At 38.6% G+C, this 548,373-nt stretch overlaps 2 protein-coding genes and 1 pseudogene across 3 annotated transcripts; 1 reads left to right on the top strand and 2 right to left on the bottom strand.

Moving 5' to 3' along the window:
- Positions 1-63,846: 63,846 nt before the first annotated feature.
- GNA14 (G protein subunit alpha 14) lies at positions 63,847-243,637 on the top strand. Its single transcript, XM_028090369.1, has 7 exons — positions 63,847-63,970; positions 160,662-160,846; positions 235,140-235,294; positions 237,761-237,889; positions 239,573-239,702; positions 242,493-242,646; positions 243,447-243,637. Exons 1-7 carry the CDS (start codon positions 63,847-63,849, stop codon positions 243,635-243,637), a joined length of 1,068 nt encoding a protein of 355 aa, XP_027946170.1.
- A 12,569-nt stretch (positions 243,638-256,206) lies between these two features.
- VPS13A (vacuolar protein sorting 13 homolog A) lies at positions 256,207-523,079 on the bottom strand. Of its 2 annotated transcripts, XM_028090366.2 has the most exons (72): positions 522,873-523,079; positions 504,399-504,442; positions 502,112-502,154; positions 499,647-499,742; positions 499,288-499,389; positions 487,619-487,728; positions 486,908-486,967; positions 484,844-484,903; positions 484,575-484,655; positions 480,965-481,022; positions 476,330-476,457; positions 476,035-476,141; positions 474,053-474,224; positions 472,534-472,596; positions 471,883-472,012; positions 470,739-470,833; positions 470,239-470,381; positions 452,762-452,951; positions 452,561-452,675; positions 431,369-431,505; positions 429,532-429,664; positions 426,966-427,083; positions 413,348-413,486; positions 399,517-399,598; positions 397,913-398,064; positions 397,360-397,516; positions 392,930-393,009; positions 391,259-391,318; positions 390,903-391,056; positions 390,077-390,193; positions 389,891-389,994; positions 381,124-381,291; positions 379,453-379,757; positions 370,380-370,527; positions 367,011-367,161; positions 360,164-360,291; positions 359,659-359,828; positions 358,885-359,102; positions 357,959-358,191; positions 352,215-352,307; positions 350,416-350,772; positions 349,209-349,310; positions 347,758-347,916; positions 347,337-347,592; positions 345,857-346,017; positions 336,014-336,117; positions 331,880-332,162; positions 329,099-329,494; positions 328,764-328,868; positions 328,488-328,634; positions 324,245-324,373; positions 323,713-323,846; positions 317,207-317,336; positions 310,621-310,853; positions 307,523-307,676; positions 306,862-307,008; positions 306,579-306,660; positions 305,675-305,744; positions 304,760-304,865; positions 300,224-300,337; positions 299,221-299,363; positions 298,035-298,116; positions 296,888-297,001; positions 295,957-296,032; positions 295,705-295,868; positions 295,162-295,207; positions 294,932-295,055; positions 280,423-280,537; positions 263,798-263,883; positions 261,026-261,149; positions 258,630-258,704; positions 256,207-257,593 (listed from the first exon to the last, which is right to left on the bottom strand). In XM_028090366.2, exons 1-72 carry the CDS (start codon positions 522,970-522,972, stop codon positions 257,543-257,545), a joined length of 9,513 nt encoding a protein of 3,170 aa, XP_027946167.1. In that variant the 5' UTR covers positions 522,973-523,079; the 3' UTR covers positions 256,207-257,542. The 2 variants fall into 2 exon arrangements, with proteins under 2 accessions (XP_027946167.1, XP_027946168.1); XM_028090367.2 differs by lacking the exons at positions 256,207-257,593; positions 258,630-258,704; positions 261,026-261,149; positions 263,798-263,883 and adding an exon at positions 279,661-280,225.
- On the bottom strand, positions 445,792-446,008 carry LOC114198747 (NADH dehydrogenase [ubiquinone] 1 alpha subcomplex subunit 1 pseudogene; annotated as a pseudogene).
- Positions 523,080-548,373: the final 25,294 nt, after the last annotated feature.

The following is a 548,373-nucleotide window of genomic DNA, read 5'->3' as shown; positions in this document are numbered from 1 at the left end:
ACCACCTTTCTGTAAGCCTGGGAAAATGGCAGGACAAGCCCAGCCGGCTTATTGCACCCACAGCGTATGAATTCCCTCCCGTTGTGACCTGGAGCTAATTACTGAACAGCACAGTGCCCACGATGGCCGTGGAAATGGCAGCTTGGCCAGAAATATAAAGTATTTTAAACTCAAAAGGAATTTGGACATCAGATTCACCTAATGCTTTGTAGGTATGAGTGTGTGTGTGTGTGTATGTGCATGCAAGAAAGGTTCAGTCAATGCTGAACAAAAAGCTTGTCCAAATGTTCATGTTAGTTGGGTAACAAGATTAATCCTCCGTCTTTTAAAAGCTAATCTCTGAACATATGTGGATATACATGTAGAACCTAACCATGGTTTGACCTTGAAGTTGTGTACACATGCACGTACATGAATATACAGTCAGACTTGGTTATGAGAGGCACTTCAACGCACAGGAAAGCATTTTTCACATTGACATCAAAACAGAAAAGATCATAAAATCCACAGCTAACATTTTCTTTAAAAATTTTTTTTTCTTGCCCATCTTTCCAGGTGCTATCTTAAAAGAGCTCTGCTCCATCCAGGCAAGAACACCTAATTATGGCAAATTATAAATATTTCTTTAAAAGGGCAGATGAACCTAAGCTGGGGCTCCCATGTCTGAGCAATGAGGAGCTGTATTTTCAGCTGCGACAGGAAGGAGGGCCTCCAAAAAGTTGTGGCAGTTGGATGAAATCTTAATGACAAAAGCCAGGGCTACACGATTTAGGTGCACAATCCCTGATGTTACTTCCATTCCAGAGTTAAGTCTTCTTTGTACAGATTGCTTACTTCCCATGAAGCGTGAGGACTTCCCACAACCCCACGCCTGTGCCACACAAATGCCTGTACGGACCCACAGACTCCCATCCACGGGGTGGAAGACTGCCTTCGTGTCACTATTCTCCCACTGACGGAGGGTGGCCACCCTTCCACGACCCCTGCTCCACAGGGGGCTTACTGCAGACACTGCTCTTTCAGGTCGGGAGCTGCCTGCATCCTTCCAGCTTTCTCCGGCCACAGGCCAGAAACCAAAAGTCAATGCCTCAGGAGTGATGCTCAAGCAGCGAGGGACACATACTGCAGGTTGCAGGCCTCAGTCAACCTGTAGGCTTCTTCTACACACTTTTCCAAAGGGGCCCCAGCAGGCCCCACTTCCTATCGGTGGAACCTGCTCATTAACACACCCTTTAATGGCTTTTCTCCTTCCCTGGGGTTACTTCCAAATTCTCACCATGCTTTCTGGGGTCATCTCACAAACAACTTGCACCACAATCCTTTACAGGGGTCCGCTGTGAGGGAAATCCCAGGGAAGGCATTAAGACCATCAAGGGATGACCTTCACGTCCAGGGAAGCAGCCACAGGGACTTGTCCAAACCCATCACAACCCAGGCTTCAACACTTGGCCTTCAATGCAACTGCAGCTGACAACTGGGGGCCCAGGCTAGCACCTGGAACCCCAGTTGCTACACAGGCCCCACCAATGGGAGACTAGATATAGCAATAATATCGTTATGAAAAGAAATTCCACAAATGCCTGGAAGTTACCACTACAGCATCTTCAAAGATAATCCATTTCCATTGTTGAAGAAAAGTGAGGCAGACATTACAATCTTATTGTCCTTCTGTTTAGAGGAGGTCTTTACTCCTTTCCTCCACCTGCCCAGCTCTGGCCACTGGCTCCAAGATGAGCCCCCACACCAGCCCTAATGGATTCCAGAAGTGTGAGGCCAGCTGCCTCCTTAGAGACACAAATGCACTCTAGTCTTGCTCCCCCCACCAGTGGATGGTGCGAACATAATCACGGGCAGAGAGGAAAGAATATTCCATCAGAGAATTGGCACATATGGTGACATTTCATTGAAAAGTAGCACAAAAGTAAGGGAACATTATCTAGGCCATGTTCTGAAAGAGTTATCTTCCTTCTTTGAAAAAAGTAAGTTTCTTTAATTTGACAGTTGGTCAAAGTATATACTTAGAAAAAATTAAAGAAGATCTATTTCAATCTTGATGAAACAGGACTTTAGAATGAGAGGCTCTCTGCCAATGCAAAAACTTACGCCACAATTTTGTTAGTACTAATGTCTAAATATTTGTTCTGATAGGTTGGAATGTACTTACTATAGGTAGCTGTGTTACTACTTTGTGAAGGGCTGAGTTTTTGAGTCGGGGTTACATGCCTGTATCTTTTGTGATGATCCACAGCTAAATAAAACTGTATTCAAACTCAAATGCTGTTATCTTTTTAGAAGGCACGGTGAGGATTCCAAATTATTTCTTAGGACCAAATCTCTTTTATTTAAACACTTTTCCTGGGCATAATTCTGCAAAGAGTGACAAAGTATTAGAAAGAAATAAACAAGAAAATTCAGCGATGGCTTAAGACGTTTGAGAGAAAAATTATTCCAAGACATCTATTATAAGACTATATGCCAATGTGTCTGGAATTCGGGCTAAAATTTAAGTAAACTCAGAAGGAAAAACTTAGGGTTAAAGTAAATTGACTGTGTTATGGAATTAGGCACCAAAAGACGAATTTAGTGGTTCTAAGTATGACTGATTCAGGAAAATCTAACAAGATTGATTTCTCACATTTAGCAATCAGAAATATGTGTAATTTCTCATTTTTCTCCATTGTTTATACATTTTAAAAATATGTCCCCATCTCAGTTATTCAGATGACAGTTTCAGACCCCTCCCCTAGCTTCTTACTCTCCAATTTTATAATTACACATCAGCCTTTTCAAGATAAACTCAACCACCTCCAGGATTGCCTGGTCTGGGGGTACCCACAAAATCACTGGAGAATGAGAAGATTAATTCCCTTTTTGACATCCCTTTAGAGTTAAATTTATTACTTTAAATGGGATTTTTCCACAATAAACACTTGTGAATCTGCTGGTGTTAAATACTAGTGTTAGGAATTAATTTGATTGTGAGCACCGTAGATTCTATTACACATAATCCTCCAAATACCAGCTACCATCCATGGAATAGACTGAGGAGAAAGTGATCAATTCCTATGGTTTTAATTCTGGGCATTGTTGACCTGAAATCTGTTCGTACTCTTGCTTGATTTGGGGGAAGTCAGGGAGTTCAACAGTGTGGTGTGGACTGAGGGGCACAATTTTGACCATCAGAAGGTGACAACTCATTCATATTACCTCATATATTTGAGTTTGCTTTTGCTGTTTACTATGTATTTTAAGAAATTTTTTTTTTGAGATTATAGTCTGCTGAAGTGACTAAAGCAGATAGATTTCCACTCCCCACCCCCAACCCCCTTCACATATCAAGAAGTCTGGAGTAAGTGCTGCTTCCTTTTTGATGAATTAACTACAAAAGGGCTGATTTCTCTAAGATCTTAAGGCATTTCTTCATGGTCACAAGATGGCTGTTGCAGTTCCAACCATCATTCCCACACACAAGGGAAGACTGAAGAAAAAGAGGAGATTACCTGTGTCAAGAAAGCAAGAGCTTTTCCACTTACTCTTAGCAAATTTCTGCTCACATTGCATTGGTCAGATCTTTATCCTATGACAAACCCTATAAGGAGGCCAACTAAGGAGAATATCAGAAATGGGAGCTGAGTCACTCAGGGTCTTGCACCATGAGTGTATGTATTAATTTTTAAAACGTGGACTAAATATGCGTAAGTCTTCTGGCAGGGGGACATGAACCACATCAGATGGTAGAATTAGACCATTTAAGGGAATAAAGAAACTCATAAAGGCTTTGCAAAACTCTGATCCATGATCTGGAAGACAAATATGCCCACTTCCCTCCCGGTGGCTGCCATCTATTAACCTCCCCTGACATTACCCTGAGTGGCTCCAGCACCTATATGGAAAACCCATTTGGCAGCCTAGACTTTGGATCTTTCCATCTTCATCTTCAGTGATCAATTCCTCTATTCCACTCTAGCCACCCACTTCCATGATCATCGTTTGCACTTTAACTTCTCCGCCTCCAAAGCACTAACTCACACATCTGGGTGCAACTTCCCTTCCTAACACTTTATTCAATGATTTCTACTCAACTCCTGAAATCTAAAAGATTTTCTTCAGACTGTTCATCACTTTATTTCTCCCAATTCACCAGCTTTCTGTGCTCTTCACTTTCCTTCTAATCTAGCTTTGATTTCGTATTCCTGAACTAAATACACTTGCCAACACTCCACACTTACTCTATCCTAAACCAATATGTCTATTGATTGCATACATGAAGCCAACTGATTTGTCCATGTCAGCACTCAAAAGCACAAGGAAGCTGGAGAGAAGGACCAAACAGAGCAGATAAGTTCCACTATTAATTTCTTGTTATAGCAAACTAGGTAATTCAGATCAATTATCCTCAAAGGGTCATATAGAAAAGTTCGACAAAATATTAAAAAGAATTTCCTAAAGGCAGAGACAAGCTAACAAGATAGTGAATAATGACTGGACCAGGTTTCAGATGAAGACAAAAGCCCAGGAGAATGAGTCCAGTGTTTAGGTCCACTCTTCCTCTAGCAGCATTTATCAGTTCCAGAAAGGAAAGAAGCTGAGAAGCAGTGTGACATTTTTGTTAGCCTTTCACAGTTAGAAGGACAGGTATGAGAGTGTAGACCACACTACTGAGCAGTGTGGCCCAGCAGGTAAACCACCTCACCTTGGAACGGGAAGAGAAAGAACTACAGCCTCAGAGTAACGATGCGTTAGAAATGTATAGGCCTGAAGTTCAGCTTCAAAACGAATATGCATTAAAATGAGATAAAACAGGGGCGCCTGGGTGGCTCAGTCGTCAAGCATCTGCCTTCGGCTCAGGTCATGATCCCAGAGTCCTGGGATCGAGCCCCGCATCGGGCTCCCTGCTCCGCGGGAAGCCTGCTTCTCCCTCTCCCACTCCCCCTGCTTGTGTTCCCTCTCTCGCTGTCTCTGTCAAATAAATAAGTAAAATCTTAAAAATAAATGAGATAAGACAAAGAGATGGTGAATTTTGGAAGACCTTTGGTGACTATGAAAATGGACTAATGAACATTCAAGAAGAGAAAAAATATACAACCTAAATTAAGAGCTCAGGATGGGGAATATTTGCAGATTACAAATAGCTGAAGAGAAAAATAGTGAACCTGAAAATGGATCATGAGGACCGAGTAGGGTAAGAAAAAAAGAATGGACAATAGATAGGGTAAGAGATACACACATTTCACTGAGAAGGTATAGTATATTTAGTATATATTTAGAATCCCATAGAAACAGAGATAGAGAATGGTAAAGAAGCAATTTTTAAAGACAAAACATAGAGCACTTATCCAAACTGATGAAATCCATCAAGCTGTAAATTGAAGATGTTCCATGATCCCCAAGAAATATAAACAGAAAGAAGTATATGCCTAGACATATAGTAAAATGCCAAAAAAAAAACCAAACAAACAAACGAAAACCAGTGAAAGAAGCTATTGGCAAAAAGAAAAACAATTACCTTAAAAAAAAAAAATCAGTAATTAAATTTACAGCTGACTCTTTAAGAGAAACCATTAAATGCATAAGGCAGTGGAATGGTATCTTTGAAGTGCTGGGGGGAACAAACAAAAAAACTACCAACCTAGAATTCTATCCAGGATGAAAATATGTCAAAAGAATAAAGGTGAGTCTGGCTATGGAGTGAATGGGACCAGATTTACCCTCTCCGTGTAAATAACTGGGAAACTGTGAAGTTTTCTGATAGTAGCTGACAGTGTAGAATCGCGATCCCCGACAGAAAGAAAACAAGTGAGACAAGCCCTACTATTATCTTGGCTTTCCTCCTGGAAATCCTTTATAAACTATAGTGAAGGAAAGGGAATTCTTTTTTTTTTTTTTAAGATTTTGTTTATTTATTTATTGAGAGAGAGAGAATGGTAGAGAGAGAGCATGAAGAGGGAAGAGGGTCAGAGGGAGAAGCAGACTCCCCGCTGAGCAGGGAGCCCGATGTGGGACTCGATCCTGGGACTCCAGGATCATGACCTGAGCCGAAGGCAGTCACTTAAACAACTGAGCCACCCAGGCGCCTGGAAAGGGAATTCTAAGTAGAGCACAAAGGTCAGAGTTCAGCAAGACTGAGGTAGCTGGGATTCGTGGTCCATACTACGAGAGTGAAGGGAGTGGCACAAAGACAGAGCTCCAGAAATCTGCATCCCTGGGGACATGGGACCTTTGCTCAATACAAAAGCATGCGTGCGTAGAGTGAAAGTGCTTGATGCCAGGCAAGAAATAACTGGAGAACTTTAAGCTTAACCATCCCCAGAGTTCACAAAGAGTAGGGAACTACCTGAGCTCCAGCCATCCTGAGAGGAGCATTCTCATTCAACACACCTTAGAAATAGTGTGAAATTAAGCCTAAAATAAGGGCCACTCTAAAACCACCACAGCAAATGTTGAAAAATAAATATCGAAAGGACTAAGTTGATCTGCAAATAACCTAACAGACTGCTAGAGCAAAGTCCAACACTCCTGAAAGAAATACAATCAATCCAGCCCTCAAAATATATAATGCCCAATATCCAATTAAAAATTAGTTTACCAGTGGGGTGCCTGGCTGGCTCAGTCAATTAGAGCATCCAACTCTTGATCTCAGGGTTGTGAGTTCAAGCTCCACATTGGGCATGGAGTCTACTTTAAAGCTAAAAAGCCTTTTAAAAATTAGTATACAGGTGGACAAGAAGGAAACCAGGAAGAAAAAAAATCATAATCAGGAAGGCCAAAAAAAAAAAAAAAAAAGTCATTGGAAAGACACCTGGAAATGATAGATATGGAATTAGCCTCTAAGAACTTTCCACTCATTTTACCAAGCCAGCATTACCCTGATACCACAGCCAAACACTGACACCACAGGAAGAGAAAATTACAGGACAATATCCCTGATGAACATAAATGCTAAAATCCTCACCAAAATATAAAATAGCTATTATTTTATGCTCAAGGACTTAAAAACAATCACATTTTTCTCAAGTGCACACAGATAATTTTCCAGGATAGATCATATGTTAGGCCACAAAACAGGTCTTAAAATTAAGAATATTGAAACCATAGCAAGCATCTTTTACTGACCCAGTGGTATAAAACTAGAAATCAAAAGAAAAAAAAAGGGAAAAAAAATCACAAATATGTGAAGATTGAACATGCTGAACAACCAATTCATCAATGAATTTAAAAAGTATTTTTAAAAATACCCCAGGACAAATAAAAACAGAAAGACAACATACTAAAACTTAGGGGTTGCAGCAAAACATTTCTATGAGGAAGTTCATAGCAAAAAAATACCTACCTCCAAAAATAAAATCTCAAATACCTCAAGAAACTCAACAAAAAGGAATAGCTAAAGCTCGAAGTTAGTAGAACAGTAACAAAGATCAGAGCAGAAATAAATGAAATTAATTAAAAAGACAATAGAAAAGATCAATGAAATTAAGAGCTGGTTCTTTGAAAGACGAACAAAATTGACAACCTTTTAACTAGACTGACTAAGGATAAAAAATAAGGGAGTCAAAATCAGAAGTGAAAGAAGGCACACTACAACTGATAACCTAGAAACAAAAGATTTTAAGAGATGACTATGAAAAAATCTACTCCAACAAATTGGACAATATATGAGAAATGGCTCAATTCCTAGAGACATGCAACATTCTCATTTTCAGTTATGAAGGAATAAAAAATCTGAATATACTGATTACTGATAGAGATGGAAGGTTTTTTTTTTAAGATTTTATTTATTCATTTGAGACACACAGAGAGAGAGAGAGAGAGAGCGCATGAGCAGGGGGAGAGGCAGAGGGAGAGGGAGAACCAGACTCCCTGCTGAGCCAGGAGCCTGATGTGGGGCTTGATCCCAGGACCCTGGGATCGTGACCTGAGCCTAAGGCAGATGCTTAACCATTCGAGCCACCCAGGCGCCCCGAGATAGAAGGTTTTTGATTACTGATTCAAACAAACAAAAGCCCAAGACCAGACAACTTCACTGGTGAGTTCAACCAAACATTTAAAGAACTCCAATCCTTTTCAAACATTTCCCAAAAGTACAGAAGGAAGGAATGCTTTCCACTCATTTTACCAAGCCAGCATTACCCTGACACCAAAGCCAAACACTGACACCATAGGAAGAGAAAATTACAGGACAATATTCCTGATGAACATAAACGCTAAAATCCTCACCAAAATATAAGCAAATTTAATTCAACAAAACATTAAAGGAACATACACTATGATCAAGTCGGTGTATAGAGCGTTCAATATCTGCAAATAAACATGATAAACTACACTTAACAAAATGAGTAAAAATATAATCACTTCAATAAATGCAGAAACAGCTTTTGACCAAATTCAACATCCATTTATGATAAAAAACTCTGAACAAAGTGAGCATAGAAGGAATATACTGCACCATAATAAAGGTCATTTAGGACAGGCCCAGAGCTAACATCTGACTCAACAGTGAAAAGTTTAAAGCTTTTCCTTTAAGACCAGAAACAAGATAAGAATGCCCATTCTCACCACATTCTCACCACTCGCATTCAGTTAGGCAAGAAATAAAAGGTATCCAAAGCAGAAAGGAAGTAAAACTCTATTTGCAGATGACAGGATATTATATATAAAAAATACACCAACGGGCGCCTGGGTGGCTCAGTTGTTAAGCGACTGCCTTCCGCTCAGGTCATGATCCTAAAGTCCCAGGATCGAGTCCCGCATCGGGCTCCCTGCTCAGCAGGGAGTCTGCTTCTCTCTCCCTCCCTCCCCCCTCTCGTGCTTTATCTCATTCTCTCAAATAAATAAAATCTTAAAAAAAAAATATACACCAACAACTGTTAGAATAAATGAATTTAGTGAGGTTACAGGATATGAAAATATGTAGAAGTCTGTTGGATTTCTATACACTAATAATGAACTATCTGAAAAATGAAGAAAATAATCCCATTTACAATTGCATCAAATAATGAATAAATAAAACATAGGAATAAATTTAACCAAGTAGATAAAATATCTGTACACTGACAACTTTAAGCCATTAATGAGAGAAACTGAGAAAAATAAAGATATTTGTGATCATAATCAGAAGGAATTCATATTGGTAAAATGTTCCTACTACCCAAAGCAATCAACAGATTCAATGTAATCCTTATCAAAATCCCAATGGCATTTTCCCCAGAGAAATATTTTAACAATCCTAATATTTGTATGAAACCACAAAAGACCCTGAGTAGCCAAATCGATCTTGGGAAAGAAGAACAAAGCCGGAGGTACCATGCTCTCTGATTTCAAACTATATTACAAAGCTACAGTAATCAAAACTCTATGGTTTTGGCATAAAAACAGAGGCATAGATCAACAGAACAGAGAGCCCAGAAACAAACTTAGATATATATAGTGTATTAATTAACAAAGGAGCCAAGAATATACAATGAAGCAAGGACAGTGTCTTCAAAAAATGGTGTTTGGAAAACCAGACAGCCACAAGCAAACCAATGAAACTGAACCATTATCTTACACCATACACAAAAATTAACTAAAAGTGGATTAAGAAGACCTGAAACTATAAAACTCCTAGAAGAAAAAAAAAAAAAGATTATAAGCTCTGTGACAGTAGTTTTGGTAGTGGTTTTTCGAATTTGACACCAAAATCAAAGGCATCAAAAGCAAAAACAAACAAGTGGGACTACATCAAAATAAAAATCTGTGCTGTGAAGGAAACAACAAAATGAAAAGACAACCTACTGAATGGAAGATGATATTTACGAAGAGTGTCCAATGAGGTGTTAATGTCAAGAATTCATACAACTCAATAGAAAAAAAATATTTTGAGTTAAAAATGGACAGAGGATCGGGATGCCTGGGTGGTATGGTTGGCTGGGCAACTGACTCTTGGTTTCATCTCAGGCATGATCTTAGGGTCGTAGGGTCAAGTCCCGCCTTGGGCTATGCGCTCAGCAGGGCGTCTGCTTGAGATTCTCTCTCCCTCTCCCTCTGCCCCTCCTACTCATGCACTCTCTCTCTAAAATAAATAAACCTTTTTAAAAAATGGATAGAGGATCTGACTAGACATTTTCCCAAAGAAGACATACAGATGGCCAACAGGTACACAAAAAAGATGCTCAGTGTCATTTATCAGGGAAATACAAGTCAAAACCACAATGAATTATCTATCACCTTATACATGTTAGAATGGCCATTATCAAAAGGACAAGAAATTACAAGTGTTGGCAAGGATGTGGAGAGAAGGTAACCCTTGTGCATAGTTGCTGAGAATGTAAATTGGTGCACTTACTATGGAAAACGGTATGGACATTCCTCAAAAAATTAAAACTAGAACTACTATATGATCCAGCAGTTCCACTTCTGGGTATTTGGAAAACAATGAAAACATTAGTGTGAAAAAAATATATACGCACTACAGCAGTATTTTTAATAGCCAAGATTTGGAAACAACCTAAACTATCCATTGATGAATGGATCAAGAAATTGTGGTACACACACACACATTTACACATGCACACACTGCAATATTACTCACTTATTTAAAAAGAATAAAATCTTGCCTTTGCAACAACATGGATAAGCCTTGAGGGCATTATACCGAGAGAAAAGAGAAATACTGTATGATCTCATTTCTATGTGGAATTGAAAGAAAAAGTGGGGAAGAGGGAGGGGGAGAAATGGGGAGAGGGGGAAGAGAGTGACATAGAGAGAGGAAGAACACTAAATAAAAAAAACAGAACAAAACAAAAAAATGAAACAAACAAAAAAACTTTCCACAAACTCCTAGATTTAGAAAATGGATTGGTGATTGCTAAAAGGTGAGAGTGAGGGGTGGGCAATATGGGTACAGGGAGTGAAAAGGTACAAAGTTCCTGTTATAACATAAGTCATAGGAAGGTAACATACAGCCGTAGCCAATGATGAGTGATAGGTAATAATACTCTATTGCGTAACTGAAAGTTGCTAAGAGTGGCTCTTAAAAGTGCTCATCACAAGAGGAAAAATTCTGTAGCTGCCTATGTTGACGGATGTTAACCAGACTTGTGATCATTTCGTAAGACACACAAATATTGAATCATTATGTTGTACATCTGAAACTGATAATTTTGCATGTAAATTATACCTCAGTTAAAAAACTTGAAGTAATGAGGAAAACATGGAAGACATGAAAAGGAATCACATGAAATTATGACAAAGATACCTGAACTTAAAAATCCACTGATGATACTTAGATATTGATATAAATGTATGCCCAGAAGAGGGGTTTGCCAAGGAAAGAAGATGGGAAAAGAGAAATAAGAAGTAATGGCAAAACAACAACACAACAACAAAAACACCCCCCAAAACACCTCAAAACAAAAAAACCCACCACTTTGGATTTTTATGAACACTCTAAACCCACAGATTTGAAAATTCAACAAACCTAACAAGGATAAACACAAAGCTACACTAAGCACCATGATAATCAAGTTATTGGAAACCAGTAATAAGAGGGCGGGGAGAGCTTAAAAGTAGCCGAAGAAATAAGTCACACACTATATATATATATATATATATATCTATATCTCCAGAGGAACCAAGATAAAAATGAACAGGAACATCTTATCTGAAACTATTATGACAATGGAATGCTGTGTTTAAAGTGCTTGAAGGGGCGGGGGGAGTCAGCCTAGATATCCACATATAATAGAAGGATAAATCCTTTGAAAATTAAAGATACATACACTTTTGGAGAAAAAAAATGCCAAGAGAATGTGTTACAAATAAACTTACACTATAATAAACTTTAAAGCGATTTCTTCAGACGAGAGCAATCTACCAGATGAACACTCACTCTCTCAGACTGAAGAAAACTCAAAGTGGTGAATATGTGAGTAAACCTAACATTTTTTTCATTTTTTTGTTCTTTAAAAGATAATGAACTGTTGAAGGCAGAAGTAGTAATACATTATGGAGTTTATGACACATGTAGAAGTAAAAGATAGGACAGCAATGGCAAAAGGAGAGGAGAGGAAAATGGAAGTATATTTAAGGTTCTTACAAGTGAACCAGTTTATATTATCTGAAGGTAGACTGCGGTAAGTTAAAGATGGATATTGTAAACCATAGAACAACCACTACAAAACTAAACAAAGAGGAATAGTTAATAAGCCCCAAGAAATGACTAAATAAAAATCAAAAATATTCTATTAATCCAAAAGAATTCAGAAAAGGATAATAAAGAACAGATAGTTTTAATTAAAAACTAGCAAGATGGTAGATTTAAACCTAACCCTATCAATAATTACATTAAATGTAAGTGAGTGATACTCAAAGGCATAGATGAGAGTGAATAAAAAATGCCACACTAAATAAATGCTGTTTACAAGAAACACACTATAAGCGTAAATACACATATATGGTAGAAGGAAAAGGAAATTTTAGTTTTTAGTTCAGCATGTAAGGAAGTTGCCACTCCATCCTAAAAACAAGTAAAAATCTGGACAAACTGAAATATCAACTCATCTTAGATCTATCAGGGAAGCGAGGTCACAGGGCAAACTGCTACTCCTAAAACTGGAGAGGCAGAGAATCCTAAATTACTACAACAGAAACCTGTGAACAGAAGCCTCTGGGGGCCCAGGACCAAGGTAGAAAAACCTGAACTGTAATCAATGAATTACTTGATGTGCCATGTGGACAAATTTGTGAGTTTAAAAATTCTGGGGAGGGGGACCCCTCACTTCTTTGAGTTTTACTTCCCAGAGCTCTACCAAATTCTCCCAGAAACTAGATATTTCTGTGGATGAGAGAGGATTAGAGAAAAAAAACAAAAACAAAAAACTCTGTGGCTTCAGGCAGAGGCAGAAGAAGAACTAGGAACACATGGGACTATTTTGTTCCAATAAGGCTTGTTCTCAAGAGAAACTATTTTACTGACACCTATAGCATGGGGGCTTTGTGAGAGCCTAACTGACCGGGGGGAAAGGAAATATCCCAGCTCCAGTCCCTTCCAGCCACCCAGTCCCACCTAAGACCGTGAAAAAGCTGAAAATCACTTGTCAAGTTCACAGTTCAGGGGCAAAGACAGAAGCTCACCAAAAGACCAAGTCCTAATCATAGGATTATAGAGTGTTTCCCCTCCCTCATCACATTACTAAAGGCCCATTTACCAGAGCTCTTTTCACTCAGTACATCATATCTGGCTTTCAACAAAAAAAAATTACAAGACACACACGCATGCACATGCACACACAGTTTGAAGAGACAGAACAAGCATCAGAACTAGGCTCGTATATGGCAGGGACATTGTCATTTTCAGACTGGAAATGTAAATCAACCATGATCAACATGCTAAGGGAATTAATGGATAAGTAGACAGTATACAAGATGGGCTATGTAAGCAGAGAGATGGAAATTCTAAGTAAGAACCAGCAAGAAAAGCTAGAGATAAAAAAAAATACTGTAATAGAAATGAAGAATGCCTTTGATTTGTAGAATGGACATAGCAGAGGAAGGAAGTGCTGACTGATAATGCCTCAATAGAAACTTCCAAAACTAAACAGCAAAGAGAAAAAATACTGGGAAAAAGTATTTAACAGATTATCCAAGAACTATGGTATAACATACACATAATGGGAATATAAGAATACAAAACAGAAGTATTTGACAAAATAATGACCACGAACTTCCTCAAATTAATGTCAGCCATCAAACCACGATCCAAGCTCAGAACACGATCAAATGTCCAAAAGACTATACCTAGCACAATACACTTAAATTGCAAAATATCAAAGATAATGAAAAAATTCTTGAAAGCAGCCAGAGGGGATAAAAACACCTTAAGAGGAGTAAAGTTAAGAATTATATCCAATTTATTCTCAGAAACCATGCAGGGCGCCTGGGTGGCTCAAATGGTTGAGCGTCTGCCTTTGGCTCAGGTCATGATCCCAGGGTCCTGGGATCGACTGAGCCCCGCACTGGGCTCCCTGCTCCTTGGGAGCCTGCTTCTCCCTCTACTTCTCTCTCTCTCTCTCTCTCCCTCTGTCTCTCATGAATAAATAAATAAAATCTTAAAAAAAATGCAAACAAGAAGAGCATGCAGTGAAATATTTAAAGTGTTGAGAGGGGAAAAAAAACCAACCTACAATTCTGTATCCTATGAAATTATCCTCCAAAAGCCTAGGAAAAGTAAAGACTTTCTCAGACAAACATTTCAGGAATTTGTTGCCAGTAGATATGACCTTTAAGAGAGATTTTACAAAGTCCAAAAAGAAAGAAAATTACATAGCTCAAAAACTCAGAGCTACATAGAGAAAGAACATGAGGGGACTACATGAAGGTAAATAAAACCTTTTTGTTGTTGTTGTTAGTTTTAAGTGACCTAACAGGTAACAGTTCAAATAGCAAAACTAAATCAATTACATATGTATATATTTGCTTATGTATCCTTATAAACGACATTAATGACGGCACTGATAGGTATGGGAAGGAAGAACTAAGAATTTTTTTTAAGGGGCTAAATAAATGGAGAAATATTTCACCTTTATGGATAGAAATACTCAACTTTGTCAACAGTGAATTCTTCCCAACTTGATCTATAGATTCAATATAATCTTAAAACCACAGTAAGTTAGTGTGTGGCTACCTACAAAGGGATTCTGATGTTTCTATGGAGAGGAAAAAGACCCAGAAGAGCCAACACAATATTGAAAGGGAAGAACAAAGTTGGAGGTCCAACCCTACCTAACTTCAAGGCTTACTATAAAGCTACAAGGCAGTGTGGTTTTGGTGAAACAATAGTCAAATAGATCAATGGAACAGAGTACAGAGCCCAAAAATACACCTACACAAATATAGTCAGTAGATCTTTGATAAAGGAGCAGCAGTAATACAATGGAGGAAAGTTGGTCGTTTCAACAAATGGTGCTGGAACAACTAGACATCCATATGTTAAAAAAAAAAAAAAAGACTCTGAATACAGACCTTATACCCTTCACAGAAATTAACTTAAAATGGATCATAGATCCAAATGTAAACTGAGAAACTATTAAGCTTCTAGAAGATAACATTTTTTAAAGATTTATTTATTTATTTATTTGACAGAGAGAGATACTGCAAGAGAGGGAACACAAGCAGGGGGAGTGGGGGAGGGAGAAGCAGGCTTCCCCTGAGCAGGGAGCCCGATGCGGGGCTCGATCCCAGGACCCTGAGATCGTGACCTGAGCCGAAGGCAGATGCCCAACGACTGAGCCACCCAGGCGCCCCAAAATAAACAATTTTATAATGGCAAAGAAGTTCATTTATCCAGAAGACATTATCCTGGAATACATATGCACCTAAAAACAGCTTCAAAACACACAAAGCAAAAACTGACAGAATTGAAAAAATAGACAAAAGTGTTCTTGCTGAACAAGCCTCTCTCAGTAACTGGTAGAACAAATAAACAGAAAGTCAGTCAAGGATATAGAAGACTGAGTAACACCAGCAGCAACTTAACCTAGTTCACGATTAACCTCTCATTCTCTTCCAATCACCACCCTATCTTTTCCTTTTCACAACTAACTCCAATAATTGCTAATATCCTTTATTTTATTCCCTGGATTTTCTCACCCCTCAACCTCCTCTGTTATGGCTTCTCTATTCTGTCAGTGCTTTGAAACAATGTTCATTGAGCTCAGTAATAATCACCATTTCTCTAAACACAGGAGATATTCTGCAGACCTTATTTCACATTTCAAAATTATTAATACCAAGGACTGCGTTTCACTTCTTAAAAAAAAAAAGAATTTATTCCAACACTTCCATATAAAACTCTGCTTCTATTGTTTCCTTAGCCTTTGATTTCTTCTCAGGTTCACCAAATCATCAAATGCTGAAGAACTCTGGGGCACTCCTTTCAGTCCTCTCAGGAGAGAAATTTCAATTACCACCTACGTACCAGTGGTTCCTAAGTTAAGATCTCTCACCAGACTCCAGGCTCATATTTAACTGCCTTCATGACACACTAGTGGATGAAAGACAACTCAAAATCCACAAGTACAAAATCTACTCTTGTTCTTCTGCCTGGTCTTATTCCTCTCTACCCTAACCAAATTTAATCCACCAACATATCATCATGATTTTACCTGCCAAATATTTAAGCCACATCTGTCTATCACCACTACTTTGGTTCAAAATGCCAAGATTAATGATCTTAACTATGTCAATAACCTCTTAACTGGTCTGTGTTGACCTATTATCCATTCAGTGGCCCTCTAAAATCTGTTTTCTTCAAAGCAGCCAGAAAAACTTTCAAAACACACATAACGTAACCCCTTTCCCCACTCCCCAGCCCAACTTAAAACTTAGATGGTTTCTTAGTATAAAGAAAAAGCCCTTAACGTAGCCTACATGGCCAGACTCATGTGGAAGCAAGCTCACCTGGTATCTCCGTGTTCTTGCTGTACCAGCTTTCTTTATTTCCCTGACCCTCACCATGTTCTCCCGCTATAGACCTTTGCACATGCTAGTCCCTTCTCCCTGAGGTAGGTCTTACTTTGGACTTAATTTGCTGATACAAGCAACTCCTCACTTTGAGCTCAAATCTCAGATTTCCCATCCTCAGGATAGCCTTTCATGGGTTCTCAGCGCCATATACTTTTCCATCATAGCAAGAGTTAACATTTGGCTTCATGACTGTGTGATTAATATTTTCTCTCTCACTAGACATCAAGGAACTTGAACACTGGGGCTTTTTTTGCTCACCAATGCTTTCCCAGTATCTAGCACATTTCTGGGCATATGGCAGGCACTCAGTAAATGCTGGTTGACTAAATAAATGCACACATTTAGCTAAATGTGATGCCTTCATAAACAGATGTTCAGTTTCTCTTTTCTGATTCCCTTCTCTCTCAGCAGTGCTACCTTCCTTGCTGAGGTGGAACAGGAATTGTACAATATATTATGCCCACCCTGTCAAGCGTCACAAATCAAACTGTATAGTCCATTGGAAGGGATTCCTTCCAAAACACAAGTCAAACAAAAGGTCCAGATGATGTTAAAGGGGTATTTTGGGAACTCACACTACTGTTAGGAGTGCCTCGGGAAGGGGTCTTAGAGCCTCCATGACAACAGATGGAAACACAATTATAAATGACTCAACTTTGAGGACAAGAAACTCCAAGGGCAGTGGGGGTCTGTGGGAGGTTTTGTAATGGCCAAGATGGTGTCTCAAAGAAGTTTGCATCTTTATCGCCAGTACTGATGACTATGTTATATAATGTGCAATAGGAATTAAGGTTATAGACAAAATTAAGGCTGCCAATGAGATGGCCTTAAAATAGGGAGATTCTCTTGGATTATCCGTGTAGGCCCAATTCGATCACAAGGATCCTTAAAAATGGAAGTAGCAGAAAGTCAGTTATTGCAGTGATTTAAGAAGAACTGGATTGACACTTACAGGCTTTGAAAGTGGGAGGGGACCAGAAGCCAAAGAATACAGGCAACTCTAGAAACTGGAAAAGGCAAAAAACATAGATTTGCCTTAGAACCTCCAGAAAAGAATACAGCCCTGCTTACATTTTGGGCCAGTGGGACATGTGGCAGACTTCCGATCTCCAGAACTAAAAGATAATAAGTTTGCATAGTTGAAAGCCACAAAATTTATGCTAATTTGTTACAGCACCAATTGGAAACTAATACAGGATCAAAAAACCTTTTCCAATTAGCATGGTTGGCTACAGCATCAAAGTAACAACTGGTGAGACACCTCTCAGAAGAGAGATGGCACTAATCAGTCAGAAAGTTGTATCACATGGGGAGTACTTCTTAGAGCCTTCTAAATGAGTTTATAGCAAGAGAGTCAGTCAGGATTTGACTGTTTAAGAAAACATCCAGGTTCAGAGGCATCAACACACACTTCTCAGCTCTCCTTGCCCAACCCTGATATTCTTTCAGCCAGATGTTCTTTCAAGCTGAAGGTTCACAAGCAAAAGGACCTTGAGATACTTCCCAAGCACTCTAATGAGAATCCTCCTCCTTTCTCCTGCTCCAGCTAGACCAGGGTGCAACTGGGTGGCTGGCTCCGGAGTGGACTGCTCTGGATTTGAGGTCATGTGGCATAGTGTCAGTCAGGACTTTTGAGAGCAGGAATTGTGCCTTAGGCTGAATCTTCTGCAGAAGGAGTCGTAGTTGGTAAATAGGGCAAGACTTACCTAAAGTAAAAGCTGGAAGCCATGAACTCTCCAAGAGTTAGGTTTTTGGAAAATAAAATGATATGGAAAGCAAACTATGTGAAGCGCATTCTTTAAGCATTAGTGCTCTTGAGAAATGATGTAATACCAACCAGACTAAGTACACACAGACTTCTTGTTGGCTCACTGCCACACTGTGATGGAAGCTTTGCTGTTGACTAAACCTTTAAGCTGCTCTTAGAACTCCTTCTTTCCTCATATTAGTTAATAAAATTAAAAGTGAGTAACAATTAACACCTTTCTCTCTTGAGCACATTGCTTCTATTGTTTTGCCTCTTGAAATTAGTTATCTTGAACACAAAATATTAAAATATTCTTCTTAGACCATTCCCCCAGCTGACATAGGCAACAATTCAGCTCTTTGAGAGAGAAATCTTAGCCTCATCAACCAACTTTCTTCATATTTCTGTTAGCCTCCTACTGAGTAGGAAGTCAGACTTTTATTATTGTAAATTTTGTACTGAACATGTGTTCAACATATGCAGCTTAAATATCAACTTCCCAAACTGAGCATAATCCTGGGGGCATATGGAGACTGGGACAAAAGAGGAGTCAGGAATATAGAAATATACATGATGATGGCAAGGGGCCACTCCTCATTCTAACTTTTCTTTTTTCTAATGGAATTCAGCCACCACAGACAAAGGACCCCATGGCCCAGAGGATTTTTAGAGCTGTGAGCACAAAGACTAATGGAGAACTTGGCAACTGGATGAAGATTTAAGTTTCCTGTCCCAAACAAATCCTTTCCCGTATTTGTTTCACAAAGATTATATCTTCAAAGTTATAAGCTTCGCTGCTGTGAATGCCAAATTTAAGGTGATTAAATGAAGCTGTGGTTAAAATTTCTTTTTATAACTAATGCTCCTGCATTTAGAGAACTTCAGGGAGCACTGTTATCTCTTCAATCCACACATAGCAAAATAGATCTTTTGGGCTAAATCAAGCATTCTCTTGAGTGTTGGGCATGGATCTTGTGGCATGTATCACTTTCCTCTGCCATCTAAGCTGGTCCAAATCCTGTGATACACATTCTAATATACAGGTGAAAATCACATCTCTGGCAAACTCAGCTATGCAGAATGTAGTCTTAAATTTAAAAGATCTCTCTGAAGCCAAAAAAGAAATCACAAAGGAAATAAAGCTTGAATTCTTAGAGTTCTCAATCCCTTTGACTTTATATACAAAAACCGGAACAGGGCTTTGTTATGTTTACGCTGTGCTTAAGGGCTCTCGAAGATCAATTATAATTGATATATTGGAGCAAAACCAATCAGCCTCAGAATCAAGGTAATCCATAATCAGAAGAATCAGGAGTATTCAAAAAGAACTTATATTAAAGCAATATCATGAAGATCATCTAACAGAAAAGTTAAGAATATATTGACAAAACTTCTGTCAACAAATAAGAAATTTGATCAAAATTGATTTTATTGGGCTTTGGCTCCTGGAAAGGTGGAATCAACATTTTCACTATTCTTCTCTTCAACTACAACTAAAAATGCATTACATTATAAAATAAACCTTAGAATCTGAAAGGTAGAGAGAAAAAGGCAGATTGACTATACTTCAGGACTTGAAGAATGACACAATGGTGAATTTCCTGGCTTTCTTTTTGCTTCATATATCCCAAATTTGGAGGTGAAGAAACTGTTAACCCAGAAACACCAATAGGTGCAGAACAACAACAACAACAACAAAAAGGCTGCACCCCCTGACCCAACAGTCTACTCTTTCTAGCCAGGAAAAGGGCAACCTATCAAAACAGAAAACTCTCAGACAATAACAGCCTTTTGCAACCAAACATCACAAACTGTGGGCCTGCTCCCATCTGATCCAGCCAACGTCAAGTGAGGAACCTGGAGTCCAAACTTCATGAAACTGTGATGAAACACCCCAACACCCCTGTAAAGGTGGTGTCAAAGAGTCCCAGTAGGGCACCAGGACTCTCATCCCCACTGGCCGATAATAAGCTCCCTCCAACCCCAAGAGTCCTAGTGGAGAGCACATGGAGGGCCTGGACTTCCACCACCATTCAGCAGTAGGAAAATGATTCTCCCTGTCCCTGCTGAGGTGGCGTCGGAGGAAGCATACTGGAGAGTTCAGACTCTCATTTTTGCCCAACAGTAATGAGGCTACAACCATCCAGGTGTCCGTAACAACCACCTGGGGAGCCAAAGTTTCTACCTTTGCACAATAGTAAGGAGGAGCCTCCATCTTTTGGCGTCAATGTAGGACTAGTGGAGAACCTGAATTTCTACCTACACCTTACCATATGGGAGTGGTGTCTGACTCTTACTTAAACCTATTTTAGCTGAGCCTAAGTTTCATAATGTGATATAAAACATCCAGGTTTTGCTTAAAAATCATCATGCTAATGAGGGAGATCTCAAACGAATGAAAGAGGATAATCAACAGATACCAACATCAGGATGAAAAAGATACTAGAATTATATGACAAAAATGTTAAAGCAGCCATAATACAAATGCTCTTATTAGCAATTATAAACTTGCTTGAAAAAAATTAAAAAAAGATTTAAAAATAAAGAGCCACAGTAAAGAAATATAAAATATAAACAAGTAAAAATTTACAAGGAGGTGGAGCAAGATGGCAGAGGAGTAGGAGACCTGGATTTCGTCTGGTCCCAGGAATTCAGCTGAATAGAGATCAAGCCATTCTGAACACCTACGAACTCAACAGGAGATCGAAGAAAAGAATAGCAACAACTCTGAACAGAAAAGAGACCACTTTCTGGAAGAGTCATATTCTATCCCTTCATAGTAGTTACCCTTATTTTTGGCATATATATATATATATACACACACATATACACACATACACACACACATATATATATATATGTTGTTCTCTCTTTAAAATTGAGATACAGTTTCTTCTAACAGATCAAAATATACCCTAAATCTCTAGTGTATGGCTTTGTTCTACTCTCCTGCCTGATCACATTCTCTCCCTTTTCTTTACTTTTTTAAAATCCTCTTTCTTTTTTCAAACAACTTCTTATCAATTCCTTTTATAAAATTTTTTATAATTTCCTTTACAGTCATATTCCATCCCTTCATCGTATCAACCCTTATTTTTGTACATATGTAAGTTTTTCTTTCTTTAAAATTTGGGAGGCACTTTCTTCTAACGGACCAAAATACACCCAAAATCTAGTGTGTGGCACTGATCTATGCACCAGCCTGATCATATTTGATCATATTCTGGTTTTTTTTTTTTTTTCTGTTTTTGTTTTTATCTTTTTTTTTTTTTTCTTTTTTCTTTCTTTCCCTTTCTTTTCCCCCGGTTTCAGGTCTTTTCTGATATGTTTAGAGTATATTTTCTGGGGATGTTGTTACCCTGTTAGCATTTTGTTCTCTCATTCATCTATTCCCCTCTGGACAAAATGACAAGATGGAAAAAAATCACCTCAACAAAAAGAACAAGAGGTAGTACCGATTGCCAGGAACCTACTCAATACAGACATTAGTACAATGTCGGACCTAGAGTTCAGAATCATGGTTTTAAAGATACTAGCTGGGCTTGAAAAAAGCACGGAGGTTATTAGAGAAACCCTTTCTGGAGAAATAAAAGAACTAAAAATCTAACCAAGTTGAAATAAAAAAAAGCCTATTAATGAGGTGCAATAAAAAATGGGGGCACTAACTGCTAGGGTAAATGAGGCAGAAGAGAGAATCAGTGATATAGAAGACCAAATGATGGAAAATAAAGAAGCTGAGAAAAAGAGATAAACAACTACTGGATCACGAGGGCAGAATTCGAGAGATAAGCGATACCATAACATGAAACATTAGAATAATTGGGATCCCAGAAGAAGAAGAAAGAGAGAGAGGGGCAGAAGGTATACTGGAGCAAATTATAGCAGAGAACTTCCCTAATTTGGGGAAGGAAATAGGCATCAAAATCCAGGAGGCACAGAGAAGCCGTCTCAAAAATCAATAAAAATAGGTCAACACCCCAACATCTAATAGTGAAACTTACGAGTCTCACAGACAAAGAGAAAATCCTGAAGGCAGTTCAGGAGAAGAGATATGTTACCTATAACGGTAGAAACATTAGATGGGCAACAGACCTATCCAGAGAGACCTGGCAGGCCAGAAAGGACTGGCATGATATCTTTAGAGCACTACACGAGAAAAATATGCAGCCAAGAATCCAGCTAGGCTCTCATTGAAAATTGAAGGAGAGATAAAAAGCTTCAGGACAAACAAAAACTAAAGGAATTTGCAAACACGAAACCAGCACTACAAGAAATATTGAAAGGGGTCCTCTAAGCAAAGAGAGAGGCTAAAAGCAACATAGACCAGAAAGGAACACAGACAATATACAGTAACAGTCACTTACAGGCAATACAATGGCACTAAATTCATATCTTTCAATAGTTACCCTGAATGTAAATGGGCTAAATGCCCCAATCAAAAGACAAAGGCTATCAGACTGGGTAAAAAAAAAAAAAGACCCATCGATATGCTGTCTGCAAGAGACTCATTTTAGACCCAAAGACACCCCCAGATTGAAAGTGAGGGGGTGGAAAACCATTTACCATGCTCATGGACACCAAAAGAAAGCTAGGGTGGCAATCCTTATATCAGACAAATTAGATTTTAAACCAAAGACTGTAATAAGAGGGGAGGAAGGACACTATATCCTACTTAAAGGGTCTATCCAACAAGAAGATCTAACAATTGTAAATATCTATGCCCCGAACATGGGAGCAGCCAATTATATAAGGCAATTAATAACAAAAGCAAAGAAACACATTGACAACAATACAATAATAGTGGGGGACTCTAACACCCCCCTCACTGAAATGGACAGATCATCTAAGCAAAAGATCAACAAGGAAATAAAAACTTTAAATGACACACTGGAACAAATGGACTTCACACACATATTCAGAACATTCCATCCAAAGCAATGGAATACACATTCTTCTCTAGTACCCAGGGAACATTCTCCAGAATAGATCACATCCCAGGTCACAACCGGTACCAAAAGACTGGGATCATTCCCTGCATATTTTCAGACCACAATGCTTTGAAACTAGAACTCAATCACAAGAGGAAAGTCGGAAAGAACTCAAATACATGGGGGCTAAAGAGCATCCTACTAAAGAATGAATGGGTCAACCAGGAAATTAAAGAAGAATTTCAAAAAATTCATGGAAACCAATGAAAATGAAAACACAACTGTTCAAAATCTTTGAGATGCAGCAAAGGCAGTCCTAAGAAGAAAGTATATAGCAATACAAGCCTCTCTCAAGAAACAAGAAAGGTCTCAAATACACAACCTAACCCTACACCTAAAGGAGCTGGAGAAAGAACGGCAAATAAAGCCTAAACCCAGCAGGAGAAGAGAAATAATAAAGATCAGAGCAGAAATCAATGAACTAGAAACCAAAAGAACAGTAGAACAGATCAACCAAACTAGGAGCTGGTTCTTTGAAAGAATTCACAAGATTGATAAACCCCTGGCCAGACTTATCAAAAAGAGAAGAGAAATGACCCAAATCAACAAAATCATGAATGAAAGAGGAGAGATCACAACCAACACCAAAGAAATACAAACAATTATAAGAATATATTATGAGCAACTCTATGCCAGCAAATTAGATAACCTGGAAGAAATGGATGCATTCCTAGAGATGTATCAACTACCAAGACTGAACCAGGAAGAAATAGAAAACCTGAACAGACCTTTAACCACTAAGGAAATTGAAGCAGTCATCAAAAATCTCCCAACAAACAAAAGCCCAGGGCCAGATGGCTTCCCAGGGGAATTCTACCAAACATTTCAAGAATTAATACCTATTCTTCTGAAACTGTTCCAAAAAATAGAAATGGAAGGGAAACTTCCAAACTCGTTTTATGAGGCCACCATTACCCTGATCCCCAAACCAGGCAAAGACCCCATCAAAAAGGAGAATTATAGACCAATATCCTTGATGAACATGGATGCAAAAATTCTCACCAAAATACTAGCCAATCCCCATAGAGGATCCTATGATCCTCTCAATAGATGCAGAAAAAGCATTTGACAAAGTACAGCATCCTTTCTTGATCAAAACTCTTCAGAGTATAGGGATAGGGGGTGCATACCTCAATATCATAAAGGCCATCTATGAAAAACCTACAGCGAATATCATTCTCAATGGGGAATAACTGAGAGCTTTCCCCCTAAGGTCAGGAGTGCGGCAGAGATGTCCACTCTCACCACTGCTATTCATCATAGTATTAGAAGCCCTAGCCACAGCAATCAGACAACAACAACAACAAAAAAATAAAAGGCATCCGAATCGGCAAAGAAGAAGTCAAACTCTCACTCTTTGCAGATGATATGATACTTTATGTGGAAAACCCAGAAGACTCCACCCCAAAACTGCTAGAACTCATACAGGAATTCAGTCAAGTAGCAGGCTATAAAAATCAATGCACAGAAATCAGTGGCATTCCTATACACCAAGACAGAAGAACGAGAAATTAAGGTGTCGATCTCATTTACAATTGTACCCAAAACCATAAGATACCTAGGAATAAATCTAACCAAAGAGGCAAAGGATCTGTACTCAGAAAACTATAAAATACTCATGAAAGAAATTGAGGAAGACACAAAGAAATGGAAAAACATTCCATGCTCATGGATTGGGAGAACCAACATTGTGAAGATGTCAATGCTACCTAGAGCAATCTACACACTCAGTGCAATCCCCATCAAAATACCATCTACTTTTTTCAAAGAAATGGAACAAATAATCCTAAAATTTGTATGGAACCAGAATAGACCCCAAATAGCCAGAGGAATGTTGAAAAAGAAAAGCAAAGCTGGCGGCATCACAATTCCGGACTTCCAGCTCTATTACCAAGCTGTCATCATCAAGACAGTATGGTCCTGGCACAAAAACAGACACCTAGATCAATGGAACAGAAGAGAGAGCCCAGAAATGGACCCTCAGGTCTATGGTCAACTCATCTTTGACAAAGGAAAGAATGTCCAATGGAAAAAAGACAGTCTCTTCAACAAATGGTGTTGGGAAAACTGGACAGCCACATGCAGAAGAATGAAACTGGACCATTTCCTTACACCACACACAAAAATAGACCAAAATGGTTGAAAGACCTCAATGTGAGACAGGAGGTCCATCACAATCCTAAAGGAGATCACAGGCAGCAACCTCTTCGACCTCAGCTGCAGCAACTTCTTCCTAGAAACATCGCCAAAGGCAAGGGAAGCAAGGGCAAAAATGAACTATTGGGAGGTCATCAAGATAAAAAGCTTTTGCACAGCAAAACAAACAGTCAACAAAACCAAAAGACAACCGACAGAATGGGAGAAGATATTTGCAAATGACATATCAGATAAAGGGCTAGTACCCAAAATCTATAAAGAACTTATCAAACTCAACACCCAAAGAACAAATAATCCAATCAAGAAATGGGCAGAAGACATGAACAGACATTTCTGCAAAGAAGACATCCAAACGGCCAACAGACACATGAAAAAGTGCTCAACATCACACGGCATCAGGGAAATCCAAAGCAAAACCTCAATGACATACCACCTCACACCAGTCAGAATGGCTAAAATTAACAAGTCAGGAAATGACAGATGTTGGCGGGGATGCGGAGAAAGGGGAACCCTCCTACACTGTTGGTGGGAATGCAAGTTGGTGTAGCCACTCTGGAAGACAGTATGGAGGTTCCTCAAAAAGTTGAAAATAGAGCTACCATACGATCCAGCCATTGCACTACTGGGTATTTACCCCAAATATACAAATGTAGGGATCTGAAAGGGTACGTGCACCCTGATGTTTATAGCAGCAATGTCCACAATAGCCAAACTATGGAAAGAGCCAAGATGTCCATCAACAGATGAATGGATAAAGAAGAAGTGGTATATATATGTGTGTGTGTGTGTGTATACACACACACACACACACACACACACACACACACACACACAATGGAATATTATGCAGCCATCAAAAGGAATGGGATCTTGCCACTTGCAATGACGTGGACGGAACTGGAAGGTGTTAGGCTGAGCGAAATAAGTCAATCAGAGAAAGACATGTATCATATGACCTCACTGTTATGAGGAATTCTTAATCTCAGGAAACAAACTGAGGGTTGCTGGAGTGGTGGTGGGTGGAAGGGATGGGGTGGCTGGGTGACGGACATTGGGGAGGGTATGTGCTATGGTGAGCACTGTGAATTGTGCAAGACTGTTGAATCGCAGATCTGTACCTCTGATACAAATAATGCAATATATGTTAAGAAAAAAAAAAGATAGCAGGAGGGGAAGAATGAAGGGGGGAAATCGGAGGGGGAGACGAACCATGAGAGATGATGGACTCTGAGAAACAAACTGAGGGTTCTAGAGGGGAGGGGGGTGGGGGGATGGGTTAGCCTGGTGTTGGGTATTAAAGAGGGCACGTTCTGCATGGAGCACTGGGTGTTATGCACATACAATGAATCATAGAACACTACATCAAAAGCTAATGATGTAATGTATGGTGATTAACAATAAAATATTTAAAAAAACAAAAATTTACCGCTGAAAACCATAATTGTATCAAAAGACTCGTGGTGCATGACTGGCTCAGTTGGAAAAGCATGTAACTCTTGATCTCAGGGTTGTGAGCTTGAGCCCTACATTGGGTGTAGAGATTACTAAAAAGGCTTAAGACAAACAAACAAAAACCCTTAGTTAATAAAAACAAAAACTCAATGGATGGGCTTAACAGCAAAATCAAGGGGACAGTGGGGGTGGGTGGGCAAGCAATCAACTGAAGAATAGAACAATAACAAAACTGCGTAACAAAAAGTAAATAAACTGGAAATGATAAAAAAGAGCCCAAGGGATCTATGAGAATATAACAAAAGATCTAACAAAAGATCTAACAAAAGATCTGAAATTCCAGAAGAGAAAAAAAAGAGGGTGGGACTGAAAAATTCTCCAAGAAATATGCATTGGAAGTTTCTCAGTCTGGGACCTGGGTGCCTCAGTTGGTTAAGCATCCAACTCTTGGTTTTGGTTCAGGTCATGATCTTGGGCTCTGAGCTCAGCTGGAGTCTGCTTAAGACTACCTCTCCCTCTGCCTCTGCCCATCCATGCTGCACTCTCACACTCTTCTCTAAAATAAAATAAGTAAATCTTTAAAAAAAAAAAAGTAAGTTCCTCAATTTGGAAACCTACAGATTCAAAAAGTTCAGCATATGTAACAAATGTACAGATTCAAGAAGTTCAGCAAACCCCAAGCATGATATTCCCAAAGAAATGCTAGCCAAGACATATGATTAAACTTTTGAAAACTAAAGAGAAAATCTTAAAAGCAGCCCAAGAAAAATGGCACTTGACCTATAGGAAATAAACAATTAAGCTGACACTAGATTTCTCATCAGAAACCATGGAGACAAATAATTGGTGCAGTATTTTTCAATAGCTGTAGTAAATGCCAATTCAGAATCTTATATCCAGTGACAATATCCTCTAAAAATGAAGGTGAAATCAAGACACTGTCGCATGAGGGGTGCCTGGGTAGCTCAGTTGTTTGTGTCCGACTCTGGATCTCAGCTCAGAATTTGATTTCAGGGTCTTGAGTTCAAGCCCTGTGTTGGGCTCTAATGTGGAGCCCACTTAAAAAAAAAAAAAAAAGGCAACAAAAAAACCCCAAACATTGTTACATGAAGGAAAACTAAGACAACTGTCACGAGCAGATCTACCTTAAAAGAGTGTACAGAGGAAGTTCTCTAAACAGAAAGGAAGTTAAACATAAAGTTTAAAGGAAGACTTGCAGCATCAGGAAGGAAGGAACATAGTAGTCAGAAGTATGAATAAACTCAGTAGTTTTTCCTTTACACTTCAAGGTTTTTTTTTTTTTTTAGAAATTTATTATGTATTTATACATCTTTATTGATCAGGAGAAAGAGAAAGCAAGAATGGGGGGAGGGGCAGACAGAGAGGGAGAGAGAATCTTAAGCCTGATGAGCCTGACAATATTTTATATGTGTGTGTGTGTATATGCGTGCGTGTGCGTGCATGTGTGTATATATAATGTACCACCTATACCAGTCACTAAAAAAGCTATTCAGAGAGAAAGATCCAAAACCACTACAGATAAATCAAAATGGAATTCTAAAACATGTTCCAGTGACCCACAAGGATATAGAGGGAATAAAAAAAACCCAGAGAAATAAAAGAAAAAGGAACAAAAAAATACAATGGCACACTTAAACCCTAACATAATAATTACATTTAAATATAAGTGATCTAAATAAACCAATTAAAATATAGATATTAGCAGAGTGGATTAAAACCATGACCCAGTTGAGATAGGGAAACTAAAGGACCCCGTAAAAATCTGTTTTGCTTCTTTTCCTTCTTCTATTCTTGCTAGGACTGTGCCCCCACTTTACACATGCTTCAGAATGCAAATAGTTTATGTCTTCCTTGTAAGGGACAAGGAGTTGATGATTTCTTTCAAATAGATAATGTCTAAGAAAGAACTAGGTGAGAATGACCAGATGAAGCCATCTTAGGCATAGCCCAGACCACTGGAGCTCGGTATCTGGATGCAAGACCCCTTGGTTCTAAGGAATAACACCTCGGCCCATACCTTTGTTCTAAGTGGTTCCTGGATGCCTCAGAAGACATGTAACCTCAGTAAAAACTCTAGGCCCTGAGCAAAGATGAGACTCTCCTTTCCTTTCTGAGTCTCCCAGACATTCTGTCTGAAACTGCACACTATCTATACCGTCAACAAGCTCTGCTTTCACCTCTGGCTGCTTTGAATTTGATTTCTACCCCATGCACAGCCAGGGTCCCTCTAGGGTGGTTCTGTGGGACCCCCTCTGGGTCCTTGGACCTGGCCTGCTGGCATCACAGCTATATACTCCCTTGAAACATAATACAGCCAAGTTCAAAGTAACGTTGTAGAAAAGGATCTATCATGAGGACTTTAGTCAAAGGAAAGCAGGAGTAACTATGCTAATAGGAGACAAAGCAAACTTCAGAGCAAAGAAAATTACCAAAGACCTCACATAATGATAGAAGGGTCAATCCACCAACAATGCATAGCAGTCCTAAATTGTATGCACCAAAAAGAGATGCAGAATATGTGAAGCAAAAACTGGAAAGGACAAATGGCAAGTCTGCTATAGTTGGAGACATCAACACCTCTCTCAACAATTGAAAGAAAAACTAGGCAGAAAACTAGAAAGGATATAGAAGAACACCATCAAATAGAATCTGAACACTGATTGAACACTCCACCCAACAGCCCCAGAATATGCATTATTTTCATGTGCCTCCCATATATGTATGTGTGTACACACACACACACACACACACACACACACACACACACACACACACACAGTGGGCCATAAAATCAATCTGAACAAATTTGAGAGAATGAAATCATACAGTGTACATTCTCTGACCATAAATGAAACCAAACCATTAATAACAGAAAACAAACAAACAAAAATCACCCCATACTTGGAGATGAATCAGCATAATTCTAAATAACCCACAGGTCAAAAAGAAAATCTCATTATTTCAAAATCTATGAAACTGAGTGGAAATGAAACTGTAACCTATCAAACTGGATTCATTCAAGATAGAGAGAGAGCCTGAGCAGGGGGAGAAGCAGAGGGAGGGGGAAAAGCAGAATCTCCACAGAGCAGGGAGCCCGATGTGGGGCTCGATCCCAGGATCACGACCCGAGCCGAAAGCAGACGCCCAACCATCTGAGCCACCCAGGCGCCCGCGGATAACGAAATTCTTAATACTAAATGCATACATTAGAAAATAGGAAAAGTTTCAAGTCACTAATTTAAGCTTCGCCTCAAGAACCAAGGGGAAAACGGGGCAAAATAAAGCAAGCAGAAGGAAGGAAATAAGAGCAGAAGTAAATGAAACTAAAACCAAACCAAAACAAAAAAAACAATGGAAAAAAGAAATCACTAAAACAAAAAGCTGGTCCTTTGAAAAGACCAATAACATCAACAGCTTCTAGCAAGATCGAAAGAGAAAAAAGAGCAGATACAGATTACCAGTACCAGGAAATAAACAGGGCTACCGCTACAGATATCAAAATATAGTAAGGGAATACATGAACAGTGCTACGCATAAAATTGACATTTTAGATAAAATGGATCACTTCCTCGGAAAACACGTAATACCACAACCCACTCAAGATTAAATAGATAATTTTAATAGCTCTTTAACTATTAAAGAAATTGACATTTTATCTTAAGAACTCTGAAAAGAAATTCCCAGGCTCAGATTGTGTTTACTGGACAATTCTATATGTTCAAAGAAAAATTATCCCAATTCTACACAGTCTCTGAGAAATTAGAAGATGAGGGAACAATTCCCAATTCATTTTATGAAGGAATGTTACCTTGATACTAAAATCAATGACAGCACAAATTAGAGAACTACAGACCAAATCCCTCCTGAATGTAGGTTTCAACCTGATCAGGCCACCATAAAAAAATACGGTAGACTGGGTGGTTTAAACAACAGATGTATTTCTCATAGTTCCGAAGACTGAGAAGTCCAAAATTAAAGTGTCAACCAATTTGGTTTCTAGCGAAAGCTCTCTTCCTGGCTTGTAGATAGCTTTTTTTGTGTGTGTGCTGTGTCCTTACATGACCTTTTCTGTGCGTGTGCATGTGGAGAAAGAGAGGGAGGTAGAGAGAGGAAGAGTTCTTCCCGTTCTTTTAAAGCCACTAATGCCATCACAAAATCTCCATCCTCATGAGCTAATCTAACTCTACCTACTCCCCCCAAAGCCCCATCTACAAATACTACCTCAATGGGGGTTAAGGCTTCAACACAGGATTTTGAGGAGGGGTTAAACAAACATTTAATTCATAAAGACACAGATGCAAAATACCTTGACAAAATACAATTTAGCAATATGTAAAATAGCATAGAATTCAACAATATTTAAAAACAATCATGCACCATGAGCCAGTGGCATTTACTCTAGGGATACAAAACTAGGTTAATATTTGGAAATCAAATATATTCGCAGGTTAAGAAAGAAAAATGGCATAGTTCTATCCATCAATGCAGAAAAAGCATCTGACAGGACACAAGACTCATTCATGATAAAAGCTCTCAGAAAAATAGAAATAGAGGAGGACCTCCTCAAATTTGTAAAAAAGCATCTTCAAGGGGTGCCTGAGTGGATCAGTTGGTTGGGTGTCAGACTCTTGATTTAGATTGGGGCGGGATCTTGGAGTAGTGAGATCAAGCCCCATGACAGGCTCCTTGCTCAGCACAGAGTCTGCTTGAGATTCTCTCTCCCTCTGCCTGTTACCCCACCTACACACTAAGTAAATAAAAATCTCTTAAGAAAACACCCTACAAATAACATTATACTTTTTTTCTAAGATTGGAAAAAAAGGCAAGCGATGTCCATTCTTATTACTCTTCTTCACCACTACACTGGGAAGTCTAGCTGATGCGATGCAAAAGAAAATAAAGATCTACACGTCAAAAAGAAAACTATACCTATTAACAAATGATATGATAGCTTATTTGAAAATCTCAGGGGTGCCTGGGTGGCTCAGTTGGCTAAACATCTACCTTTGGTTCGGGTATGATCCCAGGGTCCTGGGATAGAGCCCCCCATTGGGCTCCCTGCTCAGCAGGGAGTCTGCTCCTCCCTCTCCCTCTGCTCTTGCTCCTGCATGTGCACGCATACACACACACACACACACACACACACACTCTCTCTCTCTCTCTCTCAAAAATAAGTAAAATCTTATAAAAGAAAATCTCAAAGAATCTACAAAAATCCAAATGTAATGATTTCATCAAAGTCATAGTATATAAGACAAACATACAAAAATCAAAAATCAATTGTGTTTCTATATACTAGTAACAGACACCCCAAATCAAAACTATAATATCATTTACAATTGCTAAAAGAAAACTTAGGTGTAAATCTAACAAAGTATTTTTAAGACTTGTATGATGAATACTAGAAAATGCTGAAAAAGAAATCAAAGAAAATCTAAGTGGGGAGACATACTGTGTTCATGGATCTGAAAACTCAACGTAGTGAAAATGTCATTCTCCCCAAGTAGACATAAAGATTTAATGCAATTCCTACCAACATTCCAAGATTTTTATATACATAAGATTATTCTATGTGGGATGATAGAATAGCAAAGAAAATGGAATATCTTAAACAGTTTTGAAAAAGAAAAATAAAGTGAGGAATCAGTCTAAAAGATTGCAAGGCATATTATAGAGCTCAAATAATCAAGATTATGTGGTATTGTCAAAGGGACACATAGATCAATAGAATAGAGAACCCAGAAATAGACCCACACAAATATGCCCAAGTGATTTTTTTACAAAGGTGTAAAAGCAATTCATTGGAGAAGAGATAACATTTTTAGCAAAAGGTGCTGGAGCAACTGGACATCCATAGGTAAAAAATGAACCTTCATCTGTAAATCCACTATCATGTGAAAAGTCACAGACTTAAAGTAAAATGTAAAACTATAAAGTCTTTAGAAAAAAGATTGGATGACGTCAGAGAGGTTACTGCCTATGTTCTCCTCTAGGATTTTGATGGATTCCTGTCTCACCTTGAGGTCTTTCATTCACTTTGAGTTTATCTTTGTGTATGGTGTTAGAGAATGGTCGAGTTTCATTCTTCTGCATGTGGCTGTCCAATTTTCCCAGCACCATTTATTGAAGAGACTGTCTTTTCTCCACTGCATGTTTTTTCTCCTTTGTCAAAGATTATTTGACCATAGAATTGAGGGTCTATATCTGGGTTCTCTTTTTTGTTCCATTGGTCTATATGTGTATAGACCATACATATAGCTATATGTACCATGCTGTCTTGGTAATCACAGCTTTGTAATATAGCTTGAAATTGGGCAACGTGATGCCCCCAGCTTTGTTTTTCTTTTTCAACATTTCCTTGGCAATTCGGCGTCTTTTCTGATTCCGTACAAATTTTAGGATTGTTTCTTCCAGCACTTTGAAAAATGTCATTGGAATTTTGATCAGGATGGCATTGAAGGTATAGATTGCTCTGGGTAACAGACATTTTAACAATGTTTATTCTTCTGATCCATGAGCATGGAATATTTTTCCATCTTTTTGTGTCTTCTTCAATTTCTTTCATGAGTGTTTTGTAGTTCCTAGAGTATAGATCCTTTACCTCTTTGGTTAGGTTTATTCGAGGTATCTTATGGTTTTTGGTGCTATTGTAAATGGAATCATTTCTCTAATTTCTCCTTTTACAGTTGCGTTGTTAGTGTATAAGAAAGCAACTGATTTCTGTGCATTGATTTTGTATCCTGCCACATTACTGAATTGCTGTATGAGTTCTAGTAATTTGGGGGTGGAGTCTTTCGGGCTTTCCACATAAAGTATCATGTCATCTGTGAAAAGAGAGTTTGACTTCTTTTCCAATTTGAATACCTTTCATTTCTTTTTGTTGTCTGATTGCTGTTGCCAGCAACTTCTTTCAAGATACATCTCCAAAAGCTAGTGCAACAAAACCAAAAATCAACTTTTGGGACTTCATCAAGATAAAATCTTCTGCACAGCAAAGGAAAGAGTCAACAAAACAAAGAGGCAACCCACAGAATGGGAGAAGATATTTGCAAATGACACTACAGATAAAGGGCTGGTATCCAAGATCTATAAAGAACTTCTCAAACTCAACACCCAAAAAACAAATAATCAAGTCAAAAAGGGGGCAGAAGATATGAACAGACACTTCTCTGAAGAAGACATACAAATGGCTAAAAGACACATGAAAAAATGTTCATCATCATTAGCCATCAGGGAAATTCAAATCAAAACCACAGTGAGATACCACCTTACACCAGTTAGATTGGCAAAAATGGACAGGGAAAGAAACAACAAATGTTGGAGAGGTTGTGGAGAAAGGGGAACCCTCTTACACTGTTGGTGGGAATGCAAGTTGGTACAGCCACTTTGGAAAACAGTGTGGAGGTGCCTCAACAATTTAAAAATAGAGCTACCCTATGACCCAGCAATTGCACTCCTGGGTATTTACCCCAAAGACACAGATGTAGTGAAAAAAGGGCCATATGCACCCCAATGTTCATAGCAGCAGTTTCCACAATAGCCAGACTGTGGAAAGAGCCGAGATGCCCCTCAACAGATGAATGGATAAAGATGTGGTCCATATATACAATGGAGTACTACTCAGCCATCAGAAAGGATGAATACCCAACTTTTACATCAACATGGATGGGACTGGAGGAGGTTATGCTAAGTGAAATAAGTCAAGCAGAGAAAGTCAATTATCATATGGTTTCACTTATTTGTGGAACATAAAGAATAGCACAGAGGACACTAGGAGAAGGAAGGGAAAAATGGGGGGGGGAATTGGAGGGAGAGATGAACCATGAGGGACTATGGACTCAAACAAACAGGGTTCTGGGGGGGGGGATAGGTTAGCCTGGTGATGGGTATTAAGGAGGCACGTACTGCATGGAGCACTGGGTGTTATACGAAAACAGTGGATTGTGGATCACCACATCAAGAACTAATGATGTATGGTGACTAACATAATAAAATTTAAAAAATGAATAAACATTTTTTATGGGGAAAAAAAAGGAGAAAATCTTTGGGTTCTAGACTTAAGTAAAGATTTCTTGGGACTGACACCAAAAGCAAGATTCCGAACAGGGAAAAACAAACAACCCACCCTGATAAATTGGACTAAATAAAACTTCAAAACTTTAATACTTTTTAAACTTTTCATATATAGAAATCCATTGTGTTTCTACACAATAATAAAGTAGCAGAAAGAGAAATTAACAATTCCATTTACAGTTTCACCAAAAAGAATACCTAGGAATAAACTTAACCAAGGAGGTGAAAGACCTATATTCTAAAAACTATAAAACATTGATAAAAGAAATTGGAGAGGACACAAATGGAAAGACATTCCGTGCTCATAGCTTTGAAAAATATTGTTAAAATAGCCATACTACCCAAAGCCATCTAAAGATTCAGTGCACTCAAAATACTAATAGCATTTTTTACAGAACTGGAATACCAAAAATTTATATGGAACCACAAAAGACCAAAGCAATCTTAAGAACAACAAAGCTGGTGGCTCAAAACCCTAGATTTCAACATATACTACCAAGCTGTAGTAATCAAAGCATTATCGTACAGCACAAAAATAGACATATAGATTAATGAAACAGAATAGAGGGCCCAGAAATAAACCCATGCTTATATAGTCAATTAATCTAGAACAAAGGAATCAAGAATATACAATGGGGAGAGCACAGTCTCTTCAACAAATGGTGCTGGGAAAACAAGAAGCTACATAGGAAAGAATTAAAATGGACCACTTTCTAAAACCGTATACAAAAATAAACTCAAAATGGATTAAAGACCTAAATGTGAGACCTGAAGCCATAAAATTGCTAGAAAAAAAAAAAACCATAGACAATAATTCCTTTGACATCAGCCATAGCAACATTTTTCTAGATAGGTCTCCTCTGGCAAGGGAAACAAAAGCAAAAATAACCTCCAATAGGGCTACACCAAAATGAAAAGCTTTTGCATGATAAACTATCAACAAAATGAAAAGGCAACCTACTAACCGGGAGAGGGTATTTGTAAATGTTATATCCAATAAGGGGCTAATATCCAAAATGTATAAAGAACTTACATAACTCAACATACAAAAAGCAGATAATCCAATTAAAAATGGACATTTTTCCAAAGAAGATATACAGATGGCCAACAGATACATGAAAAGGCGCTCAACATCACTGATCAAAAAAAAAATGCAAATCAAAACCACAATATCACGTTACACCCATCAAAATGGCTACAATTCGAGACAAGAAATAGGTATTGGTGAGGAATGTAAATTGGTGCCTCCACTGTGGAAAACAGTATGGAATTTCCTAAAAAAAATCTTAAAAATAGAAATACCATATTATCCAGTAAATTCACTACTGGATATTTACCGCCCCCCAAAAAAAACAAAAAACACTAATTCAAAAGTATATATTCACCTCGATGTTTAGCATTTACAATAGCTAATCAAGTGTCCATCTATAGACAAATGGATAAAGATGTGGTATATACACAATGGAGTATACTTCAGCCATAAAAAAGGGATGAGATCCTGCCATTTTCAATGGTGTGGATGGACCCAGAAGTCATTATGCTAAGTGAAATAAGCCAGAGAATGCCAAATACCATAGACTTTCACTTATATGTGGAATCTAAACAAAACAAACAAAAGCAGAAACAAACCCATATATACAGATGACAAACTAATGGTTCGTCCCTTAATAAAGGGAGGTACAGGTTTCCAGTTATGGAGTAAGTCACAGGGATGAAAGGTACAGTGGAGGGAATACAGTCAATGGTAATACTGTTGTATGGTGACCGATGGTAGCCACACTTGTGAGTGTAACAGAGTTGTTGAATCACCATGTTGTATACCAGGAAAAATGCAACCTTGTGTGTCAACTATACTTAAATAAAACAAACAAACACTGAATAATGTCAAAATTTTTTCAACTCTGGCTTTCATAAAGACCCTGTTATGAGGATGAAAAGACTGGGAGAAACTATTCACGGATCACGTATCTGATGAAACATTAGCATCTAGAATAGATAGAATTTAAAACTCGACAATAAAAGAGCAAACAATCCAATTAGAAAAACAGGTAAAAGTCTTGAAGAGATAGCTCACCAAGAAGCTAGATAAGGTGGAAAGTAAACACATGAAAAGATGTTCTATATAAGTAGCCATTAGGGAAATGCCAAGCAAAACCACGATGAGATGTCACTCTACATCTGTCAGAATGGCTATACTGGAACACAGGAATAACACAAGATGCTGGGGGAAATATGGAGGAACTGGATGACCTAGACATTGTTGATGAGAATGTTAAATGGTACAGCCTCTCTGGAAGACAGTTTGGTAGTTTCTTAGACACTTAACAGGTCACAACCAAACGACCCAGAAATCGCACTCCTGGACGTTTAGCCCAAAGAAGTGAAAACTTAGATTCACACAAAGACCAGTATGTGAATGTTTCTAGCAGCTTTAATAGCCCCAAACTGGGAACAACCTAGATGTCTTTTGTCATGAATGGTCAAATAAACTGTGGTACACCCATACCATGACATACCACTTCAGTCCAAGCCTGGACAGTTGGCTTTTCTTTTTGTAATCCAAGGCATGGCGGAGGCATCCATGTTAAGATCTGCTATCTTGAATCAACACACTACCAGTGGCTGAGCCAGGTAAAAAACCGGGGTACCTTCCCCCACAGAGGGTCCTTTGTTTTTGAGATCTTGGTTGATTTCCATAACGGATCATTTGGTCCACTTGATTTTTCTCTTCACATACTTCAAATTGCCACTCTTAATATTTTACATTCACCAATAAAGAGTGAACTGGTGAAACCCTAGTTCCCTACCCTGGACCACAAGAAACGCAAAGCTCCAGGCTCATGCATACTTTCTCTCCCTGCAACTTCGAGATGTCCACCCTGGTGGGCCTTGAATGTGCCAGGGCTTGTAAGTAATATACTCTTTTTCTCTTCAAAGTGTCTTAATGGTTATTGCTAAAAGGGGTATTGTAATTATAAGAGCAGCCATAAGGGTCAGTCCAGTCCTAAGGTTGGTTTGTAAAGTGGAAAGGTCTGTGGGAAGCTCACCGGGGCTCAGGTGAGTGCCCGCAGGTGTTTCTAGCCGTTAGAATACTGTTACTGTGGACAGGCTGAGACTGGCACCCAACAGCGACTCTGCAAAAAAAGGGACACACTTGTTGATACCCCCAATAAGCTGGATGAGCCATGGGGAATTATGCTAAGTGAAAAAAAGACAACCCCGAAAGGTTATAATACAGTACGAGTTTATTTATATAATGTTCTTGAAATGACTAATTTATACAAGTGAATGGTATTGTGGTTGCCAGGGATTACCAAGCAATGAGGGTGCAGGGTAGTGGGTGCGGTTATAGAAAAACAACCCAAGGGATCTTTGTGGTGTTGTGAATGTTTTGTATCTTCATCGTATCATTGTCAACATCCCAGCTGTCATATTATACTACAAATTTATAAAAAGTTATCGCTGAGGAAAGCTGAGTAAACGGTACAAGATAGCGCTTTGTTTTAAATCTTAAACTGCATGGGAACCTACAATTATTTCAAAACAAATATTTTCTTGAAAATAGTGATTTAATTTCTTAGAAACATTTGACATTTAAAGACTGGCTATCCAGTAGAAATACCAAGCAAGTCACAACTGTGAGCCCTTGTATTTTCCAGTTAGCAAAGTAAACTAAAATAAGTGAAGTTAATTTATAACTGTACTTTTTCTAAGCCAGTATATCCAAAATATCTCAACATGTAATCAAAATGCAAATAGGGAGATTTTACCTTCCGTCTCCATCATCTCAGGCAAAATAGCAAAACTGCCATGGACTGGGGGGCTTACACAACAAAAACTTACTTCTCACAGTTCTAGAGGCTTGGAAGACCGAGATCAAGGCACTGGTAGATTTGACTCCTGGTGTCTGGTGAGAGCTTGTTTACTAGTTTGGAGACAGCTAGCTTCTCACTCTTTACCCTGTGGGGAGGGAGCTCTAGTTTCTTTCCTTATAAAGACGCCAATCCTATCACGGGAGCTCCACGCTCATGACTTCACTTGAACCTAATTACCTCCCAAAGGCCTCACCTCCTATTACCATCTCCTTGGTACCACATGACCACATTGGAGCTGGGAGTAAAACCAACTCCACCCAAAGCCCCTGTGCAGAGAGGGAGGGAGCAGGCATTCCTCTCCGGGAGATCATGATAGATTGTTCTTCAAACACCGTGGGGACAGCTCCTCTCATGCTCCTCCTGCTGGCCGTGACTTTGCAGCTTCTCCCATCCAGGGGTGGAGTCTATTCCCCGCTCCCCTTGAGTCTGAGCTGCTTTTGAAGTTGCTGGGTTAATCCAGGTCCTCTGAGAAGAAAAAGACATGGCAAAACTAAACGTACAAGGACCTTTTTAGGGGAAGCAAAGCACCTTTGTGAAAGAAATTAGGGAGAGGGAGAGAATGCAAGTTGTTGCAAGTCTGATCCTGAGTGAAGGAGAAAGGGGGGAGAAGATTGGGCAGAAGTGGTTAAGGAAGCTTCAGCCAAGCCTTTGGGGAATGTTCGAGGCAAAGTTGGCCAAAAAGAGAGTCTCCTATCTCCCAGGAACGGGCCTGACTTAATATTCAGCCTGTGGCCTCTAAGCATACTCAGCAATGGATTTCAAAGCACATTAGCTGTGGCCCTCCGTCAGTTACATTGCTTGTAGTGGAGGTCTGTGAGATACATTCTCTCAGCCACCATACTTCCCTGACCATAAAAATGCAGCAGAAGTGGGGTGCCTGGCTGGCTCAGTTGGTAGAGGATGCAACTCTTGATCTCAGGGCTGTGAGTTCGAGCCCTATGTTGGGTGTTTACTTTAAAAATAAATAACCAAAATCTTTAAAAACATAATAAAGTGCACGTGAAGTGATGTGATTTCCAAGGCTGGTCCTTAAGAGACCTTGTCGTTTCACCTTTATTCTCTCAGAATGCTGACCTGGATGGCCACATGAGGGGCCCAAGTGCCCCAGCCAACACCGGCTGTAGATGTGAGGCTGTCTTATGTCTGCCAGTCCCTCTAATCCTCGGGCTGAATGTAATTGCGTGAGGGAACCCAACCAACCCCAAAGAATTTTGAGAAATAATAGTCCTTGCAGTTTGAAGCCAGTAAGTTTTGGGGTGGTTTCTTATATAGCAGTAGTTAATTGGAACAAAAATAAAGGTGGTCAATACTTGGGCGGCTCAAACTCAGCAAACACCCAACAGACATCGATACGCCTACTAAGAAAGAACATCAACAGTGTAAGGGGGTAATACCTTGTTTTTAATAGCAGGACTGAAGAACTTTAGAAAGGAAAGCAGAGTGTCTGCCTCAAGGATTTGGGGCTCAGCTAGTTCTGTCATTTGTTTAATGGGCTTGGCTAGATTTATCTAGAACAGCAGATCTCAAATTCGCAGATAATTGGGAGCTCCTTGAAAACACTAATTAAATTGGTTGAGGGTGCAGAAAAGCTCCCTGAGTGATTTTAAAGGGCAGCCAGGGTTGAAAGCCATTGACACGAAGGCTTCTTTTTTTTGACATTTTCTATCATCCCATCTTTTGAGTGATGGCTGATCTGTGGCATGGGATCCAGGAGACCTTGCTGGCATCTATCTGGCTTGCTCCCTATTCCTTCTACTGCCAGGCCTTCTTCCTCACTTTTCCCCATCTTACTGTGCACATTTAACACATTTTCCTCTCTTCATTATCTGAGGCCCTACAAGGACACAAGCATCCGTTGGTTTGAGTGTTGATCTGCTTCAGATGGTATGAAAGACCAAATTACCTCCATATGAGAATCTGGTGATCAGTTACCCAGTCAAATGAATCTGACGCCCCCTCCTTGGGCATGTTCGGTCTGTGTGATCTTGGTCAAGTCACTTTACTTCTCTTGGCTTCATTTTCCTCATCTCTAAAATAAAAGTGCTCTGCTTTTTTTTTTTTTCCAATTCCATTACTTACCTAGATTTCTCTCCTGATCTCTTTTATTTGACAATTACTTTGGTTTCTATGATAGGAAAGGAACTAACATTAAAATACTGACTTTGCGGGGTGCCTGGGTGGCTCAGTCGTTAAGCGTCTGCCTTAGGCTCAGGTCATGGTCCCAGGGTCCTGGGATCGAGCCCCACATCGGGCTCCCTGCTCCGCGGGAGGCCTGCTTCTCCCTCTCCCACTCCCCCTGCTTGTGTTCCCTCTCTTGCTGTATCTCTCTCTGTCAAATAAATAAATAAAATCTTTAAAAAAATAAAATACCGACTTTGCTTGGCTTTGTAGGAAGAGCAGAGAAGCAAAATTTACCTTCACTAAAATTCTATAGGAATATTAAATATACTCCTGCTTGAATTTATTGTCAACCTCAGTGAACAACCGGCAATTTAAAATGTTTACTCAGTGCCAGAAGATATATGGCATAGCAATTGTGTGGGAAGTCTGTTTGAAACACTCTGTTCTTAGGATCTCTGCACTGTCAGTTTGCAAATGACTTTCACTCCCTGAAGTAAAAGGGGTCTTGTGCTCTTCTACCTGTTTATATACATCAAAAACAGCCTTCATTTAACACATCAAAATGTAATCCCAGGGGATAAACAGCATGATGCCTGTTAAATCTCTTGCCCTGTTATCAAGAAGTCATGCTCACACAGAAACATACAAGGGAATAAGGGATAGCAAGTAGAAGCATGAATGGTCTCTATGGAAAAATTCATTTGGCATAATAGATGGTGATTGTCAATAGTTGAGGGAGGCGCTCCTATTCAACAGTGACAAATATATCAAACTATTCTTAGCCGCCAACTACACCCCCCCCCAACACACGCCACTCCTCACGTCTTTAAAGGCTTAGCAGCTAGTGCTGGAATAAGGATTCTTTATTCAGAAGCTACTGGATGGCTTGCACTTAAAAAGCTTCTCCCTTGGGCGCCTGGGTGGCTCAGTTGGTTAAGTGTCTGCCTTTGGCTCAGGTCATGATCTCAGGGGCCTGGGATCAAGTCCCACATCCAGCTCTTTGCTCGGGGGGGAGTCTGCTTTTCCCTCTCACTCTCCCTTTGTGCTCTCCCTCTCTCTCTCAAGTAAATAATTAAAACTTTAAGAAAAAAAAAACCCGGCTTCCCCCTTGGTGGATACCAGCTGAGTCTCTCTTGAGACCTGGTCACTAGTGTGAACTTTCTTTTTTAAACAAACTCCTGAGGGGCACCTGGGTAACTCAGTGGGTTAAGCCTCCAACTCTTGATTTCTGCTCAGATCGTGATCTCAGAGTCCTGAGATGGAGCCCCACGTCAGGCTCCACGCTCGGCAGGGAGTCTGCTTTAGATTTTCTCTCTCCCTCTGCGCCCCCCCATCCCCCCCACCATGTGCACTCTCTCTCTATCCCTCTCTCTCTCAATAAATAAATCTTAAAAAAATAAACAAGCTTCTGAGTTTCTGGGTTCCCCTAGCTCACCACTCTCTCGTTCTCCCTCTCTCAGTGAGAGGGCAAGCTGGTTTACTGGACAGCAAAGAGGCAGTGAAAGACATCCAAGGCATAGACAGGAAGAAAGGATCTTTAAATGTCTGAAAATCTATAGACAGGGGAGTGGAAATGCTGGTGCTGAAGTGTCGAGTGGTATTTCTAAACTCTGGCAAAGAATTACAGTTAGGGTTTCTGGTGCATTTAGCAGTGTTTGGTGGTTGAAGTTCAAGGAAGAATGGTTTGAAACATAGTCCAAATAACCATTCTCAAGTTTATAAAACGGGGAAAGGACCAGCTGAGATCCATCTATGAAGTACAATTGAAAATCTGCTGAAGTGGAGAGAAAGAGGAAGAGAGAGAGAGAGAGAGAGAACACTGCATTGCCAAATATGGGGAGATTTAAGACAGACTTTACATTCCACCAAGTAGAACCTCTTACATCCTGTAAATCCAAGTTGTATTTTGCACAAAGGGAAAAGAGAACCAGCACATTTAAATGTACACCGTAGGAAAAACTCTCTAGTGATTTCCAAAGCAGCTAATCTTGGAAACACAGGGAAATCTTGAGTGTTTTCAATCTAAGCAGAGGCTGGACAAAGTGTTGAGCTCAAAAAGACTTTGAGAACACAATGTTATCCAAACCTGCTGCCCAGAGCTGAGCGCAGACAGACCCACAAGGCCACAGGCAGGCTTTCTGATAACAACCCTAGACAACTGAGCTCGATGTTTTAAAAAAACTGGTGGATGCAGGGGAGGTTGTGTCATTTCATCCCTCTTAGTCTCTAATGAAATGATCCAGCCATCTTGCCACCCACAAAGAGAGACTTTGATACAGGAATTAAAGGAGACGTGATGAATAACTACTTCGTCAAGATGTGTTTCAGGTATTTCAGAAACAGGAAGTGTCTGCGTGTTTTTATAGACAGTCTTTACCCTATGTGCCATAACAACAACAACAACAAAACAAATAATCGAAGAATAAACCGAAGTGTAAAGCCCAGAGCTTTGCAATCAGCTTAATTTTGATTCCCAGCTATGCAGCCTCCTAGGTAGCTAGGTAACACTGAAAAATGACCTTGTCTCTCTTTTTAAAAAAAGATTTATTTATTTATTTGAGAGAGAAAGAGATCAGGGTGGGGAAGGGCAGAGGGAAAGAGAGTCTCAAACAGACCCTGCCCCAAGTGTGGAGCCTGATAGGGGGCTCGATCTCACGACCCTGAGATCATGACCTGAGCTGAAACCAAGAGTGGGATGCTTAACCAACTGAGCCACCCAGGCATCCTATGACATTGTTTCTTGAAGCCTTGATTTCTTTATCTCTACTGTAGGATAATAGTAATGCTTAGCTAATAGCATTGTTGGGATAATTAAATAGCAGAGTGACTGACACATTGTCGATATTAAATAAAAGTTATTTGTGTTTTCCATTAACTGTACAGAAGTTACAGTTATAAGACAGAACAGTAATGGTTCTTATGAGAATTTTTAGCAGCTTTATTGAGATATAATTTACAAGACATAAAATCTATTGTTTTAAATACACAATTCAGTGGGTTTTTAATATACTTCCATAGTTGTGCAATCAATACCATAATCTCATTTGAGAATATTTTATAACCTCCAAAAGAAACCTGTACCTATTAGTTGTCACTCCCATTCTCCCCCTCTCTCAGCCCCTGAGCTACTTAGTCTTTCTGGATTTGCCTATTCCGGGCCTTTCATACAAATAGAATCATACAGTATGTGTGGTCTTTTGTGACTGGTGTCATGGCTTGTTCCTGATTTATTTTTACATGAATTGTAGCAAATGGAAATCAAAAGGATTCTCTTGTTAGATGATCTCACTGGTTGAATTTAAAAGATCGACACAAGATTTGAGAAGAATGGAATGGTAAAATGCCATATTTTTTTGCAGCAACCATTAAGCAAATAAATCATGCAGTTTGATCACATTAATGCATAACAGCCTTTCCTTGTTCATTTATTTCCTCTGGATGCAGGCCTCAGCATTTGGCTGCATCATGAAGAAACTCCTTCCAGCATTGAGAATGTCCTTGACTTTGGCCCGGGCCTGATATATTTGTTCCTACAGCAGAGCCTATGGTTGCAGGGAGCAGCTGTCTCCATGAGGCTGTGCACTGTGACAAAAGGGTGCCCAGGAGGGATGCAGGAGATCTGGTTCCAGTGCTCACTCTGCCACCAACGTCAGGTGCAGGAAGAATCAAAGGAGACATTGAACCTGCAAGTACTTTGAACCGTGCTCCCTGCCACTCAAAGCTCCTGGGCCGAAGGGCTGGAACCGCCGGGTCTTAAGGTAATTTTATGCCAGGAACTGGCAGCCTGTCTTCCACCCAGTTGCACCATTTTACATTCCCACCAGCAATGCATGAGGGTTCTAATTTCTCCATAGCCTCACCAAAACTTATTTTCCTTTAAAAAAAAAAATTACACCTCTCCTTGTAGATGTGAAGTGATAGGGTGGTTTTGATTTCATTTCCCTGATGACGAGTGATGTTGAAAATCTTTTCAGGTGCTTATTGGCCATGTGTGTATCTTTAGAGAAATGTCTAATCAAGGCCTTTGCCCATTTCAAAACTAATTGGGCTGTCTTTTTGTTGTTGACTTGCGGGAGGTCTTTATTCTAGTTATTAAACCCTTATCAGATACAGGATGTACAAATATTTTCTCCCATTCTGTAGGTTTCCTTTTTACTTTCTTAATAGTTTCCTTCGATGCATTAAAGTTTTCAGTTTGGTGAAATCCAATTTATCTATTTTTTTCTTTCCTTTTCTCCCCCCAGTTTACTTATTTTTTCTTTTGTTGCACTTGCTTTTGGTGTTATATGTCAGAGGCCATCACCTAATCCAAGGTCATGAAGAGGTACTTCCAGGTTTTCTTCCAAAAGTTTCATGGTTTTAACTATTACATTTAAGTCTTTGATTCATTCTGACTTCACTTTTGCATATGGTGTGAGGTAAGGGTACTTGTTACATTTTTAAATGGTTGCATTTTTCATGGTTATATAAGAGTTTACATAATACACTCATTTTTGCCTTTTGACTCATAACACCCAGAATAGTTACTATTTGACCCTTTCCAGAAAAGTTTGCCAACCCCTGTGGTCAGGTGCAGTATGCAAAGAGTGTTTAATAAATATTTAACAGATAGACTTATTCAATAAATATTTCTCTCATCTACTGAGGATGAGGCACTTACCAGTATATGATGGAGTGGGCAAGGGGTTTCAAGGGTGAGTGAGAAGTCATTACATCTGAGCAAGAATAAATTATATCTAGCTGAGAAAAAGCCAAGTACAGTAGATTAAAAATTCTTCTGTCCAAAGTTGAGTCCTGAATGTGAGGAAAGCTGAGATGTAAGAAGTATCTCAAATTGTTTTTAGAACAAGATGCATAATAATTTGGAAATCTATGTGCCATAATGTGCACACACACACATACGTGCATGCACATTTCCTTTTGTTGGTGAAGTCTAAAGAAATTAAGAGAGCTAGTGAGCTACCAAAGGACACTGGAATTTCTGTCGTGTGAGAAGAAAAAAACATTTGCAAAATAGGGCGAGTCTTTGTTCACCTTTTTCATTAATAGGAGATAGTCTTCATGTGCAGTATAATGTGTGCATTACTGCCTTCTGCCGATCCAAGAATTTAAATGAAAATGCTCTTACAGCAGGAATCTGTCTCCCTTCTGACAATCCTCTGGAGAAGGTCCACCCATCCCTGTTCATAAGTGGGAAGGGAATACATTTCACATTTCACTCTCTCTTAATGGACAAAATCATAAACGTACAAAAAACCAAGAAAGCGTCTGCCTCCCTCCCTATGTAGGGCTCTATACCAGTGGTTCCCCCCAAATCTCTGTCACGAGATCCTTTGAATAGTGTGTATCAGGGACCGAGTTTGACTACAAATCACAGGAAACTCAATGAAACAGCGATTTAAACCAGAGGCTTCATTTGACCTGCATAGAAGAGGTGTGGAGGTGGGCAGTTCAGAGCTCTCTGGGGCTCTTCCCATGCCATCCCCCTCCGCGTGTGGTTTGATGCCTCATTGTCACAGACAGCATCTCCCCCTCCACCCATCGTATTCACGTATTGGGAAGGAAAAGGGAAAGGGCAAAATATGTGTGCAGGATGAATCTGTGCCCTTTTCTGAAATCTCCGCCCACCCCACCTTGTGACTTTCTTTTCCATCTTCTTGGCCAGAGCTGTGTTATGTGGCGATTTCTAACTTCCAAGAGAGATTGAAAATGCAGTTTTTAGCCAGGTAAAAAATGTCCCTGTTGGTCATGAAAGAGAGGAGATGGATATTATGTCCCAAGAGTGTCATGCACAAATAGCCCTGTGATTTGGAAAGCCCAGTATGACAGAAGCCCGTCCTCTAGTCAGTATTTTGAACACATACTTCCCAAACTTAAGGTGCACATGAATCACCTGGGAGTATTGTTAAAATACAGATTGTGATTCAACAAATCTGCAGAGGGGTCTGGTATTTTGAGTTTTTTAGAAAGTCTGCTGACCATACTTTGAATAGTAAGGTCTTCAATCAGTGGATCTTCCCATCAATTAGAAATCAACTCATTTCAGGGCGCCTGCCTGACTCAGTGTGTAGAACGTGTGACCCTTGATCTCAGGGTTGTGAGTTTGAGCCCCATGTTGGGTGTAGAGATTACTTAAAAATAAAATCTTTAGAAAAAAGAAATCAACGATTTTCTTGCTTTGGATTTATGGTAATGTATGAGTTTCAAATTTAAATCATATTTCCACTATATGCCTACTAATATGATAAAAAAAAGAACTACTCAAAGGAAGGGTGCCTGGGTGGCACAGTTGATTGGGTGTCTGACTCTTGGTTTCGGCCCAGGTTGTGATCTCATGGTCCTGAGATTGTTCCCCGCAATGGGCGCTGTGGGATTCTGCACTCAGTGAGGAATCTGCTTGAGACACTCTCTTCCTCTCCGTCTGCCCACCCCACCCGCTCTCTCTGTCTTTGTCTCCCTCAAATAAATAAATCTTTTTTTTAAAAAAAAGAACTATTCAAATGACCCCTGGTTTTCTTGCCAATATTTTAATTTAATCTTTACACCCAATATGGGGCTTGAACTCATGACCCCAAGATCAAGAGCCATGTGCTCTACCCATTGAGCCAGTCAGGCACCCCCTCTTGCCAATACTTTTAAACTGGAATCAAGTAATGAAGAGGCCATCAAATAAATTGAATCTCTGGGATATTCTACAAGTGGACTGAACCTGTCCAACACTCAAAAGCATGAAAAATAACAAAAGGCGAGGACTGTTCTAGATTAGAGACTAAGAAGATAAAAACCTCAATGATATACTGGATTTTTAAAAAATAAACAGCTATAAAAGGTATTTTTGGGACAACTGGGTAGATCTAAATGTGGAGTATACATTATATTACGGAACTGTTAAATTTCTCAGAGGTGATAATCATATTGGGATGTTGTAAGAGAATGTCCTTATTCTTAGGAAAATTTGTTGAATTATTTAAGACAGAAGTGCTCTGATGTCTGCAACTTTCAAATAGTTCAGCAAATAGATATTTTGAGGGACTAAGAGAGAAGTTGAAACCAATATGGGGGAAATGTTAACAGAGAATCCAGGTAAAGAGTTACTAGGCATTCACTGTACTGTTCTTGCAAGTTTTCTGGACATTTGAAAAATTTCCAAATAAAAAAGTAAGGAAAATGTTAGTTGTATTACAGTTATATAGCACATAGAGCTAGCATTGATTTTTTTCTTTTATTTAGAAGTTTTCTGAGAAAGGGCCATTTCCAAGGAAGGGGGTTGCACACTAGCATACTCATCAAGAAAATATACATAAGAGAGAAAATATTATCTATCTCAAAGAGCTCCCCTCCTCCATGATCTCAGAGCCTATGGTACACATTTCGGGTATGCTATAAATGCATCGATAGACCTGTCTCCCTGAAAGGACCAGAAATTCCATCAAGAAAGAAACAGAGTCTTATTCATTTCTAGTCCCCCAGCCATAGACCCCAATAAACATTTGTGGAAGGAGGAGAGAGGGCAAAAATTGACTGACAGCCTTTGCCAGGGGAGTTTGGAAAAGAGCCTGGAAGCAAAATTCAGGATAAAATAACCAAAAATAACCCTGGGCTTGGTTGCACACCACTGAGGAGCCTGGGCTTGGCCAGTTCGGCTACTTATACGCACGGTGGGGTCACTAAACCTGTCGGACAAGCAGGTCGTTTGGGAACAGTTCCTTGTAAGGCATTTAGCAACTTCAGGGTCCTAGGCAGTCCATGGCACACACAATGAGTGAAAATCCAAAGAAAATAAAAACAGTGGCAGAGGGAAACCATGTCACTCTTAAATAATCATCCAAACAGAAATAAAACACACTCGGATTGCAGAGAAGGCTTTTAGTTTGATTATATAATCACTTACCAGGATTCTTTTGCTCTCTGAATTCCACTGTGCTAGTGCTGGAATGACTAGCCTTATTAGCAATACCCTTATTTCTTTTATTTCTTCAGAGTCAAGTACATGGTCTTGATATATGTACAGTGCTTTCTGAGAAGTTGGCTTTTAATAATCAACTGACGACACGAGAGAAAGTTTATTGTAAGAATGGTTCAGAAAAAGTTTAACAGATAAATATGCTTCTACGTATTCAGAAAATTTTATAAATTCGCTGCATGTAAAAAGTTAACTAGGGAATGCATTTTTTACAAACCTATCTGACCACAGATCCTTAATTAGTAACTAAAGACACAGTCAGATAAGAAAGTTAGGCAAATAGTCAAACCAAATCACCTTCCCCACGCCAACTCTAAAAAGACCTATTTGCTCATTTATATTGACTGCTCTCTGGTCCGTGTTCAGCTTTTTCTTATGACATCGGTAGAAGAGTCTGATGGCCACTTACCAGTGGTCTTTCTTAGAGAAGGTAATAAGGTAGGTGTCAAAATATTAGGGCATTGTAAAATAATCATTATTGGAAACCAAGGTGTTTGGTTTTTCCCACCCGCTAACACCTGTCTCTTCATTTCTCATGGGTCAGGTACAATAGCCATGATTCTTTTGGTTGCAAGTGATGGAAACCCAATCTACACTAGCTTAAACAAACAAGGAAATGTAGTGGCTCAAGTAACTGGGAATCTGGATTGAGGGGTTCTAGTCATGGGAGGAGAACTCTCTTTTTCTTCATCTCGTGGCTCATATTCTATCTATATTGGTGTTATACTCATGTAAAGATGTTCCATATCTTTGCAAAGATGGCTGTCAGAAGCCCCAAGGTTATTTCATATTTTCCAACTAGTTATCTCAGAGGAATGGGAACACAGACTTTCAGATGGCTTAGAGAAGTTTCAGGAACGATTTGGTTTAGGATCCCATGAACCAGTCTCTAGTTAAAAGATAGAGTGTTCTCAGTGTCCGGGTTTGGGTCATGTGACTACCTCCACCCTAATCTCCGTGGGTAAGGAGACGGAGTGCTCTAATGCAACAGTCCTGGGTCCTGTACTCCTCCACAGACCCAGAAGCAGTATTAGTCCCTTGTAATCCACATGGATGGCACTGGATTTTCATAGAATGGTGGACAGGTGCTGAGCAAACATGTCTTCCACTCAGAATATCTCCCATTCTTTCTTGGACTGAAAAATCACTGTAAACAATGGTGAATCAGTGTTCAACGCAGATTCAAAGTTAAAATTAAACAGCCCAGCGTCATTCTCAGAAAGACAATGTGAATCTATTTTGAACACACACACAGCTCAGGCACGTGGACGCCAATAAAAAAGTGAAATGCATTCTAAATAAATAGTAATGATTCCTCCACCTGATTATACAAATACGTATGTATTTATTGGTTCATTGTAGGTAGCAGAGTGTAATGGTTAAGAGGATGGGCTCTGATATCACAGTGGAGTTCAAATTCCAGCTCTATCTTTTTCTGGTTCTGTGAACATGTTGGGTGAATTTTCCGAACCTTTCTTTCCTCAACTGTAGAATGGGGGGAATAGCAGCCACCACCCAGGATGACATGACTTAAACTGTATAAAATGGTTAGCACTGTCCCTGGCACCTGCTAAGCACTCAATAAATGTTTAGTTTTGTCCATTCAACAAATCGATTTATTATCTTCCATATGTTTGGCATCCCCATGGATTTATTCCCATGGCAATAGGTAGGCTATGAAAATATGATTCCTGCCCTATGGGAAACTTGAAGTATGTCAGCAGGAAAAAAACCCTAAGTACATCGTATCACCTTCTGGCGTGAGGTGTGACCATGCTTGCCTCAGGGTCGGAGGGTCAGGGGTGGGGGAGAGAAGGCACTATAGGTAACCCTTTCTGAAGCTGGTTTCATTTGCTCTAGGCCTGGGAGCACACTGAAGGTTCACAGGCCTGTGCCCTGGACCTGCATGGTGGTCCAGAGTGGGGTCTCCTGAGGGCGGCATTAGCATCACTTGGGAGACGGGTAGAAATGCAAAATCTTGGGCCCTACCTAGGGTGACCAACCATCCGGGTTTGCCAGGGATGCAGGGCTTCCAGTGCTAAAATGGAAAATCCCAGGCACACTGGGACATACTGGACACCGCTTGGACCCCAGAACGACTGATTCCGACGCTGGAAATTAGCCCAGGAAACTGTGCTTTACCTGGCTTTCCAGGTGATTCTTAAGAATAAAGCGTGAGCAAAGGCTCAGAGTGAGACAACTGTCCAGCCTGGCTCCACAGCTGCCGCCTGGGGGCCAGCTGCTGTGTGGCAATGACTCCAGAGCATCTGGGGCCCAGGAGAGCAGGCCTCTGCCTCTGCCTAAGCCAGCGGGACACAGGGCTGAGAAGGTTCTGCAGCCGCCTGCTGCCTCACTTCATCTGCCTCAGCCCCGCCTCAGCCACGGGGAAACTTCCTCTGAGGGGACTGTTGGGGGAGAGAAGAAAGAAGAGGGGGAGAGGAGGAAAATGGAAGACATTTTGGGGCCTCAGCCCCTGGGCCTGACTCACCCTATTGCTCATCCTCACACTTGCTACCCTGCCACATGATTCAGTTACCTCCATGTTACAAAAACGACATTATGCGCAGCTCCAGGCCTGCCTTCTCTTTTAGGACAGGTTTACCCCAACACAGAACAAAAGAACTTGCTTTTCCTTTCTCTTCATGCTTCTCAAGAAACTTAAACTGGCATAATCCAAGGTTGCTCAGCCTTGGCACTACTGACATTTTATTACTAGTAGCATTACTATTATTATGGAGGTAGAGTTGACATACAATATTATATCAGTTTTGGGTGTATGACATATCTATTTGACAATTCCTTACATTACTCAACGCTCACCACGAGGGTAGTCACTACTGGCATTTGGGGCATTTGGGGCTGGGTGACCCTGTTGTTTGAGACTTTGTTGTTTGCGACTTCTTCGGAGCTGACGTTTTCAGGCCAATAATCTCAGATATGCGCGATATATAACTTCGTTTTCTATGTCTAAACTTCATTTCTTTTTTGAGACTCCCTCCACGAACCAGTCAGTGCAAGGGAAGCTCAGTCAAATCAGATCTTTCTCAGTCAATTCATGGTCCCCCGTCTTTCATTTCCCCTAAGTGCCAAAGGAAGGAACAGGGTGGTGGTCAGAGCGTGGTCTGGTCTGAGCTTGTCATTTGTCCAAGCCCACTTCCGTCCTGGTGTCTTCCTCTCAACCAGTCCCGGGCCAAGGCGTCTCTTCTCTGTGGCATTCGCTGAGATGCCCAGGTTCCTTTCTCTGATTGGAAGTCTGTGTTCCATTCTGGTGTCCCCTACTAGGTTCCCACAGCCCTGCCTCAAGGCCATTCCTGCTCCATTGCCTCACGCTGTACCTCTCCTGAGAAGACACACCAACTTTCAGATAGTTTTCCACTGGTCTGCAGGAACACGGATTTTCTTCCCTTACTTGTTCCAGGTTGCCTTGTTTTCTATTCTATTCTATTCTATTCTATTCTATTCTATTCTATTCTATTCTATTCTATTATTTTTTCCATTCCTCTTACACCACAATAAATCTTTAGAATTGGAGCGCCTGGGTGGCTCAGTCTGTTAAGTATCTGTCTTCAGCTCAGGTCATGATCCCGGGATCCTGGGATCGAGCCCTGTGTTGGGTTCCCTGCTCAGTGGGGAGTCTGCTTCTCCCTCTACCCCTACCCCTCCGCTCATGCTCTTGTTCTCTCTCCCAAATACATAAATAAAATTTTTAATAAATAAAAAATAAATCTTTAGAATTGCCCAGTCCAATACTTGAACAACACTTGAAATGTGGCTGGTCCAAATGGAGATAGCTGTAAGCATAAAATACATACTGCAAACCCTAGTTTAATATGAATAGAAAATTCATTAGTAATTTTAGTATTGAACAAATGATAATATTTTGAACATGATGGGTTAAATAAAATATGTGACTAACTTTACCCTTGAAAGGTGGATACATGATCTTGACCTGGTCAAAGAGAGTGTTCTTTATCCTGAGGCATATTGAATTGGTTCAGGGAGGAACAACTAATTCAAGCTCAGTTAATCACACTCAACCTTGGAATTTTTGCTGGGATATCAGGAAGGGGAAGTTCTCTTTCTACCGGGGTTGCCAGTAAATGTGGATAAGCATGGGGTTTCTAGCAGTCATCTTGCCACCACGCTGGGAGAGGCCTACCTGAGAGGAGAATGCAGAGGAAAATCTAGCCGAAACCATGGAGGGAGATGGCTTCCTTAAGACACTTGAGCATCTGGATTCAGCAGAGCCTAAAATCAAGGCAATCCCCGAACTTCTGAGTCATAAGTGCCGGTCAGTTCCGTTTTTACCTTGTCAGCTCATACCAGCCCTCTGTTGCTCGCAATCACCAGGTCCTGGCAGACCCAGGCAGGGTCTTATCTCCACAACTCAAGGGTCGTCAGGGGTATTTTGTTTTCCTTGGTATTCTATAATGTAGTACAAGACAAACAAATATCAAATCACAAACCTTATATATATATAGGTCTATATTTACATATGAGGCGCTGCAATGTGCTGATTTTTCGAAGACTTAACTTCATTGTGGAAATGGGATTTGGACAGAGTTCAGGAGTACCAGTTTGGGATGATGTAGGCTTTCCTTCCCACCGCAGCTCCGCCCTCCAATATCATTAGCAAATAATTCTGAATATTTTTCCAGTAGATTATGAGCTCCCTAAGAGTAAGTCTTGCTTCTCCCAGTTGTCATTATTCCAGTGCTTCATACATAGCAGGTGCTCAAAATGTTGGTGTATGAGTATGAGCATCAAATGTCTTTGGATTGCTTGTGTTTGCTGGGTCCGTCACACCCTCACTAACACAACAGTTCCTGCAGATGCTACGTACTCAGAAGAAGGAGACAAACTCTCCACAAAGTGGAACCTGTTGTCATTTAGCTTTTCCTGGCCACCAAACCACTCTCTTTGTGATGTCCAACCTGCTTCAAGGAGCTTCCCGTGGCTAGTTTTGCTGTGCTCTCCTGGCCATGTATCAGCTCAGAAGTAACCTGATTTATCAGATTACTAACTGTTGCACTGTATAAATATTGCCAGAGGGCTCAGGTTACCTATTGCTGCTGAGGAAACTACCTCAAAACTTAATCACTTGAAACAACCACCTTTTTATTTTATATCAAGATCTGTGGGCCAGCAGTTAGGGCGTGCTTGGCTAGTGGCTCTTCTGCTCTAATGTGTTATGGACAGGAGTCACATAGTGATATCTAGCTGGGCTGGGCTGAGAGCCTAGACAGCTTGACTCCTATCCCTAGCACCTTGGCTGGAGGAAGGAGCTCACAGAGTCTCAGGGTCTCTCCAGGTGATCTCTCCAGATTTGTATGAGGCAGCTTAGGGAATGTGATTCAAGAGATGGGAAATAGAATTTGCTAGTCTCTTATGGCTTGGGCTTGCAAGATGATACAGTGTCATTTCTACTACGATCCATCATCAGTTCAAACAGCCACATACATAGCTTGCCTGGCTGTAAAAGAAGGGAATTTATGTCTCATCTCTTGAAGAAGGTGCTTCCCCAAATTCCTGGCCATGTTTAATCCACCCCCGTGACATTAAAAAGGGAGTGGGTAGACTTCCATTTATTTTCCATTTATCAAGGAGTGACTCAGGTACTTAAGAAGATAGAAGGCAATTGCATATTTTTTTCTTCAAGTCTACATTTCTAACTGATATTGGCCAAGTTTACAGAGTTTAAAATCATGAAGAAAAATACTACATGTATACAGTATTTAGGAGAGAAGAACTTGGAGCACCTTCTGATGTCTGTTCCATTTATGATAGCCTTTAAAAAACTGCATATTTGATTCAGATATTTAAAGTCAACACGTATTTTCAAGAGCACTCAATGCTGAATTCTCATGTGGACCAGAGAAGCCCTGCAGGGTTAGTCTACTTCTCTGTCTCTGCTGGGAAGCCTTGCAACATGATTCCTGTCTGTCGGAGCTCCCAGACAGTCCGAATCATTCCCAATGACTGTTCAAAATGCAAACTCTTCCTTTTCCCCATAGCATGAGAGTAATCATGAATGCATCTGTTGTGTTGAAAATGAAGTCTTCAATGATGATGATATTAATAAATAAATAATACTATGTACTCCTGATGAGTGCTTACTAGTTTCAGGCCAGGAGCCCAAGGCTTTGTATGTATTATCGCTTCTAATCTTCACAACAATCCGGTGAGGTAGGTGTTATTCATTCATTCAACAAATACTTATTAAGCACTACATGGCTTCCATAAGACTTCACTTTAGCACCGAGATTTCACAGAGCTTAAAACCAAGATCATCCTGAACTTCTCAGTCCTAAAAGCCAGTAAATTCTGTTTTAACTCGTCCACTTACATCGGGTCTCTGTGACGTGCCATTAGCCTTTAAAACACAAGCAGAATCCTATGTCCACCAGTCAAGTGTCCTCAGCAGTGTTTTGTTTTACTTGTTATTAGATAATGTAGTATAAAACAGGCAAAAAAAAAAAAAATCACAAATCCCAGAGCACCTGGGTGGTTCAGTCGGTTAAACGTCTAATTCTTGATTTTGGCTTAGGGCATGATCTCAGAGTTGTGAGATCGAGCTCTGTGTCAGGCTCTGCATCGGCTGTGGAGCCTGCTTAAGATTCTCTCTCTCTCCTTCTGCCCCTCCCCATCCTCCATATTAAAAAAAAAAATCACAAGTCTCCTATTTCTGACTTTTCCAAGACTTAACTTTAATCTTGAGAATGGAATCTGAACAGAGTTCAGTGGTACAATTTTAAGATGATGTGGCTTCCCCTGATCCAGGCCCTAGGATACGGTGATGAAGACAATCAAGATCCCTCTTCTCATGGAGCTTATCTTCATTTTCTGGTGGGAGAAGTTGATAAACACATAAAGAAGGAAGGAAACAGGAGAAATCAGGTAGTGACAAATGCTACCATGGAAGAGTACAAGAGTATGATGATATTAAGGGAGTGACCCAGCAGGCAGAGCAGATAGTGCAAAAGCCCTGAGGTATAGTTGTGACTGGAGTATATTTGAAAAGAGGGAGAATATTAGGATATAAAGTTAGAGAGGTAAGCAATGACCCTATTGTGTAGGTCCTCGTGGTCTAGAACAAGATTTCAGTTTAAACTCTGCTGGGAATCCATTGGAGGATTTTAATCTAGTGAATGATGGGATATGTTTTGGGATTCTAAAAGCTCATCCTGGCTGTCTTCTCCTTTGATAAGTGGACCTTAGAAGGTCAGGAATGGAAGCAAGAAGACCAATGGCAAAGCTCTTGTTTTAGTTCATGTGAGAAGTCCTGTTGGCTTGGACAGAAGTGGTGGCAGCAAAAATAGAAATGAACATACCTGGGGGGCCACCTGTAACATAATAGGGAGCCTCATTCACAAAGATTAAGTGTGTGTGACATCCCAGGAGCTGGTCAACTGGTGGCTGCATGCAGCTGTTCCAAAACAAATTCAAGATGTGGTTTAAAGGAGGAGTCTATAATTGCTGAGATTAAGGTGTGGGAGGTGGGGCAAAGAGGCAGTCAACTGGATATTTGGTAGTGCTGAGATGAAAAAGATAGCAGGGAGATAAGTTTTGGAAAACAAAATCAGGATTTTGTTTTGGACGTATTAATTTGAGATGCCTATTGGATACCCAAGCCAATATGTCAGGAAGGCAGATGAAGTTAGGGCTAAGGTTAAGCTTGGAAGTTATCATTGGTAAATGATATTAAACTTCCTGCAGAACAAATATTTGACTACAACTAAGAGGAGTTTGATAATGCTGAGGTGATATGTCCTATCAGATACCAAGATATTCCGCAGAGCACCTGTAATCATATCAAGATGGCATTGATAAAGGAATAAATAGATTACTGGAAGACTAGAGACTCAGAGAAATGAATTTCAGTCAGTATGAGAATGTCATATACAAAGATTGAAGTTCAGTTCACTGGGAAGAGGATGGAATGTCCAGTAAATGATGTTGGTACAACTGGCTATCCATATGAAAGAAAATAAAGTTAGTCTATCTTACACATTTTACAAAAAGTAACACCAGATGGATTAGATATTTAGATGTTAAAAACAAAATAGTAACACTGCTTTTAAAAAATTCTAAGATATGGCATGTACAATCTAGAAATAAGGAGGGGCACCTGGGTGGCTCAGTTGCATCTGCCTTCGGCTCAGGTCATGATCCCAGGGTCCTGGGGTCGAGTCCCGCATCGGGCTCCCTGCTCAGCGGGGAGTCCGCTTCTCCCTCTGCCTCTCCCCTCCCTGCTTGTACTCTCTCTCTCCTCTCTTTCAAATAAAAAAAAAAAAATCTTTAAAAAATTTTTTAAAAAAGAACTAAGGAGACCTTCTTACAAGACTGAAATTCCAGAAGCTTTGTAAGAAAAGAAAAATTTGGATATGTAAAAATAAAATATTTTCTGTGGCAAAGGATTCCATTTAAAATATAAAGGACAAACAATATATTTGAAAATTTGTAATTCAGATGACAAAAAGTTGATATGCAATATTGAAGATATATAATCTCCCAGATTATCAAGAAAAAGACAAATGACCCAATTTTAAAAAATGAGCAAAAGACATAAACAGAAAACTCACAGGGTAGCAAATGCAAATGGTAACAAACTCTGAAGAAAGGTACAGATTCATGAGTAGCCAGGGAAACACAAAGAAAGCAACACTTTATTATTATTTGAACCTCTTCAAGCTGCCAAAAATTAATGAGTGATAATATTTATTGCTGGTAGAGACACGGGTATTCTTATTTTTGGCAGAAATGTGTATTGTTTTAGTCTTTTTGGAAAGGAATCTGGCTACATCTATTAAAAATGAAAAACGTATATATCCTTCAATTCAGCAGTCTTTTCCCTGGGAATCTATCCCATGGAAATAAAAGCCCCAGGGCATGAGGATTTATATACAAAGATGCTATTACAGCATTCTTTTTTAGTAGCCAAAAACTGGAAATAAAAACCAATGCCCTTCAGAGGGGAAAAGCTGAATAAAATATGGTCCTTTCACAGGATGGAATACAATATATGAATGTGTGAACGAATGAATCCGGAGTAAGCAGTTTACTCAGATTCCCCACAAGGTATTGCTGGATGAGAAAAGCAAAATATCGAGTCCATATCTTCATGTTTAAACTAATGATGCCAAACTCCTCTGAATGTTTATATATGTTTATGAGTGTTTTTATCCTTATGTAAGATTATAAGAGTATAAAAAATAGAGAAGAAAGCATACTAGGTTGTTAACATTGGTTTATTCAGGAGGAGAGTGATATAAGGGAGGGAGGCATTTATGCTAAAAGGAAGAGAAAACAAGCAAAATATAAATCTTTGAACTTCTCATCTTAAAGATTTTTACTCCTTAAATTCTTGAGATACCTAACTGCCATTCCAAAAGTCAGGTTCAAAAACAAACAATAGTGAATCCTGCCCATTCATGGTGTTTGAAGGCAGGCTTCCTTGTTACTGATTCTAGCCTTTGGGTAGAAGTTATATAATAAACAGGGGCGCCTGGGTGGCTCAGATGGTTAAGCATCTGCCTTCGGCTCAGGTCATGATCCTGGGATCCTGGGATTGAGCCCCATATCGGGCTTCCTGCTCAGTGGGGAGTCTGCTTCTTCCTCTCCCTCTGCCCCTACGCCCCCCACTCATGCTTGCTTTCTCTCTCTCTCTAATGAATAAATTAAAATCTTTTTTTTTAAAGATTTTATTTATTTATTTGAGAGAGAGAGAATGAGAGACAGAGAGCACAAGAGGGAAGAGGGTCAGAGGGAGAAGCAGACTCCCCGCTGAGCAGGGAGCCTGATGCGGGACTCGATCCGGGGACTCCAGGATCATGACCCGAGCTGAAGGCAGTCGCTTAACCAACTGAGCCACCCAGGCGCCCAAATCTTTTTTTTTTTTTAAGAAGTGGTATAATAAACAGTTTTTGGTCTTCAGGCACAGAATATTTTGGAGCAACATGTGGACATGTTGACTGCCTTAGAAACAAAGATGTTGAGTACACCCAGCCACCTGCTATAATTATTATGCATTCATCCAAATAATCATCATGACTCCATTGACTCTTACCTATCACACTCATCTGAAAGAGGAGATGATTGGATGGGGGTAGGGGACAAGTGGAGAGAGGGGAGAAAGACTTAAAACATTACAGAAAACACAGTGGGCTCAGAAAATTGAATGAAAAATTAGGAACTCTGAAAAATGAATTTGAAAATTGGGAATCATTTGGACCCACCCATCTGGGTTATGGACAAGCAAATCCTACTGATAACTGGTCTGCTTAAGAGTTAATACTCATGGGCGCCTGGGTGGCTCAGTTGGTTAAGCAGCTGCCTTCGGCTCAGGTCATGATCCTGGAGTCCCTGGATCGAGTCCCGCGAGGGGCTCCCTGCTCAGCGGGGAGTCTGCTTTGCCCTCTGACCCTCCCCCCCCTCATGTGCTCTCTCTCTCTCATTCTCTCTCTCTCAAATAAATAAAATCTTTAAAAAAAAAGTTAATACTCATGTAGGGGCGTGTGGGTAGCTCAGTTGGTTAAGAATTTGGCTCAGGTCATGATCTCAGGGTCCTGAGAACGAGCCCTGCATTGGGCTCTACACTCAGTGTGGAGTCTGCTCGAGATTCTGTCCCTCTCCCTCTGCCCCCCCTCTGCTCTCTCTCTCAAATAAATATTTTAAAAATAGTTACTACTTGTGTATAAAACTGAAACAAAAGTTTTGTGCAACAGTAACACACAGCAGCACATACTTTGATATTTTCTATTTCTATTCTAGTCTTTGTCTTTAAAAAAATGTTGGTCATAACCCAGGGATGGGTCACAATTACAGTTTGAAAAACTCCCAAAGAGCAGCAAGCAGCATAGGTGCATTAGTATTAGTGCTATTTTAGCTTTGTGAACTTCAAGGTCATATTTTTACTCTAGGTTCCTTGTTAAAATTCTAAGACGCTACGTTTGTCAAAGAGAACAGCATCCTTCCAGCCTTCTATTCACACATTTCCTTGGAGTTCTGAATTAAACACAGAGCAGTCATTCCCTCTAAGCAGGCAAGTTGGGGCCACTTTACTAAAACACAAGTGTTTCCTAAATGACACATGGATTCTTGCAGACTTGCTTATTGGTTTTCCACTGTCTTTGAGTACAGGAGCCTCCTTTTCTCTTCTAGTTTCTTTTTCTTATATCAGGCAAATTCTTTCTAATTTCAACTTTATTCAATCGACTAAATCTTACAAATTTAGAAATACGAGGATGAACAAAAAAACCTCTCTACCTACAGAGTAACTAATTAGGAGAAAACTCGAACAGGTGTAACAGAGCGAAAAGTTGGAGAGAGGAACATAGAAGGTTTCTCAGGCAGGAGAGAAAGAAGGGTCCACCTGACAAGGGGTGGAGCTGGTTTCTCCCGGGAGATGCGTTCGGGAGAGAAAGTACCAAACAGAGGAAACTGCATGCGTTAAGACTAGGGAGGTGGGGAGAACACGTGGTTACATTTGCCTGGAGTTCTGGGAGAGTGATGGACGCTGAATGAGGCTCACCTGAAGCAGGTTAGCTGAGGGACCCATTCTGCACATCTGTAGGCTGCAGAGAGCCACCCCGGTGACTCCATGCTCTCACTGTCCTCTCTCTGGGAGGGAGCAAGGAGGGATGGGTTCAGATTTTAGGGTCTCAGTCTTAACTCCTTTCTGCTAGACTTCTAGCCTATCTGAAGTCTGGAATTGTACCTGGAATGGCCCAGGTCCAGAGTCTGGTGTGGACTCAATGGACGTTCAGAGGACTCCCAGACACGTAGTTCATTTATGTTCCCAGCACTTGCCAGGTAGCTAAAACTCAAGTCCACGCTATGCTCTGATCTTCAATAGGGATGGAATGCAATTGCTGTCCTTTGGGAATAACCCAGGAAAACAAATACCCTCTTTTACTAAGGCCTCTTTCCCAAACTACCCCTTTCCTGGAAAGATGCTGCCAATGATTTAATAACTTAAAATTATTCTCATCCAGCCCCCAGATCCTAAAGATCAAGAAAATAGAAATGTTAATAAAAAATAGGCATAAAAATAAAAATAATTGCCTTGTCATATCATTTTATAGTTCTTACTAGTTACTACTGCTCAATAACAAATTTCGGTTTATTATTATTTTTAATACTATCTTCTAAGTGTGAAAATCACCAAAGAAATAATTGAATGTCAGAGTTGGGAGATCCCTTTGAGCTTATTCTGGTACATCCCTCTCATTTTACAGTTGAGGAAAGGGGGGTGGCTAGATAACTTTATATGAGCTGCCCCCAAATAATTTTATACCAGAGAATTAATCAACCAAAAAGCCATGACCTGGAGCGACTTACCTTGTTGGTAGACGCCCCTTTAATCTCCTAAAGGTATGTATACGTATTCCCATAATCAGATTTGTATCATACTGTTTATATTTTTGTATCTTGCCTTTTTCACTCAATATATGATAAGGTTTCCCTCCAAATCTTTAGTTGGTATTCATATGTTACATATTCAAATATTTAATGACATATCTCATTGTATGTATGTATGTATATATATATATCATCATTTATTTGACCTATTTCCTTTTGTTGGGCATTTAGGTTGTTTGGGGTTACTGTTATTAGAAATAAACCTTTGTACATAAATCATGACTTCTCTCTGATTATTTCTCAAGGGGAGAATTACTAGTTTGGGCAAAGGGGGTGGACATATTTAACACTTCTGATACATACTGCCAAGCTGACCAGCCCAGGAACTTTTTTCAGATTTGCCAGAAACAACAGGTTTCACATCTTTTTTGGAATCCTAGCAACATTGGACCTAACAGGTCAGTCATTCCAGCTAACTTGGAGTTCAAATTTGCCCATTTACATCATTTAAATCATTTCATCATTTAAATCATTTAAAATACAAATGATTGTAATCATTTAAAAATATTAATAATGATGATGCTCTTGGCTTCTTAAAAGGTCTTATTCTCAAATTGTAAATTTATCTATAAGAGCCAAGGAAGAAAAGTGTGATTACATGGCCACGGATCAGATGAGAAATGTCCAGAAAGTTCCCTGTAGGGGTCACTATTACTGTTAATTTTTGCCTGCGAGTTAAGAAGAGAGCATTTAAGAATGTAAGCACATTCATTTTTAATGCCTGATTCGTTCCCATTCTCTAAACCGTAAAATAACTAATAAGACCCTGAAGCTAGAGACCATCACAATGCCAAGTTTCTTATATAATGACAAATACCACTCTTTCCACTCATGCTCCTCAGTTTGAACTGATGAAATATATGCCACTCCTATGAAAGGCACTTAACGCCTGCTCGTAAGAGAGGAGGCATTAGCTAATTGCCTAACGCCATGAAGTGTCTACGCGGCACACAGTAACTTGAAGAGAAGGCAAAAACATTCATTGCTGTGGACGACGGGGTCCTCTCCCTCCACCTTCCTCTTTCTGCTTTTCCCGTGGGCCCTCGGCGCTCTGATTCAAAACCCATCTCCACTCAAGACAAAAATCAGATGTTGTAATATGCATTCTATGGTAGCATTTGAGCATAAAGAGGTGCTTTTTAATTTTTTAAGTTTTTATTACGCAGCTCAAACAGGCCCCCGACGTTCCAGGGGCGGGGTCAAGGCAGCGGCCGTCAGGTGCTGGGCAAACGTGTCAGCCTTTTCTACAGAGCAGGAGTCTTTCCCCTCATAAAATGCAAAGTAGCCAGCCGTTTTCCATTTCCGCCATCCCCAGCCTTCCTCACCAGGTGCCGGAGGAAGGGGCCCGGAGGATATGCACTCTCCGCTCTGGCGTTCACCTGTTTAATGGAACCCCGTGGCATCTGCCCGCGGGGTCAGGTCCAGCCGCACCTTGCAGGCAGGCTGCCCAGCTGGCCAAGCTCTTAGGCCGAACCTGAGCTGGGCTGGGCTGAGGCGCCCGGGAAGAGGAAGGAGCCCGTCCATAAAACCCAGGGTGTGTGTTCGTGTGGCTGGTGTGCAAGCCTTCAACTTCGGTGGGGGTGGAGAGCTCCACGTTGCCCCTGGTGCTAGGCGTCCCGCGGCGGACGCTGGGCTCCGTTGCACTCTTCCTGCAGCTGGGAGTCCTTGAAGCTGAAGCTGGCGAAACTCACTCACCTGTCTGCACCCTATTTGGGCAGGAAGCAGGGCCCGGCGGCCAGAGCGCGCTGGTCACCGCCACCTCGGCAGGCGGCCCTTCGGGTGCAAGGACTTCACAGCCAGGGAGGCACGTGGGGGCGGGGGGGGGGCGCTGCTCCCAGGAGCTCCAGGCCCCCGGGATCCGCGCCCAGCTCCTTGCTGGTCCCTTTTGTTCCCAGGCACCCTCAGTTTGGCGCGCCCCGAAGGCCAACCGGGGCAGACGCCAGGGTTACAGGTCCGAGACGCTCCGCCTCCTTCTGCCACTTAGAGCCATTAGCGCCAGCTGGAACCCTTACGCTCTGTCTTAATCTGCGGTCACTTTCGGAACTTCCCAGGCAAGGACAAGCTAGGCCCTCTGCCTCCAACCAACGCCGTGCCTGCCGCCTGCCTGGGACACCACCAGGACCGGGAGGTCCCGCTCTTTCCCCGCCCCCCCGCCCGGGCACCGACGCCCCCAACTTTTTACGCGCGGTCTGAGCCCAGCGACTGGGTGTCTGGCTCCTCTGCTAAGGGGCGTGCGCATCTTCCGGGTGCCGGCAGCGCTCCCATCCTCTCGGCTGGCCCTCCTCCTCCCCAGGACCGACTGTGGGACTGATGAGCCGGAGGATCTGCAGGGCACTGGACTCTTCCTAGGGCTCTGAATTCACCCCCGCCTTCGAATCCATCTTCGAGGACGGGACTGAGCCTCAGGCGGCCAAGTTTCTTACTCCAAAAGTCAAGGCGGCCTTGTCTTTTTCTTTCCGAACGCGGGTGCCTGTGGCAGATCGGCGGAGGGCCCGGGACCGCGTCGCGCCGTCGGGTGCAGCGAGCACCATGGCCGGCTGCTGCTGCTTGTCGGCGGAGGAGAAGGAGTCGCAGCGCATCAGCGCCGAGATCGAGCGGCAGCTTCGGCGGGACAAGAAGGACGCGCGCCGCGAGTTCAAACTGCTGCTGCTGGGTGAGTACCTGCGCCTCCACGAACGCTGCCGGTCCGGAGTTTTCCGCGCCCCCCGCCGCTTTCCTCGCTCTGATCCTCTCCAGGCCTGGAGCCCGCGGGGTGTAGCGCGGCTCCTTCCTTTCGGGGAGGGGGGGCTCGGAGGCCGGCAGCTTGGGGGCCTTACGCACCTGTCCTCTGCACCCTCCAGTTGGGTGACTGCCGGAAGGCACGCCTTCCCTACCCAAAAACAGGCTGAGATGTAGCATTGGATCAATGTCTTTGTTTGCCCCCTCTCCCTAAAACCTCCCTCACCCCATCCTTCTGCCCCCAGCTTCTTCAGAGCCCCGCCTTGGATGTTGGGGTAGGTGGTGGGGAGCTGCCTGATGAACATCTCTGGGTGCAGCTCTAGTTCTGGCCGCCTTGCTCCTAGTTTTAAAGAAGTACGGTTACTCAACCGAGTGTGGACTGGGCTCGGTTGTGACCGCATCGCTGGGCCATAACGTAGAAAGGTAGTAGCCTCCTCATCTTGGAGAATTAAAAAGGGAGGTCCAGAAAATGGGTGAACTTGCTTTGAGAAAAGACAAAGCAGATACCTGGTCAGTACTAGGGCTGACGTCCATGCCCTAGCCCCTCACCCCACTGTGACCCCAATCCCCTCCCTTTGGTGACCCCCTTTGGCCAGGCCTTTGTGTTTGGAGCAGGCCCAAACCTCCCCTACTTCGCTCCGCTCAGCGTGTGCTCCTTCCTAGTGCTCGGACTTGGCTGCCCCAGCTGCGTTGACTAGCTACTCATGTGGCTTTTAATTGTGCAAAACCGAAAATGTTAAGTTTCCCCAACTTATGCCCTAGGGCAAGGATCCCACCTTTCCTGACTTTCTAGAAGCCTGTTCAATCCATTTGCTGTTTGAGGAATATTTACCTTTCCGTCCAGACCAGGATATTAGCTGTTAGATCGTCCCAGATAGTCGGAAGCGTTTCAACTCTTTGATCCCTTCCAGACAAGAATCCTCTTATACCAGTTTATTAATCTTGAATATAAGGAGTCACCCTCCCAGAAAGCTTCAAGGAAAGAAAAGTTGATCTAGTTAGGATAAAATGGAGAAAGCTTTTAGTCAGTATTGGCTTCAGGCCTGGGCAAAGGAGCCCTTTTGCGTTCATTTCCCCAGGGTTTAGAAGGTGTATGTGGGGGTTTCTGGCCTTCACCAGGCTGTGCTCCTCACCACTGGGCTAGGTGTCTGCAGGTGGGGTGGGCTGCCCACCCAGAATACACGCTGTCCCTCCCCCACCCCCACCCCCAGACTCCCATGGGATTCCCTGCCGGAAGGCCCCCAAGCCTGCTTCCACGGCCTCAGCGAGTGGGGAGGGGAGCAGACCTCCTCTCTGAGGAGTGGCCGAAGGGCAGCTGTGCTTGGCCGTTGGAAGAGCTTGGAAATGCGGGCTGAAGGTCTACAGGTGTGCCCCTGAGGCCTTCCTGGGGAGAGCCGGAGTCTGGGTGGGGACGGGAAGAGATTGTGTCCATCAGGCAGGGTTGTTGAAACAACCTGTGTCTGGCCCAGAACCTCCCCCCGCCCCCAGGGGTCTGAGAACTCCGAATCGTACCTGGCCTTCCAGGTTGTTAGAAAGCTACATTGGTCAAGGGAGGAGGATTATGTGACACTTGGCTGGCTTGATGACCTCCTTAAAGTAATTACGGTGGGCCTCCATTTGTCCTCTTGCCCCAGGCCCCACAAATGATAGGGGCGGGCCTGGCTTTGGTGGCATACTTTTGTCTTTTCGAGGGAAGTCTGTCCCTTCTTTCATGGTGAAGTATGATGATTTGTGCCTGTGTATGAAGTATGGTGTCTGGAATCCACCAGAAACTTGACAAATGCCGGTTGTACACTGAGCCCTCCCACGCTGGTGAACACACCTGTTGTTTTGGAGTAAGATGCTTGCATTTACACTCTAAGTAGGGGAGAAATATAAGTTGTTGGCTCTGGAGGTCAGGCTTAATACTGGTGACTAGAGTATCTCTTTGCCTCCCCCGGGCCTTTGCCCCAACCCTCTCCCTGCATCCTCCAGGCACCGCCTCGTCTCCCAAGATCCCCATTTTCATTGGGCCCAGCTGTGACTAGCACACTGGCACCGTGCTAGTTACTTAAAAACCACTAGAAACAGTTGCCAAGCCACATACATCTGTCAGGAACCCCAAGGAAAGACTTAAGAACTTTGGGTTTCTTTCTCTCAGCAGGGCACACTTCCATTTCTCCCCAAGATAAAGGGGGAGGCAGTGACTTCAAAGATAAAGGAATCAGGACGCAGTGTATCCTGTTTTGTCCCACGTCGTTCAGTTTGAGTGCGGAATTCACCTGAGTCTCTACAATGGGTGAATTAGATAATCCACTGCTCAGATGCCTCAGGTGAAAATCCCACTTTGTGAATGGGAATTGAGGATCCTGTGTGGAGTGTGGAATGACCCGAAAAGCCACCAACCCTTTCACAAGGAAGCATGCTTTGGCAACAAAATGATTTGAGGAGGTTTCTGAAGTGCATTCGGTAGAGCAGTATCCTGTTTACACTTAATAAAAGCATAGGTCAGTGTCCACGGGGAAAGAGAAAAGCTGCTATCTGGTTTGGGTTAGTAATTGCAAGAGGCCAATGTGATACTTTCAGCTAAAGGAGATGGGAATAGAGAAGATGATTGAATTCAGGAGAAAGACATTCCTTATCGGTTCCTCAGATAAAAGTAGGACCGAAAGTAGTTCTGCAAAGAACCCTGATGAGTACTCTTCAGTGCAGGAAGGAAGTGGACAAAAGCAATTAAATGGGGGGGGGGGGGCAGAAATGGGATCTTTTATTTTTAATATTAAATGAGGCTTAGTGAATGAAGTGTTAATAGATCAAGTGTTTCCAGAACCTGATGGCTTAATTTTGGATGCAGACCTCATGTCGGAACTGTCTGGAAGGAATGTACACTGGGGAATTGTATTTAACTTTGCTGGCATAGGGATTAAAAATGTAAGCTCTGAGGCCAGACTGCCTGGGTTCAAACCCTAGCTGTACATTTTTTTTTTTTTTTTTTTTGCCACGGACTAACTTCTCTTGGTGTGTTGGGTAGTGAGAAGTGTCCGCTATCTTCACTCCATTTTTGGGCATTTTTAGCCACCAATGAGGTGTTACTTTTTATTTTGATCAGTTGCAGGTTGCGTAGTTGTCTAAAATGTCCTGGTCGTGCTTTAACAGTAATGTTTTGCTTTCAGTTTCCCGTATTTTCTGAGCTGTAAGCTAATTTCAGTCTCCCTACTTACACCAAAATAGGTGAAAATCTGAGTCCCCTAAAATCTTATTGCATTGGTTATAACAAAAGCTCATCTGGAGACTAACTATGTTCTAGGCTGGAAGTCTATTAGAGAAAGTAGCCTAGCAGGGTACCTGGGTGGCTCAGTCGTTAAACGTCTGCCTTCGGCTCAGGTCATGATCCCAGGGTCCTGGGATCGAGCCCTGCATCGGGCTCCCTGCTCAACAGGGCGTCTGCTTCTCCCTCTCCCCCTGCTTGTATTCCCTCTCTGGTTGTTTCTCTGTCAAATAAATAAGATCTAAAAAAAAAAAAAAAAAGCATAGGGTGGTTTTCTTCATAGAAAGTGACAATTTTCTGGCTCTGAAGAGGAAAAGGAGTGAAATGGTTAAGTATGCCCATGTTCCTTTACTCTTCACTTGCTTCAGTCCGACATTCTCCCAAGTGCCAGGCACTGCTCAGTATCCGATCATTTGTAAGTGAAGTGCTAAATTGGAGGTGTTTGTTCATGAAAAGTAACTGTTATGAGGAGATGGTCATAAGTGCTTACTGGAGAATAAAAGGGGGTACAGGCAGTGCATGAAGGGGAATCCTCTGGAGGGCTCATCTGAGTAGGCCCTTAAGAAATGGGGAGGTTAGGGTGCTGAAGGCCGTCCACATGTGGGCTCGTGTAGGAGACACACAAACTTCTTCCCATCCGCTGAGAGAAACCTGAGGACAGTAGGTGGTGTTCTGAGGCTCTGGGATGATATGAAGGGGTCCTTGGAGGCAAGATTTGAGTTTTTATGTTTTAGCCCTTTATGTGAATATTGTGTTCACTACAAAATAGATGTTAATGTAAAAATGCTTCATTTTTTGGTACCATAATGTGCTTCAGAATGGGGGACTGATTTTTTTTTTTTTTTAAATCTGTGGCTTCTGTCCATTCTGGCTGGAGTAAACCAACCTTACTAGGTAGTGGGCTTTTTTTCCATGACATAGCAGTCCCTCAAGACAGCTCAAGAAGCTATTCCTTTTGTCTTTAATACAGAGCTTTTTCAAACCATGGACTTTTACCCTTTGTACATTTTCAAATAAAGTATATTGAGGCATAATTTATATCCCATATGGAACTCTGGATGCACGATGCTGCGTCCTCCGAAGATCCTCTCTGGAGGCACACCGTGTCCATCTGCCCCTCATTGGTGATGTTCAATTCAGCCACTTGTTCAAGATGCTGCACATTGTCTCTACTGTCTAACGGTTTTGTGAGGAGACAGTTTTTAAGGCCCGGCAAATATCCTGCTCCTCACCAAGATACCCCTCTAGATACAGTATCCATTAATGATTCCTGATCGAATGCATACCATGATGGCTACAGAATGATTTTCCTAAATCCCGCACTCTCCACCTTTACTATTTGGCGCTGGACATGTTATTTTAAGAGCCTTCCTTTTGCCCCTATTATTCGTACATATTCGTGAATCCCTCATTGGTTTTTATTCATCCCTGTACTTAATTGTTTGGATGCTCATGTTGTACTCAGTTTGTGCAATGAGACCCCTTTCCGGCTGCTGCTTGCAGCAGGGCAACATGGCCCTCCCGCCCTTTTTTTTTTTTTTTTGAACCTTTGTTACTCTCTGGCATAACAATGAGCCTGGAGCTCCAGCTGACTGCCCTTCCCAGTTGGGGAATAAGCCATTCTCCACAAGGCCGTGGTTACTTTTAGTGGCAAATGGCACCTTTTAAGATGTTTAGGGCACTTGAAACAAAGAGCAAATACCCAATTCAAATCACTCACCAGTATCAATGTACCTGAAGGAACCACATTCCTCGAGGCATGGAGATCGAGGATGAAAGTCTTGAGGTTGTAATGCTGTGAGCAGATGAGGGGAAAATCGGACAGTAGAGTTAGACAAAAACAATGCAAAAAAAAAAAAAACCTTCAAAGGTTTCCCCCCCTTAAAGATGCCTTGTGGTTTATAAAACCCCTTTTTCTTTTCTGGTGATACCTGAATTTAAAAAGTTTTCTTGTAAGAACCCCCGTGTGTGGAGTTGCAGGGAGGAGGGTAGCTAGATTAATAAGGCAGAGAGAGGGGTTTTTAGAGAGTCAGTGTAGCAAAGATACTAACTTACCAAAGACAAAGGTTAATATTCAGCCATAAAGGGGACTCACCAGGACGTCTCATGAAAGGGAAAGAATTGAATGATAAAGCCTGGGAAAGTGCTAGTACCAGGGCATTTCTGGGACCTTCTACAGGGCCCAGCCATCAGCATGGGTTGGCTCCATTCCCTTCCAAGCTTGAGAGCTCTCTGGGCCTTTCTTGCCCCGTTGTCATATCAGCCAGGGTTCTTGGTTGCAAACCATTTACACAGAGAAATAATTTATTGGAGGAGAAGCAGGAAGTTCACAGAACCATTGGGAATTGGAGAGCAGACTCAGCCAAAAGGGCATGATCCAAGGGAGTTTTGACACTGGTATCAGTCCACACTGCCAAGTGCACAGCCAGGGACTCCTCCACCCCCACAGCAGTTGACACTGCACTGGACACTTCCACAGCAGTGCTGTAAATCATCTGTGACCATCTCCTATATTATGTGTCACTTTGTGAAACCTCAGGCCATCTGTGCCAGGGAGCTGGGGGACAGGCAGCATGGCATGATGGTAGGGACTTGTTCTCTGGGTTTAAAATCTAGGCAAGTAGGTCCCATTGGGCTGCCAACACCCTGTCTGGGCTAAGGTCACTTGCCTACCATTTTGAGGTCACTGATAGAACTAACATGTTCTCAGAAGGGCACGTGGATAGGAGGGTCAACAGCGTGAAGGCTCTGCTGAAGGGTCCTGATATGTGGCCACAACTTAAAACCATGAAATAAGCAGCATATTAAGACTTGGGAAACTTGAGGTTTTTTTTTGGGGGGGGGGGGAGAAGGCTCTGAGTATTGGATATATAACCATGAATAAGACATTCTTCTCTCAACCCCAGTGTCCTCACCAGGAAAATGAAAGGTTTGGATCAGGTGACCCCTGATACCTTTCCAATGCTGTCCTCGAATATCTTCTACCAGTGGTTCTCAAAGTCTGCTCCCAGGAGCATCGGCATCTCCTGTAAACTTGCTAGAAATGCAAACTCTCAGTCTGTATCATGGCTCTCTGGATCAAGTTCAGGAGTGGGGCCAGCAATCTGTATGTGAATAAGCCCTCCAGATGGTCCTGATGCATGCTCAGGTGTGAGAACCTCTCTAATAGCATTTGTCTGGCGCCCAGAACTGGCCAGCCTCTGATTGTCTATACCTCTAGGCTCTAAGGCAGATACCCTTAACTTTTCAGCAAATCTCCAGGAGGCCCCTGAGACTGACCTGCCTAGGGCATGATTTCTGTTTGTTTTTAAGATTTTATTTATTTATTTGACAGAGAGAGACAGAGCAAGAGAGGGAACACAAGCAGGGGGAATGGGAGAGGGAGAAGCAGGCTTCTCGCTGAGCAGGGAGCGCGATGCGTCGCGGGGCCGATCCTGCGATCACGACCTGAGCGAGCTGAAGGCAGACACCTAACGACTGAGCCACCCAGGCACCCCTACGGCATTTCTTTCTTTCTTGAAGTGGAATAAGTCGCTCTCTCAACTTGATGAAGGCTGGTCAGAGTCTGAGCTAGGTAATTTGTATGGTTATGTAGCGATTGTCCCCATGTGCCAGGTGGGTGGGCAAAGAGCAAGCACACGTGTACGTTTACCTCAATTAAGAGTCCTTATAAAAACAAGTGTTTGCATTTGTATGCACCCTTATACTTTGATGTACTACTTAAAAAGTGATGTTCCTTTAAACTGCAGTGGCCTTAGATCTAATAACTAAAAGTAGTTACTTTTTATCATGGACTAAGTGGTACAGAGGAAGCATATTCTAGGAAGAGCTGCTATGTATCTGTTTTCTCTTTGAAAAATCACATGGAACATTGGTATTTCCAACCAAAGGGTACTGTTCCTGGTTGTTTTAAAAAATTTAACTGATGAGTTCTCATATTTTGTACTTACTAAAAATGAATAATAGGAGAAGAGAACATTTATCTTTTATTATTTTGCCTGAAAGGTGTCTTCTGGATTGTTGGTTCCTTGTCAATGACCCACAGATGGATTAACCATCCTACTGCTCTCTTGAATCTGCCACGAACAACAAACACCTTCATTCTGCGTGACTCATTCCCTGAATTTTTGTTTCTGGTGCCCAGCGACTATGTAATTGGGAAATACAAGCTAATTGTATTACTAAGCAGTATCAAATAAATGAAGGTGATAAATCATGTCCAGAATCCTTGTTTAATCTACATAGTGTTGTATTTCATAAATGCATGTCTGCAACTGACTGGAAAAACTTAAGCTCATCTCTTACAACAGAGTTTGAGAAACAGAAGTGCAAACTTGCATTTTATGAATGGAGGAAAAAAAGGTCCAGAAGTGTGAAGAGACACAGCAGATGTCACAGGGCTCAGTGACTAGTAACTAAATGGCAGTAAGCCAAGGCTTGGAGTCCAGTCTTCGTTGCCAACTCCTTTTTTTTTTTTTTTTTGGTCCCCATCGAGTCAGTCTGAGTCCTCTTGTTGGATTTCTTAGTTTCTAAGGTAACATTGATTATAAGACATACCGTTGATTTGAAAATAGCTTTTCAGGAAAGCAAACACCATAATAAACGAACACATCAGTGCAAAGGCATCTCGACTTTAAAAATGTTAATTTGTGCGCCAGTAAGTCTTGGAATCAAGGATTTAAAGGCTATTGATTTTTCTTTTCTTTATCAGATAGTACAAATCTAAAAGCAAAAGTACTCCAGTTACTCATATAGAATTGAATTCACGAAACCAGTGCTGAGATTAAAAGAGAAACCTGTGTATTGCCATCATCCCACCTGGTTCTGTTTCAAGTAGAACATGAAAAAGGTGGTTTTCTGGATTAGTGGGACTGTTAGATATAAAGAGTGTTAAGAATAAAAGAGCCATGAAATGTTGTGGGAGATCTAGTGACTGAGTGATGGTGGAGGCATCCAGGCAAAATATTCAGTCTGGGAAGAGTTTTACATGAGACCTTGAACTCCATGAGCATTTTGTTCACACTGACCAACTGTCTGTCCCCTCCCCTGCCCCAGTGCTGAGCGCAGACCTCAGCTTAAATATTGGTTTTATAAATAATGCTTGTCTCTTTCTCTTCATGAACTAGCAGATGGGTAGTAAGAAGAATTCCTTATAGTAGCTGGAGGTCTCTATTGTTTGAGGTACTTTAGGAACATTCATGAAAGGAAGACTGGCATGGGTTGGATCTTGAAAAGCAAAGTAGAAAATTCCAGAACTTTTTATTTTTTTTAACATGTCCAATATCTTAGCCACCTACTCATGTTGACTGTTAATGCTTAGAATGGCAGTGTCAAATTATGAAAATTGAGCCCAGGTCCTGGAATAAAATGACTAAGGAGGGCACGTGTTGTGATGAGCACTGGGTGTGACATGCAACTCATGAATCATTGAACACTACATCAAAAACTAATGATGTACTGTATGTTGGCTAACTGAACATAATAAAAAAAATTAAAAAAATAAAATTATATTGGTAAAATAGATTCCTTGTAGTTCCATAAGGGTTTTTCCTAGTAACTGTACATAAGATTTCGATCTGTAACTGGAACTATAGTTGAGAAATTGTTTTTCTTCTCTATTGCTTTATTCTGAAATAATTTGAAAAATTGTAACTCATCATAGTGTTAATATAACTTTTCTAAATATGTGTAGATCTGCCTATATAAAAATAAAGGATTTTATATAGGCCTCATGATTTTAGAGGCTGCTCTCACACTTAATTTTATGAATAAGAAATTTCGAAGCTCTGAAAAGAGAATCAGTCATTACAAGGACTTAAATCCTCTGAAGCTTAAGACCTAGTTTGCTGTGTTAGGAGGCATATCCTAGCCTGAGCAAATTTCACAGGAAAGTGACCTCTTTCTGCGCAGCTAACAGAATCATCTTATATTGCCCTAAGTGGGGATGTTGGAAGTGGCAAGGCATGATGGGCTCCACATATAAATATATTGCATTTGTTGATATAAATCTTTGTAATTGGTGTTATTTAAATCCACGGCTTAAGATTTTAAGATTTTGAGTTTAAGAAAAAAAATTCGAGAGAGTTAACAAGACAAGACTATCCACTTAAAAAACTTGCCAAGTAAGAATGTTAAAAATATTGTAGCATATTCATCTAAAAAGCGCCATTAGACAGAGTTAATTCTTTTCTTCACTTATCAAAAATGGAACTCCTTGAACAAAATTGAAAGGTCTTCCCTTCTTCTCTCCCTGATTCATCCAATTCTACCTATCTGTGTCTCAGTAAATGGTACCACTGACCACTCAGATGCTCAGGACAGAATCTTGGGTGTCTTCCTTGATTTTTGGCTATACCTAACACTAGAAATGGAAATTATAATAATAAAGCTAACATTTATACATCCAGTCCTCCTCCCAGGCACTTGAATGATCTCATTTATTCCTCACCATTAATATTAATATCACCATTAATATTATCCTTTCCATTTTACAGATGGGGAAACTCAGGCCCTAAAGCAAGGTTCACCAGGGGCAGAGCCAGGGTTTGGATCTGGGTAGTCTGACTCCAGAGCCCTGGTTCTTAATCACAGTCCTGCTCCGGTCTCCCAGAGCCAACACCTCACCAAAATCTTCTCCAAGAGGCCAAATCTCTACTGTGCCTATTTCTTGGAATTCTCTTTGCACCATCTCTTACTTGAATTCACCAACCTCTCCCTCACCCTGAGTCTAGTCTCCACACTGCAGCCAGAGTGACCTTGTGAAAACAGAAATTGGATTGTTGTTTCCCTGCTCAAAATCTATGTGTTCTCATTGGGTGTAAATCTAAAATCTGTGCATGGCGTGTGAGACACTGTATGTGTCCCCTGCTGCATTCTGTGCCATTATTCCCTGTGATCACTCACTCCTGCCTGTAGGGCTTTCTTTTAGGAACTTCAATGGGCCATCCTCCTTAAGGCCTCTGCACATGCTCATCTCTCCATCTGCAGCATGAGCTCTTAATAGTCTTCTAGCTAACTGCTACTTATGTTCAGAATGCCTCTTAAATATCCCTTCCTCCTGGAAACCTTCACTGACTCTGATCCAAATTAGTTCCCTCCAGAATATTCTTCCATAGCCCATTCTGTATTTCTTACTTGAGACTTTTCTTGTTTCCTGAGGTAGGCCGATATTGCTGTAAACTTCCCTCTTAGAACTGCTTTTGCTACATCCCAAAGATTTTGGATCGTTGTTTTCATTTTCATTAGTCTTGGTGTCTTTTTTGATTTCCTCTTTGATTTCTTGGTTGACCCATTCATTGCTTAGTAGCATGGTATGTAGCCTCCGTGTACTTGTGTTCTTTCCAGATTTTTTCTTGAAATTGACTTCTGGTTTCATACCTTTGTGGTCAGAAAAGATGCATGATAGGATTCAATTCTTCTTGAATTTGTTGAGACTTGTGGCCTAACATGATCTATCCTGGAGAATGTGCCATGTACACTTTAAAAGAATGTGTATTCTGTTATTTTTGGAGGGAGTGTTGTGTATAGATCTGTTATGTCCATCTGGTCTAATGTGTCTTTCAAAGCTACTGTTTCCTTGTTGATTTTTCTGTCTGGATGATCTATCCATTGACGTAAGTTGGGTATTAAAGTCTCCTACTATTAGTGTATTCCTGTTGATTGCTTCCTTTATGTCTGTTAATAGTTGCTTTATGTATTTAGGTGCTCCCATGTTGGGTGCATAGATACTTAAAGGGAACAACCCAACAAGAGGATATAACAATTTTATCATTATGTAGTCTCCTTCTCTGCTTCTTGCTACAGTCTTTGTTTTAAAGTCTATTTTGTCTGATACAAGTATTGCTACCCCAGCTTTCTTGTTTTCATTTGCGTGGTGAATGTTTTTCCATCTCTTCACTTTGAATCTGCATGTCTTTAGGTCTCAAGTGAGTTTCCTATAGGCAGCATATAAATGAATCTTGATTTTTTTTTTTAATCCATTCAGTCACCCTGTATGTTTTGATTAGAGCATTTAGTCTATTTACATTCAAATTCATTATTGATAGACATGTACTTATTGCTATTTTGTTACTTGTTTTGTGGTGGTTTTTGCAGTTCTATTCCTTTTTTCTTTTGCTCTCTTTGCGGTTTGATGGCTACCTTTAGTGTTAGGTTTGGATTCCTTTCTCTTCTTGTGTGTGTATCTATTACAGATTTTTGACTTGTGCTTACCATTAGGTTCATATAAAACATCTTCACATACAGCAGTCTATCTTAAGTTGATGGTCACTTAAATTTAAACCCATTCTAAAAGCACTGAAATCTTTACTCTGTCCCCCCAATCTTATATGTTTGTCCTATTTTACATCCTTATTTTGTGAATTCCCTTGACTGATTTTTGTAGATATGATTTTTTTTAGTGCTCTGTATTTTAAATGCCATACTGGTTTTATAAGTGATTAATCTACTACCTTTATTATGTGTTTGCGTATTTTTCATAATTTTCCTACTTCCATTTATGGCCTTTTCTCTCCACTTAAAGGGTTCCCTTTAAAATTTCTTGTAAGTTTGGTTTAGTGGTGATGATTTCTTTTAACTTTTGTTTGGCTGGGAAACTCTTTACCTCCCCTTCTATTCTGAATGATAGCCTTGCCAGGTGGAGTATTCGTGGTTGCATTTTCTTTCTTTCTTTCTTTCTTTTCTTTCTTTTCTTTCTTTTCTTTCTTTTCTTTCTTTTCTTTCTTTTCTTTCTTTTCTTTCTTTTCTTTCTTTTCTTTCTTTTCTTTCTTTTCTTTTCTTTCTTTTCTTTCTTTTCTTTCTTTTCTTTTCTTTCTTTTCTTTCTTTTCTTTCTTTTCTTTCTTTTCTTTCTTTTCTTTCTTTTCTTTCTTTTCTTTCTTTTCTTTCTTTTCTTTTCTTTTCTTTCTTTCTTTCTTTTCTTTCTTTTCTTTCTTTTCTTTCTTTTCTTTCTTTTCTTTCTTTTCTTTCTTTTCTTTCTTTTCTTTCTTTTCTTTCTTTTCTTTCTTTTCTTTCTTTTCTTTCTTTCTTTTCTTTCTTTTCTTTCTTTTCTTTCTTTCTTTCAGCAATTTTTAGGCCAGAAGGGAGTAGCATGGTACATTGAAAGTTTCTGCTGATAAATCAGCTGAGAGCCTTAAGGGGTTTCCCATGTATGTAACTGTTTTGCTGCTTTTCAGATTCCCTTTATCATTACTTTTTGCAATTTTAGTTATGTGTGTTGGTGTGCATCTCCTTGTGTTAAGTTTCTTAGGGGCTTTCTGTGCTTCCTGGGTCTGAATGTCTATTCTCTAAAACTATGGATGTTTTCAGCTATTATTTCTTCAAATAAGTTTTCTGCCATCTTCTCTCTCTCTCCTTCTGGAATCCTTATAATGCAAATATTACCATGCTTCCTGATGTTGCTGAGTTGCCTTAACTTACTCTTTTTTTTTTTTTTTTTTGGCTGTTCAGCTTGGTTGCTTTCCATTACTCTGTCTTCCAGATCGCTGATCCATTCTTCTGTATCCTGTAATGTGCTCTTGATTCTCTCTGGTGTGTTTTTAAACTTCAGTTACTGAGTTTGTCTCTGACTAGTACTTATATTGTTAAACTTTGTGTTGAAGACCTCACTGAGATCCTCTGCTCTTAGGTCCAGTGAGTATCTTTATAAACATGATTTTGAATTTTTTTTTTTGATCAGGCATATTGCTTATCTCTGTTTAATTTAGCTTTTTAGCTAGGATTCTTCTGTTCTTTCATTCAGGACATATTCCTCTGTCTCCTCATTTTGTGTCTCTGTGTTTCTATGTGTTAGGAAGGTCAGGAACATCTCCTGATCTTGAAAGTAGTGGCCTTATGATAAAGAGGGCCTGTGGTGCCCTGTAGCACAGTGTTCCTTGGTCACCAGAACCAGGGGCACCAGGGGTGTCAGCTGTGTGGGTTGTATGTGCCCTAGCATTGTGGCTGAGCGGTATTTGCCTTCAGTCCAGTCAGCAGCAATGACCTCCTTCACCTACTCTGTGTACACTGGGCAGTTTGGGTCCCTGTGCTGTTGAGGATCCTGTCTGAGGTGACTTGAGGCTCATAGTTGGGGGGGGGGTGTCAGCATTCAGGCTACCTGTCTCCACTCAGTCTGTCTGTTGTAGTTGTGTGCACACTGAATGGTAGGGCATTTTGTGTGTGCTCCCCCTCCTCCCCAGGCTTTCCTTGGTGGTAGTGTGGCCATGACACCAGATACTCTCTTGGGCCAGAGTAGCACCAGACAGGGCACTTCCTGTGCTGCCAACTAAAAGGCTGGGCTGCTGGAACTGTGGCTGTGCTGGTGTGTGTGTTATCTCCCCCTCTCTTGAGGGCAGTAGGCTCTCTGGAGTGGTGCTAGTCCCTTCTAGGGCTGCTGGCTGGGTGTGTGGGGGCAGGAGCTGCTTTGGAGGAATGTCTGCCAAGTGGGGCAGGTTGGATGGGCAAGTCTGCAGAGGAATGCAGGGCCAGGCACACAGTCCTGGCAAGATAGGTGGAGAGTGTTTGCACTGGTTCCTGCAGGTGTCTAGCTATGTAGGCTTGGGGAGGGAAGAGAAATGGTTCCCAACCTCACATAGGTTTTTAGAGAAGTCTTCTGAAGATCCCTGCCCCTCTAGGGCACGGTTCTGAGTTTAGTGAATATATACCCCAGGCTCTTTTCAAACTGCTCCTTCTATGCTGTTTCCCAGCAGGGTTATTTGTTAGGCTGGTTCTTTAAGGGCAGGAACCCAGTTTCTTATTGCCCTCTGGCTCTCCTGGAGCTAAACCTACTGACTTTTAAAAGTACCTGAAGCTAAGCCCCACTGATTTTTAAAAGCTCACACACTGATTTTTCAAAGCCAAATGTTACGGGGACTCGTCTTCCCAGTGTGGGTCCCCTGTGCCTGGAGTGGGCCTGATCCTCTGACTTCTCCCTACTTGTAGCATTCCCTCCCATTTGTAATTAGTCTTCCCAGAGGTTTGGTTCTCCGCGGGGTCTCTGCCCCTCCTACCCTTTTCAGTGTGGCTGCCTCTCTCCCATTAACTGAGGAAGGTCTGGTCTGCCAGTCTTCAGGCTGTTGTCACAGTTAGCTCCACCTGTGGACCTGTGATTTCGGTGTAGTCTGTGGGATGAGGTAAGCTCAGGATTCTCCTCCTCTGCCATCTTCGGGACCTCCTCTACGTTGCTTTTTTTAAAATAGTGCTCCTCCTGGTTTGAAACTCTTTCTGACAGTGTATTTACTGTCTTTCCTTCTAGTCTCTCCACTTGCTGAGTGTAGGGACTATTGGAACCAGTGACTCCTTAGCATTTTGTACAGTGCCTGGGTGTTCCAGAAACATTTGCTGAATAAACAAATATATTGCCACATAGTATCAACACATCACATAAAAGAAGCGATATTTTAATCTCAAGATGTGTCAAAGGTTTATTCTTTTTTTTTTTTTTTAAGATTATTTATTTGACAGAGAGAGAGACACACAGCGAGAGAGGGAACACAAGCAGGGGGAGTGGGAGAGGGAGAAGCAGGCTTCCCGCGGAGCAGGGAGCCCGATGTGGGGCTCGATCCCAGGACCCTGGGACCATGATCTGAGCTGAAGGCAGATGATTAACCACTGAGCCACCCACGCACCCCTCAAAGGCTTATTCTTAATAGAATATAGCATTTTAAATTGAATAAATATCTGACTATTTGTCCTTTTTAAACTTTTACTTTAAGACTAATGAACTTCATTACATACTGACATTGGATTGTGGGCTGATGTTCTGGAACCAATGATTGATTGCATGTGTCTTATTTGTTTTCTAAGCTTTCAGATTTAGGCACAGAAGTAAATACTTGCAATATTAAAACTATTTTTACTTTGTTAAAAAGAAAATCACCGGCCCAAACTGACGTCACTTAGGTTAAGGCCTTAAGTTAGTAAATCAAGACTTAATACCTAACTTAATTGCAGTTTCACTCCCCCTAGAAATGTAACCTTTATCCAGTCCATGTTGGTTAACACGGGAATTTCCTGGTCAGCACTAAGAAATTCACTAATAGACCCCTTCCATTCCTCGTAAGAGGGCAACCTTGCCTAAAACAACAGATTCTTGGCTAATAATTTCCTTTTTCCCCACTTCCTTTTTCCCCACTTCCTTTCTGCCTTTAAAAACCTTTTATGTAGCCCTTTGGAGCTCCCTTTTATTTACCAGCTGTGATGCTGTTCAATTCATGAATCAGTTAATACAGCCAATTAGATATTTAAAATTTACCGTGTTGAATTTTTAACAACTTGAAGAGTGCCATGTTTGTAGCAGAGACTGCTAGCACTCTCTGGAGTATCTGTTCTTCCTCCTTCTGTCATAATAGAAATTTTACCTGGGCACATGGACACCCCACTAAAGACTATTTTATTTATTTGTAAACCAAAGCATCACTTATTCCTTTATTCCGTTTTTTACTATTAAAAAAAAATCTTACCTAATTTTAACTCACTGGATTCTGTATGCCCTCCCACCTGCAGTGGCGACTATTTTCTTCTCTACGTAATTTGTGTTAAAGAGATTCTATACTTTTTAAGCTCTTCTGTCTTGAGACTATCATTTCTTTCACTGTCCCTGAACTTTAAAGAGGAACAATTCAGATCAGACTCAGGAGATGAGACAGATGAGGTCATTTCTTAATGCTTGTCTGTATTCTGCTTTTGGATATGCTGAGTTTGAACGCATCAGTCTAATACTGTTTACACAATTTTTTCCCTTTCTATGGAAACATTAGGCCATTTAAGAATGATTTTTTAAAAGCAAGATGAGGGGCACGTGGGTAGCACGCTGGATTAAGGGCCTGACTCTTATTTTCGGCTTAGGTCATGATCCTAGGATCATGAGATGGAGCCCTGAATTGGGCGCCGCCCTGGGCCTGGAGCCTGCTTAGGATTCTCCGTCTCCCTCCACTCCCCCACCCCATCCCTCCCCTGCTCATGCTCATGCTCGCTCGCTCTCAAAAATAAATACATAAAGAAGAAACAAGATGAAATGGAGTGAATTAAATACAAAGTCTTAATCACAAATCATGAACTACCAAAAACTCCACACCAGCTGCAAACCTTCGCAGCAAGTACTTGGGTTAAATGCTCCTGCTTCTAAAATGTCTAAAAGTTGATTGAGTCCCTCCTTTTAATATCTTCTCTTTGTCGCTGTGGAATTGTGGACTATCTATAGGTAGCTCATGCATGAGAAAACCGCTTGAACTTTTGCTGACCATTTTCAAATGACCATTCAGTTAAGGTAATGAGTGAATTTTTCTGCCTTGCCTAATCATTTGTGTCAGCATTAGGGGATGGACAGGTGGAGAAAATGAGGGGGAAGCTCTGGTTTACTTGATATAAGCTCTTCAGGATAAGACTGGACAGTAAAGGTAACCGCTATCAATGCAGGATGGCCCCAGTGGAACAAATTTATCCCATGTGTGTGGGTGTGTGGAGTTACACATGCACATATACCATCACCACCCCCAGCTGATTTGAAATCAATTAGCACTGACAAGGCAATTTGAATTTGCTGTTAGAATTAAACCACTTCTGTCTCCAATAGAGTTGTATCTTGGTACAAACCGGAAAATGGCCAGAAAAGTTATTACCCAGGAAAAGTATATTCATTTGTTTAAAGTGTTCATCTTGAGCATCTGAATTTCTGTCTGAAGTCCTCTTCCTCTTTAAGGAGAACCGTGTTGGCCAAAACAAAGGGTTTTGTGTCTATTGTGATTATGAAAACTCAGTATCTTATATCTCCTCGAGCTATAATTAGAAATATTTCTAATTTGTGTTTTTTCCAGAATTCTAAACATTCCTTATTAGACTTGCTGCATTGCCTGTTTAATGAATTGCTTTCCCCCTTAATACTTTTAAACTTTCAAGTACCCAAAAAAGCTGGATGTTGTCAAAGCCTTGTAGATGAGTTGCCAAAAATCTTTGGTATGAATCCCAGTTTGGCTTTTCATTTGTAGTGTGACCTTGGGCAAGTCACAAAATCATAGAGGCTCCTCATCCATAAAACGAGAAGGCTGGATTGAGCAGTCTATAAATTCTTCTAGGTCTGAGTTGCCATGATAACTGTTCAATCATAGAGAAAGTGTTAGTTACCTTGATCACTTAGGATAGACACTGTGTGTGTGTGTGTGTGTGTGTGTGTGTGTGTGTGTGTGTGTGTGTGTGTGTGTGTTGCGTGCCTCCAGTACAACAGAAAATATCTGGTTGCTGTTTGCCTTGGTGGTAAGTGGCAGAAAGTTCTTCGTATTCCTTTGTTCTCTGTATTTAAATTTTCATGTAACATGAGACTTCATATAAGCAATAATCTCAGGGTATTAGAACAGGTTTGTCAGGGATAGAAATGTATTGCACTGGTAATCTGACCAGAACTTCTGTTGTTAGAAATCTCCTTTGATGTAAAAATGATTCCTAAACTAACACTATTTGTCATTACCCAGAAGCCTTCCAGCCTTCAATTTATTTTAGAGTAGAAGAACATTTTAATAATAACAGCAGTAAACTTAAAAACCCCTTAGAATCATATCTGGCATATAGTCAGTGTTACATATCTATTAGTTGATTTCATCTTTGCAAGTTAGTGAGATATGCGATAAACTTTTTTCCATAATACTGATGTGGAAACTGAGGTAAAGAAAGATGAAATGAGCTGTCCAGAGTCACTCAGTGTGGGGCTGGGATTTGATTGACCCAGGCAGTTTGGTTCTAGGAATTCCTTACTCTTTTTTTTTTTTTTTTGAGTTTTGATTCCTTTTTTTTTTTTAAGATTTTATTTATTTATTTATCAGAGAAAGAGAGCACACAAGCAAGGGGAGTAGCAGGCAGAGGGAGAAGCAGACTTCCCACTGAGCAGGGAGCCCAATGTCAGTCTTGATCCCAGGACCCCGGGATCATGACCTGAACCAAAGGCAGCTGCTTAACCGAATGAGCCACCCAGGTGTCCCGGAATTCCTTACTCTTACCACTCTTTCCTACTGCCCCTGGGAAAGAACTTACCGTAGAGCATCCATGACTGGGTTGGGAATTGGAAATAAGTCTGAATGGAGGCAGTGGTCTGGTGTGTGTGTGGTCCTGTGTCTTCCATTGCAGTGCAGTGTGTCTTTGGGTTAGTCCTTTAATCTCACTGAACCAGTGCTATCCAATGGAAATAGAATGTTACCTGGAAGAGTGAGCCACACATGCAGTTTAAAACTTTGAAGTAGTCACATTAAAAAAATAATAAAAGAACTGGCAAAATTGATTTTAATAATGTATTCTATTTAACCCAATGTCAGTATAATTACTCAACATGTAATCAATACTATTTAGAAATGAAATCTATTTTCTCATATTAAATCTATGAAATTTGATGTATATTTTACATTCAAGCACATCTCAATTCAGATGACCCACATTTTAAGTGTTCATTGGCCCCATTTGGTTAGTAGCTACTGGATTGGATTACACAGCTCTGAACTCTTGAGAGCTACCATAAAATGAGACCATGGTGATGGGTGATCTCTAAAATGTCAGCTCTGAAATTCTAGAAATCTATCATGAGAAGTATCTCTATCCCTTAGATGATTTACCATGAGATTACATGTTTCTTCTCTGCTTAAGTAGCATGGAGAATGCACTTTAAGGTAAGAATTAAAGCATCAGAAAGGCAATGTAATGTCAAAATAATGTGTGCATATCAAAGAAGGAATTTCAACAAGTGAACATGCTCTAGTGAGTTAAAAAAAAGAAAAAAAAACCCTTCTACAAATCTCCAAGAGCTTACTGTGGGCCAGGTCCTGGACATGTGGGATTCAGAAGAGAATAATGCATAGCCTCTGCCTTCATGGTGCTTAGGCTGAAGTGCAACAATACATAGATGTGTGGATGATTTTAGGTTAGCTAAGTACTGTGAAGAAAAATAAAGGGGAGCAAGGGGTTGGAGAGTAGAGACTGAAGACTGCGGGGATTGGTGGATCTAGTTTTAATAGGAAGGCTTCTCTGAGGAGGTGACTATTGAAGGGGGGTAGGGTTGAGAGAAGGGACAAGCTATGTGAAGACCTAGGAAACAGTGTACCAGGCATGACACAGCGATTTAACCTGGAAGACCGCCTGAGGTGGAAGTGAGCTCTGTGGTTTTGAGAAAGAGCCAAAGGCATTGTGTTGAGTTGAGTGAGAGGAGGTGACAGAAGGCATGGTTGGGGAAGTAGGAGTTCAGATTTCATTACAAGTGCAGTGGAAGGCAAGGGAGAACAAAGGTTGCCAGAGGGAGGTGATTTGATTTGATTGTTTTTATGAAGAAAACCTGTGACTGTTGGACAAAGAATAGACTGTTTAATCAGAGTGGAAGCAGGAAGACCAATCAAGATGCTATGGTATAGTCTAGGTGTCCTGTCATGGTGACTTGGACTAGCATGGGAATTACGGAGTTTGATTGAGTTGGTTGGACTTTGTATATGTGTTGAAGGTAGACTTGATTGAATGTATTGGTAGATGGCCCAGGGGGATGCAAAGACAGAATCAAAGTGATTCCTGGGTTTTGGCTTGAGTGACTGGGTCAGTAAGGGTGCCATTTATGTAGATGGGTGAGAGTGAGGAAAAAACAGGTTTAGCAGCAACCAGGTTGTACGAGGGACAGGGAATCAACAGTTCTCTTTTCAGACCTGCAGACTGATAGGTTTATATAAATGTAGATAACAGGCTTGAAATTGGGGACGAGATTTATTGTCTTCATCTTAGGTATTCAGAGAGAGGACTTTGCTGTGACACAGAGCAGGAAGTAGTGGGGATTCCTTGGTGGCTCAGTCAGTTAAGCGTCTGACTTTTGATTTGGGCTCAGGTCACGATCTCAGGGTCATGAGAACAAGCCCCAAGTCAGTCTCTGCGCTGAGCATGGAGGCTGCTTAATATTCTCCCTCTGCTCCTCCTCCCTCCTCATGTGAGCTCACTTGTGTGAGTGCTCGCTCGCTCTCTCTCTCTCTCTCTCTCTCAAAACAAACAAAAAAACAAACTGGAAGTCAGGCTATGGTTTCATCTGGGCACTGACTTTGTTTCCTTTGGGATAAAGATGAGGCCTTTATGATTCTGAGCCTTGGATGGTGATATAAATGACAGGGCCGGGAATCGTGACTTAAATAAAGAAATGTTTTCCCTCTAGTGCTACAGGATCTTGGTTCTGTGCTTGAGAAAGAGCTGTAACCAGTGCTGGTAATCAGCTGGTGAGCATGACCGTGCATGTACTAGGTGTTAAACACTGATGTATTCTTTTTTTTTTTTTTAAGATTTTATTTATTTGACAGAGAGACACAGAGAGGGAACACAAGCAGGGGGGAGTGGGAGAGGGAGAAGCAGGCTTCCTGCGGAGCAGGGAGCCCGATGTGGGGCTTGATCCCAGGACCCCAGGATCATGACCTGAGCCAAAGACAGACACTCAATGACTGAGCCACCCAGGCGCCCCAACACTGATAAATTCTTATGCTAATTGGTAAATAGCCATTAGCCAGAGTGCCCTCTCCCCCTGAGGCTATCAACCTCTCCATCAGGGCCTCACCTCTAGAATACTCTAGATTTTACCTTACTAAGTAATGCCTCACACTGCAGTTAGCTTCCTTGGCTCCATTCCAGCCACTAGAGTGGAATCGCCTCTGTTCTGATTGGTCAGTGCTCCTGCCATATGCATTGCTAATCTTGTGAATATCACCCATGGTTCTACCCTTGGTAGGCCACGACCAAACCATTTGAATGTGGAAGAAACACCTTCTTGAGTCAGTCACTTGCAAAAAAAAAAAAATCCAGAATGGTGATATCTTTGATCTCTCATGTGAATTATGTTTCCACTTACTTTATTGCTCTGTGAGTATTGCACATGTTTTATAGTAGCCACTGGTGAGGTTGACAAGGTCTTACATGCTTAAATTACTTGTATCCTGGCATAAATACTACAGATTGAACACTCCCCATATTACTCCATGACTAAGAACTGTGAATTTTCAGACAGAACTTTTATTCTTTCATTTCACATTTATACCATAAAATGTAGCTCCAAGGTAGAGATAGGAAATACTGGAGTTATGATAAGGAAACAGAAGATCTTCCTTGCTCCCTTTGACTCTATGCTATATCTTGTACTTTGGGCTTTCTATGATTAAAAAAATGAAAATAACACCAAAAGAACTGATGAATTTGTACTACTTGGAAGGCTTGCATTCACAGTGAAGTTTTGAGTATGGTAAAAATTCTTCACTCATTATTTAAACAAATATACTTGTGTGTATATATAACCTAAATATAATATGCAATATTCTGTGTAATGCTATGTACTTCATTTTCAACCACCAACATTGAGTTGGGAGATTGTAAGTATAAACTGTATATGATGATATCTTTTTCTGTAGTCCTGTTTGAGGCCATTAGCTACACAGAGCTGAACTACAAGATGAACAGTGCCCTGTGGTTTGAGTCACCATTTAGAAAATGGCAGCAGAAAGCTGCCCAACTCTGAACATGTACATTGGATTTGATATGAGTGAAAAATAAGTTTTCCACTATGCTAAGTCACCAAGATCTTGGGTTTTATTTGTTACCGGAACAGAGCCTAGCCTACTCTAATTGTCTATTTCTAAACAAGGGCAGCGATAACAGCTCTGCTCCTCTCACTGACTACTCTGTTAGCTGCTGTTTCTTCCCTTATACTGTGGGAGGAACAGTTGCTAATCTTTAGCGAGTATGTTGCTCTCATCCCCAACATGTTTTCCAACTGGATCGAAATTCTTAATGATGCTATTTTGTTCAAAGAGAAGCCGGTGGGGGGGCAGAGGGAGCATTGGGAACAATTTAGTAGCAAATGATCAGCACATACCAAATTATAATGGAATTTTCCTGAAGCCAGTTGATGGTCTACAAGCCCATGAATGAGCGAGTGTTTGTCTTCCTTTCTTTTGCCTGTGTGTCTTTGTATTTGCATTTAAGATTTTGGTTATTTGCAGGTTTTTATGTTTTTATTTATTACACATTTTGCCTGGTTTTAGACTCTAATAGCATGAGATCTCTCAGGGAGGATTTTAGCCTTGCTAGATACAGATTGTGTTTGGAGCTGCCTACATTTTCAGGTTGGTAGAAATGATCTGGAATAGGATCCTGGGGGAAACATTTTCCATAGTTGTGTCACCTCGGCTACCTGCTAGCCATGGTCTCGGTGAGTATTTTGTTTTATGTTTCTGTGGGTGGGTGTCATCTTATATTTTTTCCTGTCAGACACAAAATGGTAGATTGTGTTAGGAGCTCAGTTTTTCTATATCCCGTCCGTTACTTATTGTCTATATGACCCTTGATGAGTAATGAGTAATTTAATTTTTTTAAAATATTTTATTCTTTGAGAGAAAGAGACAGAGCACAAGCAGGGGGAGTGGCAGAAGGAGAGGGAGAAGCAGGCTCTCCATTGAGCTTGGAGCCTGACTTGGGGCTTGATCCCAGGACCTGGAGATGATGACAGCCGAAGGCAGATGTTTAACCGACTGAGCCACCGAGGTGCCCCAGAGTAACTTACTTTCTTTTAGGACTCTATTATTTCCTTATTTGTAAAATCAAGTAAGATAATATTTAGATCTTTGGCATAGCTCCTCAGTTTAAATAACCATTCAGTAACTATTTTGTTTATATTATTTTCAATGACATTATTATCTGTTGTTTTTTCTTTAGTTTTTTTTTTTAATTGTTTGTTGATAATGGGTCTTAATACTTTGCGTTTTGGAGACACTTGAAATTTAGAAAATTCTAGATCATTAGAGCATTCTGAGTAGATTTGTGAACATAATGGTAGGTTGGTGTAGAAATCCAAACACTAAATGCTCTTTGGGTCACACAGAATAATCTTTCCTCATTTTTAACTTAAACATCAGGCCATATTAGGTGTTAGAAGAAAGATAAATTACTCAAATTCACCACCAGCAGAAAAAGAATTTTCACTTTCATTGCTTTGGCTTTGCCTCTCTCTCTCTGTCTGGAGATGACATGTAAGAAAAGGCTGGAAAGAGTGCAGTACAGAAGGAGGACAGTTAAAGCCAAGGGATATTCATTGTCTGCAATTTCTGCTTTCCACCTCCATGGCCAGTGTTGGGAGGCAATTTCCCATGGACCTCTCATGATTCTGCATGTCTTGTAAGCGAGCTACTAACTGCCCTTTTCCAGGACTTTAGTTTCAAGGATGTTGGTATAATAAACAGTCTTGAAAGATAAAGTGTCTTTCTCCAGATAAAAAGCAGATATTCCTACTGCCTGCTATACAGGATTCAAGTTTCCTAAGCTCAGAGTTCCTCTCTTGTAATGCAGCCACAGAGCTTTTAGGCATCCATCCAGACTTGTTCTCATGAGCTCCTTGGGACCTCGGCGACAGGAGAACTGATAAAAATTTGCTGATGCTCATGCTTCTTTCTACACTACAAGCAATAAAGTCCATTGTCTTGGACTCTGGAGTCTCATGTTTTCTGCCATCATCCATGAAAACTGGCAGTACCTTGTTAGCTTTCAAGTAGAGTCAAATCTTCAATCTTTCTTGTTCTTGCCAACCACAATCTTAGTTACTAGTTTTCTAGCTGCCTTAAAAGTACTTGACGATAAAAAAAAAAATTTAAAGAGGAAAAAAGTTATATATAATAAACAAAATAATTGTTTCTACATAAATACCTCGTTTGAGCATGAAAATTTAAAACAGTTGCACTTACATTGTTTTACTAATAATTTGCATAATGTAATAGCTAAAAAATAGTCAAGATAGCAAATGGTTTTGTAGTAAGTGATCAGTTGTAAGTATAATAATAAACAAAGTTTATGTTGCTATTAAAAAAGTACTTGAGAATAAGACTGGCTAAAAGAAATGTAACTGGATTAAAGCCATAATCTATGTGGTATAGTCGGAGTGTGTTTTTATCCACTTCTCCATTATCCTGATACTGCATTATTAAAACCCCAGTTTATAAGGGCAAAACCATTCTTGAAGGCAAGAGGGGGACAACCTTGATTGAAATGAGAATCCTTTTTAACACAAATGAGAAGGGAAAAATTGGTGGCACTCATCCGTAAAATCCTCTCTGCCCCATCACAAGCAAGAGTCCGATCTGCTATCTCACAAATACTTTTAATAGATGATTCTTGTTTTTCTCTGCTCTAGTCTATAATGTAACAAATATGTAACAGAAGTAGTTTATTTAGTTGCCTGCAGTTAATCAAACTCGTATATATGTTGGCATTAATGAATAAATGGTTTATTTAGCTTTAGTTTGTGGCATGTTATGGGCCAAATGATTGTGTCCCTCCTCAATTCATATGATGAAGCCTTAATCCTCAGTGGTATGTATTTGAAGATGACCCTTTGGGAGGAAGAAAGCTCTTAACAGGAAAGGAAATGGTCAGCCCCTTGATCTTGGGACTTCCCAGCCTCCAGACAGAGGAGACTTCCTTCTGGTTAAGCTACCCAGTCCATGGTGTTTTGTTATGGTAGCCCTAGGAAACTGATACAGAGCAGCATGAAATCACTGAAGAGATATTCAACAGTCAGAAAAGTTTGTGAGGGTCTTTGGAGTTGGTCTCCTTAAGAAACTACCTTCTGGTTTCATAACCATTCTTGATGAGGCACAGACGATGTTAAACTGCCCAAGATACATCTGAATGGATTGGACCCAGCATCACTTCCTCTGGTATTTTGACTAAGCCCTCCCAACTCCCATACATGCTTATTTGTATCATCTACCTCAAAGAGTGCTTTCCTGAAGCCATGTTCCCTGTTCATTGATTTATGGTGGCTTCTGTTTTCAGAATTTCACTGATTGCTTATTTGTGCCTTTTCACCATGTCATTTGATATCCCTGGTGTGTATGAGCCAGTGAATAATTTAAAATTCTTTTACTCTACTTCTGTGGTAATCGGTCTTTTATTACAATAGATTGTTGATGCTCCAAAGAATCTCAAATCATTCCATGCAAATCCATGATTTTCCAGGTAAGGAAAGGGAGGTGTCTTAGCTTGAGCTGCTGTAACAAAATACCTCAGACTGGGTGGCTTAGAACAGCAGACATTTATTTTTCACAGTTCTGGAGTGGGAACTCCAAGATCATGGTGCCAGCACGGTTGAGTTCTGGTGAGGGCCATCTTCCTGGCTTATATATAGACTTGTAGCCACTTTCTTGATGTATCCTGATGTGGTGGAGAAAGGAAACTCTCCTTTCTCTCCAACTTATTAGAAGGGCACTAACCCATCCTAGGTGCTCTCTATCCCCACAACCTCATATAAACCAAATTACCCCCCAAAGACCCCCATCTCCTAATATTATCATATTGAGGTTTAGGGATTTAACATAAGAATTTTGCATGAACCCAGACATTCATAGGAAAACAAAAATCTTGGGTTGAAGTTTTTGAGCCATCCAGCATTTTTACTTTCACAACATCTACCCAGAAAACAACTCCTGAGCTACAATTAATTAAGCCCTTTATAGCCCATTTCATGGCAGCATTCATGCAACAATTCTCTTTTGAGCCTTTGCTAAGGCACAGTGGATACACCAATATGCAGGAGACACAGCATCTGAAAACATTTCAGTTTTGATATTCATTATACTTGTTTTAATGATAATGGCCATCTCACCTCCTAAGGAGAAGAAAGCTATACATGTTAATGAAGGAATCTCAACCAAGAGGTTGAGATTCTGGTTTTGTATAATCACAGAACAATATTCATTAAACTAGTCCTAAAAATAACAGCCGCTTAATGGGTTTGTAGGGAGAAATGTTGCTTGACTTGAAAGAGATTTGTACATACTTACACTAAAAAGATCTAGTAAAAAGGAGTTTTTTGTTTAATCATAGAAACTGGAAAACTACCTTCTTAGAATTTTCTTTAGGGTAGGATAGTTTTTTCTTTTTAGAAAACAATAACTTTTAATGGATGGTAATTTTTAAAGATCAATTAGCTGCCTTTTCCTGGGTCAAGATCTTGGGAGAACAGTTTTCCTCCTTCTGGGAGAATAATAAAGCACTTAACATGTTTCTGTTTGATTTCATGGCTGCCTCCCTAAGAATCTAGTTCATCTTGCTAGAACAATCTAGTTCGTCAGGGCTTTCTCTCTGCTAACCCCTCTATTAAAGGGAAAGGGAGAGCTGTCTCAATATATTACACTTATCAAGAATTGCTCTTTGCCGATGGCTATTCTTTTATCTAGTTGTGTTTCTGGAATGGAAAAATACTGCTTGTAATAGGATCTGAGAACATGGGAGGAATTTAGAAATCATACAGTTCAGCTTCAGTATTTGAAGGTAAGGTAACTGTCACCCAAAAAACTTAGTAATTAGGAATCAGAACTGGAACCAAGATTCTTTGGCTTCCAGCTCATTGTGGTTTCTGACCCATGATACTGGCCTCTCTTCTCTTTGGATGGGTCTTTGTCATCCATGGTAAGTGACAGAAACAAGGGGCAGATCTCATGGCAATGTTGATGCAACAATTCTTCTTCGAGCCTTCTCTAGGACTCAAAGATGTATGTGACATGTCACCAGAAAACAGGGATGTTGGCCTCTGGAAAAAATGCCACAAACATTTATTGAGCATTTCTATGTGCCACACACCATGTAGGTCCCACAGCAGTCTGTGACAATCATGCTAAGTAAACATTCTTGCTTAAGACCTTGCTTGGTAGGGTGGAGGGAAGAAAGAAAATCCTGACGGTGACTCTAGTCTGTGAAGGTCTCTGCTAGTCCAGTGAGGAAATGATAGGGACGTATTCTGCCTCAAGAGTGCAGAGATCCAGTACCTGAAACACGAGTGAGTTTTAAGCTATGTGTTAGGTCACTCTTCCTCTTTGAGTTAGCCCAAGAGCAGTTGCTCTGGGGTTTCCAGCCCCTTCTTTCATGACATTTTTACCTTCTGCCCATTCTTTCCCTCACCAGAACCCTGGAACATACTCTTCTGTGCGCTATTGTTTGCCTATAGCTGCATGCATGGAAGACTCCATTGCTGTGCATTTGCAGCTTACAATTTAGGCCAATCATTCTTGTTTACTAGGGCTATTTATTTTTTAAGCTTAATCTTCAGAATTTGTGGAAGGAGAAACCTTTTTAATGGAGGGGGAGGAATCTTTAAAATTTTGGAGTGGCTGTGAAATCATCTATGTACCAACATCTTATTCCAAGCTCTTAGAGTTAAAAGTAAGGGGTCCCTTGTGGCCATCTTTTCATCCAAGGATTGGTAATCTCTCCAGTCAACATAGCCAAGATGCAGATGGACTCTTTCCTGTAGAAATTTTGACAGATTTATGGACAATTAGGAGTGCTGGTTCCCTTAGTCACCATAGCCTGGTTGGATTTTCATGTTTAAATATTTTAGTTAAAAAATTGTGGGGTACTTAGGTAGTTTTTATAGGGCCAAATACCAATTTTTTGAAGTTGGATTGCTGGGGAATGCTGAAATCAATGAGGGTAGAAAGAGTGATAATTGTTAGCACCTTATAGTTCACGTAGTGATTTCCTCTATTCAATTTGATCCTTAAAATGACCCGATAGGTAGTCAGTATTGTTTGCATGTTACTTTTGCAGAAACCCAGGCATCATTTAAATAATGGTGGAACCATGACTTGTCCTGGACTTTGGGGCTCTGGGTTAAGTGTTTTTGCTTCATGTCTTTGATTCCTTGGTAAGAGCTGAAAGGTAGGCCAGCAGGACTGGCAGGTGGTTTGTGATGAGAGAGAAGCCAGGTGGAGTTGATCTTGCCACGTTTGCAGACTATCCATGGTAATATGGACTTGAGAGAGTGATCGGCTGTTCCCGTTGCCCATGTGGCTAGATTCACTTCAGTGATGATATGTGTAAAGAATAACCTCAGCCTGGGGCACCTGGGTGGCTCAGTCGTTAAGAATCTGCCTTCGGCTCAGGTCATGATCTCAGGGTCCTGGGATTGAGCCCCGCATCGGGCTCCCTGCTCGGCGGGAAGTCTGCTTCTCCCTCTCCCACCCCCCCCCCCCGCTTGTGTTCCCTCTCTCGCTGTCTCTCTCTCTCTCTGTCAAATAAATAAAATCTTTAAAAAAAAAAAAAAGAATAACCTCAGCCTGGAATCATCCCACTCTCCTCTGCTGAATTTGGACCTCTGCCTAGGGCTTTACCAAAATGAGAGTGGCTCAGCTTGAACTTTTGAAGTTCTGTCATTTTAATTGGTTTTAGGAACATCTTTTTCTATCAGATACATCCTTCTAAATACAAATCACGGGACTGTCATCCTATCAGACCTTGTCATAGCTATAGTTTTGGGCATAGCAGAACTGAGCATCTCAAACTTTTTCATCTAAGTATCCTTAATAGCAGAAGGAGGAGCCCTGGGCTCCTGGGCATAAGGTCAAGCAACTGTACCTCAGCAGGAAGTATCTCTGAAGTCTTATGTTGACAAAAATTAATGGGGATTTCACATTATGCTCTGAAATATTTATTCCCACTTTCAAAATAATGTTGCAGATTAATTACAGTGAGTGATGGTGACATTTTGTCTGTGACTTTGTGTACCTAGCACACAGCCAGCTGCTCTTAGGCTTCTCTTCCCCAGTTGAAGAAGCACAGACCCAGGCTAGTACTCAAGTTCCTCCTGTTTCCTCCAGGACTGTAGGACTCTGCGGCCATTCCTGATAACCAAGTAGGTGTGGTTTCACGGCTGCACCAGTGGCTCTTAGATATTTACTAGTCACTAGACCAAAATGTTAGACACTACACCAACTCTTCATTTTCCACACACAAACCATTACAGTGTTATAGCTAGGAGGAAGAACAATGCTTTTGTAACAGTAGGGAGGCGATGTCTGGTTTTAATAGAAATGTAATTGTTCATGGGAGAAGAATCTAACCATGCCCATGTTACTTCAGTATGAGCCTGCTGACTGTGTGAAGAGCCTTGTGGGCCAAACTTTGACAACCACTGATTTGTCTGGAGCCTAGGGTGACCAGATGTTTGCCCTACTTTAAAGAAGGCCATAAAGGGCTGGCAGTGAGGAAATCTAATCCACTACCTGTAGGGCATTTATGAGTTGTGGGGCAGGTTCAATAATACTCAGCACTGGCTACATAATTTGTGGTCCAGTGTAAAATAAAAACCTAGGATCCTCTGTGCAAAAATTATAGACTTCAAGATGGCAACAACAGAGGATTAAACCAAGCATAGGGCCCTTCTTGGCATGAAGCTCTGTACAGTTATCAGCCTGATAAAATTTCTTAAGTTGGTTAAATTCTTTGTATAATTAGAGTGTGAAGGAAGAAACCACAAATATACAGTTGATGAGAGGAAAAAGGGAAGGAGAATGACAAGGGGAACAAAGTTTTCTTGTAGATGGAGGACACAAAGGCTGTGGTCCATATGGGAGATGCGGGAGAGGAAAGGAGAAGGTTGCAGTCTGGTGAGAATGAAAACAGATGGAATACGTATTCTAAACCAGGAGTCTCCCAGGGGTTGGCTGTAAGGGCTACTGGTTACATCCTAGTGGACAGAATAACACACAAAGCACAGTATTGGTTGGTTCATTGACTGCAAGATGTTCTTTTACACCATTCATGAAAACTCAGTGGCATTTAGTTGCATTTGCTATGAAGTCAGAGAATTGTGAATAAGTTGTTATTATTGGTTTTGTCCACCTTGGAAAAATATTTAGTCGGTAGTGTGGAGAGATGCAGGGAATGGGCATGGATGGGGATTTCAGTGTCTTTTCAAAAGAATAGAAACTTGAACATCAGTAAAGTATAAAGGCTGTGAGCATGATGCAAGCTTTATGGCAGGTGGTAATCAAATGCAGTGCTCATTTATTGTTCAGTCAATATCATTAATGGAATGAGAGGCCAAACTCAAACAAGGCTGGGCAGGGAAGGTGGGTGTGTGAAGACAATGAGCAGAGGTGACTATGGCAAGCAAGAGAGCATGGAGCCTGTTGAAAGATGCTTGGAATCAAATAATTCTAGAACACAGAGCAAATCCTTCCATAGGTGAGGTTTTGTTGCCTGGCCATCAGTTCGTAACTCCTGAGAAATGAGTTTTGGGGGAAAAAGCAGACCCATCAGTGGCCCTGGAAAGTATTGAAGTCAAGCCTTGTTCCCAACAGTGGAGAGGTTAAGAGACAATATCCTCTAATGAGCATAATGCTTCCAACCAAGAGGCAGCCATCAGGTGTGCCTAGACCTGTCCTCACCTGCTCAGCACCCATGTTGTCCTCTGTCCGTAAGGTGGGTTTTGCATTCTTTTGCCCATAGAGATCCATCCCATAGGCTACGTTCGTGATGTAGTAGGTTTTAATGACTATTCGGGAAGTTCTTCTTTCATTGCTCTGTGTAAACTCATTTGCTTTTCATCCTATTTCCTCTTCATGCAGAGCTACATCTTAATGTATTTTTCTATGGGAATAAACCTCTGTCATTACATGAATGTGTTGTTTTCCCTATTTGAAAAGATTGGAAACCTTAATTCCTAAAACAGTGTGTGTAGAGCCAGAGAGTTTTATTCAAATGATGTTTATTCTATCAGAATAAATAAAGGTTCTGTCTGTGAACACTGATGTGAGTGACTGATTAATCTTGAGTAAAAAAAAGATTCTTTGACTTGTCTTCATTTTGCTGAAGATCCCCAGATCTCTTCATCGCTCATACTCTTTTTCTATGCTCTGATTCCTCCCGACTACCCCGCATCTCCCAAGAGGAACTGCTTGAGAACGTTTTAGCACCTCTGGGTGTCAAGTGAAAAGCAGTAGGGCGTTTGTGCATTTGAGGTGCTGGAAGGAGAAATTGGAGACCACATTTCCCATTTGGATTGAGAACTTCACACATACCTGTGTACCCCAGGGAGTAGTGAAGGAGAAATAAATGGCTCTCAAACTGTCCTAAGAAAATCATGTTTAAAACAAAAAACAAAACCAGCTTTTCTGACAAAAGCTCTGACAAATGCTTGAGCTCTGTTGCCAGGATAGGGACCTGACTGTCATTAACTTACCTGGTTTGAATTGCAAGGATGGAAAGGGAGATGCTTCTGTTTTCTTCTCTTCCTTTACTCATTAGGTAGATACAGCATTTGGACATCACCAAATCTGGACCTCCAATATTTTCTTTAACTGGAGAGCTGTGAAAAGGCCCCCAAACAAGGACATGCATGTCTAGTTATAGCTGGATTTTAGTTAAAAACAAGGAGAGAAGTGTTATTTCACTTATAAAATGGAGATCATTTATGATGCAAAGATACACTCTACATTTAGAATTTTTTGTTCTAGTTTTTTTTAGATTTAATTTTCTTAATTTCTGTTGCTAGCCACCATGTCCTGGGAAAGAGATACCTGTAATCTTAAACTGGGATATTACTTGGTATGATGGCAGAGGGAAAGGATGTCTCACCAGGAGGAATGCCACGGATAAAGAGAGGTGCAGTGGCAGCTTTTGGCTCCTGATCCAACACACACTTGACCAGTACATCTGTCCTTGACCTTTCCTGGAAATATACAGCAGGCTTCCCAGGGGTTAGCAGATGCTGTGCCCTCAGGGCTAGGCATATCTAAATTACAAAATTGGTGGCATTTGTCCCCACTCACCTGTTTTCTGCAGAGTGACCAAAGTTTGTTTACCAGCAGAGCTGCAGTTAACCTATATAATGTGTCTGTGTGGGAAATAGGAAAAGGTTCCCTCTTGGAGCCAATCCATGGGGCCAGATTCAGCCCTCCCTTAGCATCCTTGATGAGAAGTGTGCACTGCCCACCATCCCTTACAGAGATGCTCGGTATTGCCCCAGGGTTTAGCCTTTCTCCTTCCCCCTACTCAACACCTTCTCTGTTGTGTGCCTTTTGCTTCTAGGGTCTTCAGTTTACTGCATGACCTTATGAGACAATGACTAACATCAAACCAAAATGTCAGTAACGGTGTTTTTTTTTTCAGGCATGCTGTTATATTGCCAGGGCTGTTTTCATTGTTCAAAATGCTGTTTCCTGACTTTACATCTGGTTAAAAGAAAATCCTACTCATTTTGCAATGCTTTACTCTGATGTCAATTACTCTGAAAATTCCAGAAGCTCTCAACTGATTTATCTCCTTCTCTGACTGCTTCTAGTGCTTGGTGTGTGAATCTATTTGCATATTTCTTCTATTGCTTTGTAAGTCTTTGCACATCAGTCTCCCCTAATGGGAGATAATCACCTTGAGTTCACAGAGTGTTACTCATTTTTATAAAACCCTCAGCTCATGGTTTACTATTTAGAGGTGAATATAAGTCCTCAACAAATAATCCGGTGTTGAATGAACTGGTCAGTCAGACTTAGTTTTACCAGGAAATCCTTTGGCTTCCTGGCTTTGAGGCAGATTTACTGCCCAAGTTCACTTACTAGTGTCATTGAGCAGGAAGCACTGTGTGCAGGGTAATGTAGACTCTAGCTGGGGATATAAAAGTACATAGTGATAAAGCAACATAAGAGGTCAGAGTCCCTGCAACCTTTGGCGACTAGAGAAGACTTGATGGGAGTGGATTTTGAGCTGTACCTTGAATGATGAGCAGAATTTCAATTTGTTCATTCAGCGTCAAAACACATATCTGATGTCCTCGAATATGAGGGTACAAAGATGGCTCAGTCAGGAGTATATTTGTATCTCTTTCAAACTTTTGAGGTGGTAGAGCCCCTCAAAGTAATAGAGTTCTGTGCTCAACCCTATGAAATACAGCCAAATTAACACAAATGACTAAATGGGCTAAGTAACATACCAGACAGGTTTTAGTGCAAACAAAAAAGAAAGTGATTCCATGTGTTCAAAAAAAATTTTTTTAAATAAAAAAATATGTTGGAGAAAGTTAAAAGGGAGATTTCTATCAAATCTTATTTTTCTGTATACTTGGAAAAGCTTCTAACAGCACTGAGGATGAACACCACGCAAAATGAGTATTTTAAAACTGGCTGAAGAAGATGGGTCAGAAAGCGAATCATGAACTGAGGCAGAGGCTGTTGGTCAAGTTCATCAGCATGATGGGGCACGATGCTGTTGGTTTTGTGAGCAAAACTCAGCTTCACCTTTAAAGTTATCCTGTGACCATTCAAGTCCACTTGCTTACAGCCATTTTTGCTAAATTGTTCAGCCTCCTCCCAAGGAGTTCAGGCTGTGAGGCCAACAGAGTTTCGTGTGGTACAGATACCACATCTTGAGAAGAGACCTAAATGTGGGCAAGAAGTTTGGTTTGTCAGTGCACTTCTGATCTGTCAAGGCAGGTTCTGAAGAATGTTGTTTATTTGGAGTGCAGCCAATAGCTATAAAATCAGCTTTGAACAAATTCAACCAGGCTTGAATTTCCAGGCTGGAAATAAGATAACAAAATGGCCGAACTTTTCTCCACTGTGAATATTTGGGAAGTCTGCTTAATCCCTTACTCCTGTTTCTTTCCCCTTACATGACCACCTGAGGTATATGCCAAGGAGCATTTAATCTATGATACCCCACAGCAGTATCTGAAGCACTGATTATGGGATGCTGGGGTGGGGGGACACGAAGAGGGGAGCAAGAACCTTGGTTAAAAGGGAAACTTTTTGACTTCTCAGTCAGGTTTCTTTTTCTAATCCTAGATAAAAACCGTCAACAAATATCAATTGTGCAATACTGTGTTACGTACAACCAGTCCTTTGGCAGAAACAAAGAAATGATTGTAAAACACTGTCGTCCTTTGGAGGTTTTTGCCATCAGTTTTATGAACATGATTTAATTTCAATCATTAAGAAAATGATATTTTCTAGGGGCGCCTGGGTGGCTCACTTGGTTAAGCGTCTGACGCTTGGTTTTGGCTCAGGTCGTGAGACTGAGCCCCATGTCGTTCTCCACGGTGGGCATGGAGCCTGCTTAAGATTCATTCTCACCCTCTCCCCCACCTCTCTCTCAAAAACTATCCTTTTCTTTCTTCTTTTTTTAATCCATCCCAACATTTATGTTTGTATTTGGCTCAGTAAATGAAAGTTGTTCAGGGACACCACCCATAGACACTGAGCTTAGGTGTAGCTGGCGTTAGGGGAGAAGCATGTCCTAGTGTCGAGAAACATCAAGTGGATTTGCATTTTTCTGTTGAGAAGCACATTTTCAGGCAGTGCACTTAGCAATGTGTCCATGGACTCAGAGGGAACGGCTTCCTCCTGCAGGTGTGCAGGGGCCCCAATGTGCCATTTCCACTCTCCCTCTCCTGGGAGATAAACCTAGCCCTGGGCTCGGGCAGTCTTCCAACAGACTCCTATCTTGTCTTTGTTTAAAAATATATATATATATATCAGCCTGGTCCATGAAGAGGTGCTTGTCTTTTGAAAACATCCCTAAAAGCCTTGAGTGTTTCTTTCCTATCTTCCTCTTGTTGAAATGGTTGCAATTTGAGTTTTGCCGTAGTGAAATTCATTTCCTGTGGTGGTGCTGTCCAGATTGACTTGATCACACACACATGCCTGTCAAGTGCTGGCATAGGTTAGTTGAGAGCAGCAGGAAGCGAGAAGGAAATGAGAAGCACAGTGTTCTCTAATCACACCATCAGCATTTTGCTTTGGGAACAAGGGTTTGAAGGGAGGTGTATGATGGGCTGGAGAAAAGCTAGGGCTTGGAGGCCAAATCCCCCTGCTGCCCTTTCCTCACTGTGTGCTTGCAGGCCCAGAGAAGTTAAACAGTTGCTGGTTCTATCTTCTGCAGGAGGGGGCACCAGGGACCTGTGTGTATTGCCCTCAGCGTCATGCCCACGGAAAGGCTTCAATGCATGGTGGTTACCATTAATAGGAAGAAACAGCGAAGGTATTTGTCACTAAGAATCCTCCTCTGTGCTCACAAAGCTGTGATGGCCCATTTGGGGGAGAGAAGGCACATTCCCAACCGTAATTCATTCATTTAGCTCCTCAAATCCCTGCTGAGTGAAGCCAGGGAATAAATCCAGACATTAATTGAACAAATATTCATCAAGCATCAGCTGTGTACTTGGGACTCTTGCCAAGCGGGTGGAGAATGCAAATATGAAAGCCGGGAAACCGTGGCAAACCGCCCGGCGGGTGGAGGGGGTGCGCCGAGGCCTGGCAAACAGTTGTACCCCAGGGTGTACCTGAGCCCCGTAAGGGGGAGGAGGTGTGTGGCAGGTGGGAACTTGGCAGAGGAGATTTCCTGCAAAAGGTGGCATTTGAGCTGGGCAGAGTGGGGGAAATTCTGAGGAATGGCCTTTTGGCAGAGAGGCAACAAGTGAAGGTAAGTTTCCATCCCCACAATGACACACACAATGCTGGTCCATCCCTTGGTTTCCAGGGGCCTTCGGTGTTCTTCCTAACAGTGTCTTTTTGCTTTAAATGAAAACAAAGTTGTTTGCGGTGGACAGGGACTTGCTTAGTGCACCCAGCTCTCCCACACACATTGGGAAGACATCGAAACTTGAGCAGACTTGGCAGGGTCAAGTCCAGTGTCTGTCTGTCTGTCTTTGAGAGAAAGAGATAGCACGAGCAGGGAATGGGCAGAGCAGACGGAAAAGGAAAGAGAATCCTAAGCAGACTCCACACCCAGCATGGAGTCTGATGCAGGGCTCGATCTCACGACCCTGAGATCATGCCCTGAGCTTGAAATCAAGAGCCATTTGCTTAAATGACTGAGCCACCCAGGCACCCCCAGTGCCTTTCTTTCTAAAAAAGGGCTGCTGCTTGTCAGTTCAGTTGTAACTCAGGAGAGGGTTTCTCATGACCGTTGACGAGTCCTTCAAATTTCTTTCACCTTTTATAGACCCCAAAGTTTTAAGTTTTCGGTGTGTGCGTGGGACCCTTTCCAAAATGGAGAGACTAGGGAAGGACGCTTCACCAGGACAGACAGGCTTTCTGGCTTTCTGGTTCTCTATGTTTCTTCAGGACTTAGCAGCCTACCTACAGACACCTGAAGCTTGGTGGGGGTAAGATCATTTTAGCCTATTTAGGGCCAGCTGGAGACCAGAACACTAGAATGATCCATGGAAACTACCTTTTCCTTCCACTGCTCTGAGCTGAGGCCAGCATGGATGTAGTTGTGAAAGTCTGATGGTAACTCTTTAACCAGAAAAGACGTAATCTCTGTCTGGGACTAGAAGAACTGAATATTTGAAAAAATATAAACCCCGATTCAAGGACTGGGCCTCACCCCGTCTCTAAACTCAGTTTCTGTACCCTGAGCCTTCTTGAGTCCTGCTTTTCCATGTTACTGCTGAATTATTTCCTTATCCCTGTAACTGTTTTAACTTCGTCTGTGCAGTGATGTGTTCTGCCCTCCCACACCCCCTTCTCAGAAGACTCCAGCACATGAGGCCTTGCTGCAAAGAGGCTTTATAGATACTGCTGCATTAGGCCAATAGAAATGGTTCTACGAAGTGCTTTATAAACAGTGTACAACAGTCCAGTACAAAGTGGTTTCAGCATTTTCAAACTTCCTCATTTGCTCACTAGGAGGGAAGAGTGAAAAAGCAAAACAAAACAAAACAAACAAAATCTTCAAAGCAAGTTTTACAAATTGTGTACATAGTTGACCCGGATGTGTTTTTCTCTTAGCCTGTCTCTGCTTTGCCAAGATGGGGTTGAAAATGAGAATCTGTAGAAAAGAGAGTGGTTGTGATTCTTTGCAGGATGTGTTGGGACAGCCTTGATCAGAGTAAAGCCCGACTTACGGCCATCAGCTCAGACCTCAGACGTAGGGGTGCTCAGCGCTCTGCCATGCCCCGCGTGTGTTTGGGCATCATTTCGGCCTTCAGAATGCAGGAGCCGTGAGGGAGGGCATTTCGTTCATGCAACGTCCAGCTTTGGCTTCCACCTCTAACTGGAAGGATTAACTGCCTCGATAGTTTTTGTGGGATTCTAAAGGAACAGTACCTATGACAACACACAGAACAAAGTAAAGTGCTAACCCAGATACAGGGAAGCAACACATCTGTTAAGAAATAGTTTACCGAACTGTTTCCTGCCAATGGGTCTAGGACAAAATTTGAAATTACACATCAGGCCTGTAAGTGTGACTCCTACCTTCTCTTTCTTCCCCAGCAGAACTTTCTCCCCGATCCTGCAATCTCCTCCACCCAGCTCCCTGTTTTTCCTAGGAGGAATTGATGGAGACATAGCCCATCCCAGGGGGAAAAAGTCTACATGCCTTGTGAGATGTGACTTTCCTATGACTAATTTTACCTGGTTTTTGTTCAGTTAAAATGATGAATCCGATACCTGCTTGCCTTTGGTGCTGAGCCAGGCACAGTCCATTGAATGGTTTCCATTTCAAGGGCTTGTACTTCAGGAAGGGGAATAAGGCAAAAATAGGAAGTATTAGCTACGCTATACTGTCGTGTTAGTTACTGTGGTGACACGTGCCTTAAATACAGCTATGGCATCTGAAAATGAGAATGATTTTGAATACAGAAACTCAAGAAAGAAGTTGTGAAGGACTTACGATGGTTAAGATGTGGATGAGGGATGGCAAGCTCAAATGCCTTGAGAGGGCCAAGCGGGTAACCTCGTGAGTCAATCAGGCTGGTGTAAGAGTATAGGGAGCTGTGGTGACTGGGACAAACTGGAAAAGTTTTGGCTCTCCTAAAGAGGTGGCCACCACTCATGCCAAGCCAACGGCTGCCACCTGCAAATAAAGGCCCAGAGTCACCAGATATTCTATTTCATGAGAATGTGGAAATCCAGTCTTAGAAGAGAAAGGGTCCCATTGTTGATAACTAGTACAAACAAGGTAAGATCCCACGAGAGTAAGTGTGCACGCAGGTGTGCACGAACATGTGGTTACATGTGCTTACAACCTCTGCATTAACTGTTAGAGGATGGGTTCGGGCACCCCAGGCAAAAGCTGGAACCTTGGGTACATGAAGGGCTTTGTGGGAAATCTATGTGGAAAGCAGGTCAGAGGACCTCAAATGCCAAATAGGAAGTTTGGCTCCCTATTTTGAGATAAGGTTCAATGAAGGTTTTTGAGCATGGCTGTGTATTTACCTGATGGCAGAATAATTTGATCTACTCCAAGAGATGCATTCAATCAGAGCTAGGACTATCCTACTTTATTACATTCCTCTATGCCACATGTTTTACACAAATTACAGCATCTTACCCTAACAAACTAGGTAGAAGTAGGTGTTAGTTAGTTTTTTTTTTAACACTTGAGAAATGGAAGCTTTTGGTGGTCCCCTAAAAATCTTACAGCTAGGGAGGGAGTGGGGGAGGCCCTAGGATTTGAGTCCAGGGACATTTGATTATAAAGCTAAGACAGCCTCTCTGATATACCCAGATTTAAAAAGGGAAATATATTTCTTTTTTTAAAAAAGATTTTGTTTATTTGAAAGAGAGCAAGCGTGCGAGTACACAAGCAGGGGGAGAGGCAGAGGGAGAGGGCGAAGCAGACCCCCGTTGAGCAGGGAGCCTAACACAACATGGGGCTCAATCCCAGGATCCTGAGATCATGACCTGAGCCGAAGGCAGACACTTAACCGACTGAGCCACCCAGGCGCCCTTATATTCTTCCTTTTAATCTAGTACTTGTCTTCCGATAAATTTCACCAGATCCTCAAAAATCCAAAAGCCAAGGTGGAGCATTCACTTCCACCAGGAGGGCTGATGCTATGTAGCAAGTTGAGGTAGGAGGTGGAGCCCCAGCAGTGAGAGGGGTTGATCGGTACACTTCTCCGTGGGGATGGTGGGAGACGGTCCTGAAAAGGTGATGCCCGCCTTCCTGGAGGGTGAGGCTCATCTCTTAGAGCCTGTTAACATTGCTGTGCATCGCCTGTCACTAGACAGATGATTAAGTTGACTGATTCTTTCAAGGTTGTGACCCACATCTCCCTATGCGGAGGGGAGGATGGGGACTCTCTCACCCCAAAGTCTGGCCTGTCATATTGTCTGTGCTCCTGATCTGTGTCAGTAGTGATTTCAGGTGTTGAAAAATGTTTTATGTGGGCATCCTGTCATGCTTATGTGTATGCTTGGTGTGTGGTTTTCTAAATGGAAAAGTCAGTAAGATAAGGTCTAAGATCCACCAGTGGTAGAAAATTTGTTCGACAATGAGCTGATTGTGGGGATGTTTGTATTGATAACTAATATTATCTTCCTAATGATTTCATGCATAATCTTTTTCTTTTTAAGTGTGTGTGACCCAGAGAGACCTTTGCTTTTCCCCATGAGTGAATGGGTCTTCAGAAACGTTCCATCACTTGCCCTGTGCTAGGCTAGGTCTGTCTCTCGTTCTGAGTGAGAAAGCGGCTCGCCTGTTGAGACAACTGTCAGCAGACTTGTAGAACAGCACGGCAGGACATGTGAAGTTAGGGCTGCTGTGGAAAAGGTGGGACATCTGGTCACCATGCCGTGACTTCTCCCCAGCAGAGACAAACACAGGAGGGGCAGTTCTGTGAAATTTGCTTCCCGCCTTTGTCCTCAGGTCACATTGGTTTTGTTGGGAATCTTTCCTGCCCTCCTTCAACAAGGTGGGCACACCAGTTTCCTGCAGTGCCAAGTCTGAGCCCAGACCCTTCATTTTACAGGGAGAAATCGCTTAGGAACGGACTACCAAGGGTGAGGAAAACGATGGCGAGTTTGGCTGAGTTTGAAATGGACTCTGTATTGGTTTCCAAATCTTTAGTGTTGGTCCCCTTATCCTTTCTGGGGAGAAGGCACATGATTTTACTCTTAATGTTTTCCTGACTAGAAAGGATGTAAGTTGCAGAGCATCATTTTAGGGAGTTAACTTCTTGGTACAGGAGGCAATAACTCTGATGGTCATACTTAATTAATTCCAACTATCGGTGTTGGTTTAGGTAACCCAGAGGTTACCTAGTGTTTACCAACTCAGGGCTATAACCAAGGGGAGAGGAAAAAGGCAATATCCAGCCACCCTCCGTGCTTTCTCCACCCTGGATGAACAAACACCCCCTCCCCTTTCAACAAACACATATCTATAAAGGCAGAGCTGACTCATGCTATGGCTTTTCAGAATGAAATTCAGTGATGCCTGAACCCCAAGAAGATACCCTGAACAAAGAGTGTTCTTTGCTCTTCCAGGAACCCTGGCTTCCTAATAAAAACCTAGCTCACTCCGTTTTGCGTGAATAAAATTTCTAGGTCAAAGTCAAATGAATGGGCAATACTAATAGTTTGTTTAAGGCAGAGGCAGTTAAATAGATGTGCTCTTAAAAGTCTCAGGGAAATAAAGTGGCCTGGCCTGTCAGAAAGGTGCACTCTCCCCACAATGGATGATCTGCTTCCGGGGCCAAGCAGGGATCTGAGCCTGTGAATACCAATGCCAGGTTTCGGTAAACGGGTCCTAAAAGTTCCTGGAAGATTCCTGGGGCACCTGAAGGTTCTCTGGTTCCAAACTTGATTTTTAAAAATGTGTTATAGTCTGTAGAAAATCAAAGAACAAGGAAGATGGCTTTGAGTGCTATCTAAAACAAGACAGCTCTCCTTTTTGGCTCTGCTGGGACTTTGCTTTCCTTACTGTGGTTATCGTGTGAACCACCCCCCACCCCACCCCTCAGTGTGTCCCCAGGCATTTTGGGGCAGTGGCTCAGAGGACTGAAATGTGTTCCCTCCTTTGAACAAGTGGCCATGACAATAACAGTTCAGAGCAATGCGGTAAGTGCTCAGTATATATGTGTGCAGCAGGGAAAGGAATTAATTCTTTCTGAGGACAGCAGAAGGACTTTCCGGCCAAGGTGACCTCTGCCTCAGGTTCAGACCTCAGAGTAGGAGGGTGTCACCCCATAAAGAAGGGTCGGTAGCAGCTTGCATGCTGTATGTGCTCAACTGTGCTGTGTTTTGGATTTTATATTGAACACATTGTCCCGTTTCTGGACTGTTCGCTTTGCAGTCTGATCCTTGCTTCTGTGGCCTCTGATTAAATGAGTTTGTGAAACTTGCTGTATTTTATTCTCTTCCTGTATTCATTTAGCCCTCAGCCGCTTATTAAGCATCTGCTCATCTGGCTTCCTTGTTTCCGGGGAAAGCACTGTGCCAAACATAAAATCCCTGTAGACTTTGCTTGATGGTCAAGACATCACCAGACCCTGCTGGCTGCTTTGGTGTTCCCCGTTCATTCAACAAGAAATGCTGAAAAAAACTCAAAAACATTTTATTGGTTGGGCTTCCGTGGTAACAAGCAACAGACACTAACTTAAGGAAAAAAAGAATTCATTGACGGGACAGGGGTGTGGTAGATGGAATAAGGACCTCCCCAAAATGTCCATGTCCGAGTCCCTGAAACCTGTGAATATTACCTTACATGGTAAAAGGGATTTTGTAGATGGATTATGGATCTTGAAATGGGCAGAGTAGCCTGGATTATCCAGGTGAGTCCAGTGTAATAAGCACGGTCTTTTTTTTGTTTGTTTGTTTAAGATTTTATTTATTTCTTTGTGACAGAGAACACAAGCCGGGGAGAGGGGCAGAGGGAGAGGAAGAGTGAAGCAGATTTCCCACTGAGCAGGGAGCCCAGTGCGGGGCTTGATCCCAGGACTCTGAGATCATGACCAGAGCTGAAGGCAGACGCTTAACTGCCTGAGCCACCCAGGCACCCCAATAACAGGGTCTTTATAAGAGGGAGACAAGGTCAGAAGCAGAGGTCAGAGGGATGCTATAGCCAGAGCAGACCACAAGTCAGAAAATGCAAGTTACCTGTTAGACAGTGGAAAAATCAAGTTTTTTATGGATTAATCTCTAGAGCCTCCAGGAAAAAATACAGACCTGTCAACCCCTTGATTTTTAGGACTTCGGGTCTCTAGAACTATGAGAGAATAAGTGTGCCTGTGAGTGCACACACATGTGTTTGAGGGGAAATTGACATAACCTAAGATGCACCATTTTAAAGTGATCAGTGACTTTTCGTACATTCACGAAGTCTTGCAGCCATCCCTCCATGTCCTTCCAAAACATTTTCATCGCCCCCAAAAGGAAGCTTGGTAGTTAGGCAGCAGTTGCTTTCCATCCCTCAATCCCTTTCCCCTAGTAACCACCAATTTGTGTTCCGTCTCAATGAATTTACCTGTTGTACATATTGTATTTAAATGCCATCATATACTATGTGACGTTTTGTGTCTAACTTCTTTCAGCTAGCATAATGTTTTTGAGGTTCATCCATATGGTAGCATATATCACTACTTCGCTCCTTTTTACGGCTGAGTAATACTCCATTGTGTGGCCACACCACAACTTCCTGACCCATTCATCCACTGACGGGCATTTGGGCTGTTTGGATCATCAGGCTATTGGGAATAGTGCTGCTATGAATATGCATGTGCAATGTACTTATTTGAACACTTGCTTTTAATTCTTCTAAGTGTACACTTAGGAGTGAAATTGCTGCATCTTGTGATGCCTCGGTTTAACTTCTTGATCAGTTGCTAAACTGTTTTCCTTAGCACCTGAACCATTTTATACTCCTGCCTGTAATACACAAGGGTTTCAATTTCTCCACATCCTTGTCAATACTTAATATTTTCCTTTAAAAAAAATATAATGGGGCGCCTGGCTAGCTCAGTCAGTAGAGCATGCAACTCTTGATCTCAGGGTCGTGAGTTCAAGCCCCACGTTGGGCATGGAGCCTACTTAAAAAAAATTATAGCTATCCTAATGGGGTTCTCAGTGTGGTTTTGCTTTGCTTTCCCCTAATGACTAATGACGTTAAGTGTCAATTTTTATGTGCATATCTTATTTGTAGAAAGGTATACTTAAGTCCTTTGCCTATTTTTAAATTGAGTTTTTTGGTCTTTTTGCTGAGTTGTAAGAGTTGTTTTTTGTTCAGGTACTTTGGATGCTAGACTCTCAGTGTTGTCTTAAGCCACTAAGTTTGTGGTAATTTGTTACAACAGCAATAAAAAAAAAAAAAAAAAACTAATACAGAAGGACTCAGTTGAAGGAAAAAATAAACAACTAAGTTGTGGAAAAGATGTTCTGGGATTTTGGTAGCAGGAATTAATGGCTGATCCATTTGAGACATTCCTTTTAAGATGTATTTATTCTAATTGCCTTCAGTTCCTGTGTCCCTGACTTAAAAGAGGAGAGTGGCCGTATAGTTTGAATAATGTTCCATTGCTAGGTCAGAAGAAAGCAGATTTCCTTGATTGCTAGTACCACTGAGACTGCATTAATTGAAATACAAGTGTTATTACCAGAAGGAAGGGCAAATGGAAGCTGGAAAGGCAAAAATAGAAGGAATCTACATAGGTATACAAAGAAGGTAAGACTACAGAATAGCAAAATAAGCCTAACATGAAGACTTCAAAAGCTTTGAGAGTCCAGAAGATAAATTTGGAATTATAAAATGGGGAAGATGTGGCACAAGACAAGCACCAGTAAAAGCAAACATAGGAGGTTTAGTGGATAGACATCACAGGCTTTATCAATAGAGGCATACCATCTGAGAAAAAGGAGGTGACAGTCCTGTTCCTTTCTGCACTGGTCACATACTACTTCGCATTCCATTTTGGGCTTTCTACTTTGGGAGTCATACAGGCTAAGTAGAGCATTTTCAGAGATGAGAGGCCAGGAGACTGGAATCATGCCACTGGCGTAATAGAGAAAATGGGATGATTCTGGGTGAGAGGAAGTAGACCATGATAAACGTATTCAAAGCAGGCAGGATTAAGACCAAAATCTCAGTAGTTAAGAAATAGACAAGTTTTGTTAATCTCACCACCCAGCTGGGCTAGTGAGAATTGAGTTCAGCTCCTTGGATCATAGGGCTCCACCTTTGTCCAGACATTTGCCTCCTCATGCAGTTAAGGAAGAGGGGAAAAAAGGGTCCTGCTTGCATGTGTGGACGTGTGTTCATAGACCATGCCTGGCCATTCTCACTCCATGGGCTAAAACTCAGTCACGTGACCACACCCACTGCAAAGAATGCTGGGAAATGTGGTCTTGCTGCTTAAAAAAAAAAATAGTGACGTGGACTTTAGTGAGCACCAGTCGATTTCCCAAGACCACACACAGTGGGCCCCCAACTCTGGGAAAGTGAGATTAATTATTGACCCCAGGAGGAAAAAGGGAGGAAGCAAATAGCAATCCCTGCCTTTGCTTTTCTGTTAGCATTAGCTTGGCCTCTTCATCTTCCTTTTCCCTTCCACTTATTTGTCTCTCCCTTCCCCTTCACAGGACTTATCTTTATGTTGACTCTGATTTCATGACTTCTGAGCCTTGCTCGTCCTTTCCTGCTCTGTCTTAATTATGATTATGTGGCTGCAGTTAAGTTTTACTATACGTACAGTGGATAGACCACACTGATGGCTCACGGTCCAGATGTGGCTTGAAGTCTTGGCAAGGTCAAAGTGTGTGCACGCGCGCGCGTGTGTGTGTACCATGTTTAACAATTGTGTTAATCCAGTAAAATTCCAGATGTAGGTTTTCCTCGAAATAGAAGATCAAGCAACTGAGTGTGCATGTCCGAATGGGCAAAGAATGGAAAGCAAGGGTTCTCCATGCTGCCACAGTCTCTGTGACTGCCTCTTGTCTTTGCAGTGCTGAGAACTAGTGTCAGTCTCTGCTTGGCACATTCGTGCGGTCATTTTTTATACTGTTCCCTCAAGATTTTGTGATCCCTCCCTGATGATTGCAGTCACATATGTTTGGGATTATTGGCTTTTCCTACTGCCACTTCAGCTGAAACACTGGTTGGAGTGGAGCATAGAGGAGATCACAGCACCAGAGACTAGGTGGGCGGAGGGAGGACACCGAGACCAAAGGACACGAAGATATTTATCCCATGTGGAATGGAGGACAGCAGGTGGTATAGAGCATGGTCTCTAAGCCTTGATTGTGCACCTCATGTTGATGTATGTACCCCACAAAATAGGAATTGTTACTTAAAAATTACATGAATACACTTCTACGTCCAGATGTAGTATACTCTCCAGGTCATAGTTAAAGATGACCATATATCCCTATTCCAAGTCATCTTCATTATAAATTTGGATTTGGGGGCCAAATTTTCAGTTGGCAGATGTAGATGCTTAATGTTATCTTCAATTAGCAGTTTCTTGGCGTTATTTAAGCCTCTCCCACATTTTGTGAGGGTTAGTTTTATTGAGACTAGATAATGTATTCCTTAAGCCCTGTGAACTAGACAGTTAAGCATATTGCAATAAGCTGAATGGGAATGAACAACTAGGTCCACCTCTGTCAACCCCTCTAAGCTGCAGAATTTTATTTCTGCCCCTTTCTCAGGATTCCTTTCACACAACCTGATGGGAACTCATCAGACAGGTGAAGGTACCAGTGTTTAAGACTTAAAAGTTTAACATAAAATTAACATGTTGAATCCCAATACTCTCCTCCTGTGCATCAAGGAAACATCTTGCTTATCCTCCGACCCCCTTTGGGTCAGCTGGTGGAGGGGAAGAGCCTTGCTACTCAAGCAGTGGTCCCTAAAGAAGCATAGGCATCGCTTGGGAATGTTCTAGAAATGTCAACTCTTAAACCACACCTCAGACCTACTGAGTCAGAATCTGCATTTTAACAAGAGTCGCAGGAGATGTATATGCACAGAAAAGATTTAGAAACACTAGTTAAGGGGCCAGCCGAGGATTTGGCGGGGTGGGGGTGGGACGGTGGAGGGCCAAAGCATGAAGAAGAGTTGTTGGGATCTCATCATAACCCTGGACACAGTAGTTAGGGTGTTAAGCAGTCTCAGAAATGCGTCAGCTGGAGTCAAATAGAACTACTCTGAAAAGATAATTTTAAAAAATCCCCAACCCTTCCGCCAATAAGAAGATAAAACAAAAACAATTCAAATCGCACATAAATGTTTACTGGAATTCCATGAACTTACAGAGAAAGCCTTCGTTTTGGAATCTGGAGTCCGAGGAGTCCGGTTTCCCTCAGTGGGGTGTTTTGGCTGCCAGAGCCTCTCCAAATTTCCCAACTGCCTGTGGTTTATCACTCTGTGTAGCTGAAGGGCCAATGACCTCATGCATAAATTTAATGCTTTCCTGTCTCCCTTGATTGTTTTTTCTCCTTCCCATCCTCTCAAACCAGAGCTCAGTCTTGAAGTCCTTGCCTCCATTTCCTAGGCAGATGCATAGAACAAAGGCTTTGTTATCTCTGAATTTGTTTGGGAATTAGACCAGTTGGAGATGGAGTGAAGCTTTTGCCTGTCCCGAGACAACTAGGCCTTGCACCAGCGAGTGCTGCTGGGAAATGATTGCACATCCTTCTGTATGCAGTTTGACCAAAACAGAAGAAAATGGCACTGCAGAAATAAGTGATGCATCATGGCTGGGTGGAGGGGTGAGAACCCAGCCCTGCCAGCCAGATTGGGATTTCTGTCAGTACAATCAAGGTTTTGGACACCTCCTAGAGACTGCTCAGGGCCCTGAGAATTTAAAGGTGAGCAAGACCAGTTCTCTGACCCTATGGAGCCCAGGTTGTATGGCAAATACAGGTATGTAGATAGATACTGTGGCAACCACAGATAAGGTGCACAAGAACCAGCATGTGTAGAAGGTGTCAAATGGTAAGAGTCGAGCGAATGATCACGTTTTGTGGTAGCTGGGAGGATGGGGCAAAGAGGGGTTTTTTTTGAAAGGTTGCATCACCTTTGTCCATTGGACTCTCAAGGTTAGATAGCAAATTGATGTGCAAATTGGCATTGAGTGTTGGCCAGCTGCAAGGCCAAAGGGGTGGATAGATCTCAGGAGCAGCAGATGGAGACTGGATTTTCTCCTGGTGGACAGTGTCTCTGAACCAGGTGTACTTCCCTGGGATGCAAATCAGAGGAGGGGATGGAAAGGTTGGTAATATTGTAGGCGGGCAGTGTTAAGGTGGAGATTGAGGGAAAACATGGCTCCGAGGACCTGCTGAAATACTGAGCTGTAATTGACTAACAGCACACATTCCAAGTATTCTATAGTTTCTCAGGGCCTTTTTATGTGTGGAGTAGGATCGGTGCAGGCTCAGAAGCTTTGGGTCTCTTGGGTGGGCAAACACAGAGTTGATAGTCAAGTGCCAGGGAAAGGGTATTGAAACGGTAGAACACATGGTCTGGGCTCTGCAGAGAAGAAAATGAAGCCACAGGGAAAAATAATTTGAGGAAAAGCGGGGGCCTTGAGGAACCCAAGGTACTTAGGAGCTCCAGGGAGCTGATCTGAAGTTATGGTCAGAGAGTCAGATGATGAAATTTACTATTTCACAAGTGGAACTTTCCAGCTGATATCAAGGTTGGGGTCTCAGATTTCCCCTGTACCTCTTCCTCTGTGAACTGAGCTTGGCCTGTCTCCCTGTATTTATTGAAGGTGGCAGGGGAGGGCCACCAACAGATAAAGCTGCGTAATGGGAGATTATAGCAAGAGTCCATAGGAACATGGGATCACAGCTGTTTCTTCTAGGAGTTCCGGAGCCCTGGGGCCTAAAGAGTCCATGAGTAGGCCAAACTGGGGGAAGAGAAGCTTCCTGTCACTTGAGATTCAACTACAGTGACCTGTTGTTTTCATCAGGCCTCTATTTCCTAAAAGAGAATCTGATTTGGTTGGTTCTGTCAATACCCAAACCAAAGTCACCTCTACCAAATCTCGTCTGAAAGTGGACCTCCCTGTTGTCTAGCCAATACAGCTGTGTGGGACTAGGATCTGGATCCAGGGCCACCATCTGTGGTAGAAAACACTTGAGAGCAGTTAGTTCGCATGGGCACAGGGCCTCATGTTATCTTCACAACCTCATGACGTAGGTACTATCATTATCTTTTTACGTGAGAAAAAACCAGCACAGAGGTTACATGACTAGCCCATGTGTACATGATTCCAAACATGTTTCTCAAGGTGGCAGCAGGCTTCATGGTTTCTTCCCTCAGTCTGTCACAGACCAGCAAAAAAACTAAGTTTTCATGTGGTCCCTGTAAATGTGGGTCTGTCTCCTCCCACACACCTTCATATCCCCACAATGCACGCAAGGCTTGTAAGAACTACAGGTGGACTTAACTGTCTATAGGGTGAGAATATAATTCGTCATTCAAACTGGGACAGTCTGAGAGTAAAAGTGGGCACTATTAATAGCCATACCAGCACAACAGGCACAAATTAGGACTGTCTGGGATAAACCAGGTTGTATGGTCACTTTACTTATATGGTACTTGGTTAGTGAGAATTGAAAGAAGCTCTAAGTGGACCCATAAAATTTCCAGCCTTTCTGGATATACTTGCATGAAGATATTTTTTTCACCTCCATTCAATTTCTTAAATTTCATGAAATTTTTTTTCATGAAATTTTTAAAAAGATATTATTTGAGAGAGAGAGCATGAGTGCAGGATGGGGGGAGAGACATGTAGACTCCCCGCTGAGCAGGGAGTCCGACACGACATGGGGCTCCATCCGAGGACCCTGAGATCATGATCTGAGCTAAAGTCAGATGCTGAACTGACTGAGCCACCTAGGTGCCCCAAATTTTGTGAGTTTTAAGGCAGCCCTGCTAATCTGCGTCTTCAGATGGTAGCAGCATGTCGGGACACCTGGGTGGCTCAGTCGGTTAAGCGGCTGCCTTCGGCCCGGGTCATGATCCCAGGGTCCTGGGATCGAGTCCCACATCGGGCTCCTTGCTCAGCAGGGAGCCTGCTTCTCCCTCTCTCTCCCTCTGCTTGTGCTCTCTCTGTCAAATAAAATAAAATCTTTAAAAAAAAAAAAGATGGTAGCAGCATGTGAACAAACCTTTTCACTTTATGGATTGCTATGTTTCATCATTGTTGCTATTCCAACAGTTGAGTCACATTTGAAGCGCAGTGTAGAACAAGTTCTAAACAAGTTTTTCAAGTCATATAAAACTGTCATTGACCCTAAACATAATAATACAGTTTTCTAGAATTATGTGAGAGATCAAAACCACAGAGTCACTGATGCAGGACAGTCCCAAAGGTCCTCAGATAAAAGCGAGACAAGACTTAATCTTGTGGCTGTGATCATTCATCATTTCACTCCATCACCCTTGGCCTCCTCTTTGTAGGTTCTGATGATGAGTGTCCTCACACTGCTGTGATAAGAACTCTTAATGGTGAGAGGGGAGTATTTATGATTTCTTTCCTTACTTCCATAAAAGACCCAACTCCTCAGAGAACAATAGTTGTGAGATCATTTGATGGGGAAAAAATGAGTTTACTCAGAGCTGTGTAAGTAGCAGAGCCAGTCACTGGGGTGCTGGGATCCATGAGAGCCTGAGGAAATAATGAGTTCACCATCAAAACAGCCCCCCAGAGCCCTGATACTGCTACCAGCAATTCCAAAATACTCTTTCAATTTTTTTCTTTCTGCTTCTAGATTCTATAGAGCCCTCTTTGGAAGTGGTCAATAAATAGGCAGGTTCCAGAGAGTTTAATTGATAGGAAAAAATCAGAAGTTTAAGGAGGCTATGCTAAAATGATTCTAATTGTGTTGATGGTAAATTAGCTCCCTCCTGAGAGCCCTTTTGGCAAAGAAAAGTCTTATCTGAGAGATGGCAGCCTTGGTGGGAGGGTGCCCCACCATTGGAAGATGGTTGGAGTTGGGTATTTTTTTTTTTTTTTAAGTACCTTGACTTGAATCCACTAAAAGGCTTGTGACTACAAGACCAACTCATTTAATATCTGAATAGATGAAGAATACGCTGTGGTCAAGGTCTGAGATGAAGGTACTCTGTTATACTAACCAAACTGGTAAAGCTGTGAACTTTGATAGATGGGGAAATGGGGTTTCTGAGATTCTTTTGAAGTGCAGAGTGTTGAAGAAAGTATGGGTCAGTTATTCCCTCTGACTGAAGGAAGCAGTAAATGCTAGTGTCAAAGCTCATATAGTCTGGTAATAAGTAAACTGAGTTCTTGAGTATTTTTCTCTTCTCCCCCCCCCCATTAACTCTTTAAACATACTGTGGATCTACATATTATCAAGTGTCTTGGTGTCTAGCATAAATCTCTTATTTCCCAATTGTTTGTAGAAGACTAGGAACATAATTGTTACAAAGGATATTTGTGCATTATTAGGTTTCTGTGCATACATATACTACTGCCTTATGGGAAATGCTAGATTCTTAGCAAGAAAGAGGCATAAGTTTGTGACCTATTTGCTGATAACGTGGGGTTCAGATGTCTGACATGTTTAGGTTAGCAGATCAGGCTCATATTTTCATGTCATTTACTCTGGAAGACATTTTCTCTGTTTCTGAGAAGAGTCATAAATTCAGGAACGTTTAAAACATTAATCCAGCGTTTTTATTACTTGTTATTGGATGGAGTCATGGAATACATTGCATGCCCTTAAAAGTTTGGGGAATGAGTGTAAATTTTTAGAACATGGAGAATAGAAATTATTGAACGGACAACTCAATTCTGATGATGTTCCCCGCCTTTCCTTCCACATTTCTTACAACATTAGTTGCTAGGGAATATCTAATTACTGGGCTTATAACCCCATGTTATCTCATTTTTAATAAAACTACCCAAATTCATGAACTGGAAATCTTCAGTGATAGTATGATTAAATAGTATAAGATGAAGATATTACTCTGTGAAAATGGGCTATTTCTTTAAAAATGTGACTTCTGTCTTCATAAGCAAAAATATAAACCATAAACGTGGAGGGAGTCTAATTGTAGATGGGAAGTAAAGTATTTCATTTTTTAAAAATTCTGATCATTTACACTGCACAAACAATATTCAGGACAGACACTATTATCAACTGAGGAAATATGTGGACTTTCCAAGAGCGTCAGTCATACTTATTTTAATCTTTGCCCTGTGTAATCTCTGGACAAACAGCAAAGAATCCTTTCAATATAATTCTCTTTTCCCCATCCGCCCCTCACTATATCCCTCAATCTGTCTCCCTTGACAAGCCAAAATACAGAACTGAAAATCCACAGAACAGTTCTTTGCTTAGCAGAAATTTTATATCTCTCCAATTAAAAATATACAACAGTGAAAGATTTTGTTTTATCATCTTAGTAAATGCTCATCATCCCTAAAGATAATAAAAATTCATTAACATTTCAGCACCGTGGATAGCACCACTCAGCGGTACATCCCCCTTCCCCAATTGTAGTCATGCTACCTCTAGTCTGACAAGGTGGTTAGAGATAGCGGGGTTGCCATAAAATGGCAGTTCTTATACTTGGCTTCACATTAAAATTACCTGAAGAACTTGAAATATCCTGAAGTCCAGCCTTCACCACCCTAAGCAATTAGAATATCTGGAGTAGGTCCCCAGTGTTAATTCGTAAGGCTTCCCAGCCTTAAAACCACCAAAGTGGTAATTTCTAAGGAATAACTGAAGTTTGCTTCTAAAATAGAGGTTCTCAAACTTAATTGCGTCTTAGAATTATCCAGGTAGCTTAAAAACAAAATCCTTGCCTACGCTCATCCCTGGACATTGTAGCTAAATTGGTCTGAGTTGGGGCACAGACATCAGTGGTTTTAAATATATCTTCAGGTGATTCTAGCATATAAGGGTTGGTTAAACACTACTCGAAAGCAAGACCTAAAATTAAAATTTTTTTCATGTGGGATGTTTAGGCAAATTTGATATCTCAATAGGAGTCCCACATTCTAGAAGGAAGCAATGTCTGGTTTTCATGACATTGGACTTGAAATTGAGAAACTCTGGCTCTAGCCAGACGTGCAGTCAGATGGGACTCTAGAAGCTACCTTCTGCTCCTCGCCTAGGCCAAAGCCCCCACGCTAAATGTTAGATAAGAGCATGATGTATGGAATTATAACTTGTCCACAAACATCTTTTGTCTCAGCTACCACTAGAGATTTCAAATTATATTCTGGAGAAGTTAAAAGTTACCTTAGCAGCTCGATTTACCTCCCCCTACCAGTAGGACAAATCTCTGGCTTATTCACTCTTGTTTAATAAGTTGAGAGTGTGTGGCAGACATCAGAGTTTACATGCTCTCAAATAGTCAGCATGCTCACCTGTGTTGTCAGTATTCTCTGCATTTACATTGGAGCCATGTGATTCTGAGCATGGAGTTATAAGAACTCCCATACCCACCCCTTTTCCTCTCTCTCTCTCTCTCTCTTTTTTTTTTTCTGTGCCAACATTGGATGGATCACATGTTGTACACATCACTTCAACATGGAGCAGGGTTGCCTGCCTGCATGAGATTGAGAGTAGATTGAAAAGCTCCTGAGATTATGTATCAGAGCTTGACCAGTGTGATGGATGCTGTTAATTATATATAATGAGATTCTTAAAGATTAATGAATATTCCTCAGACTTTGAGCTAATGAGAATTCCTGTGTTCCCATCTATCCAAATTAAGAGAAACAGTATATGCAATATATGTGTTCCAGATGGTATACATTTTTTCCCATTAGTCATTAGCTGTACTGCTGTGTACATTTAATGACCTTTCCAGATTCGTGGCGACCTGGGGAAAAAAATTCTTCAATTTACTTGGAAAAGTGACACTTAGGTGGCACAAGAATTTCAGTTGCTTTTGGCCACTAATGATCTTTGCATTGTGATGGTTCTTAACCTGTGGTCACGTATCCTAGTCCCTTGGAGGTTTTGATGAAAGATCTTCCTCATTGTGTTGCTCATTCTTTGCCTCCCCCCGTTTCTTGATCACTCCATCACAGAGCCTGCAGATGCCCCAATATTCACTTCCTTGAGCATAGGTCGATTATATCCCAATGGGAGCTGAAACCTAGATCTTCACTATTGATGTTCCCCTTGCCTGCAAACTCAGCATCCTTTATACTTAGTCAAGTTAGATATTCTCTGGAAATTTTCAGGGTTTAAGAAAAATAGTAAGCAGACTATAAAAGTAACCTATAATCTAATTTTAGCTGAAATAACATCACTAGGTATTTATTTAGCATTAACAGTGTGTTTACGGCTTATACCTGCAATTCCTAATCACTTAGTTCTACAGACCCGTGCTTGTCTACCTGCAACATTATTTCTACGAAGCCATCAATGGAACATCTCGCAAATTATTGCTATAGTTCACTAAACTATGACCCCAAAGCATTCAGAAGCATCCCCTTTTCACTTGTCTAATTGGATTTGGCCTGACCTTGTTTTAAACCATATAGAGTCCCCAGGAGACACATATACAGCAGGTTTTTGCAAGATTTTCAAGTCATGGGATATCATTTAGGCTAATCATTGCTTTAAAATATTTAAATTATTTGATAGACTCAATTACCTTGGCTAATGCAGATTAATTTTTTATCTGTAGCTAGTTAATTTCAGTTTCTAATTACAGATGGTGATTTTGATATAAATATTTTTAAAAGCTGTGGGTCACAGGTTACATGTCAATTGATTGCATATTGAAACAAAGCTGCCTCTTTCTTCTAAGATACCTTTTGAAATGTCCTTAGAATTAGGGTCTAGTTACATACTCTGTAGAACTAAGATATAGATCTATCTATATATTTTCATTTTATGAAAAAGGTGGAAAGAGAAAAACGTACGAAGGTGGGACTGATCTAACATAGGGGGAAGATGTGAGATTAGACTGGATTTATTTGCGATATTATTTCCCAGCCTAAATAGTTTCACAGACACATTTTATAATCATTTTTCCCTTCTGAGTTGAGTCTTTACCTGATACTTTTTATCTTGGGAAACATTCTTATTGCTATGATTGTCCCTTTTCCAATTCCTTATCACCTGCTGGCCAAAAGATCACCTACTGCCAGTGAAGACCAACTGTAGTTTTTCAAATGACCTGATTTTTCTGCTTTAACTTAGATCATTTTCATGGGCTTTCCAGTTCACACTACTCAGGGCTTCCCCTCAGTCCTCTGGTCTCTCCACCATTCTCTCTTGATTGCTCCTCCGTATTGCTAGAAGACCAACATTTTCACAGTGTAAATAATCTTGAGGTGAAAACAGATTCTCTGGTAATGCAACACTCTAGCATTCAAGTCAAACTCCTGATTTGCATCCATCTACGCCCTTTGTCCAGGCCCAGAAGGGAAAAACCAGTAACTATTTTTGGCTTGTCTATAAACACAAGTTTCAGCTCATAGAATTTGAATTCCCAGGATAAAAGTTTAGTTTCAGGCTCAATAAAAACAGTGCATTCTGCATTCTCTTGCTCTTGCATGTTCTCTCTCTATAGTCTCAACCTCCAGAACCTGGCATATTAGAGAAACACCAGAAAGACTGATGCAATTGAAGTGCAAAAGGGTTGAAGGACAACAATTGCTGTCTTACTTTTAGTATTTCTATGTTTTTCCCACTTATAAATTGACATATGCTTGCCATTCAGGCAAATGACTACACTGTTGAGTGGAAATATAAGTGGCAAATTAGTATTTCTTTCATTTGACTACTAACTGCTCATAATATGTAAGCAGGACAGGCTGGCCTTGGCCCTGTGCTGTATCTCTGGGGCCTGATCTCTGTATTTCAGTGTCTGACTAGTCTCCCAGCCTGTCCGTCTAGGTTTGCTTTCACTTGTCCCCATTCTGGATTCTTAGTGGGGCTTCACTTCAGCCTAGCCTTCCCTGACACTCAGCCGTGTTCACAGGGACTCCTTTCTCTCAATCCAGTAACAATAGCACCAGACCTTCTTACATGTCTTCAGCCGCCTGTGTCCCGACTCCACAATATCTCCATTGCCTAAATGAGTATCATTCTGCACCTCTGGTGGACATCAATACCCCTTACTTTTGAAGGTCCCATCTGAGCTTGTCATCATCTCCTAATCCTACTCCAACATTGGTTCTTCTTCTTGTCCTGATCTTTTTTTTAATTAACATATAATGTATTATTTGTTTGAGGGGTACAGGTCTGTGATTCATCAGTCTTAATGCAATTCACAGCGCTCACCATAGCACACACCCTCCCCAGTGTCCATCACCCAGCCACCCCATCCCTCCCACCCCACCTCCACTCCAGCAACCCTCAGTTTGTTTCCTGAGATTAAGTCTCTCTTTTGGTTTGTCTCCCTCTCCTTCCTTGTTTCCCCTCCCTTCCCCTATGCTCCTCTGTTTTGTTTCTCAAATTCCTCATATCAGTGAGATCATATGATACTTAATCTTTCTCTGACTTATTTCGCTTAGCCTAATACCCTCTAGTTCCATCCACGTCATGGCAAATGGCAAGATTTCAATTTTTTGATGACTGCATAATATTCCATTGTATATATATACCACATCTTTATCCATTCATCCGTTGATGGACATCTAGACTCTTTCCATAGTTTGGCTATTGTTGACATCGCTGCTATAAACATTGGGGTGCAGGTGCTCCTTCACATCACTACATTTTTATCTTTGGGGTAAATACCCAGTAGTGCTGGGTCATAGGGTAGCTCTATTTTCAACTTTTGGGGGAACCTCCATACTGTTTTCCAGAGTGTTTCTGCCTTGATCTTTAGAATCACTTCTCACCTTTTCTGAATGGCTTGTGTTGCTAATAAGAAATCCTTTGACGTGCTTCTCTCTTGAGGTGACCAACAGCTTGTCTCTCTAATCCAATTCTAAAATGCTCAGAGAAATCAGTGTTGGCTCCTCCTTCCTTCTGCTCCAGCCACAGCTCCCTGTGAAGCCTGAGTAACCTCCTAATGACCAAATCGAAAGCACTGTATCCTTTCTTTTTCTACTTCTGTTCAGCATTTGGCACCACTGGCCCTCCGTCTTGACACTGTCTTTACTTAACTCACCAGGCAGCCCCATCTCCCAATATTCTGGTGCTCTTCCTTTACAAGACTTTGCATTGGCTTCTTTATCTTTTTACAAGCTTCTCTTTTTGCCTTCATTGGGAGGAGTTTTTCTAGTGTCAGTTTTATGCACATGAGTCAGTTTCTCATCCTTTTATATACAGGGCAGTGAGCATATGCAGGGTATTATATTTGATCCAGCATTTTAAGAATTTGGAGGGGGGAGTGGTTCTTGATCTTTAATTTTAATATATTTTACTTAAGTCAGTACACAAAAACTATTTTAATATGTACTCAGTGTAAGTATTATTGAGATATTATACTTTATTTTTTAAATTTTATTTTACTATGTTAGTCACCATACATCACCAGTTGAGATATTATACTTTAAAAAAAAGATTTGATTTATTTGAGAGAGAGTGAGTGAGAGAGAGCACAAGCTGGGGGGGAGAGGCAGAGGGAGAGGGAGAAGCAGACTCCCTGCTAAGCAGGGGTCCCCATGTGAGGCTCGATCCCAGGACCCTGGGATCATGACCTGAGCCGAAGGCAGACACTTAACCAACTGAGCCCCCCAGGCACCCCAAGATATTATACTTTTTGTTTTTGTTTTTTTTTTTTTGGTACTAAGCCTTTGAAGTCCAGTATTTATTTACAGCACTTCCCAGTTTGAAGTAGCCACGTTTCAAGTGCTCAAGAGCCACATGTGGCTGGTGGCTACCACAAGGGATGGCACAGTCTTAGATCATTGATTTAAGATGTTCTACCCATATCTATCAAACAAGGTCCACCTTCAATCCCACTTATTCCAAGTTCCCTCTGTTAAAATTAATCTCTGCCTCCTCCAGGGTACTTTTTAAGACTGTGAATTCATAGAAAGGTACATATTACCCTTTGTTCATCTTAGAAAAATACCATGAAAATAGAGAGGAAAATTGAACTTCGGCAGAAAACCCACCCAAATTCAATGCTAATACTCCACCTTGAAGTGGTGGCAGCGGCACAATAGTTAGAGCCTATTTTTTTAAACCTCTGTTTCCTTATCTATAAATAACGGTAATAACTCTGAGAAAGTCAGCATTAAATAAGGTGTGCCTAGTACTTAGTTGGGGATCAGCAAATGACTTATTACTATAGATGTGTTATTTTAAGATGCCAATAATTTAAGGTCTACCATTAATTTAATAAGCTATTAAAGAATATAAGGTGTAGATCCACTATATTAAATATGCACATGGATTATAAATTACACACTTATTTTAGAAACACCAAAATTTGAGGGCTCATACATTGATATTGCTGTGGGAAGGTAAAATGATGCATACACTTTAGAAAAGGTAGATGCTCCACAAAAGGTTAAAAATGGAGCTACCATATGATCCAGCAAATCTACCCCTATGTATCTATCCAAGAGAATTGAAACATATGTCCACACAAAACTTTTACAAGAATGTTCATGATAGCCAAAAAGAAGAAACAACCTAAATTTCTATAAACTGATGAATGGATGAACAAAATGTGGTATATCCATACAACAGAATTTTTTAAAGAATTTATTTGAGATGGAGAGAGAGTGCGAGTGTGGAGACGGGTGGAGGGAGAGAACCTCAAGCAGACTCCCCACTGAGCATGGAGCTGGATGCAGGACTTGATGGCACAACCCATGAGATCATGACCTGAGCCAAAATCAAGAGTCAGAGGCTTAACTGACTGAGCCACCCAGATGCCCCAGAATATTATTTGTCAGTAAAAAGGAATGAAGTTCTGATGCATGTTATGGCATGGATGAACCTCAAAAAACCCCAACATGCTAAGTGAAAAAAATCCATTTGTAAATGACCACATATAACATGATCTCACACTGAAATGTTCATAATAGGCAAATCTCTACAGACAAAGTCTACTAGTGGATTGCCTGGGCTGGGGTGTTAGATATGGGGAATCCCTGCTAATAGGTACAAGGTTTTGGGGGGGATGATGAAAATGTTCTAAAATGAAATTATGGTGATTGTATAACTCATACTGTACTGAATATATTAAAACCCATTACATTATACATATTAAATGGGTGAACTTTATGGTGCGTAGCTTAGATCTAGATCTCAACAAGGCTATTAAAAATTTGGGAGGAAATTGGTTTCAAATTAAGGACATATAGATTTGTCTACCTTAGAAATGAACAAGTTCCCCCAAACAAGTGAACAACAACAAAACAAAAGCTCATCAGAATAAAGCTCTCAGTCCTAAAGTTTATGGACATTTTTCTCTGTGCAGTATACGTGAAGAAAAACATGGATTTCTCCCCAGAAGACAACTCTTCTTTTGGTTTAGGGAACCAGACATGGAGACCTTTAAATCCACTGGACCCAAGGGAGAAACCGAAGCCTGAAGGTAGCCTTGAGCCTTAATTTCTCGCTGGATTGACCCCCTACTCTTCTGCATACTGAAGCGGTCTCCTGTTGAGTTGTCCTTGCCTCACCATTCACTGAGCTCCTGGGGAGCACAGACTTTGTCATCCTGTTCACAAGTAATTTCACAGGACCTGACATACAGTAGGTGCTCAGGAAACCTGGTGGGTGGGGCAGTTCCGGCCCCTCCAGCACTGGAGAGGAGTGGCTGAAGCACCCAGTGCCTTCCCCCTTCCTACATCTGGCAATGTGTACTTCCCTTTGTGACTTGTGCCACCTTAAAGGCCCAAGTGCCTATAACCTCTATGCCATCGTGCCGACAGGACCACAGTCCTCTTGTTCGGTCTTGTTAGTTACAATCTCATTGCCACAACCAAGAAAAGGCCGTGTCTGAAATCTGTTTCAGAAGATGTTAATGGCAAGAGCAAGTTTAGGCCACCTTCTTCAGGGAAGAAAAAGGTTTTTCTACTTCATTTTATAAAAAGAGGCACAGAGATACATGAGGCTAGATATTCAGCTTAATGTTCATTTGTGCCCTTAGAGCCCTTTTATAGACTAAGAGTGAGCCTACGGGTCTTGTGTTTCTCATCAAGGCTAAATAGAAGTTCCTTTCTGGCTGGGCATTGGCAAACTTGTCTAATTTGGAGTTTGAACTGAAAATGTCAAGTAGCAGAGACCCCTGCTGATTTCGGAAGTGGTATGATACTCTCTTTCCAAAGTGAATCTCAGCGTTTTCTGAAGAGTAATTTTTGCCTAAATTGCATCTTTGCCGTATCCACCAGGCCTGCCCTAGGGGGTTTGCACGGGCAGTCATGTTTGCGTAAGAGCCTACTGGGAGAGACCAGTGGGCACAGAACCTGGGAGGGGGCCCCCCGACAGATTATGAGAGACTTGAGCTCCCCTACCCAGCCTTGTGAACCCCAGGAAGACCCAGCCAGCGCCTCCGCCTCAGGATGACTGTTGAGGGCGGCTCTGCCACCTCCCACCAGCCCATCCAGTGTGCACCGCCTTGCCAGGTCCTCATTCATGCTTCCGAATCAGGATTTTGGTCTAGTATGCTTTTTACCTGGGTAGCTATTTTTTCTCCATCTCATGTTCTTTAATCAAGTATTTAAGTTATACTAGATGTGCCAGGCGCTTATAGCTATAATGATGAGCAAGAAAAGCCATTCCCTTTCCTCCAGGGGTTCACAGTATAGCCTTTCTTCTTTCTTCTCATCTCCCTCTTTCTTCTCCCCTTCCCAGTGCCCCTCTTCTTTCTTTTATTATCTAGAATCTTTTAAGCCTCAAATATGAAAGTCAATAAATAGCACTTTAGAGCAAGACATGGTGAAGGTCCTCACAGCTCTTGGTGGCCATAGTTGGAATACTTTCACTCTGTAAACTACCCCACAAAACATATTTTAAAAACATTGTTGGGATGTGGGGTAATGGTGACTCCTCAGAACTAATAGCAATCGTTTCTAGGACTCCTTTTGCATGCTCTCCTGAGAGTGAATTCGTGATTCAACTTGACTCCAGGAAGAAAGTTAAAATTAGTTCTTTATTAGGAGTTCATAGCAGAAGAAGCTTATAAGAGTCACAATGCTAAAAAGGTTTATGGCTGCTGAGTACCTTACATTTGACTTGTCATGGAAAAAACTTGGAACATGAACCATGTTGGCTATAATTTGCATTTTTGTAAATACAGAAATTAAAAATTGGGGGAGGTAGGGGCGCCTGGATGGCTCAGTCGGTTAAGCGGCTGCCTTCGGCTCAGGTCATAATCCCAGGATCCTGGGATCGAGCCCCGCATCGGGCTCCCTGCTCGGCGGGGAGCCTGCTTCTGCCTCTCCCTCTGCCTGCCTCTCTGCCTACTTGTTCTCTCTCTCTATCTCTCTGCCAAATAAATAAATAAAATCTTTAAAAAAAAATTGGGGGAGGTAAATAATCTTGCTTCCTAAAAATGAGGTGAAATGCAAATACAGGAGCAATGCTTTTCCTATAAATTTTACCTCTGGATTTGCATAGCAGATTTAAATCCGTAATTCTACTTGCTGATGTGTCAGGATCATCTCTAGCTAATAAATACGTAGTGAGTTTGAGAACAAACACCTGGCCCTGGCACGTGACTTGTATTATCAGTTACTACACATGAAGGTCATCCCAAGGGTAGCATTTGCTGGGAAAACAGTGCTTTAGGGCCTGGGTTTAAGATAAATACAAGCAATTTTTTGAAAATTGACACAGTATTTAAGACCTGCAGCTCGCTCTCCCAAGATTCTAATTTTGGCCACAGTTGAAAAGCAAAGAGAGATACTAATTAGTTAGGTTAGTTACATATTAGCAATGTACAGACCCCAAATGAATTATGTTCTGAAATCAAAAAAGACAATTTTTTTTTTAAGATTTTATTTATTTACTCATGAGAGACAGAGAGGCAGAGGGAGAAGCAGGCTCCCAAGGAGCAGGGAGCCCGATGCGGGACTCGATCCCAGGACCCTGGGACCATGACCTGAGCTGAAGGCAGACGCTTAACCATCTGAGCCACCCAGGTGCCCAAAAAAGACAATTTTTTAAAATATTGAAAGTCCGGGCTTTAGAGTTGTATTGTCATTCCTGTTGATACGAAGAACTGAGAATATTCAGTGGACATTTTGAAGCCTTTTGAACTTTTCCAGGTTGGATTTATTTGTTTGTTTGTTTTAAAGATTTTTATTTATTTACTTGACAGAGAGAGACACAGAGAGAGAAGGAACACAAGCAGGGGGGAGTGGGAGAGGGAGAAGCAGACTTCCCGTTGAGCAGGGAGCCCACTGAGGGGCTTGATCCCAGGACATTGGGATCATGACCTGAGCCGAAGGCAGACGCTTAATGACTGAGCCACCCAGGCGCCCTGGATTTATTTGTTCTTTAATGATTGATTAGAATATCTTCACGTCCTGCTGTGGAGGGAAGCTGGCATATTCATTCTGGAGGACAGTTTGGTGTGTCTATAAACATTTCAAAAGCACAGGCTATCCCATGACTTGAGATTTGCCTTTGAGAAGCACTGTGATGGGTGGACAAGGATTCATCCATAATGGAGTTTCTCATACTCAGCACCTTGAATACTTTGGGCTGGACAGTTCTTGCTGTATGAGCTATTCTGTATGTTGTGAAATGTTTAGCAGCATCCCTGGCCTCTACTCATTAGATGCCAGTAGCTCCTCCAGTTGTGACAACCAAGAATGCATCCAGACATTGCCAAATGCCCGTGGGACAAGCCCCCCCACCCCTGGTTGAGAACCACTGATAAATGAGAATGTCCACTAGGGCACTTTGTAATGTTACATGAACTACAAATATCCTAAACACCCATCATTTGGAACAGAGCCATTCAATAGAACATAATGTGAGTGACAAACATAATTGCCTATTTTCTAATTTTTGTGTTAATAAAAGTGAAAAGAAATAGTTGAAATTGATCTTAAACTTCATTTGATCCAAAGTATCCAACAATTTTCACATGTAATCACCATAAAAATTAAGGTATCATATATATCTATATATATCTATATTCTTCCTAGTAGTTAGTATTCAAAATTACGTGTTTTACACCGACAGCACATCTCGTTCATATCAGCCTCATTGAAGCATTCAGTAGCCACACACAACTAGGGGCCACTTTAGTGGTTGGCATGGATTTTAGAAATAATTGATATGTTCATATTATGCAGCAGTTTAAAATAATGAGGCAGAGAAGTACTGCATGGAAAAGAGCTCAGAGGCATATTGTTAAGTGAAAACAGCAGCAGAACAATAGGTGTGTTATGACACATGTTAAAAATTATTTTGAAAAATGAAATACATATGTATTTTCACTTATAAGTGGAAATACATTTGTATGTAAACAAGTAGAAAAAGTTGTGGAAGAGTGCCCATCACTGAGAGGGGACTGGGGCAAGGTGGGGGGGGGACAGTCGAAGTGGCCAAGGTAGGATTTAACTGTAATATTTTAACTTTGTAAATGTGGGATGTATTCATGTATAACTTGTGTAATACATACTTTAAAAAAATGAGCTCACTAGGTCTGATCATCCCCCACAGCTTCTGGGTGCCAATGGTTTCTGCCTGGGCTATACCTTAGAATCACCCGGGGGAGCTTTATAAAAATACCCTGCCTGCATCCATTTTGAACGAATTAATTAAGAATCCCTGAAGGTCAGGCTTCTAAAGCTCTTCAGACGATTTTAAAGTGTAGACAGTATTGAAAACCACAAATATGGAAAAAGGGATAAACTTTGTGTCCTTAAGACATTATCTGTGAACATTCTTGAAAAAAGAATTTAAGGATCCAATGGAAAGTTCTTTAAGGCACATTATCTGGTCAGGGTTTTCTCTTACTGAATAAGGGCAGATCCATATTTTAAAGATAAAATAGTTCAAATGAGCAGAGTGATGGGTTTGATATCATTTTGTGAAAATTGCAATGTCTGACAAGACTTTTAATTTACAGCCATCCAATGTCATGTAAGTTTGGCCAAGAGAGACTGTAAAAATAATGCTGGCCTTTTGTTAAAACAACCCTAATAAACTTTAACAAATGAGCATATTGGACAGCAAGACCCCAGCTTGTACTCCATAGGAAATTGTCAATTAGGTAGTTACCCCAAAAAAGGGTTATAGACTTAAACTGTTCACTGACCAAAAAAAAAAAAAAAAAGTGTTCACTGACATTCATGAGCTCATTGTCCCCATTTGAAAACATGACATTAACTATTCTTAGTGTTTAGAAAGCACCAGTGAAAGCCTCTCAGGGCACAACACAGGGAAGGTGTCCTGCAGTTTGCTGTGATAGCAGCCCTGGTAAGCTGGCCGAACATCTGGTCTGACTGCTGACACTACCCAGTTAAAAGACCACAGAAGCCCTGGACTGGCCCCTTAACAGTACAGGCACCAAACCCTGGCTGGTGTGCCTACAACGGGTAAAGTGGGCATGGCAGCCAACTAGACTAAAGGCAAATGCTGTTCAGTCACAACAGTAGGAGGCACACAACCCATTTAGGAGACACCCCTGAAGTGCCTGGTTCTGGTGAACACGAGGCATTACACTACAAGGCACTACAGGACCTCTTCATGAGGCCATTACTGTTCAGGCAACACAGCTGACTTTCCTAATACACAGAAACAAACACAGAGTTAGACAAAATGAGAAGACAGAAGAATATGTCCTAAATGAAAGAACAGGACAAAATCGTGAAAAAGAGCTAAATGAGATGGAGACAAGCAATATGCCTGATACAGAATTCAAAGTCATGGTCATAAAGATACTCACTGGACTTGAGAAGCGTGGAGAACCTTCAAGAAGGAGAAAAAATAACGAATCAGAGATGAAAAACTCAATAACCAAAATTAAAGGTAGACTAGAGGAGGTGGAAGAATGGATTGGCAATCAGGAGGATAGGGTAATGGAAAGCAACCAAGTTGAAAAACAAACAAAAATAATAAATTAGGTTAAGGGAACTCAAATATCATCAAGTGTAATAATACACACATTATAGGTATTGCAGAGTTGGAGAGAGAAGGGGGCAGAAAACTTATTTGAAATACAGCTGAAAACTTCCCTAATCTGGTGAAGGAAGCAGACATCTAGATCTGGGAAGCAGAGAGGCCCCAGTAAAATTAACCCAAGGAGGTCCACGCCAGGACACATAATAATTAAAATGGCAAAAAGTGATAATAAAGAATTTTAAAGGCAACAAGAGAAACCCTATATGGCTATCAGCTGATTTTTCATCAGAAACTTTGCAGGCCAGAAGAAGTGGCATATTTTAAAGTATTGAAAGGAAGAAAACATGAAACCAAGAATACTCTATCCATCAAGGTTGCTCTTCAAAATAGAAGAAGAGCTAGTTTCCCAGACAAAAGGTAAAGGAGTTTATCACTGCAGAACCTGCCTTACGAGAAGGTCAGAGGAAATTCTCTGAGTGGAAAGAAAACGCCATAATTAGGAGTAGAAAATTAGGAAAGGAAAGAATTTGACAAGCAAATGAAAACCTATAATAAAAGTAGTAATCACATATAAGATCACTTATAAGATCAGCATGGAGGTTATAGCACAAAAGCAGTAAAATCATATTTACAGAAATCATTCAAAGGATTCACAAAAGTATGCAAAGGATGACAACATATATGTAAAATGAGGGGGGGGAGTAAAAATTGAGTGCTATTAGAAAGGGTTCAACTTAAATGACCAACTTAACATGGACTGCTATATGCAGATGTTATATATGAACCTAAAGATAACCGTAAGTCCAAAACCTATATAAAAAAAAAAATCCAAACATAATATTAAAGACAGCTATCAAACCACAAGTGAAGAGAGCAAGAGAAGAAAAAAGAAACAGAACTACAAAAACAATTGTAAAGCGAGTAACAAAATGGCAATAGGTGTATATGTATCAGTAATTACTTTGAATGTAAATAGAGTAAATGCTCCAATAAAAAAATAGGTGACTGAATGGATTTAAAAAAAAAGCAAGACTCATTTATATGCTGCCCGTAGGAGGCTCACTTTGGACCTAAAAATACAAGCAGACCGAATGTGAAGGGATAGAAAAATACTTGCCACGCAAATGGAAACAAAAAGAAAGCTGAGATAGCAATATTTTATCAGTCAAAATAGACTTTAAAACAAAGACTGTAGCAAGAAACAAAGAAGGACACTACATAATGATAAAAGGAAAGACCCAATGAGAGGATGTAACAATTGTGTCTGTGCATCCAACATTGGAGCACCTAAATACAAAATGCAACTATTAATGGACATAAAGGAAGAAACTGGCAACAATACAGTAATAGTAGGGGACTTGAACCCCCCATTTACATCAATGGATAGATCATCCGGACAGAAAATCAACAAGGAAACAGTGGCTTTGAATGATACATTAGACCAGATGGACCTAACAGATGTATGCAGACCATTCCATCCAAAAACAATATACACATTCTTTTCAAGTGCTCATGGAACATTCTCCAGGATAGGTCACATGTTAGGCCACAAACAAGTCTCAATGAATTAAAAAAAAAAAAAAAATCATGCAGCTTTTCTGACTACAATGATATGAACCTAGAGATCACAAGAAAAAATCTGGAAAGAACACAAATACATGGAGGCTACATAACATGCTACTAAATAATGAATGGGTCAACCAAGAAATCAAAGAATAAATAAAAAAAATATATGGAGGAAAATGAAAACATGACAATCCAGGATCTTTGGGATGTGGCAAAAGCTGTTCTAATAGGGAAAATTATAGCAATATAGGCCTTCCTCAAGAAGCAAGAACAATCTCGGGGTGCCTGGGTGGCTCAGTTGTTAAGAGTCTGCCTTCGGCTCAGGTCATGATCCCAGGGTCCTGTGATTGAGCCCTACGTCGGGCTCCCTGCTCAGCCGGAAGCCTGCTTCTCCCTCTCCCACTCCCCCTGCTTGTGTTCCCTCTCTCACTGTCTGTCTCTCTGTCAAATAAATAAATAAAATCTTTAAAAAAAAACAAAACAAAACTCAGCTTACATCTAAAGGACCTGGAAGAACAACCAAAACCCAAAGCCAGTAGAAGGAAAGAAATAATAAAGATTGGAACAGAACTAAATGAAATAGAGACTTACAAAACAAAACAAAACACACCAATAGAGCAAGTCAATGAAACCGAAAGCTGGTTCTTTGAAAAGATAAACAAAATTGATAAGCCTTTAGCCAGACTCCTCAAGAGAGGACTCAAAAAAAAATTTTTTTTTTCACTTACATTCATGAGCTCACTGTCCCCATTTGAAAACACAAGATAGACCATCCTTAGTATTTAGAAAGCACCACTTCAATTAGACTGATAGGAAAAAATCTCATTTAAAAAAGTTTTTCTTACTGCTGTGTTCTCCCTGAATGCATGACAGTTACAATGTCAGTGCCCTCTGGGGTGAAGCCAACATAATTTCATTTGATGAGATAAGCCCTCTGAGAAGCAGGCATATTTTACACTCAATCCAGGGTCAGTATTGATTTGGAATGCAGTTCTCTTACATTTCTCAATCATTGGCCTCCTCTGCACTTAGAAAGGAAGCAAATCAGTGTTTGGCAAGACTGACAGCCATTATCTGTTTTTTCCTCAGCTTTGAAAATACCCAGAAATTGCCCTGATTTACTGAATGCTCCATTCGTTTGTCCTGGAGTTTAAAGGCACACACTCTTGTTGCCATGGAAACAGACTCACATCCTAAGGAAACAGATTCAGTACCTTCCTCCTAAAGATAATATGTAGGGGTGAGCTCTGAAGAGAGAAAGGAATCTACATTAAGTTCCGTTGTTGAGATTATGGTGTTCTCTAGTTCCTTGAATCTCCATTTGGTTTTAGGGGGGTTTACATTCACTGCTCAGTGGTACATGGTGAGAGGTTTGATAGTATCCTTTGCCACTGAATTACTGAATTTGTGTGAATAACCTCAATACTGGATTGGTTTCATACAGATGCTGAAGTTGTTAGGTATTTAGTAACAGGTTTGCTCCCAGGAGCGCAGAAATCTCATACTGGGATCTAACTCTGGGCTGGGGCTAGAATAAACTAGTTAAGACCTACAGGAGGCCCTCTGATGAGATGATGATTAATTGAGGGAAAAGGCCACTTTTAACTGAGCCCATTTACAATAGGGCCCAACATTTCATGGTAAATACTGGGGGTGGGAGTGGCTTAATTAGAATTCCATTCCGAAAAACAAAAATTATGGGGCATCTGGGTGGCTTAATTGGTCAAGTGTTTGCGTTTGACTCAGGTCATGACCTCAGGGTCCTGGGATGGAGCCCTACATCGGGCTCCCTGCTCACAGGGTAGTCTGCCTCTCCCTTTCCATCTGCCTCTCCCCCAGCTCATGCTCTCTCTTTCTCTCAAATAAAATCTTAAAAAAAAAAAATTAGCATAAAGTTACTTGATCTTACATTGAAAAAATTTTATGTTTTAATATCCAGAATGGTTGAAAATATAAGTTGAATCAGGCATGAAACAAGTATTGTTTTTTTTGTTACAGATTTTTCCAGGAGAATTTAATAGCTAAAAGGTACTTTCCAGAACTTGGGACCTTTGCCACACACAACTAGACTCTTTTCAGTAATTCAAACCACTCCCTCTTCACCCCATTTGGTTTCAGCCCCCTCCCCCGCTTCATGTTATTTTCTACTTCTTAGAATAAATCCCCTAGTTGAGCTTGGTGACTCTCATCAGTGCCTCATATGTGATAATTCTTTTGTACTCTGTGTTTTTCAAACACCCTCCTTGCCCTTAATCCTCATTCTTTATTTACTCTAGGTGCTCCATCTTTGCATAGGACTAAGGAGACTCCACCCTTTCTCAGACTTTCCATCGCGCTTCTGTTCCACTCACTGTGGCACTTGATAGCACAGTACTTCCCAACTTCACGTAAATGACATATTGCTATGTCTCGTGTACTTATATGTTTTCCATGAGAGAAGAGACAGTATGTCTCCAGGACTCTAAGCATAAAGTCGTTCGTGTTACTGGAATTTAAGATCCTACTGCTGAATTTCAGTCAAGTAATTTGAGTTTTCTGAATATATCATATTAACCTATGATTTTGCTTTTTTCTTTTAACAGCAGCTCAGTTTTCTAATGAAATCCTGTAGACAGATATTCCAGAAACTTCTACAGACTCATAAGATTATTAGAAGGAACCAGTTTTACATATATCTGGGTAATTCATGTGGGTAAAAACTTGACTGTGGATTGGAAACTTTGTAGTTCATCAGGCTTTGAGACCCTTCAAAGAAAGTCGGTAATATATTGTTTGGGCTTCATCCCAAAAGAAAGGTGAAGCAATGCAAAAGAGGGGAGCTTTCCTAAGAAAGAAGGGCACTCTATAAGGCCCCATTTGATTGGTGGAAACTGGGCGGTAGGAAACTAAGATCTAGATTTGATGGTTTTTTAGTGCAGTAATAAATTAGCCAGCTTAAGGAAAATATAATCAGATTCTAGCTTCCTGGGTTTTGTGCTAAGCATGGGCCTAGGAGGTGGAAGATACTTGTTATTAAAGATACTCTTTTATTGTGGTGAAATATGCATAACAAAATTGACTGTCCTACTCATTTTTAAGCATCAAATCCAGTCATTAAGTACATTCAGAATATTGTACTTCCATCACTACTATCCATTTCCTGAACTTTTCATCATGCCAAAGAGAAACTGTTACCCATGAAACAGGGACTCTGTGTTCCCTTGCCTTCCAGGCCCTGGGAAGCTCTATTCCACTTTCTGTTTCTATGAATTTGCCTATCCTAGCTAGATACCTTGTGTAAGAGGAATCATGCTATTTGTGCTGGCTTATTTCACTGAACATACTGTTTTCAGGGGTCATCCATGTTGTAGCATATACCCAAATTTCCTTCCTTTTTAAGACTGAATAATATTCCATTGTATGGCTACACCACATTTTGTTTATCTGTTCATCTGTTGATGGATAAACAATTTTTAAACCACGAAATAGTGACACCACTTGCTTGGCATTTAATAGTGTTGTTGTTTTTTTTTCTGATTCACTCTTAATGTTCTCCCTTCTTTAAAAGACTCCTTATCCTCTGTTGGGCCTTTACAGAGGAATTTAACAAATTCGTTTGGTCTGGGAAGATGTTTTGACCCAACAGAGTGGGATGGATGGGAGGAGGTTAAGGGCCCCTCCTTATTGATCCCTCCTCAGTTTGAGGTGCCCTTAGAGGCCTAGAGAGGACCATGCACTATATTTTAATAGGTACAAGGTGACACATGAAGTTTATTTAAATCTCTGCCTTAAAACCCCTCTTAAAAATTCCAACTGAAGTTTGTGTTTGGAGTGAAAGCTCTGGAAGGGAAGACTAGATACTTGAGAATAACCATCCTGGCTAAGGGAGCTCTCTGGAGAGGGCTTCATGTGGCTAACCTTTTCATTTAGCTACGTGGCATCTAGAAAAGTTAAGCTCAGAAGTCAGAAGGAATGGGTTTATTCTTTTCCAGAAAATTAAGGAAATTTTTGTTTGGATTTTTTTTTTTTTTTTTAATTCTCCGCCTCCTACCCCAGCCCCTTACCTAGAGGAAAATGGAAACATAGTAATTTCTTGTTGAAGGGAGAGATGTGTCTCTCTGCAGATGCCTTTGTAGAGATGCTTGCACTACTCCAGGTAGAGAAGGACTGGACTGAGTTAAACCCACTCCTGGAGTAGCTCTCAGAGCCAGGGTAGCATGCTAAGGCCCTGAATTAAGTTGGTGAGGTTATTAAGCACCTGTTTCTATCTAAATAGTTTATCTCAGTTTGCATTCATATGTATATTCCTTAAATGTAATGTAGTTTATTGTTACTTTCTGAAAGTTAGAAGAAAAAAAAACCAAGGTGTAAAAAGTTCGTAGCTCTCGCCCAGGAATTCTCAACCGTAATGACATAGTAGAATCACCTTGGGAATTTCTCGGGGTGAGCCCTAGCATCATATAATTTAAAACTCCCCAACCGTGAGTATGATCTAATCTTTTCAGAATCATCATCTGGTGTATGTCATATAACAAGGCTATACGTACCACCACCTGATTGAAGCATTTTCTATTTGCAGGTTTAGCTTAACAGTTAAAATCTGAGATTGAAAATGTTCATTTATCAATCCATGGCTGATCCCCAAAGAAAGGAGATGGAAGGGCCATTTATGTTGCCCTATAACATTCAGTAATTTGCGGGACAGTTTGCACATAGGAGGTTGTTTCTTCATTGTCTTTTTTGGGGGGTAAAATCTGATGGGAAAAAATGGCCAAGGAAATTGTTTTTGTTGAATCAATCTTTATGCTTTTAGCAAGCTCAGAGCTTGCTAAAAGAATTTCTTCCCTCAACGCAACCATGCACATAGGCCTACGCACACATGGTCACCATCACTCCATGACGTACACTTTCTTTCTTAAATGCCTTTTTTTCAGCCCATACCCTTCTTTGGAACACACTCTTTTACCATTTCCACTCATCAGAGTGCTACCCATCTGTCAGGATGCAGATCCCCTGCCCTTTTTCATTCTGCCCTCTGGCCAAGAAGGGGTGCCCTGTCCTTTGTTCTAGCCCCCACCAGGCCTTGGTCTCACTCTCTTGGCGGTCTTTGCATTGAATTCCATGTTCCATTTCTAGTGACCTGTCATCTCATCCATTCACAGTAAGCTTCTTGAGAGCAGAGGCCATTACTTGCACCTTTTTCTAAGTGCTTCTCAGGTTTGGTGAGCACAGCTACCTCCACACAGGAGTCCTCCAAGGAGTTGTGCTGGGTGGTAGCAGATGGAGCTTAGGAACAAGCTCTATAAAACAGTCTCTGGAAAGATGGATTCCATTCCCAGTAATTGGGCTTTACATGGTTAATTGATGGGGATAAAGAAACAAGTGCATTTCTTATTTGTACACAATAAGAGTTTAGGCTCAGAGAAATTTGTAGAATCATAACTAAGAAACCAGAGAAAAAGATATGTACTCTGATTCATGTCGATGTGGTAAGAGCAATAGACTTGAATCAGGTTCAAAGGGAGGAGTAAGTACAGAGCCAGGTTAACACTAGATGGAGAAGATATTCGGCCCCATCTGGCCAGGTGTTCAGTGGAGGTTTTCCTATTTTCACTATGGTACTTCCTAGGGGAGATACAACAGCTTAGATGATTTGACGTTGCTTCTTTAGAATACAGCTGTAAACAAAAGCAATGAGTGTCTTTGTGGAAAATAATTACTGTCTGTATTCTGTTTTTTTCTAGGATGCTTCTGACTTTGTATAGAAGGGGCTCCAGCCTCTACCACCCTCCCCCCACCCTAGTCTTATGGGAGGAATGGTATACAAGACATCTAGTTTCAGGGTCTCCTACATGTACTCTAAGTGAACAAGCTCTCGTTCTTCTCCCTAGACACATTTCCTAGATATGATTTTGCTATCATTAGGTTTAGACATACTGTCTGGGAAACCCACAAGTCCTATACTCTGGAAGTCTTGATTAGTTATGTCACATGAAGCATCTGAGCACAGAGGTGACTCTGCGCACAATCTTTTTTTTTTTTTTCCTAGTCCTGAATGAACTTCTCTTTCAGGCTTGACTTCAGATTTAAAATTTTGCTTCTTATATTTTATCCAGAATTTCTGTTTGTAGTAGAAGAGTGCCCATGTGCATTAATGTAGTCTACATTTTGCTGGAAATATCTGTCTAGAATTTTCTAATCAGTCAAATAGCAGTCTTAGCTCTTCCTCTCCAGTATTGATACTGCGTATTTCTTTTCTTATTTCTTTGGCTAGGACCTCCAATACAACATAGAGTAGTAGCAGCAACGGCAGATACTTTTCACTCCTGACTGTAGTGGGAATGCTTTAAATGTAGTTCCATTAGGAATAATATCTGACATATTTCATAAAGTTAATAAAGTTGCTTTTTATTCCCAGTTTACTAAAGTCAGGCACAAGTACTGAATTTGATCAAATGGTGCTTAAATTGATTGAGAGGTTAATCCAATAATCGATCATTATATTTCCCGATGCTGAAGCAATCTTACATTCCTGAAAAAAATCCCTTATTCTCAGTTACGCCATATACTTTATATAGTGTTGTGTCTAGGATTAGATTTGTTTTAAAGGTTACTTTTCTGCCACTCAAGGCTTATATAGGAAGAAAATGAAAATAAGAGGATTTGTGTGTTACAATATTTCAAGAAGTAAGGAAGCTGGAGGTATTGCTATGTCTAGTAGTTCTGTAACAACCATTCCCTGCCAAGCCTTACTATTTCATTTGGAAAAACAGTGGCAAAAGTGAGAAAGGGGACAGATTTCAGCACTAAGACATTGTTTAAGCAGTGTTATGGTTAGAAGAAAAAGAATCACAGTGAACTCATGCCAGAAAGTAACAAAAATTACGGCTGAGTTTGAAAACAAACATCCCTAGTCTTAGATATGGAAAAAAGCCCATGTAACATTCCAGTATGGTGCATGCACCTTGATATTTAGTGTTTCAGACTCCAAGATTCTGCCTGTCCAGTGTCGTACTTAAATGAGAAAGGGTACTACTTGGGTTAAAAGCTGTGTTGAAAAGAACAAGGAAAATGGTCCCTGTTATTGAGGACTCACCCTCTCCTCTCTGGACTCTGTTGGTGTCTAGACCCATCTCCACAGTCTTGAATGAGACAGCTCCCCTGAGCTTTCCAATCTCATTTTCCTCTGCCCACCCCATGTCTTCCTAGACATAATGGTGATCAAACACAATTGAGTGCCTGCACACTGAGCCCTCGCATCTCCTCCACAGCTAGAAAGAATACCTTCCTCTCTAGATCACCAGTGACCTTTTGTTATCCTTCCCTCTTGCAGTGAGGTACCTTATAACTTACGGGGTAGTTGTAGGGACCCCATAGTTGTAGGGAATCTATTACTCAAAATTTGAAATGCTTTAAAAGAACGATTTTTAAAAACATACCTTCATTTCCTCATTTTTATTATACGACATTTTAAAAATGAAGAATTGAAACCGTTATATAGTGAACTCCTCTTCAGTCTGAACTCAATACTTGTACACATTTTGCCATATTTGTTTACCTATCTATTCTGCTTTGCTGAACCACTTGAAAGTTGCAGACTTTTATGGCATGGAACCTCTAATACTTCTTAAGAACATTCTTCTACCTCATATATCATTATCCCATCTGAGAATATTAATAACATGGAATCTATATGCAAATGTCCTCATTGTCGTAAGAATTTTAAAAAAAAAAATTTAGTTTCCTAAGAGAAGCCTCAGAAGACTGGGAAACTGAGGCAAATTTCAAAGGATGGAGAATGTGAAGGAAAGAGAGAAGTGGTACCAGGTAGAAAATAGGAAATGTAGAGCTAGAGTCCTAGGTTGTGAATCTAAATTGTTAGGAGACCTTCAGCTTTCCGAGCTCATGGGCAAAATGTGGGTGTTGGGGAAAATAATCCCTAAGGTCCCTTCTGATTCCCCCCTCAAAAATTGGGTTACAAACTGCAAATGTAAAAACATTTTACAGGGCGCCTGGGTGGCTCAGTTGGTTAAGCGACTGCCTTCAGCTCAGGTCATGATCCTGGAGTCCCGGGATCGAGTCCCGCATTGGGCTCCCTGCTCAGCGGGGGGTCTGCTGCTCCCTCTGACCCTCCCCCTCTCATGCTCTCTATCTCATTCTCTCTCTCAAATAAATAAATAAATAATCTTAAAAAAAAATTTCACAAATGATACCCTCACTTGGAAAGTGGTTTTTTTGTTTGTTTTCTTTCCTCTTTGTTCTTGGTTAGGGATTGTCTAGGTTAGTGATGGAAATTAAAGGTGACTTACCCTTCTAAGGTGCCATTTTCTCCCATGAAATAATCCTCTATTAACCACTGTACCCCTTGTACCACTGGAGGAGGAACGATTTTAGACTATGCTTACTTCTTTGGAATATTTATTCGGGCTTGCTCTTGTTTTTCCATCCTATTTTCATCAGTCATTGAAAAGACAGTTTCATCTCCTGCCAAAAAGATTCCCTAATGTGGGCTGTTCCTCTTCCCTGCTAACCAATATTTTGTTCTTAATGAAATATTGTTGGAGCAATTATGGAGAGAGAGCACTGAGCAAAATGTCCGTACTTGCCCTAGAACAAAAAGACAACTGGAAATAACAAGGTGGTCTTCTCTGACTTCTTGGTGATTTTGTTGATATGCACCATGTTCTGGTTATGTTTCCAGGACGCCAGAATTGCTTTTGGTTTTAATAAATCTGGGAGATGTGGCTGGCTTTGCTACCTCTCCATGGTCTACTTGCTTCTTTATCTATTTTCTCTCTCTCCTGTCTCCTTTCTTTCTCATTCACTTATCCATTTCTTTGTTTGGTACATACATCTATTGCATGCCCCCTTGCCAGGAGGCACAGAGCAGGGCTGCGGTGGAGGGACAGCCCTACCCATTAGTTTATTTTTACACTGGCCATTGCCCACGTCAAAAGAAAGGGTTTCAAGAGGGTCCTTGTCTTGAAGAGCTGCTTGATTACCATAATGAAAGAGAAAAAGGACGCATGGCATGTGTGTGGCATATTAGTTCCTCGCAAAGCAACTTCCAAGGAAGCTTCTGATTTTTCAAACCTGGAGTTTGTTAGAAGTGCAAGAGCTCAGAGCACACAGTTGTGACTGGTCTGGGTTGTGAGGAGGAGGAAAGCTTGGTTCCTTGTTAACGTACAAATGGAGATGGCTTTGTTGTGGTTTCATCCAACAAATACGCATTTGTTTTGGACACTGGGGCAACGTTCCATTCTTCACAGTTACAAACACTGCAGGAGTGCGTGCTGCCTTGGGCACACGAAGCTATGCCACGTTTTCTCTCCAACTCTTTGGTTTTGAAAATTTCAAATCTGTGGAAAACTTGAAAGAGCATACAATACTCAACTGCTTTCATTTTACCTAAATTATCCAGTTATTTAATTTTACCATAGAAGCTTTGTCCCCTTCTCCTCCCCCTCTCCCCCCCTCCCCTTCTCTCCCTCCTCTCCACTCCTCTTGCCCTGTGTGGGTGTCTGTGTGTGTGTGTGTGTGTGTGTGTGTGTGTGTGTGTGTGTTCAATCTGCTATAACAGAATACCACGGACTAAATGGCTTAAGAATAATAGAAATTTCTTTCTCTTAGTTCTGGAGGCTGGGAAGTATAGTATCTTTTTTTTCTTAAGATTTTATTTATTTGAGAGCGAGCGAGAGTGAGCGAGTACAAACGGGGTGGGGGGGATCTGGAGAGGGAGAGGGACGAGCAGGCTCCCTCAGGGAGCCCAACGCAGGGCTCAAGCCCAGGACTCTGGAATCATGACCTGAGCTGAAGGCAGACCCTTAACCGACTGAGCCACCCAGGCGCCCCTGGGAGGTACAATATCTAATGCTAGCGGATTCTGTGTCTGGTGAAAGCCCACGTCATGGTTCATAGATAGCTGTCTTTTTGCTGTGTCCTTACAAAGCAGAAGGGTAAATAGATCTCTCTGCAGTCTCTTTTACAAGGGCACTAATCCCATTCATAATCTAAGCATTTCCCAAAGGATCCATCTCCTGATACCATCACCTTGGGGATTAGGTTTCAACAAAGGAGTTTTTGGGGAGACACAGACGTTGTCTATAGCATTTTTATATATAGATAGACACACATATTTATACATACAGACACACACCTACATGCATATATGGGTGTGTTAAGGGTCTTTTTTAATTGAATCTTAAAAGTTTTAGACCTCCCTCCTAAATATTCCGTCATTGATCTTCTAATAACAAGGTCATTCTCTTATGTAACCACAATAAAATGATCACATCTAAGAAAATGAACTAATTCCATAGTATCCTAGAAGAGCAATCTAGGGGCGCCTGGGTGGCTCACCGGTTAAGCATCTGCCTTCAAATCAGGTCATGGTCCCGGAGTCCCGGGATCGAGCCCGGCATTAGGCTCCCTGCTCGGCAGGGAGTCTGCTTCTCCCTCTGACCCTCCCCCTGCTGGTGCTCTCTCTCTCGCTCGCTCACTCTCTCACTCACCCACTCTCTCAAATAAATAAAAATCTTTAAAAAACCAGTCTAGATTAGGGCACATTTTTATTTTTGGTAAATATTGCCAGAGTCTCTCCAAAGCGTCTATACTAATTTATTGTTCCCAACAGCAAGGCGTGCAAATTTCAACTTCTCTGTACATTCACCAACATTTAGTTATTATCTGGCTTTAATTTTTGCTAGTCGGATGGATAAAAAGTATCACTTCTACATTTGCATTTTAAAAAAGAAAAATCACCCACAAGAACGTGTAATTCAAGTACAAGATTTTATTTTTAATTGTCAAAGTAGAAATGAGATCCCAGTTTGGCTTCCAGCACAGGGTAATAAACTCCATGTCTCTGAACAATTTAGAGTACGATGCTCACATTTTTCTGCAGGTTTAGGAAGAAATAGAGTGCAGCTCAAGTCTTCATTTTATAAATGTAGACCTTTCAGCTAAAAGTCTTATCAGAGAATGTTTTGACACAAGTATCTTGGGGATCTAAAATTTGTATTAATAGTTAATACCATTTTAAAACTCATGTAAAATGGATAACTTTAGTATTAGAAGAGCCTACAGGATGTGAAACCCTCGCATTGAGAAGAGGGAGAAAAAAGACTTTATCCCTGCTTGTGACAGTAAACTGATACTAAAACCTTTTTTTAAATTTTTAGTAAAAACTCTTAGGTTTACATTTTGACAACTAATATATGTGATACTCTCATAAGCAAATGAGAATGGGATTTTGTTTACTTTTTAATGCATGAGTGATAAAAACACGGTATTCCTACTACCCAGTGATGGCCCCCATTAATATTTGTGACTATAATTCCACTTTAAAAGTGTATGTGTGGGGCGCCTGGGTGGCTCAGTTGGTTAAGCGACTGCCTTCGGCTCAGGTCATGATCCTGGAGTCCCGGGATCGAGTCCCACATCGGGCTCCCTGCTCGGCAGGGAGTCTGCTTCTCCCTCTGACCCTCTTCCCTCTCGTGCTCTCTATCTCTCATTCTCTCTCCCTCTCAAATAAATAAAATCTTAAAAAAAAAAAGTGTATGTGTGTATGTATATGTGTGTGTGCATGCATGTAAGCATAAAAATCATCCAGATTGTTTCTGCCTAAAGGTAACACACTTGGTGGTGTTAATTATGGGATAAGCACTGGTCTAAGCATGTACTATTATCCCTCATTCCCATTTTCCTAAGGCCAGGAGGTTCAAGGTTAGACAGCAGGTGAGTGGCAGACCTAGAATTTGAGCCCAGGGAGCTCTCTTAACCTTTAATATACTCCCTTCTGGCAAAGTAGGCTTTATGCATTACTTTCTCATTTAGTGTACTAGGAACATCATTCCATGTCAGTAAGTATGCATCTGCATTGATTTTTTTGATTGTATGATATCTTCATTGGGTAACATCACCATGACTGATTGATTTCATCTCCTACCACTGTGCACTTTTTAAAATTTATTTTTTGATATTATGTATAACGTTGTCATCACTGTCCTATTACCTATATCTTTGCTACATGGCCAGCAATTTCTTTAGGTTACGTTTTTTATAATTCGAATTTCTGGATGACATAGTGTCACATTTTGAGTGATGATGCAAGCTGTCCTATCCATCACATTGCTGTGCACAGGGGGTACAGGAATGAATTGAAATTGTGTGTTTTCTGACATTCTCACTAATAGACAAATAGCCCCTGTGGTAGATAAAATATAGTATCTCGTGGTTTTAATTTGTACTCTTTTACTATAGTGAAGCAAATATTTTTTCATATGCCTACTTGGATTTTCTTTTTGTGAATTGCCTTTTTGTACTTTCTCTGTTGATACTGTCTTTTAAAACTTGATTTGCAATAGCTCTTTAAACGAAAAATGTAAATTCTTTAGGTTGGAGTAGATTTTCCCTAGCTAGGCCTTTGTTTTTTCCATGTTTTTTTTTTTTTAAACGGCATGTTTTACATTTTGTTTATATTGAAATAATCTGAATTTCCCCAGTGCAACGTTGGACAGATATTCAGCTTAACTTTCTTGAAGTCTGTTAATCATTGAGATTGTTTTGCATATACATCTTTAATTCATCTGGGATTTATTTTGATGGGCCATACAGATGTGACTCTTTTTTTCCCAGATGGTTAAGATCTAGTCACAACACTATTTACTGAGATGTCATTTATAAGAATGGCGGGTGTGGTGGCTGGCACACAGTTCGTGGGTAAACGAACCTTTCCTCACTTTTTCCCTGTCTGTCTCTTGCATAGTCTTAGGCAGAGGTACAGTGTAAGGAGCCTTGCCTTATCCAAGAGTTGGCTTGGAGGAGGAGAGAAAAAGAACAAGACTAATAAATTGAGGTTTCGCCATTTCATTAATCATAAATATTTATAAATTTCCTCTGAATGATGTGTGAGGATTGTTGGCTTCCATAAAGCTGGTTGGGGATTTTGGTAAGCCTTTTGGGACATACTTTCCCAGCAGGTCATGTCACCACTAGGTAAATGGCAGTGGTCCTTTCTGGATTCTCGTAATAAAACAGTAGATGGCAACCTTTAGAAAACCCTGGATTGAGTTACCCTTGGTTTTACCTGTCCGCTGACATGACAGAATTCCCTTGTCAGGCAAGGTTTTCATTGCTTGATGCTAGATAGAAAGTAGGTGAGAATCAGATTGTTCTAGGCGTTTTAATTCTGGTGCTTAACAGGACTAATTAAATTTGGTTATAATAACAAAATGAGGCATATTAAAAAACCTAAGGTAAAATGGTGGTGATTTTTAAATTAGCTCCTGTTTCTCTGAGGTATCAAAGCTAAGCAGGGCTGCACTGGTAGATGATTCTGGAAGAGATTACCTCTGCTTGCTGGGTGAACTGGGCCTTTTGTAGCATTTGATTCCTTTATTATATCAGAATATATACTTGGTGAGGTGATGTTGGAATTTGTAAAGGGACAGAAAGTAATTATTATAAATAATATACCATAAGGAGAAAGATCATCAAATTTACCAGCTGGTGTAACATGTAACATCCCTCAGAGTACAGGACCAAGAAGAGCTTGTCAGTTTCCAACTCCAGATAGTGAAGTTCATCAACAAATTCTTTGTTTTGTGCCCCAGACCAAGGCTTTAAAAACCTAAATCTTCTCAGAGCATCTTTTCTGCCATTATTTTCATGTCTAAATCTTTTTCTGAGATTTGCTCATCTCTCAGTCTCTCAAGGCCTCCACATTTTCCTCACTGTTCACCATAATTCACTGTTCACCGTAATTCACTGTTCACCGTAATTCCCCCCAAAACAAACAAGGCAAACCAGCAAATAATCCCTCAGAATCTGAACATTATGGATTCTGTTTTATCTTAAACCTTTCTGGAAATAATTGGCTGCCTGTGTTGAAATTTTTTAAATTAAGGCTGCATTGCCGATAATATCATTCTAAAACCACTACATGTATTTTCTAACAGGTATGCCAAGAAGAATGAAAATGACTTTCCTTTAAGAAAAACAAAGGACACACTACTAACCCCCCTTTTAAAAGATTGCTTCCCAGAGATCTAGTAGGAAAACAGTCCTTTTCATGTATTTTCTCTCTACATTTCCTCCTGTGGGCTGGAACTGACCAGACTTTAGGAGCAGGCAAGTTTCCACGTAAAGGGGGCTCAGCTTCAGTCTGTAAGCAGCTTCAGCACCTGATGGCCTGGAGACTTAAAGTTATAGGAAAGGATGGGTGCGTCAGTATATTTGTATGTCTAGGCTCTTAGTCTTGTATCTGTCACAGATGTACTTCATGGGGGAAAAGGGCAGGATAGGGTCGACAGAGGATGAGGGTCTGTCAGGCGGTGGTTGACCTGATGTCACGATCACAACAAAGAAAATTGAAAACCCTGCTTATCTGCAGGACAATGTTTTGATTATAAAAAGTTAGTGGATGAATGAAAAAAATGTATCCTCCAGGAACCCAAGAAGATGCAGAATTTGAGAAAGGAGGAGGGAGAAGAAGAAAAAAAGCAGCTGGAGAATGTACATCAAACGGTGTGAGAGAGCATTAGCCAAGGATTCGTGGTTTGGATTGTTGTTGGTTTGTGGACATGTAAGTTCTGCACAGAGTTGAATGAAAATACTTCACTAATGTGCCAAAGAGGTTGAAATCTTTTCCCTGAAGTCTGTAGTGGAAAAACATGCATCCATATATGTTGGAGTGGGGGCAGGGACAACCGGAGACTGACCAAGTGCCTTAAAAATACTCACTGTCTTCATCAGGAAAATCAGAGCTGAATTTTCATTTCCATAGAGGATGTAAAGCAGGAATTAGGCTCACAGTATCATAACCAGTAAGGGAAAATCTCAAGTCTGAGCTTGAGAGCTACTGTAACTAATTTTCCAGTGCATGAGAGAGAATATGGAAATGACTGTTTTACTACGCACACATTTAATATGCACTGTAGCCTATACCTAATCTTGTTTCTCCTATGGACAACCTGACTTCGGTGAAATTCTGCCAAGGCCCTCTCATTTCCATCTCCCATTAGATTCTGTTTGGATTTCAAAGTATAGATAATGGTTGGATCATAGGAGAATATATAAAGTGTGATTTAATGGCTACTTCAAAGATACTTTAAATGCACTTTTCATTAGTACTGTCAAATAGATTTCACACTGCACTGCCTAACTTGAATGTATTTTATAATCATGCATTTGGAAACTAGATATGCTCTGTGCTTATGGTTATTTGGATATTGATTTGAATGTTGTGACCATGTGACATCATTCCCAATTTTCTTGGCTAATATGGCTGGTCCAGAAACACTGGCTAACTCAGAAGAATCTTAGCACATTTAGCCAATAGTATATACCATCCTCACATGCTTTTGAAGTTTTCTTCAGCTCTTAGAAGCCCTGGGTGAAAACAAGTACTCTCTTTAATCTGTCATTTTTTCAGCAAATAACTAAAAGTCCATTATTTCTCTAATGGGTAGATCTATACCAAAATAGACTGAGACTGGAGAGTATGTCCTGCGTAAAAGTGAGAGAGAAGAGAATTTTGCCACTAATACGTACCTCTTCGACCCTGAATGCCCACTGAACCACTTAACACTTACTGGACCCAGGCATGGGTATAAATGGAAGCTGGACGTCAAGCTAACATCCCCTTGCCACTCCTACCCCCACACACAGTGCAGAAGGTTCGCATGCAATCACCCCGGTACATCCAACTTTTGTCCACACCCTGTCAAAACATCTGTCCCTTGGCTACCCTTCAAGACTAGGGATGTACCTTCTAGTGGCATGTTTATGCTCCAGAGGATGGATTGAGGAAGGGCCCACACAGGCCATGGCAGTGGGGCCGAGGCCAGGGTCTTAAGTGCCTGGATCATGGCTATGAAGCTAGGGAGAGAACATGGACTATAAGTGAGCAGGACCCCTTGGTCCTTCGGCCTCACTGTTCCACTGGGGAGTGAGGGAGGGATGAGGTTCAGAATAAGGCCTTTGGAAGCTTCTCTGTCCAACTCGAAGGGCGGCACTGTGTCGAGCCCTGGAAGATGAGAATAATGGCAGGATGTTGTCTTGCTGGCCCTTTGGTTTTTAGCCAGCATGCATTTGAATGTCTGTTCTGTGCAGATTGTTAGGCTAGGTGCTGTGGGAGGATACAAAATACAAAGCTATTTTTAATCTAGTTGTGGGGGAGAAAAAGCTGAACTGAGAATAATTACAAAACAACTGAAAAACAAGGGAAAATAACCCCATAATTGTCGAGTGAGGGGATTTGGGGTGAAATGGATTAAGTGAAGGGCATAGCTGGGGTGGGGAGGGCTGGTTTCAGGACCATAGGTTATGAGAGGTCATGGAGTTCAGGGCTGGCAAACTGCTGCTTCCAGGGCTCCAGCAGGTACCATAAATGTGTGATGGGACCTGGTATAAGACAGTGGGGACTAGGGATAGAATGTGGGAGAGTTTGTGTTGAACTAGTAAGTGTATGCCTTATCAAAAGACTTTCAAGTTGAAAGTTAAAAAGTTGAACAATGGTTTGGCCAAATAACATGGGGATTGGACCCCTGAATCTAAACTTGTGGGGTTGTTGCTGATGAAATTCAAGTTATGTTGCAGAATCTTAATTGCTCACCCACATTTACTCCTAATAAAGTAACTTCAGTGGAGAAGGTTGTTTCACATAAAACACGAGTGTTGGGGCAAAAACTTTGAGGAGAAAATTCTTGAGCATCCCAGAAACAGTCCAAAGGGTAGTTACAACAAATGGAAACAATGAAAAGCCCTTTTCCCTTTCATGTTGGAAGTATAAAAGGTTTGCTATGTTTAGAAAACGTGGAGGAATCCCCTAATATCCTTTAAATTTCCATAAAATCCTACTAGTAATTATTACATCAAGTTTCTTGGGGTGTTGAGCCGGGAATGACCTTTCTCAACCGGGTAGTGGGTTGACTAGAGTGCCCCCAATTCATGATGAATTTGGAATCCGTGAATGTGAGTTTATTTGTAAATACTGTCTTGGCAGATGCAATCAAGTGAAGATGTAGTCATACTAGATTAAGGTGGGCCCTGAATCCATTATGACTGGTGACCTTATAATATAAGTGAAATTTGGACACACACACACAGTGGACTGATGGCCAAATGAAGACAATGGCATAGATTGGAGTTAAGCTGCCACAGACCAAGAAGCATCAGGATTGTCAACAACCACCAGAAGCCAGGAGAGAAGCAAGGAAGAGATTTTCCCTCAGAAGCCTTTGTGAGAGAATAAATTTCTATAGTTCTACGTCACCCAGTCTGTGGTACTTGGTTATAACAACCTAGAAAATGAAAACAGGCACTACTTTCCTAACTTCCCCATTTATTAGAAATATCACCAACATCCTGATCTGAAAGGTTATGATTTTTGTTTCTATATTTGTCTTGCAGATGCATTCAGTCTTCTAAACCCTGAATTTCCTCCCTCCATTTCCACAGTTAGCACCACATATCATAATAATTATTTGAATACTGTTTTCTAGAATTAAAGTGACTTTAATTCTTAGAACCAATCATGACAGAAATGGTATTATTCTGCCTCCTTAACTGATGAGGAAACCGAGGTTCAGAAAGTTTAAGTAATTGGTCTAAAGTCACACAGTTGATTAGTACATTAAAAATCTAGAATTCCAGGAGCACCTGGGTGGCTCAGTCATTAAGCATCTGCCTTCAGCTCAGGTCATGATCCCAGGGTCCTGGGATCGAGCCCCGCATTGGGATTCCTGCTCCGCGGGAAGCCTGCTTCTCCCTCTCCCACTCCCCCTGCTTGTGTTCTCTCTCTCTCGCTGTCTCTCTGTCAAATAAATAAAATCTTTAAAAAAAAAATCTAGAATTCCAGGGGCACCTGGGTGGCTCAGTTGGTTGAGCATCCAACTCTTGATCTTGGCTTGGGTCCTGATCTCAGGGTCATGAGTTCGAGCCCTGCGTTGGGCTCCTTGCTTTTAAGCCTACTTAAAAAAAAAAAAAAAAAAAAAAACATAAATAAAAATCTAGGATTTCAGAAAGATAGGCCCTTTATCTCCAAGAAAGAAACACTCAACCCAAAATGAGCTCCTGGTTATAGTTATTTTGCCATAGTGCCTTCTCCATCATTCCAAAGACAAGACTTCAGGAGCTTGTCTGTATCATTGGGGTGAAATGGAAATAATCCTCAAATGATTCTCTCTTGCTTCCCCTCACCTTAGAGGACTAAGCAGCAAAGGCAGCTTAGTGTTGCTAGAACAAGAAGAGAGACTCACAATTTCTTTCATATGTTTAAGTACAGCCTTGGAAGAGACATCATATTGGCTTTTGGTGGAAAGTTTTTTTTCCTCCATAAGTAGGTCACTGGAGACATGTAATTAATAGAGATAATCTCTATTTCATAGACAGATTTTGCTTGGTTGAAATGACCTCTTTTGCATACATTTTCTCACTGTGTAACAAAGCAGCTAGTTGGGTAACATTGTTGAGCTGGTTTTACAGCAAGGTCAAAAAGTGCATCCTCCCAATATAAGAAACATGTTTGTTTTACTGGAAAGCTGCGTTTTGCCATCACTGCTGCTATAGTGGAGGTTTATGAAGAGGAAAATCTGGTTGGTGATAGGTTTTCTTACCTTGGGCTACGTAGTGAATTAGAGTTGTAACATCAGAGGATGCTGTCAAGTGTCTCTCAGCCCCACTATGACAGAGTTATACTAAGGGTGATCATATACTTCATTGTCCAAGCCAGGACACATTTGAGAATGAAAAACGATGTTATTACTAATTACCTCAGGATGACAAGTATAAACGAGGGACTGGTCCTGGGTAACTGGAAGATATGGTCATTCTGGTCATTTTAATCCACCCTGGAAAGGGAAGTCTAGATAGTTTTTGAAAACCTATTTCCACAAGCAGAGCTTGACGAGTGGGGCTGGAGATTGTTATTAGTTATGAATCATTAGACTGTCCCTTGGAAATTAAATATGTACATATTTAACTTTTTTGGGTATCTGTAAGAGACATGTTGAAAAATTATTACCCTAATGTTTTAGTTTTAATCATTCATGAGCTAATAGTTTTGGGGAGACAGAGACTCAAAGGGATCTGGGCCCGGAGGAAAGGAAACCAAGGAGCTGGCCTTCCCCACTTGCATGGAGACATTTGCCCTAGAACTAGTGCTCAGCCTAGGCACTGACAAATGTGCTCAAAAATGATTGAAATGACTTTAAGCACATCCTGAATTGGACTGTGGTCTTCCTTGATTCACAGTTGTGCACCAGAGAGGAAAAAATTTTTTTCAGAGAATGAAGCCATAATAAAGATAGTTTGATGAGAACTTGGAAGTTGAGTGGGCACAAACTTGTTTGTTGATTTGGGGGTTGAGAGCAAAATTATAGCAGGAGAGGGTATTTCATTTATGTTGGGAAAGGCCCCTCTGAATTGAATGATAGGAAAGATTCCAAGGCTGTGTGTCAATCAGAATGCTAAGGAACATGACACTAGGTAACTCTTAAAATATTCCGACGCTTATTGAGTATCTGCTCTATGCAGGTGTTGTCCGCAGTCCTGTGGTCCAAAGGTAGAAGAGAGTTCCTGATCTAAGGGAAATTACAGACTACTGAATACATATAAACATATAAACATCATGATAAATGCAACAGCAGTGGTATGCAAACAGATAGTCATAACAGGAAGAAGAGATTGAGCATTTCTACCTGGGACTTCTGGGGATTCATGGAAAAGGTGATGCTGGAGCAGTGTGAGCAGGAGTTGGACATGTTAGCAGACCGTTGCAGGAGAGGAGGGAAGGCAAAAAAGACATGGCCTGAGTTTTAAGGGGTTGATGACCTTGCCAATATACTGCTGTGACTTAACCCTTTTGTTCTTAGACCTTTCAAAGGTAAATTCACATACTTTGATCACAGTGGTGGGCTGAACACTACCGTATACCTATTTGCATATCTACCTAGGTCTCAATAAAACTAATACCGTGTTCTGCCAGAATGGTGAGAAGCACTAAAAGAGAACAGTTTTTTAACTTTTTCATCCAACGCAGTGATAGTGCATTGTACTTTTAAAACCCTGCAGTTTGGGAATTCTTGTGGTTTTTGTTTTTTATTTACTCTGTTTTTATTGTAGTTCCAATTAACATAGAGTGTTATATTAGTTTCAGGTATACAATAGAGTAATTCAGCACTTCCCTATATCACCCGGTGCTCATCACAGCAGGTGCACTCCTGAATCCCCATCACCTATCTAACCCACCCCCACCCCTCGGGTAACCCTCAGTTTATTCGCCATAATTTAGAATCTATTTCTTGTTTTGACTATTTCTCTTGCATTTTTTCCCCCTTTGCTTGTTTGCTTTGTTTCTTAACTTGCACATCTGAGTGAAATCATACGGTGTGTCTTTCTCTGACTTCTTTCACTTAGCATTATAGTCTCCAGCTTCATCCGTGCTGTTGTAAATGGCAAGATTTCATTCATTGTTATAGCTGAGGAATATTCCATTGTGTGCATATGTACGTATGTAGCTGTACATATGTGTCTGTACCCACGCTACATCATCTTCATCCATTCATCGATCGATGGACACTTGGGCTGCTTCCGTATCTTGGCTATTACAAATAATGCTGCTACAGTTTTCATTCTTAACATGATCCTACACGTAGCAGCACTTTTGTTTAAGTAACAATTTATTTTCATTTAAATTTATTTTTGGGGTGGGAGGGGATGGAAAGAAGAGTGGATCAGGGAGTTCCTGCTATTTTAGCAAGATGCTTTAGTGTTTCAAAATGGTGACCTAGTCTCCTTGCCTACACTTATTGGGACTTAAGGATTTTAGATCCATTCTCTTTTAAGAGCTTCTTTAGTTTCCTTTAAGTAACTTTTCTCTTTGCTGTGCTCTTTCTCCCCTTTTTCCTGAGCAAAACCAAACTTTGAGACGATGGTAACTTGGACAAGCACAAGTTTTCACTTGAAATTCACTGTAGTGTTGGCCATTTGAGTGTAGCATTAGCCCATTTCTATGAATTATTCTTCATGGAAAGACAAATACTATATGATTTCACTCATAAGTAGAATTTAAGAAACCAAACATATGAACATGGAGTAGGGGAAGAGAGGACAACCGGAAAACAGATTGTTAACTATAGAGAACAAACTGTTACTTCTTAGTGGGGAGGTGCATTAAATGGGTGATGGGGATTCAGGAGTGCACTTCTCATGGGCACCGGGTATTGTATAGAAGTGTTGAATCGGGCATGTGGGTGGCTCGGACAATTAAGCCTCTGACTCTTGATCTCAGCTCAGGTCTTGATCTCAGTGTTGTGAGTCCAAACCCTGCATTGGGCTCCACGCTGGGCATGGAGCCTACTTCAAAAAAAAAAAAAAAAATGTGTTGGATCACTAAATTCTACACATGAAACTAATACTACACTGTATGTTAACTAACTGGAATTGAAATAAAAACTTGAAAAAGGAAAAAAAATTTACATATTCGATCAAAGGTTGAGAGGCCAAAGTCTTATCTGTGCCCTGGTGTTATGATTTTTTGGTGAATGTTTCTGTAAGAATGGGGGGAAAATGTTACTTTTCAAGAGGAATGGTGAACAGTAGAAGATTTTAAAACCATTTATGAAAATGCTTACAATTTGTCTTTTTGGACAGTAAACCAATGATGAGTCAGAATCAGAGCAGATAGGGATCTCATGACCCTCCTTTCCAAGTGAAATGAGTTGTAATGAAATTGCTAATATTTTACCTGTCAGCCATAGAGTTTATTTGAATAGTTTTCCATGTTTAGGGAAAAATAATTGATGTTCAGAGCATTTTCCAAAAGAGAATTTTGTCACTAACAAGCATTTGATTCTTAAGATTCTGTATATTGTGTTACTTTTCCAGAATCTTAACACAAATGAGCTATTGCCACAGAATGAACAAAATTGTGTAAGTCTTTATGGAAGGGTCAGTTATAATGTTTGGTAAATAACTAAGACCTCTGGATCATGTGACTATATACAAGAGATCAATGACATAGCAATCAGCGACAACTATTTCCTGACATAAAGCAGTTAATACTGAGGGAAACAAATTTCATCGCATTTTTAAGGAATACCACATTTAAAACAAATTATAGAAATTTGGTTGTGTAGGTAAATAACTCAATTTAGAGTAAAAATTAGCCTTGTTGTCCCATTGCATTGAACTTTTAAATACACTTACGACAATTGTGAGAAATACATGGTTTTTGATACTTCAAATCAGAAAAACAATTATTCAGAAATTTTTGTGATTACCGTTGTTAGTGTGACTTTTTGGCTTTGCCTGGAAATAAGAACTCAGAAGTCAAGTTTGAACTTAAATACCTTCTTCATCAAAATGAGGCCAAGGATGACAGGAATGGCAGGAATTGCATAGGAATTGTTCAGAACTCTGCTCTTCTTGGTGAGTCGATAAAGATGATTTGGCAGACTAATGTGAAACAGAAAGACTATAAAATATACAGCATCTTTGAATTCCCCCCATTGTTTTAGTCTCAGGTTTGGTTTTTTTTTTTTTTTTAATCTCAAACGGTTTACTGAACCTCCTCACTTAATTTCTTTCAGCTTCCCCTTTTTGTTTCAAATCCCTGTTGTTCACCTCTTCTTTTGAGAGAGCAGCCATGAACCCTGTCTTCGATTGTTTCCAGTTCTCTGTTCGTAGGACATTGCTGCTGCTTCTTTGGTGAAAACTAGCACCTCCTCTGTTTGCAAGCACAGAAGCTGGAGAAGGTGACATGGTTGTGATGGTGACGTGGGGGCTGGGCAGAAGCAGACAGGACTGACTTGAATAAGTGAATCTTCATGGCATTCTAAAAATGTTTTCCCTCTAGAAATTGAAAAACAGAGCTCCTATGGGCATATTTTATTTATGCATAAATTAAATTGGGACTGGGTATAAAAACCGATCAAGTAAGTCAAATATGATATAAAAACTTGAGCATTCCTGTCCCAGGTAGATTATGTTAGTGGACGTTGCCCTTGAAAGAGCCCTGGGAAAGTGCTTCCCAAAGCGTTTGTGGACTGGGTGTATTAAAATCCCTGGAGTTGTGGTCAAAAATGCATATTCCCAAGTTCCTGCACGAAGTCAGAGATCAGGGTGTCGGCATGGTCTGGTTCCGGTAAGCACTCAGTTCAAGGTTTCAGACTTCTCCTTATGGCCTCACATGGTGGAAGGAGTGAGGGAGCTCCCTGGGGCCTCTTTTATTAAGGCATGAATCCCATTCACGAGGGCTCTATCCTCATGACCTAATTACCTCCCAGAGGCCCTTTTAATACCATCACCATGGGCATTAGATTTTCAACAGATGAATTTTGGTGGAACACATTCATTCCAATGTCGCAGTGAGAAATCATTTGGAATTTTCCCCAACGTTAGCCAGATTCTGTCCTCCATCGGTATCTTGAGAGCAGCAAGCACCAGGACGCTAGCACTCACAGGTGCAGGAACTCCTGCTATGTGGGCTGGCGGCTGCCCAAGGTCAGCTGTGAGTTTGGGGCCAGAGTGTCCCAAGTCGAGACACTTTCCCTGGGCAGCCCTCCTTGCTGCTGAGAAATGCTCCTGCTTAAAGATTTTACGAAAAGAATTTTTTAACTCATTTAATCCCACTATCAGAAAACCCTGCTATGGAACCCAAGCCTCCCTGCTTTGTTGGCACTTGGTCTCGCGTGTCCTCATCAAAAAGGGCAACCTGCAGGGTGCCTGCTCCTGTGTGGGGGTGTTTTGTCTACTCAACAGACCCCATCCAGGTCCTGAATCTTCTCTTGGCCAGAAACCTACTTCCTATTGCTTTTCATAATCACGATCATCCTGGTTGTCTTAGTCAACAGATAACCATTCCCAAATATGGATTCCTTAGGTCCCTACTGCATGCTGTGTTTTAGGCTCCAGAGATAGCAGAGAAATAAGGCCCTCTAGAGCCAGCCTGCTGGTCACATCCGTAGGTCCACACCCTCGTCTGCCTGTAGGTCTCAGATCATTTATACCAACATCTAGAATTGTGTCCCCGTTTATGTTTTGACTTATATTTCGTTCTGTTTTTGTCTTCTGTAAAGCTGAGCTAAAAGACAATGGCTTCTCACAGATGGTTTCAGAAAACATCCCAGAATATTGGAGACGGCTCTGCCCATCTGAGCAGCTTTATCAGCTCCTTGCTTTGGCTCTTGGGGAGGCTGTCTTTACAAAAGATTGTAGGTGAACTTTAGAACAATTGGCTTACTGTTCAAATGTCCTTGGTCTTCACTTGCAAAGGATTTATTTTGCTTTGGCCTCTGTTCCCTCTTGGCTCCTAAAAAGCAACTGTTTTTTTCCCCATGAGCTTTTCTGTGTATTTAAAATTAAGCTGAAAGTTGAATCTCACATTGCTTTCTCAAATCTCAGAGTTTAGAATTTTAGTGCTAAGACATTTTGTTGGCCCCTTTTCAGTAACATGAGTTTTAACCCTCAGTTTTTTGGGTTTTTTTTGTTTTTTTTGTATTTGAATGAGGTTCATGGGTAGAATTCCAGAGGTCCCTAGAGAAAAAAGAGGGGGAGATTCCTTTAAGTAAAAGGGCAAATTTCACAGAGAGAGGAGAGTAATTTGTATTATTTACCAAAATGTGATACCTGGATCACTGATAGACAGGATGTTTTCAGTTGGAATATTGCTGAAATCTTACGTTGTTACAATACATGGCAAATGGTACTCGTTTTTCACTTACAACATTCATGTTTCCTTTCATGACAAGCTGAGTAAAAATTTTTTCTAAATAAAAAATCATATAGGTGGTATATGAATATGGTAAAAAAAAAATCACAAGATGGGTATTCAGATGATGGCGTTTTGAGAGACAGTGATTAAGTAAATGCCAGTGGCAGGAGTCCTGTAGGATAGCCTGCAGCCCTGCAAGGTCCAAGGTGCACATGCCTCACCCACAGAAAGCAAGAAGCCTGTAGGGGTGAGTTTTAATTTGAAATAGAACACAAATTATATGAAATAGAACACATATGGCGTATGCCAAGCATGCTAAAGTAGCAAGCTATGTGTGTTCAGTTTAACCACTTATTGAGTGGCTATTCTGGGAAAGGAAATAGCTCCTATTTAAGGGGCTGGGGAGAGGCAGAGAGCCCAGGCAGAGCTTAACAGGGAGAGACTCAGGGAAGTGTGTGAGCCTTACTTGAGACGCAGTTTGAGCCAGAGAGCGAGGGGGCAGAGAACTGGTCCTGGAGCCTCTGGGGGGAGGCCAGAGTGCCTTACCAAGACATTACCCGCTGATTTCATTACAGAGGCTTGTTGTAGTAGGATGACAGCGAGCAAGAACCTCAAACTTATTGAAAGTTTAAAAGTACTTATAACCATTGTTGGGTGTTTTTTTTTCCTCCAAATACTCAAACGTTGAAGTAAAAACTAAATGGGGAAAAGAGCCATTTCCTTTATTAATATTTGGAACAGAATCTGGAGGTGGGTTTAATTTTATTCCTTTGCCCGTCTGGTGTTTTAACAGCGTTGGGTCCAGGAGTGAAAGTCCTTCCAGTCTCTGGGCCCCTCTGGGTACCCCCACCTCTGCCCCTCCTCCACCCTCCCTTGTCACCTCCCACCTCAGATAGAATCCCTTGGTAACCTGACACCAAATTTCACCTTCCCACCAAAGGCATTCCCCCTCCCTGTGACCTAAAAAGCTGCTCCCAGGGTGAGGGCTCAGGTTGTCTTCACTATCTGCTGTAGCATGGTGATTTTGGAGGGGAACCCGAAAGTCCTCACAAAGAGACAAGAAACAAAGCAGAGTAGACCCATGCTACTGACATGATTAGGTGGGAGGTAAAAGCTAAGTCACCTAATCCTCCAGTCACTAGTCATTTTCATTCTAAAACTCCTATCCTTTAGAACTTTTACTTGCACAAAACAAACAGTTGTACTCAGTGTATGAGTGTTGAGTTTCTGCTGACAACAAATGAGGAAAGTCAGCTCAGATCCTTAGCTTGAGTTTCTTGTTTCCTCTGGTTGGTCCCAGTCACAGAGGTCATGGCAGAGAGCGCTCCACCTTTCCCCTCTGTTGCCCGCATCTGCTGCTGGAAACATCTCACTTAGAGCAGAGCTCTGAAGGATTCGAGATAAAGTCCCGAGTGTTGCAGTGTCAGTACCAGATGAAGACTGTGCTTAAAACGATAAGAGGGTGGGACTTGACCATTTATTTGGGGAAACGCTCAGTGTAAAACTAGCACAAGGTGTTATCATGGGAAAGACACATACCAACACAGACCTGAATTGAGATCCAAGACCCAGCACTTCCAAGCTGAGCGACTTTGGGCAAAGATTAAATAAACTATGTAATCTCTCTAGTTTTCAGTTTCCCTTCTGGACAAAGAAGGTTCTAACTGGGGTATCCGTGTTGCAGCTTATGTGGGAGGCAGTGGACCTCCCACCCTGAGACTCTGTTCTCTGGACCTCAGGCCCCAGTGGAGCATGTCTTTCAATCTCTCTTTTGCCTTTAACCTGGCCTTTTTTTCCTCCGTGTTTGGTTTCTTATTCTTCAAATAACGGCAATATAGAACTGAAGAATATTTAAAAATACTGGTGTTTATCAAATAAGCGTGTATCTTTTTTTATTAATATTTAAAATCATTTTTAACATTTTCTTTTGGAAATGCTCCCTGTCCAAAAGGAAAAGTCAATGACTTTTAAAAACCGTTACTATGTTTGAGGCTGGTGTTGGGGTTGGCTTTAATCTCTTGTAGGTGAATGGCCTTTATAACTAAAAAGGTTCTCTACCTTGGTAGAACTTTGGGCTGAGTCTTGAGTAATTTTTCTGGTCGCAGGGCCAAAATCACAGCTTGCCTCGAGATAGTCACATAATCTCTCCTTTCACATTAGCTTCACGGTGTATAAAATGCAGAAGGGTTAGTATTTGCTTGGGATAAGGTAGCCCTGGACCATGGGTCAACCCTGCTGGCATGGAACAGAAGAATGCATGGCAGCATCTTAGACAAAAGGAGATTCAGGGACCCCAGGATCCTGTAAGAGCAGAGATCTAATGTAATCTGGGACTTGGGACCAAGTTCAGGCAGTATAAGGTTCCCACAGGTCCTCACTTTATTATATGGGATTTGGAGAGCTGAGAGTCATCATGAAATGGTGGCTTCAGGGGCACCCGATGTCACTGCAATCCTTTAGACAGTTCATGTCTTATTTTTATGTGATTGACCATGATATAAGACCTATAAAAGAAAACTGTGGCTTCTCACATTTGTTCCATTCATACCCGCATTTTGCCATTCTTTGACAGCCAACTATGTAGCAGACAGTATTCATGGTACCCAAATGTGTGACTCTCAGGCTTTTACCCTTACTGGGCTAAGTAGTGAAAGATCTGCAAACAAGCAATGACAAGATGGGACTGGGGTGTCCCAGGTGCTTAGAGAGCTCCACGGGGGCTGGCCCGACTGTTGAGGGGATGGAGGGGGGAAAAAATGCCTTCAGGGAAGGTGATACCTTTGGTAAACCTGAAGGCTGAGGCATCGGCAGCCTGGCTTCTAGCCCCAGCTCTGCATTGGCACCAACCTCACCTTGTTGGCTGACTCACAGCCGGTGAGTGGCATCTCTGACATCGGAAGGCAGCACCCACCTTTTCTGCCTCCGGAGGTGAAGTGAGGTAGCAGTGAGGCTACTTGTGAGTACATGCACCTGTCTGAAAGTTCTTCCTTGAGCCTGGCAGCTTGTGTTTGCAGGACGGTGGCTCTGCTAGGGCTTGGGTTCAGTATGTGGCTGTGAACCTCACATTTGTCTTTGTTAGACCAGTATAGCTGAGTCCTACTGGTCATGACCCTGATTTTTTTCCCCCTGACAAGAGTCTGTCATTAGTCTGATTGAATAAAGTCCTGTCTTTCTCTTGCTAATGGTATGGTTTTGCAGAGACTACTTAACTAATCTGAGCCCCAGGTTTCTTTTTCTTTTCTTTTCTTTTTAGTTTCAGAGGTAGAATTTAGTGATTCATCAGTTGCATATAATACCCAGTGCTCAATACATCAAGTGCCCTCCTTAATGCCCATCACCCAGTTACCCCATCCCCACCAGCGACCTCCCCTCCGGCAACTCTCAGTTTGTTCCCTAGAGTTCAGCATCTCTTATGGTTTGCCTCCCTCTCAATTTTCATCTGATTTTATTTTTTCTTCCTCTCTCCTGTGTTCATCTGTTTTATTCCTTAAATTCCTGACATGACTGAAATCATGTGGTATTTGTCTTTCTCTGACTCAGTGGACCTCCCACCTGAGACTCTGTTTTATGCTATTTCGCTTAGCATAATACCCTCTAGTTCCATCCATGTCATTGCAGATGGCAAGATTGCATTCTTTTTGATGGCTGAGTAATATTCCAGTGTGTGTATGTGTGCGTGTGTGTGTACACACACCACATCTACTTTATCCATTCATCTGTTGTTGGACATCTGATGAGCCCCAGGTTTTTTATCTGTAGAACAAAGGTAACAGTACAAACCTCGTAGGGTGGTTGCAAGAAGATAGGAGGTAGTTTGTATAGAATAGCTGCCACACAGTGACTACTCGAATAGTTGCCAATATTCGGAAGGAGGAATAACCCAGAAAAGGTTACAGAGAATCAGGATAAGCCTCCTGCTTGTCCACTTTTTGTGGTGGTTCCTGCTGTGATTGAAGTCATGCTGCTCACATAGCTCATGGGGTGGTTGGGAGGGGAAAACCTACCCTGTTGCCCATACCTGTAGTATCCAGGTAGTTGAGGTTGGGTATACTCTTAATTGCTATCATGTATTCAAAAAATACTGCTATACTACTCAGGTCTTTTAAGAGGAAGGAAATCCTGTCACATGCATCATCTTGAATGAACCTTGAGGACATTATGCTAAGTGAAGTAAGCCAGCCACAAAAAGACAAATACTGTGTAATTCTGCTTTTATGAGGTATCTAGAGTAGTCACATTCATAGAGACAGAAAGTAGAATGGTGGTCCCCTGGAGCTGGAGCAGGGAGTCGGGGAGTTGTTTAACGCATGTGCAGGAGGAAGAGTTCTGGAGATTATGCAACAATGTGAATGTGAATGTACTTAACACTTAAGATCTGAACACTTAAAAAGGAAGATGCTAAATTGTATGTGTATTTTAGCACAATTTAAAGTAATTTAAATGCTTCTTAAGCATGTGCCAAGTGTCAGACATTATCCTGCCACAAGAGACAATGCGAGTAAAAACAAACATGGCCCCCATCTCTTGTTAGGGAGCTTAGGGGCTGGTAGGGGAGACACGTGTCAAATGGAGAATGACTTTAATCAGCAAAAGTGCAACCAGAACATGTGCTACAATTGGTACCATGAGAACTTCCAGTCGGGGAACCTGACCTCATTAAGGAGGCCAAGAGCCAAGGTGAGCAGGACAAAGGAAGAGCATTCCAGGAACATGCAGAGCATGAGCAAAGGCAGTGAGAAGGGAGGATCTGCAAGAAGGCCAGTGTGCCAGAAAGTCGAGGGTGGAACGAAGCATATGTGAGAGGAGGCTGGTGAAGCCCAAGGGGCCAGTCCGCACAGCTGTGATGGCTGTAGTGAGATTTGTCTTTCTTCCTGAGAAGACTGGGAAGTTAGCTGTTGAGGGTTTTGAGTGAGGCTGGGGAGAGAGACAGCAAGGCATGCTTGTGTTTTGAAAAGGTCAATCTAAAGGAACATTTTTTTCTTGCAAGGAAAAACCTCATCAAACGCTAACAGGTGTATCTCAACTATCCATGTGGAAAAATTGATCGAGTCTCTTAAGTGTTTCTCAGGCCCTTGTGATAGGCCCTACCCTGATGTTTGCAGGGCCCAGGTAAGAGTCCACGTAGAGACCCACATCCTGTAAGTTGAAATAGTTACAGATTATAATCAAGCTAACAACCTATTATCAATCTGTTCTAACCTCTTACCATGATGTACATGTCTTCATAACTAAAATGTCAAAAAAGATGTGTACAACTGTGGTTTTTATGTGACTCGGGGTCAGCAAAGTATCAAAGATGATTGAATTTATCTATAATTGCACTGTCTGGGTATTCTGTTGGGCCAATGAGATATGGGTAAGTAGTAAAGATTTTATAATTAATCATTTCCTATTCCACGGTTTTTTGCTGCCCTTATAGAAAAATCACTAATTATATTTTAATTAAGATTTTCATGTAATTTGTGTTCTTTTGACAAACACTGAGACAACATTTTTTTGCACTAGATTTGTTAAAATATAATTTGAATACTGTATAACTCACCCATTCAAAGTTAGAATTTATCTTGAATCATTTTAGTTCTGAGATAGTTTCTCATTAATTTCAGTCTGAAGAAACTTTACCCTGCTGGGGGCACATCAACCTGAATTGTTACAAAATTCTTAGAGCAATACGGAGATTTGAAAATGGACCACAACATAACTTGTGGTTGTGAGTTTGGAGGAGGGGGAGCAAGAATACAAACATGGTAATGGGATCTCATACAGTAAATCCTCTTTTTTTATTGAGATCTATTTGACATGTAACATTGTATTAGTTTTAGGTACAGTAAATTACCACAGGGAATGTTAGAAAATATTTTAATTGCATCATAGAAATCTCTTTCACTTACACTGTAACTGTCATTGTCCTTTCAAGCAATATCTCAGTCTGATAGTAACGTGAAGTCCTGGCATATTGCACTCCTTATGCCTGGACATCTCTACAGATTTCAGGGCAGTAGGAATGGTTTGATACTGTAAACGGTTCCTCAACTGCCACGTGCAGGGGCTGTGAGTTTGGAGGAGCTCCTGAACTACAAATTGGAATGCGAGGAGGAGCAGGAATACAGACAGTTGGCACAACTGGGGATGGTGATTGATTGTGCAAGGATCACTTGTATTTGTGTATCCAAAAGGCGGGAATTGACAGGTGAATCAGACTTTTATCCTACTGCTCAAATGCTCTCTGAGTTCTGAGGCAGCCCCCATCACCATCACTGCTGTATTAGCAGTGATGAAACCCTCAAATGCCCGGGGCTTTCGGACAGTTGGCAATCGTCAGAAGGAACTTAGGACAAGGGGTGTGGGGGAGCAGTTCCCTGGGCCCAAGACAGTGTTAGTTACAAAAGCTGATGGTTAGAATTATTCCAAGGGACAGAGACACTCGTGTACCCCTAATTGCGTGTGTGTGTCTGTGTGTGTGTGAGAGAGAGAGAGAGAGATCAGGCCTTCTAAAGCACAAGGTACAAGGTAGGGATCCCTCTGCCTGGGGTCTAGGACACTACTACTGGCAGGCCCTTTCCAAGTTCAAGTTCACCCAATCAACCTATTCTTCGTAATACAGAGCAACACCGCCAGCGTGCTCCTTTGAAAGACCACTGACTGTGTTTTCCCCTTGTGTTGTCTTACCAGGAACTGGTGAAAGTGGCAAAAGCACCTTTATCAAGCAAATGAGAATCATCCATGGGTCTGGTTACAGCGATGAAGATAGAAAGGGGTTCACGAAGCTGGTTTACCAAAACATATTCACCGCCATGCAAGCCATGATCAGAGCCATGGACACTCTGAGGATACAGTACGCGTGTGAGCAGAATAAGGTAAAGCGCCGCAGGGGCATTGGCCCTAATTGTGGATGCATGCTTTCCTTCTCTAGATAGCATATGGCTTTGGACAGAGGTTGACAGAGTGCTTTGGTCAGAAGCCAAAGAAGCTCTGGAGCTCCAACTCCAGAAGAGTGTGATGAACTTTCGCTCCCGAGGGTATTGTGGTGGTCCCCAGTGATTCAGAAATGCAGGCATTTAGATTGATTTTTTCGGGTGCTGAGACAAGGAAGACACATACATTTACTCGTACTGCTAAGATGCCCCGTTAATTTCTCCACTGGCGCAGTAGAGATCTTGGGCTTTTCCAGAATGCCCAGTCTTAGGAAATAGTGTCATGAACGCCCTGCAGACCACTCAGAGCTATCAGTGGATTTTCCTTCTTTATTTTTGGAGCTAAGTGATGGTTTAGGAGCGTGATGCTTGTGTCCCAACTAGCATTAGGTCCTCATAAAGTACTAGTATCAAGCTGGTATTTGTTTTGGTATCACCACTGGTTATTTAAAATACAATTATGTTTCAGGGGCACCTGGGTGGCTCAGTCGGTTAAGGGCCTGCCTTTGGCTCAAGTCATGATCCTGGGGTCCTGGGATCGAGTCCCGCATTGGGCTCCCTGCTCGGCGGGGAGTCTGCTTCTCCCTCTCCCTCTGCCCCACCCCCCCCCCACCTTGTGCTTTCTCTCTCTTGCTTGCTCTCACTCAAGTAAATAAATAAAATCTTTAAAAAAATACAATTATGTTTCAAAACATAGGAAAATAATGAAACAGGAATGGGGGAGGAGGAGGCAAATAGGATTGTATATGGTATACTGGAAGGCAAATCCACTGGAAAATTCTCTGAGTTCATTAAGAATCTAGATTAGAAATAGTTTATTTAAAATAATTGATACCAAGATACAACATGACATCATGATAAAGAGGAAAACTCTGTCTCAGATGAATGTCTTGTGGGTCTACCAAAAAGAATTTAGCTACTAAAGTGCCAGCATTGCGTGGGCTTTAGTGTGGCCCCCAAGGACAACTTTATCATGAACTTGTAGCAACTGTATTCATGTATATTTTATATATGGTCTGCAAAGAGTTTCAAAGCAGTCAGTCTAAGTTTTTTATTATTCAGTGACTGAATTACATAGGAACATAGGATGCACCCAGTTTTTGACTTACCTTTATGTTGTGTTTGCAACCTCATGTCTTTACCACCATTTTCTTACACTTTTGAAGAAATGGAGGAATGTATCTTGTTTCACCCTTCAAAAGTGTTGTGCTGAAAAATGTGTGTATGTGGGGTTTGCTTGGAGAATTAGCCTTTAGTATATCTGGTGCCAAGCAATGTAAGAGGTGCATACTGAGCCATTGGGAGATTCTAGAAGTGACTGTGATGGTTCTGTGATACATTGTTTGGATACATGTATTGTATCTGATTGAAAGTGTACAATTCTGGAGCACCTGGGTGGCTCACTTGGTTGAGCGGCCCACTCTTGGTTTCTGCTCAGGTCATGATCTCAGGGTCTTGAGATGGATCCCTGTGTTGGGCTCAGTGCTCAGCGGGGAATCTGCTTGAGATTCTCTCCTTTTCCTTTACTTCTGCCCCTCCCCCTGCTCATGCTCTCTCTCTCTCGCGCTCAGATAAATCTTTTTTTTAAAGATTTTTATTTATTTGTTTGTTTATTTTATTTATCAGGCAGAGAGAGAGCACAAGCAGGGAGAGTGGCGGGCAGGGCAGACAAAAGGAGAAGCAAGCTCCCCACTGAGCAGGGAACCCGATTCCGGACTCAATCCCAGGACCCTGGGATCATGACCTGAGCTGAAGGCAGACGCTTAACCGACTGAGCCACCCAGGTGTCCCAACTCTCAGATAAATCTTTAAAAAAGTGTATAATTCTTTTTTAATCACTTATGCAGTTGACCCTTGAACAACATGGGTTTGAACTGTGTAGGTCCACTTACATGCAGATTTTTTTCAATAAATACAGTACTGTAACTGTATTTTCCTTATGATTTTCTTAACATTTTCTTTAGCTTCTTTGTTGTAAGACTACAGTATATAATAGATGTTCAAAATACGGGTTAATCGACTGTTTATGTTATTGGTAAGGCTTCTGGTCAACAGCAGGCCATGTAGTTAAGTTTTTGGGGCGTCAAAAGTTGTATGCAGATTTTTGACTGTGCAGGGGTAGGTGCCCCACCTCTTGCATTGTTCAAGGGTCCACTGTCCAAAGTATTTTAAAAATTAGGCCATCTGTGGAAATTTCAGATTATTTCAGAAAAGAGGTATGTCAGGAACATTCTTACAGAGATTTTAGTTAATCTATTTTCCTGTGTTGTAAAATGCATTTTGTTTCCCATACATGGAGGGGTGTTGGGAGAAAGCCTGTTATTTAGGGGATGGGCTTGTAAACAGATCCACTGGGAAGAAAAAGCTTAAATGTAAGTCAGTTCTGCTTACCTTGGCAACATGTGTTTGTAAAACCCAATTAGATCGAATCATCAGGGACTCTGGGTTTCTGTTTCATTTTGTTTTCCACCAAGGTCTTCTAGAGGTACTCCGAGTTTATGTTTTAAACAAAAACTTCTTTATGGGGTTTGGCACTCCACGACTTCCTCCTTTTCTCTTGGTCTTGATTCTTCTTCAAAGGCCACTCCTCTTGACCACGAATCTGGATTAGTTTCCTAGGGTTGCTGTAATAAAGTACCTTAAGCAGGGTGGCTTAAAATGGAAACACATTCTTTCCTGGTTCTAGAGGCTGGAAGCCTGAAGTCAAGGTTGATTGGTTCCACCTGGAGGCTCTGAGGAAGCCTATGTTTCATGCTTCTCTCCTAGCTTCTGGTGGTGCTAGATATCCTTGGAAACCTTTGGCCTGTAAACATGTCACTCCAGTCCCTGCCTGTTGTCACATAGAGTTCTCTCCTGTGTGACTCTGTTCTCATGGCATTCCCCTCTTTGTGTCCAAATTTCCCTCTTCTCATAAGGAGACCAGTCACTGGATGAGAGCCCACCCTCATCCGAAGGATGATCTCATCAGAACTTGATTATACCTACAAAGACCCTATTTATAAATAAAGTTACTTTCTGAGGTATGGGGCTGGCATGAATTTTAGGGGGACATTATTCAACCCTGTACAGTCTGCCCTTTGCCCCCCTCCCATTCATGTTAATTCCACATGCAAAATATATTTGTCCCATTCCAGCATGAACTCTAAGTCTCAAATCTAACTGAAATCTCAACTCAGAAGTTTCCAAAACTCATCATTTAAATCATCTAAATCAGGTGAGATTCTGGATATGGTCTCTGCTGGGGTCAGATTCCTCTCCTGTCTCCTCCTCATTTGCTGTATCTCGCTCCCTTCTCAATGCCTTTTCTCTTTCTAGTCCAAGTACCTACATTTGTGCTTTGTAAACTTCCTCTTATTCCTCAAAAAAATGCCTGGGATGAACCACAGGCTTACAGAGAGGCACAAGATTGAGTAGAAAGAACACTGGATTGGCTCCCAAAAATCTGGGCTCTGTTCATGGCTCCCCTGTGGGTCTTGGACAAGAGTCAGCAATTTTTTTCTGTAAAGGGCCAGAGAATAAATATTTCTGGTTTTCAGGGCCATATAGTCTCTTTTCTGCTCTGCTGTCATAGTGCAAAATCACCCATAGGAGAGGTGCCAACGAGTGAGTGGGCTCACTTGGAAACTCTATTTGCAAAATGTAAATGCTATTCTTATGAGCCACACAAAAACAGGCCACGAGTGGATTTTATCTGTAAGCTGTGGCTGCGCACCCTAGTCCTCGGGGAAGCCACGTAACCTCCCTGGTCTTACATTGTCCCAAATGTTAAATGCAGACAACACATGCTCTATCTACTTCCTAAGCCAACACGAGCAAAAGGAAGTGCTCTGCAAATGAAATGGCACCCCAGAAATACAAGGTTATTACTGGGGCAAGTTCAAAAACCAAAAATGGACTTATTGTTTCTAATATTACTTGCTTAGGTCTTTGTTGTCCATTCCTTCTCTGTTGTTTGCTGAATAATTTTGTCTGTGAAAAATGAATTTTTCCTTTCCCGATTCCAAAGGTGAAACTGTAACAAAGTACCATGCTCAGATCATAAGATAATAAAATGATTAGTGTTCATGTATTAAATCATGAGTTTAGGAAGCATGGTACATGTGTTCTTTACCAAGTATTGCATCACTTGAAACATACGATTAGTTAGGAGGGAGAGGAATGGAACCTTAAGTAGCTTTTTGTCTTACAGTCCGGGCAATCCTTTTCCTTGCTTATTACTGACTATTTAATTCCATTATCTTGTTTTTTCAGAGGTGGGAACACTTTCTTTAAAGTATGCAGAAAAGAATTAAGTGATTAGGGAATATTTATTTATTTGAAGGCTCCACGCCCAATGTGGGCTTGAACTTAGGACCCTGAGATCAAGAATTGGACGCTTTACAGACTGAGCCACCCAGGTGCCCCTAGAGGGTCTTATTTTAAATGTTAGCCATTTTATTGCTCAGCTAGGTTGTTAAAAATCTCTGCCTATTACTTGATAGGCTGCTTGTGAAAAGAATTCTGTCAAATTCAGTTCAGCGTTTGGTTTTTAACCAACATGTTCTTTTTTTTTTTTCCCCAATTAAGATATATAGCCTGGAAGATTATTTTCTTATACCTTGCCTGTTTTTTTTTTTTTTTTTTTTTAGGAAATGATTCATATGTGTTTGCTCACTGTGTTGATAAGCCTTAATTTTCATGAATGTCTCTCAAGAGTGTCATATGAGCACATAATAGAATTTATGACTTTTTGAATAAATATTACAAAAGCAATTGCTCAGTGGCAGGGCTTCTAAATTGGAGTCAGTTTATAACTCATGTTTACTAGTAATGATTTCACTGAAGCCTGAGAGCTTCATATTTTTTGCTGTTTGTAGTGTGTCCAGCTTGGGAAATTCTCATTCTAGGCCTGTCCTATAGTAAAGGAAATACTTTTTGTCCTTCTAAAGGTTCTGCAGAATCTGGGTGAATGATGGAGACTGAGCATTTCCCAAGGGCAAAGGACAGCTCTGCCTGACTTCTCAAAAGCCTTTTCGTTCTGTAGTCAATGATCCCTGGAAAAAGGAGTAAGGTCTACAGGCTCTTAGGCGGCTGACTCCAGCTTCTTCCCTGCCTTCCTACTTATGAGAGCTCTTCCCTACACTGGGGTCACCTCCTATTTGCATGTAATTATGCACAACTAATTGCAAGGGCTCATCACAAAAATGACATTTTTAAAAAGAGTTAATCATTAAGCAATAAGAGGACGATTTTGCCTGCCATTCCACGCCAAGTACCTAATTTATGAATCAGTGTTTCTAAATGTGTGAGGTCTGAAATTCCCTTCAAAAAGCATCTTAGTCTTCCATTGGTTGCTTTTGCTGAATTCCAAGGCACAGTTGAGAGGATGGGCTTGGGCCATCCTGCCAACCACAGCTGAATTGTAGGGTTGGGGGTTGGGGGGTGTGGAAATGATTTACAGGACCTCTGCTGGTTCTGATGGAAGTTCTGCAGGTAACAGGTATGCCTTTGTCACCAGTTCAGTGTCTTGAGTTTTGGCTCCCACATCGCCATCTCCTGACTGCTAGGTTTATCAGGCCAAAGGACATTAGAAATAGTCCTTCTCAGTCTTGGCTGCACTTTGGAATCACCTGGGGAGATTTGCTGCTGCCATCCAGGTACCACCTGCAGAGAGTCAAAGCTAGGTATTCTTGGAATGTGGCCTGAGCTTTTATATATTTTTTTATTTAATTTTATTATGTTAGTCACCATACAATACATCATTTGTTTTTGATGAGCTTTTAGATCGACTTCTAGAAGCTTCTCCAGTGCTTCTGATTAGGCACCCACGGTTGAGAACCAACCTAACATTATTTGGCGGTGTTCAAGCTGGGTTCTTTCAACTTTTCCATAATGGGGAGGGGGACTTCCGGTAATGTTTTCCATGGAATGACCTGCTTCATCTCCACCAGAGGGTGAATTGAATGGCTGGCATTGGGGATGTTTGTTTTGTCCAGCTGAGTCGGCTGCCTTGATGAGTTTTGTGATGGTAGCATCTCCAGGTGACCTATATGATTTCAGGGCAGACTCTGTTTCCTTTGAGTTTTACAGGGGCCTAGCACAGCCAGCCTCAGGCCGAGAGCTTCCAGAGATTGACGGGGGTCAGGGAAGAAAAGGGGCTATATCTTACTCTCTGGAGGCCATGGCACTGGTGCTTTCTCATCCTCCTTTTCCTACTATTGTTTACACAGAAATGATCGTTTCTTTTTTGGTCAGTAAAGAATCAGGGATGCAGGTCAGGTTGATAATCTGCTCAAGGTATAGATGATGTTTGTAGTAAAAATACCTTACATGTTGTTAAGTGGAGGTTCTACACTAGGAAAGGAAGTAGTTAAATATTTTTACTCACCTTTAATAGATGCTTTTATTTATTGAGATGGTAATTCTCTAGGTATACAACCTAAACATCAGATATCCAACTTCACATTAATGAAGTCTAGTATTTCTGGGGCAGGATCAGGGACATTACTTTTTTTTAATGCCAAAAGGAGGTTTGATAATGCTTCATATCTGTGTGTATAGAACAACTCTACCTTCATCCTCAGAAAGGGAGGGCCTGAAGTTCCAGATCGGTCTATTAAAGACTCCTGTGAGGAAATCAGGCACAGTTAAGTGAAAATGGTCAACTTCTGCCACTTTTTTATAGACGAGTTTCTCAGAGCTTGAAGTATTTTAAGACCCTCTTATTTTCTAATTTTTAAAACATGTTTAAATATATTTTTCAGTCCCACTTCCTCATCTAGTTTGAAAAGTCAGCTTCTGCATGAGCTTCTGGGAACAGGGAGGCCAATGTTCAGACTTTGGCTGTAGCCCAGGGTTGCTGGTTCTCTGGCAAATGTTAAATTCAGTCTCTTTCTTTCTGTGTCCCATTGGATATTAAAAATCGCATGGTACATTTTTCTCCTTACTAAGAACTTGGAGTTCTAGCTAGTGTCATAACAACAACAAGAAATTCTCCACCAAAATCCTGGGCTGGAGTTTTTCCATTTGTGCCAATAGTTCTCTGATTAATCAGTGTTGACTTTACTGTGAAAATTGCTGTAATCAGAACTTGAAATGCAAGAGTTTGGAAAACAGGAAAGAATAAGATGGAGAAAGAACGGGGTTTCTCCTTTATCACCATCACAGGTAAAACTAAGCCCACTATCCCTTTAGCCTGGCTTGGAAGTTGAGGAAGGTTTGGGGCCAATGAGGAATAATGAGATTGATTTGGCCATTGAGATACTCATTTCTTCCCTTACCTCAAGGCTAAGTATGAACTTAGCACATCCAAAGAAATGCTTTAAAAAAAACCTGGTGAAAAGGGGAAATCTCACAAAGTTACAAACAATCCAGAAACCAATATGACCATCAGTCTCTTTGAACCTCTATTCATCCACCCAACATGTGTGAAATATTTGCCTTGAGTCTTTTGAATTGCATCCAACTTTGTTGTTACCCTAAAATATAAAGGTGGACATGTGATGTTCAAACACCATTATGATTCAAACTCTCATAAAAGCTAGAATGATCCTCAGGGTTAGATCCTCCTCGTTAGAAATAAAGTCCTTCACAACTGTTCCTCTTGGCAGAGCTGCATCCTCATTTTCTGATGGTAGAGAGGTGACAGGTGTGATGACCCTGAACTCTTCTCAGACCTGCCTTCTCTGAACAGCCAGTTACTTCACTGATGAAGGAATGCCATATACATGTGACAGAACATCCCTGGGTTTTTATTGGAATCCTGCCAATGGAGTCACGTGTTCTGTTTGTGTTTTTTTTATACTTTCTTTTCTTTCCTTTTTTTTTTTTTTTTTAGATTTTATTTATTTATTTGACAGAGAGACACAGCGAGAGAAGGAACACAAGCAGGGGGAGTGGGAGAGGGAGAAGCAGGCCTCCCACTGAGCAGGGAGCCCAATGCAGGGCTCGATCCCAGGACCCTGGGACCATGACCTGAGCCGAAGGCAGGTGCTTAATGACTGAGCCACCCAGGCGCCCCAGAAATAAATTGTTAAAAGGTTGTGTGTGTTTGCATGAGTGCATGCAAGTGCATAGGTATGTTTACAAACAAACATACCTTTAGAGTAAAACCCATGTTTGTTAGAAGCCAGAACAGTTGGCTTTTTTTTTTTTCCCATTGACACTTCCTTTTGGATATTTCCAGGGAGCTTTGAGACATTGCATGTCATGTACTTCATCTTGATTTCTAACACCTAAAACTTTGTTGGGTTTAGTTAAAAACGATCTAAAGTATTCTAAGGTAGCTTCACGTCATTACTGTTACTTTGTATTTTGCCTAAACCAAATCTTAAAATATTTTAGCACTTTCTATCTATAATTAGAGGTAAAGATATGGGTGTGGTTTTTTACTGTTATGTTAATCACCATACATTACATCATTAGTTTTTGATGTAGTGTTCCATGATTCATTGTTTGTGCATAACACCCAGTGCTCCACGCAGAACTTGCCCTAATACCCATCACCAGGCTAACCCATCCCCCCACCTCCCTCCCCTCTAGAACCCTCAGTTTGTTTTTCAGAGTCCGTCGTCTCTCATGGTTCGTCTCCCCCTCCGATTTACTCCCCTTCATTCTTCCCCTCCTGCTATCTTCTTCTTTTTTTCTTAACATATATTGCATTATTTGTTTCAGAGGTACAGATCTGTGATTCAACAGTCTTGCACACTTCACAGCGCTCACCATAGCACATACCCTCCCCAATGTCTATCACCCAGCCACCCCCCCATCCCCCCCCCCACTCCAGCAACCCTCAGTTTGTTTCCTGAGATTAAGAATTCCTCATATCAGTGAGGTCATATAACTGTCTTTCTCTGATTGACTTATTTCACTCAGCATAATACCCTCCAGTTAAGATATGGGTGTGTTTAACTTGGCCATTTTCAGGATCTGGTTAGGAAATTGCTTTTGTATGTGGGTGTATAATTTACTAAAGGTAGAAAAATGACTTTTTTTAAAATCTAGAAAAACCAACTTCTAATTTTTTGACCACTTAAATAATTGAAGGGTAGTTAGTTGCAAAAATGTTGAGGATGATTGGAATGATGCTGATTGTATTTTGGGTGCCTCTGAGTTCCCTCTCTTTTTTTTATACTGAGAGCAAGGGAGCCAGTTGGATAATGAATGGCATGTGTGGGAGACCACTGTGGTTGATCAGTGACCATCCCGTCTCTCCAGGGCCCTGAACTCCTGCCCCCCTCCCATTGTACCTCTGCTTTGTGTTGACATGGATTGTCTTCCTGTTGAGTTGTGTGGAGCCTTCACTTTAGGGTTTATCGTCCTCATGATCATCATGATTTTAATCAGTTGATGTGTAGAGCCCTGACAATGTTAATAATTACCCCAAAGAGGAAAGTCTTTCTTTCCAAGGTCACATTAGCTCCTGGTATACCGGAATGAGACAATAGCTGACATAAAATTGAATTCCTGCTCTGCCTGTCATTTACATCCTTAATAGCCTTGGGCAGATCACCAAAGCTCTCAGTGTTTTTATTTCTTTTCTCAGCTGAGGGCAATATTGGCTTCTGGAGATAATAGGAAATGCAAATATATGGGTAACCAATCTTCAAAAGCAAAAAAAGAAAACCATATTCTGCAATGTCTTGAACATGTTACTTTTTTCCTCAAAATTAAAAAAGAAGTTATTTATTAACTTCTTAGTCAATAAGACTCTGCATTGAAGTATGATTATTTTTATTGAGGTATAGTTAACATACAGTGTTAGTTTCAGGTTTACAATGTAATGTTTCAACGGTTCTATACATTGCTCAGTGCTCCTCACGGTAAGTGTACTCTTAACTCTGAATCCCCTTTATCTATTTCACCCCCCCCCCCTCCCCCGCCACCTTCCTCCCTCTGGCAACCACCAATTCTCTGTGTCTGAGTCTGGAGTCTGTTTTCCTGTCTTTTTTTCTTTGTTCCTTAAATTCCACATAAGAGAAAAATCATAAGATATCTGTCTTTTGCTGAATGACTTATTTCATTTAGCATTATGCCCTCTAGGTCCATCCATGTTGTTGCAAATGGCAAGATCTCATGCTTTTTAATATTCCATGACGTGTGTGTGTGTGTGTGTGTGTGTACATACAGGTACCACATCTTATTTATATATTTACCTATCAGTGGACACTTGAGTTGCTTCCATATCTTGGCTATTGTAAATAATGTTGCAATAAACATAGGGATGCTTGTATCTTTTCCAATTAGTGTTTTGTTTTCTTTGGGCAAATACCCAGTAGCGGAAGTACTGGATCATATGGTAATTCTATTTTTAATTTTTTGAGGAACCTCCATACTGTTTCCCACAGTGGTTGCACCAATCTGCTTTCCTCTCATCAATGCATATGGGTTCCTTTCTCTCCACATCCTCAGCAAAATTTATTTTTTTTAATTTTCGCCATTCTGACAAGTGAGGTTATATCATGGTTTTGATTTGCCTTTCCCTGATGATTAGTGATGTTGAGCATCTTTTCCTGTGTCTGTTGGCCATCTATATGTATTCTTTAGAAAAATGTCTATTCAGGTCCTCTGCCCATTTTTAATAGAATTATTTGGGGGGTTCTTTGGTGTTGATTTGTATAAGTTGTTTATATTTGGATATTAACCCCTTACCAGATACATCATTTGAGGATATCTTCTCCCAGTCAGTAGGTTGCTTTTTTGTTGATGTTCCCTTTGCTGTGCAAAAGCTTTTTATTTTGATAAAGTTCCAGTAGTTTTTTATATTCATGCATTCATTCATTTATTCCTGCAGTTCAATTTTGCATTTGTTTGCCTTGCCAGAGGAGAGAGATCTAGAAAAATGTGATGGTTGATGTCCAAGAGATTACTGCCTATATTTTTTTCTAGGATTTTTATGGTTTCAGATCTCACATTTAGGTCTTTAATCCATTTTGAGTTTATTTTTGTGTATTGTATTAGAAAGCGGCCGAATTTTTTTTTTTTTTTTTTTTCACATTAAGAGTTCAGTTTTCCCAGCACCATGTATTGAAAAGATGGTCTTTTCCCCATTGTACATCTTTGGATCCTTTATCATAAATAAATTAACCATATAAGCATGAGTTTATTTCTGGGGTCTCTATTCTCTTCACCTGATCTATGTGTCTCCTTTGGTGTTAGTACCATACTGTTTTGATTACGGTGGCTTTATAGTATATCTTGAAATCTAGGATTGTGACACCTCTGGCTTTGTTCTTTTTCAACATTGCTTTGGCTCTTTGGGGTCTTTTGTGGTTCCATACAAATTGTAGGATTATTTATTCCAGTTCTGTGGAAAATGTTGTTGGTATTTTGATAGGGATTACATTAAATCTGTAGATTGCTTTGGTTAGTATGGACATTTCAGCAGTACTTGTTCTTCCAATCCATGAGCATGGGATGTCTTTCCATTTGTTTATTTCATCTTCAATTTCTTTCATCAGTGTTTTATAATGTTCAGAGTACAGGTCTTTCACCTCCTTGGTTAAGTTTATTCTTAGGTATTTTTTCTTTCCAGTGCAATTGTAAATGGGATTGTTTTCTTAATTTCTCTTTCTGCTACTTCATTATTAGTGTTTAGAAGTGCAACCGATTTCTGTATATTAATTTTGTGTCCTGAAACTATCCTGAATTCATTTATCAGTGCTAGTAGCTTTTTGGTAGAGTCTATAGGGTTTTCTATATATAGTATCATGTCATCTGCAAATACTTCTTTCTTACCAATTCAGATGTATTTTATTTCTTGTCTGATTGCTATGGCTAGGACTTTCAGTACTATGTTGAATAAAAGTGGTAAGAGTTGACATTCTTGCCCTGTTCCTAATTTTAGGGGAAAAGCTCTCAGTTTTTTATCATTGAGTATGATACGAGCTGTAGCTGTGGGTTTTTCATATATGGCCTTTATTATGTTGAGGTATGGTCCCTCGAGCCCTAGTTTATTGAGAGTTTTATCAGGAATGGATGTTGTACTTTGTCAAATGCTTATTCTGTATCTATTGAGATGATCATATGGTTTTTATCCTTTTTCCTTAATGCGATGTATCATGTTGATAGATTTGTGAATACTGAATCATCCTTGCATCCCTGGAATAAATCCCTCTTGATTGTGGTGGTGATTTATTATTATTATTATTTAAATTTATTTATTTTATAGAGAGAGTGCACAAGAATTGGGGGAGGGGCAGAGGGAAAGAATCTCAAGCAGACTCCCCACTGAGAGCAGAGCCTGACACAGGGTCCAGTCTCAAGACCACAAGATCATGACCTGAGCCCAAATCAGGAGTCAAGACGCTCAACCAACTGACCCACCCAGGTGCCCCATGGAGATGATTTTTTTAAAATGTATCATTGGATTTGGTTTGCTAGTGTTCTGTTGAGGACTTTTAGATCTGTGTTCATCAGAGACATTGATCTGTAGTTTTCTTTTGTTGTAGTATCTTTATCTGTTATTGGTATCAGTGTAATGTTGGCCTCGTTGAATGAATTTGTAAGCTTTCCTTCCTCTTCTGTTTTTTGGAATTGTTTGAGAAGAATAGGTGTTAACTTTTCTTTAAATGTTTGATAGAATTTACTTGTGGTCCTGGTCCTGGACTTCTGGTTTTGGGGAGTTTTTTAATGTCTGATTCAATTTTATTGCTAGTAACCACTATGTTTAAATTTTCTGTTTTTTTCTGATTCAGTTTTGGAAGGTTAGCTGTTTTTAGAAATTTATCCATTTCTTCTAGACTGTCCAATTTGTTGGCATTTAACAAAACTTTCACAATATTCTCGTAGAATCCTTTGTATTTCTGTGGTGTTGGTTATTATTTCTCCTCCTTCATTTGTGTTTCTATTTGCATCCTCACTGAAGCACGATGTTTATATATCTACATAGGCTGTTTTATTTCGTATAATCCAGGAGTTTTTTTTTTTTTTCAGATACAATAAAAATACCGGAAGGATACATAGACCAGACTTAACGTGAGGAAATCCATGTTCCAGAATGTGTGTGATTTGCAGATAGGTTCTCACTGCCTTTCTGAGGATAATACCAATTTTTAGGTCTTTAATTTCCATTTTTGAAATAATGAAATGAATGAATGAATGACCCTCCTTCCTGTATGTGCTGGCATCCACATGTCCTGCTCTTCACCCAAATCACCATGAGAACAAGCATCTGTGGACAAGAACACCCCTCATAGAAATTGTTGGTCAGAAAAGTGGAGGGCGCCTGGGTGGCTCAGTTGGTTGAGCGACTGCCTTCAGCTCGGGTCATGATCCCAGCATCCCGAGATCGAGTCCCGCATTGGGCTCCCTGCTCAGCGGGGAGTCTGCTTCTCCCTCTGACCCTACCCCCTCTTGTGTTCTCTCTCCCAAATAAATAAAATAAAATCTTAAAAAAAAAAAGTGGAAGGATAAGGCAGAATTCATGTAATGTCTCTCAAGTTCGTTGATTCTTTAAAAAAAAACTTTTTTAATGACAAACTTAAAGGATTGGAGAATCTTTCCTAACAAATGATGCTATTTCTGGTGATTTCTTGACTTCCTCACTCAAAAAGAAAGGTTTGCTTTTTCCTTTTTTCCTTTTTCCTGCCTGCCTGCCTGCCTGCCAGAAATGACCCTTGTCACTGTTGTCCTCCCTTAATTTAGTTATGAAAAACTGGACGATAATTTGGTTTCCTTGCTTCTGAGTGGGTGGTATTTCTGCCAGTAGACACTAACGTGAATGGCTGGTAATGCCTAATAGCCATTTTCACCTAGGAAACTTAAAAGTAAAGACCCAGCCCATAGCAGTAGTAGGCACTTCATACATATTCGTTTGGCACAAGCTAAAAGAACTCTGTAAATGAAAGTCGGGCCAAAGAGAAGGTAAAATGGACAACTCATTTAGAATCTTAGGGTTTTAAGGTTTTAAAAGTCTGTTTCCCTTGAAGTAGGTCTCCTGAGTGAAGGTCTCCCAGTGGCCCTTAAGTCCTCAGTGGCTCCATCATGTTCCCCGGGCATGTGCCACATGCCTTGATGAGTGCTTATTTCTCTCCCCAAGCTGTGAGGCTGTTCCATGGCTGTCTGTCCCAGCTCACTCTGAGTGCCTCAAAGGCAGCGATGTATTCATGCCTGTTTCCTCCAGCTCTCAAAGATGGTGACAGAACAAAACAAAAACCTGATTTTTAAAATTCTAGGGAGAAGGCATCAGAAATTTCAAGTTGTTACATCATAGATTTAGCGTTAAAAAGAAACCAACCCAGTAATACAGACCAGAATTTTTTTTTTTTTTTTTTTTGAACAAGCATCATGGCTCTTGGTAGCAACAGCGTCTCTGCTACTCTGGTACTTGTTCATTCAGCCCCAACCACAGTGACCGCCTCTCTTTTGGCCTGGTATTGACAACAATCCTTCAAGTCCTGGACTTTACATACACTCTTCTCTCTGATCTTCACTTCTCTCCTTTCCTAGCCAAGTCTTTTTTTTGTCCTACTCCAGAATGGAAGCTCCATGAAAACCCAGGACCATGTCTGTTTATGTGCATCTTGGTAGCTCCAGTGTGTGACAGGGATGCTGGCCAGTTTGCCAGAACCCTTTCTGCTAACTGCTATAGCAGGGTTTTTTGTTGTTGTTGTTGTTTTATAAGCCCATGCAGGTGATCTTAGGGGCCCATTCTAGCCTGTGCTGAACTTGGCTCTGACACTTTACAGCCTCATCTGTCCTCCCTAATGGACTGTAATCTCTTACATATCCCATGCCTCTTTTTGCTCATTTTCTCCATCTGTTGGAACATCCTTTCACCAATTCCCTCTGCACTCATAAATAGGTAACTTTATTTATTCAACTTGAATAAGCCATCCAATACTGTAGTAAACTTTGACAACCTCCCTCTTCCATGCTCCCTTGGGTTAGGCATTCTTTCCAGTGTCCCTGTAATACCTTACATTTACCATATTACATTATGATTCTTTAATTATGCATCTCTTCTACTTCAGAGTAGGGGTTCTTTGAGATTGGAATCATGTACTATTGATCTCTGCATCCCTTTGGGCTCAATAATTGTGAAGTGACATTAAAACCTTCTGTGAAGACAATATCATAAATGTAACACGGTGTTAGAGCTTTGTCCATGGGGTGATATCCACGGTTTCCCAGAGGATGACTGAACTTTCCTTTCCTCTGATTCTTTTTTGCTTCCTTGCTTTCAGGCTTGTGATACTGGGCAAAAAGGAGCACATAGTCAACATAGCCATGTTTTTCTTCTTGTAAAGAGATATTTGGCCTTTGGAAATATTGCTTCTGAATGGCAGGATAATTAAGAAGCCTTGCGTAGTCTTCAGTAATCCAGTATAAGAAGTTCGGGATTGACCAGTGCAGCTCTTGAAATGCATTTGGTGAACTGCAGATGTACTCTGCCTGTCAAAGTTAGGTCACTGGCAATGACTCTTTTTAAGCTGAATCACCAGGCAGCTGTTTGGGAATCAAATAGGGCCAAAAAATGGTGCTGTGGGGAAGAGTGGCTTGTTTATGAGATAAAAGAGAGACTCAGTAAATCATATCCTCTTCACCAACCAAGTTCTGAGGTAATTGAGAAATACAACAAGTAAGGCGTATGGTAACCAAAATAATCATGTGTTGTTGCCAAAGCTGAGAGTAGAGAATGTGGCTCATTACAGAGTCATGTGAGCTTTCTAATACTGAGACAGAATGTGGTAGACTCCCCATAACGTAATCATTAGCTCTGGAAGACCCCAGATTTCACCCCCAAGGTCCCCAGGTCTCTAACAGCACAGAAGAAAGGGCAAAGGTCAGGAGTAAGACCCAACCCACATACCTCCACGTGGTGTGTCACCGTCCTGTCACACTTAACACAGGCCACCTCGTCTCCTGCTTAGTGAGTTCCTAAGGGTGGGGACTCTATATGCTGGTTGCTAAAATGAGTATGAATCTGTGCCAGGCTTTACTGAGACTATATCATTCTGTCCTAAACAGCTCTTCGGTGTGGGTACTGTCATTTGCCCCACTTTAGGGATATGGAAACTGAGGTTTATGTGAGTTAAATAGTCTCCCCAAGACTGTACAGGTGTTACATGTCAGAGCTGTAAACTGAATCCAGGTGGCCTGACTTCACAGGTAAAGCTGTTAACCACGGTGCTTCATGCCTTTCTACGGGTAATATTAAGACCACATCCAGTGAGCGGTCATTTGGCGGTTTGATTAGGAAAGCAGTAAATGATATGAATGGGGGATTCTCTGTCTCAGCATCTCTATTCTTGACCACTTTCATTATTTTTTTTTCTTCCTGGCTGGGATCCAGCTAGTTCACACAGGCAGTGTTACCTCTATCAATATTTACACAAATGGGGCCATGCAATTTAAAAAATGGAAATATCAGGATTAGAGCATCCACTGGATGAAGCTTGAGGATTGAAGAGTGTTCTGTTAAGTGGATTTGAAACAGCTGCATGGAGGATATTTAAAATTTTTTTTAATATTCTTAGTAACTTAGAGATGCAAACAAGCCAGAGATGACTTCAAATTTTATTTTGTAAATGGAAAGAATCAGAACATAACAATGAGTTTTGAACCAGTGCTGGAGAGTCCAGAAAGATCAAATAAACCTGGAGTATATTCTGATAGTGGTGTGAATGGGACTTATTTTAGCTTTGGGGTTCTGCCTGGATTATATCTCAAGTGCACTTATAAGTATTAACTAGCCCCATCTCAATCTGTTGAGGCTCTCAGACCTTCTCATGAGTTTGGTTTAATTCAGGTGGAAAGGCACATGCATTTTGTACCTGCAAGTTCTCTGAGGAATGGTCGCTGGTTGCCAGCGTCTTTCAGTGAGCTGGTGGATGGGACCCATATGAATGGCATGTCTTCCATTTTGTGTGCCATTTTAAGAACACTTTGATGTTCTTGGGATTTAAAAGTGTAAGGTCTGTTCTGGGGAGCAAAGCAAGAATTGGGGTACCTTCATGGCTAGTTAACTGGATAACCTGGGTATGTTCCTGGCCCTTTCTGAACTTCCTTGTTTGAAAAATGAGGGAACTAGACTAGATTACCTTTAATTTTTGAACTCTAGAGGAAGGGAGGACTAGTCTTAGAACTGGAAAATAATGACATTTTGGGATTTCATAAGATTATGATTAACCTGGGGACAAGGTTCTTTTAACCTTCATTCCCTCCTTAAAATATTCCCTCTTTCATTCTGCCTTAAAAAATAAATTTTTTGAGATGAGAAAATGTCTTGAGTCCTGTGACTTGGGGGCCTGAGATTCAGTGCTTCTGGCAGCTCTACTATGAAGACCGTCTGGCCCCTCCCTTACTATGGCTAGTTCTGAGAGTATCTCCCCTTCTTCTAAGAGCTGGGCTGCTTCATCACTTATCAGATGATCTTAGAATCCTAGAATCTCCAGACAGCATGTCTCCTTATTCCTCTCCCCCTTCTCTCTGTGGACACTTTACCACCTAACTCCCTGCACATCTGTTCTGAGAGCTGCCTCCTAATTATATCCTAGGATCCTGATACAGACAGGACCAAAGGGAACATTCCATCTCTGTCTCCCTGGATGTCCCAGGGGCATCTTAGGTCATGGATGGAGGTTTGCTCCTTGGTGAGATGCCCAGAGGCCACTGACTGGGAACCAAACCCAAATGTACAATAGGACCCATCTGAGGGCATTTTGCTTGGGCATAACGGCCATGGGATGTTTCCACCATGTTCCGGCTGATCTGTTTAAATGTGATTAAAGATTTTTGGTTAACGTTAAAAGACGGTGATCATTCCACCTAAAGTTCTGTGAAGAAAAGCCCTAAAATGTCACCTCCATAAAAATGTATTCAAAGGGAGATTCATCCTGAATTCTACTTAAGAAGTATGATTATGGGGCACCTGGGTGGCTCAATCGTTGGGCGTCTGCCTTTGGCTCGGGTCATGATCCCAGGGTCCTGGGATCGAGCCCCGCATCGGGCTCCAGCCCCGCATCGGGCTCCCTGCTCGGCGGGAGGCCTGCTTCTCCCTCTCCCACTCCCCCTGCTTGTGTTCTCTCTCTCGCTGTCTTTCTCTGTCAAATAAATAAAATCTTTAAAAAAAAAAAGGAAAAAAATAAAAATAAAAAAAAAAGGTATGATTATAGAGTCATAGAATTTCTGAGCTCGAAGGGACCAACAAGTGGCTTCTAGGTCAAACCAGATCTTTTCAAGGTTCAGAGAACCAAAGTCTAAAGAGATTCGGATAATGTGCCCAAGGCAAGGTAGAAGAACTGAAAAGAATCTCAGTAGGGTTCCGTTTCATGGCAATCTAGCTGAAGAGTGAGCTTCCAAGGCAGCTGGGAATTTGCCATAGAGAAAGTCTTCCTTTTCCCTATTTAAAAAATTATGCTAGACCTCAAAAAGTTAAATACAAAATAATCCTCTGATCCAGCAATTCTACTTCTGGGTATGTATCCAAAAGAATTAGAGGGAGGGACTCAAACATACTTGTACATCTGTGTTCGTAGCATTATTCATAATAGCCAAAAGGTGGGATTAACCCTCATGTTTGTCAACAGATGAATGTATAAACAAAATATGGTATATACATTTGAAAAATACAACACAGCCTTAGACAGGAATGATACATGCTACTACATGGATAAACCTTGAAGACCTTATGTTGGGTGAAATAAACCAGACATAAAAGGTCAGAGATTGTGTGATTTCCCTTATATGAGGTACCTAGAGTAGTCAAATTCATAGACACAGAAAATAGAATGATGGTTGCCAGAGGCTGGAGGGGGAAGGAGGGAGTAGGGAGTTATTGTTCAATAGGTATAGAGTTTCCATTTGCAAAATAAAGGAGTTTCAAAGACGGGAGGTGGTGATGGTTGTCCAATAATGTTAAAGTACTTAATATCACTAGGCTATATATTGAAAAATGGTTAAGATAGTAAATTGCATGTATATTTTACCACCAAAAAAACCCTTATTAGGTTTTTGTTTATTTTTATTTCAATAAAGTGTCGTAATTATTCTTTCTGGTGTCAGAAACAGGCCACTGGTAACCCCTTCGTGCTGCTCCTTTGTCCCTCATTATTCTTGGAGTGTTTTTTTTGTTGATTTGTTTTTTTTTTTTTTTTTTTTTTTGCTCCTTGGCACAAGAGGTTTCAGGTCTACTTTGACTTCGCCTGTCCCAGTCTTGGACACGGCCCTTTCTCCAAGGAGACCGGTTCCATTTACAGGGAATTGCAGTCAGAAACCAAGATCTGGATGCTGGGATTGCTCGTTGCTGTTTGGTTACCATACGCTTCTCACCCTTTCAGTGTACAGAGCAGGGACATATACTCATATATGCACATGTCCCCACACACACAATAATATGCACACATGCACTCATATACAAACGTACAAATATATACAGACATGTTAATCATTAATCTCCAATTTGAATGCAACACCACCTTTTTGCCCACTTCGCTGCAATCCATATTTCTCCCCCTTTGCCGGTAGTGACAGCTCTGTTCCCCCAAATACCAACACGTTTACTCATTTGCTTCATCCTTCAGTAAAAAACAGAATCTTTGATTTACTACACCAATATACCACAGATCATTTTAAAAACTAAAGGAACAAAATTCACATCTACTGATTCTTAGCAGTGGTGTGTACATTTTCTGAACTGTTTCCCTTTTTTTCTTAATGGGTGGGAAGTGTTGGAATTGAGATGATGGTGCTGGTAGTGATGACAGTGGAGAATAAAAAAGAGGAAGAGAGGTGGGGGTAGGTAGGAAAGAAGAAGAAAGATGGAGGGGTAGGTTGGAGGAAGAGAGAGGAGGAGAGAGGGCTTTTTCAACTTTTAACACCCACAGGACCAAGTACACTAAATAAGGTGTGTAGGAGGTAAGAATTGGGAAGAGAAGAGCCAAAAGAAGCATTTAGAAAAAATGGTTTTTGACTGTTGGAACAAATGCTTTGTTTGTTTACTTAAAAAAATATATAATACAGTGAAAATAGAGGGAAAGGCAGCTGTTTTTTATGAGTTACTGATAAGATTTTATCCTGTCTGGCGGGGGGGGGGTTCCGTTGCTGTACTCAGCTTTGATGGTGACATTTTCTCGGACGTGGCATTTGAGCCAGCATACATGCTCTACATGGTTGTTCTTAAAATGAGGAATTGATTTATTTTTAAAAGGTTCCCCTGCTTTTGGAAGAGAACCAAATATCTCTTTCAAGTTGGGGAAGTAACTTCCTTTGTAGACCTAACCTCTTTCTCACCCCAGTGAGCCACTTGGCCTTTTGTGTAGGAGTTGGGTAAGCATCTTGAAACAAGAGGTTCTGTTTCTTCATTAACTCTCAAACAAGCTGTTTTTTCCCTGCTATGAAGTCTTCCTGATTTCTAAGAGAGCTGGTGAGATAGAAGTAAAGACACTCGGGAGCAAGTGTCCCAAGACCTAGTTTTTAGTTACGGCCTGAGACTTAATACCTGGGTGACTCTAGGTGCCTCAAGATCTGAGCTTCAACTCTTCAACTGTGAGGTGGGGATAAAACCTGCTTTGTCTTTCCTTTCATTGAGATTTTTGTGCCATACACACTTCCAAAAAAAAAAAAAAACAAAATTCAGGTGAACTTAAAAGAAATGACACAAGTCTAACCAATCTATGTCAGGATAGATGATGAAGAGTCAGGGGTTGATGGGTGGAGGAAATAGTAATGACACCGGAAGCCCAAAGTACATGTAGCTACTGCATAAAATTCGCTGTTCAATATGGTACCCATTAGCTCTATGTGGCAAGTGAGTCCTACAACTGTGGTTAGTTGGAATCAGGATGTGCTGTAAGTATCAAAGACACACTAGGTTTCAAAACCCTGGTATAAGTAAAGGCAGTTATCACAACAATTTTTTACATTGCTTACATGTTGAAATGATGCTTTGGATATATCAAGTTTAAAAATATTTTATTAGAATTTTTCTTGTTTCTTTTTATATTTTTAATGGCTACTAGAAAATTTTAAATTTCATGAGAGACAGTAACATCACATATTTTCTAAACACCTCATTATATTTCTCTCAGTGCTGGTCTAACCTATTTTCATCCGAGATCCAAAAAAAAAAAAAAAAAGTTTGTTTTATCAGCCTGCCACGCATTCATATGGAGCTGTGGATGTAAAAGTTTTACATAAAAATAGAGCCAAAATGGTGGTGCATTGCTATAACTATAGTCCTTTCTCCCTCTGGGAAAATCTTTGTCACATATGGAAATTTCTGACTAGCAAACACTATGTGACACAAAATCTGCTAATTTATTCCTCATTGGTCATTCACTCATTCAAACATCCACTTATTCAACCCATGAGTTTTATCCAGGTACTCTGTTGCGTCCTCAGAGTACAAGGTTGAATTACGACTCAGTCCTGCCTTTAACAATTTCAGTCTTTGGGGGATGGAAGAGGAGAAGAGTGTCAGCCATGCAGACCAGTAATTTAGAATACAGCGCTATGATCCCTGGTCTGGAGCTCTGTGCAAAATGTAACTAGGAAGAGAAAAAGATGACCATGTCTTGGCTTGGCTTTGGGGTAATTCACATTTGATTATTCATACTGTTACTCTAAGAGGCTTTGCCAGGTTTATTTAAAGAGATTGGAAGATAGCAAATACAACATTAAAATAGTTTCTTATTCAGTCTACACTTTCAAAAGATCTTTATTGTAAATATTTTTTAATCATCAGGCTGGGTCTACTTAGGCTCTGAAATTTAGTGTGTTTACTAACTGTACCTTGACCAGCCTCACTCTCTGTAAGAGCAGACATGGGTTATTTACTGACCAATTTTTCAGGAGAGATTCTCTTGAGAGTTCCTTATTTGGATCCATACATCTAATTCTGCATTTTCTCAGGCAAGGGTGAGTACAAATGATCAAGGTCTTTAAATTTGAAAAGAATTTGCAGTAGGCCAGACAGCCAGAACTCCAAAGCCCAGCAGAGCCATGGGCTTCTCCAACAGAGGACACAGTCAGTTGGGTTGAATGTGGGTTTGTTTCTCAACTGAAAAAATAAAGGGGGGGTAGGTTGGGGGTGATCATACTTTGACAGGCTGTTTCTTTTGGTTAGGAATATACTGAAACCTTGGTCATGGTAATGAATTTTCTGAGGACCTTTTCCTTCTTTAAACATTTCTGGCTTTTGGCCTTCGGAAGAGAGCTCTGTGTGGTCTTAACAAGGTTGCCCTGTAGGCTGAAGGCTTATGGGAAGCAGCAAGCCTTGTGAAACAATCTGGTTTGTATAGTCTCGAGCAAGCAATCAAATATTTAAGGCTTTAAAAAAAGTGACAGTATTTATAAAGGTCCTTGAAAAGAATTTCTGATGGAAGGTGGTGAAAAAGATTTGTTTCCATTACTCATAACTTAAGTCGGCTGTTATGGGAGTTGTTTAAATTCTCACTTCTCAGATGGAAACCTAACAAAAGTGGGCGATGAAGCCTGTTGGAATGGATGGTTGGGGGCCAGAATAAGTAGAGAGGTGATAGGGTCTTACTGGAGGTGATTTTTATGTGCTTGTTTTTTTACACATCCCATCCATTGTCTGCATTGGAATTCTGGTGTTCTGGCCAATGGGTATGAGTATCTTTGTGTGCTTAATCAAGTTAGGTGTTTGTTATATTTCCACAGAACATTTTTAGAAATCAATGTAAGCACATAGCTTGTGTCCAGAGGAATGAGAAACTGGGGAGGACATTCACATTGTGTATTTCCTGAAGTCATTTTTAATTTAACGAGTTACTCTATTTCTGTGGGAAGTGCAGTTGAAGCTTTTGAAATCATTGACACTCGTACAAAACTGGTTAGTTCAGTAGGACAGGGTTTGTCAGGCACCTCCCTTCTAGGCTCCTTACCTTTTGCGTTTTTATCTCTTCCTAAAATTCTTTAAGGATCATCCTATTATGAGGACTGTTTTCCTCACAGCCCACTAGGCACAACACTAGCCCACAACTGTGAGGACTGGCATTTAGAACAGGTCCTGTCATGTTTGTGCATTAAAAAGAAATGAAGACTTGCATTAAAAGGAAATGAAGACTTCTGCTTCCAGAAAAATGGATTAGCTGTACTTTTTCTTCTTCCTCCTGCTGAATACAACTAAAAGCCCTGTACATTATATATAAAACAGACATAAGAAAACTTTGAAAGGTGGAGAGAAAAAGGAAGACCACCAGGGACCTCAGAACCCAAGGAAGAACAAAGTGGGGAGTTCTTGGGTTTCCGTATTACCTCATGTGTTCCAGACTTGGGGCTGAAGATGCCAGTAACTTGGCAACAAAACCAGATCAGGCAAAAACAAGAACAAAACCCCCTGCTCTCTCTAGCCAGAGGAGCAGGAAAAGGCATACTAGCAAGACAGAAAACTTCTAAGTAATAGCCCTCTACTCCAGCCAAACACCATTTAAAAAAATCTGTGGCTAATCCCACCCGTGCCAGCAAAGGCCCAGAGGAGAACTGAGACGTCCATGCTCACCAGGCTCTAACAAGCTGCCCCAGCGCTTCTGCTGGGGCAATTCAGAGAAGGGACTTAAATCCCCACAGGGAGGTAACAAGGCATGCTTCCTCTTCCCCTGGGTCGATGTCAGAGGAAGCCAAGTGGAGAGTTGGGACCCTTACTGCTACCCAGCAGTGTTTTAAGAGTACCCAAGATTTGTTTTAATCAGGCATGTTAAAACATGCAGACACGGAAATGACAGGAAGGGAGAAGTTTATATGACAGTTACCTGGAAATAGGAGGCATGGCACACCCACCGTGCAGAGCCAAATGGAGAAGCCCCAGAGGGGTCAGTAAGCAAAAGGAGCAGGAGAAAACATGGCCAAGAGCCTTGATTGTGGTTTCCATGTGAAGGAACAGGTGAGTCTAGGGAAGCAGACTTAGGATTGGCCAGTTTGAATAATTTTAACCTTTCTTTGGGCTGTGGGAGTTGTCCTAAGTTGTCTGATACCTTGTCCTGGAATATTGAGGGCAGAAGAATAGTGGCCAAGAGTGTAAAAGCCCAACAAAAGAGGTGGCTGGGGATGTGGGCTCTGGATGGGTTGGTTTGTATATGAGAGATACTCCTGCAGAGGAGTCTTTCACTATCTAGGAAATGGCTAGTTCTGGAAGAGGCCATCCCTCCAGGGTCAGCAAGGCATCATGTCAAAGCATCAGAAAATAAAAGGCATGGTTAATGCAAAGAGTCAAAAGACCAGCCCTGCATTGGTGGGGTAGATGGACATCCCATGGGGAGAAGGACGTCATATGGCCAGTTGAAACAATTCAGAGTTTCATATAATATCCAAAATTTCCAGGTTAATTGAAAATCACTCATTATGCCAAGTACCTGGAAGATCTCAAACTGAAGGAAAAAGATAATCAACATACGCCAATACCAAATGACTGAGATGTTAGTATGATAGGATAAGATTTTAAAGCAACTGTGATCAGAATACTGCAATGGGTAATTCCAAACATGCTAGAAACAAAGTCACAACAACAATGAAAATGAAAGATTTAAAGAAGAACTAGGAAGTTTCGGATTGACAAAATACAGTAACCAAAACGGAATACTCAGTGATAAGCTCCACTGCAGAATGGAGGAGACAGGGGGAGGAGAATAATAGAAATCATCCAGTCTAAACAACAATGAAAAATAGATTTTAACATCACTTTTAAAAGCACAAGCTACATACAGGGAAGAAATTTTTTCAAACCATGTATCCAATAAAAGCCTAGAATTAGAATGTATAAAAAATGCTCAGAACAACCACAACAACAAAAGCAATCCAATTAGAAAATGGGCAAAAGACACCAAGAGACATCTCCGTGAAGAAGATAGACCAATGGCAAACAAGCCCATGACTTAATGCTCACTGTCACAAGCCATTAGGGAAATGCAAATTAAAATATAGTGAGATATCTCTCTATGCCTATTGGAATGGTTAAAATAAAAAGCAGTGACAACACCAAATGTTGGGGAAAATGTGGAGAAACCGGATCACTCCTAAATTGCTTCTGGGAATGTAAAGTAGGACCCTGTGTCTTAAATCACTGACCCTACAACCCAACAACCCAACACTTACACTCTTGGAGAACATTTATCCCAGAGAAATGAAAGCTATGTTCACATAAAAGCCTGCACACAAGTATTCATAGCCGCTTTCTTTCTAATAGCCCCAAACCGGAAACAGCCCAGATATTTTTCTCACAGGTGAATGGTTAACTTTGGTGCATCCATACCATGGAATACTACTCAACAATAAATAGGAATGAACCGTGGATAGGCTGAGTGAATAAAGCCAGTCCCAAAAGGTTATACACTACAGGATTCATTTATGTAATATTCTTGAAAGGACAAGCTTTTAGAAATGGAGAACAGATGAACGGTTACCAGGAGTTATGGGTGGAATGGGGACAGAATGTGTTTTGGCTATAAAAGGGCAACATGAGGGACATTTGTGATGGTGGAAATGTTCTATATTCTGACTATATTAGTATCAGTATCCTGGTTGTTGGAGGAAAATGGGTAAAGGGTCCACAGGATCTCTCTGTATTATTATTATTATTTATAACTGCCCATGAATCTATAATTCTATCAAAATAAAAGCTTAGGGCGCCTGGGTGGCTCAGATGGTTAAGCGTCTGCCTTCGGCTCAGGTCATGATCCCAGGGTCCTGGGATCGAGTCCCGCATCAGGCTCCCTGCTCCTTGGGAGCCTGCTTCTCCCTCTGCCCCTCTCTCCCTCTCTCTCTCTCTCTCTCTGTCTGTCTTTCATGAATAAATAAATAAAGTCTTTAAAAAAAAAACAAAATAAAAGCTTAAATTTAAAAATGGTTATAGAAATTTTACCCCATAGGTACACTTCTAAAAATTTATCTCAAAGAGATAACCATAGATTTGCACAAAGATCCTGGATCCTAAATATTTAACAGGAGAAAGATTAAATTATGTCACATCCATGTGTTTAAATACCGTGTAATCAACAAGAACCATACTCCAGGGTATTCATTTTCTTTTATTCTTATATTTGCAACGTACATATATGTTATATAGTCCTTTTTGTATGTATGTCTCGCTTTCTAATAGACTAAAAACATTTAAAAATTTAAGTTTAATAACATGGTAAGATGTACATTCTGGATGGAAAAAACACTACACTAGGGCTCCTGGGTGGTTCACACAGTTGGATGTCCAACTCTTGGTTTCAGCTCAGGTCATGGTCTCAGGGTCGTGAGATGGAGCCCTGCACTGGGCTCCGCACTCAGCGGGGAGTCTTCTTGGGGAATCTCTCACTCTCCCCCTCCCTCTACGTGCTCTCTCTCTCTCTCTTTCTCTCGCTCCCTAAAATAAATAAATAAATCTTAAAAAAAAAAATCACTGTACTTGGTTCTTAGCAATATGGTCATGAGTTTATTTTTTAAAAAAGTAATACATTATGAAAAACGGAAGGAGGCTTCTGAAAATGTGAACAGTGGACATGTCTGGTGGGAAAGTGTTCATGTTTCTGAACCATTCTTCTGGTCTTTTCCAGAATTTTAAAACTGAACTTTTATAAGTATAAAAAACAGGATGAGCTTTTAAAATCAGGAAAAAATACAAATGTTGAAAGAGCAGGAGTCTGAAGGGGATGCTTAGAGGTGGCTAAAGGGCTCGGGGCGGCCACCACCTGGCTAAAGTGCTTGCCCTTTTCTTAATACCATCTTCTTTCCAATATGTTTATGGAATTCTTCACATTGTAGAATTTTGCCTATTATCTTCCCCAATCTAGAACATGCTTGACATTTGCTCTCTCACATCAGGCCAAAGTGCCAAAAAATTCCACTCAAGTAATTCCCCACAGCTGTTCGTGTTTCTTCTGACAGCTTGTGGAGTTTTGTGTATATTATCTGGTTTACTAGACACTTGTGTGTGCAGGAAGCTTGATCGAGTGGGGAGGAGAGAGGAGGTGAAGGAAGGCAAGGACACACACCCACTGCCTTTGGTCTTTCCTCGTGGGATCCTAGGAACGGCACCACACATGGCCAGGAGGACCAGAGGAGCCCATCAGCACCTCTGAGTTCCGTCATTATGCTGTGGGAAAAGCAAAGCTCACAGCATCCTCCAGTGTAAGACAATCTGGGGGTTGGGAGACCAAGGTTAAGGTTCATTATGGCATTCTTTCAGAACCATGAACTCTTAATCAAAACCTTTATCTTAAAGAGGTGTGTGTTCTGTGCTCATTACATGCCAGGTATCCTGTTGAGCACTTCCATACACATCAAATCACGTGAGCTCTCTGTGACCCTAGGAGGTGGGTCCTAGAAGCCAGTCATTCACTAACTATACAGTGTATTGACTTCTCCCTACGGGCCTGGCCCCATTCAAGGCATGTGTTAGGTTAGTGAATAAAATAGACCCCAATCCTTATCCTGGTCCAACTTGTGTTCATTTGGGTTAATTTCCAGATGAGAAACTGAGAAGCCAAGAGGTTAAGTAATTTGCCATGGCAAGTTAGTGGCAATGTCCATATTTGACCTTAGACAGCCCAGCTTCAGAGGCTAGGGAATTGGTCACTCTCACAAGAGCATTTCCAGGTATGGCAGTCCACGTATCAATGTTCACATGGGGCGGGAGGCAGGTGCTGGTTACCAATGTCATGTATGCTCATTAGTGTTGCCAAATGAGAATTATACCCGGTAGTTGTTTGTATGCTTTATAGATCGTAAATATGTGTATAGACAGGTCAGATCATAAATATCTCTTGGTGTGAGCAGTTTAAACTATCCTCTATTTATTGAGCACACGTTACGTGTCAGTCATATGGTTCCCATTCTCAAGAAGTTCACAGCTTGGAGAAGACAAGTGAGTCAATAATTATTACACCGTTGTGAAATGCTCCAATAGAGGCAAGTTGAAGATTCCAAGGAGGCATGCCAAAGGTAGACACACAGTCCTGGTGGGCTGGCAGGTCAGGGGTGTGGTGTCTTCATTTTCTAGGTAAATAAATGGGTTCTGCCCATGGTCATGTTGCTAAGAGCTGGAGGAGCTATGGTTTGAAACCAGGACTTCTGACTGTTGGGCTAGTGGTGTGTCTCCTGATGTGTGATTTCTGGAGTGTCCACTTCAAGCCCAGATTAGCTTCTGGACAAATGAGAAGTCAAAGGGTGGATCAGACCCAGTTAAGTCTTTCCTCCACCTCTTAGATTCTAAGCCATCTGGAAAGGTCTGGAGTTAGAGGCAAGGCCAGTAGGCTTTATCATTCGCGCCAGCTTCACTCAGAGTCCCAGGTGGAGAACTTCCGTAAGGTTCATGGAAAAGAATAAGTATTCTAATAGCAGTGTCTGCCCTGGAGATACAAATTCCAAATAAGAAAACTGAGTGGGTTACTTCTGGAGAGAAAGAGAAGAATATGAAATGGAGGGCTCTCTAGGAAGCTTCTATGTGATATTAAGACGAAAAGCCAATCCCATAAAATGTTAAAATTTGACAAAATAGGATAGCAGGTACAAAAAACATTTGTTATCTTATTCTTTTTACCTTTCTGTTTGCTCAGAATACCACATTAAAAACATAAAGCATAGCATGAATGGAGCGTAAAATGTGGATTAATCCCAACCCACAGTGAGCACTTTACTAATTTTCAGTAACCTTGACCTTTCCTTTATAGGTTCATTGTTATCTCTAAGGTCTAGTTCAAATGTCACTTCCTCCCTGAAAACGTCTGAGTGCCTTTTGTGGCTAAAAGAATGTGCCTGTGAATTTCTGCTATTCCAATTAGTACCTCTTTCTTGGCAGAACCAGGTCACACCTCTCCTACTACAGTCTTGCCTAACTCTGTGCTTTGGGTAGACCACAGCCCCTGGAATTGCTCAGAAAATAGTCCATCAGTTTGCTAAATGGAAGAACGAACCTTGATGCCAGAAGTGGAAGCCAGTTGTTCAGTAGTTTTAGCTCTGAGAGTTTCAGATTTTACTTCCTTGAGTGGGCCACTGCAGCTGAGTGATGTAAATATAAAGATAGAATCATGGAAGGAACGTGTACTCAGAACACTGTCCCAGGACCAGCAGCGAGGTCAAAGAAACAGATGTCAAAGGTGTTGAAACTCTGAGATGGGAGAACCCCTTCCTTCCATTCCTATTGCTGGACCACAGAGAGTGCTTAGGAACATATCAGGGAGTTAGAGTGTCCTTAAAGTTTTATGCAGCTGAGCTCTGAATAAGCGGGGTGTTCTAGGCAAAGATCTTCTTAAAAGAACTTAGTGACAGGTGGTTAGAGAACCACTATGTTATGTCCTACGACAACTTGACTCATGGACTTGTGGATTTAGATGGATCGGTAAAGGGGAAGGTAACCCAGCCAGCATCATTCTTTGATCATGTAGGCACAATTACATAAAAGTTTCCTAAAAGTCAGCTGTTTCAAAAACGGTACTAAAATGACTTGAAATGTCATTATTTGCCAAAGGAAGGAAAAACAGTGAATTCCTTCCCCGTTTACTCATCTTCAGAGGATACAATAAAGGGTTCCAAGAAGAATGTAGATACGTGGCCTCCCCCAGAGCACTTTCCTGTGTAGGAGGTGTCCTGGACATGGCTCCTGCTTGCATTGGGATCCAGTTCTTACAGAACAAGTCCAGGGTCTCCTTGGTATCATGCACATCCTCCACCCTATTCATGGAACATTATCCTTTCTGGGAAGAAAGCTGACTGATGATGAATAGGGTTTTTAATTGTTTAATAGAGCAAGTAGCCTTTCCTTTATGTTTGGCTAAGTAATTTCAGAGCAACTTATTTTTTTTTAACTAACATGTATTATTTGTTTCAGGGGTACAGGTCTGTGATTTCATCAGTCTTATATAATACCCAGTGCTCATTACAACACATACCCTCCCCAATGTCCATCACTCAGTTACCCCATCCTTCACCCCTCTCCCCTCAAGCAACCCTCAGTTTGTTTCCTAAGATTAAGAGGCTCTTATGGTTGGTCTCCCTCTCTGGTTTCATCTTGTTTCATTTTTTCCTCTCTTCCTCTATGATCCTTTGCCTTGTTTCTTAAATTCCACATATCAACGAGATCATATGATAATTGTCTTTCTCTGATTGACTTATTTCACTTAGCATAATACCCTCTAGTTCCATCCACATCATTGCAAATGGCAAGATTTCATTTTTTGGTGGCTGCATAATATTCCATTGTGTATATATATATATACCACATCTTCTTTCTCCATTCATCTGTCGGTGGACATCTGGGCTCTTTCCATGGTTTGGCTATTGTGGACATTGCTGCTATAAACATTGGGATGCAGGTGCTCCTTTGGATTACTACATTTGTATCTTTGGGGTAAATACGCCGTAGTACAATTGCTGGGTCACAGGGTAGCTCTATTTTCAACTTTCTGAGGCACCTCCATACTTCTTTCCAGAGTGGCTGCACCAGCTTGCGTTCCCACCAACAGTGTAGGAGGGTTCCCCTTTCTCCACATCCTCGCGAAATTCTGTCATTTCCTGACTTGTTAATTTTATCCTTTCTGACTGGTGTGAGGTGGTATCTCATTGTGGTTTTGATTTGGATTTCCCTGATGCAAAGTGATGTTGAGCACTTTTTTATGTGTCTGTTGGCTGTTCGGATGTCTTCTTTGCAGAAATGTCTGTTCATGTCTTCTGCCCATTTCTTGATTGGATTATTTGTTCTTTGGGTGTCGAGTCTGATAAGTTCTTTATAGATTTTTGGATACTAGCCCTTTATCTGGTATGTCATTTGCAAATATCTTCTCCCATTTTGTTTGTTGTCTTTTGGTTTTGTCGACTGTTTCCTTTGCTGAGAGCAACTTATTTTTGAAGAAATAGAGCATTAAAATAAAGGTGAAGCCCTTGTATATACTTTGCCCTTCTCATTTGCTTGCTTTTTTTTAAACCATAACCTAGCACATTTCTCAGCCTAAGGTGTGGAGCGTACTGGTTTCTTACTTATTACAAAATAGTCTCGATATGTAGCAAACTGTAGAGAATATAATAAATGTTTTTGTGTCCACTTTGTTAAAATCTGTTAGTCACATTTGCTACATGGTCAGGGAAAGTAATACTAGCTGTTGTAACAAACAGTCCCCAAATCTCAGTGCCTTGACATAGTAGAAGTGTATTTCTTGTTCATATAATAACCATGAACTAGTCAGGAAACTTTTTTCCAAGCAGTTACTCAGGGATCCAGGCTACATTCATATGGGGCTTATGCATGTTATGTCTTCAACATGTTATCTGCAAGTCACTGTGGCACAGAGGGCTAATTAACCAAGAAATTACCTTCCTACATCTTTATATTACTGTGGGTGAGAAGAATTTGTTCTTGGCTAATGAGCAACTATTTCCACATTTCAGGGTTTCTCGGGGGAAGGGGCTTTCTTTTTTGACTCTCCTAAAGCAGCCTACTCACTGTGTAGCAACCTGAGATCTCACATAGTTCTTCCTTCGGTCTAATCTAAGTCTCTACTGAGCCTGAGCCCCGTTTTCTTGTGTTCTCTCTTCCAGCGATGCAAAAGTTTCCAATAATTGTAAAAACAGCTTTACACATTTGAAAGCCCTTTCTTCTCTCTTTGGTTTACACTTTGAAAGTTGAATACTTTCAGTTCAGTATTTCCTTGTAGATAGAAATTTCCAACTCTTAAATCAGAATTTCCCAAACTGTGGTCCTCAAATGGGATTTAAATAAATGTTAAATCTAAAATGTCAAATGTTTTGAAGAAATACTGTGTTAGAAAAAGTAAAACTGGTTTCTTTTTTGAGGACATCTTTGCATCCCTGATACACTAACAGGAATTGCGAGTGTCTGGAAATAAACTCTGCAGTGTTTCCCAAATACTTTTTGATGCTGGAATTTTCCTCTAGAGAAGCAGGATTGGTAGAAGGTTTGGGAGAATACATTCTATAGGCTTTAAGTCTTTCTCGTTTTTCTCTGATTCTTCCAAATTATCTATTTCCCTTTTACATGGTGGTCCTGCTGTTATATGGGATGTCATCTAGGTTTTTTGGCTTTGTATTGATGAGCTGCAGAGCCCAGTTTGGTATGTGTAGCACACCGGTGTTTATGATGATGACTCTCTGAGATGGTGAGACCCGGAAGTACCTTCTGAAACTCCACAAAAAGACTAGGTCATTCTCAGAAGGCTTTAGTGTTGGGTGCTTGTAATTGTTTTGAAATCAGTAATTCATAAGTGGCTAACACTGCAGTTGCTTACTTGCCATAATTTTTAATTAACCAGAATATCTCAGTAGTTCAAACTCCCTCAACTGCCTGAGTATTTTTACTTATTTTTTAAATCAGAATAACACAGGTACATAATATTTTTTAAAATTTTATACTGCAAGACTTAAACTGAAAAGAGCAGTCCCTGGCCTCTTATCTGACTCAAATTACCCACAAATAATCACTTTCAAAGTTACAGCTATTTCTTTTGTTAATAATCTCTGTATTTTGAAGTTTTAATCTTACATTTTTATTCACTTTCTATTATGGAAACATTTTAGGTCTATTCCCAACTCTCTCTCTCTCTCTCTCTCTCTCTCTCTCTCACACACACACACACCCCTTTCTTAAATTGTTATAAAACAGTTTGGGGTAAAATCATTTGTCACTTTTACAGTTATATATTATTCACAGTTGAGCCACTTCTTTTTCTTACCATTTTCTTTTAGAACACGTTAAAATTTTTTTCAAGATTATTTTATGTGCTGATCATTAGTACCTTTTTGAACTTTCAGGCAAACTAACAAAATCCCTTTTAATGTGATAAAATAAACTGTATTATCCATACCATTTTCCTCCCTGGGATACATTTTACTTGAAGCTCTTTATCTTCCTGCTCAAAATGGATTTTTCTCTTGGTAAGTTGCACAACTCTGATCATGAGACTTCCCTTTACTTCTTACCGTCTTGCAGCCCCTGTGTTCCACGTGTTATTTCTTCTTTATGATGCACTCTTTGTTCACCTGGAGCACATCCTTCAATGGCATCCTAAGAAAAGGAGCATGAAAGTTTTTTTTTTTTTTTTCCTCCTCTTAAATGTGTTAAATGTTTTTATTCTGCTCTGGGTGTGGAGCCTGCTTAAGATTCTCTCTCTCTCCCTCTTTCTCCATCCCTGCCCCCCACCCCCACTTGCATGCTCTCTCGCTGGCTCGCTCTTTCTCTCATTCTCTCTAAAAAAAAAAAAAAAAAAAAATTTATATGTCTTAGTGGTGGGAATTTTCATGTAAGTCTCCTTTGAAAAAGTCTCTTTTTCTCTGTTCTCGCTTCCTAAACTCCTGTCAGCCAGATATTAGACTGTGGGGATGATTCTCTTTCTTTTTTTAAAGGTTTATTTATTGGAGATTGAGAGAGCATGCAGCAGGGAGAGGCAGACAGAGGTGGAAGAAGAATCTTAAGCAGACGCCATGCTAAACACATAGCCCAACACAGAGCTCGATCTCAGGACCCTGAGATCACAACCTGAGCCTAAACCAAGAGTCAGTCACTCAACTGACTGCACCACCCAGGCACCCCTGATACTCTAATTTTTCTTGTTTTACTTCTAATTTCTACATGTTTATCTTTTATTCTGTATTTGGAAATTTTTTCCCACCTATCTGTTGAATTTTTAAAACCTTTCTGTTTGTTCTCCAAGTGTTCCTATTCCATAGCACCCTGTTCTTGCTTCAAAGATTTTTCTTTTATTCCTAAAGATATTATTATAAGGTTTTACAAAGTTGTTCTTCTCTGTGTTTTCTCTGTTTTCTCCCAGGGTGTTTCCTTCTCTTTGTATCTTTCTCTTTTATGTTGGAGATTGTCTTTCACTGTCAACCCTTGACTGTTCCTTTGGAAGAGTGAGGCCTGGTAAAAGATCATAGGAGGTTCTATGTTATGGATGGGCGATGAGATGGTAGACTGCTTTGTTATGGAGTTTCAAATGCCTGTAATTGTAGGTCTTTTCTCCTGGGCAGGTCTGTTTTCCCAGAGGGGAATGTCCTGAACTCAAGCCTGGCTGCCATATTCCAAGCAAGAGAGTGAGGCTGGGGAGCTCACCATTTACTACGTAGTCTTTTACTTGTATGTCTGTTTTCAAAATGCACCTGCTCCTCAAACCATACTTGGCACCCCTGTGTCCCCTGGTTAAGTGAGCAAACTCTAGACTTCTGGCAATGAGGATGATGGTGGAGGATGGGGAACCCCGCTGTTACTCATACAGACATTCCATCTGCTAACCCACAGCTTTGGGGGCATCTACTTTTTAAATGGTGGGCCTCTCAGGAGCCTCTGAGGTGTTCTGAGTGATGAATCAACTAGCTTCTTTTGGCCGTCTCTCTCCATAGTAGATAAGAAGTGTTGGCTTTCTCTACTGTTAAGTGCTTAGCACTCGCTCATGTGCCATCTGCTTCCCATTTCCACAGTTTTTCTTATTGCCTCTCCACGATATCTCCAATGCACTTTGTCCCTTTGAGGTGACAGGATTTTTTTAAAAATTACTATTTTATCATTTTAGTACTATTTTAGGAGAGGGCATAACTGTAGAGTTAAATGTGTTCCGGACTGACTGAATTCATAATTTAGTATATTCCTAATTCTACCCAAATTCATATGTTGAAGCCCCTAACCCTTAGTGTGACTCTATTTGTAGATAGGACGTTTAAGGAGATTCTTAAGGCTAAATGAGGCCATAAAGGTGAAAGCCTAATCCAGTAGGACTGGTGGCCTTATAAGAAGGGGAAAGCACTGTAGGAGTGTGTGCACAGGAGATAGGCCATGTGAGGACGCCGCGATAAGGCAGCCATCTGCAAGCCAAGAGGAGAGGCTTCAGGGAAAAGCAAACTTGCCAACATCTTGATTTTGGACTTCAACCTTCAGAACTGTGAGAAAATAAAGTTTTGTTGTTGATGCCATCCTACCGGAGATATTTTGTTACAGCAGTGCAAGCAAACTAATGCACCCATTTAAGGGGAAGTCTAGCTCACATTCTTTCCACACTGTCTCTTTGACACAAATATTCTTCATCTGTGTGGCTGATCCCTGTCCAAATGTGAAATCCTCCATGCTTCTGTGTGTGAACTTTATTATTCTGTGTGTGAGTTGTTGTTCTGGTTTTGTTCATTCAAAAAACTGATGGACCAGCCATTGGGCTGTGCTCTTTGGTTACCCAGAGAGAATAAGATACTGTTTCCTGTTCTCAAAGAGCCTCCTCCTCATTTATAGAGATAGCAATGCCAGTCTTCAGAATCCTGATACCTCTGCTATTTTGAAGTACCAGAACAGATATTTTTCTTGGTAAAATTTTGTCATTTCAGTATTTTTAAAAATCTCAAACCTGAATAATTTCGCTGAGAAGTTGGATGCTACAGATTTCTTTCATTTCTGAAACATGGTGACCACTGCCCTCTCCTGCTTAGACCCTTCTGAGCTAAATTACTGTATGAATTCCCATTTCTCAAGTTACTTGTAGGATGGACCATCTCTTTTTCCCTGTTCTTAGACATGTGTATTTCTGCCAAGCCAATTCAGTTCTCAGAGATTCAAGCTAGAGTGCCCTGCTTGGGACTTTAAGGGGCTAATATGACATGCCTACCTGGAGTCTGAGCCAGAACCCCTGAGTCTCCTGCCCACTGCACTGAGCTGCTTCCAGAGCCCATGTGGATCCCTTTTCCAGATGCTTCTAGTGAACAGGGAAGCACACACAATCTGAGGCCCACAGTGGTTGTATCGGGGACCTGAGAGAATGTTATATCCCCTTTAATTGTGCACCCTAGATGCTCTGCTTGTCTCAGCCTAATCCTAGGAGGATGCTGAGGAAAGAATGAGGACCAGTGAGCGTTAGGGGAGCTAACAGGAGGTTAAGTGAGCAGGCTCAATTCTCCCCCCTTCCCTTGGAAGCAGACCACTCAGGTCCAAGGCCAGATTTTTTTTCCTCTCTTTTCCTGAAGGACCAGAGCCATTCTCCTAGCCTTTCTCCACCATTTTCCTGAACCCCACAGCTTCAAGATACGTTTTAGGTGATACAAATAAATACTAAGTCCTGATATTATCATTTGGCCTCAGTATTGCAAGAACTATAAATCCACCTAAGCCTTATCAAATTCTGGTCCTAGTGAGCACAGTTTTCTTAATGGGAGCAACAAGTTTCCAGTTACCTTTATAAAAACCAAACCTGACTATAGGTATAGGTGACGATCAGGTGAGCAAATTCCTTTGCATAGCCATGCTGGAGCAGAGTGTTTACATCAGTACTTCATCTTCCAGTTCAGACCCTGTTCTTTGTTTTTCCATTTTATGATGTGACTTGCCATCCCTCAGGAATGGTAGGCAACGGGTAAGTTGTCTCTCCTTTGTGTCTGGGCTTGTATCAACACACACGGCTGCCAGGTGGAGGATGGCAGCCTTTCTCAAACTTCAGGATCACCCGGGGCACATGTAATATCAGATTGCTGGATCATACCCTCAGAGAGATTGGAGATTGGGGTGGGGCAGGAGATTGGATTTTGTTTTTAAGATTTTATTTATTTGCCAGAGAGAAAGTGAGAGAACGAGAGAGAGAGAGAGAGAGAAAGAGTGTACAAGCAGGGAGGAGGCGCAGAGGGAGAAGACTTCCTCAGACTTCCTACCGAGCAGGGAGCCCGATGCGGGGCTCTATCCCAGGACCTTGAGATCATGACCTGAGCTGAAGGTAGACGCTTAACTGACTGAGCCACCCAGGTGCCCCAGGGATTGGATTTTTTTTTTTTTTTTTTTTACAAGAACTCAGGCAATGCAGATGTTGCTGGTATGAAGCATACCTTGAGCATGACAGGAGTAGGGTTGTCCTTCTGACCCATGGCTTGAATTTAGAGCTGAATATCAGAAGGGGAGGAATGTACAGAACAAAGATGTCATCCTCTTTAAGCAGTCTGGATTACCGCTTCAGCTGCTTTCACATGGTCCAGAATTCCAGAGCTCTCTAGCTTTGGGCTCTTCTTACTCCTCTTTCTAAGCTACTATTTAAAAATGTTACCTCTTTATGAAAGTATAATTCGCATACCGTGCAGTTCACCCCTCCAAAGTAAGCATATATCCAGTTAAATGTTTTTCAGGAAATTGTTGTCCCCCATGGAAGAAACTCGGTTCCTCCTCGCCACTTCCCAGTTCTGGGAAACCACCAACCCTCTTTCCTTCTCTATAGATTGGCCTATTGGGACATTTCACATAAAATGGAATCGTACAGTATGTGGCCTTCTGTGATAGGCTCTTTTCACTTAGCATGATGTTTTCAAGATTTATCCATGGGGCAGCACGGGTCAGTACTTCATTTCTTTTTATTGCCACATAATATTCTGTTGGATGGATATACTGCATTCATTTATCCATTTGTCAGTTGATGTGTATTTGGGTTGTTTCCACTTTTCGACTATGAATTACATGGCAGTGAACATTTATGAACAGGTTTTTCATGGACATCTATCTTCTCTTTTGTATATACCTAGGAGTGGAATTGCCGGGTCAGAGTAACTCTGTATTAAACTGGGTAAGGGACTGCCAAAATGTTTTTCAAGGTGCTGCATGATTTTCCAATCCCACCAGCAAGGTATGAAGGTTTCTATTTCTTGACATCCTCGCCAACACGTGTTATTTTCTGTTTTTTTTTTTAATGTACCAATCCCAGTGGGTGTAAATAGTATGTCTTTGGTTTTGATTTGTATTTCCCTGGTGGCTAATGATGTTGAGCATCTTCTCAAGTGCTTATCAATTATTTGTCTATTCATTTGTTCCTTTTTGATTTGCTCATATTTTTATTACTGAATTGTTAAGAGTTCTTTATACTGAATAGAAATCCCTTAACAAATATGTAATTTAAAAACGTTTCATCCCATTATGTGGCTTGTTTTTTCACTTTCTTTATAATGTCCTTCAGAGCACAAAGGTTTAATCTTTATGTAGTTCAATTTACCTATTTTCTTCTGTTGCTTTGCTTTTGCTGTCATATGTCAGAATCCATTGCCCAATCGAAGGTCACAGAGATGTACTCGTGTGCTTTCTTCTAAATGTTTTATAGTTTCAACAACTCTTACATTTATGTTGATGATCTATCTTGAGTTAATTTTTGTATATTGGGTGAGATAAGGATCCAGCTTCATTCTCCTACATGTGAATATCTAGTTGTCCCAACACAATTTGTTGAATAGATTCTTCTTTTCCCACTGAATTGTCTTGGCACCTTTGTTAAAAAAAAAAAAAAAAAAAGTTGACTATAAACATAAGGACTTATTTCTGGACTATCTACTGTATTAATCTGTATGTCTATCCTTATGCCAATACCACAGTATCTTGATTACCATAGCTTTTTAGTAATTTTTGAAAGGGAACTGTGGGTTCTCCAACTTTGTTCTTTTTAAAGATTATTTTGGTGATTCTGGGTCTCTTAGACTTGCCTACGAATTTTAGAAATAGTTTGTCAATTTCTATAAACAAAACAAAACAAAAACCACCAAAAGCCAGAGGGGACTCTGGTAGGGATTGTGTTGAATACGTAGATCAGTTTGGAGAATACTGTCTTCCTAAAAATATTAAGTCTTCAAATCCATAAATATGAGATGCTTTTCCTTTCATTGAGATCTTTAATTGCTTCCAACAAACTTTTGTAGTTTCTGGCATACAAATTTCACACTTTTATTGAATTTATTCTTAAGTATTTTCTCTTTGATGCTGTTGCAAATGGAATTGTTTATTTTTGAAATGTTGATGCTAATATATAAAAATACAATTGATTTTTTAATATTGATCTTGTATCCTGCATCCTTGCTGAACTTACTGATTCTCATAATTTTAAAGTATATTCCTTAGGATTTACCACAGACAAGATTATGTCATCTGCTTTTTTCCCTTTCAATCTGGTTGCTTTCTATTTTTTTTTTTTTTTTAATTGCCTCGTTGTCCTGACCAGAATCTCCAGTACAATGTTTTTTTTTTTTTTTGGAAGGTTAGGGCTCAGAAATGTAGTCTTCCATCACTATGATTGAGGCCATGCCATGGAGGATTCAGTGAACAGAGAGGAGCTTTGTGAAACCGAGAATAGCACGGTTCCCCTTAACATACCTTCCCATGATGACATTTCAAAACCTCTTACAACAGAAAAATGTTGCTGTGTTGTCATCCATTTCCCAAGTTCCCAATGGAAGTTCTAGTGCACAGATTTGCAAGGGTATTTTAATCTGAAAATAATCTGGGGGGAGGAGGCACTGGTCAACAGTGCTAAGGTTAAGCCACATGGAGTTGAGTTCACTTGGACAATGACTACCAGGTTTGGCACTTTGTCAAAAGCCAGAAGAAGACAAATTCAACTCCAGTGGCATTGGCTGGTAATAATAAGTTAATTAATGGGAAACAGACCTCCAAATAATTCTGATAGACTGCATCTTACTGATGCCGTTGGCACATAAAATGCATTTTATGTATTTGTTTATACTTGCTCATAATAATTTTCTGGGGGTGTACTTTGTCCTCCCATTATTCTTGAGAACAGAGACCTTTTTTATTACCTTTACAGACACCTGGTGTGGTGCAGTGCACCGAATTCATGGATGGTGTATCCGAACTCATGCAGGACTGTAGCCAATGACTTGAGTGCTTGATTTGCCACTCTTAGGACCAGTCTGGCTTTTCTCCTATGCTTTCATCTTCCCTTCTGAACATCTCCCCTAAAATGCATCCCTAGCATCTCAAAAATTGTAGCAGATTGAACCCCACTGCCCTAGCTGAGACTGCTCTTCCCGTAAGATTTCCAGTTTCTCCTGATGATGCCATTATACTTCTTGTTTGTCTCCCATTATTTAATGTCAACATCTTCTGATCCCTTGCCTCCTTTATCTAGTCTTTAATGGGTCATGCTTGGTTTCTATCGAATACACTCATACTTCCCTCTCCCTGTATTCGCGGGGCTCTCTCCCCAACATAAAGTAACCCAGATTGTTAGAGCAGCCTCTCTTCATCTCCTTCTTCAATCAGTAATAATTTGTTGACTAGCCCTCAAGCATTGTTATGATCTATCTCTTTCCTGTACATACAACCACAATGTCTCCCCACTTCTTGTAAAATTCTGTTCAAAATCCATAGCATGCAAAGTTTTCCTTGAACTGGCCCCAGCATTTCTTTTCCATCTAATCTCTCGCTGAGGCCAAACCTCAGCCGCCTCCATTTTTGTCCCTTTGCTTTCTTATTCCCAGATCTTTGCTTACTTGGTCTCTTCAGCTTTGAATGCCTTCCCCATCTCAGCATTTATCCTACTGTGCTCTTAGAACTTGGCTCCAGTGCTTCCTTCTCTTCAAAACCTTTCTTGATCTCTCCAGTTGGTAGCTATCTCATGTGCTTTCTAAGACCCTGTAGTTCTTGAGCTATAGCTTTCTTTAGCAGTTGCTACTTAGTATCTTAACAACCTTAGTTACATTTGTACATGTGTGAAACTTAGTCTCCTCTAAACTCTTTGCAAGGAAATGGGCATTGAGTCCATGACAGTATTCAGCAGCCAATTCGATGCTATTGGCTGTTGACTTTGCTATTCGATGGGATCAGACCCTGAGCATTTCTCACATGTGCTTTATAGTCACCTGTATTGACCTCCCGTTCTTGTCTTTGCAGTTTATTCTCATCGAAGATACTATCCAGAGTTATCTGATCAGGCGCTTCCCTTCTTCGTATGATTCCATGCAACTCCATGTCCTCAGAAATCATTCCAGGCTCCTTACCCCTACCAGTCTCTGTCTGCCTGTTCCCCCCGACACACACTCAGGCTTATTGGACATCCCAAACCTACCATGTCCATTCTGTACCCTTGAGACTACACACCTTCTCTACTTCTCAAAGTGTCTGGATGCCTTAGTTTCTCCTTGCTATCCTCCAAAATAGAGATGTTTTTTCTTTAAGCCTCTTCCTTTATCCTGCCATCACTATGAGCACAAGTAAACCCACTCCTCTGTGTAGTTTACTTAGCTTGCTGAACATACCAAGGCACAGTTTTGTTTGTTTGCTCAATTATGTTGGACATGTCTGTTTTCCTCCAAAGGCAGTGAACTCCCTGAAGAGAAGAGGCTTTCTTTTCATCTTTATAACATCAGCATCTAGCCATCTGGCAGATATTCAATAAATGTTTGAATGAATGAAAACAAAATCCAGGAATGCTTTTTAATTCTAAAGAGGAAACTGATGAGTGAACCACAACCAATCAAGCCAAGACTGTCTCTTTATAGCCTCCTGAGAAAGAAAAATTGTCCAGGTCTGCAGCAGAACTTTCTGCATGATGTAATTCTCAAACTCCTTCTGGGAAGTAATTTGCATTCCTGATTAAATGCTTGGGCAATTCTCTGATACTGCTAAGTGATTAAGAACTTCTGGGAAGTTAGGGTTGTCCACCCAACTGACTGACTAACCTAATAATCTTTTTTTTTTAAGATTTTATTTATTTATTTTACAGGGAGAGACACAGTGAGAGAGGGAACACAAGCAGGGGAGTGGGAGAGGGAGAAGCAGGCTCCCCACTGAGCAGGGAGCCCAATGTGGGGCTCGATCCCAGGACCCTGGGATCATGACCTGAGCTGAAGGCAGACGCTTAACGACTGAGCCACCCAGGCGCCCCTAACCTAATAATCTTTAACTAGACTTCTGTTGTTGTTGTCAGTCTTTCCTTGCAGAGCTTGAAATATAATTTTGACAAATACTTGTTAGCGATTTTTTTCTGGAAAGTTCTTTTTAACAGTTCATCTTAAGACTGTTTCTGGGCCCTCCCACTTTCACAGCTTATATATGAATGCAGCATCTTGTTCATTCCTCCTTGTCATTTCATCTTCCCCTCCCAACCTTCCCTGTCCCTAGGAAAGGACATGTGCTGAGTCCAGAAGAATGGATGGGTGGTCCCATACAAAGGAAGGGAGAGAACAGATGATATTTGTGGGGGTAGGAGCCTCAAACAGTTACATTCAACAAGAGAGGGAGGGGGAGGTAGAGCGTCTTCGAAGGAGCTGAGACCAACAGATTGGCAGGGCACGGGAATTGTGGACTTGCTAGGGAGTTGGATCTTACATGTATTACCAAGAGATGAAATTGACCTTAATCAGGATCTTCTGAAATTCATTAAAAAATTACTACATGTGATAGGAGTTTTAAAACAAATAACATTCTTATCAGTTAGGATAGGTTACGATAGGCTGGAGAAGTAAACAATACCCAAGTCTCAGTGGCTTAGAACATTGAAGATTTACTTCTTGTTCATGTACCATGGGCAAGCAGAGCAGTAAAGACTCTGCTCCACACTGATTGTCACTTAGGACCCAGGGTAACTGAGGCTTCCCCAGTTCATATGCTGTCCTCTCATCACCAGACTCCAGGCATTGTTGCAACAGTGAAGAGAAGATAGAGAGGGGTACAGCCACAATGAAGCAATTAATTCCAAGCCAATGATCCTTTCTGGAAGTAACAAACTTCTTACACTTCTTTGGCCAAAGGCGATCACAGGGTCATACTCAGCTTCCAAAAGGGTAGGAAAAGGTAATCTTTCCATATTCCTGGAAAAAGAGAAACACCTGAAATATTTCTGAATTCTAGACATGTCTATCCCACATAGCAAACACGGTACAAGGGCAGAATAGCCACATCAGATTTTGGAGGATTTTTTTGGTTCTTTTTTTTTTTTTTAAGTAGGCTCCATGCCCAGCATGGAGCCCAGTGCAGGGCTTGAACTCATGACCCTGAGATCAAGACCTGAGCTGAGATCAAGAGGCAGATGCTTAACCGACTGAGCCACCCAGGTGCCCCTGGGAGGGTGTTTTAAGTGGTGCTGGAAAGAACCTGATTTACCTCTGTACGTCTGAATATAAAGGAGGATTTCAGACCTTCAGAAGAGTGGTATGAGGAGTTTGGTAGACCCTCTCTCCAGTGAAACCATTTAACTGGTGAAAATTACAATCATTTAAAGTCTCTGGGAATTGTCCTAAGAGCCTACAGAAAAGGGGGAAACATTTATTCGAGAAAAATCTGTATTTCAGTAAGAACATCAAGAGTTGGTCGCATTTGCGCCATGACCTATTCTCATGCCCCCTTCCCCCAGCTCCATGTGATGGAAGCTCTATTCCACGAGGGTGTGGCTGTCGGTATGTCGGTGTATACTGTCGGAGTATACTGTCGGTTGCCTAGAGCCAGGCAAGTGTGGAGGAAAGGGGGAGTGACTGTGTGTTACTTTCCTAGGGCTGCTCCATCAAAGTACCACAAACTGGGCAGCTTCACCCAAAAGCTGCTTCTTACATTTTTGGAGGCTAGATGTCCAAAATCAAGGGCCATGCTCCCTCCAAAGCGTCCAGGAGAGGATCTTTCTATCTTCCAGCGTTTGGTGGTCCCAGGTGATCTTTCAATCACAGTGGCTACAGCATTCCAATTTCTTTCTTTTTTTAAAGATTTATTTGAGAGAGAGAGAGCATGTGCATATGTTCATATGAATGGGGGGAGGGGCAGAAGAAGAGGAGAAGAGAGAATCTCAAGCAAATTCCTTGCTGAGTGTAGAGCCTGATGTGGGGCTTGATGCAGGGCTTGATCTCACCACCCTGAGATCATGACCTGAGCCAAAATCAAGAGTCAGCCGCTTAACTCACTGAGCCACCCAGGTGCCCCTACATCACTCCCATTTCTGCCTCCACCTTCCCTGTGTGTACCTGGCTTCCCATGGCATTCTCTTCTCTGTGAGTCTTTGTCCAAATTTCTCCCTTCCTTTAAGGGTACTCATCATATGTATTAGGGTCCACCTGATGGCCTCATCTTAATTTGATTACATCTGCAGACATCTTATTTTCAAATAAGGCACATTCACGGGTGCCAGGGGCTAATACCCAACTTCATCATTTCTTTTTTATTGGGGAGTGGGGGAGGCACAATTTAACCCATAACAGGCTGCTAATGAATACAGAGTTTCTTTTGGGGGCAATAAAAATGTTCTAAAATTGCTTATAGTGATGGTGGCAAAACTTCTTGACTACTCTAAAAACCATTGAACGGTATGTTTTCAGTAGGTGTGCTCTATGGTATGTGCATTATGTCTAAATAAAATTGGTCTAAAAAAAAGTGAAAGAGAAATCAAGACATTCCCACATTAAAGAGGAAAAAACAAAGACTTCACAGGCCTTCCTTAAATACCAAAGATCTTCAGGCAGAAAGCTAGGGACACCAGACAGTAATTCAAATCCATATGAGAGATCAGAGTTCCAGTAAAGGTGCTGATGTAGGTAATGATAAGAAACAATATAATTACATATTTTTTTCTTTTTGTTGATATAAAAAGCAGTTGTATAAAAGGTAGGATTCCATATAGGACTTTACCCACATGAAGCCAGAAGGACCCCAGCATCAGTTCTGGATTTCAGCCATTCACTCTGGTTCTGTCTGCCTTCACAGATGTTCCCTGATCCTAAGATTCCTAGTCCTTTCTCAGGGCTCATTGAGGTATTGGTCTATTGAATCTGGCATTATTCTACCACCACCCACCCTGAAATGAAAACCAAATCATTTTTTTTTGAGACATTTCTAATTGCTTTTGATATTGCTTGAGAAGCTACACATGTTCTCTGCTGAAGGGAAAAAAAAAAAAACTTATCCAGAAGTTAATCATACTTTCTAAATGACAGAAATGTTTGGCTGGAGTTAGAAATGAAAGGTTAAGGATAAAGGTCCATTTTCTCAGATTTAATCCCCTTGGCCGTGGTCCCACCCTGTGTGGCACGGGGAGATTTTCTAAAGCAAAGGTCAGCATCTGTCTTAGAACTGACCAGTCCATGTATAATGCAACCTTTTTAAATGACATCAACTGATTCCAAAATGTTTGCATGAGCAGCCCTGGGTCTTAGGTGTCTTGGGTGGAGAGCTATTCATGGCTTTGCCTAAATTGTGGTAGCTGTTCTAGATGCATCCTTGCTGTGTCTGGTTAAGATGGAGTTCCATAGTATCTGTTCTCATCCAGAGAACGAATGAGTCTGTGCACTGGTGTGAGAGTTTTAGGACCCAGTACACAACTGTGTATTCTGGAATGGCGTGTTTTGTAGGAGCAGAGGGTCCAGAGCTTGGTCTTCCAAATCCCACTCTTACTTGGTGTTTCCAACCCCACGCTGTGCAGTACCTTCGAGTTGTCACCAGAGGGATGGGGTAGGGATGAAGCTGAAGTCACTCTTGAGTTATGTCAGGAGGGAACTCAAGTGGGCTCCTCCGCCATGAGAGGAACCATTTACTGCAGAGGCTGTGAGAGCTCAGTACAGAGGCCCAAGGACAGCACATCTGCTAGAGGAAGCTGGTGTTTGGGGATCTGTGGATCTTGGGGGAAAGTTTGAAGCTGCCCATTCTCCCCGAACCCTAAAAGGCTAAGAGAGGCTGCAGAAAGAATGCACTCTTTCCTAACCAAAGTTAGGAGAATGAGGGAAAGACCAGGGACCTCTAGACAGATTGCATCCAGTTATTTCAAGAGGGAGCTGACAGCAACAGCTGCTGGCCTTGGGCTTCCTGGGTGGCTCAATTGGTTAACTGTCTGACTTTTTATCTCAGCTCAGGTCTTGATTGTAGGGTCATGAGTTCAAGTGCATGGAGCCCATTAAAAAAAAAAAAAAGCACTGGACTTTGATTGCAGGACCACTCCTCCATTACTGGTATTCCAGGGACCAGACATGAGTACGGATGAGCTTGCAGAGGAAAAGAACTGCCCATCTGAGAGGCACAGACTCCTGGTCAACCTGGCTGAGCACACACCTAGGGAAAGAGTCGGCGGTTAGAAATCGTGGTGTTGGCAGCATTGGTTCCTTCTGGAGGCACTGAGGGAGATGCCTGTCTCCTAGCTGCTGATGGTGCTGGCAGTCCTTGGCATTTCTTGGCTTCCAGACACATCCCTCCCACCCCTGTGCCCATCTTCACATCATCATCTTCTCTGTGTCTGTGTGTCCCTGTCTGTTTCTTTTAAGGACCTCTCAGTGGATTGAGGGCCCACATAATCTAGTATAATCTCAGACTTTACCTCAACTACACCTGCAAAGATGCTATTTCCAAATAAGGTGACATTCTGAGATGGACATAAATTTGGTGGGGACATTTTTCAACACACTAGAACCTGAAAGAGCTTTCTGACAGAAGGTTTGTGTGATGGGGGACTGTAGCAGGGGAAGCAAAGCAGAGACGGACATAAGCTTGTTGAGGAGAGGTGCATGGAACCCTCCTGGCGTAGAGATGCAGGCAGGGGCAGCAGTCACCGTGTGGCCTCCAGGACCCCACACGGCTCAGTGGGCAGGTCCCCGCAGCCCGGGCTGCTGTGAGGTAGGAGGAGGGGCAGGGCATGAAACCCTGGCAGAGGGTGGCCATGAAATGCCCAGGGGATAAAAAGGTACTTTGTGGGCCCCGTGGGTAGTGAGAGAGCTTTGTACCTGCCAGTTAGGGGGGTTTGGGGTTGCATAAGGACACATTATTGTGTTTGGCCACTGAGAAGCTGATTTGACATTTGGGAGACAAAAAAAGAAATGAAAATTGTTGAGGGATCAGGCATTGCTAATATTTCATAAATAGCAGGGGGAATCATGAGCCCAGCCTCCCTGGTCGGATCAACATGGGAGAGCTCTGCAGGGAGCTTGCTGTGGGACCTTGGAGCTGAGGGTCCTAGAGGGGTGGGCTTTTCTTGGCAGGAGACGAGTGGGTGGGGCCCTGTGTGGGGGACAGAGCCACATGGGGACACATCATGGAAGCAGGAAAGGCTGTGGGTTTGCACACAGGCCACGTCAACAGCACATGGAAGCAGATGGGAGGAGGTGAGCTCAGACATCATTTTGATTGAATTTTGTGGGCAGGAGGGTGCCAGGGCATGGCAGGCTGTGATACATTGTCAGCCAGCCTATGGTGGGATATAACTCCATTCCTGCCTTTCTCTTTCCTAAAATTGTGGTAAAGCATACGTAACATACAATTTATCATTATAACCATTTGTAAGTGCATAGCTCTGTGGCATTAAGTACACTCACATTGTGTGTGTTTCTTCTCATCATGTGTGAGGAATGGGGGCTGTGGGGTGTGTGTGTGTGTGTGTGTGTGTGTTTGAAGTTAGTGACAGAAAAAGTCCCATGAGGAGGTGGGCCTGGAGGCTTGCGGGGAGGGGAGGGGAGGGGAAGAGCTGATCCTTCTGCAGTGTGTGATAAAGAGAGATTTGGTTCTGCAGAGAAGTGGACTTCTGGGGACACGGGAAAGAGCGGAGCCATCATTCAGAGAGACACGGGCAACGATGTCTGCTTTCACCCCTTGAGGGGGGAGCCTTGCTCATGCCGAGTTTGCTTTGAATGCCAGGGAAACGCCCCCAGTGTTGATAAACAGGCCCTGATACAGAAGTACCCGGGTTTCTTTAGTGTTACTGCTACAGCAAAATACAACAATAGGTTAAAAAGATACTCTTTTCTTTTCAAATGCATGGGGCACCTTAATACCAACAGAGTATTTGTTGGGCATCTGAACACCAAACCTAACTGGGTGTTTTCTGTTTCTATTCCGTAATTGTATTCAGTGGAACTTTGGTATCCGGACTAATTAAATCCAGAACTTAGGCTAACTGTACCAGCTTGTGCTGCTGTCCCTTTCCACCAGCCCACGACCCATCAGAAATGCTGCAGGCTCATGCACACTCATCAGCCCATCCCTAGCCGCTACTCTGGTGTGTCACAAGTGCTACCAAGACAAAGCACCCATGTCTCCCCCAAGCCCCTCAGGCCCCATGGAGTTGCCAGGAGAGCCCTTTTCTCCCTTCAGTCATCCACTTGGACCCGGTTTCACCTATTAGGGAAGTAGGTCATGGCTGACCCAGGACATATGCGCTGGTCTGGCGCCCCCTAGAGGTAGTCGCTTCTACACTGTCCCACCTAGAGAGAGCCCAGGGCACACCCTGAAGATTTGCAGGGTGCGGGTGCGAGAAGGGCCTCCCTCAGATCCAAGGATAAAGGATCCCTTGGGAAATCTGGGGTGCGCTACTCGTCTGATGCCACTCCCAACAGAAATGGCTGCGGATTCTTACGGAAAAACAACCAAAACCGCATCCAGGATCAAAACCACCGTTTTGCAAGCACATCATTAAAGCAAGCTGTGACCCACATATTTATTGTGGCACACTCCAGAGTTTTTCAAGCTATTGGAAAGGACGGAAAAAGTGAAACACCTAAAAAACAAAAACAAAAACAAAACCCAGAGCAAGGAATGTGGTTGGATGATTCTCTGGGAGTTGTGGCAGTTTTTAATTTTCAGAAATACAGGCTTCAGCGTGGAGGGAGACCTGGAGGACGGACGAGACGTGAAGCATCACTGGAGCATGATTTTGAGAGTTGAAAGGGTGACAAGGCAGAGTGAGGGTGTCTGTAGCCCAGATGGACGTGCCTTTGAAATGAAGGGCACGCCAACAGGAAATCCGAGCGCTTGGAACACGTTACATTCAGTGCAAAGAGTAGAGCGACCTCCTGCAGGACGTCGTGTGCGAGGGAGGCCGGCTGCGCTCCACCATGGTGCTTTCCCACACGCTGGCGGGGCCTGGTTTGTCAGCCTCACAGAGCTGACTACGAAGACACTGAGAAAAGTAATAGGGACAGCTTGCAGATGTGGGCAGTTGGACTCACGCCCTTTACCACTCATTTGCCTACAGCTAGTGGAAGCAACATAACCTCTCTTGCCAGTTCTTATACACTTAAGATATACCAGTAAAATTTGAATTTATAGAACGCTGTCCTCCAAGTGGTTAATATCCTACTGGCCATAAGGGTAGCAGCAAAGATGTGCCTTATGCTAAACTCTAACTCTGAATCTTTCTTCCTTAATCTCCATCTCAGAGAGTGAGAATGTTTCAGCCTTTGCCTGGATATTAATTCTGAGACACGCTCCAAGATAAAATGCAGACCATGTGATTTCTGGCTGAAACTTTTAGGTGCAGGGATATAAAAGCAGGCACTGGGGAAGAATCTTGCTACGGTCAGTGCATGCAATCAGAGAGGCTGTCACTAGGTGGCGCCATGAGTCATGGTGGCAAATGGCCCGCCTCTCCAATCAGGGATATTTATGGGCCTTGGTAAATACATAAACTAGTAAATTTTCCTTATTTTCCTATAAGCCTCACAGTGATATTGATAGAAACCACCAAGACAGTCATTAATTGACTTTAAGAAGGATTTATTGTATAAATGATATCCTTGAGAATAGAGGTTAAAGATATATGGGCTGGCCTCAGTGATGTGCTCTCAGAATGTGAATTTCTAACTCTGGTTTCCATATTCTATCTTAAGGACACATTTGTTCCTCAGTAGCGTGGTGTATACTGGAGAATCTTCTATTTGGAAACAGTTGCGTTGTGCTTGGGGCTTGGTGTCTGATGTTCTCATACCTGCTTGCAATTCACTGTGGAAAAGGTTTACTTATTTCTAAGTCATTGTTTTATCTCTGGAGGCCCCTTTCCTCCTTTGCTTTGAGAAGGGCCTGGCTGTTGAATTCTGCAGCCCAAAGAACTTCGTTTTAGGTTGTAGAAGAGCAGCTGGTGTGCAGAAAACAATTCTTGTCCTCACCTCCGTGATCTGTGTCTAGCCTGAGGGTTTCAGAGGCAACCACTATCCCCACTCTTTCCTCCCTTTAAAATGTAAAGGTTTTAAAATTGGTGGAGCAGGGTAATTAACGGGCTTCAGGTACTCCTGGGCTTGAATGGGGTTCAAGGGTTGTTGTAATGATCAAAAGAGATCATGCTTATACAAGATGGTCACATAATAGTGGCTCAGTTTATACTAGCTATTATTATCATTTTGCTTATGTTCATTTGTATATATGCCCTAAGAATATGTACCTTAAAAATAACAAGTCAGTGCCAGAAAAATTTTGAATTAAGATAAAAGAGTGAAGCTGCAGGGGGGTTGAAGAGGACATGGGTATTGTAAGACGCAGGTACCCATTAACTTCTGAGTTACTTAGACCTACCTACATATTTATTTTTGAGCTTCCCACTAGTTAAAGCAAAAAGAGACTCCATTTTAGTTAAATGATTCCAATGGATCATAAGGCAAAAACTACTACTTGCTCAAGGAAGCATAATTTTCTTTGGTTCTTAATTACAAGTATATATATATATTATATGAAACATCATATAGCAAATGCTAACTGATATAAGAAACAGTAACCCCAACAATAGCCCTATATGAACTATCATAAGCACTCCTTTATTACAATCCAAAAGAAAAGTAAAAGGCAGTTATGCTGCCCAGAACTATGATTAAGTCTATGTGGTAGGCAGAATTCCAAGATGGCCCCCTAGACTTCACGCCCTGCCCTGTACATGACCTGCATAATCCCCTCCCCTTCAGTGTGGGCAGGAGCATGATGATTGTCACTCCCATAATTAGATTATGTGATAAGGCAAAGGTGAAGGGATTTTGTAGATCTAACTGAAGTCCCTAATCATCTGACTTTAATCATCTCAGGTGGCCTGACCTAATCAGCCCATTAGGAGAAAATCTAGAGGTATGGTGGTTCTCTTGCTAGTCTCGAAGTAGTAGCTGCCATGTCAGGAGAGGGCCACGGGGCTAGAACCTGAGGGCAGCCGCAAGGTGCCAAGAGTGACTTTCACGTGACAGCCAATGAAAAAACAAGGACTTCAGTCCTATAGTCACAAGAAACTGAATTGTGCCAAAAATTTAAATGAGCTTGAAAGAAGATCTTGAGCTCCAGATGACAACACAGTCTGGCACAATCTTTGATTTCAGTCTTGTGGGACCCTGAGCAGAGAACTCCCTTGCACCGTGCTTGCCCTACAGAAACAGTGAGATATTAAAAGTAGGTTGTTTTAAGCCACTAAGTTCGGTGCGATTTGTTACACATCAATAGCAAACTCATCCAGATAATACGGCTGAAGTCCACAGCTTTTGGGTAGATTCAGAAATAAAGCCTAGAGCAAATAGGACATTTCCCAAACTAAATTTAATATAACATGAATAGAGGAAGATGTTAATAGATGGGAAATGAGAAAAAGAAACAATTTCTTGTAGACCCTGACTGTTCACATCAGAGAAAAGGTCTTTGTTCTTCTGGTGGGACGAAATAGGCTCTTTGGTTATAAGCAACAGAAATAGGGTAACAAACACAGAAGGGAGTTTATGGAAAGGCTGTTGTAGAGACCATGGAATCAAGAGAAAGGCTAAAGTAACAGCCTCAGAATGGACAGGAACCTGGGAATTTCCCGGGGTCACACTACCACGAAGAACCTTGATGGCTCCATTGCCATCAAAAAGAGAGAATTTCATCTGTTCCACTCCCTGTCCCTGCCATTATCACTCTGCTTGGGGTTCACAGCCTCAGTCCAGTATGGGTGACCTGGCAGTTAGCCATGGGAGAGCAGGATACCTGAATTGGATTAACGTAGGTCCCCAAAGGATGACTGTAAACAGTAGGAGGGGTAATGGATGGTGGACCACCCAAAAAGCAAAGGGCTGGGCGTTGCTCACAGACGTAGGATGGGCTTGTAAGTTTGGGGTAGAACCAGAGTGCTTCTCTCCTTCCTCTGAGTCTTTGAGGAAAGAAGAAATCACTCTTACAAGAAAAGGTGAAGGATTTGGAGCCCCCGAACTCCAAAGCCTGTGAGAGAGGGCTGAGGGAGAGGAGTTGTTGGAACTGCCCAGATGGGAGAAGGCCGTGGATGTGACCCTTCCTTGTGAAACCCAAGATTTTGAGATCAGAGGCTCTGTGTAAGGGGTGAGGAAGCTAAGCTTTGGAAGAGCTGCTGATCTTCACAAGCCGTGAGGCTGGCTGATGTTGAGCCAGTCAGACCCTGTGAGAAAGTGGGGCCCCAGCTGCCATTTAAGCTACACAAGTTTGGCAAGGAGTGCGTCCCAAATCCCCTCTAGGGAAACTCAACGAAATGGCCTCTTCATAGTTCTGTGCTCTGCCGGGCGTCCCTACTGGATGGTGTTCTGTTTGTTGTAGCTGCTACGGGCTTGAGACTCTGCTGATGTCCTCTGTGTTCGGTAAGTTATCACTAAATCCTGCGTTTACTGACAGAGTCAGTTTTAGGCTCCCCCCCCCCCCGCCCCCCAGCATACATATGTGTGTTCTCATTCCAAATGATGGAATGTTTAAGAATTTGGTGCGCATAATTATGTATTTTCGTGAGCTGTTGCATCCTGTTAATGCACATTCAGTATATTTTATCAGTGTTGACTGAAGGTGAAGATTTTCATGTAACATTCATTTATTCATTTGAATAGCTGATGTGCCACCACTTGGGGTACCTCAGTGAAGCCAAGAGACTAAGATCCGTGCCCCCAAAGGTGCATGCAACACAGGCCCAATGTGCCTGTTCGTACACAGCTTTGGAGACGACCAGCAGTTTAAGAAAAACTTGAGTGACTGTTTCAGACCTTGTCCTAAACTTATTTGGACAAGTAACTTTTTTTTTTTTTTCAGTGTCCTTAAAACATTTTGTAGAGTAGCATTCTCTATAATATATTACTCTGGGAAACGCTGACAAAAGCATAGCCGGACTCTGTGTACTTAGAAAAAAACACCCATAAATATCATGTGTTTCAACATTTGATAGGCGTCAGACAGCAGAAAGATGGCTGATAAATTCTCCACCAGCGTCTGGAGTACGGAGATTCTTTGTTGCTGCTTACAAGGAAATTTACATGTTTTACGTGTCCCATGAGAGGGTGAGTGGGTGAATACCAAGGCTTTATCTGAGACTGTTCATTGATTGACTAGACGTCAGTCCCACATCTGCTGACAAGGCCAGGTGATTTCTAAGAGATGCTGGACCAGGCAGTGTTGCAATCGGATGTGCATGTTCTTTGTCTCCTGCTGGGTTGTGACTTTCTTGGGTCAGCCTCCGTAGATTCCTATCTGCATCCCCCAGCACCCAGTGTGACACCTAGCACATTGTAAGCATGACACCTAGCACATTGTAAGCATGAAATATACTCTGTTGGACTCAAGAAACGTTAAGAGACCATGTCCAGTTCTTTACACAAACGTACATACAGTACCCACCACCTACACATACTCAGCCACTTGCTTGAATGTTAGGAATTTTTGAGAGGGAACCTAAAACTTGGTTAAATGTCTGTACAACTTTGAGACGCTTGAGGGGAGAGGCAATAGGTGTTCTTTACCCAGTTCCAGCAAAGAGTCTCACGTTATTGCCTGGAAGAGTGGCTGATGACTTGGAGGCGTTTGGCCCTTTCCAGAGCCCTCCATTTTGCTGAGGAACATGTGATAAGAAGGGAAATGGTTTGGGGTGATAACATCTTTAGGGGTAACTGCCTGTGACTCTGCCTTCAGTTATTTCGAGGATGTGAGACATGCAAGAGATGGGCTGACATGTTGGTCATGCTGAGGATTTTTAAGGCCAACCCAGAACAGCCATGACCTGGTGCCTGGGGCAGAAATGGCCTCTCGTCGGTCTATTGTGGTTCTGTGTCCTGGGTTCCATGTACTGTAATGGAGGCAATCCCTTACATGCTCTCTAGGTGTCATTTACTCATTCTCCCTTGGAAAATCTAGTGATTGCTTTTTCTAGAAAGACTGAGTTTTCCTTTATACTTTGAAAGGGTGTCCACAAGATGAAATGTTTATAAAGCCATAGAATCAAAGAATGCACTCTTCAGCACAGTAGAACACTGATGTTGAAAAGACCTTCCCCGGCCACCTGCCCGCCTCATCTTACCAATGAGGAAACTGAGGTTTCAGGGTAGGATGAATTGATCTAAAGCTCCTTATTGGTGAATGAACTGAAATTCTATCCTGAGTTCCCCTCATGCCTGACTGAGGCACGTCCAAGCCTTCTTAAGCTTAGGAACATAGGACAGCACTGCAACACTGTCCTGGGGGCCTTTTAAACAGCAAGATCGCTGACAAACAGCACAGAAGTGCCAAAAACACAGCACTAAATAGACCGCAAAAAGGACACTTGTTTATAGTAGGAGAGCTGAGCTGAGAAGCTGGTGCCTGTCTCAGCTGGGAGCGTGGGCATCGGGCGATTCCTGTTTCTCTCAGCTCTGTGCATGCCCATAAATGGCTGTGAAAGCACTGTGGGTTTTGATTTGGGGATTACAAATAAATTTTCACAAGTAGGTGAATTGGCAAATCCAGAATCCATGAATTGTGTGGACCGACTGTATGTCTTCCTTATTTCGAGATGGCAAGGAAGCGCCGGGCATGCGGGAAGCCATGGGGAGGTGAAGGGGGGCCCGGTTAGAATCACCACCATCTTTGAGGAGTTTAATGGACACGGGGCACTGTGCTGAGCACCTGATATTTTGCTCGGCTGACTCAAAGCCTGTGAACAGAAATGTGTAGACACAAAAAGATCCTCTTATCTTGCCTTGCTGTATCTCATTTTATAAATCAGGACTCAAGACCAGTGAGCATGAAGGACCCAGGATGGAGACGGAAAAGGGCAATTTCTACGGTCTAACAGCTGGGAACCTGAATTCCAAAGCCCCAGAATCCTGCTGTCCTTGGGACGAATGCCCCCAGGGCGCCAAGGGCCCACAGAATACAGAAGAATGTCCTTCTGCCTGGCCCCAGCTTCCAGGTGGTCCCGATGGGACGACATAATCCTGTTGAGTTTCATGTTCTCTGCTGTTTCTAATGTTCATGTCTGGGCAGGGAGGAGGGGGGTGTCTGATCACTATGAGGCACACACAAGGAATTTCTAGAATTATGCCCGGGCCTAAAATGGCTTTTAAAGAGAGAGATGTCCAGATAAGGCTCTGGCTCAGGATCACGGGAAGAACTTTCTTAATGTTTGTCCTTCAGCCTTGAATGGACCTGCCTGGCTGGTGCTGCTGAACTTGCGAAGCTGGCAATTTCCTTCCCTCTGCATTTGCTTGAAAACCTGCTTTATAGGAGTGGGGGCAGGGGGAGGATTCCACCCCCCCTCTGGAGTTGCCTTAAAGAAGTTCCTTCTCTCCCCGCTCCACTGGCTTCTCTTGAATATCAGGAGGACCACCCCCCCGGGGAGGGGGGGGCAGAATATGGGGACTGCCCACTTAGTCTGGGGCCAGCCTGCTGGTCTTAGACTTCAGGGTTTCTGGAAACTTATGGTTGTGGGTCCCAGGCTGGTCGACACAGCAGAGACCTTACAGAAACAAACTGCGGACTGTTACACCTCCAGAAACGAGCACGTAATAAAATGGCCTGCTTAAGGAAGTCATGAAGGAAAACAAAAAAGGGAAACATTCTCCAAATTTTGTGAGGAGTCGGAATCAGAAACAATTCCAGCTTTTTCCACTAGGTGATGTTTTAGTTAGACGCTTCCAAGTCTCAGGGCAGGTCCACAATCCAAAAGAAAATTCTGAAGACGTGGGGAGGTTTGCCTAGGTGGGTTTCTCTTGCTTTTTACACTCACTGAGTATGTTTCTTAGAGGATTCCTTTTCCATGTCCTATACGCCTGTTACCATTGTTCCTGCAAAGACGGGAAATGTCTTGTCGTAGTTGTAGACCCGGACCTAGCATAATACTTGGCGAAAGGGGTGCTTCATCATTACACGGCCACTGATTCCATGAATGAGGGACTTTAGGGGCCACTGGGTGGCTCAGTCGGTTAAGCATCTGCCTTCGGCTCAGGTCATGATCCCGGGGTCCTGGGATGGAGCCCCACATCGGGCTCCCTGCTCGGCAGGGAGTCTGCTTCTCCCTCTCCCTCTGCCGCTCCCCTGCTCGGGCGGGCTCTCTCTCCCTCTCTCTGGCAAATAAATGTAATCTTAAAAAAAAAGGGGGGGGAGTGAAGGTCGCAGTAGTGTTCTACTTGGACGCACTTAATTAGAAACTACCCATCTACACCTGGGCACAGCAAACAGCTTCTGCAAAGGGTCAGAGAGTAAGCATTTTAGGCTTTGTGCAGCAGACAGGCTCTCTCACAACAATTCCCCGCCACCGTCCTCCTTGTGAAATCAGCCACTGGGACAGGGCGTGGCTCTGTTCCAGCTGAACTTCATTTGTAAAACCAGGCAGAGCTGGATCTGGCCTCGGGCTGTAGTTTACCCTGATTTATGCAAAAGTATGCGTAGGTACCATATAAACCTCTGAGATCACTGTGGTGTCAGATTTTGAGCCCCTGTGAGCAGGAGAGATCTTGGAAGGCATTCATTGAGTTCTGTTTGGTTTTCTGCCCGAGCGCGGGAGGACTCCATTTCCCCGCCTCCTCTGCCGTCAGGTGGTGCCTTGCAGCTTGTTCTGGCCCTTGTTTGCCCAGAAGGAAAGTCCACCACGTTCAGACCTGGCCCGGAAAACATCCTGCCCATCGCCCATGCTCTCTCTTCCCTCACCTGCTGACCGCGTGCGGAGAATCCAGGGTGGGACTCGAGGGCACCGGGAGCTGGCAGCGCCACTTCCTGGAGAGAGCTGGGTCTCTGGATGATTGCACCAAGCAGAGCCCTCCCCACCCACATCCTGGGCACATAGTGGTCAGGGAAGGAGTATAAAATAATCCTATGTGTGCTGTTAAGGCACTGAACTTCTGTGGTCATTAGCCTAACCTCTCTATTAATATCATGTTTGTTTGGCTCAGATAATGGATCAAGAAACTGAAAAATGAGAGCTCCCCTTCTCTTCAGAGCGTACAGCGTCCTGGGCGGCCGGTCTGGTTTTTGGTAGGAGAGAAGGAGAATGAGGAGGTGCTGGTGCTCACACTCTTCGGGAAAGTGTGGGTATAGGAAGTGGTACCGCCCCCAGTTGGGTCTAAGAATCGGGGGGTATTGAAGACAGAGTCACTGGGAGGTAGGGTGGCGGATGGAGAAATGAGATGATCCACACGAATCGTCGCACCCAGGACTGGCCCGGTGCCTTCAGGACCAAACGCATTTCTTTGTGGTAGCCTGGGACCTCCCCATCCGAACACCGTTTCTCTTTTTCTGTAGATGAAGGAAGTAAAATTTGACGGCCTCCGTAATAAAGCAGTACAAAAACAGTGGCTTGGCAAAGTCAGTGTTGATCTCTCGGTCACAACCATCTCCACCTAACGTGAATTGGTGGTGGTGGGCTGCGCTCTACCTGGTCCTTCAAAGATCCAAGTCTCTTCTCCTTTTGGCTGAGAATCAGGGAAAGACAAGGTGGAGGAAGGGGGTTGTGGGTGTGGTGGTTTAAGGCCAGGCCTGCTAGTGGCCTGCTTCATTTGAGCCTGAGTTCTGTTGCTCAGAACTGTTATGGGGTCCCACCTGACCACTACGGGGGCTGGGAAGTCCAGCATGACCTGGGAGCCCAGCCAGCAGGAAAATAGCACAGGATTTGGTGGACCCATAACAGTGTCTGTCTTGATGGGGAAACACTTTGAGCTCCCCAAACTACCTTTACAAATAAACACTCAGAACTGACCTGTTCTTGGAGACCTTGCCAGTGCCTTTTGTAACTGTAAGCCTTACAGTCTGGAAGGACCACAGACAAGAATCCAGCACCCAAGACAATGGGATTCTTCACAGCCGATTGTGATGCTGAGGAAGCCAACAGGAGGAACAGAGCACTCATTACCTCTCCTGTGAGGGGGGTGGCAGGGGGTTGGTGGGGGTCGGGGCTCTCTTTTGGTCTCGGACCAGGCCCCCCACCACCCTAGCCCTGCCTCTCTACTGTCTCTCCTTATTCTACCACTCTGCCTTTCCCTGCAGGTCGTGGCCTCCCCACATCCAGGCCCCTGGCCACAGTCATTCTGGTTTTATCTGGGGCAGGCCTGGGTGGAAGGGTGGACCCTGCTAGGGCTCCCAGCTGCAGAAGGGACAGATCTTCCCCTTGGGACTTTGAACCGTCTCTTATAACACAATCTTGACGTGCTGAAAAAAACTAAATGAACTTCTCTCAACTAGGGGAGGGAGGGAAGGAACACGACGGCAATAGGAGCAAAGCAATCCCAACTTGCTGCGTTAAACTGGCCGCCCAGACAAGTGCTTTTCTGACAGCAGCTCCCATTGGCCCAATATACTTATTCTTTCTCAGAGGAGGGTTCAGGGGGGAGGCCACCAGATGCTGCTGGTAACTCTGGTAAATTCTCCCTGAATATGTTCCGTTGCCCTAGGACCGGTGTGTGTGTGTGTGTGTGTGTGTGTGTGTGTGTGTGTGTGTGTGTGTGTGTGTGTGTGTGTGTGTGTGTGTGGCGGGGGCGGGGGGTGGTGTCCAGATGCATTTAAAGCATCTCAGGGGAAGGAATGCCATGTACAAGCTGACACAGCAAGGAGCTGATCGGGTCCCTGCCCTCTCCCAGGGCTACCTTTGGCAAGCATTCAGGAATCCACATTCATGCAGGAAGGAGGGCATGCAGCCCCCTTCTGTTAACACACATCAGGCCACCTCTGGCGGGAAATGTTAGCTCATCCCCTCATCCTCGGTTGAATTTCTCCTTTGCTTTGTTAGCGTTTGTGTGGGGATCTGGTGCGGTTTCCACACAATGGGCATAGCTGTAATGCTGAACTCTTCAAGGGCAGGGTCATGGTTCTAGCTACAATCCCGGATGCCAGGCCTGGATCTAACATGGAGCAGGTGTGGGATCCTGTGCCCTGAAATGTGACCGAGTCTGGCTGCCAGTGCCCAGCTGAGTTTGGGATGTTTAGGTCACCCCAACTGAGGCCTCAGCTGCTACCACCATCTGGACCTGAGGTTATAGGGGATTTTGCCCCTAAAAAGAATTGAATGGACCAGAATAGAAGATTCTCTGCATCAATTTGGGTTTCCTCAGGAAGTCAGAGTCACTCGGAATATGGAATCATGTTGATTTACTGTAAGGATTGCACTGTATGTAACTGGTGGAGCTTCGAAGAATGTGCTAGAAGGCTGTTCCCTCTGCCTATCTGGTGGTTGGTTAGCAGGGCTGGCAGTGAGGGGAGAAAAGATGGATGTGAAGGAGGTAAAGGAAAGACAAACCAAACCCTTGAAGGCAAACCGGACCCCACAGGGATTCGCTGGAACCTGCACGTGTCTCTCCCCATCTCTGTGTTGACAACGCAGGTGACTTAGAAGTTGGCATCCTTGACCTTAGACCTACACATGTGTCTGCCCCAGGCTATGGAGAAGCTGCCCCAGGATTTGGAGAAGCTGAAGGAGGAGGTCCAAGCTGGGGCCAGGGTGCCGAGGGCCCAGCTCCTGCCCACACCAGGGGGGTTGAGCAGAAGATCAGCCCCAGTGTGAGCTGAAGCAGAGCTCTGCCCTGGAGAGCAGAATGGCTGTGTCCTCTGATTCCCAAAGCTCTTGCAGAGTTCTCTCATGGCCAACCCTAACCCAGAACCATGCAGAGAAGGGAGTTCTGGGAAACTGTGTTACAGCTGGGCCAAAGCGGAACAGTACAAGGCCGCAGATTGCACCTCTCGATGGCATCGTTAATACTCATTGTACCTACAGATGATTGTGCCAGAGTCATTTATCGCAGGAGCCTTTGGAAAGAGCCTTTTAGTGAAACCCACTCAAGTTTTGACTGACGGGAAAAGATAAGGTAACTTGGCCTTTCATGCTAACACTTTGTGGCCAGTGAATTCTGTTATTTGTTTTTGTTGGAAAAAAAAAAAAGATGAGAAAGAGGAAGACAAATACTGGAGTAGAACTAAAGACTTCTGAATTTTGAATCGAGTTAGGAAAGCTTAATTTCCATTCTGAGTGTGGTGGCAGATGGCTTTTCTACAGGGAGAACTCTAGGTGGCTTTAGACCAGGGGTGGATTATTCAAGTGCCTGCGTGGTGAGTGGGGTGTCCGGGTGGCGACAGTGGCCCATGGAAAGTAGGTCCCTGCTGGAGCCAAGAGTTGCTGAAGAAGCTGGAATTGGATCAGAAGAAGCTGGACAAACAAATTTTTATGTGAAGTCTTAATAAGTAAATGGTCATTTTGAAAATAGTCCAGGTGTGCTTGAAAGAAGCATATGTTCTACAGTTATTTTGAGTATAGGGCTCTCCATGGGTCGCTAAGGTCAAATTTGCTGATCATGATGTTTGAATTGACTGTATCTTTAGTGATTTTTTAAAAATTTTATCAGTTACCGAGAATGTTGTGTTAAAATTTCCTGTGAGATAACAAGTGTTGGCAAGGATGTGGAGGAAAAGGAAGCCTCATGCACTGTTGGTAGGAATGCAAACTGGGGCAGTCACTGTGGGAAACAGTGTGGAGTTTCCTCCAAAAAGTTAAAAGTAAACTTACTGTATGATCCAGTAAATGCACTACTGGGTATTTACCCAAAGAACATGAAAACACTAATGTTTATGGCGGCATTATTTACAATAGCCGAATTATGGACTCAACCCAAGTGTCTGACAGATGATAAAGAAGACATGGTTACATATATACCATGGAATATTATTCAGCCATAAAAAAGGACTGAATTCTTACCATTGGCAACAATGCGGATGGAGCTAGAGAGTATAATGCTAAGTGAAATAAGTCAGAGAAAAATACCACATGATTTCACTCATGTGGAACTTAAGAAACAAAACAAGCAAAGGAAAAAGGAGAAAGACATACCAAGAAACAGACTGTTAACTACAGAGAACAAACTGATGGTTACCAGAGGGGCAGTTGAGTGCAGGGATGAGTGAAATAGGTGATGGGATTAAGGAGGGCACTTGTCATGATGAGCCCTGAGTAATGTATAGAATTGTTGAATCATTATATTGTACACCTGAAACTAATAATATAACTACATATGTTGTACTGGAATCAAAATGAAAAAAAAAACTTAATAAAAAATTTCCTGTAAGATTAAGATCTGTTTGTTTTGCCATTTAGGTCTAAGAAATTTTGCTCTATATATTTTGAGCCTATGTTATTAACTACATAGAACTTTAAAACTGTTAGGTCTTTCTAAACCTTTTTCTCATTTAAAATATTTGTATCTTGGGGCGCCTGCGTGGCTCAGATGGTTAAGTATCTGCCTTCGGCTTGGGTCATGATCTCAGGGTCTTGGGATCGAGCCCCACATGTGGCTCCCTACTCAGCAGGGAGTCTGCTTCTTCCTCTGCCTTCCCTCCCTGCTCATGCTCTCTCTCTCAAATGAATAAATAAAATATTTAAAATAAAAAAATAAAATACTCCTATCTCTTAACTATAGGAAACAAACTGACTGTTGCTGGAGGTGAGGTGGGTGGGGGCATGGGGTAACTGGGTGATGGGCATTAAAGAGGACACTTGATATAACGAGCACTGGGTATTATATGCAACTGATGAATCACTAAACTCTACCTCTGAAACTGATTATACACTATGTGTTAATTAAATTGGTTTTAAAGTAAAAAATACTTTGTTCATCACTTTTAGCTGTCCTTAGTGGAAGAATCGATCCAAATTTCCTAGTTGTCCTTTGCCAGAAGCAGAAGTTTCTCATTTATTTTTCTATACAAAAATTCTATCTCTAGCATAGTTGACTGGCATTTTCTTTATAGTGTAATGTTTGAGATACCTTAAAAGCTGATAGTAAAGGAGCACTAAAATGTTACTTTATAATTTTTGTTTAATAGGATCTCTAGGTGCAATTCTGGATTTTGATGCAGATGCCAAAACAAGTGTGTGTGTGGGGGGGTGATTGCTCAAAAGTCAGCACTACTATGCTACAGGCAACTTTCCTTTTTAATCATATATTTTATTTTAATCTTGTTTTCACAAAATTTGTAAAGTTCATAGGTACTACATATGACAGTAGCCATTGAAATATTGTTAGATTTTTATTGTACAGAATATGTTAATATAAATTCTAACGAAAATGCTTGAATATCTGACAAAAGAACCCTGGCTCCCAGAAGAATCTGCCATCATATTTAGTAAGAAAGTCAGTCTTCCAGAGAAAGCTCGGGGCCCTGCAGTCCTGGGAGGTTAATGGTGGAAGGAGCTCTCCCAGTAAGGATCTGGCAGAGAACAGGGCTGCCTGCTGGGCTCTGAATTCCAGCCAGAGGGGCTTGCTGGTCTCCACGGGACTGTCACCTGGGCAGCCGTGGATCCATGCATGAACGTAGCAAGGCGCCACTTCACGAGCAGCTCCTTTCATGGTCACCCTGGGAATTTCTGAGTGAGACACACATGTAGGACATCTGGTTTCCATATTCCTCTTTCAGAGCAGTGAAAATGGTGGTTTTGTTTGAGAAAGAAAAAGAAGAAATGTCAAATCAGAGCTCAGTGTTTAAGGAACGGGTCATGTGTCTTCATCTGCTGAATAGCTCCCATAGTATTTCTACTCCTTTGAGATTTTTTTTTTTTTTCTTTTGGATGAAACAAATGTGTCAGGCAATTTCAGTTCAATATGCTGCTCTAACCTAGGACTCCTGCAAACTACGGACCCCTTTTATTCTCCTGCTTCCTGGACATCTCCACTTAGATTTGGCCACCTTACACTCAGCATGTCCCCTAACACAAATCATAACAGTTCCCTAAACCTGATTCTCTTCTGATTTTTCTTCCCCTCTTTCCATGAAATGAAGTCAATATTTTTCTTTTATTATTGAAGTATAGTTGACACACAATGTTCCATTGGTTTTAGTGATTTGACAAGTCTCTATGTTATATTCTCACCACAAGTGTGGCTACCATCTGACACTGTACAACACCATTACAATACCATTGACTCCATTCCTTGTGCTGTGCCTTTCATTGCCATGACTTATTCATTCCGTAGCTGGAAGCCTGTATCTGTCATTCCCCTTGACCCATTTGTTCATCCCCCCAGCCACACCCCTCTGGTAACCATCCGTTCTCTGTATTTACAAGTCTCTTTCTGCCTTTTGTTTGTTTAGTTTTTTAGATTCCACATATAAGTGACATCATAGGGTATTTGTCTTTGACCTACTTCCCTTAGCATGATACCCTCTAGGTCCATCCACACTGTTGCAAATGGCAAGATCTCACCCTTTTTATGGCTGAATAACACTCCATCGTATATGTATATCACATCTTATTCCACTCATCTGTCGATGGACACTTAGGCTGCTTCCATGTCTTGGCTATTGTAAATTATACTACAATTAACATAGAGGTACATTTATCTTTTTGAATTAGAGTTTTTATTTTCTTTGGGCAATTACCCACTAGTGGACTTACTAGGTCATATGGTATTCCTATTTTTAATTTTTTGAGGAACCTCCATACTGTTTTTACAGGGGCTGCACCATTCCCATTCCCATCAACAGCACACAAGGGTTCTCTTTTCTCTACATCCTCAACAATTGTTATTTCTTGTGTTTTTGATTCTAGCCATGCTGGCGGGTATAAAATGATACTTCATTGTGGTTTGATTTGCATTTTCCTGGTGACGTTAAGCATCTTGTGTCTCTTGGCCATTTGTACGTCCTCTTTGAAAAACTCTCTCTTCAGATCTTCTGCCCACTACTTGTTTTTTGGTACTGAGTTATATAAGTTCTTTATATATTTTGGATACTAACCTCCTACTGGACATATCGTTTGTAAATATCTTCTCCCATTCAGTGGGTTGCCCTTTTATCAGTGGGTTCCTTCCTTATGCAGAAGCTTTCTATTCTGGTGTAGTCCTAATAGTTTAATTTTACTTCTGTTTCCCTTGCCTGAGGAGATATGTCTAGAAAAATGTTGCTAAGGCCATTGTCAAAGAGATTAATGCCTACGATTTCTTCTATGATTTTTATGGTTTCAGGTCTCACATTTGGGTCTTTAATCCATTTTGAGTTTATTTTTGTGTATGGTGTAAGAAAGGGGTCCAGTTTCTCAGCATCATGTACTGAAGAGACTGTCTTTTCCCATTGCGTATTCTTGCCTTTTTGGTCATAGATTAATTGACCCTATTAGCATGGGTTTATTTCTGGGCTCTCTATTCTCTTTCATTGATCTATATGTCTATTTTTGGGTCAATAACATACATTCTGTTTTGATTGCCCCAGCTTTGTAGTATATCTCAAAATCTGGGACTGTGATACCAGCTTTGTTCTTCTTTCTCAAGATTGTTTTGGCTATTCTGGGTCTTTTGTAATTCAATACAAGCCTTAGGATTATTCTAGTTTTGTGAAAAAAAAATGCTGTTGGTATTTTCATAGGAATTGCATTAAATGTATAGATTGCTTTGTGTAGTATGGATATTTTAACAATATTCTTTCAGTCCATGATCATGGAATATCTTATTTGTGTCATCTTCAATTTCATTCATCACTGTTTTAGAGTTTTCGGAGTACAGGTCTTTCACCACCTTGGTTAAGTTTATTCCTAGGTATTTTATTCTTTTTGGCACAATTGCAAATAGAATTGCTTTCTCAATTTCTCTTTGTACTTTGTTATTAGCATATAGATACACAACCGATTTCTGTGTATTAAGTTTGCATCTTGCTACTTTACTGAATTTATTTATTCTAATAGTTTTTTGATGAAGTCTTTAGGGCTTTCTATATACAGGGTCATGTTCTCTGCAAATAGTGACAGTTTTACTGCTCCTTCCTTATTACTTCAATAAAGTGGCAAAAGTGGGCATCTTTGTCTTGTTTCTAATCTTAGAGAAACAGCTCTCAGTTTTTCACCATGGAGTATGATGTTAGCTGTGGGTTTTTCATATTATTTCATATCATAATATTTCATATTATGTTGAGGTATGTTCCCTCTAAATTTACTTGGTTGAGGATTTTTATCATGAACAGATGCTGACTTTTGTCAGATGCCTTTTCTGCCTCTAGTGAGGTGACCTTATGATTTTTTTTTATCCTTCATTTGGTTAGCGGGGTATATCAGCTGATTGATTTTTGAATACTGAACCATCCTTACATCCTCAAAATAAATCCCACTTGATTTTGGTGAATGATCCTTTTAGTGTATTGTTGAATGTGATTTGCTATTTTGCTGAGGATTTTTGAAACTGCATTCATCAGGGATATTGACGTGTAGATTTCCTTTTTTTATAGTGTCTTTGGTTTTGGTATTGAGGTAATGCTGGCCTTGTAGAATCAATTTGGAAACTTTCCTTCCTCTTCTATTTTTTGGAATACTTAGAGGAGAAGAGGTATTAACTTTTCTTTAAATGTTTGGTAGAGTTTACCTGTGAATCCATCTGGTCCTGAGCTTTTGTCTGTTACAAGTTTTTTGATTATTGATTCAATTTTGTTACTCATAATTGATCTGTTCAGATTTTCTATTTCTTCCTGATTCAGTTTTGGAAGATTGTGTTTTGAGGAATTTATCCATTTCTCCTGTCCAATTTGTTGGCATGTAATTTGTCATAGGATTCTCTTATAATCCTTTGTATGTCTATGGTGTTGGTTGTTACTTCTCTTTCATTTCTGATTTATTTGTGTTCTCTTTTTTTCCCTTGCAGCTGGCTAAACGTTTATCCATTTTGTTTATCTTTTCAAAGAACCAACTCTTGTGTTTTCTATTGTATTTTTTAGTCTCTATTTCTGCTTTGATCTTTATTATTTTCATCCTTCTACTAGACTTGGGTTTTATTTATTCTTTTCCTAGTTCCTTTAGGTGTAAGGTTAGATTGTTTGAGCTTTTTCTTGTTTCTTAAGGTAGGTCTGTATTGCTGTATATTACCCCCTTAGAACTGGTTCCGCTGTGTCCCAGCGATTTTGGACTGTTATGTTTTCATTTTCAACTGTCTCCATGTATTTTTTTTTATTTCCTCTTTGATTTCTTCATTGACCCATTAGCTATTTAGTAGCATGTTGTTTAGCCTCCACATGTTTTGTGGGCTTTTCTCCAGTTTTTTTTCTTGTGATTGATTTCTAATTTCATACTGTTGTGGTTGGAAAATATGCATGATATGAGTTTACTCATAAATTTAATGAGGCTTGTTTTGTGGTCTAACATGTGATCTCTCCTGGAGAATGTTTCATGTTCACTTGAAATGAATGTGTATTTTGTTGTTTTTGGATGGAATGTTTTGTGTGTATCTATTAAGTCCATCTGCTCTAATGTGTCATTGAAAGAAACTGTTTCCTTATTGATTTCTTGCCTGGATGATCTATCCTTTGATGTAAGTGGGGCATTAAAGTCCCCTATTATTATTGTATTACTGTCATATTCTTCCTTTATGCCTGTGAATATTTACTTTATGTATTTAGGCACGCCAATGTGGTGGGCATGCATGTTAGCAATTGTTTTATCCTCTTGTTGGATTGACCCATTTACCATTATGTAGTGTCTCTTGTTAAAGTGTTTGTTTTAAAATCTATTTTGTCTAGGGGTGCCTGGGTGGCTCAGCTGGTTGGGTGGCCAAATCTTGATTCCAGCTTAGGTCATGATCTCAAGGTCGTGGGATCAAGCCCTGCAGCAGGCTCTGTGCTCAGAGCACAGTCTGCTTGACATTCTCCCTCTCTCTGCTCTCCTCCCCTCACTTGAGCATGCTGTCTCTCTAAAATAAATAAATCTTAAAAAAAAATTAAATCTGTTTTGTCTGATACAGGTATTGCTGCCCCAGATGTTTTCTCCCACTTCTATTTGCAGGGAATATCTTTTCCCATCCTTTCATTTTCAGTCTATATGTGTCTTCAGGTCTGGAGTCTCTTGTAGGCAGAATATAGATGGGTCTCCTTTTTTTTTTTTTTTTTTACCCATTTCACCCTGCTGAACACGCATTGTGTTAACTTTTCTGATTTGTGGGTCTCTGTTCCTTTTTTCTGTTCTTGCTCTCTTACCGTGTGATTGATGACTTTTTACAGTGTTATGCTTGGATTTCTTTCTCTTTATTTTTTGTGTATCATAAGTTTTGGGTTTATGATTACCATGAGGTTCATATATAACCTCCTAAGTATGTAACGGTCTATATTAAGTTGGTCATTTAAGTTCACACACATTGTAAAAGACCCTTTTTACTTCCTCCTCCATATTTTATGTATATGTTGTCTTTTTTACATCTTTTTATTCATAATTTTCTTCTAATTATGGCCTTTTCTCTACCACTTAAAGAAGCCCCTTTAACATTTGTTGTAAGGCTGGCTTAGTGGTGATGAACTGCTTTAACTTTTGTCTGGGAAACTCTTTATCTCTTCTTTAATTCTAAATGATAATTTGTGGATACAGTATTCTTTTTTTAGGATTTTTTAAATTTAATAGAGAGAGACAGCGTGAGAGGGAACACAAGCAGGGGGAGTGGGAGAGGGAGAAGCAGGCTTCCTGTGGAGCAGGGAGCCCGATGCGGGGCTCGATCCCAGGACCCTGGGATCATGACCTGAGCTGAAGGCAGTTGCTTAACCAACTGAGCCACCCAGGCGCCCCTGGATACAGTATTCTTGACTGGAGGTTTTTCCTTTCAGCTCTTTGAATAAACTATGCCACTTTATCTGGCCTGCAAAATTTCTGCTGAAAAAATCTGCTAATAGTTTTATGGGGTTTCCCCTGTACATAACTTTTAGCTTCTCTCTCAATGCTTTTAAAATTCTCTCCTTATCTTTAACCTTTGACATTTAAACTATTACGTATCGTGGATTTCCTTGGTTCATCTGGTTGGGAACTCTCTGTGCTTCCTGAACCTGATGTCTGTTTCCTTCTCCAGGTTAAGGAAGTTATCTGTTATTTCTTCAAATATGTTTTCTGCCCCTCTGCTTTTCTCCTCCTCGGACCTGTATAATGCAAATCTTTTTTTGCTCAGTGTTTTCTGAGCAATCCCTTAACCTATCTTCATTTTAAAATTCTTTTTTGTGCTCTTCAGCTTAGGTGCTTTCCATGACCCTGTTTTCCTGATTGATAATCCATTCTTCTGCATCTGCTAATCTGTTGTTGATTCCCTCCAGTGTATTTTTTTTATTTCAGTTATTGTGTTCTTCAGCGTATTTTTTTTATTTCAGTTATTGTGTTCTTCAGCTTTGTTCTTTTTTATGTTTTCTATCTTTGTTGAAGCTCTTACTGAAATCTTCCACTCTTCTCTCTCGTCCAGTGAGCATCTTTACAATCATTAAATTCCTCATCAGGCATATTGTTTATCTCTGTTTTATTTAGTTCTTCTTCTGTGCTTTTGTCTTGTTCTTTCATTTGGATCATATTCCTCTGCTTCCCCATTTTGATTGATGTTCTGTGTTTGTTTCTATGAATTTGGCAAACAGCTACTTCTAAACTTGAAGGAACGGTCTTGTGTGTGGTCATACCTTATGTAGACTGTGTGTTCTGTGGCTTGGGCTGGCTGGCTAGAGCTGTGGCTGGTGTGGGCTTGGGGTCCTGGGGCACTCTCCCTGGTGGAATGGCCAGAGCTCAAGTGGGCACAGGCCAAGGCGATCCCAGGGCTCTCCACACAGGGGTGTGCCTGCAAGACAGCTGTAGCTGAAGTGGGTGGAAGCAAGGTTATCCTGGGGTGCTCAGAGGAGTGGGCGCCATGATGGGATGACTGAAGCTGAGGATGGCCCTTGCTGGGGTGTCTTGGGGCTCTGTGTAGGCGGCACCCTGAAGGGTGGCTGGAAGAAAGGCAGGGTGTGGGCCAGGAGTCTCAGGCTGCCCCAGAGCGGGGTGTGAGGGTGCACCTGGAATGGAGGCAGGCACGGGCCTGAGTGTCCCTGGGCACTTGGAACAGGGGCTGCACTGGGGGCAGTTGGAGACAAAGCGGACACGAGCCAGGAGCTCCCAGAGTGCTGTGGGCCAGGGGTGCCCTAGGAAGCCACTGGGGACCAAAATGGAGCAGGTGTGGAGTGTTCCAGTATGCTTTGTGCCCGTGTTCCCTTGATGCGATGCTGCAGCCATCATGGGTGCAGACCCAGGGGTGCTCCAATGTGCCCTGTGCTCGAGCTGCCTTGGGGCACAGCTCGGGCTGGTGTGGGCCAGAGGCCTGGGGCTCGCGGAGGTGCAGGGGGGCCATGGCAGCTGGACTCCACTCCTGTCTGGGGATCAAAGTGGACAGCAGGTATCACCTGTGGTGCTCACAGGCCCCTCCAGTCTGAAGAGCATTCCAGTAGCTCTCCTGCCATTTTGTGGAGGCTGGATCTTTTATAACTAGTTGCTCTTTTAAACTGTAGCTTTTTTCTGTGCCCCAGGGCAGATAAATCTACTCCAGATCCCTCAGTACTGTCTGTCCCCACTACTGTTCGCAGAGTGGCGGGGGGGGGGGGGGGGTTCTGTCATTACCGTGTCTCTGTCTCTCTTGCTGTTCTCTAAGTGGTTTCTTGAGCTTTTGTTGTGCAGAAGCCCTTCAGTCAGCCCTCAGTTTTTTGTTTTGTTCTAAGTAGCTTCCACACCCCGCACGGAGCCCATAGTGGAGCCCAATGTGGGCCTTGAACTCACGACCCCGAGATCAATACCTGAGCTGAGATCAAGAATTGCCTGCCTAACCGATGGAGCCCCTCAGGTGCCCCAGCCCTCACTTTTTCATCCAGAGTAATTGCTCTGTAACTGGTGTAGGTTTGGTGTGTCCCGCAGGAGGTGAATTCTGGGTCTTCTTGCCATCGCCATTTTAGACCCTCAGCTCAAGGAGCCAGTCTTAACACAAAGCTGCTCCCACGTTGCACAAGGGGACCTCTGCTCTCAGATGGTGTGCACTCTCCAGGTGGTCTGCACATGCTCATCACACTGCCCCTGCTCCCCCCATGCATGAAAGTATTTGGCCAAGCTACGGGAAAATATGCACAAAACCCCACAACATCACTCGGCATCAGGGAAATCCAAATCAAAACCTCAATGAGATACCAACTCACACCAGTCAGAATGGCTAAAATTAACAAGTCAGGAAACGACAGATGTTGGCGGGGATGTGGAGAAAGGGGAACCCTCCTACACTGTTGGTGGGAATGCAAGCTGGTGCAACCACTCTGGAAAACAGTATGGAGGTTCCTCAAACTATTGAAAATAGAGCTACCATACGATCCAGCAATTGCACTACTGGGTATTTACCCCAAAGATACAAATGTAGGGATCCGAAGGGGTACGTGCACCCCGATGTTTATAGCAGCAATGTCCACAATAGCCAGATTGTGGAAAGCGCCAAGATGTCCATCGACAGATGAGTGGATAAAGAAGAAGTGGTATATATACACAATGGAATATTATGCAGCCATCAAAAGGAATGAGATCTTGCCATTTGCAATGACATGGATGGAACTGGAGGATATTATGCTGAGTGAATAAGTCAGTAAGAGAGACATGTATCCTATGACCTCACTGATATGAGGAATTCTTAATCTCAGGAAACAAACTGAGGGTTGCTGGAGTGGTGGGGGGTGGGAGGGATGGGGTGGCTGGGTGATAGACATTGGGGAGGGTATGTGCTATGGTGAGCGCTGTGAATTGTGCAAGACTGTTGAATCGCAGATCTGTACCTCTGAAACAAATAATGCTATATGCGTTAAAAAAAAAAAAAAGATAGGAGGGGAAGAATGAAGCGGGGGGAGATCGGAGGGGGAGACGAACCATGAGAGACGATGGACTCTGAAAAACAAACTGAGGGTTCTAGAGGGGAGGGGGGTGGGGGGATGGGTTAGCCTGGTGATGGGTATTAAAGAGGGCACAGTCTGCGTGGAGCACTGGATGTTATGCACAAACAATGAATCATGGAACACTACATCAAAAACTAATGTATGGTGATTAACATAGTAAAAAATTTTTTAAAAACCCACTTTCTGTAACACACAGACATTCACAGTGTATAGAAGTCCTTCATATACCAATAAAATTTATTTAAAAACAGGTCACTCTCTTCCTCGTTCCTCCCCGCCCTTCATAGTATTTTTTCCTGGAACCGTCTCTGGGGCTGTGCCACGCTCCCTACCAGCCCGCCTCATTTCTCAGGCCGTTCTTGATCAGGGTGACCAAGCAACTTCTGACCACAGAACCTTTCCAAATAAATAGAGATCACAGAGAGGCAAGTAAATGCATTTTGTGACCCTAGATGGGGCAGATAAAGGGCAATAAGGGGACCACTGACGAACGTGACATGAGGTCTCAGGATGAGACTGCAATATTGTGTCAATGTTAGTTTCTTGATTTTGGTCATTATCCGGTGATTTTATAGTCCAGTGTCAGATTTTTGGGAAATCACACTGAAGTCTTCAGTGATAAAGAGGTACCATGTCTGTGACTTCCTTGCAAATATTTCAGGCAGAAGTTCTGTGTGCATGTCTCTCGCATGCATTTGGAGGGAGAGGGAATAGATGATATGGCATGGTCATAAATGGTCAACATTTGGGCAATCTTGAAAGGCAGAGAGGAACTCTTGTACCATTTCCCCCACATTTTTGCAAGTCTTAAATGATTTTAAAATCTTGGGGCGCCTGGGTGGCTCAGTTGGTTAAGTGTCTGCCTTCGGCTCAGGTCATGATCCTGGCATCCCGGGATCAAGTCTCACGTCGGGCTCCCTGCACAGTGGGAAGTCTGCTTCTCCCTCTGACCCTCCCCCCTCTCTCTCATTCTCGCTCTCTCAAATAAATAAATAAATCTTTAAAAAAATGATTTTAAAATCTTAAAAAGAATGATCTTGACAGGTGGGAGATCCAGCTGGGAAGAGAACTCTAAACTTGGAATACTTCTGGGCTCCTTGAATTCAATCGGTTCCAAACCCAGTTCCCAATTGTTGGGTTTCTAAGGAGACTGTGGTCCCCTCTTGCTTCAAGCCAGAGTCCGTTCCATTGTCCCCTCACCTGGCTGAACAGTCACTGGATGTTGCTCTCCTGGCTAAGCCCCCCTGGTTACCTGAAAGCGCAGGGTTGTCTTTCCCCAGCCTCCACCCCCTGGGTCCCCATGGAGAAGCCTGCATTCTTCTGGGATACCTCCCTGGGATCCACATTTTCTCTCTCCTGGAAGAGTCGAATACTGGGTTTACCCATTTCAACATGTAGCAGGATAGAGTAGGTTATGCTGCAGGAACAAACTGCCCTCAGAGTTCAGCTTAACACAATGAAAGATGATTTCTCACTCATCCTTGGTATGCAGGATGGTGTGTCGGGGTGTCTCTGCACATTGTACTCGCTCAGGAAGCCTGGCTGAGTGAGACTCCATCTTGTCTCATGACAAGCACTGCAGCAGATGAAAGGGAAGGTGGTAAATGACTCATTGGCTCATTAAAGTTTCTTCCTGAAAGAGACAAATGTTTCCACTGCTGTTTCACTCACCGTGAAGTACAACCCTACCTGGCGTCTGTGAAGAGGGGAGGTGGGAATGTTTGTAACATCCCAGTGACTCATGGGGCCGCCTCTCAGCAGGTGAGCTGAATGTAATCGTTGTGTTTAGGGGGCGCCAGCCTGGCTCAGTCAGTGGAGCTGCTGACTCTTGGTCTCAGGGTCATGAGTTCGAGCCCCACTCTGGGTGTAGAGAGTACTTTACAAAAGTAAGTTTTAAAAAAAGTCATAGGAGAGCAGCATGAGAGGCCAGCACCCCAGAAGCAAGGATTCTGCCTGCTACCAGGGGCAGGAAGACAGGTTGGCTAAAAGTCCCAGAGCATTTCCTCCTGGAGAGACTTTCCTGTCCTCGAGCTGCTCTGGGCTCTCACTGTGACCGGCTCAGGCTGCCGTCATCCTGCCCTCATGTTCTCTGGCTGTTATTTCTGCAGATGGTCTGTGTGTTAGAATGATAGATGCGCGTATGTGCGGCATGTTTGCGGGCTGCCCGCGCCACCGGGCGCTGCACTAGGTTCTGGGATCTCAGGAGCGAAGACAGGGAAGAAAACAGATCTTTCAATGCGGAGGGTAGAGCCAAGCCCAGGGTGGGGAGAGACCATCTGCTCATATTGGGGAGGAAGAGGGCGGCGGGATGCAGGGAGAGCAGCAGCAGGAAGACAGTCCCGCGGCTCCGCGTGCACTGTCTGGGTTTTCTGGGCTGTGCTCTCTCTGGCTTACAGTAGGGCAGGTGATGCAGAATGTGCTCGTGGGCGGGCTTCGAAGTCATGGCTGCAAGGCCAACCATGTGTCCTCTTTTTGCCAACAAATATTAGGCATCTGCCACAATAATGCCAATTTTGCTTACGTTTAGATGAAACTTTATAATTGATAAATCAGATACCTTGAAAATCACTGGCTCCTTTTACAAATGAGGATGTGGAGATAGGGAACTATTGGGGTTGGGGTCCTTCAAAGTCCCAAATGCACCAGAACTCAGGGTCCTTATTCCTGGTCCAGGGCACTTCCCACTAACCCACGCTGCCTAGACCTGTTTGAGATTCTGCAACTGGGATCCTCTCCCTGCCGAGGATCCCACAGTCCAGGGGGAAGAGTTAATAGCCACTCTTGATGGATAGGGGCTCACACGGCCTTCGGTTTTGCCCCGAGTCCAGTAAATCTCTAAGCTCTCCATTTTCTCCAGCTTCCTGTTGGATTGTTAATGAGGATGAATAATACAAGATATGAGCAACTTTTCAGGGAGTACCATATACACACAAGCAGATCACAGCCACCACACGGATGCTTTGCTGACTCACAGGGGCGAGTGAATAGCCAGCTCTGCGTGTGGCAGGATGGGGGAGCGAAGGAGAGGTTGGATTCCTGTCTGTCTCTCAGCAGGATTCCATTGTCTGTGCAACTTGCAGCCAAGGGACGGGATGTTGGATCTCCGTGGCCGACACATGGACATGTTGAGGATGTAAGCCAACCACATCATTTTCATTTGCTAAGGTTTGGCAAGATTTCTGGCCCCGTGCTAGCCTTACATTGATTAAATGAGATAAGGTGTGTATACCTCTTGGCATACAGGAAGTGGGCAGGGCAATAAATGGTAACTGACTGAATAGTAGTAATTATAGCAATAATCTTAAGTACTGTAATAATGGGGCCGTAGTATTACAGCAATAGTTATTGAATGATAGCAATGACAAATACAGCAATAATTGGGGCGGGGCTTGCAATGGGAGTGGCTCTCCAAATGGGAAGGAGTTTTATCTGTGATGTCTGATGATAAATAAGCCTACTAAGTTATATTAAAAAAACTGATCTAAGAAATAAAGTCTACTAAGTTATATTAAAAAAAAAAAAAAAAAGCAAAAGCAAGCCAGCCGGCACAGCTAGCTGGTGATTTAGTGTTTGTGTGCCCTCTGAAGCCCAGGCCCTCCCTTGCTGCTGCATCAAGGCAGACCTGCTTCCTCCACCACCCCCCGCCCTGGGATGCCAGGGCAATAAAAACGGTTCTTTTCAAGTTGCTCCGCCTACCATGCAGATGTTCAAAGGACAGTGATGATCCATGGCTCTTGGGTTTCTCTGTTCACCACTGGGTGCCGAATGCCAGTGGCACTGGCCCCCGGGGGCTGATGGGACTAAAAGCCGCAGGTCAGGTCACGGTCTCTCTGTGGCTCTCCCTGAGTGAAGCGGCCACATCGTCGGCACTGCTGGTGGCTGGCCTGTGAGTGGAGATCGTCCCTCATCCACAGCCTGGGGGAGGTCTTGTCCCCCAAGTCACCAACGGGCTGGCTTCCTTTCCTTCGCCCAGTGACAGGTTCTCTTTCCTTCGTGCAGGAAAACGCCCAGCTAATCAAGGAAGTGGAAGTGGACAAGGTCTGCGCCCTGTCCAGGGACCAGGTGGAGGCCATCAGGCAGCTCTGGCAGGACCCAGGAATCCAGGAGTGTTACGACAGGAGAAGGGAGTACCAGCTGTCGGACTCGGCCAAATAGTGAGTGTTGAGCCCAGGCACACGTTGTCCACACTTCAGAGAAGCTTCTCACTGGGGAGAAAGTAACTGCCTATAAACACTACCTCTTTCCTACTTGTCACTATCCCCCCCCCGTGACTCCTTGATGTGTCTCTTACCGCTTCCTAAAAACTGTGGACCCCCAGATCTCTGTCCTTGCCCATACCCACTTTTCCTCGTTGTGTTCTAAGCCTCTCTGCTTCAACGAGAAGCTCAATCAAATGTGGGGTTCCTTGGAGGGAGCTTATCTCATCTGGGGTGCTGAAATCTTCTGACTTGAATAAGGACTACCACTGCCTCTGGCTTCTCCTTTCCTCTTCTCCATATCCCTCTGCCTTCTGGTCTCCTCATCAGCAGACAGCAGGATTAATTGCCCTCAAATCTAGAATCGGAGTTTCGACCAGCCAGGCAATAGACCCGCTCCAGTGGCTGATCTCGTGCTGCCCTCTGGTGGGCAAGACAGGTTCTGCAATCCCAGCACAGGGAGGAAGCTCAGTCCACAAGCCCTTTGCTTATTGACTCCCTGGGAAGGCCTCCGCGCTTTAGTTTTGGTTCATAAAGCTCTAGTTTTAAATAATTAATTCCTAAGGTAAGATGAAATAGATGGTCCTGCATGCAAATTATCCCATGGTGATCACAGAATTTCATTGTCTTCAGAATTTCCGGAGGCAGTGTCTCCATCAGTTAGGTCACTGGACACACAGATTGGTCATGTTCTGCTTGAAGAGGCGGTTCTTCCTGCTTCTACAGCTCAGCTCTTCCCCCGTTGCTCCGAGTCCTCCTCCAGCCTCTCAGAGCCCCAGAATCCCGTCCCCTTCCCTTGGGGTGTTGCTGTTGCCCTCCAAATAGGTGTGGGTAGGTGGTTTACCCTGATTGTCTGGACAAGCCAGTGGGCAGGAGAGGAACCCTGAAATCTCACCTCCCATTTCAACGGCCTCCCTTTGGCGCTAGTGCCAGGCTGAGTGTTTCAGGCTGTTGCCCCAGGTTGGCACAACCAATCTGAGTGCAGGGACATTTAGATGCATCTAAACGTTTAGATGCAGTAGGGCAGCCAAGTAAGAAAAGGAAATAAAAAGAAGCCCAGAGAAGGTATGGGGGCAGCTCAGGAAAAAGCCAGAAGGAAGGAAGGCAGTGTCCCAGGGAGGAGGGCAGACAGCAGTGGACAGCTGGGGACCCAGCGACAACTCGAAGTCCGTGAGGCCATCTCTGCCCTTCCCTGAGACCCCCCTAGTGTCCTTTGCTTCTGTGAATGTTCTGGGGAGTGGCCGGGGCTCTTGTAGATCCATTTGGAAGAGCCCCCTGGAGCCGTTGGGAAGCTCGGTGGAGCCCTGCAAGCTGGGACTCGTGCACCAAGAGGCACATAGGGAATGGCTAGGGGGACCACGCTGCCCCCAAGACGGTGGCGCTCCGGCACGAGCAGCTGCCCCACTGCCAGAGCTGTTGAGCTGACTCGGACCAGGTGCACAGGTGTCATCTGCTGTGCCAGGACTGTTTACTTATTGGGACAGACATTCATTTCACCAGAACTCAATGTGTGCTGCTGTGGGCCAGCCTGTGCTCTGTCCTCCAGCGACAGACCCTCCGACGGAGGGCTGCACGAGGAATACGGTCTGCCTGCCTCCCTGAGCTCCGGCTCCTGCCACCTGCTGGGCACTGCAGTCCCTGGCAGGGTCCGCTGGGCAGGGAGGGGGCGGGGCCAAGCCACGCTGTGCGGGATGTCCCGAAGCACCCCCTCCATCGTTGGCCGGGGCCTGCGTTACAGGTCTTTTACTCAAAAAATGCCTAGTATAAAGGCCTTAAAGTAAAACAAAAAACCCCAAGAGAACAGAAAAAGTGGTTTGTTTCCAGCTTAAGAGTTTACTGTGGAGCCAGAAATAATCCAAGACAAGCCTTGGCTGATTTTAGATGTTTAATGTCCCAACAAACAGTAAACATTTTCTTGTTATTTTGAAAGAGCTCTGAGTTGGCCTGTTTTATACCTTTATATTCTCATAGAAACTCGAATTCATTGAGCAAAGCCTTCGAGAACAGCATCTGCGTTCTGTAATGTTCGTGGGTGGGGATGTGTGTGTGTGTGGTGAGGGGGAGCTTTGAGGGAGGAAGGTGGCTGAGAGGTCACAGACCGGATCCCAACATCCTTTCCTTCTGACCCGTTGGCTCCCTCACTGGCCAGGGAGAGAGAAAGCTTAGAGCCCGGAAAAAGAAATGGCATTATTCCCAGATTTCCCAGAGGGCTCATGGAAGCTTCTGATCCATATTCTCTCCCAAACACTCACCATTGTGGGGCAGGGGGGAAACCTGGTCCAGTGCCAGCTCTCAAGAAAGTCACTGATGGAATCCACGAACCTGAGAGGGGGCGCTGTGAGTTGGGGTGACTTCCCTGGAGTGGGATGGACGTTTCTCCGGTGTCTAAAACGAGTCTTGGTGCCTTGCTGTCTGGTGTCGCAGTTACCTGACTGACATTGACCGGATCGCCATGCCGTCATTCGTGCCAACACAGCAAGATGTGCTTCGCGTCCGAGTGCCCACCACCGGCATCATTGAGTATCCGTTTGACTTGGAAAACATCATCTTTCGGTAAGACTGTCTCCCTGACACGGTCCGTCGGAATCTGTGTGGCCTTGGAAGTCCTGGGAGGGATTCTTAAGTGTGTTATTCCTCAAAGCGTTCTATCTCCCAGAGCCATATGGGCCTCTCCATCACGGAGTGTTTAACATTTCGGGAGGTCTCAAGTCCTGGAATGGAGAGGAACTCACCTTCCTATTCCCCTTAGAACAGAACAGTCTCCTTACTGAAGTCTGGAACCCTTAGATGTAAAACACACACACACACGCACATTGAAAATACTGATGCCTTTTCCCTAAACTTGAATATTATTCTTCCCTATAGTCCCTTCTGTAGCATCTATCCATAAAAATAAAAAAACTAACAATCAGTACAAAAGTATATTAATTATGTAAGATAACATCAACTATATACAGTTGTGTAAAAAATGTATGAATTTCCACACACAAATATAAGAAGTACTTTTAGGATGACTTAAGTAGATCCTCACTGCATTTAATTATGGCCGAAAAAGGAGGATATGGTACTTATGCCCAGCACTGCAAGTTTTAAAGCACTTTTATATCCATTAGTTTCCTTGTTCCTCGTCAGAGTTACTGCATTATGCTTTTCTAGTCAAGATGACGCAGGTCCAGTCCTGCCACAACCAGGGCCTGTCTGTAGACCCGATTCCGCCTCCGGAGCGTTGTGGCACTGGGGAGCCCTCTGGTCGAGCCCCTTGAAAATCTGCATCCGGGTGCCCATGAATGTATGACCGTGACCTGTTCAGAATCAGTCCTGCTTGCTACGTCCGAACCCTGAATCGGTTCCACAGATGTGTTTGGCCCACTTGGTGTTTTTTAAGCCCCTTTTGAGCCAGTATTCAAGAATTGGTCCATTTTGCTTAGAACATTTGATACCTAGTTTCTCTTGAAAGGTTGAGGGGCTGGTCTGGCGTGCCTACACGTCTGTCCAGCAGGGCTTGGCTACAGCCGCCCTGCAGTCCACCCTCTGGACGGGGCCTCTAGTGTTCTCGAAGTTGCCTGCCGTTCTACTTTGGAGAGGCCCACTTGACTCATTTCCACAAACTGCCTGCCTCCTGCAGCGTTGGAGCTTCTGAGCCGTCTTTGGGCTAGGACTCTTTAAGTCTCTCCCCAAAGCCCCAGATAGAGCCTTTGGATTGCCACAGATGATGGAGGTCACTTGCAGGTCTTTATAGGCCAGAAGGGGTGGCGCCCACGTAATGTGGAAAGGAGTCGTGGCTAAGTCTGAGGAGCGGTGAGAAACAGGCGGGGGTGGGGGGGCTGGAGGCAGCCGGTGGGCCTGGGGGACTGCCCACCTCTCTGCCCCTCGCGTGTCTGGCGTCCGGCACTCGACAGTGGTTAGCGCGACACCTACGTGGATGCTTGTGCTTTCTGCCTGGACTAATGCAGCAGCTTCCAAACCAGTGTCCCCGAGCATGCTGCTCCCCTGGGGTCACCCCTGCACCCGTCTTTAGTAACTTTACTTACACTATGTGCCTCCTTTGCTAACACCCAGGGTTCCTCTCTGCCGAAAGCAGCGGTGCTCAAACATGGGCATCTTAAGACCCCTTTTCACCTCTAAAAAATTACTGAGGACCTTAGGAGTGCGGATTCCCACCATATGATGATGCCTGTCCTCCTCCAAAGAGCCATGTATCCCAACCTTTGAATGTTCTGTGTTTCTGTCGAACAGGATGGTAGATGTTGGTGGCCAGCGATCTGAAAGACGGAAATGGATTCATTGCTTTGAAAGTGTCACCTCCATTATTTTTTTGGTTGCTCTGAGTGAATATGACCAGGTCCTGGCTGAGTGTGACAACGAGGTATGCTGGGTGGGGAGGGGTAGCTGTGGAAAACAGAAACCCACGTCTGCAGTTTGCAAGAAGCTAGCCTGCCCTGGCGTTAGACAGTATTCTTTAGGTTCAACGGTCTTGCTATTCAAAGTGCAGTTTCTGGAATTAGCAGAACCTGCATCATCTGCGCGCTTGTTAGAAATGCATGCCTAGTCAATCGACCTACACGGAATAAATCAGAACTTGTATTTTAACAAGATTCCAGGTAATTCAAATACACATGAAAGTTTGACAATCACTGGCCTGGAACCTGGTTCTCAAAGTTGGATCTTTAAAGAGAGACCTGGCATGTGGGTCCAACTCCAGATTCTGATTTAGTTGGGGTGGGGGTGGGCTGAGCCTGGGATCTAATCTCAGGTGGGGCCACCCAAAAGCATAGGGTTCTCAGTCTTGGCTGCATATTGGAATCCCCTGGGGAGTTTCTAAAAAAGACCATCTTTTGGACCTCACAGTAGAAACTCATATTTCTTCGGTTTGAGCCGGGGGTATTTTCCCCAAGCCCCTCAGAGGTGCTCACGCACAGCCAAAGTTGAGCAATGCTCTTTCTCATAAATACCTGGGAACAGGCTTCCTAACCTCTCTCCAGGGTGCTCCCAAATTAGGTCCCTGAGTTGACAGGAGGAGTGGTGTCAGATGCTTAGAGATGTTCTGACCCACCCCGGTCAGGCATTCCCTGTCCTCCGCAGGGTTGCCCTAGGGCTAGCTGTGTGGAACTGCATTAACCACATCTGCCCAGAGAGTGAAGATAGCGGTCACTGTCGCTTCTCTTTGACGTGGGGCTGTGTTCTCTGGGACACCACTGTCCTCCCCTTGTCTTTTCCCCAGCCTTGCACGAGACATCCTGACCTCATAGAAAAGTGTCTCTTCCTTCTAGGTCACGGTAGTAAACCAGTAAAGAACTCTGCCCAGGATTAGACAGTGACTATGAGCAAATTATATCTTGTATTTCTTGAGAGCAGGCCTTTCTCTGAGGAGCAGAGTCACAGTAGCTAATTAGTGGAGGATTAACCCATTTACTAGTGTCATTGTGCAAAGAAGAACAGCAATCTTGGCTGCCACCCAGCTCTTCCACGAGGGACATTTTTTTTTTTTTTTAAAGCAAAGGCTTCAGGTTATCAATATGAAAAATGAGGTCCAAATTTCTCTCAGGATTACTTACTGATGTTTCTCAGGAAGCTCAAAAGATGACTCAGGGGCACAAAGGACCAGTGCCTCAACCCAGTATGCTTACAAATTAGACATTTTCTCCTCTCCTAAAAATCACATTTGGAGAGGAATTCCACTCCAGACTTGTCCTGGGTGTACATACATGTTGCGTCCACTCTCTGGACTTACAGGAATTGTTTTTTCATGTACAGCTGACTCTTGAACAACACAGGTTTGACCTTCATGGGTCCACTTACACGTGAGCTTTTTTTCTGATAAATACGGTACAGTACGGGTATTTTCCTTGTAACATTTTTTTTCTCCAGCTTTAGTGTAAGAATATGGTATATAACATCCATAACATACAAAATATGTGTTGTTATTGGTGAGACTCTGGTCAACAGGGTATTAGTAGTTAAATTTTTGGGGAGTCAAAAGTTATATGCACATTTTTGACTATGCCAGGCAATCAGCCCCCTAACTCCTGTGGTGTTCAAAGGTCAACTTCCTTGCAGATTATTGATAAGACCATAAATTTTTTTTAAAGCTTTAAAAACTGAGGGGTTACCTGTCTGGTAAATAAATTCCAGATCTTGATTGCCAAAAATGTACTGAATAGGAGAATGGGCCCAGGTATGCAGAGTCATAGGGAAACAGGTTTATGGCATGTCCCTCTGAGCAGGGTGCAAAGCTTTCATGTTTTTGTCTGACCATTCCCCTCTATAAAGGGAAGTTCTTGTTTCTTAACTCTTAGAAATACTTAAGAGCAGGGGCAGTGTGGCCAGCTCAGTCCATGGGGCATGTGACCCTTGATCTCAGAGTCATGAGTTCAAGCCCCACGCTGGGCTCTGTAGAGCTTACTTTAAAAATACCTTATTAAAAAGGTGCCATCTAGAACAATTATTGTCACCAGATAAGATTTGTATGTGCCCTATTTTCCCTAAATTAGAACATTTGATATATTCTTGCCAGTGACTAATGTTAAGAAATTTTTACTTTTTCTACATAATTTTGACCAGATCCTATTATTACATGGGCTTGGGAATTCATTTAAATTTACGAACACTAGTATGTTCATCCATAAAATGGGGACCCTGTTCCCCTAGCAGACCTCGCCCGTATTACCCACCTGTAACGTGTGGCGCAGGAAAGGCGCTCAGCAGCGTCAGTCCCCTGCTCTCCAATGCCCAGCCTTCCTCTGGACAGTGGCTGTGCTCGAGCAGCCTTCCTCCTGTGGTCTGGAAGCCCACCCCCAATTAAAGTGAGTGTCTCGGACCCAAGTTATGCACTTTCCCTACTTGGTAACCCCAACAATTAAACAGAAAAGTTTGTCAAATATAGGTATGAACCTTTTTCCAAGTTTCACAAAAGCCTTTCTTATGTGTTATGTGTTTATTTGGGGTGCTGTAGGAGAACAGCCAGAAAGGAAGGGAGGGAAATAGAAACAGGAGGCCTGGTGTCCTGGGGAGGGCCCCTCTGCTCACCAGCTTCAGCATGGAGAACTGTGTGGAGCCGGCAGCTGGGTGAGGGGACACATGGGTGGAACCAGCGATTTGGCCTGTCGCTTCCAAAGTATTTTCTTTATTAACCCTAAGTCCCTTGTTTCGCACTTAGAACCGCATGGAGGAGAGCAAAGCCTTATTTAAAACCATTATAACCTACCCCTGGTTTCTGAACTCGTCTGTGATTTTGTTCTTAAATAAGAAGGATCTTTTGGAGGAGAAAATCATGTACTCTCATCTAATTAGCTACTTTCCAGAATACACAGGTAAGTGTCCCTCTTGCTGACCTCCCTGGCCACGGGCCGGCATTACTGACATGGCCTCAGGGGCGTCCCTGATCTGCCTCGAACAGACTTTCTCAGGGAAGCTCCAGGTGCATGACTCTGTTGTTGCCTCAGCACCTCCACCCATGCCAGCCCCTATGGAAACAACTCCTCGTCCTGCTCACATGCCCTGCACCCTCACCTGCACTCGGGTGTGCCTCCTGTGTGCTCCCTTGGCCTTCCTCACTCTGGAGCACAAGCCTCTGCCTTGCCTAGCTGTGCCTCCCCCATATCCGGCAGAGTACCTGCTCCTTCTGTGAGTAGCTTAGTGTGACAGACCCCTTTCCAGGCACACGGTAGACACTGAAGTTTGTAGATATAGGACCGATCCCAGGCTGGAAAGTTTATGTCCTGATGCTAATTATTTCTGGTACAGGAGGTCTCAAATATCAGCAAGTTTGACACTGATATTTTAGAGTGCTGTTTTAGCACCCCCTTTCCTTTTATTAACTGCATCAGCCATGTGGTGAGAGCCCAAACCAGAACATTAAATTGGGTCACCGTTTTTCAACAAAGTGCTTTAAAGTACACTTTTTAGATAGCAGTGGACATTTTAAAATATCTCGTTTACGGGTTCATGATGAGCTATAATAAAAGTTCACACCCCAGGTAAGCTCTTCTCTAGGAGTAAGAACTCAAAGAAGGATTCCAAGTAAGAATAGGAGTATACTGAAACTGATTTTGGGGAGGACCCAGGGGTTAGTAGCTTTCTTCTTTATTCTTGTAACTGCACTCTTGACTAGGACCGAAGCAGGATGTCAAGGCCGCCAGAGACTTTATCCTGAAGCTCTATCAAGATCAGAATCCTGACAAAGAGAAAGTCATCTATTCTCACTTCACATGTGCTACAGACACGGAGAATATCCGCTTTGTGTTCGCTGCTGTGAAGGACACAATTCTCCAACTCAACCTGAGGGAATTCAACCTGGTTTAGAAGCTGCTGCCCACCCCTCACCCCTCCCAGAGGACAGGATTTGCAAGCTCCTCCCGTTTTATTTGTCAGTGCTTGTGACGTCACCCACCCGGCCATGCAGGCCCCAGGGACAGGTGGTGGACTTCGTGAGATATTTTGAGTTTAGCCAACTTTTTCAAAGTCTTTATTTCTAAATTGTTTTTGTATTTCTTTTCTTGACTTTTGGCTATGAGATTTTAAGTTTTTAATTTGATATTTTACAGAATTTTTAAAAGCCACTGTGATTTACTGTGTTGTTGTTTTAAGTTAAAGTGTGTTTAATAGTCCTTAACACATCCTGTAACAGGGGGTCTGTTAATTTATAGATCATGCCTTGAGACCTCTAGGATTAACTTGGGTGGTATTTTTGTTTTTTTAAAGTTAATGGGTTTGAAGCTTTTTATTAAATCTTGTAATTTAGAGATTTTAAACTTTCTCTTCATGCTGAAGTATGCATTTTACATGCCATCAAACTTTATTTCTTAAGCCAAATTAATGATATCAGTGTATCTTAGTTTTGCCACAATTTGATTACCACGCAGCCAAAGTTGACATAAATGGGCTCTAGACAGCATATTAAGTTGTATTGGTGGGAAAAAAGTGTGTTTTATATATATATATATGACCAAGTCTTGTAAACTTCTGAAATGGCTAAAAGTCTAAATTGTTTAACAAATGTAATGTAACCCCTGCCAAAGTTCTGATGGCCACCACCGATTGGCTGGCTGAAACATGTATGCTCCTCGGAGGAGGCGATGAATATACCATTCGGCCATCAGCAATGGATTATGTTGTGTTTCTTTGTGCTCATGGTTGATATAAACTAGGAAAGTCACAGCATTTTTCTAACTCAAACTTTGTAAATGTCCTTGGAGGGGAGGAAAAATAAATTTCCTCTTACCTTCTAGGTTCCTGGCTGAGACCCCCAAACAAAACAGATTAACGGCGGGGGGTGGGGGGGCGGAGAACCACCCTAGTTTAATAATATGTATGCCTCTGTATACAGGAGAGATACCCAGAGAACTGAGTAACTTCCCTATAGGCCAGGCCCTCCCCTTGAGTACCTTCTTCAGCTCAAGATGTTGGGGGAGGAGGACTCACCTATTGAGAGGTGAGTAAGGGTGTCTGTTAAGGGTCTGTCCCTCTCTGTACCGGAAAAAGGAGACCTCTACATCCTAACAAATAGATTTCACTTATACATGTAAATTTCCCTCATGAAAGGGTAGCTCTTGCTAGGTTTTCAGAGCTTTTGCTGGATCTCCTGTTCCTTAATTAGCTCAAAATAATCCTTACGCCAAAGAGGCATATTTTGGGGTGCTATGGTCTGTTCCCCTTGGGCTCTGCCTTTGAAACTTCAAATTACTTTCACAGCCCAAAAGCTGAGTGGATTGAGAGATTGTTCTATAGTTTCACTGAACCAGTCTCAGGTTGGTTAAAAAGCTGTGTCTCACTTCAGGAGGGGGCGGGGCAGGTGGTAGCCCAGTTAGACGTCTACAGTGCAAGCAGGGATTTCATAAGCATTTCTATGGGGGGCTAAAAGGAAAAGGGTAGTGGTTGGAACAAATTTTACACTAAATTTCAGTCCTGAGGGCAGCCAGTCAGAAGATTTCTACATGTTAAGGTCAAAGGACCTTTTGCAGTATGAATGTCTTTGTCATAAACTCTGGCCCACAAGGCCCACAAAACTGTAAACAAACATGGGCTACTGTGGTATTTCTGTGGAGTTGATATCCAGTTGTTCACAGTTTGCAGGGCCTGGTGCCACACTTTTGAGAAACCGAAATAACTTCTGTAAATGACAAAAGACTTACAAAATGGCCATCATCAAAGATCTGATGGGAGTTCACTATAATGCAGCTGACAAGGACATCTGGTTACTTCTGTGACCTACGTTTTAAGATAACTAGAATTCTAAGTGCTAACATTACACCAGGACATATCACATTTCTAGGAATTTCATGCAGTTTGTTTTTAGTGATTCCAAGTCAAAAAAAAGTAGAGGAAAATTGGAAACGTTTGAAGAGGTCTATAGGCAAGGTTATAGGAGCAAACGAAGAATTCAGGATTAAGTCCATTTACAGGTAAATAATGAAACCCCAGACAACACAACTAGAATCTGATATCCACAAGGGTGCATTTCCACTGAAGCATCATCTTTCTCTGTAAACATCCCCACTTCTACTAAAGATAATAAAAATTACACGTGGCCTGATTTTTTACGTAACAAGAATAGTGATTGGCCCTTTACGCTCTTTTAAATGTGCTTTATTGGAAGCGAGTGCTTCCCAAGTCTAGTTGAATAGCTCTTCTTGCAAGAAGACCAATCTTGAGATGTTCCAGGGGCCCTCTGGAACATCCCTAGTTAGTTCACGGTCGAAAAGACTTCATTTAGAATTTGAGTTTCAGCTTTTCAAAAATATCAATAGTTTTGAACACTTGACTAGAATTAAGAAACAATACTTGATTACCTATTTTAACCGAAGTGAAAAGATTTTAAAGGCAAATACAGGTTACACAGCTGTCAGTGAAACTTGGCTCTTAATACTGGGAAGACCTGTGGTTTTCTTAAGTGATCAAAGACCTGATGATAAAGATAACAGGGAATTAGTTCAGTAAAACACAAAGTCTTTTGCTTTCTAGCCAGCTTGCTTAAAAGTAGAGAAAAACCTTTCACAGTTTTTTCTCAGGAGCAGACCAAAGAAGAGTCTGAGAGAACTCTGTCCTTTCGTTACCAGCCAGGCCCCACAGGCCTGACCTTTACCGCACCCTCGCATGGACTCACCGACCTTTGTCCTCCTTTTCCCGGAGGCTTTTCTTTCCAGTTTGTCTCAACTCAGGCGGATGGAAACCGAAACCACGCCTCGGGCAACAGCTCAGCAACAGCCCTGATCCGACCTCCAGCAGGCCCGACCACCCAGACCAGTTTGAATTTAACCCCTGGCCCGCACCTGCACAGATGGACCTCTAGAGTGACCAACAACTACCTTTACCTCCTTGTAATACTAAACTCTCCACCTAACAAGGAGCACAAGCCTCCTTTACATAACATACAATGTAGCATAGGCACCTTTCCTAAAGGTGCATGCAGGATCTCATGCCAGCCTCCACATATGATGGCAAGAGATCGCTTTTAGAGGATTTTTTTTTTTTTTTTTTTTTTTGAGAGAGCAAGTGAGCACTTGCCCACGAGCTGGGGAAGGGGGAGAGGGGAGAGAGTATCTGAGGCAGGTTCCATGCCCAGCGCAGAGCCTGATGTGGGGCTCAATCTCACGACCCTGAGCCGATCAAGAGTCTGATACTTAACCGACTGAGCCACTCAGGTGCCCCGCCCCCAAGAGATCCCCTTTTTAAAATATTCATCCTGACCCTAAATAAAAGGAACTCATCCACCCTTGCTCAGGGAGTCACAGTTTTGGAGGTTATTCCCCATGAACTCCTTTCTTGCTGCAAATAATTTTTACTTTGTGCGACAACCCAACCTGGGGTAGTGTTTGTTGTGACTGACCAAGGAGCAAACTCAAGTTGGTTCAGTTACACCTTCAGCAGACGGAAGAAAACTAAGTTCTAGTTTGACATGAGTATACTATTGACAGTAAAGTTTATCTTTACACATTTATGAATTCATTCCATTTTAGCTAGCTTAATTACACAAGGTTTTCTCTCTCTTTCCAACTTTCTATATCTAATTATTTTTCCCTTACTCTCCTCTTTCCTTTTCTGAAACCACTCGTTCTACTCTAAGACACAACTTCTCTTTCCTGTAACAAAAATGCATCTTTTGGGGCGCCTGGGTGGCTCAGTTGGTTAAGTGACTGCCTTCGGCTCAGGTCATGATCCCAGGGTCCTGGGATCGAGCCCCGCATCGGGCTCCCTGCTCGGCGGGAAGCCTGCTTCTCCCTCTCCCACTCCCCCTGCTTGTGTTCCCTCTCTCTCTCTCTATCAATTAAATAAATAAAATCTTTAAAAAAAAAATGCATCTTTGTACCTCATACGTTTTCTTAAACCAAACCACATCTTACTTTCTTTGCATACAGAGAGGTTTTCCTTACTATTTCTAGTAGTTTGAATTACGTATGTTAACTAGTATTCCCAACCCTCTGAAACCTTAATTTCTAGAACTAAGCCCTTATCAACTGTAGTTTGGCAAATTTATGAATACATTTCCTAATTTCTAGAAGCATATGCTGCTTCATAGTACAATTTTTCAATGTGGTACAAGATGTTTACTAATAGACCCAAATATGTTTAGTTTCTCCATATTAAGCCAAAAGTAGATAAACCTACATTCAGTAATGTTCCAGTATTTTGTCATATTTGGAAATTTAGACATTCCAATGAATTCCCATCATTTAACTTAGGAAAATTTCATTTATAAACTTTAATCCCACTTAAATCTACTTAATTCACTTGTTCTTAATCGTATTGAGATTACTTCTAAAAATTTCATGAGACATTAAGGCCATCATCCTGTTATTTTTCTTGCTGACAAGTTTCGTGACAGAGATAACATGAACTCATTTGACTAATAAACCAGGTACAACAGAAGTTGTATGCATTACATCCAAAGCTGACAACCCTGAAGACATACCTATTTCAATGAAACCAAATTAAATTAGCTTGTATTTACTGAGTATTTTCCCAGATCACATGAACTTGGAAAACATTTGGGTTCGTTTCTATATTTGAGTCTACAAGTGCTTAATTCATATACGAAGTTATTTCTGAGCCAATTAAGTAGAGCTGGTTTACAAATTAATTTTGGCAATACCATCTGGAGGTAGAAAAATAGCATGTCTATAACATATATAGACACACACAAACAGATACAAACAGAGATCTTATACCTATCACTGTAACATATTTAACTGTGAATCAGGTACAACAACACACAACTCAGTAGTTTGTGAAAGAACAGCTGTATCCAAATTGTGTTTCTGGCAGATGGAATGAGTTCATTTACTTATGGCTAATTCAGATGGCTAAGGGTTTTTTACCAAGATTTGTATGGAAGATACTTTTTTTAATTGTGCCCAATTTCCAAATAGCTCCTTTTTCCCTTCTCATGAGAATCATCTCCCTAAAGTCTTCATTTCAAAGAGATGGCGGTAGAAAATGTGTATCAAAGGCACAAGGAAAGTATCCAAGTTGTCTCCAAGGGGTTTGGGGCATATTTGCCTATGATCAGAAGTCTATAGAGTAATTACTATTAAAATTTTTCCTTTTCTTAGATGCAGGACAGTTCTATTTCCAATATCCCAATCTTACACAAGTATCTGCAAGCATTTTGAGATGAAGAGGGGAGGTTTTGGGATTGGTTAAGATTGGATGGACTTTATATTGCTTCTAGAAATGCATTTCTAGTTTTGTAAAGATTTTTAAGACAAAAAATAGTATTTCTAATTCCTCAAAGAAGTAGGGGAGCCTGAATGGTATTATGGGGCTGACACACTCATCCAACTACATTATCTTCAATTTGCTTCTTTATATCATTATTGGGGAAGATTTCCATTCCAACTAAGATGAAAATCGAAAGATTCCTATGTTCAAGAACTTCAGGGTTTAATGCAGTATGCCTTTGTAAAGAGTATATAAAGCGTTCAACAAGAACCTTTGAATGCTCTCCTCTTTTGAGTGTATAATCCAACCTTGGACCAATTCACTTTAGGGGGAAAGACTCTACTATTGCTTTTATCAGTCACTGAACATCAGAACACCAGCCTTACCCAATCATTTCCTGATCCTTTGCAGGAAGGCCTGGGAGGAATTCTGGTCATCCATTTCCTCTGGGAGGGGAGTCTGTCCCAAGGGGCTGGCTGGCTTATCACTGCAGTATAAACATGGGTGGGAAGGACCCCTAAGCAGACACTCAAGGTCCCAGTGAATGGAGTTGTGAATGGCCACTGATCTACCTCTTCTCTAAATCCAGTTGAATCTTCTGAAAGTGGAGATAAAAAGTGCTTTGTAATTTCACCTTGTTAATAGAGTCCTTAAGGCTGGATGCTATATTCCTTCACTTCCTCTTTTCAATTTGCTCATTCCACAGATACCAGTAAGACAACCATTTAGATTGAGAACTAAATTTTTTTTTTCAAATACGTTAAGTCTTTCCAATTCAAAGGATCCATCATCTGGCTATTGATGAGTAGAATCTTTGTATTAATCTCCATAGGGACTCAAACCCATAAGCCTTTTTTATGGCTTACCCGTGGATAAAGAGGCGCCCCTTTTGGGCAGACAAGAGGTATCCAACCCTTTGTTGGAAAAGATGCAGCCCTTATAAGATGCAAAAAGTTCATTCTTAGGGTTAGCAGAAGAAAGCAAAGACCTTCCCTTGTCACAGGCAGTAAGAATGATGTAGTGAGAAGATGTCTCTTGTTTCCCATGAGAACATGAGACACTTCCAGTCCCAGACCTGCTAATCTGTGACCCCAGACACATGCTACTGGAATGGGACTTCCCTGGCACGGACACAGTGAAGGTTGAGACGACAGGCCCCGTATGGACTGGGAACCCCTGAGATAAACTCCCCTGAGAGCTGGCACAGTGGGATGGAGAGAACACTGCATTTCCTTTCATGTCTTGGATCCCGGGCCTATTTGGCTGGCTGCCACATATAAACCCATATGTGCATTTTCCATCTAGTGGAGACCAGGGAAAGTATTCTCATTGGTCAAAAAGCCAAGCTCTCAAGACACAAAAAATGAAAGGAAAACCTCTGGTCTACCCTCCTCTTTATGACAAACGACACAAAAGAGATAACAGAAAACAATGACCATCTCTGGAAGGAAAGGGATCAACAGAAAACAAGGTACTCGTAACAGAAATCTTTGTACCAGAGTCTCTATATACAACTGTTCATACAATTATTTTCTCCTGCTAACGTAAATTTGTAAAGGATGAAGAAGGTGAAATTTTCCCTTCCTCTCTCAACGAGGCACAGAGAGAGAGCTAGGAGAGCTGATGTTGATAAGACTTCTTACCCTTTGCCAGCTTCTGCCAGTTTTCCAGGATCCTGTCTGCAGGCTCCAGAGGGAGTATGCTGTTTCAGCAAGTCCCATCATGAGTCACCAAACTGTAGGGAAGGAAAAATAATTTTCCCTCTCCCCTTTCTAGGTTCTTGGGTGGGATCCCACCCCTGTAATAAAAGAGATTAACAGGAGAAAAACAGTTTAATAACATGTATATCTCCTGTAAACATGGGAGAAACCTAGGAAAATTGAGCAACCCTCTGTAATGGCCCAGCTATCACCTTTTTTCCCCCAACACGAGAAAGATGTTGGGGGTGGGGAAGGCCAGTTTATGGGAGGCGGGGGGGGGGGGGGAGTGGGGTGGAGCATGGTAACGTTGATATGCAGATTTTAGTTGGGCTCCTTCTCCACTGATAAGAGTTTCTTGTGATTGAGAGTCATCCTTTTAATAGAGAGGGAAACACCCTTACAAATGGAGATTTGCTTATATATTTCCCTTACAAAAGGTAACTTCTGCTTTTCCTGTGTCTGTTATTTCTTAAAAAGAATCCTTATGCCAAAGAGGCATGTTTTGGGGTGGCATATTCTACTCCCCTTCACCCTCCTTTTTGAGGTATTCTGTATTCATCATCATGTTGTGTTGGGAGTTCCCTTAATAGCTGGCCCAGTAAAGCAGAAGCAGAATCACCTGGGAAGTGTAGAATACTTCAAACTAGAGGCCCAATATGGTTTTGTTTCTGCTTTTTATCTGAAGGTATGAACACACATACAAATACACAAGCAAATCACTTAGGGATTTAAGGTGATAGGTCTTATCTCCAATCAGTCTACAAAACACACCCAGATAGTTACACATGTTATGGAACAATGGGTCAGCATTCCTGTAACTGTACTGAGCCTTTTTTATTAGCCAGTTAGAGGACAGTCAGGTTCTCATTCTGTTGGAACACTTCCAAGTGTGAAGCTGGTAAAGAGCAGAAGAGCATCAATGTTAGAAAAAACAGGAATTATTCTTATAGCCTGTGATTCTACCATAACAACATTAAGCTGTAAAAACCAGCCTTCCGTCAAGAAATGAATGCAAAGCAAGTTTTTGTGGAACCTGACAAAACGTTAAAAATTACCTGGAACGGTGAAGGTCTAGGAAGAAAAGAGGCAAGATAACTTTGCCCAAGAGAACACAGAGTAAGTAGCTCTCAGGGACATCTAGGAACAAACGAAAAGCAGAATCATGGGGAGGAGGGGAAACACACCATGCACTAAGGATCAGGAACTGCTTCTGATCACCAGTTAACTTATGCTAAGTGCTTAAGACCATCAGTAACCGAGGGAATTAATGTAGGATTTTGTTTAAGTTCTTGCTAGCGTTGAATTATTATCTTCAATTTACCTTTGGCTGACAAAGCACGTTAGTAAATGATGGCTTTCAATCAATTCTAGTAGCAGGAAATGTTATCTAATAAATCATAACAAAAGACAGTAATAACAAAGTATTTTCTTAAGTCATGCAAAGGCTGAACTCTCCATATCAGAGGTAAATTAATCATCTCTGCCAAAATTAATTATGCAAGTAAAAAAAATTCTCTCCTAGCCCTTCTTTCAAAATATACCCATTACTTACTGAGGAAATGAGCCATTTGAAGTTTCCTGAGGTTGAGAGGCACAGTCTTGGTGCTTTGCTTAAGAATTTACAAAGTATTAACCACAAGCTTTTAGTTAGCAAGGACCACGCTGGGCTGGAATGCTGTCATATAAAAAATCAGGACTTTGGGCAATCTGTTTGTTATCCACACTTCATTAGGCCCCCAAGAGGGCAGAATTTAGATAGGTGAGGGAGGACTTAATTGGTGATGTTTCTGGTTCTACGCAACAACTAAAAGCAGAGCAGACTGAAGAGAAAATTTTATGACCCATTTTATTTGAAAAAGTATACATAAACTGAGGAGTCATCTGACCAAGAAATCTAATTCTACCAAGAGCAAAAATTAACGACTGTTTAGAAAAAATGTCATTAATGAGCAGGGCTAATCAATTTTTAGGAAAAAGAAAAAAAAGACCAAATTCAATTTCAAGAGGAAGAACTTCACTTTATATAAAGTTTGTATTTATAAATTATCAACATAAAAAAAAACAAGGCAGAGACTGTAAGAGGCAACTGGGTCAGGAGCCCACATAAGGGGTATAAGGAACACAAAAGTGAAGGAAATACTGCAGCGATGCAGAAACAGATATTTTAAAAATTAATTAGCATCATCAATAACCATATTTTTACCAAAGAATAGTTAGCATCTCAAAGAAGCACAGACTATTTGGTCAACAGAAAAATCAGTAAGGAAGTATTTCTAAAGTGCACATTCCCTGAAATATCCATTTTCATTTGTCATACACATACTCACATACAGAGATGATCATTTTTTAAGAAGTCTGTAACAATCTACCCGAAATTGAAACAAACCCCAGGTCCGATTTCGAATAGTTTGTGTATAAAATTACTGATATCGAGGACATTTCAATGTAATCTACATTTGAGTGCTTTTCAGCCCCTAAATAGAGAACTTTTGGGTAGCCAATGGAACACTGACAGTATGATGGCCTAATAAGGGATGGGCGGCTGATTGATAACTGATTAATACTAACTTGATTGGTCAGCATTAGCAGTCAGGTGTAATTTCAAAAGTATATTTCAAAGCACTAGGTGAATGGCCTTCTTTTAAGGCATGTGAAAGAGCTACAGGCGATACTGGGTAATAGCACCAAAGAAAGTCAGATTGAATGAATTTTGTCCTGTCCTGAACCTTGAATAAGGACTGCAGGTTATTTCTCCCAGAAATCTACAGAAATGAGGAAATCCAATTATTTCACATTAGCTGCACCAACATTTGTATAGCACCCTCCAGAGAACGAGTACTTTGACCCCTACAAAAGTGTGACCTATATCTAAGCTCCCCATTTTTAAGGGCCTTTACCACCTTACAGTGAATCACACCAAAGGCGGACACAGCAAATTCATAAAAGGAGAGAACTTCTGTCTCCAATCCTAGTAAAATGCTTAGTGGGAGAGAGGTTGAAATATCTCTAGTTAAGAATCTCTAGTTAAGGGCGCTTGGGTGACTCAGCTGGTTAGGTGGCTGCCTTCGGCTCAGGTCATGATCCCGGAGTCCTGGGATTGAGTCCCGCATCGGGCTCCCGGCTCGGCGGGGAGACTGCTTCTCCCTCTGACCCTTTCCCCTCTCATGCTGTCTCTCTCTCTCTCTCTCTCTCTCTCAAATAAATAAATAAAATCTTAAAAAAAAAAAATCTCTAGTTAAAAGCCTGTGGACTTTTTTGGGTGCTGTTTGCAGATCTAACTTTTCTATGTTTTTTCTGGTACCTGAGGGCATCTGATACTCATCAGGAAAGGAAAACATCTTATAAAAAGCAAAACAACAGTCATCCTATCTTCTCACTCAAAAGAAAAAGACGATGCTCAAAATCTGAAGATATCCCTGAGCTGTGGATCTGCTGCTCCTTATCTAAGGTCAGGTTCCACACAATCCAGATTGTTCCAATAGTGTTTGGCCCATGCCTCCCACAGCAGCGGTTCTCAAGGTTTTGTTTGTTTGTTTAACTGCAATTCACAATAGGAAGTAACGTTTTATATTATGACCCAGTACACACAGTGTATAAACTATTTAAGAAACATCTCAGGAAACAATATTTAACCTTGTTACATGCAATGTTCTCTTATTTTCATTTCTATTCCACTTTTAAAATATGCTGGCCTTGAGGTGTGAAATTGGTTTTATGGCCCCACTAATGGGTTAAGACCTACAGTTTAAAAGACACTGTCCTTGAGGATTTTGATTATCTTGAGAAAAGGTAAAAAGCAATGGCTTTGGAACCCAAACAAATTCCTCCCAATTGTGTTGGCAGGAACAGGAAAACATCCAGTTCCAAACGGCTACTTCTATCTGCAGTGTATTTGGCACCCAGTTTCAACTCCTATGGGCAAACTACTCTAGTATCTACTGTCCCAACCTTTTTAATACAGGGGACTTGGCCTGGCCTGAAGGATCACTTAACACTGGCAAGTGATGACTGAAAATTCAGAAAATTCAGCACTGAGTCTTTTTTTTTTTTGTATCAGACAGGAATAAAATACTACGATATTTCTAAGAGATAAGCTAGATGCACATATATTCACTGAGAAAATTTACTGTTATTACCATCAAAAAAAAACAAGATAATTATGATGGAAATAATATAAGAAGAATTCTTATTTATTTGGAGGCGACAGGACAGTTTTGTCATGGGTTAGGATTGTGGAGGAGGGTGGATCAGGAAAGGACTGCCTACAGCAGCTAATGATTATTGAGGGACCAGAAAATAACTTGGCTGTATTAAACTGAACCTGGGGAAAACCCCAAGGTTTTGCTAACACTAGGGAAAAAGCAGCCAATACATACACAGTAAGAGGGAAGGCAATGGAGAAGTGCACATGCTCTTGGGTTCAGACAGTGTTTTGTAAATGTGAAGAAATCACAGGCTTCTCATTGTACCAGAAATCAAAGTTGCTATTTCTAAAAATCATAGTTTTCTGGAGGAGAGGTGGCAGGGAACAGATAACTCTGTGTTGGGCTCTACATAATCATCACGGGCCAGAATAGGTGCTGGGCTAGAAATAAGGGGCTGGGGCTATAGCTAACAACACAGGGAAGGGGCACAACCCTCGGGATCTCATTCCATTGCAGCTACCAACCGTGAGAAGCTTAAAGCTCTCAGAGAGCCATTAAATGTTAAACAGAATTCAGGAAAGATTATTTTCAAACACGGTAAGATTATGGACTCTGTAATGTTCAAGAAAAAAGAATACAGAATCAAACACATAATTATAAAATGTTATGCTAAAAAGACTCATTACATAGTGATCTACTGATGTTCCTTATTAGATGAAGACAATCTTCTAAGACAACTGATAAACGACTGCTCTTGTAATTGTGGGTCTTCCTACTATAGAAACAAAGGAAGTGACAGGAGTTGTTGATGGGCAGACCACTACTCAAAAATAAGAAAAGATATTTCTAGGTCCTCATTGGTAAGTGAACAGGAAGAACAGGCAGGCTGGCTTTGCATATGCACCAGTTACTACCCCTGTTCCCTGCTGCTCTCCGGAGGATACTTGAAAAATCTTTGCTTACTCTTTTAGGCTTTTCCCCTTTACCATGGAACACCCAAGAAGTTATGGGTATTTTTTCAGAAAATGAAATCATAAAGAGGTACTTGGTTAATGGCACTGGATGGAACTCCAGTAAAGCAACATTTCAAATGGGGACAATCTGATGAAAGTTTTCTGGCGACTACTCTTAGTTTTAATTCTAATGTGTGTAAAATTGGAGGAGCTGAGCAACAGAGTAAATGTCTATGTTGCTCTGAACAAAAGTCATGGGAGCACGCACTACCATGGGATATGAAATTTGTCATCTTTTCATTCATGTTCAGCAAAGAAAAAAACATTCTGGGGGAAACTACTGATAATAAACAATGTGTTTTTATAATCAAAGGAAAATCAGTAGTAGGATTCAGTCAGGAAGAAATACAATTACATTCTGGCATGCTGTTTATTTTAGCTTTTACAACAAAGCAAGGGTTTGAGGACCCTGAGAAGAATTTCACAATCACTGACTATACAGAGTCTCCAATCCCAGAAACAGTTTATAATAATTTCATGGCACATACGACATGCATCAAATACTCTGTATTATTCAATAACTAAATAAGACACTGCATTATTCTTTTCATGGTTCACAATCATATATTCATCCCCCTTCACTTGAAAAAGTCCATTAATATTAAAGTACAAGGATCTTGGACAAAAACCAAGAAAAAAAACCCCATGACCTTACTTTCAATAATGCGCAGACCATGATTTTTGTCCTGATGAGCTTTTACAAGTGATTCTCATTTGAATAACTGTAGAGAAAACACAGCAGCAATTCCCAATCTTCTGCCAACAGACACTTCAGGGTACAGACATTTACTTACAAGAAGGGCTGTCTGTTCTGAAGCTTAACTTGTATCTACGATGGTGGGAATTTCGTTTATTTCATATTATCAGTGAATGGACAGTTGGTATTGTTAAGGCTTCAGGGATTTTCCATTAAAGGTAGCAATCTGTTAAAAACGTGACTTGGGTAAACCAAGTAGATCCCATGAAGTTGGCTTGAGGAAGTTATTTCTAAGGCTTCAAAGTTCTGAAAGGGGCTTTTCCTTTTTGGGTATAACACTCATTTCTTCCAGCCTTTCTTAAGATAAGATGTGGCTTGAAGGGGTATTATTCAATCTGTCTTATATTATATTAGAAAAGGTTTTTCATAGTCATGCTATGGAAGTATAATTCAAACCTATCCTTTATTAAAAAAATAAGGAAAATAATACCAAAATATTTATCTGTAAAAAGAACTTCACGTTTCTAAAGAAACCACCACTAAGGTTCTCTTGATACCACTGAGGTTATGTTTGACTTGATCATTTACCTGTCACTGATTCAGGGAGTCTGAAGTAAGCATGATAGAAGTTTAAAATACAAATGAGAAACATTAAACTTAGCTCCATGCGGGGTGCGCAATATGGGTAATTTCTCCATACTGCAGAGGACCACTTGGAGCAAATATTTAAGATTCATAAAAGACATGTTTCTTTTATAAAGTAATTAGAATTTTAACCAGATGCATGATTCAAGTTAGAAAACCAAATGGATCCCCAATGAGTTGAAATATTTTAATCACATGATTGTTTTACCTGATTGCAACCAATTTTTTGTTTTTTTTTTTCTTTAGTACTTGAAATTACTTTTGTACTATACTTCCCAAACTGGTTTTGGAAGGTACAAGGTTGAAACTCTAATGATTTATTGCTGTGTCTCTTCAGGCAGTATTCTCCATCAGAATCTTGGGGAAGGTTCTCTTGCTTCTTCTAGTTTTGTGAGGATCCACTGTTGTGGAGAAATAAACCAACATTTGCTTATTTCAAGAACTTGCAGTGAAACCCAAAATGTAATGAATGTAAATTCAGAAGTTGGCTTTCTAGTTTGGTTAGGTGTATACTCATGGCCAATAATTAAATTCACCCTGCATAAGACATCATTCACCTCAGTTAAATAGCCCAGAATTTCACAGACAATGGTACCAGGTTTGATTTAACAATAAGGATGATGTTTTTCTAAGGTCTTTGGACTTGAATGTTCATCTTCAGAATAAGTAAAATAAACCATCTTGAGAGAAAAGGGTAATTTGGCAGCTGGCTGAGTAACTATGGCATAGTTGAAAACTATCTATGCAAACTTTCTTCCGACAGATGTCAATTCTGTTATCACAAACCTTCATGATTCCATATATAGGATTCTACTGATGGAAGTAGGAATAATTACATGTAATTCTACAGTGGCTAGCAGCATAGGAACCTTCTTGAATATTTTAGGTGTTCTCATGATATAGACCTTTTCTATTTTGAAAGGCTTTGAAATTGCAAAAATAAAATGCAAATATAATGCAAAACTCCCTACCAATAATGTCTATTATCACAGGGGCTATGTGACGGATGAAAGCCCTGGAGGCAATATTAGAGTTATCCCACTACTACGAGAAGCTCCAGCAGAGGTATATGCGCTTCTATTAATGTAAGAAGATCTTAGTGGGACTGTCTCTAACATAAACAGAAAATGAGAACTGAGCCCAGTAGCCTTCTCTGGATGTTTCTGGCAGAGCAGGAAGATTAAAAACAAGCCTTCTGGGATAAAATAACACGGTGACAGAGATGAAATGAAAAACGTATTACAGAGAAACTGAGAAAGGTGGTAATGAAAAATAGTTTTGAGGAAACATTATCTAGTTGCATATACTAAAACTGTAAAAACACAAAAACAAAATTAAAAACAAAACTTATCTGCCTTAGAAAACAGTCCAACTTACTACATGGCTTTGAAATGAGAAGCTGCTGTTTAAGTAATAAAAGAGATTCGTTATATTTACCCTAGCATCCTCTGGGGTCTTGAAGTTAATTATTTTTCCAAACTCTTTGGCATGAAACACAGACTTCACCCGTTCCTATAAACAGAGTAACTTCATTAAAATGATAATCCAGTTGTAGACACAGGATTTAAAAAATGCCACAGTTTTATAAATCTGTGCTTAAAGCGTCCACCTTACACAAATTATATACCTTTAAAAAAGCCAAAAATGAAGAACCAAGAAGAATCAAACACAAATGGAAAAAAAAAAAAGACTAAATTCTAACATATCCATTATCATTAAGCTTAAGTTAAAAAGCTTTGAGATTTCACTTGCCAAAGCCCATACAGGGTTTATGCAAAGGATGAGGAGGTAAATCAGAGCAGTGTTTTCCCCTCCAAATAGTTTTGCAGGTAGTTCTTGTTATCTGGCCATGAAATTAAGATGAGTTCAGTTAAAAAATAAACACACGTATGTTGGATAGGGGTGTGTGTATGTATGTAACTTCTGACATTTTAAATCAGTCATGTAATAAGAATGTAGCTTAAGCTTAATGCCCTCTACTTTTTTTTTTATTTTCCCCCACTTTTTACACTCCTCTGGTATTCTGTTCAGTATTTGTGGGGAGAGCTAAAGGTGGATAGTAAGCATGAGAGGGACAAACAGAAATAACAGGACTAATGAGGAGTAGGGTGATGTTTACCTCTATTAACTACGGGCAGAGCTGTAGAGGAAGCAATGTGAGGATCTCTAGGTAATTCAAACCACCATGTAAATACAGACTCTAGAAGATATCTGATTCTTTTACTTTAAAAAAAAGGGGTATTTGCTGATAAAAGGGTTCAAGAAAAGGTAGAAGGGAAAGAAACCAAGAAGATAAGAAGAAGTTTATCTTTGGAGGGAAAGAAAGGTATGAAAAAAGCCAGGAAAGCAGTATAGGCTAGAGCAGAAGGTAATAGCCGCTATCCATTATTTTGCATAAGGCCACAGGGCCTTTCATTTTCTGAGTGCATCAGAGAAATTCTCAATGTGTAAGATGGTCTAAGATCCTCAAGAACAAATAGCCAGTCTACTCAGGAGCTGCCTCTGTGTTTGCAATGAGTGTTAAGACTAGAGACATGATCTTTAATGGTTAAACGCAAGACCTTGGGGCAGTTCTGTTCTACAGGCTAGCCCACAAAACATCTGTTTCTGCCTGCCTGTGTCTATAGTGCCTCTTGTTCCAGCAACAACTTTTTCAGTCTCCTTTGGGTAACTATTTTTCACCCTCTCTCACTCCAAATACTTCAGATAGAGCTGACCCACCCTTCTTGGAAGCACCATGGTGATCCCATGACCCTCACCTAGCCATCTGGCTCATACCAGCTCTCTGACCAAAGTGACTGGCTCAGGAATGGGCATGTGACCAAAGGTGGCCCAGTGAAACCCAGTGAGAAGCTTTCATGTTGAGCTAGTAGGATATAAACCTGGAACTTCTGCTGGCTGGCTTGACAATGAAGCCAACACTGAAGAAAGTAGAACCTAGAAGTGGGGGTGGCGAAGAAGGAGAGAATGAAGGAGGAGAGGAAGGGAGATGAGTAACTGCTAACGACACCATTGGAGCATATCTAAACTAGCGGATATAGACTTAGGACTTTCAGTTACAGGAGTCAATTAAAGCCCTCAAAATCAAAATAAAAAAAAAATAACAAAGAACAAGATTTAACTTGAGTTGTAGCATTTACAATATTTCCTACTAATACAGCCAGTGCCAAAGTGCCCCTACACAAAGGTATCGGGTCAAATATCTTGAGGCCAAATACCTTATATTTCTTTATATCGCTTATAATACCTCGTGCAATCTTTAAAACTTACAGTCGATCTGAGAATCTGTTGATTTGCCAAATGACTAGCAATTCATATCTACATCCAAGCACCAGGCACCATGCTAGTAATCAATGCAGAGTGAGAACTGGTCTCTGCTTTCAATATTATAAGGGAATTGGGAAGTTAATATCTATAAAAAGAAAAAGAATATCTAAAAAAGAAAAAGAAGTTCCAGTAACTGTCTTAGAGAGGTAACTTTTCAAGTGTCCTTTTTTCAGATTTTCAGGGAAAAGCATTTTGTATGGAACTGCTAGGGATTCTGAGGTATACAAATGATTTTCTCATTTTTGTGTCTTGGACAGCAGTGAGAAATTGGGGGTTCTAGAAAGTGAAGACCCAGAAACATTGTTGTCAATGCAATAGCACATAAAGTCGCATATTTTTTCTTGGCCTAGCTTGCTTTTCTTTAAGCCTGAATAAGACAGGAGGTGTAAAGGAAAACCACAGTAAGACAAAGCAATGTCTATGAAAGAGATGGGAAAATTATAAAGAGCACCATTTCAATGCATTATTTTCAGTTCCAAGTTTTCAAAAAAATCTATTCAACATACCTTTGCTTCAATGCGTAATCTCCTCCCGTGAACAATGAATGGCTCTTTGGTAAACTCATCAAAACTGTACTGCCACTCACATGTAAGCTGTCCAAATGTTCCTTTTGTTACAAACAATACACCACTGGGGGAAAAAAAAAAGAATCCACTGTAGAAATAAAAGCACTTATGTCCAATAATATAATAATAGCAAGATATACATTCACTGCAAGTGCACATAAAACGTTAACCAAGAGAGACTATATTCTGAGTCATAAAAAACCTTAAGGAATATAGAAGAATTGAAATCATACAAAGTATATCCTCTGATCATAATGAAATTAAATGAGAAACTAGGAACAGAAAAAGTATTTCTAAATGCTTGGAAATTAGCATACTATTATATAATCCACGGGTCAAACAATCTCAGAAGAAATTAGAAAATATCTTGAAGTGAATGAGAAGAAAATCTAACACAACATAGCAAAATCTGTGGGATGTAACTAAAGCAATGCTTAGTGGGAAATTTATAGCACAACGTACTTATGTTAGAAAAAATGAATGTACTTCTAGAGTCAAATATGTAAGGCACTTTATACACAATAGGAAAAAATTGACAGAACCTATTATTAGCTAATATCTTGGAGAACTTTCATGTAATTAATGCTTTAGAATGTTTTTATTACCAAGGCTCCATGCAATAGGCTTACCAACCTACCTTAAAAAAGGCTATTTAAAATTAATTCTTGCTTTCCCATCTTGAGAGGAAAAAAAAAAAATCAAATGAAAAATGCATTCTATTATACTTCTACTTAATCCTTCCTTCAAAGGCCTTTACTTTCCCAGTTGTTTCTGGTTGAAGCATCAATTCTAGGTGCAACCAGATTTTTTTTTTTTTTTAAGCAATACATTGTACTTTTAAGTCAAGGGATTGCGTTAAAGAGCTGGCTCCTGGCTGGAACAAGCTAATCAGGACTTATATCTCTCACTTCAATCTTTTTTTTTTTTTAAAGATTTACTTATTTGACAAGAGATAGCAAGAGCAGGAACACAAACGGGGGCAGTGGGAGAGGGAGAAGGCTTCCCGCCGAGCAAGGAGCACGATGCAGGGCTTGATCCCAGGACCCCGGGATCATGACCTGAGCCGAAGGCAGACACTTAACGACTGAGCCACCCAGGTGCCCCTCTCAATTCAATCTTCTCTGATCCCCTCTTTCACCAATCCTGGATTACAGGGACTGTTCGAACAAACCTACTGGTCCTCCCGCACATCTTCAACCACATAAAAAATCTAAGGCTAATTTTGTAGCAGGCATCTGGTACACTCCCCCTTCCCCCATTCAAAGACCATTCAATCCTCAAATCTCAAACTAGGAAAGAAAGGAAATGCTAAGTATGAATACCACCTTTCAGTCAACTACAAGTCACTTCCCTTACTTTATCAAGGTTTATAGGACTTCCTTTAAAGAGGTCTACTGTGTTGAGGTCAGTTTTTTAAATGTTGCAAACTAAATTGTAAACTATTAAATTTTGCAACTGACTCTTGTTTAACTCTGATGAGTCACACTTCACGTAGTCAATGGGAGAGAGGATTAATAAAAACACGACTGAAAATCACTATGAACAGAAAGGGCTGCTGAAGCACTGCCCTAATTATAAAAGCTTATTAACAACTTAAATGTATAGTACATACTTCTAAATGAACGCTAAACAGTCCTTTATAATTTAAGAAAGATATCCATATGCTGATATTGACATAGATCTAAAGCAAAAAGTTAAAGCCAAGTACAGAATGGAAAATGTAACAGATTTCCATTTACGTTAAGATATACATGCATGATGCTTGTATACTCAGAATATTTCAAGAAGGAAACAAGTAAAAGTGGTTGCCTCTGGGGCAGGGAAAAGAGGGACTGGTATCTGGGATGGAATGAAGACTACCTTTACATGTGTATCTTCTAATACCGTGTGAATTTTCTATTCTGTGTTACTTTGTAAATAAGAAAATTAGATAGTGTTGTAAATTTTAGACTCAGAAATGATTAGGACAAAAAACATTAGAAATGACTGCTAAGTTCAACAGTGAGCTTGAACTAACAAGATGTTACTATAACTTCACCTTTTCGATAGTGAACCACACAGGCTTATTTACCACTCCTTTCTATTCAGCCACAACCTCTGTCCTTCAGGCACATTTTCACTCTGTGCCATCCAACCAGAAATCCCCATTTTAATACTGCGCCAGCTCATTCTTTTCCTCAGTTTAACAAGGACTCCTGCAAAAACTAGCTCCTCTGAGGCTGTGTATTTTTACATGTACTTCTACTGTCTATAGTCTACTTGAGGATTTGGCTGTAGCTGGGAGTACCCATGTAAGAACTGATCTGTCTCCAATGGTGTATGTACTTACACGAGTGAATTTCTCTGCATGCTAATGAATAGATATCACCAGAAGACTTCTGGGGGTAATCTGAAATTGTGTACTTTTTCAGAGGTGGAAGAAATGGTAGTGTAAGGACAGTTTTATGGGAATTTCTGTATTATTCATATTGATTGAAAAAATACTAAGTTATTTATGTTTGTGCATGGCTCAATGCATTTATCTGTACGCACGCACAAAGCTAAATATGAGTTTATGTAAGGTTTTTGGTACAAAGCTTGTAGAGCAAAAGGACCAGAGTTAGCAGGAATCAGTGTGACTATCTGCAACAAATGATGAATGTCAACTGCTTCTCTTCATGAGTGGCTTCTCAGTTAACCTCTCATTAAATTACATTTGAGAAAGAAAGTTACCTTTTAGTTATCATTAACATATCTGTTTTATTGATCATGACATGGGTAAAATACTTGTATTTTGCAAATCTCCCATTTTCCATGACCTAAAAAAGGTGAGAGAGAGAGAATTTCATTATTATTTCTATTCTAATGTAAGTAATACACTGCGATCCTCTAGAAGCCATTTCTCAGTGAGGTCAAGTTATTAACATACTTATACAGTAAATATATCATCATAAAATTGAATATTCACAAAATTATTGCTGCTTCCTTTTTTTTTTTAAGATTTTATTTATTTATTTGAGAGAGCGAGAATGAGAGAGAGAGAGAGAGAGAGAGAGAGCACATGAGAGGGGGAAGGGTCAGAGGGAGAAGCAGACTCCCTGCTGAGCAGGGAGCCCAATGTGGGACTCGATCCTGGGACTCCAGGATCATGACCTGAGCCGAAGGCAGTCGCTTAACCGACTGAGCCACCCAGGCACCCTGCTGCTTCCTTTTTTAAAAGCACGTTTTTGCACTGCTTTATTCAAGATGACTCAATTGCAGCTATGCCAATCGTTAATGCTGGATTTTTAAAAGATATTGTTATTACCTACAAAATTTAAATTGAACATAGTTACTATTAAATTAGCACATTAATTTTATCCTAGAAAACATAATCATACTTGATCACATCTGTACAAAAACACATGCTAACACATATTTACATGTATGTACCACATAAATTAGTATTAGCCCCATCTTGCATCTCCCCTGGAATTTTCCTGTCTGCCTTACAAACATGCTTTTCTTTGCCAATCTTATAACTCATTCAAAAATAAGGAGCAGAGTGTTTCTGGACAAACATGGAACTCCAGGACCTAACTAGCTTATGCAACAACCTTTATTTTCAAGACTGATGAAACACAGGCTATCCATGACATTGTCAACAATTCTTTTTCCCCGAAAATATAAAAAATATATATATATAAACAAATTACACTTATCATTTTTAATTCTGTTCTAAATACTATTTGCTCTGAGGATGGAGTTACTTTGGCTATTTAAAATACGTAGTAGGCTAGAATACTATTTTTTAAAGGCAAACAATGTAATTGTGACTAAGATCCCTCAATAGGAAGTATGTTAAAAATTTAGCCAAAATGTTAAATCTCAAGAAATTCCAAAAGAGATATAAGGATTTTAGAAAACTGTGTTCCATGAGGCTATATCCAAAAACTAAAAATATTTAGCTTAGAAGAAAGCGAACAAGTGACTTCATAATAATCTTAGAAAAAGCTATCAGAGTAGTCTTCATTTTATGGGAGATGAAGTTAAAAAAAAAAAAAAGCAGTGACTACAACAGCAGGATGAGGCATACAGATTAACTGCATGGAAGAATTTTTTAACTTCAAAGATAATAATATTGAAAAAAAGAGTATCTTTACCATTTGCTGTAGTAGGTAAGGCAAGTAAACACAAATTCCTTGAGTAACAAAAAAGGGATATAATCACAGATTCAAAAGAAATAAGAATTATTAGATAACAAATTATGCAAATAAATTTGAAAAACTAGGTGAAGTGGGACATGTTTTAAGAAAATAGAAATTATTAAGAGAAAAAAGTATCAAAATTGCAGAGGAAAGGTAGAAATTTTTTGCACAGATGATAGTATTGTCGGGAAAACCCAAGTACATAAACCCAGTAACTTTATTTTATAAACATACTATCAAACTGAAAAGTGGAAGGAAAAATTGTTTACAAGAGTAATAAAAAAGATAAATATTTATCCACAGTTTAACAAATAACATGCAGAATTTATGTGATAAATGCTATTTTATTGAAGGGAATAATGGAAAATTTAAAATGGAAATCTCTATCATATTCCTAGATAGAAAAATTCATTACAATGATGGTGTTATTCCCTCTCCCCACCCCCAATTTTTACACCCCACCCCATATGATCCCAAGATGGCGTGTGTTAGTTTGTTTTGGGGGCAAGAGACGGAAGTCTTTTGACAAAATTATACTAAAATTTATCTAGGAAAAAAGGCGATAATATCCAATAAATTTTAAAAGATGAATGAAAAGGGAACTATCCTAACAGTAACACAAGTTACAAGCTGCAGGAGTGGAACAGTTTGGTGCTACTAGAAGTTATATATAGACGTATCAATAACAATACAGAGTCCAGAAATAAATGCACACCAGGATTTTATAAAATCCTAAAAAGCCAAAAATAGGAATATATAAAATCAAGACTGCATTTTAAATTATGGGGGGAAAAGCATGTTTTATTTAATAAGGGGTGTTTCAGGCAACTTGTTGGCTAAAGCCAGGTCCCAACTTCTCTCTATACCAAATTAATTCCACATGGATCACTGATTTAAGTACACAAAATGAAACTAAAGAATTACTAGAAAAAGTAACATTTTAATAATCGTGAAGTGAGAAAGCCTTAAATATAAAACACAAAGCCCACAAAACAATGTAAAAAAATTGTTAAGTACATGGAAATTAAACACTATGTAGTGGCAAAACAGTAAGCAAATGAACAGATATAAAGTAAGTAACAACATAAGAATCACAGAATTGGGAAAATATCAGCCAATACAGCAATATGAAGCTAATTTCATAACACAGAGGAATATGAATAAATCAATAGAAAAAAACTGAGCAAACCAATAGGAAAATGTGTCATAAGTTTATGAACAGGTAGTTCAGCAAAATACAAAATCTGACCAATAAACGTATGAGAAAATGTTCAACTTAACCCAAAATCAAGAAAATGCAGATCAACTAAAAGTACTCATTAAGTCAAGAATTCGACTGCTAAGATTTTATCTTATGCAAAAGTATGCCAAGATATATATATATACAGAAATCTTCACGGTAATACTATGCTAAAATAAAAATATCTAAATGTTCATTAAAGGGGACTGTTTAAATAAATAGCAGTCATACAATGGGACATTATGCAGTCATGAAAAAAAAGGGCAGATGTGCATATTGATATCAAAGATGTGAAGATATATTCAGTGAAAAGAAATTAAATTACTGGGAATGAATGGCGTGAGGACTAGAAACACATTCATGTATACTTCCTTATATATCCATAGAAGTATCTGGGAGGGTTGCTGGTAACACACATAATAGCACTTATCTCTGGGCTTGAAAAGGATAATAGTGGGGGCAGAAGTGGTTTCATTTTTAATTTTACAAACTTTTGTTTCAGTTATTTTTTGTGTTTGAAAAGAAATTAGCTTAAAAGTATTTATTTTCTTTTGTTCTACATAACCAAGTTGAAAAAATCAAGAGTACAAATGTTGATCTCCTCAAGAACATCACTACTACCAGGAGTCAAGAGTCCACATGCCCCATTAATAGACCACAATCTTCAAATAGCTTAAAAGCTATGGTTTACCTCTAAATACCTAGCTTCTATTTCAATACGGTTTTAAATTTGGGCATTACAGATGACCTTGCTTCTCATCACTTTTCACTTTTCAGATCCAACTTAAAGGAAATCTAATCTCTTCATATAAGCAATTAAGCCAATGTCAATAGTCTCAATAGTACCAATAGAAATAAAAGCTAAAAATCTCAAAAAAAAAAAAAAAGTCATTCACACAATGGTTTTTGGAGTTCACCAAAAACCTTAAATACAACACTTGAAAGATGACTGTGACATTATGGTCATAGTAGTCTACTTTGAAACATACAATGAACTGTATTCTTTGTTATCAGAATGGATATATTTGAATAAATATCAACGATAACTCCTTATAGAGCAAAATTTTGCTGGTCAGTCTCCATTACAAACAAGTACATAGGGAATAAGAATAGCACTATACACAGAAGCTAAAACTCTGGAACTAAGTCCCAAAGAAACATGGGAGCGAATGAGAGACAATCTGATGGCTTATCAACCATCATCTGCTATCATGCTGTAAAGTCTACAAATGTCAAGCCTTTTGACAATTTCCTATTTGTATTTTTAAGTTCCTATATATGAAGATTTATACTTTTCAAAACATCATTATAAGTTATTTTAGAAAAAAAAATCCAGAATTTTAGACCTGAAGGAAAGTTATTATTCATCTAAGCATGAGCACATAACACATGAAGCAATGGAGGATCAGGTTAAGTGTCTTATCCACCTAATCTTCACAACAACCCTGGTAATTAGGTAACAGTTGAGTGCTTGCTTGGGGTCATACTGTTGCAAAACTGGGCTCAGAAAAGTGGTTTCTTCAACTTCTAGTTCCAGTGCTTTTCACTATACCATGATGTTTCCTCTTATGGTGTCAGTCACACGTTTCCCACGGGACCTCAAAAATGTCTTCAATATCCCTGGATGCTGGATGCTGCTGAGGCAGGCTGCTAAAGCAGCGCAGGAAGGCTGATTTTTTTTTTTAGGTTAACAGGGTCCAAATAGTTCAGTATTAATATCCTATCTTCCTCCCTCTGAAACAGATATTAGGTATCAATGTTTCTATTGAAATAATTTGTGATACCCTTTAAAATAAATGAAGAACTAGCAAAACCAGGGCTAGAAATCACTATGTAGAGCCTTTGCATAAAGACCAAAATTTGGCCAAAATATCAAATAATTAGGCTGAAGTATCAAGTACATTAGCCAGTATGTTAGACATGTTAGCCTAATTTAACATGAAGCAGTGTTAAATAAAAAAACAAATTTTCCTTATTCATTAAAGTATATATGACTTATCACTGAGAACTTTCTTAAACAGAGAAACACAAACAAACAGTTACAGATTAATTGTCAGAATTTGTAGACAACAATTAAAATGTATGGTTATTGGTAAAAGGGTTCCTTTTGCATTAGAAAATATGAATATGTAGAACTTAGTTTATTAGATACAAATAAATCCAAACCAAAGTGACTGCAAACTTAGAAACACAGAAAGTAGCAACTTGTAAGACAGTGGCGTCAGGATTACCCTCTACTAATACCCACATTTCCTATCAGATCAGTCCCAAAAAGAACATAAGCTGGAAACTATAGTAATGCAGAGAACTCTGCTAACATTTTTCAAATCATCTAAATGCTCTGAAGCAGCAAATTTCCACAATTTCTGAAAAAAAAAGCAAAATATGAAAACACAGATATTAGGAATAAATCACTAACATGGAAGGGTTTAAATCCCAAACAATATAAAGTGCTAATACTCATGGGAAATATATTTAAAGAAACTGGATAATGGACAAGAACACATAGTTCAGCAAAAAAAACCCACCAAAAACAAAATCTGATCAGTATCTTGACACCTTTGGAAGACTAGAATCTCATGGAGGGAAGAGGTTTTTTGTTTTGTTTTGGTTTCCAAGATAGCAACATGAAGCATAAGAGGAAAATGAAATTTATCTAGATGAAAAATAAGGAGTAAGAATGCCATCAGGCAAGAAAATCTATTGGATAACAAATAGATGGCCTTATAGATTGGCTAATTTCAATAGCCAATGGGAAAAGAGGAAATGGTTTATAAACATGTTATATTAAAAAATTAAGCTTGCTTTTAAAAACAACGAAATTTAGGCAGGTAATTGTAAATTAAAATGGCAAATGCCAGCATTTCTCCATTACTTAAGAAATAGACAACCTGTTCAAAACAATCTTTAGAGAAAGATATAATCAATAAGTATAACTTTCCTAAAGTTATCTGATTAAAGGTTAGGGATAAAACCTTTTTCTATTTCACTTTAAATATGAGAGATTTGAGGGCTATGGCCCAGAAAAATAAGGCATTCAACCAAGCTTCATGATAAAATGTAGTAGAAATTCATTATCTCAAAGTTCAATAATTTCATATATATCATAGAATAAACACATTTAACAGTGAAGAAGTGATATTTGGCCTATTCTGAGGCAAGTTGGTGTAAAAAAAAAAAAATCAAATCTCATTGTCATCAAATCTGATGAGGAATTAGCCCTTACTGAATCCCCCATACCTTTGTCTTCTCCCAAGCTAATGAACTATTTTGATTGTTAACCAAAGGATATGCTATGCTAACAGCTTAGGGCAGGAAAGCAGAGTATAACCATGTGACATAAAAATCAAATCAAATATTACCTTAAGAGATGTGAACTGTCATCAACTGGTTCAATTAAAAGTCTGGACAAAGGACAGAATTATGCTCAGGACATAATTATGTACATTGATAATAGAAGACCATTAATTAGCCTACCTAATACATTCTAGAAGGGCCAGAGGTGGGTCAGAAATAATGTAAGTGGATAGTTTTAAGTCTCTTTAACATATTTCCAGCAGAACGTCTATGCAATATTTACTGATCCATGATGCTAGCCATACTTGAAAACAATTTCTTTTAAACATATTACCATTTCTTCTAATATATTATGAATTTCAGAGTAGTCCAAATTACTGAGGTTTTATTGTTTCTATTGCTCACCAATTAATGTGTGGAAATGGTTGTGGTATTTTTCATGTATTCTATTAATGTTGAAAGGAAAGAAAAAAAGGTAAGATTTAGGGATGCTTTTGTCCTGATAAAAAGGAGACACACGAGGAACATAAAATTTATGTAATAGTGACCAAGAACTAGCATCAGCTGGTATTCACCTGGATTAATGAAAATATAGCAAGTTCTTACTATACATTGTGCTAATAATCATATATATTACCTCACTTGGTTTAATTATTTTAAACCACCAAGGTTACTGTTACTTTGTTAAGTAGTGCAGTTACCTCCATTTTACAGTCTGGAAACTAAGATCAGACAAGCATAATAGAAGATTATAAAGCTAGCAAAAGGAAAAGCTGGAACTGGACTCAGGTTTACTTGGTTCCAGAATCCAGGCCTTGAGCCATAGGGTATTGTTGCAGCATACTTTCTATTGTCAAAATGGATTAGTACAGAAGAACTACATACAGTCCAGTGCAGCTCACTGGACTATGGATTCAGATATCCCACAAGCTGTACTGTGTCAATGCCTCAATGTCATGTAATACCTCGGAATCATCTTTTTGGATGACTGGGCATATCTTATGTCTCCTTTGATTCTTACAGCTCCTCTGAGCCTTCTGTGTAGCAGCTAATCAACCAACAGGAAGGAGACTGTGAAGATCTGACATGACAGGGTTGGCCTCTAATGCAGCTCTTGATTTATCCTCAAATCATCAGAAGAGTAAATGTCACTATAGTCATAATCTCATGAGAGATGAGCAGGAATCTTGACTACTCTCTTCAGGCCTATAATCTTAAGATCTAGAAGGGTGTCTGATACATAATAAGAGTTTAACAAATACTTGTATAGAGAATAAATACATGGCATTAAATTTTTCCTTTGAATTCATATAAACTATACTACTAGATCATCTAACAAAAATTCACTTATATAATTATACATTTACTCTTTTGTAAAGTTTTGAATTTGAAGTAGTCTGGCAATTTATTCTACTTGACAAGAAATATGTAGACTCCCATACTTGTATGTTCCAACACTGGTGCTTCATTATATCTCTAACTTAACTACCTCAGACTTGAAATGCCACAAAATGCCTAACATAGGTTTCTCCACATTGCTTCCTATAGGGTTCGTTACAGTGGTAATTTTTCACTGAAAATCTGACATTACAATTCATTAGAGTTATCTCCAGAAGTAACTGGGATATCAATTTCATTTGAATTTATAACTGAAGACTCTTAACTGACAGAAAAAGTATACACAGTGCTTCCTTTCATAGATGACATTAAAATTTGTTTTTAGATGAATGAAAGTGGCCTCCAATTCAATTTTGTATGAAAAGGAATGGTTTCATTTGGCGAGAGAACATCCTTTCTTTCATAGGATATCTTGCCAATAAAAAATAGACTGCATAATGTAATACTAATGTTTTTTAACAACACTACTGTTAGGGCACACACTAAAAAAAGTTTCCAATGAGCTTTACTAAGTTCAATTTATGCTGAAAATCTCTGTGCTGTCCAAAGTAGCCAGGGGAAGTCATACAAGGTAGGGCTCTAACACATAAGTAAAGATATCCCAAGTTACAATTTAGCATCTTTGGCTAAAATAAAGGTTAAAGATCTTCTAAACTAATACTCTGGTAAGAAGAGAGTAAGACTCCAGGTGAACCTACCTGAGTGTAACATTTGAGGATGTACTAAATTTTCTGTTTTGATAGTATTTATCCTTCTCTAACATATTTACAAATTTAAGGGATACAATGATGACAAACTTTTGGAAAAGATTTAAAAATCGAATTGGTCTCATTCAAGTTACTGGATTAGAAAAGAGAATTTTAAAAAATCATTTTATACTTGAGACAAAAAGAAAACTGGAAACTCCACTAAGTGTAACCATCACCTCCAGAAAAAGATGTAATTTCAAAGTCTTATTCAAAAAGTATTGTTATGTAATACCAGAAGGTTCTAAGTGGAGTGAAATACTCTTTGATGCAAAATAAAGTTAGTGGGACTTACTACTAAATGTTGGAAAATATGGGCCTTTGAAAATGATGTACCCAAAAACTCTCCAAGAGATCTCTGCTAAATGGATAAATGAGGTATGAGACTGCATCCAGGTTGGATGGGTAATCTCCTTTCCCATAGGATCTGCTTTATTTGGGATGCTAAGAGCTTGAACTTCCCTGGAAAACAGGATTTGGCTCTCTTCAGTTTTCTCATCCCATTCAGAAGTCGGCTTCTGGAGGGGAAGAATTACAAAATGAAGAGTGAAATCTAAAAAGCCTTTGCCTCCTAGTTCTTGTCCACTTACTCAAAATTTCAGATGAAGCCAGGAAGAGTGTTCGGCACTACTCTGGTGATCTGACTGCCTATGGTAAGCCCTTTCTTCCAGATCAGTTGTAATTCTCCTCCCGAGGTAAAGGGAAAGACCACGTCGGCTGAAGGCAGTTATCTTCCAATTGCCATTTAGGCAGTGTTTGAAGCTAATTATAAACATCTGTAATTTCTGAAAGAAAAGAAATATACAACAAACAAAAACAGCCTCCCTGCTACAACAACTCGCATAATCGTAACTATGATATCATGGAAAGAGATGTAAGAGATTCAAAGACAACACAGATAAAAATTTAAAATATCTGAAATGCTTAAGAGTATACTAGCCTCGTGGGATACCCCAGCTAACAACATTCATACACAGTGAATGACACAAAGATCACACACACACTCATTTTAAGAGGCAAAGATTTAAGGGGTGATAACTTTTTAAAAAGATAGAAACATGTTCAACAAAAAACAAGAAAGGAAAGCTGTTACAGCTACAAAAATTATAAAAATTAAGATTCTGCTGGCTTTTACGTATTCCAGAAATAAACACCAGTTTCCTCACAATGGGAATTATTCTATGAATAGATCACTCTTTTTAAACTTTAGAAGTAGATAATTCTATTTATAAGAACTTACAATAAAAATATACAACAGAAATTTATATATTTGGATTATAATCATGTTAAAAAAATTAAAAAGGAAATATAAATGGTGGGGAGACAGGATAATTTTTATTTCTACAGTGTCCTACTTTATTGAGCATGTATTTAATAATGTAAAAAATAATTTTTGAAAATTTTAATATCTCCTATAAAATACAATTGTAGACTGAGAATCAATGTTAGCTAATTGATTCACAAAAGGAATTAGCTTTTTCCATGGAAGTGCGGATCTCTAAATTTTTTAATTCATAGAATCCCCAGCTCTACATTCAGAAAATCTTTGTAGACATATATGATTAACAGGTTATTGATAAATGATAACTTGGGATAGAAAAATACAGCATAACCAATTAAGAATTATATATATATTTAGCTAAGTTTCTGATGATCCTGATTGTTTTTCTTTTTAAAAAAAACTAGTAACTATATTATTTTGAATGCTCAGGTATTTAAGTATCTCTAAGACTCCAAAGAATGGCATACTGCAATTTAGTACATATCTTTGTTATCACTTCCACTGCTTAGAATATTTATATTAATAAAGAGGGCTATATTAAAAAGCAATTTTATTGGGCGCCTGGGTGGCTCAGTTGGTTAAGCGACTGCCTTCAGCTCAGGTCATGATCCTGGAGTCCCGGGATCAAGTCCCGCATTGGGCTCCCTGCTCAGCAGGGAGTCAGCTTCTCCCTCTGACCCTCCCCCCTCTCATGCTATCTCATTCTCTCTCTCAAATAAATAAAATCTTTAAAAAAAACCAATTTTACAAAGTTATTAGACATTTAATTTTAAGCTGATTTTTTTAGAGGTATACTGTTGCTGAATAAATTCATCATCCACCCTGACACAGTAACGTACATGAAAATGGTTTGCCACATTAAAACTAACCGACCATAAACCCCTATGTATAAAATTATAAATTATTCTAATTAGCTCCCTAACACAGACCTATTTGAAATCATTTGTTTTATTCTTCTCTGATTCAGGGCTTTCAGTAATGTTTTGTATTGTACTATGTGTACTCACTGCACTTCATCAATTCAAACATTCATCCACTGAAATTAAATTAACAATCTAAACATTTTTAATTAATCTCCATTCATCCCAAAGGTGCAGGGATAATCAAACTGATGTTTTTATATGTCCATCGTAATTATTACTTGATCTAAGTGAATAACTGTGTATCTTATTTAGACCCCAAAGAATCTCTAATATTTTTTTACTATTATAAATAATAAATTATTATAATTTATTATCCGTAAAACAAAAGCCAAAGGCTTGAAGGTACAGTATAACAGTACACAACAACACTTAGGACAGTGGTTTCTGCTCTTCCTCCCATTACTATCGGGAAGTATGAAGCTAAATTTCACCACAGGACTTAAAGCAGACCAACTACTATAGCAGCTATCATTCTTTATATGACCTTGGGATGTAAATATGATAGCATATATTTCATGTTGAATATTGACATCTTAGTCACAGATCTAGAATGGCTCCATTTGCAAATTTTAATAACATGACCTGAAAAATCAATACTTAACATTGCTATGTGTTTTGAACAATTTCAAAAAGTAAAATTTATAAAATCCAGATTTTAAATACAGAAACAAACTGAAATTTCTTTTTTTATAAGGAATATTGACAGCTGTATTATTCTGGATTTACATTTGCTATATCCAATTCATCTTACTTCATTTATAGGCCGCTCTTATAAATTTATCCATGGTGACAGGTGTTCACAATTCCAGGCTTTTTATGAATTTTTCTTCCTGCCAGTTTTCAGTATGTTATTCAAGTGTCAGGTAAATACAAAGGCAAATAAAGAATGAGTAATTACTCCCTTAGAGAAGACAGATGGACTCTCCTTCCCTTTTCCTATACATAAGCAGTGACCATGTAGAAATTCAGAATATAAATAAAGGATATGGAGAGGTGTGGTATTTCATAATCGATCTTTCAAATGCAGCTTTTTCACTAGACTTTCTCATTAGATAATACTCCCATTTTAAAATTCTAATTATAGAGCCTCTAATAAACAAAAGAACTATTCATCTCATGAAAGTACCAAAGTTGAACTCATTTTCTATTTATTTGATGGAGTAAGAAGATACTTTTGTCCATGTCCTTTATCTCCAACAAGAGCTCATTAGTGTAGAACAGTGCAATCTTAAATCTTGAATTTTTCTCTAATAAAAGCAACACAATTTTTTTTAACTGGAAAAATATTATCTGTGGTCAAAGGAGCTTGAAAAGATTTTTTCACTGTGGCCAGAAAACAAAAACAGAAAGAACAAGGACAATTATACTGTTAAAGAACATATTTCACTTCTAAGAAGGGTTAAAAACGTAAGACTGATGAATCCTTAGGACCACATAAGCCACGAGTTTACTAGCTACTAGAATATTGTTCTAAATCATTTCACTATTCAAGGGATTTTAAATAAATGTAATCCTACTTAAAATTTTCTTTGCATTAAAATGGCAAGTCAATGCTGAAATATCCAGAACTTTTCCAGATAAATTCTTACAAATCTTTATGAAAACTGTACCATAGCATTAAGTGTCATAGACCAACCACAGGAAACTCAGTAAATGCCTTGCAATCAAGAATTTTAGCATTTTTCCCTTTTAGAAAGGCCCCGTGTCTAGTTGAAATGTAAAAAGCCAAAGAAGACATTTCCAGACCGCTCTTTCCTAAGGCATACAACAATATGTAACAATGTTCTTTCTAGCTTCTTGTAGAAGGAGTAGGTTTTGTATGATTTTGGCTAGGGGTGAGATAGACCAGTGGGGACCAAATACCAGTCTCTGATACCAGTCATGACTATTTCAATGGTCAGTGTTCTCATGTATTTACTTATTCCAAAAAGATAAGAACACTATTTTGATGAAAACACATTCTTTGGCACTCACATATTTCTTAGTCCTAGTACACACAACCTGGATTTCTACTTAATAAATGAATGCTAGGTAGGCAGACATTTCAAAAGAAATGTCTTATACTTTTTAGCACCCTTTTTTGTAAGCTCAACATTAAAAAATTAAAATAGTCATTTTCTAAGAAATAGAGAATACTGATATATAGAAATAAAATCTTGGTAAACTTAAGGATTAGACTCAGAAATCATGGGCTGAATCAATAAAGCCAAAAGTTGAACAATTAAGGCAGTTATTTACTATAATCTAATTCATATAAACTCAATATACATAAACTGATTAACATAAATAAGGTAAATGTTTCTTTGTTGATCCCAAAGCACAGCAGTCATAGGGATTAAACATCATATTACTATAAAAGAGAGAGAGACACACAAACCAAGAAATAGACTCTTAACTACAGAGATTAAGCTGGTGGTTACCAGAGGGGAGGTATGTGGTGGGGGGAGGAGTAAAACAGGTGATGGGGATTCAGGAGAGCACTTGTGTTGAGCACCAGGTGATGTATGGAAGTGCTGAATCACTATACCATATACCTAAAACTAGTTTTACACTGTATGTTAACTGTACTGGAACTTAAATAAAAACTTTCAAAAAACCCATCATATTACTAACAGTCATTCACTCTTTAGAGGATTTTTTTTTTTTTTGGTATATCTAACTTACTAGTGAAACAGGACAGAATAGTTTTATCTAAATTGAAAATTAAAGAAAACCCTTCAGTGCACAAAACATAAAACAGTTCTGCTCACAGATCGTTCAGAGACATTGATAATGTTTTCCAATATAACCAAGAACAAACATACATAATTATGCTTACCATAAAAATTCTTCTAATGTCCTGAATTAATTTTTAATATTTTATAATAGGGATATAACATATGGATATTTAGGTTAATAAGTAAATATAGTGACTATAAAACCAACTTTTTTCATTGTGTGTGTGTGTGTGTGTGTGTGTGTGTGTGTGTGTGTATAGAAATAAAAAGTGAACCAAAGAACAGAACTTCCTTTTTCATTCTAAGACTATAAATTATGTCACTGTCTAATTTCCATAACAAATCATGAATGCTCCTTATAATAGCAGTACAACCTATATGGTTTTGGAATAGAACAACAAATTCATATTGCTTGAAGTTATATAAGTTTATTATTAAAAGAAATTTGACAAAAATACTTTTAAAATGCTAAATATAAAATATTGACTAGCTATTACTATTCTTTTTTTTAATGCAATGGCATTACATTACAGCCCAGAAAATTTACAGAGAATATTAAAAATGGCATTTTGCTAATAAGCAGATAATTGAAAATAAAATTAGTGAACATTAAAAAATAATTAAGTTTAACTTTAAATCTTAAAGATAAACCCTGCATTGCAAAGCTACAAAACATAGGTAAGCAAATGCTAGAATATACAGTATGCCCTACTTTAGATGTAGAATACATTTTTTCTGTGCTTAAATAATGCAATTACTTTGCTTTCTGTAAATATGTAGAAAAACATTTTAAAAGGAAAAAGATTTAAATTCCCTAAAACTGGACATACGGGTATTATGGTAGCAGTCATACAAAACATGTTAATAAAACATTCCAAATAAAATGACAAAGAACATATGAATTTAACATTTCAGATCTGACTAATCATCATCATCATCATCATCATCATCATCATCACTACTGCTACTGTGAGTCATAATCCACTCCCTGTAGACCTGAATTTTCTGTAAGCATGGTAGAGGAAAAAAGAAGCACAAAGGTTAGTTAAGCATGGCAAAATGCTTGCAAAACATGTAAAATTATGAAATGTTCAAGGAGTCAGAATAATCTTAAGGCAGAGTTCAGATCTGAGTAGGGCAGTTATTACAGATATAATATTCCATAACTTAATAGACCTAAGACTAAACCTACTGGTTGGTACCCTCATTGGATAAAATAGTTGGATGATACCAGTAAGGTATTCCATGAATATATGAGAATTATTATTCTATTTCTCTAGTAGGTAACTTGAATTGACTAGTAGGAGGCATTATAATACAGTACTTCTTTCTAGATACAAAGGCATACAACCAAGGAGTGTATTTTATATTTAATTATATATACGCCCATATAATTTACTGAACATAGAGTACCTTTTTTTTAGAGAATTAGAAAATAAAAGGAGAAACATTTAAAGTATTAAACATTTTCTAAGGCACCAATGTTAAACCACTTAGATTAAATCTTTCCAGATGAGATTTTAAATCCTGTTTCTATGTCATCTGCTTTTTTTCTACAGTACTGGCACTCATGTATTGTAAACTATTTGCTAATAATAGAGTTTTGATTAAAAAAGCACCATTACCACCAAACCAACAACCTACTTCTTACACCTGTAAGAGAACAATGCTAACCACAATCATCCTAAGGCCTCTGGTGAATTCCTATAGGTATTCCAGCTAATATTATGTTTAATAATACTCTTGCTGAAAAACAAGTAAAACAGCTGACAAGGATTGTGAGGTTTAAGTCATTTAAATAGCTCTTTTAGCAGTTAGTACTAAAACTGGCCTACCAAAAATAATATGTACCTTTAAAACACACAAAGGTCATGGCCTTTAAACCCCAAAGTTTAAAGCTTTAGCAAACCATTAATGAATGTATAAAATAAATTTACTTGTCACTAAAATCAAGTTATCAACTGAGAGAAATTTCTGGTATCTCATGGCTTTCTTATTTATCATAATCTATCTCCTAATAATGAGGATGCATTTCTAAATTCTCCTCATTACTCATCCTTACTTCTTACTGAATTTGTTAAAAGTTTCTCAAGAAATATTTTTAGTTTTTCAATAGGTGATCTAATATTCAGTCCAGTAAAATGTCAGTAGTATGTTATTAACATAAGCTACTAATGTAAGTAACATGTTACTTCCCTAAAAAGGGAAGGCAGGAATTGAAGTTTATTTTCAATTGTATTAACCACGGGTGACTTCTGCACCATCTCCATCTTCCAAAGAATGATATACTGTCATTGTAGAGATTGCACAAAATGCCTTTTAGAGCACAACCTCTCCCTAGATCGCCACTTCTGTCCCAATATGCAATTATTTTGATGCTTTAAAAACATTTTAAATACACTGTCACTTTACTAAAACACATTATCTCAATGGTTATGTTTTACTATATTAGATGGAAGTACATTTTATGCAAAATTATATACTCTGCACATAGTGGGTAAAGTATTGAAGTTTTAAATATTTACCATGATCATTTTAGACATGACAATATTTAAAATATCAAGGCTATAAAGGAAGGACCATATCCCATAGTTTATTATTACTACAAATATTTTCAGGTCTTTATATACATAATGACTCCTTCTCTGTTTGCAAACAGATGATTTAATTCATTAGTCGACATCTAAACCACAGATGAAATAACTTTAAATTGGTATGATCTATTATGGTATATTACCTACACCATAATCCAAATTTCAAAGTAAGAAAAGTATCTATTATTTTAGATAAAATATTCTACCTTCAAATGGTGGGTGTAGATTTGTTTCAAATCTAATTTTCCTTAATAAAAGATGTTGGCTTTCATGTGAACTGCTTATCAGATTCCACAGATTTTAAATAGACTACACAAGCATAAGGCAGGAAGAGGGTCAAGGCCAGTGGAGTATCTTCAAAAGAAAAGCCTAAGAACCCAAAAATTAGCCAACAGCAGTGGTACTGGTTTTTTCCTTAACCATGCCCAAGTGGACACGAGAACTGTGTAAAAGCTACTAGTGGCTTGATATGCAGAAGGAAATACCCTAAACAGAAATGGTTTAATTGGTTAAATAAGTACCACCAACTATGAGGGTACATAAGGCACAATGGTGTTCAACAAATCTAGCAAATCCGGTACAGAACTAAGGATACCCTATAAAAAGATCAGATTTACTAAAATCCTATACAAAAAGTTACCAATACAAAAGCTTTTCTTTGTATTCAAAATACTGAAACAGCTGTACGTAGTTCGTAAATTTTAAGACTAAAATCTACTGTTGGCTTTCACTTGCAAAGTCATGCATTAACTGTTTTCATATCAAACTTTTTGATGCCTGTAAAAAAGAAAAAAGATCTTATAGTAAATAAATGTACATTAAAACCTAATTAAATATAAGAAACTTATAAACAGAATTAAATAAAACATAAAAACGCAAATAATCTAACATATATTTGAAATTTTATTTAGCTACTTTTAATGAAGTGAAATTGACTAAATTAATCTTAATGTGTAAGATATTTCTTCACCCACCTGTAACATCTGGTTTCCAGTCCCATCCCTCAACCTGTAAGGTCTGATAACTCCATCCTCATTAAAGAATCGAGGGGGTCGCAGGCTCTCCACTTCATCAGAAGTCTCTGTAGCTCTACAGGAAAAAAATATGTAACTTGATTATAAAAATTATCCAAAAACTCTTAAGTACACTTTAAAATGCAACTACTAAAAAGAATCTTTTTTTTTTTTTTAAGATTTTATTTATTTGACAGAGAGAGAGAGGGAACATAAGCAGGGGGAGTGGGAGAAGCAGGCTTCCCATTAAGCAGGCAGCCCGATATGAGGCTCAATCCCAGGACCCTGGGATCACCACCTGAGCCGAAGGCAGACGCTCAATGACTAAGCCACCCAGGTGTCCCAAAACAGAATCTTCTTTTGGATAAGACTATTACATCATGTCTCTACTTTAAAATTCGTCTTTATGACACTAATGTAAATTCTCTAGAAAAATGTCGACTTGTAAAGAAGTTTGTTTATAGATTGTCTTGGACTTTCTTTGTAGACAATAATCAGAATCAGCAAATGAATACTGCTTTTTCTTTTTTCTCTGATTTAAGACTTAATTTATTTTCCTATTATACTGTCTGGTTCTTCCAGTTCAATGCTAAGTACAACAATACAATGCTAAATGTAAGAGGGGATTGTAGGCAACCCTGTCTCATTTCTAAATTTAAAGGGAAAGCTTCTAAAAGTTCTCCATGAAGAAACAATATTAACATGTTTTTCTTTTGTTTTTTAAAGGCACATTTTGTCAAACCAAGGACATTCATTTCTGCTCCTAGTTTGTTTATAGTTGTTATTGTTATTTTTTTTAAAAATCTTGAATGGGCAATGAATTTTAAATAAGAAATTCCTTCCTGGTCATTGCTATCTTCATATAGTTCTCTCTTTCAATCTATTATTGCTATAAATCACATTACATGTATGCTTTTCTAATGTTCAAATACCCTAACATTCCTCATAGTCCCACCTGGGCTTGACATACACTCACTGTTTGAAATATACATACGCATTGCTAAATTTGGTACTATAATAATTTAACATTTTTGACTGTATGGACCTACATGAGAATGTCCATTTGTTTGTTCATTCATTCAACAAATATTCACAGATTCAATAAACATTAAGAGCTTACCACATAATGTGTCCATACGTATAACACATACATATGGGTAAGTTCTCCAATTACAAAGCAGAAATTGGCAGAATGGATAAAAAATATGATCTAACTATATGCTGTTCAAAAAAGATTCACTTTAGAGTCAAAGATGAAAGTAAGTTGAAAATGAAAGGTTGGAAAAAGATATACCATGTAAATAGTAACCAAAAGAGAGCTGCAATAGCCATACCAAGTTTAGAAGAAAATTAGACTTTAAACAAAAAATTCTCATTAAATACAAAGAAGGACATTTTATAAGAAAAGTTAATACATCAAGAAGATATAAAAATTATGAACACATAAGTACTTAACAACAGAGCTCCCAAATACATGAAGCAAAAACTGGCAGAAATGAGAAGAGAAAAAAAAAAAAATCAATAGTAATAGTTATTTCTATATCCTACTTTCAATAATGAATACTACATATAAGATCAGCAAGGGAATAGAAAACTTGAATTAACACTATAATCCAACTAGACCTAACAGACATCTATACAGAAAACATTTAATTCAACAACAGGAAACTACTTATTTTTCTCAAGTGCACACAGAATACTTTCTAGGACACCATGTATTAGGCCCTAAAACATGTCTTAATAAATATAGAAATACTGAAACATAAAGTATAGTTAGAGGCCACACAGAGTAAAATTGGAAATTTGTAAGAGAAGGAAATTTGGGCAATTCACAAATTTGTGAGAACTGAACAGCAGAAGGTCCAAGAAAAATAACCAAGGAAAGTTAACTACTTTGAGACAAATGAAAACAAACACAACATACCAAAACTTATGGGATATGGCAAAGACAGTATTTACAGAGTGATTTATAGCTGTGAATGCCTAACACTTAAAAAGAAGAAAGATACCAAATCAATAATCTAAATTTACACCTTGAGAAACTGGAGAAAGAAAAGGAAACTATACCTGAAGCAGGCAGAAGGAAGGAAATAAGAAAAATTAGGGTAGAAAAGAAAATTAGAGCAGAGATAAACAGGAAAACAATGGAGGGGATCAATGAAACAAAAAATTGGTTCTCTGACAGAGTCAATGAAAATGGCAAAGAAAAAAAAGACTTCAACTGACTGAAGAAACAATCTGATTAAGACTTCTGTCAAATAAAGAGACTGAAGTAGTAATCAAAAAACTTACCCGAAATAAAAGTCAAATCCAAATGGCTTCACTGATGAATTTTATCAAATGTTTAAAGAAAAATTAATGTAATTCCTCCACAAACTCTTCCCAAAAAATGAAGAGAAGGGAACACTTCCTCATCATTCTATGAAGACAATATTACCCTCATACCAAAACCAGGCAAAGACCACAAAAAACTACAGACCAATGTCCCTTGTGAATACATATGCAAAAAAACCCTCAATAAAACGTTAGTAAACTAAATCTAGCAGCACATAAAAAAATTATATACCACGACCAAGTGGGATTTATTTGAGGTAGGCAATGTTGGTTCAACATATGAAAATCAATTAATGCAATATACTATATTAATAAAAGAACAGAAAAAACAAACAATGCCAATTTAATTAATACAGGAAAAGCATCTAACAAAACCCAACATCCTTTCATGATATAGGCACTCAAACACAAAATAGAAAGGAACTTCTTCAACCTGATAAAGGATATCTACAAAAAAAGCCATGGCTCTCATCATAATTAATGGTTTAAGACTGAAAGCTTTCTCCCCTAAAATCAGGAGCAAGACAGGCATGACTGCTCTTGGTACTTCTATTCAACATTGTACTAGAGTTCTAGCCAAGATAATTAAGCAAGAAGAAGAAACAAATGGCATTTAGATTGGAAAGGAAGAACTAAAACTACTTTTATTTTTAGATGGCATGATTTTATATATATAAAACCTTAAGGAATCTAACTATTAGAGCTAACAAACAAGTTTGGTAAGATTGCATGCTGGAGTCCAGCTCCAGTAGGAAAGGGTTTCTTGAAGGAAAGGATGGCGTCGGCGAGTGAGGAGACACGGACACAGGATCAGGTTATAAGCATCTCCTCCTGATAGCCTTGGAGGGACTTTATTTATTCATTAGAATATCTCCTTGTTTTTCCATTCTTTCATAACATGTGATTTTGTTTTTTACATTTTATCGCAACCATTTCGGATTTAAAAACAAAGGTGCTAAACAGAGCGTGACAGTGCGAGACAAAGCGTGACCTATCTGCTATTGTGTGCTAAAGCAAAAAAATTCTATTTTTACTCTTGCTCAAAGGTTTATCTAAAGTTTATTCTTTCTCCAAAGGCAGCTCACAATGTGTGCACCCTATCTTATCAAAGTACTTATTCCATTTCTATATGTTTTCATCTCTTGTCCTTGCTCCATAGACACCACGGAGGATTACTCCTCTTAATCTTTACCCAGAGGTTGACAGATGATGCCCGCACCCTTTTTTTCCTTTAATCTTATACCATTTGTTCATGTCCTCATTATCAACTCCATTATAAGGAATGGGAGGAGTAGGGGTAAGGAAGTTAATCCTACTCCCGGGCTTGCCTTGAGGGGCATACCAAAGGTAGCCTCCTATTTTGTATGCAACATAGGGAGGTCCCTGTACTGTGGGAATGACAAGAGATTTTCCTTTCCTAGAATCCTGATGTTTCAGAGGTGCCTGATGAATCTCATCAATAGGAATTTTTACTGGGCCTGGATCCAACAGCTCCCTTACAGATTGGAGGACATTGGGTATTTTTACTTCTTGGCCCATTGTCAGCCTTATTGGAATCAGTTTCATTATGATTGCTTGCACAGGCATAACTAAATTTATAAATCATTTTATCATGAAACCCCAGAAAAAAATCCCATGATTATAAAGATTGCCGCAAATAAAAGGAAAGGAAGTAGCAGGAGCCAGCTGTGGAGTTTCCTGATTTTCAGGATTGTCCCCCATACTTGGACTTCGTCAAACAGGATGAGTAGCTTGGCTCGCGCCAGTTGCAGAATAAAAGTTCAATATACAAAAACTAGTATTTCTATATACTAGCAATACACAATCCAAAAATGAAATTAAAACAATTCCATTTATAATAGACCAAAGATAATACTTAGAAATAAATTTAAGACATGAATACTGAAAACTACAAAACATCATTGAAAAAAATTAAAGACCCAAATTAATGGACAGACATCCATTTTCATTCACTGGGAGACTTAATATTGTTAAGATGGCAATAATCTCCAAACTTACCTTGATTAAATACAATCACTATTCAAAACTCCCGCTGTCCCTTTTTGCAGAAATTAACTGATCCTAAAGTCATGATAATTCAAGTGATTCAGAGAATATCTAAACAATCTTGAAAAAGAAGAGGACTCACACTGATATTAAAGCTTAGTACACAGCTACAGAAATCAAAACAATGTGTATTGGATTAAGGATAAACATACAGGTCAATAGGATAAAACGGAGAAATCTAGAAAAAAACTCAAATTAATAGTCACTTGATTTTGGAAGAGAGTGGGAAGACCATTCTATAGGGAAAATGCAGTCCTTTTGAAAATTGGTGCTGGGACAACTACATTTGCACATACAAAAGAGTAAGTATGGACCCAACCTCTCCAACCTCTCATTGCATACAAAATTTAAAAATTAAAATGAATCAAAGACCTGAACTTAAGGGCTAAAACTGTAACTCAGTTTTAGATGTAAATCTTCATGACTTTAGAGTAAGTAATGCTTTCTTAGGTATGACAGCAAAAACACAAGCAACCAAAGAAGATAAAGATACATCAGACTTCATCAAAAGGCACTAGCAAAAAAGCTAAAAGACAATACACAAATGGGAGAAAATGGTGTCTACTTTCCAGAATAAAGAACTCTTACAATTCAACAGCAAAATGATAATCAACCCAATTAAAAAACATAAAAGGATCGGAATAGACATTTCACCAGGAAAGATATATAAATGACCAATAAGCAAAATGAAATGAGTGCTCTACATCGTTAAGAAATGCAAATCAAAGCCACACTGAGATATTACTTCACCCAATAGATTAGCTATTAAAAAAAAAAGCAAAATGGAAAATAGTATTAGAGAGGATGTAGAGAAATTGGAAACTTCTAAATTTTTGGTGGGGATATAAAATAGTGTAGCTGCTGTGGAAAACAACTGGGCAATTGCTCAGAAAGTTAAACATATAGGTTACCAAACTGACTGAGCAGAGCAATTCTACTTCTAAAGAAAAACCGACAAGAACTGAAAGCATATGTCCACATAAAAACTTAAAACATTGTTCTTAGCATCATTGCTCATAACAAAGACTAAAAACAATCTAAATACCCATCAGCTAATGAACACATAACCAAAGGTCGTCTATCCATAGAATGGAATATTATTTAGCCATAAAAAGAATGACGGTCCCAATAATGCTACAACATGGATGAACCTTGAAAACATCATAATGCTAGAAAAGGCCACACATCATATGATCCCATTTATTTGAAATGTCCAAAATAGGTCAATCTACAGACAGAAAGTAGAATAGTAGTTGCTACTGGCTGAGAGGAAAAGACATGGTGAGTAACTGCTGACAAGCACAGGGTTTTCTCTAGAGTGAAAATGTTCTGGAATTAGATAGTGCTGAAACTTGTACGATCTTGTGAATGCTAAAACCCAATAAAATGCACTTTAGAACGCCTATTTCTTATAGCATATGAATTCTATCTCAATTTTAACTAGACTATAAAAAGGTGTTTAAAGGAGCATTAAAGATTCCAGGGGTCTGAGAGAGGGAGGTAGATGAGTTGTGAAAGGGCAATGTGAAGTATCTGTGTGGTGCTGGGAATTGTTTAGTATCCAGACTGGTGGATATGTGAACATGCACAGGTAATGAAACTGTATGGCATGAGAGCATATACATGCCAATGAGTGCAAATCAAAGTGGGAAAATCTGAATAAATTCGATAGATTGCATCAACATCAATATCCTGGTTGTGATATTATACAATGGTTATGCAAAACGTGTTAGCCTGAAATCTGGGCAAAACCTATGTAGTGGTCTCGAAGGTGGTTCCTGAAGAAATCAGACTAGATCCCTGAACTTCTATTTTTTTATTATTATGTTATGTTAATCACCATACATTACATCATTAGTTTTTGATGTAGTGTTCCATGATTCATTGTTTGCTTATAACACCCAGTGATCCATGCAGAACGTGCCCTCTTTAATACCCATCACCAGGCTAATGCATCCCCCCACCCCCCTCCCCTCTAGAACCCGCAGTTTGTTTTTCAGAGTCCATAGTCTCTCATGGTTCGTCTCCCCTCCAATTTTCCCCTCTTCACTTTTCCCCGCCTATCTTTTTTTTTTTTAACATATAATGTATTATTTATTTCAGAGGTACAGGTCTGTGATTCAACAGTCTTAGACAATTCACAGCACTCACCATAGCACATGCCCTCCCCAATGTCTATCACCCAGGCACCCCATCCCTCCTACCCCCACCACTCCAGCAACCCTCAGTTTCTTTCCTGAGATTAAGAATTCCTCATATCAGTGAGGTCATATCATACATGTCTTTCTCTGATTGACTTATTTCGCTCAGCATAATACCTTCCAGTTCCATCCACATCGTTGCAAGTGGCAGGAATTTATTCCTTTTAATGGATGCATAATATTCCATTGTGTGTGTGTGTGTGTGTGTGTGTGTGTGTGTGTGTGTGTGTGTGTGTGTGTGTATATACCACTTCTTCTTTATCCACTCATCTGTCGATGGACATCTTGGCGCTTTCCACAATCTGGCTATTGTGGACATTGCTGCTATAAACACCGGGGTGCACGTACCCCTTTGGATGCCTACATTTGTATCTTTGGGGTAAATACCCAGTAGTGCAATTGCTGGATCGTATGGTAGCTCTATTTTCAACTGTTTGAGGAACCTCCATACTGTTTTCCAGTGTAGCTGCACCAGCTTGCATTCCTACCAACAGTGTAGGAGGGTTCCCCTTTCTCCACATCCCCGCCAACATCTGTCGCTTCCTGACTAACTTTAGCCATTCTGACTGCTGTGAGGTGGTATCTCATTGAGGTTTTGATTTGGATTTCCCTGATGCCGAGCAACGTGGAGCACCTATTCATGTGTCTGTTGGTCATTTGGATGTCTTCTTTGGAAAAATGTCTGTTCATGTCTTCTGCCCATTTCTTGATTGGATTATTTGTTCTTTGGGTGTTGAGTTTGGTAAGTTCTTTATAGATTTTGGATACTAGCCCTTTACCTGATATGTCATTTGCAAATATCTTCTCGCATCCTGTCAGTTGTCTTTTGGTTTTGTGGACTGTTTCTTTTGCTGTGCAAAAGCTTTTTATCTTGATGAAATCCCAAAAGTTCATTTTTGCCCTTGCTTCCCTTGCCTTTGGCGATGGTTCTAGGAAGAAGTTGCTGTGGCTGAGGTCAAAGAGGTTGCTGCCTGTGTTCTCCTTCAGGATTTTGATGGACTCCTGTCTCACATTTAGGTCTTTCAACCATTTGGAGTCTATTTTTGTGTGTGGTGTAGGAAATGGTCCAGTTTCATTCTTCTGCATGTGGCTGTCCAATTTTCCCAACACCATTTGTTGAAGAGACTGTCTTTTTTCCATTGGACATTCTTTCCTGCTTTGTCAAAGATAAGTTGACCATAGAGTTGAGGGTCCATTTCTGGGCTCTCTATTCTGTTCCACTGATCCATGTGTCTGTTTTTGTGCCAGTACCATACTGTCTTGTTGATAACAGCTTTGTAATAGAGCTTGAAATCTGGAATTGGGATGCCACCAGATTTGCTTTTCTTCTGCAACATTCCTCTGGCTATTGGGGGACTTTTCTGATTCCATACAAATTTTACGATTATTTGTTCCATTTCTTTCAAAAAAGTGGATGGTATTTTGGTAGGGATTGCATTGAATGTGTAGATTGCTCTAGGTAACATTGACATCTTCACAATGTTTGTTCTTCCAATCCATGAGCATGGAACGTTTTTCCATTTCTTTGTGTCTTCCTCAATTTCTTTCATGAGTGTTTTATAGTTTTCTGAGTACAGACCCTTTGCCTCTTTGGTTAGATTTATTCCTAGGTATCTTATGGTTTGGGGGGCAATTGTAAATGGGATCGACTCCTTAATTTCTCTTTCTTCTGTCTTGTTGGTGGTGTAAAGGAATGCCACTGATTTCTGTGCACTGATTTTTATATCTTGCCACTTTACTGAATGCCTGTATGAGTTCTAGCAGTTTTGGGGTGGAGTCTTTTGGGCTTTCCACATACAGTATCATATCATCTACGAAGAGTGAGAGTTTGACTTCCTCCTTGCCCATTCGGATGCCTTTTATTTCTTTTTGTCTGATTGCTATGGCTAGGACTTGTAATACTATGTTGAATAGCAGTGATGATAGTGGACATCCCTGCCGTGTTCCTGACCTCAGGGGGAAAGCTCTCAGTTTTTCCCCATTGAGAATGATATTTGCTGTGGGTTTTTCATAGATGGCTTTTATGATATTGAGGTATGTACCCTCTATCCCTATATTCTGAAGAGTTTTGATCAATAAAGGACGTTGTACTTTGTCAAATGCTTTTTCTGCATCTATTGAGAGGATCATATGATTCTTGTTCTTTCTTTTATTAATGTATTGTATCATGTTGATTGATTTGTGGATGTTGAACCAGCCTTGCAGCCCAGGGATAAATCCCACCTGGTCGTGGTGAATAATCCTTTTAATGTACTGTTAGATCCTATTGGCTAGTATTTTGGTGAGAATTTTTGCATCCATGTTCAAGGATATTGGTCTGTAATTCTCCTTTTTGATGGGGTCTTTGCCTGGTTTGGGGGTCAAGGTAATGGTGGCCTCATAAAATGAGTTTGGAAGTTTTCCTTCCATTTCTATTTTTTGGAACAGTTTCAGAAGAATAAGTATTAATTCTTCTTTAAACGTTTGGTAGAATTCCCCTGGGAAGCCATCTGGCCCTGGGGTTTTGTTCGTTGGGAGATTTTTGATGACTGCTTCAATTTCCTTAGTGGTTATAGGTCTGTTCAGGTTTTCTATTTCTTCCTGGTTCAGTTTTGGTAGTTGATATATCTCTAGGAATGCACTCATTTCTTCCAGATTATCTAATTTGCTGGCATAGAGTTGCTCATAATATGTTCTTATAATTGTTTGTATTTCTTTGGTGTTGGTTGTGATCTCTCCTCTTTCATTCATGATTTTGTTGATTTGGGTCATTTCTCTTCTCTTTTTGGTAAGTTTGGCCAGGGGTTTATCAATCTTATTAATTCTTTCAAAGAATCAGCTCCTAGTTTCGTTGATCTGTTCTACTGTTCTTTTGGTTTCTATTTCATTGATTTCCGCTCTGATCTTTATTATTTCTCTTCTCCTGCTGGGTTCAGGCTTTATTTGCTGTTCTTTCTGGATTTTGATGCCTGTTTCCGTCCCCAAATTAGGGAAGTTCTCTGCTATCATTTGCTCCAGTATACCTTCTGCCCCTCTCTCTCTTTCTTCTTCTTCTGAGATCCCAATTATTCTAATGTTGTTTCATCTTATGGTACTGCTTATCTCTCGAAGTCTGCCCTCATGATCCAGTAGTTGTTTCTCTCTCTTTTTCTCAGCTTTATTTTCCATCATTTGGTCTTCTATATCACTAATTCTCTCTTCTGCCTCATTTATCCTAGCAGTTAGAGCCTCCATTTTTGATTGCACCTCATTAATAGCCTTTTTGATTTCGACTTGGTTAGATTTTAGTTCTTTTATTTCTCCAGAGAGGGTTTCTCTAATAACGTCCATGCTTTCTTCAAGCCCAGCTATTATCTTTAAAATCATTCTTCTGAATTCTAGTTCCAACATCTTACTAATGTCCATATTGATTAGGTCCCTGGCAGTTGGTATTGCCTCTTGTTCTTTTATTTGAGGTGATTTTTTCCATCTTGTCATTTTGTCTTCCAGAAAGTGGTCGCTTTTCTGTTCAGAGAGTTGTTGCTAGTCTTTTCTTCGATCTCCTGTTGAGTTCGTAGGTGTTCAGAATGGTTTGTTCCCTATTCAGCTGAATCCTGGGACCAGACGAAATCCACATCTCCTATTCCTCCACCATCTTGCTTCTCCCCCCCAGATCCCTGAACTTCTGAATGTCATTTTATTATTATTTTTAAAGATTTTATTTTTCAACAGAGAGAGAGAGAGAGAGCGAGGGAGGGAACACAAGCAGGGGGAGTGGGAGAGGGAGAAGCAGGCTTCCCACTGCGCAGGGAGCCCAATGTGGGACTTGATCCCAGGACCCTGGGATCATGACCTGAGCTGAAGACAGACACTTAACAACTGAGCCACCCAGGCGCCCCTGAATGTCATTTTATATGGTAAAGTCTCTGAGGATGTGACTAACTGAAGGATTCTGAAAAGAGGTGATGATCCTGGATTATGTAGGTGGGCCCTAAGAGCTACCACAAGTGTCCTCATAGGAGAGACACAGAGGGAGTCCAGGCCTACAGAGCTGAAGGTGATGTGAAGATGAAGGCAGAGCTTGGAATACACCAGAAGCAGGAGGAGGCAAGATGCAAATTCTACTCTCCCAAGGGATTGCAGCCTTGCCGCTACCCTGATCTGACTTTTCGCCTCCAGACCTGTAAGAGGATGAAGTTTTAGTGTGCAGGCCACCGAGCTCGTGGTAATTTGTTACAGCAGCCATAGGGAGACAACACAGTGCACAAAGGATCTCTCTACATTATTTCTACAACTGCATGTGACTCTATAATTATCTCAACTAAAAAAAACAAAAACAAAAACAACCTACCACAGGTCAAGCAATACTCTACGTGCTGTGGAAATAGACAAGAGCTACTGCATTCACAGAACTTACTAATTCTAGCAGGAGACACAAGCAAGGTAAAAATATATAGTGTATTAAGTAGTGAAAAAAGCTAAAGAGAAACAAAAAGTAAGGATGGAAGGGAGATATGAAGTATTTGGGGCAGGACAGGGGCCAAAATCAAATTTTAGGGTGGCTGTGGAAGGCCTCACTGAGAAGATAGCTGATGAATATAGGAAGCAACCATACAACAGAAAGAGTATTTCCAGCAAAGGTAAGGAGTGGGTATAATACCTATTTTAAGTTCCATATCTACTTTTCAAATCAAACTTATAATACTCTAACTAAGATGAATGGGGAAGTAGGGATTTCTCTTTCCTCTTAACAGAATAAACTGAGATTGTCTGTTTCTTAGCTTTGGGAACACCACCTTCTTGATTATACCCCTTACTTTAATGGCCATTCCTTTTCAGTTTCTGTTGCTGAGTTCCCTTTATTTTCCCCAACTTCTCAGTGTTGGTGGACCTGGGGGCCAAGTCCTTGGATCTGTTTTTTTTCTTCTTTCCTAGTCTCGTTCCCTAAGTGATTGCATTCAATCCCGTGGCTTTAAACACCCTGTTATAAACTTGCACATTTCAAATTTTTAACTCTAGCTTGCACCTTCCTCTTGAACTTCAGACTCCTATACTCAGCAATTACTTGATGTCCCCATTTGGATGTCTAAGAGATAGCTTAGACTTATTATGTTCAAAACAAAACTTCTAATTCCCTCCTTCCCTTAATGGAATGACAATACGGTATTTCCAATGTTTCAGAAAAAACTTTAGAATTATCCATGATGATTCTATTTGTGACATCCAATTTATTAAATAATCCTGTTGTCACTACATTCAAAATACAAATAGAACATGACCCCTTCTTACCAATGTCTAGCCTACATGGGTCTCATCACCACTACCTCTCACCTTGATTATTGCAAAGGCTTCTTTCGTGTTCCCCTGTGGCTTCCCTGGTCCCCCTATGATTTGTTCTCAATATAAACAGCAGCCAGCTCACATCATTCTTCTTGTCCAAAACCTTCTCATGGTTCCTTGTCTTAAGAAAAAGCCTAAGTCCTTAACAGTGATTTACCAAGCCCATATGATCTGATTCCCTGCTCATTATCCACTATCATCTTTTCCAACTCTCTCCTCTGGGTACACTGGGTTTGCTATTTCTCAAGCATACTCCTGCGTCAGAGCTTTTTATTTGTTATTCCTACTGCCTGGGACATTCTTCTCACATGGCTCACTCCCTTACTTCCTGTTGGGCTCTTCTCTAGTTTAATCTTACCAGTAAAGCTGCCTTGAATGTCTTATATACAAGATAGCAACTTTCCTCCTCACCACTTCGGATGTTCTTATGTTTCATGCTGCTTTATTTTCCTTCATAGCATTTTTCACCATTTAGCATATCATATTTATCAGTTTACCTATTTTTGTTTATTGCTCTCCCAAGAGAATGTAAGCTGTATGTGGACAGGAGCTTTGAATCATGTTTGTTTCTGGTTCCTTGCGTGATTAAAAGAGTGTCTAGTTGATACACGTCTTATGTAGAATATAGAGCATATCCCCTTTGTAAATAATATATGAAAATGCTTAATGCCAATTATTCACTTCTCAGATTGCAACTTATTATTTTTAATATTTTGGTTCCAATCTTGATTTTATACAGTTCAATTAGATTTATTCGCCCATTTATATTCTTATATATTATTCTCATAGCCCATTTTTCCTTTCTGGTTTTATTTTTATCTTATTTTTTTAAGATTTTATTTATTTATTTGACAGAAAGAGAGTACAAGCAGGGAGAGTGGTAGGGAGAGGGAGAAGCAGTTTCCCACTGAGCAGGGAGCCCAACATGGGGCTTGATCCCAGGATGCTGGGATCATGACCTGAGCTGAAGGCAGATGCTTAACCGACTGAGCCACCCAGGCACCCCCTTTCTGTTTTTAATATCCTTCTTCACAAGTACATCTTCAATAGTTCTTAGTCTTATTTTTATTAAAAATGTTTTACTTTTACTTTTATTAAAAATGTTTTATTAAAGATGTTTTACTTTACATTAATCCTTAAAGGTAATGCAGCTTAGTACAGATTATAAAATTTTAGAAAATGTAAGGTTATTTTAGCAACTCTGGGCATATACTTGTATAGCTCTCTCTAGATCTTGAATTACTTATGTTTCATTGAGTTTTGAGCTTCCCTGATGACAAGTAAACAAATTCTATTTGTGAATTTAAAGTAACATGTAGAAGAGATTGAACCTTTTGCCCCCATCTTAACTCTAAATTACAAAACTGAAAACACCCAATTATAGTAAGCAATATGAAATACTAACTTGAGGGAAGCAGCTCATATGATGACATTACTTATCTCTATAAAGCAGGAAGGAAGGAATATATTAGGGAGATGTTGACCCACCTAACTTTCTAAGTTAGGTCCCATTAGCATGAATTTAATCAACTGTTTTATGTGTTACAAATCTCTAGAGCAGAGATAACAATAGTGCAACTATCGGGATGCCTGGGTGGCTCAGTCAGTTAAGTGGCTGCCTTCAGCTCAGGTCATGATCCCGGCATCCCGGGATCGAGTCCCACATCGGGCTCCTTGCTCAGTAGGAAGCCTGCTTCTCCCTCTGCCTCTGCCTCTCCCCCTGCTTGTACTCTCTCTCTCTGACAAATAAAATCTTTAAAAAAAAAACAAAACAAAAAAATAGTGCAACTATCAAATTTCAATCCTAAGCTCAATTTAACTTGGAAGAAGAGAGAACACTTTTTTTTTTTTAAAGATTTTATTTATTTATTTGAAAGAGACACAGCGAGAGAGGGCACACAAGCAGGGGGAGTGGGAGCAGGGAGCAGGGAGCCCGATGTGGGGCTTGATCCCAGGACCCTGGGATCATGACCTGAGCTAAAGGCAGACACTTAACGACTGAGCCACCTAGGTGCCCCGAGAGAGCATGTTTTAAAATTATTTGCACAAATGAAGAAAAATAAAGGAAATAGATGTAACAGTTTCATAACAAAGTAAGATCATAAAGGGAGGGGAACACAAGCTGAGTTTGAACCAGGAATCTAAAATGCCCTTCTTTACTTCCTAATTATATTTGCTAATTTTATAACTCATGGGTGTGTGTGTGTGTGTGTGTGTATACATATATGTAGCATTACATTATTATATATGTAGATAGCATTACATATATATAGTATATGTATATCATATATATAGCATTACATTATTATAATGTACTTATAATAAGTAAGTAAAAGCTTGCTTAACTTGCCAAACCTCTCCTGCCAAGGCTGCTGGGAATGAACGACCAATAAAGGAGAGCTCTGTGATGGTGAAATGATACAAAGGAAACAACTTAAAGGGGAATTAGGAAGATAATACATAACTTGCCATAAGGTTCAAAACTAAGGGCCTTAAGTCATACAGCTGATTTATTTTATTTCTCATAGTTTTAAGCATTTTACTCAGATCTTCCACCAAAGAGAACTTACCTTTTTATTCCCTGAAATGTACTGCTGGCCATGTCTATGATGCCTCCCGTTGGCCTTGCTACTGCTCCAACTAAACCCTTCCCAACGCCTTTAAAGAAACCAGCTGCTCCTTCTTTCTGAGCTCCTAGAAAGAAAAAAAGACAAAGGTTTAGGCAAGTGGATCAAGAACGAAAACAGAATCAATTTGTGAAAGACCTGGTAATATAGATCACCCAAAGGAATATACTTGCCTTTGATTGGTTTTGTAACAATTCCTGTTATGCCACTTACAAAACCCTAGAGGAAAAGCACAATCGAAAACTTTGTCATGATGTTAAAGAACCAAGTCTGGCTTACAAAAAAATAGAGAATTCTGCTTTCTAGACACCGTAAGAATCTAGAAAGCACTGAAACAGAAATACATCTAGAAATACATTGCCTAAGTATCTTAGCTAAAGAGAATGCTTTAGAGGCTACTGACTTATTTTATATAGGACACAACTCACTGCTCCTCCAATGTCTAAATAATGCTTGAAGGAGTGCAAGTTAAATGTCTATTTTCTTATTCGAAGAATGTAGCTTTAAAAGATATTCCCTGAGGAGCGCCTGGGTGGCTCAGTCAGTTAAGTGTCTGCCTTCGGCTCAGGTCCTGGGACTGAGCCCCGGGTCGGGCTCCCTGCTCAGCGAAGAGTCTGCTTGTCCCTCTCCCTCTGCCCCTCCCTCCTGCTCATGCTCTCTCAAAAAAAAAAAAAAGATAATCCCTGATGGGTTCACGACCCTGGGAAATTTCTTACAGACACTAAGCCTTTTCCTCCACGAGTGATGCCTTCTCTGAGACCAGCTGGTTGCTTATTCATGGCCTCTCTTCTCTTCTGTTGATAGTCTTCATCCAGAGTCATGGCTGCCACTCCCTTAGCCATAGCATTGGTGATTTTGGAGGCAGCACCAGCTAATCCACCTAGCAGAAATGATAATTATTTTTAGTAAAAGCAAAGGTATCATTACTTTCTAGCATAATCATACCTGGCAGGCATTCTCTTTCTTACCAACAGCTCCACCAACTAGTGCCTTCAGTCCTAATGCCATCCCCTCCACAAACTCTTCAGGACCCTGGATGGCTCCCTAAACGGTCAAATAATAATAACAAAGGTTACATTTTCTTTTAAAGGTGAACTTATTGATATAAATGAAGAAAGCAGTAGTGACAAAAATAAAAATATCCTAGAGGAAGTGACACCAGCAAAAAACTTCACATGAACAAAATTCTCAGAGATATTTCATGACATTGGAAGTACAAAGAATAAGTTGATCCAAACTCAGGAATAGGACTATTCACCAGCGTGTACAAATCATGTTTGCTTCAAACTGTAAGTTACAGGATGAGAACATAAGCACAAACTACTCTTGATAATTTTTGTAAAAGAAATAAATGCACTTTAGTTCTTAATATTTCTTATGTTTTAAATTATACTAAACAATGTAAGTAACAGTTTTACTTTTTCATTACCCTCTACATTTAAAAGTCAAAGTAGGAGAGATTTGAATATTTTAACAGAAAATGTTAAGGGACACAAAACAATCATAATTTTTGCCAGTGGTTAAGACTGCTTTTTGCACAGTGTCTGCCTGCAGTTATTTTTCCTGTCCCACACAACAGTGCAAGGCAAGACTGCCTGCCCATGGTGATCTCACTTCTACTACAGAAAAAGTTTACCCACCTTTAATATTCTAACAGAATACTTAAAATTCAGTATATCTTACTGAAGTCTTAAGTTTAAATTTTGAGGGAAAAGGTTAAAATTTCCCTCCAAATTTCTCAAAACCTCTTAACTGTTCTCTGCTGCAAAATCACGTTCTTTTGTTGTGTCTCCCAAAAATCTGTTTACACCTACTTTTTAAGTTAACAATTTGGAATGCGTTATTTGTTCAAAAGTATTAGAGATATATTAAACAATGCAAGAATAACTATTTTGTTACCTGGTACGGTTCATAAAAAAACGCTTCCACACCTTCAGAAAATTCTCTAATCAAGCCAAAGGGATTTCCCAAAACTTCAAGTCCAAGAATGAGTACATACATTTGCTTAATGGCCTAAAAATGAAATACAAACATTAATTCAATCAGAAAAAAATCTTAATATTCAGTACACACATCCAGTTTTTTTTTTTAGGCTAACATCCTTATCAATTTCAACACCTACACCATATCAGCCTATTTATCACTAGTTTTGTTTTAGATTTTTTTTTTTTTTTTTAATTTGACAGAGACACACACAGTGAGAGAGGGAACACAAGCAGGGGGAGTGGGAGAGGGAGAAGCAGGCTCCCCACAGGCAGGGAGCCTGATGCGAGGCTCAATCCCAGGAGTCTGGGACCAGGACCTCAGCCGAAGGCAGACGCTTAACGACTGAGCCACCCAGGCGCTCACTAGTTTTGTTTTTAAAAAGTTATTTGGTGTTTGAGTATTAGAAATAATACGACATATTTACATAAAGCTTTAGAATACTCAAAATGCTTTCACTTTTACAACTATGTGTGACAGTTGCTATTACCACCATCATTTTATAGACTGGAGAAACATACAGGTCAAATGATGCCCAGTGTCACATAGTAGGTAAATAGCAAAACTGGAATCCAAACCCAGACACCTTGAATCAGGCTTAGTGTTCTGTCCACTACAGAACAGCGGTCTCAGACACTCTATAAATTATATCCTAAGATACTAGAGTCTTTCTAAAGGTGGAAAAAAAATCCATTAAAATAACACACCTAACTGACTCAACAACATAATTACATTAAAAATAGCCTGTATTCAGTTAGTTACTAATAGTTTCCCTTGAAACTATTTTTTTGAAGTAAGTTTGGTGCATTAGTTAATATTTTATTTAAAGATACTTGTTTAAGTCCACACATATCCAGAAAACATTTCTGTCAGTGGCTAAAAAACAGAAAGGCAAAAAATTGAAATGGTGGCACGGCTCAATTTCTTTCTCAATCCTGAGGAAAAAAAAATTTTTAAGATTTTGAAAATGGTTATTCACTTTCTTATCAAATCTACATTATACATGTACAGACACAGATTCACTATATCAATCTGTCCCTTTATAAAATAATCTCAGACAAACCTGTTTTGAATAGTGTCTTATTACTTCAGACTGTAGTTCAGATGCTGTATGGAACTGATAGTTCAGTTCAAAAAATGCAAGCCTGAAAAACACATAAATATGTGTGAGGGTGTGGGTAGAAGGAGAGGAAGAGGGAGAGAGGGGAAGAGAATTTAATATTCATGAATGGTTTCATTTTCTTTAGAATTTTTCTCTCAATCTTTCCTTTCCTTACATTTCCCAAGCGAATCAGAAAACGTGCTCTTTTACATATGTGCATTCTGGTCAAAGAACTCTCTAAGACTCTCATGAGAACTATGGATCTTATCCTCAGAAAAGCCATCAATATATACGTATTTTTACATCCTTTAGCGGATTCAGAGACCCTCTGGATCCCACTCACGGACACGGACTGGATTTTTCAACTCTGCCCTGTCATGGCCCACACAGAAAATGTCTGGCACGCTGAGGTGAACGGAAGAGGCTGCTCAAGAACGGCCAGACTTCAGCTGCGGCAGGTCCCGTCTGATCAGCTGACAGCTGAGGAACCAAGGTCGGTTGCCTGCTAACCTATTCACAGCATATATGGATCCACTGCTTGGGAAGCTCTCTGTTAGCTGGTAAAACAGAAGCTGGACGAGAAATCTCATCCCATTCCCAATATCTTCAAACCTATGTTCTTTAATTTGTTACCTAACTTTATCTAGATTTAGAGTTACATCCTACTGGACTCACTGATTCTTACTATGGTTCTTAATAACAGTTCTGGGTGCTACCTGAAAAGGTCACTCTCATCTGAAGTCTCCATTCAGATACCCTAATAGCCTCCATTATAACTCACATTAAAATGTATATTCTTGGCTGTAACATTTAAACGAATACCTTCACTTCCCCTATCATGGCATTCATTTTGTTCTAGTCACATACGTTTTGAAGAATCTCGATCCTAGAAGCCTTGAAGCCACATAGTTTAAGCACCATACCTCTGGGCATACACAGCTTCTTAGGATTCCTTCCATAGGCCAGAAAGGCCTTATATGATGCACAAACTTGTATGGCCTCTCTCCCTCTTTCTTAAGGAAATGATTTAATAATAACCCCTGTCTATGACCTCCAATATCCTTTACACACTTTTTCACTTGTAAAGTTTTTAGGTAAATATAAAATGGACTTTTCATCAATTTATAGATTTGAATATTAAACATACTTAAAAACTACATCTTGTACATCTGTAAGGGTGGCACCAATACTCTTCAGCAAAAGATTTAAAGAACGAACGGCCATCAGTCCTTCCTGTTGTTCTGAATCTTTAGCTTCTTTGCCCGAACTCAAGGAAACACTTAAATGCAACTAAAGAAATAAAGAGATAAATATTGAAAGCACTATCTTCAAGATGACAATTTTAACCTTTAAAATTTACTCTTATTTTAAATTTACTACACAAGATTTCAAAGTTACCTGGATTATGCCGAAATTAAGTGAAAAGTTAAAAGAATTTAAAATTCAATACAGCTCTATTTAAATTTTAAATTCAGCAATGTAAGCTAATACGGTATTTAGGCTCAATCCAATTCTTTTGGTAAAGCTATGAAAATAATAATTTTTATACTTTTTTTAAAAATAATAATCTAGAACTTGAAGTTGTTCAGTCTTCACTTCTTAAATCAAGGTTACTTCATGAATTAATTTAAAACTTACAGACTATAGTTAGTAATATTATAGTGCATTATTTGAAAGTTGCTAAGAGAGTAAATAAATCTTAAAGTTCTCATCACAAGAAAAAAAACTTTTTTTAACACTGTGTGGTGATGGATGGTAACTAACTTACTGTGGTGCTCATTTCACAGTGTATACAAATATCAAATCATTACCTTATACATCTGAAACTAATGCATATGTCAATTATACCAATAAACAGACACACACACACAATTTTGAAAACTGTCATTAAATACGTTAACAGAAAACTAAGGTAACAAAATGTTAGGTCAAGGTATAAACATATAAACACATGTTGTAGGTGGCTCCAATATTATTTCTATATAGTGAAAAACTGTGAGAAGTGTAAATAAAAATTTCAAAGGATTATTCCTGCTACTTTACTTTATTTACAGAATTTATATACTAACAGAGAACATAATTTATATGCTCATCTCCCCAAACAGACCTAGATTATCGAGGATGATAAAAATGACTTCTATTTCCCCTACCTTGATAGGAGATATATGGAAGTATTCATAGAGACTAACTTGTGATGAATCTGCTAATGAAGCTGTTTTATATTCTTCTTGGAAAGCTTCTATATCTTTATGAAAAAGTTCGATCTATAAAGAAACAAAAAGTATTAACAACTTAAAGGATCTGTATGAGGCATTTAAGTCAACAGCTCAGACACTGCAGAACACTCCCCTGTAACATCCATATTCAACACTGTTCGTGACTAGAAAGTTATTGCATGAGAAGGGAACCTAACACCTGTTAGTAAAGCTTTGTCCCTAACTCGCAAATTGATAAGCATATCTTCTTCTTTGTTCCCATCTAATCCATTAAAAAACACCGAGCTTTCCTTCTTGGGACTACAGAGTTATCCCAAAAGGCTATGATAATCTAGCGCATCAACACTTGCTTAAGAATCTTTGTTTCTTTAAATATAATCATAGTTCATTTGTAGCTTTTTAGTAAATACCTCGCTGACATCTACAAAGGTCCATGATATAATCAAAAAGGGGAAGGCACTGAAAATGATGTTGTATGAAGTGATGATTATGGCTTTTATTTTTGGTAATCAACATTAATTCTCTTTTAAGCACAAATTTAAGTTACTTCTGTATGTTGAGAAATGGCCCCAAAGTTCACATTTTGACCTATCATCAATAATATTAAAATGATAGCCTTATTAAAAGTATAGGATCTGGAAATTGACTTCTGGGATGACAGTGTGAAGGGTTCTTTAAACCAGCTCCCCAGTGAAACTGGTGAAATTAAAAAAAAAAAAAATTGGGGGTGCCTGGGTGGCTCAGTTGGTTAAGCATCTGACTCTTGGTTTTGGCTCAGGTCATGATCTCGGGGTCATGGGATGGAGTGCTGCCTTAGGGTCCACACTCAGTGGGGAGTCTGCTTGAGATTCTCTCCCTCCCTCTATGCGCCCCCTGCATGCTTGCTCTTTCTAAAATAAATAAATATTTAAAAAATTAAAAAAACATTTAAAGCCACTATGAATGAACCTAATGGTATAAGCAAATAAAACATCTTTTCACTTGATCTTAGCCAAAAGGCCGAGAAGAGATGCAAATAAAACATCTTTTCAAGAAAATCTACAAAAATTTGGTAAGAAAAGTGAATCTGTAGTATTTGAACAAGTACCGTTCTCTCAGATCCCCCTCCTAGTTCAACAGGCCGTAACTCTCCTCTAGACTGCTACACTCAAGAATGCAAAGCCCCCGCTCTCTGCCCAGTCTCCAGTCAGGAGTACTTTCTTCCCGGGAGGCATAAGATGTTAGCATTTGTTACCCTGCCCCCGTTACCAGCTGCTAATGCTACATCATGGGGGACATGGGGGCTCCCCTCCAGCTGCCCAGCCTCTACTCGTGGGAACAAAGGCTCTGCCTGGGTGTGACTCCGACGAGAGCGCTGGGTTCTCATCCCTCTTGTCCACCTCCAGCTCTGAAGCTCTGGTTCAGACAGTTTGACCTGGGGGCAAGGAAACTTTCACTCCTATCTTTTCCCAAAGAAACTGCCTTCAACTGCAAGAGAGTGTGAAGTTCAAGCCTGAGCTTTAGGAAACAGTGACTGTCATAGGGAAAGGTTAACTATCAGGAAAATCATTGATTCAATGAAGATACAGGCTAAACTGTAGGTCTCTTAGTTTTCATGATAAAAATGGGGAAAGAGACAATTTAAAGGGGTCCCCCTGGGGCTAGAACAGATATCAAACACTGATCTCCAGATCAATTCCTTCAAAAAAGAAAAAAAAAAGCCCAAGTTTGATTAGTTTGCAGAACAATTTATGGCCTAAGGTACTGTGGAAAAAAAAAAATAAAGCAATCAGCCAGCAATTAGTGGAGCTCAATAGCTAGGTGTGGTTGTGAAAAGAGAGGAAGAGGGCCCCGCCCCCAAACCACTTATTCCAGGGTAAGGGTGAGTATCCCAGATGTTCACCTCTCTGAGGAGCAACACCCAAAGCTTAAGAATGCAGGAAATGTCAGGGGTGTGGGCAGGATAGACTTCAATAAAAAAATCTAACCAGTCATAGAATGAACAAATAAGCTAATAACAATAAGCTTTGGAGAGAGAGGAACCAGTAGACAGTTTTTATAGTGTATCATCTAAAATGTCCAGTTCCCAACCAAAAATGATGATATATGCAAAGACATAGGAATGTATGACCCATACACTGGGAAAAAACTAGGCAAAAGAAACTGCATGTGAGATGTGACCAGGCTGGATTAAAAGAAAAATACTTCCAAGTAACCATTGTAAGTATGTTCAAAGAACTAAAGAAAACCTGGGGTGCCTGGGGGGCTCAGACGGTTAAGCATCTGCCTTCGGCTCGGGTCATGGTCGAGCCCCACATGGGGCTCCCTGCTCAGCGGGGAGTCTGCTTCTCCCTCTGCCTGTGCTGTTCCCCCGCATGTGCTCTCTCATGCTATCAAATAAATAAATAAAATCTAAAGAACTAAAGAAAACCATATTTAGAAAAGTAAAAGAAATTATGATGACCATGTCTTATCAAACAGAACAGTATATCAATACAGAGGGAGAAGAATTATATATTAAAAAATCTATTAGAAATTCTGGAACTGAGAACTGTAACAGAAATGGAAGATTCACTAGAAGAACCTAACAGTGTATCTGAGCTGACAGAAGAAATATAAACACTTCATTATATGCTAAATTAAATGCACATGTTTCATCATGAACTTGAAGTGTTAAAGATTATGCAATCTGGAGAACAGAGGAAAAAGAGAGGAAAAATAAGCAGTCTCAGAAATGTGGTACACCATTAAGTGTACTAACATATACAATATGGGAGTATTAGAAGGAGAAAAGAGAAAAAGTAGAAAAAATATGTGAAGAAGTAATAGCTGAACACTTTCTAAATTCAATGAAAAACAGTAACATATCCAGGAGGCCAAATGAACTCCTAGTGCATAAATGGAAAGAGGTTCACTCACAACAGATAGATAAAAGTTAAATTGCTGAAAGTCAAAGACAAGGAGAAAATCTTAAAAACAAGAAGAGAAAAGCAACTTATTACATACAAGAGGACCCTGATAAGATTAATAGTTGGGATGCCTGGGTGGAACAGTCGGTCAAGCGTCCTTAGATCTGGCAAAGGACTCTTAAAAATGACACCAAAAACATGAACAACAACTAAAAAGAATTTGGATTTCATTAACATTAAGCTTTTGTGCTTCAAAAGACATCAGGAAGTAAAACAACACACAGAATGAGAGAAAATATTTGCAAATCATTTATCTGGTATGGGACTTGTATTCAGAATATTACAATTCAATAAAAAGGAGACAACCTATTTAGCAAAGGCAAAGGATCTGAACAGACATTTCTCTGTAGAAAATATGTAAGTGGTACATCAACACATCAAAAGATGCCCAAGATCAACTACTTCACACCCACTATGATGGCTAGAATCCAAAGGATAGATGAAAACAAATGTTGATGATGATGCACTGAAATAAGAATCATACATTTTTTATGATTTCAAACTTCATAAATATTCATAGCAGTATTATTCATAATAGCCAAAATGTGGAAATAGCCCAAGCATCCCTAACTGATGAATGGATAAACAAAGTGTGGCATATCCACAGAGTACTGGATATACATAATATGGAATATATCCATAACGATAGAGTATTAGTTGGCCATAAAAAGGAATGAAGTACTGAAACATGCTACAACCGAATGAACTCTGTAAACATTATGCTAAGTGTAAGAAGCCCATTAAAAAAAACTACATAGTGTATGATTCCACATATCTAGAACAAGAAATCCTATAGACAAAGTACCTTAGTGGTTGCATGGGACTGGGATGGTTTCTTTTTTGAGTGGATGAAAATGTTCTGGAATGAGATAGTAATGATGGCTGTACAATTCTGTAAATACATTAAAAACCACTGAACTGTCCACCACAAATGATTAAAATGTATGATGTGTGAACTGTATTTCAATAAACTGCTATTGAAAGATAAAAAAAGTATATTTGTCTTTGTCCTTATCCACATAATTTATATTATCTTCAGAATTCTTTTTATGAAGACAGCTGAAAAAGAGATCATATCTGAGCTACCCCATCACTGTGATTTTACAGTCTTTCCATCAGTCACAAATAAGATACTACCTTTTATTTTTATCCCTTCTCTCATTGAATATTCTTGTCACACCCAAATTTCTAAGTTATTCATCAAAACAGAAGTAGCCCAGGAAAATAAAAAAGGAAAAAACAGTGATGTGAACCATGACTACTTCTCCCTACTATTGGCCTAAAACTTTTCCTATTCGCTAACTCACCTTCAAAAGGCTATTTTAACTTGTCTTGCTTTCTTCATCTATAATCTGAAAATGTGATTTCTACCAATTTACCCACCGTAGCAGCATAAGAAAAATTTAAAAACTTTATTTTTAAGATGGATCGAAACCATTTTAATATCTTTAAAAATTTATAATTTTTTTAGTCCTCCTCCTTCCCCAACGCTTCCCGTCAATGCTAGCATTCTAAATCTTACCTCGGTTTTTTCAGTCACTTCAGCTTCTGTCATAAGTTCTGCTAAAGCATAGACAAACCCAAGATCTAACCTGAGGTCCATTTCTTGGATCAACACCTTGAAATACCTGTAATACAAAGCAGAAAACATTTAAAAACCATCGATTAAGTGCATTAAGAAAATCAGGTAAGAAAAAAAGCATTAGATAACTATTAGAATGTTGAAATTTAGGATTTTCTAAATGAACAAATAAAAATGTCATGGCAACATTGTTCGTAATAGCAACCAACTCAAAATGTGAAAATGCCTATGAAGAGAAAACTGGTAAGTAAACTGTGGTATATAGTCATAGAGCAGAATATTACACATTAGTGATAATAAACTCTAGCGAATACAGCAAAAATAATAAATTTTGGTAAAAAGTTGAATGAAAAAATCCAGTCCTAAAAGTATACATTCAGTTTAAAAAAAATTTTTTTTAATTAGGAAAAAAAGGAAAACTAAGAAGCATAATGTTTAGGTACATATGTACAATAAAATTGTATTTTAAAACGTAAGAGATGAAGTTAGTGTTTATCGTGGCTGACAGGGTGGAAAAAACAAGAAATAGGGGAGTAACATATCAATGGGTGTTTCTGTCAATATTCTATTTCTTAGACTGGGTGGTGACAATTTTAAGATACCATTTTTTTCTTGCTTCTAAAACAATATGCAGTAATTATAGAAAACTTAAATGAGAAAATAAAATATAAGTACATTTCATTCACAGCCTTCTGACTCTTCAAGATTATAAAACAGATTTTCCTAATCTTTATAATTTAATATTTTGTATGTAAACCTTTGCCTCACCTGAAATCGATTCTTTAGAGTATAATTAATTCACATATTTAAATCAAAACAGTAAATAAACACACAGAAATATATTAAGACACTTACTTAATACGTGATATCTGGGAATGCCCTGCAGATCTCATGACAATACTGACATCTGTAAAGGGCTTTGGAGCTACAAAAGTTAATAAATATGATTAATCCCATGATGCTTTAAGCAAAAGATAAGCATTTTCTTGCAATTTAATACACATCACAATGGAGATTTACTAAATCATGAATGTCAATTAAAATTACTATTTGTAAGATTGATTACAGTCTTATTTCAGACCCCAGGATTTTTTTTTTAAGTATCTATATTCACTTTAAGGATAAATCCTTAAATTAGTAATCTTAAAGTAGAGATATGCATTAGAATCACCAGGGAAACACTGAAAACACAGATTTCAGGGTCTTGTCCTGGACTTCCAGGTAGAGGGGCTTAGGCATGTGCAATGGTGAACAGCTTCCAAGCAGATTATCAATACCGCCTTAGATAGTTCAGAGCCAGTGGTGGGGAGGTGGCGGGTGGGAAGCAAGGGGAGGAGGGAGGAAAGAGAAAGGGGAAGAGGGATAGCAGAGAAAGAAGGAATATGAGGGAGAAGCAGAGGATGGAAGAACAGACTTGTCTTTACAATCATCTGGAGAATACAGGACATTTTCCATGGTTAGAAACCACTCTGAATTTGATTTTCTTCACAATTTATTCAAAGGTCCTAGTAGTTTTTAAATCAGGAATTTACAAATTAGTAATATTTCTAAAAATTTAAATATATATTCCTAATTAATCTTCTCCTCAGAATTCAATGTGTTGTTGACCTTAGTTGAGTACTTGTCCCTTTACAAGAGGTTTTTCTAATGATCCCACAGAAACTAAACTTGAGAATGGTTTCATTTCATGTTTTTATAATAAAATAAATCATACAGAGGCTACAAACATTTTTATGGCAATCTAGAAATATAAACAAACCTGAATCCATGGTGACCGACTTGGGAGGTTTAATTGGATAAAACACAAATGGAAATATAGCACCATGTATCTGGTTTTGGATCTAAGAAAATAAAAACAGGTCAGTATATTAATATGTTAATTACAGAACCCAACTAGAATAACAGGATTTAATAAGTAGAAGGAATCAAGCAGTCTAGATCCACACAGAAACTGAAGCACTAGGTAAGAGAGGCCATGGGAATACATTTGGTTTATTGTTATGTTCCTTATGAACACAATTTGACTATCTTTTCAGACTCACCTGTATTCTGTAAACTTGAATTCTAAATGATGACTGATGTGCGGATGTGCTATATTCTACTTTCAATGCTGGAAGATAATTTCTTCTTATAGCTATTACATGTGGCTGCAGAATTTTCATGTTAGTACCACTAGGTGTGAAGCGAACCTGAAAAATACCCGCCCCCCCCAGACTGTTGTATTTCTCTGTATTCATAATTGATTAAAATTAGAAATTTGTACTGAAAACTTTAAAGATAATGTTAATTAAAACAGTAGCTTAAATAGTTGATTAGACTGGATCTTTACAATCTGACTAGGTTTAGACTGGATCTTTCCAATACAACTCACAAAAATGTTCATATAATCCTTATAGCTTAGTTGTATCTTTTTATATAAATTTACTAAAAAATAAAGTCGTAAAAGAAAAAATAATTTAAAAAGTATAATAAGTAAAACAACATATTGGCTTCTTGTTAACTAAGGAATAGATCTCATTAGCATCTTAAGAGAAAGTCTGAGTTGTTAATACAGACAACTATTCCTGTAAAGTATTTTGTATAAAGTATATATGACAGAATTCATTGTTTTGTAAGGAAACCAGACTTTCCTTAAAAGTTCACTAGTGATTCATCTAATTACAACAGGTAAAAATTATATTTTTATTATATATTAAATATTACCGGAATGTTAGTGTCCAATTCAATAACCTTATCTTCTGAAGGTGAAGATTCAGTATATTCCTTAAATTCTTTCTCTAACTTCTCAGTGTGCTTTACACTCATTGGCTTCCATCTTGCCTTCTTCTTGGGCTTTGTCTCCCAAACCACATCAGAACTTATATATGAAAGAAAAATCATGGTGCTAATTTATAAACGTTTTCATTTTACCTGGTTTATTACATGAATTGTAAAACCTTCAGTAAAATTTTACAATATCCTCAGTTATATGCAAGTACACTACTGATTTAAAAATAAGAATTCAATCAATACTTAGACTTTTATCCAGACACTATTTAGGTGGTAGAGATATTATCAGTAAACATCCTTGCCATCCTAGAGCTTTATTTTAACGGAGTGACAGACCCATAAATAGTAAATATAATAAATTTGTATATTATAATATAGTTAAGAAGTGAAAATGCTTTTGAAAAAAGAAAAAGTAAGACAGGGTGATCTGGAGTACTGAGATACGCCAAAGTGATGGGGGCTGCAGTACTGAAACAGAGTGCTCAGCCAGGGTGTCACTGACAAGACAGGACTTCAGCAACCTCACAGGAGATAAGGGAGTTATGCAGCAGACAAGAGAAAAGCATTCCTGGGACAGGGACTAGCTACAACAAAGACTCAAAAGCAGAGCACGCCTATAGTGTACAAAGAAGAGCAAGGAGGCAGGCAGGCCTGGAACACACTAAGAGTAGAAGATGAAGACAGACAGACAGTGGGAAGCCAAATAATGTAAAGCCTTATAGAATATTGTAAAGACTGAGTTTTATTGTGAAATGAGGAATCACTGAAAGATGAGATCATCAACGTGATCTGACTTAAGCTTTATGAAGAATACACTGTGTGTTGGGAGAGAGGGGAAGGGGTGAGGATGAAGGTCAGAAGCAGGAAAACTGGTGAGGAGTTTAATGGAGTAAGTCAGGAGAAAAACGGTGATGGCTCTGCCTAGGGTAGAACAGTGAGGCAGTAAAAAATGGTCAAACCTGTGTCTGTCTTGAAGGTAGGGTCAGCACAGAACTTCTAGATGGATTAGATGTGGAGTGTGAAATAAAGAGAGGAATCAAAGATGCCTGAGCAACCAGAAGGAGGGAGCTGTCATTAACTCCAAAGGGGAAGCAGGTTTTGTAGAAGGATGTTAGGAATTAGGTTTTACGCATATGAAGTTTAAGACGTCTCTTCGATATAAGAGTAGATATTTTGTGTAGGTGGTAGATATACAAGTGTGGAGTTTGGGACAAAGTTCTGGTTAAAGAAACATTTGCTAAATTTTTTGGTATATATTGTGGTATTTGAAACAGGGAAGAGAAGAGGACTCAAGTCTGAGGGCTCCAGGGCACCCAGTATTAAGCAGCTGAGAAGAAGCCAAGGAACCAACACATAAAGTGAAGAATTCTGGGATAGAAAGAAAAACCAAGATGGTGAGGTATCCTGAAAGTCAAGGCAAAGAAAAACTATCAAGAAGTAAAAAAAAAAAAAAAAAAAAAAAAAGATGGGATCTGTATAAGTGCTATAAACTTAAGCAACATGAAAAGACCAGTGTCATGGTGTGTTGACAGCAAACTCCTGCTGGAGTGCTGAAGAAAGAATGGGTAAAATAATTATTGGATATAGTTAGTATATTAAACTCTTCTGTAACTGATAACACTTTTGAGGAGTTTGCCTATAAAAGGAAGCTATAAAGTGGGCAGTAGGTAGCAGGGAAAGTAGGCTCAAGAGAATTTTTTAAGTTGAGATAAATAATACTGATGGGCATAACCCAAAAGAGAGCCAAAAATTATTGATGTAGGAGAGAGAAAGAATTGTGGGATCAACGTCTCAAGGAGGCAAGAGGAAATGGTATAGAATACAAAGTTGAAAAATATTTTTAAACAGGAGCACATGTATCTATGATAACTGTGGAGAAGATGTCGGCACAGTGTGTAGGTAAAAAACGCTCATGGGTAGAAAGTTGTGATTTGGGGGAATGGGTCTTTGGAAATTCCCTTTTGACTGCTCCCATTTTCTCACTGAAATGGGATACAAGGCAGTGAGGTATGAGAGAAAATGGGGGTTTAAAATAAGACAAAGTGTGAAATTGTAATCTAAGAGGGGATGGAACAAATCTCACTTACAGAAAAATTGCTGACTTAAATACAGAATAAAAACATTCCTCTACATTCTAAAATTACTCCGTTTACAAATGTAAGTTATTTAAGTATTCCATTTATTAATTCCCTCTAAAATTTATATTCACTTAATAAACAGAGAGGCAGGAACTGTGTATTATTCCTCTTTGCACTCACATCATTTAGCATAGTACTTAGAAAATAATAAACACATATCTTGAGAACAATAAAAATTTGTTAGAAAATAGTCTTTAATATTCCTTTTTAAATGGCATGGATTCCATTCAATGAAAAGCCAAGGGTGTTTCTAGATAAATTTATATAGAAAAACAAACTTAAACCTATACCATATACCTTTAAATTGTGTGACAGCTTAAACTCAAGCGTTAAAACTATATTATCCTGGTTATACAGACTGGAATCTATAAATGCTCTCAAATTAGGCACTAATATATACCAATTAATTTTACCTTAAGTATTTATGAATAGGAATATTAAAGGCATAAAGAAGAGTTTTACTGGTGATAATTTACACGGGGAATGATATATTCCATATTATCTTATTGTATCTTAAAAGTGTCAAGCTCAAGTTAAAGAATGATTGGCTTTATTCCTCCAACAACTATTTATAGAGCATCTATACTGTATCCTAGACTGTGGGTAGTGATAGAAAATTAAATATTTCCTTATGACATGTTAAATAAAGTATACTTTTGATAAGCTGAATAAATCTTTTTTGAAAGCTGAGATCATCAACATAAGACAGGATTTATAAGTTTGATTTGTCATATCTTTATCTCAAAAGGCAAAAAAATCTCAAAAGCATTTTTAAATCAGCATTACCTTAGTATTCATAGTCAAAACACGAAATTTAAACAATAGTTTTAGATTTTACTATCACCGTTCTTAATGATTAAAAGAACTAATTACTTAAATTTTAATGTATCTAACCTTGTAATGCCAATATAGGCTACTTCTTGCTTTGTGTAATTGTTGACGAGAGAAATTCCAACATCTTGTAAGGCCAACACAATTTCTTGCTCTGCTAACTCTGCTTTCTCACTTTCATATGTTGCTTTAAATACCCTTGGATCTTCAGTGAATAAAATAATGCGTTGTAAGCCTTCAAAGAACGAAACTAAATAAATGGTCTTTTTCCCCGAATTTATAGGTGTCATCATATCCTAAAACAAAAAAATCAGAGTCTTAACCAACAGGAAATCTAGATTCCACATTTGAAAAATGAGAATTATAACGGTAACTCCTTCAAAGGGTTGAACAAACTAAATGAATTAGTATTTGTATAGCATTCAGAAATTTACATAATTAAACAGCAGTTGATGTTAGCTTCTGCCATTATTATTATGAAGTTATTAATCAGGAAGAGAGGTTAACTGTTATTGTTCTTTCAACATCTTAATAAAATTTAGTCTTCCTTAGTAGACTAATCAATAACACAAAATATTATTTTCTCTGCTTTATTCTAAGACCAAGCAATGTGTTATGTTAAAAGTTGTTTAGTCAGAAATTTGTATTTCCTTACACAGCTGAATTAAATAGGATAAAAAATATCTGACACTTCAGTTGCATGCTCTATAAAGCACAGATATTCACCACATGGTTAATTCTGCAGGAAGCCCTTATTTATAAGCATTGTGTTAATATCAGGGTCTTGAAGTTCAATGACAAGATAATAGCAAATTCTAATAATAAATAGGCATGAATTTTTGGTCAATATTCTGGTGCATATTCTGATCAATAGGAAATTTTAATATACAGTAGTCCCCCTTCTCTGTGGTTTTGCATTCCATAGTTCCAGCTACTTGTGGTCAACCACATTCCAGAAGCAGATGATCCTCCTTCTGACATATGGTCAGAAGATCAGTAGTAGTCTAATACTACATCCCAATGCCTACATCTTTCATCTCACTTCATCTCACCATCTATGCATTTTATCATCTCACATCATCATCATCAGAAGGGCAAGTAGAATACAAAGTACTTTGAGAGAGAGAGAGAGACCACATTCATAGGACTTTTATTACAGTAAATAACTGTTTCATTTTATTATTAGTTTTTGTTTTTAATCTCTCACTGTGCCTGATTTATAAATTAAACTTTATCACAGGTATGTATGCATAGGAAAAAACATGGTTTATACATGGCTGGGTACTATCAGTGGTTTTGAGCATCCACTGGGGGTCTGAGATGGCGGGGGGACATACTGTATCATACACATTCATGTTATAATACAGTGAATTTAAACAGTGGAATTGCTACCATAAAGTCAGTACCTAGAGTTAAGCTATTTATAATACGTGCTAAAATAAAATACATAGCACTAAAACTACACTGAAAAATAAGACAACTCATTTATTTCCAAATAATTCTGAAGTCCTAATATTCTGAAGTGGATTTCAGATTTATCTTTATAAAGTTTAACTATCATTATGATATAAATATGCAAAGTACTAATCAAAAGATCAAATAAGATTATTTATATAAAATAAAATCATTTTTCCTGAATAAATTCTAATAACCAATAATTAAAAAATTAAAATTAGGCCAATTACAGGCAGCCTTCTCAAATATTACAAAAAACAAAAAAAACCTACACTGGACTCCACAACAGCAAAACTAGAATACAATGGAAAAATATATCAATATACTAAGAGAAAATGACCCTCAACCCAGAATTCCTTACTCAGCAAAAATATCCTTTCAGTAAGTACAAAATAAAGTTGCCTAAAGACAAAAAATACTAAATTTCACCATCAACAAGGACTCACTCCTGTAGGAAATTCTACAGGAGGAATTAAGGTGATTCAAGATGGCCGTTTGCAAGAAAAAAATGTTATGCAAATAAAATAGCACTTATTTGTGAGAAAACATTTTATAAAATTCAATATCCAACCATAATAAAAACCTCTGGCAAACAAAGAGTAGATGAGGAGCTTTGTTTTGTTTTTTAACCTCTTATCAAACTGTCCTCCGAAAAAAGAGGACAGTTTGATTAGTACTTTGGCAAAGATCATATTTGAAGGCAAAATGTTGAAGGTATGTAATTTAAGATCATCTATAAGGCAAAAATACCTGCAAACACCACTTTCACTCAATAGTATATTAAAGATCCTAACCAGTCCAGTAAGGCAAAAAGAAATTAAAGATGAAAGGACTGAAAAGGGGAAAACAAAACTCTAATTATTTGAGTCATGACTGCCCATAGAGAAAAATAAAAAACAATATTAATGAGAATTCAGTGAGTTTTCTGCATACAAAATCAATACACAAAATGCTGTAACACTCCCATATGCTAACAAGCTTAATTTTGAAAAGATACCATGAGTTACGGCTCTAGCAGTTGATGAGTAGGTGATCTCTGGACCAACCATCTTGCTAAGAACAAGAACTTTCACTAGACAAAATATAAAGAGAATAATGTGTTTGAAAAGACAGCAAGGCTACCAAGGCAATAAGGATTAATGATGCCAAGATCTGAGTGAGAAGGAATTCTCAAAAAGCCAACTGTCAATTATACAAGTAGAAGCAGACACTGAGAAGTTAAGAAAATCAGAAAAATATTGTGTAGTCTCATGGAAACGGAAGGATTAAAGCTGGAATATAGGGCATAAAAAAAAAGAGAAGGGGTCAACAGCTTCGGCTTTTAGTTGAGTCCCCAAAGGGCTATACTCTAGGTGGCAGGGTGAACTCAAAGTAGACTAGTCCTTACAAGGATTGAAGACTAGATTCAAATCATTTCAATCCTCCTTTAGATTAAGGTAATCCCTCCCCCCTCCCCGACCAGCTGCCTGACAAAGGCAAAACCATTTCTTCTCAAGAAAAAGGGGATACTATACAGTGCCTCAAATTGTCGCTAAAACTTTTCATATACTATGTCTACCACATAGTCAAAATTAAACATGCATTTAAGGAATATATGTGAGTGAACACTAAGAAAAAAAAGAGAAGATGTAACAGTATCCACAAGAGATCTAGATATCAGATTATCAGATAGGCTTTAAAATAGCTACAATTAATATATTCAGTGTAGGGGCGCCTAGGTGGCTCAGTTGTTAAGCGTCTGCCTTTGGCTCAGGTCGTGATCTCAGGGTCCTGGAATTGAGCCCCGCACTGGGTTCCCTTGCTCAGCGGGAAGCCTGCTTCTCCCCCACTCCCTCTGCTTGTGTTCCCTCTCTTGCTGTCTCTGTCAAATAAATAAATAAAATCTTTAAAATATATATATATATTCAATGTAACAAGGTAGAGAATTTTGAAACAATAACTTCTAAAATAGAAATCCTAGAACTGATCATTTCAATAATTAAAGTTAAGAACTCAATGGATGACTTTAAGAGATTAGATACCACAAGAGAAGTCTAGTGAAAGGTCAGAAAAAGATATTCATACTGAAGGTCAGAGAGAGAAGGATGAAACAGTATAGAGTATCACATGAAAATCACAAGGGACATGGTGAAAAGGTCTAATATTTTTGTAATACTGGAGTCCTAAGGTGAAGAAAAAAAAAAGAAATGCCAACTCTGAAATTTGACATCCAGCATAAATATCCTACCAAAAAAAAAAAAAAGGGACAAAATAAAGACACTTCTAGACAAATGAAACTGAAAGAGAATTTGTCAGCTGTCGACTTGCATTAGAAAAATACTGAAGAGAAGAAAAATTAACACAAATGGAAACATGGAGATGCAGTTTGGAAAAGCGGAAGAAAGGAAAACGTGAGTTAATTTAAATGCATTATTAGTTGCAGAAAGCAGTAATAATACTTCTTATGGGATTTAATATATATTTAGAAATAAAACACACAATAGTACATATGATGAAAGAGGGTAAATGGAGTAAGAGTTCTAAAGTCCTCATATTATTGGGAAAGTGGTACCAGTACTAATTTACAGCAGGTTTTAGTAAGTCAAGAATGCATGTTGTAACAGCACTAAAAGCTATAGATTTCTTTTAGTGTGATGATGTCTATACATTCCTTGCAGAACACATATAAGCTATGGTCATGGGTTGTTACAAGAGATATGTGCTACTGTGGATTGGGCTTGTAGGTCAAAGTGGCTCATAACACACCCAAGTGAGCCTTAGTTCCATCACAACAAAACTGTCATTGCAGGTGACCAAAGAGAATGCCTCCTTAACTGATAGGCAAAATGTCTGATGCTCCCGGCTGGCAAGTTTTGTTTCCTGACCTGTATCTTTCTGCGTAGGCAGTTGCAAACTGTAGTCTATGATAGTTTTGAGAGTCTAAATGTTTAAATCTAAAAAAGATACAATGGTGGGCACTGCAATATTATATACTAATGATGCATGACTAAAATGATCAACCTACCAGGAAAATATAACAATTCTAAATTTTTATCAACCTAATCACATAGTTTCAAAATATAAAAGCCAAAATTAACAAAACTAAAAGATGAAAGTATCTACAGATTTTAAATACAATGCTACAAGCAAACAGGTGTACAAAAAACCTAATGAGCTAGAAGATTTAAATATAATTAATAAACTTGAAATTGACATATATAGAACATTGTAACCAACAACTACAGAATATTCTTTTCAAATATACATGAAATATGCACAAAATGACTACACAAAATCTGGCCCACAATATCTATCTCAATAAATTTCAGGACCGAATCAGAGTATGTTCTCAAATCACAGTGGAATTAAGTTAGAAATCAACAAACATAATTAGAAAATTCCCTTACTTTTTGAAAACTAAGCAATGACCTAAGGAGCCATGAAACCAAAATATAAAAAAATCACAAAAATATGTAAAATATTAAAAACAAAATATATATATGGAACATAAAAATAAATAAAAATGAAATTTAGAAAATATTTTGAACTGAAGGATAATAAAGTACATCAAAATTTGTGAGATAAAACTAAGGCTGTTTTTTGGAGGGAAATCTGTGCCTTTAAGTGACTTCATATAAGACGAAAATCTGAAAACCACTTATCTCATTATCTGCTATTAACTCGATTGTGTCCCCACATTCCCCCAAAGTCATATGTTCAAGTCCCAACCTCCAATGTGACTCTTTTGGACACAGGGCCTTTATGGAGGTAGTTAAGGTTAAATGACATCACTAAGGAGGGGTTAGGGCTCTGATCCAACAGGATTAGCATCCTGCTAAGAGATACCAGAGAGCTCACTCCTTCTCTCTCCACCATGTGAGGACAGAGTGAGAGGGTGGTCAACTGCAAGTCAAGAAGAGTCCTCACCAGGTTCACCAGAACCTGACCATGCTGGCACTTTGATCTTGGGCTTCCAGCTCTCAAACTCTGAGAAATAAATTTGTGTGGTTTAAGCCACCCAGACTAAGGTATTTTGTCATGGCAGCCCAACCAGACTAACACAGTAGCTATCTCAAAAATTATTTTTTTAAAGATTTTATTTGACAAGGGGGAGAGAGAGAGAGCATGCGCACATGCACAAGCAGGGGGAGCTGCAGGCAGAGGGAGAGAGAGAAGCAGCCTTCCCACTGAGCAGGGAGCCTGACGTCAGGCTCAATCCCAGGACCCCGGGATCATGACCTGAGCCGAAGGCAGACGCTTAACTGAATGAGCCACCGGGCATTCCGACTAATAACATTTTAATAAGAATTTCTCGATGTCATTCAAAATGTTACTGGAAAATGTTTATACATAACTTTATCATTATAATAAACAAATCACTCAAAAATAAATTCCTTAGTGGGTCCCTAAAATGATCCTCACAGAAGCCACACTGACCTAAAATGACTGTCAGTGCACAGACTACATCTGTTAATGAGGCAAATGCTGAAAGCACCTTACCTAAGCCTAGTGTACCTTTTATAACGTAACAGCAGCAAATAATGATGTAGCCATATAGGACCTCTTCTGGTTTTAAATGTTTTTGGTTAAAGTTTGAATACTGCTTTTAAAATCTTTGGCAGTTTTTTTTTTAAACAATATTTGGTTCTAATCCATGAGCATGGAATGTTTTACTATTTCTTTGTGTCATTTTCACTTTTTTTGATAAGATGTATAGATCTTTTACCTCTTTGGTTAGGTTTATTCCTAGGTATCTTATGGTATTTGATGCAGTTATAAATGGGAATCAATTCTTTGATTTCTCTTTCTGCTGCTTAGAGACTATATTATGCTTAGAAAAATAAGTCAGAGAAAGACAAATACCATGTGATTTCATTCATATGTGGAATTAAAGAAACAAAACAAATGAAGATAAGGGGGAAAAAAGAGGCAAACCATAAAACATTAACTTTAGAGAACAAACTGAGGGCTGCTGGAGGGGGATGGGTTAGGTGGGTGATGGGGATTAAGGAGGGCACTGGTAATGATGAACCCTGGGTGTTACATGTAAGTGATGAATCACTCAATTCTACTCCTGAAACTTAAAAAAAAAAAAAAATCTTTGGCAGTTGTTTAAAAGTACAGACACAAAACAGGCCTTATAAATAGCAAAGCCAGAAGAGACTATCTTTAAAAAAAAGACATTTAGAACAGTAATACTCAACCCCATACGTACATCCTTTTGTGCTACTTCACCATGGCTTTTTCCACATCTCCACTTCAGCTTTCTAGAGCCCACTGGATCAGCCCATGTATAAAATACTGCTTTTCCAGGAGGGAGGGAATCTTCTATTTCACTGAGAGAACTATCATAAACAGTAAAAATATGCATTAAATTAAGTGCAAACATATGAATGTATAAAGAATCTAAAATAACACTTAATTCTGAGTCCACTCATTGAGATTTGTGATAGTTCTTATTAAGAGTAGACTGAAATTTTTTTTCCTTATACAATTAAAAAGAGGTTTTCTAAGAAAATGAGAATATTTCAAGGGAAACATTTGTCCCACTTAGAAAATAAAGAGTTTCATGTTTTTGAAACTTTTTTCTTAAAGATTTAATTTATTTGAGAGCGAGCACAAGCAGGGGAGCAGAGGTAGAGGGAGAAGCAAGCTCCCCACTGAGCAGGGAACCTGATGCGGGGCTTGATCCCAGAACCCCGGGATCATGACCTGAGCAGATGCTTAGCTGACTGAGCCACCCAGGTGTCCCCATTTTTGAAACTTCTTTGAACTTTTGTTTTAATGCAAATGAATTGTGGAAGAAAACCATTCCAACTATTATCTATACTAAATCTGAGAGAATTTAATTGGGAACTCTTTCCTAAGTATTGGTCTTATTCTGGCAAAAACAAGACAGCTAAATTATTTTTTTAAAAATCTTAAGACATGGCATATAGGGGTGCCTGCGTGGCTCAGTCATTAAGCGTCTGCCTTTGACTCAGGTCATGATCCCAGGGTCCTGGAATCGAGCCCCGCATCGGGCTCCCTGCTCGGCAAGAAGCCTGCTTCTCCTTCTACCCCCTTCCTCTGCTTATGTTCCCTCTCTCGCTGTGTCTCTGTCAAATAAATAAATAAAATCTTAAAAAAAAAAAGACATGGCATATAAATCTAAGAAATTCAATCAACTCACAAAATAATTCCCAGAAAAGCAAAAAATTGGAGAAGATACAAACCAAAGAAATAATAGAATATAACTTTTCTGAGCTGAAGCAGCAGCTGACTGGAAATTCAATGGCAGGACAAGACACAAAATTAATGAAAATGGAGTATCATCCTAGACATATCTTTGTAAAAAGTTTAAGTTTTAAGAAAACATACGGAAATCTGCCCATAAACTTCTAGGAAAATCAGTTTACCCACAAAGAAATAAAAATAAGACACACTTTTCTATAATATTGAATGCCAGAAAACAATGGAGCAATGTCTACACAATTTTGAGAAAAGAAGTTAGGACTTAAAATTTTACGTCAAATTGTCATTAATTTGCAAGAGTAAGCCATTCTCAAACAAGCAATAACATATTATCCACAAACTCCTACTGAAAAAGTAACTCAAAGTCTTTTTCCAACCAAGCCAGAGAAGACTCAAAATAAAAATTTAAGAACTGGGATATAGTGGCACCTGGCTGGCTCAGTTGAAAGATGTTCTGGCTCTTGACCTCAGAGTCCTGAGTTCGAACCTATATTAGATGTAGCCATTACTTAAATAAATAAAACTTTAAAAAAAATTGGGATATAAAAATATTAAGCAACTAGTCAAATCAACTTGTCAAAAGCCAAAAAAGCCTTGAATAAACACATTTTTGAAAAACTAACCATTTTATATAATTTGAGTCAAAACTTCCAAATTATATTCGTAAGAAACCGGGAATTCGGGAAGAGAAGCTGAAAATGTGAAAGTATTCCATTTTTCCCCCATGGGTCAATTAGTAGATTCTGTTTCACTCAAAATTTAAAATGCATCGAAATCCTCAAAAACAAAAAAGTAATTATCTACAACAAAAACAGAATGTGTATTTTCCAAATCATCATTAGAAGAAAATAATCTGTATTACCAAAAAAAAGGCAAGGAATCTTTAGTTATTAGAAGGACTACAAATGGGTTAAAGGTCTTTATTAAAAGAGACAGATTCTAACATTACACAATCAGACAACACCCAAAATTCAAATTCCAGAAATTGAATTCAAATTCCGAAATTCCAGAATATTTATAATGCATCTAAATGATGGGATATCAAGCATTTATTAAAAACTGTTTTAAAGCAAATTTACATGCTCACAATAGCTATTAAAAACAAAGAGATTCAGAAATATAGATAGATAGCAACAGTAAAACAGTGTGATAAGAAATGCAACAAAATGTTGACAGTGTTAAAAAAAATGTTGACAGTGCTGGGATTTCAGAATTATGGTTTTCTTTTCACAATTTTTCTATGGAATTAAGAAAATTGACAGCTATAAGGTTTATGTGCCGGAAACAATGAACAACCATATGAACAACAACAACAAAGCCAAGAAAGGAAAATCAGAGGAGAAAATAGCCCTACAGTTATTGTTTATTCCATGAAAAAAATATCAGATGCAATAAACAAGAAGTTGGTTTAAAAATATCTAGAAATGCTTTTAATTCATATAAATTGTAATCTGTTTAACTCACTGCAGAATATTTCTTACAAAGAAAATTCATCTCAATTTATCTTAGGCAATGGGAATTCAAAGAAAATAAAATCAGAGTCCTCAGAATGTTAACTATACATGTGTACAGTCTTAAACTCACAAGACAATGACAATGCGATGTGACAAATGCTTTAATCTACATACGCAATGAAAACTCGTGCATAGATTAAGGTAGTGAGGGAAGGGATCACAGGCAGTGGGAGCTTTTCTGGCAGAAAGGAGCACCAAATGAAAACACATGGAAGGACACAGAGCATTCAGGAAACAAAGACTTGAGCTTGTCTTAAGTATGCGGAAAGAAAAATGTTGAGAAAAGTAGACTAGAAACATTTTATTTTAAAAGAAATGGAGGGCGCCTGGGTGGCTCAGTCGGTTGAGCGACTGCCTTCGGCTCAGGTCATGATCCTGGAGTCCTGGGATTGAGTCCCGCATCGGGCTCCCTGCTCAGCGGGGAGTCTGCTTCTCCCTCTGACCCTCTCCCCTCTCATGCTCTCTATCTCATTCTCTCTCAAATAAATAAATAAAATCTTTAAAAAAAAAATAAAAGAAATGGAAAGTTACTAAAAAACTTTAAACAGAGATAGGATTATATTTAGCGTTTTTGGAAACCTACCTCTGATGGCAAATGGGGGATTTAGTAGAGACAAGGCTATAGAGATGCAGATAAAAAAATCTACTCAAACAAGAAATCTGGGAGTCAGAACTAGCATAATTACAGGAAAGACTAGACAAGAGGAGATTTAAAAAAAAAGTTTATGTGATTTATTAATTATGTGATTATTATCAGAATATTACAACTACTAATTACGTGATAATGAGGAGGAGGTAGCAGCTTGAAGCTCAAGAGAAGTGGTCCATGTTGGATTAAGCGATTGGGGGATCACTGGCACACAGGACTCTGGAATGAATGAATGAATGAATGTTTGTTTATTTGACAGAGGATGTGGGGGAGGGGCAAAGGAAGAAGAAGAGAGAGAATCCCAAGCAGATTCTGCGCTGAGCAGGGAGCTGGACTCACGACCCTGAGATCACGATCAGAGTTGAAACCAAGAGTCAGATGCATAACCAACTGCTCCACCCAGGTGCCCCTCAATATTCTTTTAAATCAAAGTTTCAGGTTCTTGATTTAATAACTACAAATAATTCTAAATCTAAATCTAGTGTTCATTACTGCAGGTTGTTAATTTTATAAATTTCCATTAAGGTTGCAATTTTTTTAGGTTTCAGAATTTCAATATAGGATAACATTCCAGTTTCTCCCATATCCCTTACTTTTACAATTTTAACAGTGGAATAGATAAGATTTCTAAACACTTTATATCTGAACTGTATAAAGACAACTGCAAGGTCAAGGCCACAGACAAGACTGAGAAGTCTCTAGTTCAGCTTCAGCCACGCTCAACCAGTTGTCAGAGAAACTATGATGCCCTACATCATTCACAGTATATAAAGCAATAACTTAGCTCCTCCGTGTGGATCTAAAATGTTACCAGCCATACACTATCCTTGAGTGAATGGAAAAAAGTTACTCGAGTCATTCTCTGTAATTCTTAATTCTGTTAACACTATGAGAAAGGCTACTTGGGGGTACATGGATTGAAGGGCAAATAAGAAATTATTTATTTTCATCGGTTATGATCAATCAATTCATTATTTTTATAATAGGGATAATCATACAACACAGGCTTTCCTGTTTCTCAACATCTTCCACAAATGAAAGAACTGATAGGGCAGCAGGAGTTCTAGATACTTGCTAGTCTAGCCTTGGGGTCCTTACTCAATACTTATTTTTTTTTTAAAGATTTTATTTATTTACTTGAGACAGAATGAGAGAGAGAGCACATGAGGGCGGGAGGGTCAGAGGGAGAAGCAGACTCTCTGCCGAGCAGGGAGCCCGATGCGGAACTCGATCCAGGGACTCCAGGATCATGACCTGAGCCGAAGGCAGTCGCTTAACCAACTGAGCCACCCAGGCGCCCAATACTTACTTGATTTTAACCAGTGGCTAGAAGTGTACATTAGCAGAGGAAGGAAAGCATAAATGAACTCATAAATATAGGCTCACTGACAAGTGACAGATGAAAACAAAAAGAGCAGACAAAATAAATTCAAGAGAGGCTGGGACCAAATAAGAAGAGGAACAGAAAGTTACATAAATGGTCATGGTACTAGGAGGATATGATATCACAGCAAGGTGAAACAAATGATGTTAAGAGTAATCCTGGAAAAAAAATCAAGATTTAGATATAGTCTTTAGGGAAGCTTAAAAAGGTAGCAGTCCTTTCTTCCCACACCCATCAGCAAGAAGATGGTATCTACTATTTGAAAAAAAACCTAAAGTTTCAATATTTACATTATGTTCATTAAAAATATGAAAAATGTAAAAAATAGACCGTTCTTATGATAAACCCTGACATTTCTTCACCAGATTCTACAATGATCAAGCTTTTGCCATACTTGCTTCAGTTCTTCCATTTTTCTTTTTTTGAAGCATTTCAAAGTGATGAATGCCATAATCATCAGAGAAATGCAAATCAAAATCACAATGAGAGATATCATCTCAGACCTACTAGAATGGCTAAGTATCAAGAAAAGACAAGAAGTGTTAATGAGGATGACTGCTGGTGGGGATGTAAACTGGTGCAGCCACTGTGGAAAATAGAGAATTGAAAATACAACTGCCATCTGATCAAACAATTCCACCTCTGGATATTTATCCAAAGGAAATAAAAACACTAACTCAAAAAGCAATCTGCACCCCCACATCACTTCAGCCATATTTACAATAGCCAAGACAGGAAAACAACGTAAGTGTCCATCAATGGATGAAGGCATAAAGAAAATGTGGTGTATATATACAACAATTATTCATCCATAAAGAAGAACAAAATCTTGCCATTTGTGACAACATGGATGGACCTCAAGGACATTATGCTAAGTGAAGTAAATCAGATAGAGAAAGACAAACACTGTATGACCTGTATATATTTATGAGAGGGATCTAAAAAGCCAAAAACATAAAAAGAAAACAACAAAAAAATCGAAACACACAGATTTAAAAAAAAGAGTGGTTGTTAGAGGTGGGAGGTGGGGAAAGGGTGTGAAGTGGGTGAAGGGATCAAAAGGTACAAACTTCCAGTTATAAAATGAATAAATCATGGGGATGTAATGTACACCAAGGTGGCTATAGTTAATAATACTGTATTGTATATTTGAAAGTTGAGAACAGAGTAAATTTTAATTCTCATCACAAGAAAAAATATTTATAAGTATGTGTGGTGATGGATGTTAACTAGACTTAACTGTGGTGATCAATGTGCAATATATATAAATATCAAATCAGTATGTTGTATTCCTGAAACATAAGGTTATGTCAATTATATCACAATTTTTAAAAAGTAAACTACATATATTAATGTCAGTTTTACTCCTCCATACTTCAGTATACCTTTTTTAAAAAATGAGGACATTGTTTTACATAGCTTTAGTATCATTATCAGTATATATAAAAGGTTTTATTTATTTGAGAGAGAGAGAGCACACTCGCTTGTATGTGTGAGTGAGGAGGAGCAGAGGGAGACGGATGCTCCCTGCTGAGTACAGAGCCAGACATGGGGCTGAATCCCAGGATCCTGAGATCATGACCTGAGTCTAAGTCAGATGCTTAACCGACTGAGCCACCCAGGCACCCCATCAGTGTTATATTCTTTTTTTTTTTTTTTAAAGATTTTATTTATTTGAGAGAGAGAGAATGAGAGATAGAGAGCACGAGAGGGAAGAGGGTCAGAGGGAGAAGCAGACTCCCTGCTGAGCAGGGAGCCCGATGTGGGGCTCGATCCCGGGACTCCAGGATCATGACCTGAGCCGAAGGCAGTCGCTTAACCAACTGAGCCACCCAGGCGCCCCAGTGTTATATTCTTAAGAAGTCATCATAAAGTCAACGTCCCATTACCTAGACTCTGCTAAAATCAGGGTGATACTGTATGTGTGATAATCTTCTTACCTTTGATTGTACTGAATAATGTCACTCTTGGTGTGATTTATTAATAGAAATGGAGCTGCTCCATCATGATAATCTGAAAATGTAATAACTGTAGAATGCTCAGCCAAATTAACTTCTGCTATAATACCTCCAAGCTAAGGAAAAAAAAGAAAAAGAAAAATATTCTCTTATATGATCATTTTCCAAAGAATATTAACTAATAACATTTAATAAGACTGTTCATAATTTAATACATTTTTTGATGATTAAGAAAGCAAGTCAGGATCTTCTACAGCATATCTGGGAAACCATGAATCTCAATTAGTGTATACAGATGGGTCAAATTCCAGATGTTCTAGTATTCTAGGCACGCTAACATTCTGTTTAACAATTAAATTATTTTATGTCTCTGTTTCTTTTTAGTGCTTTTCCCCTTTACAAAAAGAAATATTTGTTCCGTTTTGGGAAAAGAGAAAAAAATCAAAGCTACAAATAAAATTATGAATAAGTATATAATAGCTTCTCTAATCATACACACACACAAATCACCCACCTCATTGTCCAGACGCAATAAAATACAATTTGCTTGCTTGTTAAAATGTATCTTTTTGGGAGGGCCTTGATTTCTTTCAACTTGAATAAGAAGTGCATTAGAAGCATCCTCAGGCCAAAAGGGGATACACTAAAACATATATTACATACATTTATTGTTTTACAAAAAATTTCATCATCAAAATTTTATGTTAATAAACCCATCAGGATAGACTTAAAATAAATGTCTTTCAACACTGCTCTAGTTATTGGGTTGCTTGGCTAGACAGCTATGAACGGCCAACTTAGAGCTGGGTCACCCTCTGTGGGCACTGTGAGTACAGGCAGTGCCGGATGGGAAGTTGAGGAGCTGTGGTAAGTGGAGTGCTGGCGAAGAGATTTCAATGTGGTCCAGAGACCTAGAGGAGGGCTGAAAAATCAGCATGTAAAAGCTGAGCCGAGAAGCAAGTGATCAATTTAAAACAAGGGTACGTTCAGTTTCTAAAAATCATAATCAGGTTGTGGGTAACATTTGGTAACTAAACAATAGCCAAAGTACACACAAATGTTGAATCAGGTCATGCATGAATCCAGAGTCCTGGAAGTCCAATAAAGGGAAAAAAAAAAAAAGAAAAGTAAAAGAAGTATCTAAAGTTCAGAGTAGGAAATAGGCTCAGAACCTTAAGGAACAACACAGATGTCAGTGACCTGGAAACCAAACTAGTAAAACATGAGACAGTCAACACACTAAGAGAGTTCTAGGAGTCCAGACAACAGGAGCAGAAACAAAGAGCTAAGAAAAGAGAAAAGGAGAAGCAGTGTGGTCTGTAAACTATTCTGTACACCCTGTCTTACTGTGATAGGCCCAAACCAGATCGATGACTTCACATACGTCACTGCAACTGTTCATGTGTGATACCCATCATCATGACATGACCTGGAGCAATGGAGGAGGAACCTGGATGTTAAAGTCAAATGCCCTAGCTTGTTAAAGCCAGCCTTATTCAACCTTTAGAAGTAACTAATGGAACTAGACATGAGACACGTTTAAGGTGTAAGAGGTTTAGAAGGCTCCCACTCAGGGCTTCCCGCAACCTAGCAGGAACTTATGTGGGAGGGTCAATGGAGCAGCAATAACTAACTGAAGCATACTTCCCATGAGGAACTGAGAAGACTAAAAATGATGTGCTTTCTGGATATTCCCAAGCCTGCTACTCCTTGGCAGCTGGTTTAAAAATGTATGCTATGTTTAGTAATATACACTGTATTGTTTTAAAGAGTTATGTGCTCAAAATCTTGCCACTAGAGAAAGTGCTAATATACTTGTCTTTTGTTGTGGGAAAACAGAGATCTAAACAAGTTTAACAAATCAACACAGGCAATAATCACGACTAAACATCTCAAGGTTGGCCACTATAAGCCAAACTGAAATGTAAAAATTTTAAACTAGCACAAGAAAATTTATCTTAAGATGAAATTGAAAAAAAAAAGAGAAAGTAAATTAAAAAATAAGTTGTTATGCAGTTGTAATTGTACTTTACGTAAACATAAACTGTTCAAAGACAGAGGCTGTATGTTAGGTTTTTAAAAAGCTAAGGCCTAACAATGTTATCTGCAATGACATACAAATCAAGACACAGAGCTACTCTAAGTATGGAAGAAGATACACCTAGAAAATATCTAAAGCAAAACAAAGCTGGAGTTGGTAGTCTTAGCATTTGGACACAGAGAGTTCTACATCCAACAAACCAAGAACCCTAGACTTAATGAGCACACGTGGAACACTTGCAAAAATAAAGTATATATTCATTCAACAAATATTTATTGAGAACCTACTAATCACTGTTCAAAACCATCTAACAGCTCTTCACTTCATGCAGAGCAAAAGCTAGAATCTTTGCAATGGCTCCCAAAGTTCTGCATGATTACTCTTCATCACTGTTAGGCTTTGCTTTCCACTACTTTCCCCTCTCCAGTAATACTGGCCTCTTTTGCTATCCCACAAACATGCCAGAAGTCCTTCCATTTCAGGGCATCTACCCTGGCTGATCCTTCTGTCTCTAATGCTCTTTTTCCCCAGATGTTCACATGGCTGAGGATTCTAGCCCCTGGCTAAAAACCTACGTGTGTTTTTTTTTTCACATCACACCATAGGCAATTACAAAGGCCTTATCTGGCAGGCCTCACAGGGCTAAGCTGCCCCTCCTCACAGCAGACTAGGTGCACAGTCAGTGTCCAGCAGTCTCAAGGACCCAACCCTCACTTCCAGCCATGCATTTACACATATCTGAATTCCTACAGAGGTACCTTCATTCAGAGGCCTATCATGGCTCATGGCAGAGGCCTCTTTGAGGAACCTCCCTGCAAGACCTCTTTAAAAGGAGATAGGGAGAACCTTGAAGATGCTTTTTCTCTCCTCTCAGTGTTCAGTACTTTTCTACTCCTAGCTCTTCCCCCTTGTCATTGTTCGCCTCCTGGGTCCAAACTGGAAGAACCTTTTGTTCAAGGCTCCCTTGACAGTGACACAACTCCCAAGTCTGTGCTGATCCACCTGACCCCTGACCAGTGCTCTTCCATAGGCAAAGTGGAATGGGGTGGGGAGAGTTTGGTGCGTTCTCCAGTTTAGCCTCTTGCTTATCCTATGGCATTAAGTGACTAAAGGTTAACTGTTACTTTCATTTTGAGTTGTTGTCCTAATCAGCTACTCTAACACACGGCAGGTCAGCTGAGCTCTTGGCAACTGCTACCTCCCACATCTCCTACAAGTCTGCTCAAATATGACTTCAATGAGTCCTATCCTTGACCACCTTATATAAAATTATAGCCCACCCTGTGCTTGCTAGAACTCTTAATATTCATACCTGTCTTATTTGCATTTCCCTGATTAGATTTTTCACCTTTAAACATATATATTTTAATTGATTATGATATTATTGTTTCCACAACCTCTACCCCAATGAAACATAAACTACAGAAACACAGGGACTTGTGGTTCTCTTAACAGATGTATCACAAGGCACCTAAGGAATACACACAAATATTCATTAATGAATAAACAGGCAGACTTCAAAAAAGGTGGAACTTCTGAAAATAAGAAATATATTCAAATAAAAAACTCACTAAAGGCTTAAATAGCAATTTAGACAGAGTAAAAGTGAAAATTTACTAAAGATATACATGTAGAATTTATCCAGAATGCAGCAGAGTTATATAGATGGAAAATACTAAAAAAAAAAAAATGTTAAGAGACATGGAAGATAGAATATGGAGGTCTAAAATGTGTCTGATTAAAGGCCAAGAAGAAGCAAATGGAAGGACGAAGGAGAGACAATATTAAGGAGACAACAATGGCAAATTATACAGCAAATATGAAAGATTGATCCACAAATCTCAGAGTATAGCGTCTCAAGAAGGATATACAAAAAGAACCCACATGTGGACAAATAGTAGTATGACTACAGAACATCAAAGACAAAGATCATGAAGGCAATTAGGAAGAAAATGACCTCTAAAGGAATGACAGAATCACAGGAGAATTTTCAACTAAAGTAGACACCAGAAAATAGTGGAGTAAAATCCACACATGTTGAGGAAAAAACAGAACAGATAAGGGAAATTACCATAAAGGAAAGATGACAAAAACTTTTATGGATAAACAGAAACTGATGGCTTCTGCCTCCAAAACGAGCTCTGAAGGAAAATCTAAAGAATGTCAAGAATAATAATCCCAGAAGGATGGTTTAAGAGCAAGAAGGAACAGTGATCAAAAACAGCAAACACTTCTCTTATAATCTTAACATATTTAGAATAAAATTTCTTCAAAAGTAAAACACTCCATCAACCTCAGGCAGTCCTTTAGAAAGCTCTTACCCAAAGGTCTAATAGCTAAAGATGGAGTAGAATCAAAATTTCATTCCTAAGTCACTACCATCTTCTTAAAATAACCCCCTAACTTCTTCCACAAAGGCATTCCTAACAGCTTTGCAGAAAGTAAATCATTTCCTACTCTTTACTGCATTTATACCTCATCTAGTTTTCTACTGCTGTATTTACACTGCTTGGTTAGTAATTGTTAAATATCTACTTCCCTTATCAAGCAATGCATTCCTAAATCACAAGGTCTAGTTTTCATAAATTAAAATCTAGAGCCTGGTACAAATAAAATGGGGGGGGGCAATTAAAAACTTACATAGTGGTTTCAGGTATGTAACTTCAAGGAAAAATGAAAATCCAAAGAAGTACATTTTTGAAATACATCTACCCACCTGCTCCAAATCAAGAGAGAGCCATTTATCATTTCCCTGTTCAGCCACTGATATATGATATTTGCTTTTGTTTTCGATCATATAAAAAGGAGTAAATGTCACAATTCTGGTAATATTAAAACTGCTGAGGTCTATAGTGACACCAACCTGAAGGGAAAAAAATTAGCATTTCAAAAACTGTTATATTATCACAATATCCTTATAAAAAATTAAGTAGTCAGTACAGTACACACAGTTTAAAATAGAAGTTTCTCCATGAGCAAAGAATGAACTCACTTGATAGTCCATTTGCAGGCCTTTACATTTAACAGCTCCATGACTACCAACAGTATCAATTGAAAACTGATCCGACAATTCACTATCAGTTACCATAAGCTGAACCTAGGAAAAAATATTCCAACTACATTACAATTTAGGTACATTTAAAAATTCCTACCTCGATAAATTTTTTGTTTTGTATAATTATATTATTAATGCAGTAAACATCTTCCCATACTAAATTCTAATCTTTTTAACCTCAAATATTTAAATGTTATTTCTACTTGTTTCATAACATTCTTCAAAACTCTAAAAACTAAAAGGAGAATGAAAGTTTTAAAAAACTTACATACCTTATTATTATTAAAAAAGTGCTTTGGTTGAAAAGAAAATAGAACTGGCTTTTTATAATTAGGTGGATGCTTTCGATGAATTCCATCTGCTTTATACTGTAACATTCGACTGGTTTTATTGACCATCCAATAAGGACTATGAAATGCCACAACTGTCTGGCCAATATTATAAGTCACATGGATAGCAATATCTAAATCAGTCTTTTCTATTTCTGTAACACAGGTAAAATTGATGAAACTAATATCTTGCTGATTAGGTTTTATATGATATTCACTTTTCCAATCATGATTAAGATAGTCAAGTAATTTTAAATGTAGTCTGGCTTTTTCCAAATGCACAGTACAAATGTGGGCGGAATGTCCTTCATTTAGAGTATAAACTTCATGTTCAATCCCCTGTAATAAAAAAAATACAGTAAAATTTTAAACGTCATAATAATATGCTAAAAATTCTATTTATAATGATTCCAATGTCAAACACATAAGGCTTTTGAAACACCTCTGTCAGAACAAGATAGAAGACCTATATTTGAGCTCTAATTCTGCCAACAGTGTAAACTTCTATAAATTGAGATTTGAATTATCATATTTATAAAATGGTCTAAATGATCTACTTCAAAGGACTGCTGGGAGGGTAAAATTAAATAATACAAGTAAAACTATGCTGGAACTAATCAAAATTATAAAACACTGTAATTAGTAAAACATTAAAAAAAATATTATCCATTAGTGATTTTAGTTTTGAAAACTACAAAATGAAAAATGAAAAAAATGACAGTAATCCAAAATAAGCAATACCTCCTAATTCCCTTTCTTGCTTTTTAACAATCCTTCATCATCCACTTTCTATCACTGTCTATACTGCATCTTCCGTATGTCTCAAAACTGTACCCTTATTAGTTCATGTCACTGTGACCTCTCACTTTAAGAAACTCCTAACTGTTCTTTGTCCCTTATAATCCTCTCTCCATACCACGGCTAAACTGTCTTCCTAAAAACTTATATCCTTTGGAAACTAGCCAACAAAACGTGATCTCTGAAAGTATCCAATTAAAAGTTCAGTAAGAATGGGACATAGATAGGTAGTACATCACCAGTTTTTCCATCATCTCTAACCTGATTCCTTCCTGTTGTCAGAACACGGGAATCTCAAGATTTTAAATTACTTAAAGCAAAAATTATATAAATTATTGATGCTTGACATGTTAATTAATATTTCACAAGGTAAGAATAGTAGTGGTTGGTGGTGATGTGAGAGAGGAAATAATTGGCAACCATGTGCCTGGGAGGCACTATGTGAAGTCCTTTACATGTATTATCTAATTTGATTTTCCCCATATCCCAATCATGCAAGTTTTAGTACTATTCCTATTTTATAGACTAGGACAAATGATTTAAAAAGATAATAAAAACTGCTTAAAGACATAAAGCTAATAAATGATAGAGCTAGGATTCAATCTCAAATCTATCTGATAGCAAAGTACAAATTGTTAACCGCTATGGTATCTGACAACCATATGGAAAATTGATAACCTTAAACCACAGATATGTTAACTGTCCCCCCAATTTATCAGACAAGTATAAACACATAGTAAATCCCTATTATTAACAGACAATAAAAACTATTAATAGGCTACAGTAAAGAACTACTCTTCTATTTGATAAGCATGGCAAATGGAACATCTACTTATCCCTGTTATAACAAAAGGAAGGAAGGAGATGTAATCTGTTAAAACAAAGAGTACGTAAAAGAAAAAACATCTTCATAGGGAATTAAAATCCTTTTTCGAAACTAGCATGAGAATAATATAATGTAGGGTGTTTTTTCTATTTACGCATAGTATTTGAATATTAAGACTAATTCTCATACATGTTTCAAAAGTTAGTGTCCCTCTTTTAAATATATAATAAATGAGATGTAAATGCACAGAAAAGATTTTTTAAAAATATATACAGGCATACCTCAGAGATACTGAGGGTTCAGTTCCAGACCACAACGATAAACCAAGTATCACAATAAAGTCAAATAAATTTCTTGGTTTCCCAATGCATATAAAAGTCACATTTACACTACACTGTAGTCTAGTTAAATATGCAATAGCATTATGTCTAGAAATCAATGTATACACCTTAATACTTTATTGCTAATGTTAACCATCATCTGAGATTTTAGCAAGTCATAATCACTGATCACAGATAACAACAATTAAGAATAAAATGTTTGAAATATTGTGAGAATTACCAAAATATGACACAAAAACATGAAGTGAGCAAATACTGTTGGAAAAACGGTGCTGGCAGACTTGCCTGACACAGGGTTGCCACAAATCTTGAATTTGTAAAACACAGAGTCTCTGAGAAGTGTGATGAAGTGAGGTATGCCTGTATTCTAAACCTGAGATGCCATCTTCATCTGAACATGCAACTTTCAGATGACGTAATTATAGACAATTTTTATTCTATTTTCTAAATTTTCCCATAGAAATATATGTCATTTTCATAAATGATTTAAAAAATGGCATACTCCCTTTGTGCATGTAATTTATATTCCATTTAGTAGCCAGATTTCTATGGTAAATCAGTGAAAAAAATATATTTTTAAAAAACCTTTTTATAAGGATGGAAACATTTTTTTTTCCATGTGAAAAACATCTGGACGACCCATTCACCAGTACTATCATTTTTATGAGAACATTAAAACATTGTTTTATTGCTTGCTATTTTAAATAACCAAAGCTACAAAATCGAAGACAGGAAGGCATTTTAAAAATTCTATAATACCTCTATATAATAAGCAATGTTATAAGGAAGAAGATTTCGGAGCAGGATAGGTGGCCACAAATGCATTATGTATGGTAAGTCCCAACCATCTTCTGAATACACTGACAGAGAAGCCAAATTATCTTTTTCCGGTACAACATGAATGATAAATGGTTTCTTAGCAGTGTTTTTAGATCTACATTTCTTCTTTAGAAAAGTGCCATCATTTTTTATAATTTCTTCAAAGTCAATTCTTTCACATGTTTGATAGTCCTCATCTTCTGGCTTCAGAGAAAGGGGTGATCTGTGTAAAGGATGAAACAATATGCTTTAAAATGCTTTAAAAGAAAACATTAATTAGGTGATTACTACTTTGGAACAATGAAATTACATCACTCCCTGCTCTTGTAATAAATTTTTTATAGTTTCACATTCTTCTTAGAGATAGAGAAGATAGACTGGTAAACATATTGTCATACCTTAACTTTCTGGAAACTAATCAAGTTATTTGGCTCTTTTTTTTTTTTAAAGGTTTTATTTATTTATTTGACTGAGAGAGACAGCAAGAGAGGGAACACAAGCAGGGAGAGTGAGAGAGGGAGAAGCAGGCCTCCCGCCGAGCAGGGAGCCCGACACGGGGCTCGATCCCAGGACCCTGGGATCATGACTTGAGCCAAAGGCAGATACTCAATGACTAAGCCACCCAGGCACCCCTAGTTATTTGGCTCTTAAAAGAAGAATATTTTTCTTACAAACTTACTATCTTAAAGGTTTACAAGCTAATAACTGGTTTCCTACAGAAAATATATAATTTTATAGATCATATATACAAAGCAAACAGACACAAATATGTTGATTTGCACATTTAACTTAAAAATGTTGGCTTTCCTGAATATGTGGTCCTTATAGGAAGTACATGTCATGACTGAATTCATAAACTAAAAACACATTTCCATTAAATCATCACCAGCTTTTCAATGTTAAACAAAAGCTTTCAATAGATATTTAATTGCTGAAACACTGGGCACAGTTGCAGAGGTGGTTGCAAGATAGTGATAAAATCATGTATGATTCTTATTATTTAAATATCACACTCTGTTGACATTTCAATTATATTTTAGTTTTAATCATTTTTCCAACCTAACCTGTCCAAATATAAGCACTTAAATATTTTTATACTTGTAAAACCAATCATCTATGATTGTGACACTATCCCTTACAAATGAACAACTGTCCATACTATCTCCAGCCCAGATCTTGTCCTAAGCCCTAGTCCTAAAATTTTAAATATCCACTACACACTTCTATAATGATGTCTGACAGTGACTTAAATCTGCTAGATTGAACTCCCAACAGTCCATACCCATTTCTCTGTGTGTCCCTTTTCAGGAATTTCCAACTACCAGCACTCTGGACTATGAAAGAATATTTGACTTTTCCTCCCTTGACATATACATAAATCTAATCATCTGTCAAATCAGTTATGAGATTTAATCTATTTTTACATTCTCTCTGTAATTTTCATTCTCTTTTCCATTCTTCTAACACTTAAAAACTTAATTTTCCCAAAATTAAACTAATGCCAATAAACTCATCCAGATTATCAAAACCTTTACTGGACCTATTATTTACCAACGAGAAGGTAAAACTAGAAATGAACAAATGAGTAAGTTTTTCTTTTTTCTTTTAAGATTTTATTTGAGAGAGAGAATGAGAGAGAGAGAGAGCATGAGAGGGGGGAGGGTCGGAGGGAGAAGCAGACTCCCCGCTGAGCAGGGAGCCCGATGTGGGACTCCATCCCAGGACTCCAGGATCATGACCTGAGCTGAAGGCAGTCGTTTAACCAACTGAGCCACCCAGGCGCCCGAGTAAGTCTTTCTTTACTCTGTATTACAGATCCCAATCAGGTGGGGATGTAATGTTAAAAGAGAACGAGTGCATTGTGATAGGTACAAAAAAAAATGTACACAGCAGACTGAGGGCAAGAGAGTGTAGTTAAGTCTTTCTAGATGGCTGCAGAGCTTTTTGTAGAGGTGACAATTCTGCCAAAAAGCTTTATTCTGAAGAGAACACCTGAATTAGAGAAATATGCGAGGTTAAAGGAAAGTTTAAGAAATGAATAGGAAGAAAACGTGAGAAAGGTATCAATGGCAAGAGGTTCTGAATGAGAAGAGTTTTTAGAATGAAAGATCTTGAAAGAGAAAGACACCAAACGTTCTATGAGAAGAAAGAAGAAAAAGATGATATTCAAGATAAACGTAAAATTAACATAAATGGGGGCAAGAAAATGAGAGAGCAAGTACTTTAATGGGAACTTAAACTATGTTTCAAATGTTCTATTACAAGATGCACACTACACTATGATCATCCTGCAACTATTCTTTACAGACACATACAAACCTGTGCTTTCAGGTCTCCTTACCTTTGTTCATGCAATTCCTTCCATGTAAGATTGCCCCTCCCTGCTAATCCGTACATTATGTTTGACCTTTAATTCATGTGTCTCGTCCCGGACTCAATCATTAATACCTGCTTTGTTTTCTGTGGTTTTCTGCCACTCTACCTCTTCTGTAACTCCCTCTCCCTACAACCCCACTGTTTTCTTTCTTCTATATTTACATAATGTATCAATCTCTCAAAGGTTCCAGCCATGCCCAATTCATCTTGGCATCCCACAGTAGTGTCTTATACACAGCGGAACTGACAAATATTTGTTAAATGAATTAAATTTAAAGATCAATATATTTAAATTCTCCAGGGAAAGGTAGCCATTTCTTAATTTAAGACCTCATATCTTAAATGTAAGCATATCTATATCTAAGAATTGGATTAGAAACATATCTAATGTGAAATACAAGCTGGCTCATCACTAGTAATTCCAATTAAGATTAATTAATTTCCATTTGACAAATTAATACTTAGCCTTGAACAAGAAAGTGTAAAAATACTCAAGTTTTCTCTTCTATGGACAGAGTCACAAAACATACAGCAATAATTTATTAAAAATAAAGCAAAATGCCATTAACTTTTCTCATTCAAGGATGAAATAGTTTAAACTTCACAGTTTTTAAACATATCCTACATGCTATTTTTAGTCTTGTAACCCACCAAAAATCCTTCCTAGAATAAGGTCAGATATTGTGAACAACTACATTGTTGTTGTTCTCCCAACAATAGAATTCTTTCCCTCAGCAAATTTGAACTAAGCAATAAAACACTCAGGGTTACAAGGTGTAAGTAATAAAGTACTCTTTAGAATTAGCAGGTCTACTAACTGAAAATATGTGCCTGTAACTGCTAGACTGCTCTGTAAGCATCAGAGAGCCAATGTGGAACTCTGGGCATGGATCAGAAGAGAGGCAGAGGATATTTCAGCACAGCTTGCAGTTCTGCCTCCATCCTTCTGCAGCACAGGTCTGGGCCCAGGGCTAGTGTGTGTTCTGAAATGGTACTTAGACAAACTACAGTGCTTATTCTCAGGAAGACAGATTTTCCAAAACAGTTCACTATCCCTGAGGGAGATTATTTTCAATTCCTGATTAAATAGCCAGAATACTTGTTTGTTATGATAATTAATCCTATAATTTTAAGACTAGCCCATCACTAGCATTTTGTAAGAATTTTACATATAAGATTTTATATCAAGTTTAATCTAATTTTTAGTATTTAAGATTGATGTACGATATGTCACAATTTAGAGTATAATTCCATCACTTAACAATATGTAGATAAAAAGATAAAATATTATGCTTTCCAAAGGGATTTTTTAAAAATTCCATTGTAAAACATTTGAAAAGTAAAAATCACTTCATAATAGTTGTATATAAATCCAAAAGCTACCGATCATGCTCAATTCAACATTTTCTAAAAAACCACATATAATTGATTATAGTTATGGCAGCTATACTTAAGCATGTAATAACTATATTTACTAGTAAAAGCATAAGTAATTTATATAGTATAAATTACATTAAATATTTCTTATAATAAAAACAAAAAACCTTCTAAGCACCTTGAAACTTAAATAAGTTAGACAAGTTATTAACAAGTGATTAAACTTTGATCACTTAAAGACAGATACCTCTACAAAATCAGACTAAAAATTCTATAAGATACTTCAGAGCAAATAAAAAGATAAAGGAAAAAAAAAATCACCGGTAAGATGTTAATGGTATGTTGAATTCACTTCCAGGTGAAGCCGTTCCCAATAAAGTGTTCCCTTCATAAACACAAAGTGGGATTGAAAAATGATTTTTAATCTGAGAAAAAGAAACAAATTATATTTAGCACATTAATCTAAGAATCTAAAGACATTTTTAAAAAATCTCATCAAAATATCGCAACAAAGAAACTAGCAGGCAATATTTATCTTTCTTATATAAGTTAGAAAAGAAACAATTATTTTTTTAAATTTTTTATTGTTATGTTAATCACCATACATTACATCATTAGTTTTTGATGTAGTGTTCCATGATTCATTGCTTGTGCATAACACCCAGTGCTCCACGCAGAATGTGCCCTCTTTAATACCCATCACCAGGCTAACCCAACCCCCACCCTCCTCCCCTCTAGAACCCTCAGTTTGTTTTTCAGAGTCCATCATCTCTCATGGTTCGTCTCCCCCTCTGACTTACTCCCCTTCATTCTTCCCCTCCTGCTATCTTTTTTTTCTTAACATATATTGCATTATTTGTTTCAGAAGTACAGATCTGTGATTCAACAGTCTTGCACAATTCACGGCGTTCACAATAGCACATACCCTACCCACTGTCTATCACCCAGCCACCCCATCCCTCCCACCCCCCACCACTCCAGGAACACTCAGTTTGTTTCCTGAGATTAAGAATTCCTCATATCAGTGAGGTCATATGATACATGTCTTTCTCTGACTGACTTATTTCACTCAGCATAACACCCTCCAGTTCCATCCACGTCGTTGCAAATGGCAAGATCTCATTCCTTTTTATGGCTGCATAATATTCCATTGAAAACACACTATTATTTATCCTAAAAAATACACAGAAGGTCACTAGTTTTATAGAAAAGGTGTGTCAAAAACAAAAACTTTAAAAATCCAAGAAGTAAGATGATATGTTCTTGACCTTGGTATAAGTACTAACTTCTTCAGACAAAAACAGAAAAATTCATGGGAAAAAAATATCAAAATTGGAAATGTCTGTATGACAAAAGTGTTTTTGAAAGAAAGGTCACAGGCTGGGAAATGAGTGCCTCTTTACTTCACTGTTGTATGCTCCTCATGGGATGAGATACTCTACATGCACTTTGGAAAGTATCTCATCCATCCATGAGCAGCATACAAAAATGATGTAAACGGTAACATCACTTTGATTAATATATATTAGATAAACTTCCAAACACTTATATTTACCTTTGAGATGGACAATAACAAATTGGTTAATAAAACCACTTTCATATTATAATCTTTCTCTTAGTAAAATCTTATTTTTAAAAAATCATACCAAAATGGAAAACATGCTGAGAACTAAGAACTGATAAATGGATAATCCTAACTACACTCTATCTCTAGATAAATTGTTTGCTCTATTTGAAGCAATAGGAATACATTTAAGTTTCTATAAATAGTACCTATAAGAAATTTAAAATTAATGTATAACTATTTAAAACATAAAAAAAAATCAACAATAGAGAAAGTAGCCCAACAGTCATCTTTTAAAACAGTTAACTACAGATCAAAAATGAAAGGGAAGAATTTCTGCTTTTAGCCATGATGGAATAATAGAGACCAGCTAAACCTTCCCAACATAGAGAACTAAAACACAGAGGAAAAAGAACCCATATTAAACAATGGTATTCAGAAATTGGGCAGCATGCAGCACAGGAAAAGAAAAAACAGTAAAAAGAAACCACAAAGGTAAGTCCTCAGATTGCCCCAGCTTGCTGCCTCAAGTTTCTAGATAACTGTGTAGGTTAAAAAGAGAAGTCAAACAGAGCCCAGTCAGCTGGAGTCAAAGAGACAGATATGAGAATTTGGGGAAGCGTGTTTCTCAAACTCACAGCACACTGAGCTGGGTACATGGAGAGGCAAGAGTTGCAGATTTAAGAGCGTCCCCTATTGTCAAAATTTCACATTGGTACTGAATGCAATATGCACATGAGTAAACTATCAAAGGCTCAGTAAAGACTGACGACCAACCCGTTCTCAACAGGAGTTCTCCAGAACAGCTCAGGTCTCCTCCCACAGCAGCCCTGAGCAAACCTTATCACCATGCACCCACTTCCATGTTCTCTGGCAACAGAAGTCCATTCAAAATGGTGTCACTATCCTGGCAGTGTGCAAGGAGACCCTACAGGAGCCAGCATCACTTCAAAGTGACTGGAGTGACTGGGAGAGGGGAAATAACCACACACACCAGTTCAACTACAGCCTCGGCAGTGAACTGGGGGAAGACAACTAATCTGAATGTGGGTCCTGGCCACCAACAAAAGCTTCTTGGGGGACAAAACAGGGAGAGTACCCTACAGTTTGGTGCGACTACACCTCTGGCAAAAGCCTGGCCTGAATGAACTCAACTTCAAGGTGGCCCCAGAGTGGCCCACTAACAACACAGGAACTAAACCTTACCCCCAACAGGCAAAGAGTCATTGTAGACAACTGAACTGAAGGCAAATGCAGCTCAGCCACAACAGCAGGGCACACATAACACACATAGAACACATCTCTGAAGTGCCACATTCTGGGTAACAGGGGATATTACACTCAGGACATGACAGGACTTCTTCTTCGTAAGGCCACTACTTTCAAGATCAGAAGACATAGGTGACTTTTTTTTTTTTTAAAGATTTTATTTATTTATTCATGAGAGACAGAGAGAGAGAGAAGCAGAGGGAGAAGCAGGCGCCCCACTGAGCAGGGAGCCCAACGTGGAACTCAATCCCAGGACTCTGGGATCATGACCTAAGCTGAAGGCAGATGCTTAACCATCTGAGCCACCCAGGCGCCCCATAGGTGACTTTTCTAACACACAGAAACAGACACAGAGAATCAGACAAAATGAGCAGAGAAAGGAATAGGTCAAATGAAAGAACATGACAATCATGGAAAGAGAGCTAAATAAAATGGAGATAATATGCCTGATAGAGAATTTAAAGTAATGGTCATAAAGATACTCACTGAACTTGAAGAAAGAGAGGAGGGTCTCAGACCCTAAAACACTGACAGAAAACATTAAAAAGAAACAGATATGAATAACTCAGTAACTGAAATTAAAAATACACTAGAGGGAATAAACAGTAGACCAGAGGAAGCAGAAGAACAGACCAATGATCTAGAGGACAAAGCACTGGAAAGCAATCAAGCTGAACAGCAGAGAGAAAAAGAATAATGAAAAATATGAACAGGTTAAGGGAACTCATTGACGTGGTCAAGCACAATAACATATGCATTATAGGGATCCTAGAGGAAAAGAGAGAAAATGGGGCAAAAATTTATTTTAAGAAATAATAGCTGAAAACTTCCTGAATCTGAGCCAGAAGGTACAGAGAGCCCCCAACAAAATCAACCCACAGAGGTCCACACCAAGACACACAGTAATTTAAATGGGAAAAAGAGTGATAAGGAGAAAATCTTAAAAGCAGCAAGAGAAAACAGTTACATACAAGGGAAATCCGATAAAGCTATCAGCTGATTTTTTCAGCAGACACTTTGCAGGCCACAGAGAGTGGCATGATATATTCAAAATGCGGAAAGAAAAAAAACCTGGAACTAAGACTCTATCCAGCAAGACTATCATTCAGAATAGAAGGAGAGATAATTTCCCAAACAAAAATTAAATGAATTCATCAGCAGTAACCCAGCCTTATAAAGAAATGTTAAAGGGGACTCTTTCAGTGCGAAGGAAAGACCATAAGAGTAAGAGAAGCACAAAAAACAGTAAAATTAAGTATATCTATAAAAATAAGTCAAGTGATTCACAATGTAAAAGAATATAAAGTATGACACCACATACTTAAAATGTGGGGAAGAGAGGAGTAAACATTTAGTGCTTTTAAAAAAGGTTAAAAAATGGATTCAAACTTGAGACCATCAACCTAAAATAGACTGCTATATGCCTAAGATGTTATATATAAACCTAATAGTAGCCACAGATCAAACACTTGTAATAGGTAGGCAAAAAATAAGGAGAAAGGATTCCAAGTATATCATTAAAGAAAGCCAGCAAACTGTGAGAGAAAAGAGCAAAAGAAAGGAATATAAAAGAACTACAAAAACAACCATAAAACAAGTCACAAAATGGTGATAAATATGTATCTATTAATTACTTTGCACGTAAGTGGACTAAATGCTCCAATCAAAAGACATATGGCAACAAAATGGATAAAAAAGCAAGAACCATCCATATGCTGCCTACAACAGAAGCATTTCAGAGCTAAAGACATATGCAGAATGAAAATGAAAGGATGGAAAAGCATTTATCATGCAAATGGAAGTGAAAAGAAAGCCAGGGTAGCAACATTTGTGTCAGACATATAGACTTTAAAACAAAGACTGTAACAAGGGACAAAGAAGGACACTACATAATCATAAAGGGAAAAAGCCAACAATAAGATTTAACAATTGTAAATAGTTATGCACCCAACATGGGAGCACCCAAATACATAAAGCAGCTATTAAGAAATATACAGTAAGTAATTGATAGCAATACAACAATACCTGGGGACCTTAACACCCCACTTACATCAATGGATATATCATCCAAACAGAAAGTCAACAAGAAAACAGTAGCTTTGAAAGACACACTGGAACAGATAGATCTAACATATATTCAGAACATACAATCGTAGAACAGCAGAATACACATTCTTTTCAAGTGCACATGAAACATTCTCCAGAATAGGTCACATTTTGCCACAAAACAAGTCTCAATAAATCTAAATACTGAAGTCATACCATGCATCTTTTCTGACCACAGTAACACGAAACTGATCAACCACAAGAAAAAAATCTGGAAAGAACACCAATACATGGAGGTTAAATAACATGCTACTATAAACTATGAATTGGTCAACCAAGAAATCAAAGAAGAAATCAAAAACTGCATGGAGACAAGTGAACATGAAAACGCAAAGGTCCAAAATCTTTGGGATGCAGCAAAAGCTGTTCTAAGAGGGAAGCTTATAGTAATACAGGCCTACCTCAAGAAGCAAGAAAAATCTCAAATAAAAAACATAACCTGGGTGGCTCAGTTGGTTAAGCACCTGCCTTTGGCTCAGGTCATGATCCCAGGGTCCTGGGATCAAGTCCCACATCAGGCTCCCTGCTCAGTGGGGAGTCTGTTCTCCCTCTCCCTCTGCCCCTCCCCCCTTGCTTGTGTGCTCGCTAATAAATAAAATCTTTAAAAAAATGCTTTAAAAAAACCAAACAAAAAAAAACCCATAAACTTACATCTAAAAGAGCTAGAAAATGGACAAAAACCAAAACTAGTGAAGAAAGGAAAGAATAAAGATTAAGAAGAAACAAAACGGAAATTTAAAAAAATAGATCAGTGAAATCAAAAGCTGGCTCTTTGAAAATATCAACAAAATTGATCAACCATTAGCCAGACTTATCAAAGGAGATAGAGGACTCCCATATGAACAAAATCTGAAATGAAAGAGGAGAAATAATGACCAACACTTCAGAAATACAAAAGATTACAAGAGATTATGAAACATTATATGTCAACAAACCGGACAACCTAGAAAAAGTGCACACATTCCTAGAAACATAACCTACCAAAACTGAAGCAGGAAGAAATTGAAACTTTGAACAGATTGATTACCATCGATGAAACTGAACCAGTAATTAAAAACATCCTAACAAACACAAGTCCAGGATCAGACTGTTTCACAGGTAAACTTTACCAAACATTTAAAGAAGAGTTAATACCAATTCTCCTTGAACTATTTTAAAAAATAGAAGAGGAAGGTAAGCTTCCAAATTCATTCAATTAGGCCAGCATTACCCTGATACCAAAACCAGATGAAGACACTAGAAAAAAGAGAATTATAGGCCAATATCTCTGAAGAACATAGATGCAAAAGTCCTCAACAAAATATTAGCAAACTGAATCCAACAATGAATCACAGAAAATTATTCACCATGATCAAGTGGGATTCATTCCTGTGATGCAAAGGTGGTTTAATATTCACGAATCAATCAAAGAGATATACCACATCACCAAGAGAAAGGATAAAAACCATATGATCATTTCAATATATGCAGAAAAAGCATCTGACGAAGTACAACATCGCTTCCTAATAAAAACCCTCAGCAAAATAGGTTTAGAGAGAACATACATTAACGTAATAAAGGCCATAAGTGAGAAACCCACAGCTAACATTATCTCAGTAGTGAAAAACTAAATAAAGCTTTTCCCCACCATCAGGCACATACTCACTACTTTTATTCAGTATAGTACTGGAAGTTCCAGCCACAGCAATCAGACAAGAAAAAGAAATACCAGGCATCCAAATCTAAGGAAGAAGTAAACTTTCACTATTTGTGGATGACATGATACTATATATAAAAAACCCTAAAGACTCCATCAAAAAACTACTAGAATTGATAAATGAATTCAGTAAGATCACAGAATACAAAATCAATATACAGACATCTGTTGCATTTGTATACAAAATAATAAAGTAGCAGAAAGAGAAATTAAGAAAACAATTCCATTTTTAATTGCACTAAAAATAGTAAAATACCTAGGAATAAACTTAACCAAGGAGACAAAATGCCTGTGTTCTGAAAACTACAGAATACTGACAAAAGAAATTGAAGCTGACACAAACAAATGGAAAGATACTCCATGCTCATGAATTGGGAGAACAAATATTGTTAAATGTTGATACCACCTAAAGCAATCTACAGATCTAATGCAATCTGTATCAAAATAGCAACAGTATTTTTCATAGAACTGGAACAAATAATCCTAAAATTAATATGGAAACAAAAAAGATCCTGAATAGCCAATGGAATCTTGACAAAGAACAAAACTGGAACTATCACAATCCCAGACTTCAAGAGATACCAAAGCCAGAGAATCCATAACAGTATGGTACTGGCACAAAAATAGACACATAGAGAGGAAGAAAAAGACACATAGGAAGAAAAAAGAAAGCCCCGAAATAAACCCAGTTATATGGTCAATTAATCTATGACAAAGGGGGCAAGAATATGCAATAGGGAAAAGACAATCTCTTCAACAAATGCTGTTGGGAAAACTGGATAGCTACTTGAAAAAGAATGGAAGTGACCACTTTCTTACATCATACACAAAAATAAACTCAAAAGGGATTAAGTACCTAAATGTGAGACCTGAAACCATAAAAATCCTAGAAAAGAGCATAGGCAGTTATTTCTCTGACACTGGCAGTAGTGTCAGTAGTTTCAAGATCTGTTTCCTAAGGCAAGGGAAACAAAAGCAAAACTAAACTAGTGAGACTACGGCAAGTAAAAAAGCTTCTCTACGGCAAAGGAAATAGTCAACAGAACTAAAAAACCTACTGAATGGGAGAAGATATTTGCAAATGACATATCCAGTAAGGGGTTAGTATCTAAAATATACAAAGAACTTATACATATTAACACCAGAAAAAAAACAAATAATCCAATGAAAAAGTAGGCTGAAGAGATGAACAAATTACGAAAAGGACATACAGATGACCAACAGACACATGAAAAGATGCTCAACATCACTAATCAGGGAAATGCAAATCAAACCCACTGAGATATTGCCTGACACCTGTCAGGACATCCAAAATCAGAAACACAGAAAACAACAAGTGCTGGCGAGGATGTGAAGAAAAAGAAACCTTCATGCACTATTTATGGGAATGCAAACTGGTGCAGCCACTGCAGAAAACAGTGTGGAGGTTCCTCAAAAAATTAAAAGCAGAATTACTGTATGATCCAGTAAATGCACTACTGGGTATTTACCCAAAGAATATGAAAACACTAATGTTTATTGCAGCATTATTTACAATAGCCAAATTATGGAAGCAACCCAAATGTCCACCAATAGATGAATAGACAAAGAAGATGTGGTATATATAACAATGTAGTATTATCCATAAAAAAGAATGAAATCTTGCCATTTGCAATGACATGGATGGATCTACAGAATATAACGTTAAGTGAAATAAGACAGAGAAAGACAAATACCATATGATTCACTCTTATGTGGGTTTAAGAAACAAAACAAAGAAAAAAAGACAAAAAAAAGAGACTCAAGTATAGAGAACAAACTAGTGGTTAACAAATGAGAGGTGTGTGGTAGGATGGATTAAATACATGAAGGATATTAAGAGTACACATATCATGATGAGCAATGAGTAATGTACAGAACTGCTGAATCACTATACTGTACACCTGAATAACACTGTACTTAATTATACTAGAATTTTAAAACTTTAAAAAAATTAAAAATAAAAATCAATTGTCACTGAATACAGCAATTGAAAATCAATGTAATTCACATTAATTATTTTTTTAAAAAATCCTTTCAATAAACAGAAAACCATTTGACAAAATCCAACATCCATTTCTGATAAAAACTCAGTAACTTAGAAAAAGGGAGCATTTTCAAGCTAAGAAAGATCATCTACAAAATAACTACAAGTCAAAACATACTTAATGATGAAAGAGTGAATACGTTACTGCTAAGATTGAGAACAAGGCAAAAACATCTGCTTTCAGAACATCTATTCATATTGTATTGGAGGTTCTAGCCAGTGCAACAGTCAAGTAAAGGTAAAATAAAATACACATCCAGATTTGAAAGGAAAAAGTAAAAAATCTTTATCTGCAGATATCAAAACTATATCTACGAAAAAGGTACTAGAACAAATAAGTGCATCTAGTAAAGTTGCACAATACAGGTTAATATAAAAATCAGCTATACTTCTACTAGCAATGAAAAATCAGAAATATGTAAAAATGCCAATTTAATCATCATTTTGTAAGAAACACTGAAAATCTAAGTCTAAAATTTAAATGGAAATAGAATGTACTCGGAATAGCCAAAACAACTTTGAAAATGAACAGGTAGGACAACTTGTATTCCCTGATTTCAAGCCTCAGGATAAAATGAGACAATGTGGTACTGGCATAAAGATAAAGAGATCAATGACAGAAAAGAGAGTTCTGAAACAAAATCCATAAAGATAATGATTTTTTTTTTTTTTTTTAACGACAAAAGTGTCAAGGCAATTTAACGGGAAAAGGATAATCTTGGCTGGAACAAATGAATAGCTGTACGGAAAAACATAAACCTTAACCCTTACTTCGTACCATATGCAAAGATTCGTTCAAAATGGTATTTGGAATATCCATTTAATAGATTACTAATCAGCAACAACATGTAACTACATGTAATATTAATACACAAAAGTTGATACATGCAAAATTATGCTGAAAGAAGCCATACTCCTTTTTGTACGCCACTCCATTTACCTAAAACTCTACATTGTGTAACTAGTACACAATAAGAACATATCAGTGGCTGTCTAAGAATGGAGTAGGAAGAGAGGAAACTTTCTGGGGTGATAAATACGTTTAGCATGTTCACTGTGATGAAGGTTTCACAGGTCTGTTTTTGTGTCCAAACTCATCAACTTTAAATATATGCAGTTTATTGTACATCAGTTTGACCTCAATAAAGACATATTTTTCCTCATATTTTCTAATTAAAATCAAAGGATATACACTATACCACAAAGACCTAAAAACAAAATATTGATGGTGTTTTAAAATAATAGTCCAAAAAGAGTTTATAGGAAGAGTCCTATAGAAAGTTACAAGAAATACTGAACCACTGTTCATACTAAAGTAGTACATTACTGGTAATAATTCTTTTTTATATTAATTGTATTTCTATAAGTTTATATTCTTTTGGTAGTAATTAGCTTTCTTTTTTTATTCACACACAAATATAAGTAATATGACCCCACAAAGAAAAAAAAAGGATCATTTTGTACCTGCACTGGGGAGCGAATTGTTATCTTCTTACTTCCTTCCACTCCATCAACTTGACAAACAATCGATCTTTCAACCCCAGACGCTCTGTGTCTTACAGTGTACAGTCGTCGTCCCACTTTTGTTAAAGGGATTTTATCAGCAGTAGAGTGGCTAGCAGGTGCTAAATGGAATATATATGTTGGAAAGTTTTTATTATTAATCATATATCAATCTTAACTAGATGTTAAATGCCAGATATGTCAGATAATTAATTTAACTAGTAAATAACAGTCACTAAAGTTTTTAGATATAAGACTATAAAAAAGGGCTATTTCTTTATATAATCTATTTAAAGGGATATATTAAGAAGCCACAATACATTCCCACAGCAGTCATCGAAAACCTTCAAAGCACTTAACAAAAAAATTTTTTAATTGAAAAAAAATTTTCATTCAGTAGTTTAACCTAAGTGAATAATATAAATGTTTTCAAACTGACAAGAGAAATTATTATAAAATATACGAACACTTATCTTTGGTTTGCTGTCATAATAACCAGAGCCTAATACCTGTAGGCAGTCACTGGCAATTACCAAAGTAGCTGCAAAATTTCAGTTTTTCATTATTCCAACAACCCGTGATACTTTATGGTATCTAAGACCTGATTAAACAAAATTTTATACATTTAATATACATACTGCATTTTATTTGGGATGTGAATTACTTATTTACATATACCTCCTCAACTCCCTAAAAATGTTGGTTCAAGCAAGTGAGGTAAAATTGAGGAGAGCAACTCACTGACAAGGCCATTGTTAAGCAACATTTCCTGACCAGGAGAAAGCACTAGGTATCAGTCTTAGTATCCCTCCCCTTTGTCTATTAATCTTTCAAATTCCCTCCCTTCTCCCTAATTATTTAAATGTCAGAGTATCAGAAAGGGGTGTGGGTGAGGCTATGGGACTAGGTAACTTCACAATGAATAAATATTATGACAATTAAGAATTTTTTACTTTCATTTCTCATGAAAACGAAACACTTCTGAGAACCACCAAGGACAAAAGAACAACCTTCCACCTCAACAGGCAGAAAATAAAAACCATTTACAAACCCAAAAACCATTATAGTGTGCCATTGTCATGACTTCAAACTTTATTTTGGATTCACTCAGCTGTAAAACTAGTGGAATATTACTGAATTATACAAAATGTGGTTGAAACAACAAAAAGCTGAGTAAGGACAGGATCAAATCTTTTTCCTCCAAAAAATATGAAATGGTGAATTACCATGCCCTAGATAATACAGCGAATAAAGTCACAATTTGGAATACAAAAATACAGTGACAACAAGCAACCAAAGCCTGGCAAAAGAAAAAGCAAAATTCCTGACCTATTTGGAAGGAGAGTTAAAAACCTGTAAGATACTACATATGAGTAAAATGCAATGTAAAAAATGTAACTTAAAAGCAATTAAAGCCCCGGGAAAATAATTTAACACTTACTGAGAAGAATGAAGAAGAGTTTACTGCTTAGGCTGGTCATTGCACTGAAATGATCATTGTCTTTAGTTCCCACATAGTCCATACTTAAACTCTCCTCATTTTTCAATATATATGATTTTGCCAATGGAACGTTAAGTACACTAAAAGAATCACTTGGTGAAACAGAGACAGTAAGTCCAAGAGAATTTAAAATCATAAATGGCGCTAGATCCCGTATGAAGACAGTTGAAGCTCCAGTGGCAGCTTCTGTAAATGCCTAATAAGGAAGAGTTATTGTAAATAAAATGAAAACTAAATGACAAGCAGAACACTAACAGATGTATGACAAATAAGTTAATAAAAAAACTTTTTATTCAATGAAAAAAAAAGGTTAGTTCAGACTAGTATACCAACACTTAAGGTTTCAAATTTCTTTTCTTACCTTGACTAAATTATTTAACATTACAAGGCCACATTTGGATAATGTAATGTTTAGTTGGTCTTTTGAATGGAAACTGATAACAGTTTTATATTCTGGCACTTTGTAATTTTCTTCTTCAGTATCTGACTCAACAATGGCCTTTTTTGCTTTCTTTTTCATCTAAAACGACACATAAATTATAGAAATATAAGGAAAATTTGTTCCTAGGAACACATTACTCATTTTGCAAAGAAAAACAAACTAGACAAATCCCAATAATAACGTGAGAGACAACAATAAGTTTTATCAGTTCCACTGCCTTACTGAAATTGCTTGGATATCTGCCAACTAAAGTCACACAGGGGCAGTATCAGAGGAAAAATAATTTTCATCCTCAGTGATACTAAAATGGCAAGCACAATTCAAAAGGAAAAATAAACCCTAAAATCACTAAATGCTTGTGGCATCTGAATGAAAATTAAAAGCACATACTTTATAGCTCATGGACATTCAGAACAAGAAAAATCATTTGGTTTATTAGTTAGGTTTATTGGCTATGGGTAAATAAAGACGAGAAATCCAGGGACTTAAAAAGTCCAAAAACAGTTGCAGAACAGTGCCATTAGAACCTACGACTCCTGAGACTCAATACCATCTACCACTATTTAGGATTCACAGATCCACTGCCCAGGTATACTCTGACCTAAAAAACACCAAAGAAGTTCCTTTATCCAATCCTTTATCTGAAATATGTACAAAATAAATGAAGTAATCTAATACAAAAGGTTGGACAAGCTAGTAACCTTTGTTGTTATATTAACTGGCTTCCAACCACTGAAAATTTGTCTGCAGGTGACTAAATCATTATTTAGAGAGGAGACACGTTAGCAATTCTTCAGTTTCCTGCTCTGAAGCACAATTTCATCCATCTAAAGGTCCTGATTCTTAGGATTACATAAGTTTACAATATATCTGAGAAAGAAGTAAGAGTATACTTTCTTCTATATATACACCCTTCTGAGGACAAAGGAAACTCAGGGTAGACAACAATCTACACGAAGATGTTAGAAGCATCTAACATGGAGGTTCTGAGCAGGGACTCTGCAGCCAGAACTGCATGCAACCTCTTCCACTTTGAAGCTGTTACTTTAGGGAAAGCTCTAAAGCTCTCTAGTCTCAGTTCCTTCACATGCTAAAATGGAGTTAAAAACCAACTTCAAAGGGGTGCTGTAAGGGTTCAAGTAAAAATACATTATTTAGAACAGTGTCTACAACACAATAAATGTTACACAATTACTTGTATAAGCAAAGGAGGCAATAGTCTTGGTTCTGAAAATTACATTCACAGGCCAAACAGGGAAGTATGTGGCAAGACTCATAATGAGAAAACTTGAACTTTGTTATTAAAATTCATCTGTTTTGTGTGGTATGGACATAGTTTTTGAAAAACAATTTTCAGACTTCAAATATACCTTGATTCCGAGATTCCATGGTCTAAAATCCTCAGTCTGATCAATTTCTAAGGGTTCAAGCAAAGGCTCCCATACACCAAACATTTCATTGTAATAATGCACCTAGAGAGAGAATTAAATTTTGAAATAAGACATTCTTATACTTTCTAAAATGATTTTCCATGCTGTTTCCCACCACTATTCCCTTTGGCTCTGCTATTCTTTATATGAAAACTGTTCTCTGTGCCTTTCCTTAGTTTCTTATACACACTCCCTCAGCACTTTCATCACCTGGCTAACTTCATAGTCTAGGTCTTCACAATTTAATCCAGACAAAACTCTCTTTTAAGCATCTTTCCTTGACTTCCAGACTGGGCTAAATATCAAAAACTGCATCCATTTATCATGTATTATTGACATTTTTAAACAGATCTGCCTACCTCCACTGACATTTTGAAATCTCTTGATGATGAATTATAATTCAATTAAGTGCTTATTTATTTGAACTCTCAGAATCTCTTGGACATCCTAGATCATACCCTCCACAAAATATACAGAATCTAGCCAGAATTTCAAAATTTGAAATCTAGTTAGTTCTACCTCTATTAGTGTATATTTTTGTATCAACACACAATTTATCAGCTCATAAATTTTCGTATTAATACAAATTAGAATATCCAATTAGTTTTCACTAGACATAAACTCATAACTTAAACCAAAATATCTTTAGAGATAATTCTATGTAGATAAATTCTGAAGCAAAATGTATGTTGGTTCAAAACAAGTATCTCCCTTATAAAGTACTCTCACAAAAATGTGAAAGATCTTTGTAGATACTCCCTAAAGATAATGCACTGTATAAAAGTATGAGGCATATCCTTCTAATTCTTTCTACTACTCTTTTAGAGGAGATCATAAATAGTCTATTATCCTTTTAAAGGAAAAAAGATATTCAATTCTTAAAAATAAGAATATTGAATCTAATCAACACTGTTTATTAATACATCACCTTTAAGTTGATAAAATCAATTGAAATACCCAAGTTTATATTACGAAAATGTACACATAACAACAACTACATCAGGGCATAAATTTGTATATTTGCTTCCAAAAGTACTGTGAACCAACATTCATATTTACAATAAACTTAGTTAAAATATTTGAGATACCAGAAATACTCCATGTGTAGCATTGTTATAAAATCTGGAAAAATACTGCATATACTTACTTCTAGGTCAAGCTGACAGTAGAGATTTATCAAGGAACTCCAGTTTTTGCCCTCCCCTGAAAAACGTGACTTTGCCAACAGCATAGGCACTGTTCTATGACCAATTCCAGCCTCAAGAACTATAAAAATAGAATCAATGTTCACTCTTATCATCTCTCCTTTGAGTATCAATTCAGTTGTGGGAGCTTTGTTTTCAACTTCATTTGGTTCTTCAAGAAACCACATTTTTAAATTCTTTGTATCCTTCTTTTCCCATAAATGTACTGTAGAAGAAGTAGTTTCTTGTGGGATGGTATCCTTGGATGTATAAAGTGCTGATGTTATGGTAATCACAGTGTTTATGATAACTGGTGAAACCTAAGGGGAAAAATTTAAACTAATAAAAAAAATCTACCCATACCACTTTCAAAAATTAGGTACTTCAAAAAATATTAAATATACTTGCTGAAGGATCGTGAAGAATTAATATTAAACTAATATCACTACCATAAAATAGATATAGTTTATTGCCTATAAAAATTTTATAACTAATTTCAATTTTTTAAAAAGATTTATTTCTTTTGAGAGAGAGAGAGAAAGAGTGATTGTGTACATGCGTACAAGTTGGGGAAAGGGCAGAGGGAGAAGGAAATAGAATCTGGAGCAGAGTCCTTGCTGAGTGCAGAGCCTGATGTGGCGCTCAATCCCATGACCCCAAGATCATGACCTGAGCAGAAGTTAAGAAACAGTTGGATATTTAATCGACTGAACCACCTAGGTGCCCCTAATTTCGATTTGTAAAATATTTACCTGAATCTTACAGATATTAGATTGACTAAGTGTAAGTTCAACTATGTATACCATCGCAATGTTAGATGTTAACTACAGAAGAAGTCACACACCAATAATAAAATATACAACATTCAAATGTGTATTAAATAATACACTGTAAATAACGTGTCACATAAAAATACTTTCAAAAACATAGCTGCTTCATTTTTTGCATGTATACTTTCATGCAAAAGTATTAACTTTTTAAAAATTTATTTAAAATAACATTTAAAATTTATTTTAACAATTAACAATTTATTATGCTGAGTGAAATAAGTCAATCAGAGAAAGACATGTATCATATGACCTCACTGATATGAGGAATTCTTAATCTCAGGAAACAAACTGAGGGTTGCTGGAGTGGTGGGGGGTGGGAGGGATTGGGTGGCCGGGTGATAGACATTGGGGAGGGTACGTGCTATGGTGAGCACTGTGAATTGTACAAGACCGATGAATCACGGATCTGTACTTCTGAAACAAATAATGCAACATACGTTAAGAAAAAAAAAAGAAGAAGATAGCAGGAGGGGAAGAAGGAAGGGGAGTAAGTCGGAGGGGGAGACGAACCATGAGAGATGATGGACTCTGAAAAACAAACTGAGGGTTCTGGAGGGGAGAGAGGTGGGGGGATGGGTTAGCCTGGTGATGGGTATTAAAGAGGGCACGTTCTGTGTGGAGCACTGGGTGTTATGCACAAACAATGAATCATGGAACACTACATCAAAAACTAATGATGTAATGTATGGTGATTAACATAACAATAAAAAATTATTTAAAAAAACAATTAACAATTTATTGTTAAAACTTTAACAATTAAACAGGAATATTATTTAACAATTTAAAGACGATATATTTAACAATTAAAAGACTTTTTTTTGGCTTTCCTTTATTTAACAATTAAAAGATATAATAATTGCTTGTTTCTAGGTTTTACTACTTTTTTAAAAGATGCTCTAAAGATATGAATAACTGATTACATTTTCACTTACCTTTAGTGTGAGGGACTTTATTGATGTATCAATCACTTGTGGATCTGTACCTATTTGAGTAGCTTGATAGAACAAGTCACAGGGCTGCAAAACCTAGGAGAGAAAATTCAATACCACCAAATTAACATTGTTCTAAAATAGTTTTATTTAAAGACATTCCTAGTAACAGTTATGTTAAAAAAAACAAGAAAGTAACTTTTTAAAAACACAAGTGACTCAATAACACAATTCTCTTTTATACTTATCATTTCTAATAGGAAGTATTAACAATAGCAATACTAATAAAACAGTTAAGTCAAAGAAGATCTTAAATATGCTTAAATATACAAAAACCCCACAAAACTTGTATTATGTATTTTATTTTACTTAATATAAAATTTTCTCCATTATAAAGTTGAAAAAATAATCTATATAGGAAAAGCTACAAAAGATGAGGAAAAAATTATAAATACATTAGATTTACTAAATAACTCTTAATATAATCATAAATTAACTGAAGTTTTCTCTGTGGTAGAATTCTCCCCTCTAGCCCCTAAAGACTCACACTGGTCTCAAATGCAAAATAGATTCACTCACCTCCTAAGGTTTCTAATAGCCTCATACCATTATAGCCCAAAGTCTAAAATCTCATCATCTAAATCTGTTATCTCATCATATATGGATAAGATACTTCTCATCCATATTTTATCTCACCCATGTGTTTTATTTAATATAGTAAAATCTTCTCCATTTTAAAGTTGAAACAAAATAATCCATATAGGAAAAGCTATATTTATTTCTCACTGATGCAAAAATCCAAAATCTCATCTCTGATCAGCTCAAGGTCTAAAATCTAAATCACGCACAGGTGCTGATGAAGTACCTGGGTGTCATCTATTAAGTACAGCTGCTAGGGCACAATTTCCCTTTCGCGGATCTGTGAAAGGAAGAGGAGGTATCTGCTCCCATCTTCCCAACACAGAATGGTGGGGCAGTCACAGGAGTCACTAGCCCAAAGTAACCTGAAATCCAGCTAGGTCCATGAGTTTCTTGATAAGGTTTCAAAGACAAGGAACAACTGTCTGTGGCTCTCACCTCTACCCTCTGAATCATCCTCCCTTTTCTAGAAAAGGTAGCATAAACTTGTAATCCAGTAGTTTTATCATCCTGCTTCCCGCCAGTAGGATTTTGGGGGCCCAAAGAGTCACTCTCCATTTTGTACTCCCTGTCCCTCCCAGTCCATGCCGGCAGTGTTTCTGCCAAAATCATTTCCTCAAGAACCTTGAGGGCCTTCTGTAAATTTCACAAGGTTTTACTCCATTAGACAAAAGCAACATCCACTGATCTTTTTGAGATAATCATGGTCTCCTGCTGAGACAGCTAAAGGATGACACCTTTATGATTCCTAGAAGCCTCAGTGTGATTGAGAAGATTGAAAGGGCCCTCTGTGTGTCTGAACACTATGATTTTTTGACCTAAGATTTAAGAAATATTTATACAATCACACAGTCTTTTCTCTATACTACATTTTTGGCGGCCATTTCTGACTTTAAGCAGCTTCTGCCATTTGGAAGGCTAAGAAATATCACAATCATAAAGTCCTGGTTCTCTGGTTCTTTTTGTTTAACTGTTCTTTCTCAATTCATCTCTCTGCTCTAGCATTTTACTATTAACAATAAGAAATCAGGCAACAGCTTCGAATCAGGCATCTTAGAAATCTCCTTAGCTTTATATCCATGTTTGTCACTTAGGAGTTCTGCTTTCCAGACAACTATAAGACACAGTTTTGCAAAGCTCTTTGTCACCAAATTTCAGGCCATCCCTTTAATTTCCAATAACACGTCTTTCACCTTCCTTGTATGCCTCCTGTTGGTAGCATCATCAATGACCATATTCCTACCAAGAGTCTGTTCAACACAACTGAGGCTTTGTCTATCCATCTCCATAAAATTCCTCCAAATTCTGCATACTGCCCACTCTAAAGCTGCTCCCACGTTCGAAATAGCTGCTACGACAGCATCTTGCTACTGGTACAAACATCTGTATTTGTTTCCTACTACTGCCTAACAAATTACTACCAAACTAGTAACTGAACATGAATTTATTATTTCCCTGTTTTCATGGGTCAGGAATCTTGCTGAAATCAGGTGTCAGTCACCTGGTTGTCCTCACCTGAAGGTTTGACTAGGGAAATCTGTTATCTCACCATATATGGATGAGATACTTCTCATCCATATTTTATCTCATCCATGTGTTTTATTTAATATAGCAACTTGTAGCACAGTAATAACCCATCTACAAGTTGAAAGTGATGTTAAAAAAGGCTGCTTCAAAGTAGAAGCAAGCTACCAAGGCACCCTGCAAAGTCCCCAAAGGGTGGGAGGCGGGGAGGAACAGAGAAGTCCTCTCAAATCTTGGAAGTGATATACCTTCAAGTTATTTGTCAAATTCTTGAGCTGTATTACTAAGCAGAAGGCTATCGCTAGGTAGAGTGGAATGGTCAGCAATTTCAAAATGGTCAAGAGAATGGGACCAAGAAGAAAAAATCAATTTCTTTGAACAAGCAGATTAAGCTACATCCTAGGAATAGCCCAGCAATAAAATGAAAGGAAAGAAATCTTTTTTTAATTTTTTCATTATTTATTTATTATTATTTTTTAATTTTATCCACCCGACAGAGACACAGCAACAGAGGGACCACAAGCAGGGGGAGTGGGAGAGGGAGAAGCAGGCCTCCCGGCGAGCAGGGAGCCCGATGCAGGGCTCGATCCCAGGACTCTGGGATCACGACCCGAGCCGAAGGCAGCCGCCCAACAACTGAGCCACTTAGGCGCCCCAAGAAAGAATCTTTTAAATGTAATTAAACCATGCTTTTGCTACTTCATTGGGGGGGGGGAGGTAGCTCTTGTTTCAGCAGCCTAATATCCTAATACAGAATTTCATACCTAGAAGTTGGCACCACTGTAACAAAGTCAAAATAGATAACTGATTTAGCAACTGAATGGGCATGGGATATTTTAAAATGAGAAAGGACATCAACTACCTCCATTCTGACCTCTATCTGTACTTTCTAAATGATTAAGTTTTTCTTTCCATCTTATTTCTAAACTCAGGCAAAAAACCTTGGGGGCAAAGCATTCCCTAATGGGAACTGAAACTACCCCTCAAGCAGAGAGGATGCCCTGGACCAAGACCCCAAGTGACTGACCCCAAGAAAATGACCAACCTGACCTTTACTGCCCGCCTGCATGGACCCACAACCTCTGCCCCACTTTTTCTTTATATAAACCTAGAAACATTTTTGGCACTTTGGAGACAACCTTTGAGATACTGGCCCATTGTGTTCTTGGTGTTGGCCTCACTGAAATAAATTCCTTCCTTGTTTCAATGCCACTCATGTCTCTGCCTCTGGATTGTGCAAGCGGCCAGTGGCCAAACGCTGTCTGTTTGGGACCCCAGAGCCAGGTGCTCTTGCACCCCTGCCCGCCGGCTACAAAATTACAAAGCTGATGACTAACAATGCCATAGCAAAATATTTGGTGAAACTGCTATTGGTGATGGTAGGAATGCAGACAATGTACTTTAGAAAAAAGCCTACTGCCAGACAGGTTTAGAATATTTAGAATGTTGCTATTTATTAGCCCTACAAGAGAAAGGAAAATGCTGAGAAGACTCAGGATCTGAAGAGTAACCTCAGCGAGAGGTAAGACTGTGGCTCCTAGTCTTTCTCTGGCAATTTTTGTTAAAATCAAACATGGGAACTAGCCCGTGGCAAAAACAACGAAAATTAGAGTACAGATGGTGCCTGTCCCCCTTGCCCAAACTTATTCCTAAAGTAGCCTTTACTAAATCAGGATGAAGGCAGAATCAGTAGAATATAGAGATTAGTAAATAAAACAGTTTTCTAGAATAAATGAATGAATGCATTCTTTGGTTATGGTTGCTTACACCTGGAACTACCAAGAACTAAACTAAATGTTCAAGGAATGAAAAACTGCCAAAGAAACCATTATCAGCCATGCAAAAGCCTTTTGTTAATTCAACTGCTAGAGCAATCTCCAAGTAACCAACTCAGTAGGAAGTGAGCTGTGAAAACAGTGCAGCTGCCAAAAAAAGACAATAGCCAGTTCAGATGTGTCTACAGAGAATAATGGTTTAAAAAAAAAAATCTTTTAGAGGGGAAATCTGGGGCCACCTGGGAAAATGACCATGTTTTTCCATGGGAGTGAAAATGGAAGACTCCAACATGGGCTCTCCCAGGAACTTGACTCCACTGCAAGAGCTGTAAGTTTTCACATTTCTGCTCAGAAGGATGTGATAAACGTTATGGATAAGTGACTACCAAGTGCTCCCCATTCTTACTTTCCTGAATGGATTTTTAAATTGCAATTAGCCTGTCCTTATACCACCATTATACAGTGGTTGTGTGTGTGGTGATGAAGTGTTTGCTGAAATGCCGTGGCTTGTCTATTAGTTAAGAGATTATCAAAAAAGAGAAGTCACAGCAGACTGAACAAAGAAAACTATCACCTACAGATCCTGGACTTTGAGATATCCCTTAAGGAAGAGAGGAGTAGTTCTATGGATGAGAAAAGACAAATATGAATTATTTGTGTGGAAAAAGGAAGAAACCTCTGAGTGAACCAATAGGGTAGGACTTCTAATTGTTACCTGATATCTCCTTGTGGAGAGCAAAATGGAGTCTCTCATGTCAAGCAGGAGCCTGTGTCAAGCAATGACGCAAGCAGTTAAAGGTTCTGCAGCTAGGAGGTACTGCCGGGACCGACGTCAGCTGACACCCCAGAACTGATAAGCAGCAGGACCAGAGGAGGTCTGCAGAGACCCAAAACTGATTAAATCCCTTTGAAAAGGGGAGGATTTGGGCAGTAAACTGTTAAGACTCTTCAGACCTGACCCGTCTATGTCTGACCACTTAAAAAGGGCAACTGTCCCCGAAGGCTCTGCCTGATTGATCTCCCAACAGAACTGAGATTCTTCCCTGATTGACCATCAGAAGCAGTAAGTGCCAAGAGCTGACCTGGGCCAGACAGAGGCCTTATCTCAACTGTGTGCCCACCGACTGACTTTGCGTTTGGTTCATTCACTTCCTGCACCCCTCGTTTGTCGGGTGGTTTGTCTTCTGTCCTGCTTTGTGTGCTGTGTAAGGAGCCAAGTTTAATCATATGGTGAATTGTCACTGAGTTTGGAAACCTGAACCCGCTTTCTAATTGCGATTTAACTTTGCCTTATGATTGAATAAAGCTGACGTTGTGGAAAGACACAAGTTACGTGTGCGCCTTCACAACGAGCTCATGAAACTGTAAAACATAAATGTGATGTTTATTAAAGCAAATGGTTGAATGTTCAAATAAGTTATATGTAGAAAAGAAAAAACATATCCGAGCAAAAATGTCCAGATGAGAAAGATTAAAAATAATAACACTGAACAACAAAGCAAACAACTGGTAGAAAGTCTCAAAGGTCTAAGAGGAATTGACATGGTCAGAAAGCCACGGTGAGGTCTCTGAGAAGTGTCCAGATGAAAACAACATCTTCGACTATTCCCACAAATACGTACAACACCAAGGAGCAACTGGGGAAAGAAAAGAGTTTCAAAGCTGGTGTAATAATAATCTCTCCGAGAAGAAAAAAAAGTAAAAGTATTCAGGTAGTTTTCTCAAGTGGTATATACTAAATCCAAAATAGTTTACAATTAAGCAGATAATGAAAGTATGTAATGAAAGATAATGAGAGAGTAAACTCACAGTAGTGATTTTGCCTTTTCTCTTGACTGGAAGAAATGGGCATGCTCTCACTTGAAGATCTTTAATGGCAGCAGTCATTGTATTATTCTCAAGGTCACCTTTCCAACAAATTTCACATTGTGTTGTAATGACTAATGCAGGAGCATCACTTCTTGTCATATCAGCCACAAACACAATTTCAGGATTTTTAATAATAATATTAATTTCCCACTTCTCTGATTCCTGTACAGATACTAAATACAAACAAAAATAAGTTCACATTTTAAAATATTTATAAATCTTTGTTATACATATTTATGAATAATTATTTGTGAGAAAATGTTTTTTCATTTCAAGTAAAAAAATAAAAGAATCTTCGATCCCAAAGGAATCTACTGCAATTCTCTTAGTTTAAGAGTTCAAGATGCTATAGTCTTCAGAACATTTAAAAATGTGGGGGGGAAAACCCTTTAATGGCAGCTCTCACCTTGATACTACTTCTGCTCTACCACAACGAACGAAATATATAAAAGATAGTGGAGAGCTATAAAAATAACAAAAATAAAAGAGAAATTTAAGTTAGATTATCTTTCATTATGAAAAGTAATGGTTTGTTATTCTCCCTACTTGTTTTCGTCAAAAAAATTCTTTGAAATTGCTGCCTGTGGGGAAGTATATTTTGCTTATTCTAATATAGGTCTCATAATTTGTGAGCCCAATATACATTTACATCCTGAAAAATAGGCAAACTGCATATTCTACCAGAAAGCACATTTAAGTTTTCCTTTTACCTCTGAAAAATAAAAATTTATTTTTTAAAGATATTTATTTATTTGACAAAGACACTGCGATTCACTTAACCTCATCATCTAGAAAGGTAATCAATGGTGAGTGCTATTGTAGCACTTCAGTACTACAGATATGAAATATTTTGGCTAATAACTAACCTTCTTCCTTAGCAGTCCATGTTTGAACACTGGTTTCTACAGCAGTGCCTGTGGTGTAGGCCTCAAGAAAGACATTTGCAACTGTCAGCAGAAATTCCACACTTGCACAAATATATGTTTCTTGAAGGACTAAATCAGTCACCCAACCATCTCTGACTCTTCTATACTTTACATCCATCATGTCCTTTTTGTCAAACCCAACTGTCAGTCCTATCATTCTGAAAAACACAGTAACAATTCCTGTGAGTACCTTACAAATAAGCAAACACACCAATAAAAGGCAAAAGACCTCTTATCCATTTTACTAACAGCAAACCAGCATTCTGAAGTTATTTCTCCTAGGAAGATCACAAAGTACTTCAAACAACAGACTTAGAAACTTCTGGAGCACAACTGTTTCATAAACTAGCAAGTACTCTGTAGGAAATTAGAACTTAGAATCTCAGCATATTTGTCTTAATCTTTCATGTTTTCCCTTAATTTTTCAAGTTTTCATGTTTACAACTTGCAGAGATCAATAATTTAAATAGAGATTAATTTAAAAATCCAATTTAATTGCACTGATTATTTCTACTTAACTCCACTGACCATCCAGTAAGAACAGCACATAACTGAACCAGGACATTTTAAATGTTGACTGAGAACCGTTAACTCCATTAAATTGAAGCTCTGAAGATCTTGGGATGTACCCAGAAAACAAACATGCAACTTTGGGAATATGTTTTATAAAATATTATCAAATATTTCTCAAGTAAAAAATAAGAACACTATTACCTAGGAGTTGCCTTCTTGACATGAGGCCTTTTATCATCTAAAATACAGTTTTTTAATGAGAAGGAAGAAAATGTTGAGTCATCTGTATACATTTTTGCAGTGCTTATGATATTCTCCAACTTAAATTCAGCAAGTTTCAGAGAAGGATCACGAACATCTGTAAAGGAAGTCTGTGGAAGAGGAAATCAATACAAATTTTACACAAAGTCTAATACATATTTTAAGATACAAACTACCACCTTCTCTATTTCTATAAGGTTTGCTAAAGTCCAAAAAAATTAATTTAAAAATTAATTTTTTACATCACTGCCTATAGGAAAGATAACTCATCTTAAAAGGGCAACGGTTAAATCCATTATTAAAGTGAAATGATCAGTAACATTTTTCAGAGGAAAAGAGACTCCAAAATATATATGAAATATTAACAACTGTTACATTAATAATAAGCATTCATCTATATAATTTTCATCATGTGAGAAAATATTCTCTTTTCTCCCTAACTCACCTGTTCAGGACCTGGACTATACAGTACCATGGTGAGATAGTCGGTCCTGAAGCTCATATTCAGTGTTGTCTTAACTTGAGAGGCCTGTGAATATATTTCCACCACGGCAGCAGTCACTACAGTTGTTCCTTGGAAAAGTTAAAAGTTATTGGATAAAAAAGTCAAGAAAGGTAGAAGTCATTAAAATAGGTTTTAAATAGGTTTAATAGAATTTTCAATTAAATATGAAGAACAATGTTACTCAACAAAATAATAAAGATTAGAAAATGCAAAAGTTGAACTCAATAACTCCCGGCTTAGGATTCTTTCTGTAATATCTTAGGAATAAAACACTTGGTGCTGCCGTTTCCATTTTTTTAAGGTGAGAATAATAAAACTAACCACTGCGTTTGTTTTGGGGATCAAATAAAAGAGCATGTATAAAATACTTATTAGATTACCTGGTGCATACTTTAATATTCAAATTTTACTTCAAAAAACTAAAACCAAACAAGGTATTTTAGATATTTTAAACAACTGTTCCACTGAAAAGAAGGATCCAAAATTCATTCTTTCCTGCATTTTACATTTTGAGTCAAGGCATTATATGTACATGGAATATATTAAATGGGCTTTTTATTAAAACATAGCAATTGCTAATTATCATGCTACCCAACTCCAGAGACCAGTGCCACCACATCACGTAACTTATTTTTAGTTTAGGTAAAATTTACATCAGTGAAATACGTAGATCTTAGCTGAACAATTTAATGAGATTTTGTACATCCATGCTACCAACACTCCCATTAAGATACTAAATATTTACATCATTGCAGAAAGTTCTCTCATACCCTTTTCCAGCTCTTCCCCAACCTCCCTATCATTCTAATTTTAATTACAAAGGTTAGTTTTGTTTGTTCTTAAATTCTGTATGGAGTAACATTTAAAGTAAAACCTCTTTCATGTTTGGCTTCCTGCAGTTAACCTATTTCTGACATTCATCCACATTGTCACACGTATCAGTAGTTAATGCTTCCTTACGCAGTCTATGAAAATACACAATTTACCCATTCTAGATTGATGAACATATGGGTTGTTTCCAGATTTAAGCGATTATGAATAAATCTGCTATAAATATTCCTGAATAAGTCATTTAGTGTATATATACACCTATTTTGGAGGGGGAAGGAGAAATACTTGGACCTGGAATTGTTTGTCACAGGGTAGATATATGTTAATTGCCGAACTCTGTCTAAGTAGTTATACTATTTCACATTCCCAACAGCATTACGTGAGTCTCAGTTGTTTCAAACTCTCATCAATATTTGCAGCTGTCAGTCTTAAAATCTGACTCATCTGGTAAAGTGAAGTTTTCCTGATAAATAACTATGTTAGCACACTTTCATCTGCTTACTTTCCATTTAATATATCATCCTTTCCCAAGTATCCAACTCATCTGGTAATTATTTTAGTTTAAGTTATTAATTTCAAGGAGTTTTCAGGTATCCCAGATATGAAAACAATGTCAGATACACATATCATGAATATGTATACCAGACTGAGGGCTCACTTTTCACAATCTTGATATCATCTCTTGATAAGGAGAAGCTAAAAAGGTTTATGAAGTCTACTTTATAAACTTTTTATGATTAGTGTTTTATCTACCTAAGAAATCTTTGGCAATCCCATGATCATGAAGATACTCTTCTATGGTTTCTTCTAGAAGCTTAAAAGTTTTAGCTTTCAAATATATGTCTTTCATCCACCTCAAATTAATTTCTGTGTATGGCGTTAAGGGACAAGGTTCAATTTTTCCTGTTAAAAGGTTTATCCTGGGCGCCTGGGTGGCTCAGTTGGTTGGGCAACTGCCTTTGGCTCAGGTCATGATCCTGGAGTCCCGGGATCGAGTCCCACATTGGGCTCCCTGCTCAGCGGGGAGTCTGCTTCTTCCTCTGACCCTCTTCCCTCTTGTGCTCTCTCTCATTCTCTCTCTCTCAAATAAATAAATAAAATCTTAAAAAAAAAAAAAAGGTTTATCCTTTCCCTATTGACTAGTCTTTGTTGAAAATCAGTTGACTCTACTTGTTTTCTGGACTCTTCTGTTTTAAAAATCTGTGCTAACTTGTTGTTTTAGATTTACTGCAAATTTTGAAATCAGATAGTATAAATCTTTGTCTTTCACAATATTTTTTTTGCCCTTTGTTTTGGGTTTTTTTCCTGGCTACCTAGTCAAAGGCATTTTTACTTCTTTCTACTCTTTAGATGTATTAATCCTTCTCCTGGCCTTATTACCCTGACAATGACTATGAGTTAACCTGGTATGATGATTGTGGACATTTCTGACTTGTGTCTACTTTAGGGGGAAAACTTAACACTTCAGCATTAAGTATGCCTTTTAGATATTTTTAGTTTTCATCATAAATAGGTGCAGAATTTTGTCAAATGCTTTTCTGGCATCTATTGAGATATGATTTTTTTCCCTCTTTGTTAATTTGGGTTATTAATTGATTTCTGACTGTCAAACCAACTTTGCATTTTGGGATAATTCTCACCTGGTCGAGATGAAATATCCTATATCCTTATTGCTGGATTCAGTATGCTAATATGTTGTTAAGAATTTCCATGTCTGTGTTCATGAAGGATATTGGTGTGAGATATTCTTTTTTTGAAAAGTCTTTTTTTTTTTTTTTTTTACCAGGGTAATGTCTGCTTTAGAAAATGGCCAAGGAATTGTTTCCTCTTTATTTTCCAGAAGAGTCTGTGTAACACTGGTATTATTTCAAACTTCATTATTTAATAGAATTTATCACTGAAATTCAATTCCTTTAACAGATACAGGGCTACTCAGATGTCTTACTTCTTACATCAGTTTTGGCAACTTTGTGTTTTTCAGGAAATTTGTCCATTTCAAACAAGTTGTAGAATTCATTCTCACAAAATTATCCATAATAGTCCCTTATTGTCCTGATAGCAATCTGCAATATCTATTTAATTCTGATACTGATAATTTGTTCTCTCTCCCTTGTCCTAAGGGTTTATCAAATTTATTAATTTTTTTCCAAAGAAAACAATCTCTGACTTTGCTAATTTTCTCCATTGTATATCCATTTCTCTTCCATTGATTTCTATTCTTATCCGTATTACTGCTTCCTTTTATTTACTCTGGATTTAATTTGCTCTTCTTTTTCTCCAGGCAAAACATTTAATCTCTTAAACTCTTGTTCTTTCCTCATCAAATCCCTTATAGCTACAAAGTTCTTTCAGCACTGCTTTAGTTACATCCCACAAGTTTTTATTAAATTTTATGTTCATTACCTTCCAGCTTAAACAATTTTCTAACTTCCCTTGTCTTTTTTGACTCACAGGTTATTTAAAACTTGTTTAATGTCCAAGTATTTCAGGCTTTCTTGACACCCTATTGCTACTGATTTCTAATTTAATTCCATATGACCAGAAAACTTCATGGCCCCCCAGAATAGTTTATCCTTGTGAATATTCCAAGAGCCCTTTAAAAAAAAGTGCATTCTGCAATTACTGAGTGTAGTATTATACTAACGTCAGGTCAGTTTGTTAACAGTGTTCAAATGTTCTATATTCTGACTTTTTTGTCTATGTTCTATCAATTACTAAGAGTGGTATGCTAAATCCACCACTGATTCTGTGTATGTGTATTTCTTCCTTTAGTTTTGTCAATTTTTGCTGCATGTTTTGAAGCTCTGTTATTAGTTACAGTACATTTAAAGTTGTTGGATCTTTTTTGTGAATTGATCCCTTTATCATTGTTAAAAAAAAAATACAAACTTTTAAAGAAACATTTCTGAGACAATCAGGAGAAAATGAAGCCTACCAGGATATTTTCATGGTTTATAGGATGTATAGCTAATTTTTTAGGGGTGATGTTACTATGACTACATTTAAAAAGTAAAGTTCTGGGGCACCTGGGTGGCTGTTGGTTAAGTATCTGCCTTTGGCTCAGGTCATGATCCCGGAGTCCTGGGATCAAGCCCCACACTGGGCTCCCCGGTGAGTCTGCTTCTCCCTCTGCCCTTTGCCCCACTCTTGCTAATAAATAAAATCTTCAAAAAATAAAATAAAAAGTAAAGTTCTTACTACTTAAATACCAATTAAAGGTATAACATCTGAGATTTGCTTTAATATCATCTAGTGGGGTGGGGGAAGAAAATGCAGTTAAAGCTGTGATAGAGGCAGCCACGTGACACCAGTTGTTGAAACTGTTGATGGCCACGTGACACCAGTTGTTGAAACATGTGTGGATTCATTACCTTATTCCGTCTACTTTGGCGTATGTGCAAATTTCAAGAAAATTATTAAAACAGTAATGTATTTAAATGTCTACTTTTCGTTTCATTTTAGACATTATCTTTACACTCCCTACTATTTAAGTCCTTACCACTTCCTCTCTCTCTCCTATCTTCCTATCTTCCAGCTTTGGCCGGTTATGTCTTAATCTCTACGTTAACATGGTTAATTACATTCTTATTTACACAGTAAGTTTTCCATGTGTTAACTATAACTATGTGATAATTTTCAATGAAGAGAATTAACAGTTTATCATAACACTTTTTTCTGCTGCTACATCACAACTAGTCCATCTCTCAAAAAAGAAGAGAGAATCTCTTGTGCAAAATCTTAATCCACTTCACTTCTAGACTAGACTAGATTATTTGGTAGAGATTTCTCCCTTCTTAGGAACCAAAAACATGTCTTCTTTTCCGTATCACTTATGTAATTAATCCCTCATTCTACATATTATATGAAATTTATGCTATTTTTCTTTTCAAAGACATTCTTCCACTTTTAAAAATTTTTTTAAGATTTTATTTATTCATTTGACAGAGAGATAGCAAGAGCAGGAACACAAGCAGGAGGGAAAAGGAGAAGCAGGCTTCCCGCGGAACAGGGAGCCCGATGTGGGGCTCCATCCCAGGACCCTAGGATCATGACCTGAGCCAAAGGCAGATGCTTAATGACTGAGCCACCCAGGTGCCCCTTTTAAAATTTTTCTTACGGCATTCTGAATTCCTCTGTAATGAAACCAAGGACTTTCTAGGCCAATAAAACAGAAAATTTTGGGATTCCTTTTCAATGGACTCCTGAGGAGGCCCATTGTTTTTGGATCCCATGTTTTCCTTTTTCCTGGATTCCTTGTTTTGCTAGATTATGTTTTCAAACTAATTTCTTTAGGAACGAGTATGAAAGAACTTTGAGTCACTAGAAATTTGAGAATTGTGTTTTCACATTTTATGGTTTGACTAGATATAGAATCCTAACTTCAAAATCATTTTCCTTAGAAATCTGACTATAGTGCTCCATTGTCTTTTATCATCCATCTACTCCGTCCCATCTAGTTTTTTTCATGATAATCTGATTCCAATCACTTTTTTTCCAAGCCCCTAATAAACAGCTTGCTTTTGTTCTGAAACTAAAAATCTGACCTTTGTTTTTCTGACATTTCAAGAAAATGTGTTTGCATGGGCAATCTTTGTTTATTCCATCTGCCTGAAACTTGTTAGATCTTTTATATCCAAGATTTCAATATTTATTTAGCTCTAGAGATTTTCTTCTATCATTTCTTTGAAAGATTCTTCTCTTCAATTTTCTCAGTTCTTTCTCCTAACATACTTATTATTCTGGATTTTGCAACTTTTGAACTTCTGAAAGGTCTATACTTCTTAAGTTTTATCTCATTTTACATCTCCGTGGCTTATTTTTCTGCTGTGTCATGGGAGATTACATCAACTATATATTACAGCTCAGTACTTACATTTTAACCTCATGCTTATGCATTTGTTCTGTTTCAAAATTTCACCATATTTTTGGGTTCCAAGAACTCTTCCTTATCTTGAGAGGGTGGAAGATAGTGATGGTAAGATTCAGTTTCTATATTCTCAAAATCCTCTGATTATGAATTAGTTTGTTTTCTGTTTGTTTACATTCTCTTGTTACCTGAATTATTTCAGTTTCATTCAAAAAACAGTATTCTGTTATCCTGGTTTCTTTTATGATTAAGTTCTTGCTATTTTCTTAACCTGACCATGAATATTTTAACAGTAAAGGATTGGGCTGAGTATTCTACCCAGTAAGAATAGTTTCCTACAATGTTATAAGCACAGGGTTGTTTTTGTGTTAGGATTCTCCCTGACTGGAAAAGGTATGTATTATCTCAGGGCTTTGCAAGAGTGGGTCTGGAAGACTAATAGGTTTCATTTGGAGATAAGTAGGTATGAGGATCCCCCAAAATGCAAGAATGAGAACTCTATTCTTGTGAAGCACAGTCCTCCCAGCAGCCTTAAGTGACCCAATTCTCTCTTATGTGCTGGTGCTTAATTCAGAACCCAGTCAGATTCCACACACCACATTAAATCCAGTATTAGATACAACCTCTTTCTGAATTATAGTTCCCTCTGCCCTATTACACCCATCTATCTTCCAGAGACTTGTTGAAATTCATCATTTATAATGATCATTCTTTCTTGACATCCTTAATATTTTGATACTTCTAATATAAAATATTCCATCTGGGATATATACTGCACTAGGAATTAGAGAGAAGAGGGGAATGGGAAGAAAAATTGAAAATAAGGATGTATAAGGCATTTGGGATAACAAGAATAAATATAAAGGAATTTTGTCACAATACAACTAGGAATTTTCATTCAACAACAAAAAAATCAACAGAATGCCTAATAAAAGACAATTTAGCGATACCCAGATAGGATTAGCTAATTATAAAAGATCTATAAATCTTATTTTCAAAAAACTCAAAACTAGAGAATGGAAAGGAGGGAGGAAGAAACGTGGGATTAGGGATGGAGAGGGGAGGGCTGATTTGAGGTTAAGAACATACCTTCTAAATGGTGTGAAGCATTAGTAGCTCCACTATTAACACTATTCCGATCTTTTAGTCCTGCAGGTGAGGCACCACCACCTTCTTCATACCATATATTGCTATATAATGTTTTAAAAATAGTTGTTATATCTTCTTGACTAAGAATGAACTGTGAAAAGAAAGATTTGCTTATTTTAACATTATTACTTTATGTAGTTAGAAATTCTCTTACTCTGAAAAGCAAGTGTTTCATTTCAGTCCTCTACAAACCAATTTTTTAGTGCATTAGATATTTCTACTAACAGGATATTCAGTTTCCTAAATGAATGATCTTAGTACTTTGAGAAATACAGAAATTAGATGTCAATACCAATGAAACTATGAATAAGTTTTTGCTATGAACATATCAATTAACTTAATAATTTAAAACCTTTAAAATGAACTTTCATTTATCTAGCTACTTTGCATTTTTTTACTTACTAAGCACCTCAATTTAAAAATACAAATTACTCAAAAATATTGATTTGCATCATGAAAAATAATTCACAATGTGTTTTATATGAATTATTTTTTAGTTTGAACCTCACAAAAGGCCTAGGTATAAATATATCCTGATTGTATAAGAAGCTGAGACTTAAATTCACTTAAAGAACTCACACACTAACTCAAAACCCCATGTGTTGTGAATTTAGCCTAAAATCACCAACATAAGAACTATATCGAAAGCTATGATGGTTAATTCTATGTCAACTTGCCTAGACCATAGGATCTACATATTTGGTCCAGTATTATTCAAGATGTATTACATATATGATATGTATATAGAATACATACAGGATGCACAGACCAACCACAAATACCCAGCCACCTTCTGGGGGAACACCAACTAGGATAAAATTGGTTCTTCATGATCCACTCAAGTAGTTAACAGCTGTTGCAGCCTGCCTCAGGAGACCACATTTTTAACCTCTCCTGAACCTCATCCTCAGTGTCAGGGAGACGCTAAAACTGAGTCATCAAGAAGTCAGTCTACTGTATCCAGACCAAGTGTATACACACACACACACACACACACACACACACACACACACACAAATACACACACAAATACACACATCCTATTGACTATGTTTCTCTGGAGAACTAAAATACAGTGAAACAAAAAACAAAACAAAACTATGAGTTTTAAATTGATATGTTTTAATCATCTCAAGGAAATAATTTTAATCCCACAAAATGAGTTTTATTTGTACCAGGATTCCTTTGACTATATTTCAAAGATGATATACTAATCCAGCGTTTTCACTTATTCATGACACCTTGTGTTTATTATGTATCTGGTATTACAAAAATATTATGTTCATATAAATAAGCTGAAGTTAAATATTACAACCATGTCTAAATCATGTCTTTCAATTAGTACATGTATACTGAATGCCCCCCAAATATTGACATTAATGATCACTCTTCAGTCTTGCCAACAGCTCAGTCCAGGAAGCTGCAAGAACTATAAGAATCCCAGGACTGCTGGTCCATGGCTCCTACATGTCAGGACAGGCTATCCTGCTACTCCCAAACGTCTAAGTCAGAAATCACAAGATGTAGCACTTAGTCTAGATGCATTAGAGTAACTGATTCTAACCTCTCCTTGATCCAGGAGGGGTCAAATATGTGGACCCAGGTCCATACCTGCTGACAATTCAGGTGGATCAGGACAGGGAAAGACCCAATTTCATCTGCCCTGGAAGGCAGCCAGCCCTTTACAGACGGTCTGCAATATCAAATGAACATGCTGCCAGCATTCTTCCTGGAGAAGAGGGGAGCAAAATGGTGTCCCTGCTGCCCCACAGAGATCTGCCTAAGACCTGGGCCTACTAAGGAGAGGATCTGTGCAGTATATGCTGGGTAAAACATGCTACCTATGTTTTAAAAGTTTCTATCAATTGTCTTAAAATATGGAGAGACTTCAATTTTTATCTTAGGAAGATACTTTCTGGGGCACCTGGGTGGCTCAGTTGGTTAAATGTCTGCCTTCGGCTCAGGTCATGATCCCGGGGGTCCTGGGATCGAGCCCCTGCATCAGGCTCCCTGCTCAGCAGGCAGTCTGCTCTCCCTCTCCTTCTGCCTCTGACCTCCACTTGTGCGCTTGCACTCTGTCTCTGTCTGTCTCTCTCTCTCTCATAAATAAATAAAATCTTAAAAAAAAAAGAAGATACGTTCCATTTACAAGTTAGGGAGTCTAATATGATCTTATACATTAAGAGCTTAAGAATTTTCAGTTGAGATGATGTTTTAAAATCTAAATGTATTTTTTTTTAAGATTTTATTGATTTATTTGAGAGAGAGAGAGAGAGAGAAACAGCATGAGAGGGGAGAGGGTCAGAGGGAGAAGCAGGCTCCCCGCTGAGCCAGGAGCCTGATGTGGGACTCGATCCCAGGACTCCGGGATCATGACCTGAGCCGAAGGCAGTCGCTTAACCAACTGAGCCACCCAGGCGCCCAATCTAAATGTATTTCTGAATTTTAAAATCTGAAACCTTTAAAAATGATGGTTTTCTCTTTTTGAATACATTTTTTTGGGGGGGAGAGAAATAGAAAGAAAACTGGGGGTGGGAGGAGGGAAGAGGATTTGTTGAGTAGGCTTCTTAAAGTAACCTTCCAGACAGAGTATGTGCTGCTATCACTTTAGCAAAGCATGAGATACAGTTTTGACTTCCATGCAGTCAAAGGGAAGATAGGAAATTTTGCATAGTTACATTAGAGATCTGTGAAGCAGTATCAAGCAATAGCTAGGTAAAGTTATGCATAAGGAACTGACCCATTTGCCATTTTCATTGTCAACCTCTTCCATTTCTTCTAGGACCTTCTCTAGGTTATTTCACATATTGTTGTGGCTTTAAATACCATCTAGATGCTGATGACTTTCACATTATTATTTCTAGTCTAGCCCTCTCCACTAAGTTCTAAATTAATATATCCAACAGACTACTTATCAGATCTGACATTTGCTTCCAGTATGGAATTTACCACAATTTATTACTACTTAAATTACATGCCTATGTACTTTCTTACAGTCTAACTATCACCCCTCTAACACCATAACTGCTAACCCCTACATTAGAGTGGTTAGATTCCATGAAGCCAGAGATAATGCCATAGTTTCTTGGCCACTGTCTCTCCATATATAACTCTGGACCTAACACAGAGAAGCCATTCAAATGTTTGCTGAATGAATGGAGAACATTCAATGAATTCTAAGTTAATATAGCTACTATTTCAATTTTGACAGAGCCGATCAATATGTAACATCTACACCAAAATATCTTATGTTCCCAAGCAATATTTTTAACCAACAAAACAGAAATCAACAAGCATGCAAAAAGTTACCTCCATGGGCTTTAGCTGAGCATTTACATTAAAACAAGGAACTTCCTGGTACCACTCCCAAGATAAATTTCGCTCAACAATCACCTCAAGATTTAATGGCAATAGCAGATCTAGTACTTCCTGGTATGCATCATCAATAAATTGAGTCCTGTAAGTAGAAATAAAATTGTTTTGTTTCATATACACTCATAGTAAAATTTTTTTTTAAATTTATCCTTCTATATACAAATAGTAAAAATCAATAATTTTTGTATTTAAAGAAAAATAAAATCTACCCAGCCTCCCAAGTCAAAATGAGACATATTCCACCCCACCATGAATTTAGGTAACTTTCTCTGAGCTCAAGTTATCCACAATATAAAGAAATCAATCTCCAGAATAAGATTTTGCAATATGTTAAAAAAAAATGCCAAAAATATATAAGTTGTAACCCTTAAATGAGAACTATCTCTATATAATCGGAAAACATACATTATAGATGACCTCATTATAAAAACAACTTAATTCACTCACTTAGGTATGGAGAATACCACATATCCCCTTAACTTGATAGCAAAGTTAGACCATATAAAATGTCTACTTCTGTGGATGAAAAGCAATTGAATATGGGAAATTTCATATTAAGTTGAACCATACATGCCTTTCCAAATATTCATAAGGGTAGGACTAATGCTTCGGAATGGTGAAAACAATAATTACTGAACGCATTTCAATTGATAATGTGACCACAGAAGCCTCTCACTGTACGTTTAAGTGACAACTTCAAAGTAGTACTGCTTAATAATGTACTTACATTTTAACCGGCAGCAAATTCCAAATGCTTCAACTAGGGTATGTATGAAGCTATGACTGCAGAATTTTAGATTCACTTACTCAAGTGGAGAGAAATATGGGAGTCATCAGGGATCTCTCAGAATGCCTAGTATCATACCATTTTATGAATTAAATGCACGCATGCTTGCAATCTCCACTTAATGGGAGTAAGTTAGGAAATCTAAAAGGCCTATAAAGAATATTTTAAATGCAGTTTTTTTATTTTTAAAATTATTTTTAATTTCTTAAATTCCAGTATAATTAACGTAGTGTTATTATTAGTTTCAGGTGTACAATATACCGATTCAACAATTCTACACATTACTCAGTGTTCATCAAGATAGTTGCATTCGTAATCCCTTTCACCTATTTCCCCCACCTCCCCACCTACCTCACCTCTGGTAACCATCAGTTTGCTCTCTATAGTGAAGAGTCTGTTTTTTATGTTTATTTTTAGTTTGTTCATTTGTTCCTTAAACTACACACGAGTGAAATCCTACATATTTGTCTTCTGAATGACTTATTTCACTTAGCATTATAATCTCCAGATCCATCCATTTTGTTGCAAATGGCAAGATTTCAATAATTTTCCATAATTCCATAATTTGGCTATAATAAATAATGCTGCAATAAACACAGGAGTGCATATATCTTTTCATATTTGTTTTTCATATTATTTGGGTAAATACCCAGTAGTGCAATTAACGGATCATATGGTAATTTTGTTTTTAATTTTTTGACAAACCTCCATACTGTTTTTCACAGTGGTTGCACCAGTTTGAATTCCTACCTACAGTGCACAAGGGTTCCTTTTTCTCCACATCCTTACCAACACCTGTTGTCTTGTGTTTTTGATTCTAGCCATTCTGACGGGTGTGCGAGGATATCTCAATGTAGTTTTGATTTCCCTGATAATGAGTAATGTTGGGCATCTTTTCATGTATCTGGGGCCACCTGGATGTCTTCTTTGGAGAAATGTCTGTTCATCTCTTCAGCCAATTTTTTCAACTAGGTGTGTGTTGAGTTGTGTAAGTTCTTTATATATTTTGGATAATAACCCTTTACCAGATATATCATCTGCAAATATCTTCTCTCATTCACTAGGTTGTCTTTTTGCTTTGTTGGTTATTTACTTTCCTGGGCAGAAGATTTTTATTTTGCTGTAGTCCCAATAGTCTATTTTTGCTTTTGTTTCCCTTGTATGTAACTCTTTTCTCTTGCTGCTTTTAAGATGCTATCACTACTTTTTCCCCATTTTAATTACTATGTGTCTTGGTGTGGACCTTCTTGGGATGATTTTGTTGGAGGATCTCTCTGCTTCCTGGATCTGGATTTCTGTTTCCTTCCCCAGGTTTGGTAAGGTTTTGGCTATTATTTCTTCAAATATTCTGTCACCTTTTCTCTCTTCCCTTTCTGGGATCCCAATGGTGTGAGTGTTATTACACTTCATGGTGTTGCTGAGTTCCTTTAATCTTTCATTTTTTTATTATTCTTTTCTCTTTCTCTGGTTGCCTGATTGCTTTCCATTGCTCTGTTCCCCGGGTCACTCATCCATCTTTCTGCTTCCTCTAGTCTATTTGTTCCCTCTCATGTATTTTAAACTTCAGTTATTGAGTTATTAACTTCTGATTGGTTCTGTTAATGTCTTCTTTCTCTTTGTTGAGGCTCTCACTGAAGTCCTCCCCTCTTTTCTCAAGTCCAGTGAGTATCTTTATGACCATTACTTTAAATTCTCTGTCAGGTATATTATCTCCATTTTGTTTAGCTCTCTTGTTGTGATTTTGTCCTGTTCTTTCATCTGGGACATATTCCTCCATCTCCTCATTTTGTCTAACTCTGTGTCTGTTTCCATGTGTTAGAAAAATCAGCTATGTCTCCTGCTCTTGAAAGTTGTGGCCTTATGAAGAAGCCCTGTAGCATTCTACAGTGCAATGTTCTTTGTTCACCAGAATGTGGTGCTTCAGGAGTATCCTCTAGATGTTATGTGCACCCTACTCTGACTGAGCTGAATTTGCCTTCAGTCCTGTTGCCTGAGATTGCTCTCTTTGCCTGTTCTGAGCAGAGTTTGGTCCCTGTGTTGTTAGTAGTCCAGTCTGGGGCCACCCACTGACTTGGGTCAGACCAGGTGTTTGCCAGAGCAGTGGTAGCGATGAACTCCAGATGCCTCTTCCTGTGTTGTCCCTGAGAAGCTTTTGTTAGTGGGTGGGAACTGCAATCAGACCAGATATCTGCACCCAGCCTACTGTTGAGGCCATAGGTGAACCGCTGTATGTGGTTATTTCCCTTTACCCTGTTGTAGGAGTCACTTTGGAATGGTGCTGGCTGGTGCCGCCTGCACACTGCCAGGCCTGTGCCACCTCTTTGGATGGACTCCTGCCAAGGGCACGTTGGAGAGGGAAGGTCCACCAGAGAATGTGGGGGCAGAGTGTGTGGTGCCAGCAAGGTTTGCACTGGTCTGCCATGGGAGGGGACCTCCAGGCAACTAGGAAAACTGCCCAGCCAGGATGGCTGGAGTGGGTCTGCAGAGCATGCAAGCACAGGGCGCACGATCAGCAAGCTGGGTGGAGAGTGTTTTTGCTGTGCTGGTTCCCACAAGTGTCCATGTATCTAGGCTGTGGCGCAGGGGAGGGTAAGGGCAATGGTCAGCTTCTTTGTTCTTGCGTAAGACTCCCAAAGACCCCTATCGTTTCTGCACACGCTCTGAAATTAGTAAATAAATCTCCTTCCTGTACATCCTAGACATTTTACAAACTGCTGCTTCTGTGCCGTATCTCAAGGGGGGCTGTTTGTTGTGCTGTCTCTTTGATGGTGGGTATTCAGTCTCCCACTGTGCTCTGGCTCTCCCAGGGCCGAGCCTGTGGATTTTTTAAAGTTCCAGGTATTAAGCCCCACTGATTTTAAGAACTTGCTAAGTTATGCCCCTGTGATTTTTCAAAGCCAAATGTATGAAGATTCATTTTCTCAGTGGGGTTCCCTGTGCCTGGGGTGGGATCTGTATCTCTCCCTTCTCCATGACCACAGGTGTCCCTCCTTCCTATAGATGGACAGCCTTGAGAGTCAGTTTGGCTCCCCACCATGTTTCCGCCCTTCCTACCCTCTCTGATGTGGCCTCTTCTCTACATTTAGCTGCGGAGAGTCTGTTCTGCCAGCCTTCAGGTCGTTTTCTGGGTTATTTATACTGATTGTGAGTATTATCTAGGTTTATCCATGAAAGGAGGTGAGTCTAGGATCTTCGTACTCAGCCATTTTTCTCTGGAAATTCCTCATGTGCAATTTTAATAGGTGCATATTATATGACATATAACATAAGTCATTTTATCAACCTTCTGTTAAAAAGTTATGTTGCTTTTAATTCTTCACTATAATAAATACTTGGATTATCTTTGTACATATCTTTGAGTAAATTTCTTCTTCTGGGCAAACTGTAAGAAACATTAATTACTGTGTCAAAAGATTACTTCTTTAAAAAAAATTCTCCTTATCAGTACCAACCAATATATGGGGTAGATACTTTTCCTATTCTCTCCCACATTCTACCTAACAGTGTTTTAATAGTTTATTGTCTTGTCTGCAGTTTCAATTAGAATAAAAGCTTCATGAAAGAAGGGACTATGTTTATTTTATTCTACACTGTACTGCCAGTCCTTCACTTAGGTAACTGCAATTGTCATGTGCTTTACAATTATTTGCTGAAATAAGAAGGCAGAATGTCACTTTGTCTGACACCTCAGTTGGGAACACAGGCTTTGGAGATCAACATTACTCATGGCTATGCACAAGAAATAACTGTAAAAGTATCATGAGTATTGATTTTGGGGTTACAAATAGGTTTTAGCGAGTGGGAAAATTCACAAATATGGAATCTGTGAATAACAGGATTGACTATATATGTGAATAATTAGAATATACATACACAGTTGTGGTCAATCGCTGACTTTCTATTCTGTTTTATTATTTTAATTATTTTACTTCATATCATAATACATTTTAGAAGTATTTAACACAATTCAATCTATTTTAGTAGTACCTCAAATGTTATGATGTTTCCATTCTCCAATTTCTTCTTTAAAAAAAAAAAAATCTTTGAGACATCTTGTCCCCTATTTATAGTTCAAAAAAAATTTCACAATTTTTCAAAGACTTTAAAAAGAACTATTTGATTTTTATTGAGAATGCATTAAATGTATAAATTAATGTATACAAACTGACATCTCTATATTATTAGGTCTAGGAAAATATTCTGTCCACATTTATTCAAGATTTCTTTCTGGTCATTGGTTAAGTTTTACAATTTTCCTCATAGAAATACTGTAAATATCTTTTCAAAATTTTACATTGCAATTAATAGCTTTGCAACAAAAAGATTTCAACAGAGGTGGTCACAAATATGAAATACTTATTTGTCTTTATGTGCTTTACTCTGAAGCTGTAACCAAACTGAATTTCCAAATATCAATAATTTTAAAATTATTTCAGAGGAAACTGGTTATACTCTATAACTAATTCTATTTCTAGAAATTCATCTGTAGGAAATGAATTATCCTAAAGACATGAGTAGAATGTCATATAAGTATTGATGAACAATTATATCAATCATCATTACAGTGTTATTTATAACAGCAAAAGAACCTAGGATCAAATTAACTTTCTAACACCAGGCAAATGAATTTTTAAAAACCTGTAGAATAAAGTGAAATATTAAAAAAAAAAAAAGAACTCAAAATAACATGGAAAAATATAGCATACTGTTAAGGGAAAAAATGAATTTATGATCCAAAATATACAATATAATTCTTATTCTACTCAAACATATGTGCAGAAATAATGAACTAGAAGAAACACACCAAATTATTAATAGTACTTACCTTTGGGTGGTCATACTGTCAGCAACCTTTTCTATTCATCCAAACACCATTTTATGTTTTTCTTCAATAAAAACTCATTTTTGGACATAAAAATAATATTTTTAATGCTCTAGAGATATTTAGTGAACTCTTTTCAAAACAATGTTTGTAATATAGGCTCACACCTAGTTTACATCTACCATTTCTTGAAATAAGGCAAGATGTGATTATAGATCTTTTTTAGTAAATTTAGACTTTTATACAGTTTCAAAAATTAATGAGCCATCTAAAGTTTAAATTGTTACTCTTTGGTGTATTATTAAAATAGAAGTCTCTCACCCACTATTTTCCTATGATTTTTGAATTATCTGGACTTGGCTGAACAAATCATTCTACATTTTCCAATGTCTTCACTAAATGTATTACCTTAACTGAAACCTGGCTTTCCATGGAGCTCTATTAAATAGAGGCCAATTTTTCTCCCTATCAATTTAACACCCTATCAGTCTCAGGGTTAAGAGATATAGAAATCATTTTCCTTAATTTGCAGTGATACTCCCCAACCCTCACTCCTATCCCTTTAAGCATAATATCAACCAGGTTCACCACCTTCTACTTCTTGCTTTAATCAATCAACAACTAGTCAGTGTTTATTTTTGAAGACTTTGAGATTGATGAATCTCCAGTTTATAAAGCCCTTTCTACATTCTTTTACTCTATCAGTACCCTCTTGTCTTTGATTTCTTCCATCTCCATTATCCATCAACATGGTGGATATTTAACAATCCTGTTCTACTACCTTGAGTCACACCTGCTTGTTAAAAATTCAGTCTTGCCTGAATCTAATACCAAATATCAAGTATTACATAAAAAAATATCATGTACCATTAATTCATGGTTAACAATATCAACAGAGTCCTCAACACTGTCTCAACATACACCCCCTGGGTTGCCCCCCATCTCTCTGCCTGCTTGCTCTTAGTCTCTTTTAAGAAATGTATGTTCCTTACGTTTTGGCATTTGTGAGCATTCTGTCCCATATGTCCCACTCTAAAAACTGTGTGATAAAGGCTTTAATAACTACCTAAATATTACTAAGGACTCCCAAATCTAGAAGTCCAAACACTCTAATATCCATACACATGTCCAAGTGCCTTCCAATCTCTTTCTATATATCTCTATATCAAAGTTAGACAACAACTTCCAAGTTATTTTGCCCCATAGAGAACTCAATGTCTCTACTCAACGGTTTTTTCTGCATTGCTCTATCTTATCTCCGTGAACTGCATTATTACCAAATACTGAATTTGACAAACCTGCAACCCAGTCAAATTTAACTTCTCTCCTTGAATCCTAACATTCATTCAACAACCTCTGACTATAAATTCTACTTTTAAATTTCTCTTTACTGGTTAGTTCTCCACTACCTCACTTCCCTACCCTAGACAGCATTACATATAATTCATATGTGAATCACTCCAGTAGTTAGTAAACCATTTTTTCAACCTCCAGTGTTGTCTCCTTTTCACCTGGTTTTCTACAACCCCTCCAAAATCTAAACGTGATCCTAGTTTTGTGCATCAGCTGAGTAAATTCATTAAATAACACCTACCTCAACAATGAGGTAGGTACTATTTATTCATCCTTTGTAAAGACTGTTACTAATCTTCTTCCTAGCACAGTACCTGGGATATACTAGGTGCTTAATAAGTACGTAAATACTCAATTGATGAAAATTTCTCCTTCTATCCAAGATGAAATAATGTGAACCAGGCTTACCATCGTGCCTGAAACAACTCCCCCTCACCAAAAAAACCCACATAAAAAACATTAAAAAGTGGTTTTCAAGACACAGAACATCAGGCAACTGTCATTTCCGAGAGGTGGTAAAAAAAAAACAAGGTAAGCCCTAGGATTGCCCCAACTTTCATTGTTTTGAGATAATTTACAGGCCATGGCAAAGGGAGGGGTAAGCCAGGAAAAGACCGGCAAAGTCCACCAAGTTGAGAAGACAGAGCTGAGAGTCTAAAAAGAACAAGACAGCTAAGTTCATATGGTAAAATGCCAGAGAGAAGAGCTATAGAGAGAAAACTGAAATTTTAACACTAAGTGTCTACATTAGATATGTTCAAAGCGGTAATCTTAGCTACCACCAAAAGATACCTACAAAAGGAGCAAAATTAAACCCAAAGTAAGCAGAAAGAATTAATATCAGAGAAGAAATCAATGAAAAAGAGAAAAACAAGACAGAAAATCAAAAGGCAGCTCATTAAGATTAGTAAAATGACATAAAATTATAAATATCAAGAACAACTGGGATAACACTACAGATATTAATGAATAACAGGATTATTATGGACTTTATGCCATAAAATTTTACAACTGAGATGAAATGGACTAATTTCTTGAGAAAAAATAAAAGATCACTTAAGAAAAAAATAATTTTAATAGTCCTGAGTTTATTAAAGAAATGGAAATTGCAGTTGAAGATCTCCCACAAGCAAATTCTAGGCCCCAAATGGCTTCAATGGTGAATTCTACCAAATATTTAAGAAATACTACAACTGTACACAAACTGTCACACATGTATCCATGTCAAAACTTTTCAAACTGTATACTTTAAAGATATGCAATTTATTACATGCTGATTATATCTCAATATAGCTACCTTAAAAATATTCAACTAATAGAAATAAGGGCCAGGGGAACCTGGCTGGCTCACCTGGTAGAGCATGTGACTCTTGATCTAATAAGGGTCATGAGTTTGAGCCCCATGTTGGGCATAGAGCTTACTTAAAAATTAAAAATAAACTAAAATTAAAATTAAAATTAAAAATTAAAAAAATAAAGAAAGAAGGGCTGAAGGAAGCCAGACCAACCAGAGGTCAAAGAGAAGTAGAGGTAGCAAAATAAGGGGAATGAGACAAGGAAAATGAGATCAAAGAAAAATGACGGGAGAAGAAGAGGGCAAGTGAGTGGTATAAATAGAGATGGATCCAAGTCAGAAAAGAAAGACAGTGCTAAATCTAGAACAGGTGATTAGAAATAGTATGGAAACACAGTTAAGTAGTTCTGGAACTCTTCACTTACTCTCTTATTCTAATTTATATTAGGAGATTCACTTATTCTCCTAATTTATAATCCTATGCCCAATGATTGCATATGATTGTATTCTACTGTGTTTTATTTTGTTTTAAATTAGAGCATCAGATCCACAGCACGAAGCTGATAGAAAATACCATCTAGGTTTTCAAAGAACTGGAAGAGTATAATAGATCTTGCCAAAAACCCTGGGGAAGAAAAAAAATCTCAAAATTCAGTAGTTATATAAAATAAAATCTCCCTGTAGACAGAAGACTCAGGATACCAAAACCTTTAATGTAAAAAACAACCAAATGTAATTAAGAAAAGCTTACCTGTATAGTCGCATTTCACTCAACCTTATTGTTATCAAATCAATAACGGGTGGGGGGTTGCTCTGGCTCTCTGTTATTACATGGAATGTGTTTGTCATTGTAATTAGTCCAAAATCAGCAACAAAAACATTTTCAGAAACTGGAGACTGTGGGATGACCACCACTGGGGCTTTGATGTTAACATCCAATGCCATTCTAGAACTCCTCTGTGCCAATTCTTTTACACCAGTAGCAGCCATTCCTGCTGCCTGAACAGTAGCCTCAGCCAAGGCTTGTTTAGCCGCTTGAAAATTATCTATAAAAGCCTAAAAGATAACAAAATTATATTCTTACGGTTACCATTAATTAATGATTGTTAAATATATCTTGATAGTTTTGATTTCACCTCCATGAGAAAAGTTTTTTCTTGGTACAACCACGCATTCTTTATTCAAAGTCTGGTTGTCTGTATTAAATCTCAATTTTCTGCAATTTTAAAAGTTGAGAAACACTAGGATACAGAAACACAGTGAAAAAACAAAAATTTTGTCCCTGGAACAGAGAAACATGCGGATATTGCAAAGTTTCACTGGAAACTCCTTCCCTTTATTATCTGACTTTTCCTAATGGCTAAGCAAGCATACTATATTTCCCTATAGAGCCTCAACGGACAGCTTATTTATGTTTGTAAGATAAAAAGTAACTGAAAAAATAGTAAAATATGTTTATCAAGAACTCTAAAGTTTTTTTAATTCTGAACTCTAGAAAATACTTCAGTAACACAAAATATATCTAGAATTATACTTAATTTTAAAATTGTACTTCATTTTCATGTTTCAAAACAATTTATTTTCAGTAATTTTTGAGTGAAAGGCAGGGCTTAGGGACATAATGATTTTTATTTATAAAAATAAATCAGAATAAAAATTAGACCAAGGATGCTTGTTCATCTTTACTATTTGTGTATGAAAAAAATTTATGGCTATAGAAAAAATTGTATTGTAACCTCAATTTAAAAGATCACAAAAATAGCAATATTGTTTATTTAGAATCAACTGATTATCTAGTTTATACACCAAAATTTAGAGACATTTTTTTTAAAAAGTGAATACTGAAGTCATAGAGACAGGTATGACACTCACAGGAAAAAATTATCAGCTGACAGCAAGGGAAAAACACAGGGGAAAAAAACTATGAAAAGGAGAAAAAGGACTCAAACACCTTATGGCAGTATCATACAAAGATTAATTTTAAACTCTTTAAAGCCCCAGATGATTACGGTTATAATATGCAATAGAAACTATAATTTCCATAATGACGACATGAGACCAAAACAAACTTCAATTATATATTTAGTATTTTTAATTAGAATTTTAAGTCAGGTAAAACAAAGACTTTAACCAATTATATATAAAGAATTCAATTGATATATATAACAAATCCTATATATGGTATATAATGTACATTTAATACATTAGTATGCATGTTTGAATTAACTGGACTATTCCTATATGAAAATGATTTTATACAAATAACACACTATGCATTTCAGTTATGATAAAGGATACCCAGAAAATTATGAAAAATCAGGGGGAAAAAAAAAAAAGCAAGGACTTTTTGCTCTTTACCTATGCTGACACCGGCAATTTCCAACTAGTAGGCAAAAATAAAAAATTTGATAAACATACTTACCAATATAGAATAAAGAAATTTTGTGATAAAAACTACTTCAATGCAACCAACAGTTAAATTAATTTGAACGTCAACCACATTCATATCTGTGTATGCAGAACCAGCAGTTGCATCCACAAAAGAAATCATTTTGAAGCTAAAAACTTCTTTTCCAGTGATGTAAACAGCCTTAATAAGGGAAAATTCAACTGTCAGAATCCATTTTTAAAATGTGCTTTCAGTACAAAAATAAAGCACAAAATAATGAAACATACACACATATTTGGAAAATATTCTAAGTATTCAAGCCAAGTACAAATAAAGCAGTAATTCTAACACTGTCTGTTTGTTTGTTTTGTTTTAACATAGGCCCCACGCCCAGTGCAGAGCCCAATGCAGGGCCCAGACTCACGACTCTGAGAGTGAGATTTGAGCTGAGATCAAGAATTGGATGCTCAATCGACTGAACAATGCAGGTGTCCTCTAACACCTTTATCAGAATCTACACTGCAAGGTTTTTCAAATTGGTGATGGCAGCTTCCTTTGTGGGTCATGAAATTAGTTTAGTAGGTCTGGCCCAACATTTTTTTTTAATGGAGAAAACTGAAGAAAAATGATCAGACCATACGTTTTCATTTAGTGCGTATACTTGTATAATGAGAGTTGCCATATGAATGTATTATTTGGTCACTGTAAAAAGTTTGAAAAATACCACCTCTGCAACTTAATGAAACCTACTTCTCTTGATTTATGTGAATAGGTTTTCCAGATTTTTCAAAAATCTCCTCCTATCACTATACTTCTCTTACTAGTTTGTGAAGGGTCATCTCAACTGCTGAACAAGACTGACTGACAGCAGTTTGAAATCTCAAGCTCTGCAATACTAGTGAAAAAATGGTAGAGACAACAGCACATGTGAAATGTCAAAAATATTTTTAAAGATGGACATATCATCAATTTCGTTGATTTATAGCTTTCTTGACCCTCTTAAATGCTAGAAGGCAGAAAGCTGAAGAGCCATCAACAAGCAAATGAATTCCAACATGGAACAAAGAAAACCTAAGGAACCAAAGAAATTAAGGAGCTCTGAAGGCTGAGGTGCAAGATAAGGCTGAAAAAAGTCTACAGGAACTCTGCTTCTGTCTCAGATGTAGAATGCTGGGCAGAGGCCCATTCCAAACCTTTACAGCAACCACAACACCAACAAAGAACCAGATAAACTATAAAATCAAAACTTTTCTTAAAAACCATTATAAATTTGAGGCTACAAGCCAACCAAGCAGCCTAAAATCTAAGGATTAAAAAAAAGTACCTTCAGGAAAGACAGAACACAAGCACCCGCTCACCTATGTTAAGGGGAAGGAGAAAGAGATACCAGGTACCATACAAGCTAAATAAGAAGAATTCAGCTAAAATGGTGAAGGTGGACTATGGACTAATGTGAGATATACAATCTCTGGCAGCCACAGACCCAAGAGGAGTTCACTCCCAGTTGCAAGGACTTCACTGGGAGCTCTCTGTTGGGAGCTTATGAGAAATACTGGGGACAGAGTAGAAGATGAAAGAAAGCTTTCCTTGGTTATGACCCTGGAAGAGGGAGAAGTCTTCACTGCAAAAAGGGCCAAAGGACCACCAGGATTATTCTCTTCTCAAAACCTTAAGAGGGCGCCTGGGTGGCTCAGTTGGTTAAGCGACTGCCTTCGGCTCAGGTCATGATCCTGGAGTCCCGGGATCGAGTCCCGCATCGGGCTCCCTGCTCGGCAGGGAGTCTGCTTCTCCCTCTGACCCTCTTCCCTCTCGTGCTCTCTATCTCTCATTCTCTCTCTCTCAAATAAATAAAATCTTTAAAAAAAAAAAAAAAAAACTTAAGAAACTAGGAGAGGGGCACCTGGGTGGCTCAGTCAGTCAGCGTACGACACCTGGGTTTTGGCTTGGGTCATGACTGCAGGATCCAGAGATCCAGCCCTGCCTAGGGCTCTGCACTCAGTGGGGAGTCTGCTTAAGAATTCTCTCCTTTTCCCCCACCCCTCCCCCCATTCACATGCTCTCTAAAATAAATAAATAAATCTTAAAACAAAACAAAAAACCCTAGGAGGGATACAAAGGCAATACTTTGTTGCCCTCAGGAACAGGTGAAGATACTACACCTCAGGGGCTAGGATAAAAGAAAACTCCTTCTACACCTGTGGGGAGAAATCTTCTAGGGCCCTCAACATTCTAGGTCATCTTGTCCTAGGGCAGGGAAGAATATTCTCTCCCACATAGGAACTACAAAGATATGAATCAGATACCATGGAAAAGAGGGACAGATTCATCAAGAATGCCCTATTTTTTTTTAAAGATTTATTTATTTTAGAGAAAGAGCAAATGCAACCAGGGGGACGGTAGAGGGAGAGAGAAGCAGATCCCTGCTGAGTGTGGAGCCTGACACAGGGCTCCATTTTAGTACACTGAGATCATGACCTGAGCTGAAATCAAGAAATCAGGTGCTTAACCGACTGAGCCACCCAGGCGCCCCGCAAATGCCCCATTTTAGAGACCTAAGGAACAGCTTTGGCTAGGACTGAAACGGGACGAGGACAACTGACAAGCCTACCCAAAACACCTCCCCCACAACAAAATACTCACCATCAAGCAGGCAAGCACTGATGGAAAAGCAGCAGTAAACTATCATCCAAAAAACAGTCAAGAGTACAGCAAGAGAAATTTCTAAGGTATGGAAGTAGAGGGAAGATCAAATGCATAGCATGGAGCAGCATTCCAGGAACAAAGTCCCCATCCTAAGCACAAAATACAGCTGAAGGAATCTGAAGTAGTGGTATAATTAAGGCAATCACATTAAACAAGAAAACTCAAACCCAGCTCAGCTCTCCATTAAATTGTCTCAACCTCCATGCTAATAGCCTAGCAGAAAAAGTACCCATTATCAGACATAAATACTATTCATTTCAGTATGTGTCCCATACATGATCTCTCACATTCAGTCAGTAACTAAGATACACCGCAAAAAGCAAGGAAAAACAAAACCCAACAAATGACAAAGAAATCAACAGAACCAGGCCTGCCTGTAACACTACATGTTGGAACTTTCAGGCAGTGAATTTTAAGTTCCTATGATTAATACAGTAAATGCTTCTAGTAGAAAAGGTGGAAAATATGCATGAACAGATGAATATCAGCAAAGAAACAGAAAGAAGAATCAAGAAAATATTAAAGATTAAAAAAAAAAAACCTCGGTGGGGCACCTGGGTGGCTCAGTCATTAAGCGTCTGCCTTCGGCTCATGATCCCAGGGTCCTGGGATCGAGCCCCACATCGGGCTCCCTGCTCCGCGGGAAGCCTGCTGCTCCCTCTCCCACTCCCCCTGCTTGTGTTCTGTCTCTCACTGTGTCTCTCTCTGTCAAATAAATAAAATCTTAAAAAAAAAAAAAAACCTTGGTAACAGAAATGAAGAATATCTTCTATGGGTTATTATGTGGGTTCAACAGAGCCAAGGATAAAAATCAGTGAACTTAAGAACAGCTTAATAAAAATTACCCAAACTGAAACAGGAAAAAAGAAATGGGGAAAACACTGAACAGATGAATCAAAGGTTGTGGGACAATGCCTAACAAGAATCTAGTAAGAATTTTTGGAATCCAAGACGAGTAAGAACAAGGAAGAGATGGAAAAGGAAAAGGAAGGGGGAGGAAAGAGAAAGAGGCAAAAGAACTATTTGGAAAGATAATGAAAAATAATGTAGACAAATGCAAGAAGCTCAGAAAACCCCAAAAAGAATAAATATTATAATATACTTACATACACCTAGACACACCATACACAAATCCTGAAAACAGGCATATAAAAATGAGAAATATATACAAAGGAAAGAGATAATATTACAAAATTCTTGTCAAAACCATGTATAAGAAAGACTAATGCAGCCACATCTTTAAGAGTTTAAAATGGGAGGAAAAAAGCCCTATCAACACAAAATCCTATACCCAGCAAAAATTTCAAACAGGAAATGAAAGTGAAATAAAACTGTTTTTTTGGTTTTTGTTCCAGTTCTCATCTCTCCATCCCCCAAAAAGCTGAGAGAATCCAGTACCAGCCGACTTGCATTGTAAGAAATGATAAAGTTCTTCAAGGAGAAACAAAATTGACAGAAATTTGAAGCTACATGAAGAAATTAGTTCCAGTGATGACTATAGTAAACTTAAATATAAAAGATCTTTTTTAAAAAAAAATTATTTCTCTAAAGAAAATTGACTAAACCAGACGAACCATGAGAGATGATGGACTCTGAGACAAACTGAGGGTTCTAGAGGGGACGGGGGTGGGGGGATGGGTTAGCCTGGTGATGGGTATTAAAGAGGGCACGTACTGCATGGAGCACTGGGTGTTATACACAAACAATGAATCATGGAACACTACATCACAAACTAATGATGTATGGTGATTAACATAATAAAAAAAAAAGAAAATTGACTAAACCAAAATCAGTACGTATGTATTATGGATTTTCAGTTTACACAAAAATAAAACATAGTACAATAATGTCATGGAAGATAAAAATTAGGAATTGATAGTATTATAAGATATACTATACATGAAGTGGTAAAACATTATTACAAGGTAGACTGTGATTAAAAATATGTATTGTAAAACCCAAGGGAAATCATAAAATCAATGATAAACAATTAATCCAAAATTAGGTTAAATGAGGGGAGGCAATATAACAAACAGAACAAAACAACCAGAAAACAGAAAACGATTAGAGAGAGAGCAAATTTCAAACCAACCATGTCAATAATTGGATTTTTTTAAATGGCCCAGACACCAATTAAAAGTCAGAGATTGTCAGACCGGATAAAGAAGCAAGACTGAAATACATGCTGCCTCTGAGAAACCCACTTTAAATATAAAGACAGATTAAAAGAGAAAGGAGAGAAAAAGATATACCATGCAAACACTAATCAAAGAAATCTGGAGTGGCTATATTACTACCAAAGCAGACTTCAGAATAAGGGCAATTACCAAGGACAAAGAGAGATACTCCATAATCACAAGAGGGTCAATTCACTCTGAAGGTATAAAGTTCTATATATGAGATCTCTCAACATATGAGGCAAAAATGGAGATAAGTGAAAGGAGAATGAGACAAATCCACAGTTGAAACTTCAACAATCCTTCCCTGATAATCAACAGAACTAATAAACAGAAGATCAATAGAATCTTCTGAAGAATCCTATCAACCAACCTACACGCTCTAACTGACATTTATGGAACATGCAACCCAGTGACACCCAGATATACACAATAATTTCAAGTGTACTTGGAGCATTTACGTTTTATGGCCCATAAAACAAACACTAACATGTTTAAAAGAACTAAAAAAGTTTCTTCTCTTACAACAGATTTGAACTGGAAATCAGTAACAGAAAGAAATCTGAAAAATATTGCAAAATATTTGGACGTTAAACAACAAACTTCTAAATAAACCATGGGTAAAAGATAGTTATAAGAGAAATTAGAAAATATTTTGAACTGAATAAAAATAAACATATCAAAATTTATAGGATACAACTAAAGCAGTGCTTAAAGGAAAATTTATAGCAGTAAATGCCTGTATTAGAAAATAAGATCTCAAATCAATAATCTAAGCTTCTACCTTAAGAAACTAGGAAAAGAAGAAATTAAATCCAAAGCAAGCTGAAGGTAGAAAATAAAGAGGAAAAATAAATGAAATTTAAAACAAAGAACACTGAACTGAATCAAAAGCGGGTTCTTTGAAAAGATTAATAAAATTGATGAATCTCTAGTCAGACTGGGTCAAACAAAAAAAAAAAAGAGAAAAGACAAAATTAAAACTGCATATGCTAAGAAAGAATCAGACTCAAAAGATACTTACTGCAGTATTCCATCTATTTAATGTTCTGGAAATGGCAAACTACAGGGACAAAAAACAGACTCCTAGGTGCCAGGGTGGGGAGAAGGGGTAACTACAAAGGGCAGGAGTAACTTCTGGGAGGTGAGAGATTGAAGCTATTATCCTTAAAGGTGTTGGAAGTTACACAGTTGTAGGCAGTTGTAGGTGTTCAACAAAATTCCAGGAACTATGCCCTAGAAAGGGTAAATTTTACTAAATGTAAAGTAAACCTGGATTTAAAAAGGAGAAAAGAAACGAGGAAAGAATTCTATATAAGGGTTACTGAGGCCCTTTATAGCCTCCCAAATATGCCAAGTACCTTTCTGCCACAAACCCTTTAGAGCTGCTATTTCCTCTACCTGGAATGCTCTTTCCACATCTACAATTGATTCAGATTTCACTCAAATGTTCAGAAAGGGATTTCCTGATAATCCTAAGACAATATTAGAATCACTATCATATTATCCTACTTTATTGGTTTTCAAAGCGCTTATTACCCCCTAATAACATTTTTTATTATTTACCCCAGGAGAGGGACTTTGCATTTTTTGTTGACTGTAATATTTCAAATGTTGTTAATAAAATTAACAGACTATTTTCCACAAGTCACCTGAGTGACCCTGTGACTACCCTCCTCACTAAAGCCCAAGAGAAGAAAAGAAATTTGCTTAAGACAGAGTTTAGAGTAGAGAGGATATGGCATAGGAGATACCATGTGCAGGAAACGGGTAAATAAAACTGAAAAATGTGCATTTTTAGTAAAAATCTGTAAATTGAAAGGTGAGGTCTCCAATATTCCCCAACCATTCTAGCTCCTAGAATCTAGACTATCAGGCTTATATCTATAGTACTTTTCTCAAAGGAAACTGATCGGCCTATGAGAAAAAAAAAACCTTTATTCTCAATTTCTGAGGCGATAAAATTACTATATCAGTGCCTGATCATCTACTGTTACATCTATCTGTCCAAAGTCCAATAATTAGAAATACATACATACCACCCAGAATTAACAAACATTAATAAGTGGGTAATTTTTGTAAACACTTAAAACACTTCTATAAAAAAGATATAAGAAACTAATTTACAATGAGATCTTATTTCATAAGAATGTTAGATCAGCTAGAATCCTCAGATTCTATGTTTTTCTATATTATTTATAACACACATAAATAACAATTATCTGTACAATGGTTCTAGGGTAAATAGAGGATGATGCTTCAGGGCAGATTCAAATAGTCTGAGAACTCTAGGTATCCTTTATCCAATTTCCCAAAAAAGCTGAGGGGGCTAAAACCCATTCAGGGCACAATAGTCTGTCATGGCACAGTAATTAGGAAGCTTTAAGCTGGGGCAAAATGTTGTCCCTCTAATTCCTTGACATGTGGAGAGTTACCGAAGCAAGGCAGTTTGTTTAAAAATCATGTACATTGGAGGGGCACCTGGGTGGCTCAGTTGGTGAAGCCTCAGACTCTTGGTTTCAGCTCAGGTCATAATCTCTAGGTCATGAGATTGAGCCCTGCATTGGGCTCTGTGCTCAGCACGAAGTCTGCATGAGATTCTCTCCCTTTCCCTTTCCCTCCCCTTTTGTTCCCCAGCCTCTCCTCCCCACCCCCACATGCACTCTCTAAAATAAATAAAATCTTTAAAAAAAAAATCTAAAAAATTATGTACACTAGAATCAAAGTCAAGGAGTAGGGAGAGGGAAATGGGGATGGGGCAATAAAACCGAAGTAAGAAACTTTTCATTTTGTAGCTTTTTGTAAATTGATTTTTTTTTTAACCTTATAGATGCATTAGTAATAAAAGTAAGGAGAAAAAAGGTAAATGCCTTGGGTTACATCATCAGTTCCATTACTATTTGTATGACTTTTAGTAGATGGACTTATTTATGTGAGCTTTACTTCCTAGACAGGGCAAATAAAATGGATAATCTACTTCTTAAATGCTTTAGTACTTTGTTTTTTCTTAAATAAAAGCAAAAGAAGCACATTTAATCATGGATCCCGGAAAATTTCTTGTTCCGTATTACTGTGGACCATACACATTTGATGCTATGGCACTCTTTTTATCTCACGCTAATAAGCTGTAAGAAGAAAATATAAAGAGTAAGGATTTTTATTTAACATAAAAATCAGGTCATCACTGTATCTCATCAGTTTTATTGGCTAAGCGTATTCATTTATTTCCTTTCACACTCCAAACTCTGACTTCGTGACTTAAGAAGTACCTCAGCCTTTTCTGATCCTACTACTTGATATTCTCTTCACTCTCTTAAATATACCATCTTACCTAGAGGCTCTGCTGTTCAAAATTACCTGCCCAACTCTACAACAGTATCTGAACCAAGAACCTTACCGTCTTATATCCAGTACTAATACCTACCCCTTCGACCACTAGCCATCCAGTTCAGAGGCCTCTGTTAACATTGTGAACAGCTATACCATAGTGGGCACCCATGAAAATAAACTTAAAAAATAATCTCATCTGTTCAATCTGACTTCACACCCTCTGCCCTTAAAATCTGAAATGCATCACAAGGTTCACAGTATTTGAAGAGAAGAACAAAAAGAAAACAAAATGAGAAAGGTATTTACTAACTGCCCCTCCTCAACCCCCAACTATGTATCAGGAGCATTATGTAAACTTATTTATGAGATACTTAATCCCCATTTTACAAATAAAGAAACAATTTCAGTTTAGGTCACTCAACTGCTAAGGAACAAAGCTAAGATACAAAACCAGTTATGCCTAACTCCAAAACCCTTCCACTTAATAACCCACATTGCTAAATTCTGACACCTAATTTATACCTATGACCAATGTTTAAGGACAAGCATATTTAATGAGATACTATTAAGTAACAGAAACAAATTCATACCTTTTTGTATACAGCTGTCTTATCAGAATCCAAAACAATTATATTCCTTAGCTTTGCATTTATTTCAGTTGCGGCAGGCCTCATAATGATCTCAGAATCAAGCCCTAAGGGAATACAAGGATGATTTAATGGCTCTTCTTCTTTCATTTAATAGTTCCGAATTTATTTTTTCTGAAATTTTATTACCTTCGATCTTAATTTCAGCAATGTTACGTTTCTGATCTTGAATAAAGATCTGTAAACAAGATAATTCTGCTAAAATCTGCAAGGTAATAATATCTTCATTCTTGGATAGTTTTAACGCTGCAAAAAAAAAATGTAAGACATAAGGAAAAAGTTTAGTAGTCACCTCACTACCCTTATAAAGTAACTGAAGTATAAGAAAAATTAATGATAATACTACAGGAAAATCTGATTTGCCATTCCACTGAAAGCAAGCAAGATATCCCCACTTAATTAGGAACTCTAAAAACAAAAAAACAAATAAAAAAACCAATCAAACCTAATGAAAACAAAGCCAAACAAATCAGACACAACAAAAAATGGTTCCTAGATGAGACTAACATTTGAAACTAAAAAATTATAGTTGTAAAATCAGAAATCATTTGAGACACAATGATTACAAGGTAATACTTCTCATTGTCAAACATGCAACTTTTCATTGCTTAAAAAGTACTTAATTAAAAAACACACTAAAATGATTCAAATTTTCTTAGTTCTATTTTTCTAAGATTATGAGATTAAATGCATTAATTTTAATCCAAATCAAACACTAGCACTATATAATATCTGACTAAAAAGAATAATATGATAAATAAAAGCCACATTTTCTTAACTGGTAATCACTTTAAGTATCCTTTTCCACAATTTACCTGGTATATAATAATCTTTCTAGATATTAATCTAGGCAATAGAATTCTGAAGCCAATATTATGCATGAATAATAAAGCAAAAGCTAATTTATTATTGATCCACATGGTAAAAAAACTTTGAAGCTGAATTTTAAACATACGCATTTTTTTAACGACCTCTCCTTTGTCTTCAGTCTCTGCAACAGACACTGGGGCTGGTTTTTCTTCCAATTGTGGAATTATATTATTAAAATAATTTATTGTATTCAGAAGTGCTTCAGTATGTAAATGAATATCCAAAGAGGAAAAATTCACCTAAAGAACAAAGCTGATTTTAGTAATAGGTCAATAAATATTTGTTTGCTGCTCAGTATAAGGCACTATGGTTTGTGAATTATAATATTTATAATATTCCATTTTTATCCTCAAGGATCATACAGTTCCAGTTATAAAACAGTTTTCATAATATATTTACTTAGAAATACAGTATCTAAATTAAATTATTATTCACTCATACCTTAATCAGTTGCACAGCATTGTTATAAGTACTTTTCAAGTTGGGTAGATTCTTTTCAGCCTATCCAAAGAGGAAAAAAAAGCAAATCTGTTCAACTATCTTAGGAAGACATATAGTATATCAAATTGCAACTCCATAAGGGCCTTCCTAATTCTTCCTCTATGCGACAGAATTGTCTATCAAGTGTCCAAATACTGTGCATTATCTTTAGATCTAGAATGCTTGTCATATAAAAGCTATTAAATGCATAAACAAAAACTCTAAAATATCTACATCAATAATAGTAAAAATGGTCTTAAAAGCGATAAAATACTCTTTCAGCATTGTTATTATGATAAGGCATTTTTTAAAATATTTATTTATTTTAGAGAGAGCGTGCATGGGGGTGGGAAAGCGCAGAGGGAGAGGAAGAAAGAAACTTTAGAAGAATCCTCACTGAGACCATGACCTGAGATGAAATCAAGAGTCCAACACTTATCCAACTACATCACCTAAGCGCACCTCATTTTTTTTTAAGATTTTATTATTATATATTTTAGAGTGAGAAAGAGAGAGGCAGAGCACACAAGTGTAGGGGGGTGGGACAGAGGGAGAGGGAGAGAGAAACCCAAGCAGACTCCATGCTGAGCAAAGAGCCTGAGGTAGGGCTTGATCCCACAACCCTGAGATCATAACCAGAGGAGAAACCAAGAGTGGGAAGCTCAACTGACTGTGCCACCCAGGCGCCCCTATGATAAAGTAATTATTAAATTAATGTGGCACTTACATAAAAATAGGTCAATGAAAACATGTAATAAATCTTAACTAGACTCTAGTATATAGAAAAACTTAATGATGAAATGAGTATCATAAATCAATAGAAAAGGAATAGAGTCATTGAAACCAGGAAAATGAGGTAACTTCAGATAACAGTGGGAATCAAATGAAAGCCTCATCTTGTATCATATGCCATAATAAATTCCATCAAGATTAAAAGGTTTGGGTTTTGGGGCACCTGGGTGGTTCAGTCGGTTAAGCCTCTAACTCTTGATTTCTGCTCAGGTCATGATCTCAGGGTCATGAGATCAGGACCAGCGTCAGGCTCCATGCTCAGAGGGAGCCTGCTTGAGATTATCTCTCCTTTTCTTTTCACCCCTCTCCCCCATCCCCCACCCCAATGCATGCGCGCGCACTCTCTCTCTCGCAAATAAAATAAGACTTTAAAAAAAAAGGTTTGGGTATTTTTTGGGGGGTGGTTATCTGATGAAGGGAAAAAACTCAAAACTTGGGCACCTGGGTGGCTCAGTTGGTTAAGCGACTGCCTTCGGCTCAGGTCATGATCCTGGAGTCCCGGGATCAAGTCCCGCATCAGGCTCCCTGCTCGGCGGGGAGTCTGCTTCTCCCTCTGACCCTCCCCCCTCTCATGTGCTCTCTCTCTCTCATTCTCTCTGTCTCAAATAAATAAATAAATCTTTAAAAAAAACTCAAAACTTCATGTCAGTTCTATTTAGAACACAGGCCTATTATTTTTCTATATTGTCTATAAATTAAAACTAACAAAGGATGACAAAATAAGAAAACTTTAAAGTTTCAGGAGTTTTAGAAAACACATTAAAATGAAGATTAAGCTGAATCTAACTAAACTTACAAAAATCGATTACATTAGTCACAGCAAGCATACAAAGCACTTACCTTCACATATTCCAATGTTAGCAGATCTTCCATCGTATTATCCAGTGTTGTAATCAAATAAATTGGTTTCTTGTTTGCATCTAAAAAGGATTTTTTAAATTACTCTTTCATATAAAAAATAATGGAAAATAAATATCAGCAACAATAATAAAATATAACTGGAAAAGAAGAATTTCCTGAATCAGTCCTGGGCCTCGGATCCTACCTTACCCAAATCAGGTCCCTCCTCCTTTATTATAAACTCTTTAACTGTAATTTCTCCCCACAATTCCCTTCCCATCTCCTATGCCACAATGTGAAACAATCTTACCCTTCTAAACTTAGCTAGGAAGGTAAAAAAAAAAAGTAGCAATCAGCTAAAGAAAAAACAGAGTAATTATTATGAGCAATGAATAGACATGAAGGGAATTGTGGCCTTGAGCCACAGAAATAGCTAAAAAGAAAATCGTCAGACTCTCTGAAAACCTATTATTTTTGAGAAGACAGATCAGGTATATGATGAGAAACTTAAGTTTTTCTGTATATTAGTTTAGAGTAGAATAAACCCCATTGCCATATAATTAGTCTTTACTACTTGTATTCTTGATTCTGATCAAAACTTAAGAAAATAGTAGGAAAACTGCTGTAAAACAGTCTTTTGTATAAGGGCTTTAAAACTATCACCACCAAATTATTTATTACTCAAAATCAGTATCTAGTGGGAGAAAGGACTACAAACCAATCATAATACTTTTGAGGAAAAATGCAACATATTCCACAGAATCTTCCAGATTTAAAAGTTTATTAGCTATTCAGCCAGCTTTCTACTTCAGATGCTACTTGCATTTCAAACCTTAAAAAGGTCCTGACTTTTCTCACACATTTATTTATCCACAAAATTATTTACTGTTTATAAGAAACTATGCTATTCACTTGGTTTTCTGCTATTTAGTTATAGGAATTCTTTATATATTTTGGGTATTAATCACTGATCAGACTTATGATTTGCATATATCTTTCCCCACTGAGCAGGTTAACTTTTCAATTGGTTGATGGCTTCCTTGGCTGTACAGAAGATTTTTGGTTTAATGCAGTACTACTTGTTTAATTTTGTCTTTGCTCTTGGAGTCAGATCCAAATAATCAACACAAGAGTAATGTAAAGGCACTTACTGCCTATATTTTCTTCCAGAAGTTTTATGGTTTCAGGTCTTCCATTCAAGCCTTTAATCCATCTTAATTTTTGTGTATGGTGTAAGATAGTAGTCATAGTTCAGTTTTATTCTTTTGCATATGGCTGCCCAGTTTTCCTAGCACCATTTATTAAAGAAACTATCCTTTCCTCATTTTATATTCTTGACTCCTTTGCCAAAAGTAATTGCCCATACATGAATGGGTTTGTTTCTAGACTGTTTTTGGTTCCACTGATCAATGGGTCTGTTTTTATATTGGTACCATAAAGTTTTATTTTATATCAGTAACATAGAAAACTTTGTAATATATTTGGATATCAGGGAACATGATGCCTCCAGTTTTTTCTTTCACAAAACTGCTTTGGGTATGTGGGGTGTTTTGTGGTGACATACAAATTTAGAAGTGTTTTTTCTATTTCTGTGAAAAATGTCACTGGAATTTTGATAAGGATTGCATTGAATTTGTAGATTTGCTCTGGATAATAGGAACACTTTAATCATGTTAATTATTCTAATCCATCAGCACAGACTACCTTTCCATTTTTTTGCCTTTTTTATCACTGTCTTATAGTTTTCTGTATACAGGTCTTTCACCTCCTTAAATTTACTCTTATGCATTTTATTTTTTTTGATGGAACTGCAAATGGGATTGTTTTCTTAACTTCTCCTTCTCATAGTGTATAGAAACCCAAAAGAATTTTGTTTTTTTTTTTTTAAAGTTTTATTTTTTTTTTAAAGATTTTATTTATTTGACAGAGAGAGAGACAGCGAGAGCAGGAACACAAGCAGGGGGAGTGGGAGAAGGAGAAGCAGGCTTCCTGCAGAGCAAGGAGCCCGATGTGGGACTCAATCCCAGGACCCTGAGATCATGACCTGAGCCGAAGGCAGACGCTTAACGACTGAGCCACCCAGGCGCCCGAATTTTGTATTTTTCTATCCTACAACATTCCTGAATTTACTGATTAGATCAAACAGCATTTTGGTGGAGCCCTTAAGGTTTTCTATATATAATATCACATCACCAGCAAATAGTGACAATTTTACTATTTGGGTCAACAAAGAATTACTACAGATATTGACAATTTTTTACTAAGTCAAAAAAGAAATCAAAAGAAAAAATTTTAAAAATACCTTAGGACCAGTGAGAACATAAATACAATATACCAAAATTTATGAAATACAGCGGAAGTATTTCTAAGAGGGCAGAGCACAGCAATAAATGCTTCCTCTTGAAACAAGAAAAAACTCAAATAAACTAAGTTTATACCTCAAGGAACTAGAAAAAGAACAAATGAAACCCCAAATTAGAAAGAAAATATCAGAAAAGAAATAAAGGAAAAAGAGACTAAAAAAAAAACTGAAAAGATCAATACAACTAATAGCTGGTTCATTTCAAAGATAAGCAAAATGCACAAACCTTTAGCTAGATTCACCAAGAAAAAAAGAGGGCTCAAATAAAATCAGGCATGAGAAAGGAGACATTACAACTGATAACCACAGAAATACAAGGATCGTAAGAGACTACAATGAAAAAATCCTAACACTAACAATTGGACAACCTAAAAGAAATAGACAAATTCCTAGAAACATACAACCTTCCTAGACTTAATAATCAAGAAATACAAAATACACATAGACCAATTACTTATAAATTCAATCGGTAATCAAAAACCTCCCGACAAACAAAAGTCCATGACCAGATGACTTCACTGATGAATACTACCAAACATTAAATGAAGAATTAATACTAATCCTTCTGAAACATCTCTAAAAAATAGGAGGAAACACTTCCAAACTCATTTACAAGTCAAGCACTACCCTGGTACCAAATCCAGACAAGAATACAAGAAAATAAAATTACAGACCAATATTTTAGATGAACATAGATGCAAAACTCCTCAACAAAATATAAGAACAATAAATTCAACAATACACTGAAAGGATCATACAATATAAACAAGTAGAATTTATTCCAAGGATGGTTCAACATCCATAAATCTGTTAATGTGATATACTACATTAACAAAATGAAGTATAAAAATATTATGATCTCAGTGGATGAAGAAAAGCATTTGACAAAATTCAACATCAATTTATATAAAAACTTTCACGTAGAGAGGGAACATTCCTCAACATAATAAAGACCATATGTAACAAGCCCATAGCTAACATCATACTCAATGGTGAAAGCTGAAAGTTTTTACTCTAAATCAGGAACAAGACAAGGTGCCTACTCTTGTCACATTTATTCAACATAGTACTAGAAGTCCTAGCCAGAGCAATCAGGCAAGAAAAAGAAATAAAAGGCATTCAGATTAGAAATAAATTGTTTGTCTTAATCATTCCATCAACCATTTAGAATTATCTTACAAGAATAAATCCAAAAGTATAAAGGAATATACAAAATACCCTCTCCTAAATGCCTAACACAGTAAATGGAAATATTATCCAAGATATCATATAATTTATCCATTATGATCATGGGACATAAAATGTTTATGGTAGACAAAATAATGCTATGCCCTGACACCCAAGGATATCCATGTTATGTCTCCCTAAAACCTGAGAATATGTTACCTTAGATAGCAAAAGGGATTTTGCAAAGGTAATTATGTAAAGAGGAAATTAGCATGGATTGAGATCAGAGATGACAACATGAGAAGGATCTATCAACCTGTACGAATTTTGAGATATAGGGAACCAAATGCAAGGAATTAGGGAGGCCTGTAGGAGTTAAGGTCAGCTCTCATCTAACAGGTAGCAGGAAGCAGACTTAAACCACATGGAAATGAGTTTTGGCAACAACTGAATGAGCGAGGAAATGGATCTTCCCCTAGAGTCTCCATACAGGAGCGCCAATTGACACCTTGATTTTTATGTGTTAAGACTTATGTCAGATTACTGATTAAAAGAACTGTAAGACAACAAATTTTTGTGGTTGTAAGACACTAAGTCTGTGGTAAATTGTTACATTATCAATAGGAAACTAATTCAGCATTATAGTATTGAATTCGTTAGATTTAAAATTAAACCAGGACTATTTTATTTTCCTTTATGAAAAAAATTATCTTCATTTTGTCTTTGATCTACCTTCCTAGATTTCCAAGTATAAGATAAAAACTGAAGACCAACTCATAATACAGTATTTCTTTGAGAATGTTTTAATAAATGTACTGATTCAAAGCCTAGAGAATTTTAAACTCTCTAGTAGGGAGTCAAACAATAAAGTTTGTTACTTTAAAAAAATTGAGATGCTTACCAAAGTGTTCTGGGCATTTTAGGCAGAACTCTTTCAAAAAGGCATTTGCTTTCAAATCAAATGTTCTAAGTTCAACATCTGTGCCCAATCCTAAAACATCAACTTCTACCACAGGTAGTTCAGAATCTCCAACAAGGTGATAAAACTGAATCAAAACCTAGAGAAAAAAGAAAAAAGAAACTACCACTACCAAAATAAAAAATTATTTATGTGGATGGTGGTTGTAAATGGATATATAAGGTATACATATGATCTGTATTTAAAATTTAGGAAAGATTTTATATCACACATACCTACACATTTATGTTGTACAATTAACTATTTTTAATAAATATGCATCAAATACCCATAATATATGATCTAAACTCCTAACTTTTGATTAAGAAAATTAATCTTCAAAGAAAGGGAGGAAAAATCACATAGCAACATCTGGATTCAGCTTAAATTGGATGAAACAGGAGTACATGTTAGTAATGTGACTATATAAATACACTGAACAGCAGCAATGACAAGCAATTTAAAGAAGCCATATTAATTTTACCATAGTACATACCTCTGGCACTTCAAATCTTATTTTATACTGAATCATATTTTTTGAACAATCCAGCTTTTGAAATTTTTTCTGATAACTTTGAATTTCAGTGGGAGATTGAAGAGGTTCATCCAAGGGACTACATGGTGCATCAAAAAATTCTTCCTCTGAATCTAAATATTATAGAACATTGTTTAAGTCAATAATCAAAAGGACTGAATAACATTTTTATAATTTTTCTGAAATAAATATGAATACAAATATATTAGTGGTCTAAATATTTCAAAATTTGAAAAGATGAGAAAATAAAAGAATAGAGATTATGTCTGAAAATAACATTTTTGATGACAAAAAATACAGAAAACATAAAGTTCAACTTTAGATTAATAAACATCACCTTTTAAAGTCATTAGTCTAAAAATTGCAAACAAAAATTTTATTTTTTATTTTTATTTTTGAGACAAAGAGAAAGAGAATGTGCATGCACCAGCGGGGGGTGGGGAGGGGCAGAGGGAGAGAATTTTAAGTAGGCTCCATGCTGGGCTCCCCCAACACAGGGCTTGATCTCATGACCCTGAGGTCATGATCTGAGCTGAAATCAAAGTCAGATGCTCAACTGACTGAGCCACCCAGGCGCCCCGCAAAAGAAAATTTTATAGCAAATGCCAATGCCAATGATTACATGCAACATGAATTTTCAAAGGAACACACTAATACGCTTGCTCTACCTGGGTAACAAAAATAGGAATGAGTTATAAAATCTGCAGTATTAAAAGAACAAAGCAGGCCCTGAGGTTCGGATGAAGAAACAAGATCACTATTTCATTCGTGTGTGTGTGTGTGTGTGTGTGTGTATGTGTGTATACACACACACATATATAATAAATTTCTAGAATTTACTATTAAAAACACTACAAAACTAGTAAAACCATTAAAAAGAAGATTTAAAGGAAACTAAAACCATCTAAGGTATATTCCTAACAACCAAAAACTGAATTTAGGGTAGATGATCTCACAAACATCTCCTCCCTGCCCCTTAACCACACAGAAAGCAAAACGTTCCGTAGAAAACTCAAGACTGACACGAACTTCAGTTACGTAACGTTTAGCAATTTTTAAATCCTTAAAAATAGAGAAATAGGTTTACTTTTCTTTCCAATGTGGCCAAGATAAAGCAGGTATCTGATGTCAAAATATTTACCAGTTTTCATAGTGTGAATGTAGGTATTAAGGCTTGATTTTTTCGTTCAATAAAAAAGGAAAATACAAAAATAAAACTAAAGCTTTACTATGACAAGATTCTCCAAATAACTAAGTAACATTATAAATTATATATCAACAGAGTTTCATACAGGCTCCTAGCTCAAAGGAGGATAAGGAAGATTTAACTTACTAGGGGATTTTGTGAGATTATGAGTTTAACTTTTATTTACCAAAAATTCCCGCTGTAAAAACAACTTTAAGGAACACCCAAGTTCTATTATCTTAAAGGAATTTTAGTGAAAATTTCTGGAAAACATATACATATCTGCTGTTGCCTACAATTTTTTGTATAATCTCAAAATGAAAATTATATTCATAATACATTTTAATAAGGAGAACTTCCTAAACCAGTTTTGTTTTACCATCATCAACACATGGAAGTTCCAAGAAAGGAAGCATTTTCTGTGAAATCTGTGATGTTCCCAAAGAAGTGGACCTTTGAATCTGGAAGAAAAGTAATTCACTATTAATTAGCATAAAGATTTTTATTCAAAGTTGTAACACAATTTTGACAAAAACAAACCAAAAATCTCACTTTGAACTAAGAAAAAAAGTCCAGTCTGAATTAGGAAAATAAATTATAAAATACAGATTTAAAGAAGTGGTTTTATGGGGTGACTGGGCAGCTCAGTCATTAAGCGTCTGCCTTCAGCTCAGGTCATGATCCCAGGGTCCTGGGATCGAGCCCTGCATCGGGCTCCCTGCTTGGCGGGAAGCCTGCTTCTCCCTCTCCCACTCCCCCTGCTTGTGTTCCCTCTCTCACTGTCTCTCTCTGTCAAATAAATAAAATCTTTATTAAAAAAAAAAAGTGGTTTTACAACTTCAAGGCTAAACAGAAATCACAGAACTGTTATATTAATTTTCTTGTTGACAGGCTTTGAGTAGGAAAAGATTTTAGATACAGTGTTAATTCAACGTCTCACTAAATAAGAAAACCATCTCAGGACATCCACAGAAAACAACCAGTCCCAATATTTAAAACCCTATAGAGTTGGGAAGTTTGCACTTTTACTTTTCATTTTCTGAAAAATATTTCATTAAATTGACTTCTTTACTGCTTTGAGAAATATGACACATAAAAACATATAATGCAATTTGATAAAATAATAAGACATACCTAAAACTTCTACCCAGGCCAAAAAACTAAGCAGTATTATACCCCTACCTAGAAGCATCTCATGTGATGTTCCTTGATTATATTCCCTACAATTTGATCACAATTTCACTTCAATTGTTTTTAACTCCTATGCATGATTCTTTAACATGTTTATCCTCTGCTTCTTTCTAAACTGTACAAAAAAAGGGAGTATCACACATATTTTCGTATGACATTCTTCTACAAAATGTTTAAATTTTATCCATATTGATTGTTCATTCTCACTACCTTACTATATTGCATATTTGATGAATAAACCACAACTTATTTGTCCAGTACACTGTTGATAAATATTTGTATTGTTTACAGATTTTTTGCTTTTACTCATAGTGCCACCATAAGCATCCTTGAACATGTCTCCAGGTGTTCATATGTCAGATTTTCCATGGTGTTTATATGAAGGAGTGCAACTGCACATGTTCACCTTACTAAGTAGTATCAAACTGTTTTCACAAGTAGTTGCAACACATTAAACTAATGTCAGCAGATTAGAATTTGTATGGCCGCATAGCCTCATAAATGCTTAGTGTTTTCAGACATTTTAAATTCTGGCAATCTTCCTGGCAATTTCACCTTAGCTTTAAATAGAATTTCACAAGTGCATTAGAGTTATATGTCCTACACAGGTTCATGAGTTGGGTTTGTCCTTCTCCAAATCCTATTTGTTTTTTGGGAAAACATTTTTACTGAAACATAACCTACTACATAGGAGTACCTTAACTAAGTATAAGGTTCAGTAAGTTGTCATAAAGAAAACACACCCATGCACCCAAAATCGAGATCTAGGAATAGAACATTACTATCAATGCAGAAATCTCCATTGTGGGACTCATGATCATTAGGCATACCCCCCAAAAGAACTATGCTGTCCTAATTTCAATTTTTAATGTTCTGAAATTTTTTACATCTACATTAATGATAGAATGGTTTTGTTTTGCATTTTCCTGAGGAGTAATAAAATTAAATACCTTTTCACGTGTCTGCTCATGTTTTATTGGGCTATTGCTCTCCTTATATATTTTGGATAAAGTATTTTGTATATTATGTACTGCAAATATTTTTTGCAATTGAATGGCTTGCCTATTTCATTTTTAACAGGTGTCCTTCAAAAAGTAGAAAATTTTAATTGTCATCAATTTATTTTTCTTATTTGTGCTTCTTTATCCCAAGACATCTTTACCTACCACAAGCACTTACAGATTTTCTCTTGTTTTTTGTTAAAGAAACTATACTTTTGGGGCATCTACATTTATGTCTACGTTCCATTTCAAGTTAAATTCCATGTGTTATTTTTTTCCCCGCTTGGAAATCTAGTTATTTCAAAATCATTTATTGAAAGAACTATCACATATCCCCCACTTATTTGGGTTGGCATCTTTGTATGAAATCAAATATATATATTAACCATGTTAATGGTTAATTATACTGTACATTTATATCCAGGCTTTATTCTACTTCATTGATCTGTATGTCTAGTCTCATACCAAACAAAACCACTTTCTTTAGTAAAGTAGCTATAAAATAAACCTTGAAATCCAATATTAGAAAACCTTTAACATTATTCTTATCCAAAATTGATTTGGCTAAAATTATGGAAGCAACCTAAGTGTCCGTCGAAGATGTGGTATATACATGCAATGCAGTATTATTCAACCGTAATAAAGAATGAAATCTTGCCATTTGCAACAACATGGATAGATCCAGAGAGTAGGGTGCTAAGTGAAATAAGCCAGAGAAAAGACAAATACCAGGTAATTTCATTCACATGTGGAATTTAAGAAACAAAGGAAAAGAGACAAACCAAAAAACAGACTCTGAACTACAGAACTACAGAGAACAAACAGATGGTTAATTGGGGAGGGGGGATGGGTGAAATAGATGAAGGGGGTTAAGAGTACACTCATCTTGGAAGAACAGGGAGTAATATAGGGAAGTGCTGAATCACTATATTGTACAACCTGAAATGAATGTAACACTGTATGTTAACAATACTGGAATTCACATTAAAAATAAAGGGTTTTAGCTAATATGTGTCCTTTACATACTGTATATACTTTATAATTAGCTTGTTAATTTCCAGGAGAGAAATCTTCTGTATTCTGATTGAGGTTGTGAGAAATCTACAGAGTTTGGAGAAGACTGCCAACTCAATGAGGTCAGGCCTCCAATCCTTGACTACGCATATCATTCCACTGTTGAGGCTTTCTTTGTTTTCAGGAATGTTTTGCAGTTTTAGGTTTACAGGTTTTGTATTTTTTTTTTTTAATGTATTTATTTGAGAGAGAGAATGCACACAAGCAGGGCAGGGACAGGAGGGGCAGAGGGAGAGGGAATCTCAAGCAGACTTCATGCTGAGTGTGGAGCTCAGTCTCACAACCCTGAGATCATGACCTGAGCCAAAATCATGAGTTGGTCACTTAACCACCCAGGCACCCCACCTGCATAAGTTTTAATCAAGGAAGAAAAGAAAGTGAGATTCACAATAGTAGTTTTTACCAATCAGAGGACATTAGCTTAAAAATTGCAACAAGTCATTATACACCAAGAAAACCTTAAAAAATGCAAGTATATTAATGGGTCAAGTTATTTCCTGAATATCATATTCAGGCATATCTTTTCTCTTTTACTTGACCAATGTGTACATGGCAGGATCAGATGAAAAGAACAGATTAACATTTTTGGGTAAAAGCTAAGGTACATCTAAATTAAGTACACCTCACCCAGAAGTTAAATTTTATCTACATTTTTAGAGATTTTTATTTCCAGTTTAGAAGACAATATATCAGGAGGAAAAGTATTTAAACAAAGCCAAATGGATTCTATTCAGTTCTGTTCTTTTTAGTCAATAATTTATCTTCGTAATACCTTGGCAAGTAGTCAAGTTCTACAGATTTATTCCCTCCTGAAAACTTTTCTCACAATGTGTTCTTTATAGTTACCATTAGATATGATAAAAATCTATGCATAAATTATAAATTATCATACACTGACCAGTTTTGCTGTTTGATGGCTTCACTTTGTTCTCATTGTCAGTCTATTTCTATGATTCTTAATCTCAGAAGTAGATGGAAGGCAAGGGTTTCCAGTAAGACTTTTTATGGTTTTCTGAAGTTTTCCGAGATATTCCCTCCCAGGAGTCCCATGCTGAAAGATTGGAACAGAAGCCAAAATCCAAAGGCAGAAACCCTGTCAGAAGTCGGAGTTTTGCCTGTGACTTGGTGGACCTGTTAAACAACATCCCCATTGCTCCTGGTCCCTGATTTATTCCTTTACTTTCATTGAGTCCTCTTCTCTTTGTCTTCATGGTAAAAACCTGCCAGATCACACAGCCATGTTCAATTTCAAAAGAGTAGGGAAGTGTGATTCTTCCACATGTCTTCCAGGAAGTGGTCACGTTTCTGTTCAGAGAGTTGCTGCTATTCTTTTCTTCGATCTCCTGTTGAATTCGTAGGTGTTCAGAATGGTTTGATCCCTCTCCAGCTGAATTCTTGGGACCAGATGAAATCCAGGTCTCCTTCTCCTCCTCCACCCCCTCAGGTTTTGTACTTCTTTTGTTAATCTTTTCTTAAGTATTTAGCCCTTTTTAATGTTGTGATGAATGGAATATTTTTCATTTTTAGAAACAATTATTTACACTGATAACGTATCTTGCAAACTTGCTATTACTAGTGTTATTTTTCTACATTCCTTAGGACTTTCTGCATGAATGATCACTTCATCTGCAAATAAAGATAGTTTTACTTTTTCTTTCTAATCCTGTCTTTTTGATTTATTTGCAAAAGCTAGAACATTCACTATCAACTTGAAAAAGAAGTGGTAAGAAAAGGAATTCTTGAACTATTCCAGATCTTACAGGGAAAGCATTCAGTCTTTCTCAAATTAAGTATAATACTAACTATAGGTTTTTCCTAGATGTCCCTTACCATGTTGAAGAAACTCTTTTATTCCCCGTTTGTTAAGAGTTTTTAATCATCGCAGCACCTTGGTGGCTCAGTGGGTTAAGCATCTGCCTTCAGCTCAGGCTGTGATGCTAGGGTCCTGGGATCGAGCCCCTAGTCGGGTTCCCGGTCAGCAGAGAGTCTGCTTCTCTCTCCCTCTGCCCCTCCCCCTGCTTGGTCTCTCTATTGCTCGCTCGCTCTCTCAAATAAATTTTTTAAAAAGTTTTTATCATAATTGTTGGGTTTTGTCAATACTTTTTCCTCTTCTATTGAGATGATCATATACTTTTTCTCCTTTAGTCCATGAATATGATTAATAGCACTGACTGGTGAACCATTTTTGCTTTCATAAGGTAAATGCATTTGGTTATAGTTTATTATCCTTTTTATATGTCATACTATTTGGTTGTAGTATTTGTTAAGGATTTTTGCATCTATGTTAATGATGTACATCTCTATAGTTTTCTCATAATTCCTTTGTCTGATTACAAAACAGGACAATCTATGCAAAGAAAAAGCAAGGACAGCCCATTCACATACAAAATTAGCAGACACGATTCAGGAGGAAGTAAGGCACTGGATTTACTACAAAAGGATTTTTTTTTTTTAATGCCTCAAATATGCTCAGAAAGCTGAAAAGGACCACGGAGAAAGAGCTAAAGAAAATCCCAACAACGATGTCACAACAAAGAGAAAACAACAATGAAGAGACAAATTTTAAGAAGAACTCAAGGAGAAATTCTGGATCTGAAAAGTGCTAGATAACAAATGAATATCATTATGGATCCTGAAGTCATCTGAAGGATAAGGACATATTAGGAACAACATTACTTCCATATTCAACATCGTGGATGAAATGAACAAATTCCTTAACAGACAAAATCTTATAAAGGTCATGCAAGAATAAACTGACACTGTAAACAGTCCTGTGAAAATGAAACAATTTGAAAATCTTTCAGTAAAGAAATTCTAGGCACAGATGGCTTCACTGGTATTTAAGACAGAAATAGTATCTACTCTTTACAAAAAAAATCTCATAAAATAAGAAATGGGGGAAACCTTTTCCAATTCATTTTACAAGGCTGGACTTCCTCTGATATCATATGCAAACACGTAACAAGTATAAACCAGGATCCTATATGAACATAACTACAAAAATCCTCAACAAAAAATTAGCAAATAAATCCAACAATGTACTAAAAGTATCCTGAGCAAAGGAGGTTTATATTAGGAATGCAAGGCTAGTTTAACATTCAAGAATCAAGTATTTCATCATATTAAAAGAATAAGAAGAAAACTGAATGATTACAACAGATGCAGCAAAAGCATTACATAAAATGCTACAAATATTCCTGACACAAATAAAACTATCAGCTAACTAGAATAAAAGAGTACCTCCCTCAACCTGGGAAATAACATGTAGGAAAAATCTACAGCTATTATTATTCCTAATAAGGTAAGACTAACTACACTCCTGCCACTGAGGTCATGGGTAGTAGCAGCTTGACCCACTGAAACTGAGAAAGTGGCACCATTCTTAGAAATCCAGGAGGGAACTTTATCCCCCAAAACCCATACCTTTTGAGTCCATTGAGAATAGCCTTCGGGATTATTCTTTTCCCTTTTACTGAAGAATAAAGCATGTTCCCAGGTGGATGGCCCTTCTGTTCCACCCTGTAGTATCCCCGAACTTCAACGGATCTTCTTCATTTTGTCCTGACTCTGCCCTCTTTAGTCTACGCTGGCAGTACTTCAGCTGGTACAGCCCCATCTCTATTCCTGGCTTCGGCTGAGATGATGGATTAGAGCCACTGAGTCACACCCTTAAGTCCTTTATCAAGTGTTTTGTGCAAATGCCCTTGGTTTTATCTCTGTAACACATTTTCCCATTTTTTGCCATATGGATAGGCTGAGCACTTTCCAAATCTTTAAGATCTGTTATTGATTTGCTTAACAAATCCTTCTTAAAAATGTATCTTTTCTTGCATTTTAGTATAAGCAATTAGGAAAAAATAAGACCATGTCTTGAACAGTTTGCTTAGAAATCTCAATTAAATATCCAAGTTCATTACTTACATTGTTCCACACTAGAAAATAATCCAGCCAAGTTTTTTCCCACTTTATAACAAGGATCATCTTGCCTCAAAACTCTTTCACACTCTACTTATTACCTAGTTCTAAACCCACTACAACATATTTATTATAATACCACCTCACTTTCTGGTACCAAAAGCTATATTAGTTTGCAAGGGTTGTCGTAACAAAACTCCATAAACTGGAGGGCTTAAACAACAGAAATTTATTTTCTCACATTTTGGGAGGATAAGAAGCCCAAGATCAAGGTGTTGACATAATTTGTTCTAACTGAGGCCTCTCTTCTAGGCTTGCAGATGTCCACCTCCTTGTTGTGTCCCCCCCCCCCATGGTGTTTTCTGTGTACATGTGCATCTCTGGTGTCTTTTTCTGTGTCTGAATTTCTACTTCTTATGAAGATGCCAGAATGACTGCATTAGGTCCCACTCTAATGGCCTCATATTAACTTAACCACTTTTTAAGACCCTATCTCCAAATACAGTGACATTCTGAAGTACTAGGGTTAAGGCTTCAATATGTGGATTTTCGGAGGATACAGAACTAAATATGTGAAGCACATATATATTTCAACTACAAAATATTTATGAAAAAACTTAAATAGACCTAAAAAAATGAGAAGATATATCATGTTGATGGACTGAAAGATTCAATATTGTTAAAATGTCAATTTTTCCCAAATTGATAATACAATAAAATCACCATGAAAATCCCTGCAGAATTTTTTTGTAGAACTGAAAAGCTGATTCTAAAAATTATAGGGAAAGAACTAGTGGAAACTATTTGGGAAAAGAAAACAATTTAGATGTCACATTATCTGATTTCAAGAGTTACCATTTTTAACTGTATCAAAAAGAATACCTATGAATAAATTTAATCAAAGAGGTGAAAAATCTGTACTCTGAAAACTATAAAACATTGATGAAAGAAACTGAAGACACAAATGGAAAGATATTTCACGCTTAAGGATTGCAAAAAGTAGTATTGTTAAAAAGTTCACACTACTCAGAGCAATCTTCAGATTCAATGCCATCTCTATCAAAAGTCCAGTGGTGTATTACACACACGTGGAAAAAATAATCCTAACATTTGTATGACCCTGAACAGCCAAAGCAATCTTGAGAAAGAAGAACAAAGCTGGAGGCATCACACTTCCTAACTTCAAGCTCTATTACAAAGCTAAGGTAATCAAAACAAAAACAGATCCATAAATCAATGGAACAGAAATGAGAGGACAGAAATAAACCCAAGCATTAACAATCAATTTTTGGCAAAGGAACCAAGAATATACAACAAGGAAAGGATAGTTTCTTCAACAAATGGTGCTGGGGAAACTGGACAGCCACATGCAAAAGAATAAAACTGGACTCCTATCTTATACACAAAATCAACTTAAAATGGATTACAGACTTGAATGGAAGACCTGAAGCCATAAACCTTCTAGAAGAAAACAGAGGCAGGTAAGCTCCTTGATAGCAATCTTGGCAATGATTTTTTGGATCTGACATCAAAAGCAAAGGCAACAAAAGCAAAAATAAGTGGGACCACCTCAAACTAAAAAACTTCTGCACAGCAAGGGAACCTATCAACAAATGAAAAGGCAATGAACTGAATGGGAGGAAATATATGCAAATAATAGATGTGATAAAGGATTAATATCCAAAATATATAAAGAATTCATTCAACTCAGCAAAACAAACAATTCAAATAAAAAAGTTAGAAGAAAGAAATGGACATTATCCACAGAAGACATACAAATGGTCCACAGACACATGAAAAGATGCCCAACATCTAATAAGGGAAATGCAAATCAAAACAATGATGAGATATCAGCCGATATCTGTTAGGATGGCCATGATCAAAAGGACAACAGACCCAGGCGGCTACTGCACAGACTTCATTTGCTTGTGCACCACACTCTGCTTCCTCTTCCATGTCTGACAAACCTGATATGGATGATATTGAGAAATTCAATACATCGATAATGAAGAAGACAGAAATACAAGAGAAACAAATGAACAGAAGCAAGCAAGAGAATCATAATGAGGCATGTGCCGTCAATACGCACTGTACATTTACAAGCACTGTCTTATTTTACTTCTTTAAGCTGTTTAACTTTGTAACATGCAAAGAGTTGGATCGAATTTAAATGACTATACTGCATCCTTTTCACATCAAAGAATTGAGAACTACTGACAACAAGGCTGGGTCTGCCACTCCCATCTGCCAGCTGGCTGGCAGGAAAGGAAAAGACTTGCATGGTGGTGAAGGAAGATGCTGGGTGGGATGACAGTGAAATCTAGAGTAAAAACCAAGCTGGTCCAAGGCATCTTAACAGGCTGTAAAATGGAGTTTACGGGGTTTAACCACAGTGCCATTTTTCTGTTCAAATGATTTTAATTACTGGAATGTACAATTTTTAATATTCAAATAAAAAGTTTTTAAACCTGTAAAAAGGGCACCTGGGTGGCTCAGTCGGTTAAGCGTCTGCCTTTGGCTCAGGTCGTGATCCCAGATTCCTGGGATGGAGCCCCACATCAGACTCCCTGCTCTGTCTCTCATGAATAAATAAAATCTTTTTTTTTTTTTTTAAAGATTCTATTTATTTATTTGTCAGACAGAGGGAACACAAGCAGGGGGAGTGGGAGAGGGAGAAGCAGGCTTCCCGCTGAGCAGGGAGCCCGATGTGGGGCTCGATCCCACGACCCTGGGATCATGACCTGAACCGAAGGTAGACGCTTAACGACTGAGCCACCCAGGTGCCCCTAAATAAATAAAATCTTCAAAAAAGTTGAAAAAAAAAAAAAAGACAACAGGTAACAAGTATTGGAGAGGATGTGGAGAGAAAGGAACTCCTGTGCACTGTTGGTGGGAATATAAATTGGTGCAGCCACCAAGGAAATAGCGGGGAGTTTCCTCAGAAAATTAAAATTAGAACTACCATATGATCCAACAATCTCACTGGTTTTCCAAAGGAAATGAAAACAGGATATCAAAGAGAGATTGCACTCCCATATTCACTGCACCATTATTCACAATAGCCAAGATGTGGGAAACTACCCTAAGTGTCCATCAAACATTTGAATGCATAAAAGCATGGCATTTATATACAATATATAAGCATATACACACATATATTTATTTAAAAAATGTAAATTACTCAACCATGAGAAAGAAGGAAATCCTGCCATTTGTGACAACATGATTGGAACCTGAGGGCATGATGCTAAGTGAAATAAACTGGACTGAAAGATACTGCATAGTACCATTTATATGTGGAACCTAACCGCAAAAGGTCAAACTCATAGCAACAGAGTAGAGAAGTGGTTGCCAGGGGCTGTAGGGTGGAGGAAATAGGGAGCAGTTAGTAAAAGGATACAAACTTTCAGCTTTGAGATGAGTAAGGCTAAGGATCTAATGTAAAATGTGACTACAGTCAACAACACTGTATTGAATAACAGGAATCTGCTAAGAGTAGAACTAAATGTTCTCACCAAAAACAAATATGTGAAGTAATGGATGTGTTAATTAACTAGACAAGTGAAATCCTTTCACAACATATACATATACTAAACCACCACAATGTACACATTAATATTTTATAGTTTTATTTGTCAATTGTACCTTAATAAAGCTGAAATAAAAATTAAGAAAAGTAAAATCTATTATACGAAGTGGACAGGAACATCCAGCTTCAAGAGATATTTAGGTGTTAAAATCTTTCAGACTTGTGAAGGGGTGATTCTTTGTTTAAAAAACTTTTCTTTATCTGACCTATGAAAACCCCTTCAAGTTAAATTAAAACTCTTAGGAATGATCTAGTGTTTTGTACTGAACTTTCTTAGGAAACTGGGAAAAAGTGGAAAATAAAGCCCCTGCAGGTTAGGATGTCATTTATATAGAAAGCAGCATGAAAACAGCAAAAAAAATGTCAGCTGTAGGGCTACATATTTGTTTCAAGAGAGAAAAAGAAACCTGAACTTAAAATTAGGCTCTGCAAGCTAAAAGCTACAAACTTTATCATCTTAGCGAAGTATTTAACCTAAGAGTCTGTTTCCTGGGCAAAATAATAACTGTTAATACTTAACTTGCTGGGTTGTGATAAGGATTAAAGATAAAAATATGCAAAATCTAGAGTTGGGCTAGGTGCTGAATATAAATAATTAAGAGATGACCTTATGTAGTAATCCTTAGCCAAATGTGTGGCCTGACACATAAGAGAAATTCAGTATAAGACGTATTACACAGTTATTCTCAGCCTATTTTTATATAGGCATTTGATTTTAAAAAGAACATCCAGTATAGATCATAGGTTCAACAGTATTTTGATATAAAGATTAAGTCCAGGGGTTGGGAGAGAAAAGAGTCCTTTTAGGCTTCAGTGGTAACTATGAATGAACCTAACGTTTACCCAAGTACTTTCTCTTAAACTTAGAAGCATTTAAGAAGAAAACATACATAAAAATGTAAAATACAATATATATTATGCCAGAAAGGACTCAGAGATGCCGTCAACATAGCATAAAACTGATGGAAGAACCAGACTCACAAGACAGTCCCAGAAAAATTCTCCTTAACATCTGAAAAAGGATATACATACATACATGCATAATATTTACCACGAAGCCATGTAGTAAATAAGACATTACAATATCAGCAAAAGGATGGATAAAAATCAAAGGAATATCACTGGAGTAGAAAAGGGCCAAAAAACAGGCTCAACTCCTTGGAGACAGAAAGTATTTTCAACAAATGAAACTGAAATAACTAAAAATACAAATGTACAAACAGTAATTCATCACATGCACCACATAAACATTTAACATAAACTGGATCACGGATCATAAAACCTAAAACTACAAAATTTCTAGAATAAAACACAGGAAAAACCTTGATCTTGTGTTAAGCAGAGATTTCAGAGATAGGATATAAAAAGTTTCATCCATAAAAGAAAATACTGACAAAGTGGATTTCATCAAAACTTAAAAACTGCTCTTCAAAAGAAACTGTTAACTAAAAGCTCAGCAACAGATTATGAAAAAATATTACAAAACACTACTGTTTTCAGGGTTATGGTACAACATGTCAGCAACTTACTCTCACAGGGTTTGATGAAGTTCCTTATACTATTTTTACAATTTTTCTATAAGTTTGAAATTATTTCAAAAGAAAAAAAGTTAAATGTGAATAGAAATAAAAATTTTAAAAAGGAGAAAAACGAGTGAATTTTTTTAAAAGATTTTATTTATTTATTTGAGAGAAAGAGCACAAGGTGGGGAGAGTGGAAAGAGGCAGAGGGAGAAGGAGAAGCAGACTCCTCGCTGAGCAAGGAGCCTGATGCAGGACTCGACCCCAGGATCTGAGATCACTGACCTGAGCTGAAGGTAGATGCTTAACCAACTGAGCCACCCAGTTGCCACAATGGGTATTTTATTTTTGAAATTAAGAAAAACAGAAATCATAAAGGAAAACCTTAACTTTTTTTTTCCCCCCAAGATTTCAATTTATTTGTCAGAGAGAGAGAAAGAGAGGGAGAGAGAGGCAGGCAGAGGGAGAAGCAGGCTCCCCGCTGAGCAGTGATTCCCAACAGATGGGGGGCTTGAGCCCAGGACCCTGGGATCATAACCTGAGCCGAAGGTAGACGCTTAACCAACTGAGCCACCCAGGCATCACACCTTAATAACTTTGAGTATGTAAAAAGCAAAAGCTTTGGCATGCCAAAAATAAATGAATCCAAGAAAAGACCAAAAAATATTTGTAAAGGACAAAAAGCAAAAATTTCCTTCCACAACACAGCACAAGACATAGTTTTCAAAAACAGAAAGTCAAACACCCACTAAACTTATGAACAGAAGTCCTATGTTTCTTGTAAATGCAAATCAAAACCAGAATATAACTTTTCATTTAATAAATTTTAAATTGTTAATACAACTAATGAGAACAGAGAAACAAACACTCATTTACTACTGGTGGGACTATAGATTAGTACTCAATTTAAAAAAGAAAATTTGGCAAAATTCATGAAAATGTAAAATTCACTGAGCAATTCCACTTTTACAAATTTATCCAGTGGATAAAAATATACCCAAATATATGTACAAGGAAGCTGAAAGCAGTAGGTTATAACTGTGAGCACTCATAACAATATCAATGTTCATCAAAAGGGGATTATGTTAGGCAAATGATGGTACACTTGCACAATTCAATACTATATTGCTCTGAAAGTAAAAGATAGATTTATACGTGCTAATATGAAGATATCTCTAAGGTATATAAAATATGATAATGGTGAAAAAATACAGATTCAGAACAGTAAGTATAATGATACAATTTGTGTAAATTTTAAGAACTTAAGAGTACATATGTATATATACACACATGAGCATGCCATAGTATATGCCATAAACATTTTTGGAAAACTAGAGAAGTGGTTAACAGTGTTACCAATAAGGACAGTGACTGCAAGCCAGACAAAGTGAAGAAAAGCAGACTTATCACATAACTTTCTTTACTATTTGCACCTTTTACTCTTTCATCATTTTCTCTTTTACAATGTAAAAAAAAAAAAATTTTTTTTTAGAGGGGGAGAGTAACACGGGGTGGGGAAGGCAGCAGGGAGAGGGAGAGAGAAGAATCTTAAACAGGCTCCAGGCCCAGCGCAGGCCCAACTGAGCCCATGCAGGGCTCAATCTCACAACCCTGAGATCATGACCTGAACCGAAATCAAGAGTTGGACAATTAACCAACTGAGACACCCAGGTGCCCCAATTTTTTTCTTAAAGCAGGCTCCATGTCTAGCAGAGCCCATTGTGGGGCCTGAACTCACAATCCTGCGATCAAGACCTGAGCTGAGATCAAGTCGGATGCTTAACCAATTGAGCCACCCAGGTATCCCTAAATTGTAATTTTTTCTCCTGAAAATGAATTAAATTCTTTTACCCAAAATTTGTGGGTAAAGTTGTCAAGTTTCTTTAATTTGTACTTTTATCAATTTTGCAAAAACATTACCTGAAATGGTTTGGCAGGGGCATATGTTTCAGTTGCAGGTGTGGGTTTCGGAATGCTTTCAATCAATTCCAAAATTCCTTGCAGTTTTTTATCTGAGATTCGTAAAGAAATCAGTGGTAACTTTCCAAAAATCTTGAATCTGTTCCAAAAAACAGGAATCATTTAAAGCAAACTTCATTCTGATTTAAGTATACTAATTAAAAACACAATTGTTCCCCTTAATATATCCCAAAATAACAGAATGCAATTTTAAGCTCAAAAAATTATCCATAGTCCATAAGACATTTCACAATCTCCATTCAAATTTCTATTTGGCCTTACCGACCCATCTCATTAGGTGAACTAACCTCATTATTTTTTATTTTTTTTTTTTTTAGATTTTATTTATTTTTGAGAGAGAGAGAGCGAGCATGGGCGGGGGAGAGGTAGAGGGAGAAGCAGGCTCCCCAATGAGCAGGGAGCCTGATGTGGGACTCGATCCCAGGACCCTGGATTATGACCTGAGCCGAAGGCAGACATTTAACTGACTGAGCCACCCAGGCACCTCAGAGATTTATCTTCTAATGTTATTATGTTTATTATCCCTTTATTATTTACCAAATACAGCTGACAATTAATAATTATTATTTATTACATGATAGGCATCAAGGAAAGCACTGATATGCATTATCATAAGTTCTCACAACCTATAAGGTAGACAACCAATTTGTTTTTTATAAGTTCCCATATATACATGCTTCCTAACAGGAAACTAATGCTTAGCAAGGTCAAATAACTTCTCTAAGAGATAATATATCTAACTTATGTTTAAAAGTCAGATCTGACTGAAGAAAAATTACATGATCATATAAATTGATGCATGGCAAAATCCAACACCTATTCATGATAAAAACTCTCAATGAACTAGAATAAAGGTGAGCTTCCTCAACTTGATAAGGAGTATCAACAAAAAAACCTACAGCTATCGTATTTAATGGTAAGAAGCTCAGTTTTCCCACTAAGATTAGGTACAAAGCAAAGAGGTCTCTCTGATCATTCCTTTTCAACACCGTACTGGAAGTTTCTGCCAATCCAAAAGGAAGAGAAAAGGAAAAAAAGGTATACAGATTCTGTTCACAGATGACATGATCATCTATACAGAATATCTAAAAAGAAAAGAAAAAAAAGGACTCCAAGAACTAATAAGCCCTTATACCAAGGTTGCATAATACAAGGCTGGTATGCAACAGTCAATTAACTGCTTTCCTACATAGAATGGACAAATAGAATTTAAAAATTAAAAATAATACCATTTATATTAGCACCCAAAAAATGTAATACTTGGGTATAAATCTAACAAAATATATACAAGATCTATACAGAGGTAACTGCAAAATTCTGATGAATGCAATCAAAGAAGAAATGAATATAAAGAGATACTCCATATTTATTTGTGGATATTAAAATTCAATATTCTCAAGATATTAGTTCTTCCTAAAATGATTCATAGACTCAATGCAATGGAAGTCAAAATCCCAGCCAACTACTTAATGAATATTGACAAAATGACTCTGAAGTTTAAATGGAGAGGTAAAAGATCTAGAATAGCTAACATAATATTAAAGGAGAAGAACAAGGATAGAGGATTGACACTCCCTGACCTCAAGGCTTACTATAAAGCTACAGTAAGCAAGATACTGGTATTGGCAATAGAACAAAGGTATCAATGGTCAGAATAGAGAGCCCAGGAGTAGACTTCTATAAATACAGCCTACTGGTCTTTGACAATGGAGAAAAGATAATACAATGAAGCAGATACTCTCTTCAAAAAATTTAAGACTAATCTAGAAAAGTGTTGCTAAGGCTGATGTGCAAGAGATCACTATGTTTTCTTTTAGGATTTTTATGGTTTTCGGTCTCATACTTAGGTCTTTAATTCATTTTGACCTCATTTTTGTGCATGCTGTAAGAAAGTGGTCCAGTTTCATTCTTTTGCATGTAGCTGTCCAGTTTTCTCAGCACCATTTTTTGAAGAGACTGTCTTCTCCTCATTGTATATCCTTGCCTTTTTATAACTGACCATATAGATGTGGGTTTATCTCTGGGTGCTCTATTCTGTTCCACTGATCAATGTATGTATTTTTGTGCCAGCACCATACTGCTTTATTACAGCTTTGAAGTATATCTTGAAATCTGAGATGGTGTTATCTCCAGCTTTATTCTTCTTTTTCAAGACTGCTTTGGCTATTCAGGGTCTTTTGTGGTTCAATACAGATTTTAGGATTATTTGTTCTAGTTCAGTGAACAATGCTATTGATATTTTGATAGGGATTGTATTGAATCTGTAGATTGCTTTGGGTTGTATGGACATCTAATATCAATTCTTCCAAACAATGAGCATGGATAGCTTTCCATCTGTTGGTGTCTTCAATTTCTTTCACCAATAATTATAGTTTTCAGAGTACAGGTCTTTCCCTTCCTTGGTTATGTTTATTCTTAGGTATTTTATTCTTTTTTGGTGCAATTGTTAATTGCATTTTTTTCTTAATTTCTCTTTCTGCACTTTGTTCTTAGTGTATCAAAATGCAATAGATTTCTGTATATTAATTATCTGCAAGTTTACTGAATTCATTTATTCTAATGGTTTTTTTGGTGGAATCTTTAGGGTTTTCTATGTATAGTTTCATGTCATCTACAAATAAGGGTCATAGAAAAGTTGAAAGGAGATTTTTTTTTTTTAAATACCCCTGCATCTACCCATGCATTGCCTCCATCATTAAAAACATTCCCAACCAGAATGGTACATTTGTTGAAACTGATGAACCTACACTGACATATCATAATCACCAAAGTCCACAGTTTACATTACTATTCACTATTGGCGGTGTACATTCTGTGGGTCTGGTCAAGTGCATAATGATATGTATTAATCATTATATCATCTAAAGTATATCATGTAAAGTATTTTCACTGCCCTAAAAATCCCCTGGGCTTCAATTATTCATCCCTCCCCTACCACCTTCAAGCCCTGGCAAGCACTGATTTTTTTAACTGTGTCCATAGTTTTGCCTTTTCCAGAAGTCACCTAGTTGAAATCATACAATATGTAGCCTTTTCAGACTGGCATCTTTCACTTGGTAATATGCATTTAACGTTTCTCTACATCTTTCCATGACCTGACAGCTTATTTCCTTTTAGCAGTGAATAATATTTCATTGTTTGATATGCTACAGTTTGTCACCTATTGACTGACATCTTGGTTGCTTACAAGTCTGGGCTATAAAACTGAAATATAAAATTTATGTGTATAAGCTTTATATGAAAGTGTAAATAAAACTACTATAAACATCTGCATGCAGGTTTTCTGTGGATCTAAGTTTCCACTTCTTGAGACCTAAAACTATAAAAATCCTAAGAGAAAACAGACAGTAATCTCTTGTACATCAGCCTCAGCAACACTTTTCTAAGTATCTCTCCTCAGGCACATGAAACAAAAGCAAAAATAAACTACTGAGACTACATCGAAATAAAAAGCTTTCGCAAAGCAAAGGAAACCATCAACAAAATGAAAAGGCAACCTACTGAATGGGAGAAGATACTTGCAAATAATATATCCGATAATGGGTTAATGTCAAATATATAAAGAATTTCTACAACCTGACACCAAAAAAAACAAACAATCCAATTAAAAAATGGGCAGAGAGGGGTGTCTGAGTGGCTCAGTCAGTTAAGCGTCTGCCTTTGGCAAAGGTCATGATCCTGGGATCGAGCCCCGCATTGGGCTCCCTGCTCCACGGGAAGCCTGCTTCTCCCTCTCCCTCTGCCTGCTGCTCCCCCTGCTTGTGCGCTCTCTCTCTCTGTCAAATAAATAAATAAAACTTAAAAAAAAAAAATTGGGCAGAGACCTGAATAGACATTTTCCCAATGAAGACATACAGAGGGCTAACAGACGCATGAAAACATGCTCAACATCCCTCATCATCAGGGAAATACAAATCAAAACCACAATGAGATATTACCTCACACCTGTCAGAACGACTAAAATCAAAAAGACAAATAACAACTGTTGCCGAGAATATGGAGAAAGAGGAATCCTCATGCAGCATTGGCAGGAAGGTAAATCTGTGCAGCCATTGCAGAAAACAGTATGGAGGTTCCTCAAAAAATTAAAAATACCCTATGACCCAGTAATTCCACTGGTGGTTACTGACCCAAAGAAAATGAGAATAGTAATTTGAAAAAATACATACACGCTTATGTTTGTAGTATTATTTAAAAAAGCCAGCGGAAGCAACCCAAGTGTCCATCAATAGATAAATGGATAAAGAAGTTGTGGTACATATATACAATGGAATATTACTCCACCATGAAAAAAAACTAAATCATGCCATTTGTGACATGGAAAGACTAGAAGGGATAATGCTAAGTTAAATAAATACCATATAATTTCACTTCTATATGGAATCTAAAAAACAAAAACAAAGAAACACACAAATACAGAGAATAAAGTGATGGTTACCAGTGGAAAGGGGGAAGGGGTTGGGGAAAATGGGTGAAGGGCAGTGGGAGGTACAGGCTTCCAGTAATGGAATGAACAAGTCATGGGGATAAAAAGGTATAGCACAAGGAATACAGTCAAATGATACTGGAATAGCCTTGAATGGTGACAGGAGGCTACACTTGTGGTGAGTATAGCACAACACATAGAGGTGTCAAATCACTGTGTACACCTGAAACAAATGTAACCTTAGTGTCAGCTATACTTCAACAATTGTTTCCTGTGACCCTATAACTGTTCTAAGTAGTCTTTTTTTTTTTTTTTTTTTTAAGATTTTATTTATTTGAGAGACACAGCACATGAACACAAGCAGGGGGAATGGCAGGCAGAGGTAGAGGGAGAAGCAGGCTCCCCCCTGAGCAGGGATCCCAACATGGGGGTTTGATCCCAGCATCTGGGGTTGAAGGCAGATGCTTAAACGACAGAGCTACCCAGTCGCCCCTCTAAACAGTCTTTTAAAAAATAATAGTTTAGGAGGAGGAGCAAGATGGCGGAGGAGTAGGAGACCTAAATTTTGTCTGGTCCCAGGAATTCAGCTGGATAGGGATCAAACCATTCTGAACACCTACGAACTCAAGAGGAGATTGAAGAAAAGAAAAGCAGCAACTCTCTGAACAGAAAAACGAACACTTTCTGGAAGGTAGGACGTGTGGAGAAGTGAATCCGAGGCAATATTCCGGAGGATAGACGGCAGGGAATGGAGCCTCCGTCAGCTGCTTACTGGCAAGTGATGGAGCTGTGGAGCACAAAATCGGAACTTTTAGAAGTCGGCTCCGCTGAGGAACATCACTCCAGTGGCTAAGCGGGGGATGGAACCCTCGCAGGACAGTGTGGTCTCAGGACCCTCGGGGTCACAGAAACACCGGGGGTGCCTGAGTGTGGCAGAGCTCCCAGGGATCGGAGTGGAGAAGCCGGCTGCAGAGACAGAGCCGAGGCGCAGGCCCTCAGCTCGGGGTTGCCATAAAAACAGTGATCCGTGGCACTCAGGCCACGGTTCTTCCAGCAGGGACCCAACAACCGGCAGATCCAGGGAGACTCCCCTTCCTCCCCCGGGAGGAGCAGCGCGGGAGCGCACCGCACGGATCTGCTGGGTTTGGAGACTCCACACGGGGTCGGGTGCCAGACATAGAAATGTTCGGTCACAGGCCAGGTGAAGACAGAATGCAACAGGAGACTGGGGAGACGGGAGTGACTGACTGCTTTTCTCTGGGGGCGCACTGAGAAGTGGGGCCCCGAGTTCTCGGCTCCTCCGGGGGGGAGACTGGGAGGCTGCCATTTTCACTCTGGTCCTCCAGAGCTGTATGGAAAGCTTGCAGGGAAGAAAAGCTCCCAAGAGCAAACCCAAGCACATTACTTAAACCAGACCGGCAAGAGCAGGGCAATTCCGCCTCTAGCAAAGACATTTGGGAACCACGGCAACAGGACCGTCCCCCAGAAGATCAGCAAGAACAACCAGCCAAGACCAAGTTTACCAATTAACGAGAATGGCAGAATGCCAGCGCTAGGGGAATACTGCACATAGAATTCATGGCTTCTTCCCCCGGATTCCTTAGACCGTCAAAGTTAATATTTTTAATTTTTTTTAAAATTTTTCTTATTCCCTTTTTCAACCAACATCTTATCAATGCCTTTTTTAAAAATCTTTTTTTTTCATTTTTAAAGTCATATTCTATCCCTTCACTGTAACCTTATTTTTAGTATATATATATATACACACACACACACACACACACATACATATATGTTGTTCTCTCTTTAAAATTTTGGGATACAGTTTCTTCTAACAAACTAAAACATACCCTAAATCTCCAGTGTATGCCTTTGTTCTAGTCTCCTGCCTGACAGCATTCTATCCCTTTTTTTAATTTCTCTTCTTTCATTTTTCAACCAACTTATCAATTACTTTTATAAAATCTTTTATAATTTTCATCTTTACAGTCATATTCCATCCCTTTATCGTATTTACCCTTACTTTTGTACGTATATAAGCTTTTCTTTCTTTAAAATTTAGGAGGCAGTTTCTTCTAACAGACCAAAATACATCCAAAATCTAGTGTGTGGCAATGATCTATTCACCAGCCTGATCATATTTGATTATATTCTTTTTTTCTTTAACTTTTTTTCCTATTTTTTCTTTTTTGTTTCTTTCCCTTTCTTTTCCCCCAGTTCCAGGGCTCTTCTGATTTGTTTAGTATATATTTTTCTGGGGTCGTTGTTACCCTGTTAGCATTTTGTTCTCGCATTCATCTATTCTCCTCTGGACAAAATGACAAGATGGAAATAATCACCTCAAAAAAAAGGACAAGAAGCAGTACCGAGAGCCAGGGACCTAATCAATATGGACATTAGTAAGATGTTGGAACTAGAGTTCAGATTGACGATTTTAAAGATACTAGCTGGGCTTGAAAAAAAAGCATGGAAGATAGTAGAGAAACCCTTTCTGGAGAAATAAAATAACTAAAATCTAACCAAGTCGAAATCAAAAAGGCTATTAATGAGGAGCAATCAAAGACGGAGGCTCTAACTGCTAGGATAAATGAGGCAGAAGAGAGAATCAGTGATATAGAAGACCAAATGATGGAAAATAAAGAAGCTGAGAAAAAGAGAGAAACAACTACTGGATCACAAGGGCAGAATTCGAGAGATGAGTGATACCATAAGACAAATAAATATTAGAATAATTGGGATCCCAGAAGAAGAAGAAAGAGAGAGAGGGGCAGAAGGTATATTGGAGCAAATTATAGCAGAGAATGTCCCTAATTTGGGGAAGGAAACAGGCATTAAAATCCAGGAGGCACAGAGAAACCCCCTGAAAATCAATAAAAACAGGTCAACGCCCCGACATCTAATAGTAAAACTTACGAGTCTCAGAGACAAAGAGAAAATCCTGAAAGCAGCTTGGGAGAAGAGATATGTAACCTATAATGGTAGAAACATTAGATGGGCAACAGAGACCTGGCAGGCCAGAAAGGACTGGCATGATCTATTCAGAGCACTAAATTAGAAAAATATGCAGCCAAGAATACTATATCCAGCTAGGCTATCACTGAAAATAGAAGGAGATATAAAAAGCTTCCAGGACAAACAAAAACTAAAGGAATTCACAAACACAAAACCAGCCTTACAAGAAATATCAAAAGGGGTCCTCTATGCAAAGAGAGAGCCTAAAAGTAACATAGACCAGAAAGGAACACAGACAATATACAGTTAACAGTCACCTTACAGGCAATCCAATGGCACTAAATTCCTATCTTTCCATAGTTACCCTGAATGTAAATGGGCTAAATGCCCCAATCAAAAGACACAGGCTATCAGACTGGATTAAAAAAACAAGACCCATTGATATGCTGTCTGCAAGAGACTCATTTTAGACCCAAAGATACCCCCCAGATTGAAAGTGAGCAGGTGGAAAACCATTTACCATGCTAATGGACACCAAGAGAAAGCTGCAGTGGCAATCCTTAAATCAAATTAGATTTTAGACCAAAAACTATAATAAGAGATGAGGAAGGACACATATCCTTACTTAAAGGGGCTATCCAACAAGAATATCTAACAATTGTAAATATCTATGCCCCTAACATGGGAGCAGCCAATTATATAAGCCAATCAATAAAAAAGCAAACACAACGACAATACAATAATAGTAGGGGACTTTAACACCCCCCTGACTGAAATGGACAGATCATCTAAGCAAAAGATCAACAAGGAAATAGACTTTAAATGACACACTAGACCAAATGGACTTGACAGATGTATTCAGACAATTCCAACCCAAAGCAACAGAATACACATTGTTCTCTAGTGCCCATGGAATATTCTCCAGAATAGATCACATCCTAGGTCACAAACCAGGTGGTACCAAAAGACTAGGATCATTCCCTGCATATTTTCGGACCACAATGTTTTGAAACTAGAACTCAGTCACAAGAAGAAAGTCGGAAAGAACTCAAATACATGGAGGCTAAAGAGCATCCTACTAAAGAATGAATGGGTCAACCAGGAAATTAAAGAAGAATTTTTAAAATTCATGGAAACAAATGGAAATGAAAAAAAATGTTCAAAATATTTGGGATGCAGCAAAGGCAGTCCTGAGAGGAAAGTATATAGCAATACAAGCCTCTCTCAAGAAACAAGAAAGGTCTCAAATACACAACCTAACCCTACACCTAAAGGAGCTAGAGAAAAAACAGCCAAGAAAGCCTAAACCTAGCAGGAGAAGAGAAATAATAAAGATCAGAGCAGAAATCAATGAAAGAGAAACCAAAAGAATAGAACAGATCAACGAAACTAGGAGCTGGTTCTCTGAAAGAATTAGTAAGATTAACCCCTAGCCAGACTTATCAAAAAGAAAAGAAAAATGACCCAAATAAATGAAATTATGAAAGAGGAGAGATCACAACCAACACCAAAGAAATACAATTATAAGAACATATTATGAGCAACTATATGCCAGCAATAAGATAATCTGGAAGAAATGAATGCATTCCTAGAGATGTATCAACTACCAAAACTGAACCAGGAAGAAATAGAAAACCTGAACAGACCTATAACCACTGAGGAAATTGAAGCACTCATCAATAATCTCCCAACAAACAAAAGCCCATGTGCTCGCTTCGGCAGCACATATACCAACAAACAAAAGCCCAGGGCCAGATGGCTTCCCAGAGGAATTCTACCAAACATTTCAAGAATACCTATTCTTCTGAAACTCTTCCAAAAAACAGAAATGGAAGGAAAACTTCCAAACTCATAAATATGAGGTCATCATTACCTTGATCCCCAAACCAAAGACCCCATCAAAAAGGAATATTACCAATATCCCTGATGAACATCGATGCAAAAATTCTCACCAAAATACTAGCCAATAGGATCCAACAGTACATTAGAAGGATTATTCACCACGACCAGTTGGGATTAATCCCTGGGCTGCAAGTTTGGTTCAACATCTGCAAATGAATCAACGTGATACAATACATTAATAAAAGAACAAGAATCATATGATCCTCTCAATAGATGCAGAAAAAGCATTTGACAAAAAAAAAAGCATTTGACAAAGTACAGCTTCCTTTCTTGATCAAAACTCTTCAGAGTATAGGGACAGAGGGTACATACCTCAATATCATAAAAGCCATCTATGAAAAACCCACAGCAAATATCATTCTCAATGGGGAAAAACTGAGAGCTTTCCCCCTATGGTCAGGAACATGGCAGGGATGTCCACTATCACTACTGCTATTTAACATAGTACTACAAGTCCTAGCCACAGCAGCAATTAGACAACAAAAAGAAATAAAAGGCATCCAAATTGGCAAAGAAGAAGTCAAACTCTCACTCTTTGCAGATGATATGATACTCTATGTGGAAAACCCAAAAGACTCCACTCCAAAACTGCTAGAACTTATAACAGGAATTCAGTAAAGTGGCAGGCTATAAAATCAATGCACAGAAATCAGTGGCATTCCTATACACCAACAGTAAGACAGAAGAAAGAGAAATTAAGGAGTCGGCCCCATTTACAACTGCACCCAAAACCGTTAAAATACCAAGGAATAAATCTCACCAAAGAGGCAAAGAATCTGTATGCAGAAAACTATAAAATACTCATGAAAGAAATTGAGGAAGACACAAAGAAATGGAAAAATGTTCCATGCTCATGGATTGGAAGAAGAAATATTGTGAAGATGTCGATGCTACCTAGAGCAATCTACACATTCAATGCAATCCCTATCAAAATACTATCCACAGGTGAACACAGGCAGCAACCTCTTCGACCTCAGCCGCAGAAACTTCTTCCTAGAAACATTACCAAAGGCAAGGGAAGCAAGGGCAAAAATGAACTATTGGGACTTCATCAAGATAAAAAGCTCTTGCACAGCAAAGGAAACAGTCAACAAAACCAAAAGACAACCAAGAGAATGGGAGAAGATATTTGCAAATGACATATCAGATAAAGGGCTAGTATCCAAAATCTATAAAGAACTTATCAAACTCAACACCCAAAGAACAAATGATACAATCAAGAAATGAGCAGAAGACATGAACAGCCAGTTTTCCAAAGACATCCAAATGGCCAACAGACACACGAAAAAGTGCTCAACATCACTCGGCATCAGGGAAATCCAAATCAAAACCTCAAGGAGATACCACCTCATACCAGTCAGAATGGCTAAAATTAACAAGTCAGGAAATGACAGATGTTGGCAGGGATGCGGAGAAAGGGGAACCCTCTGCACTGTTCGTGGAAATACAAGCTGGTTCAGCCACTCTGGAAAACAGTATGAAGGTTCCTCAAAAAGTTGAAAATAGAGCTACCGTTATGATCCAGCAATTGCACTACTGGGTATTTACCCCAAAGATACAAATGTAGTGATCCGAAAGGGTACTTGCCCCCAATCTTTAAAGCAGCAATGTCCACAATAGCCAAACTATGGAAAGAGCCAAGATGTCCATCGACAGATGAACTTTACACCTTAAGAAACTAGAAAAAGAGCAAGCTAAACCAAAAGTCAGCAGAAGTAAGGAAATAAAGAGCAAAGAGAACCAAAACAGAAAACTGAGAAATAAAAAAGAAGTTCAACAAAACTGCTAAGTGGTTCTTCAAAAAGATCAACAGAGTTGAACTTTTAGGTAGAATGAGAAATAAAAAGAGAAAAGACAACTAAAATCAGAAATGAAAGCAGTAATATTACTACCAAATATACTGAAATAAGAATGACTGTAAGACAGCACTATGAACAATTTTACACCAACAAACTAGATAATCAAGATAAAATGGACAAATTTCAAGAAACCTAAACCTACCAAAACTCTAAACTGTGAAGAAATAAAAAACCTGGATAGACCTATAACTAGTATTGAGACTTAATCAGTAGTCAAAAATCTCCCAATAATGAAATGCCCATGATTAGAGGATTTCAGCAGTGAATTCTAGCAAACATTTAAAAAAAAAATAAATTCTTCTCAAATTTTTCGAAACACCAGCAGAGAAAGGAACACCTCCTACCTCATTTTAAGGTCATTATTACTCTGATACCAAAGCCAGACAAAGACACTTCAAGAAAACTATAGACCAATATCCCTTATGACCACTGATGCAAAAATCCTCAACAAAATTCTAGCAAACAGATGAATGGATAAAGAAGATGTGGTATGTATGTATGTATGTATGTATGTATGTATGTATGTATGTATGTGTGTGTGTGTGTATAGATATATCTAGCCTAGCTAGATAGAGTATTCTTGGCTGCATATTTTTCTCATTTAGTGCTCTGAATAGATCATGCCAGTCCTTTCTGGCCTGCCAGGTCTCTGTTGCCCATCTAATGTTTCTACCATTGTAGGTTACAGATCTCTTGTCCCTAGCTGCTTTCAGGATTTTCTCTTTGTCTCTGAGACTCGTAAGTTTTACTATTAGATGTCAGGGTGTTGACCTGTTTTTATTGATTTTCAGGGGGTTTCTCTGTGCCTCCTGGATTTTAATGCCTGTTTCCTTCCCCAAATTAGGGAAATTCTCTGCTATAATTTGCTCCAATATACCTTCTGCCCCTCTCTCTCTTTCTTCTAAGACTATTCAATGGAGAAAGGATAGTCTTTTCAATAAATGGTGCTGGGCAAACCAGATATCCACATACAAAAGAACAAAGCTGAGTCCATACCTTATACCGTATTCCAAAACTATCAAAAACTGAATATGAAAACTGAAAGTATAAAACTCCTGTGGAAAAGATACAGAAGTCTGAATTGAATTTGAAAATAATTTCTTGGATATAACACCAAAAGCAAAGGCAACACATAAACTGGACTTAATATTTAAAACTTTTATGCATCAGAGGACACTATTAAAAGAGTGACAAATAAGGCAATCCACAAAATGAGAGAAAATATTTGCAAATCATCTGATAGAGTTAACATGCAGAATATATTTAAAAACAAAACAAAAAATCTCCTGCAACTTAACAAAAATCCCAACTAAAGATGGGCAAAGGACCTGAAAATATATATTTCTCCAAAGAAATATGTAAACGGCCAGTAAATACCTGAAAATTACCTCATCAGTAATCATTAGGAAAATGCAATTGAAAACTGTAATTACATACTACTTCATATGTATTGGGGAGGACTATTTTTATTTTATTTTTTTTTTAAAGATTTTATTTATTTATTTGAGAGACAGAGAGAATGAGAGAGAAAGCACATGAGATGGGGGGAGGGTCAGAGGGAGAAGCAGACTCCCTGCTGAGCAGGGAGCCCGATGCAGGACTCGATCCAGGGACTCCAGGATCATGACCTGAGCCGAAGGCAGTCGCTTAACCAACTGAGCCACCCAGGCGCCCGGGGAGGACTATTTTTAAAAATAAGAAAATAAGAGATGGAAAAATTGGAACCCTCGCGCACTGCTCATGGAAATATAATGGTACAGCTGCTATGGAAAACAAGCAGGGCTAGTTCGTCAAAAAATTAAAATTATCTTATGATCCAAAAATTCCACTTCTGAATATATAAACAGAAAAATTTAGAGCAAGGACTCGAACAGATATTTGTATATCAATCTTCACGGCAGCACTATTACACCAGCTAAATTTCATTGGAATGATCCAAACGTCCATTGACAGATGAAGAGATAAACAAAATGTGATCTAAATATATGCAGTGGAATATTTTTCAGCCTTAAAAACAAATGAATTTCTGGTATATGCTACAATATGGATAAACCTTGAAGGCATTATGCTATGTACAATAACTCACAGAAGGACAAACATTGCATGGTTCCATTTATGTAAGGTACCCAGAGTAGCCAGATTTATAGAGAGAGAACATAATCAATCATGATTGCCATGGGCTGGGGGAGTGGGGAATTATTTTATGAGTACAGTTTCAGTTTGGGAAGATGACAAAGTTATGGAGATGGATGGTGATGGATGTGAATGTATTGATGCCACTGAATTATACACTTAAAAATATGCCACTGAATTATACACTTAAAGTTTATGTTACATATATTTTACCACAAAAAAAAAATCAGTGAAATATGGTATTTCCTTAGAAAATCTACAATCTCACGAGAGAGACAATACATACTTGGGCATCCTTATATCCATGAAAACCATGGCCTTAGAGAGCTCCACATTGAAGTGCATAGGTACCAAAATATGCTGTGTAGATACATTGAGTTTTCGTGCTTCTCTCCAATCATCGCCTAATTATGGAAAACAATACATGTTTATTTAGCACCCATATAATTTGAAAAACACATTAGACCTAAAATCACTATTAATACTTTGTAGTCATATACTGCATGGTATGGAAAAATCTTCCTACATCTAGATAATCTTAATACCATCTTCCCAGGTCACACAATGAGCAGGTAAAGTCATTTCCCTTTCACTCCTTTTGCTGCTTCAAAGACTCTGTTTCAATAAGAAAAGGCTTATTAAAAAACCAACGACACAGTGTAATCAAATCTACTGTGCATCCATTTACCAACACTACACCCAGCAGATACTTTACCCAAAAAACAACATGGCTCTAAGGCAATAATGAAAAAAGTAGATAAAAGCACAGTTCTTCTGTATTAATAAAAGCTACCAATTGTAATAGGCATTGTTCTAGGCAATATTTAAATTCTAGTTCTCACAATGGTGTTTAATCATCTCATTTTAGAAAACTGAAACTCAGGAACTTTTAATTTGCTTATGATCAAAGGGCTAGTGTCTGGTACAAGCTGAAATTTACATGCAGATCTGCTAACATAAAATTTGTGTGATACAATGCATCTTCATATACATTACACCTCATTTGAGCCTAATAATTCTGAGTAAGAAGTCTTCAATCAAGGAAGACCAAGCCAAAGAAAGATTAGATGCAGAAAAAGGTAGTAAAATGAACTCTACTACAATTTTCAAAATTCTAACAGTATCAGGATTAATGAAATATTTCCTTCTATTCTCAGTATTTATCAAGAGAGTTTATGACAATTACCTAAAGTAACCCCAATGTCAAAAATACATTGCTCTAAAAAAGATTCAATTATTTAAGAACAGTTAACACTTATAAAAACAATTCTAAGGAATTTCAATAATTTTCAGACAATAATGGAATACTTTTAAATTTTTCTTCACAAAGCATCTCAATATCTTAAATATTAAGTATACTTTATGGACTTCAAAAATAATGACCAAAATGTACCAAACATACCACAATACTGTTATTTATTCCTTGAAAAAAAAATTATGGGTTTTCTATAAATCATTTATTATTTGCCACCCACTACACTTCTGGGCTTCTCCTACACCAACTAGAATAAGATAAAAACAGAAATCAAGTTTATTATCCTAAAACAGATATAAAGAAAATAAAAATGTCCCAGAAATATATAATTTAACACTTTTAATAACCATTACTTTGGGTTCTCATTGTTTTTTATTGGTTAGCTCAGATAATTAAAATTTGACCATATACACAGATCTCTAAAACATCCACCAATCCAACGCTATTGAATTATCTAAATGTTTATGTTTACTAACACACCAGGGATTCAGAAACAGTATGACACAGCAGAAAGAGGACTCAACTAGTCTCAAATCTCTATCTACTTTGGCTCCTGACAAGTCAATTTCTGGCTCTGTTTACTTCATCGAAAAACTAGATCTGAATCAGAGACTCCATCAAAAGTGAATGGGGTAAAAGTATGCCTGTGATACCCTCCTCAATCCTCCTAACATCTTCCTTGGTCTTTGTGTGGCTGTTTATGGCCTAGAGGGTCAGAGGCCCCAGGATGGAATGCCTCTGGCTGTGAGCAGCCTCTTCTGATTATCATGTATAAAACAAATATTTTAAATATGTGCCAATGTTTTCCAATCTTGTCCAAAGGATATCTCAATTTCAGCACCACTGATATTTGGGCCAAATAAGTGTTGTGAGGTGGCTCTCCTCTACATTGTATGACGTTTAGCAGCATCCCTGACTTCCACTCACTAGATGCTAGTAATGCCCCTACTCCTCACCTGTGACAATCAAAAATGTCTCCAGACACTGACAAAATCTCTGGAGCAGTAAAATCAAATATCTGAGATATTGCTCCTAGACACTACCTACTATTACTTCTAATTCAAAAATATAAGTTTTTTCTTTTAAAGATTTTACTTATTGGGCGCCTGGGTGGCTCAGTTGGTTAAGCGACTGCCTTCGGCTCAGGTCATGATCCTGGAGTCCCGGGATCGAGTCCCGCATCGGGCTCCCTGCTCAGCAGGGAGTCTGCTTCTCCCTCTGACCCTCTTCCCTCTCATGCTTTCTATCTCTCATTCTCTCTCTCTCTCAAATAAATAAATAAAATCTTTAAAAAAAATAAATAAAGATTTTACTTATTTATGTGAGAACGAGAAAGAGAATAGGGAGAGGAAGGGGGAGGAGCTGAGGGAGAAGTAGACTCCCCACCGAGCAAGGAGCCCAACACAGGACTCAATCCCAGAACCCTGAGATCATGACCTGAGCTGAAGGCAGATGCTTAACCAACTGAGCCACCCAGGTGTCCCAAAAATATAAAAGTTTTAATATATTTGGGATGAAGGTCTTCAGAGAAACTGTCTAAAAACCTAGCTAATCATTTCAGCAACATGAATCAATAAAGAATGCATTATATACTTACCAACTGTGCTGTAAAGCAGCTGTATGCTTGTAAGCTGAACATCAAAGGAATCATAAGCTCTATGCATGATCTCTTCAAGTCTGGCCCCACCTGGTTTCATATCTGGCAATTCTGAACGACTTTTACTTGTCACCTTAAGTTAATTTTAACAGTTTAGATGATGCAAAATACTTCAAAATAAAAATATAAATTTTTATCTTTTAAGACTCTAACACAAAAACTTAATAGAAGACAGACTCACAAGCTGACATGTAAGGCTAACAGAAACGTCTTTATCCATAACATGTATAATGAGAAGACCAGGGACAAACTGAATTTTTACACACTAAGTTATATTTCTCAATTACGTAATTAAAAGAGTGAAACCAAGCCAGCCCTGGAGAACAATACATTTGAACCTTTTTTATCTGATAAGAGACAAACAGAACCTACAAAATATTTCTATGTCATGATGACAGGTATTTTGATAGTTTTATAAGAAGAATAATCCAGAATTAATATTAGGATAGCTAAGGTGTAGTCCCAACTCCGCCATTTAGACAACCTCACAGAAGTTATATTTGTGCCATCTCCTTCGTGGCATACTATACAGGCATACTATACATACTACTTTTTTCACTTAAACATCCTGGAGATCAATCACTCCACCACAGTATATAAAGATCTTACTCATTCGTGTGTGTGTGTGTGTGCATGCATGCACATGCCTTAACATTTTCACTTCTATTTCATATAGCTCACGTGCAGCAGATTGTCAAAACTGATTATCTCTGAAGGGTAATGAATGTTAGATAAAAGGTTAAACAAATTGCCTAAGGTCACAAAACTAGATAGATACCTTATCCGTGACGTTATGCTACTGCTACCAAACCACACTGCCCTTGAAACAATTCTATAGTCAAATATGAATAACTGTATAAATTTTATTATAAACCTAAGTCCAGCAAGCGTTTATGTAATTATGAACTGAAGAGTAAAAACAAAGAATAAAGAATAATGTCAATATCAAGGAAAGGCACATATTTGTTAGGTAGCTAGAAAAGCTTTCCAATATAACCTATCCTTCTTGGATCTTTAAAATTCTTATAGCTATTGAATATACATTTAACGATCTAGAGCAGTCCCACAGAACTTTCTACAAGGATGGCACTGTTTCTCTGTGCTGAAATGGCAGCCCCAAGGCACTTATGACCATTAAATTCTTGAATGTGACTAATGTGATTAAAGAACTAATTTTATATGTTAATTTTAATCAGTATAAACACATGTAGCCAGTGGTACCACATAAAACTGTGCAGATCTAGAAATAGAAAAAAATGATTCTCTACTCAAAACTGAGGAAGAAAAATGTACATAATTGGATGGAAAGGGAAATGCTTAGGTAAATTCAATCAGATTGTCTCTCAAGTTATGTTTACTTAACAGATATTAAAATGTCAGTATCTATAGTTATATACACAAAAAATTTCAGAAGGATGAAGATTTGATTATTTCCAGAATCCCCCACCATTTGATTTTAGTCAAGTAGTAATTTTACACTGAAAAGGAAATAATCTCCTCAAACAATACTCTCAAATTCTATAAATATAATTTCTAGGTTCACCCCTAACCTGCAGAGTTAAAAATGATCATTTTGGTATCAGAAATGTAGAAAAACTACCTGGTTAAATGAAACTTAATATTATTTACTAGAAAGAAAGAATTTTCAAATCCTACAATCGGTATACCATAAAGCTAATAATCACAATAGCAAATCAAACTGTTTAAAAAACAAAATGCATCTTAAACAGAGAAACACCTTTAAATATCATAATATAGGGCAAATGTTAGTATATACCTTTAGATGACCAAGATCCAAAAGTAGTAGATTTGATGTAGGGCTAAAAATTCCACCTTGTGGGATAATAACATACGAAGCCTTCAAATTAATTTTGAGATCGAGAACTTTCTGTGTTTCAATAATATACAGTAGACCTGCAGAAAATTTAAATTGAAAATAATGTGATGCATTAATTTTAAAAATAACTTGAGAAAATATTTTCAACATCATGTAATTTGTTAATCAATGTCTGTGTACACTCCTAATTCAATATAACTGAGTACAAAATTGTAATGGTTCCTCAAAGAAATGTTTCTAACCCACAAACTCAATTTGGGTAAAACCGGGACATACATATCTAAAAAATCAAGTTCTATGAAACATTCAATAAGCTTGAAACTTAAGTACAGAACTGACTCAAAGCACAGTTGTTAATTTTTCCCCCCAAATGATCTGTATTCAAACACAGACAACATGGTTTTACTTAAGTTAATTTGTATGGTATGACAGGTAGGAGAGTCCCAAACAGCAGCCAGAAAGGACAATCTGGCATTCAAGATTCTCAGTCTCACCAGTAAGCACTTTTCTATCTTCATTTCCATCTCCACTGTAAGACTTCCTCAATCAAAATAATCTGTCTCGGGGCGCCTGGGTGGCTCATTCGTTAAGTGACTGCCTTCAACTCATGATCCCGGGGTCCTGGGATGGAGCCCCGCATGGAGCTCCCTGCTCCACGGGAAGCCTGCTGCTCCCTCTGCCTCTGCCCCTCCCCCAGCTTGTGTTCCTGCTCTTGCTATGTCTCTGTCAAAGAAATAAAATAAAATCTTAAAAAATTTAAAAAAAATAAAATAATTTGTGTCATGTATTCCTGACTCTACAAATCCAAGTCCTGTACTCCTGAAAGCCTTACCTTAGGCCTTACTTTCAACGAGAGCTTCCTGGATGCCAGGAGACACTGATCTGTCTAGTTTGTTTCTTAATGGAAGAGGGGGACGTTGAATAATTGGGTTTGGATTTAAGTCTACTCTGTCTCTCTTCTACTTCCCACTGCACTAAGAACAAAATCCTAATTGTTTAATATGACTTTCAAAGTCTTATTTTACCAACACTATGCCTGCCTTTTTAACATCATTCCACTCCCCCTCACTTACTACATTAGAACCAACCTAGCCTTCTGTAGCTGCCAAAATCACCCAATTCTGTCCCAGGCTGGGACACTCACAGTTTACCATTGCTTTGAAGATTCTTCTTTATACTCTTCAGCTGGGTGGGTCCTACACACACATCTGGTCTTAATGTTACTTTTTCCAAGAGCTATTCTCTGATCCTGTCACCAAAACTATATGGAGATACCCATTATTCTCATTTCCTTCAGAGCATCTGAGTCCGTTAGCAGTTTGTTTCCCCCATCAGCTCCAAATTCACTCATGTGTCTGCCTTGTCAATGTAGATCTGAACCTTTTCAATCCTTTTCTGTTGCAAATTAATACTGAAGGAGATAGGAAACCCTGGGGAGACACTGCAGGAAGAAAAGATGTTGCTTCCTGGTGTCAGTGTGCTCACTCAGCAATATCCTACAGTGGTGTGACTTCCCCCAAAACCAAATGCATGCTGTGCACAAGTACCAACAGCATCCAACAGCCATCCTTTCCCTAAAAACCCCCTTCAGTCAGTTTCACAGCAGAACGCATTCAGGGAGACACTCTCCCATGAAGAGCTTCCCCATCACATCAGAGGGTAAGTTCCAGTAAGTTTCAGAGAGCAAGTTTCCAGGCACTTTCCCCAACACGGCATGAAACTCAGTCCTTGGGGAAGACAAGGATATCTTGCCAGGGGTGCGATGTCTGTGTGATGGCAGTGGGTACTTCTTACAGCTACTCTTCCTGGGTTCTTTAAAATTGCTTTTTAAGTGAATTTTAAATTTAAGTGGATAACACTTAGTCCTAAGTCTGTCCTATCTTAAGATGATAAGATCCATCAAAGGCCTAAAACTACATCTGTTTTTATCACTACTTTGCTCTCCAAAACTTAGCACAGTGTCCAATAGAGACTCGATAAATATTTGACTGAGTGAATAAATGAGGTCACTGAAAGAAATGAATAACTATGATCCTATTAGAGAGCCTTATTTTTCAAATGAAGGGTTTTCATAAATAATCACATTTGTCAAAACAACCACATTTGACAAGGGTAACTAACTACATGTGTATGTTCTAGAAGCTGATACCCCTACTTGACAAAGAAGAAAAGATCTGAAAACTTCACTCCCAAGAATGAAGAAAATATAAGAAAGAAATCAGTTATAGAGGAAGAGGATAATAGAGGCTAACATAGAAAAAAAAAAAAAGTAAAAGAAAAGATGGAAGGAAAGACTAAATGAAGAAAAGAACCAAAAAAGATAAAGCTATGTAAGAGATGAGTCTCTTCCCAAATTGGTACATTTTAGCTTTCTGGAAAAATATTAAAAATGTATTATTGAATTTTTTAAATTAAATTAAAAACAGCAGCACCCCACTTTTTCAAAATATTAACATTGTATTCTTCTAATAACTAATATTATTTGTGCACAGAAGAAAACAGGAGGTAGAAGAACAGACTTCAAATAGATCGGTCTGTTAACTTTAGAAGGAAAATACTAAAGACTTCCACTTCTTAAAATATTTAACATCTGGGGAGGAGTCCAAGATGGCGGAAGACTAAGAGACCTTAGTTTCATCTGGTCCCAGGAATTCAACTAGATAGCTATCAGATTATTATGAACTGGAGATCTCTAACTGGAGATCTAAGAAAAGAATAGCTGCAACTCTACAAATAGAAAATCGACCACTTTCTGCAAGGCAGGAAGTGTGGAGAAGTGAATCCGAGGCAATATGTGGGGAGATAAACCAAGGAGTGGGGGAGCCTCCGTAAGCTGGCTCAGGCAGTGAAGCAGAAGCGGAATCCTAGGTAGGACAGGGTGGTCTCAGGACCCTCAGGGTCACAGGAAGACCGGGGGTGCCTGAGTGCGGCAGAGCTCCCAGGCATCAGAGCTGCCAGGGATGCCATAAACCGAACCATGGCACTGTCAGGCTACTGCTGTCCAAGCAGGGGCACAACAAACGGCAGAACCGGGGAGAACCCCCTTCCTCCACCAAGAGGATCAGTGTGGGAGAGTGCTGCAGGAGTCTGTAGAGTTTGGAGACTCAAAACGGGGTGGAGTACCTGTGACAAAAATATTTGGTCACAAGCTGGGTGAGCATGGAATGCAGCCGGAGACCAGGGAGACAGGAGTGAGTGACTGCTTTTCTCTGAGGGGTCAGTGAAGAGTGGGGCCCCAAACTCATGTTTTCAGTCTCATCCTCTAAAGCTGTGAGGAAAGCCTTCAGGGAACATAAGCCACATATAGCAACCCAGAGCAGATTACTTAGCCTGGCCCCCTGGCAAGGGCAGTGCAATTCCACCTAGGGAAAATACACTGGAGAATCAAAGCAACAGGCCCCTACCCCAGAAGATCCACAGGGGTAGAGAGAGATGAGAACTGCACAACTCCAGAGCTAGGAGAATACAGAACACAGAACTCATGGCTTTTTTCCCCATGATTCTTTAGTCTTTCAGTTCTAATTTTTTTTTAATTTTTTTCTCTTTCCTTTTTCAACAAATTTCTTCTTTTATCAACTTTTTAAAAAATCTTTTTATAAAAGAGACGCCTGGGTAGCTCAGTCAGTTGGGCATCTGGCTTTGGCTCAGGTCATGATCCCAGGAACCTGGGATCAAGTCCCACATGGGGCTGCTTGCTTGGCATGGAGCCTGCTTCTCCCTCTGCCTGCCTCTCCTCCTGCTTCTGTGTGTGCCTGCACACACTCTGATAAATAAATCTTAAAAAAATCTTTTTCAATTTTCATTTTTACAGTTACATTTTATCCCTTCTTTGTATTTAATTTTATTTTGTGTATATGTATTTTTCTTCCTTACACTTTTGGGATGCAGTGACTTCTAACAGAGCAAAATACACCCCAAATCTAGTGTATAGCTCTGTTCTATTCACTTGTCTGATCATATTTTTTTTTTATTGTTTCTTTTTGGTATTGTTTCGTTTTGTTAGAAGTCTTTTTTACTTTTCATTTTTACAGTTTACAATTTATCCTTTCAATCTATTTAATTTTATTTTGATATATACATATATATATGTATATATAAATTTTTCTTTACAATTTTGAGATGTACTTTCTTATAACAAACTAACCAAAATACACTCAGGATATAGTGTATTGCTCTGTTCCATTCACCTGTTTATATCCCTTCTTTTTTTGTTGATGATATTTTTTCTCGTTTCTGCTTACCTTTTAATTTTCATTTTCACAGTTACATTCTATCCTTTCGTTCTATTCAATTTTACTTTTGTACCTATTTAAGTTTGTCTTTCTTTACAATTTTGAGATCTAGTTTTCTAACAAACAGACCAAAATGCACACAGGATCCGGTGTATTGCTCTATTTTGCAAACCTGTCTGATTATATTCTTTTTTCCTTCCTTTCTTTCTTCTGGTTTCAGCTCTCTTTCCATTTGATTAGTATATATTTCTCTGAGATCACTGTTGCCATTTTAGTATTTTGTTCTCTTGTTCATCTATTCTTCTCTGGACAGAATGACAAGATGGGAAAAGCTCAATTCAAAAAAGAGAACAAAAGGCAGTAATGACTGCCAGGGAGCTAATCAGTATGGACATAAAGAAAGATGTCAGAACTAGAGTCCAGAATAACAATTATAAAAACACTAGCTGGACTTGAAAAAAAGCATAGAAGACACTGGAGAATCCCCTTCTGGAGAAATAAAAGAACTAAAATCTAATTAAGTTGAAATCAAAAAGGCTATTAATGAGATGCAATAAAAATATGCAGATTCTAAATGCTAGGATAAATGAGGCAGAAGACAGAATTAGTGATCTAGAAGACCAAATGATAGAGAACAAAGAAGCTGACAAAAAGAGTTAAACAATTACTGGACCACAAGGGGAATATCTGAGAGATAAGTGATACCATAAAGTGAAACAATATTAGAATAATTGGCATCTCAGAAGAGGAAAGAGAGAGCAGGGTAGTAGATATATTGGAGGAAATTATACCAGAGAACATACCTAATCTAGAGAAAGAAATATGAATCCCAGTCCAGGTGGCACAGAGAAGCTCCCTCAAAAATCAATAAAAATAGGTCAACACCCTGACATATAATAATGAAATTTGCAAATCTAAGAGACAAAGAGAAAATGCTGAAAGCAGCTGCAGACAAGAGATCTATAACCTACAAGTTTACAAACATAAAATCGCAGGAGACCTATCCACAGAGACCTGGCAGGCCAGAAAGGACTGGCATGATATATTCAGGGTGTTAAATGAGAAAAATATGCAGCCAAGAATACTTTATCCAGCTAGGCTATCATTCAAGATAGAAGAAGTGATAAAAAGCTTTCAGGACAAACCAACTAAAAGAATTTGTGATCACCAAAACAGCCCTACAAGAAATATTAAAAGGGATCCTTTCAGCGAAGAGAGAGCCAAAAAGTAACACAAACCAGAAAGGAACAGAGACAATATACAGAAAGTCACTTTACAGGTAATACAATGGCACTAAATTCACATCTTTCAATAGTTACACTGAATGTCAATGGGCTAAATGCCCCAATCAAAAGACAGGGTATCAGATTGGATAAAAAAGCAAGACCCATTGATATGTCTGCAAGAGACTCATTTTAGACTCAAAGACACTTCAGATTAAAAGTGAGGGGATGGAAAACCATTTATCACACTAATGGACATCAAAAGAAAGCTGGAATGACAATCCTTATACCAAATAAATTAGATTTTAAACCAAAGACTGCAATAAGAGATAAACTACATCATAATTAAAGGGTCTATACAACAAGATCTAATAAATGTTGTAAATGTTTATGACTCTAACATAGGAGCAGCCAATTATAGAAGCCAATTAATAACATAAGTAAAGAAACATATTGATAATAATACAATTTTAGTAGGGGACATTAACACCCCACTCACGGCAATGGACAGATCATCTAAGCAGAAAATCAACAAGGAAACAAAGGCTTTGAATGACACACTGGACCAGATGGACTTCAGAGATATATTCAGGACATTCCATTCTAAAGCAAAAGAATACACATTCTTCTCAAGTGCACATGGAACACTCTCCACATAAGATCACACACTGGTTCACAAATCGGTCTCAACTGGTACCAAAAGACTACGATCATTCGCTGCATATTTTCAGACCACAATAGTTTGAAACCTGAACTCAATCACAAGAGGAAATTTGAAAAAAACTTAAATACATGGAGGCTAAAGAACATCCTACTAAAGAACGAATGGGTCAACCGGGAAATTAAAGAATTTTAAAACTTCATGAGAACAAATGAAACTGAAAACACAAATGATCAAAACCTCTGGGATGCAGCAAAAGCGATCCTAAGAGGGAAGTATATATTCTAAGTATATAGGAATACTTTATTCTAGTTCTATGAGAACTAGAAAGGTCTCAAATACACAGCCTAACCCTACGCCTAAAGGAGCTGGAGAAAGAACAGTAAAGAAGTAAAAAGTAAAAAAAAGTAAAGAAAAGTAAAGAAAGCCTAAACCCAGCAGGAGAAGAGAATTAATAAAGATTAGAGGAGAAATCAATGAAATAGAAACCAAAGAACAGTAGAACAGATCAACGAAACTAGGAGCTGGTTCTCTGAAAGAAACAGTAAGATTGATAAACCCCTGGCCAGACTTCTCAAAGAGAAAGGACTCAAACAAATAACATCATGATTGAAAGAGGGGAGATCACAACCAACACCTAAGAAATACAAATAATTATAAGAACATATTATAAGCAACTATATGCCAACAAATGAGGCAATCTGGAAGAAAAACATGCATTCCTAGAGACCTATAAACTACCAAAACTGATTTAGGAAGAAATAGAAAATCTGAACAGACCCATAATCAGCAAGAAAATTGAAGCAGTAATCAAAGTCTCCCAACAAACAAGAGCCTGGGGCTGCATGGCTTCCCAAAGGAATTCTACCAAACATTTAAAGAATTGATACCTATTCTTCTGAAGCTGTTTCAAAAAAAGAAATGGAAGATCTAACCAAGATGTCAGAGATGGAATTCAGGCTAGCAATTGTGAAGACAACAGCAAGAATGGAGAAATCAATTCAAGGCAACATAGATCTCTAAGGGCAGAAATGAAAGTTGAATTGGTAAACTTAAAAATGCTATCAATGAGATCCAATCTAACCTAGATAATCTAACAGCTAAGTTAAGCAATGCAGAAGAACGAATTAGTGACCTGGAAGACCATTTAATAGATAAAAAGGGAAAAGAGGCGGCCAGAGAAAAACAACTCAAAATCCATGAAAACAGAATCAGAGAAATAAGTGACACTATGAAATGTTCCAATGTCAGAATTATTGGAATCCCTGAGAGGGTGGAGAGAGAGAGGACTAGAAGATATATTTAATCAAATTGTAGCTGAGAACTTTCCTAATCTGGGGAATGAAACAAACATTCGTATCCTAGAGGCAGAGAGGACACCACCTAAGATCAAAGAAAACAGACCAACACCCCGGCATGTAATAGTAAAACTCACAAATCTTAGAACCAAGGAAACCATCTTAAGGGCAGTTAGGGGGAAGACATTCCTTACGTACAGAGGGAGGAACATCAGAATAAAGTCAGACCTATCCACAAAGACCTGGCAAGCCAGAAAGGCCTGGGAAGACATATTCAGGGTACTAAACAAGAATAACATGCAGCCAAGAATACTTTATCTGGCAAGGCTGTCATTTAGAATGGATGGAGAGATGCAGAGCTTCCAACACTGGCAGAAACTGAAATAATGTGTGACCACTAAGCAGGCCCTGCAAAAAATATTAAGGGGGGTTCTATAAAAGGAGAAAGACCCCAAGAGTGATATACAACAGAAATTTACAGGGACAATCTATAAAAACAAGGTCTTCACAGGCAACATGATAACAATAAATGCATATCTTTCGATAATCACTCTCAACGTGAACGGCCTAAATGCTCCCATAATATGTCACAGGGTTGCAGACTGGATAAAAAAGGACCCATCCATATGCTGTCTACAAGAGACTCATTTTGAGCCTAAAGATACATCCAGACTGAAAGTGAAGGGATGGAGATCCATCTTCCATGCCGGCAGACCTCAAAAGAAAGCTGGGGTAGCAATTCTTATCTTAGACAAATTAGATTTAAAACTAAAGACTGTAGTTAGAGACACAAAAGGATACTATATCATTCTCAAAGGGTCTATCCAGCAAGAAGATCTAACAATGGTAAATATATATGCCTCCAACATGGGAGAAGCCATCTACAAAAACCAACTGTTAACCAAAATAGTCATATTGATAACAATACGTTAATTGTAGGAAACCTCAATACTCCACTCTCAGCAAGAGACAGATCATCTAAGCAGAAAATCAACAAAGAAACAAGAGCTTTGAATGACACCCTGGACCAGATGGACCTTATAGATATATACAGACATTCCACCCTAAAACAACAGAATACTCATTCCTCTCAAGCGCACATGGAACTTTCTCCAGAATAGACCACATACTGGGTCACAAATCAGGTCTCAACTGATACCAAAAGATTTAGATTATTCCCTGCATATTCTCAGACCACAATGCTTTAAAACTGGAACTCAATCACAAGAAAAAATTTGGCAGAAATTCAAACACTTGGAAGCTAAAGACCACTCTGCTCAAGGACGTTAGGGTCAACCAGGAAAACAAGGAAGAACTTAAACAATTCATGGAAACCAATAAGAATGAAAACACATCGGTCCAAAACCTATGGGATACTGCAAAGGCAATCCTAAGGGGGAAATACATAGGCATCCAAGCCTTACTCAAAAAAAAAGAAAAATCACGAATTCACCAACTCTACACCTTAATGAACTAGAGAAAAGCAACAAACGATGCCTAAGCCATGCATTAGAAGAGAGATAATTAAGATTAGAGCAGGTATCAATAAATTAGAAACCAGAAACGAGGAGATCAGATCAACGAACCTAGAAGCTGGTTCTTTGAAAGAATAAGATTGATAAACCACTGGCCAGACTAATCCAAAAGAAAAGAGAAAGGACCCAAATTAATAAAATTATTAATTAAAGAGGAGAGATCATGACTAACACCAAGGAAAAAGAAAGAATTATTAGAAATTATTATCAACTATATGCCAATAAACTGAGCAATATGGATGAAATGGAAGCCTTCCTGGAAACCTATAAACTGCCAAGACTGAAACAGGAAGAAATTGACAACCTGAATAGGCCAATAACCAGTAATGAGATTGAAGCAGTGATCAAACATCTCCCAAAAAACAAGAGTCCAGGACCTGATGGAGTCCCTGGGGAATTCTACCAAACATTCAAAGAAGAAATAATACCTATTCTACTGAAGCCGTTTCAAAAAACAGAAAGAGAAGGAAAGCTTCCAGACTCATTCTATGAGGCCAGCATTACCTTAATCCCCAAGCCAGACAAAGACCCCATCAAAAAGGAGAATTTCAGACCGATATCCCTGATGAATATGGATTCCAAAATCCTCAACAAAATCCTAGTTAATAGGATCCAACAATACATTAAAAGGATCATCCACCATGATCAAGTGGGATTTATCCCCGGGATGCAAGGGTGGTTCAAAATTCATAAATCAATCGATGTGATAGAACACATTAATAAGAAGAGAGAGAAAAACCATATGGTCCTCTCTACTGATGCACAAAAAGCATTTGACAAAATTCAGCATCCTTTCCTAATTAAAACTCTTCAGAGTATAGGAATAGAGGGAACATTCCTCAATTTAATAAAATCCAACTATGAAAAACCCACAGTAAATATCATCATCAATAGGGAAAAGATGAGAGCCTTTCCCTTAATCAGGAACACGACAAGGATGCCCACTCTCACCACTATTGTTCAACATAATACTACAAGTCCTAGCAAGAGCATTCAGACAACAAAAAGAAATAAAAGGTATTCAAATTGGCAAAGAAGTCAAATGCTCTCTCTTCACAGATGACACGATACTTTGTGTGGAAAACCCAAAAGTCTCCATCCCCAAATTACTAGAACTCACACAGCAATTCAGTAATGTGGCAGGATACATAATCAATGCACAGAAATCAGTTGCTTTCTTATACACTAACAATGCAACTGTAGAAAGAGAAATTAGAGAAACGATTCCATTTACAATAGCACCAAAAACCATAAGATACCTCGGAATAAACCTAACCAAAGAGGTAAAGGATCGATACTCCAGGAAATACATAACACTCTATGAAAGAAATTGAAGACACAAAAAGATGGAAAAGAATAAACATTGTTAATATGTCTATGCTACCCAGAGCAATCTATACCTTCAATGCCATCCCGATCAAAATTCCAATGACATTTTTCGAAGTGCTGGAACAAACAATCTAAAATTTGTACGGAATCAGAAAAGACCCCGAATCGCCAAGGAAATGCTGAAAAACAAAGCTGGGGGCATCACGTTGCCCGATTTCAAGCTATATTACAAAGCAGTGATCACCAAGACAGCATGGTACTGGCACAAAAACAGACATACAGACCAAAGGAACACAATAGAGAGCCCAGATATGGACCCTCAACTCTACGGTCAAATAATCTTCCACAAAGCAAAAGACAGTCTCTTCAATAAACGGTGCTGGGAAAATTGGACAGCCACATGAAGAAGAATGAAACTCGACCATTCTCTCTCACACCCTACACAAAGATAAACTCAAAATGGATGAAAGACCTCAATGTGAGGCAGGAATCCATCAAAATCCTAGGAGGAGTACACAGGCAGTAACCTCTTTGACATCGGCCATAGCAACTTCTTTCAAGAAACATCTCCAAAGGCTAGTGAAACAAAAGCAAAAATGAACTTTTGGGACTTCATCAAGATAAAAAGCTTCTGCACAGCAAAGGAAACAGTCAACAAAACAAAGAGGCAACCCACAGAATGGGAGAAGATATTTGCAAAGGACACTACAGATAAAGGGCTGGTATCCAAGATCTATAAAGAACTTCTCAAACTCAACATCCAAAAAACAAATAATCAATTCAAAAAATGGGCAGAAGACATGAACACCAAAGAAGACATACAAATGGCTAACAGACACATGAAAAAATGTTCATCGTCATTAGCCATCAGGGAAATTCAAATCAAAACCACAGTGAGATACCACCTTACACCAGTCAGGATGGCAAAAATTGACAAGCCAAGAAACAACAAATGTTGGAGAGGTTGTGAAGAAAGGGGAACCCGCTTACGCTGTTGGTGGGAATGCAAGTTGGTACAGCCACTTTGGAAAACAGTGTGGAGGTGCCTCAAATAATTAAAAATAGAGCTACCCTATGACCCAGCAATTGCACTCCTGGGTACTTACCCCAAAAACACAGATGTAGTGAAAAGAAGGGCCATATGCACCCCAATGTTCATAGCAGCAATGTCTGCAATAGCCAATCTGTGGAAAGAGCCCAGATGCCCTTCAACAGATCAATGGATAAAGATGGGGTCCATATATACAATGGAGTATTACTCAGCCATCAGAAAGGATGAATACCCAACTTCTACATCAACATGGATGGGACTGGAGGAGATTATGCTAAGTGAAATAAGTCAAGCAGAGAAAGTCAATTATCACATGGTTTCACTTATTTGTGGAACATAAGGAACAGCATGGAGGACACTAGGAGAAGGAAGGGAGGGAAATCAGAGGGAGAGATGAACCATGAGACACTACGGACTCTGAGAAACAAACTGAGGGTTTGGGGGGGTGTGTGGGCTGGGTTAGCCCGGTGATGGGTATTAAAGAGGGCACGTACTGCATGGAGTACTGGGTGTTATATGAAAACAATGAATCGTGGATCACTACATCAAAAACTAATGATGTACTGTATGGTGACTAACATAATAAAATTAAAAACAAAACAAAACAAAAAAAGAAATAGAAGGAAAACTTCTAAACTTGTTCTATGAGGCCAGCACTACCTTGATCCCAAAAGCAGATAAAGATGCCACTGAAAAGGAGAATTACAGACCAATATCCCTGATGAACATGGATGCCAAAATTCTTACCAAAATACTAGCCAAGAGGATCCAATAGTAGTACATTAAAAGGATTATTCACCAAGACCAAATGGAATTTACTCCTGGGCTGCAAGGATGGTTCAATGGGATACACTACATTAAGAAAAGACAAGAATCATATGATCCTTTCAATAGATGCATAAAAAGCATTTAACAAAGTAGAGCATCCTTTCTTGATTAAAACTCTTCATAGTGTAGGGATAGCAAGAACATACCTCAGTATCATAAAAGCCATATATGAAAAGCCCACAGTGAATATTCTCAATGGGGAAAAACTGGGAGCTTTTCCCATAAGGTCAAGAACACAGCAGGGATGTCCACTATTACCACTGCTGTTCAACGTAGTACTAGAATTCCTAGCCTCAGCAGTCAGACAACAAAAAGAAATAAAAGGCATCCAAATCTGCAAAGAAGTCAAATTCTCACTGTTTGCAGATGACATGATACTTATGTGGAAAACCCAAAATTGCTGGAACTCATACAGGAATTCAGCAAAGTGGCAGGATATAAAATTAATGCACAAAAATTAGCCGCATTTCTACACACAATGAGACAGAAGAAAAAGAAATTAAGGAGTCAATCCCATTTACAATTGCATCCAAAATCATAAGATACCTAGGAATAAACATAACCAAAGAGGCAAAGGATCTGTCCTCAGAAAACTATAGAACACTCATGAAAGAAATTAGGGAAGACCCAACAAAATGGAAAAACATTCCATGCTCATGGATTGGAAGAACAAATATTGTTAGAAGTCTATGCTACTTAGAGCAATCTATACATACAATGCAATCCCTATTAAAATACCATCATCTTTTTTCACAGAGCTGGAACAAATAATTCTAAAACTTGAATGGAACCAGCAAAGACCCTGAATAGCCAGAGGAATGTTGAAAAAGAAAACCAAAACTGGTGGCTTCTACAATTCCAGACCTCAAGCTCTATTATAAAGCTGTCATCATCAAGACGGTATGGTACTGGCACAAAAACAGACACGTAGATCAAGGGAACAGGACAGAGAACCCAGAAATGGGCCCTCAATTCTATGGTCAACTAATCTTTAACAAAACAGGAAAGAATATCCAATGGAAAAAAGACAGTCTCTTCAACAAATGGTGTTGGGAAAACTGGACAGCAATATGCAGAATAATGAAACTGGACCATTCCCTTACACCATACACAAAAACAGACTCAAAATGGATAAAAGACCTAAACATGAGATAGTAATCCATCAAAATACTAGAGGAGAACAAAGGCAGCAACCTGTGACCTCAGCCACAGCAACTTCTTGCTAGACATGTCTCCAAAGCAAGGGAAACAAAGACAAAACTGAACTACTGGTACTTCATCAAGATAAAAAGCTTTTGCACAGCAAAGGAAACAGTCGATAAAACCAAAAGACAACCAAGAGAATGGGAGAAGATATTTGCAAACGACATATCAGATAAAGGGCTAGTATCCAAAATCTATAAAGAACTTATCAAACTCAACACCCAAAGAACAAATAATCCAATCAAGAAATGGGCAGAAGACATGAACAGACATCTCTCCAAAGAAGACATAAAAATGGCCAAAAGACACATGAAAAAATGCTCAACATTGCTTGGCACCAGGGAAATACAAATCAAGACCACAATGAGATACCACCTTACACCAGTCAGAATGGCTAAAATTAACAAGTCAGGAAATGACAGATGTTGGCAAGGATTAAGATAAAGGGGAATCCTCCTACAGTGTTGGTGGAAATGCAAGCTGGTGCAGCCACTCTGGAAAACATTACAGAGGTTCCTCAGAAAGTGGAAAATAGAGCGAACCTACGACCCACAACTGCAGTGGGTATTTACCCCAAAGATACAAATGTAGCGATCCAAAGGGGCATCTGCACCCTAATGTTTATAGCAGCAATGTCCACAATAGCTAAACTATGGAAAGAACCCAGATGTTTCATCAATAGATGAATGGATAAAGAAGATGTGGTTTATATGTACAATGGAACACTACTCAGCCATCAAAAAAAAATGAAATGTTAACATAAGCCATCAAAAAAAAATGAAATGTTAACAAATGAAATGACATGGATGGAACTAGAGGGTGTTATGCTAAACAAAATAAGTCAATCAGAGAAAGAGAATTATCATATGATCTCACTGATAAGTGGAATTTTTTTACTTTTTTGTTGTTTTTATTATGCACTACATTAATACACTGCATAACCTTCTCAAAGGGGTAGATGAGTATGATTGAGTTATATTTCATCAATCAGGAAAATACTTCCTTAATCAATATTCTCCAACTGGAGAACCCTTTGACACATAGTAATGATTAACTCCAGAGAACCGCCTAACTCTTTGCATCAAACTCCACTGATATGAATAATAGGCAACCTTTTCCTTGCCCCCGTTACTGAACCTGTGGATATGCGCCATGGCTATGCCGGGGATCACCAAGCACACGGCCATGACGCTAATCCCGGGCAGGATCTCGAATCACATCGCAGCGCGGTTGCCAGAGGCAAACCCCTGCTGCCTTCCCAGCCGGGTAAAGGTGATAAGTGGAAAGAAACAAAACAGAGGATCATAGGGGAAGAGAGTAAAAAATAAAACAAGATGAAACCAGAGAGGGAGACAAATCATAAGAGACTTAATCATAAGAAACAAACTGAAGGTTCCTGGAGGGGAGGAGGTGGGGGGATGGGTGACAGACATTAAGGAGGGCACGTGATGTAATGAGCACTGCGTATTAAGCCTGAAGAATCACTGACCTCTACCTCTGAAACCAATAATACATTATATGTTAATTAATTGAATTTAAATTAAAAAATGGAAAAAAATAAAATATTTAACATCTGAAGTTTATATAGTGGATATTTTCTATTTTGGTAATTTTTTTTTTTTTTTTTAAGATTTGAGAGAGAGATAGAGACATAGAGAGACAGAGACAGAGAGACAGAGACAGCACAAGGTGGAGGACCCTGAGATCATGACCTGAGCAGGAATCGAGTCCAATTCTTAACCAACTGAGCCACCCAGGCTCCTCTGGTAATTCTTTTTTAAGTAAAAAAATAAAAACTTAGGAAAACAAATCTCAGAGGAAAAAAAGTCTACAAATCTGAAGGAACAGGGTGGGTTTCCAATACAATGCATTTATATTTAACAATAACAAGTAATGGTCTCTGTAAATTAGGAATAATCAATCAGGAGAGGCCTAATCTTATGAAACCTACTGAGTATGTAACGTATCAATACACAGAATTTGGACTATAAATCGAAACTGACATTTTAACAGAGGGATAAATGCAAACCCTACAGTTTCTAGAATTAAGACAATTATCTGCAATCCAATGCAGAACATATTCAGATGGAGAAAATAATAGGGAAAATGATTAAAAACCCAAGAAGACACATATATGTATATGAAGAACATAATGCACACCTGCCTATGAAAAAGGAGAAATGAATAATGTATTCAAAATGCAATTATATCGGGGCGCCTGGGTGGCTCAGTTGGTTAAGCAACTGCCTTCGGCTCAGGTCATGATCCTGGAGTCCCGGGATCGAGTCCCACATCGGGCTTCCTGCTCAGCAGGGAGTCTGCTTCTCCCTCTGACCCTCTTCCCTCTCGTGCTCTCTATCTCTCATTCTCTCTCTCTCTGAAATAAATAAAATCTTTAAAAAAAAAAATGCAATTATAAAACTGAGAGGTAATGCAGCCCAACAGTATGATCCTTAAACTAGTTAGACATTACTTGAAGGTCTCCTCAAAACATGAAGTGGTGTTTTTATTAACTTGACTAAAAAATTTTCTCTTACGGGAGAGAAGAAACAGGAGAATCATATTAGCACATCTCATTTTTACCAACAAATATAAAGTAAACACAATGGAATGGCAGGAGAAAAATGACAATTTCATGTTAGATTTTGTGACGGCCAGAATTGAACAAATTCTGAGTTCAACTAGAGATGTAATCCAGACTTAACAAAAATGGAGTTCTAAAACTAACACTGACATTAAAATTGGAAATCTCTCCAGTGAGAATTTCAGCCAAGAATTAAAAAATCAAAAGTAGCTAAAAAGCAGTATCTGCAATAATCTCAAGTTTTAAGGAGACACTGACAATAGGAAGAAATAACCAGAAACAAATATAAAGCTTTTATGAAATTACAGAAATGTCAGTAAGATTAAATGCCCGGTATATTTTTGGGTGGGGGGACAAGAACACTGCTTTAAAGGGAGGCTTTAGTTACAGTCAGAGCAGAAATAAGCATTATTATGGAAGCAAAAACCAGCTTTCTTTGAATAACATAAGAAATGATTGAAAAACAGAATAGTTCTGTTTCTGTTTTTTTAATCCATCTACTCTGAAAGATTACATTCAACCTGGAAAACTAGGGCATGGTAAGAGAACTTAAAACTCTAACTTGTGAGACTTTTACTTAAGGGAACACTTGATACAGTCATACCACATCCCAGATACCTCACCTGGTGATATTACTTGATCAACATTAACACTTCCCTAGAAATCACTGACAACTACAGAGGTCTTAGAAGACTGAAATGGACAAATGCCCAGATTTCTTTAGAAAGAAAAAGATAAGTTAGTATTTTTTATTAGCTGGTCAAGTGAATGTGGATTGTGAGAGAAAAAAAAAATTTTCTTGAAGATTTTATTTACTTGAGAGAGAGAGAACAAGTAGGGGGAGCGGCAGGCAGAGGGAGAAGGAGAGGGAGAAGCAGGCTCCCCATTGAGAAGAGAGCCTGAGGCGGGACTCAATCCCAGGACCCTGAGATCATGACCTGAGCCGAAGGCAGATGCTTAAACGACTGAGCCATCCAGGCATCCCAGGATTGTGAGAAAATTTTAAACACATAAATTAAGGTATAAGTAGAAAGAAAAGCATTGATCATTAGAAGATGATAAATTTCATAAAACAGGCATTCTATGTTAACTAAATTTCTTCCTCTTTACTAAACAGATAACTAATAAATTGAGGAATTATTACAGATGCAATATACCAATAATTGAGCAATGTACTTAAGGTCTGCCTTTACTTTTTTTAATAATTTTTTTTTTAATTGACAGAGAGCAAGCATGCAAGCAGGGGAAAAGGGGCAAAGAGAGAAAGAAAGATAAAATCTCAAGCAGACTCCATGACCAGTGCAGACCCTGGCACAGGGCTGGATCTCACGACCCTGAGATCATGACCTGAGTCGAAACCAAAAGTCAGATGCTTAACTGAGACACCCAGGTGCCCCTGCCTTTACTTCTTGAGAGAAAATTTGAAAATATGAACTGTATCAGGCACAATTAATCATGCAGCCACAAATGCAATTCAGAGACTTCATGAACCTGGATGGGAAAAAAGTTACATTTTTATTTTCATTAACTACGGCTGACAGTATTTCCTGCTATTATAAATGTAGGCAACAAACTTTGTTACTTGTATATCATTTATATTCCTTAACATAATTGAACGTATCTTGAAGTTTCATTCATACCTTCAAATTTACGGTAGTTTTTTGACCTCGTTAATTCCTGTTATTTTAATCCATAAAGAAAGAAAAGCAGGTACATTACTACTAACACAAATTTGAGATTCTTAAAAAATATTCTGAAACTATGTTCTATTGAATTTATTCTTTGTAATTCTATGCAGTCTATATACTTAAAATCCTAATTTTAATAAGAGATTCCAGGGCTTCCAACTGTCAAAGCTGTCCATGAAACGAAGAAGGTTATAAGGACCCCTGAGAAGTCAACTGATATTAAATGGTTTTAACCAGAAAATGATACCCTTTATCCAAGGCTTCAAAGACTCAAACACAAAAAAATGAAAAGTGAGTCAATCTAACAAGATGAATTTTAACAAAGATAAAGTCTTGTACTTAAACTAAAACATTTAACTAAATTTCCAAATCCTGGTAATATGAGTAAGTAGCAAGACCTATTCTTCCACTAAAAGCAACCAAAAATGTTGGATATAAAATAAAAAAGCAACAAAAAACTTACTAAGAAACAATAAGGAGGCAAGAGACTAAGGATTTACCAACTCAAACATCAAACTGAAGGAGTAAGCTAACAGATTTAAATAAGGCCCAGAAAAATGTTATCCTGAGATCATTGTTTGCACTTGGTAAACTTAATTCCTTTTCATAGCCTCACAGAGCACAGGGAACAGAAGCCAAAGGTGAGGAGTCCAGCAAGGGCTCTTCTCACAAATCTAGAATCTCAAAAGACACACACTCAAGACAAGAGTAATGCAGAAGTTAAACATTCCTCTCTCTAAAATCTACTCACAAGGAATGGAAAGAAAGGCTCTGAGAAAAACTGGGAAAAGGGGGTAGTACCCCCTCTGATTGAAACCACAATAGAGTCCTCATGTGAGTACACAACGCAACATCTCCTTGGCATTTCAAAATATCTCAAGTACTGTCCACCAACATACCCAATACAACTGGGAGAAGAAAATAAAATTCTTACTGGAATGAAAGTCCACTTAACCTAGACTCCAGAGAATTTTCCCAAATAATTTTCCAAGAAAAATGAATAGCACACAATCAAAAATCCCTAAGTATATAAAAACAAAGGTTACCATGAATAAGAATCAGCCAGAACAAAATAAAGGAGGAAGAAAAACAAAGAAGTCTAATGGTACTATCTGAATAGAGAATTATCTGGTGAGAAAGAATATAAAATAACTACACTTACACTGTCTGAAGAAATAAAGACAAGTTTAAAGAACTATAAAGAACAAAGGAGATTTTAATTTATAACAAAACAATTCTGAAAATGAAAAATATAATCACTAAATTTTAACCGAAAGATTTAATAGCATATTAGACACAGTTTAAGAGGATCTCAGTAATTCAGAAGATAAAAGAAATTACCTAGCATGTAACAGAGGAAGAAAAAAAAAAGGAAAGAAAACAGAATATAGAAGAATAAAAGGTAGAGTAAGGAAGGCTAAAATACATTAATCCAGAGTTCCAGAAGAAAAGATTTAAGAGAAGTGTATGAAGAGTTAATGGGTAAAAATTGAGATGAATTTTCTAAGATTCATTCAACCTACCCATCCTCAGAATGGTCCATAGCTGGACATATTACACTGAAACTACAGGACAGAAAAGACAAGACAATCTTGGGGTGCCTGGTGGCTCAGTCAGTTAAGCGTCTGCCTTCAGCTCAGGTCATGATCCCAGGGTCCTGGGATCGAGCCCCGCATTGGGCTCCCTGCTTGGCGGAAAGCCTGCTTCTCCCTCTCCCACTCCCCCTGCTTGTGTTCCCTCTCTCGCTGTGTCTCTGTCAAATAAATAAATAAAATCTTTTTTAAAAAAGTTTTAGAAAAAGAAACTTGCGAAAAAAAAATTCCCTCTCTTCCTCTCCCTTTGCCCCTCCCCCACCCAGCTGCAGCACATGCACAAGTTCTCTCTCCCTCTAAAGACAAAAAACAAAAAAACAGTGTAATATGTAGAATTGGCTAATCATGTTGTTTACCTACCACTAACATTGTAAACCAACTATACTTGAATAAAAAAAAAGGCAAAAGAAAGAAATAACAATAGCACATAAATGATGAGGATGGTAAATGGGAGTTCAACTGCTCTCAAGTCCTTGTACTGACTGAGGGTAAAAATTTTTACTAAATTTCTATCTTGAGAAAAACATGTGTTGTGATTACTAGAGTTAAAAAAGAACATTTAAGTTTCAAATGGTATAGTGAGGGGGTGGAGGGAAACAAAGTAATGCTACAATTTATCTAAAAAAAGAAAAAAAGTGTGCAAATATAGACTGAAAAATATCCCACATGTTGTTATGACACATCTAAAAGTAAAGGGTAAAAGAATAAAAAAAAAAAAGCAAATTCGAACCAAGAAAAAACTATAATATCCATACTATTACCAGAAAAAATAAATGAATAAAAATATTGGGAAAAAAATTAAAACATTACTAAAAATACAGTCAACTTCATAAAAAGAAAAGATCTGGTTTATTGGAGAAAAAATTTTTATTATGCATGTACCTACTGACAGCAAATTTATTTAAAAAATAACAGATCTAAAAGAAATAGACAAATGCACATTCACAGTGACATTATTTTTCATTTATTTCTCTGAAGAACTACTGGAATATGGTGACAGAAGAAAAAATCCAATAAGGATACAGAAGATTTGAAGTATGTAATAAATATGACCTAAAAATACGTACAGGAAAACATACATAAAACATTTTTTTAAATTACCATATACTGAGCCAGAAAGCAAGTATCAAGAAATTGGAAGGCATTAAAATCCTACAGATCTGGGGTGCCTGGTTGGCTCAGTCATTAAGCATCTGCCTTCAGCTCAGGTCATGATCCCAGGGTCCTGGGATCGAGCCCCACATCGGGCTCCCTGCTCGGTGGGAAGCCTGCTTCTCCCTCTCCCACTCCCCCTGCTTGTATTCCCTCTCTTGCTGTCTCTCTGTCAAATAAAATCTTTAAAAAATAAAATAAAATCCTACAGATCACCTTTATGTGATCCTATATATATATATATATTTAATATATGATATTAATATATATTTAAAATATTTTTAAAAATGGAATCTTTAATTTAAAATCTTCCACAAAGAAATCTCCAAGTCCATATGGTTTTACTGTTCAATTAGGTAAAATACTGAAAGAAAAAATAACACCCAATCTTATAAAAATTCTGCAAAAGAATAAAAAAGGATGGCATTTTTATTTTCTGAGGCCAATATATTAAAATTTGAAGTTCATTATGTGAAAGATAAATGACAGGTTCATTCTCCCATGAACAGAATTCCAAAAATCCTAACAAAATATGCAATTAATTTGAATGTGATAATAGATTTGTCCTTTCTGGATGTAAGAAATGATTACTGTTACACCTGAATTTTAAATGAAACTACCAATTAGTTTCAACTAAACTATATCTAGTCTAGAAGCATAAATTTAAAGTATACCTTACTAATATCAGTTTAACATGACTAAAAGTTTAGTTTAGGATACAATTCTTAATATACCAACATTAATACTAGCACTTACCTGTTGCTGTCTTGTCACGAAATTCTTCAAGTTTTGTCAAAGTCGCTGAAGTGAGCTGTGCTAGATTTACCTCTTTTGGAGGTCTGAAGAATTCCACTATACTATTCACTGTTCTCTGTTAAAATAAGTACCATTAACATTAGGCACAAACTGAAAGCAAACTGAAATATATTAAAACTTAGTGATTAAAAAAATGCTTACTGCATCATATATCATTTCTAAAGGTTCAGCTTCTATGATACATCTTTGAGCAACAGTTTCATCTAATGGATTTATCTCAAATATAATTTGGAAGAGTGACGTAGCATCATCCAATGAAGAAAGGAGGCGGGGTTTTGTTGAATTATCTGGTAAGCCAGTAACATGAAATGAATCAATTTTGGTTTCAAATCTACATGAAAAAAAGATAGCACAAAAATTAGCTATCAATCCAATTTTACATTTTACAGTATTTTTCAAACTGAAAATAAAGTAAAAATTAATGACAACAATTTCAATTTGCATTTCTTCCTATTCCATTCCATTCACGTCAAAGAAAATATACAACTCTTCGATCTGAACTGGCATAGATTAACTCACAAACAACCCTATTCACATGTTGATCTCTAAATTAAAAAAAGCTATGAAGAGAGTCATAGATTCCTAGAGCAGAGGCTCATGAAAGAAAACTACCATGTCCGCCAGTGCCAAGGTTGGAAAACCTGAACTGTTTCATTCTCCTGAACGGCTGGAGATTCAAAGTGGACAACTCTAGGGGACCCAGTCATAGGGGAGACCCCGTAATATTTTGACATATACCTCCAGGAACTGGACCAGGTTCCCACAATAAATATTGGAGGAAAAAAAACCCTCAAGCTTCAGGCAAGGAAAGGAACCATTTAAAAATAAAGGAACCATTTAAAAATATAACATAGCACTATGTTCTTAAAAAAGCATGCTTCCCTGGAGGAACTAGTTAAGTAGAGCCTAACCTAATTAAGTATTATCAGAGCCAAAATACCTAGAGAAGGGAAATACCCAACTTCAGTCAGGTCTACTATCCCATATGGAAGAAGGGAAACACCCAATATCCCCAACTCTAGCTATTCTGTACCCTTAAGGCAGGGAGAGGGGGAATACTGAGAAACTTCTTAAGTCCACAGACCAGAAGCAGGGGATCATTAAAAGACTGAGAACTATTCACAGCACTAGAGAACTCTTCCCTTTCCTGCACAACTAAAACCAAATCACTACAGGCTTATTTACAGTATTTCTTTTCATCCAGTACATCACATCTGGCTATCAAAAAAATAGCATGGCACACCAAAAGGCAAACAGAACAACCTGAAGTGACAAAATTATTTAAAAATAACAATTAATATGCTAAGAGGTATAATGGACTAAGTAAAAAACATGCAAGAACAGATGAACAATGTGAGCAGAGAGATGGAAATCCTAAGAAAGAACCAAAAATAAATACTGAAGATCAGAAACACTGTAACAAGAATGCCTTTAATGGGCTTATTAGGATACAGACACAGTTGAGGAAATTACTCCCTGAGCTGGAGAATATACTAGTAGAGTCATAAAAATACATAAAGCAGAGAACAAAGACTAAAATAACAGAACAGAATAATCAAGTGCTGTGGTACAACTACAAAAAGTACCACATGCATAACAGGAATACCAGAGTAAAAAGAAAAGCACAGAAGATTTTAAACAAGCATGACTGACAATTTCCCCAAATTAATGTCAGACACTAAGCCATGGATCCAGAAAGGTCAGAGCACATAAGCAGAATAAATGCAAACAATCAAAAAACTACACCTAGGCATATTTTTATAATAAAAAATATAAAGAAATATAAAGAAAAAATCTTGAAAGAAACCAAAGGAAGAAACCACCTTGCATAGAGAGGAGCAGGGATAAGGATTACCTCTGCCTTCTCAGAAGCCATGGAAGCAAGAAAAGAGTGTAGTGAAAATTTTAAAGAGAAAAGAAAAAAATCAACCTAGAATTCTGTACCCTATGAAATTCTCCTTCACAAGTTAAAACAAAATACTTTCTAAGACAAACAAAATACTGGGGAAAATTATTGTAACTAGACCTGTCTTTTGAGAAATATTAAAAGAAGTTATTTAGAGGAAAAGAAATACTGTAAGATAGAAATTCAGAACTACATAAAGGAAGAGCAATGAAGGAAAAAATGTAAAGGTAAACTGAACACTTTTATTTTACTTATTTTATTAATCAAATAAATTAGTATGTTCAAAATAATAGTAACATGTTTGGTTATATATGCTTACATACATATCTTATGTATATTTTATGCTTATGTATGTTCATATATAAGTGAAATGAATAGCAGCAAGACACAAGGGACTAGAAAAAGGACCAAGGATTTTTTTTTTTAATCATCAAGTACTCCCACTACTCATGAAATACTACACTGTTATTTGAAAGAAGACTTGAAAAGAAAAAAAACTATAACTGATATGGTAACAAAGGAGAGAAAACAAAACTATATGAGACACCAATTAAACTGGGGTGCCAGGGTGGCTCAGTCAGTTAAGCGTGTGACTCTTGTAACAGCTCAGGGCTTGATCTCAGGGTTGTGAGTTCAAGCCCCATGCTGGACTCCATGCTGGGTGTGGAGCCTACTTTAAAAAAAAAAAAAAAAAAAAGATACTCAAACCGCAAAAGGCAGGGGGGAAAAAAAACCCAAAAAAGGCAAAAAGGCAAGAAAGACAAAAACAGGAACAAAGAACAAGAGCAACAAATAGAAAACAGCGAAGATTATGGTAGATGTTCAAAAAACAAGAGCAACAAATAGAAAACAGCAAAGATTATGGTAGATGTTAAGAGAATGAAAAGACAAGTCACAGTCTATGAAAAAATATTACAAAAGACACATCTGATAAAAGAGTGTTACCCAAAATATACCAAGAACTCTTAAAATTCAACGAGAAGGAAACAGTTTTAAAAAAAATGGGCCAAAACCTTAATAGACACTGCATCAAAGAAGACCTATAGATGGCAAGTAAGTAGACGAAAAAATGCTCTACATCATAGGTCACTGAAGAAATGTAAATTAGGGGCTCCTGGGTGGCTCAGTCAGTTAAGCGTCCGCCTTCAGCTCAGGTCATGATCCTGGAGTCCCAGGATAGAGCCCCGCTTTAGGCTCCCTGCTCAGCAGGGAGTCTGCTTCTTCCTCTACCCCCACCCTGCTCTCGTGCTCTCTCTCACTCTCTTTCTCAAATAAAATCTTAAATTAAAAAAAAAAAAGAAATGCAAATTAAAACAACAAAGATTCCACTACACATCTATCAGATGTGGTCAAAATCTAAAATACTGACAAGGCCAAATAAAGGCAAGGATGTGGAGTAATAGGAACTCTCCAACACTGGTGGGAATGCAAAATGGTACAGTCTCTTTGGAAAAGAGATTTGCAGTTTCTTACACAATTAAACATACTCTTATCATATGATCTAGCAGTCATGCTCCTTGGTACTCAAAGCAGCTGAAAACTTATGTCCATACAAAAACCTGTACACAATGTTTATAGCAGCTTTGTTCATACTTGCCAAAACTTAGCAACAACCAAGATGGCCTTCAGTAGGTGAATGGATAAACTGTTACAGCCAAATAATGGCATGTCATTAAGCACTAAAAAACAAACACACTACAGAACCATGAAAAGACAAAGTTTAAATGCTTATTACTAAGTGAAAGAAGTCACTCAAAGATACATAGTTTAGGATTCTAACTGCATGTGCAACATTCTTGAAAAAGGCAACCACTATGGACACAGTAAAAAGATCAGAGGTTGGGGGTGAGCATGATGAACTGGCAGAACAGAGGATTTTTAAAGCAGTGAAAAAACTATGGTACCATAATAATGGACATGTCATTATATGTTTGTCCAAACGCATAGGAAAACACACCACCAAGAGTGAATGGCAATATAAACTATGAACTTTGGGTGAGTATGATGTGTCAATGAGTGCAGGTTCATCGTTGGTAAAAAATGTACCATTCTGTGCTTGATGTTGAAAATGGAGGAGGCTACACATGTGCAGGGGGTATAGAGGTAAATTCTGTACATTCCTCCCAATTTTGTTGTAAGCCTAAAACTGCTCTAAAAATAAAGTCCTTTTTTTTTTTTTTAAGATTTTATTTATTTATTTGACAGAGACACAGCAAGAGAGGGAACACAAGCAGAGGGAGTGGGAAAGGGAGAAGCAGGCTTCCTGCTGAGCAGGGAGCCCGATGTGGGGCTCAATCCCAGGACCCTGGGATCATGACCTGAGCCAAAGGCAGACGCTTAATGACTGAGCCACCCAGGCACCCCTAAAAATTAAAGTCTTAAAAAAAAAAAAAAAAGGTAATGGAGGAGTATTATCATGGAAAATTGCAGAGTAAAGTGCTCCAAGAATTACTCTCTCCACTGAAACAACCATTAAGCTAGCAAAAACTGCCAGAGTCAACTTCTCTGCAAGCCTCGAATTTAATCGATCAAAAACTTACAGCAACCAAGGAAGTGCTTAATGAATACCACTACATTTCAGAAAGAAAGCACTTTGGCATTTTTATTTAACTTTCTACCATCCTCCACTTCTGAGCACAGCAGTGACTATGGTAAGTGAGCCACATCCTGGTGTGGCCTGCTGGAGCCAGGGGACTAATACAGATGCTAAGGTCTGAATGTGTAGGTCTCCCTCAAAATTCATTTGTTGAAATGATGATACCCATTGTGATGGTATCTGGAGCCTTTGGGAGGTGATTAGGTCATGAGGGCTACAGGATTAGAGGTCTTATAAAAAAGACCCTACAGAGAGCCCTAGCCCCTTCCATCTCGTGAGGACACTGTAAGAACCCGGCAGTCAGAAATATGGAAGAGGGCTTTTAGCAGAACCTAGAAGTGCTGGCACCCTGATGTTGGACCTCCAACTTTCAGAACTGTGAGAAATAAATTTCAGTTTTTTATAATACCAGTCTGTGGTATGTTATTATTGCAGCCCAAATGAAGACAGCAGTCTTGTTCTTAAAATAATGTGGTCAAGTGTTTTCATCTCCTTGACAATTCCCTAAGACACCAGTGTAGAGGGTGACCTCTATTTTGTTCTCCTGTCATGCAGGCACAGATAACATCTGTCCAAAAATTCAAAGACATGGACTAATGATATCTTTCTGGAGCAAGGGACAGTGGATGGGCAAAATACCAGCCAGATCCCAATGCCCAGGAATGAGGAGACTGAAAGTTCTCAGAGGAAAAAGGCTCAGAAAAGCCACATATAAACCATGGAAGCCAGAGTGCAACACACATGCTGAGAACCCAATGTACACTCAGAAAAGACCTGACCAGACCTGGGCATGCACTTTTAATGGATCTGGGAGCATAACGCAAGCAGGAGGTGAATGTCGAGGCAGAGATGTAGGAAGCCTGGCACAGCACTGAAGTGCCACAGCTCAAAGTCCAGTACAAGGACTAGAGAGTATTTCTCTGTTTTGGTTTCAGGAATTTAAGGAAATGTCAGTACACTGTCTAATCACTGAAACAATGGGACAGATACTTCAGTTATCACAAATGACAAAGAAGAGAGTCTTCTCAAAAACAGTTTGGAAAATTCACTGTATTCATTCGCTAGGGCTGCTGTAATAAATTATCACAAATGTTGCATCTTAAAACAAGCATTTATTCTCTCACAGATACAGAGGCCAGAGGTTTGAAACCTGTTGGTTCCTTCTGGAGGCTCAGAGGAATATGTTCCATGATTTTCTACAAGATTCTGGTTGTTGCCAGGAATCCTTGGTTTAAGTTGGCCTAGACATATATTATGCTTATCACTATCACCTCACTGGCATTCTTCTCTTGTGTGTCTGTCTTCAAATATTCTTCTCCAGTCTTCCTGTTTCTGCTGTATCTGTGTTAAAATTTCCCTCTTCTTATAAGAACACCAGTCACTGAATTAGAGCCCACTCTAATCTATGGTAGATTAGGCTCTAATCTGCTTTAAATTCATCTTTCTTCATCAACTTCATTGTATCTAGAAAGACCCTATTTCAAAATCAGGTTATAGTCACAGGTACTAAGGGTTAGAACTTGACATAACTTTCTGGAGGAAATAATTCTACCCACTAAAGTCAACAAATGGAGGACTACAGCCCTCAACAATAAACAACAACAAACCCAGGTGAGAGACGAGAATCTAATTTCCATAGTTAAAACATTATACAGTTCAAAGTGCCAATTTTTAAATAAATTACAAACCATACACAGGAACAATGTACTAAGGATAAACAAGCTGTCTTAAATGTGCTCTAAAAGCTAAAGGAAATCATGGACGAAGTAGTAAAAAAATCCAGGTAAAAGATGTAGAAACAGAATATGAAAGAGATAGAAGGTGTAAAATACGACTAAACAGAAAGTTTCTAGACAAAAGTACAACAGTTAAAAGGAAAAAAAAACATTAGAAAAGGTCAACAGCAGATTTGAGAAGTGAAAAGAAAGAACCAGTGAAATTGAATACAGACAAGTGAAATTACGGAGTCTGAGGAACTGAATGAAACAGGAATGAAGAAGGGTGCCTGGGTGGCTCAGTCAGTTAAGCTTCTGACTCTTAATTTTGACTCAGGTCATGATCTTGGGGTCTGAGATCAAGCCCTCAGTTGGGCTCCATACTGAGCATGGAGCCTGCTTAGGAATCTCTCTCTCCTTCTCCCCCACTTCTCTCCCAAAAAAACAAAAAGGGAGGAAGGGAGCAAGGCGGGGGTGGAAAAAGAAAGGAAAGAAAGAAAAGGGAGGGAAAGGAAAGGAGGGAGGGAGGGAGGGAGGAAGGAAGGAAGGAAGGAAGGAAGGAAGGAAGGAAGGAAGGAAGGAAGAGAAGACAGGAGTCCATCAAAATTGTAGAGGAGATCACAGGCAGCAACTTCTTCCTAGAAACATCGCCAAAGGCAAGGGAAGCAAGGGCAAAAATGAACTATTGGGACTTCATCAAGATAAAAAGCTCTTGCACAGCAAAGGAAACAGTCAACAAAATCAAAAGACAACCAACAGAATGGGAGAAGATATTTGCAAATGACATATCAGATAAAGGGCTAGTATCCAAAATCTATAAAGAACTTATCAAACTGAACACCCAAAGAACAAATGATCCAATCAAGAAAAGGACAGAAGACATGAACAGACATTTCCGCAAAGACGACATCCAAATGGCCAAAAGACACATGAAAAAGTGTTCAACATCACTCAGCATCAGGGAAATACAAGTCAAAACCTCAGTGAGATACCACCTCACACCCGTCAGAATGGCTAAAATTAACAAGTCAGGAAACGACAGATGTTGGTGAGGATGCGGAGAAAGGGGAAGCCTCCTACACTGTTGGTGGGAATGCAAGCTGGTGCAGCCACTCTGGAAAACAGTATGGAGGTTCCTCAAAAAGTTGAAAATAGAACTACCCTATGACCCAGCAATTACACTACTGGGTATTTACCCCAAAGATACAAATGTAGGGATCCGAAGGGGTACGTGCACCCCGATGTTTATAGCAGCAATGTCCACAATAGCTAAACCGTGGAAAGAGCCAAGATGCCCATCGACAGATGAATGGATAAAGAAAATGTGGTGTGTATATATACCATGGAATATTATACAGCCATCAAAGGAACAAAATCTTGCCATTTGCAACAACGTGGGTGGAATTAGAGGGTCTTATGCTAAGCGAAATAAGTCAATCAGAGAAAGACATGTATCATATGACCTCACTGATATGAGGAATTCTTAATCTCAGGAAACCAACTGAAGGTTGCTGGAGTGGTGGGGGGTTGGAGGGATGGGGTGGCTGAGTGATAGACACTGGAGAGGATACGTGCTATAGTGAGTGCTGTGAATTGTGTAAGACTGATGAATCACAGACCTGTACCTCTGAAAGAAATAATGCATTTATGTTAAAAAAAAAAAAAGATAGTAGGAAGGGCAAAATGAAGGGGGGGGAAATCAGAGGGGGAGACGAACCATGAGAGACTATGGACTCTGAGAAAAAACTGAGGGTTCCAGAGGCGGGGAGGATGGGTTAGCCTTGTGATGGGTATTAAAGAGGGCATGTATTGCATGGAGCACTGGGTTATATGCAAACAATGAATCATGGAACACTACATCAAAACCTAATGATGTAATGTATGGTGATTAACATAATAAAATAAAATTTAAAAAAATATTAGATGTATCACACTAAAAATAAAAATCAGAATTAGTTAAAAAAAGAGAGAGAAAAGAAAGGGAAAGGGAAAGGGAGAAAGAAAGAAAGGAAGGAAGTAGAAAGAAAAAAGAACAAAGATCAACTAAACAGTGCCTAAGGTGGGAGACCATCAGCAGACCTACACGTGTATTCTGGGAGTCTCAGAAGAGAAAAAGGACAAAGAGAGTATTTGAAAAAATAATTGCCCCAAATTTGTCAAATTTGATAAAAGCCATAAATCTACACATTGAAGCTGAATGCACTCTTATAATAAAGATCAATCTAAAAGACCCACACAGAACACAGTATAATCAGTCAAAAACAAAAGCAAAGATAAAATCTTGAAAGCTGCAAGAGAGAAGCAACTCATCCTATGCAAAGGTAATGGGTTAAGAGCTGATCTACCAGAAACCATGGAATCCAAAGGCAGTGGGATGATATACTCAAAGTATTGACATTTTAAAAATGTGAACCAAGAATTCCATCTAGCAAAACTAACCTAAAATGCAAAGAAATTAAAACATTTACAGATGAAAAAAAAAAAAGCTGGGGTAGTTTGTCAACAGATCTGTCCCAGAAAAAATGTTAAAAGGGGTCTTACAGGCTAAAATGAAAGGATACAGTACCCTATAAACTACATACAGAAATAAAGAACTCTGGTAAGGATACTACATAGGTAAATATAAAAGCCAGTGTTATTTATTTTTGGTTTCTAACTACGCTACTTCCTCTAGGATTTAAAGAAAAATGCACAAAACAATCATAAATCTAGATTGACAGGAATGCAATGCATATACAAAGATGTAACTTGTGAACACAACAACATGAAGGGGAAGAACATACCTGTGTAGGAGCAGAGTTTTTGTAGATTACTGAAACTAAGTTGGTATCGATTTAAACTATATAGTCTTAAATTTAGAACATTAATTTCAATTTCCATGTATCCACCAAGGCAGTGACTAAAACGTATACAGAAAAAGAAATGTAGACAGAATCAAAAAGAAATCAAACAAAAGGAAGGCAGAGTTGGAGGAACTGGGGTTGAGGGGGAAGGTATAAAGACATACAGTAAACAAATGGCATAAATCCTTCCTTAACAGTAATCACTTTAGATGTCAATGCTATTAAACTCACCAATTCCAAGATCGAGACTGGCAGAACAGATGAAAAAACTAGATACAATACGTTGTGCACAAGAGATTCACTTCATATCCAGACACAAAAGTTGAGAGTGAAGGGATGGAAAAAGAATCTATGCAACTTGTAGCCAGATGAGAACAAAGTGTTTACATTAATATCATACAAAACAGTCTTGAATAAAAAAAAGTTCACCATATATTGATAAAAAGGGTAAATTCAAAGATACAACAGTTATAAATATGAATCCCACACTGACGAAATTGAAGAGAGAAATAGACAATTTTACAATAACAGTTGGAGACTTCAATATACCATCTTAAATAAATGCAGAACATCTAGACCAAGACACAATACAGTAATAGAGAATCTGAACAAAACTACAAACCAATTATATATAACCTATATAGAACATTCCACCCAACAGCAGAATACACATTCTTTTCCAGCATAGGCACCAGAACAGTCTCCAAGAAAGAACATGTGTTTGGCCACAAAACAGGTCTTTAAAACTTTATGGAATGAAGTTATACCAAAAAAAAAAAAAAAAAAAATCCTCTCCAATCACCAATCACAATGACATTAAAGCTGGAAATCTTGGAGGTAAATTCCAAAGTTTCTGGTAAATTTCCAGAAGCAAAAATTTGGAGTTTCTCAAATATGTGGCACCTGAACAAAACATTGTTAATAGGAAAAAAAAAAAAAACACAAGAAAAATTAGGAAATACTTTGAAATGAACATAAATTCAATGTAGCATGACAAAACTCAAGGGATGTATCCACAGTGATGCTCATAAGGAGATTTCTATCTGTAAGTAACTACATTAGAAAACAAAAGATATGAAATCAATAACCTTGCTTTATACCTCAATGACTAGAAAAAAAAGACTAAACCCACAGCTCTCAGGATTAATAAAATGATAAATATTAGAATGGAGATAAATGAAATAAAGAAAAATAAAGAAAAAAATTGCCTCTTTGAAAAATAAACATACTCAATAAACCTTTACCTAGACTAAGAAAAAAAAAAAGAGGAAAGATACAAATAACTAAGGTCAGAAATGAAACTGAAGACATTATTACATATCTTTAAGGAATAAAATAACTATAAAAATGTATTGTAAATGACAGGACACCAAGAAAATAAATAACCTAAATGAAATGGACAAATTCCTAGAAACATAAAGATTACAAAAACTGCCTCAAGAGAAAACAAAACCAGAACAGATTTATGACTAGTAAGGAAATCGAATCCATAATCAACCTCCATAAGTAATTAACCTCCCAATAAAGAAAGAAGAGTCCAAGACCAGATGGTTTCACCAGTGATTTCCATAAAATATTTAAAGAAAAATTAATATCAATCCTTCTGAAATTCTTTCAGAAAACAGAAGAGGGAACACATCCTAACTCATTCTCTGAGAAAAACAAAACAAAATTAAAGATCCATATCCCTTATGAAGATAGATGCAAAAACTTCAACAAAATACTAGCAAACTGGGGCGCCTGGGTGGCTCAGTCAGTTAAGCCTCTGCCTTTGGCTTAGATCATGATCCTGGGTCCTGGGATCAAGCTGCGTCGGGCTCCCTGCTCAGTGGGGAGTCTGCTTCTCCCTCTCCCTCTGCACCTCCGCCCCCCACAGCCGGCTTATGCACATGCACTCTCCCTCTGTCTCAAATAAATAATTAAAATCTTAAAAAAAAAAATACTAGCAAACCAAATTTAACAGCCTATTAAAAAGAGTACACATCATGACCAGGTAGGATTTATTCTAGGAATCTATTTGATGGTGGTTGGAAATAAGAAAAACAATAAAACAATCTATTAATAGAATGACAAAGTCACATGATCATCTCAAATGATGCAAAAAGCATTTTTAAAAATCCAAAATCATTAAAAAATTTTTCAAAAACCAGGGAATACAAGCGTACTTCCTCAACCTGAAGAAGGGCATTTATTAAAAACAAAACAAACAAACAAAAAAAACAAACCTATGACTAGAATCATACTCACTGGTAAAAGACCAAAAGCTTTCCCTCCAAAACCATGAACAAGACAAGGATGCTCACTTTGAACACTGTTCTAGAAGTTCCAGCCAAAGTAGCCAGGAAAAAGAAATTAAAGGTACCTAATGGGAAAGGAAAAAATGAAAATCTATTCATGTATGGCATCATAACACAGGGATTAGGGCCAATGACAGCCTGCAGAGTCAAAACTCCACATATAACTTTTGTCTCCCCAAATTCCTAATAGCCTACCATGAATGAGAAGGCTTCCCAGCAGCATTAACAGTCAATGACCCATACTTTGTAATATTTGTTTTATTCTGTATTCCTACAATAGAGAAATTTTTTTAAATCATTAAGGGAGAGAAAATACATTTGCAGTACTGGGGGAAAAAAAAAACCATGATAGATAAGTGAACCCATGCAGTTCAAACCCATGTTGTTCAAGGATCAAAGGTACATAGAAAATCCCAAAGGATCTACAAAAAAAACAATTAGAGTTAATAATTCAGCAAAGCTGCAAGCGCAAGATCAACATGTAAAAAATCCACTATGCTGCTATACATCTACAATGACTAAATTGAAGAGGAAATTGACACAATTCCATCACATTAACATCCAAAACAATCAACATTTAAGAAAATATTTAACCAAAAGAGACTTGAACAGTGAACAAAATAATGCTAGAAAAAACGTAGAAAGACCTAAATAAATGGAAGGATATCTATACTCATTGATTGGAAGACCTAATATTGTTTTGATAGCAATACTACTGAAAGCAATCTATAAATTTAAGGTAATCCCTATCAAATTCAAAGGAGCTTTTGTGTGAAATGGAAAAGCCAAATCCTCAAATTTATATGGATTTGCAAGGGATCCAAATATCCAAAATATTCTTGAAAATGTACAAGATGGAAGACTTGCACTTTCCAATTTCAAAATTTACTACAAAGCAACAGTAATCAAAGCAGTGCGGAACTGACATATGGATAGACCCAATGAGTCTGTAGAATGGAAGGAAATAGAATTTAGAGTCCAGGGGCGCCTGGGTGGCTCAGTCATTGAGCGTCTGCCTTCGGCTCAGGTCACGATCCCAGGGTCCTGGGATCAAGCCCCATATTGAGCTCCCTGCTCGGTGGGAAGCCTGCTTCTCCCTCTCCCACTCCCTCTGCTTTGTGTTCCCTCTCTCACTGTGTCATTCTCTGTCAAATAAATAAATAAAATCTTTAAAAACAAATAAAATAAAAAAATAATAAGAATTTAGAGTCCAGAAATAAAGCCATGTATTTATGACCAAATGATTTTCAACAAGGGTCACAAGATCATTCAATGGGGAAAAATAATTTCTTAAACAAGTGGTCTTAGGACACCTAGATATCCACATACAAGTGAATCAAATTGTTTTCACTGTCTATACCATATACAAAACTTAACTCATTGTGGATCATAAACCTAAATGTAAGAGATAAAACTTTAATACTCTTAGAAAATATAGGACTAGATTTCCATTATCTTTGGTTAGACAAACCTTCTTATATATATCAAGAGCATAAGCAATGACAGAAAAATAAACCAGATAAATTATACTTCATCAAAATTAAAACAGTGCATCAAGGGACATTATCAAGAAAATGCAAGGACAAGCTAAAGAATGGAAGTAAATATCATGTATCTAGAGTCTAGCATATATAAAGTATTTTTACAACCCAACAAAAAGAATAACCCAATTTTAAAAATGGACCCAGTGAAGATGTGAAGATGTCAACATCCATATGAAAAGATGCTGAATATCATTAGACATTAAGGAAATACAAATAAACACAATGAGAAACCACATTTCACACCCACAAGAATAACTATAATTTAAAAGCACATACAAGAAAATAAGTGTTGGGAAGAATATGGAAAATTTGAAATCCTTGTACACTGCTAATGGAAATGTAAAACTGTCAGCCCTATGAAAAACACATTGGCCCTTCCTCAAAAAGTTAAAAACAGAATTGTGCTATGACTCAGCAATTCCATTCCTAGGTGCACAGTAAAAGAATGTGTACTCAAATCCACACTCATGAATGTTCACTGTGGTATTATCACAATAGCCAAAAGGTGGAAAAAACTCAAATTTCCATAGAACAGATGAAAAGAATAAGCAAAATGTGGTAAATACATACAATGGAATATTGTGCAGTCTTAAAAGGGAATGAAATTCTGATATACACAACAACATGGATGAGCCTTGAAAACATTATGCTAAGTGAAACAAACCAAACACAAGAGGTCACGTACTGTATGATTCCATTATATGACACATCCAAAAACAGAAAGCAGACTCGTGTCTTCCAAAAGCTAGGAGGAGGGGAATGATTCTTAATAAGTATGGGGTTTCACTTTGTGGTAATGATATTTTGACTAGATAGGAGTGGTGATTTTTCAACATTATGAATATATTAAATCCCACTGAATTATACTCTTTAGAATGATTAATTTTATGATATCAATTTTACTTCAATAAAGTCATTAAAATAAAATTAATGAATTAGTAAATGCATACATTCACAAAAAAAAAATTCCCAAATCACTATCATACCAGTTAAAGATACTTGAAAAAAGCAAAGTAACCTAAGCCTAAAGCAAGCAAAGTAAAAAAAAAAAAAAATAAAGGTTAGAGAATAAATTAATAAAACAGAGAATGGAAAAAAATATAGGAAAAACAAGACCAAAACTGTTTTTTTTAAAGATCAACAAAATTTAACTAGTCTAAGAAATAAGAGCAAAGACTCAAAAAAATTAGGAGTGAAAGACAACATTACTACCAACCCCACAGGAAAAAACAGATTAGATGGTAATACTGTAAACAACTACATGTCAACAAATTAGACAGCTGAAATGAAATGGGCAAATTCCTGAAAAGGAACTAGTGAAACTCACTGGGAAAAAAAAAAAACCCGAAAAACGTAAATAGACCACAGGCCCCAATGACATTACTGGTAAATTCTACCACCAAACGTTTAATGAAGAATTAATACCAGTTCTTTGCAAACTATTCCAAAGAGGAGGGAACATTTCCCAACTCGTTTTATAAGGACAGTATTATCCTAAAAAATAGACAAAGCCATCACAAAAAAACTATAGACCAGTATTCTCATGAACACACACGTAAAAATCCTCACCAACAAACCAAATCCAGCTGTTCATAAAAAAGATTATACAACCAAAAGAATATACCATTATTTTATCATATGAAAAATTAATTAAGGTGAATACCTTAAAAGAAGGTATAAATCAAAATAAAGGACATAAACTACACAATCTTCTCAAGGAACACAGAAAATGCATTTAACAAAATCTAACAAACTTTCATGCAAAAAACAAAACAAAACAAAACAACAAGCAAAAGCCAAAAACTCAACAAACTAGGAATAGAAGGGGATTTCTCAAAACTGATTAAAGGCATCTATGAAAAACCCACACTTAACATCATATTCAAGAGACTGAGCTCTTCTCCTTAAGATAAAGAACTAGAAAAAGATGTCCCTTCTGACCACTTCCATTCAACATAGTACTGAAGGTTCAAACAAGGGCAATTAAGAAATGAAAGAAAAGGTGTCCACATTGGAAATACAGATGTAAAACTATCTCTATTTGCAGATGCAGTGCTCATGTATGCAGAAAATCCTAAGGAATTTAATAAAAACTATTGGAACTAATTAACAAGTTTAACAAGGCTGCAGGGTAATAGATCAATATACAATAATCAATTATATTTCTACAGACTTGTAATCAACAATCCAAAAATGAAATTAAGAACATGATGCCACTTGTAAGCACTGATGGGGTTGACACATTGCCCCCAAATTATGGCACCTTGACATAGTAAGTATTTTAAGTTGAAGGAATTTGAGAAAACAAAAGCAGGAAGGTTACTCTGATAGTCCCATACCCTTCCCCCCGCCTCAAACAGGTCACAAAACCTTCACATAAATAGGTACCCTCCTTATAGCTAGAGGAAAAAAGCATCCTTATCTCTAAAAACAAAGGTAAACTGAAAGGAGTCCTAAAAAACAGGGCTTGCTAAGTTCCTCCCAGTCTACCATACTTACCTTACACTCGACCTATCATATTCCTTCACACTGTCCACTCTTCATCAAACCTAACATAGTCTAGTCTAACTGGTTCTTTTGATCTTATGAATATTCTTTTATTAAACTTTTGTAAAATAAATCTGTATGCTTCTCCCTTGCTAATCTTTGTCAGATTTAATTTTCAGATGCAGCCAGGCACTCAAAAAGGGTTGAGGAAAATGCTTTCCCTCCCATACAGCATCAAAAGCAATAAAATACATGAGAATATACTTTACAAACAAGATATAAAACTTGTACTCGGAAAAGTATAAAACATTGTTGAAATTAATGAGGATAAATAAGTGGAAAGGCATCCAATATTCATGCATTTTAAGATACCATTTAAATGTCAGTACCCAAAAGTGATCTACAGATTCAACAAAATCCTTATCAAATCTAAGCCGAAATTTTTGGCAAAAATGGATACAAAAGAAATTCAAGAATATCCTAAGAGCTAAAACCATCTTGAAAAAGAAAACAAAACTGGAGGATAAGCTTTCTAATTTCAAATTCTACTACAAAGCTATAGTAATCAACAGAGTGTACTACTGGCAGAAGGTTGTAGAGATCAATGGAAATAGAAAAAAGTCCAGAAATAAATTCTTACATTTATGGTAAACTCTTTTTGATGAGGGTATCAAGATCATTCAATGGGGATACAAGGTTTTGCAACAAATGTTGCTGGGACAAATGAATAACCTCATGCAAAAGAATGAAGTTGAACCCGAAACTCACACCATATATAAATGTTAACTCAAAACGGGTCATAAACCTAATTCAAGAAATAAAAGTGTAAAATTCTCACAAGAATACACAGGAATTTATCTTTGTGTCCTTGAGTTAGGCAAAGACTTGAGTCTTCATTGCAACAACAAAAAATAAACTGGACTTCATCAAAACCAAAAACATCTGGCAAAGAATACCACCAAAAAACAATGAATAAGAGAAAATAATTATAAATTTCTTATGAGATAACAGATTCTCATCAATAATATATATAGAACTCTTAAAACTGAATAAAAAGACAACTCAATTTAAAAATGGGCAAAATAAGTTAATATACATTTCTCTAAAGAATATACAGAAGCAACCAATAAGCACAAGGAAAGATGCTCAATACTGTTAATTATCAGGGAAATGCAAATTAAGACACCAATGAAATATCAACAAAGCCATCAGGATGGCTCTAATTCAGAAGTGTTGGTAATGATATAGATTAATAAGAAACCTCATACACTGCTGGTATGAATACACAATGGTGCAGCTGCTTTGGAAAACAATCTGTCAATTCCTCAAAAAGTTACATACAGAGTTACCATATGAGGAAACAATTCTGCTCCTAAGTATGTACCCAGAAAAATTTAAGCCTTATTACCCATACAAAATATTATCTGTAAATATCCAGAGGAACATTATTCATAACAGCCAAAAAGAAGAAACAAACCAAATATCCATCATCTGATGACTGGGCAAACAAAATGTGGTATATCCATACAATGGAATATTATTGTGCAATAGAAAAAAATTAAAACACTAATTCAAACTATACCGTAAATGAACCGTGAAAATATCATGCTAAGTGAAAGAAGCTGGACAGAAAAGGCCATATATTGTATGATTCCATTCAGATGAAATGCCTCCAACAGACAAATTCTTAGAAATAGAAAGTAAATTAGTTGTTGCCATACACTGGGGAGAGGGGAGAATGGGGAATGACTGCTAAAAAGGATTTCTTTTTTTAGGGTGTCAAAATGTACTAGAATTAAGATAATGGTAACTGTTGCACAACTCTGTAACTATACCAATGCAAATTTGGTATATGATACCACAAGTGTGATAAACACATGAGTTATACACTTTAAATGGATGAATTGCATGGTATATTAATTATATCTCAATAAAACTATTTTTAAAAACAAAAGTAAAATAAAGATATTCCCAGATAAAAACCAAATTGCTGGTGCAGTTTCTTTTTATATAGTGTGATTGCTGACATTCTGTTTTATCCTTCTACATTTCCTTAGCGTAGAGTTTTCTATTGAACCTGTATTATTTTTAATAATTCCAAAATGTAAGTTCCTAAAAATACACAAGGATACATTAAACCATAGTACCCTTACAAAATACGGTAAGACTGTAATCTAACTTCCAACCTCACAATGAAATGTTTACTTACTGGTAAAAGAAAAATACTTACTTAATGGCTTGTGCTCCTGGTCTTTGCACAATCAAAGTGCTAAATTCTTCTACTACAATATCTAACAGCTCCGGTGTCTCTTGTTTTTCTCTTAGAACAATAGACATACTTTTCAAGTGAACAAAGAACTTCATGGCTTCAAACTAGAATATATTGAGAGAAAAAAATGAAAATAAATTTTTATATATTTATACATTTATATATTTTTATATATGTATGTATATATATGCATATATAGATATATAAAAACAAATACTCTTCTTCATAGTTTATTCTTTCCAATAACCAAAAAATACTTTAAAAACAACCCTTCATATATTAAAGAATCACCACATCAACACTACAAAGTAGGGGCAATTTTTATCCATACCTTGGAAATTAAATATAATATGTACCGACTAGGCAAAGATCACAGAGTACGTCAGTAACATTTCTGAGAGGATTAAAAATAGGCATATCTACTGTTAAACTCTAAGGTATAAGGCAAGAAAACATCTTACTGTTTTTGGCAAGGTTGGATCAACTGCTGTTTCACTATAGCCAATTGCTTCATAGAGTAAAGTTTTTTCTTCAGAGGTCAACATTTCTTCAAGAACTATAATCATAAAGAAGTGTTTTGCATTCTTAACTGGTAAGATAAAACTAACCCACAATTTAGCTGTTTTTAAACCAATTGGCAAATTCAACTCTCTTTTTGTACTTTTAAGAAATTATTAAAAAAAATTTTCTTAAAAAAAAGAAAAAAGAAATTATAATCACTGAATGTTAGGATGGCACCGGCAATTTTAGAAGAATTAGTCTCCAAAAATATAAACTGCTAAATATATGAATTTAGCAATAGAAATTTCTAAATATTTGGATTAAGCAAGCTCACAAAAGGACTGTTATTAGGCACTTAGTGGTACTGTGCTAAGCAATGTACTTAGTATACAAAATAAGTAACACTAATATCATAATTTCCCATTTTACAGAGGATAAAATTGAAGTTTTGAGAATTTAAATAATTTCCCTGGGCTACGCTGCCAGTAAGTGATAGATCCAGGATATAAACTTAAGCCCCTAAGTCTCCAAAGCTATGATCTTAAACATTTCATAAGGAAACAAAAACCTTTCCAAGAAATAATTTCAACAAAAATTTACAATTGTTTATACTCTTATTAAATCATTTATAATTTAATAAAATTATTAAATCCTGAGCATAAAGCTCTTTCGTAAACATTAAGATAAAAAATTTAATTTTTGACGTATACATGTACAATGTTTTAATAGTAATTTTTACTGATAATAAGGATAAATTATATATGATACATATATATGCTTATGATGTTTATTTTAGTTAGAAAATTTTCTGCAGGGGCACCTGGGTGCCTCAGTCGTTAAGCGTCTGCCTTTGACTCAGGTCATGATCCCAGGGTCCCGGGATCAAGACCCGTATCTGGCTCCCTGCTTCAGTGGGAAGCCTGCTTCTCCCTCTCACACTCCCCCTGCTTGTGTGTTCCCTCTCTCGCTGTCTCTATCAAATAAATAAATAAAATAAAAAAAAAAGAAAATTTTCTGCAAAACTTTGCTTTCACAACTGATGATTAGCTGCACTAAATTAACCTAATGATTAACTGCACTCTCTATAAAATGAAATGGACCTACTTCCAGGCTTAACATCTGGTTGTTCTTTACTTCTCGGTTCTGACCAAGTCCACAGCCAGCTAAACCATCCTTTATTTTCCTCTGAATCTTTTGCTCCTTCTCTGAAAATCCTATATCCAGCTTTCTTTACCTAAAATGATTAAATTTTCAAACAAATGACAGATTATCCTTTATTTAGCAATCTAACAGAAAAATGACATTTATAAAATTTAACTATTCCAGTGAAAAAATACAAACAATATACAAACTGACAACAAAACAAAGTAATGCAACATAAGCCAAACGTAAGAATTTAGAATTTCCAGGTAGATAGCCCTACTGTCTTACAAGTCATGGTAATCACACCACCCCGCCGCCCCCGCCCCCCAGATTAGATTTTCACCTTCATAGGAACTCAGTGTTTGATAATTATTTAGCAAGAATTATTACTTAGCCAAATTATTTAGCAAGAATTTTCCCCCCAAAGGACCTAATTCAAACGTATGGGGCAAAACATCAAATCTCTTTTTCTTATACCACAAAGAAGCAAATTTGAACCCCTTTTAGGAAACAGTATATTACAGCCCAACACTAATAATACCACTGCATCTGTCAAATCTACATGGAATCTAGATTTATTTTTTTACCAATTGAAAGATAATCTGGAATTACCTCAACTTCTGCCTGTTGTCTTGATATAGTTATATTAAATACATCCAAGGTCTTTTCCAACTCCTTAAAATATAAACAAAAGTATGTTTAAATGAGTAACTTTACATAGTCTATAGAAAGATTATAAAAATTATAAAATTTCAGTATATAATCTAACAAACTGCTGCAATAAAGATATAACAGGAAGCAAAAAATGGATCATCCACCAACATACTTCTTTTAAATTCTGAGAAGCAGTGCTTGTATATATGTCAGCTTGGAAATTAGCAATGACGGAGTAACTGTCTTAAAGAAATCATACATGTCATGCATATAGGTGTCATATTAAGATTCACAGACCCGTACTAAAAGATACCATATAGGCATTGTTTAAAATGACCTTTATTTGGGTTCTAACTACAACTGAGGGTAAATACGTTAGTGTCACTTTCAACTAAAAATATAATTCTAAGGGGAAGGGAGTGGGGGGATGGGTTAGCCTGGTGATGGGTATTAAAGAGGGCACGTTCTGCGTGGAGCACTGGGTGTTATACGAAAACAATGAATCATGGAACACTAAATCAAGAACTAATGATGTAATGTATGGTGATTAACATAATAAAAATTTTTTAAAAAATCAATCCATAAAGAAAATTAGCAAACTAATAAAACCAAATAAAAATACAGACTCAATATTTTAAAAATGTAATTCTAAATCCTTCATATTATATGCACAGTTGGTGTGTCATCTTTAATATATTCCAAGTAGATCTTTCTGCAGAAAGTCTCCTACTTCAAACAAAAATAAAACTCAATCTTTAGGAAGCTCCTAATTGGAAATTGGCCTAGATTCAGAATGGTTACATTAATTTCAAGAGGCTATCTGTCCTCAGTCTCCCTAAACATCATCCATCCATAAAACAATCCCTTCTAGAATACACCATAATGCTAACAGATAAGACTAGTATTTAGGCAATCTCAAGACAGATAATGAAATGTAATGTTGCTGGTAAAGACTAGAAATGCCCCAAGAATGAAGAGAAAAGGGACTCTGAGTGGGCAGAAAATTCAGGAAGGTTCGTACAAGAGATGAGACTTAAACAAGCTTGAGGAATGAGTAAAACTGGAACAGGCAGATGGACTTGGCTACAAGTGTAAGCACAGTATGTATAAAAGACAGGAAATTAATGCCGTTCGATGGTAACGGGGAAATGGAGTGGTGACAGGTAGTATAAGGCTTTGAAACCGACACAGAAAAGACTGGAATCAATGCAGCAAACACTTTTTAGGCTTTGAGGTTAAAAAAGTCATAATGTGAGGCTTCAAGTTACTATTTGCATGAACCCAAATCTCTCCAGACTGACAATAAACTGAAATTCCAACAGCTCACAGGAGAGTATCACCAGAGGTTATTATCACCCAACTGAAGTGAAGAACAGGAGTACGAAAAAGTCTAAGTAAAAGCAAATGGTCAGTCAAAATGAAATCTAATGAGCAATTATGTAGTACAAAATATTCAACAATTTCTAAATATGCTTACCTCCAAAGACATGAGAATTTCACCAGTTGGCTTCTTAGTTGTTATCTTTTTTTTATACAGTTCTTTATACTGCTTCATTTTTTGCCTGTGTTCTCTAATATGCTTCCATGACCACATCCGTAACCGGGGGCAGACATTTACTTCAAGAACACTGTGTATAGCATAAGCCCACCTAGTTAAAAAACAAAAACAAACCCTACACTGAACACCTTCAAGCCAACAGTATGAAATATAAAATTGCTTCTACTCCAAAACAGCATACATAGTACAGAGACTATACTTAGTACACCATTTTCAAAGTCTGGTACTATCTGAGCACTTGATTTTCCCCAGCTCTGTTTGTATTAAGACTATATTAATCATTAATCTTATCTCTTTCCTGAGTGAAAACAAGCAAAATCACTGAATTTTGTTACAAAAAATATAGCTCTACAGAAAGACTATTGAAGTACTACTGGGCAAATAGCACTTCAGTAACCTGACTAGTAATTAAGAGTCAACTAAAAGAGTAATTGCAACTTCTAGAAAACAGCAAGAGCTTAATAAACGGAATAACAGGACTTCTAAATTTTAAAAAGGGGCTGTACTTTTACAGACTCACATAACCTGATTTTTGACTTTAATCACATAGGTTTAACATATCTAATACGAAAGTTTGATTTTTTTTAACAAGACATTACCAGACACAAACTAGGATATAGTTTTTAATAATCCCAAAAATACAGTTAATTAATGGTATTTTAGTACCTCCATTTTTGTGTTTAAAAAAAAAATCCCTTAATTAACATAATAAGCAAAAGCCATAAATCAAATGACAATTTGTATCTGCCCTTAAAGAGTATCTTAAAAAATTACTCTTAAAGTCAATAAATTCACTTTTAAACTGTATTTTATAAATCTTAAAATTTTTTTAGATCAAGCAATTCTACTTCTGGGTCTTTATCTGAAGAAAACAAAAATACTAGCACAAAAAGATGTATGTTCCCTGATATTAAATGCAGCATTTTTTTTTTAAAGATTTTAATTTATTTATTTGACAGAGAGAGACACAGCAAGAGAGGGAACACAAGCAGGGGGAGTGGGAGAGGGAGAAGCAGGCCTCCCGCAGAGCAGGGAGCCCAATGTGGGGCTCAATCCCAGGACCCTAGGACCACGACCTAAGCCGAAGGCAGATGCTTAACAACTGAGCCACCCAGGAGCCCCTGCAGCATTATTTTAATACAGTAGTCAAGATACAAAAACCACCTACATGTCCATCAATAAATGAATGGATAAAGAAAATACGATAGTTATACAATGGAATATTATTCACTCATAAAAAGGAATGAAATCTTACTATCTGTGACAACATTATGCTAAGTGAAATTAGCCAAAGAAAGATAAACACAGTATGATCTCAGTTACATATGGTATCTTAAAAACAAAAAAACTGAGCTCACAGATACAGAAAACAGACTGGTGGTTGACAGAGGTGAGGCACAGGCAGTGAGTGAAATGGGTGAAGAGGATTAAATGTTCAAACTTCTAGTTATAAAATAAGTAAGTAATAGGATATAATGTACAGCATGGTCACAATAGTTAATACTATACTGCATATTTGAAAGTTGCTAAGATATTTTATAAGTTCTAAAGAAAAAAATCTGTTCTTGGGGCCCCTGGGTGGCTCAGTTGGTTAGGTGACTGCCTTCGGCTCAGGTCATGATCCTGGAGTCCTGGGATCGAGTCTCGCATCGGGCTCCCTGCTCAGCGGGGAATCTGCTTCTCCCTCTGACCTTACCCCATCTTGTGCTCTCTCTCTCAAATAAATAAAATTAAAATATATTAAAAAAAAATCTGTCCTTATATACGGTGATGGATTGTTAACTAGGCTTATTATGGTGATCAGTTTACAACATATACAAATATCAAATCACTACATTATAAACCTGAAACTAATATGTCAAATTATACCTCAATTAAAAAAAAAATATAAGTCATTTTACCAGTCTCTGGCATGATAGTGAAGAGGTACATCAGGTTTGAATTTCCTATATGGCAGGTTTTGCGTCATCATATCAACTGATTCAAGAAGCTCCATAACACTGAAATACTGAAGAATGAAAAAAATTAAGGCTCTTAAATGTTTCAGATTTTTTGTTCAATTGTTAAAAAAATTAAATTATTGACTTTTTAAAGGAAATGTTACAATGTAACATTGTGTTTGAAATACTTTTAAAATCTTAGTTCTGCTTTTATCAAATTATAACTCAATTTAAAATTTCATTTAAAAAAAATCACCTGTGGTTTATTAAGTTCAATTGCTATGTCATGTAACTCAACATCCAGGTTTATCTTGGGGGCAGAAAAGTCAAAATCTGATCGCCGATTCATCTGAAGTTTGGCATTAGCAGATATGGGGCGAAACACTGAAAAATATAAATTTTAAAAAGTTAAACTGAGTTATATTTCAGAGTCCCAAAACACTAAGGGGATGAAGTGGAAAATATTTTCATTTCTTATACTCTTTTTACTTTCCCAGATTTCCACACTGCTGTAATTTGGTCAGATGAACTGTCTTTTAATTAATAAAGAGTATTCTTTTATCTTTTTCCTACCTATAATTTGTATTTTAAGTAAATGAAGACTAAGTAAACTCCCCCTCAAAACACCAACATAACCCTTAAAAGCAGGAATAATCTCTAAAAGGCAAAAATAGTATAATAAAATAATCTTAATAAAAATACAGTTTAAAGGAATTACATTAAAAATGCCAAGGGAAAAAAGACTGTATTTGACCACTGACTTCCATTATAGTGTTATAATTTCTGAACTTCTGATCAGTTTCTATGTATCCATCTGTCCCATTTTAACTTGTAAAAGGAGAAGTGAGATGAGTGAGTTAACCCAGGATAACCTTCTTGGCTCAACCCATAGTCTAAAATGGATTAAACTCAACCCTTTATATTTAGTGCCAAAAAGAGTAAGAATATTCTTGCAGAGGGAGACAAACAATAGCAGAATCTATACCAAGATCAACTATTAAATTATAAGCTAATCTATATAAAAACATAGTATGTTCCTCTTGTTTTAATCATTCCCAAGGCACAGCACTTAGTTTTTTTACACACTGAGCATTCAAATATACTGTGAACTTGAGTAGAACAAGAAGATACTCAACAAATGGAGACTGGTTAAATTCATCATGATACATCTATAAAGTACCATAGAGTGAAAAATAAGAAAAATTTATATATACCTAAGTGGAAGGAAATAGTAAAAGAAAGTTTAGGGGCGCTTAGGTGGCACAGTCAGTTAGGGGTCCAACTCTTGGTTTCAGCTCAGGTCGTGATCTCAGGGTTGTGAGATGGAGCCCCACGGTGGGCTCTGCATGGAGTTCTCCCTCTCCCTCTGCCTCTCCCCCCACATCCTCCCTCTCTCTAAATAAATACATCTTTTAAAGGAAGAAAGTTTAAAAAGTATATGTACATAGCAATAATATCACTATCTGAAAAATAAAATTATTCCTCTCCCCGAGCTTTCTTATGTTACACATACAAGACTACACGATCCCCTATAACCTTCCTGGTTGCAATCTCTATCCATCCCTAGGTTACAACCTCTCCTAGGTCTGATTTTAGCTCCTGGCAACTCTAATTTCCAAGTGATTTCAACATACAAATAATCTTTCCAAAACCAAATCCTCTCAGAACCTTGGACTTCTCCACCCTTACTTGATCCACTAGATCTTATCATACTTATATGCTAGACCTCTCCATAAGCTCAGTCTCAAGCATCCAACTCTCCTAACACCACCACCTATCTCTCTAGTACTCCAATACCAAAACTTCAGGTCCCGTGGGACCTATCATTCATTGATCCTTTATCTTTTCTTTGTCTTTCACCTCCACTTCATGTCCTCAGGACCCTCCCTACCCTATTAAAATTCTATAATCAGTTATTCTAATCATCCCCTGCATTCACTCTTCACTCCTCTGTCTTCTCACTTTGTCAGTACTTACCAGGCCAAACTCTAATTCTGGATAAAAACCCTCTCCATTTACTCTACACCTGTAACCTACCTAAGAAATTGAATTTGCTTAGGGAAAAAAAAAAAAAAAAAAAACCCAAAACCAAAAACGTACACAATCACACAGATTGGTCTCACTTTAATGTCATAAATCCTAAAAGTCCTCAATGTTGCTGAGCAGTCATATAGTATTTAGTCCAGGATAGGGACCAAATGCATACCATAGTGTGTTTTTATACAACCAATGAACTAGGAATGATTTTTACACCTTTATAGGGTTGTTTAAAAGAAACAAAGGAAAATATGTGACAGAGGCTATATATGGCCTTAAAATTGAAAACTTTTTACTATGTGGCCTTTTATAAAACAAAAAAACTGCCCAGCCCCAACTCTAGCCCAGTGGCTCTCAAATTCATCAAAATTACCAGGAAAGCTTATTAAAACAGATTGCCAAGGCTCACTCTCAGAAGTTCTGATTCAGTATGTCTGGAATGGGCCCTAGGATTTCTACTTCTAACAAGTTTCCAAGTAATACTGATGTTGCTAGTCTGAACCATACTCTGAGAACACCACTCTAGTCAATTCACTCTGTTCACCTACATGACTATTTCATAGCCTCTCTTCCCTCCAAAAACCCCCAACACCTCAGGTATTAAAAAATAAGAGCTCATAAGAGAAATTCCATAAACTCCTCTTACCATCTCTACTGTCTAACGTTAGGACTTCTCTCTTATGCCAAAATCTGTCCTTTAAATGAACTAATCATGTTCCTTTGTGTGGCAGAGCACTCCACTTGTGCATGAGATCCTATCCCCCTTCACCCATATCCCATAAATTATTGCTTCTCTCTCTTGCTTCGTTTTTCATATTCTACAGATCATTCCGATCTCAGCCTATAAACTGTTGTCTCTCCCATTAAATAAAGAACAAACAAAAAAAGCCTTTAGTCTGGGACGCCTAGGTGGCTCAGTTGTCAAGCATCTGCCTTTGGCTCAGGTCATGATCCCAGCACCCTGGGATCAAGTTCCACATGGAGGTCCCTGCTCAGCTGGGAGTCTGCTTCTCCCTGTACCTGCCACTCTGCCTGCTTGTATTCTCTCTGACAAATAAATAAAAATTAAAAAAAAAAAAAAAGCCTTTAGTCCTTCCCTCTCCAGCAGGTATATACCAGTTATCAATTTATCTGTGAATTCCAAATTCATCCTTCACTGCTTAATCTAAAAGCTAGATTTGGGCCCTTTAACTATTTTTTTTTCTTTACCAGCTAGCATAATGCTAGACACTGGAGAGAGACTGCAGAGGAGTTCTGCTTCTCGGTTCTAATGGGCTCGTTCCAGACTCTTGCAGTATCGGGACTTTTCCACCACCCAGATGCTACCAAGTGGGTCCTACAGAAGGCAGCTCCTCGAGCATGACAGATTTCTTCAGCACTAGCCTGCTGAGGTACACGACAGCTAGCAGCAGCTGGCAACTTCTCCCAGCACCCTAAGGCAATTTTGCAGTGAAGTGCCTCCTATGAGCAACTCCTCATGAGAGATGTTAAAGTTCCTGAGGGCAAATTTCCAACAAGTTCAGTGGCCTGGCACCAGAGAGACTTTTCCTGGCAGTCAGTGAGCCCTGGTCATGTCCTTTCCAACAGGGTCTAGATCCCAGTGTTGAGGCAGGCAGACCCTGTTCTTTGGGCACTCCATCTTAGTCCTAGGGTAGGGGCAGTTCCTTCTATTATTCTTATATTCTTTAGAGTTCTATTTTTTATTAGCCAATCCCTTGTTACTCCAATCCTGTGATAGTAATTCTTTATATTAAACTTCCCCTGCTCAAATTACTGTGTAGTTTCTCCGTCACCAGACCCTCACTAATGGAGCAGGAAATGATAGTAGGGCAAAGGAGAAATCAGTCAAACCTAAAGTGATAGATAGGAAAATCATCAACACACATGAAAGGCAATCTCATCTGTTCTTAATGTTTCCTTTTAGGAAAAAAATCTAGAAAATAAAATATCCATTTCAAGGCTTTGAATTGGTTTCAAGAGTGAAAACAAGAAGAGTCACTTCAAAGGTGCCTGGCTGGCTCAGTTGGTTGAACACCCAACTCCTGGTTTCAGCTCAGGTCATGATTTCAGGTGGTGAGATCAAACCAGCTTTGAGCTCCATGCTCGGTAGCCTGAGGCTCCATGCTCAGTGGGGAGTCTGCTCCAGAGTCTCTCTCTCTACCTCTCTCCCGTGCCCATCCCCCACCTTGTGCACATGTGAGCCCTCTCAAATAAATAAATCTTTAAAAAAATAAATAAGGCCACGTCAGGAAATTAATAAAGTATCAACATGAAGGTAGAAGAATACAGAAAAGAATCACTGGTTGATGACATCAGACAACCAAATCCAATAAATGAGTTATCTATCCATCGATCAGTTTTATTGAGAGCCTATAGGGCAAAAAAATAGTACTACTTTCGATTTGAAATTTTACTCATTTCTGATTATAAAAGTACTACATGTTCATTTCAGAAAATTTGGAGTCAGAAAAAAGTATGAAGAAAAATTTTTAAATATACATTTCTAAAATAGTAAGATCACACTACAGACTATAGCAGCTACTAGCCTTATTAAATTGTATTTGCCATGTAAAATGTCTTTAAAAGATTATAATTATTACTGAATAATCCTTAAAGATTTACCACATTTATTACATCCTCTCTTGTTGGACACTTTTCTCTCTTATAGTTTCAAAATATAGCAAAAAGCTCCCCAACAATGAATGGCATAGAACAGAGAACTAGTTTTTTTCGTGCACATATACCTTGAATTATATGACAAAAATCAACATGAAACATCACAGTGACATTATCATTGTTCATTTAAATTTATACTGATTACTTTAATTGCATGTATTTTATAAAATGTACTTACCAAAATCATAACCTTTTGGAACAATATTTCCATTGACAATGCCCTTCTTCAAGCTGTCCTAGTAAAAGACAAACTGCTTTTATTTATATTCATGCCAATATATCTTTACAAAATCCTATTATATACAAAAAAATGTTTTAAAGCAATTTAAAAAATAAATAACTCAAACTTAGGAGGACTTAGCTATGGAAAATATTGAAGTGGTTAAACAATATCCCATTAAACTACTACTACTAAAGAATAATTTGTGAACTATTTAGATAGATAGTGTGTGTTTTTACATATTTGTGTACAGGCACATATATAAAATCTCACAAAATTCAACATCCACTTGTGATAAAGAATCTCAAGAAAGTGGGTAATAAGGGAAATATACCTTAACATAATAAAGGCCATATATGACAAACCCACAGCTAACATGCTCAACAGTTAAAAACTGAAAACTCTTCCTCTAAGATCAGGAACAAGACAAAGATGCCCACTCTTGCCACTTTTATTCAGCATATTCAGAAGTCCAAGCCAGAGCAATTAAGAATAAAAGGCATCCAAATTGGAAAAGAAGTAAAACTGTCACTGTTTGTAGATGACATGACATTCTATATAGAAAACCCTGACGACTCCACCAAAAACTGTTAGAATAAATGAATTCAATCAAATTGCAGGATACCAAATTAATATACAGAATTCTGCATTTCTGTATAGTAATAATGCTGTAGCAGAAAGAGAAATTAACAATCCAATTTACAATTACATCAAAAAGAATAAAATACCTAGGAATAAATTTAACCAAGGAAGTCAGTCAGAGAAAGACAAATACCATATGACCACACTCATATGTAAAATTTAAGAAACAAAACAGATGAACATAGGTGAAGGGGTGAAAAAAAAAAAAGGGCGGGGAGGCAAACCATAAAACACTTAACAGAGAACAAACTGAGGGTTGCTAGAGGGAAGGTGAGTGGGGATGGGCTAAATAGATGATGGGAATTAAGGAGGGCACTTGTGATCAGCATTGGGTGTTACACATGAGTGATGAATCATTAAATTCTACTTTTTTTTTAAAGATTTTATTTGAGAGAGAGAGATAGCGAGAGAGAGCATGATTAGGGAGGAGAGGGAGAAGCAGGCTCCCCGCTGAGCAAGGAGCCCAATACGGGACCTGAGCTGAAGGCAGATACTTAACCGACTGAGCCACCCAGGCGCCCTGCTAAATTCTAGTTCTGAAACCAATATTACACTGTATCTTAACCCACTAGAATTTAAATAAAAACTTTAAAAAAGAAAATTAACTGAAACTACTATAAAGAAATTTGTTACTCACATTTCGTAACTTTAGGTAATTAAAACAATAAAGTATTTGAAATAAAATAATTTAACCAACGAAGTAAAGCTTTGTACACCAAAAACTGTTAGAAATTGAAGATGCAAAAAAATGGCAATATATTCCATGCTCTATACTGCAAGAAATAAACCTGTTAAAAAGTCCATACTACCCAAAGAAATCTATAAATTCAACGCAATCTCTATCAAATTTCCAATGGCATTATTCAAAGAAATAGAACAAATGACCCTAATGTGTGTATGAAACCACAAAAGGCCCTGAATAACCAAAGTAATCTTGAGAAAGAACAAACCTGGAGCTATTACAAGGCTTGATTTCAAATTTTTTTTTTAAGATTTAATTTATTTATTTGAGAGAGAGAATGAGATAGAGAGCGAGCATGAGAGGGGGGAGGGTCAGAGGGAGAAGCAGACTCCCTGCTGAGCAGGGAGCCCGATGTGGGACTCGATCCCGGGACTCCAGGATCATGACCTGAGCCGAAGGCAGTCACCTAACCAACTGAGCCACTCAGGCGCCCTTGATTTCAAATTATATTACAAAGCTGTAATAATCAAAACAGTATGGCACTGGCATAAAAACAGGTACACATAGCAATAAAGAGCCCTGAAATATACCCATGCATATATGATCAATTAAATTACAACAAGGAAGTCAAAAATATATAATGAGGAAAGGAGAGTCTCTTCACTATGTGGTGTTTGGAAAACTGGACAGCCACATGCAAGAGAATGAAACTGGACCAATACCCTACACCATACACAAAAATTAACTTAAAATAGATTAAAAAACTTGAATGTAAGCCCTGAAACCATACAACTCCTAAAACAAAACATAGGAAGTAGGTTCCTTGAAACTGGTCTTGGCAATGATATTTTGGATTTGACACCAAAAGTAAAGTCAACAAAAGAAAAAAAATAAACAAATGGAACTACATCAAACTAAAAAATATCTGCACAGCAAAGGAAACCATCAACATAATGAAAAGGCAAACTACTGAATAGGAGAAAATATTTGCAAATCATTTATCTGATAAGGGGTCATTATCCAAAATACATAAAGAACTCATACAACCCAATTTCAGAACAACTTAAAAACTGGAGAGGAACTGAAGAGATATTTTTCAAACATACAGATAGCCAACAGGTACATGAAAAGGTACTCAACACAATTATCAGGGAAATCACAAATCAAAAGCATGAGCTATCACCTGTTAAAATGGTTATTATTAAAAAAAACAACAACAAGAAATAACAAGTGTTGGCAAGGATGTGGAGAAAAGGAAATTCCTATGCACTACTGGTGGAAATGTAAACTGATGCAATCCCCTATGGAAAAACAGTATGAAGGTCCTCAAGAAATTAAAAGAACTACCATACGATCCAGCAATTCCACTTCTAAATATTTATTAAAAGAAAAACATGAACTAGAAAAGATACATGCACCTCCATGTTCAATGCAGCATTAATTACAATAGCCAAGATATGGAAACCACCTAAATATCCATGGATAGATGGATAAAGAAAATATACTCTCACACACACACACACACACACACACACACACACACACACACACACTATTCAGCCATTAAAAAGGAAATCTTGCCATTTGCAACAAGGATGAAATTTGACGGCCTTATGCTAAGTGAAATAAGTCAGACAAATACCATCTGACCTCACTTATATGTGGAATACTTTAAAAAAAATAAACAAAAAGAAGCCAAGCTCATACTCACATATAGAGAACAGACCGATGTCTGTCTGAGGTGGAGTGAGAGATATGCAAAATGTGTAAAGGGAGTCAAAAGGTTAAGAACTTCTAGTTATACACTAAGTCAGTCATGGAAATGTATGTATTGTACAGCATGGCAACTACAGTTAACAATACTGTACTGCATATTTCAACGTTGCTCAGAGAGTAAATCTTAAAAGTACTCATCCAAAGAAAAAGTTCCGTAATTAACTATGTATGGTAATGGATGTGAGACCTACTGTGATCATTTCACATTATGTACAGATACTGAACCATTACAGTGCACACATAAGACTAATATATACTAATGCTGCATGTCAATTACACAAAAAAAGATCTATACATGTTTGTGTACAGGCACATATATATTCACTTATTTCTGTAAATTTTAATGGATTTTGCCTAGGAAAAAAGACCACAGACTAGAGTATGTTAATAAATGATAATGAATAAAACCTTATGCAAAATAGGATACCAACAAAGGTGTACATACACATATCAAAAAGATTTACTTACCAATGATTCATCATAATCATTAAGGTAAAACAACTGAGACTTCACATTCCAATAGGCAAAAAGGTTATCCAATCGGATTAACTGAAAATAAATCAAATTTATTACATGTCTCGTTTTCTTCTTTAACATATGCTATTTTCAGAAGTCTCAAATAATTGAGTCATATGATAGACTTAAGCAAGTAAACACAATTCACAGAAATCCTTATCTATATATGTTACCATTCGCCTTTCTAAGTCTCTTTTGTCTGGATTGACAAAATATTTTACCTTACAAAATAGTTTCTCAGTTTCATCATGTAAACACGGAACCCAGTTTTGATCAGTTGTCTAAAAAGAAAAGTAAAAAACAGTGAAAATATTATTTACATGTGAAATGGCAGACTGATAAATTGTACCAACCATGCCCTTGACCAATTTCCCATAAAAATGTTCTTGAAAACATTCAGTGAAAGAATATTAACTGACTACAAGAAAGCCTTTGCTTTCAAAGGGCTCACTGCTGAATGAAAAAGCAAACAAGTAAACAAGCAATTACAAATAGGTTAAGTGCAGGTGGGGGGATGGGTTAGCCTGGTGATGGGTATTAAAGAGGGCACATACTGAATGGAGCACTGGGTGTTATACACGAACAATGAATCATGGAACACTGCATCAAAAACTAATGATGGGGCGCCTGGGTGGCTCAGTTGGTTAAGCGACTGCCTTCGGCTCAGGTCATGATCCTGGAGTCCTGGGATCGAGCCCCACATCGGGCTCCCTGCTCAGCAGGGAGTCTGCTTCTCCCTCTGACCCTCTTCCCTCTCATGCTCTCTATCTCTCATTCTCTCTCAAATAAATAAATAAAATCTTAAAAAAGAAACTAATGATGTATGGTAATTAACATAACAAAAAAATAGGTAAATGCCACCTTAGAGGTTAAATACACAGTTCTCAGAATAAGTGATGTCCAATATATGATATACGAATAGAAACTGTTGATTTTAAGGTCAGTAGGGAATATGATTCAGAGTAGGAAAATATGCAAATATGCAAAACGTTCAGGGAACTGAAGAAGCCTCATATGGCCAGAGAACATAAAGCAAAGAGGTGAAACCAGATGTTACCCAGGGTCAGATTACAAAGCGATTATAAACTATTTTAAAACAAAACTACTGACTTTATTCCAATAATAATGAGAAGCCACTGAGGTGAATTAAGTGTTTAGATGCTTATTCTACAAAGACGGTTTTCATTTTTTGGTAGAGAACTGAAGAGATGACAAAAGTTTTCAAACTTGAGTGTGCATCAAAATCACCTGGAGGGCTTTCTAAAACTTAGGTTGCTGGGTCCCCACCTGAGTTTCTAACTGAATAGGTCTGGGCTAGGACACCAGTTTCCAAGGTCTCCCAAAGGTGATGGTCAGTACCACTGCTGTCACAGTTACCCATTATTTCCACATTGCCACAGCCAATGGCTAATTTCTCCATCCTTATTTTTCAAACTTACAGCAGCATTTGACAGTTTATCCCACCCGACTTCATTCAATAACTTTTCATTTGGTTTTTTACTTATTTTGGTTGTAGTGGATCCATGTTTTAAGAAAAAAATTATACACAAAAACCCAATGGATACAACAAATAAAAGCAGGTAATGAAATACTACACAGCAATTAAACTGAATTATGTATAGCAACACAAGCAAATGTCAAAAACACTGTGACGAGAAAAATGAAAATCTATAGAAAAAATCACATAAAATATTACTTAGAATGTTTATCTCTGAGAGAAGGGTGAAGAGTAGAAAACAAAATAGACATAAACTTTAATCCTAACAGTTTATTCTTTAAAATAAAGTATTTAAAACTTAAACCAAATGACAAATTCCACAACTGTCCATTCTGGACACAAGCCAGTGTTTCATAATCCTCTATTTGCTCTTAGGCTTTAAAAATTCATCAGTTTGTAAAACTGGACAGGAAGAGAGTTTGCCACAGTATTAATAACGGTGGTGAGGAAATGAGTGATGTTTCTTTATGCTTTTCATGACTTATCAAAGTTTCTGAAATAAACATTCATCACTTTTACTTTCTACTTATTTAAGCAATGTATTTTTAAGAAAAAAAGTATCAAATGCTCTAATTTGCAAATAGGCCCTCCTATTTTAAACTAAATTTGATTATCAACCATTTTTTGAAATGCTGAACTACCTACTCCCAATTCCAATACAGCCTATGCAATTTCTGTACTAATTCTATAGAGACAACTACTTCTGATGCTGGCACACAAACAGTAATTAATAGTTAGATGAACTATACTACACAATTAAATAGGGTTAAATTTCTTTTCAAAGTACCTGCATGCTGAGATTTTGAAGGGAAATACCAAATGACAGTGGGTTGTCTCGATTTGTGATCTAAAGAGGAAAGAGCAAATTTTACTCAGACTTCTAGTAGTTAAAATTCACTTTATCAAAGAAGTTCATTTTCTGGGAAATATTCTATTTCAAACATTCAAAACCATTTTTCTACTTTCTACAACTTTTAATCCTATATTTTTCCAAATACTAATTAAAATATCAAGTATCAATTATTGTACAATAAATCTGCATATTTTTCAGTTTATAAAAAAAGCTTATTGGTAAGTTGACCTCACAATAGTACTTGAGAAGTTAATAATTTTGCGTTTCAGAGAGAATACAGGATCTATTTGAGATAATCTAAATCTAGCTCTACTGATTCCTACACCAGTGTAATTTCCAGGAGGTAAATATAAGGAATTTTAAAAATATACAACTGCTAAATTCATAGTGCCCAACTATCAAAGATGACTGTTAATATAAAAAAGCATTTTCCTTCATTATCTGATTTTTGAACATTTTAGGAAAGTGTAATCAAGGCAGTAAACACTGCAAATTAAAACTATAATTACAGAAAAGAAAGATCAAGTCATTTTCAGCTCTGTGTCCCTCCACTTCTCATCATCAGTGGTTGACCACTACAAAGCAGATGTCAACAAACAATAAAACATAAACATAAAAAAAAGTTTCACCTATTAAAATACTTACATCATCCTCATAACGAATATGGATGTTGGAAATTTTCACTTGAAGATTTTTTATGATCTGAGTAATTAATTTTTCTGTAAAAGTGTCCTGTTTCTCCACCCGAAGTTTTTCTACAATAGCAAATATTTTTTTTTAACTTGAATGAAAAATACACTGTATAAGTATTCACATTTCGAGGTAACATAAACATCACCGTGTTAAAGAAAAAAATCTGTATTTGTAAACAAAACACTAAGAGCCTGCTTTCCCTGAGTCTTCCACACCAATAAACTTTCAAAGGCAACCAAACAGTTTTAAAAAATTTTTTTTAATGAAACTAAAGCCAACCATGTAAAACTTACTGCCATTAAATTTTACAACTTCTGTTAACTATACCTAAGTACGTAAAAATTTGGAAAACAATGAAGATTATTAGATAAGAATTATAATGGGCTTAATTTAGAAAAGCCAGTAACAGCAGGAGGTAGGCATCTCCCTTAAAATTAGTGATACTATCATAAGTTGTATGTAGTTTGATGTTTAAAATAGTTAACTATGCGTCTCTTCCTGATGAACCCAACATGAAGATATAAGATTCTTTCTCTTTCTCCTTTCAAGGGAACGAAGTTCATCATTTGTCTCATTTTCTAAAAAAGCTATTAACTGTTTCCGGTTTCAAAACTTTCCAGGAGAATAGAAAGAATAAAGAATAAAGGATTGAGGCTCCTAATTTCTTTTTTTAACATGTCTTTGAGGGGCTCCTGGATGGCTCAGTCCGCTGAGCATCCAATTCTTGATTTCGGCTCCAGTCATGACCTCAGGGGTCCGGGGATCAAGCTCTGCACTGGGCTCTGTGCTCAGAGTCTGCCCAAGGATTCTCTCTCCTCTCCCGATGCCCCTCCCCCTGCTCTATCTCCAAGATAAATAGATAAATCTTTGAAAAACATATGCCTTTGATTAACAAGTTACTATACCCTTTTCCCCCATTTGAAAATGCCAATGAGAACTATCTCATTTCCTATTTCTAGTCCTGTTCCACCTGTACATACATATTACCTGTCTTTTCTTCTAATGACCTACTACTCCCTAATTCAACTGGCCCAAGAGGACAAGCTGATGAAGATATATTTACATCAAATCCAAGATTCAGTGAACAGATCAGTAAATACCTTAACTATAAAAGGACTTTAGAATTAATAAAATATAAGCTCTTTGAAGACAGGATTTTGACCTTTGATTACCACCACATCCTAACAAAATCCTTTACTCTATGAATCTACTCATTCGATTCAATGCAAAATCTTCCTTTCCCCTTCCTTTTCCCCATCCATCCACTACATCCAGTAGTCTCCTTCCAAATTCCTTATCCTGCTCAGATTCCATAACCTATTATTTCACCAACTCTTTAAACTCTTTTGTTCTTTTTTCTCATTTTCCTCACAGAGGAAAAGCTCCAACTCTGAATAAACCCAACTATCTACTTTTTAAAGTTTTATTTATTTGACAGAGAGAGACACAGCAAGAGCGGGAACACAAGCAGGGGGAGTGGGAGAGGGAGAAGCAGGCTTCCTGCAGAGCAGGAGCCCGATGCGGGGCTCGATCCCAGGACCCTGGGATCATGACCTGAGCCGAAGGCAGATGCATAACGACTGAGCCACCCAGGCGCCCCCCCAACTATCTACTTTTTACATAAACATATTTACACCTTGCCAGTTAAGGACAGGAGGAGACAAATCACAACAGGAGAGACTGTAATGACTGTAAATTAGGTACCACCAACTTCACCCCAACAGCAACCTTACATTTCTCCATTCCACTTGGTCACACGCTCGGTAACAATTATCTCAAAATTCTTTTGGATTCTCCTCAAAGGTCTAATGACCCTTCCACTGCTCTCTTTACTCTGAGAGGACCTCACCTCCAACTTTGGAAGATCCTGTAATCATCACTCAAGGACCCATGATATGCATGACATGAATAAAATGGTTTCTTTATCCTCACTTTACCTGATACCTCGTTAAGATCTAACACATTCTTTGCTTCCTAAAACACTCTTTTCCCATGAAATTATAATCTCCCAATTTCTACTTATCTAATCACTCTTTCTTGATCTTCTTTTTCTGTGTTCCTCCTCTAATACAATCATTAAATGCTGGATGTCCTTAAGGCTCAGTCCCACGATTGCTTCTATTCTCCTTCTACACTTCTGCTTCAGGGAATCTCATCTGCACTTTATAGCTTCAACTATCCTCCTAATGTTGGTAACTCACAATTGTATATTAAAGTAGAAAGTGAGATATATTCAGAGAAATATATAGAGAAATTGATACATTCAATAAACTAATAGATCAGTATGGCTAGAACAAAGAATAGAAGAGAAAGAGGTGGGGCCAGTAACGAGGCTGAAGAGGTAGACAGAATTCAAATCCTATGAACTTTTATGTGTCACGCTGAACAGTTTAAACTTCTACCTGATGATAAGCTATCACTAATGAATTTTAAGCATAAATATTTCTATTTTAGACCTACATAAAAATAGGAGGGATTTCTGATTAAACATGGTGGATTGTTATCCATTTCTTCACTTCTCAGTAAAACCCCACTAATGCAAAAGTTAAAAATAGACAAATCCCCAAGGCCAAAAGAAAAAATATAGGAAGCAAAATAGGTAAGAGATACCCTCAAAATTTTAGAAGCTGGAAGGCAGACAGTCTTAACCTACTTAGAAGATGAAGAAATTCAATCCTAAATGCCTATAGTCATGCCAATAATAAAAATGAGACAAAAACCAGAACCCTGGAAAGATTCAGAAACTAGAGTCCTCATGGGGCGCTTGGGTGGCTCAGTTGGTTAAGCGTCTGCCTTCAGCTCAAGTCATGATCCCCAACGTCAGGCTCCCTGCTCAGCAGGGCGTCTGCTGCTCCCCTTGCTTGTGCTCTCTCACTCGCTCTCCCTCTCTCAAATGAGTAAAATCTTAAAGGAAAAAAACAGAGTCCTCAGAAAAGAAATGGCAAGGAGAGGATGATAATAAAAGGATTAGCTTAAATCTGTTTAATTAGTAGGCAGACTTCCAGGTATCTTCCCTCTCCTAGTCCACATAGCCAAGCAACTATCCCTTTCCCATTCTAGTGCGAACGAAGAATTTATTGTAAAGAAAATAAACGCAACTATAGACTCTGAAACTATGTACTTAAAGATACAGGGAAGGAAGATCCATCACATCGAAACCAGACATATTAAAAAGTTCTATGTAAAAAATAAATATAATTACACCCACATTCATCTACTATTGCCAAGTAAATAAACACATGTAATCAGAGTATATATACTATTTGGCTCAGTAGTAAGCACTGAGATGTAGCCATGATAATTTAAACAATGAATACTGATTTAACCAAGCATGCAATTATACTGCAAAGACAGAAAAATGGGTCGACCTTATAGTCTGTAAATCAAGTAATAGAGGTGTAATCACCTTATGCAGCAATACAGAGATAAACACAAGAAACACCTTAAAACTTGAAAGTGGGTCTATATGGAGTAGGCTTAGGGTCTAAGCCAGAAGACAGAATTTTTTTGTTTTAATTATGGGTACTATATTACTTAATAACTTTTAAAGCTATATATATTATTTTGATAAGATGAAAATGACTTTTAAAAGGCAAAAACCTAGGAGACTTAGCAAAGGAAGGACTGAAAGAGAGGATTCTGGGGAAAATGGCAGAATAGAAAACACCAAGAATCTGTTTTCCTAGTTAGGTAACAACTGAATAGGTGAAATGTGCCTAATGTAAATATTCTGAAACTCTGGAACCCTGTGAGGACTTGCAACTTGCAGAGGAAGGCTTGAAAGTAAACTAAACTTCATTTACATCAATATTAGCTCTTAACACAGTAGCAGCTCTCCACGCCCTATTCTCAGGCCCATGGCAGTCAGCTGTGCACTTACTCCTGGAGTGGCTTGCACTCAACTTGCCGGAGCCAAGGTGGGAAAAAAAGGACCCATCCTCCAAATATTTGGAGATCTGTAGTCTAAAGGCTGATTACTGCTCCTGATCAAAGATAGAAGGATGGTCCATGGTTGCTGCACCTTTCTCCACTGTTGCAAGCCCCTTCCTCTCCAGCTGATGTGACATCCAGGGCATTTAAAGGACTCGCAACCTTTTTTATTTTTGCCCCCCCATTCATTATTCTCCTCTCCTCTTTTGTGAGCAAAAGATTAAAGACTAGGACATTCAAAAGCAACTCCATACACAGGAAAAATAAGAATGTAACCACACATGTTCAGGGAAAGGAATAGACTCAGGCTTAGAAAAGACCTGAGAATACCTTACATTTACACCTCAGGCTGATCCTTGGACTAGGACATCCTATAATAATGAAAAATAACCAAAAACATTTAAAAAAAAAAAAACAGAAAACCATAGGAATAGGGGTGAATTTCATTTCCACAGGTATCACATTATTATATCCAAATATCCAGATTTTAATGAGAAATCACAAGGCATACAAAGAAACAGGAAGATATGGCCCAAAGGACAAAAAAATAAGTTTACAAAACTATTCCCTAAAAAGATCTGATGACAGATCTACTTTTTTTTTTTTTTTTAAGGATTTCATTTATTTGAGAGAGAGTGCAAGCAAGAGAGCACGAGTGGCATGAGGAGCAAAGGGAGAAGTCCTCAATCCCAGGACTCTGGGATCATGAGCTGACCCAAAGGCAGACACTTAACCCACTGAGCCACTCAGGCACCCCTCTACTAGACAGACTTTAAAACAAGTATCACATAGATGCTCAAGAACTGAAGGAAGGTGTAGAGAACGTCAAGAAAATAATATTATCAACGAAATAGAAATATCTATAAAGAGACAGAAAACCTAAGAAGAAACCAAACAAAAATTCAGCAGGAGAAAAGTACCATACCTAAAAGGAAAAACTCTCCATAGGGATGCAAAGGCAGATGTCAATCGGCAGAAGAATTAACAAACTTGAAAACAGAAAAAAAAACAGAAACAAAAACAAAACCTGAATTTGAGGAACAGAAAAAACGTGGAAGAAAAGTGAACAGAGCCTAAGGGACACCTGTGGGACACCAAGTGGACCAACATATACATTGTGGGGGTCCCAGAAGGAAAAAAGACAGAAATGGTGGGAGAGAATATGTGAAGGAATACTGGCTGAGGTATGCCTGTCTGGCTTAGTCAGTGGAGCGTGTGACTCTTGATATTGGGGTTGTGAGTTTGAACCCCACATTGGGTGTAGAGATTACAAAGACAGGGGGAAGGGAAGAGAGGGCGAAGGGAAGAGACGGCGAAGGGAAGAGAGGGCGAAGGGAAGAGAGGGCGAAGGGAAGAGAGGGCGAAGGGAAGGACGCGACCAAAACTCTCCTGACAAATAAAAGCCCTGGAACTGATGGCTTACCTGATCAATTCTGCCTAATACTTAAAGAAAACATCAATCCTCTTCAAACTCAAAAAATAAATAAATAAAGGAATACTTCCAAACTCAATGTATGAGGTCAGCATTAATCTGATACTGAAACCACACAGACACTACAAGAAAACTACAGATCAATATTCCTGATATTGATGCAAATAATAAAATGCCAACAAACAAAATTCAACAACACATTAAAAAGATTATACACCATGACTCACAATTTATTGGTACAACGGAAGGATGCTAGACACATAAAAATCAATGTAATACACCACATTTACCAAATAAAAAAAATGTATGATCATCTCAACTGATGAAGCAGCAGCATTTGACAAATTTCAATACCCTTTCATAATAAAAACTGTCAACAAATTAGGACTAGAAGGAAAATATCTCAACATAATAAAGATCATCCAGAAAAAGCCCACAGCAATCATCATGCTTAATGGAAAGGATGAAAGCTTTTCCTCGAAAATCAGAAAAACAGCAAAAATTTCCAGTTTTGTCACTTTTATTCAGCATAATACTTACTGGAAGGTACAGCCAGCGTAAATTATGCAAGAAAAAAGAAATCAGAAAGGAATAAGTAAAATTATCTCTGTTCACAGACAATATGATCTTATATTAAGAAAATCCTAGGGGCGCCTGGGTGGCTCAGTTGGTTAGGCAACTGCCTTCAGCTCAGGTCATGATCCTGGAGTCCTGGGATCGAGTCCCACATCGGGCTCCCTGCTCAACGGGGAGTCTGCTTCTCCCTCTGACCCTCCCCCCTTCATGCTCTCTCTCTCTCATTCTCTCTCTCAAATAAATAAAAAAAATCTTTAAAAAAAAAAAGAAAATCCTAACTACCCAACAAAACAACCATTAAAACTAGTAAATGAACTCAGCAAAGTAGCAGGGCACAACGTCAAAAAAAAAAAATCAATTGCGGGGGTGCCTCGGTGGCACAGTCGGTTGGGCATCTGACTCTTGATTTCAGCTCAGGTTATGATCTCAGAGTCCTGAGATTGAGCCCTGTGTTGGGCTCCATGCTGAACACAGAGCCTGCTTGGGATGCTTTCTTTCCCCATCCCTCTGTCCCTCCGCAATCTCACATGCAAGTGCTCAAACTCTCGCTCTCTCTCAAAAAAAAGAAAAGAAAAAATCAATTGCATATACAGTCCCTAACAATGAAAAATCTCAACAGGAAATTACAGAAACAATTCCCTTTACAACAGCATCAAAAAGAATAAAATAACTTAGAGATTAACGTAACCAAGTAGGTAAAACACATTCCAAGTTCATGGATTGGAAAACAACATGTCAATACTGCCCAAAGCAATCTATAGAGTCAAAGCAAACCTTATCAAAATTCCAATTATACTTTCTGCAGAAATAGAAATCCACAGCCTAAAATTCATATGGAATCTCAAGAGACTCCCAAAGAGCAAAAAACCATCTTGAAAAAGCAGAACAAAACTGAAAAACAAACTTCCTGATTTCAAAATTTACAACACAGCTCCAGTAATCAAAACAGTGTGGTACTGCCATACAGACAGACATACAGACAAATGAAATAGAACTGAGCACACAGAATAAACCCTTGCACATACGGTCAAATGATTTTTGATAAGGGGCCAAGACTATTCAATCAGGAATGGACAGTTGTTTTAATAAACAATGTTGGGAAAACTGCATATCAAGATATCCACAGCAAGAGAATAAAGCTGTACCCTTATCTAAGAACATACACAAAAATTAACTTAAAATGGATCTAAGATTTAAATTTAAGACCTAAAACTATAAAACTCAGAGGAAAACACAGGACAAAAGCTGCATGACACTGGATTTGGCAATGATTTCTTGTGTATGACACCAAGGCACAAGCAACAGAAGATGACAAAAATGAACTTCATGGAAATTTAAAAAAGTTTGTTCATACAACACTATCAACAGAATAGTTACACAAAGAATGGGAGAAAATTTGCAAATCATGTATTTAGTAAAGGATTAACACCCAGAATATATAAAGAACTCCTACCGCCCAACACAAAAAGCCAACCCAATTAAAAGATGGGCAAAAGACTCAAATAGATGTTTCTCCAAAGAAGATATACAAATGGCGAATAAGCACATGAAAAGATGCTGAAATACTAATCTTTAGGGAAATGCAAATCAAAACTACATGAGATGCCACTTAATCCCCATCAGGATGCTACCATGAAAAAAAGACAAAATATCATCTGCAAAGAGAGAGAGTTTGACTTCTTTGCCAATTTGAATACCTTTTATTTACTTTATGTGGAAAACCCAAAAGTCTCCACCCCCAAATTACTAGAACTCACACAGCAATTCAGTAATGTGGCAGGATATCAAAAGTCAATGCACAGAAACCAGTTGCTTTCTTATACATAACAACTCAACTGTAGAAACAGAAATTAAAGAAACGATTCCATTTACAATAGCACCAAAAACCATAAGATACCTCGGAATAAACCTAACCAAAGAGGTAAAGGATCTATACTCTAGGAACTACAGAACACTCATGAAAGAAACTGAAGACACAAAAAGATGGAAAAACATTCCATACTCATGGATCGGAAGACTAAACATTGTTAATATGTCTATGCTACCCAGAGCAATCTATACCTTCAATGCCATCCCGATCAAAATTCCAATGACATTTTTCGAAGTGCTGGAACAAACAATCTAAAATTTGTACGGAATCAGAAAAGACCCCGAATCGCCAAGGAAATGTTGAAAAACAAAGCTGGGGGCATCACGTTGCCCAGTTTCAAGCTATATTACAAAGCAGTGATCACCAAGACAGCATGGTACTGGCACAAAAACAGACATACAGACCAAAGGAACACAATAGAGAGCCCATATATGGACCCTCAACTCTACAGTCAAATAATCTTCGACAAAGCAGGAAAAAATATGCAATGGAAAAAAGACAGTCTCTTCAATAAACGGTGCTGGGAAAATTGGACAGCCACATGAAGAAAAATGAAACTCGACCATTCTCTCACACCCTACACAAAGATAAACTCAAAATGGATGAAAGACCTCAATGTGAGGCAGGAATCCATCAAAATCCTAGGAAGAGAACATAGGCAGTAACCTCTTTGACATCGGCCATAGCAACTTCTTTCAAGAAACATCTCCAAAGGCTAGTGAAACAAAAGCAAAAATGAACTTTTGGGACTTCATCAAGATAAAAAGCTTCTGCACAGCAAAGGAAACAGTCAACAAAACAAAGAGGCAACCCACAGAATGGGAGAAGATATTTGCAAAGGACACTACAGATAAAGGGCTGGTATCCAAGATCTATAAAGAACTTCTCAAACTCAACACCCAAAAAACAAATAATCAATTCAAAAAATGGGCAGAAGACATGAACACCAAAGAAGACATAAAAATGGCTAACAGACACATGAAAAAATGTTCATCGTCATTAGCCATCAGGGAAATTCAAATCAAAACCACAGTGAGATACCACCTTACACCAGTCAGGATGGCAAAAATTGACAAGCCAAGAAACAACAAATGTTGGAGAGGTTGTGAAGAAAGGGGAACCCGCTTACGCTGTTGGTGGGAATGCAAGTTGGTACAGCCACTTTGGAAAACAGTGTGGAGGTGCCTCAAAAAATTAAAAATAGAGCTACCCTATGACCCAGCAATCGCACTCCTGGGTATTTACCCCAAAGACACAGATGTAAAGGGCCATATGCACCCCAATGTTCATAGCAGCAATGTCTGCAATAGCCAATCTGTGGGAAGAGCCGAGATGCCCTTCAAGAGATGAATGGATAAAGAAGATGTGGTCCATATATACAATGGAGTATTACTCAGCCATCAGAAAGGATGAATACCCAACTTCTACATCAACATGGATGGGACTGGAGGAGATGATGCTAAGTGAAATAAGTCAAGCAGAGAAAGTCAATTATCATCTGGTTTCACTTATTTGTGGAACATAAGGAACAGCATGGAGGACATTAGGAGAAGGAAGGGAAAAATGAAGGGGGGGAAATTGGAGGGAGAGATTAACCATGAGAGACTGTGGACTCTGAGAAACAAACTGAGGGTTGGGGTGGGGGTGGGGGATTGGGTTAGCCCGGTGATGGGTGTTAAGGAGGGCACGAGGGCACGTACCGCATGCAGCACCGGGTGTTATATGAAAACAATGAATCGTGGATCACTACATCAAAAACTAATGATGTACCGCATGGTGACTAATATAATAAAATTTAAAAAATAAAAAAAAGACAAAATAACACCTGTAGACAAGGATGTAAAGGAATCAGAACCTTTGTGCACTATTGGTGAAAATGTAAAACCATACAAAACCCTGTCGAAAACAGTATAGGAAGTCCTCAAAAAGTCAAAAATACAGTACAATTATCATATGATCCAGCAATTCCACTTCTGTGTATATAGCCAAAAGAACTGAAAGCAGCGTCTCAAAGAAATACTTGTACTCCAATGTTCAGAGAAGCATTAATCACAACAGCTAAAGCATGGAAGAAACCCAAGTGTCCACTGATGGGTGAACTGGCAAGCAAAATGTGGAACATCCAAAAAATGGATTATTATTCAGCTAAAAGGGAAATTCTGACATATGCTACAACATGGACAAATCTTAAAGACATTATGCTAAATGAAATAGGCCAGTTAGAAAAATACAAGTTATACTGATTTCACTTACATGAAGTACTCAGAATATTCAAAATTATAGATATAAGAAAGTACAATTGTAGCTGCCAAGGGGTTTGGAAGTGTGTGTGTGGGGGGGGAGCGTAGAATGGGTGGGTTATTATTTAATGGGTATAAAGTTTCAATTCCATAAGAAAAAAGATACGAAGATGGATGGTAGTAATGGTTGTACAACATTATAAATGTACTTAATACCACTGAACTGTACACTTAAAAATGGTTAAGACGGGGGTGCGCCCAGGTGTTTCAGTCGGTTAAGCGCCTGCCTTTGGCTCAGGTCATGATCCCAGAGTCCCAGAATTGAGCCCTGCATCAGGCTCCCTGCTCAGTGAGGAGTCTGCTTCTCCCTCTTACCCTGCTCATGCTTACTCGCTCGCTCTCTCTCAAGTAAATAAAATTTAAAAAAAAAAATGGCTAAGATCGTAAACTGTTACATGTATGCCACAATAAAAAAAAATATTAAAGAAAAAGATGATTGGGTATAGTATCTACACAGGATATGAATGAACTGAGAGCTACACAGGATATGAATGGAACTGAGAGAAGAAAAAACAATTATAAGAAGCGTCACCAGAATTGTGTTAAATCTCCTTTACTGTTTTTACCTCTTTGCCAAAAGGTGAAATGTTTATTACTGGATTTCACTTTTTTAGTGAAAAAATAAATGCATGGCAAAGTTGGTGATATAGTTTTCAAGATGGTCAGCTATTAGAGGAAGGACAGAGGAACAGAAGGTAAGCAGGTAACTAGGTTAGGAAGATCACTTTGTGTTTGAAGATAAGACAGGCTACGGTATTTTTACCTACTAAGGAGAAAGCTTCACTAGAGAGAACAGAATACAAAAAGTACCTGGTGATAGTGACCAATGGCACAGGGGAAAGGAAGTAGATTTCTGCAGAACAGCTCTTCCACTGAGAAAAGTAAAGGGTGGAAATAATGGACTATTTGGTCTAGGCTGAATACAAAAGCATATGAACCCACAGAGTAAACAAACAGATTTGGGAAAACATAAATATATCAAGGGACTAAGTACGCCCAAAAGATTAAGAATTGATATAATGGGATTTTTTTTAAAAGCTAGAAAACAAAATATACTTGATGAAATTAATTTATTATAGTTAAAAACTAACCTTACCCTTAATAAGCTAGATATATTATTTGTCATAAGTTTCCATAAAAGTTTTGTAAACATGATAAACACAAACCACATTAAAATTCCCCATGTAATAAGATTCCCTCATATTTGTTAAATAATTTCAATGCCTCCAAAGAAAAATAGTACTCAAACGTGGTATTTAGGTCTTTTCTCCTTTTCTTATTACCATTTTTTTTTAAGATTTTATTTATTTATTTGACAGAGACACAGCAAGAGAGGGAACACAAGCAGGGGGAGTGGGAGAGGGAGAAGCAGGCTTCCCGCTGAGCAAGAAGTCTGATGTGCGGCTCGATTCCAGCACCCTGGGACCATGACCTGAGCCGAAGGCACACACTTAACAACTGAGCCACCCAGGCGCCCCTCCTTATTACCATTCTTATTTACTGTTTCCTTTACCTTGATCAGCTACTTTTTGTTTTGCTTCTTCTATTCGTTTAAGTTCATGTTGTTTTGCTTCCAAGAGTTGTTTTTCTTCTTTTAAAGGATCATATTTTATTTCTACAGGAAGCATGAAAAAGAATATGTAATTACCTTAAGTATAATCATTCTAAAATATATCCTTGAAAATAATCACTAATTCAAAGTCTGCAATAATTCAGAGTAAAAACCAATTTAATGTGAATTTCCAGATGCTAATTTAAATATAAAGTATCTCAAAAAATTCATGAAAAGTATTTTGAATTATCAAATATAAAGATTTTTTTCCACCCACAAATAAAAGTACTTTAAGTTATAATGTTTAAAATTTGACTTACTAGAAGAAGGCACTATGAGTAAATAAATGTCTCCCAGGACAGCTTCAACTGGTTGAGTATACAGGTTCTTCCATGGAATTATAAGATTAAGATTACCTATATGATTTTTAGAAGAAGGACAAAAAATAATATTCATTCAACCACATTTACTGCCAGCCTATTTTCTGTCAGAGATTAGAAGAAATAAAGTGACAAGCTGAGTCATTTTACAGAAAGCTATTTTACAACCACAAACAACAAGCCTCTGTTGTGATGATTTGAAATTGTCTATTAGTACTGTTGGAAAATCTACTAAATGATATTCTAAAAATTTACCAGTTTCTCTTTATGGCAATCTGCACCACAAACATTAGTATTCTTCTGCAATTAACCAACAACCCTTGATATTATAACCCTGATTTCCCCAATTCTTGCTTTAAATCACTGTATTTTTATTACACTTTCAAAAGGTACACTATAAAATTGAAAAATGTATTTTTCATATATACAGACTATATATACATAATATGTACGATTATCATAAGTGTATGTATGCGCAGATTTCTATGGTAATAAAGATCGTGGACAAGATTAGAAAATCATTCAAACTAATGAAAATGTTTTACTACAATCTATCAGAAAAGTATTTTTTAAAGCATTAGATTTCTTGAACTAAAAAACATGATCTAAGGTATTCGTTATACTGATTCTATTCTTGTGATTTTAGAAAATTTCCATAATAGAGGTGAGGAGGAGGGGATGAAAAAAAGAAAATTTCCACAATAGTTTTAAAATACTTTAAAATTTTTTAGAAAGCATGAGTCAATTTATTTAGAAATAGTTGCCGTAACTGGCAAGGGAATGATTAACAACACAATGCTACGTTAACTGATTAGTCATTGGGAAGGGGAAAAAAAATTTACATAGATATATCTCATTACATAACCTCAAAATTCCATATTTAAACAAATCCAAATTGAGAAAAAGATTTCATCTCACATAATCAATACAGAGAAAAAGAACCAAACTATAATTTCTAAAAGACAGATGACTTTCTAAGTTTAAAAATCAGAGAAGATAATGACCATTTCAAGTTTATGTACAGTCCAAAATATAACCAGAATGAACACATTAGAAAAAACAGTGACAAATCTGATATAATTTATAAACGTATCAGGTAGACTGCTTACACACATACACATACATTAGATTGCTGGAGTGGAGCGGGGTGGGAGGGGTGGGGTGGCTGGGTGATGGACATTGGGGAGGGTATGTGCTATGGTGAACACTGTGAATTGTGATGAATCACAGACCTGTACCCCTGAAATAAATAACACATATGTTCACAAAAAAATTAATTAAAAAAAATCCAGAAAAGTAAACAAAAGAACAGAGAACAGTGACAAAACAGCGTTAAGTAATCAAAGAAACACACACGAAGTTAATAATGTACCATTTTCACCAGTAAATCTTGAAACAAAAAAGCTTTTTCCTCTCAGTACAGACTTTTAGAAAATGTGGAAAATACACAAAAATATAAACAAAGGCAATTCCAAAAATCTTCCACATAAATATAGCTATTTTAAAATATGTATATATTTATATTTGCTATATATGTAATTTTGCATGCTAAATGAGGGAACTTTGAAAGATCAATAAGATTAACAACACCCAATAACAGCAAGAGGAGGGGCGCCTGGGTGGCTTAGTCAGTTAAGTGTCTGACTCTTGATTTAGCTCAGGTGATGACCTCAAGGTCATAGGATCAAGCCCCTCTGGACTCTGCTTTCAACAGGGAGTCTGCTTAAAGATTCTCTCTCTCTGTCCCTCCCCAACTCGTCATCTCTCCTCTCTCTCTCAAATAAATAAAATCTTAAAAAAAAATAGCAAGGGGAAAATATGTTCCTATAAAAGTAATTGTAATGCTATACTGCTCATTTGGAAGTGTATACTTCTTTCACTCAACAAATTGTGTCCCTACTATTTGCCAGGTATTGTACTAAGTAGTGAGAATAAAAATTGAACCGACTTAAACTGTCTAGTAGAAGAAAAAAATGATACTAAAGAATGACAGGTGCTAGGACAGAGGTATGCAAACAACCTCAGAAACTAACTTTCTGACTCGTCCCTCGCCACACTTTCTGGATGATGCAGACCTGACTCCTTAGACCATATACCTATGATAAATCAGAATACAGCAATAACTAGTCAGAAACCTAAGAAACTGAGATAGTTATGCTATTAAACACACTGGCCCTCAATTAACCATTTTTAACACCTAACAAGATGCATAATTTCAGTTTTTAAACAAGGGATATATGGACCACATGGTATTTTTAAGTTACACAACTAAGTTCTACCCAGATGAGAACACATGATTTTCAATACTTAGAAACATTAAAAATATCACATTAAAGAGATACTAAGCATATAATTCTTACTCTACGTCCAGCAAGAAGGACATTCAAATAATAAGCACAGCTTACCTATATGACCAACTTTAACTTTAAATGGTACATCCAGTTGACTCTAGAAAATATCATACATAAAATATTAGTACATATACAGGCCAACAAAACAGAGAACATTTTCGTCCCAAAATTATTTATTTTTTTTTTAAAGATTTTTTATTTATTTATTTGAGAGAGCGAGAATGAGAGAGAGAGAGCACATGAGGGGGGGAGGGTCAGAGGGAGAAGCAGACTCCCTGCTGAGCAGGGAGCTCGATGTGGGACTCGATCCCGGGACTCCAGGATCATGACCTGAGCCGAAGGCAGTCGCTTAACCAACTGAGCCACCCAGGCGCCCCGTCCCAAAATTATTTAAAGGGTTTAAGTTAACTCACACCTTGTCTTTATCTTCAAAACCTATTTAAATTTATAGATACATAATTGTAATATTCTCAAATCCACAAAATTCAGGGAGACTGATCATTTTTAAATAAATAGGGGAAAAGTAATACAGACCACCTAAGTTACCCATATCAAAGTCATACTGCCTTTACGTTGTACCGGGGGTGGGGGGGAGAATTTCACTGTCAGTTTGTCCTCACAAGGAGGTTAAAACTCCATTTTGCAAAAAATACCCTCAAAAAAATTTCTCCCCATCCAACAGGGAAAAGGACAACTTCTTCAGTAAGTGGTGCTGAGAAAACTCGATATCCACACAATTTTCGATAGACATATCCAAAGAACATATATAAATGGCCAATAAGCACATGATACGATGTTCAATCTCACTAGTCACGAGGGAAATGCTAAGAAAAACCAAAATGAGATACTACTTTATATCTATTAAGATGGGTATTATCAAAAAACAAAAAATAGTGCCTGGCTGGGTAAGTCAGTAGAGCATGTGACTCTTGATCTTGGGGTCATGAATTTGAGCCCCACGTTGGGGAGATTATACTTAAATTTTTTTAAAAAGAACATTAAAAAGTAAATATTAGCAAAGATGTGGAGAAACTGGAAACTCCATGTGTTGGTGAGGGGAATATAAAATGGTTCAGCTACCGTGGAAAACAGTAACAGTTCTTGAAAAGGCTAAACATAAAATTACCATAAAATCCAACAATTCCACTAATAGGCATTTACCCACAGGGACTGAAAGTAGGTAACCGAACAGACATGTGTACTGCCAATGTTACAGCAACATTATTCAAAGAGCCAAAAGGCAGAAACAACTGGAGTATCCATCAATGTATGAATGGATAAACAAAATGTTGCTTATAGATACAGTGGAATATTATGCAGCCACAAAAAGAAGTAATGAAAAACAAACTGAGGGTTCTAGAGGGGAGGAGGGTAGGGGGATGGGTTAGCCTGGTGATGGGTATTGAGGAGGGCACGTTCTGCATGGAGCACTAAGTGTTATGAACAAACAATGAATCATGGAACACTGCATCAAAAACTAATGATGTAATGTATGGTGATTAACATAACAATAAAAAATAAAAAAGAAGTAATGTTCTGATACAAACAACATGGACAAACCTTAAAGGAATTATGCTAAGTGAAATATGTTGAACAGCGAATGGCAAACATAGCATGATTCCATTTATAAGAGCTACATGGAATAGGCAAATTCAGGGAGTCAGAAAGTAGATTAGAGGTTAACAGGATCTACACAGAACAGGAATGGGGACTTATTTCTTAAGGGTCATAGGGTTCCCTCTGACCTAAGGTAAAAGTTGCAGAAAAAGATATTGGTTGATAGCTGTACAACATCATAAATGTAATTAGTATCACTGAATTCTTGGGTAAAAACATAATTACCACAGCATTAAAAAAACAAAACTTGAGAACTATTAGAAAGATCAATTAACCATTTAAAATCATATAGAAAGAAAAGAATTAGGAATATTTTTAAATAGGGAAAATTACCAGTTTGTGGTTTTAAGGAGATGAAAAGTCCACTTTGTAAAATCCACATTTTGCAAAAATTATTTTCAAAAAGTTTTCTCAAAGCTTGAATAATTTAAGATGACAAAGTAAATCAAGAAGTCTACATATTTATAAATGCTCTAACATTACACATTTTTTATACTCAAGACCTACCAGAGGGATGCCTGGGGGGCTCAGTTAGTTAAGTGTCTGACTCTTGATTTCGGCTCAGGTCACAATCTCAGAGTCATGGGAATAAGCCATGCATCAGGCTACCCACTCAGCAGGGAATACGCTGGAGATTCTCTCCCTCTCCCTCTACCCCTCACCACCTTACACTCTCTAAAATAAATAGAACCTAAGAGGAAAAAAAACAAAAACAAAAACCTACCAGAGCGTTTTCTTTAATTTCAAGATTCTTCAAGGCCACAGCTCCTAAGATTTAAAAAGTAAAATTAAATATTTAAAATATTTTTCATTTTGAAAACGCATACTTCATCCTTAAATGTCATAAATGAAAAATCATAAATAATGTGCATAACAGAAAACAAAATATTCTATAATCTTACTAGCTCACCTTCATTCTTCAACTTAGTCTAAAATCGTATGTTTATCCATATTCTTTTAAAGTGGGTTATGAGATGTCCTTGTTCTTTTTTTTTTTTTAAGATTTTTTTATTTGACAGAGAGACAGCAAGAGAGGGAACACAAGCAGATGGAATGGGAGAGGGAGAGGCAGGCTTCCCACTGAGCAGGGAGCCCAACGCTGGGCTCGATCCCAGGACCTTAATGGTTATAGCCCACTGTAATGTAAACAAACATTTTAAGCAGACTTATACAGATAACAGGACTCTAGTAAAGCTGCATAAAATACAAATATGCAAAAAAATGAGCTGTATTTATAAATATATTTGCAACAAACAAGTGGAAATTTGTAAGATCCAATATCAGTGAGCTTGAAGATACATATATATAAATTTCCCCATCTGAAATGCAAGGAGAAAAGTAAAAGAAAAAATAACAATGTCCACGAACTGTAGGACAACTGTAAAAGCTGTAACATATGCATAACAGGAATACCAAAAGGAAAAACAGAGAAGAAACATAAATATTTGAAGTAGCAATGACTGAGAAATTTCCAAAATTAATGATAAAAACACCAAACCACAGATCCAGAAAACTAAGAGAACACAAGTCAGGGAAATAAAAAATCTACAACTAAGCATATCATAACCAAACTACAGAAAATCAAAAACTAAAACAAAACAATAAAACACTTGAATATGATCCAGAAATACCTCTTCTGGGTATAAGGGAAAAAAAAAAAAAAAAACAGGATTTTGAAAAGATTATCTGTACTCCAGTGTTTACTGTAGCATTATTCACAATAGCCAAGATATGGAAACAACCTAACTGTCCATCAACAGATGAATGGATAAAGATATGATATTGATATAAATGCACACAATGGAAATTATTCAGCCATGAAAAAGAACGAAATCCTGCCATTTGTGACAACACTGATGGATTTCGAGGGCATTATGCTTAGACACAGAAAGACAAATACGATATGGTATTGTTTATATGTAATATCTAAACAGCCTGAACTCTCAGAAACAGAGAGGAGAATCCTGGTTACCAGGGGCTAGGATGTGGGGGGAACTGGGGAAATTACGTTAAAAGATACAAACTTGCAACTAGGAGATGATTAAGTTCTGGAGATCTAATGCATACCACAGTGCGTTATATCAACAATACTGTACTATATATTTCAAAGTTGCAAAGACACTAGATCTTTAATGTTCACACCACAAAAAAGAAATGATTATGTGACAGGATAGACGTGTTGTGAAGCTACCATCATAATCATACTGCAATATACAACTGTAGCAAATCAATATGTTGTGCACCTTAAACTTACACAATGTTATATGTAAATTAGGCCAACAACAACAAAAAGAAAAAAAATTTTTTTTTAAAGATTTATTTATTTGACAGAGAGACAGCAAGAGAGGGAACACAAGCGGGGGGGGGGGTGGTGGGAGAGAGAGAAGCAGGTTTCCTGCGGAGCAGGGAGCCCGATGAGGGGCTCGATCCCAGGACCCTGGGACCATGACCTGAGCCGAAGGCAGACGCTTAACAACTGAGCCACCCAGGCGCCTCCAAAAAGAAAAATCTTGAAAAAAAGCAGAGAAAAACACACACATTCCCCGACAAAGGTATAAGGAATAACTGAATTGAAAAATTCACCAGCGAACATCCAAAGCAGACTCCAACAGACAAAAGAATGAACTAACAAACTTGAAAACAGGTCATCTGAAAATGTAGTGATGGCCAAAAAAAAAAAAAAGTGAACCGAGGGAAACAGACTTGTGAGACATAAGTAAGTATGCATTATGGATCAATATGCATTATGAGAGTCCCAAAAGGAGGAAAGACACAGGCAGAGAGCTTAGTTGAAAAAGTAACATCCAAAATTTTCCCAAATTTGAGGACAGATATGTATACAGAAAACCAAGAATCTCAACCAAGAAACATCATCAACAACAGTGAGTATTAAAAGCAAAAGTGATTTGACATCTACACAGGATCTTCAAAAAGACTATCAGTGGATTTTTCAGCAGAAACCTTACAGAAAATGATATATTTAGAGTGGTGAAAGAAAAAAAAAAAGCCAACCAAGAACATTATATTCAACAAGGTATTATATCTACTTCAAAAATGAGGAAAAAAATTTTTAAGATACTCTCAGATAAACAAAAGCTGAGGGAGCTCATTAACAGATCTGTCTTACGAGAAACCTTAAAGAGAGTCCTTCCAGTTGAAAAGAAAAGATGCTGGGCATGGGGCACCTAGGCGGCTCAGTCAGCTGAGTGTCTGACTCTTGGTTTCAGCTCGGGTCCTGATCTCATGGGTCATGGGATGAGCCCAACAATTGGGCTCCGTGCTCAGTGGGGAATCTGCTTGAAGATTCTCTTCCTCTGCCTCCCCCCCAACTCATGTGCATGCACATGCTCTCTCTCAAATAATCTTAAAAAAAAAAAAAAAAAAAAAAAGGATGCTAGGCAGTAACTCAAAGCTATATGAAAATATAAGTTCTCCAGGAAAGGCAAGTGCATGGACAATATGAAAACTACTACTATAATTTTACTTTGTAACTCCATTTTTTATTCTCTATTTTTGAAATTTAAATCAAATTCAACTCTTTCATTTAAAAAACAAAAAACTTAAGAATTGTAAGTCTATGTTAATAGGTACATAATGTGTAAAAATGTCATCTGTTACATCAATAACAAAGTTGGGAAGGTAAGTTATAAAAGTAAAGTTATTGTTTGGGATTAAAGTTGGTATCAGTTTAAGATACGTTCTTTTACGTTAAGGTATTATATGTAATTCCTACAGAACCACAAAAATAAATCTACAGAATATACAAAAAGGAAATAAGGAAAGCAAAACGGGTCACACACACACAAAAAAAATGAACACAAAGGAAGAAAGTTAAAACATGAAACAGTTATAAGACATGCAGAAAATAATTAACAAAATGAAAATAGTAAGGCTTTCCTATCAGTAATTACTTTAAATGTAAACAGTTTAAGAAGATATGGTGTATGTGTATGAGTGTGTATGTGTGTGTGTCTATATGCATATAAACATATATATACACACATATACAATGAAACACTACTCATTCATAAAACCGAATGAAATCTTGCCATTTGCAAGACATGGATGGAGCTAGGGAGTAGTATACTAAGCAAAATAAGTCAGAGAAAGACAAATACCATATGATTTCACTCTTGTGTGGAATTTAAGAAAACAGATGAAAACAGGGATAAAAAAATAAATAAAAAACAAGAAAAATAGGCAAACCAGGAAACAGACTATTAACTACAGAGAACAATCTGAGGGTTACTGCAGGGGAGGTGGGCAGGGGGATGGGTTAAACAGGTGATGGGGATAAAGGAGGGCACTTGTGAGGAGCACTGGGTGTTGCATATAAGTGATGAATCATTAAATTCTCCACCTAACACTAGCATTACACTCTATGTGAGCTGGAATTTAAATAAAAATTTGAAAAGAAATAAATGTAAACAGTTTAAACTCCCCATTCAAAAGACACAGGCAGAATGTATTTAAAACCAAACAAAACATGATGCCCCTACAGCTCTAAGAACATACATAGTTAAAATTTAAGTGCAAAAATGGCAAAAGATTTCCCATGCAAATAATAAGAGACCAGATATGGCTGTACACATATTAGACAAAACAGACTAAAGTCAAAAGCTATTGTAAGAGATGAAGAGGAACATCATATAATAAGTGTCAATTCACTAATTATAAACATAGCATGCCAATTATAAACACATATTCACCAAACACCAGAGCACAATATGAAGCAAACACTGACAAATAAGAAGAAACAGCTCTACAATAATGGTAGGAGGCTTTAGCACACAACTTCAATAATGGATAGAACCACCAGACAGAAGATTAAGAAGGAAACAAAACATGTATGTTTTAATAAAACATACATGAAACACTCTACTCAACAAGAGCAGAATACACAATTTTCTCAAGTGCTCATGAAACATTCTTCAGGACAGGTCATGTATTAGGCAAAAACAACAACAACAACAACAATCTGAATTTTAAGAGATTGAAATCCTTAGATGATATCACGAGAAAGAAGAAATCACAAGAACTTAAGGAAAATTAAAATGAAAGCACAACATACCAAAATTTATAGGCTGCAGCAAAGACGGTCCTGGGAAAACTTATAGCTGTAACTGTCTATATTAAAAAATAACAGCCCAAATTAAAACCTTAAATTGTACCTTAAAGAAATAGAGATTAACTAAGCTCAAAGCTACAAGAATAAAGTTTAGAACAGAGATAATTAAAATAGAGAACAGAAAACCCAACAGAGAAAACTGATGAGATCAAAAATTGGTTCCTCAAAAATCTTTAGCTAATAAACTAAGAGAAAGAAGAATTAAACAATTAAAATCAGGAATATTGGAGGGAATCATACTATCGATTTTACAGAGAAATAAAAGATTTTAAGAGTACTATGAACAACTGTACATCAACAAATTGGATACCCTCGATGAAATGGATAAATTCCTAGAAAAACATACCCTACTACTAATGAATCCTCAAGAAATGGATAATCTGAACAGACCTATAATATGTAAGGAGATTTACTCACTGATCAAAAACCTCCCAAAAACAGAAGTCTAGGACAAGATGATTTCACTTATGAATTCTACCAAACATTTGAGAACACCAATCCTCCTCAAACTTTTCCAAAAAAAAAAAAAAAAAAAAAAACTAAAGAGAAGGAAATACTTCCAAACTCAGTCTATGAGGTCAGCATAAATCTGATACCAGAGACAAAGATGCTACAAGGAAATTACAGATCATTACCCCCAATGAATATTGACACAAAAACCCTCAACAAAATACTAGCAAACAAAATTCAACAGCACATTAGAAGGATTATATACCATGACCCAATACTATTCCTGGAACGCAAGGATGTTTTCATATTAGAACATCAATGCAATACACCACATTAACAGAATGAAGGGGAGGGAAAAAAAACACATCTCAATGAAAAAGCATTCAAAAAATTTCAATACCCTTTCCTGACAAAAACACTCAACATATTAGGAATAAAAGGAAACAACCTCAATATAATAAAGGCCACATATGAAAAGCCCACAGTGAACATCACATTCAATGGTGAGAAACGAATCTTCTCATCAGCAACAAGATGAAGATGCACAGTTTTGCCACTTTCCTTCAACATCGTACTGAAAGTCCTAGCCAGAGCAATTAGACAAGAAATAAAAGGCATCCACGTTGGAAAGGAAGAAGTAAAATTATCTCTATTCACCAACGACATAATCTTATATGAAGAAAACCCTAAATTTCCCATCAAAAAAAAGCATGTTAGAATAAATGAATTCAGCAATGTTGCCGGATACAAAATTAAAACACAAAAATCAGTTGTGTTTCTTTACACTAAGTAGTCCAAAATAAACATTAAACAATTCCATTTAAAATAGCATGGAAAATAAAACAGGAATAAACTTAACCAAAGGGGTGAATGACTTGTACCTTCAAACTATAAAACATCGCCGAATGCCATTAAAGGCACACATACATAACCAGGAAGACATCCATCCCATGTTCATAGCCTGCAAGACTGAATGTTGTTAAGAAGACAATACTACCCAAAGCAAACTACAGACTCAATGCAATCCACATTAAAATCCCAATATTTTTTGCAGAAATAATAAAAAATCCATTTTTAAATTCATGTGAAATCACAAGGGACACCCCCATTGTTAAAACAATCTTTTTAGAAAGGGGGGGGGGAAAACTGGAAGTCTCACTCTTCCTGATTTCAAAACTTAATACAAAAACATAGTAATCAAAACGGTGTAGCACCAGTATACAAACACATAGACCAACAGAAACGAAGAGGGAGCTGAGAAATAAAACCTCACATATACAGGCAAATGAATTTGATAAGGCTGCCAAGATCACTCAAATTTGGAAATGCCACCAAAAACACTGAAAACGATATTCACATGCAAAAGATAAAGCTGGATTACCATACACCATATCCAAAAATTAACTGAAAGTAGATCAAAGACTCAAATTTCAGATCTAAAACTATAAAAATCTAAGAGGAAAACATAAGTGAAAAATTCCATGGTAGTCAATTTGGCAATGATTTCTTTTGGATGGATATGACACCAAAAAGCACAGGAAACAACAAAAAGATGATCTAGACTTCATCAAAACTACAAACTTTTATGCATCATAGGGCATTATCAACAGTGAAAAGGCAACAGTATTTGCAAATCAAATATCTGATAAAAGGTCAATATCCAGAATATATAAAGAACGCCAACTCTACTTAAAAAAAAAAAGCAACCCAATTAAAGGATGGCAAAGGTCTTCAAAAGACATTTTTCCAAAGAAGACCTATAAATGGCCATTAACCAATGAGAAGATGTTCAACAGCACTAATCATCAGAGAAATGCAAGTCAAAAAAAAATGAAATAGTACCTCACACCCATGAGGATGGCTACTACAAATAAAAGAGAAAATAACAAATGTTTCTGAGAATGTGGAGAAATTAGAACCTTTTGCACTGTCAGTGAAAATGTAAAATGGTACATCTGGAAAGTAGTATGACTCTTCCTCAAAAAATTAAAAAGAAATACCCAGCAATTCCACTTGTGGGTATATACCAAAACATTTGAAAGCTAGGACTCAAATTCTATTTGCTCACTGTTTGTAGGGCCTGATTCACAAGAGCCAAAAGGTGGAAGCAACCCATGTGTCTATTTACAGATGAATGGAGAAACAAAATGTGATATACACATAAAATATTGTTCAGCTTTAAAAGTGAATGAAATTCTGATATATGTTGTAACATATCAACATCGAAGACATTACCCTCATACTTGATATAAGCCAAACACAAAAGGACAAATATAATACCACTTATAGGAGGTACCTAGTATAGTCAAATTCATAGAGAGAGAAAATAGAATAATAGTTGCCAGTAGCTGAAGGAAGGAGATATAGGTAGTTATTCTTCAATAGGTACAATGTTTCAGTTTTGCAAGATGAAAAGAGTTCTGGAGATGGATGGTGGTGATAGTTGCACAACAATATGGATACACTTAATGCCTCTGAACTGTACCCTAAAAAAATGGCTAACATGAAAATGACTGACACCATAGAAATGCAAAGGATTATAAGAGAATATAATGAAAAATTACATGCCAACAAATTGGACAACTGAGAAGAAATCAATAAATTACTAAAAACTACGATCTTCCAAACTAAATGAGAAATAGAAAATCTAAACAGACCTATGACTAGTAATGAAATTGAATCAGCAATCACAAACTCCCAACAAGCAAAAGCGTAGGACCAGATGGCTCCACAGGTAAATTCCACCAAACATTTAAAGAGTTAATAACCTATTCTCAAACTAGTCCAAGAAACAGAATAGAAGGGAAAACTTCCAAATTCATTCCACAAGGCCAGCAACACCCTGACACTATAAAGAAAACCACAAGCCAATATTACTGATGAACAGCAATGCAGAAATCCTCAACAAAATACTAGCAAACCAAATCCAACAATACCTTAAAAAAAATCACTGACCACAATTAAGCTATTCCAGGGATACAAGAGTGGTTTAACATTCACAAATCCATCAATGTGATATATCATGTTAACAAGAGAAGGGATAAAAGTCCTATGATGATCTCAGTAAATGCAGGGGAAAAAAAAAAAACATTTCACAAAATGCAACACCCATTATCAATAAAACAAAGATCTGGAGGGAACATACCTTAACATAATAAAGGCCATATATGAAAAACCCACAGCTAACATCATACTCACTGGTAAAAACTAAGCTTTTCCTCAAAGATCAGGAACAAGACAAGGATTTCCACTCTTAACCACTTTATTCAATATAATAATGGAACTCTTAACTACAGGAATCAGATAAGGAAAAGAAATAAAAGGCATTCAAATTAGTAAGGAAGAAGTAATACTTGCAGAGAAAGTGATACTGTATACAGAAAACCCTAAAAACTCCACCAAAAGAACTATTAGAACTGATAAGTGAATTCAGTGAACTTGCAAGACACATTAATATACAGAAATCTACTGAATTTCTATACAATAACAAAGTAACAGCAGAAATTAAGAAAACAATTCCTTTTACAATTGCACCAAAAAGAAAAGACCTATACTCTGAAAACTATAAAAAAACCCAAAAACACTAATTCTAAAAGATATATGCACCATTTATTGCATTACTTTCAATAGCTAACAAATGGAAGCAACCCAAGTGTCCACCAACAGATGAATGGATACATAACAGCCCCACCCACATATACACACAGAATATTACTCAGCCATATAAAAGAATGAGACCTTGCCATTCGCGACAATATGGATGGACCCAGAGGATATCATACTAAGTGAAACAGATCAGAGGAAGACACATATGTGGAATCTAAAAAACAAAACAAAGAAACAAAAAGACTTTTAAATACAGATAACAAATTGGTGGCTGCCAGAGGAAAGGTAGGTGTGGGGGGAGGGGCACGGGCAAGACAGATAAAGGCAATTAAGTACAGAGTTCCAGTTATAAAATAAAGAAATTACAGAAATGAAAAGCATGGCACAGGGAATATAGTCAATAATGTTGCAGAAATGTTTGGTGACAGATGGTAACTATATTGAGGGTGAGCACCAGGTAATGTACAGAATTGTTGAATCAATATGCTGTACACCTAAAAGTGAAAATATTGTTAAGATGATTAATTTTACGTTGTATTTTACCACAATGTTTTTAAGTGGTGATGTAAAAAAGAAATACTTTCTCAAACAAAAACTGATGGAATTTGTTGCTAGACCTCCCTTGCAAGAAATGCTAAAAGTAAAAAGAAAGAAAGAAAGAAAGAAAGAGAAATGCTAAAAGTTTTCAGAGAAGGAAAACAATATAGGTCAGAAACTCCAGATCTACAGGATCTAAAAGGAATCTACAATTCCTTTTTATTAGAAAAGGAAAAAAAAATTAAGCCTTTTATTTTCCTCATTATTAATGATCTAATGGAACACTATCCAAAATAATAGCAACAGTGCATTGGGTAAGTACAGCTTATGGATAAGTGAAATGAATGACAGCAATGTCATAAGCAGCAAAAGGAATGGAATGGCAAACTCTTTATAATGTACTTCCACTACTATGAAGCAATGTAGTTTTGATTAGACTTAGTTTTAAATGTATACTGTAATTCCAAGAACCCCCCCCAACAATTAAAGAAGTATAACTGATATGTTAGAAGAGGAGAAAAAATAGAGGTGCCTGGGTGGCTCAGTCGTTAAGCGTCTGCCTTCAGCTCAGGTCATGATCCCAGGGTCCTGGGATTGAGCCCCACATCAGGCTCCCTGCTCAACGGGAAGCCTGCTTCTCCCTCTCCCACTCCCCCTGCTTGTGTACCCTCTCTCGCTGTGTCTCTCTCTGTCAAATAAAATCTTTAAAAAAAAAAAAGAGGAGAAAAAATAAAATTATAGAAAATACTCAATTAAAACCAGAAAAGGCAGAAAAGGGGGAAGATTTTAAAAAGCAAAGACATACATGCAAGAAAGAGAAAAGAACTACAAATACAAGAGATATCCACTAACCTAAATATATCAATAATCACTTCAAATATAAATGGTCTGAATATACCAATTAAAAGACAAAACTTGATACAGTGGCTAAAACAAAACAAAACCCAACAAGAAAATGTCCGCAAGAAACCCACTCTAAATATAAAGGCATAGACAAACTAAAAATAGAGATCTAATTAAAATTTGTAGAACACTTCTTATAACAATAGCAGAATACATATTCTTCTCAAGCTCACACAGAACATTCACCACAGTAAACCAAACTCTGGGCCATAAAGCATACATTAACAAATTTAAGGGAATAAAAGTCATACAAAATCTGCTTTCATACTACAATGGAATTAAACTAGAAATTAGTAACAAAAAGCTAGAAACTCCCAAAATATCTGAAGATTTAATAAATGTTAACTTAAAATAACACATAGGCCAAAGAAGTCATCTCAAAAGAAACTGTAAAGTATCTTGAATCAAATGAAAATAGTTTTCAAAATTGGACATGCAAATCAAGGCTTAGAAAGAAATTCACCACTGAATACATATATCAGAAAAGAAGAAAAGGGGCACTTGGGTGGCTCAGTAGTTCGAGGAACCAACTCTTGGTTTCAGCTCTGGTCGTGATCTCAGAGTTGTGAGATGGAGCCCCAACTCTGGCTCCATGCTCAGCGTGTGGTCTGCTTAGGATTCTCTCTCCCTCTCCCTCTGCCCCTTCCCCTGCTCACACTTGCACATTCTCTCTCTCATACGCACACTCTCTCTCTCAAGATATATTTTTTAAAAAAGGCAAAAGATGAAAGATCTAAAATCAATAATCTAAGTTTCCACCTTAGGAATCTAGAAAAAGAGCAAATTAAATCCTAAGTAACCAGAAGAAAATAAGAATTAGAGCAGAAATCAGTGAAATTCAATAGAGAAAAATCAAGAGAAAAACCAATGAAAGCAAAAGATGGTTCTATGAAAAGATCAATAAAACTGGTAACCCTCTAGCCAGATTAAGAAAGAAAAAGACACAAATTACTAATATCACAAATGAAAGGAAGGGCCTTCATTACTGATCCAGTAGACATTAAAAGGATAATAAAGGAATACAAACATGTCCACAAGTTACAATTCCTATAAAGATATATTCCAGCAAAACTCACACAAGAAAAAAATATAAATAGGCTTGCATCTATTAAAGACATTGATTCAATAATTAATAATCTTTCAAAACTGAAAGCATAATGCCCAGATGGGTTTCACTAACATTCTACCAAACATTTAAGGAAAAAATGATACTAAGCCCCTACAATCTCTTCTAGGAAACAGAAGCATAGGGAACACTTCCTAACTCATTTATGGAGGTCAACATTACCCAAACTAGATAAACATGTTGTGGGGGGGGGGGGGGGGCGCTACAGACCACTACTTCTCAGTGAACATAGATGCAAAAATCCTCAACAAAATATCAAACTGAATCCAACAATGTATAATTATATACCAAGACCAAGTGGGATTTATTCTAGGTATGAAAAGCTCATTCAACATTCCAAAAAATCAATTAATGTAATCCATTACATCAACAGACTGAAGAAGAGAAATCTTAGGATCATATCAATAGACAGAGAGAGACCATTTTATAAAACCTAACACACATTCTTGAAGAAGAAAAAAAAAAAAAACTTTCAGCAAACCAGGAATAGAGATATGTATGGTAGAACAACAACAAAATGAGAAAACTGGATGCCTCTAGATATGGGGCAAAAAAAACTTTTAAGTATGATGGATACTTCTCTTATGTCGATCATGATGACTGTTTCCCAAGAGGATACATATATCAAGATTAATCTAACTGTAGACTTTAAATATGTATATTTTACCATGTCAATTATTTCAATAAAGCTATTAATACAAAATTAGTAGTACAATCTAGATTGTAGGTATATGGACTGTAAAATCTTGAAACATTCTGTATGTCTGAACACTTTCCATAATAAAATATTCCCTTTCAGCTCTAACATTCTATGAAAGTTTCTCAAAACATAAAGCTAAAAATAATATTTAAGAAATTAGAATCAGCAATTAACACTAGACTTCAACAAACATTTGTTTGGCTCCCCCAGCATATTCCTATCACAGAAGGACTCCTTCAAATCAGGAATTGTGCCCTGAGTGGAAAGAGTTAAGATGCAGGCCCTGGGCTTGCCTTGGCCTTTGAACGTAGCTGATCTGGCATCAAATCATTTTGAACAACTAGGAAATTGATCTGAAGATTAAGAAAACAATCTGCACAATTAGAGAGAGAGAATGTGGTGGCTGTAAGGCTTATCTTAATAAACAAATCAAAGCACACCTAGTTAAAGACCCAAACACTCCCCAGTGAAAGTAAGGAAGAACTCTACAGAGGACTGACCTGTGGGAAAGGGCAGCCAAAACAGAGCAGGAGAGTGCACACAGCATACAACAGAAAACACTTCCTGAAGCACCAGGCCCTGGACAGTGTACCACCCCTTTTAAATACAGTATTACTCTCAGGAGCAGGAAACATAACAAGCTTTCATAACATGCAAAAGACAGAAACTTAGCCTAAATGACAAGATGGAGGAATTCTCCCCAAAAGAAAGATCAAGAAGAAATCACAGCCAGGGACTTGCTCAAAATAGATAGAAGCAATACATCTGAACAAGAACTTAGAACAACAGTCATAAGAATACTAGCCAGGCTTGAAAAAAGCATAGAGGACACCAGAGAAATCCTTGCTGCAAAAAGAGAAGACCTAAAAACTAGTCAGGCCAAAATAAAAAATGCTATAACTGAGATGCAAAACCGACTGGATGGAATCACAATGACAGTGGAAGAAGCAAAAAAATAAATAGGTGATACGGAAGATAAAACTATGGAAAATAATGAAGCTGAAAAGAAGAGGGAAAGGAATTGTGCCCTGAGTCTTCATCTTCCTACAGAGCCCCTGGGGTATACTGGGGGTAGGCCAATAGGAAGCCACTGCACATTAAAGTCTACTATAAAGAGAAAACTGGGAGAGCAACATTTCAAAAACAAAATATGCTAGGTAAAAAAAAAAAAAAAAAAAAGAAATCCAAGTTTCTAATGTTACATAACAATGTCGGGTATAACAGCCACCACCAAAACAAAACAAAAACAAAACAAAACCCTGCAAATTTAGGAGTTCTACAATTTTAAAGAAAACAAGAGAGAAAGAGGTGAAAGAAGACTATAGAAGGAGGAGCTATAAAGTACAGGTATTCCTTGCATTACAAATGATAATTCTATCACACTGCTTCTGCCTCTGAATTTCTAATACTTTTGCCCTGAAAGTACTCTAAAAATGCACCTAGCTGTGCATCACAATCCTGTATCATTTGTTTGGAAAAAAAAAAAAAAAAAAAGATTTTGGTGTACTACTTCACATAAATGAATTATAATCTCTGGACAGCAGTTCAGAAATCTGTATCTGTAACAAGCACATATGGCTGATTTTGATGCTAGCTCTTGAAGGAAACATGAAATTCGAGATTGCTTAGAAAAGTTGGAAGATGAATCTCAGAACTGTCTATGAAGTACTACTACCTCCCTAAGTAGATGACATATAAAAAGGGTGGAGAATTATAAATAGCAGTGCATAAAAAGTATACCAACATCAAAATTCACCAAAAGTGTGAGATAAAGTTCAATTCCTCTTTCCCCCTCACAAAATAGATTCTTCCTGCACTCAGTCTACTTCCTGTAGGGGCCACTATAGTAGCACTGTTCTGCTACATTACATAGATTTTTTTTTTTAGGAACTCTTCATTCATATATAACAATGTTTCCAAGGAAAAATTGATTCTAATTTCCAAAAGATCATCTCAGAAACAAATTTTCAGGGCACTACCAATTATCAGGTTTGAAAACACCCATGTAACTCCTGAATACTAATTAACACTATTAATATGCGAACAGTGAAATCAACTGGATTATTAGACACCTAGCAAAAGCATATATTTAAAACCAATAGGTCCTTCTAACATTAGACCATAAAAATAATTGTCTTTAACAATTTTCCCAAGCAGCATCTAGTTTCTATTATTGAAATTTTCCAGTATTTTTAAGTTTATCAAAATTACTGCTTTTTAAATTCTCAAAAGGATTTTTAAGCACTAAAAGTGATTATCTGAAGCTTCACTTATCAATATATAACCAACTTCTATACATAAAACACTGATTTGTTTTAAAAATTTCATAAACACCATAGTTAGAGGGATCATACTACCTGATTTCAAGACTTACTATAAAGCTAGAGTTATCAAGACAACTGTGGTACTGTTGAAAGAATGGACACACATAGTATCGAAACAGATTACAATCCAAAAATAAACCCATATAATATAAAGTCCAATTTTTTTACAAAAGTGCAAAAATAATTCAATGGAGAAAGGATATTCCTTTTTTTTTTTAAAGATTTTATTTATTTATTCATGAGAGACAGAGAGAGAGAGAGAGAGAGAGGCAGAGGGAGAAGCAGGCTCCCAAGGAGCAGGGAGCCTGATGCGGGACTCGATCCCAGGACCCCGGGATCATGACCTGAGCCAAAGGCAGACGCTTAACCATCTGAGCCACCCAGGCGCCCCCAGAGAAAGGATATTCCTTTCAGCAAATGGTGCTGCAACAATTGGACATTTGCATCCACATGCAAACAAATAAACATCAACCTTCAACCTATACCACACTTCATACAAAAATGGATCAGAAATCTAAATATAAAATTATAAAACTTCTACACAAGAAAACATAGGAGAAAATCTTTGTGACTTCAGGGAAGGCAGATTTCATAGATACACCAAAGCATGACTCATGAAAAGTTTCTGCTAAAGTGGACTTGATCAAAATTGAAAACTTTTGCTTTGCAAAAGACAGAATTGGAATAGAAGAAAAAATTTTCAAATCACCTACCTGACAAAGGACTCATACCCATAATATGTAAAGAACTTTCAACACTTAACAAGAAAATACTTCAGTAATAAAGAGGATGTGGTATATATACACATGGAATATTATGCAGCCATCAAAAGGAATGAGATCTTGCCATTTGCAATGATGTGGATGGAACTGGAGGGTGTTATGCTGAGTGAAATAAGTCAATCAGAGAAAGACATGTATCATATGACCTCACTGATATGAGGAATTCTTAATCTCAGGAAACAAACTGAGGTTTGCTGAAGTGGTGGGGGGTGGGAGGGATGGGGTGGCTGAGTGATAGACATTAGGTAGGGTATGTGCTATGGTGAGCGCTGTGAATTGTGCAAGACTGCTGAATCACAGATCTGTACTTCTGAAACAAATAATGCAACATATGTTAAGAAAAAAGAAAAAGAAGATAGCAAGAGGGTAAGAATGAAGGGGAGTAAGTCAGAAGGGGAGACGAACCATGAGAGACGATGGACTCTGAAAAACAAACTGAGGGTTCTAGAGGGGAGGGGATGGGGGGATGGGTTAGCCTGGTGATGGGTATTGAAGAGGGCACATTCTGCGTGGAGCACTGGGTGTTATGCACAAACAATGAATCATGGAACACTACATCAAAAACTAATGATGTAATGTATGGTGACTAACATAACAATAAAAAAATTAAAAAAAAAAAGAAAATACTTCAGTAAAGAGTTTGTAAAAAGTCAGTTACCATATGATTCAGCAATTCTACCCCAGGCATACACCCAAGAAAATTTAGAACATATGCCCACACACACAAAAAAAAACCCAAAAACTTGTATATATGAATGTTCACAGCAGCATTACTCATAAAAGCCAAAAAGTAGGAATAATTTAAATGACCATCACCTGATGAATGGATAAACAAAATGTAATCTATTCACACAATGGAATATTGCTCAGTCATAAAAAGAAATGATACATGCTACAACATGAAGCTCAAAAAAATAATTTTAAGAAGCCAGAAACAAAAGGCCACCTACATTGCATGACTGCATTTAAATGAAATGTCCAGAACTGGTGAATCCACAGAGACATAAAGTAGATTAGTAGTTGCTGGAGGTGGGGTTCGGGGGATCAGGAGAGAACTTGAGCGACTGCTAAAGGGTGTGGAGATGAGGTTTACTCGGGGGTGCTGAAAATGTTCTGGAATTAGTGGTGATAGTTGCATAATTTTGTGACTACATGAAAAAACACTTAATTGTACATTTTAGAAGGGTAAATTCAAGAGGAAAAGTACAGCAGATGAAATGCAGTAAATACTGTGATAATGTTGTAAGACAACAGAGTGACAACATTTATCATGGTGAGCATTTCATAACTTTAGAATTGTTTAATCACTGTTACACACCTAAAACTAATATAATATTGTATGTGAACTACATTAATATTTTTAAAATGGTGAACTTAATGGTATGTAAATTAAATCTCAATAGAAAAATTTTAAACAAGCAGATTTGAACAGACACTTCACCAATGGAACTATACAAACAATAAAGAACACGAAAAGATGCTCAACATCTTTAATCACTAAGGGTATGCAAATGAAACTACAATACTTTAGAACTATATACCTATTAGAATTAAAAAAAAGTTTTTTAAATGACAATACTAAATGCTACTGAAGGTGTAGAGCAACTATGCACTCATACAATGCTGCTAAGATTGCAAAATGGTAAAGCCGCTTTGAAAGGAGCTCCACAGTTTCACAGAAATCAAATGGTCATTTAGCATAAGACCTTGCAATCCCACTTAGGTATTAACCCAAGGGAAATAAAAATTTATGTTCACACAAAAACCTGTACATGAATGTTTATTAACAGCTCTATTCATAATGGCCAGAAAGGGAAACCATCAAACATTTACAACACATCCACACAAAAAATATCACTCAAAAATACAGGAATGAAAAAAAATATATATATATAGGAATGAAACACATGCATATAACACATGGGTGACTCTCAAATTCATTTTACATAAGAAGTGAAAGAAGTGAAATTAAGTAAAAGCAGTCAGACCCCCAAAAGCTATCCACCATATAATTCCATTTATATGGCACTCTAGAAAAGACAAAAAACTCGAAGGATGGAAACAGATCAGGGGTTGCCAGGAGATATGGGGGCTGGAAAGGGTGGACTGAAAAGGGGCAGCAGAGGGAATTTTGGCACCCTAATGGAACTTTTTGTTAACATGATTGTGATAGTGGATACATTCCTCGACATTGCACTTGTCAAGAAAGACAGACCGTACGTCACAAGAGTGAATTTTACTGTATACAAATTTTAAATTCACCCATAAATCACTCTACACAAACCTCCGCCTTGAATGCAGAAGCAACCCTCCACTGCAGATCAAAGCACACTACAAAATGTTTTCAAGGCTTCCTTCTGTGGTGTGTGAAGACAAACTGTATTATTTTTACTCTGCAAATGAGAAGCAGAATAAAACAATCTTCAAGTTTCTGATAACAGGTCAGAGATGCAGAGCTAGCCCCTAGTTCTTGCAGTCTGACTCTATCATGGTACTAGATACCAAAAGCAGTTAACAAGAGGTTATCTCTATCAAACTAATTATCTACTCACACTTTCACAAAGGAGAAAAATCAAGATAAATATCTTAGAAGAGGGCTGAAAGTGTGTGCATATTAACAGTTAAGTCCAAAAAAAAATTAACTCTAACTTTGGCCTAGGAGCTTCACTTCGTACGCAAAAGGAATCCAATTTACAACGGGTGCTTAAAATAAAGGGGGCAGAATACAGCTGGAAGCACTAATAATGACGCTCCACATAAGGTAGCGCACCAGAGTACAGGGATACAAAGTTTCGGTCCTTCATTTAAGCAACCTAAGGGCATGTTCATCCCCGTCTTTTATAGGTCTGAGACGTTGCACAGCGCACCTAGTTTCTTAAAAAAAAAAAAAAAAATTCACTCTGACCCACAAAATCCCAAAGCCTTACAAACGTGACGCGCTCCTGGGTCAGGCTGTGAACGGAAAATAGCCAGCCAACCATCCGAGTTAATTGTGCACATGAGTTTCGCTTTCTGTTATCAGCAGAAGCCAGGACAGCAACCCGAATCCAGCCCGGGTGGCCAGAAAGGGGTGCCGAGCAGACACCACGGTTTAGCCACACTCCCGGGCTGGGGAAGGAGGGAAGGAAGAGGGCGTCTTCGGTCGCCGGCGCCCTGCCTTCACGTGCGAGGCAACGTGCGCCACTCCGTGGGCTCTCCCGAGCCTTAGTCATAACCCCAGGGGATACAGCATGACAGGGATAAGACCGAGCCCGGGGGCGTCTCGTGGCCTCCCCTACGCCCCGCACACCTGAGCCGGGCAGCGCGGGGCGACGGGCAGAGAAGGTCGCCTGGGCGCGATCTACCCCCCCTCCCACGCCCTCGGAGTCTGCCGCGGGTCCCCTCAGCCGCCCGGCTCGGAAAAGGGGCACTTTTTATCCCGCACCCCCGACCCCAACCCCCTCCCGCCAGAATACAAACAACTTGAGGGTAAAGGCCGTGGAACTGCCGCCTGGCTTTACGTAATTTAACCCCGAGGCAGGCGGCGGCAGGTGGTGGCGCCGGGCGAGCGAGGGGCCCGAGGCCCCGAGAAAGCACAGCCGGGCTCCGGCAACCAGGGGCCGGGAGGAAAACGAGATTGAGGGGCGGCGGCGGTCTCGTTACCTCCCCAGATGCCCAGGGTGAGCTGGGACGTGTCCAGGTTCACCACATAGTCCCCCAAGAACCGGTTCAACACGTCCACGACCACCGACTCGAACACCATTTTCCTCAGCAGCGGTGGACACGGCAGCCGCCCCCCGCGGTCCTTCCTCCAGCGCCTGAACTCCCGCGCCCTCCCTCGAGACCGCTCGGTTCACCGGCTCCCGGGCAGCTCCGACTATATCTGCCCGGACGCCGGACACGCAGCGCGCCGCGAGCCCTGCGAGGGGCGGAGGCGGCCGATCCCTCCGCGCGTGCGCAGGGCGGACTCCAGGGCGGGGGCGAAGCACGGCGCCGACCCGGGCGCGCCTGCGGGAGAGGAGCAAGGGCGGCTGCGCGGCCGCTTCTCTGACGCCTGCCCCTTCCGTGTAGAACCCGCCTCCTTTTACTCGTTGGCCCCGCCTCCTCCCCGTCACCAGGCAACGGGAGGAGCGTAGGGAGGGCCAGTTTTTTTCCCCGACCCCGCCCCCACCGGACGCACGGTGTCCTGACCGGCGGCGGGGGCGGAGATGGGGGCGGAGATGGGGGCGGAGATGGGGGCGGGGATGGGGGCGGGGATGGGGGCGGGGATGGGGGCGGGGCCGGGCCGGGTGCTTCGGTTACACCGGCCAGGGAACGCCCGTCGCCCTACAGTGGAGGCGACCCCGCACGCGGACCAGTAGGACCTGCACCTGAGCCTGGCGTGGGCAGATTCCAGTCCTTTCGCGGTCAGGCCGCAGGCGTCTCAAGGGAGGGTCCTAGGGAGCCCCCCCCACATTATTACAGGTTCCTGCATCCGGCCGCCTGTGTGGGGACGCCTGTAACTGCCCCGCCCGGTGCTGGGAGCGCGAGGCCACGATGCGCGTCGGGTGACTTACCCAGCTGCAAATCGTGCCAGGAAGGTGGGGAGAGGGCAGTGAGGAGTAAACTCGGCGTTGGAATGCCACGCCCTCCTTCCCTGCATCTGATATGGCGCTCTTTTTTTGGTCGTTATTCACAGGGAGCCTCCTTTCATCCTATAGAAAGCCCCTTCAGATTCAGAATTAGAGAGTCAGCCAGCCCAGAAACTGCTGAGCGCCCTTCAAGAAATACTGTGATACCTACACTCAACCCTTGAGGCTTATGAAATGACTGACCTAACTAAACTAAATAATAATTAAAGCTCTTTCAGCCCCTTCCCACCCCCATTTGGTCTTATATAAGAAATGGGACCAAATGCCTGAGCTCACAGAGATGCTGGATATGAAGTATGGAAAACTATAATTAATCGCCACCCTCTTAAGGATTTTAAGATGTAGGAATGTACTTTGAACTTTTTCTCTGTGCATCCTGAACATTAAATGGATACCTCAAGGGGACTGGCAAGGCTAGAAGGGAAAGCTAGGGAGCCTTAGCACTCAATATCGATCACAGTAAGAATCGTCAATTATAGACCCTTAACAGAAGAATCTCAAGGGGAAAGAATCATCAATTACAGGCCCCAACAGGGAAAGAGGTACATTGCATCTCCTATAAGAAATCAATTACCCCTGCAACTCAGGTGATGAGAAACTTTCATCCTGCTTCTCTCCAAATGACTTTTGTTCAAAACAACCCCTCCTGGGGAGCCTGAGTGGCTCAGTCAGTTAAGGATCTGCTGTCTGCTCAGGTCAGGATCTCAGGGTCCTGGGATCAAGCACTGGGTCAGGGTCCCTGCTCAGCAGGGAGTCTGCTTGTCCCTCTGCCCCTCCCTGTCCTCCCACTGCGTGCTCTTTCTCTCTCTCTCAAATAAACAGATACAATCTTTAAAAAAAAAAAAACCCTCCCAAGTTTCTCCCCCATAAAATAATGCATCTCGCTTTTGTTAGACTTGCCTAAGGTTTTGAGGTAGCTTGCTTGTCCTACATTGTAATTCTCTGCTGTTCCCAAATAAACTCATCTTTTGCTGGTAAAATAACTGGCAATTTTATTTTTAAGGTTAACAGTATCACCAATAAATAATGCCTCTGATGACTTTCTGCTAATTCCTGTATCATTTAGTACTTTTTGTATGTAGTGACCCAATTTTTTTTAAGGCTTAAGGTTTGCCTTTGCAAATAAGAATGCCTGGCAAAAAAGCAGTGTAAAATCTTGTTTTACATGAGTTCATAAATTATTTTCATACAATTTCATATTTGAAGGGTCTTTATTTTGTCACCAATTCAATCTCTTGATCTTGACAAGCATGAAGCAGAGATGTTAGGGATCAATCCAAGGTGACATAACTAATGTTCTGCAGAAACAGAGCTGGAACCTGGTTCTTCTTACTGACTCTGCTCTACCACCCCCCAACTAACATAGAAACCCGTACATAGAAACTGATAGAGGCTGAAATGCCCAGAAAAGGGAAAAGCCCATAATTAGGTATTTTGCTACTGTCGTATTGTTTAGAAGAAGCCAGATAGAAGCTACAAATTCCACTACTAAATCTAGCACCATAAATTTAAAGTGCAAGAACTCCAGAACTCAGTCCAAAGATACATCTTAAATAGCTTGCAAACACTTCATACTAGTTTTCTCTAATCCCAGAAAATCCTCTGGAATTGGATGAAAGAGGAGTGTAACTGTTGAAAATTTAGAACTATAAGCATTTCATTGACAAAGAGAGTAATGAAAGAAATTCTACTGAGCAAGTCTTAGAAATAAATAAGAGGATGCATATTGTAACTGAATTCTTATCTAGTGTTAGGTGCAATATCATGAACAAACATTTCCTAATTACTAAAAGGTACGATTTTACAGTCAGTCCTCTTGTTGCTTACTCCATCTGAGAAAATTTGTAAGCAAAAATATAGTAATGTCATCACGTAAAAGATAATTTCACTTACTAAGCCATTAAACCAAATACCTGTTGGACCTTGAAAAATAAGTCTGAGGACTACCAAAAAAAAGTGTTCCAAGTTTCAAATTTGGGAATGTATCAGTGTAAGGTGTTTTTTGTCCTCCGGATCATAATTAAAACATTGTTTGATGAGATGTAAAAAAAAATTTTGAGTGAACCCTAACTGCAATATGATCCAACCTTCCAATAAATCCCTAACTTTCAAGTAGGATTTGCTGTCTTATGCTTACTTTACAAGCCACAGCTTTCCATCTTTGAAGTTTTGGCATGCTGGTAGTTATCGTGGACATTTTTTTCTCCTAATTAATTTCTCTGTCCACAAGTAGATATCGTTTGTGTACTGCTTGTCCTGACCTCATTCCCCATGTGAGGTCAGCACTATGGGAGCAGGCTGGATGGCCAGATAGCAAAGCCACTGAAGCAGACCACATTCCCAAACACGTTCAGCTCCTGGAGGAACAGTTCTAGAAGATGGCCATCCTATAGGAAAAGTTTTACTGATCCAGCCTCACAAAGCCCTGTGCTCCCATCTCAATTAACGGTTTAAAAATTATAAACAATTAAAAGTTATTTGGATTTATGTGTTCCAAACGAATTTGTTGAAAAGGGCATTTGTTGCCCTTAAAAAAAAATGAATTTGTTGAAAAGGAGATATAAGTAAAAGGTTGAGTAAAGTATAAGAACTTTACTCAGACAGTGTTGGTAAAAATGTAAACTGATTTATGATACAGAGATATATTCATACATACGTATTCATATATATGACTTTTGACTCAACAATCCCACTTCTAGTGATTTACTCTAAGAAAACACAAAAATTTAAAAAGCTATCACCACAAGAACATTCATTAAAGCATTTTTTATAGCAGCAAAGAATTGGAACAAGTTAAATATCAATAGGGAAGCTGGTTAAGTTTACACGCAGGCACAATGGGTTATTATGCAGGCTTTAAAAATGATGCAGATCTAGGGGCGCCTGGGTGGCTCAGTTGTTGGGCATGTGTCTTCGGCTCAGGTCATGATCCCAGGGTCCTGGGATCGAGCCCCGCATCCTGCTCCCTGCTCTGCGGAAAGCCTGCTTCTCCCTCACCCACTCCCCCTGCTTGCGCTCCTTCTCTCGTTTTGTCTTTCTCTGACAAATAAATAAAATCTTTTAAAAAAAATGATAATGCAGATCTATACTAATATGGAAGTCAATAATATATGCTGTGAAAAGAGACGGAATAGTATCATACCAATAATATAAATTAAAACATGTTTAAGTGTGCAGAGAATATATATAAATATATATGTACACACAGAGAGAGAAAGAAATGTAAAAGTATGAACTACCAACTGTTAATAGTGATTTTTTTCCCTAAAGTTTGCATTTAAATTCTAGTTAGTTAACATATAGGGTAAAACTGGTTTCAGGTGTAGAATTTGGTGATTCATCACTTACACATAACACCCAGTGCTCATCAAAACAAATGCCCTCCTTAATACCCAGCGCCCATTTAGCCCATCCTCCACCAAGCTCCCTCCATCAATGCTCAGTTTGTTCTCTACCGCTAAGAGTCTCTTATGGTTTGATAACCTCTCTCTCTCTTTTTTTCCTTCCCATATGTTCATTTGTTTTGTTTCTTAAATTCCATGTATGAGTGAAATCATTTGGTATTTGTCTTTCTCTAACTGACTTATTTCACTTAGCATAATACACCCTAGCTCCATCCACATTGTTGCAAATGCCAAGATTTCATTCTTTTTGATGGCTGGGTAATATTCCCCTGTATGTGTATACGTGTGTGTGTGTGTGTGTGTGTGTGTGTGTGTGTGTATACACCACCTCTTCTTTACCCACTCATTAATTGATAGACACCTGGGCTCTTTCCATAGTTTGGCTATTGTTGATAATGCTGCTATAAACATTGGAGTGGTTGTGTCCCTTCTAATCTGTATTTTTGTATCTTTGGGGAAATAGCTAGTAGTGCAATTGCTGGGTCATAGGGTAGTTCTATTTTTAACTTGTTGAGGACCCTCCATACTGTTTTCTGGAGTGGCTGCACCAGTTTGCATTCCCACCAACAGTGTAGGAAGGTTCCCCTTTCTCCACATCCTCACCAACATCTGTTGTTTCCTGTGTTGTTAATTTTAGCCATTTTGACAGGTGCAAGGTAGTATCTCATTGTGGTTTTGATTTGTAATTCCCTGATGATGAGTGACGTTGAGCATCTTTTGGTGTGTCTGTTAGCCATCTGTGTAACAGTGATTATCTTTAGATGGTGAGAGTTTTGGTCATTTTTTTTTACAGTGAGCATGGAATTTTTTTCCCCAAAAACAAAAAATCTGTTTAATATTATAAAATTACTACAAAGGAAGTATAATAAGACTTCTCTTATATTAATTGAAATGTTTTTAGCCTAAAGCAAATCAGCTTTGGAGATTTTGAACCACAGAAACTGAGTTTCATTACATTCAACTATATGTCATACACTTAGAACATTTAAAAAGGAGATGTAAATTTAATTTGTTCCTCTAAACTGGTGAAGAGAGATGTATCAGAAATGTTATTATATTGTATATTCTTTTATAATTCTTCTGGAAAATTGTTCTCCCAAAATTGGACCCAACTGAAGTTTGTGAGCAAGTTCTCAACCCTGGTGGTGAATTGATATAAAAATTTGTGTGAACTATCAAAAGTCTGCCAAAAGACATGAATAGACACACAGATGGCATATAAGCACAGAAAAATGTGTTCACTATTATTTGCTACTGGGAAAATGAAGATTAAAACCACAAATGAGATATCACTATACATTGTATAGAATGGTCAAAAAAAAAAAGTGGTAACCCCAAATGCTGGTGAGGATGCAGAGAAACTCGTTCATATATGCATTCTTTGTGGAAATGTGACATGATATAGCTACTCTGGAAAACAGTTTGACGATTTCTAAAGCAGGAAAAAAAAACAAAAAACAAAAAAAAAAACTAAACATGAACCTACCATACAAGCCAGCAATTTTACTTCCAGACATGTATCCTAGAGAAATGAAACCCCTGTTCACACAAAAACTTGTACAAGAATGTTCATAGCAATTTCATTCATAATAGGCAAAAACTGGAAATGACCCGAAAACTTTTCAACAGATGAATAAAAACAAATTGCATGTAATACATCCACACCAGGGAATACCACTCAGCAATAAAAAGGAATGAACTATCAATGCTATACACAACCTGGATACATCTCAGGACATTATGCTGATTCCATTTACAAAAATGTTCTTGAAATAATAAAATTATAGAGCTATAAAACATTAGCAGTTGCCAAAGGTGAGTGTGGGGAGGAGAGGAACAGGTGTGGTTATAGCAGGGAGGAACCTGTGTTTATGGAGCACTTCTGTATCTTGTTTGTGATAGCAATTAAATAAAATTGCATAAAACTACACACACAAATGAGTGCATATAAAATGGGTGAAATCCAAATAAGCTCTATGGATGGTACCAATGTCTTTATATCCTAGTTTTGACACCACACTACAGTTATGTAAGATGTTACCACTGGGGGAAACTGGGTGAAAAGTACATGGGACCTCCCTCTATTTTTTTTTTTGCAACTTTCTATAAATGTATAATTATTTTGAAATCCTTTTCTTAAAGGCTCTGATAATCTGGGGTCTGATTAGGTGTACCCCTGAGAATGAGATGAGCCTGAGAAGTAAGAGATTCTATACGATGCTTTACTATCCTTGTGCAGGGTGCTTGGTAAAATATTCCCAAAGGAAAAGTATCTGAATGTGATGCCTTATCAGAACATATTAAAATATCAATTACTCTGTGCTTGATACATATAGGTTTTTAATACATATCTGTTGAAAGAATGAACGAATGTTGGATATGAAGCCACACCCAGCTCTCACCACACTGAACACATTGTCAGAGAAGTAGATTAATATTCCAAGAGCGACTCAAGGAGAGACTGTTTAGAGGGTCCAAAAACCCAGAGGCTGTGATTGTGGAGTGAAGTTGCAGCCCCAGGAGAAGAGGCATGGGACCCTCAGCTTGGAGTCCCCATTGCTGGGCTCTGAGAGGCAGATTTAGAGAGAGTAAGAGGAAGCATGAGGAAGGCAAGACTCTAGACCCAGAATCAGGTTCCCACTGTCAGGGCCGAGGTGAATTCAGGGAGGGCAATATAATCTCAAAAGAGTATCCAGAAGGATCCTCTTAAAACTATGTCACTTTCGTACTCCAAAGCTGCTACTGTTCTGCTCACATCATCAAGGGCGTGGCCACAGCCCTCACGGTGGCAAATAAGGCCCTACACAATTGGCCTTCCACTCCACCCTACCCTTATCTAGAATGCTCTTTCCTCTTGTATTTGCAGACTCACTGTTTTTGCTCTCGGGTCATTTTCTCCGCCTTCCCCTGAACAGCCCGGTTAACATTGATACCGGCCCCCACCCCTCAGAACTCCTCTATTAACCTTCCTTGCTTTATAGCTTTCCTCAGAGCACTTACCACCTGACACGCTGTGTTTTTTACTTATTTTTCGTCCATCTATCTCTCTCTACTGTAATGCGTATAATATAATGTAAGCTACTCGAGGACAAATTATTATTCTTGTTTTGTTCATTTTCTATCGTCTGTGCCTAGAACAAGGTAGGCACACATTGGTGGAAGGCAGGAAAGACATACCTGGCAAGTGCTGAATTACTGCTCCTCAGCTCCAAACCCACCCTTCTATTTTCGCCTCTGGCCGTGGGGCCCGCCCGGCAAACCACGCTCAGCTTGGGCAGCTGGCTCCTGGTTGGGCTCTGCCGAGAGGGGGCGCTAGAGGAGCTAGAGGAGGAAGGAGAGACTCGCTCCTTTGTTCCTTACGGGGCCGCCTGTCTACTCCCTTTTCTTAGGAGCCTCCACCCACAACCCTTCTTCGCGCCCGGACAGCAGCATTTCCTTAGCAGCCCCTGAACCTGACTTGCAATTTCCCTAACTTCCAGAATCATCATCATCTCCCCATCTCAGGGACATCAGAACCAACGTCACCGTTCCCCCCTCGATGCTGGCTTCTCCACCCGGGAGACACGGAGCGAAGGGGAACCCTCAGCTGGAGGGCTCCTCTTCCACGTGTCCAGGTCTGTCCTTTTGCTCACTCATCCCTTGGGGTTCTGTCCGCTTCCTGCAGTAACTTCGGTGATATATGTTAAAGCTATCTTTTCACGTTTTTACTACTAACCAACTTGTACCTTGTTCATGGTTCTGCATGTATCTCTTTGCGCGGGGAGCAGAGTCAGGACCTACATTGCAGCTAAGTCCGCGCCGGAGACATGTTTGGCCGAGAGAGGGAGGCGGTATCATTAAAAGGAGTAAATGCAAATTGTGGGTGATGCAGGGAAGCCAGACGCGGGGCCAGAGAGTATTCAGTGTCAGGACTGTCTACAACGCCAGACTATAAATAGTAATGAATCCAAGGATCAAGGGCTCCAATCATCTAGAACAGGTCGGGCAATGGAGTGGGAGGTGGGTCAAGAGGAGGGCTGCAGAAGACAGGCTACTCATACAGGCTACTACTACATACGAAGAGCTGGGGATCTGTTATTCATAATCTTGTGGCCCAGGGGCAGTGGGGTAAAGTGGCTTCCTACAAGCTGAATCCACTGATACCACTCCCCTCCGTGTTTATACAGTCCAGCCTCCCCATTCCTGAGACAAACTTGATTTAGACAGTATTTGAAAGACCTCCCAGATATGAACTCTCTGCCCATCTAGACTTCCGAATATTGACCAGTATCTCCTGCTTCTTTCCTCCCTTTGTAAACCATTGAGTGATTCTGAGTGTTGCCGCTTCTATGAACCCTTCCCCAGAGCCTGGACCAGCTTGGTGAGCAGTTCTAAGGCCCGCCCCTGTCTCTCTGCCTTGCCTACCCTACCCAGCCTGTTAATGCAAGTAATCTGAAATATACAGATGGGAGCCAAGTACCAGGATGGAATGGGAAAGTCCAGAGTTAGAGAGAAGCCAGAAGGCCATTGTTGAGATGTAGGTGTAAGGCAGTTATGGATCTCAACTAGGTCATAGCAATTTAAATGAATAGAAAGGCGTAAGTCAGGGGCATCTGGGTGGCTCGTTCGGTTAACCCAATGACTCTTGATTTCAGCTCAGGTCACAATCTCGGGGTCCTGGGATGGAGCCCCATCTCAGACTCCCTGCTTAGCAGGGAGTCTGCTTGAAGATTTCTCTCCCTCTCCCTCTCCCTCTCCCTCTGCCTTTCCTGCTGCTTGCATGCCTGCACATGCTCTTTCTCTCTCTCAAATAAATAAATAAATCTTAAAAAAAAAAGGCATAAATAAAATGGGGGTCATAAAGGTAGAATTTATGGACCATGAAAACTGATGAACTATAGTGGATGAGGTAAATAAAATAATCCCAAAATTGTGTCATTCATGGTAACTGGAACATGAAAGCAAGGTATTGGTTTTGTAGGAGATGATGAGAAGTTCCGTTTTTGGTTGGTTTCATGAGAGCTGAAATCTAGGGGAAAATATCCAGGACACAGTGTAGTTTGTCTAGCGATAGTTAGAAATTAAGAAATGAGGTTCCAGTGAAAGTCCAGGACAAGACACGGACACTTGAGAACACCCTGCACAGAAGCAATTACCCATATGCCATGTGTGGATGCCACTTAGAAGTAAAGGAATGTAGATAAAGAAAAGCAGACCAGGGGTTGAACAGTGAAGAAACATTCTCATTTAGGGAAAAGCCGACTGGACATGTGAGGGGAAGCCTAGGAATGAAGCCAGTGTACCTGGAGCAGGACGACACAGACATCCAAGAAGGACTATGGGAGGAAGGGTGGTCAACACAATCAAAATTGTAAAGATGTTAAGAAAGATAAACACTGAGAAAACACAACCGAATTTAGCTATTTAGTGAACACTTGCAAGGACTTTTGTTTCACCTACCAAGAGATGTCTAACCAAAGTCATTAAAAAAAGATTTTAATAACAAAAGGGTCACTAGCAAATTTGAACCTTACGTTTACCAATAGTATGCTTAATTTAGAAAATTAAGTTCATGTCAACACCTATCAAGTCCTTAAATGCACATAGCTCCTTCAATATTAAAATAGACATTCATTTTCAGTGAGGGTTCATTAACGCAATACATGTCCACGTTATTTTTTGTATCTTTGCAGTATTTAAATCCTTGTTCTAATATATGCTCTTATTATCACAATACAACATCATTTCTGGTAAGAATCTAAACTGATCTATAAATAAACCAAACAGTCACCTCCACATCTCCTATTTTCTGGCTGCTTTAATCACACTTTGTCTCTGCAATCTTTATTTAACAACTACTTGTGTGGAAATATGCTAATCTATAAGTAGGTATTTAACAAACTCTTTATAAAACTATTTTCTAAGTTTATGTAATTCTGTAAGTCTTGACATGATATTCCATTACCAACACCATAGGCATATATGTGGGGCTATGAGAAAACAAATCCCTTGCTCCCCAGTCTACATACATATCCACATAGACAGATGTGATGTAGAAGTTGTAGTATGCTCCAGAATTTTAATAATAATATTGTCCATGTCATGTGAAGATAGCTTATGTACTTTATATATACACATCTATAATGCACATTATACAATTCACAGCATATATAATTCACTGCATATATATATATAAAATTCACATTATATATAAAATCCACAGAATATATAATTCACTATATATACACACACACACACACACACACACACACACACACGTTTCACATGTAGTGTGATTTTTAATAACAACAACAAAAAAGACTTGGCAAATTTGAGCCTCATGTATACCAAAAGTGTTTATAGTTAAAATATTTTTTAATTCAACAATTGCTTATTATGTAAAACCTGATAAAGTCTAAAGTTTGCCAATGTTCACATTTTATAAGACCTTATTTTCTAAAGAGCACAACATAATATTCCCAGAATCTCTTCCTAGAGAGTAATCATGGTATTTTTCTACTTCTAATAAAAGTAGTTTCCATCAGTTATCACATTTATACTGTTCTTTGATTATACACTGCTTTTTATATCCAAGGATATTCTGAGTCAGATGCACTAATTTGGTTTTGTTAGTGTTAAATTAGCTGAGTCAAGCATTGGATAGGGATTCAAACTTTGTTTTAACTCAAAAGAAGTTAAAAGAGCACCATCTAGTGGAATTTTTGATATACTATTCTTTCAAATTGGTCTTCAAATTTGGTCAATTTTTTAATACAAATTTTCTCTTAAATAATAATGATTAAAAGTCAACTCATATATTTTCTAAAATAAATCCTAAACATATTTTCAACTAAACTTAAGACTAAAAATCAAAATCAATAATTCATTTATGACATTTTAACCACATATTTTAACTAATGAATTGGTTTTTCTCTCATTTAAGTATGATTCACATACTAAGGAGTTTCTTACTTTTCATGCAGGTTCATATCTTTTTATTTTTTAAATTTTTTTATATTTATATCTTTTTAAAGAAGATTTAATTGACTGCAATTTTATGTTACCGAATGCAAATTTGGCTTTGTTTTTTCTGAAACATTGCTTGTTAGTGGATCAGTTTGTAAACACAAAGAAAATGTCATTGTATTCACTGGTTATGTCAAGCATTTGAGCAGGTCGTTGAGGAGGTTCTAAAGATTTCGGGATAGAATTCCAACTTAATCTGTTAGTGGCTATGCCCAATACAAACAATTCGACTTTTTCCCCTACTTGCATAAAATTCATCAATACATTTGGTCTAATAAGATAAACATGGTGACTGCCTCAGCTTGAAACACTGATTTAATCTTCAGACCAAAGGTCCTGTGAACAATGTGAGTAGCAAATGATGTTTGTGTGTCTTTTTAATCCTGGAAACACATAAAACAAATGTGTAAAAATGGTCATGCAACCGCACGGGCTGATGGGAATACAAATTTATAGCTTCCAACTGAGGTCTCTTTTCACTTTTGTTTGTTTATTCCCTTATTCCCTTATTTTTCCGTTTTGTTCCTTTTAGTCTCTATTCCTCAAATTCCCTACATGATTGCTGCTCACATTAAGGTCTCTGTCTCGCTTCCAATACCTCCTCATCAAAGAGGCTTTCCTGGACAACCCTATCAAAAATAGCACCATGCCTCTGTTCCTACCTCCATTCTGTGACATTATTTCCATATCCTGTGTCCTTACGGTACTTACCATTACTACCTCTTACAATATGTATTTGTTTATTTTCTGTCTCTCTCTGTAATAATTTCAACATTGGATCCATTATTTTACCCATCTCTACCATTTGGCTCCACATTTGGTTGTGTGACTTGCTTAGGCCAGTGAGATAGGAACAGATGGGATGTAAACAGAGCTGGAAGGACACTTGCTCGATTGAGCTTGCTCTCTCCCTCATGGCAGTAAGAGCACACCTGGACTGTGCTAACAGAGAGGATGGACAATACATGGGAAAAATGCCATGTCACCAGGGTTGCCACAACTAGCCTAGTTAAGTTGCCTTTCAGCCTTGTGTTTTGGAATCTCTAACAACACTGAATGTTTTTTAAGACACTGCATTTGTGGGGCGGGGGGGGTTGTTATATAGCAACAACTTACTCAAACACCCTCCCTTCAGTGTAAACTCCCTGGGTGCAAGGTAAGTCTATGTTTTCTTCATTGCCACGTCCCAAGCACCCAGCACTGTGCCGGGCAAGTTGCATAAATGAATGGGGTGGGGGTGGTTAGGCCATATATTATATTACAGCTTAAGTAAAAGCTTTTCTTTCCAATTTTAGTATATGTGCTGCCGAAGCGAGCACAAGTAATAGCTTTTCTGATGGTCTATCTTTATATCAGGGTAGATTCAATTACCTGGAAAGAAATGGGTAGGCTACTTATCCAACAAGCAATTCTCAAAAATTCATATTTTCTGTCAATCAAACTTTTGACAAATATTAAGGAGTAGTGAGTTCAAGGTTATGTATCTTACCAAGTATTTTCTTTTCTTAAGTAACCTCTACCCCCAGTGTAGGACTCAAACTTACAAACCTGAGATCAAGAGTTGCATGCTCTATGATTGAGGCAACCAGGCTCCCCTCTTACCAAGTAATTTAAGTGTAACTATTATAAGTGCAGAGTAAAATGCTATAATAATGAACTCAAAGGAAGTAGAATTGTGACTGGCTTTCTTCTATAATCGTTGAGTCACATAACAAAGAAACTTAAGAAAGCCATCCCACCTCCACATAGAATTGGGCACAGGGTATACCTTGTGATCAAAGGATCATTTTGAACTATATATAAAATGAAAATGAATGAGTAAGCAAGATACCAAAAATCTATGGTATGACTACAATATTTTAGCCTGAAAATTTTTTTTAAAAGAGGTATTATCAAACTATCACTTAAGCTTTTCTTTAACAATGTAATAAAATATTCATTAAATGTCTAATTTTAAGAATTTTTACACCCTACTCCAAATTATGTAAGATGTATTATGTTATGTTATAAAAATTTTACCTCCTTGGGGTGCCTGGGTGGCTCAGGTTTGATAATGGCTCAGGCCATGATCTCAGGGTAGTGAGATTGAGCCCCTTGTCAGGCTCCATGCTGGGTATGGAACCTGCTTAAGATTCTCTCTCTTCCTCTTTCTCTGACTCTCCCCTTCACTCACGCATGCACTCTCTCTCTCTAAAAAAATAAAATAAAAATAAAAATAATAATCATAAAATTATTAGCTCTAAGCCAAGGTTTTATCAACCTAAATCTAATATTTATATTAACATTTGGGCTGGATATTGTAGGGGATTTCCTGTATAATTTTAGGATGTTTGTTTAACAGCATGCCTGGCCTCTATCCAATGTCTCAAGATATTGCTATATGTCCCACTAAAAGCAAAATCACCCGCAGCTGAAAACCACTTTTCTAAGTTAGTAATTATTAGTGGAATAACTACCATAAACTATGTTTTGTTTCTAAATGATTTTTAAAACCTTTTTATTTTGACATAGTTGTAGTTCACATGCAGTCATAAGAAATACACAGAATCCTGAAATAATTCAAAGAATTTCCTGCAATGGTAGGGTCTTGCAAACTATAGTACAATATCACAACAAGATATTGTCATTCATACTGTTAAGATACAGAGCATTCCATCACCACAAGTCTCATTCATGTCATGTCAAGGATCATTTATGGCTACACCCACTATCCTTCCTCCACATCTGTTTTAAACCACTAGTTTGTCTTTCATTTCTATAATCTTGTCATTTTAGGAATGTTATATAAATGGGGCAATACAGTATATAATCCTTTGGGGGTTGGCTTTCTTCACTCAGCATAATTTTCTAAAGATTCATCCATGTTGTTCCATGTATCAATATTGATACATACATACAATATTGATAATTCTTTATTGTTAAGTAGTATTTCATGGTATGGATATGCCACAGTTTGTTAACCATTCATACATTAAAGGATATTCTAGGTTGTTTCCCATTTTTGCTACTATGCATAAAGTTGCTATGAATGTTCATGTACAGGTTTTTGTGTGAACGTAAATTTTTCATTTCTCTGGGATAAATGCACAGAAGTGCAATTGCTGGGTTGTATGGTAGTCTCATCTTTAGTTTTTTTTAGAAATTGTTGAACTGTTTTCCAGAGTGGCTGTCCAGTTGCTTCAACCCCATTTGTTGAAAAATCCAACTTTCCTCCAGTGAATTGCTTTTGTGCTTTTGTCAGAAGCATTTGCACATATTTGTGTGGGTCTATTTCTGGGTTCTCTGTTCAATATACCTTAAAAGAATACAGCAAAACCCAAATTGCACCAATATGACACTACAGTGTCTAGCATCCAATAAAAAATTACCAAGCATGCAAAAAAAATCAGTAGAATATCAATGTCAAAAAAGAAATTATCTAAAAAGTAGCCAGATACACAAGTTAGTCTCATAATGTACCTGGATATGTGTGATCTGAATTACAACTCTTCATGCCTCTGTCTCCTCAACTGTAAAATGGGCATGATAATAGTACCTATTTCATAGAGTTGTACTGAGGACTAAACGACTTAATATATAAAGCACTTGGCAGAGTGCCTAACACCTAGGAAACTTTATGAAAACATTAGTTGTTTTTATTATTTTCATTACAATAAACTATTTACAACATTGCTTCTAAGAAAAAAAAATTGTTTTACTGCTCTGTTGCCAGAAACACTGCAATGAATATGAAACATATTTTTTTAATTTCTATAAGAGTATTAGCTATGGATTGTGAAGAAATACAGGGCCAAATACATTTCAAAAAAGCTTAAAGTATCCATTAATAGAATAAGTAGGAGAAGGAAAAGTTATATCTGTCAATTGCAGCACAGGAAAATACAAGGGGAAAAAAATTAAATGATCAATATAGCAAAGAAAATTAGTATTTTTTTAAAGAATAAAACAATAAAGCATACTAAACCAAAATACAAAGTAGGATAGGAAGGCTAAAAAGAAAAATATCAGTCATTATACTAAATGTGAATGGGATAATTCCTTTCTTGTTAGACACAGACTGGGTCAAAGAACCAAATAGATATATATATAGTATTGTAAGCTATACCTCTAAAAGAAAAAACAAAGATTGCTATAAAAGGCAGAGTTAAAAAAAAAGAAAATTCAACAAGATAAATTCAAGATGCTAATATTAACATAAAATAAACTAGGGTTCAGGGAAAAAGAAGTAATATGACAAAGAGAAATGTTTATATTGATAAAAAGTACAATCTACAAAGAATGCAGAACAATTATATCACTTTATGCACCAGACCACAGAGAATCATAATACATAACTATGTGAGGCATAGGAGAAGTTGACATTTCCTTAAATAGAGTGGGAATTTTTAACTTACTTCTCTCAGGAATAAAGATTCAGAAGATCTACATAATAACAGAAAATTGATTATATATCTATGTAAAAGACATATATGTAGGTGAATAATATAATCTTGGTATGTTGGAAGATCTTCTAAGCATGACACTGAAGCCAAATATTCCAAGGAAATTTAAAGACAAATGATAAAGTGAGGAAAGAATTTTCAACATCACGATGTTAAAATTCAAGATAATCCTATAAATGTAAAAGAACTCTCCAACAGAAAAGTACATAGGTGATTTAAATAGACTATACATAAAAGGAGATATAAATGCTTAATAAATATATGAGAAGAATTTCAAGTTATAAAATAAATACAAATAAAACAAGAAGACACTTCTTACTTATAAAATTGACAAAGATTAAGAAATATTGATAGTAGCCACATTCTGAAGGAAATGGTGAAGGAGAGCTTCAACATTAGTTATAGTAGTAGAAATTGGTATAATCTTCCTGGACAGACATTTGGCAATATATATCAAAAGTCTTTAAAGTGTGCTTAACATTGGGTCAAAACAGTCCACTTTTAGCACATTATTCTAAATAAAATAAACCATTTATTGAAGTCAACCTCTGAGCCAGGCACAGTGGCAGGCGTTTTACAAACATAATAAGATTTAATCCGTACAAAAACTCTGTAAGCAGATGTTAATTATCAGTTTTTACAGGTGAAGAAAGTAATGCACAGAAAATTTTAGCAATAAGCCAAAAATCAAACAGCTAGAATAGGAGTTTATATACAAGTCTATAAGATTTTTAGAAAAATGGGCATATATACACATCTGTAAGAATAAGGATGTTCACTGCAAAGTATGTCATAGAGAAAAGTAGAAAACAGTGTTCATTATCCTTTAATAGGGCATATTATGTAAATTGAATCAATTCAAATCATATAAATTTTGAAAGGAAATGTATTTAGAATACACTGTTTTTCATAAAACAAGTTTGGAAGTTTCCCTTCCATTTCTATTTTTTGAAACACCTTCAGAAGGATAGGTATTAATTCTTCTTTAAATGTTTGGTAGAATTCCCTGGGAAGACATCTGGCCCTGGGCTTTTGTTTGTTGGGACATTTTTGATGACTGCTTCAATTACCTTAGTGGTTATAGGTCTGTTCAGGTTTTCTATTTCTTCCTGGTTCAGTTTTGGTAGTTTATACATCTCTAGGAATGCATTCATTTCTTCCAGATTATCTGATTTGCTGGCATATAGTTGCTCATAATATGTTCTTTTTTTATTTTTATTTTTTTAAATTTTTTATTGTTATGTTAATCACCATATATTACATCATTAGTTCTTGATGTAGTGTTCCATGATTCATTGTTTGTGCATAACACCCAGTGCTCCATGCAGAATGTGCCCTCTTTAATACCCATCACCAGGCTAACCCATCCCCCCACCCTCCTCCCCTCTAGAACCCTCAGTTTGTTTTTCAGGGTCCATCATCTCTCATGGTTCGTCTCCCCTTCTGACTTACTCCCCTTCATTCTTCCTCTCCTGCTATCTTCTTTTTCTTTTTTCTTAACATATGTTGCATTATTTGTTTCAGAAGTACAGATCTGTGATTCAACAGTCTTGCACAATTCACAGCGCTCACCATAGCACATACCCTCTGCAATGTCTATCACCCAGCCACCCCATCCCACCCACCCCCCACCACTCCAGGAACACTCAATTTCTCTCCTGAGATTAAGAATTCCTCATATCAGTGAGGTCATATGATACATGTCTTTCTCTGATTGACGTATTTCACTCAGCATAACACCCTCCAGTTCCATCCACGTCGTTGCAAACGGCAAGATCTCATTCCTTTTGATGGCTGCATAATATTCCATTGTGTATATATACCACCTCTTCTTTATCCATCCATCTGTCGATGGACATCTTGGCTCTTTCCACAGTTTGGCTATTGTGGACATTGCTGCTATAAACATTGGGGTGCACGTACCCCTTCGGATCCTATACTTGTATCTTTGTGGTAAATACCCAGTAGTGCAATTGCTAGATGGTATGGTAGCTCTATTTTCAACTCTTTGAGGAACCTCCATACTGTTTTCCAGAGTGGCTGCACCAGCTTGCATTCCCACCAACAGTGTAGGAGGCTTCCCCTTTCTCCACATCCCCGCCAACATCTGTCGTTTCCTGACTTGTTAATTTTAGCCATTCTGACGGGTGTGAGGTGGTATCTCATTGAGGTTTTGATTTGGATTTCCTGATGCCGAGCGATGTCGAGCTCTTTTTCATGCGTCTGTTGGCCATTTGGATGTCTTCTTTGGACAAATGTCTGTTCATGTCTTCTGCCCATTTCTGATTGGATTATTTGTTCTTTGGGTGTTGAGTTTGATAAGTTCTTTATAGATTTTGGATACTAGCCCTTTATCTGATATGTTATTTGCAAATATTTTCTCCCATTCTGTCGGTTGTCTTTTGGTTTTGTGGACTGTTTCTTTTGCTGTGCAAAAGCTTTTTATCTTGATGAAATCCCAATAGTTCATTTTTGCCCTTGCTTCCCTTGCCTTTGGCGATGGTTCTAGGAAGAAGTTGCTGCGGCTGAGGTCGAAGAGGTTGCTACCTGTGTTCTCCTTCAGGATTTTGATGGACTCCTGTCTCACATTTAGGTCTTTCAACCATTTGGAGTCTATTTTTGTGTGTGGTGTAGGAAATGGTCCAGTTTCATTCTTCTGCATGTGGCTGTCCAATTTTCCCAACACCATTTGTTGAAGAGACTGTCTTTTTGCCATTGCACATTCTTTCCTGCTTTGTCGAAGATGAGTTGACCATAGAGTTGAGGGTCCATTTCTGGGCTCTCTATTCTGTTCCATTGATCTATGTGTCTGTTTTTGTGCCAGTACCATACTGTCTTGATGATGACAGCTTTGTAATAGAGCTGGAAGTCCGGAATTGTGATGCCGCCAGCTTTGCTTTTCTTTTTCAATATTCCTCTGGCTATTCGGGGTCTCTTCTGGTTCCATACAAATTTTAGGATTATTTGTTCCATTTCTTTGAAAAGAGTGGATGGTATTTTGATGGGGATTGCATTGAATGTGTAGATTGCTCTACGTAGCATTGACACCTTCACAATATTTCTTCTCCCAATCCATGAGCATGGAACGTTTTTCCATTTTTTTGTGTCTTCTTCAATTTCTTTCATGACTATTTTATAGTTTTCTGAATACAGATCCTTTGCCTCTTTGGTAAAATTTATTCCTAGGTATCTTATGGTTTTGGGTGCAATTGTGAATGGGATCGACTCCTTGATTTGTCTCTCTTCTGTCTTGTTGTTGGTGTATAGGAATGCCACTGATTTCTGTGCATTAATATTATATCCTGCCACTTTACTGAATTCCTGTATGAGTTCTAGCAGTTTTGGGGTGGAGTCTTTTGGGTTTTCCACATACAGTATCATATCATCTGCAAAGAGTGAGACTTTGACTTCCTCTTTGCTGATTCGGATGCCTTTGATTTCTTTTTGTTGTCTGATTGCTGTGGCTAGGACTTCTAATACTATGTTGAATAGCAGTGGTGAGAGTGGACATCCCTGCCTTGTTCCTGACCTTAGGGGAAAAGCTCTCAGCTTTTCCCCATTGAGAATGATATTCACTGTAGGTTTTTCATAGATGGCTTTTATGATACTGAGGTATGTACCCTCTATCCCTATACTCTGAAGAGTTTTGATCAAGAAAGGATGTTGTACTTTGTCAAATGCTTTTTCTGCATCTATTGAGAGGATCATATGATTCTTGTTCTTTCTTTTGTTAATGTATTGTATCACGTTGATTGATTTGTGGATGTTGAACCAACCTTGCAGCCCAGGGATAAATCCCACTTGGTTGTGGTGAATAATCCTTTTAATGTACTGTTGGATCCTATTGGCTACTATTTTGGTGAGAATTTTTGCATCCATGTTCATCAAGGATATTGGTCTGCAATTCTACTTTTTGATGGGGTCTTTGTCTGGTTTTGGGATCAAGGTAATGCTGGCCTCATAAAATGAGTTTGGAAGTTTTCCTTCCATTTCTATTTTTTGGAACAGTTTCAGAAGAATAGGTATTAATTCTTCTTGAAATGTCTGATAGAATTCCCCTGGGAAGCCATCTGGCCCTGGGCTTTTGTTTGTTGGGAGATTTTTGATGACTGCTTCAATTTCCTTAGTGGTTATAGGTCTGTTCAGGTTTTCTATTTCTTCCTGGTTCAATTTTGGTAGTTGATACATCTCTAGGAATGCACCCATTTCTTCCAGGTTATCTAATTTGCTGGCATAGAGTTGCTCATAATATGTTCTTAAAATTGTTTGTATTTCTTTGGTGTTGCTTGTGATCTCTCCTCTTTCATTCATGATTTCATTTATTTGGGTCATTTCTCTTTTCTTTTGATCAGTCTGGCCAGGGGTTTATCAATCTTGTTAATTCTTTCAAAGAACCAGCTCCTAGTTTCGTTGATCTGTTCTACTGTTCTTTTGGTTTCTAGTTCATTGATTTCTGCTCTGATCTTTATTATTTCTCTTCTCCTGCTGGGTTTAGGCTTTCTTTGCTGTTCTTTCTCCAGCTCCTTTAGGTGTAGTGTTAGGTTGTGTATTTGAGACCTTTCTTGTTTCTTGAGAAAGGCTTGTATTGCTATATACTTTCCTCCTAGGACTGCCTTTGCTGCATCCCAAAGATTTTGAACAGTTGTGTCTTCATTTTCATTGGTTCCCAGGAATTTTTAAAATTCTTCTTTAATTTCCTGGTCGACCCATTCATTCTTTAGTAGGATGCTCTTTAGCCTCCATGTATTTGAGTTCTTTCCGACTTTCCTGTTGTGATTGAGTTCCAGTTTCAAAACATTGTGGTCTGAAAATATGCAGGGAATAATCCCAATCTTTTGGTACCAGTTGAGCCCTGATTTATGACCTAGGATGTGATCAATTCTGGAGAATGTTCCATGGGCACTAGAGAAGAATGTGTATTCCGTTGCTTTGGGATGGAATGTTCTGAATATGTCTGTGAAGTCCATTTGGTCCAGTGTGTCATTTAAAGTCTTTATTTCCTTGTTGATCTTTTGCTTAGATCATCTGTCCATTTCAGTCAGGGGGGTGTTAAAGTCCCCCACTACTTTGTATTGCTGTCAATGTGTTTCTTCGCTTTTGTTATTAATTGCCTTATATAATTGGCTGCTCCTATGTTAGGGGCATAGATATTTACAATTGTTAGATCTTCTTGTTGGATAGACCCTTTAAGTAGGATATAGTGTCCTTCCTCATCTCTTATTACAGTCTTTGTTTTAAAATCTAATTTGTCTGATATAAGGATTGTCACCCCAGCTTTCTTTTGGTGTCCATTAGCATGGTAAATGGTTTTCCACCCCCTCACTTTCAAACTGGGGGTGTCTTTGGGTCTAAAATGAGTCTCTTGCAGACAGCATATTGATGAGTCTTGTTTTTTTATCTGATCTGATAGCCTGTGTCTTTTGATTGGGGCATTTAGCCCATTTACATTCAGGGTAACTATTGAAAGGTATGAATTTAGTGCCATTGTATTGCCTGTAAGGTGACTGTGACTGTATATTGTCTCTGTTCCTTTCTGATCTGTGCTGCTTTTAGGCTCTCTCTTTGCTTAGAGGACCCCTTTCAATATTTCTTGGAGGGCTGGTTTCGTGTTTGCAAATTCCTTTAGTTTTTGTTTGTCCTGGAAGCTTTTTATCTCTCCTTCAATTTTCAATGAGAGCCTAGCTGGATATAGTATTCTTGGCTGCATATTTTTCTCGTTTAGTGCTCTGAAGATATCATGCCAGTCCCTTTGGCCTGCCAGGTCTCTGTGGATAGGTCTGTTGCCAATCTAATATTTCTACCATTGTAGGTTACATATCTCTTCTCCCGAGCTGCTTTCAGGATTTTCTCTTTGTCTCTGAGACTCGTAAGTTTTACTATTAGATGTCGGGGTGTTGACCTATTTTTATTGATTTTGAGAGGGGCTCTCTGTGCCTCCTGGATTTTGATGCCTGTTTCCTTCCTCACATTAGGGAAGTTCTCTGCTATTATTTGCTCCAATATACCTTCTGCCCCTCTCTCTCTTTCTTCTTCTTCTGGGATCCCAATTATTCTAATGTTGTTTCGTCTTATCGTATCGCTTATCTCTCGAATTCTGCCCTCGTGATCCTGTAGTTGTTTCTCTCTCTTTTTCTCAGCCTCTTTATTTTCCATCATTTGGTCTTCTATATCGCTGATTCTCTCTTCTGCCTCATTTATCCTAGCAGTTAGTGCCCCCATTTTTTATTGCACCTCATTAATAGCCTTTTTGATTTCGACTTGGTTAGATTTTAGTTATTTTATTTCTCCAGAAAGGGTTTCTCTAATAACTTCCACGCTTTTTTCAAGCCCAGCTAGTATCTTTGAAGTCATGATTCTGAACTCTAGATCTGACAGCGTACTAATGTCCATATTGAGTATGTCCCTGGCTGACGGTACTATCTCTTGTTCTTTTTGCTGAGTTGATTTTTTTCGTCTTGTCATTTTGTCCAGAGGAGAAGAGATGAATGAGAGAACAGAATGCTAACAGGTTAACAATGTCCCCAGCAAATATACTCTATACAAATCAGAAAAGACCTGAAACCAGGGGAAAAGAAAGGGAAAGAAAGAAAAAAGAAAGAGAAAAGAAAGAAAAAAAAAACAAAAAGAAAAAGATAAAAACAAAAACAGATCAATACAAAAAAAAAAACCCAAATATGATCAAATATGATCAGGCTAGTGCATAGATCAGTGCCACACGTTAGATTTTGGGCGTATTTTGGTCTGTTAGAAAAAAGTGCCTCCTAAAATTTTAAAGGAAGAAAGACTTATATATGTACAAAATAAGGGTTGATACAATGAAGAGATGGAAGATGACTGTAAAGATGAAAATTATAAAAGATTTTATAAAAGGAATTGATACGATAAGAAGTTGTTTGAATAAAGAAAGAAGAAGATTTAAAAAAAAAAGGGAGAGAATGTGATCAGGCAGGAGACTAGAACAAAGCCATACACTAGTGATTTAGGGTATATTTTGATCTGTTAGAAGAGACTGTATCTCAAAATTTTAAAGAGAGAACAACTTATATATATATGCCAAAAATAAGGGTAACTACTATGAAGGGATAAAATATGACTCTAAAAATGAAAAATAAAAAATGTTTTTTTAAAAGAGGGGATTGATAAGATGTTGGTTGAAAAAGGGAAAAAGAAAAATTAAAAAAAAGAACAGTTAAAAAAATTAACTTTGAAAAACTAATGAATCATGGTAAAAAAAAAGCCATGAATTCTATGTGTAGTATTCCCCTAGCGCTGGAGTTCTCCCGTTCTCCTTGATCGGTAAACTTGGTCTTGGCTTGCTGGTTGTTCATGCTGATCTTCTGGGGGAGGGGCCTGTTGCCATGGTTCCCAGATGTCTTTGCCGGAGGCGGAATTGCCCCACCCTTGTCGGTCCCGGCTAAGCAAGCTGCTCCGGTTTGCTCTCAGGAGCTTTTGTTCCCTGCAAGCTCTGGTACAGCTTTGGAGGACCAGGGTGAAAATGGTGGCCTCCCAATCTCCACTCGGAGGAGCTGAGAATTCGGGGCCCCGTTCCTCTGTGCGCCCCCAGAAAAAGCAGTCACTCCCGTCTCCCTGGTCTCCGGCCACACTGTGTGCTCACCCGGCCTGTGAGCTCATAATATGTTCTTATAATTGTTTGTATCTCTTTGGTGTTGGTTGTGATCTCTCCTCTTTCATTCATGATTTCATTTATTTGGGTCATTTCTCTTTTCTTTTGATAAGTTTGGCCAGGGACTTATCAATCTTATTAATTCTTTCAAAGAACCAGCTCCTAGTTTCGTTGATCTGTTCTACTGTTCTTTTGGTTTCTAGTTCATTGATTTCTGCTCTGATCTTTATTATTTCTCTTCTCCTGCTGGGTTTAAGCTTTATTTGCTGTTCTTTCTCCAGCTCCTTTAGGTGTAGGGTTAGGTTGTGTATTTGAGACTTTCTTGTTTCTTGAGAGAGGCTTGTATTGCTATATACTTTCCTCCTAGGACTGCCTTTGCTGCATCCCAAAGATTTTGAACAGTCGTGTCTTCATTTTCATTGGTTCCCAGGAATTTTTAAAATTCTTCTTTAATTTTCTGGTTGGCCCATTCATTTTTTAGTAGGATGCTCTTTAGCCTCCATGTATTTGAGTTCTTTCTGACTTTCCTCTTGTGATTGAGTTCTAGTTTCAAAGCATTGTGGTCTGAAAATATGCGGGGAATGATCCCAGTCTTATGGTACTGGTTGAGCCCTGATTTATGACCTAGGATGTGATCTATTCTGGAGAATGTTCCATGGGCACTAGAGAAGAATGTGTATTCCGTTGCTTTGGGATGGAATGTTCTGAATATATCTGTTGAGTCCATTTGGTCCAGTGTGTCATTTAAAGTTTTTATTTCCTTGTTGATCTTTTGCTTAGATGATCTGTCCATTTCAGTGAGGGGGGTGTTAAAGTCCTCTACTATTATTGTATTGTTGTTGATGTGTTTCTTTGCTTTTGTTATTAATTGCTGTATATAATTGGCTGCTCCCATGTTAGGGGCATAGATATTTACAATTGTTAGATCTTCTTGGTGGATAGACCCTTTAAGTATGATATAGTGTCCTTCCTCATCTCTTATTATAGTCTTTGGTTTAAAATCTCATTTGTCTGATTTAAGGATTGCCACCATTACCTTGATCCCAAAACCAGACAAAGACCCCATCAAAAAGGAGAATTACGGAGCATTATTCCTGATGAACATGGATGCAAGAATTCTCACCAAAATACTAGCCAATAGGATCCAACAGTACATTAGAAGGATTATTCACCATGACCAAGTGGGATTTATTCCTGGGCTGCAAGGTTCATTAAACATTCACAAATCAATCAATGTGATACAATACATTAACAAAAGAAAGAACAAGAACCATATGATCCTCTCAATAGATGCAGAAAAAGCATTTGACAAAATACAGCATACTTTCTTGATCAAAACTCTTCAGAGTATAGGGATAGAGGGTACATACCTCAATATCATAAAAGCCATCTATGAACAACCCACAGCGAATATCATTCTCAATGGGGAAAAACTGAGAGCTTTCCCCCTACAGTCAGGAACATGGCAGGGATGTCCCCTATCACCACTGCTATTCAACATAGTACTAGAAGTCCTAGCCACAGCAATCAGACAACAAAAAGAAATAAAAGGCATCTGAATCAGCAAAGAAGAAGTCAAAGTCTCACTCTTTGCAGATGATATGATACTGTATGTGGAAAACCCAAAAGACTCCACCCCAAAACTGCTAGAACTCATACAGGAATTCAGTAAAGTGGCAGGATATAAAATCAGTGCACAGAAATCAGTGGCATTCCTATACACCAACAACAAGACAGAAGAGAGACAAAATAAGGAGTCAATCCCATTTACAATTGCCCCCAAAACCATAAGATATCTAGGAATAAATCTAACCAAAGAGGCAAAGAATCTGTACTCAGAAAACTATAAAACACTCATGAAAGAAATTGAGGAAGACACAAAGAAATGGAAAAATGTTCCATGCTCATGGATTGGGAGAACAGATATTGTGAAGGTGTCAATGCTACGTAGAGCAATCTACACATTTAATGCAATCCCCATCAAAATACCATCAACCTTTTTCAAAGAAATGGAACAAATAATCCTAAAATTTGTATGGAACCAGAAAAGATCCCAAA

This window comes from Eumetopias jubatus, unplaced genomic scaffold (assembly GCF_037043125.1).
Source record: "Eumetopias jubatus isolate StellerSeaLion01/CBP00866 unplaced genomic scaffold, mEumJub1_p1.0 scaffold_15, whole genome shotgun sequence".
Taxonomy (NCBI): Eukaryota; Metazoa; Chordata; class Mammalia; order Carnivora; family Otariidae; genus Eumetopias; species Eumetopias jubatus.
Note: the sequence above shows the minus strand (reverse complement) of the source record. Positions and strands in the feature narration are given on the sequence as shown.

What these genes read in the sequence shown, in the direction of transcription:
- GNA14 (XM_028090369.1), top strand. Translation starts at nt 63,847, where the DNA reads ATGGCCGGCTGCTGCTGCTTGTCGGCGGAGGAGAAGGAGTCGCAGCGC. An exon ending in TGGCTGAGTGTGACAACGAG is followed by an intron (nt 239,703 to 242,492) that starts GTATGCTGGGTG and finishes TTTCGCACTTAG; the next exon opens with AACCGCATGGAGGAGAGCAA. An exon ending in CTACTTTCCAGAATACACAG is followed by an intron (nt 242,647 to 243,446) that starts GTAAGTGTCCCT and finishes ACTCTTGACTAG; the next exon opens with GACCGAAGCAGGATGTCAAG.
- VPS13A (XM_028090366.2), bottom strand. Translation starts at nt 522,972, where the DNA reads ATGGTGTTCGAGTCGGTGGTCGTGGACGTGTTGAACCGGTTCTTGGGG. An exon ending in CCAGGAGCACAAGCCATTAA is followed by an intron (nt 452,952 to 470,238) that starts GTAAGTATTTTT and finishes TTTTTCATGTAG; the next exon opens with ATTTGAAACCAAAATTGATT. An exon ending in TCTCTCTTGATTTGGAGCAG is followed by an intron (nt 324,374 to 328,487) that starts GTGGGTAGATGT and finishes TATATGTTTTAG; the next exon opens with TGTATCCCCTTTTGGCCTGA.